The 576,716-nt window shown below is 41.8% G+C and overlaps 1 protein-coding gene and 1 pseudogene across 2 annotated transcripts; one reads left to right on the top strand and one right to left on the bottom strand.

Moving 5' to 3' along the window:
- Window positions 1–80,732: 80,732 nt before the first annotated feature.
- Window positions 80,733–81,719, bottom strand: LOC117017686 (glyceraldehyde-3-phosphate dehydrogenase-like; annotated as a pseudogene).
- A 37,922-nt stretch (window positions 81,720–119,641) lies between these two features.
- On the top strand, window positions 119,642–394,118 carry MED13L (mediator complex subunit 13L). Of its 2 annotated transcripts, none has more exons than XM_033097387.1 (31): window positions 119,642–119,814; window positions 152,226–152,463; window positions 255,827–255,911; window positions 268,487–268,570; window positions 335,534–335,679; window positions 338,133–338,324; window positions 338,706–338,894; window positions 342,517–342,682; window positions 344,785–344,889; window positions 348,338–349,069; window positions 349,853–350,078; window positions 351,070–351,175; window positions 351,484–351,608; window positions 354,289–354,388; window positions 359,582–359,799; window positions 360,071–360,276; window positions 363,736–364,673; window positions 368,313–368,492; window positions 369,101–369,324; window positions 371,236–371,428; window positions 372,113–372,539; window positions 373,072–373,291; window positions 374,523–374,711; window positions 378,619–378,842; window positions 379,029–379,171; window positions 382,135–382,293; window positions 383,608–383,784; window positions 385,008–385,162; window positions 387,872–388,033; window positions 390,082–390,194; window positions 391,262–391,394. In XM_033097387.1, exons 1-31 carry the CDS (start codon window positions 119,743–119,745, stop codon window positions 391,392–391,394), a joined length of 6,627 nt encoding a protein of 2,208 aa, XP_032953278.1. In that variant the 5' UTR covers window positions 119,642–119,742. The 2 variants fall into 2 exon arrangements, with proteins under 2 accessions (XP_032953278.1, XP_032953277.1); XM_033097386.1 differs by having other exon boundaries at window positions 119,743–119,814; window positions 359,579–359,799; window positions 391,262–394,118.
- The last annotated feature ends 182,598 nt before the right edge of the window (window positions 394,119–576,716 follow it).

Raw genomic sequence — 576,716 nt, 5'->3', positions numbered from 1 at the left:
CGAGGACAAATGACACCGAGTTGTACTCACCCCTTCCTGCCCCACCACTGTGCTCTAGTCTCCGTATCTCTTTCATCTTTCTTCCTCTCCTCCCTTCATCTTCCTCCTCCCTCTTGGAATCTTCTCTCTCCCCATTTTTTGGGCCAGTTCACCCAACTCGTCCCAACTTTGCACCAGGCGCTTTACTAGGTGCTGGGACGCAGACAGGACGACCAGCGAGGTCCCTTTGCTGTGTCAGTCTCCTTGGGCTCTCTGTCCCTCTCTTCTTTGCTTCTTCTTCTGCCATCCCCCCTTCTCACTCCTCCAAAACCCTCGTCACCACTGTCCACTTCCCTGGCCCCTGCCCAGGCTCACGCTTCAGCCTCCTGAACGGGAAGGGCAGGGTGCAAACTGCGCAGCCCCCGCTGGCGCTCGCCGCTGATGGGGCCACACCGGAGCCGGGAACAGCTGACGCATGTGGGCAGACGCAAGACCCGCAAGGCCCTTTCCCTGCCGCCCCCAGCCCCGAGCTGCTGACCAGCCGGTTCTGTCTGACCAAACAGGAGCAGTTCCGAGAGGCCTCGGCCCTGCGGGCAGCCGGGAAAGGCTGATGCGGTGGACGCACGAGTTGGAGCAGAACGAGACGCTCTCTGGCTTGGCTCTGAGCAGGGCTGGCTGATTGGAATGGACGTGCAGGGTCCCTGGTGAGCTGGACACCAGGGGTGCCGAGGGCACGTGGAAGGCAGGGGTGCCAGGTGCTGGAAGCCATAGTTAATCAGGACGCCAGGAGTGGGGGCTAGAGGTTTACAGGACGGCCCTCGCCCGAGCTACTTTCCTGACTTTTGGGAGTTCATTGCGAAGGTTCCAACCCAGGCTGTTCATTGTGGGTGACCCTGCCCCTGCCATGTCCCCAGTGTCTGTTCTGCCCAAGTGATGACCCCATGCCCCTTGCCCGTGATTGGGTCACTCGTGGCCCTGTGATCCAGAGACAGCCAAGGAGACTCATGGGAAAGTCTGCTGGGGCTTCTGGGAAAGCTCCTCCTTGCGCCTACGGACCTGCTGGACGCTCGTCGCTCTGTCTGAATGTGACCCTGGGAATCCTGCAGCCCAAGACCAAGTCAACCCCAAGGGGTCAGATCCGCAAATGGGGAGCTCTCGTGATGGTGATGACCACGTGCCGCTCTTCCTCGGATGTCTCACTGTGTGACATAGTGACTTTCCTTATTGTTTAAGGCCACTGGAGCCCGTCTAAGTAGTATTGTCTGCAACTTGCAGCCAAAGCTTCGTAAATAACAGACGAGCATAGAATTTAACCTCTCTGAGCGTCATTGTTGATCATAAAACCCACGGCCCAGGATGGGCATGAGAATTTGTGAAACGATGCCGTTAGCCCACTGCCTGGCACATAGGAAGCACTCGGGACACCTCACTGCAATTATCTTTTACACGCCGCGTTTCCCCGAAAATAAGACCTCGCTGGACCATCAGCTCTAATGTGTCTTTTGGAGCAAAACTTAATATAAAACTCAGTCTTATATTATGTTAGCTAAGACCCGGTCTTATTTTACTATAAGTAAAATATATTAATTTTTGCTCCAAAAGACGCATTAGAGCTGATGGTCCGGGCGAGGTCTTATTTTCGGGAAAACAAGTATCAGTACATCATAGTCGATCCACTATTTACAGTCAGCTACGTGTCGTAGTCATTAGCACTGTTTGGCAAACATTTCTGGTTCTCTCTCCTTCCAAGCATCACGCCATTGTACTTCCTGGTCCCTTTGTGGGTGGGAGCAGCCGTGTGACTCTTCACACAGGTTGTCTTTGCTCCCACCACCGCCCAGTACCTGAGTGGTGTCTCCTTCTGTCAGTGTCGCCCTCTGCCAGCTCGCCCAGGCCATCCGTGCTCTGGCAGAGTAGGTAAAGCACAGCCGCCCTCCGTGACACTCAGGCAGAGGTGTCCATGGCAAAGCTGCCTGGGGTCTCAAGGACCAGGCTCTCTCTCTCTCTCTCAACTCACACACAGCCATTCACCGCAGGGCACCCCCCCACCACGTCCACCCCGGGGCAGTTTCTGATGCCAAATTCATCACCAAGCCCTTGAGGACTGGGGCAGCTTGGAGCTGCTCTTTCTGTCCACTTCTTCTGAAGTGAGGAACTCCTTCTGGGTGATTCCAAATTGCTCCTCCTGCCGTCTGGCTCTTACAGACCTTTCTGTCAATCTGGAAGACATGGCTCTGTGTTTGAGCCCCAGTGGCTGGTTGGCCTTACTCGGTCCCCAGGAAAAATTGATGATTATTAAAAAGAAAGAAAGAAAGAAGAAAGGAGGGAAGGAAGGACAAAAGGAAGGGGGATGTGGAGGAATCCAGCCCTCGTGCATTGCTGGTGGGAATGTAAAATGGTACCGCTACTGTAGAAAACAGAAAAAATCCAATGTACAATTGCCATTTGACCCAGCAATGCCACTCCTACGTATATAAGCAAGACAGTTGAAAACACATGTCCACACGAAAACTTGTACACAAATGTTCATAGCTGCATTATTCGTAAAAGCCAAAAAGTGGACACAATCCAGTGTCTTAATCGATGAAGGAACACAAAAACAAAAATAGGGAAAACCCAGACAATGGAATATTATTTGGCGATAAAAAACAATGAGGTATTGAAACATGTGACCTTGTGAATGAGCCTCAAAAAACATGATGTTAGGTGAAAGAAGCCAGGCTCAAAAGGTCACATATGATGTGATTGCATGTATATGAAACGTCAGGTAAATTCATAGAGACAGGAAGTAGATTAGTGGTTGCTGGGCCTGGTGGTACATAAGTAGCAGGTACAGGGTGATAAAAATGTTTTGGAACTTGATACAGGTGATGGTTGCACAAGACGGTGAATATACTAAATGCCACTGAATTGTTCACGTTAACACACCTAGTTTTACGTTATGCGACTTTCACCTCAATTTGTAAAATATCGGTAGTTAGAAATGTGTGTGGAGGAGGAGAGGAGGGGAAGGCAGGCAGGCAGGGGAGAGGAATGACATCCAACCCCGGGCCCTGGAAATGCCCACCTCCTGCCTTGCCCCAAACCCCCTTTTTCATCCTATCCATCCAGCACAGACTCTGACGCATAGTAGGTGCTGAACAGATGTTTGCTCCGCCCCTCCCCCACACATTACCGGCTCCCTATGTATAAGGTGGGGGGAGAATGCCTTTGACCACTGAAAGTTCTGCACTTGAACCTTTGGACTGAACCCCGTCTGCCCTTAGGAAGGGCCGTGTTTACCTTTGTGCCCTGACCACAGTCTGCACTTTGGAATCTGCATTACCTCCAGCGTCGCCGGCTAGAGAAAACCCTGCCCAGCTCCAGCTCCAACCAGTGTAATTACATGTTACGCTGCCACGATTTCCAGAGCCAGCCTCCTAATTACCTGTTTATTAGGGTCTTTTCAGGCCTGGCTGGGATCCCCCTGTTGCAGAAGCCACAGTGTCTCCTGATGACACCTCTCTCCCTGCCATTCTGGAAAGACCTGGTTTTGATGGCCGCTGGCCGGAGTCCCTGCACACTTCAGGAGAGGTTCCTTCTCCACAGTTCCTGAGGCTCCCTGGGCTGGAAGCCATTCTTAGGGTCTGAGGGGAAGGGGGGGGCGCAGGGCAATAGCTGTGACTCTGGCCACCTCTGTCCCTCCCGGCTAGAGTGTGAACACCTGTTACCTGCCGGCCATGCACCGGGGTGGATACAGATAAGGTAGCTGTATCCTAGATCCCAGAGAGCTCACCGACTTGGGAGGGAGGAGTAGAAAGCGAAAGAGATGGAGATGGTCACTCCCTGTAAGATTCTGAGCAAGACCAGCCGCGTCATTTTTGGGCCCCGTGCAAAATGAACCTGTGGGGCTCCTTGTTAAAATTAAGAATTTCAAGATAGGAACATGAGAGCACTGACAAGCATTACCCTTGCAAGCGCCAGGTTTGCAGGACTGCACAGATTGCACACCCATAAAGCTGGCCCTGGCTGCAAGCAGCAGTAACAGCAAACGTGGATGGAACGCTGTACACTCATGGCACAGAGCTGAGGGGATAGGAACACTGACTCCTGGGTCAGATTCCAGCTCCACCCCTTACTCCCTCTGTGATCTTAGGCCAATTCTGTAGTCTGTGTCTCAGCTTTCTCATCTGTGAAATGGGGGTAATACGAGTAGAGTGTTGACCTGTGTCTGGCATGTAGTGACTGCTGTGTAAGCACTGACTGTTAGTATTTCATTTGCATGGATGGGTTCAGCTGATCTCCGCAGCAGTCCAAGAGGTGGACGCTATCACTGTTCCCATTTCCAGGTGGGGAAACTGAGGCACACATACGTTGGGTAACTTAATCTCAGTCACTCGGAGGTGGTAAGGCCCGTATTTGAACCCAGAAGCTCCAGCACCTGAACTTGGGTAATGATGTTGTCACATGAGAAGGAGAAGAACAAAGTGAAGCGACACGGGGTCGGGGAGTGGCATTGGGGGCCAGGGGAGGCAGAGAACACCCTCTAGCGGGCCCTGCTGGGTCTGGCTCCAAGTTGGTGCTCCATAAATGTGAGTGGAACTGAAGCACTTGTGGGCAAACCATCTTTATGCCGGACACTTTCGTGATGCTTCATTCACATCTCAGGGGTGTTTGATCATTTCCGTTGTCAAGGGGGCTTTAAGCTCGACTCTAGGAGAAGACTCCGGGCCAGTGTCATCTAGCCAGGAAGGGGCGTGTCAGAGACTGCCCCCCTGGGTCTCTTGATTCCAAACTCTGGTCTGTTTCCCGCCCATCCCACTCCCCTCCAGAGCTCTGCCCAGTAACTTGGCATGGTTGGCATTGCCCAGCCTGGGAGCCTGGGGCGGCCCCATCCTACAAACACCACCTACCTGCACTGCTGTTCCTTTGGGCCACTAGATCCTTTCCTCTCTCATCCCTAGTCCCTGGCCCAAGCAGATAAAATTAGCAGACTGCCCCAGGTACGAGCTCTCAGCAAGGCTTTGGAGGAGGGGGGTGGGGGCCCAAAATCCAGATGAGCAAGGAAGATGGAGTTGTAACTGAGGTCTTGGCAAAGTGCTGCAGGGATCTCCCAGGAAGGACTTTTCCTAACAGTCCCCTCCGGGTCTATGGATTCTCATGGTGAAAAATCCAGAACCCAACCTTGCCTTCCCAGAGTGAGCCAAGGTAGAGGGGTTGAGTTTAGCAGTAGCTGTTGATCCTTTCCAGATGCCACACTGCCTGCGGAACACGGAGCCGGCAGCCCAGGCAGGCCAGTGGCTCCCTGTCACATGCATGCCACCAGAGGGAGATGAGAAGGAGCCAAAGCTGACTCTCAGTCAAGGATTTCCAAGGAGAGCCTGGCCAGTTCTGCCTCCACCATGGATGGTCCTTTCCTCTTTGAAGACAACCATGCATGCATCACCATTTGCTTCTTTCTTTCAAAAAGATAAATTACTTTCATTTTAATATAATTTCAGACTTACAGGAAAGTTGTAAGAACAGTACAAAGATTTCCCCTATACCGTTCACCCAGATTCCCCAAGTGTTTTTTTTGATGTTTTTCAAATTTTATTTTTCAATTACAGTTGACATACAATATTAAATTAGTTTCAGGTGTACAGCATAGTGATTAGATGTTTATATACCTTACGAAGTGATCGCCGCCGATAAGTCTAGTACCCACCTGGCACCATACATAGTTATTACAATATTATTGATTATATTTTCTGTCCTGTACTTTACATCCCCGTGGCTATTTTTATAACTGGCAATTTGTACATCTTAACCCCTTTCATCTTTTTCACCCATCCCCCCAACCCCCTCCCATCTGGCAACCATCAATTTGTTCTCTGTATCTATGAGTTTGTTTCTGTTTTTTAGATTCCACATATAAGTGAAATCATATGGTATTTGTCTTTCTCTGTCTGACTGACTTCACTTAGCATAATACCCTCTAGGTCAATCCATGTTGTCGCAAATGGTAAGATTTCATTCTTTTTTATGGCTGAGTAATATTCTATTGTATGTATGGACCACCTCTTCTTTTTCCAAGTGTCTATCAGTGGGCACTGAGGATGCTTCCATGTCTTGGCTTTTATAAATAATGCTGCAGTTAACATAGGGTTTGAAAGGTGAACACTTTTTGAATTAGTGTTTTGGATTTCTTTGGATAAATGCCCAGAAGTGGTATTGTTGGGACATATGGTAGTTCTATTTTTAATTTTTTGAGGAACCACGATACTATTTTCCATCGTGGCTGCACCAATTTGCGATCTCTCCAATAGTGCATGAGGGTTCCCTTTTCCCCATATCCTCGCCAACACTTGTTATTTGTTGATTTATTGACGATGGCCATTCTGACAGGAGTGAGGTGATATCGCATTATGTTTTTAATTTGCATTTCTCTGATGATTAGTGACCTTGAGCATTTTTTTATAGCTGTTGGACATCTGTGTGTCCTCTTTGGAGAAATTTCTGTTCAGGTCCTCTGACCATTTTTTTTATTGGATTATTTGTTTTTTGGGTGTTACGTTGTATGAGTTCTTTATATATTTTGGCTAGTAACCCCTTATCAGATATATCATTGGCTAATATCTTTTCTCATTCAGTAGGTTGTCTTTTTATTTTGTTGATGGTTTCCTTCACTGTGCAAAACCTTTTTTGTTTGATGTAGTCCGATTTGCTTATTTTTTCTTTTGTTTCCCTTGCCCGAGGAGATATATCCAAAACAATATTACTAAGTGCAACATCAAAGAGTTTACTGCCTATGCTTTCTTTCAGGAGTTTTATGGTTTTGTGTCTTATATTTAAGTCTTCAATTCATGTTAAGTCTATTCTTGTATACGGTTTAAGAAGGTGGTCTAGTTTCTTTTTTTTTTTTTTTTTTTTTTTTGCATGTGTCTATCCATTTTTCCCAACATCATTTATTGAAGAGACTGTCTTTACTTCCATTGTATATTCTTGCCTCCTTTAGTTAATTGATTACATATACGTGGGTTTATCTCTGGGCTGTCTATTCTGTTCCATTGATCTATGGTCTGTTTTTCTGCCAGTGCCATGCCATTTTGATTACTATAGCCTTGTAGTATAGTCTGACATCAGGGAGCATGCTGCCTCCAACTTTGTTCTTCTTTCTCAATATTGCTGTGGCTACTTGGGGTCTTGTGGTTCCATATAAATTTTAGGATTATTTGTCCTAGTTCTGTGAAAAAAATGCCATTGGTATTTTGATAGAGATTGCATTGCAGATTCCCCAAATGCTAACACTTTACCACATTTGCTTTATCCTTTTCTTTTTTTCTCTCTCTCTAGATATAGATACATGGAAGAGAAAGATGTAGTTTTTTTCAGAACCTTTTCACAGTAAGTTGCAGACATAACATCTCTTTACCTGTAAATACTTCAATCTATATTTCCTGAAAACAAATGACATTCTTCTAGGCTATATCTTACAACGTAATTATCAAAATTGGGAAATTGATACTGATACAGCATTATTATCTAACCAACAAACTTTATTCAGATCTTGCCATTTGTCCCCACAATGTCCTTTATAACAAAAGGAAACTCTGGATTACGCACGGCATTCCGTTGTCATGTCTATTTAGCTTCCTTTATTCTAGACGAGTTCCTCAGCCTTTCTTTCTTTGTCTTTCACGACACTGACATTTCTTAAAAGGACAGGTCAGTTATTTTATAGAAGGTCTCTCTGTTTGGGTTCGTCAGACGTTTCTTCATGATTACATTTAGGTTATACACTTTGGCTGGATTATCACAGAAATGAGCTTCATTTTTCTCAATGCGTCTTATCAGATGGCACACACTGTTGATTTGCCCCATTCTGGTGATGCTAATTTGATATTTTAAAGCTGAAAAGCAAGCAAACAAACACATAGAAATAAAAAAAGCTTGAATTGTAATAATACCCTCTCTAACTCCCAATTCAGAAGCCACAGACACCCCCACCACCAATTTGTTTGCTCATACGGAAAAAAATTAATGGACCAGTAATCCATGTCTGCGTAACAAAGCATCCCAAAACACAGTGGCTTAAAATTACCATTTTATTGCTCGTGCCTCTGTGAGTCAGGAATTCAGCTGGGCAGTTCTTCTTCTTCACATGGTGTCAGCTGGATTCACTTATGTGGCTGCTCTCTGGGGCTGGGAAACCCAAGATGCCCTCACTCATGTGTCTGGTGGTCAGTGCTGGCTGTCAGCTGGGGGCTGCTTGATTTTCCTCTGTGTGGTCTTTCCAGTAGGATGACTTGGGCTTCTTTATGCGGTAGCTGGGCTTTAAGTTCATGAAAATAGAAGCTAGAAGACCCCTTAGGGCTGACACATGGAACTTGACCAAACCCTCTTCTGCTGTATTCTATTGTTCAAAGGAGGCATGAGGCCAGTGCAGGATGGGAGAAGTGACAACGGCCACCAGGAAAGCGCATGTGAGATGGGAGTGATTTTCTCAGCCATTTTTGGAAATAATCTCCCCCAGTTTCTGGGGATAGAGTCGCCAAGATCACTTGCTTATTCACCCAGGATGTACAGGAGAGCTGCAATGGGGGAACAAGGCAGTCAGCCTTTGCCAGGCCTTTCCCAGAGGGATATCAGTGCCTGTGCTCAGAATGTTTCGTTTTCACTCTTCTTTTCAATTCTGTGCAATTCCAAAAGGCTTTCTTAGGCATCTGTCACGTAACGATATTTCTTAAGCACTTACTATGTACGCAGGGCCCGATACTGACGATAGAGGGATGAAAATGCGTTGGTCTCTACCCTCTGAGAGCTCACAGCCTAGAGATAAAACTGACCTGTAAACAAACCATTGAAGATCGTTATCAAGGACTTAGGTATGTAGAAGGTGGAATCCAAAGGAAGGAGCGGCTAAGTCTGCCTGGGGGGTTAGGGAAGGGAAACAGAAGGGACTACGCAGGAACTGACTCCTGAAGGAGCAAATGGGCAGGCCAGGCAGGTGTTTTGGGGGGTCGGGGGTAATCACCCCTTCTGGGCATGGCTAACAGCAAAGTGGGAGGTTAGGGGAGCGTTCAAAGACCTAAGACCAAGCGGTCATCATGGTCTAGAGCTGTACAATCGACTGATGCTGGTGTTTCTAACCTTCCCTTTCTGCCGCCGGAGGCCTTGCCAGCCCAGGTCGAAATCCTTAGCCTTGGAGACTCCAGAAAACCGCCTTCTGGTACAGACATGGTATGAGATCAGTGAGAAGGGTGGGGAGGACTCTGTAGAGAAACTTCTTTCATCTACACAACAAGCAACTGCGATAAGAGAGGGGAAAGGCAGTATGAGAGTTTGGAATTGGGAATTGGGAAAGAGAGAGCGGGGACCAGGTAGGCAGGGCTCGCATTTGGGGTTGCTGCAGACTTTGGACGATTCGTCATGCATCACACAACAACGTCGCGCTCAGTGATAAACCATGTATGAGACGGGGGTCCCACAAGGTTATAACGGAGCTGAAAAGTTCCTCTCGCCTGGCGACTTCGTGGCCGTCTAATGTCACAGAGCAAAGCATGACTCACGCGTTTGTGGTGATGTTGGTGTAAACTGCCAGTTGTGTAAAAACACAGCATGTATGTTTATATACAGGACATAGGTAATAGTTGATGATAATAATAATAAACGACTGTGTGTCTGCTGTACTATCCTTTTTATCGTGAGTGTGTACTCTTTCTACTTACAAAAAAAAACAGTTTGCTGTAAAACAACACGCCGTGTTATGTCAGCAGTAGCCTCCTCCCTCCGTGTTTACTGAGTCTCTTGATTGCATGCTTTTGCTCGTGTGCTTGATTTTATCTCGGGTTGTTTTGTACAGCGACGTGCTGTCCAGGCTTGTAGCCGAGGAGCGGTAGGCCAGACTGTGTCGCCTGGGTGTGAAGCAGGCCGTACCGTTTAGGTTTGTGTGAGTGCACTCCATGATGTTCACACAACAGAATCACCGAATGCAGCCTTTCTCGGAACAGAATCCCTGGCGTGAAGTGGCACAGGACTGTACGTAGAGTAAGAACTGAATGACGGCTTGATAGCTAGACTGCACTTCTTTGCATGCAACCGCGTTCACAGAAGGAACCATATGGGCACTCAATGTATATGGGTTACATATTTTTATACACATGCACAAGCCGTCACAAGGGAGGTCACAGTTTTCAAAGGAATGTATTCTCGAAGATCTTTACATAATTAAAACCTCACATAATCCAAGCATAGCCCGAAAGGGCTGGTGAGCATGTCTCTTTACCCGTTAACATGCTGCGAACACATGGCAGTGCCGCACGGCTGGGTAAATTTCACTCGGGCCTCTCGCTTTTCTGAAATGATGCAATTATTGACGTCGCCTTTTAAAACTGGGGGAGATTTGCGGTTTTCCAAACATGTTGCACCTAAAGGGAGGCTTTATTTCCAACGTATTTTCATATTGCACGATTTCGAATTTGCAGTTCTCTCTTCTTTCATATTATCTCTCTCTCATGTTAGACCCACACGCACATAGGAAGAGAGACATCGCAACAGGATGGGATGTCTTGGGAAGACTCCTATAGTTGAAAGGGGACCTCAGAGGTTTCTGGGGCAGCCCTCTTCAGGAATAAGACCGCAGAGGCTCAGAGGGGCTTGGTTCTGTCCGGGACGCTGCAGTGAAAGGCAGCACAGGGAAGGTGCCCCACACTTGAACTCAGGCACGTGGCCCAAACTTCCAGTCCTGCCCAAATAACGCAGCCGTTGAGAATTTGGGTCTGGGAGTCTCTGCCACCTGCTGGCTCTCTGACCTCGGGGAAGGCATTCTGAGCCCCTCTGACTCTCAGTTGCCTCCTCTCAGCCACCTCCAGGATGGAGATGACAGGATGGCGATAACTAGCACCGTGCCTGAGTCACAGTGCTGAGAACATGTAGCCACCACAGTGACCACCTCACCTTGTCCCTCCCTGCCTTGCTTATCTGTTTACGTTTGGTTTCTCAGTGGGACGGTGAGTCCCCTGAGGACAGGTTACAGCCTTGCACCCAGAACAGATGCGGTGACTGCAGAGAAGTCGGCTGGGCCCCATACAACGCTGTGTCCTCGGGGCTCTTTTTTCTCCTCCTCCTGATTCCAATCCCAGGAGCTTTCTCTCTTTCTGGGAAGGGGGAGGGGAAAGGAGCTGAGCTCGTGAGCCCCCACCCTCCTAGCACAAGATGTGCTACCCCATTTCTCTGTGCCCCACCCTTCCACTCCCTGAGTAGATGGATTATGCTGATAAAAGTCTGGGATGCAAGGGGAAGATTTGCATTTTAAACGACCTCTGAGGAGTAAGGGCAATGCTAAACACAGAGAAAACGCTCACGGTGCTAATACTAACCTGGAAATGTGGAGACTGGGGCCAGCTCTCTGGAGAGACTTTCAGGAATGAGAATAATCGCCTAAGTACTCAACCTACATAAGGCTGGTGCTGTCAGCACCCTAATTATTGGTTTCTGTCACCTACACAAAAGTTGACAGAGACCAGAACTTGGAGAGGAAAGAAAATGACGTTTACAACACCTTCTGTGTCTCTGACTTCGCATCTTGCCAAATCCCCCAACCACCCGCGTACCCATGACTTCCATTTTGCAGATTAGGAAATGGCTGCTCAGAGAGGTTAAGTGACTGGCTGGAGAACACACAGCCCACAGGCTAAAGAGTTGGGATCCAGACCTCATCTTCGCCACTCCGAGGTCGTTTTTCTTTCTCGAATCTCTCCCTCAGGCAGAGGCTGTGAGGCCAACTCAGAGGAATGGAATGTCTGACATTCTTGGGCCTCTCGGACTCCCCCAGAAGCCCCTGGAGGAATCTTGATTCATGCGTAGGAAATCAGTCCCTCAGCCTCATTGCCCCCAGCCTGCCAGCCTCCTCCCCAAATCCGCCAGATGTCTCAGCCTTCACCGAGTCCACCTAGCCCTCCTCGGGGCTTTGGTTCACATGGTTCCTGAGTCTGGTATTCCCTTTGCCTCGAAAACTCCTGTACCTCCTTCATAATCCAGATCAAATGTCCCCCTAGCCCCAGAGTATAACTCGTTTCTGTATTTTTTCTCCCTTAAAGCAAGGCTGCCACGTACCCACTGCACAGGTTGTGCACTGCATAAGCTAGAGGCACATTTGCATAGACCACAGTGGCATGATCTAGTTGTTCTCTATGAGAATTGTAATAATGTCCGTTTTTGGCTACAAACCTGAGGGTAAGGATGAAGTCATGTTCAGTACCACACCCAGTGCCCAGCACTGGGCCTAATGCTCAGTAACTGTTGAATGAATGAATGCGTGCATGCATGAATGAATGAATACTACACCAGACCCTGCAAACAGCCCAGAACTTGCCCTTCCAAACAAGTGTTTTCCCGGCTATAGTCACTCCTCCAGGGACTTAGTCACTTATTTCAGCAAAGCTCCAGATGCTCAAAGCCCCTTTGGAGCTCCTCTCTGAGGATTTCCTCCAGAGCCAGGTTCCAAACCACACCAGTAACCCCTGCTCGTTATTTTGCAATCACGGGTCTTTTCTCACCCAAAGCGATCCCAGCCAGCTTTATCTCCTACCTTGTTCATCAGGCCTGGCTCCATTTAACTTTGGGCTCTGTCCAGAAATCAAGTCCACTTTCCAAGGATGAGAAAAGTCAGGAGAAACTGCCGAGATACCCAAGGCAAATTAGCAGCCCGCTCCCAAAGTGCACTAAGCCCTGGCAGCCTGGCTGGCCCAGGGTCCGGCCTCCCCAGGGGCCTCCTTTAAAGGACCACACTTATTTTTTTATATATGTTCCGGTGTGTTGCTTTTCAAAAGTTTACTCATAATTCAGACTTGTGAGGAACTGAGAGTTAGTGAGCATTCAGTAGGCGCTAAGTTTTTTTTATGAAAACTGTTGCATTTAATCCTCGTGACCATGCAGTGGTATGGATCTAACGCTCCCCATTTTACAGAGGAGGAAGTTGAGGCTGGTGCTTTATTGGGTCACTGGGGAGCTGAGACTTGGGCCCAGATCTGTCAGCCTTCAAAGCCAAGGTGTTTTATACTACAAGCACCAGCATTACCTTTTTGCCCTTCAGACGCGGTTTCCTGTGCTGCTTTACAATCCCGGAAGTAGAAATCTGGATTTTACGTGATTTGCTCTGCATGGAGCAGTTGCTATCACCTCTCATTGTCAGCTGGACATGCTGGGCTTCTGCCCACATTTCTCCTTGGATGGGGTTAATTTGTGCAAAGCCCCCCACAGTCTTCCCTGGTCCTCCTTGTGACCATGGGTACCTGGGTCTCTGCTGGGTCAGGGGTGCTGTCACCAGGTATGAAACCAGGGGTCAAAATTCAGGACAACAGGTAAAACTCATCTCACAAACTTGATTTTGTTTTTCTGATTGGACGTCACAGTTCTTCACCCTTGTATAGTTTATACAAGAGTGTGGGTCATGGAGCATTAGTGATGCGTTTTAACTTTTTATTAATTTCTGCCTTGGCTTGGTCCTCCACGTTCAATGCATTTCAAAGACACTGAAGATTAAAGACTCGACCAACACATATTGAATGCTTAGCACATGTTAGGCTCCTTCAGGTTCTGGAACAGGGGTAAGCAATCTATGGCTCTTGGGCCAAATCTGGACAGACACCTGTTTTTGTAAATAAAGTTTTATTGGAACATAGCTACCCCCATTCATTTACATAATGTCCGTGGCTGCTTCCATGCCACAACGGCAAAATTGAGTCGTTGTCACTAAATGATCCTCAAAGCTGAAAATAATTACCTTCTGACTCTACAGAAAAAATTTGCAACTCCAGTTCTAGAAGACATTGGATGTTTTTCTGACTGTCCAGCCTCCAAATCATTTCTTATAGTTGAGGAATCTCCCATCTAATGAGGTGGAGCTCACTGCCTATTATAGCAGCTGAAAACACAAATACTCACAGCAGTGGGTTGAATGGTGGCCCCAAAAAGATACGTCCATGTCCTAAACCCTAGAACCTCTGAATGTGACTTTATTTGGTGAAAGGGACTTTGTAGATGTAATTAAGAATCTCAAGATGAGATCATCCTAGATTATCCAAGTGGGCCTTAAATCCAATGACAAGTGTTCTTGTAAGAGACGCACAGAAGAAAGACAGAGAGAGAAGAGGAGAAGGCCATGTAAAGATGGAGGCAGAGATTGGAATGATGCAGCAACAAGGAATGCTGACATCCACCAGAAGCTAGAAGGGGCAAGGAAGGATTCTTGCCTAGATCCTCCAGAGAAAGCACAGTCCTTTGATTTTGGACTTCAGGCCTCCAGAACTATGAGAGAATACATTTCTGTTGTTTTAAATCACCTGGTTGGTGATCATTTGTTACAGCAGCCGCGGGAAACTAATATACTCATATCCCCAGCTTCCCTTGCAGCTAGGGCATAGACATGTGATTCTGCTCAACCGATCACATGCACCTTCCTAGATTAAATGGTAGGAGGAAGCAGGACCCATGCCTCTCGCATGCCTTCTTCATGCTGGTGAGGATGGCAACAGCTCTGGTGTTTTCAGAGATGTCAGTGGCTACAGTTTGCGTGGCACTGACCAGTGTCCAGCATTGTTGGTGATGTTGGAGCAGATTACTGTATTTGTGCCAGAGGGGACAACAGCAGCATCTTCAATGTTGTGTGACTTCTGAAGTGATTTGGGGTGTAGCTCCTGGCTGCACAAACTCCAGGCCTAATCTGCCAGCTGGAAATGCTGCCAGCTACCCCATATCCTTTGGGTACATCTCTTTCCGGATAAAATTAGCCAGAGTTGGTGTCTGTTGTCTTCACGGCTGTGTTGGTGCCAGCTCAGATCAGCTCAGGGGAGCCAATTGTTCACTCCTCTTCTGAACTCGTTCACTGACGTTATGTTGGTAGCTTAAAATGGGCCATGAAAGGAGTATTTACACCACAGAAATTGGCAGGTGCTACACATCAGAGCTTTTTGTTTTGGAAGAGTTGATTTATCAGCAATCCCACAGGCTGTTTCCAACTAAAACTCTGACTGATAGCCACAGAATACCTCACTTCATCCTTGTATCCAACCGATAAGAAAGGTTTTATATTCCTCTTGTTAAAATGAGCAATCTAAAAGAGATTAAGGGATTGTTCAAAGTCATACATCTCTGAGGTGATAAATCAGGGACCTGAACTTCTGATTTTACATCTTCCAGATCAAAATAAGGCGAATGACCACTTTTTTTGAAAGTGAAGCTTTAAAGATAGACTGCACCAAAAAAAAAAAAAAAAGTCACAAAACCATGTCAACCTGTACAATACCTGAGGGACCCTGTCCATCTGGCCTCAACTTGTCCAAATCACCCAGGGTCTTGCAGAAGAGGGATCCCCTGGCAGAAAGTGGGCAAGTCAGAGCTGGGTTTCAGAGGCATTCTGGTTGTATTTGAAGCACAACCTGCTCTGCAGTTCAACTCCCCTTGCTGCTCTCAGTGAAGAAAGACAGCTTTCCGCATTTGGAGGGGAATAGATTGCAGGTGCATTTAACAGGCTTGAGGGAGGCAGACAGTCTCACCTTGATGCACTCCGAGTCCAGGGCTGGCGCTGTGGACTCTGACAGATTTACCATTAGCAGGACACGTGGCGAGTCAGTGTGCCTCATCTCCAGGAGAGAGATTTATAATGCCTACACAGCTGTTTGAGCGCGGCTCCAGCCAGATACTGTGTTCTGGGAAGTGACGCTTCCTGTCTGAAGACACAGTCTCACTCCTGCCTGCTCAGTTTTGGAGCCTGGACCTTGGGGACAACTGAAGAAGTGCCGTGGACGTTCCCCGGCTGGAATCGCACCCATCTGTGCCCTTGGCTTTTCCTGGACACGTGCTTCCCGCTTCTGGGGAATGCCATTTCCTACCTCTGCCCAGAAGACAGGGAAGCTGATGACAAGGGCAGCAGGAGGCCACGCGTGTGCCCATACTTGCATTCCAGTGCTCCCGGGAAGCACAGGGAGCACTGGCATGTGTTGGGGTGGAAATACCTGGAACCAGAGTTTTACACCAGCTGCAGGGTTTGGGCAGATCCAAGACGGATTCCTATAGTCATAAAGATAAGACCTTTTCTGTTTCGTGAGACCTTCGTGTTCTGCATACATTAGTTCAAATCCTTACAACAGCCCTGCTGGGCATGCATTATACCCCCATTTTTCTAATGAGGAAACAGAAGTCCTAGAGAGGTTAAGAAGTGGACTCAAAGTCCAAAACCCATAAGTGACAAAGCTAGGATTTGAACCCAGGACTTCAGGACTCCAATGCTTGGGTACTGAACAGGGCTCAGTGGTGTCCCCTCAGATTCATGTCCATTGTGAACCTGTGAATGTGACCTTATTTGGAAATAGGGTCGTAGCAAGTGTTATTAATTAAGATGAGCTCATACTGGAGTAGGGTGGGTCTTCATCTAATCTGGTGTCCTTATAAGAAGAGGGAGATATGGACACAGAGACCAGACACACACAGGGAAGACAGTCATGGGAAGATGGAGGCAGAGGTTGGAGTGATGTAGCTACAAGCCAAGGAAAGCCGGATTGCAGGCCACCGCCAGATGCTGGGAGAGGCAAGAGAGGATCCTGCCCTCAAGACTTTGGAGGGAGTGTGGCCCTGCCAACGCCTTGATTTCAGACTTTTGGTTTCCACAACTGAGAGACTATAAGTTTCTGTTGTTTGAAACCACTCAGTTTGCGGTACTTTGTCACAACAGCCCTAGGAGATTAATACAATACAGGCAAGATGGACTTTTATGCCACGGGGGCCTGGGGGAGGCAGGGAGGTTGTTTACACACCCTGCTCTCCATTGTCATAACTTCATCCTGCCCATGTCCTCTCTGCCAGGACCAAACCTAGGAAGCTGTGGGACCAGGCTGCTTCCTGGCCCCTGACCAGAGAGAAACCCAGAGAACTCTCACTGGACTCAGAGACCCAAGGCCACGATGACCAGTCCCTTCCCCTGCCCCTCCCTTTTCCTCAGGAATCTGGCCTCAGTCAACCCTGTGTGCTCTGACGCTCCAGGTTGGACGAAGGGGGCTGCGGGGGGGGGGGGGGCAGGCCCATTTCTGTCAGTAAACAACACTTTGAGGGCTTCTTAGCTGGCAGCTGGTGGCTCAGCAGCTCTCTCTCGCATTGGTTTCGTGTGATGCTGGGTGAGTCATCTCACCTAGAGAAGCCAGGTGCCGCCGTGTGTTCTCTGGGCTCCTGAGGAACTCGGCTGCACTTCAGTATTCCAAAACGCAGCTATATGTCCAGGGACACCCTCCCAACGGACAGCTTGGCAACATTTTTCTTCCTCTATCTTTGTTTGTTTGTTTGTTTGGGGTTGGAAAGCCCTCTGCTGTCACCCTGTGTCTCTGGGGACTGCAACAGTAGTTCCCTCAAGATTCTGTGGTTGGGTCCACTCCCGTGTCCCAGGAGACCTATCTGCCAGGGAAGCACCCAAGAGAAGCTTATCACCCTCTGCTTGAGAGAGTGTCTCAAGGAGAGGCGGGCGATCAGATTGTTCCCATTCTGTTGCATTCTTGTCTCCTCATGAGATAGTGGCCCTGTTTCATTTCCTGTTGAGTTCCCAGGATCTGGCATATAACAGGTTCTTTGTAAATGTTGATGAAATGAACAAAATACCCAACTCACCATAGAGAATCATTTTGATTCTCAAAACCAGTCCATTCATTGATTGAATTGACCCGACCAACAAAGCCACCATTTTGGACCTCCTACTATGTGCCTGCAGGCTGATATTTGTTATCCCAAGAGAGCATATTACTATGGTGTCGTTCGCTCAGGCCCATACAGCTGAGACGAAGCAGAGGTGGGATTTGAACCTAGGACTATAGAACTCTGGGGTCCCCTCCAAACCTTGTCCCTTTGCGGGACACCTACTGCCTCCAAGCCCCTCATCTATCTGGGGACTGTGGACACACAGCCGGGGTCCAGATCTTTCAGAGAGTAAATCGAAAAGCCTTCCGTCCTGAGGTCAAACATTCTTGATACCGGGTTTCTCAGAACCTCTTCAGCCGCTATCGCCGAGGTTCCCCTGGAAGCCAGGGGACAGGGATCTCCTACCAGGAAATCTTGTCATTGCTTTCGCAGAGTTCATTGAATCCCTCAGCAACACTGACTGGGAGAGCTGAGGAGTGTGGGGTGAGTTTTCTTAGACCCCTCAGATCTTGGAGCTTTGAGAGTCTCCGGGTCCCCATTGCTAGGGAGACGGCCTTTTCCTGGGGAGAAGATAATGATGGTGATATCGTAACTCGCACGATGACCGCTCTGCGGGTCTGTGCCATACACTGTGCTAAACCTTCCCACGTCTCTTTACACCTCAAATAACGCCCCTGTGCAGGACACTCCCCCCAGTTTACACACAAGGAAACTGAGGTCACTCTCACAGGACTCGCATCCCATTTTGACCAATAAGCTGACTCTTGTTCCCTGACACTCCGCTGCCTCCAGACAGAACTGAGGGCAGAAGGGTCTTCCGGAATATTCTAAAAGTAGCCTGCCTCCTCGGCCTGCAGGGTTTTGCCCTCCAGACATCAATAAGAGGCTCAATTTACTTCTGTCCAGAAACCAGCAGGGCCTCCTTGTGCTGTGGCCCCAGGTAAGTGGGACCCAGCGTGGGGCTGAGGTTTCCGTGACCCCCGGGGTCACGTTGGCAAGGAGGCACCAGCCTCCCTTTGACCTGTCAGTGGAATTCCTTCAGGTCACCCCAGTTTTCCTGTGTTTAAAAGGAGACTAATCACAGCTAAGCAGTTTGAAGTCCTGGTCTGAAAAGCATCATTATTACTTGCTCGAGGGTCTGGGCATCTCATGGCCTCAAGAAGAAGGGGGGGAAAAAAAGAAACCCACATTGGTTTCTAATGCAAATTGGGTTTGAAGAGGATGGCTGAGCTCTCAGAGTTCCCAGTCACCCACAGAGGAGGGCACACCCCAGGGGGGACTGTTGCCTTGGGCAAAGAATTTCCTCTCATCAAGACAAAACCCAGATACGGTCCTTTCCCCCTTTTCAGACCCCGCCCGGCTCCCGCCCCTCACATCCAGCTGGAATGTGCATCCTGGACTCCAGTCAAAGCAGAATTCCCGTATTTGTGAGCACCGGCTGCTTTTCTCTCCCTCCTCCTCCTCGTCTATCTTCCATCACCTCTACCCACAAACATGCATGCGCGCGCACACACACACACACACACACACACACACACTTCTCACACCCAGAATTCTCACACCCACACACATTCACAGGCAGTCACATACCCACACATGGACACGCGTGCAAGCTCAGACCCACATGCACACAGGATGTTCACACACCCTCCCTGGCCCTTCCCTGCCAGTACGTGTTTCTCTCCAGCATCATTTTCCTCTGCGTTTTCTTTGTGGTTTTGCCTGCTAATCAACCGCTCCCACTGGACGGTGGGTCCTCCGCCAAGATGTGGAAATACCTGGTGTGCCCTGAGTCTCAGGGACATGCAGCACACGCACCTCGCATTGGCTGGAAATTTGCTTCTCCTAAGTCAGCTATCAACGTCGTTCTGCTCCCACCCTGCCGAAAAACAAAGCAAACGAAGTGGATTCTCTAGGGCTTTCTCCATTCCTGGCACTGGGCAAAGTTTTGTCACCCTGAAACATAAAAATTATTTTCCCCAAGTCTCAGATGATGAAATCAAGGCACAGAGACGCTCAGTGACTCATCTCCGATGAATTAATTCTTTCAAAAATTATTTATTGAGTTCCTACTATGTGCCAGGCTCTGTTCTGGCAGCGAAGGATGCAACATTGAATTGGACAAAAAGCCTGGCCCTGCGCTTACATTCACAAGAATAGTAAGTGGGGGAGCCAGGAGTCCCCCTCCCCGTGGTTTTTCTAAGTCCAGAGTCCTTGATTTTTCTGTGTCCCTACAGGGCCGCTTGTGTGCCCTAGTGGGCCACTTCTTCCGTGATTACGGCAGCATTGGTATGAAGACAAACATAATCTAGGCCAAATTAAAAATGACAACGTTTGCTTCCATCCTAAAAGTCTTTTTTTCTTTCTGATTTTGAAAGCAATTAGGACATTTCTGTGGGCAATACACACGCAATTATGCCTGATGACACGTGGGTCAACCGGCCCTGTGTCCCTAAACAGCAATCACCCAAACGCCAGTTACCTCCCCTTAAAAAGAAAGCCTTGGGACTGTTCCTCATAGCCGAGAAGTGGAAACACCCAAATACCCATCAAGGGATGTATTGCGGACAGATTGCGGTCTGTCCGGGCAATGGAATATTATTAAGCCATCAAAAGGAGTGAAGTACTGACCTGCTACAGCGTGGATGAAACTTGAAGGCATGGTGCTAAGAGAAAGAAGCCAGTCGGAAAAGACCACATCTTGTATGATTCCATTTATATGAAAGGTCCACCAGAGGCAAAGCCACAGAGACAGACAGTAAACTAGGGCTTGCCAGGGCCTGGGGTGGGGGTGGGGAAATGGGAGTGACTCCCGAAGAAGACAGAGTTTCCTTCTGCGCGTGATGAAAATGTTTTGGAACTAGATTGGGGGGATGGTTGCACAACGTTGCCACTTCTGAATGGTACATTTTAAAACAGTTAATTTTGTGTTATATACATTTCACCTCAATGAAAACAAAATAAGCGTGAGCTATGGAGTTTCCCTTTCCAACTCACCCTGGAGACTCTGGATATGCACCCCTGGCCTTTCTCTCCAGGTTTCCATTCCCATTTCCTCCCTCTGGGGCTTTCTTCTCCCTCCTGCCATGTCATATTTCTTCTCTTGTCCTTTTGCTGGCATGACAGAAAGCACCTTGGCCCAGGAACCCTGGCTGGGTTTCCGATGTGCTGTGGTCCCATAGGCCAGAGATTGCATGCGAGTAACCCCAGGGCCAAGTCTGGCCTGCTGACATATTTTCCTTGGCTTATCCTGTGTTCTTAAGATACCAACATTTCAAAACAGAGACTTCACATCACACACACACACACACAAACACACACACACACACATACACACACACACAGATTTCCAGCTTCTTTGGAGAATTTCAGAGGCGCTCACCCTTCTGGGTCCTCATTCCCTCTCGCTACGGGGAACAGGCGGCTGCTGCCCCATTGGAGGGACCCCTTCTCCCCAGGTGGCCACAGTCCCCACCATTCCTTGTAGCCTTAGACAGCGTGTTTCTCCTGGCCAGCCCTGGTGGCACTGGAGTGTGTGACCCCAGCCTTAGGCAAATGATCGCAGCTCTGCGGGCCTCCAGCCAAATCCGGGAGGTGGATCCTGCGGTCTGTAAGGGTCTTTCCAGCTGACAGTCTGTGCTTCGTAGCTGCAAAACTTGATGTGTCTTCTTGTAGCTTTGCTGGGCCTGGCAGTCCACCGGATGAGAAGGTTTGGGATGGGGAATGAGAAGTTGTTCGGGATGCTGTTAAGGCCTCGCCTAGAACCGGCTTATGGGGTCCGTGGGGCCCCCACTTCCCTCACCCCTCGTTCTGGGAGTGTTGGCTGCTTGCAGCTCACAGCTGCATTCTGCTTGGAGAAATGTCCTCCGCCAAAGGGGGCCCCCCTCACCTGGTCTGCACCACGCCCAGAGTGGCCCACAGCCAATGACGGACTGCCAGTGGTGTAAAAGGCCCGCCCCTCCATTCCTCCAAGGAAGCAATGACTTGGTGCAGCTCACACTCCAGGCTGAGACTCCAGCAGCTGCCATCTTACTTACTTCCTCCTGCAGCCCCATCCTGCCTCCCTCTCTCCCTTCCCATCAGAGCACGTCCCTCAGAAAACCACACCCTCCGATGAAGGACCTGTACCCAACTCCCCGTATGTAGAGATTTGATTCTTCATCAGTCCAGGAGGCACCTGCTGAGCTGGGTTAGATGCCTGTCACCCCAGGTTCCCGTAATAACCTGAGTCCCTCTCTGCCACCACACATAACGATCCCTTCTGGTTTCCCCCAAAACTGTCAGCTTCTAAAGGACAAGAATTGTGTCTCATTCACTCCTGGAACCCCAGCACCTCACACAGTGCCTGACCCATCAGAAGTTCAGAGGCATGGCCTGTGTTGCATTGAGCTGAATGGAGCTTGGTTGAGTGTGTGTGTGAGAGAGAGAGAGAGAGGACATCCCCCTGTGGGTTTGTATGAATAATTAAGTACTACTGCTAATATCGTTACGCTGAGTATCAGACAATATGCTCAGTCCTGTTCACGCATTATTTCTAACCCTACGACAGCCCTCGCTAGAGATGACTTACTGTTATCCCAGGAGAGAACACCACGTTTCAGCAAAGGGAAGCTGTGATACAGTAAATACAGATTTGGTCTTTGTCCTGTGTCCTATTCCCGGCACAAAGCTCCCAAACCCTTGTCGTTGCCTAAGTGGTAAACAGTATCTTTAATTGTAGTATTTGGTTTTAGTCCTCAGTTCCTGGAATAGCTCCAGAGTGAGAGAAACATCTTTTGTTCTTCATAACAAGTCCCTTTCAGCCACACCTGAGTTTACGCTGATGAGGTGCCTTAGGGGGGGACCGCTGGATAGCCTCAGGATGGGCTGGTCACCCCGAAAGACCAAGTGATTACAGAGTTAGAACTTTCAGTACTATCCCCCAGGAAGACTGAGGGGGTGGAGATTAAAGTTCTAGAAAAACTCTTGAACAAGGAGATGTGAGCAGCTACTAGGATGAGAACTCCTTCCGTGTGCCTGGAGGGTGGCACAGCCCAGCTTCACAGGGACAGAAGTGGCTGTGCTTGGGACCCTTGCAGACCTAGCCTGTGCACCTCTTCACCTGGCTGTGCATCGATCTCCTTTCTCATATCCTTCGTAATACACTGGTAGACATAAGGTAACATTACCTTGAGTTATGTGGCCCGTTCTAACAAATTATTAACCCTTGATTAATGACTGGTTGGTCAGAAGCCCAGGTGACAACCTGAGTTGGGATTGGTGTCTGAAATGGGGGCGTCTCATGGGACTGAGCTCTTAACCTGTGTGGACTTTGCTCACTCTAGGTAAATGGTGTCCGAATTGAATTGAATTGTAGGACACCCAGGTGATGGCTGAAGAATCAGGGAATTGGTTGTTGGTGTTGCAAAAACACCTCCGGAGAAGTCACACGGCCAGTGAGTGGCCAAGACAGGATGCAAAGCCAGGTAACTTCTGACTCGGAAATATGGGCAGTGCAGTCACTGAAAGGCCGAGATTGAGGCCACTCTAGGCACGTGCTGTATCATCCCTCTCTCTACAAGACCCCTTCTGTTTGGTTTTATATTATTCCTTATATCTACTCTCCTCTCCGGCTGCCACCCCCAACCTCAGCACCCATTTATTTATCATGCTCTTCCAATCCAGCTGACCACGTGTCAGAGAGCAACACTCCATGTGTTTATTTACCTATAAGTGAAAATCTATACCATTTTGTGTGCATTTAATTTACAAAGACGTTATTGAGCAATAAATCCTGTTCCGTTGCCTTTTTCACTCAACACCACGCTCTTGAGAATCACCCATCAGGAATCATCACAGTCTCTCCTTCTAGAGTTGCCAGATTTAGCGAAAAACAAAAACAACAGGTGCTCAGTTCCACTGGAATTTCAGAGGAACAATGAATAATATTTTTTAGTACAAATATAGCCCATGCAATAGTTAGGACATACTTATACGAGCAATGCATCTTGTGTTTTATCTGGTAGCACTTCCTTTTACAGATGAGGAAAAGGAGGCGGAGAAGGGTGAGTCACTTTCCCCCGTAGACAGCACAGCCAAGACTTAAGGCTGGGTGAGTCTTGAGTCTCGAAGGCTCCTCAACTCTGCGGCTTCCCAAGCTTCTGGGAGAATTGAAGTGGTTGATGCACAGGAAGCATTATTTACCAAGCGTGAGCCCTACCCAGGTGGGAGAGGTGGCTACTTGTGTCTGCTCCTCTGTGTCTTGCTCTCCAGACTTTTCTCTTCACTTTCTGTTGGCACAGCATCCAACACGGGTGCCCAGCGCACAGTAGGCGCACAGGCAGCATTGGATCCCAGCCGAGCAAATGATCATTCCTGTCTAGTCCTGGCGTGTAGCACAGTGCCTGGTACATTGTGGGTGCTCGATAAGTATGTGATGCCTGGGTGATCATTTGTCCAACGACAAGCAGCACGTGTCAGAGGCCACCGCACCGCAGGCAGCCCATGGTGGCCACGCGCAGAAACCCGCAAACCACTGCGCACCTTAATATCTGTGCCACCACCACCATCTGTCTCCCTCACCTGCGAACATTCTCTTAAACTCACTCATAATCATGACTGAAAGCAACATGTTCCCGATTTCCATATTATTAGAAAGAGGTGGAGCTCCGCATAAATGATTCAAGACATGTCAATCAAACCACAATACAAATGATGCATTTGTTTATTGTCGCCTCTCCTAGCTGGCTTTGCTTTGTTCCAGCTCTCTCCTTCTGGGGGGTTTCTTGTGCCCTCCTTTTCTCTTTGAAGTGCACTGGCTAATATTTTATTCATTACAGAAGTTAGCAAAGCCTGCACAGTAAAAGAATCCGGGTTAGTGTCTGTGGAAAAGGGGTTAGCAGAACAGTATAGACACCTTAGGGCTTCCGTTGGTCCCAGAAAATTCTGGTTCTTCTCAATTGATTCAGTCATTGCGGGGTCACAGCAGGCAACAGGACAGACTCCATCCCTGCCCTCGTGGGGCTGATACTCTAATTCTGACAATTATTGTGTGCCCCGGGCAGGAGGCTTAACCCTCCTGGGCCTTTCCTGAGTGGAGAGGCACCAGTGGCCATGGTTCCAGTTCCTACTTCAACAGAAGGCCCAGGTGGCCCCTTTTAATCAGTTTCCGGACTTGGAAAGGGATGAACAAAGCCATTAAAACATACATATACATATTTTTTGATGTGATTGTTGCCCTCCCAAGAATTTATCCCTAAGAAATAATGAAGAATGTGCACGAAGGTTTCACCACGAGGTTCTTCGTCTTGACCTCTTTCACAGGGGAGAAAAATGGACACCTTCTGTCCATGAAAGCCCCTTACAACGTGGCGACAATTGTGATTCCCAATTTACTGATGGGAAAACCGTGCCAAAGAGCTTAGGCAACCTGGTGGGCTGGCTCCAGAGTCTGCAGCCTACAGCTCTGCACCACGCATTCTTTTTTTTTTTTTTTTTAATTGGGGAATATTGGGGAGCAGTGTGTTTCTCCAGGGCCCATCAGCTCCAAGTCGTCGTCCTTCAGTCTAGTTGTGCACCACGCATTCTTGATACATACCTTCTAGAAAAAGTCTGAAAGGATGGTGGCAACAGCGGTGGTCTCTGATGGTTGGACCATAGGCGGCTTGATTTCTTTTTTTTTTCTTTTGGCCTATGTGTAGTCTGAGTTTTCTACTAAGACCATCCCTTCCTTATATACCCTGCCCCAAATAAAAAAGTAAAAAGAAATATCACACATGTCAATCAATCAGTTGACTGTGCTGTTTCAGTGTGTTTTCTGTTGTGAATCAATCATCCCATGTCACCACCAAAGTCACTTGTCCCCAGACATTGTGGCCAGAGGGGCCGCACCCTGTGGTGTCAGCCAGGGCATACGTCTCAGTCCGCGTCCTTCTGGTGCCATGTGGGGCTTGTGAAATCTAGGTAGATTGCATAAGAGCGGCTTGCCCTGAAGACGTGGGGCTATCTGTCACCCCTGAGTTATTTTTATTGGTGTGTAAACTGAGCTGTCCGCCGTGGGGACTTCCTGGGTAGTAGAGAATCCCGCGGCCTCTGCAGAGGGCGGGTAAGGTTGGCGAGAGCAGGGCAGAGGCCTGGCCTGGGATTTTTGCAAGGGACGCCCTGTCCTGAGTCAGAAATGGGTATCAAAAGGAGCTTGACGCCTGGCCTGGCCTGGCATGCTGGGTGTTTGCCACAGCTGCCTGGTGGAGGTAATGATGGTGGTGATAAGGGTGGTGACGTTTATGTGGCAGAAAAGGCAGACCATCCTTGCTTTGCAAAAGATTGTGCCGACTATCAGAATGTGCAAGCTGAAATTGTGCAAAAACGATCTTAAAAAAACAATGGGATAAAATAAGATTATTCTGTGACCTTGAATGTGTTTTGTCAAAACATTGAAAACTCTCTTACTGTTGGTTATAAGTGCCTAAGGAAATGAAAAAGTGGTAAAACTAACATGTATTTTAGTATACTTTAATTTAGAACATTGGGAACCGCGAGAATTGAAGTGTTATATTTCTTTGTATAGAAATTATCAAGAGTAGTTTGAACAGTGCTTGCCTTTTTCTGGTTGTTTAACTAATAATACAGAGGGAGCATGTTTTCTATGCCTTGGCAAATTGTCATACTCCTTTCGAAGACTGGATCAGTTTCCAACATTTTATCCTTCGTACTTTCAGTGTCGTAAAATATCTTTGAGAGTCCCTGCTGGCCTCGCTTCCTCTGGGACATGTTCATCCTTTTCGTCACAACCACTTCTCTGATGTGTGTCTGTAAATCTGTCTACCTCTGGCAGCAGACCTAGAGCCTCTTGAATGGAGACATTGTCACCATCCCCACGATCATCAATTTCTTCTCGAAGCCTGTAATTCTCTGATGATACTTTATGTCAACTTGGCTGGGCCATGGCACTCAGCTAGTTGGTCAAACATTATTTTGGATATTTCTGTAAAGGTATTTTTCAGATGCAATTAACATTTAAATTGGTGGACTGCGAGTAAAGCAGACTACCCTCCCTAATATGGGTGGGCCTCATCCAATCAGTTGAAGGCCTCAACAGGAAACGACTGACACCCCTCCACCCACTTCCCCAAGGAAGAGGGAATTTTGCGCACAGACGGCCTTTGAACTCAAGCTACAGCATTACGTGGGTCTCCCACCTCCCAGCCTACCCTGCAGATTTTGGAGGCTAACTTATCTATCTGTCTGTCTATCTATCTAGAAAGTGTTATACATATCATATCTGTGTCTCATAACTTATGAGCATCATAACTGGCAGATAGGGGGATGGATAGATAGCTAGGTAGATAGACAGACAGATAATTATATCGATCGCCTATTGGTTCTGTTTCTCTGGACAAGCCTGACTAATACAAAGCCGTTCAATTCAATTTCATTTCCAGCATTACTTTTTCATTTCTTTGCTGCACTTTCATCTTTGTTGGCCAGTTCCTTCTTTTTATTACCTATTTGTATAAAATGCCACATGGGCTGTCACTGAGAGATAAGGAAACAACACAGCCGTAACGTAGCTGTCTGTGTGTGAACTGAGTAGCAAGTGCTCAGTGACCAATCCAGCAGACTTTGAAAGAGGTGATGAGACCAGCCACTGACCACAGCGCACACCTGTTCTTTACGTAGTGATTTGTGGAGCGGAGAGCTAGCAGCAAAGTTTGTAGTTTGTGTAGGTGCTCACGCTTCCTATACTGAGGTCAGTGAAATTTGAACCATGTTGTTGGGGGCTAGTGTTACTTTGTAAACATGGTAACTGAAATTCACGCCTGTCAGGACCATGCAAAAGCAGGACTGCTGTAATAACAAACAGTAGCTAACACTTACCAGGACTGACTCTGTGGCCAGGCATAAACCCAAACCCTAATCCTACACCTAAACCTAAGTGCTTCGTGTCTATTCGCTCATCTAATAAATGGAAAGTGCTTAAGGCTGATCAGATGTGAGGGCAGAACTTGAGAGTCAGCTGCCGGCTTCGTTTTGGTGGCTCTGCTCATGGCATGCATTGCCTGCCAGGGACCCACAGTTCGAGGCATTTTGTGTCCTCCGTTCTGACTTCCCCACGATCTCACGAACCTGCAAAACTTTGCAGTCGTTGCACCATGTGGTGAACTCACATCCATCCTGGACTGGAAGCCAGATTTGCCTCCTGCTGGCCTCCTGACCTTGGACAGAAGATGTGATCTTTCAGAGCCTCAGCTTCTCCATCTGTAAGAGGAAGGATCAAATGAGATAACATGTGTAAAGTGAGTTCATCATAACTGGCACCCGGCAAGCACTCCATAAATGTTAACTGGCCTCATTGCTACCAAGCAGACGTTCCAGTCCTTACACGGAACTGGAACTGTTTGCACTGCTGCCTCCCTAGTAAAGCCAGAGCTGCTTAAGGAAAATGAACTTTGCAATCTCTGGCCTCGGCTCCCAGCGCAGTGCCTGGCACAGAGCAGGTGCCCATTAAATGCTTGTTAAACGAATGGATAAAAACCAGGAAGAGCTTTGTTCCCAGCCCGCCCGTGTTGAATGTAGCTGCAGATAATAGCTAATAACATTTATTGAGCACTTGCCGTGTGCCAGAAGCTGATGGTGCCAGGCCCTTTATGTTCATTATCTAGTTCACTGTCCAAGCAGCCCGGAAGGTGGTTGTTATTATCCATGTATTTAAGTTACGGAGAGGTGAGGCTGGCATTTCAGTGCAGTCCGCGGGACCATCCACGTATGGTCTCTGTCCAGCAGGGGCCAGTGGGCCAGCAAGGGGCAGGGGGTGCAGGAGGGGTGAAGGACTGCTTTTCAGTGGGGGAGTCCTCACCTCCGGGGTGCAGCCTGCAGCGATTGTGGAGGAATTCCCAATCAGTGCTGCTCTCTGTTCAGAGAAGCTTGTTGCCACAATTCCGCATCTCGCCAGCCCTCCCCGCCTCCCACGAGTCCTGCCCTGTCCAAACTCGCCCAGCCCAGGTTTCGTTGCTCCGGGCTCCTGCTCCCTGCTGCTGAGAATAGGTGGTACCAGGTTAGTCAGCTCAACAGATTTGCTGTCTCTTTTGACCACCCAGGTCACCGCTGAAGCAGTTAATTAGGGAACCAGACATGGCCATGGGACAGCTCATCTGTTGCTAGATAGAGCCGTTATTTAATTTTTTTTTTTATCGTTTTTCAAGTTTTCACAAGTGGGTTGTTTTGGAAGCTCCTCTTACGTTCCCTGAAGTGGTCCTCCCCCGCCCCCCACTCCAGGTTTGAAGCACAATAAGTAGTCAAGAAATTCTTTTGTTTTGACTATTGTACTACCCCAACCCCCACCCCCGCAGACTGAACACTTTGTATCTCTAGAGATAGAAGAAAAGGAAGGAGATCTGTTTCAAGTGTATGGGGAGCCCAAGACCCCGTGCCTCCTACCCTCTCCACGCTCTCCCACCTCCCGGCACCCCAGGAGCCCCTAGCGCACCAGGGAACCAAGTTTGAAAAGCCCTGGGCCATTTTCTCGTTTGGCTGACGTGTCTTGAGAGCAGCACGACAAACAAGAAAATACCCACAACTTGGAACTGGACCCGGTTTGCTTTCTGAGCCCACCACTTACTGCCTGCTTGACCTGAAGTGAGCCTCCCTTCACCCTTAACCTGTCTGGGCCTCAGTCTCCCCCTCTGCAAAATGGACATAATCATAAATCCCTACCTCATAGCGTTATTGTGATCATCAAATTAGCTATTAACGTACAAGACAGATGTGTGTGGGTCTTTCTCCCACAGTGGTATGTACACAGCAGGCACTAAATAGATGGTTGAGTATAAGGAAATCGGCAGATCACTTTTCCGGGGACCTTTAGGAGCAGGTTGAATGATGGAAATGTCGGGCTCAGAGATAGGCCTGTGGGTGATTGGGGGTGGGGGAGGTGGGCATTATGCCTGCCGCTCTGATAACCTCAATTGTACGACAATTGCTCTGGTTACGTGTCAGACTAATCCTGTCTCCAAAACTCTTTGGGTTCGGGCAGCAGTTGTTCCCTAAGAAAGAGAAGAGGAACCAGTGACTTCTTAGCATCACCCCATCCCTCTTCCCAGCCTCCCCCTCCAAGCTTCCTCCTCTTTTTGGCACGTGTTGGGTGGAGCCAGCTTCCTGTGGCCCCAGGAAAAGAAAACTGGACTTTAGTCCACACGATCTTAGCTGCCTGGGGCTGGCAGCTTACACACAGGGGATCTTTTCAGATATGTTCCTCCTGAGACGCATTAGCTGAGCATCTACTATGTACGAAGAATTTTACATGTGTTCATCCATCCTCATGACCACCCTGCAAGATAAATACCATTCTTAACCCCATCGTACAGATGAGAAAGGGAGTCAGGAAGAGACTGAGTCAGGCTCTTGGGCTCCAGAGCCCTGGTGCTCACCCCTGCCCTGCGCTGCCCCTAATGCCAAAGCTTCCCTGGGGACCCGGCACACACCCGTGGTGGCATTGCTATGGTCTGGGTGATGCTCACACTTTCCCTGGGGCTCCCTTGATGGTCTTCCTAAAAAGAGACAAAATGGGCTTCTTCAGCCCAGACTGCCCTTGTCCCTGAGGAGCTTCAGGCCTGGCTCAGGGTGTTTTGCCGGTGGGTTTTCCCTGATCCTCCGAGGGGCCCAGCGTCTCAGGGTCACCCTGTGTGTGCTGTGCCACACCCTGAGCAAGGCACTGGGAATGTGGCATGGCCGCTGACTGCAGGGCGTGACATAAAGGACACGGTAAACAGATGCTGGTCTTTGGGACCCAGGCCCTCTGCCGTCTCATGGGGTGGAGCCCAGACCCACTCAAGGAGACCCACGGGATCCCAAGGGTTGGCAGTCTGGCCTTCCCTCCCATATTAATCTGTTGCCGCATAACAGTTTGCCCACAAGCTTAGAGGCTTCAAACAACACATTTATTATCTCACAGTTTCTGTGGTCCCACGAGGCTTATCTTGGCCCTTTGCTTATGGTCTCTCACAAGGCCACAACTGACAGGGCAGCTGGGGCTCCGATCCCATCGGAAGCTCAACCAGGAAAGGCTGTGGAAGACGAAGGGCCAGGGTGCCCACTGGGGTCTGGCTTCAGAGGGGAGAGCGAAAAGATATACTTTTCGCTGAGAATACGCACTCCGCGGGCTTTTCTGCTCCTTCCCAGGCTGAAAGGTGGCCCTCTGCTCGCTAGCTTTGACTTCACGAAACAGCCTCCTCCAAATGCAAACTAAGAAACAAAGAGATACCATTTCATACTCACGAGATGATCAAAAACGAGCAAATTCTAATAGTTCCACGTGTTGGCAAGAATGTGACAAAATTAGAACTCATATTCATTGCTGGTGGGTTGGCTATTGCTGGTGAATTAGAAATTTGGACGCAAGAGATGCTTGGAAGATTTGGAACCCTTTGAAATGAAGAAAGCTAGAACCGAAGGTGAAACCACTTTGTGTGCGAGAAGAAGCAGACTTGTTTCCTTCCTTTAACATGCTTTTCTTTTTCTTTTTCTTTTTTTTTTTGAAGACTGTAAGCTCCTTTGAGATAAGACCTTCACTTAAAGTGCCAGGAGAATTCTAGTGCCATGACGGTGGGGTATCTCCTGTGTTGCCACTTTGAAGATTGGCCATTTAACAAAAGGGGAGGATATAAAAGGGCGGTGTCGGTGTGTGTATATAACTTTTCTGCACACCCACGTTTACCTGCCGTGAATTAGATTTGTCTCGTTTGTTGTACCTGTTCGAAGTATAACTATTATAAAAAAGAAATATGGAAATATTGAGTGTAACTAAAGATACATTTACCCTAAGCCTTTACAAATATTAATAAACTCTCACGTGTGTACACAGATACATGTACAAAGATGTTTATTATCGATAACAAAAATTAGAAAACAACAGCTATCTCTTACTAAGACGGTAGACTAACAAACTGATTTATTTATGAATTAGAATACTATTCAGCAGTTAACATGAATAAACTAGGCCTCAACATATAAAAAGGCAATTATGAGAGAACAAAGCAGAGTGTAATATACAGAGGGTGCAAAAAAATGTATGCAGATTTTAAGATAACATCTTTTAAAATGTGTATGCATTTGGCACCCCCGGTATATACGGAAGCCCTTCCAGAATGGGAGAGAAAGGATCTCTGAAATGCTGCTCCTCCATAAAAGCGCTTTCAAACGTTGTCAAAATCCCCTTTTCTAGGACTCTGAAAATTAACTAAAGGCTTACAACAACTCAAAGATCATTTCTTTTCAAAAAATGGCTGCGTCTCAGTATCCTCAATGTCATCGATGGTTCTAGCCAATTTTTGTTCAGGGTACATCTCACTCAGTTCAGCACTCCACAGGCAAAGGGCTTTGTTTGGCTGCGTAACTTTTTAAAATAAAGGTTCATGTGGGGACAGAGTCCCAGAGAGCAGTTTCCAGGCTCTCGGCCTCACGTGGAAAGGTGCTGGCTCGGGTAGTGATGGCCATCAGCTGTAACCAGTTAGCCATTAGCCACTGATATAACTGCCGTGGCTGAGCTAGCAAGTGCGGATTGCAGTTAGCAAGTGGGGTTGGTTGGCAGAGAAGTGGACGGCAGGCTGCGGATCGTGTGGCTCCTGCTTCCTGTGTCTCCAACCCAGCCGCCAGCGAGAGTATAGTGGTATGCCTCCCCTACCTATGGCTCTGTGGGTGTTCCTTTTTGGCCTCACCATGTCCTGCGTTCTTATGTGGGGAGCGGGTCTAGAGACCCTGCATGCCACCCCACATGACAGTTCCTTTTCATTTTATTCTGAGCCAACGCTCTCTCTCTCTCTCCAAGTGGACCCAGTTGCGTATGTGAGGGCGTCCTCCATTTGCAGTCTGAAGTCAGGCGGGAGCTTGCGGCTGTTGGTGTCTTCTGCGCTGGGACCCAAGTGCAAGTTCTTGAAACCTGTTTGATTGCAGGCAACAAGGGGCTCTGCCGAGCAGCACGTCTGTGGCAGCCAGTGTGTTTCCTTGAAAAGTTGAAGATCTCCAGGCTCTGAAGGTTCCGTCATAGGGAAAAGGCCTTCTTCTCTGGCATATTTGTTCAGGGTTTAAAAGGCATTTCTGGGCTTTGGCTGAGAGGAAATTTAGCTTTCCAGCAAATCCTTGTGCACTGGTTTTCTGTAAACATCTGAATGTGTGTGTGTGCAGCGTGGGGCCTACTCTGCTTGGCTTTTCCTGAATTTGACAGCCAGTTGGGATGGAATGAAGTCAGCTTGATATTTAAACAGCGACATCGGGCTTGACAAGCAGGTTCTAGATGTCACTGCTGGGGTTGGCTCCCCAGCACCGTACTAGGGACATGCAGGGAGGTGGATGAGGGTTGCTGAGTATCAGGGAAGGATGGAAGATTAGGTGGCATGATTGAGATCTTCCCGAATCGTCATCCAGAAAGCTTCCCTATGGGCCAAGGACCTCTGAGATGAGAGGTTCATTTGGTCACTTCTGCAAATATTTACTGAAGTCCTACTGTGTACCAGGCCCTGCACTTGACACTGGAGACTCTACCTTTTTAACCTTGAGTTCTGATGAAGGGGAGGCCTTTCCCAGGAAAACCCTAGACCAGAATTTCATGATGCTAAAAACCCTTCTGAAAACATCTGTAGGGGTGAGGATAGGCTAACAGTTGTAACACACAGGCCCATGTCAGTGGGCACCCCAATAAAGGTTGAGGTCCACATCGCAGTCCAGTACATCTCCACTGGGAGGTTGGAAGAGCTTGGCTCCGTGCAGTGACTCAGGGACCGAGGCATCGTCCATTCAGCAGTCCCAGCAGCCCCTAGGGTCTCAGTCTTTCTGGGAGCCTCAGCGTCCAGCCAACAGATAGAGGATCTTGGGCTTTTCTCAGGGCCAGGCCTGGAAGCCACCTTCCTCACTCAGTCCCGCATTCCATTGGTCAGAATTCAGTCACATGAACCCACCTCACTGCCAACCGGGGCCCATCTGTGTGTCTCAGAGAAGGAGGAGGGCACAACACTGTCTCTGTGACAGGATCCGTGTACCCAGGACCACATGAGGACACCAGACAAGTGTCCATGCTGCTGCTGGTGAGTGTGGCTGACCAGAACTGGGTACACACATCCTAAGTGCCAGGCTGCCTGCTCTCCATGAAGACAGAGTGCCATCCAGGCCCAGGCTGCCTGCTCCCCACCCGGCTCTTATGTGTGATAGCCATGCCTCCTCTCCAAACCTCACTTCTCCAAACCTCAGTTTTCTCAGCTGGAATACAGAAGTGCCGATCGCAGGCCCCACGTCACAGGTTTGCGTGAAGAACAAAGCGGAAGGGAGGGAGAGGAGCAGCCATGTCTAAGTCCAGTGCCTGCCATGTGGTCAGCAGCATAGAAGTGTAGGTCCCGTTAAGAAGAAGCAGGGCTTGACGTCCCCCTGCCACTTATGAGCTGTGTAATGACCGTGGCCAGGTCACCTTGACCCCTGAGTTTCACTCTCTGAATCTCTAAAATGAAGATGGGAATCATCCCTGCCCAGAGAGCAGCGTTAGGATTAAAGGCAGTAAATAAAGCAGGTAAAAAGCTTGCCGTGCTGCCTGATACGCAATCAGTGCTCAATAAGGATTAGCTACTACTATTATTATGATGCACATAAACATTTTTAGGTATATTACCTGGTGTGATCCTCCCAGCTCCTGCGTGAGACAGAAAACAGCAGGTCAGGTTGCCCATGTGTGTATGTGAAAGAAACAGCCCCGCACTCTGAGAATGAATGAATGCATGCATGCAGGGAGGAATGAATGAATCATCACGATAACTTGCGTTTTCTACCGCAGTAGGTACACAGTCTCCATTTCTCGGAGCAGTAGTGAAGTCTGCCAAAATAAATTAACTTTCCCACATCAATGACTCATTTGGCAGGAATAACATCCTTGCACACTGAACAGAGAGTGGAGAGGAAGGAGGCCACAGGCGGGGGGAGGGAGGGCAGAGAAGCTTCGTAATGACTCAAGATATGAGAACCAGCCTCTTACTCTCTTTCTCCCTGTTTGCTCTTGCTCTCCCTCTCTCTTTTTAACCAAAAATGGAGCCTTGATGTACACATTTAACCTTTTGAAGGGAGGAAGTAGAGGCTCCCAGCTATTAAGTGGCTTTAGACAAAAGGAGCAACGAAGGGAGCTTAGAGACAGCATAGTCAGCCCTTTGCAGACGGGGTCCAGGTCTCACCATGGTCACCCTGTGTGTGGCAGGGGCAGGCCTGGTCCCCAGGCCACCTCCCCTCCAGCCAGTGCTTCTTCCTTATCCCACTGGCTCTGGGTCAGTCCTGGGTCCCCTGGGACACTTGCCCTCCTGGCCATTCTCACACACTGCTCACGCCTCCTTCAGTGGCTGGGCAAGCTTCAGGGCAGCGAGAGGAAGATCAAAGACGGAGACCACAGGTCCTAGAAAGGAAGGGACTTAATTACCTACTTCTCGTCCAGTCCACGGGGGTTTATGAGGGGGCCTCTGCCAGGGGTTCTGCCTGTCTCCTAGAAACCAGGCCAGAGGCAGTGAGTCCAGGATAAAAGAGATTGACAACAGACACCAAAAGGAACTTTGATCTCTGAAACGCTGATGTTCCACCCGAAACATGGCTGGATGGGCTCCCTCTCCCGCGCAAACTTTCTCTAGCTCCTCACTGCCTGCAGGACACAATCCATTTTAGAGTTGTGGTGAAGAGTGTGGTCTTTGGGGTCAGAGAGGCCTGGGCTGGAATCACTGCTGGGGAAAGTTACTTCATTTTTTTCAGCGGTTACTCTGTAAACTGGTGTGTCGCTTTGCTAGGGCTATTGTAGCAAAGTACCAAACACTAGGTGGTACCACAACAGAAACTGATGTCTCACAGTTCTGAAGGGAAAAGTCAGAAATTGAAGTGTCGGTAGGGTTGCTTCCTTCCGAGGGTTGTGGAGAGACGCGTCTGTTCTAGACCTCTCTCGTTAAGCTTGTCGATGGCCGTCTCCTCCCCGTGTCTCTTCCCACTGTCTTCCTTCTGTGTGCGTCTGTGTGTGTCCAAATTCCCCCCGTTTAGAAGGACAACAGTCATGTTGGATTAGGGCCCACCCCGATGACCTCATCTTAACTAATTGCATCTGCAGTGACCCTACTTCCAAATAAGGTCACATTCTGAGGTCCCAGGGGTTAGCGTTTCAGCATATCAATTTGGGGAGGATGTAATTCAACCCACAAAAAAAATGGGTGCATAGTAGAACCTATCTTGTAGGGTGGCTGCAAAGTTGGAATGAGATAATACATGAGAAGTGCTTAGTCCAGTGCCTGGTGGGTTGTAAGTGTACAAAGAAACGTGACCTAGGATAACCATCATTGTGGTCATGGACCTCTTGGTCACTCACCCGGGGATCCCTTCTTTCTTCTTTCTCGATCAAGTCCCCTACGGTGGTTCAGGATACCCGTCTGTCCAGGCCCAGCAAATGGGTTATGTCTAAATTGAACCACCAACAACAAAAAAAAGGCAATGGCCCAGGTCTTTGGTTAGCCCTGAGTCACACGTCCACCCTATATTAGTTACCTGTTACTAAGTACAAATTCCCCCCAAACTTAGCAGTTGCAAACAACGCATATTTATTATCTCATGGTGTCTGTGGGTCAGAAATCCAGGCATCGCTTAGCTGGGTGCTCTGCTTCACATTCTTTCACAAGGATGCTATTAAGGTGTCAGCCCTCGGTCCACGCTCTCATCTGCAGGCCCGACCGGGGAAGGGGCCCTTGCCAGCTCACTCAGTGATCGTTGGCAGGATTCAGTTCCTCACAGGATGTTGGACTGAGGGCCTCAGCTGCTCACTGGCTGTTGTGTTGACTGCAGGCCACCCTTAGTTCCTTGCCACCTGGGCTCCCCCACATGGCACCTTACTACATCAAAGTGTGCGACCTAAGAGGGGACTAGAGAGTGTCTGCTGCTGGCAGGACAGAAGTCACCATCGTGTTTAACTTAATCACAGAGACGACATCCCATTACTCTTGCTGTATTCTATGGATGAGAAGCCAATCATTCGGAGGCAGCCATCTTTGAAGCCTGTCAACCACACACACGTACCAGCCAGAGGTGACGTCAGCTCCCCTGGACTACAAGGATGGAGAGTGGAGGGAACAATACCGCCCCACCCCCAAGGAGTATTGGGATGCTTTTGTTACTTTTTTTTCCAGAAGAAGGGAGAATGGCTCCGAGATGGACAAACGGCAAAGGCCTCTAACAAAGCAACTGAAGGAATTTGTAGCAAACACCATTATCTACTTGCTGGTTTCTAGAAGGATGTACGATTTCCCCTGAGTGAAAAATGTCTGGCTTACCACATTCTCACCAGCATTGAGCATTATTGGGGCTCCCCCCGCCGCCTCAACTTTGCTAGCTGGAAAGTTTATAAAAATGATTTCTAAGTGTTGTTTAGCTTGCATCTCTCTAATAATAGTTGTTGAATGGTCCTCCGTATTTGTGTTAGAACTGCATTTCCTCTCTAACTGTTCTTCGGGCATTTAGTATATGCTTGCCTTTGAATCCCCAACAAGATTATAAAATTCTCAAGAGCAAGGATCATGTCCCCCCAGGGCACCCAGGCCAAGTTCCCCACCCTCCCAAAGACTGAACAAATGATATTTACCAACCCATGGGTTTCGTGCCTTCCTGACATTTGCTGAGCTCACGATTCTTTCACAAGAGGGACTTTGAATCCGCATAAAAATACACGTGTAACTGAAAGAAGCAACAAATTGTGCTGGGTCCACAGAGTTCAGAAGAACTGCAGCCCAGGCCTGCAATGAATAAGGTTCATTTAACTTCGTACCTCGTCATTTTGAAAAGATCATTTTGAAAAGAGTGGCTCGATTTGAGGGGGAGGCGGGAGTGTCATTTTATTCTTGTGATAAATGAAAGATGAATTTTTAAGTCTTCTTTAAATAACCCTCAGAGAGGCGCTAGAGACGAAATTACTTTTAATTGGCCAACTTAGCTCTAGCTTTTGAACACCCAAGTGAGTGAAATGAGACTTCAGTCTGTTCCAAACTTGAACTTGTCTTTTTTTTTTTTTGTCTTGCTCTCCCTCTTTCCCAGGCCAAGAATTTACGACTCTCCTCTCTGAGTCAGAGGCCTCCTGCATGGCTGGAGTCTCTGACCACCGTCTGCTTCTACTCACCAAACACAAGGCAGCAGTGGAAGGTCAAGGTAGGTTGGGAAGGACTGAGCTTCTGCACTTTTTTTTTCCTGTCTTCAGTGGGCCTGAAGATCTATCAGTTCTGTGGAAATGCCATGAACTGGGATCAAATCCTGGCCCCACCATTTCTTAGCAGTTGACCTTGGGCAAATGCCTTAGCATTTCTGAGCCTCAGTTGCTTGATCTGTTCCAAGGGGGTGATGCTACCCACCATAAAGGCTGCAATGAGTGGTGTGCAGGTAAATGGTTAATAATTGGCTCTCTGGAGGAAAAGCGATTGGTAGCGTTTGCCAGTTACCGTGGTGTAAATACTCCTGCCATGGCCAACGTCAAGCTACCACTGTGAGGTCACTGTACAGAGCTGAGAAGAGATGTGCAGTAACATATACCATTGTATAGCATTTTCACCATACACACATAACAGACATAAATAATCTCAGGAACGTAGATAACAGAAAAATGTAGTAAATTAAGCGAGCAATTTTGAGTACTTATGCCCTTTGTTTTTAATATAATTTATTGTACGTTTATATAATCTTTTTAAAAATAATAGCTGTACCTCCCTGCTCTCTTAAATCCTACTCCTTAGGGAGACATGGGGACCCAAAGTTGAGATGGAAAGATGGAAGGGACAAGTCCGCAGGTAACTAAAGTACAGTATAGCTTATCGGGATGTTTAGGGCCCAGAACGTGAAGTCGAACAGACTTGTGTTCAAACCCTGCTTCCCCAGATGGATTCGCTTGGTCAGGCAGCTCACCGTCTCTGTAAAATAATCGTGTTGCATAAAATAATTGTTTTATGCTCATCCATAAAAGAATCCTCTTCCCTTCGGGTTATTGCCGGATCTAATGAGATAATGTGGAAAACACTTTTAGCACAGCGCCTGGCACATAGTAACAGCTCAATAAATGGTGGATGCTCTCCTCATTAATGTGATAATTGCTCTGATGGGGAAGCGTGAACGTCACATCAGGAGTCTGGCAGAGGGACAGATAAGGAGCTGGGCTCAAGCCAGGCACCAGGAAGCAGGCAGGGGCTGCAGTTTGAGCTGGAAAATTGGGAGGGGAGTGCCCTGAGCCAATGAGCAACCCCACACTTTTAAAAAACAACCCAAATAGCAACTGCCCCTTGCGTTGAATATAAGTCCCTCTCTCTGGGTTGAGAGCAAGGGTCAGGAAAGCAAGTCAGTGAGCTTAAAAAGTAAAAGCAGTGAAACCGACGTGAGGCACTGCCTCCCTTCTTCACCCAGTGGGCAGCGGTAGGGGGACCTCAGGAGGACTGTGCTCTCAGGGTGATGGGAGCAGAAGCACCGCGGAGGCAGGACCGCAGACCAGAGCTAAACTTCAGAAGCCATCTGTTGCTTGGAGAAGGAGCAGATTCGATTGCTAACCCAACCTGCCCTTATTGCCAGAGGCCCAACCCAGCATCCTCTCTGGTTCAGATGGAAGCGACAAGACTGCGAGGAGGTGACTCGCTCGTGTCCTTGGAGCTGAGTTTGGGGGGAGCTGGGACTCTGTCTCCAGTGCTCCTCCACCAGGAGACCTTCCGGGAAGTGCCCGGAGGAGGAGCCTAATGGCTGCTGTGCAAACAGGACAGACGTGAAGATTGTGTGCACATTGCGGCCACACGTCCCTGCCTCGCCTTTCCCGTCCGAGCCTGGGGTTTTCTTAAACAAGAAATAACCAGTTACTGTTAACTCTGAAGGTACACCCAACTGGCTCGTCAACGTGGCTGGCCACCTTTGATCTGCAGCCATTACTCATAATGCTACCCCCTAACTTCCTCTTTCTGAGCTGCAATAAAACGGCAACAATAGCTAACAGCACTGAGTGCCAGGCCCTTTATGTGCATACTCTCATTTAATTCCCACAGTAACCTATGGCGTAAGTTTCATCCCATTATCCCCATTTTATAGATGAGAAAACTGAGCTCAAATAAGAGAATAGGCCTGTCCAGGGTGATGCAATCAACAAGTAGCTAAACGCAGGATTTAAACCCAGGTCTGTGTGGCACCACCGCTCACTTGCTACCAGTGGCCCAGAATGCCCTGTGTTCCTCTGATAAATTACCCCCGGGGCAGGCCAGGACTAGGGTGAGGCCAGCAGGTGCAAAATGTAAGCGGGTGGTCACCCTCAGGCTCCACAATTCCAGGGTGGGCACTTGCATGATTCTGTGAGTGAGCGACTGCCTCCTTCCATTTTGCACCCTGGGTGCCTGCCCTGTACTTGCCTCTCGGTAAATACTCAGCTAGTGGCTTATTGCCCACCCCAAGGTCAGGGCAGCTCCCAGAAGAAAAGAATGTTCTGGTCAAACCAGATGTGACCAGAGTTCCTTTCTCCCAGTTTCCGCATGGCTCTCCTCAGCCCTGGGGAGTGGGAGACTTGAGAAGCTGGCTTAGAGAAGGACTGACAGCATCGACAGCGGGTAGTGACTCCCGTGGAATTTTTAGAGGCCCTCCGTGGACTCTTAGCCTGGGAAAGGGTACCTGAAACAGCAGGTCCCGTCTCCTGGACCGCTAGCCACAGCTTCCCTGATAGCCTATTTGCTGGCAGCCGAACAAGTCAGCACTTGCCTTGGAGCACATCTCACCCCTGCAGAAATGTCCCTTCTGGATGAACTCAGTGGTACAGGCTTCAGGCACTGGAGCTAGACAGTCCTGGTTTTGAATCCTGCCTTCACTTCCAACCAGCTGTGTGCTTTCAGACAAAAGGCTTTTTCCTCTCCATGCCTTGGTTTCCCCATCCATAAAATGGGACCAATGAGTCATACTTTAAAGGGTGCATTTCTTTCTTGTGGCTGCTCTAACAAATGACCACAAACTGGGTGGCTGAAAACAGCACAATTTTTTTCTCTCTCAGTTCTGGAAGCCAGAAGTTCAAAATCAAGGTGTCAAGCATGGCCGTGCTCCCTCTGAAGGCTCTCGGGGAGAATCCTTCCTTGCATCTCTGAGCTCCTAGTGGTCCCAGGGGTTCCTTGGCTTGTGATAGTATCCCTCCAATCTCCGCTTCCGTTTTCCTGTTTATCTGTGTCCTTTTATGTTTCTGGAAGAACACTCGTTGATGTAAGGCCCGCCCTCATCCACTAAGCTCTCATCTTGATTCTACATTAATTACATCTGCAGAGACCCTCTTTCCAAATAAGGTCACATTCTGAGGTTTCATGGGGACGTGAATATGGGGGGGACGCTGTTCACCCCACTACCCAGAAATGGGCCTGAACTTCAGGACCCTCGAGCAGCATTCCCGTCTCCTCTCTCCTTTCCCACTTGGAGGCTGTGATGGTTAATTTTATGCGTCGACTTGACAGGGCCACAGGGTGCCCAGATATTGGGTTAACCATGATTTCTGGGTGTGTGTGAGGGTGTTGAAGGATACGACTAGCACTCGGTGGGTAGACTGAGTAAAGCAGACGGCCCTGCCCCATGTGGTGAGCACCACCCCTCCCTTGAGGGCAGGAATAGTGGGGCAGAAAGGCGAAGGAAGGGAGAGCCTCCCTCTGCCTGTTTCTGAGCGGTGACCTCAGTGTCCTGCCTCTGGACCAGAATTGACACCACCAGCTCTCCTGGTCTCCATCTCGCAGACAGCAAATCGTGGGACTTCTCAGCCGACATAATGGCATGAGCCAGTGTCTTGTGAAAAACCACTCTCCCTCTCCCTCTCAATAGAGAGGTAGTCAGATAGGTATATAGATAAAGGTACATGTAATATCTATATTGTATGTAGATGTATCTGTATCATAGTGATGATATCTGCATGCAATGCAGATACCTACATATCTAAATCCTATCTCTAGCATATCTCTGTATATCTCTGTAGAGATGTCACTACATGTATAGAGCTTTCTCTCTGTAGCTATTGACGGTTCTGTTTCTCTGGAGAGCCCTGACTAATACAGAGGGTTTTTCCCCCAATGGAAAGAGAAAGGTTGCTTCCAGGAGCAGTGGACTTGTGCTTGTAGCCAATTCCCGCTTCCCCCACTGGCTCTTGTCTGGTGTCTGAGTAAGTGTGGGGGAGGATGAACCCAGCCCAAGTTCTCCACTCATCTGAACTGTACTTTCCGTGCAAATAAACTTTTCCAAGGGGGCTCCCTGCTCCCGGCTATCTGTCCACAGCCTGCGCCCACAGCACCGTGGGTCAGAACAGGACAGTCACTACTCGTGGGAGCCGGGCATGTGCCGGCTGGCATCGGGTTGTGACAGGCCCATCGAGCGAGTCTGATGAGGGCGGTTTACAGGGGAGAACTGAGGGTCAGAGGAGTACAGTAAGGAGCCCAGGGCCACCCAGCATGTGTTTGAAGGTTATGCTGCTTGCATTGCACGCCAGCCCTCAGCCAGACCACGAAGTGAGCATTAGCTCACTTCATCCTTGTGGCCCACTTGCGAGGCTGTTGCCCCCAGTCTGCAGATTGGGCCCACAGAGGCTCGGAGGGCAGCCCTGACTCCATGATCCCGCAGCCATCAGAGCCTGGGGCAGACCCGAGGCTGCCATCCCCAAGGCCCTCCTTGTCCCTCTTCCCAGAGCCCTTTCTGACCCCACACGTCTCTGTCTTCCTGATCCGTCCTGGGAGGTGGGGGCAGGTGTGGGAAGAAGGTTCCCCAGAAGGAGGAGGGTGGGCAGGAGGGAGGTCTTCCTTTTTCAGAGATGAGAAAGAGCCTGGGTGTGTGAGTGTGAATGTGTGTGACTGGGTGTCTGTGTGACTGTGTGTGCATGAGTGTGTATACGAGTGTGTGTGTGTGATTTTACAGGGGGGTAGGGAAGGGGTTGGGGTGGGAGCAGACATTCCTTGGAAGTTGGGCCAGGGCTAGGGGAGGCATCTCCCCTTGCCCCCTCCTCCCTTTCGCTTTCCCTCACCCCGTTCCCAAGGATCCTTTAGGCAGCCAGGGACAAATGAAAGGAGTGAAGCCAGGGCGGCACATCGCAGGGGGGTCAGCAGGGGCTAAGCGGGTCAGGGCCGTGTCTCTGCCTCCCCGGGTTCCTGAACGCTGAGGATTACAGCCTGGACTTGTGCTGTTTAATCAGCTGGTAGCAATTTAACCATTACACCCCAGTGAGAGAATCCAAGACATTTCCTACAGGGGGGAAAGGAGAAGACTAAGATGGGAGGAATGCAGAAGGGGGGGAGTGGAGACAAAAAACAGCTTTATTAAAAAGAAAAGGGGGGAACATGATCTGTAATTGTACCTCAGTTTGAAACAAAGCCCCCGGGGCTGGGTGGGGAAGCCAACCCCTGGAGATGCTGGAACGACGGAAGCTGGGGAGGTTAAAATAGGGAAGGTGGGTGCCCAGTGGGGGCGGGGGACATCAGAGGAGTTTCAGGGTGGGATGTGGGAAAGAGTTTTGTCTCCTGCAACGAGGGGCGGTCTTGAGTCTCAGAGATGGCCCTGCCCCTTGCAAACAGTGCTGGGTATGGCCCCCCTGAAACCGGACACAGCAGATCAGTTAAGCAAGGATTGGCTAACTCGCTTTGCACCACTGATTTATTTGTAAGTGCTTGGAAAACGGGACTTGTAGGCCAGGTGAGATTCTTTATCAAATGCATTTTCATTCTTTAAAAAAACAAAACCCTTTCCCAGCCCACTTCCTTCTCTGTGCCCCAGTGTACCTTAAGTGCCTATACCTGAGCCCAGGTGGCTGTGCAGCCAGCTGCAGCACCGCGCCCCCAAGCCAGTAGAGAGGGAGGGAGCCTCCTGGGCGGTCTGATGTAGAGCATAAGGGAGTATCCTGGAAGAAAGCAGGGATGGCATTTGGGGCATAGAAAGAGCACCCACCTTGCATTCTGGGGTATGGGCCCCAGGGCTCTCCTTGCCTGGCTGAGTTAGCTGGGGCCAGTTGCTTGGCCCCTCTGAACCTCAGGTCTTCCTCTTGATTTATAGGGGCTGGCACACTTTTCCTGCAAAGGGTTCAATGGTAAATATCTTTGCAGGCCACACTGTCTCTGTGGCAATTATTCACCTTTGTTGCTGTAGCCTGAGGGCAGCCATGGCCATACATAAAGGAACAAGCATCGCTGTGTCCAGTACCACTGTATTTACAAAAATAGGCAGCTGGCCCGTGGGCTGTAGTTTGCTTCCCCGTGATCGAGAAAATAGGAATGATGGTGCCCACCTCCTCGGGTTCCGTGAGAAATAACCACAGATATGTGTGGCAGCCCATGGCCGTGGTCCAAACGCGTTGGCTGATTGTCATCCAGGTTGGGAAAGTGACACAGCAGAGATTTTTCTGACCAACAGCCTGTCCACCAACTTTCCATCATTTTGTGTCAGGCACTGGGCAGATGTGACGATTAAGTCAGCAAATAAGCCCCTCGTAGGAGCCTAAGGGGACAAGGTCCTGGTCACTAAGGAGCTGGGCTTTGAAGGGTGAATAGGAGTTTTCAGAGAGAGGACATGACAGGTAAAGGCAAAGAAATGATGTTCCTGTTCTGGGCAACAGCATGTGCATAGACACAGAGGCCAGAGGGACCAGGGGTGGGTCGTGGGAGAGAAAGGGGAAGGAGAAAGGCAGGTGTCAAAGATCAGGCCTCTCTTCATACCCTACCTTGGGTCAGGAACAGAAAGGATTGTTTCAGGCTTGAGGGGGTGTTTGAGGTCCAGCAACCAGAAGCTTCTCAGCTTTGCCCACTGACCCTTTGTTTTCAATGCCGCAGAGCCCTGAGTAACCTCCACTCCTTCCAGCCAAAGAGGCTGCCGGGTGTTATGATAAAAAATAAGGACGTGGTATCACACGGATGTGGTCTCAAATGCCCCATTGAAGAGTTGCTTGCTGTGTGGTCTTTGGTACATATCTTCACCTCTCTGAGCCTCCGTTTTCTCATCTGTACAATGGGGGCCGCATTGTCACCTACCCAGCAAGGTGTCCTGCTGGCGGATTAAATGGGATGGCGGAGTGCAGTGCTTAAACAGGGCTTGCCTGGCACACAGCAAGCACGTCCTAAGCAGAAGCTGTTGTAATAATAATTACCAGGGATGATAGTAATAATTGCCTTTATTATTATGATGCCCCTCGTGCCCCTCAGCTCCCACTGCAAAGGGTCTAAATGGGCAGTGGTGCCCAAGTCTGGGTGGTGGCTCGGCCCTCACTCTGCCACAGGACATGGACTTCCAAAGCTCCCTCGTTGTTGGGTTGGAGAACAGGGAACCCACATGCCAGGCGCAGAACACCTATCGCTTCCTCTATCCCTTACGGCAGTTCTGCAAGATACGCTTTACCAGCCCCATTTTCCAGATGAGGAAACTCAGGAGTAGTGAGGGTTTAAGTGACTGCCTTAGATTCAAATCTATTGAATCTAAGAGACTATTGCTGAGCTGGGGTTGAAAACAAAAAATGAGGGCTTTCCAAACTCCAGGCTCTTTCTGGACCACATCAAAACACCCCCACCAGCCTATCCAAGTATCAAACCTGCCATCTTGGTAGGGTGACCAACCATCCTGCTGTATCCAGAACTGAGGGGATTTGGGGGTACCAGACTTTCAGGGATAAAATAGAGTGGGGGCCCGACCTCCCCAGCCTGCCTTCAAACGCCATTCGGACCCTCATTCCTCTGTGCCGTGTGCTGTGTGTGGGTAGAGCCTTCAACCGCCATCGCTGTGTATCCCTGTCGACTTTCCAAAGTAAACCTTTATGATATCACCTGAGGGCACAACGTACTAAAATTAAAGTATTAGTTAGAATACGTAAAACATGAAACAGCAAAAGCAATGGAAACAGCTGAAATAGTATAATAAAACATGTCATTACAGCAGATTAGGATGAAAAATAGTTCTTGCATTATGCCCCGAAGGTTGGCAAACTGAGACTTCGTAAATATGTCAAGAAATGTACACACAAGCGCGCACACATAGATATTTATACACGAAATCTCAGAAGCGGTGGAAACCGCTGAAATGGTGGAATTATGTGCATTTCGCGTACACAGCGTGCGTTATTTAAGCCTGGTTTATATAACTTGCTCGGATCTGTATTGAGGAGGGGGCAGAGCTTCTGGAATCTGCCGTGTCACAAGGCTCCTCCATTCTCCATCAGGTGCTCTCTGGGAACTTAAAAGCAATCTGTGCGAGATCAGCTTTCGGACCCCCGAGCCTTCGCCTATCAGAGGTCTCTCTGGACTTTACCTCGGTTTGTGCACAGATCCCACGTGACACCACATTCCTGCCGCTAATGGGTTCACAGTCTGTTTTGCCATATGGGGGGAGCTAGAGTTTCTTAAAGGCAGCGGCAAGCCAACTTTTACTCACAATCACTCCCTCTGGGATTGACACTCGCACTTGGGGCCCAGGGAGGGGATCAGCCATCCTCATTGGCCTGGGACTGCCCAGCTCTAGCGCTGACAATCCTGCATCCCGGGAAACCCCTAGGTCCCGGGCCAACGGGAATGGCTGGTCCCCCCGTAATAACGTCCTGATCCCATGGCTCTCTCAGCGTTCAACTTCCTTCTACCCTTACGTTTTCCAATTAAAGACGGACAAAGCCAGGGAAATCGTCTCAAGCCATCCCTGAGTCATTCTTTCCCCACTGATGCAAAAAGGGAGGTGAAAGGTGGGTTATAAGAAATGGCACAAAGACAGGAATGAACTGTTTGTGTGTCGCCCAGCCCTGGAGCTCTCCTGTCCACTGCTGACCAGCAAATTAGCCAATTGCTTCTGGGTTGAGCTTTCTGGTGGGTCTTAGGGTCTGTTTTATTTAACTGACGGCATTCTGCCTGAAAGCAGGACTCTGGGAGTGATAAATTGCGTCCATATTTACTCTTCTTCCTAAAGCTAATTGTTGGGGGGTTGTGTTTTAAATACCTTTTTGATGTGCTAAGAGCTCCCTGTGAGGTAAATAAACAGACCTTTCGGTTTAGCCTGGAAGTGTCCGCAGAAGGAAAGCCCCTAATTCACAGTAGTTAATGGACGTTAACCTCTCAGCTCACACCCTCATCCTATAATCATTGTCATTACTTATAATAACATTTTACACTTGTAGGTCAGCTTTGCTTCCTAAGTGCTCTAGGCTCCCCTAATGAGTAGCTTTTGAATCTAAATAATGAAGTATTTGCCCTTCTCAGGTTTCCACGTCTGGGGCGGATGGAGAATGCTCTTCTCCCGACCTTTGCTTGTGTGTGCGTGTGCACGCACGCACACATTCACACTCATGGGCACACACTCACACATGCATACATTTACACACACACACACACACACACACACCCTCTGAGTTACCAACAGGAACTAATATCTTTTGTCTTCAAGATGCAGATAATCAGGAACATTTGAGATCTTGCTCCCCGGCATATGCCGTCAGTTTGGCTCAAATAAACTCTTACAAAAATTCCCTTTAAAACAAAGATGCAGATAATCATGGTAGCTACCATTTTTTGAGCGTTTAACATCTGCCCAGGTACTGTGCTGCAGGCACTCGGCATGCCTCTCATTTTCACAGCAACCCTCTGAAGTACCCGCTCAACCCATTTTACAGAGAGGGAAACTGAGGGCCCGAGAGGTGCAGTAAATTTCTCAGGGTTGCACAGCTAGTAAGTTACAAAGTGCTATTCCCAACGTATGACTGCCACCAGGGCCCACACCCTTAGCCACCACTGACCCAAATAACCTTGGCCAACTCTGGTCCTTGTCCCTTGGAGGCCCTAGCCTTGAGGTGGGCAAACCTCAGGAACAGAAGAGTGCCCAGGAGCCCCTTCCGATGGGCGGCATTTTGCAGCTACAGAGCACTGGAAACAGGTTGCCCCATTCCAGGGCCAGCATTGGCACTGTCCTCTCTGGACCCAGCCTGGTGTTGGAACCGTCTGGACCTGGAGCTGCCATCTCTCAGAGGAGGCTGAGGCGTGGCTTGCTGGACCCTTCTTCACCTTACAGGCCCTGGGCCAGTCCACTTCTCTAGTTCCCCGTCTCCTTTCTGGATGGATATGGCATTTCCCCTCTTCCCAGCCAGGAAGGGGGAGAAGGTGACTGCGGCTTGTGTCACAGCTGCCACCTCAAGGCTAGGGTCTCCAAGGGACAAAAGCCCAGGTTCTCGTTCCTTCCGGCCCTAAGGAGACAAGACTGTGGCAAAGAGGGGAAGAGCCGGTCCCCGCAGCATCCTTTCTGCTGGCAGCTTGAAGCTACTTGAGGTGTCAAACGTCCCCCGTTTGGTTTCGAGGCAAAGGTCACTTGGCTAGGGAGGAGCCCCATTTTCAGCAAGTGTTTTAGCAGAATGCCAGAGACCAAAATTATATGTCTTCCCCTCACGGCTTAGAAAGCAGCCTTCCAGGGGGTTCTGCCCATGTATAATTCAAGAAGCGCCGGAGCTGGAAACTGCAAACGTGGATTTTCCTTCCCCGGGAGGATCTTTGTCTCAAGCCACAATTGTTTAAGATTGCAGTGTCGCGTGCATGGAATGGAATGGCTCTGACCCCTTGTTCAGGTGACACTTAGGAGGCGTCCTCATTGAGGAGCCTGCAAGGAGACACACAGCTAAAAACCTGAGTGGCTTTGGTCTGCGTCCAAAGTTCTTTATCTCTCCTTTTCTTTGTCCTTTTCAAGAACACAGAAGCATGAAACAAATAGCAACCTGTCCAGCATCTCAGAGGCTCCAAGGACATCTTTCTGCTGGGAGGTGGCAGTTTAAATGCCCAGAGACTCTCAAACAACCAGCCTGAGTATTTCACCCGCCCCAACCCACACTGGCAGGTGACCAGGAGGCCAGGACGCTGGTGTCCTCTTGCTGCTCACTTGCGTCTTATGGGCCTTGCTGGAGCTGGCCCTGAACATAATCGCAGTTTCCATTACCGGGGGACAGAATCACTCACAGCTGGCAGCTCTCCAGACAATCTCACTTCCTGGGGCGTGGCAGGAGCGCAGACTCCAGAAGCCAGGATCTGGGTTCAAATCTCCGCCCTGCTACTCACTGGCTGTATGACCTTGAGCAAGTTGCTGAACGTCTTTGGGCCTGCTTTTTGTCACCTATAAAATGGAGCTAATAATGCTTGCCTTGTGGCACTGTGAAGATTAAAGTGCTTGCCTGTAAGGCCCAGGGCCAGCCTCTCTGTCGGCACAGTAAGCACAGTGCCTGCCACTGTGATACGTACTTTTAGGAGAAATATTTTCGTCTTGCACTAAGCAGGAGGCATACCTTGACTGCATTGGTGGAAAAGTGAATATAATTGGGGCTGGATTGTATTCATATGTGTGCATATGCAATCATAAAATATAAGATGGGGGTGCCAAAAACATGTACACAAGTGGACACTTTGGTCAGCGTTGCTCAAGCAGTAGTTCACTGTCATCAGAAGTGTCTGGACATTGATGGGAACCACTCTGAGCACCTCTTGTCACTGCAGAAGTCAAACGTGACTTGTATTCATCTTTTGTTATCAGTATAGATTGAGTATGACAATTTGAATACAGTTTTCCTTTCTTAAAATGCGGACACATTTTCTGGCACCCTCTGTATTTAGCCCACAAAAGTCACATGTGGACGTGCTGATGCCTGCTCAGCACATTATAACTGTCACCTATGAACCCCACAGCCCTTTGTGGCAGGTATATGAGCCCCATTTTAGAGGTGGAGAGCTCGGGGCTCAGAGAGGTTCGGTGACTGTCAAGGCCGCACTTCTGGTAAGCACTGGGGTCTTCTTGTTCGGTCCCTGCTTTAAATCAGAAGTCGCCTTCACCCAGCGAGGAACAGAAGAGAAAGTTACCCTGGCCCTGCCTTCCGTGGGGTCACAGGTAGGGCCTTTGCCTACGTAACCCCCACCAGGGTCTTGGCCGCGTCGTCCGCAAACCTGTGCTACTATTTACTCAATAAATTTCTTTAAATGAACTCAGTTCTTTATTTATTGAAATTAATGTAGTTGAAAAGAAACATGTTATGTATCCCTCCCGCAAATGAAAAGCTGGGATCACTGGCCACAATTAAAATTTTAAAAACCCAGGTATTAAAATGAAAGCCGTTCACATGTGGGCCACCTGAAATCACGTTACATCAGGGCTGGGGCTACAGTGAGATGAATGAGCATTGAGATCATGAGGGTCAAAGTCAGGTGCGCCCTGTGAATGGCGGTCAAGGTCACTGACGTGAGGGTCAGAGTCGGGAGCGAGGATAAGATCCCTGTCTTTATTATAAATTTTGATATTTGTTTATCATGGCTGTTTTTCATTCATCTTAATTTTGAAAAAGATTGCATAAAAGATTTTTATTCTTGATTACTGAGTTTTTTGGTGGCCCCTTAAAATTTGGGCCAGAGGCAAGGGCCTCACTTGCCTGACCGTAGCCCTGGCCCTGGGTTGCATACAGAAGGAAGGTGCTCCCCACTTGGAGAAACCCAGTCCTACGTCAGCAATTGGCGTGGTGGCGTGGATGGGACCAGGTGAATGGCAGCAGACATGCGCAGTGGGGTGTGTGGGCGGGGCGTGGAGATCAGAAGCGCCCCGCAAATGGATTTGGAGAACTATTTTCAAGCCCGAATTAACTCCCAGGCCTGGAGGGACCATTAACTTCTGCTCTTAGACTCCCCTTAATGGACTGCTTGCTCACTCCCCACCCGAGGTAAACCGCTTCCCTCGCCCTCCCTGGATGGCCCTAGGCCTGGTGTTTATAAAGGCATTTGCGCTCCCAGGAGAAGGGAGGATGTATGGTGATTGTTTCATCATTAAGTTAACTCTGCGACAACTCCGATGCAGCACGGGGGTGTCCCCATTCCTGTCCTCCCGCTGACCCACGAGTGTCCACTGTTTGTAAATACCACCCAACGCAGTGAACAGGTGTAAGATCTGGCTGAGTGAGCCCAGGCTGGGGCTGGAAATGCAGAATTGCACCTTGTGTGTAGAGGGTTCTCAGGCCGCAGAGTTCCAAACATTTCACAGGCCCTTTCTAGCAAAGCTAATTAACTCCCCACTCCCCCGGGGAACCGGTGCAGAGCAAGGCAGAGCAAGGCGTAGGAATTATTGATGTGACCGAGTTTCCTAACAGCTGGTGGTTTGGGGCAGCCTTCTTGCGCTGATCTGAGGGGCACTAGGACCCCGAGGCCTATGCACATGCATATGGGCACAGATAAGCCAGGGTCTGAAATCCCACCATTTGATATCGGTAAAGCTTGGGGGAGCTTTCTGAAATGTGCCAGTTCAGATGCAACTCTCCTTGAAAGGGGGACCCTTGAGCCTTTGAATAGATAACTTCATCTGGTTGGGGTACATTCTCTGAGCTAGGGCTTTGGATGAATGGGACACCAAATAGAAGACAGAAAGACTGGGGAAGAAAGAGGGGCTCAATAAACACATAGGGAATATATCGAGGATGTAGAAGGTAGTGTGGTAACACATTCATTCATTGATTCAGCCAATATTTACTAAATACCTACCAGGAGCCAAGGGATACAGAAAAGGCCCCTGCCCTTATGGAACTTACAGTCTAGTTTGGAGACAAACCTTAAGAAATGAATCAACTCCTTATTCAGCCTCTAAGGCCTTTTATGATCTAGCCCCTGGCCTTGTCTTATCTCCTCTACCACCCTTCCTTGGACAGCCAAGCTCCAGCTACTTGGTTTTCTTTTATCTCTTAAACACACCAAATACATTCCTACCCCAGGACCTTCACACATGCTGTTTTCTCTGCCTGGTGCACCCTTTCCCAGTTTTTGTAGGATTCTTTCCTTCTCAACAATCAGATCTCATCAAAAACATCACCTCCTAAAAAGGCTTTCCCTAACCACCCCATCTAAATTTCCCATCTCTTCTCTGTCACTTTCTAGCCTTTAGCTTTGTTTTATTTTCTTCCCAGCACTAATCACTATCCTGGATAACTATTTGTTTCTGAGTTCGGTGTCTTTCTTCTCCATGTAAATGTGAGCTCCTTAAAAGAAAAGTCCTTTTCTAGATAAAGGAAGCAAGAAGCAAACAAAAAGTTAATAAGTGATTGTGACTTGTGAGGCAGTGAACAGTTGGAAGAGAGTAACACCAACAGGTGTGGCCTGTTTAGCAGGGGGTGGGGGGGGCAGCACAGAAGACCTCCCCAAAGGGCGATGTTTAAACTGAAGCCTGCAGGACATGGAGGGGCAGCCTGGGAAAAAGTTGGGGGCTAGGGAGAAGGTTTCAGACAGAGGAGCAGTCATGCAAGAGAAAAATCCAACATAGGCAAAAGGTTGGTATTTTTCAGGGAACTGAAAAGATACCTCTATGGACAGTGAAACCTGGGTTTGAATTTTGGCTCTGCTGCCTCCCAGCTGTATGACCCTTGGGCAGGTCACCTCCCTCCCTGAGCCTTAACCTCCTTCTCTATAAAATGAGGATTAAAATGCCTTCCATGAACCGTGTTATAAAAACGATGTAAGATAATCTATAAAGAGACTTTGGCACACAGTAGAAGCTTAATAGATGTCCTACCTCCCTCCCTTCATGAGGTTGCTTAGAGACACCCCAGGCTGCTAGGACTGGCCTCATTTAAGAGAGGACCCTCTCCACGCCATGCCCTACGCCCACTACCTTTGCCCCTCTCCCAGATCTGAATCGCCACCTGCCCAGCTTCTCCCATTTGCACAGCTTACCTGGCCCCCGTGGGTCTTTGCCTACAGTCCCCTCACTGACAGCTGCCCAGAGCTGGCAGTGGTGGCTTGTCCCACGGAGCTGGAACCGTACCCCAGAGCATCTAAATACAAAAGACCAGCGTTCTATCCATTATACCAGACTGAGGTTTAGCGCCCAGAGGTTGTGACTGCTCAATATCAAGGGTGCCCCACGCTTCAGTTCAAGACCCAAGAAGTAATAGCACCGACCTGCCTGCCCACTCAAGCTGAGGCGTCGCCAGCAGGATAACAGTGCCAGGGTACTGCCAGTTACCAAGCACTGTCAAGGAGCTAGGTAAGCTGCTCAGTTCCTTACGAGCACGATCTGCTTGTGCTACCTCAGTAACCCCAGCGTCTTAGATTCCCATTTTATAGATGAACACATTAAATCTCAGAGGTGAAGTGACTCGCCCGAGATCCCATAACTGCAAAGACACAAAGTTTATAACCCAGGTTATTAAAAATCTTTAATAACCGGCACAGCATGGCCACTGGCCAATCAGAATAAACACTAGCTACGAACACCCAGAATGGCATACAAATAAATGCCTAATGGTTGAACATCAGCCCCTGAGAGGCTCTCTTCCATCCATTATGCTGTGGGTGCCCCCTGGGGAAGTCACTGTACTGGGGGTAAAAATGAGGGCGCTCCCTGCTGGGTCAGTCAGCTTGGGAGCACCCCAGTACCGGGGTGTAGAGAATATGGTATTCTGCCAGGAGGCTGCCTCCATGAGACTGACTAGCCCCTCATGGAGGGGTGGGCAAAGCCCAGAAGTGTGGCCCAGAGTCTGGGAGTGGTCACAGGGACATACATATTGGTGTGGTGAATCCACGCAGAGAAGAGCTCAGGTTGGTATTTAGAGACCCACAGGGGCCTGGGGGCACTAAAGCAAGTGAGGGCTGAACATCTCAGCCGAGGTTCCTGTGTCTGAATCCAGGCCCGATTCCTTCACGTGATTCAGCCATAATTCCTTTACTTCCATTCAAGACAGCAGCCCACATCTACTACCTGTTAGCTGCGCAGGCTTGACCAAATCACTTCATCTTTCTGTTTTCTCATCTACAAAATGAGTGCATAAATAGAACTTTTTAAGCCCTCAATATTCAGTAAATAAATCATTTACCCTGGATGGTTATATCAAAGACCAGTCACACCACACTATTCACTTTTCTTCTGACACTTTCACACCTTGTACTGGTTAGGAATTGTGCTTGGCTGCTAGTAACAGGGACCTGAAATAACAGTGGTTTAAGCAAAGTAGGGGTTTATTTTCTTTTCACTTAAAAATTAGTCCCAGCCTGGCATGGAGTACGCCCCAAATTATCAATGTCTCATGTCTATTTTGTCTTTTTCTGTTATCCTTATTGCATGGTTTCCATTATCAAGGTCACAAAATCAGTGCTACAGCTCCAGCCATCATGTGTTCATTCCAGACATGCAGAAAGAGGAAGAGGGAAAGGCAAAAGATTATCTCAGCTGAGTCAACCCCATTTTTAAAAGTACTTTTCTGGAAGCTCCACCCAACTACTTCCTACATTCTAATGGTCAGAAATGGCTTGGCAACATATCCTCAAAGGAAGCTGGGAAATGTAGGGTTTTTTTGGTTGGTTTCCTGCCACTCCTAACAAAAATCAGTTTTGTTGCTAAGAAAAGGGGATATAGATATGGGGCGGGCAGCCAGCAGAATCTGCCTCTTTTTGTCCATGATGTTTCTGTACTTGCCATATCCCCTCCCCGTTAAAATCATACCGATCCTTTGAGTCTTGGCTCCAATGCCAGCACTTCCCTAAAGTCTTACCTGGAATCCTCCCTCTAGCATGCATCCCTTCCTACCTGCGTAATAGCCAAATGTGGCCGCCGAGCACGGACATGTGGCTGGTGCGACTCAATTAACTTTTAATATTATTTCCCTTTAGTTAAATTTAAGTTTAAAAAAAAACCCTAACACTGCCTTCAATTCTTGAAAAACTTGAATGATGTTTGGAACAACTTGGGTATGCAGATCTACTTGTTCAACCGTAAATTTTATGAAATCAAAATGCAGATCAAGTATTTTCAGTGAAAATTTAGCATCTGCATTGAGATGTGCTATATAGTCACACACAGATTTCAAAGATGTAGTCCCCCCCAAAACCGTGTGTGTGTGTGTGTGTGTGTGTGTGTGTGTGTGTGTATAAAAAAATATCTCACTAAGTTTTATTTTTGAGTACATGTTGAAACAATATTTTGGGTATATTGGGTTAAATAAAACATCTTATTAAAATTAATTTCATATGCTCCTGTTTACCATTTTGATGTGGCTACTAGGACATTTAAATTACACTGTGGCTCATGGTATGTTTCTACTTCACATCTCTTCTTTCCACCTTCTGTGTTCAAGTCAGTTGTTAATGTAGCTGTCTCCCTACTCCACACATGGTAGGATTTATAGCTACAATTTACTGAGCACTTACTATGTACTAGGCACTGCGCTGTTGTTTTTTTTAAAATTTAAAATATTTTAAAATATTTAAAATACAAATTCAAAGGAAGTTTCAAAAAATGAAGATAACAACAAAAGGACAAGAGATCCTATGTACCCTTCAGCCAGCTCCCCCCATGGAAACATCTTGTGTAATTATAGTCCAATATCCAAACCAGGAAATAGCATTGGTACAATTGACCAATTATTCAGGTTTCACTGGTTTGGGGTGCACGTGGGTAATTCTGTAGATAACCTTGTGTAGTAACCATGACAGTCAGGATACAGAACTGTTCCATCACCTCGAGGCTCCCTTGTGTTACCTTTTTAGAAGCTACAACTCCCCCTCCCCAAGTCCCTGGCAGCCATTAACCTATTCTCCGTTTCGTTATTGTGAAAGTGTTATATAAATGAAATCATACAGTATGCAGACTTTTGAAATTGGCTTTTTTTTTCCCCACTCGGCACAATGCCTTTGAGATGCATCCAAGTTGTTCTATGTATCAATAGTCCATTCCTTTCTATTGCTGCAGAATATTCCATAGGATGGATGTGCCACACTTTCTATCCATCCTCCAACTGAGGGGCATTTTGGTTGTTTCTAGTTTTTGGTAATTGCGCATAAAGCCACTGTAAACATTCGTGTACAAGATTTTGTATGAACATAGGTGTTTATTTCTCTGGGATCAAGGCACTATGTTTTTTAATGTAGGATCATTTTACAATACAATTGCTATTGTGGTAGACAACTATTAAAGTTGAGGGAAGAATATGGGCTTTGAAGAAACACATTGGGATTTGGATCTTGACACTGCCACTTACAGTGGGCACTGCTCTCAGTTCACTCCTCTGTAAAATGGGTATGTTAACACAGTCTCGGGATTCATGAGGCTGAGAGATATACATATTCAGGGCCCACACCTGGCATCGTGTGGTGGATAGTAGGTACTCCACTCATGCAGATGTCTCTCCTTGCATCCTGTGGTGCCCGGCACCGAGCCTAGGACATGGAAGGTACTGGATCAAGGAAGGAAGCTGGGGGTGGGAGGTGGGAGAGGTAAAGACTAGAGCCCAGCTGGGGTTTCAGAACAGGTGCACGGGCTCACAGACTGGGCACAAAGCCAGGATCTGGCCTAGGATGGATGTGGCCTTCTCTGGCTGGATTGGAATCCCTTCTTGGAGTGGCAGGTGGCAGGTGCATGCTGCTTGCTTGGCAGGTGCTTGTGGCTGGCAGTGTCAACAGAGGCTCAGAGTTGTTGGGTCCAACTTCAGTGAAGGCTTCCAGAGCCTGCCCGTCACCATCCCTACATTGCTCTGGAGGCCAGAGAAGAGAACACAGCTCTTCTATGGCAGGTTGTCTAATGGCCACTGTTTCTTGAGCATTAACTGTGCACAAGACACTGGATAAAACCTCCACATCACACCAAGAGGGAGAGACATTCATTCCCCCATGTCACAAATGAGAGAAGTGAGGCTCAGAGAGGTCGTGTTAGTTGTCCAACTCTATCTGACCCCAGTGCCCTTCATTTGATCCCTGTGCTATGGTACTCCAGAATAACCAATCTCCCCTATCTGATATGCCATCACATCAACCCTTACCCTCCCTGACCAATCAAGCAGAAGGAACCAGTAAGAAACCACATAGGGAGGGGACTCGTGTTGCTTTTAACCCATCCTTGAGAGTAAGGCCAGCCCTATGGTAAGATGTACAAATGAGGACTCTTACTGAGTGAACAGAAGCTCAACTAAATCTGACTTACATCAAAATGAAAATGTATTGTCTCCAGTAACTAAAATGTACAGGGGTGCTAGTTTCAGGAACAGCTGGATCCAGGTGCTCAAACACTGTTGTGAGAAATCTGTCTCTCTTTAAGCTCATCCTTTTTTTTTTTTTTTTTTTTTTTGTTACTGACTTCAGTGTTGAATAGCCTCATTCTTTGTAGGGGCAAAAATGGTCACCATCAGCTCCGTGGCTGCCTCCCATCAGCTTAACAATAACAGTGAGAAAAGAGAGCACCTATTCTCAAAGAGTTCCCATCAAAGTCCCCGTATTGACCATGACTGGACCACGTGTGTGGCACGCCCAGTCCTGATCTAGTCACTGTGTAGCCGGAAGAATGGAACATGTGGATTGGCCAGGCCTGAGACACATGCCACCTCTGGATCTGGGGCAGGGGAAGGGACATAACCCTTCATCCAAACGGAGACTGACGATGAAGGTGGGATAATTTTCCAAAGGAGAAAAAAAATAAATGCTATTCTCAGGAGGTAAAATGGCATCTGGGCAAAGCAAACAAACAATGCAGAGTGTCCCCCCAACCCCCATGAAATGTTTCAACTGTGTTATATCTCCGCCTGTGCCAACTTGGGGAGAAGGGATTCCCTGTGGTGAGAGATGTTGGAAAAATTCCCGGTGGCTTTAGGAGACCAAATAGGCGGTGTCATAGTTGCTGCCAGACATTTCTAGGGCAACTGTTTGGAAAAGACAAGCTTTCAGGGTGTGTGAAGCTTGAAATTATCCATTTTGTTATCTCTACGTAAGCTTTCTCTCTCGGCTCTAATAGACTTCAGCTCTTCAGAGGTATTCAAATTGGGAGATTCACATTGAGGGGTGATTGTCAGAAGCTCACAAGTCAGGAACCTTGATTCTGTTTTGTCTTGAATCTGGCAAAGAGAGACAGGGAAAAGCCTGCATTTCTTTAGGTTTGGGGTCAAGATCAGCAAAGATTTCCACCAACTGATTCACAGAGTTTGAGTCAGCCTGGGGCTTCTTGGAAACCACTAAGCCAAAGAGGTCTGTGAGGTCCCCATAGCTCATTTAAAATTCATAGCTTTCCCCATTTTTGTTCAAAACTCAGGTCAACCCTAGAGAACTACACGAGAGAACAAAATCCTCTTCACCCCCGAGTCCTTCAGCTCTGGCTATACATGAACACATTTTTTTTCCCCCCTAACACAGGAAATGTAGGAAACCAGCACCAGCTGATTTAAAAAAAAAAAAAAAAAAAGTGATTGGAGTCTCACACACACACCAAATAATAAAAGCTTTTCAGCTTGTTCAGAAACTCGCCCACAGAACTTCTGGCCACCTTTGGGCTAGGCCTTTGTGACATCACTCCAACAATGAGCCAATGGAGAGATGACTCCAATGTCCTAATCTGCATATTGCGGTCCATTGGTTCAGTTTCAGGGCCATCTGCATTGTGGTGGTTTCTTTATAGTCAAGGTTACCCGTGTCAGGCAGAGGACAAAGTCCACTACTGGCCTTCCTACCCAGCTAAATTTAAGGATTGGAATCGGGACAGTCAGTCCCTTTTGGGAAAGGGGCCTCATGGAAGTTATGAAATCCAGCGGGGCGTGGAAGGAGAAAGTATTGGCAATTCAGAAGGGATGAAGACAGGAGTTGGCTCTGTGACCCCATCTCTCCTATTTCCACGCCACCTCCCCGCTCCACGCCTGCCCTGCATTTCCCAAGTGATTTAATTATCTATTCTTTATCTCAAACATGGTCAGCCCTGAAGTTTGGGTGAGGAGAAATCAGACACAGTTTACTTGAGTTATGATGGTTGATTTTATCCTGTAGACTGGTAGCTCAGGCATGTGAATTGAACATGCAAATGTGAGCACAACCACATGCATAATTTAAGACCCTCAGATTAACAGGAGGGAAGCAATTGGGTAACCTTCCTGAAGCACAGTTTTTGGAGAATGTTGTAACTTTTCTTAGCTGTCTGAAAGGACAGCTTAGAAAATAGGAATTTGAAGCAGGAGGGTGTATGTAGCTACTAGTGGCAGGAAATATGTAGACTGTGATATGAAAATATAGCCTGATTTCACTTATTCGGGTATCATTTAATTTGGATTTGGTGTGAATCCCTTCAAAAGACTTTCCTTTGACCGTGGTGCTGTCGATAAACATGGCATCGATTAGAGCTTTGTTTCTCAACCCTCAAGGTTTTGATCCAACAAGTCTGGGCAGAAATAAAGAAATTTTAACAGGTGTCCCAAGTGTTTCTGCCCGGAGAGTACTACTCTTGAGAAGCTTTATCTTGATTTTTAAATATTTGCCCCAGTGCTCTTCATAAACCACTGGACTATCTCAGCAACTGAAATGTTTTAGCATGCAAACTTTATCTCTTCCATTGCATCCCACATCCACAAGCTGTGCGGAAAGCCCTAATCCAACATACATGGATTTGAATTTGAAACTGGAGACACCTAAACACTAAAGAGAAGTGGAGGGACCCTGACAATGTGCCTGGAGGACCTCTTACCACAGGGCGGGTAGCTGATCAAGGGCCTGATATCCCCAAGGCTGCTTCTCCCAGCCAATGCCCGAGCACAGCAGGCCCTGCCGAATCTTCTTTAGACTGCACGGTTATCTGGGATGCACCCACAAAACCTCCCTCCCCTCTCCTCTTCATCAGGATCTGATGGTCCTCTGAGCCTTGCCTCAGTCCCTCCCTACTTTTTCCCACACAGGCCTTTCCCCTAATAGAATCTTCCTACTTTAAGTCCCATTCTTTCCTAGAATCAGGACGAACACAAAAGGTTTAGACGTAGAAATGAGTAGCACCGCAAGTATTAGGTTGGTGCAAAAGTCATTGCGATTTTTGCAATTATTTTTAACCTTTTAAACCGCAATGACTTTTGCACCCGCCTAATATAACAGGCTCACCTTTTTGGACCTTCCTCTATTGAGAAGCCACTTCTCCCCTTGTGCCCTGCCCACCTTACTTCCTGAGGAGAAGAGAAGAGTAAGAGGACAGCAAGTGATGGAAGGGAAAGGAAATCACTTGTTTTGAGGAAGTCAGGCCTCATTTGCATGAAAACAGTTATGTTCTGTTACCAAATCAGCCTTCTGTGTTCATTTAAATAGGCAGTCCTCCACTTCCCCACACTGCTTCTGCTACTGCTCTACTTTTTCCAGGTAATTCAATAATTTCTGTCCAAATAAATTCTATCACTTGAACCACTTACTCTTTTAGACTTTCTCTGCTCACACAGTTCAAATTAGCAGAGTTTAAATTTCCAGGTGCCATGCTGTGAGCATTAGCTAAAAATACGCATGTGGGTGGGTGAGTATTAGCTAAAAACGCATTTCTTTTAATGCGTTTATTTTGCTCTTCTTGACTGTCTTTCCTGTCTTCCCCATCTTACTCCCGGACTTCCGTACGGTGTGCTTCTCTTGGTTTCTTGTTTCATGGAGACAAGAGCCCGGCCTGCTTTTAATATATATATATATATATATATATATATATATATATTTAGAATCAGACAGTTCTTTAAAAGCCTTTGTCCCCATTATCTTGGAGCAGAATTGGCAGTCATTGTGTTTTCAGTAATTCCTCCAACTCTTTCATTCGGGGCAGAAACACCTCAAGAGGAGGTTCAAAAAAGTCTTCCTCTGTGAGGAGAACGCCCGGCTGGCCCTCCAGAGCTTGGTTATCTGAGTGACTTGTGGCCTTCGTAGTAGTTGAAGGCAGGGAAGGCCGTCAGAGAAGGAAGTAGGGTGGTTTCCAGGGTAGGGAAGTTGGGGTCAGCAATTTCCTGGGGTTTCCATTTGGAGCCCATTTGGTATCGGGCACCATCTTCATCTCCCTCATTTTAGTGCTGACTTTTCCTTGTGGGAGGTGCTGTGATGGTTCATGGAGGTCTTGTATGTCTGTTCTGGTGCTAAACATGCTGCATTGCCTGTTCACGCGTCTGTCTTTCCAAAAGGCCTCAGTGTCCTGACTGTGGATGTGTAGGCTGCCATGAAATCCCCAGTGCCTGACACATAGTAGGTATTTGATAAACGTCTGATGAATGAAAGCTGCCAAGAAAGACTAGGGAAGGCTGGTGTTAGTGATCCAAGCCGATCCACAGGTAGAGACCCAGGAGACAGAAGGCTACAAGATGCTATGAACCTAGGCTCCTGGATTTGGATGCCCAGAGTGTGTCCTCAGAGGCACTCGCTTGAACCTTCATTCAGAAGGGAAGGCAGAGTTCAGTGGTACAGTTGTGGGTTAGGAAGTCAAGTGTGACCCGTTGTCCAGGAGGGAACCATGCGATCACAGACAATGGTGTGGAATCTTAACTCAATCTGGGGGTTAGTATAGGAGTTGGAGCCAAAATACCCAGAGGATATTAGGAACAAAAGCGAAGCTAGCAAGGTCCAGGCGAATGTTTCAGGACAAAAGCTGTGAATGAGTTGACAGTGTCAGTCATTCATTTGTACTGAATGCTGGCCCTGTGGCTGGGGCGAGACCTGCCAGCTTAAAGGCACATGACCAAGTCAGGCCCCATCGAATGTCTAAACATTGGAACCAGCCCAGGAACCAGGCATCCCAGGCCCAGGCACATATGTGTAGGGCCAGGAGGCTCCTGCCGGGTTGGATGGGTGTCTGGGATCCTTTCCAGGGGAAAGTGGAGCCTGTTAAGGTCCAAGTGAACTCCAGCCCCAGCCTAAATAGCAGTCAATCAGGGGTGATCTAGGGGGAAGGGTGGCATAGGAGTCAACACATAGCAGTTCTCGCTGGACAACTGAGATTTGAGGTCGGGAACCTGTTGCATGAAGAGTTCATCCACCCATCCTTTCCCTTCCTCTTTTCCCCTCCCTCCCTCCCTCCGCCTCTCCCTTCCTCCCTCTTTCCCTTCCTTATTTGCTTTCTTGCTTTCATTCATTCTTTTCTGTATTGGCCAAGCAGAGAGATAAGCAGTATGTCAGTATCTGGTACACTAACCCGGGAACCTAGTCCTGAAGTCTGAGCAGGGCCAGGTGTAGTGTAACTCATTGCTGGATCTTTGAAACTATAGACTAGCATGTAACCCTCAAAACAGTGACAAGAAGGGCAGAAAGTCTAGACCAAGAGTGAACCGGTAGGTGGGGTTTTAAGTAGACCCAGTTTCCATGGATTGGCTAATGCGGAAGCTGGACACCAGGCATGCGCGCACACGCGCACACACACACACACACACTTTCCTGTGCTTTAAATCAGTCCAGTTGACCTTCCTGATATAGACAACTCTTGACTGCCAATAGTGTATGGATTATGTACCTTATGATCCCAACACACAGCAAACTTCCCCTCACTATCACTCAATCTGGACAAAGTAATTTCTGTGTTAGCCAAAGAAGAACATAATTAGGAAGGGAAATTTGCAGAATTCAAATTACATAATGCTTTCCAAAGTCAAATAGAAATTATTATGGATTAGCACAGGTAGCGAAGGGATGGAATCTGCTGGATCCGCTCATTCATGCGTTCACTCAGTCAGTCAGCAAATGTTTATACATGGGGGTTGGGTTGGGGTACGGGTGTGGGGTGGAGATGGGGTACAGCCCCTTGGAGTTTTAAGCTGCTGTCCTATCAACTTTCTACCTTATTCTGAGCAGCAAGTGAACAAAGGGAGAAGGTTGTGAAAATAAGACCTCGTGAGAGAGAATCAGAGAAACAGGATGTGAGAACCTGTTGAGGAAGCAGGGGGTAGGGGCACATAGTGGAGCGACAGCCCCCGATCTAGACAGGTGTCAGGGTGGCTGAGCCCTTCTTGTCCTTGCAGGAGACCCATTCTTCTGGCCCTGCCGTGCCCCAGCGTGCCAGGTGGGATGGAGGCACTTCCTCCTCCGGCAGCTAACCTGCCGCTATGTTTCTAACTTAGCAAAGGGGACTCAGGTCTCCTGGTCTCACCTTCAGGACCTGAGTTCTAAGTGGCTGAGCCTGCCTGGTAACCTGACCCTAGACCCCAGACACTATGACTTGGTGCTTCGGTTTGGTGCTCTGGACTCGCAACGAAAGCCTGTCTGTGATCAACCGTGCTCAACCAGTCAGGACTACCTGCAGCGCTGTCTGTAACCAAAACCATCACAGTGACTAAGCACATAAGGGTTTATCTTTTCATCAGACAAAAATTGTGGTGTTGGGTGAGTGGCTCAGTCATGTCATGCCTCCTGTCTCTGAGAGTCTTTTGACCACTTGCTCATGATCAGCTGTGGTTGCCACAGCTCCGGCCATCATTTTCCCAGTTCAAAGCAGGAAGATGATGACGGAGGCAATGCCAGCTATACCCTCATTTGTCAAGAAAGCAAAAGTCTTCTGCTTAGGTCTCATTGGCCAAAACTGGTCACATGGTCAGATGGGCTTAGACCCCTCATAATCCATCCTCCAAGGCTGGCACATTGCTACCACACGCAAAACTGCATTCAATTACGCGATGGTCTGATGTGACAGATTGAAGTGGAGGAATTTGGGAGCAAGAAAGACTTGGGAAGGAAGGAGGACAAGGTCTTTCACGGTGAGGGTGAATGAAAACTGGAAAGCTAAGGTGTGGGGGTTGTTTGTTCCCCACAGGGTGAAACTGGAGTTCAGATGGTAGAAATTGCAAAATTTCGGGAAAAGTGCAGTGAGTGCAGAGTTAGAGCGATAAGGAAACAGCAGAGCCCACAGGCTTCATTGAGTTGGGCTTTCGGTTACATGTGAAGCATTCGCTGTCCAGTATTTGTTTTTATTTCCCCGCATGGTTAATTATTGCAAGCGGTGTCTGATAAGGCAGCAGCCTTCCCCGCCCTGAGAGCCAGGGTTATCTGCAGCTTTACAGCCCTGTCGCAAAGTAATGAGGCAGATAAGCTGCTAGGTGGCGGCTGCTGGGACAGTCATTAAAAACTCTGCTGAGAAATATGAGCGAGAAGTGGGGAGTATGGACAGCAGAAAGAGGCTAACGACTGATGGCCGAACTGATCCAACAGCCTCTGGGCCTCAGAGCAAGCTGCCTGGTGCCTGGAGAACCTAAATATTGACAGCCCCGAGGGAGGCTTCTGTTCTAGGTGCTTAGCCCGTATTTCCATAATAGCACCCCGAGTGGTAGGCATTGGCCCATCTTCTGTGGGAGGAAGCCGCCTCACAGAGGCCAGTTGGATCCTTTTAAACTTAAAGTCTTGCTTGTCAGGTTCTATGTGAGCATTTCCCTGGTTTAACTCAGGAGTCAGCAAATGATGGCCTGTGGGCCAAATCGGGACTACCACCTGTTTTATATCACCCACATGCTAAGAATGTTTATACACCTATAAATGGCTGGGAGAAAAAAAAAGAAAAGAAGAATATTTTGTGATACATGAAAACAACATAGAATTCAAATTTTGGTAGCCACAAATAAAGGTTTTAAACAGCGTCAGTGAGATATAATTTGATATTATAAAGTGTATGATTCAGTGCTTTTTGGTATATGTAAGGGGGTGCCAGAAACTCAGTATCAAGTATAATAATATTTTAATACACTTTTTAGAAATAAAAGTTAATGCCAAAAAACCCATGATAAACAAAAGATCAATATTTTAAATAAAAACAGGATCAGTAACTGTGCAATGTCAAGCCACATTAAGGCCAGACGCAAAAGGAAAATCGGTCTTGTCTTTATTTAAAATGTTAATATTTTGTTCATCATGGATTTTCCCCATTAATTTTTATTTTTTTTGAAACATGGCATTAAAATATCGTGATTACTGAGTTTTTTGGTGTCACCTTAAATTTTGAACCCAAAGCATGTGCCTCACTCTTTTCAACCTAATCTCAGACCTGTGTCTGAGAGCTCCAGGTTAGAGAAAGCAGCATTTAAGGTGGGGACAGTGTGACAAGGCATGCCAGTAGCTCGGAGGGGACAGTTGTGTTCAGATTCCTAGGACCTAAAAAGAATAAATGGGACTTGCAAAAAGAAACCCCACAAACCTTCCAATAGGAAAAAGAAAATAAAATTCACCCCGAATCCCATCACCCAGAGATAAACTGCTATAAATATATTTGGTGTCTATCCTTCCGATTGTTCTCCATGCACATACACAGACATGGATCCATGTTGAACTTATGTAAATGAAAGCACCCTGTGCAGGCTGCTCTATTCTATGCCTTTTCACTTAACAGTATAGCATGAGCATCTTTCCATCTCAGTAAACACAGACCCACAACACTTTTTAATGCTGCATAGTACTCCCAAAGAATGCAGCATGTACACAATAAACTTCCTCCCCATGACTATCCAGCTTGTTTTTAATAAGAAGGATTCTGTTTTGTTTTTTGTTTGTTTTCCCCTTCTTCCCTCCACCCCCCACCAGTTCAAGCCGTTGTTTCTCAGTCTAGTTATATAGGACACAGCTCCCTGGCCCATGCTGGTATCATAAGCCTTGCGTTCCCCCCTCCCGCCCCCCACTGAGGCAGTCGGTGGCGGTTGTCACTGGCCACTTGCGGCTCGTGGCAGCCCACGCCAACCTCCGGCTGCTCACGGCAGCCCAGCTCCAGGGACAGCTGTTGTTCACACTCTTAGCTGTAGAAGGCACAGCTCACTGGCCCATGTGGGAATTGAACTGGCGGCCTCAGAGTTAGGAGCACGGTGCTCCAACCACTTGAGCCACTGGGACTGCCCTCTTTTTTTTTTTTTTTTTGAGTAAAGTAAATCATTTCAAATTTCTCCCGAAGACCAGATTTCGTTTTTGCCTGTTCTTCTTGTCTGTGTGCACAAGACATATTTTTTTCACATGGTTGATATCATCGTGACCATTCCATTTATATTCTGCAAAGCTTAATGTATTGTAAACATTTCCCCATGTTGTTTTATAGTCTTCATCCAGTTTTCTCTTACTCCAAGGTCAGCAACCTTCACATATCCTTTGTTTGCTTGTTTGTTTTAACAATCTGTCAAGAATGCTTTAAAAAATCATTCTTAGCTTGTTGGCCATATAAAAACAGGCCTCAGGCTGAAATTGGTCCATGGGTTTGCCAGCCTAGGTCATTTTGCCACCCCTGTCTCTATGCTGCGGGGTAGGTCTCTATGTATACAGCTTTTTCCTTCTTTTGAACCATTTCCTTTGGATAACTTCCCAGGAATGAGATTACTGGATCAATGGAGAGCAATGTTTTTAATGGCGCCTGATGTATATTGCTGTGTTGTAAAATTGTGCCAACCAGCAACTTGTGAACATACTGGCTTCTTACAATCTCACCAGCATTTGGTATTACCAGTTCACATTTTATGCAAATTTAGTAGATATAAAATATCTTGTTTTCCTTTCTATATCCCATTGTTCTCAAAGTAGGGGATTTTTTTTCACGTGTTTGATTGCTCTTTGTTAAGTAGCTTTAGAGAACGGGAATGTTAGAATCAGCTGAAAAGGAGCAATCCTGAGCCCCTTTCTTCCGTTCAAAGATGAGATAGATGCTCCTTTGGTTCAAATGCGAGTTTGCATGTAACTTCTCAGTGAGTTCTGTTGCATTAAAATGACAGAGAGAAGCCCAGTGAAGCCTTATCGCTCTGTGGCAGCAAAAAGGACTGGAAAGTAGGTCGAGGAATTAATCCTGCTGGTTCCAGTAATTAGAGTAGACAATGGGGTCGAAAGTTCAGGCTGAGCTGGGGAAGGCAGCCGGAGGAGCGTCTCTTACCAGGCCGGACGCACTGCCTCCCGCCCTCAGCACTGCCCTGGGATCAGCCTTCCCCATCGTGGCAGTCCCAAAGGGCATTTTCTTTTCCCCCCTCTTCTAGTTTTGGGAGACATTTTTGGCTCTTCCTCCCATGAGAAGTCAGATGATCCCAGAGGCAGAAATGATCCCACTGAGAACGTTCTTTCCCTCCGACGGGAATTCCTGAAGTTATTTTCCTCCTTGAGCTTCAGCTACTGGTGAGAGGTGTGTGTTGTCCATCCCTCAAGTCCAAAGCAACACGAGATGCTCCTTTTGACTTTCGATGCAGGTTTGCCCGTTATTAGATGCACTAAAATGATGAATAGATGCTAAGGAGGCTAGTAAAGGTGGGACTCTGGAAGAAAAATTTCAAATGTGAGGTCAGGGTTGAACTGAATGATAGATCCTTTCTAACCAGACTTTTTACATAAAGCACAGATGACAAACACAGTTGGCTACAGAAGCCAGCTGTGTATGGGACGAAGTGAAGAAGAAAGCTGTTGGATGTATGACAATAGGGAGTGGTGAAGGCTACGGGGCACAAAGAAGTGTATTCTTGTCCCAAAGCATTTACACTCAAATTTTTAAAAATCATGGTTCCAGCCCAACAAAACATGTTTGTTTGCAAGGCTGAACTTGGCCCCCTCAGGAGCCCCAGCTTGTGGATTTCAGAAGAGCCAGCAGCCTCTTCCATCGCTGTCAGCCTCCAACTTCATGTTTCTATTCCTTGACGTCCCTATCCTTCCTCATCTCCTCTCTGCGGAGGCTGACCTTGACTCCAAACCTTCTCCCAAAGGATCAGCTTAGGCGGGCAGCGCTTCTCCAGATAACCATACTATGGCTATGGTGTCTACTAGATAACACAGCTGTGGGCAAAATTGAGAGCAGGTCTGAACATCTTGAGTTGTAAAGAACAGAGATCCACTCAGGCTCCCCCTGAGCCAGACAGGGTTTATTGTAAAGACACAACTCTCTCAGGAACCCAAACGGGAGCAATAACTGAGAAGCCTCCTGAGTGATGGAAAGCCACTGGGATGCATTCCAGGGCTGTGATGAAGGCAGGTTCTCAGTGATGGGACCTGTGTACAGGCAGGTATCTTACAATCGGTCTGTTTCATAGGACTTAGGAGCAGATATATTATTTAGTTTAATAAGCTTGGGATTTTGACCGTTTTCAACCAAGTATCCAATGAGTGCCCACGAGGAATACAGCTTACCACCGAGATCTACAAAGACACTCCCACCCATCTGTTTCCCCAGCCTTCATGTAGAGTTCAACTTTCCACCAAGACATCAGACACGAGTTGATAAAGCCTCATTAATTAAGCTTAACAAGCTGTGTGTGACCACCAATTAAGAGATGTGGAGGGATTTCTACTTCCTCAGTGCTGAATTGGAGCCCGACAAGATGAGCCAAGGTAGTGAGAATGGGAGAAGGCCCAACTTGTCTGATGCCTGGCCTTGTGCTTCCAAGGGGTCCAGACTGGGCCCAGGCTGGTGTTTGGTTCCTGGGGTCAGAGCTGGAATAAGCAAGTAGGTTACTCCAGAGAGCAAGGAGTGGGATGAGCCAAGAGGATTGCAAGCTGAGTCCTTGGAGAGATGGATGGTCAGGGACAGTGAATCTGAGTTGGATCATCAAGTCCAAGGAGATGACAGTGGCATTAAAAACATGAGTCCAAGCTAAAGGATTGGGAACGGGGCGGGGGGTGGGGCAATGGGAATAGAGTGAGAACAAGGATGTTCCAGCCATGCTGATCTTCTTGCAATTTCTAAACAATGCCAAGTGCTTTCCTAGTTCAGCTCTTCGGAGCATGTTGTTCCCTGAGCTAGAATACTCTTCACCTGATTCTTTGCAAGGCTGATTGTTTCTCAGGATTTATATCTCAGCTTTATTGTCACTTTCTTAGTAAGGCCTTCAAGAGTCAATACTCATTAATTTTGCCTACCCAACATCCATACCATTTTTCTTTTGGTAACAGCATCATTTTCAGTGTATTAGTCAGCTTTGCTGCAGTAACAAACAACCCCAAGTTTAGCAGCTTACAACAACAAGCGTTTATTTCATGTTTGTTACATTTCAGATGCTACTACCCTGTTCCATGCAGCTTTCATTTTGAGACACGGGTTGAAGAAGCAGCCCCTACTTGGGACCAACTGCCCTTATGGCCGATGGAAAACAGCAGGTCACAAAACTGAGTTGCATAATATATCTTAAAATTTTTGGTTCAGACTTAGTATCTGAATGTGAGTCATACCTGCTGACATTCCATTGGCCAAAACAAGTCACAGATCCAAATCTGTCAGGGATGGGGAAGGCCACACCACCTCTGGGAGGCACTGCACTTCACATGGCAATAGACTGGGATGTATAATTCACGTGGGATGTTACAGGGAAGGGAGCAAATAGTTGGGAACAATAATACAATCAACCACAATTACCTAAAAAAAAAATGTTGGCTGCAAGTAATAGGATAATACCTGACAAACAATGGCTTAAAAAAATAGGGGTTTATTTTTCTCACAAAACAAGTTCCCAGGTGAGTGCAGAATTTATTCATCAGCACAACAATATCCAGAAGAGTAACTCTGTAATTCCCATGGGCTTTCTCTCATGCTTGTAAGAAGGCTGATGGCTGCCATTCTAGGATTTATATCCATGTTCAAAACAGGAAGAATGGAAAGTGGTGGTCCCAGCAACATCTGTTTTTCTAGAACATCCCCTACCCCCAGCCCCAGTAGCTTGTCTCACTGGCCAGACCTGTGTCACATGGCCACCTCTTGCTGCAAGGGAGGCTGGGAAGGCAAGGATTTCAGTTTGCTTTTTTTTTTTTGGCCTTGACAATGGAAGCAGACAGAAAGGAAGGAAGTGGAAATGCATATTGGTTTGGCCAGCCAATGGGATCTGTCGTAGAACTCCTATTTCCCCCCCATTCCATGTAGTCTTGGAGCAACTGTCAGACAAAGTACCCTCCCCTTCCACCACCTTCTCCAGCAAGAAGGGGGCCCTTGTCCTAAATGAACCAGGGATGCGAGATGGTTGGCCTTGATACATCCTGTACGTGAGACATTTAAGATACTCCACTCCTTCTTGCTCCCTAGACCCCCAGAATCTCCCTCGTTTCTGTCCTTCCTGTGCCTTTTCCAGTTTTTTCCATTGCTTTTGTGAGCCACCCCACATCTTTTCAGCCAATTTCCAGCATCGTTTTCTGTTGCTTGCAACCACAGAACCATGGCTGATACACCCTCGTTAACCACTATGTTGAAATAGGGCTTCCCCTGCTATTCTCCCCATCAATACCTGGTGTAGTTTTTTTAAGCACCGAGAATTGTATGATTGCTTTGCTGTTTACTTATGTCATGTCTTTTTCTGACACCAGACTGTAAGCTTAATGCAGGCAGGGAATGTGACAGACTTTATTACGTATGCCCTGAGCTAACACATGCCTGATATATTGGAGTCTTCATGAATATTTATTAAGTGTGTGAAGGAGGTCTTCGGCATTTGGAAGTTAGAACTGGAATTTTGATGTTACTGATGGATACTCGTTGTTTAAAGTCTGTTGTGTGGGTAACTCATTGTGGTTTAAATGTGCCAAGTCAGGATTGATGTGGGGGGCGGCTCAAAATGTCAGGGAAGGATGGGGGACTGAAGATCCCAGAGAGGAGATTTCTGAATTTCAAAGCCTGTTAGAACAGTGGTTCTCACCCAGGCAAGGCCAAAGACCCTGCATCCCATCTATACCACCAGTTGCCACTTCCTGAGTTGTGCCGTGGGAGTTTTACAGTGTTGGCAAGCACGGAGCAGGAGCCAGACTTGCAAGAAGAACACTGCCGCTGAGTTCGTGGTAAACCCTAGTAATGTACTAATTTTAGTTATGACTAGTAAATTGTAGTCACTCACTTAGTAATTTCCTAGAAAGTGGCACTTAGTCATGCCTAGAGCCGGAAAGCGATGGATGTACGTGGTGTTACTTGTTCTTAAGAATCAGAGAGAGAGAGGATCTGCTTGTGGGTGTTTAGGAGGGAGCTACGGACCCACTCGAACCCACTCGGTGGGCTGTGGGCCGCAAACTGAGAACTGCTCCATTGTGACCTGGAGACTGCAGAGGTCGGGGGTTGGGCTCTGGAGCCACAGCGAGGTCCTGCGTATCCAAAATGCAGCCAGAATTGTTCATGGAATGAATAAACATTACCTTCTACGCATAGACAGATGACTAGATTTTCAAAGCTAGTGCAATGAAAAAAATATGCAAATTCTTTTCAAGCTGAGAATAATTCATAGTGTTGTTTTGTTGTTATGCCTTTTCTCAAACAACAGGTTCATTTACAGGTTGGTGAGAGTTTTGGAGGTCTTTAAAAGGGCACCCAGGTGCTGAACGTTGGGATGGTTGGGAACTATTGCTGCAGGGGAGACTTGAGGGCTTGGTTTGTGCTTCTCTCTGCTATGGAAGCCGGAAGCCGGGAAGCCGCCCAGGACCCAAATTCACTCCTTACCTTTCCGGATGGCAACTCCTACCTGCCCTTTTGCCTCTTGAGGATTCCTCATTATCAAGGTAAGCACGTGAGAAGAGCTGAATTAGCTTAAGTTAAACGTGTGGATGGTGCACTTCCATGATTATAAGTTTTTAATGTTATTTTTTTTTCAGTTACATTTAAAGAAAAAGGTCATCAGGAGTCCCTTGCTGTCCACGCCACAGCTCTGCCTTCTTTGGGTTGGCTGCCTTTGCAGGCAGGACCTCCCACCGATGGCCCCCAGCAGCTCCCGGCTCACATTCTATCAGCTTAACAATCCTACAGAGAAAAGAAAGCCTCTCTCCCCATGGCGTCAGTCAAAAAAATAGCTGCCATTCATTGAGTGCTTCTTCAGAGGTAAGGCCACCTCCTGAGCACGTTCCAGGATCCTCTCATTTATTCCTCACAATGACTCTCTGATGGCGTTGCTATTAATATCCCACTTTAAAGTGAGGAGACTGAGGTTACATAAACTAGCCCAAGGTCACAGGACCACAAAATGACAGAGCTGGAGCCAATGCTCTTAATTGTTGCACTCTGCTGACCACTGCGACCTCGGACTTTTCTGCAGCTATTTCCCAAATCTCTGGAATTGGGCAGGGCCTGTATTGAACAACAGTTAGTATCATCCCCATTCCAGCTGCATTATGGGTATGATCTCATTTTCATTCCCATTTCCCAGGTCAGGAAACTGAGGCTCAGAGAGGTTAATTAACTTTCCCAAGCTCACACAGAAAGGAAGTAGATTGGAACCCACACTTGCTGGGTTCTAAAGCTCCTCACTGGGGCCTTTGCACCTGGCGGTCCCTATGCCTGGAACACCCAGGCACCCATTGACTCGGCCCATTCCTTCCTCCAATCATTCTTCAGTGAGGCCACCCCTGAGTACTCTGTTTACAACCTCAACCACTTCCTTCTAATTCCTCTTACCTGGCTCTACTTTTTCTTCTAGAGTGCTTATAATCTTCCAATACACTCGATAATTTGCTTATTTATGATGACTTGTTACTTATGTTACTTGTTACTTATGGTTTGTGTCCCCCCTGGTAGGCTGTAAGCTTAATGAGGGCAGGGATCTGATATATTAGCCCAATTTGCTAGAAGAGGGCCACGCACAGTAGGTGCTCAGTAAATATTTGGTGAGTGAATTATGCTGACCCGCGGGTCCCGACAGGTGGCATGTCAAGAAATCATCTCAATGTTGCATCTTCTGTTCTGTATCGAGTCCAATCAGAGTGGACAGGAGCCTGGAGAGCAGCTAAGGGCACGTGCACCCAGACGGCCATGGCCCCTGGCAGATGGACGAGCCAGGAGGAACCCAAGCCCCGTGGAGGTCAGGTTGCCAAAAAGCAGGTAGGGAGTTCGAAAACAGAGTGAAGAGGCTACATCTTATTCTGAGATGGCTGTTGATCACTCCACAGGAGCTCAGGAAAAGCCGCCCGAAGCCCACAAGTGATGCCGGCCCTGAAACATGAGGCCAGCCCCTGCCTCAGTTTCCTCCTCTGTAAATGAACGTTGGTTATGAAGATAGTATATGGTTAGGATTCTGTGACAGCAAGGAGCCAAAACAGAGTCACTTGGTCAGAGAAATAATTTATTGGTAAGTTGGGGGGTAGCTCTGGAATTAGAGAAGAGATGAGCCCCTCCCCCACTTGTCTCCACCCCCGCCCCGGGTCTCAGGAAGAGGGTGGACCAGGACAGAACTGCAACTCCTTGGCTGCAGGGATTCATGACAGATGACCACCAGCTGACTCAGCAGGTGCCCCCCCTCTGCTCACGAGGCCACCTCCTGGGCAGAATCTTTCACTGGCCTTGCTTGGGAAACCTAGTCTTGGAGTCCCTCCTGTGCTCTGGGCTCTGTTCTAGGACCCAGGGAGGCAGTTGTGAACCAGAAAGACGAAATGTCACCTGAGCAGCCTCCTGGTGGGGAAGACAGACCGTAATTACATAAACAAATAAGGGACTGTAGGTCCTGACCAGTGCTTTGAAGAAAATAAAATAGGGTAGATCAGGAAAAGGGGCCCTCGAGGTAGCATTTGTGATGGGCCTTGTAGAATGTCCATGGGAGAGATGGAAGGAGGAATACACTGGACTTGAGAAATAGTAGAATAAAGGCACGAAGAACAGAAAGTACAGGGCACGTCCTGGGAATGGAGAGAAGTCAAGGAGGAGTAGCATAGAAGCAGGGAGAAAACACTGCGGTCACACCATGGAGTCCCGAGCGCTGAGGAGTTGATATGTCACCTCTCAATTCAGGCGGAGCATGCGTAGTTTCAGTTACACGAAGTGGACGTCTCTTTCCCATGCTTTCAAGAACCTGCCTTCCCCCTGCTGGCATTACACCTTAGCATTACAGTTCCCACAGGAATTCCCAAAGGAATGAGGGTGCTGCTACCACATGGAGAAAGGAGTGCTGACGAGAGTAGAAAAAGAGAGATCCACGGTAATCAACTCCATGCATTCATTCAACAACAAATAGGGACTGAGCACCTACTACGTGCCACGCCTGCTCTCGACATCGAGCCACGGAATCTTGGGCTATAGAATCTTCCCTCCAACGCCCCTCTTCCCATTAATGGACTCAGCTACTCTCCACTTGTCTTCAATTGTTTCAGTTCTTCAAGTTCAAATTGCTAACGAAGTGTGATTATCTTGTGTTTTGCATCCAGTTACATCACAAGCCATGGCCCTGTCCAATCAGGGCTCACCGTGAGACACAAAGCAGCTGACAGTGGTTCCCCAAAGCAGGGTGGTTTTCGTACCAACAGAAGTTGGGTGGGATGTGCTCCATGTCAACATAACCCCTTCGTCATCAGTGAGGATCATTATGGCAGGTCAGCCTTACACCATCCTCTACTTACGCCCACGCATCACTGCCAACTTGTACCATAGTTGTCTTCATGGTACTGGCTAGAGTCCTGGGCTAAGGTTGTGAATTCAGTCCCACGGCCTGGGGAAAAGGGATTATGAACCCTCTCGAATCAGATGGCGACAGCAATAGGGATACAAATTATTACTGACAAATTTTTACCACTGCATTTGCCTTAAACCATTTGAATACTGTTAAATGATGTGTACTTTGAAAAGGTCCCCATTCCCCAGTGCAGAGGATGAGAGGCACAATTAGCTAATGACTAGTAATCTCTGAGAAGGAGGCATAATGGGACAGAGTGGGGAAACAGAAATTCATCTGTTGCTGTGAGATTGTACACTGGGCCTGCCTTTCTGAATAACAATTTGGTAATAGGTATTAAACACTGAAAATACACAATCCCTTTGATCCAGCAATTCTAGGAATTTTCCTAAGGACATCATCAGAGATATATGTGAAAATGTTTCCCCAAAGTGGTTCACTGTAGCATTAATATAATACTGAAAAGTCAGAAGCAAACTAAATGTCCAAGAATTGGGGATTTGTTGAGTAAATTATAATATATCCATATGATAGATTCAATACAGTCCAAAAACATTCCATAGAAGTATATTAAACAAATGGGAAAATGTGGTATATGAAAAAAGCAGGCCATAAAGCATTATGAACAATACGCCATTTTTGTAAGGTTAATTTTGGAAATTTCCGAGTAGAGTGGAGGAATAATCGAGTGGATAAGGACAAGGGCTTTGAGGGCAGACAGACATGAGTTCAATTCCCAGGTCCACCACTTATCAACTTGAATGCTGTAAGCCTCAGCTTCCTCCTCTGTGAAATGGGGCTAGGGTAGTGCCTGGACAACTCCTAGAGCATGGTACTCATTAAATAGATATTTCTAACTAAAACTGTGGGCCATGGTGTGTGTGTGTGTGTGTGTGTGTATGTGTGTATGGTGCTTTCAGGATGCATTCAGTTTTTTCTGAATTGGGCAGGTACTGCTTTTATAATTAGGAACAGTCATTAACATAAAAAAGGAGAGGCAGAGAGGAACCCTGAGAATATTACTCAACATAAGAAATGTCATCAAGACAGAAGGAATGTCAACTGTGTGCTAATTTGCCATCTCTGCTGCTCTTCCAGTCATCTGTTTTGAATCATTCTGTGGCATTTCTGTTCCTCTTTTTCCTAAGGATTTGTTCCAAGAATTGAAAAAAAGGAAGGAAGGAAGGAAAGAAGGAAGGAAGGAAGGAAGGAAGGAAGGAAGGAAGGAAGGAAGGAAGGAAGGAAGGAAGGAAAGAAAGAAAGAAAGAAAGAAAGAAAGAAAGAAAGAAAGAAAGAAAGAAAGAAAGAAAGAAAGAAAGAAGAAAGAAAGAAAGAAGAAAAGAAAAATAGAAAGGAAACCCCCAAAACTTCAAACCATGTGGGTGAGTGCAGTTTGCAGAAAATATTTCCAAAATGTTGTAGCCAATACAGGCCATGTTTTAAACCTCAGATAACTAAGCAAATATCTAAATTATGCTTGTAAACCACATAAAGTTCCTCTGCTTAGTAACACCTTGCCTGTTGGAGATAATTTAGAGAGACAGTTCCAAGGACATCCATTGGTTTTGACCATTCAGCAGCATCCACCACCAACCCTTGCTGCACGCCTCCATTATCTGGCATCAGACTCTAGATGGTTCTCTGGGAAAATGCTCCTCCCTCTTGAACCTTATAGTTCAAGTGGGCCTGCCCATGTCTTGGTTTTAAAGGTAGGCATGACCCGGACCTGACTAATAAAAGTAACACGTTCTGGCCACTGGGATTGGCTCAAGGATGGGCATGTGACCCAAACTGAGCCAATCAAAGCCAAAGAATCTCAGCCCTGGGATTTTTGCTGCAACTATTAAGAAATAGGTGCTCTCTTTCCACTGGGGTGCTAAGCTGGTAGAATGTAAGGCTGAAACTGCCAGGAACAGCTTTAATGCCATTTAGGGAAAGCCTGCATGAGAACAGAGTGAATGCAAAGGAAGACAAGCCAGAAAATGGACAAAGTCAGATTCCTGTTGACATTCTCTAAGCACAGGGATTCAGCCATGCCTAATGGAGCAGATGTTCCTTTCTGTTTAAGCAAATTTGAGTTGGTTTTCTTTTGCTTGCAACTGAAAAAGACCTGACTACTACAGATCAGTCTGAAGTGGCAGAGACAATCACTTCATAACACGTTCTAAGAGTCTGTAGTGTTTATGGTATTTCAGGTGCTATGACTCCTTCAGTGGTTTTTAAGTAGCGCTCCTAGGACTGGCTGCAGAGAACATCTAAGAGCCCTTTGTCATTAGCTCATTAAAGGAACCCTGGCAAAGTGGTCGTCAACTGGCTTGAAAACAGTTGTCTTGAGTAGGCTAAGCCTTTCCTGCTACCTCGCCTGCACAATTGGGTTTCGCAAAGCATTTTTCAGAGTTAGGACACACATGGGCCTGCATTCAACCCCTGGCCCAATTAATAGAATTCTCACTATAATATTTAACTTTTCATTTATAATCCCCTCACACTAACAAACAGTAACACAAACTAAACATTACAAAGAAGTTGTGTTTTCTATAGAGAGTGAACACACAACTCTCTATAGCCTCTGTTATGCAGTATAACATACTCTATAGATATGGTGAGGCTATTTATACGTCATTTTTTTCACCTTGTTTCCAGCCTTTCGGTGTGTTTACCAAGCTATCGATGGCCTTGAAATCTTGAACTCCTGGTTAGTTGTCCCTTTTCCCTTGTCAAAAATTTCTAAAGGACTGTCAATAATCTAAGAGGTTGATTCACATGAAAACAAGTCTTTGTTGAATTCCCAGCGTTTACGGGACAGGATCAGGTCTGGGGGAGATGGAAAGATGTGGAACTCTAATCCAAGTCTCCTGGGGTCACCACTGGTTGGGGAGACAGGAATGTGGTTTAGTGTAGAGGACCCAGTCTACCTGGGTTCAAATCCTGATCCTGCCACTTCCTAGCTATGTCCCTGGGCAAGCTATCAAATAGGCCTGTTATGACGATTTAATGAGTTAGTACATATGAATTGCTTAGAACCATACCTAGCACTTAAAAAAAAGAAAAAGTTAAAGTTGACTTTCTTATTTTATGTCTTCATGGGTCTCTGGCACAAGGTCTCGTTTTGATGTTTTCCCACTAATTCTGACGTATGTCTTAGGATAAAAAATCAGTCTGGTTGGTGATGGCCACATATATCCCTCAGAAATCCCTTGGGAAACAGCCACATTGGCCGTCCATAGACATCTCTCAATACAATAAGTTCTGCCCAGCCAGTTTATCCCACATTATTCTTTGGTTGAGAACCAGATGAAGCAACTTCCTTGTATTTAGGGGTCAGATTGTATGAGAAATGACAGTCCTTAAACACTTTTAAAAATGTCTATAACACCGGACTCCCACTCAGGGCAGCCCAGGGCCACACATGAGAAGAGACTGGAGATCGCGGAGTCTGACAAGGAGTCAGCCAAGGCCAGGTCCCACCCAAAACTCACCCTGGACACGCACACACCCCATAGCTGGCCACAGGAATGACCTATATTTATTACATTGTTCTCTCTCCACAAGCATACATGGCTGAATCCATGTATACTAAAGGCTTACAGGATGCAATTTCTCTATATTTAATTTGCTTAATAGTAAGACAGTTCACCAATGTTAGACATCAAGGCCAAATCTAGCACCTGGGGTTCCCAACTCCTCTTTACCTTGGAATCCTTTATTGTAAACAACATGAACTCTTGGGGTTCACAGCACGACATGTAAGTTTGAAGTCTGGATCCAGAGTTTACCAAGGAGTGACCTTGGGCCAATCACTTTACGTTTCTCAGCTTCAGTCTCTTCCTGTGACAAAGAGGATATCAAAAATATAGACCACCCACAGTTACTGAGAGAATGGAAATAAAGCATGCATGAGTGTTAGGTTAAAAAGTGCATTCCTGTATGAATGACAAGCTCCACAAATGTAGTAGGTTTAGTGATGATGAGTAAGTGAGTCCCTAACCTAGAGAAGCACCCACCCACGTGGGGAAATGTAGTAACAAACGCAGAATGATGTTATGATGTGTCAAGTGTGATTGCGATTATTTTCTAGTACCTGCCAACACTCCAGTCTTTCTGTAGCTCCAAATGAAATGATCTGTTTTGTTTTGACAGTTAGTTAATGACGTTTGGGTAGCTTCCGTTTTGTGTTTTGGGAGAGAAACACAATTTGGGGTATAGATGCATATACATCCTGAATACCCGTATCCTTGCTAGCCGTGAGGTTGGGAGGATTGGCCAATGCAATCAGTTCTTATTTGCGTTCAGGGAAATAATTTTGAGTAACTGCTCATGATCAAATTAGACAGATTTGTTTCCCACTAGTAAACAGTCGCTAATAGTTATGGAATGTACCCTGCGCATATTTTCTGTTGAAAAGCCATACAGCTTGGCATCCAGTGGGTTCCACCATTTACTGGCTGGGTGATTTGTGGCGAGTGATTTACCCTGTGTGAGCCTCAGTGCCTCAGTGAAACGGGGCAATGCTAGTACCTACCTCACGGTGTCACATTAGGATGCAGTGAGATGTCTCAATGCTGTGGGACGCGTTTAAAAATAGCGGTTAACACCAATTGGCTTCATGGAAAAAGCCTGGGCAGGAGAGAGATTCTGTGCTGAAAAGACCTGTGTGACCACAGCGGGGCTCTTCAGGAGGCCTGTGGAGTTAAATTTAAGAGAGAGGTTAAGTTCTCATGTCAGCATGTAAGGCCAAAATGGATGGAGTCAAACTACCCTTGAAAATTCCTGCCCACAAAGTAGAGTATATATATGGTATTGTGCATGGACCACTCAGGTTTGAGAACCACTGAATCAGACCATAGGAGGGAATAAAAGGCATGTTTACCTACAGCTGCCTGGGCATCCGAACCATTCCGCCTCTAAGGAAGAGAGTCTCAGCTGGGGGCAATTTTGCTCTTTGGGGGACACTTGGCAATGTCTAGAGACATAACTAGGGTGGGGTATACTCTTGGCTTAACTAGGGTGGGGCATACTCTTGGCTTTTAGTGGGTAGAGGCCAGGGATGCTGCTAAACATCCTACAGTGCACAAGACAGTTCCCAGCAACAAAGAATTATCCAGCCTAAAATGCCAATAGTGCTGAGGTTGAGAAACCCTGCTCCAAGTTAACTATCAAATCCATACTTAGGAGACATGGGTGGAATCCACGAGGATGTTTCTCCTTGTCCTGGGGGTTTAATGAGATAAAATACATGACAGCTCTTAGTGCAGGACCTGGCACATAGTAGGTGCTTAATAATAAATGTTTGCTGCATTTAAAGTTAAAGTTTGCTTGATGGGGCCCACTACATACACTCTATTTTTGAGATGCAGTGGAGAAGAACTCGGCCACCTGTTTCCTGTCTTTCCAAGCTGGCACTTCCTGTTTTGCCCCACTAACCAGTGATGGGTCTCATGGCAGTATCTTCCATGAGGGGGAGGTTCTGAAACCAGCACCAAATTCAGTTGTGATTCTGCTATATTGCATTACCAAGACTTTCTCACTTGGATTCAAAATGACTGACCTCTGAACTCTACATAGAAAGCCTCCCCTTGCAGCCACATGCCTTTTTTAAAAAAAGAGCTTTCATAAACATAAACTCCATTTTCCCCCTAAACAAGCTGGATCTGAAATAGGAACCCATGAACCCAAAGCAAAGGAGGAGGAGGATGGTTTTCACTCAAAACCTAGGAAACTCTCGAGGACCACAAAGGCAAGAGAATTGCTTTTAAATGAAAGAAATATTTCCATTTCATTTCAAGCCTTAATGTATCACATAACTCTAATATCATTCCTTGTCCATCTGAAATATGAGAATCCAAATTCTTAAGTCATTTGGACTCTATTCAAATGTGAATTCATCTCTTTATTCATCCCTCCCCTTGTTTTTGAAATAAAGACTAATATTGAAAGTTAAGAGTGTATTTGTGGATTTTTTCACTTAAAGACGCTTTTTTTTTTTTTTTTTTTTTTTGGTTACTGTTGCTTTCTTCCCCATCATTACTTATTCATCTGTGTCTTAAAGATCCTAAACTTGTCATTTTCTATTTTTTCTCTTCATTTAAATATTGTGGACAGCAAGTAGACTGAAAAATGATGACTATGATTAATATTCAGACTTAATAAGTCTTATGTAAAGACATTTTTATTCCAAGGAAGGAGGGTGTGTTGTTGTGGTAGCATATGGAGTCACTTTGACACAGTTTCAAATGTCAGGTAACTGAATGGGGGTAAATGGCACGTTCTGGCCATAACGACCATGGATGGGAGTCACACCTATGGTGTCCTAGTCCACTATGTCCAGAGAAGGAAGGAAAATATCCCACAACCGTGTCATGTCTGCCGTGGGAGGTTTCTTGAATTGAAAGGCTGACTTGGTGTATCTGTGAAATTGAGTGAGACGTGTTATGCATGATGTTATGTGCAGCACCTTCCATTTGATGTTCTCCTTTTGCCTGGGACACCTATGTTAGAGGACAAAACCATACCAGGATCCAGGAATGGCAAACACACAGCTAGCTGTTCCACCACTCTCATACCTCTGCCTGTGGCAGACATTACCAATCGATCGTAGCACTTTTTTTTATAAAAACCATACATACAACCACTACCAATTGATTGCAGAGTAGACATGAAAGATACAAACGATTTCTTGCCTCTACTAGGTAAAGAGGGATACACTTAGAAAAGCATTGGAATGTCACCCCTACCGTATTCTTTTCCAGAAAACTCTTCAGTGCTTCCAAATCCCATTTGCCCAAAGATTTGTAAGAGAAGAGGGAGAAAGCTTTGCTTTCTACACAGCAATTTGGTTTGATAACTTGTCTCTGAGTCTCTGAGTGTACAGAAACCATCAGATTGAATGAATTCACCTTCTTTCTATCCTTTTTGTCTGGGTACAGTTAATTTTATTGATAATGCATGACAAGGCAGAGCTCCCTAAGCCCCTCCCCTGCTTCAGGGGGTCTGGGATGGAAACTGGAGGTCAGGACATTCTCAGTGTGTTGAGGACTCAATCTGGGGCAAGGACTCCCCAGTGGCTGAGGGCCTCTCTTCCTCTCGCTGGGGCTGGTGATCCAGGGGGCTCTTACTCCTTGGAGGCCATGTGAACCATGAGTTCCACCACCCTGTTGCTGGAGCCAAATTCATTGTCATTCCAGGAAATGAGCTTGACAAAGTGGTCATTGAGGGCAATGCGAGCCCCAGCATCGAAGGTGGAAGACTGGGTATCACTATTAAAGTCGCAGGAAACAACCTGGTCCTCAGTATAGCCCAGGATGCCCTTGAGGGGACCCTCCGATGCCTGCTTCACCACTTTCTTGATGTCATCATATTTGGCAGCTTTCTCCAGGTGGCACATCAGATCTACAACCGACGCATTGGAGACAGGGACGCGGAAGGCCATGCCAGTGAGCTTCCCATTCAGCTCAGGGATGACCTTGTCCACAGCCTTGGCAGTGCCAGTACAAGCAGAGATGATCTTCTGGACAGCCCCTCGGTCATCACACCACAGCTTCCCAGAGGGGCCATCCACGGTCTTCTGGGTGGCAGTGATGGCATGGACTGGTCATGAGTCCCTCCATGATGCCAAAGTTGTCATGAATGACCTTGGCCAGGGGGTCAAGCAGTTGGTGGTGCAGGAGGCATTGCTGACAATCTCGAGGGACATGTCATACGTCCCACGGTCCACACCCATCACAAACATGGGGCATCCACAGAAGGGGCAGAGATGATCACCCTCTCGACTCCACCTTTCAGGTGAGCCCCTGCCTTCTCCAAGGTGGTGAAGACACCAGTGGGCTCCATACCATACTCAACACCAGCATCACCCCATTTGATGCTGGCAGGATCTCGCTCCTGGAAGATGCTAATGGCCTTTCCATGGATGACAAGCTTCCTGTTCTCAGCCTTGACTGTGCCTCTGAACTTGCCATGCATGGAATCATGCTGAACATGTAGACCATGTATTTGAAGTCAATGAAGGCATCATTGATGGCAACAATATCCACTTTGCCAGAGTTAGTGACCCGGTAACTAGGCGCCCAATATGGCCATTCACTCTGACCTTCACCATCGTGTCTCAGGGTTGCAGCTGGCACTGCCCTGGAAGACGAGGCTGTCTGTCAAGTGGGAGGAGCAGGGAGCCACCTTCTTTCTTAATAGAACCCAAGTTCATAGCGTTTAAGCAAGGTACCGATTTATTTTTATTTGCAATTTTTCTCTAAAATTCCCCGCCTCCACAAACCCTACAACTACTGTTATTCCTTGAATTCCATGTGTTATTATTACTACAGGGATTTTGGTGTTTTTTTTTTTTAATAAGTCCCTGATGCTACTTTATTCATGAGGACTCAGTCTGAGGTGGAGCTTTAGAAACAATCTAGAACCAAAATTAATTCTACCATTTTATAATTTGCCCAGTTAGATGCAAAAAAAAAAAAAAAAAGTATATGATTTTCAAGTACTTTCTACACTTGAGACTAAAAACAGCAGTTTTTTATTTTCTTTAAGCAAATGCAGTGCTCTGGGTACTTACTGTAAGAGGATTTTAGTCATTGGAGACATTTAAAAAAAGATCTCAAGCGAGAATCTTTCTTCACTTTTTTTTTTTTTCCAAAAGGATATTTGCTTTGGAAAATGCTACATTTAGAAAAATTGTGCCTTGGATGACAACTGGCCCACAAGTTTTACTTGTTTTTGAGGGGGGAGAGTGGGGCCTTGGAGAAGGTTGGAGGCTGTGTGAAGGCCGTTCTATTCACCCACCAGGCAAGCAGGATTTTGGAGTTCATTTTCATTCATTCATTTTCATTCATTTGTTTATTGAAATACATATTGAGAGTCTGCCATGTACAGAGCATTGTGTTAGATGGGGGTGTATCCATGAACAAAGCACTTTCTTTGACCGCCCACCCACCTTCACCGAGTATGACAGAGAATGACTCCCTAATGTGCTAACGCGGTAGTTCTCCTTGTGGGGCTGTTGCCTCCCAGGGAATGTTGAGCAACGTCTGGAGACATTTGGGGTGGTCACAACTGAGGGACAGTGCTGCTGGCATTTACTTAGTGGAGGGCAGGGGTGCTGCTACATACCCCACGATGGATTGGACAGCCCCCACCATAAAGAATTACCTGGCCCCAAACGTTAGCAGCATGGAGGTTGAGAAACCCTGGGCTAAGGCATCTAAGGTGTGTAATGAATTATCTTCTGGTTGATGGTTCTAGTTACGCTCCATCCCCAGGAGAACTGAGAAAATAGTCGCCCGACTCATTTTCTCTCAGACTGTCTTCTCTCATGGAACCTTGATGGAGAAAGGTTGGTACCATTGCCTTAGAGTATGGCCCATGGCTGAGTGACATCAGCGTCACATGGGAGCTTGTGAGAAATGCTGAGTCTCAGGCCCCGGCCCGGACCTGCTGAATCAGAACCTGAGTGTGAACATGACCTCTAGGCGATTCGTGTGCACATTACAGTTTGAGAAGCAGTGTTCTAATCAGACATGAAGCAGAAGCTTTAAGTGACAACTTTGATAAGTGCTACTTCTATGGACTGAATTGTGTGGCTCCCTCAAATCCATATATTGAAATCTTAACCCCCGATGTGATGGTATGAGGAGACGGGGCCTTTGGGAGGCGATTAGGTCATGAGGGTGGAGCCTCATGAATGGGATCAGTGTCCTTATAAAAGGGACCCCAGAGAGCTCCATGTGAGGACACAGAGAGAGGACGGCCGTCTAAGAACCAGGGCTCCCCCCAGATACTAAATCTGCTAGTGCCTTGACCTTGGATTTCCCAGACTCCAGAATTAAAAATACACACACACACACACACACACACACACACACACACACACACACACATTACGTAAACCACTCAGTCTATGGCGTTTTTGTGATAGCAGCCCGAGCAGCCTAAGATAGCTTGTGGGGACAGAGCCAGGAGAGCGGTTTCCAGGCTCTCGACCTCACGTGGAAAGGTGCTGGCTCGGGTAGTGATGGCCATCAGCTGTAACCAGTTAGCCATTAGCCACTAATATAACTACCATCGCTGAGCTAGCAAGCGCGGATTGCGGCTAGCAAGTGTGGTTGGCAGAGAAGCGGACGGCAGATTGCGGATCGTGTGGATCCTGCTTCCTGTGTCTCCAACCCAGCCGTACCCAGATAGTGGTATGTATCTCCATACTCATATAGTGGTATGACTGCCCTATCTATGGCTCTGTTGTTGTTCCTTTTTGGCCTCACCATATCCTGCGTTCTTGTGCGGGGAGTGAGACCAGAGACCCTGCATGATATAGCTACAGAGGGAAGACCTTCCACAAAACATCAGCCTGTAAATTGAGGGCTGGACAAGGAGCAGGAATCAGCCAGGACAAGAGGGTTCCTGGCAGGGGGAACAGCATGAGCAAAGGCTCAGAGGCAGGAGGGAACTGGTCAGTTGGAGGACCTGAAAGAAGATGCTTTGTGTCTAGAGCCCAGGGAGCCCAGAAGGGTAAATGGAGCTGGGATGGGTGAGCTGAGCAGAGCACGTGACACTTTTTTCTAGGAGCAAGTAGGGGTGGCCCATTGGGCTTGACTCCAGGCCCTTGTCTGGTGTGACACAGGTAGGGTTGTCATTTGTGGCCACGGGACCAGGTGAAGCCGACTTCTCAGCCCTTTAACATAGTGTTCTAAGCAGCTGAGCCAACTGGTCAGACCAGGTTCGGAGTCCCACGAACGATAATTGTCCCAGGTGACCCACATCTGCCATGAGACGGAGCAAGAACAATGATGCCGGGAAAAAAGGCTGCCCCTTACCCCTCTGACTTAAGGCTGCAGAGCCATTATGTTGATACATTTTTGTTCAGATTTTGTGGTTTATGACACATTCTGGCAACGTCTAGATGCAATTTCAATGAGCCAGAATGTAGTACTGTAAACCTAAAACTGGATATCCCTTAAAGCCGTTAGACTCTGGCAAGAGACCTCCCAATTACGGGAACAGTTTCCAACTTCACTGTTCTCGTCCTCGAAGCACTGAAAGCAAAATCCATTTTTAATGAGGAAGTACTAAACACTTTGCATTCTATTAATGTCCCCCTCCGGGCAGCTAAGCTCCAGGACCCTTTACACACGAGAAATGACCCTAACTGATTGCCAGGGCAAGGGGTATCCCAGGGGTTTTGCTGCCAGTGCGAAGATGGCGACTGAATGAACGGCCATTAAGTCGTTCTGTTCTCCTTCTCGTTGATTCTGATCAGCGCGGGGCTCGTCTGTCAGGCTGCGTGGGAAACCAGAATCAAGAGAAGTCATTTTATCGCATAGACAGCATACACTTGGCTGCCTGACTCTTCATCCTTAGCATATTACTAATCTTACAAACCATCCATTATCCACTCGGTAACTTGGCCAACATCAGCGCCGAATGATGAGATCCAAGTCAGAAGAAGTGGGAGAAAGAGAGAAAGTACACAGATGAGCCAGACGGTTTTCCAACCTGTATGAACATGTTGTATTTACCAGGCCGGGTACGAAAGCCAAACTCTGTTCCCATTGTTTGTCTTCTGCTCTGGGCCTGGGTTATGTTTGGTGCAAACAGGTCAGCACTCCCCTCACTTCCATCTGATGATTGGCGTATTGTTTAGAGACGATGAGGGATGAGCTTGTGCTGTGGAGGAAGTTGGCAAGAAAGTTGAATTCTATAAAAAGCAACGCGCGGTCAGGATACGGTTTCCTATTCTGAGTCAAGGCAGAGAAGAGAGTCAGAAATTCCACCCCAGAGGGTCAGGACGGGCTCCAGGACCCTCTTGAATCACATCTGAAACATGTTCCCCCTGCTCCCGCCTCCTCCCTGTTCTTACAACTGGCCAACCGGGATTACACAATGCGCACTAACTTTATTCCACATGTGGCTGTTTCTTGTTAGCAGCCCATACCTTATTTTTTCCTGTGCCATGTCATCTCTCCCGATTCAGGTGAGTAATTTCATTTCTTAACAGGGGGATTCTGTCCACACTTTTGGCTGGACTACAAAAAAAAAAAAAAAGTGTACTCAAACTTTTTCTGAAGGTGAGTCTTTTAACCTTGGAATCTTTCTTTTTCTGTCTGGACTCTTGCTTCCCCATTTTGAAGAGCACCGCTCAATAGGAACCGAAGGAAAGGGAACATTTGAGTCAATCAGTGGAATGGTTTCGGTCACCCGACACCCAACAACTGTTTCTAGAGGGTTTCGTTTTCTCTCCCACCGGACTGGTGCGTTTTCATTTCTAAACTGAATTCACCAGATTCTCGGGTGCTGCATAAACCCAGCTTTCCTGTCTTCCCGGTGGGTGATACAGGATTCAAATCGCAGCACGTGGCCTCAGCTTCTCCAACGCAGTATTTAATGGTTCTCAAGAACAATGTAAAGCTTGAATTCAGTTTTCTTGAGGCCCCGGGACTATGGATCCAGGTGTTGGCATTTTCTGGTCTTTCAAAACCTTAGAATGTTTCTCGGAAAACCCCCGAGTCATGAGCAGGAGCGGATTTCCCCACTGTTACCTTTCTCCATCACTTTTAGTTTTCTGGCCATGTATCAGAAACAGCAAACCTGCACCCCCAAATCCCTGTATAGGGTGAAACACGGGAGTGGCACACATGTGATTCAACCACATCTGGAGAAAAACTGCCGTGCAATTCCCCTTTGGTCTCTGCAACTCCAGGGTCCCCTGAGCCAAAGGGAAATAGGACTCCTTCCCCGGCCTCCAGTTTCCCTCCGCCTCCTGCCCTGTTTTGCTTAGAACAAGCCTGAGCACGCCATGCCACTTCACCAGGCCTCGCCAAAATCCACGAATGGCACAGAGCTCACATTAAACAGATGGAATGCAACATACATGTAAAGAAATAAGAGCTCTGCCAGGAAAGTTGGCAGCAGCCCTGGAATGCTTTAAACAGTGTGTGTGTGGGTAGGAAGAGTGAGCCCAGTCGGCTAGGCTGCCTCATTCTCAAGAGCTGTTTCTTTTACAGCCATGACCTGTTTTGCCAGTCAAAATAAATACGGTGTTAAATGCCCCCTTTTACTGGCTCCTGATACCTTGGCAATGCAGTTTGAAATATGACCTGCTCTCATTGGAAAAATGTCCTTTTAACTGAGTGGAAAGGATGTGCCCCTTCGAGGCAGTAAGTAGGAGGGTCATGGATGGTGGAGCCTCCTGCACACAGACGCACTCAGGAAGTAGGAGCGGGACCGGCCATGGAGTCACGATTGCTTGGTTAGAAGTCACTGCGTTTGGAAGGTTCGTTGCACACACAGAGACATCCTTGGGAGCTGGGGGCCGACACTTTCAAGGCTTTCTATCATCTTTGGCATCAGCAAGGAACAATAATGCGGCAGCCCAGAGGGCCTGGCTATTTCACAAGGCACCTCAAGAGAGCCAGGCCTTTCCTTCAGAAGGAAAAAACAGTGCAACCAGGCACGCCACCGGTTGAATCCCCTTGGGCTACTTAGCTCTGTGGGTTCCCCACGGCCACAGGCCACTCCACAACCATATCAGCGTCTTGGCACATGTGTGAGAAGCTAGATGGATTTGCCCAAAAGAGTCATAGCAGCCATTCTTCAAGCATTTTCTTCATACCTAGCCCATCACACATATCTTCTGAATCATCTTATTGTCTCATGAGGTAGGCATCTTACTACTCCTATTTTACATATAAAAAAACTGAAGTCCATAAGGGTTGAGTCACTTGTCCACGATTGCACAGCTATTCAAAGGGAAGCTGGAATTGAGCCCAAGTCTGTCTGTTCTTCATGATCAGGTTGAATGAGCCCTTTGCTGGCTTCTACCGAAACGATTTACAGCAGGAAACCTGCAGAATCATCTTCTTCATCCTCAGAACTGCCCAGGGGAGGCAAGTTGTCACATTCTCCATTGAAGTTGCCATGGCTGTAACCAATTGTCACCAACTGGGGGGGGCTTAAAGCAGCAGACATTTATTCTCACATAGGTCTGGATGCCTGAGGTCAGAAATCAAGGGCTGTGCACCCCTCTGGAGGATCCTTCCTTGTCTCTCCCGGCTTTTGGTGGCTGCCAGCATCCTTGGCTTGTGGCTTCATCACTCTGGTTTCTGCCTCTGTCTTCACATGGTCTTCCCCTGGGCAGGTCTCCTTCTCCTTCTCCTTCTCCTTCTCCTTCTCCTTCTGTCCCCTCCCCTCCCCTCCCCTACACCCCTTCCTTCTCATCTCCCCTCCCCTCTGCCTCTCTTCCTCTCCTCTCCTCTCCTAGGGACACTTGTACTGGACTTAGGCCGCTCAAATCCAGGATGATCTCATCCCAAGATCCTTTACTTAATTACACCTGCAGAGGTCCTTTTCTCAACAAAGGTCACATCCTACCACCTAGAGAGATGATTAGGCAGTTTCCCCAATAAGGGTCTTGTCAATTTTGCAGGCCTGCAGGGTTTATTATAAAATTTTAAAAGTTTTTGCCGTCTCCTATCCTCTTTTTGCAGCAATGAGTATAATAAGAACACCAACATTTAAGGAACTCTCACCAAGTTCTGCCATTTGGTCCTGTCATTTAGTCCTCACAGGTTCTCTGCGATATAGACACTGCTCTTTCCTCGGTAGGAAAAGAAAACATGAGAGGTTAAGAGCCTCGTCCAAGATCTCATAGCCAGGAACTGGTAAGGAGATGGGAACTCCCATGTAACTGACTCTGGAGCCCAAGATCTTAGGATGCAAAACTGGCTTTTTCCTGGAAATTTAGGAATTGGTTGGGCGGCCATGGTTTGGAAGGAAGTGGAGATATGGGGCGATGGGACAATTTGTGCCATGGTTAGCCAAGACTTAGTCTTGGGTGGAACATCCAGAAAGGTTGAAAAACAGGCATTTTGATTGGGCAGGCAATCGACAAGTTGGTTTATCTACGAGATTGAGGACCCCATGCTCTCTCACACGTCGCTGAAATTCCAGCAGAGAAACAGGAAGTTGGAGGCAAATAAAGAATACCCATTTTTATTGTCTTTTGGATTTCGGTTAATTGACATCTGCCAATGGTTATGTCCTTATTGCAGGGAATAATTTCACTTTTGTTGTGCAGTCATCTGACCCAGGAGACCGGGTAGATGCAAAGTGTAACCATGTCACTTGCCTGATTAAAATCCTCCTGTGGACGGAACAGAGGGAAATTGGAAAATGGAAGGCAAAATCAGAGCTGTAAGGATAGCTGCAAATGGCAAGTGACTTCTTTTCCTGTTGTCTGGTGACCACATCTAGCAATTTGGGCTCCGAGGTGATCAAGATGCAATTTCTTGTTAATCCGAGCTGCTGATGGCTAAGTCTTTTGCAGGTGTTGTCTCATTTGGGCTTCTCAACAAGCCTGTGAAGCCAGATCAATAATGAGCTGATCTGATGCTCAGGGAGGTTAAGTCACTTGCCCGAATATGCCAACCGGCAAGGGCTAACTAACGTCGCTCCAGGCTGCCTGAGGCCACAGTCTAAGATCTTAGCTGCCGCAATCCTCCCTGTCCAAACCCATGCACTAAGAGTCCCCACTGTCTCCGTGAAAGGAAATATAGACAAGGGAAAGAGGAAATTCACTCGTTCATTTGTTCACACATTCTTTCATCCATCCACGCATGTGTGTCTGTGTCTGTACCAGGTGCCAGGAAAGCCAACAAGAAAATCCCTTCCCTCCTACGTGTGCACCTGGGTCTGTGTGTGCCAGGCACCTTGTAACCGGAAGTCATAGTCTCAGCCTTGAAAAGATGGAGAAGACGGGAAAGTATATCAACTAATCTAGGACTGCGTGATAAATACTATTACAGAGAGATCAAGAGAGAAGAGGGAATCAGGGAAGGCTTCCTGGAGGAGAATTCCCTTGAGTTGAGATTTGAAGGTGGAGGAGGGAGGTGTCAGCCAGAGAAGGAAGGGCTGGCCTGCATGTTAGGCGGTGGGTTCTGTAGGCATATACTAATATGGCTATGCCAGGTAAATATTTGATTGCCTCCATATTGATTGGTGAATAGCCAGGGCCTGGAACCCACCAAGTGCCCCTCTCCTCACCCTCTCTCACCTGGGATTTCATCTATTTTCCCATAATGCAGGAATTAAAGGGTTAACACCTTACCAGCAGGAAGCTCCAGGGCTGGGCTCCGTTCCAGCTCTTCAGTCCTTTCCAGTTGGTGCTGATGCTATACTGGTTGTTACGCATTTGATTTTTTTCACTCCTTGGCCAGGGGGCAGTTGAGGAAGAAGGCACGGAGGTATGGGACATGCTGGCAGCCAGCAGGGCTGGAAAATAGGGAGCCACAGAAATGCTGGAGGTGAGACTAGAAAACCGAGAACGGGCCTCTGGGCAAGGACCTTGTGTGACACGTGACAAAGGGTAATGTGGAGCCATTCGGGGGTTTTTAGGCATGCTGTGTTTTATTGACGTGTAATTACACGTCAATAAAATGCATTTTTCTAAAGCCTGCAGTTTGATGAGTTTTGACAAATGTTTAACCCCATGTGACCATTACCCCTACTTCAATATAGAACATTTCTGTTCCTACAGAAATCTCCCTCTGTTCCATCCACAGGAGGCTTTTTAAGCAGGGGAGTTACATGGTTCCACTTGGCCGTTTTCAAGCTTCCGTTTGGAAAACGCTTTTGCTTATTTCTTGTGCCCCTCTTGTGTGCTGCGCGCTGTGCTACCTGTAGAGACGAGGGGCGAGATACATTCTGGAGGGAAGGTATCATTTGGGGATAGCAAAAGCTTCGTGAGCATGCGACCTCTAAAAACATTTGAACAAGGGGATCCATATTTTTATTTTGCCCTGGGACCCACAAAACAATGTAGCTGGGCCTGATGGTATAAGGTAAGTAACAGGGAGTCGAGAGAGAGAGGTCTTACAGGGAAGACCCTCTCAGCAGCAGTGGGGAAAGAAGCTAGACACGGAAAGAGTGAGTCACAAGAAGGATTCGGTCCCCCAAAGTTCCCTTTCTAGGGAGAAGCACAGAGTGGTGGAGACATTTCATCTCTGCCACTCTTCCTATAACTCTACCCACAGCACCAGTAAATGTATATGAGCTCAATTAATTACAATGACTAACACATTTGACAAGCCAAATATTAGCTTGCGAGACCTGAGCACACTTACAAGTATTAAGTACAGATACAAGCAATTAACAATAAGCTCACTGGCATTATTATCTTCTAATTCACCGTTAAAAGAAAATCACACCTTAATCCAGAGCAAAATGAAAACAAAAGGAAAGCGAGACCTCTGCCAGCTCTAGAAATGTAGGTGATAGAACGAAGAGCGCTATGGTTTTGTGGATTTCAATTTGCACTAATGATGAATTAAATCAGCCTTCCTTTGCTGACGTCAAAGCCAAAAGCAGTGCCTGGGTCCCTGTTTCTCCCTGCTGAGGCCAGATGTCCGATGGGAAGCGTTTGGCAGAGGGCTTATAGAGGAGGGAGACTGACGTTGGCATTCCCCTGGAAAAATCCATCTCTATCAGCCTCAGAAACGACCTTTTGTCTCATCTCTGGAATTTGGAGCAAAGAGAAGGTGAGTTGAAAGGAATCCAGTTGTCTCTTGGCGATTGGTTCTTCTTCCTTGAAAGGCATTCTGGAGTTGAGCACTTCAATCGAAAACCCCCAAACAAATACCTGGGCTGCGATGATATCGCCAGTAAATATTTCCAAAGCCAGGGACTGTAGAAACAAACATTTTTCCGGGTTGGTGTTGCTTTTCCTACACTACGAGAAAGAAACTTGTGGAATTAATTACAAAGCGTGGCACTAACATCTCTATTTTGGTCCACATGATGTGGCTATGCTGCTTTGGGCTTCCCAGTTCTCTGGAAGGTGCAGAAGCCCCAGTCTCCGTCGTGTTAAATCCTCGTGACCTTTGGTTGCCCTGTAACTCACTGCAAATCACATGGAACCCATGATAGTTTTCCTCTCGCTCACTGTCCTTTTAGGCCCTGATCAGCCCCTGCAGGGGAACACACCAGGTCCGCCTTGGTAATGGTCATGCCCACCGTTATTTTGTTCTAACTACATGTGGGCTCTGTGATAAGAGCTTTGCTGAATGATCTTATTGTATCCTCCCAACAGGAAATGGTGTTGGCTCTGCCTTCAGAATGTATTCGGAACCCAGCCATTTCTTACCACCTCCGTGCTACCACCCTGGTCCAAGCCCCCATCTTCTGTCACCTGGATTACTGCATATGCTCCTAATTGGCCTCCCTGCCGCTGTCCTCGTCTGTCTGTGGTCTGTTTTCAACACAGCAGATCGAATGATGCTTTTGAAATACAAGTCAGCTCAGGTCAAAAACCCACGAGGGCTCCTTATCCCTCCAGAGTAAAATCCAAAGTCCTCACCCGGACCCACAAAATCAGCTTCAGTCGTCCCTCACGGGCACTCTGGTTCAGGCACACCCATCTCCTGGCCTTTCTGTGAACTTGGTAGAACAAAGCGGCCCCAGGACCTTTGCACTACCTGTCCCTCTTTCTCCCAGATATCTACATGACTTATCCTCTTTCTTCCTTCAAGACTTTGTTCAAATGTCACCTTTTTGGTGGGACTTACACTGACCTCACCATTTAAAATGCAGCCCTTCCCTCGGCCCTTCCGTGCTGTTTTTCTCGTAAAACTTATCATGAGCTAACTATTAGGTTGGTGCAAAAGCAATTGTGGTTTAAAGGGTTAAAAATAATTGTGAAAACTGCAATTACTTTTGCACCAACCTAATATCTTATAATTACTTAGTATGTCTATTATTTATTGTCTGTCTCTCCCCACAAAGGCAGGGAGTCTAGTGTGTTTTAGCCAGTGTTGGTAAACAGTATGCATTGCACAGTAGATGTACAATAAATGTTTGTTAAATGAATAAATGGTCCATAAAGTATGTCCCATAATCAATCCCATATTACAGAGGAGGAAACTGAGGGAGTCAGAAGGGTTAAGTGGCTTTTCCAAAGTAAGTTAGTTATTTGCAGAGTTGGGACTTGAACCCACGTCCTACTGACCTGAAGCAACTTAACTGCTATGTTTTACGGATTGCAGGTTCTCCCACCTTAAGATAGGCTGATTATTGCAGGGAACCATTCAGCAAAAGCCCACCTGGAAAGATCTGTTCTGGCACCTGGACAATTCAGGGTTAGTGTCATTATGCTTTGGAATAGTCAGAATTTGCATAGGTATAGTCAGAATTGTTTAATTTCCACAAGTGTAACAGAAAGTAAAATGTGAGAAATCCCGGATGAATCATTTGATTAATGTATTTTGAATAACAGTTCCCCAATTGCTCATGAAATAGCAATATTTGGAATATTCTTGAAGAAGTGGGATCTTAGCAGATGATTTTTAAAGTCTAGATAAGGTAATTACATAGTAATTATCTTACCTACGTACTTAACTGCTTAGACTCAGGGGACGTAATAGAGAAATTTTTCCCACTCTTAGCATGTCCTCCACGTCAGGAGATTTGCCTTCTGGGGTTTTCAAAGCAAATATTGATAAGGTTAAACATAAGCTTGCCATATGAGCCCACAATTCTACTCCTATGTATATATCCAAAGAATGGAAAACAGGCATTCAAACAAAAACATGTACAGCAATGTTCATAACTGCATTATTCATAATATCTGAAAAATATCCAAAATGTCCATCAACTGATGAAAGGATAAACAAATGTGGTATGTCCATACAATGGAATATTACACAACCATAAAAAGGAATGGAGTACTGATAAGTGCTACAACATGGATGAACCTTGAAAACATTTTATTAGCAAAAGAAGGCAGTCACATAAGGCCATTTATGGTATGGTTTCATTTACAGGAAATGTCTGTAATAGGCAAATTCATAGAGACAGAAAGCGAATTAGTGGTTGTCAGGGGCTGGGGAGAAGGAAGAATGGAGAGTGATATTAATGGATACGGGGTTTTCTTTTAGAGTGATGAAAGCATTCTGGAACCACATAGTGCTTTTGGTTGCATAACATAGTGAATGTACCCAATGAACTGTGTACTTTAAAATGGTTAAAATGGTACATTTTATGTTACATATATTTTAACACAATTTTTAGAAAAGTAAATCTTTAAATTCTGGCCTTGGCCAAAGGATGTTTTGGTTTGGTTCTGAATTGGTAGGCAGGTAGCTAAGGATGAAGTGAAGTCCCTTTGTGGCACCATAGACTAGAAAGAGCTATGACCTATCGGATTAGGCTACGTAACAGACTTGTATCTGTGACTTGATTGGATCGTAAGCATTGTAGGGTTGAGCCCTCAGAAATCGTGGCAAGCCTAGCGAAATGCTATTCACACATGCCAGAAAGCCAATTCTTTATTTCCTTTTTTATTATCAAAACCATATACCCTTGTTGTAAAAAAAAAAAAATCTAAGTAATATAGAAGGGATTTTTCCCCTCTCACCTGCACCATTCCCACCTCTGGGTTTAGCCACCACCATCTATAGCTTGGTGTGTATCCTTTCAGACCCTTCTCCACTCATGTACAGACATCTACATATAAATAGGCACATCATTGTTGAGAGTTTTGTTTTTTGTTTTTGTTTGTTTTTGTTTCACAAAAATGAACTCATACTATGTATACGAATATATTGATCAACTTTTTTTCACTCAAGACCGTATCACAAAAATCTTTCCATATGCATACACACAGATTTACTTCTTTCTTCTTAACGACTCCCGAGCATGGATGCATCATCATTTATTTAACCAGACTCCTCTTGTCGGACAATTATCTTGCCTGCAATTTTTCACCATCACAGAGCAGGTCGCGAGGAACACCCTGCTTGTACATTCTTGCATACTCGTGGGAGTTTTTCTGTGGGAGAGATTCCTAGAAGAGAAATTGCTGGGTTGGAGTCAAACCCTTTCCATTCTGTGACTTTTTAAGAGCACATCAATTTGGGACACAAGTGTATATTGTCTCTGGCCTTAGGACAAAAGAGCTAGAACTTAGAGCTTGCGGATCAGGCTTTGCTTAGCTCACGTTCCACCCTGCATCTTGCAACTGTAGCTATTTTCATTCATTTTATAGGCTCACTGTCTCCAGATTGACTCCAGCAGAGGGAAAAGAAATCAGGTCCTTCTGTGCCATTCTTCAAACATTTAGAGGAAATTGATTTTCCACATGGGCTGTAGCCAAGCGAGGGATGTGCCGGCACAGAAGTCCCCACAACAGACTATTACTACTACCACTTGCAACAATTAGACTCAGCCCAACTTGAGATATTTTATTAGCGAGTGTAATTCCTCATCAGGCTAATATTGAGCAGATTGCCAAAAGCAGCCGCAATACTAAAATAGGATTTCCTTCATAATCCCTTGTAAAGGGAAGAACTTGTGGAGACTTGAAGTGTCTGGAGAAAGAAAGCTTTTATTCTACTGAGCAAGGACAAAAGGCAGTTGGTTCAAGAAGGTGATAGCTTGCCTTTTCTTTCCGTTCTTAACCTTTCTAAGGTGCTTTCTCATGGCATCAGCTGGGATGCTCTCACCTGCAAAGAACAGAAGTGTAGTCTCAAACTGGCTTCGATAATACGGTCACGTCATATACCTCTGAAACCTGGAAGTCCCAAGGTGAGGCAGGTTTAGGGTTGGTTGACTCAGCGTCTCAACCATGTCGTCGGGAATCCAGGTTCTTTCCCAAAGTGGTTCAGAGCACTGGGTCTGGAGCCAACAAAATGTTTGGTAGTGAATGTCAAGCCCACCCATTAAAAACTGTGTGATTTTGGACAAATGACTTAACCTCTCTGAGCCTCAGTTTTCTCCTCTGTGAAAAACAAGATAATAATGGTATACCATCTGATGGGTTTGTTGTGAACACTAAAGCCAGGGTGGGCAAACCTCTCTATAAAAGGCTAGATGGTAATATATTAGGCTTTGCTCTTGGCAAAGTAGTGGGCATTCTCTGTCCAACTGCTCAACTCTGCTATTGTAGCATGAAAGCAGCCATAGACAATAGGTAAATGAGTGGGCATGGCTATGTTCTAATAAAATTTTATTTATGGACACTGAAAGTGGAATTTCATATAATTTTCACGTGTCATAAAATATTATTGCTCTTTTTAAAAATTCAACTATTAAAAAATGTAAAAACCATTTTTAGTTCACAGGCCATCAAAAAAGGTTGGGCCACCCCCTCCCCCCAAGCTAAAGCATATAATGTATTTAGAGTAGTAACTGGCAACCTCCAAGTACTCAGTAAATGTTTGCTCCTGTTATTGGTGGTGGTGGTAGTGGTAGTTTTGACATCCACCATCATCCTCTCTCTGCTCTTCCCCCCTGTGTATTGGCTTCATCCCCAAGTCTGGTAGCAAGATGGCTGCTACAGTTCGAAGTGGGGCACCCAGGAGGGAGACAAAAGAATATCTCTATGATAATTTGTTAGGCACAAGGAGATCTTTCCCCATCTGTCTCATATGTCTCCCCCGCCCCCGTACCGTGTCTCAGTGGCCAGAATGGGGTCACACATCCTCTGTTGAACCAATCATTAGCAAGGGGAGGGACTAATTGGGTCCACCTCTAGAGCTGGGGGTAGAGTCAGTTTGCCCTGAATCACATGCTGAATGGAAGACTGGGTGAATGCCAGACCCCAACAGGGTTTCTGTTAGGAACAGGGGAAGTAGAACATGGATTCTGGGTAGGCAACCAGCAAAGCCTACACCTACTCTTTCAAATCCCCATAAATTTATCACAAGCAGAGGATCCACTACTCCTGTTTATATATATCATCTTATAACAAGGACCAGCCTTTTAAAGATTTGAGCTGGAGAACATTTGGGCTGGAGAACATTGGCTCTGTTGACCTTTACGTCCTTTTAAATAGCCACTGGGGTCATAACTCACTGGATCGTAAGAATTCCAAACACTTTGTGATCCCTCATTTGACCTTCACAGTTCCCTACGGCAAGGACTATCATACTTATTTTACAGGAAAGAGGAGAAGGGACATGTCCAAGGGCACATAGGTAAGCTCTAAAGCTGGACCTTGAACCTGGGTTTCTGACCTTCAGATTCCCCGTCCTTTTCTATCCCATGTCCTGGTTGCAGTGACAGCTGCTGCACAGGGAAGGTATAGGTGACAAGGCAATCAAAGGGATTTTGTTGAGTCAACATAGCTTTAAAACCTGTGCTTTGGGTGAAGATGTTTAGGTATAATTCAGGATTTTCTCTCGAATATCCACAACTTTCATATACTATGAAATCTCAGGAAATGATAAGAGTAACACTTGTTCTGATGGAATACAGACATGCCTTTTTCTGATCTCAAAAGGGAATATATAACTGTCCACGCATCTCTTTATATTTAAGTCATACTTATATGTGTGCCTCCTTACATTTAAGTCCTAATTTTGGCTTACTGACCTGCAAGATGAGAAAAGGAAACCGCCCCCTCCACAAACAAAAGAAATTTGGTTGCATAAACTAGGTGTACCCAAGTGAAGGACTATTATGCCACCATTACCTTACAGAGAAAGAAAAAATAATGCCTTGAGAACATTCTAAAGATATAATGTTAAGGAATAAAAGTAGGACACAAAATTACATACAGAGATGCTATCAATTCTATATTAAAGATGGTAGAAAAGATTGGCAGTAAAGAAACCAAACCATTAACCAAGTTGCCTCTGGGAAGTAAGAGCATGAGTGGTTTTTGTCCCCCAGCTTCTATATATATATATATATATATATATATATATATATATATATATATATATTTAATTTTTTTCCCCTACACTTTCCAGTCTGTCTACAACACTCATTTTTATGATCAAAGAAAAACATAAAGTCAAAGCCAGAGGAAGACTGGGTAGTTTCGCAAGCTAGGGTTTCTTATTATATAGACAGATCCTGGCAATAAAGGACTTCGTGAGGCAAACCAGGGCCATGTGCAGCGTAAAGAGAGAAAAACCACATCTTGAAGGATACACCTCCTCCCGAGGTAGCTGTGCGTCCTCAGCACAGCTGGCTGACAGGGAGAAGAAGATGGACAGAATCCTCCGGATAAGTCATTGGAACCTCACAAGCTGTGTGTCCTTGAGCAAATTCACCACTCTGACCTTCAGTTTCTTCATGTGTTACAGGAGGATAATAATGCCTAGTACATAGGGTCAAACATTCTTTCCATCATATAACAAATTGTTATTGAATGCCTACTGTCCTAGGGGCTGGAGGTGCAACAGTGATCTAAGGGCCCTGTACTTCAGCACAATCATTCTAGTGGAGGAGTAGGACCAGGAGTGGAGTTGCTTATCGGGGGAACAGCACGTGTAAAGGTCCTGGGGCAGGCAAAACTTGGCACTTGATACCAGAGAAGGGTCTTATGTGTCTGGAGCTTAGCAAGTAGGTGGAGCGCGATAGCAGGTGCAGAAAGGTCGGCATGGGCCAAGCCTTGCAGGCCAGGGCGAGAAACTTTGATTTTATTCTAAGTATAATGGGAAGCCACTCAAGGGTTTTTCGCCACAGACTAGCATGATCTGATTTAGAGTTTATGTCTTAAAAAGGCCACTTTGCTGCCATGTAGAGAATGGATTGTAGGATTGTGCGAGACGATCAATACACGAAAGCACTTAACATTGGGTCTGGCAATGTAAGTGTCTTAATAAGTGGTAACTGCTTTTCATTATTATCTTTACCCTTATTATTATCACTACTCTTTTGTCTGCCTGGAGCTGGCTCACGATTCCTGGACATTTGGTTTCATGTGATTGTAATAAGGCGTTCTGAGGAGCCAGTGAATTTTTCAGATTTGTTTTCCAGGTGTTTTCACATTCTCAGAGAGGTGATGGTTAAAAGCCAAGCACAAGCTGATACCTGCCGCCGGAAAAAAAAAAAAAGAAAAAGAAAAACAGCGGACGCATTCCTGAATCCAGTATTCTTTCATCCTCCGTAGGTGAGCTCTGGTTATCTCGTAGCTCAAAGGAGACCCTGGGTCTTGATTACAGGTTTCAGTCTCCACCAAAGTATTGCCTGAGCATAGTGCTGTTGTGAAATCCAGCATATTTGGGTATATTTAAAATGACCTCCCCTGCTGCCAACTCTTCCTTCCCCTAGGCTCTCTGGGAAGCCTTCTGTGACCTCACCCCACACCCAGGCTGTGTTCTCATCTCTGTGCCCTTGGACTTGGGCAGAGCCACAGCGTGACACTTACTGCCTTGACTAAGGTGAATTTCTTCTCCTCGGTTCTGAATTCCTAGAGCTGTGCTCGGTAACGCAATAGCCACCAGTCACGTGTGGCGTTTACATCTACGTTGACATTCATGTGAATTAAATAAAACTTAAAATCCAGTTCCTCTGTTGCACTAGCCACGTTTCAAGTTCTCAGTAACCACCAGTGGACAGTGCAGATATGGGACATTTCTATCATTGCAGAAAGTTCTAGTGGACGGGCCTGCCCAAAGGGGGTGGGCAGGAATCATGGGTTATTACTTTAGAGCTGGCAGAGTGCTTAACTCATAGACTTGAGAGGCAGGCAGACCCTAGTTCAAGTCCCAGCTCCCAGTCTTACTAGCTCTGTTACTTTAGTCAAGATCAATGTCTCAGTGCCGACCCCATGGTGTGGTTGTGAAACTTACACAAGTTAATACACATGAAGGGCTGAAAACAGAGCCCAACACATAGTAAAGCCCCAAGCTAGTGATAGCTACATTGACCATCTCCAGTAAAATAGCCAGCACACAGTAGGCCCAGTTAAATGTTTATTGATTCCCTGAATAAATGAATGAAAGAACGATAGAATGAATGGACTTGATTTGGGACTTTAAGGAAAGCAGAACACCTCTTTTGAAACCAAATATGATTGCTACTACTAATAATAGCTTCTCCTTATTCAGCACTTCCTGGGTACCAGGCGGCTGTGCTACGTGCTTTGTACACATTCCTCTCCACAGCCCTACGAGCAAGGTGCTATTATTAGCCACCTCATTTTACAGATGAGGACACCGAGGCTCAGAGGTATGAAGGCAAAGCACGTGGAGATGGGAAGATCGGGAGCTGCAAAGCTCTGCCCCGATGGAGATGTTGCTACTTCTATGTTAGCTGCCATGATTGCTTCTGGAAGTGTTTCGACCTCCCCTTCTCAGGTTCTGCCTGGAGATGAAAAGTGGCGAGACTAGGGGCAAATGCAGGCAGGGGCTGCGATGCTACTATCCCTCCCGCCCCTTGGGGAGGGCCGTGGCTCCCCATTGTGAGAACACACCTGCAAGGAGGAAGGCAGCCTGCTCAGTTTTCTTTCCTGTTCACAGAAAGACTTTTGACCCTGGTTTCTCAGATTCTTTTCTTTCCCCCTCCATCCCCAGGGCGCCGGCCCTCTGGCGGTGCCCACCCCTCCCCACCGCCCCACGCGCACCACCGAGCAATGGCGAGGCAGCAGACAAGGGCGCCTTTCTTCAAAGTGGTTCGCCTCCATCTCATAAATTCTCAGCCCCCGCCTGATTGGCTGCGAGAAAAGGAGGTAGGCCCCCCTGCTCTGTTCCTCAGATACAAAGTGAGTTGTGTGCAGTTTGCCCACGTGAGGCCAATCACAGGGGCTGCAGCGCTCAGAAATCCCAAAGGACAAAATACCAGAGAGCCCCGACTGCCTGCCCGGTCACAGGATCAAAATTATCTGTGGCAGGACAAAGGAAAGCAGATAGCTGGGAAAACCGAGACAATGAAGAGGCAACGTGAACGAGATGAGGTCTCCGCAGGCATTTCTAACCTGGAGCCTTGAAGGACATTTAACCCTTTCCCCGCCCCACCCCCCCAACCTTTTCATTTCCAGCCACATAGGCTGTGCACAAATCCGGACAGTGCCTGATCCTTGAGGGAATGGGCCCCAATGCAACCAATCCTGAGGGATCCTTTTGCCACTTTCAAGAACTTGCCTTTCCCAGGGAGCATGTGTTCAATGTTTCCACTTTTTAGGCACTAAAATTAGCCCAACTGTGCCTTCTAATTCTGTAGACACAACCCAGCTTGTGCAAATGTCCCTCTCTTCCATTTCTGGGTGGATTTTTGCATAGTACAGACTGCCAATTTTGTCGCGTATTCTTGGGGGAAGATAGAAGTTCAAAATCATCTCGCTGCTTCCCATGAAACAAATGCTGTGGAACCCAAAGTTCTGATGTAGAGAAAATGCTGCACATAGCACGCTCATGAAAAGAAAAACACAGCCAAATGTCCTACACAGATCACTGCCTAACATAGCAGGAAGAATATCAACTGTAATTCATTGAGCACTTAACTATGGCCGTACACATGCCCCAGACTTTTATTTGACAGAATTTTATCTGTCCTCACAGCGACCTCCCCTCTGAGGTAGACAAAATTGTATCCCCCTTTTGCAGGTGAGGAAACTCAAGCCCAGCAAGAGTAAGTAACTTGCCCAAAGATGCAGCTAGAACTTGACTGAGCTAAGATTTGAACCCAGCTAACTGATGACAAAGGCTGAATTCTTAACCTCGGTGCTTAATGAGCAGCAGTCATTAGTATTAGTGTGATAAAACACCATGCATTATCTGCAGGAATGGAAAGATGCTCACAATATATAAATGAAAATACAGGCAACAAGATTGCACCCAGCCTGCAATACTATTAAAACAAGATAGATAAGTGATAGGTAGGTAGAAGGAAAAATACTAGAACAAACTTCACCAAAAGCTAGAGTGATTTGCTCTCATGACTTTTTGCTTCCCCCACCCCCTGGGTGCTTTCCTTTGCTTCTCAAGTGTTTTTTGTGAAGCATGTATAACTCTTGCCATTAGGAAAGAAGTGTGTGTTTGTGTGTGTGTGTGTTTGTGTGCATACTTTAAAGCAAGAGGAAAAGAGGAAATAGAGAAGGTGGAAAACTATGCCAAGGAAGCTGGAATCTCAGTTACTTACATCCTGCCCCAAATTGCACTTTGGGTAGTTCAAAGTTATCCCAGAATGATGAATCAAAAGTCTGAAGCCATTGGCCCCCTAGACCAACAGCAGACACATGCCAGTGACAGTGAGAAAGCCCTTTACACCATGCCCTGGAAGGTGTGCTTTGAGGAGGCAAACATAGAATGAGTGAGGGGAACTGAGGGAGCTCACCTAAGCAAAGGTAAAGTCTTTCTTTCTAACGGGCCCTCCTAAGCCTTTGCACTTGATTCTCCGATTCAGTCGGCCTGGATTCATCAAAAAATACCAGAGCAGTCAGGGGAGAGGGAGCAGAAGATCTTTAGCCTGGCCCCCAAGACAAACCCCTATGAGTCTGGCAGGAGAGAGTCTCCCTGATTCCAGGCCTATATTTTTCATTTCTTGTTTTAACAGTCATAAACGCCTTCCGATGCCAAAGCAGAACATGACTTTAATCCAGATAAAATAAAATTCCTAAACCCTGAAAATTATACAGAGATTTACAAGCCAGTTTTAAAAAGCGAGAGCCTCGGTTCCAAGTGGCACATTCCACATGGACCGTGCTGGGTGCTGCCCCGTGGCCCTGCCTCCTGGGGATGAGGTGCCAGGACACGTTGCTCAGCCCCGATATCCACAGTCCCTTGGCAGAGGGACTGCAAGCACACGCTGCCCTCAATGTGGACTCTTCTCAGATTCCTGGGCCCCGGGGTCCCTTGGCTTTCAGAAGCCCTAGTATGTTCCACTCCCCTCTCTTTGCCTCCCTTCCACCCCCAGCTGTTGCAGAAAACCACAGCCAACGTCTTCTTGCTTTCAGCGGCCAAGTTTTCTCTAAGTAAACACGGAATGGAGCAGATCAGCTCAGTTCCAATCCCAGCCCTGTAGGTTGGGTCAAGGCTGGCCTGATACCAACCACGAGAAGCTAGGCTAGGATGGGTTCTGGGGTCATCATGGACTGCCTGCTGCTTAGCAAAGCCTTACTCTGTACTCAATGCCTTATGGGCGTGAGCTCAGTTCATCCTATTGATCCTATAAGGTGGGACCCTTATATGTTGGATTTCATCTCCTTGCCCCTTTCCGGTCTCTCTCCCTGTGCTCTGAGCTCAGCAGGCTGAACCCAGGTGGATGGCCTCAGTGGGCTCCCATGCATTCTGGCAGATCAGAGGAAGAAAGACAATGAGTTCGGGCCATGAACCGCCCAGGTTCCTCCTTGCCTTGTTCGTGTGGGCTGGCTGTGCCTCTTCTAAAAGCCACAGCTCTTGTTGGGTGAGTGTCTTCATCCAGCTCCCTTCCATGGTCTAGAACGAACCCTTCTCCTTGCTCCTGCAGGCCCAGGGCAGGAACAGCGCCCCCCTTTGCTAGACCCAGATATTGCACTCTATCCTGTTCTTAAGCCCTGCCCACACCTGTGCAAATAATCTCTTTATTAAACGCTCCTCAAATTACCCAGTTTGAATGTGCCCTCTGTTTCCTACCAGGCTCTTAACCGATGTATTTGTTATCATCTCTGGTTTATAGAGGAGGAAACTGAAGCTCGGAGAAATTAAGTCACTTGCCCAAGGGCAATTATCTGGGATTTTAATTTGGGTCAGCCTGATTCTAGACCCCAAGCTCTTAACCTCTTAACTACTATATAAAAAAATAAAATAAAATATGCTTTTATTCAGTGCCTGCTTGTGCCACACAGCGTGTTAAGCACTTTGTGCCTTTATTTTATGAATCCTGACACTATTGTCAATAATACTTCCTACCACCATTTTACAGATGAGAAAACTGAGGCTCAGAAAGGGGAATTCACCTGCCCACAGCCACGAAGTTAAAGACAGGCAGGGTCGAGGCACAAACCGAGGGTTTGTGCTGTCGCAGACTCTTAACCACCTCTGATAACCTGCCTTCTGCAAAAGCTGTGGTCACCATCAGAAGCCGGAAGAGAAAATGGACCCACGTTCAAAGAGGAGCTCCCAAGGTAGGGCTGGAGAAGCAGATTTGTTCATTAGGTCCAAGAGACAAGCTTGAGTGGAAGATGGAAGGCAGAGCGAGGGGCAGGGGGATTGTGGGAATGGAGATAGCCGTTGGGCTGGACGTGAGAAGATGGTCCAGGCTTTTGTCAGAAAGAGGGCTGGGGTGCCTGGGATGCCTGTGTGTTAGTGCTGGCTGGGTGGGGCTTAGCGGGGGTCTGTTTGTGTTGACAAACATTGACTGATTGCCTGCTGTGTGCCAGGCACAGGGCTGGGCTCTGGGGCAATCATTGTTGGGCAAGAACAGACCCCTCTTGCAGATGAGAGACTAGTATGGTTCAAGGCACAGGTGTGAGGCCATTTGCCCTGCCCATCTCCTCAGCCCTAGAACCCCTATTAGCAGGGCTCCTGCTCCACACCGTGGAGTTCAGATCATGCTCGACTCTCTCCTTCTCCCCGCAGTCCCCAGCCCAGCGATGCCTAACGCAGTATCTGCTGGATCTCTTTTCTCTTGTTCACCTTCAAATGCCCCCGCCCCACTGAAGTATCTATCATCATCCACGTTATAGCTTAATTAAAGTATAATCGACGTGCAATAATTGGCTGATATTTAAACTGTACAATTTGATACGTTTTGGCATATGTATATACCTGTGAAACTATCACCACGATCAAGATAATGAATATATTGTCACTCCCCAAATTTTGCTCTGCTCCCTTTGTCATCCTTCCTTCCTGCCCTGTATCCTAATACCCCGGCATCTGCTGATCTGCTAAAGATGTTCATCATGGAATTTATATTTAATAGCAAAAGCACTTAGAAGAACCACCATGTCGCCTATAAGGAAAGGATGACGTACAGTTTGGTACCTCCACACAATGGAACACTACATTAAAAAGCATAAGGTAGCGTTACATGGTCTGAAACTACAATGGCCGTATTGTGGCAAGTCTCGACATAGTGTCCCATTCCAAAGAGTCACAAGTCTCCAAGCCCCAAAGCATTGGGTAATAATTGACATCTTAATCGAAGTTTCTTTGAAAAATCCGTAAGATCGTAAGTCTCCCTCATCACAGCAGCTGCTCTTGCAAATGCTTCTCTTCGCTTCCTCCCAACCTCAGCCTGTTCTTTTTTCACCTTCAGACATTCCTTCCTTCTTAATTCCTTTGTTCCCATTTTGGTCTACTCTTCTACCCCAGGTCGCTTCTGGTCCTTCCAAATGCAATCAGTGTACTCAGTCTTAGCTTTCTCCAGTCTTGATGAGCCCAACAAGAGTTCTAGGAATTAGGCAAGCAAAGGTGAATTCTCTTTAGCAGAAATATTAAGGGGAAAGAGTGACAAATACTTTTATCCCAGTTATATATACATATTGACATGGGAAGGTGCCCATGACGCATTGTTAAGTGCCAAAAGAAAGTTACAAAATACTCATCCCACTTGTAAAAACTCATTTAATTGGTTTCTTCTATTAGGTTGTGAAGTCTCTAATCTCAGAAACTGTAACTATATTTTGTCCCCTGTGTCTCCATTGGCGGATACATGGTAAGTCTTCTCTAAATATATGGTTTTTATTGCTTAATTAGATATTTACCAACGTGTTAGCAGTGGATATCATAGGTCATTTTCATTTGCTCATTCATATTTTTCTATATGGTTTGATGTTTTTATGAAGAGCTGTATGGGCTTTTCTTTCTCTCTTATTTTATCTTATTTATTTAATTTTGGGGTATTATTTTTATAATCAGATAAAGAAAAAAACGTTAAAACAACGTTTTTAATGTGAATGGAATGGTGGGAGTTTGAGGCATTTCCTTCTTGTAAGGAGGGAGAATTTGGTTCCCATTAACTGACAACCATGAAATAATACTGTGGTAGGAAAACCAAATTCACGCATCATGGAATCAAACCAGTTCTTCAAGTCTGCAGGACTTCGTACTTGGCACACCCCATTGAGCCTTGCTCCAGCCTCCTGAACACATTGGGATCTAGGCTGCTTGGTTCCTCCTGTTGGTTCCCGACAGCCTTGGGACCTTGTCAGAGGAGCACCAAATACAGAGTCCTAAGCCAGCTTGCTGTGATTTCCAGGATGGCTGTGTCATTCTTGGTTTGTGGCTAACTTTCTAATGTGCCCTGCCACCATTTGTGATTGGATGGAGAGAAAAACCATTCACCTGGCTAGCTTGTCCAAAATGCCATCTCTCCCTGTTTCTTCGCTTTGCGTGCTTCTTTCTATCTGTTCAACTATCCACCTATCCACCCACCCACCCACCCACCTATCCATCCAGCTATCTATATCTGTCTATCCATCCATCCATCAGTTATTATCTGTTTCTTTACTTATGTATATTTTCCTTTGATTATCCTTTATCTGTCCATTGAGACCAATGAGACCAACAGATGTTAATGTCCTCCTGTAGCTAGAAGAAGATACAGATTACTTAAACAGTAAATGTGACCATCTATTAAGAACCTATTGGTTGCCAGGCTCAGTATAAAAAAATCAGAAAGTGTTTACTTAGCACATGGACTGACACATATATAAGTGTCATGGAAAAAACATTATTTTGAGTTCTTTCCTTTGTTAGTGGTTGTAATTACAGATCTCTGCCACTGCTTCAATAAAATCTCATTCATTCATGACAATTGGTATGAAAGGCAGGTTAAGAGATCCTTCTGCATTAAAGGGACTATTTAGAATCCTTAAACAAAATGAACCTTTATTTCTTTTGAGTACAGAGGAGAATTTGACAAAGAAAGGGTTCCCAAGTAGTATTACTTCCTGTCTGCTCTAATCAACATTTAAAACTCATCTGGATTTGGCAGGAATTTATTTGGGTAAGAGTGAGGTGCTAAAAGCCTTAAAACAGTTTATTCTTTTAAGGACTTAAAACATGCCTTGCACAATCTTCTTTGCCCTGTGACTCTGGTAAATTTTTCTTCACAGGTAGACCAGAGGTAAACTGCAGCTTAGGCCAGGTTGAATTATAACAAATTCCATTATTAACACAGTTCAAATTAATGAGATTTTCCTTTACTTCAGTTTCAAAAGAGGCTCAAAGCCACTTAGTAACTTGAGACCTCTTGTGAATCTCATTACTAGTATAGTTTTTAAAACACAGTGTGGTCTTTGGTTACCATAGGAAATTGCAAAGGCCCAATGACTGCTGCATTTTGGATCCAAGTTTTATGTTGGGCGATTCATTTAAGCTTTGATGATTTTTTAATTTAAAAAATTCCCCACCAATGCTCAAAAAAATAAAAAATAAAAAAAGTCTATTAGCACACGGTGAACACATGAAAGGGATATTGACCAGTCGGGTTCATTGTCTGAGTTTTATGCCAAAAAAATAAAAGGATGAAAAGTCAACAAGACTTTCAAACTTTATAATATTTATCTTTAGGCTCTTAGTAGCCACAGATGCAAAAGTTTTTCCTTGTGTTTTATGTCTGGCAACCTCTTAAATTAGGTTGGATTTGTCCCAAGGACCAAATAAGAAAATTAATTCATGAACCAGGGCCCTCAGGAATCTTTTTTCCTTTCATTTTGTTTAGTCACTTTTATAGTCCTTTCCTTCTTCGAAGTAATTTGGATTTGATTGCTTCTTCGTGAAATTCTAATGTCAAGACTGTGTCTAATTTCTGTTTTATGAAGAAATCTGGAAACTATACAAAGGAATGAATTGAGATGCAGAGTCAAATAAAATCTGTAATGTGATAACTCTATCAACTCTGCCTGGAAAGATACTGTATTTCAATTAGATCTTGAGACATGTTCTTACATAAACTGACAGTGTCAGATTGACAGTGTTCATCTTCCCAGAAAACACAATTTACAAGGACAGAGTGGTTGAATTGGGTTCGATATTCCAAAGGTGTGTTGGGTTTCTTGCCTCACTCCAGCCTGCATCGAGGTATGAGTTAGCAGACAGGCACATTTTCAACATTAGCTAAGAAGTGCCAACATATTAAAAGTTCCCACCAAAAAAAAAAAAAAAAAAAAAAAAAGTATTTAAAATTTAAAGTAATAATAATAATAATACTTAGCATTTAAACAGTACTTTACATCTTCAAAGCACTCCATAAACATTGGTTCCAATTCTCCAGGCGAGCAGTGGTCTTTGATGTGGAGAAGAGCTCCATGCACAGTGGGGAAGAGAGAGCTACATCCAGAAGAACTGGGCCCAATTAGCTAATTGTAACACTTTCATTTCTTCCCCCTGTTTAGTTTCATTTTTTTCCAACTACCTTTTGTTGTTCTCATTTAGAGCCCTCTCAGGGTCACCTACGCAAGCCTGCTGGTGGTAACCAGGCTCCCATCCAAACCCATCCACGAGACACTGGCTGCATTCTTTTCCCCAATTCACAGTGAAATAGAAAAACCAAGTCCAAGTGTATTCCAATTAGACTGATTTTATTCTCAGAGTTTGCCTTTCAAATTTTTCAGTGGAGTGAAAATGTCCTTTTATTTATAAAACCATAGGAGGTACTATGTTTTGTAGATAGTAGATTTGTTTCAGTCTCGATTTTTTCTTTTTTTTTTTTTGGTCCTTGGCGAAACAAGATGTTGGCTGTCTTATGTCAGTCTGCACCATTCTTTCTAGGGATGGTACCCCTGTATAAAATCCAAAAAATCAGGGAAGCATTGGACTTGCTGACCTTGAGACTACCAGCAGTGTGGATTTAACATTTCTCCCCACTGGCAATACTCAGTGCAGGTAAGGTTGCAGTGAAACAGGTAATCTCCTGAAACAGGCTGCCTCCTCCACTCTTGGGAGAAGTATACATTGGCATAACCTTTTGTGATATCTAGGAACGTTGCGATTTTTCATAGACCCAGCAATCGTACTTCTGGAAATTTGTTCGAAGGAAAAACTCACACAGGTTTGCAAAGACATATGCAAGGCCATCGACTTAGCCTTGTCTTGAAGTGAAACACTGGAGCACCCCAAGGACCCATAGTAAGGGACTAGTGGAGGAAAGGGAGGCCCAGCTGGACCTCAGAATACACGACACTGCCACTTATAGGTTAATAACACGGACCTACATTTCCTTAATGTAAAGGGAGGTCCGTGGGGCTCATTCATCCTACACACGTTTCTTGAGCACCTATTACATGCCAGACCCTGTTCTAGGCAGAGGTTGTAGCAGTGAAGAAAGGACACAGTATCCTTGCCCTCATGGAGCTTACATTCTGATGGAACAGTTTTTCATAAGCAAATAAATACATATTATTAAATAACAACATGTTTATGGGGTTAAAAATAAAAGCAAGATGCATGGACAAGCCCCTTTGGAAAACAGTTCGGCAGTTACTTATCAAGTTAGATATATACTTACCATATGGCCCAGCAATCCCTTCTGATTATTTACCCAAGAGAAATGAAAACTTAGATTCACACCAAAACTTGTATGTGAGTGTTTATCATGGCTTTATCTGTAATTGCCCCCAAACTGGAAATAGCCCCAATGTCCTTCAGGTATTGAATGTCCTTCACACTGTAGTATGTCCATATAATGGAATATTATATAGCAATCAAAAAGGGTGAAGCACTGATTCATGCTACAACATGGAGAAACCTCAAATGCTTTATGCTGCATGAAAGAAACCAGAAGACCTATGTATCCTATGATTCCATCTATATGACATTCTGGAAAAGACAGAACATAGGGACAGAGAGCAGATTAGTCATTGTCAGGAGCTAGGGGTGAAGAAAGAGGTTGATTACAAAGGGACACAAGGAATTTTGAGAGGGCAGTGGAACGGTACTAAATCTTTATTATGGTGATGGTCACACCGCTGTAGATGTTTTGTCAGAACTCATAGAACTTTACACTAAAACCACTGAATGGCACTATATCTAAAAGATACCTCAATAAACCCAATTAAGGGGGAAAAGCAAGGTGCAAAAGCTATGTAAGGTATGACCCCATTGTTGTCAGCAATAATGATAAATGCTAGAATATACTTAGAAAATAAATTCAAGATGAATATCCAGTATGCCAAATTAGCAGTAAATTATCTGGGTTGGGGAAAAGGGTGTATCCTTTTCTAAATTACACATTCCTTTGATGTTTGAATATTTTATAGGGCATGTGTTACTTTCAAAATTAGAGAGAAAATCAAATTATTATTCAAAATTTAATCCTCCGTGCTGGCCAGGCTGCTGTGGAGAGGCCCAAAACTCACTTGAGATGCTCCAGGCTATGTGATTTGCCCCTAATTCTGGCTCTGGAAGGCAGTTGCCCACTCTTGCTGTTGAAGATGTACAGTAACTTTGCAGATCCTTCTAGAAGCCTGAGAAACTCCCTCCTGTTGGGTCTGGGACATCCTCCTTCTTCCAGACAAGGGAATGTTGCTGTCCCCCTTAGGCTGCTATGAGGGGGAAGTATCCCTCCAGGTCCTGGAAGACCGACTTTTCTGGATGGAGTTGGATGGAGGCTCGAAGTTGACATGGCCCTGTCCTCCCAGCAAGGTAGTTTAACACCTCTGATCATAACCGCCAGTGTTAATTGACACTTGCTCTATGCCAGGGATCGGCCAGGGATGCGCTACTTAGTATTATTTTGTAGTTCTCTTATTTAACAAATATTACTTAAACACCAACAGTGTTTAAAGCATGGGGCTACTGCCGTGAACAAACAGTGAAAAAAACCCAACAACCCATTCTTCACAGGGATTCGATTACAACTGTGGGGAGAGGGAGACAGGCAAAAATATATTAAGACAAATACACGTCAGGTGGTTTTAGATACTAAGAGAAAACTAAACAGAAAGGGATGCGAGAGGGGGCACGGAGCGTAGTGTTTTAGGTGCAGTGGCCTGAGAGGACCTTTCCAATATGGGAACAACTGATCCGAGCGCAGCGGGGCTCTGCAAGGCCCAGTGCCCTGAGCTGGGTATGTGAGCAGCCACAGGAGGTCATGGGCCTGCAGCAGAGTGTGCTCGGGGACAGTGGCAAGAGAGCCAGGAGGCCGGATCACGCAGGCACTGCAGGCCATGGCACAGGGTTTGGCTTTTACTCTGTATGACATGGGAGCTGTAGAAGGGCTTGGAGCACAGCAGTGACAGGCTCTGATTTAAGTTTAAATAGGATCCCTCTGATGGCTGTGTGGAAATGAGAACATAGTGGAGCTGGGGCAGAAGGAGTGAGAGCCACCAAGAGGACAGTGGCTTAGGCTTGGATGGTGGCACATTTTGAATATTTCCATTTCTTTTTTCACTTTCCCCATCTGCAAATTGGGTTAATACTAGTATCTCCCATGTAGGGTTTTTGAGAGGATTTAAAAGGTCACGGTGTGAAGTACTTGGCTCTGTGCCTGGCACATGGGAAGAGCTCAATAATATGCCCAAGCTTGTTATCACAGATGGCTCTGTGAGGCCGGTTAATTATACCCACATTATGGATGAGAAGACTGAGGCTCAGAGGGGGTGAGGCCACTTATGCAAGAGTAGACGGCTGGTCGTTGGCTCAGTTGTGCTCCTGAGGTCGTTGGCTCAATTGCTCCAGGCCCTGGTGGGACATTTGTGGGCGGGTGAAGACAGGAAGCTCAGAACAAGGGGCAGAGGGTGTGTGAATCAGGGGGGTGGGGGGGGAGCTCTCTAGCCTCATCGTAGTACAGGAGTCAGTAGGGCTGAGGTTCAAATCCTGCCTTGTACTTCCAAGCTGAGCGACACCAGGCAAGTCGCTTCACCTCGCTGAGACTCACTTGTCTCACCTGTAAAACAGGGACTGGGATAGGACCTACCTGGTGAGATAGTTGTGACGATTCGATGCCTGGTATAAAATATGCTCAATAAACACATGCAGACAACAGTCCCCTCCCGAAAAGGTGGTTCAGTAAGGAGAGGTGTAATCAGGTATGTGGTTGGGGGCATGTCTTAGCTGGCTGGCTTCCTTCTGGTGGCACCACACAGCTCTTTTAGGAGAGGGCAGAAGAAAGCCTTTCTTCTGTTGGGATTTTGGGAAAATGACTGAGGAGATTGCAAGGAACAAGCGCGTCAGCGTGCACATGCTAAGTACACAGTGACCTCTTCATAAAACCACAAATAAGGAACAATGCAAAACGCGCCTTGCGTTATTGCATGGATAACATGGAATAAAGTCTGCTGCTGGGAAATCATTTTAAGGGTCTATCATTTTTTTAAAGTGAGGGGAATATTTACCGAGGTATTTTAGTAGACTAGAGAAGGGGCTTCTGTGTTCAGTAACCGCTGTGAAATGCTGGCGGCAAATCCCCATAACACAACTCGCTAACATTTACAGAAGCTGTTGTGATTAAGTGGGAACCAAGCTACTGAAAAATCTACAACAAGAAGTCAGCAAAGTAAGATCAAGAGACTATAAAGTAAACAATATATAGAGAATGAAATGTAATTTATTTCCTTGGGGAAGCGATCTGTACCGACAGCAGCAACAGAGTGACTGCGCAGACGTACTCCGTTTCCATTCACGATAGACTCTTGCAGTCAGCACATTTGAAAATTGAGAAATTGTGTGCGCAATTTGAAAAACCGATTGATTAGAACTCACCAGCGGCCTAAGAGGTTGGCAGCCCATTTTAAAAGGAAAAACTGAGACTTAAGCAGTAGAGATGTGTTGCTTGCCTCATCCTTGTTGAGAGAACCCGTAACCCAGCTGACGGGAGAAGCCCAGTGAATCTGTCACTGGGGCAAAATGAAGACAAAGGGATGACTCAAGTTTCACATGTGGCGTTTTTTATTGCCTCCAAATTGTTGCCTGAGTAAAGACTGCGCTCTCTCCCCGGGTTGCTTTTAAATAAAATGATCTGTTGCAGGAAACAAGGTCTGGCCCCAGCCAGCAGGGAGACAGCACACCTGTTCTTGGGAGCAGGAAGCCCTTCTCAGGCTTCGAACTTAAAGTGCCAGACAGTTCGGAGGGACCGGATACGGTCCCTGGAGGACGATGGCCTTTGTCTAACATGCTGGGACCTGGATGTCCGTCTTCAAAGAGCAATATCACACAGGTGGATGGTTAGATCAGTTGCCTTCTCACCTATCCAGACCTCGGCTGAAGTCCCTGATTTAGGCCACCGGTGAAAAGATATTTGTCTTCCTTACAAAACCCCTGGACGCTTGGGTCTGGCCTGCAGCAGAGAAAACAGACAGGGCGAGGTGTGCTGGCAGAATTACCAGAGAAATTGGCACCTCCTCTCCCAGAGCACAGCCTGGCTCTGGGCCACCTGAGCAGGCTGTTTCTTTCATGAGCATCGAATTCACACTTGCACAGCCCTGGACAGGAAGAGTTAGAGAATCACCTCATGAACACTCTCTTCTCTTAAAATGCTTTTGTTCGCCCTAAAACCCAAGTTGGCTGTTGTCTATTGAGGCTGATCAGGTTTCAGGGGTATGTATATATGTGTGTTCATCCAGATGGACCCGAATTTAGTTTTATATGATACATTTCACCACCTGCCATGGGCACAGCCTAGAACACGTCAGCTTAGTGGAGGTCGAAAAATGATGGCTAGAGTCACCTGTCTTTAGTCAAGCGTCAGTGTAGTCTCAGAAAAATATCAGGGGACATTGTTCACATATTTCTTTATTATTGGCTATTTGAAAGAAAGTCATTGTGGGCTGCTAAATTCGTTCTAAAATCAGCATTACCAGAAGCAAAAGAGTCCTTTTTTTATGTCTGTAAAAGGGTAGGTAAAAATGCCACTGAATACAGTTAACTTTAGCTCATTGTGATTTTTAGCAACTCCAATTATTCCTTAAATGATCTCTTTGGTGGTGTTTTTTGCAGTTCAATCTCCTATATTTTATCAAAAGGAGCTCTGGGTGTTAACAAGAGTAGCTGACATTTATTGAACACCTATTATGTGTGGGGTGGAGGGTGCTGAGTGCTTCGTGTGCAGCTGCTTAAGTGCTCACAATAGCTCTAAGAGGTGGATAAGGGTGTCCCTGCCTTAGGGATGGGAAAACTGAGGCATGGAAGCAGGGGCGGGGGCAGGGGGGGGGGTGGTTAATCACAACCCAAGAGGTCAGGAGGGTGAGTGGCAGAGTTGGGATTTGAACCGGGTTTTGTCCAACTCTAAAACTCTTGCCCTTACCGAGACCTCAAGCCCTTCTCTGAGCTAGCAACAACTGCTGTTATTTTTACTTCATCCTCTGCACTGTCTTAGGGAAGAGCTTGGAACAATTAGGAAATCCTTGGTGGTTATGAGCAAAGCTGTTATTGCCCAAGGCAGTGCAGCTTGATTGGTATAAGACCATTCTCTCCGAGGGAACTTAAAACATCAACTTAAATAATTGAATTATGAAAGCAAAGGAATGAGGATAGCCCTGCCTCATGGAAGCGTCCAGAAAAATCTTTACGGAATTATGAAATGAATTGCCTCGTCCACCTCAGGTGAGAGAGTGACCAAAGACCAGTGTTTGTCATTGTGCCGAGCCCCTTATTGGTCTCCTTGGAACTGCATTTAATTCTCTTTCCTTCTAACCGACTGACTCGAGCAGTGAATGACTCAGGAGGAAATGCAAATGGTCAAGACATGCAAGAGAAAATCTACCTCACTAGAGTTCGGGGAAAGTAAATTCAAACAACCGTGATATACCATTGTGCACCATCAGGTTGGCAAAAATGGAAAAAGATTTGTCAATATCCACATACCGGCACTTGGTGTGGAAGTAGACACTCCCCTACTGCTTGAGGGGGTGTGCATTGCTCCAATCTTTGGAGACAGTCTTCTGGCTATATTTATTAATAAAAATACACATTTATTAACAATAAAAAAGCAATCCTTCTTCGGGGACTTTATTTTACAGAAATAAAAGTGTCAGGACATAAGGATGTATGGATAAAGATATTTACTGCACCCTTATTTAGAGGAGGAAAAACCTGGAAACCCCCCCGAATGTTCAGGACTAGGGAATAATTGGATAAATTATGGCACAGGTGTTCTATGAAACATTATACCACTAATAAAAGAATGAGTTAGATCTAGATATATGGGCCTAGAGGTATAGTTGTGATAAATTGTTAAGTGAAAAAAGCAGATTGCAAAATAATACATGTGACGTGATCCCATTTTCGTAATAAGTAAAAGAAATTTCTCTCAGAAATGTGCATTTGAATTGTATTCTTTGCTATGAGCGTGGAGGAAGAAGAATAAGGATTCACAACAACTTGTTAACATTGGTGATCTCAGTACGATAGAGAGTGATAGAGTATGGTAGGGATTTCCTTTTTCTTGGTACATTTCTGTATTGTTTGACTTGCGATCGCAAGCCTCTTGTTACTTTTGTTATTTGCAATCAAAGAAAGGCAGTAAGGCTTAGGTTAAAAGGAAAAAAACCTCCAAGTGATGTGACTGGGTGCCACTTTCCGTTGTATGAGGATGAACAAGTGACTGTTTTTAATTTATCGATCGCAGCCTATGGGGCCGGGCATTGTGCTAAGATCTGTCCCTGTGTTATCATTCCGGGAGGTCAATGCACAGGAAGAAATGGGGTGGCCGGGGTTAAATGACCTGCTCAAGCTTGCCTGCACAGCTAGAGCACACCAGAGCAGGGATTGGAACCCCAGGTGTGTCTTGCTTGAAGCCACACTCTTAACTCCTACAATACGCCCGTATCCTGCAGCTGTGGCAGCTTCCTGTGGTCTTTCTAATAGGTGGTTCCTCCTCTGGTTATATTTTTGCTTCCATTTTCTCTCTGCCATTACATTTGGTAACCATGAAAGGGAACTAACCTGTCATTCTCAGAGTGAGATCTGAGGCTAGTGCAGAGTGGAACGTCTGTTTCCTGTGTGGGCAGCAGGCATTCCGACACAGGGGGAAACCAAGTCATAAGGACGCCTGTGATGAGCACCCCTCCCCCACACCGAGGAAACTGGACTCCATATTCCGAGTGCCTGCTGCCTTGTTGCTTCCTCGTAGTCAGTTGATGGTTTTGTTTTGTTCGCCTTTCATCTTATCTCCTGAGGCTTTCCATCAACTCCCTTTGCTTTCTCTGTTGAGTAAGAACTCCGCGGATCTTTATCAGTCATCTCAACTGTTCAGAGAGTCAAAGAGTTTTGTTGCTAGAAATGACTGAAGGATTGCCCGGCTGCCCTTTTCACACATGAGGAAACTGAGGCCCAGAGAGGTTGAGTGGCTTGTCTAAGACGACAGGGCTGCTCAGTGGCGTGTCTGAGGCTAGAACCTCTGCTCCCTGCGTTCTCATTCTGTACTCACCTGGCAAGGACAATCACATGCTGTGCTCTGGCCTTTTCCACTCAGGGGCCTCGGCTTTGACAGTCAAAGAGATCGCCTCAGAGGAGGGTTTTTGTTTTTGTTTTTTGTTTGTCTTGTTTACTTGCTGATAAATGTACTTTTATGGTGCCATTTGATTATTCAGTTTTCATTTTTATTGATTGATTGATTGGTGGTGTTCATAACTTATTGCATTGAATAGATAATATACACAGTTTGGTAAAAAGAAAGGGGAAGGAAGGAAGGAAAGAAGGAAAGAAAGAAGAGGGAAGGATGGATAGAGGAGGGGGGGAGAGAGAGACAGAGAAGAGACAGAAAGGAAAAACAGCAAGTGAAAAGAAATTCCTCTCCTCATGCTGACTCCCGTCCCTAAAGGCAACTGATGTTACTACAATCTCCCAGGGATATCTCAATTAATAATCTATTTTTGAGATTATCCTATATTAGTACACATAGTGCTAACTCATTATTTTTAATGGTTACGTGGCATTAAATTATATTGTTAACCACTCCCTAAATGATGAACATGTAGGTTGCTGCCAGTTTTTGCTCTACAAACAGTACTACAGTTCATGTCCTTGCACACAGGTCTTTATATATCTACTCAAGTATCTCTGGAGGATAAACTCCTAGAAGTAGAATTGTTGGGTCACAGGATATGTGCATTATACATTTTGAAATTCTCCAAATTGACACCCAAAGCTGTGGTGCTAATTTGTATTTCTACTGGCAGTGCATAAGAGTTCTGCTCCTTCCACATTTGCCTAAGCTTTTAAAATATTGTCAGCACGTATTACGGTTTTAGTTTCTGTTTTTCTTATGATGAGTGTCTTAATGTTCGTGGGCTGCTGTAACAAATCACCATAGATTGGGTGGCTTAAACAACAGAAATTTATTTCTCACAGTTCTATAGGTTGGGAAGTCCAAGATCAAGGTGCTGGCCAATTTTATTCCTGGAAAGAGCCCTCTTCTTGGTCATGTCTTCACGGGTAAGGAAAGCAATCTCTCTCTTGTCTGTTCTTATAAGGGCACTAATCTCATCATGAGGGCTCCACCCTCATGACCTGGTTATCTGCCAAAGGACCCATCTCCAAATACCATCACTCTGGATATTAGGGTTTCAATATGAATTTTAGGGGGACACAAACATTCAGTCCATAGCACTGAGCGAGGCTGAGCATCTTTTAACATGTTTAAAAGCCATATGTCTTTCCTATTCTCTAAGTTGTTGATGTCCTTTGCTCATTTTTCTTCTAGGTTGCTCTGGGAGACCTTAAAAAGTTGAATCTAAACTTGCTGAACAAAGAGAATTTGGTGACCAAGTGTGTAGGATGAAGGCCTCCTGGGATGTAAATACACCTAGATATGACGGACCATCATACCGTCTCCTTGCTCAGTCCTAAGTAACACTGTGCATATTGATAAAGTGCTTTGGCTTTTTTTTCTAAACACTGTCACCACCAATCTCTTAATAGAAATGCACAACATTGACCTGAGGTCAGTGAGTCAGCAATTAGGATCTCTTTTTGACAGGTTAGGAAAGGAGGCTTAGAGAATTAAACGCAGTCCCCCCTTATCCACGAGGGATACATTCCAGGAACCCCACTGAATGGATGCCTGAAACCTCGGTTAATACCAAACTGTATATATACTCTATTTTTCTTACCTATGATATTTTAATTTATAAATTAGGCATAGTAAGAGATTAACAACACCTAATAATAAAATAGAACAACTATAACAATATATTACAATTAAAATGACTGTGATCTCTCTCTGATAACCGATCTGATAACCAAGTCGGCAGGTAGCATGTACAACATAGACATGGTAGACAAATAGGTGATTCATATCCCAGGCAGGACGGGGCAGAAAGGTGAGAGATTTCATCACACTACTTGGGTCTGTATGCAATTTAACGTAGGAATTATTTATTTCTGGAATTTTCCATTTAATATTTTTGGATCATTGTTGACCGTGGGTAACTAACTGAAACCGCAGATAAGGGGGACTACTGTATGTAGGTCAAGGTAACACAACCAGGGGTGCCCAAGCCAACTACAGGCACCTGCTCCTGGAGCCTTCTGGATTCAGGTCTGGGCTCTGGAGCTAGATAGACCCAGGTTTGAGTTACTCAGTAACTGGACAGCTTGGAGATGTCACTGCATGTCTGAGACTTATTTTAGGCTAAGGATAATAACAGTATCTTCTTTATGTGGTTGTTCTGAGGGTCATGTGCAATAATGTATGTATATTCGTTATAACATAGTGTCAGCCATGATAATACATTATAACATGCTGCTCATGCGTTTTCCTGTAGTAGTTATTTGTGGTAGTTCCAAAGCTCAATTCATGTGTGTAAGACTTCTTTTATTACACTCCATGTTCCTACTCTCTTTTAGTCCAATGCACCTAAAACAGCTGGCTTTTCCATGTTTTGGGGCTTGTTAGTGAAGTTGTTCTCTCCTCCCCACCTTTGCAGTGAGTAACCGGGAGACCCTTCTCATTCCCGCACTCCTCTGGACTCCCAGGCCATATGCGATCAGGAAATGTACATTATTGAATGAACGGAGCCAAGAGGGAGGGTCTGCTCCCAATACAGCCCTAGTACAGTGCCTGGCAGTTATATTCTGGAACAGAACAAGAGCTCAGGAAAGATTTATGCAATGAATGAATGAATGCACACAATGCCTAGCAGTAAGGGCTCAAAGGCATGTCTGTATTCCGTGCATATTGCCTCCTACACAGTAAGCGCTAAGTGGTAGCCATGTATATCCCTGGGCGAGGCTTATAAAACCTAGTGTAAGAGCTCAGCTTCACTGTGCATGGGTGCAGGGGTTCGAATTCCGCCTCCTCTTCCCCGCTATGCGACCTCGGCAAGTGACTTAATCTCTTTGACTTAATCTCTTTGTGCTTCAGTTTTCTCATCTGCAAAACGCGGACAACGGAGTGCGACCTCCACGAGACACTCCCCGTAGCATTTGAACCTCCTGCCTGGCTCACAGCGAGCCCCCGCCACGCCAGCCGGCCTGCGTCGATCGGGGGCACAGGCGAGGGAACTGGAGCTTTCCGTTGCGGCCGCCACCAGCGTTCCCAGGGCTCGCGGTCGCGCCCCGCAAAGATCTGTGCCCCCGAGGGGGCGGGGCGCGGCGCCCACGCGAAGCAGCCCACCGCAGCCTCGGCCCCGCCAGCCGCCGCCCGCCCGGGAGCCGCGCCACCCGCACTTCTTTCTCTCCTTCTCCGTCTTCCTCGGTCTCCCGGCCGGAGAACCCGGCCACGATTAGCTCAGCAGCGCCGCCCGCGAGCCGCCGGCGTGCCGCCGCCGCTCCGGCCCCTCCCCCGCCAGCCCCCGGCCCCCCCGCGCGGCCGGCGCCCGTCACGTGACTCGGCGCTAGCCAATGGCGGGCCGAGCCGCGGTCGGCGGCCGCCATTGCTGTCAGAGCGAGCGAGCCCGGGGAGGGAGGAGAAGCGAGGCTGACTGGGGAGGAGGGGGGGGTGGGGGAGGAAGAGGAAGGAGGGGACGTCGCTCGGCTGCCGGGGTCGCCCGCTGGCTTCGTCCGCACCCCCCCCTTCGCGAGTTCGCGCTCCGCGGCGGCGGCGGCTCCGAGGCGGCGGCGGCGGCTCCGGGGCTCGCCTCCCCTCACGCGCCGGCGGGGGCCGAGGGGGAGTCGGTGGCTGGAGATAAACAAGGCGGCGGCGGCGGCGGCTGAGGAACAGGGAAGGCGGAGGCGGCGGCCGGCCCGCAGCGCCAGCCCGGGAGGCAGCAGCGGCCCTGAGAAGCGGGGAGGGCGCCGGGCCGCGCGGACAGCGCCCCCCGCCGCCGCCGGAGCCGCGGGAGCCGCCGCCGCCGCCGCCCGAGCAGGAAGGAGCCGCGCGGCCGCCGCGGACCCCCCCGCCGGCCCGGGCCCGCCGCCCCCGGCGCGGCGTCGCCGCGGCGCCTGCCGCCAGCCCGCCGGCCCTCGCGCCCTCCCCCGGCGGCGGCGGCGGCCCGGCCGCCCCGCGCTCCCCAGCGAGGCGCCGCCGCCCGGCCCGGCCTCGCCTCGGACGCCTCGCTCCGACATGCCCCGCTCTGGCGGCCGGGCTCGCGGAGGATCATGACTGCGGCAGCGAACTGGGTGGCGAACGGGGCGAGCCTGGAGGATTGTCACTCCAACCTCTTCTCGCTGGTGAGTAGCCGGGCTGCGGGGAGGGGGGCCGTATTGGGGGGGGGGTCCACGACCTCCGCCGCCGACCAACTTTCTCCTCCCGCCGCCGGGACTTCGCCCCTCCCTCGCTTCTCCCCGCTGTTCGCCTCTTGCCGATTCTCCCCCTTTTGGATCGTCTCTCCCTCGCCTTGGATCCCATCCAGTGTTTATTTGGCTCTTTAAAAATCATTTGTGAGCGCGGCGCTCGGCGTGGAATTTGCATGTGGAAGTCTCAAAGCTGCTGATTCTGGGTCGCACTTCGAACGCCCACCCTCTGTTGCAATCACACCCCCCTTCCCCACCCCTTTCCCCCCTTTTTCCCCCTAAATGTGAAAGGCTTTGCCTTGTGCTGCCCGCGCCTGCGAAGCAGCCTTCTCCCCCCCCTTGTCGGATCGGCTGCTCGCCCGCCCGCCTTTTGAATTTTTTAAAAAAATTCCATAATGACACCTGCAATTTCGCCCCAAAACAGTTGATTGAATGCGATTGTGTCAGTAAAGGACTCTTGCACACGAAGCTCCCGCGATTGTAAACATCGACAGCCGCCTGCCTCTCGGGGCTTACTACGCTGGAGAGCCCTAAAGCCATTGCACCGAGCCGACGGAAGGTGGAGAAAGCTTTTTCTTTTTTCTCTCCTCCTGTGTCTTTTAAAAACTGTTTTCTCTATCCTGACAACGAATCCACACACACACAAAAAAGCAACAAGCTGGGCGGTTTGATAACATCGCTTTTATCTGCTTTCGCCTCTCTCGCGCGCTCTCTGATAATTGACAACTTTTCCTTCGGATTTGAATCGCCTGCCTTAATCTTGAAGCAGTTAGGGTGTCAATTGTTCTCCGGGAAGCCTGGCACCCGACGAAGGCGTCTAGATTCATCGAAATTAAAAATGTATAGGGCTCCAGCAACTCTTCCTTGGCGGTGGCAGTGACATTTGGTGGTAAATGCCATCTTTGCTTTTTATTGGGTCGTATTACCTAGCTCTGAAAACATTCACGTTGTTAAACCTGGCGTTTAGGCTAATAATGGCAGTGCGTGGTCTTTAAATATGTGCTTTGTGCATGAGTTACTGTATGTATAGCTATGTGCCCGGGAGACTACGAATTTGTTTAAATATTGAGCAAAGATTTGTAAACAGATGTAAGGCAATTATGTTTGAAGCGTAGAATATAATTGGAAAATTGGCTAAACGGTTTGTTTAATTTAGCCTTAAAAAAAAAACCCCAACTTATTTTAAGTTGCGTACCCTTTTTGGGGGGACTGCCTTTTGGACAGGATGCATTTTTGGAAATTGTTCTCTGTAACCTCTGCTGTAGATAGAAACATTATTTTCTCTTAATCCTTGTTTACACTGGATAAATAATTTAGTGTTGAAATTGTAATTACTTACACTTAATTATGAGTACCATAGATGCTTTTTTCTTTGAGACTAGTGGGTAAATACAAATTCTTGCCAACTTTTCAAATGTGTTATTTTATTAAATGTGTTTCATTATGCAGATAAAAAAATCAAAACGTGATTTTTATCTACAAGACTGGCATAGTATCCTTGCTTTCACTATAGTAAGATCAGGTCAACTTTTTTTTTCCCCCAGCATTTTTATTCAGATATTTAATCTTAAAATTCAATTATAAGTTGTGATTCTTCCTCTCAGTGCTGATGATTTTCACTTGATCTTTTGATATATGGGAATAAAACTCATTTTTCCTCTTCTTTCCTCCCTCTCAGTCTATCATTTAGTGTCAGTCAGGTTCAGGGACTTTCATAGATTAGCAAATATATTGATTAAGGGGTATTTAAAATGGTTTTTGTTTGGCGGCTGGTGACCACATTGACACTTTAACAGGTAATTAAAATAACCAAGTAGACCAATGTTAGTGAGAAGGGATCCTCCAAATTACCATATATCATGCTGACTGGTAATGTCTTCTATGTATGTGGCTGATTTATATACAGTAGATTTTGTAGACAAATGAAAGTGTATAATGTGTATAGCCAGTCTGTAGGATATATTTCTTTTTTTTTTTTTTAAGCTTAAGTAAGGATAATAATGTTAAAGAGATAAGATGATTGAGGTTCTTTTGGAGAAATAAACAATTTTATATGAGAGGATGCTGTGCTTTATGGCCTAATAAAGGTTTGTGCTTTGGATATTTCTGTCCTAAACCTCTTTAAACCAGGAATTGATTTTTGAATATACTTTTTTTTTTTTTAAACAGAATTACTCTTTAGTTTGCAATTTGGAAATTCAGAACTGCAGAAATGCATGAGTTGAAATTTTTTAAAGGACTGAAATGTCTACATTCACTTGTATGTGGCGGGTGGATAAGGTGCTAATTTTCTTAAAAAATTGTGACTCAGTTAAAAAGCTGCTGATTATTGTAAACGTTTCTCATTCCAAATTGAGAATTTTTCTTGAAAATCACACACAGCAACAACCTAGACTATTAAAAATATGTTGCCTAAAGTACATTGTATGGAATAATTAATTCCAAACGTGATAAAATCATCACCTGTTCAAAATAAAGCATGTATTGTAAGAACTCTATATACTTAATAATAGCGTATATTTTTCTTTTTGGTCTGCAGTTTTTTGAGCAGAGAAAAGTATTGTTTATAGAGAATTTACCCAGATACTCACATTTACATGGATTGAAATATAAACAGGACATTAAAGTCTGTACCACAGTAATGACCCACCAACTTTGTATTACCTTGAGGTGTTCATTATGGTTTAGCAAAAGTTGATTGTGCAATCAATCAGGTGCCTTAAGATTTTTGTTAGTCCTTTACTTATTTTGCTTTCTGATTTTCTACTGCATCAGTTTCTGTGGCATTAAATTTCCTAAATTCTCTGTCAAATCCTGCCCCCCTTTCCTAACATGAAAATGCCATTGTGTATACATGATATGGGTCATTGTATGTTTCTTATTCTTACTGTTGTGAGATTTGTAGGTACTGCATTAAATGCATGCCTAGCTGTGCCTTTGTGACTCCAAACTGTTTTCTCATGCTGTCCATCAAATTTCTGGGAGACTCTTGTTATACACTCAGTTATAATTCATTTAAGTGTGTTAAATCTGCCTTTATGGAAACTGGAACAGTGCACCCTATGGTATGTCAACTCACCCTTGTGTGAAGACATTATAATTTCCAGATGTAAGTATATCTTTAGTTTTGTTTCTCTACTGAGATGATACGGAGAAAAGCAATTTTGTATCCTTTAACTAGATTTAAATATATACTCTTTGATATGAAGCAGTCTAATTCTTAGGTATGTATGATCCACATTCATGTTTTATTTGCTTAGAATCTCCCTGACTATGGGGTAATTTCTTCCTCCCTGAATTGAAACACACATACACACATTAGTACTTAATTCCTATCAAGGACCATTAATTCTATATTTGAAATTTTTAAGGTAATCTGTTGACTTTTTTCTTAAGAGATTAATTTTTTGCAGAAAGGGAACATAGTTGTAAATGTAGAAACTTTGAGTTCTATTCTTTTCAGCTAGAACCAAATGGGGAGTGCTATTAATTGAAAATGAGGAAAAGACTGATTTCTCTAATCTTCTCAAGTGCCAAAATACATATACAGGGTATTTTTTTTCCATCCTAATTTCCAGTTTTAGTATTTACATTTAAAACATCTTTTTTTCATGATGGTTCATTTTCTTTAATGAAAACGTTTATAATTTGCTAATGGGTGTTTTTTGTTTAGCCTTTTGTTGTTAGTAGCACATGGTGTTACAGTATTTATATATTTTTAATAGCAATAATTGCCACCCGGTAATAGTTGCCATATTAACCTCCAATTGCTAGTAAATATTTTTAAGTACATAATAGACAGCAATTTAAGGCATAGTGTAACAGTTTACTGGACCGTTTTAAAGAGCCATTTGTACGTGTGATGAGTTCATAATTTTAAAGAGAGAATAATGTACCCAAGACTTGCATGCTACAAAATATGTTGCTGTGTTATTGCTTGAAGTGCACACTGAGAGGCAGTTAGGTTGGGTCTGTTTCTTCTTTGTGAGAATAGAGACCGAGGTTCCTTTAGGTCAGGGAGTGTTTATTGAGTTTATGCCAGGTGCCTATATAGCTTAGCACTGTCTTTGGAATGTTTCGTTCATTTTTTTCATGATTGGATTAGGTATTTATTTGGAAAAATCTCTTAAGGCATTCCTTTAAGTAACATTAAGTTATAGTAGTGGATTATATTAATTAGGTATGGAAAAATTGATTCATCTTTTTTGTTCACTAATTTAGCCTACCTAGTTAATTGTGAGTTAATTGTATTCATCAAACACTTTCAGAAATCTCTTCTACTCTTGAGATTAATAAAGAAGATCCTCTGTCACCAGTTTGTACTATATGCCATAAATTATGATAACCATTTGCAAAACATAAGTATATTCTGTAGTTATATTTGTCAAGTTATTTAAAATTGAGATGAAACTCAGTGTACATAGTAATAAGATTGCCTATTTCGATTTTGTTTGTGAACAGTTAATTCAACTGTCTCTCAAAGTTTGATTCAAAGATACAATAGACATTTTTCTCAAATTATTTAACTTATTTTTGATATGGATAAAATAGTACTGTTCTCCTTTAAACTAGTAGTAGAAGGTACTGATTTGTTTTTTTCTGACAGTGGGTGATACATTTATTTCACAGATGCTAGCCAGCCAGTGAGGGAGGTTAGACAAAGTTTATGATAATTCGTGATATGGTTGAATGTTAGGTATTATTACTGAACTGTGCATTGCAACCATTTACTAGAAATGGAGAAAAAATTTCTGCAACATTGCTTAGTGTCATTTGTTTAAAATGTGTGCTAATCTGCTTTCCAGACTATGTATGTTGTGTAGTGTTGGCTACCAGAATTTCTATTTTGTTATTTTATAAACATTCCTATTCTGAGAAATTACATTTAATGCATTGCAAAGTGAGGTAATTAGGTAGCCTCAAAATGTGCTGTGGGGTATAGTTTTTAAAAAGCATTCATACACATAATTTGTTTCATAGGACTTGCTTAGAGTTTTGGAATTAATGAATCAGTATTTGTAATGTATTTTTGGAATTTAGGACTCCCCCCCAACTGAGTCATTTAACTTCTTTTTGATCTGGTTCAGATAATTTCCTTTTATAGTATATGCTTTCATTGTTTATTTGAAAGATTTGAAGGTGTTAGCTTTATTCTGTTGGGGGAATTCACTTCATTACATAGGGGAGATGATTTTCCATTAATCTTGGTAAATATTAACATAAACGGGGAATTGTAAATTCAGACTTATTTGCATGAATGAAATATGTACGCCTGCCCAATTTTTGTTTAGTATAAAGTCACTTATGTACACCATAGTTTTCTATCTTTGCTTTAGTTGATATGAAAATAGTTTTAAATTTTCTTAAAATGTCGTGACTTGTTTGTTTATTTCAGAGACAGTTCCCCTACTCTACTACATTGTTTTGTTATTTGATTTTTAAAATCATCTGTTGTATGGAATAGATTCTGTCCTCTTAAATTGGCTGTAGTAGTCTTTTAGGAACTCCCGTTTTACTCGTGTTTATGTTAGCATGTTTTAGTTATGTTTGTTGGAGTAGAGTTGTTTTCCTCCTTTAAGCTAATAAAATATCTTTTTAGAGTACATTTAGATTCCAGTCTGAAAAAAAGAAAAAAGGTGATTTTTTTTTCTTTTTTCTAGATGAGAATCTGTTGTGTCCAAGGGAAAATATTATGTCATTGGCATCTCCATACTCTGGTTTATTATGTGTTTTATTTTCTCATTCTAGATGAATTGTGGTAGAATCTTATTAAAACCGTATTTCTACTACTGTGAAATAGCACAGAGCCCTGGTTGACAGGTTTCTACATTTTGTACTTTTTCCAGTATGGCGAAATTCCACTACTGTTAAAAGAACCTCCTGAATTGATTATATTAAAATTTCATTTGTGTCTTTATTTTACATAGTTTAAATTTGTAATGTTAATTTAAAAAATGGAAAAGGGAATAAAGGGGAATATCAAGAAAATTAGGTAAAATTGCAGGTAAATATTCTTTTCTCAGTCTTTACTAGATCTCTTTACTGTAATAATTAAGTCTTAGTTTGTATTAAATCATTGCATTAATTGGATACATTTAAGACATTTAATATTAAAATTATATTTGAGGAAATGATTTGTTTCAAATAAAATAATTGTGAACAGAAATTTTATAACATTGAGTGGAAATTTCAAAGATTGGTCATCTAAAAGAGTATTAACCTTCATTACTGTAACCATCCCATTCCCAAAGAACGTTGATAAATTTTTGAGGAAGTATTTTTTGCATAAGACATATGAAGCTTCTTCAGATAGTTCCACATTATTTTATTAAATAAGGAAGGTGATTAAATCCATCTGGGCTTAATTTGAGAGCTAATAAGTAAGGTATTCAAAAGAGTGTAATAGGTGTGAAAAAACATTTTTGAGTTGGCAATTCTCATGATTGAATTTTAATGTCCTAAAGAGAAATAAGGAAAACATATATCTAACTCAGAAACCACCTCCTAGGTTTTTTTTTTTTTTTTTTTTTTTGGCATGTGTATATGCCTGGCACAATCCTACTCATCTTTTAAGTAGGTCAAATGTCACCTCTGTGAAGCTTTCCCTGACTCCCACAGGCTGAACTAGTCACTCTTGCTCCTTGCGTGTACCTCCTTCTATGTGCCTCTGATAAACATATGAGCTTCTGTGGGGCAGTGACCCTGTGTAGGTCATCTTTGCATTCTCTTCATAGTTAGGTGCTCATTAACTATTTGTTAAATGAATGAATTACTGGACACCTATTCTTTTCTCTATCTTACTGTCTAAGGGCGTTCTCATTGCTCATTTAGGTCCTGATAATAATTATGTTATTTTTCTTTGAACGTATTTAGATGTTATTTAGCTCTGTGTTCCAAATATATATAATCTAGGCTATACGAGTATGGACTGTGGCTTGGTAATATCTTAGATGAGTTCTAGAAAATCTTTATTAAGGAGGATTCCAACTGATCAAGAGATGTGCGCTTATCGTACCTCAAAGGGATAGGAATTCACTTAGTACTTAGATTTTGTATAGTGTCAGGCAACCTATAGCTTTTGGAGCCTGTTGGAGATTTTGTTTGGGGCTTGATCTAGGATTCCTTCATTTCCATTGTTTAAGCTGGTTAGGAGGGCTTTTTGCTCAACCTCCAGTTTAAGATTACTTTTCATGAGCCCAGAAAAATGGGCAGTGAACTGATAATAAGGAAAGTTGAGTGGTATTCAAGTTTTTTCTAGTGATTGGTCAGGTCATGTCGGTTGCATAATGGTTCTGTGCCTCAGTTTCTCCTTCTGTAAACTTGATGCAAGTGTGGAAGGCAGGAAGTGTGCAAAATCATTTTGAGTGCTTTTTAAGGAAAGTACTTTGGATGACTAGATAATGTTCTTTAATAGGAAGAGACTTCTAGCAAATTACAACCAACTAAAGCTTTAGAGTAGCCCTTAGGTAGTTAACCAGGAAGTTGAAGTGGCAAAATTGCTTGTTTTAAGTATGGCAGTTAGGTTGTATTTGTTCTTTGTTGGGGGGAGTAGAAGGTTTAATTGTTCTCGTGTCTGTCCTCACATAAGCTGTGATTGAGAAGAAAAACTTGCAGTTCATCTTTAGATGTTACAACTTTTCATTTGTATGTATGATTCATAATTGCATAGTGTCTTTAATATGCTTGGTGATTTTGCTGTACCAACCCTGAGCTATGACTAACTGAGATTGGAAATTGAACTGTGGCTCTTATTTGGTAGTTTAAGCTATTAATTTCTTGGCAGCTCTGGAGTGCTCTTTGAACTTTAAATAGCAGTTCTATTAACATTTTGAGATTTGTTTCAGGGAATGTCAGAAATAGTACTTAATAAATATATTTTTCTTCTTAAAGACCAAATCACGTTTTAGTCTGACATACATGTCACAACCCTTACTATGTTTGAACGAAGTATGTATCCTCAATTACCAGCTAATTTCTGTTTTCCATTTAGTAATGTGGCAACATCTAAAAATATAGTTGAGACCTTGCTGAAGCAAGGAAAGCTGCCCACTCCACCCCTCACATTTGTAGTTTTTGTATTAGTCATGTTGTATATGTATAATGTCCCAAGTTTTTATCCAGAGGTGTAGAGTGTTACATGGAGGTGATCTCCAGCATTCTAAAATATTACAGACAGTTAATTTGTAAGTTTGTGTTCACATAAAAAAAACCCCTACCTTTCTGTTGCTGCAAATGATGGTTAGCCTATTTACATTGCATTGTACTTAAATACCTTTGTTAGAGAACTCAAATGCTGTTTATGGCAGAGTTTTTATGGGAATGAACTTGGATTTATTGTTCCTGGTTAGAATGTCAGGAGCACCAGCAGACTGTGGTGCTGGCCATCGGTGCAGGCGCTCCCTAAAACCCTTCTTGGCTCCAGGCAGTGGAAGTGGGGCCGGCCCCGGCTCCAGGCCCTCCCCTAGGCCTTGGCCAGGGTTTCCCTCTGAAGGAGAGGCTGGAGGAGAGTCTTGAGCGGCGAGGATGGGCCTGGTGGGAAGCACAGCAGTTGGGGAGGAAGCATTGAGACAGGTTTCCACTTACTTTCCTGCAGGAATTTACCGCTGCTTCCTCTTTGCTGATAACACTTATTAAAACGTTGAGAGTAGTGGCAGGTCCTGTGATGTCATTAGGAAAAGATTTTGTATTTCTTCGCACTTTAGCTCTTCCCTTACCTTTTTTCCCCCCTGCTTTATTCACCACCAGAGATAAGCTTTCTAGCTATTTGTTGTGGTAAATGAGTACTTCTGAGCCCCAGTGAAATGAAGAAGGAGATGGGTGGTGGGAGGGGTGAGATTAGATGGGGCAGCCAATAAATGAGTTTCTAGAAATACTGATTTTTTTTGTATGTTATGTTTGAGAAACTTGGACATATAATTCATTTTTGAATAATATGCACACGTTAGAAATGATTAAAACCTGGCTTGGGTTTACAAAAGGGTTAAGGGCCTTATATGTGAGAAAAAGACCGACACGTACTATTTAACTCATAAGATCCTATATAGCGAGGGTAGAGGGAGAGTGACATGGACAGACAGTATGGTATCTTGTAGCCGGAAAAACTCAGAAGGGGAGTTTTAAACTGGATCTTGAAGGAATGGATGGATGTGGTTTGCTAGAGAGGAGTGGAAAGGACATTCTTTGGAAGCTCAGTTGACAACTCCTGGGTCTGTCCTTCAGAATGTTTACTGAAGTGGTATGTAAGAGAGCACTTCTAATTTATGGTCTTGATTCTTGGTTTCCTTTTAAAAAACAGTACAAAAACTTATTGGAATCTAATTTTTGTTAAGTGGAAAATTTGAAGTGGGGGCACGCCAATTTAGATTAAGAAATGGTAATGTTAAAATCATCAGTTTTCTAAAATAATTCAGTTCTGAACTTTAAAAAAACAGTGCTATATTACGCAAAATGCTAATGACTAAAGTGACAAATATTTCAGAAACTGGACAGACGTGAATCTTAAATGAGCAGATGGGATATGGAACTAAAAGTGGGAGATAATCCAAGATGATATAGAAACTATTATGAGAAATGAATTGAGGGAAAAGAAGTGTGTTAAATGCTATTACGTTTAATAATGTGTTTAAAAGCCTTTCTAGGATTGCTCTCTTACTTAGACAAATTAGAACTGTTGAACTGTGTAACCCATCATTCTTTAAATTTTGTGCATTTAAAACAAATTAAATTTTGGTCTGGGATTATTTCTCATGAAGTCTAGACATTTAAGTCATGATTGTATATGTTATATGTGCCTTAAGTAGGCAATGCAATTTGCTTTCTCTGACATAAAAATAGAGAAAGAGAATAACCATGATTTTGAAAGGCAGTTTTGGTGGACTTTGCAGGAGAGAGGTAAGGGGTGAAAATGAGGAAGTTTGCTATTTGGACAGTTTGATACTTAGTTGAACTCATTACATTTGACTGTTGAGGGTAGAATCTAGATTATAGTGGGTTGTGGAATGAATGAATGCTATATTTTTCAGTTGAAGAAAGTTTATTGTAAAGCAAGCAGGGACGTGGGAGTGGGGAGGGTAAGAGGTTGAAAGGTAGATTGAAAGAAATTTTTTAACAGGTGAGAGCCTCATTTGTGTTTGTGGACTTATGAGTAACAATAGTGGAGACACAGAAAGGAAGATGGAAGAAATAAAAAAAGTTGATGGTTGATTAAAGAAGTCTGGCTGGAGATGGTATCAAGAACCCAGGTGATGGGGTTAGCACAGGAAAAGATTAAGCCAGCCTCTTTAGAAATAAAAGATGTGAAGATGTAAGAAATGAATAGGTGTGAAGGAAGTGGGGCCAATCTCAGTTGTAGCTTGAGTATTTTTTAAATTCAAAGATTAAAGATACTGAGCTTGAGCCTGAATAAACATTTAAAAAAAATTAGCTAAAAATTATGTATTTTGCTTGATGTGCTTGTTGCAATCAACTCTCTTTATTTTTGTTTCCCTTTAGTGGTCATTTTAAGTAGGTCAAATATCACCTTCTTAAGTTACACAATTTATAGTTATGAAAGTGATTTTGAGGTAGTCGTAGCAGAACTGTTTCATATCTCCCAAATGAGAAGTATTTTTCCAAGTAAGCCCCCTTGAGATGGGTCAAATACCGATGCCATTCTTCATAGTATTTTTTGGTCCTTTTCCTTTGGAATTGCTTTTAGAGACAGTTTAGTCAACCACCCCAGAAAATCTTATTTTAAAGGATGTTTCTTTGGTCAGTGTCATGTCTTCTCTCTTTGTAATTTATTATCTTAGTTGTGTTTTCTGCTCTAAATTGTTGCCTAAGTCAGCAGTTCAGTACCTTCTGATGGGAGTCTTACTGATGATGAGCAAAAACCCTGGGAGGAACTCTACTTTGGGCTATATTGGCATGCGTACATTGTGGTTGCGTGCCAAGAATTCCTGCCTGCTTGTATGGCTGATCCCAGGTTTGGAGTCTGGTGCTCAGTGTACTTGGTTTTTGTGCAGTGTCCGTGAAGGTGGGTTCAGTGGTTCATTGATTAGTAAGATGAGACATTCAGACAAATTAAATGGGGGTGGCAGTTTTGCTTTCTGAGGATCAAGGCAAATTATCACCAGGGGGAGTAAAATTGTAAATTGTACCCTGTCTAGCAAACATCAGATATTATCCTGAGGTCCATTTTTGGTGAGACTGAAGTAAACTTTAAGAAAAGCTTTGGGATAAATAAACGTATCTTGTTGAGATAATCTCTTAAGATTTTAGCAGAAAGTTTGGTCTATGAGGCCAACACTCTTAACCATTGCCCATTTAGTGTTGCTTTTTACTCATTTGAGACTGCCTAGTAAGCCGTCTGGCATCCCATTCATGTGGTTTCTTTCACAGTGGAAGATCAGGACAATGGCACTCATCTATTTAGGGTTTCACTTCATCGTGCTCTGCCTTAATAGTCAGCGTTAGAGGAGGTGTAGAGGCTGCTTTACCATAGCAGGCATGCCCCTGTCAGTTGTTTAGATTACCAGTTGCAGTGGCAAGTATTCTTTTCTATTTTTGAATTCGGGAATATAATGAGATTTTTCTCAGCTTTGTCTCTGTGTTCTTCAGATTACATAGATGATTTTGTTTCTTTCTCTTTTTAAAAAGTATTTTTCACATTAAAAAAAAAGGGAGTTGAAATCCTATCAAAAGTGTGGTGATACAATTCTAGACCTGTAGATGTTTTTGGAACAATTACTGACACGACGATTATCCCAAACAAATAACAATGGGCACTTTTTAATTTTACAGATTTATGTAACACCTGAGCAGTTTAACATTTAGAGTTTATACGAGAGCATAAATCTACATCTTAGCTACTGATGACCATAAATGTTTTCTGAAATACACGTTCTTAACTGAAGTTTAAATTATTGAAAACATTTTTCAAAATGTATTGGTTTACATACAAAGTGTAATCATCTGCATGGATTGAATCAAGTTTTGTGATCCCGAATAGACTAAATTCATTAGTTGTCTATAAATTACTTGAGAAGAGATACCTATGATATTTTGTTGCTGTTTGGTGATATCATAGTGAAACTGAGCTTTGTAACCCAGACAGATGGTGCTATTCTGGAGTCTGTCTGCAAGATCCTATAACATTTAATTAAACAGTGGAACGTTTCTCAGGAGAACTCATACCTTGATATGTGTAAGCTAATAAACTGGCTTCTTTAGTAAATTTTATTTGAAAAAAATGTATTTGTTCTTAGGAAACTTTTCTAATGAGTCTGTTAAGATGAGTAGTTTGTTTTGGTAGTTTATGATAAACTCAAGGAATATTCTAGATGGAAAATGAATAGGGCTCCCTAAGGTAGGCACTTACCTTCTAAAGTAACTTTGATTTTGTTGCCAGACTTCCTCATATGGTAGGTGTGATACACTGTTAAAAACCCAAAGAGTTGACTTTATTTCCAGAAAACAGAAATTTGTTGATACATAGTAATACTCATTTTAGAAAATAACTACTGATCTTAGATTTCTTGTGATCCATCTTACATTTTAATATTGGAACTGCAAATAGATTTAAAAAAAATTTTTTTGGGGGAATGTTGGGTAACTGTGTTTTTCCAGGACCCATCAGCTCCAAGTCAAGTCATTGTTTTTTTTTCAATCTAGTTGTGGAGGGCACAGCTCACTGGCCCACGTGGGAATCAAACCTGCGACCTTGGTGTTACGAGCTCTGCACTCAAACCACTGAGCAAACTGGCCATCCAAAATAGAAATACTTCAAACTGCCCAATTCTGTTTTAATACATTATGTGGATAGAACTTTGTTTAGCTGTTTTGTAAAAGTTTGAGTTTGGTGGTAATATTTATGGTTGGGATGAATAAGTTTGTCAGTTATGTAAGTGATTATATATATAATGCATCAATAAGTCATACAACAACATTTCTAGACATTCTTGGAAATTACTCCTTTTAAAAAATTTACTTACCTTTTATTTCATGCCTAGTCTTTAATAGATGGGAGACATGACCAAAAGGTGATGTTTGATGCCAGATTGGATGACATGAAGGAACTGAAAGTTTATTCTGTATGCACATGGGAATACCGAAAGGGTATTAAGGAGGATAATGACATCAGCTTTATGATTCAGAGAGAAAACTCATGTGGGCTCTGTGGAGTGTGGATTGCAATAGCAGAGAAACTGAAGGCAGAGAGAAGGCTCTTAGAGTAGTCTGGATGTGAGAAATTACGCAGGTCCAATAGGCATGGAGAGAAAGAAATATGGATTCAGGTAATATTTTGGAGGTAGAATTGATAGGATGTGGTGACCAATTCTCTGTGTCATAGGAGAGGAATCCAATGATGGTTTTGTGGCATTTGCATTCTTGTGTATGCGTAACAGGGAGGAACAGTTGGCAACATCCATGAACTGTAGTTAGCAGAAGACTTAACACTTTGATTACAGGTGTGTACGCCTATGTGTACATGAAAGTATTCACTGAGCCCTACAGAACTCAAACCTTTACAATTAAGTTTATACAGAAGCTGGGGACAGAAAGGCAGGGGACTGTAAAAAGAAAATAAAATCAAACATTAGTGTTTATAACCTGCCAATTTTCAGAAAAGATTTGAGGCAGTGAGAATAAGATTTCTCTTTTAAGTTGAGAGAGGAAACATTTATAAGAGAAAGGAGGTGTGGAGAACAAAGGTGGGGAAGAAAGGAGAAGGCAGGACTCGTGGGATGGGTGGTGGGAATCAGAATATTTTGGCAGGGGAGGAGCTCATGAAATTTTGATTATTAGAAATGAGCACAGAGAAACCTTAATAGGAAAAAAGAAAATGGAGGAGGTACCCTAACAGCAATTGGCTCTCTCCTTCAGCCTTTGTTACATAGAGCCTCTGCTTTTAATAGATAGTGGTAAGCTCAGAAAGCATATTACAGTTTTTTTTCTTTGCAGATCTGCTTTGGGATGTTTTCATTTAGTTTTTTATTTAAAAGATTTGTTTATATTAATTTCATATCAGTGATGTTTTTGGTAGGAGGATGAAATAGACTTACCTCTGTTTTTCTTCTTGTCTTTGTGGAAATTGCCAATTTTTAGGAACTGGCATAGTGGATAGAATAGAGAGGACATATGTAAAGACAACAAAACTGTGTGTGTCTTTGCTGCCTGTTCCTCATTCTGATTTTGGAGTCATTTAAATTTTCATTCCTGTTATTCTGTTCTTTGTTCCCTCAGCACTTAGCTTTTGGATTGTATAATATTTTTATAGGTATCAAGAGTGTAATTGTTATGCCGTGTCATATTTTTCCTCACATATTAGGAAAAGTTTTCCCTCCTCCCTCTCTCTCTGTCCCTCCATACCCCTTTTCTTTTCCAGCACATTCCTGGGCTCCCTGTGAACTGGAGCTTTCCATGCCCCTATGGCACTTTTACTTGGCAGTGCCAGTTCTTAGTTAAGCGCTTCAATGTACATATGCACTTAAGAACCTTTTGATGTAATCTCCTTGGTGTGGTGGGGATCCTCTCCAGTTGTTTTGAGTGCACTTACTGGCACAGCATGCGCTATCTATTGTCAATTGGCTGTAATTCATTCAGCCTTCCCATGTGGGTAGATTTTTCACTTGGCTACCCTGAAGGTAGAGAGTTGGCTTTCTTGCACTTGTCATTTTTCTTTTATTTCTCTCCAAGTGAGGTTGCACTAATGAAATACAGAATATTTCTATGAAATAAAATTTCCAAGAAATTAAAACTATAAAAAAATTACCCATAATCCAGCCACTCCATTAAGTCAGATTTACCCCAACTCTTCTGTTCTTGCTAATGTGCTTGGGTTTTGTACATAGAAGTAATCACAGTATAAATATAGTTCTTTATTCAGCTGTATGCACTAACATTTTCCATGTGGTTACAATTTTCAAAATTATAATTTTAAGAGAAAAGTTTAATTTATTTTATAAATTTAATAAAACATTACATAATTATTTTCAAGTTCAAGTAATATTGAAGGATCTAACATAAAACATGAAGGTTCCCTCCCCCATGGGGAGGTAACTACCAGTAGTTTAATTTTTATTGTTCCAGGTTTTTTCTTGCTTTTGTGTATATGTGTGTCTGTACACATACGCAGTTTCAAAACTGTTTTTATTAGGTATGGAGTAGGTAAAAATAGCATGTATAAATCAAACATGAGGTACAAAGAATCACAATGCAATGAACACCCATGTATCTAATACCCAGAGTAAGTAAAATAATATTTTATCATTTACATAGTCCTGTGGTTCCCTTCCCTTCCCATTCTCTTTCTTCTTCTTCCTTCAGAGGTAGCTATTATCCAGAATTTTATGTTTATCATTTCCTTTTAAAAATAGTTTTAATCATGAATGTTTAGTGTATGTGTGTATAAACAGAGGGTGACAAAAAATGTATACACATTTTAAGAAAGAAAAAACTATTAAAATTGTAATATATCCCGATAGGAAAAGATGAATACAAGTCACGTTTGACTTCTGCAATTACAAGAGGTGCTCAAAGTGGTTCCCATCAGCGTCCAGATACTTCTGATTACGGCGAACTACTGCTTGAGCAACGTTGACCATCTCTTAAAATGTGTATACATTTTTTTGGCACCCCCCGCCCGGCATATACATGAGGTGTGGTCAAAAAATACGGTGACTATTTAAATAAATTTATTACTATAAAAGACGCATTGTCATTAATCCCCCTCAGAATACTCCCCCTCGCTTTGAACACACTTATCCTATCGTTCTTTGCCACTTTCAGAAGCAGTTCTGGAAGTCCTCTTTCCTGTCATTAGTTGCACTGTCCTGGCTGCCTCGAGGTCCTGAATTGATTCAAAACGTTTAGCTTTCATGGTCATTTTGACTTTGGGGGAGAGCCAGAAGTCGCCTGGTACCAGATCTGGTGAAAAAAGTGGATGAGAACACACCATGATGTTTTTATTTGACAGAAATTGCCATACCAGAAGCGATGTGTAACATGGAGCCTTTCTGTTGTGATCAAAAACTACAGTGAATGCTGCTGCCGAGTGCTATTCAACCGAAAGGCAGAGATCTTCAATACAGGAAGCGGCACATCAAACCTTAGTAACAGTGTGTGACAAGTTTCAGTTTGTTCAGTACAGTCAATCGGGTGTGAGCTACGGTTGAGAGAAGATGTGTTTTAAAGTGTGCCGTAAATCATCTTCTATCATGACAATGCAACGTGTCACACATTGCTTCTGGTATGTGGCAATTTCTATGAAATAAAAACATTACAGCCTGCCCTCATCCACTGGATCTGGCATCATGCGACTTCTGGCTCTTCCCCAAAGTCAAAATGATTCAGGACATTGAGGCAGCCAGGACAGCGCAACTAAAGACACGAAAGATGACTTCCAGAACTGCTTCAGAAAGTGGCAAGAATGATGGGATAAGTGTGTTCAAAGTGAGGGGGAGTATTCTGAGGGGAATTAATGGCAATGTGTCTCTTATTTTAATAAATTTTTTTTATTTACACATTCACCATATTAATATTCCAACAGTGTGCAGTTGCAATTCAGTCTTATACCACAGTTTATGCATTCTCTTAATGACGAACGTATTTGTTTAAAAAACTGCAAACGGGCTAATTATCCAACTTTTCCTGCAACATGCTATTCTGTTTAACATTGTCCTAGAATATTTTCAAGTCAGTAAATTTAGATATACCTCATTCTTTATTATTAATTTTTTTAACAGTTGAGTCCTGTTTCATAGGATGGGATGTAATTATTTAATTATCAACTGTAATAAACATTAAGATTCATTTTTTCTGTAATAGTGCAGTTATACATTAAATTTTGATAGTTACAGCCGTAAATTCTTTAAAAAGATATATCAGTTTACATTCATATGGGCACTACATAAATGTGCATTTCTTCTATCCTCAGCCTCAGTAAAACTTATTCATTTTAAGTTTTCCCATTCTGAGCAAAAAAAAACAAAACCACTCAATTTTTAGTTTATTTCTAATGCGTTTATGACTATCTTTTCATACATATGGGTATATACTGTGAGTTTTCTTATTTTTAAAAGTATTTAATCTCTAAAAAGTCTTTTGTTTTCTTTTTTCTATTTAAAATTTCTAGCCACTCACTAATAGGAACCTGTATTTCAAGTCAGACCTTTACGTGTTACGCATCATCTCCTCTCAGAGCTTTTGCTTTTTCTAAGAGTGCTTACTGAATACCTGGAACTGTTTCACTGCTTGCCTGCTATGTACATTTTCTTACCAAGATCCTATGAGGTATATACCACTCTTCCCATTTTCCAGATAAGAAAATTGAAGTTTGAAATGTAAGTAGCTTGCCCAAATTCACAGAGCTTTGCAAGTGATGGAGCTGAGGCACTGACTTCAGAGCATGACCACTTTAACCAGTGCCTTGTACTGTGCGCTCTTCTTTCTAAATCAGTTTAGGGTTTCTGCGAAGCTCCCCATAACTGCTCCAAACATTGGTCTCTTTTTTCCTTCACCCTGAGCCTTTTAAAAATTAACAGTGCAGACCATATAATTTAGTGAAAGCATGAAGCTAGAAATCACTGGAGCATATAGATTTGCCTGAGATTAATGGAGTGATAATACAGTTTACATTTTTTAAAGTTTCATCAGAGATTAATGGAGTAATACAGCTTAAAATTCCTTCCCACAGATAGGCAGATAGATTTTTTTTCCCCCTCTTAGACTGCTTTATTCCAAATTGAGGAATCATTTGGAAATAAAAAATTAGGATAGTTTATTTTTTTTGGTCGATGACTGGGGCAAGGTAAAAACCTAGGTAACCACACAGTTTTTTTGTTTTTGTTTTTTAAAGATTTTATTGGGGAAGGGGAACAGGACTTTATTGGGGAAGAGTGTGTACTTCCAGGACTTTTTCCCAAGTCAAGTTGTTGTCCTTTCAGTCTTAGTTGTGGAGGGCGCAGCTCAGCACCAGGTTCAGTTGCTGTTGCTAGTTGCAGAGGCGCAACCCACCATCCCTTGTGTGGGAGTCGAGGAATCGAACTGGCAACGTTGTGGTTGAGAGCCCACTGGCCCATGTGGGAATCGAACCAGCAGCCTTCGGAGTTAGGAGCACGGAGCTCCAATCGCCTGAGTCGCCGGGCCGGCCCCTAAATCATCTTTAGTTTATCACAGGTAGCATATTGTCCAAGATGGCTGTTCAAATTCTAGTCACCTTGGTGGCATTCTAGATACATAGGAGGAGGAAATGTGGAAAGGCCACACCCCTCCTTATAAAGGAAACTTCAAGGAGGTTTCTTAGGACTCATCTGGCCTTGCTTAACCTCAGGGAGGCTGGGAAATATAGTTCTTTAAGTGGGCGTGTCATTCCCAGCAATATGGAGTATATGTTACTGTAGAGGAAGGAGCAAATTTCTATTTATAGTCTGCTGTTGTAGTTGGGCAAGACATCATCCTAACATCGCTAACAAACTTCATTAAATGGTTCAGTTTCCAGAAATTGCACGAGTTCTCTTTATTTAAGGTTAATAAATATGAATCATTAACTAGTGTTCTGATGTAGTTAGGCATGAAAATAATTTTTTGGAAAATATTGTATACTTTATACGAGATTCACAGTTACCTTGGAGATAAGCAAGATGGTTCTTGGGCTATATTAAAAGTAAATTTTATTGAGAGTTTTTTTTTTTAACATGGATTCTTCCATTAATACAAAAAGTTTTGATTACCTGGCATTATTGAGGTATAATTTACATGCAATAAAATATACTTATTTTAAGCAAGTAAGTACAGTTTCATGAGTTTTGACAAATGTATGCATCTGTGAATTCACCACACATCCAGGTAACCACTGATCTACTGTTACAGTGGATTCATTTTACCTTTTCTAGAATTTTTTTATAAATGGAACCATATATGAGTATAGATGTCTTTGTCGGGCTTCTTATTGTTGCTTAAGTAGGTCATTGCTTTTTATTGCTAAGTAGTAGTTTCTTGAATTGATATACCACAATGTGCTTATCCATTATTATGAACTTACTGGTTTTCTGTGGGGCATGTGTTTTTTATTTTTGTAAATAACTAGGAGTGCACTTGCTCAATCATGTGGGAAATAAAGGTTTCACTTTATAAAGTACTGGTAAGGTTTTGAACAATGGTTGTACCATTTTATTCCCACCAGCTATATATGAGTTCTAATTGCTATTCCAAGTTAGCAAAGATTCTCTCTTATATTTCTTACAGAAGTTTTATTGTCTTTAATTATTAGGTTTTGGTCTGTGATTAACTGGTCCATTTCGAATTAATTTTTTGGTGTGTGTGGTGTGAGGTAAGGGTTGAAAGTTCTTTCTGCATGTGGATATCTAGTTGTTCCAGCACCATTTGTTGAAAAGACTGTACTTTTCCTGTTGAATTATCTTGATATCATTGTTAAAATCAGTTGAATGTATTGAATGTATGTGTGTGTGTATGCATGGATTTATTTCTGGATTTATATTCTGTTTGTTTGATCTACATGTTTCTTATGTCAGTATCACATTATATTGATTATATAGCACGTCTTGAAATCAGGGTAAATTCTCCAACTTTTGTTTTGGCTCTTCTGGATAGTTTGCATTTCAATATCAGTTTCAGAATCAACCTGTCAATTTGTTAAAAGAAAAAAATACCCTGGGGAGATTTGATTGTAATTTTGTTGAATCTATAGATCAAATTGGGGAGAATTGACCTGTTAACAGTTTTAGGTCTTCCAGTCCGTGAACATGGTCTAGTTTCCATTTCTTTAGATCTTCAGTTTCTCAACATGGTTTGTAGTTTTGGGTGTACAGATCTGGAACATAATGCTATTAAATTTATCCCTAATTAGTTCATAGTTTTCAGTGCTGTTAAAATGGCATTGTTTTTAAATATTTTCCAGTTATTCACTGCTAGTCTGCAGAAATACAGTTAAATTTTGTATATTTATGCTACATATAAAATTAAATTTTATATATTGCTGCAACTTTCCTAAACTCAGTTTTTTTAGTTTTAGTAGCTTTTCTGCTAATATCCTTTAATTTTTGTAAATGTATATGGGGATGTTGTCTGGGAATAAAGATGTTGTTATAGCTTCTATTCCAGTCGGTATGCCTTTTATTTCTTTTCTGTGCTTTATCGCATCGGTTAGGACGTGCAGTACCAAGTTTAATAGAAGTGGTAAGAGTGTACAACCTTGCTTTGTCCTGATCCTTGGTGGAAAGTCTTCAGCCTTCCATCATTAACTGTGGTGTTAGCTGTAGGTTTGTGAACATCCCTTAATCTGGTTGAGGAAGTCCCCGTTAATTCTTAGTTTGCTTATTTTTTGCCATGACGAGGTGTTAAGTTTTGTTAAATGTTTTTTCTGCATTTATTGAGATAATCATAGGTTTTGTTTTGTTAATAAGAATTACATTGATGGATTTTTGAACTAATTCAACTAAGCTTGAATTCCCAAGATAAACTCCATGTGCAGAGTATGTTATCATTTTATGTTTTTTCAGATTTAATTTGCTAATTTGTTACCGATTTTTAAATCTGTGTTCATGAAGGATATTGGCATGTAGATTTCTTGTAATGTCTTTGGTTTTAGTAGTGGTGGCCTCATACAATGATTTGGGAAGTAGTCCCTCTTTTATTTTCTGTAAAAGTTTATGTAGGACTGGTTGGTATTTCTTCTTTAGATGTTCGATAGAATTTTTCGGTGAAGCCATCTTGCCTTGGAGAATTCTTTGTGGGAGGGTTTTAAATTATGAATTCCATTTCTTTAATACATATAGAGCTATTCAGATTTTCTATTTTTTTGTCTGTGTTAAGTTTGGTAATTCAGAGAATTGGTCCATTTAATCTAAGTATGTAGTTGTAATTATTGATGTAAAGTTATTTCTAATAATTCCTTTAGCTTTTCAGTGTCTTTAGGATGTGAAGTAATTCCTCATCTTTTATTCCTGATATTGGTAATTTGTCTTTTCTCTCTCTTTTGATTCACCCAGTGAGGCGTTTGTCAATTTTATTGATTTTTTAAAAAAAAATAGCCAGCTTTTTGTTTTACTTATTTTTTCTATTTCATTTATTTCTTCTGTGCTCATCATTCTTTCACTGAATTTTACATTTGGTTTAATTTACACTTCTTTTCCTAGCTTCTGAAGGAAGAAGCTTAGAGCAATATACCTTTCTTCCTTTCTAATATAAATATTTAAAGTTACAGATTGATCTTTTTGCTCTACTTTACTTGTGTCCTGCACACTTGGTATATTTTGTTTTCATAATCAGTTTAAAATATTTCTTAAGTTTCTCTTCTGATTTTTTTTTTTGTCTGTGCGTTATTTAGAAACATTATTTAATTTCCAGATTTGGTGTGTGTCTGGGGCATTCTCAATATTTTAACTTCAAATTTAATTATATTCAGAAATTTCAATTTTAAAAAGTATATTGATTTTTTTTTAATAGCCCAGCATATGGTTTCTCTTGGTGAATGTTCTGTGTGCATTTGAAAAAAATGTGAATTCTGTTGTTGAATGTAATGTTTTATAAATGTCAGTTTGGTTGATAGTGTTGTTCATGTTTTCTATATCCTTATTGATTTTCTGTCTACTTGTTCTATCAGTTGCTGAGAGGAGGCCTGTTGAAATCTCCAATTATATTTCGGGGTTTGTCAGTTTCTCCTTTTAGATATATCAGTTTTTGCTTCATATATTTTGAAGCTTTGTTACTAAGTGCATACACATTTGGGATTTATGCCATCTTGAAAAATTGACATTTTTATCATTACACAACTTTACTCTTTATTCGTAGTAATAGTCCTCTTGGAGTCATCTTTGATATTAATCTAGCCACTTCAGCCCTTGTAATTTGTGTTATGTGATATCTCTTTTTTTAAGAAATCATTTTACCTTTAACGTAACTTGTCTTTATATTTAAATTGCATTCCTGTGGGCAATATATAGTTGGGCCTTTTATCCATTCTGAGAATGGGTCTTTTAATTATAGTAGACAATTTATATTTAATATAATTATATGGATATGATTGGGTTTATTAAAGACTTTCCACCCTATCTGTGCCATCTATGTTTTATTCCTTTTACCCCCTTTTCCTGCTTGCTTTTGGATTATTGGAGTATTTTTTTTTATGATTCCATTTTATCATTAACATCAGCTTATTAGATATACCTCTTTGTCTTAACTTTTTAAGTACTGGTGAAGGATTTATAATATGCATCTTTAAGTTATCACAGTTTACATCCAAATAATACTACATTTCTTCATTTATAATGAACTTTAGGACAGCATGCTTCTGTTTTCTCCTGGTTTTTGTGCTATTGTTATATTTTTCTTCTCTATTTAGTATACATGCCACAATACTTAGTTATTTTTGGTGTAATCAGTTAATTAGCTTTTAAAGAAATTTAAAAAATGATTTTCTCATGTTTCATACTGTTTTTATATTAACTGTTTCTGGTGCTCTTTATTCTTTTGTGTAGGTCCAGGTTTCCATCTGATATTTTCCTTGTACTTGAAGAACTTTTTTTAAAGCATTTATTGTAGTTACATTTATTATGGTGCAGTTCCATTGGCTTCTGTTCTTTTACAAAAATCTGTATTTTACCTTCATTATGAAGGATATTTGTGTTTGATCTAAAATTTAGATATGGAGATTTTTTTTCTTTCAGCATGTTCCATTGTTTTCTGGCTTGCATATTTTCTGATGAGAAGTCTGTGGTGAATATTATCTTTGTTTCCCCTTATGCATTGTGACTTTCTTTCCTCTTGACAGCTTTTAAGATTTTTATTTTTGTCATTAGTTTTCAGAAATTTACTTCGATGTATTTTGGTGTGGGTTGTTGTTATTTAATCTGCTTTGGCTTCACACAACTCCTTGGTTCTGAGATTCATTGTTCTTATGAAATTTGGGCACACTTTTGGCCATTATTATACACACACACACATACACACATATATATGTATATATATGAATTTTCATCTTCCCTTTCCCTGCCAACCTTTGCGTTTTGGAACCCTAACTACATGTATGTTAGACTGCTTATTATTATTCTGACTGCTTTGGCTTTCTTTATTCATTATTCTTTCAGTTTTTAAAAATTCTCTGTTCTTCATCCTGAGGAATTATATTGTGTGTTTTCAAGTACCCTGTCCTTTTTGTTTTTTTGGCATTGTCTAATCTGTTAAACCCATGCAGTGAATTTTTCATTTCATGTTTTGCATATTTTGGTATAGAAATTTTTAGTTATTTAAAAAAAAACCCTTCCATTTCTGTCCTTAAGTTTGTGTTTTCCTTTAAATCCTTGACCATAAAACAATATCAGTAATTTTCTAAAATTGAAATTTCTGAAAAGAATTAAATTTGAAATTAACGAGATACTGAGAGAGCACTGGACAGACACAAAATCTGGAAATTAAAGAATACTTCTAAATAACACATAGGAAAAAAAAAAGAAATCACCAGGGAAAGTAAGAAATATTTTGAACTGACTGATTATGAACACAAAATATACCAAAATGTGTGGGACATTTGAATGTCTTGTTTTTTTTTATTGGATGCTGGATATTGTGAATATGATATTGTTAATAGTCTGGATTTTATTTCTTTTCCTTTAAATAATTGAATTTTGTTTTGGCTAGCAGTTAAGTTACTTGTAGATGGTGATGGTGATGGTGATGGTCGTGACGGTGATGGTCGTGATGGTGGTGGTCGCGATGGTGATGGTGACTATTGAGGCTCGGTTATTTAGGGTGGGTTAGAGCACTCTTTGCGCTAGGTCTCCTTTCCTCCTTCTGAAGTGTGATTTCTTCTATGATCTCTATTTAGTGCCCAAGGGGTTTAACAATGTTTTTTCCCCTGTTCAGAACTAGACATTTCTCCCAGCTTTGCATGAGCTGTTAGAATGATAGCTCTCTAGCCATTCTTTACGTGGTTCCATTGAATTTGATTGTTTGAGTGTGCAACTTAGTATTTAGGAACAGTCTCAAAAGAACCCCTATCGGATCTTTGGAGCTCTTTTTCTGCATAACTCTCTCCTTTCTGGCAATTTGCTCTCACAAATTTCAGCTGCCTCAGGCTCTGTAAGGCCTACCTCATTTGTTTTCTCAGAGAGGCTAGCTAGCTCTGTGCTACCTGTTGTTCAGTGTCCGAAAACAGTAGTTTTATGTATTTATTTTTGTCTAGTTTTCTAGTTGTTTATGGTGGGAGGACAATTCTGGTGCATTTTATTTATATTTTAAATGTCATATTTGTCTGTGTGTGTTATCCTAGTTCAGGAGCCAGCAAACAATCCATGAGCTAGTTGACAGATACCAACGATACTAGTTATGGTTGGAAGAAAGAATCTTTGAGGTTCATATTTCAGGTTTGAAAGGAACTGTATAAATCATATTGTCCAACCAACCCTTTGATGTTTGAAGCCGCATCTAGTATTGACCAGCTTTTCCTTAACGCCCCCTAGCTGTGATTCTCAGGGATCTCAGTTAAGGATTCTTTCTTGAGGGAGCTCTCACTGTTGTTTTAACGATCAGTGTTTCCATTTGACTCTCTGCTCCCACTTGGGTCAGGGCTGAGCAAATCAATTTCTTCTTCCACATATCAATCTTTCGTCTAATTGAAGACTTTTCAGATTACTTCAGAATCTCCTTAACTTTATATTATATTCATCCTACTTAATTCAGCGGTGGCTTTATGCTTTTATTTTATTTTTGCTGCCATGTTTCTTTGCTGAAAGGATTGAACATGAGGCTCATATGGCTTCTATCCTGTATGTCATGTTCAGGTTTCCTCACTAACATAGTCCTTCATCTGTTAACGTGTTCCACTTTATTTAGATTCTTCTCTCAAATTACAGAGCTAGGAGCTGAACACTAGTCACATTGACTAGTGACTTGATAAATAAGATCTGTTGTGTAGGATCTAGATACTGTACTTTTATTAAGGTAGCTTAAGATGGCAGTAACTTTTTTAGTGGTTATCTCGTATTGTTTACATGTGTTAAACTTATTGTCACATAACATCTCTGTGCCCTTTTCATTCCTATTTCTGTTAAACCAGTTCCCTGTTTCTTATCTTTATATTATAAAACTAGTATTAGTAAGCTCAGGGCTGAAAAGAAAATTACAACTGAAGAAAAAATTATGAATCAGCAAATATCTATCTGTTAGAAAGCATCTTTGGTAGACAACTTCATTGCATGAAGAGTTATCACATTGCATTTCTTATAACATGAAAATACTGTGTTAGAGGAGAGTCACATGGTAGGCCCAATGTCCTCTTGCCCTCAGCCCGTCCGCAGAGGGAATCCCTGGTAAACCCCTTCGCTATGGAAGAGTTTGTGCAGAGCAAGGTAGGAGGGAGCAGGCAGCTAAAGTGTCTCTGCCCACCTGGAGTTTTAGTAGTCCAAAAAAGGAGAAAAGAAACAGACAACAACAACACACTATTTTAACACATGGTAAATAACCTTTTGGCTTTTGCAACACAATTTATGGGATACTGCTAAGTTGTTCTTCAATTTAGGAATTTATCTAGACTCAGTCTATAAAATGGTGTGAGTTCTCCATATTAGTAAAACCTTTTTGTATGCATTAAATATATTTTGTTACCACGTTTTGATTAGTTTTGTTTTATTTTTAAAATTAGAGTTGTACTTTTACATGTTAAAGAATGAAATAGTTCTATAAGGCATATAATTAATAGCATTACCTGTTCCTGGCCTCAGTTTTACCTCCTCCAGACAAAAACACTTTCACCTCCTATTGTTGATTATCTTGATTCTTACTCATTAAGTGTTTATAAATTCTAAGTTTTACAGAGTTACTTTTAGGTTTTTAAATTCTGGATCTTCCACTATTGAAGATGAAGATTTAGGTCATTCTTTCTGCCTCCTACAAACCAAACATCCTTTGCCATCCTTCCATTTTACTAAGATGGTTGCGTAGTAATTTTTCAGTATTCAGTGTTAACATTTATTTGATTATGTTAATGTATGGCTGAGCCATCTAGTAAACTCTGCTTGCTTTTTCTTTTCTGTGTAACTTGAAGATGGTAATTATCGTTTTTTTCTGATTGTTTACTTTTTTATGTATTTTTAAGTAACTCATTCCCAGACTTTTTATTTTCTGAATCTCCTTTTAAGACTTTCAGATATATCATGTGTTTCATCAGTTTCATCTTCTTGACAGTCTTTCCTGGAGCCATTTGATCTGTCATCATCTGGATTGGTTTCCCTCTACACTGACGCATTGTCAACAGCCTGGAATCGACTAATTATTCCTTGTAATCTTAGGGATACATTTTGCTTCCTCCCATGTTGGATCTATTTCCTAAATCTCATGACTTCTAGGTTAATTTCTCCTTTTAGTAAGGGCACACACTTCCAGTAGCTTCCTGAGAAAGGGCACTTTTTTTTTTTTAAAGACCTTGCATATTTTAAAATGTATTTAGTCTGGGACCACTTGAAATGTTGGTCCCTGACATGTTATCAGTTTGGTTCAAATAAACTCATAAAGTATTTTAAAAATGTATTCTACTTCCACACTTGATAGATAATTTAGATTGGCATAGATATCTAATTTGGAATAATTTTCCTTTAGAACCTTGGAGTTATTGCACTCTTGCATTCTGGCATGGCCGTTGAGAAGTCTTTCTATGTGATCTCTTTTTATTATATGGAAGCTTGGAGGACCTTCTCTTTGCGGTGTGTTGAAAGTTTATAATAATACACCTTCTGAGTCTCTCTTAATTTATTGCTCTGGAAACCCAGAGTGCCCTTTCAATCTAGGAATTCACATTCTTTTTTTCTGGGAAATTTTCATGAATTATCACATTTCCTTTTTTTTCATTTTCTGTATTTTCTTTCTGAAAGCTGTTGTATTTGGTTTTGAACTTCCTGGGCTGCTCCTCTAATTTGATCTCCCTCCACCCCCATTTTTCATTTTTGTTTATTTGCTTTATTTTCTAGGAGATTTCCTAAAATTTATCTTCCAACCCTTCTATTGATTTTTATCATTTCTGGCATCATTATTTAAAAATTTCCAAGAGCTCTCTTTTAGTTCTCTGTTCTTTTCTGAAATAGCGTCCTGTTCTTTTTTAATGGTTGCACTATTTTATCTCTGTAAGAATATTAATAATAGATTTTGTAAAGTTTTTTTTCCCCCAACATAGTCTGTTCCCTCTAAGTTGCTTTTCTATTTGTTTTCGTTTCTGTAATTCCTCTGTGGTTTCCCTTAGCTATTAGAAATTCCTGCTTGTCTGTTCATGTTTAGGAATGGTGGACTAAAAAACTGCTTAGAAGTTCTGAGTATGTGAGTGGCATTTGTTTACTGTTAATTTGACTTATCTGGGTGGGCTCTTTAGTTGGGGAATCTCTGATGTCAATATCTTGAGGTCTTTTCTCTTGAGCTGGTATGATTCCCAGAGAAAACTTTTCCAGACTCCTTTCTGAGGGATGAAAGATTGGCTGCCAGCTTTCTGGGTGCCTAAAGGAGATGGTGGGAGAGGGTGGTTTTTGACCTTCATTCTGTACGTACTCACCTACTGTACTGTTTTCACTCTGGTTCCTTCCTTGTCTTTAGTTGTGCTTGTGGCCCCCAGTCCAGACACCCCTCTGTTCTATTGGACCCAGAGAATAATACCCTTCCAGCTTTTGCTGGGATAAGATGAGCAATGGAGAGGGTCCCTGGGTTCTGAGCGCCTTCTAAGCAGACTTTCAACCACTTTTCCTTACTTTATTTCCTCTCTATCTTTCAACCCTACTTCCTTGCACAAGTCCTTATATTTGTAATTCCTGAGGCTGACGGTCGCATCTCCGCTTTTTCCAAACTAGGATTCTGTTTTCTTAGATATTATACTTGTCTTTACCTCGTGAGCATCTGTTTCTTAGCTTTCAAAATCTTGATGCTCTCTTCTCCTTTCCTATCTACCATAGCAATTTAAGGGCAAAGATAAAACCAAACCAAACTTCTTTACTGATGTTTTAGAGGGATTTAAGTGAGAGCAAAAGCAGATGTGTGTGTTTACTCTGTCATCTTTACCTGGAGCTGGTTAGTTATGTTTTAACAGAAGTTTTCTATTATCTTGACTTTTTTTCCCTTCCTGTGACTTGAGAGGTGACTTAGCATGTTTACTGTATTTCGCCTGATCTACTAGAGTAGTAACCGTGTCTCAGGAGGAAGTGAGGTGAGGCAGACTTGCAGTTTCCTGGTGCACTCATGTTGGCCCCAAATGATCACAGCTGCCGTTTCTACACACTATCCTAGAATCCTGCCCAGGATTGATACTAAGCTGATTGCTCTGTAGTTTGAAAAATCCTTCAACTTTCTTGAAAATTCAGATGTCTTCTGGCAACTTATTCCTGCTGATTGTTTTAAGGCATCTAATAAGGGTTCAGTCTCATTTACAAGTTGCCTTAGTGAGAGGGATGTAATTAGCCTGGGCCAGGAGACTTGAACTCATTATAGTATCTAGGTCAGCTATATCACTTCACCAGTCGGGAAGCTGAGGTGCCCTGAGATGGAGTAGATTTCCTAATATCTTGTAGGGAAATGGTTGAAAACGCCAGACTTGAATCTACATCTCCTGACCGCCAGCCAGTGTTCTTCCCCTGGTACTACACACCCTGGGTTCATTCTTATCAAGGCCATTGTTAGTTTTACTCTGTTCCATGATCTCTGAATAGTTTGATTTTGGGGAGCCACACTGCCAGTGTAGTGAGTGCTGTGGGTCCTGAGGGATCTGATCTTGGGTCAGTGCAAATAAGTGACCTCCACTGGGAGAATTCATGAGCTCATTTCCTATATATAGTACCTGAAGAAGAGGACATGAAGAATTAATATAGATTTGTCCTTAAATATATTCATGCTGTTAGAGAGTGCGTTTATCCTGATTCTGTTGTAATCTATTTAATTTGAACCATTTTGAACTGACGGGGTGGGGTGTCTTCTGTTTAGTCCAGGGGAGTCTCCACCAGTGGAGTTCAGTTTTCTGGGGACTACCTATACAACAGATAACAACTATTGCTCAGGAAATTTCCCTCCAGTCTCTCTTGCTATTAGAATAGTTATTTTCTTGGTTTGTTATACATATACTCTAAGAATTAGCTTGTGTAGATAGTCTTTTCGTGGTAACATGTAGAAGAATGCATATAATTATCTGAGTGAAAAAAAAGTCTCATCCATTCATGGGATGGTGTGTGGGCACTCTTATACTTGTTTTCTTAATACCGCAGGAAGACTAAAGAAAGATTCATGAACTTTCTTAAATTAGAAAGTATGGCCATGAGCTCTTGTCATTGCTAAACTGAGTTGATGACAGTTTCTTTGTACTATTTTATAATCCTCTAGAGTTAATGTTCACCATTAGCCCTATGAAGCAAAACGGCAGAATGGAAAGAATTTATGCTTTAAATTCAGTTATGCTTTAAGTTCAGTTATATTTGGGATCTGCCATTTGCCACCTGTATGTTATAGGGGAATTATTTAACTTTTCTGAGTCCTAATTTCTTTAGCTGTCTGTTTGTGAAGAAAAGATAAGAAATTATGTAAGGACCCTAGTATGATGCCTGATATTAAGTACATGATGAATAAATGATGATGGTTATGGTTTTTATTATATATATACCAGGGGTGCCAAAACATGTACACATTTTAAGAGACGTTATCTATGTGTTACTTTTCAAAGTTGAATTGAATTACGGTAGCAATGTGTAGTATGACGTTCGCTCAAAAGATGGCGTTAAACAAATTAATGCTAACATCATTCATTGTATTACAATTTTAATACAGTTTTTTCCTTTCTTAAAATGTGTATACATTTTTTTGGCACCCTCTATATTTATATATAAAATATATATTTATTATATATGATTTTTATAGCATACACTGTTTTATTCCTTGTATATTTTAATGTCATCTTTTGATTCTGTATTTTAAAAACCATGTAAATTTAAACTTAAATATAGTTACGGATTGTTCATCTTTGACAATGAGAGATACTGCATTTTGGGGATAATTTGCATCTAGAAACATTTTAAAGGGTTGTTTCATAATTTTGAAGTTATTAAAGAATTTTTAGTCTTAGAGATACACATTTGTCAAAAACTGGGTCAACATAACTTTGTGTTGAATTGATTTTTAAGTAGAAACCTGATCATCGTATATGAGGACATATTTTAGTCTAATTGAATATACACATCCATGATAGGAATTTTTTTCTTGAGCAACTATTTCAGTAACACTAAGTTGTCTTTCCCCTTATCAAACATTAATTCAAAATTTAAAAACAAGTCTTTGAACGTTCATTTTATACTTAGATATACTTAGTTATATTTAGTTATACTTACGTATCTCTATTAGGCTTTAATGGTGGTTCATTGTTATGTTTTCCAATGAACAATGGTCCAAATGATATTTAATTTTAGCTTTAAGGTAAAGAAACTAAATTGTTTTAAAATAATTGGACATTTTTCAGTTATTTTGGCTGAATTAGTTATAAAATGGTTAAGTTTGTAGCCTTGCTATATCACGTGTATTTGTGTTTTATCACTTGCTAGAACAACTCTGTAAATAATGTAGAGCAAGTGGCAGCGGCTTTCCTTTACCACTGAGACCATAGAAGCACTGATAGGAAGTTAGTGGAAGTGCTAGGATTAGGAATTCATGCTCCTGAATCAAAGCCAAGTAGCTCATCTGCTGAACCATGCCGGATGTTCCAGGGGAAAGTGTTCTAGTGAGGAAGTTGCTGTTCATAGATTTTCTTGGGCTCTGACTCACCTGATGTTAAAATCTCTGATATATCTTAATTTTCTAACCTTTTAAATATGGTTAATGTTAAGTATTAGTGCTTCATAATTATTGGTATATTTTTATTCCCCTTCTCCCCCCGAAATTCTTAGGCACAGAACACCAGCCTAGGTGATAATAAGAAAAATTAGTCTTTTACTTAACTTTTCTGATTTTTGTGTGTGTGTGTGTGTGTGTGTGTGTGTTGTGTTTTTTTTTTCCCCCCTTTCTGCCGCCCCCCCCCCCACCCCGTTCAAGCCGTTGTTTCTCAGTCTAGTTGTGTAGGACACAGCTCCCTGGCCCGGGCTGGTGTGATGACCCTTATGATCAGATTTGTATATCTCATAGTGTAAAGGGATAGTTGACTGAATTTCAGATAATTTTAGTTGGACATTATTATTATTTTTTGGAAACTTTTCTTTGAAGTAAAGCTTTCTTTTGGATCAAAAAAATTGATAGTTTTTCCTAAAATGTGTTACTTATAGTGACTGTTTAGCACTTTAAATTTGTTTCATTTATGTTAGTAGAAGAAATGGTTATTTTTCTACCCTGTGGTACTTGTTTTTTTGAAAAACAACTTGTTGACAAAAATTACTGTTGGTGGTGGTGGCTGGTGGGGAGCGGGGAAGATGAGTGAGTACATGAGTGAATGAATGCAAGGACGCATGGACTGTTTGGTACAGAATTATATTATGAATCAGTAGTGTTACCAGTTTTGAATACATTGTTGTAATTTATAGCTACTTAAGTAAGAAATTAAACTTTTGTTTGTCTTGAAACATCTTTGAAGTTTAGTTTCTTAAACCTAAGATTTCGGAAATTTTAAAATACAAATCTATGTAACAGAACAAAGATACAGTTTCTGCTGCCAAACTGGTTTAAAGTTCTCATGTTTTAAAATGTTTAAAAAAACAAAAGATAAACTACATTAGGGAATTGTTATAGAAACAAAGCTTTTGTGTGCTACCTGTTAAATAACATGAATAAATCATTGATAACTTGGCATCAGTTTTTTCAGCAGCATATTTGTTCATAATGAAGCACGGGGGTATTATTGCAAGCTGTTTCCTTGATTAAAAAGGATTTGAACTGTATGGCTTCTTGATGGGAAGAAATTAAGGAAATTCTTAGGAAGAAATTATTTCAATTCTACACTTATTTTTTAATATTTTATCTGATTTCTAAATATAATTGATGAATTAACTAAGGAATAATAATGTAGAAAAGTTTTATATAGAGAGAGTTTATAGTAAATGAAGTTCCTATATATTAAAATAAAGGTAAAAATGGTTGAACAGGAAATAATGATCATTTGTTTATTGTATTTTGGTGTTTAATATACAGAGTTATGTAGAAAACTTGATAGGAAAAAATGAGTTGTTTTCTCTAAAATCAATAAGGATTGACACATATTCTTCAGTGGGAGAAATTTTATGATGTGAAGTGTAGTGTAAATATTTAGCAGATTTGCTTATCTGTGTGGAAGCCTGCTTATCTGTGTGGAAGCCTGCTTTTGGTGTTCTGTAACTAAAAAGAAAAATCAAAACTCTTATAATTTTCTTTTCTTTTTCCAGGCTGAACTCACGGGAATCAAATGGCGTAGGTACAATTTTGGAGGGCATGGGGACTGTGGACCCATAATTTCAGCCCCAGCCCAAGATGATCCAATCCTGTTAAGTTTCATCCGCTGTCTGCAAGCCAACTTGCTGTGTGTGTGGCGCCGTGATGTCAAACCAGATTGCAAAGAGTTATGGATATTCTGGTGGGGAGACGAACCCAACCTAGTGGGTGTAATACATCATGAACTGCAGGGTAAGGTTTTGTTTTTTCTTAAAAATTATTTGCATCATGTATTTTTTGAACACTGATAAATTCCAAAGAGGTTAATACTGGGCGTGTCTCTCAAAGGAACATCCTCACTCTCACCCCTCTTTTCACCTCCATGTTTTTCAAATTCTCTTGTTCTTTCCCAGTCATGCTGGAAATCAGAACCATGTGAGCCACTATTATTAAAGGGAAGCATCGTGTCTCCTGGGTGTGTTGGGTTGGAAATGAGGCTAAGACCCACTGTTTTAAAATGATACTGAATTGTAATTATTAGCAAGTCAGTGAAATGAACAGAATTGTTTTTTCTTGGACTGTGGCTGTTGTGGTTCATTGCCAGCAGAACTCTGGTGGAAAATTGTAAAGTGATAATAGAAACTTAGCTGGCCTTATTGGACAAAATTATGAGATGACATTGGCTAGTGTTTTGAAGAAAGATTAACATAAAGGATTAGGTCTGATTTTGGTGTAGCAAGTTTTTCTTTGTTTTGTTCATGCTTTTTATGTAAATAGGTGATTCCAGGAAATATTTGTTCCAATGTTGCCTGATTTTTGACTTCAGATTACATCTGATACCTGAAAACTTTGAATTACCATAGGAGTTTCATTATTCTAAACTGTACATTTTGTATCTACTACAGATTTATAACCAGAGGAAATTTTATCAATATCTTTGAATTTCTGATAAAAGTTTTTACCTCTTTACCTAAAAGTTTCCCTCTAGTATGCTAAGGGATTTTTCTAAATCAAGACTAATTTTGATCTGTAGTTAGGGTAGAACATTAACTCTTTTTGATTTAGTCTTCAAGAGCCAACTTTTATTATGTCCAGACTACTCTATGTTTTGTAGATTTGTGGTTGAAAAATTTCATATAGTGTTTGGAATGTTTTGTTAGTTGATATGTTTAATATTTTTTTAAAGGAAGAAGTAAAATTAACTTTAATGTATATTTGAGGGTCTGTTCTCAAGCCTAAAGGATTTCCTGCCAACTTCTGCTTGACACCTTCCTTGCTTTTCTATGCAGCCACTTTTTATCTGTGATCTCTCCTGCCACAACAGCCAGAGGGCAGTAAACCACAGCAGACTAATTGAGCTGTTTACCTTATGGTCCATTTGTCTACTCAGCTCAAACCTTTCTCACAATATTTTAAAAAAGTATTTGGTTTATAAATATAAGAACCCATTCTGGGTAAGATTGTTTTACTTAGCTGGTTAATCAGCAAAATCTCAGAACTTACATATTTTCTCAAAGCTTATTTCATGTAGTTAGCAGTGAGCTCAGGTAAAATACTTTTAAACATCTGGATTCCGTTTGTCAGAATTTTAAAAGAAGATACTTCCTAGAAGGTACTTGTAACATTTATATTTGTCCGTTTAAGTATAAAAACCTATATTTTTATTGTTTTAAACATTTTTACACTTGTAGAGGAAAATAGCATTTTTGTTTGCTTATTTTAGTTTCTCCTTTATTTTAAATGATTGTTTCTGCCTCTTATTAATCTCCTTCCATTTCTGCTCCACATTGATCCCTTATGTTTTAACTTTTAGGTCTGGTCTTTATTTGTTAGTGCAGATCATCATTTTTTTAATGATGATGAAACCAAACCCAACTGTTAATTTGGCTTGTTTAGTTGATGTGTAGCGTATTTAACCATATCAACAAAGCACATGATCAGTGTTCTTAGAAATAACTTATTGAATTATTGTGTTATTTCTCATGGACTTTGTTAATGAGCTAACAAAAAGATGTAGGCTATTTAAATTTGTATTAGTTGCCTTAGATTACATATGCAGATTCATTAATATAGTAAGTATTTTTGTGGTAAAGAATTCAGCAAAGATTAACTTCTTTTTAAGTTGTTTTTATAAATTGCAGAAATACTACATTTTAATTAGAAAATTAGGAAAACAACCGCCAAATGAAGAGAACAAAGAAACAACAATCCAGAAGTCTAAAGCAGAGTTTTAATATTTGGTGTTTTTATGTATAAATGAAATTGGTATCACACTGTTAAGTAACTCAGTCCTTTTCCTTAACAATATATTGTGAATGTTTGCTCATAAGAATAATTACCTTTTATTTTCTTTCCTGTTAAGTCCAAAAACTATGTAAACTATTTATTCCTTTGTGTGCCACCAGGAAAGTATTACAGTGATGGGACAATCATAACTTCGTTAAGTACATGTGTTCTTTTTAATATGTTGAGTTTGTGAAAGTCACTAGACGGAAGCATATGAAGTGTAGATAAAAGTGGTTACAAAAGGTAATTTTATACGGTTCAATGTAATATTAGAAAATATTTGAAACTTCGTTTAAAAAACAAGGCATATAGACAACTTTGTATCAGGTGAGGGGAGAATATGACAGGTAGAGCAAATCATGAAAAAAATTAAGGATATGAAGGGAATATTTTAATTGGTAGTCATACAAATTGAGGATATTTTGGAATCTGTTTCCTTCTCTACTAACATGTGTAAGAGTCCTTTCATTTTGGGTAAAATAAATTGTAGCAGAACCCTGTTAACATTAAGCACGATGGTACCATTATTTCTAACATTCTCGTTATAGGGACATTTTACTTACTGTTTCTTAAAATGCTTTTCAGTTATGTTATTAGGTGTTTCACTTTGTCTTTACAGTGTACCCAGAATAGCATACTACGAAGAAACCTGATGGTAAAATATAACACCAAAGCAATCATCTTAGATTTAAATGTATAAAGTATCCCTATAGAGAATAATCCCATAGGACACACACACAAGTTGGTTTTATAATCTTAGACTTTTTGTTTAAGTGCTTGAAATGTCTGTGAAGTAGTCTGCGAGAAGATTAAAACACATTTATAGCCTGTCCCTGCCACTTGGATAAACACTTTTGGGTTCTTGTTTGGGTAATTGCAGTTTATATTGTATGGCATAGTGATTCAAAGAATTGGCTTGGGTTTGAATCCCTGCTTGATCACATGTTAGCTGTGTATTCTTGGTCAAGTTATTTAACTTAGCGGTGCCTTAGTTTCCTCACTGTAAATTGGGTTGTAAGGATTAAAAAAAAAGAAGTTAAAGTACTTAGAACAGCACAGAGAAGAATCTGTAATTGTAATTATTGCTGCTGTTACTACGATGACAACAATTAATTCCTATATCAAAATTAAAACATTGGCATTTTTTAAACAGTTGGTCTGTTCTGGATAGCATTCAGTGCTTGCTAATGTTTGTCAAATATTAATTTTTAAAGTATGCTTTTTTGGTTGAAGTAATCATATTTTTGAATTTGAGTTTTAAAGATTGGGTAGAATAACTGGGAATAATAAAATGTTAGAGCACTGAAGATACTCCTGCTCATATGAAATTTGTCTAAACTTAACACTATAAACAGAGTTTCATAACAAATTTTAAGTTGCTTTATAAAGAGGTGAGAACTTTAAGATTTGACTCTCTTAGATCCTGTAAGTTAGTTCTGTAACTCGATCGCCTTCTCCACATGGTGTGGAAGCAAGGTGCTGGCTGAACACTAAATAGATGTGCACGCCCTTCCTGGTGTCATCCGTGAGTAGCCGCATCAATGGGGCCAATTGCAGGGGTTTGATGTAATCTCTACCCTTGATAAGTTTATAGTCTAAAGAGGGTATAAGACAAGCACACAAATTATATAATGCAGAGAACATTGTAAGTATATGAGAAATACAGTAGATTGACTGCTTTCCAAATGGAAGACATTCAATTCCAGAACTAAGCATGTGTTCTGTAAACGTGTAAGAAGAATGCGGTGAGCCTTAGGGCCAAGGGTTGATAACTTCCTTGGTTTCTGGTTTGTTTATTCACTCTCTGTTAGGCAAGAGCTGTGATCAGTCCTGAGTATGTGAAATGAGTTCTTTAAGCAGTTCAGTCTTATTGGGGTAGTTAAATGAACTCATAATTATGATACAGTGCAGTAAGCTGTAAATCATGAAGTTATGGGATCCCTCAGAACCATCAGATTCAACCTCGGGGATCACAGGAGAGGAAGCTGACTGGAATACCCAGGGTGGGTGAGGTTGGAGGTGGGTCTCAGGGTAAGTAGGAGTTGTCTAGGTCGGGGTGGGACTTGTCCTAGTCCGAGGAAGAGCCGGCGGGCAGTGAACGAATTGTGGGGAGATCACGTTTGCCTGGAGCTTAGGGTTGACGGAAATAGTCAGGGAGACTGAAAGCGTGGGAAGGTGGGGTATAGTGTGGAGTACATGAAGTAAGGGTGAAGAATTTGAACTTAATTTGATAAATTTTGAGGAATTGTAGGTTTCTGATCAGGAAACAAAAAATTAGGAAGTTATATACAAGATGAATATGAGCAGAAAGACCTTAATATTGTAATAAATTATTCTAAATTGAGCTATGAATTTAAACATTGTTTAGGATACAGATTTATTTACATTCAAAAATACTAATAATTATGCACTGAACTTTAATATTAATAGTCTCTTCTCCAGTTTTATTTTATTATAACTTTGTTCTTTTTGCTCTTTCCCACATTTTCAGCTTGAGTTTTAGAGATTAATACAGTATGCTAAAGTGACTTCTCCTAATCAGCCAAACAGAACCATTTTATAAACACAATCTTATAGCCATTTCATAGCCTGTTAGTCAGTGGTGGGAAAGACATGCAAGCTTGAAACCCAAAAATGTTACAAAGAGCAAGCACAGACTTGTGATGGCTTCACCCAAGGTATCAAGAGTCCCCAGTCCAGTAGAAATAACATACGGAGTCTATTTAGTGTGTACTTAATGTTTGTTGAATGAATGAATGAAGTATCTTATATGGTTCTAACATAGCATAGTACTCTCAGAAAGTTGATTTATAATACATAAAATTTTAAAGGATTTCATGATGTGAGGAGATTGAAACCTAGTTAAAATTGATATTACTTCTGATTTTATTCCCAAGGAGGTAGAAATATCCATGTTATTTTGTGTATGTTCTGTAAAGAAGTTTATGCACTGTCTATAATTTTAAGTTTTAGTATATCTGTGCTATCTCTTCATTTTGATTAAGACAAATGTAAATTATAATGGGAATATATCTGTCCACCTCTAAAAAAAAGGATTGCCCCACTATCAGTATTAGAAGTCTTAGGAATCGGCTTTATTATCAGTGTAGGGGCAGAATGGTGTTGTTATTCTTTGTTATTGTATTTAGAGTCATAAGTATTGCTTTCCTCCCCATTTTCCAGGGTGCTACCACCTATGCCAAGAGGTGTGGGCCATGCAAAGACAACATTAGACCATAAAGAGCTAAGAAAAATGGATCAGGTTTTCTGACTGTGACCAGTATAAGAGAATTTAAGATACTCTAAAACTATTGTTTATACCACGGAACTGATTGCAAGCCTCTGGAAGAAGTGGGCACTTTGTAGGGAGGGAGGAAGGCTAAGAAGAGAGAGTGACTGACCCAGTTTGCTAATATTATAATCTGTAGGTACAGATTGTAATCTGTAATCTCAAATGATTGGATTGATGTAATTCTTGTTTAGGTGTCTCTAGAAAATACCTAACTCCCTCCCCTCAACCTTTTATTTTGAAGAATATTGTCATGCATATATACATAAGCCTTTTCTTCTGCCTAAATGATTTGAAGGGAATTTTCAAACTTTAAGAATCTTTACCCCAAACTCCCATGTAATTCCTATTAGAATGTGGGACATTTTCCTACATAACCATTATCCTATCATACTCAAGAAATTTAACATTGATATAATCTAAGATTCAGCCTATATCCAGATTTCCTCAAGTGTTTCAATAATGCCTTTTATAGCTTCCTCCTCCCCAATCTAGGATTCAGTTACAGATAACATGTTGCATTTAAATGTCTTGTCTCTTTGGTCTCCTCTAATTTAGAACATTCCCCAAGTTACTATTTTTTGTGTGTTCCTCCATGATGTTTGATGTTATTTGAAGGGAACAGTTCAGTTGTCCTGTCAGTGTTTCCATATTCTGAATTTGTCTAATTGTTTACTCATGAATAGACTCCGGTTAAACATTTTTGGCAAGAATTATGACAAGGTTATGTGTACTTTCTGTGGCATCACATCAGAAACACATCGTGTCAATTAGTTCCAATATTGATCCTACTGAATTCGATTACTTGGTTAAGGAAATATCTGCCAGATTTCTCCAGTGTAAAGATACCCTTTTACTTTTGTAATTTTTAAGTAAATTTGGGGTTAAACTTTGAGACTGTGTAAATATCCTTTTTCCCAACAGCTTTTCACTCTGTCTTGAGGAAAAAGCTAAATTGAGCCTATTTAAAAACAACAGAAAACTTCTTGAACCATTTGCTTTTGTAAAAGCAGTTAAAAGGTCAAATGAAGACTACATTCTTAAGTCACAGGAAAGTAGTGGGGCAGAGGAGAGGAGAAGGCAAGAAAAATATTTAAGATCCAGCAAAGGCAAATTATGATGGTAAAATTAAATTCTGAAAATTAATAACCCCTTATTGTTTAGCATACTAAAAAGAAATGTTGACATTGAATTTTCTAAAATTATAGATAGTAAGTATGTAGGAATATATTACTGTGTATCTTATTACAGTCTGAATTTTCAGTTGATTTTGATGATTTCTGATTATCTTTGACTAAAGGAAATGAAATAATTTTAATCAGCATTGTAAATGGGTTTATTCTCAATTGAAATGAAAAATTTGCTTTCTGTGTGAAAGTAACGACCCTTTTACATACAAAATTGGCAGGAATGAGAGTACCTCTATGTAAAATGTTATTCAGTTTGAAAATTTCTTCTAAAGATAAAAATCTGATCCCTGACTTTCCATCCTGTTTTTGTATCTGTTTTTTTCATTATTGGTGGTCAGTTAAACTTAATCTCTGACTAAATTGGGAAATAATTTTTTTTTTACATTGTTTGAATTTTTTTTTCTATAAAATTCTGGTGATTTTAAAAACAGGTGAATTATATCATTCTCCATTATTCTAAATTTATAATTTTTTATGTATCAACATTTATACGGAGACGTTATTACATGGCATTAATCTTGAGATTAAAATAATGCACCTGAAAAGTAAATTTTACTTTAACTTTCATATTTGTTACTTTGTGGATCATAATTGAAAAATATATTGGTTTTTTGTAAAAAGCACTTTTAGGGGATACACATGCCTAGTGGTAAATGGTAGCTAGATCTAAGTAGTTTCTAAATTATTCAAATCTTCATATAAAATTTCTGATTTTTAAAGTAACTATGGTATTCCTGTTTTCTGTGTTTAGTTGGAATGATTTTGTTTGCTAAAGCTATAAAATAGTAATATAAATATACAATATAAAATAGTTTCCATTGTATGGTGATTATCCAGATGATTGTATTGCATACTTACTGAAATACTAGATTTAATAGAAAATTATAAATTATATCTTTAAAAGAGAAAACGAAATACTTAAGACTTTGGTAAGCAGTAAATTTATATTGTAAAATTATGGTACGATCCTAATGACTTCAGAACTCTTTCTTATGAAGAATAGAAAAAGATCTAATGGATTAGATAGAATTATTAAGCTAAATGTGCTTGAAATTGAGAGAACAAGCTAAAGTCTAACTTTTGAATGTAAATAAAATCGATGTGCTACCTACCACAGGCAAGTTACTGAACCATGTAATTAGTTTTTTCTATGAAAAATGAGACATTTATACAGAGATTGTGGTGAAATAGCATGTAAAGAGCTTATGTTCTAATGAAATGAAGATTAAACAGTTGGTAAAAAATTATAATTTAACGATTGTTGCTTTAGGGAAGAGTTGAATCTAATCAGTTGATTTTGGTGGGGGAGATTTATGTTTTGGTAAATACAGGTATTATGATCTAATATTTTTGCATTGATATAAAGTTACCTACTTGTATAAAGTAAACCTGAGTGAAACCCCCATTAATGAGGTATTAAAGTCACCACTGGAGCAAGTAGGGTAGAAAATTAACCTAAAACTAGGTAAACTGTTATTTGGTGTAGTACAGTTTTTCCCCTCTTAATGTTTAAATACTTTCAGTGATGAATCCATTATGATTGAAATATAAGTATTTAGTCTAGAAATTTTAAGGATAGCCTGTTTGATTCTCCCCTTGTTTGTGTATGTCTTATTTCAAAATCTTGCTTTTTAATAGATAATTTTAAGATTTAGAAGAGATTCTTGTACATGAAGGTGATATAAAGATTTCTTTGCCCAGTAAAACAATTTCTTACCTTTGTCTTATTTAGGGAGGTTCATATAAGAATTCTAATGTAGTAAATTGGAGAAAAGGTTAAGGTATTAGTAGAATTTCAGGGCCTAATTAATTCCGGAAAATATTAATGTGCTGTATTTTGCCATGTATAATGTGCTCCCGTGTATAATGCACACCCATGTTTTTGGCCCAAATCTACATTTTAATTTTTTAATTCAAATTTTTATTTGTTTATATGTAGGCACCTGTTTTTTGTATTATAAAGGAATTTTAGCATTTATTTTTTTTTTAACATATTATGGTGCAAGAAATTTTATGTAACAAATAATTACAAAACACAAGAACAGATACAAGGTACAAGTAATTTTATGCCCTGGTAACAAATTTACGATATTTACACATCATAGAAGGCCAAGAAATCTTCATTGTTGCAAGTTTGTCGTAAGTTCAATAAAACCGATTATCATATTCCAGGGTATTTTTGCATATGGATATCGTTATTGATTTCTAGAGTTACACTTTTAACTCATAAGCATAAATAAAAGAATTAATGTTTATATAGATAAAGAATTAGTGCTACCCATCTATAATGTACGTCCTTATTTTTCCCTCACAAATTTGGGCAAAAAAGTACACATTATACATGGCAAAATACGGTATTTGAACATTAAAATCAAATGATAGAGATGTAAAATTGCAAAATTGCAGAGAAAAGCACCTTTTATTACAAATTTACAAGCAGATTAATTGCTGACATACTCAAATGGCATCAGATCAGTTTTGCTGTTTAGAGTATTTCATATAGGAGGTGAAATAAAAAGTCCCTAAAATAAAACTTGGGTTTTTTAAGGAAGGAAGAAGGTTGGAATGCCCTTGGTGGGTTACCGCTTCGAGGACTGTCCGTGTCCTCTCCCATTTATGCTTTTGAAATTAGCATACCCAAAGGGAAACTGAGCCTTAGCAAGAGTCCATGACTTAATCATGTCTTTAGTCATAGTGGAGCCCAAACCCATATTTTGTATTTTTTTAAAATTGAAGCTGTTATTGGCTGCAAAGCTATACATAACATGAAAGTGTGTGGTTGTGCCGTTTAAAATGAGTAAATCAACTTGACCAAACCTTTTAAAATAAGATGCACATAACTGTTACAATTCTACTTATATCAAATCACATCTGTTTTCAGTACTTAAGAAAGAACACTGGCGTGCATAATTCTGGATGGAGGACTTTTCTTTTTTGATTTTAAATGTTTTCTGTGACACTTGGCAAATGTTACATTTAGTCTAGATCCTCTGAATTGAGCACACACCAAATTGATAACAGGGAATTAAATAAATAAAAATAGTTTTAGAGTAATAAAAACGACATAAATACAACACATTTGAATATCTAGACTTAATATAAGGGTAGTGTTTGCTTTTCTAAAGTATCTTATTGATGTTACTGAAATGCTAGAATTACATACGTGTTGTCATTAGCGGTCTTTTCCTCTCTCTTTTCTTTTTATAGATCTATTATTATAGTTCCAGATATTGAAAGGTCAGAAATCTGTAGTATAAGAACAGGGTAACTATTGGGTGAAGCAGGAGGTGGTTGCTGCGGCTACTATTTAGTTCTTTAAGTTGCATAGTTTCTGGACTTATTTAAAGTATAGCGGTCTAAACCAGTTTATATATCTGTGCTTAACTTTCATGAATGATTGTTTGAAAAAGTATTTCTACATAGTTTCCATTTTGTTTTGTTTTTATGATGCTTGAGCAAATGGTACACAACTTGATATAGACACACTTAGCCATGAGCATCATAAGGAGCTAAGATTTTTTTGTGGTAGAAACACATAAATATGCTTCTCCCCGCCACCCAAAAGATCCGAACACTTTAGAAATTTGTTTTAAGCACTAGAGAATTATGAGATTGGATTCTGTTGCTTTAAGTATTTCATGATTGAGCTGCTGTCCTGATGTTACCTGAAGAGATTCTCGCTGAATATCATCATGGCTAGTAAGTGTTCGATAATTTTCTTTAAAGCTCCATCTATGTAAATATTTTTGAACAATTTTCCACAAGTACTGGGCCACATACCTATTTCTTATAAACCTGACATTGATAAAATGCACTCTTTGTATAATTGGGTCTTATTTTGATCCTGGCTCTTTCATATTGTGATTTGGCAGTGAGTTCAACAGAATAAGCATTATCCTCTTGAGGCCCATCTAGGATTGAACTAAAGGACTTCTGCAATATCCACATGATCATACAATTAGTTCTTTTTTTTTTTTTTTTTTTTTGCTGTGATAGTGTAACTGAATAATATGAGCTGGTTGCCAGGGTATTGTGGTAGAATAATACCCTGCAGCTTGTAGTTAATCATGCAGCAGAACTAGATTGATTTAAAATTTTTTTAAAAGAGTAAGATAAAAATTAGATAAAGATGAAGTGTCATTGTGTTGACAAAGATTGTGTGTATACAATGATAAAATGAAGGTTAGAGTGTTCACAAGCCTGTTACTAGTAACTTCTTCCTTCTGTTTACTACTATAATGGCATATGTAAAATGTCTTCCATTTTACAAATTACTTATGATTTTGCTAGCCGTGGGAGTGGGGAGAGGTAAGACTTTTTGTTAATCTTCTTGAAGCCTTACTTTCTGACACCAGTAGGAAATTAGTAAATATTTGTGGAATGACTACCTGAATAGGGAAGTGTGAACCCCATCAAGATGAGGTCTTTTCATTAAGATTATTTTATTTCTTCACAGGTAATCTTGGACTTGTTTGAATGTAAGCAGTTCTGATGTTTGCTATTATTAAAGGACATGTTATTCACATTGAAATAAATTCAGTCTAAAAGAAAAAATTAGATACTCTTAGTTCAGTTTCAGGCAATATATTTTAAATTTATTTTAAAAGTACTCTAGCAGATAATAATGGAAAGAATACCTGCTTTGGCATCCTTGGACAAATTACATACAACTCTGATTATTTAGGAAGGAAATAGCATTTGTTGACAATGACTCTATTATGGGAAAAAATTCATCATGCCATTTATTGGTTTCACGAAGAGTGTAAAAAAGACAGTGGCTCTTGATCTGAGTAGCAAATATGGCTGGGGCGGTTCTCCCCATTGCTGCAGTAAAGGCTTCATTAACCAGAACCCAGTCAGAGCCCTCAAACAGATTTCAATGTACATCCTGCCCCCCAAACCAGCCTCCTTAAGCACATACCATTACAAAAAAAAGGTTAAATGACTTAAATATACCATTATTAGTGATTAGTCCAGATACGCACAGATACCAGTTTGATTCCTAGTGTGGTTGAGGCAATGAGCTAGATGATTCCGGGGGGGGGGGGGCAGGGGGAAAATCATTTTCATGTGACGTCCTGGGGTGAGTGCTGATTCAGCTCAGTTGCCCACACATTTAATTTATAGTGTGTAACTGATGAAATAATGTGTGAAGGATGTTTAAAAATATTTTTTCATCTTTATAGTGTTATCACTGTTTTATGATCTTTTATATTTGCAGTTAACGTTGTATATTTATTCAACATTGTGTCTGGTGCTGTGTAGAGTAGACAAATGAATGAGAAACGTATTCTGTTTTTCAGAAGCTGACAGTCGCCTAGCGGAGATAGCATGTGTACGTAGAGCATTATAGCTGTCCTACGAGGGGAACACAGTATGGTTGAAGTTAGATGGAAGGAGGCAGAGCTTTGAGGAAGAGCTGATTGTTGAACTGAGCCTTTAAAGAATGGGTACAATTTGGGTATTTGTACATATGGCTATGTCAGGGCAAGGACATTTCACATATATGGAATGTGTAAGGAGACAGAGTAGGAAAATTTGGAATACCTCTTGGAGAAGAGTTAAAGATGAAAAGTTGATCGAAAATGTGTGTATTTGTGCCTGATGGTGATGGAGCTTAAACACTAGGCAAAGAAGTTTGGACTTAATATGGTAGCTATTAGGTTGGTACAAAAGTAATTGTGGTTTAAAAGGCTAAAAATAATGGCAAAAACCTCAATTACTTTCGCACCAACCTAATAGTTGGGGGTTTTGAGAATTTGTTTAGTAGGACTAAATGGGAAGTCCCCTGTAGGCTGTAAACAGCGTGGAGGGGCAGGACCTGCATCTGACTGTTGCCCATCATTGTAATTGCAGGACCAGCCTCATTCCTGGCACATGTTTGTTGAATAAATTAATTAGTAAAGGAATAAGTGTAATAGAAGTTTGTGTAAAGCTTATCAGTCTAGCACCAAGGCATACTATGAAGTCCTCCCAGTATTCTGGGTCACATAGGAAAACGTACTGTTCTTACAGAAGACTGTTACAAGTGAAGTATATGACCACATATGAAAGATTTTCTTGATGCATGGATTTTTTTTAACCTCATATTGCAACAAAGTGATATGGTTTTCTTTCTTTTTTTGCAGTTTCTTATTTTTTATAGTTTATAGTTTAAAAAGTTTCATTAACATTAATTGAATTATTTTCCTTAAATTATTTTTATTAGTGTTGTAGAGAGCAGGTAGATTGGGCAATTGGCAGAAAGCTGTGTTCTAATTATCCTGTAGAACAGAAGAGTGCTATTATGGAGGAGTACTATTTATTGGGTAAAAGCTTAATGATATTTATATGTCAGAAGCCTTGTTAACTTATAAATATATCATGGATTGAATGACCTTGGCTGTCCTACATATGTTATAAATTGCCAGCCCTACTCTAGAGTTGATATTTGCTACGTTTAAATGATTAGCTAAGATTGCTTGGCAGAGGCTCTGGGAATTGCATGTTTCACTGTAGAATCAAATGACCAGAAGCTTTCATTAAGCTCTCTCTCTCTTACCCTGAAATCCTGAATTAATTACTAACTTCTTTAAATGTCATGGCTAAAGACTATATGATAAAACGAGTTAGTACATGATTTAGGCAAACATTTTCAATGACATCCTTAATAGACATTTTTTAGCATTAGTATGTATACATTTTTTCTTCTATTGTTATAAATATAGCCTTTGGTTCCACCTACTTTCTAAATATTTAAGATAGCAAGTTAGTACTTTGCAAGTTCTGTAACTTTAAAATGGCATTTTTCAAACACTGTTAACAAAGTTGATCTGTCCCTCCAAAGATGCTTGCAAACACCATATACACCTACAGTAGTTCAAATTTCCTGTATTGGTTGAAATTTCTGTTTGTCAACATGTGTAATGCAGCCATATCTCTCAGAGGATGTGTGAAGAACCATTCCATCATTAGTGAATCACACCTTCGTGGCCAGGAACCATCTGTCATTCTTTTTTGCATTGGTGACTTTAGCTGAGCTGGCTTTTAGCAGAAATATAGGTCATGGATTGTCGATTACTCCCTCCTATTCACCCTCACGTATGCAAAATGGAACAGAGGCCCGGAAAAATTTTACTGTTCTCTTGTTCTCTTTTATTTACCTTTAGAGAGGTAGACACCATAAGATAAGTATGGTAGGTAAACTGAAAATAAGACTGAGTATTCACACTGTGCCTCTTCTTGTGATATATGTCATCACAGAGAAGTCATTTAGATTTGCTCGTCTTTTATTCTTATCTATAATATGGGAATTATAGCTTTATTTTATGATATAACATGAAGTGAATATGAAAAGCTCTTAGATTTAAATGCTGTGTAAACGCATGTCACAGTCATACTTTGCCTTTTATGAGCTCCACTGTCACAATATTTAAATCTTCATCAGTTTATTTTACAGTTCATAGTTTTGGTCATAATTTCTACCTGTAGATAAAATTTGAATTATTTTATACCTGGCATTGTCAGTATCATCTTAATTATATATAGGCTTTGATTTTCAAAAAAACCAGCCTTTCATAACTGACCATTTTCTGGCTTTGTCTGTGTAATGATTGATAATATCTATTATGCCTTTACTCCTTCAGGGATTTTAGAGTAAAAAATTAAAATTATCTCCCATATTGTCTTAAGGAAGGATTGTGATCTAGTCCTTGAAAATTACACTAAGTGGATGGTATGTATTAATTATCAGTTGATTAGAGTTTTGGACTTTTTATTGATTATCACAAAATACAGAATTAGCAAGGGTATTTGATTAATAAGGATTACTATTACAGTTCATGTCACGTGCCATATTAAGCCTAATTTCCCTTCGATATTTGGTTCTTTTAAGTGCAGGATAGGTTTTGTTTATGCTTATTATACCTAATTTTATAGTAGGAATAAATTAAGAATAAATGATTGTTTGAAATACTTACATGTTGAAACTAGAAACTAGACAATAATCAAATATTTATAGTTCACTAGTTAGGAACTGGCATCGTGCTGGGCCCTTGATCAGTCTTGCAATGGAAAGTAGTTTTGGATTTACTCTTTCTTTCTGAATCTTGAATGATTTGTAGGGGAAAATTTAAGATTCTGCTGATTCATTTTTGCGCCATTTTTGTCATTAAATTCATTTTTATTTAATATGTGGGACAGATTTAGTAGTTATGAGATAAATAAGTAGTAGTCTTTACCACATTGAGACTGTTAATTTAACTAGATGAACACTAGAGGGACTTCACCCTGATCACTGACTTTTTAGTTCAGTAGTATATTCATTGACATACTTTTTTTATTCAAATAGCAGAACTACACAGTTTTTTCCAGCTTTTTAGTTTTCCCAAGGCTATAAGTATTATGCCCAAAAGTTTACCTGGTAACTTATTTGGTTAATTAATTCTCAAGCATATGCACCATAAATTTTAACCTTGCCAGTTTTGGTGTATCAATTCAAAAAAGCCTTGACTAGTTATATCCTCCTCTTAAAAATCTAGTCTGTCTATTTAGATAGCTGAAAGAAGTGAGAAATCTGGACATTGGCTATATAAATAATGATTTTATAGTTTTTTCTTGGAAAGCTTTGAGTGGAAGAAAATAGAGTTTGGGAAAAGTATATATTCATTGGAACAATAATTCAGATTATTATTTTATAGAGATTTAAAATTATTCCATGATTATTGGATACATATTTTGTGAAAAGAGTCGTTAGTTTATAACAGCACTAACAGAGCTAAGGTAATCTATATTTTATAGTTTCAGGCCATGTAGATAGCTTCACAGATGTTTTAGTTATTCATAGGAAGAGTTTTGTGGCAGCTGAAGTTAATTTGAGAGGAACTTTCTGGAATTCAGTCTTTAGGCACTGAAAGGTTGAATACTTCTTAAAAAAGAACCATTGTTCAGTTTTGGTATTAACATTATACTATCTAAATAAATTTGCCTTGGAAATGGTATAAATCTGAAATCACAAAAATTTAAAGTAAAATGTATACAGTAGATGAACGCTTCTGAAAGTTTGGTTTGATGGTTATCCAGGGATTTTAACTCAGGTCACATTATGAACATAAAAAAAATGAATCCATCTTTATATTCATATATCCATTTGTAAGGAAGCCCTAAAGATCACTTAAAGATTCATACAATGAGTGAAATCTTTATTTTCTTCTGAAATAAATTTATTTCTTCATTTTTATATTTGTAATGCTGATCTATCTTACTAAGTTTACCCCATAAATAGTTTGTTGTAATGCTGAAACACTGGTAGAAACAGACATTGACCTTCACCTTTAACAATTTGTTAGACATTTTCTTTAATGTGGCAGAAATGTGCACTACTAACAAATATAATTTAAATTTAAGTTTTCATGTTTATATGTATTTCATGAATATATATTTTAAAATTCAGTACTGTATAAATTGAAAATAAGTCCAGTTATGTATAAGAAAAGGAAAATTTAAATGCCTGTTTTCTTTATTATTGCTACTATTTTGCTTCCAACCTATTTTGAACCTACTAAAATGATATATGGAATTGGCTTTTATATTCATTGACCCTTTTCATTCTAACTTGTAAGAGCTATCATATAAATTTTAGGGTATACATTTGTTTAGATCATCTAAAATTATATGCATATAAATCCAGTTTATTTGTGTGCTTTATATAATTGAAAAAGTCTTTAAAGCTATCCTTTGTGGGCTTTTGGATTTCCAAAAATAGGAAAATATAAATTACCATTGAATTCTAAATGTAGTCATTTCTTTGGAAAAACCAGCACTAGACTATTTTACTGCTAGTCTTAAGTGCTTTACATAATGCTGATAAGTACTCCATTAAATTACACAATTTGTCTTGGGTTATTTGGAGAAGAAATTTGAAATTGGAGAGTATTTTACAACTTCATTATCCTTTTCTCAAAAGTATGGTCTTAATGTCATGAGAAAAAATGTTGGTGTGTTAAGTATGAAACTGTTTTCTGAACACTGAGTTTCTGGAAAGTGCCAAAAAGTACACGGAGTACTGAACTGCGAATTCCAGAGTTAGGATAAAGGCATGTTGGCTATAAAAAGCATGTTTTCGGTTGTAAGTGTTGGCTAGTTGACATAATTATAATTGTTGGCATTGCAGGAGTCGTCTTCAGGTGCGTGTTGTTTGGAACAGAGTAAAAACTGATCCTGACTTTGTTATATGTAGGGGCAGTGGACAGTAATTGCCCGATGTATTAAATAATAGATTTAAAGAGTTTTTTAAACCCCAACAATTATAGAGCTAGGTTAAGATTAAGATTGAGGAAAATTAGTAAAAATTTAAATCCCATCTTTCATTCTGTTTCGGCTTTAAGAAAATATGTGAGGTAAATTTGATCACTGAATGCCTTTGGGTTAAAATACAATTCAGTAGTTCCTAAACTGACCTGGCAAAAGTTTAATTAGAAAAAGTCTAATTAGATAGTTATGTTAGGAAACTCTTATATCTGGAGGTGGAAGGAAGGAATAGACTTCAATTCAACAAGCATTTGTTGAGGCTACGTACTGTGCTGTGTGCTGCGAACAACATGGTCACGGCTTCAGGGGCTGGGAATGCAGGGTCAGTTGTTCATTTAATTTTAATTAAATTAATGACATTTGAAATTAGTGCACCTTAGTTTGGAGCAATTCTCACGATGCTTGTGAGGTTTTAAGCGTGTCTTTTGTTTATGCTGTGTATATTTTGTTTATTCTGTTTAGTCAGTCTTCGGGTATTATTGCACTTCGAACATGGGCCACATAATATGCTAGGTTATTTGGCATTCACTGGTAAACTGGGCAACTCCTCTTTTGATCTCTCAGAGTGTACCCTGCCGTGGGCCAGTTAGATAAGAACACAGTACAAGGTGATAAATGCTCTGACCGCATAGGACTTCCAGGCTGAACTTTTTTTTTTTTTGGTGGGAGGAGGATGATTGGACTTTACTAATCTTATGTTTGAAACTCAAGGAGGATATAGTTATGGTTCAAGACAGCTAAATTTGCAGGTCCAGAGTAGAAAGTTTTTAAAAATTTTACTTCATCATTTATATCCTCCTGCCTCCTCAGATTAAGTTTTTCCATGTTATGCCTTTAATAGCATAAGACAGTTGCTTATAAAAACTTGACTTCTCTCAATGGGTTTCTGCTTCTTACCCAAATAAGTTGTTATATTCATCCCGGTGCCCAAGCAACCTCTTAGTCACGTTCATGTGTTGTGCTGTCTTTTCTGGGCAGTGATAAAACCTTCAGAGGAGGAGAGTAAACATTTCAGCACAATTGAATGAGAGTCTTCAATTAATATTCCATTAGGCTAAAGGGAAGGACTTCCCAAATTGTCAGTTTTGTCAAAAATGTCGAAGTATTAAAGCTGTCTTCTAGGGAAAGACAATGGATTTTGCCCAAGACAATGGATTTTGCCCAAAGTTTTCTGTTCTTATTATCAATTTTGCTGAAATTATGATGTTTGCATATATTATGACTTCTTAAAAACATATTATACACACCAGAAATCCCTTCTAGTTAGATACATCTTTGTTCCAGATTTTCAATACCAAATCAAACACAGGTAATAGCACGTTGCTTTTTGCTACAATTATCATCTCAAACCAAATTTCTCTCGAGCAGCTGTATCCCTTACATTGAACAGAATATTTGTGAGGATGAGCAAGAGGATGGAGTCGGATCTCAGTGTGCTTGCGTGCTCCTCACATTGACTAGTAAAGTGAGCTTTCCTCGTTTCCCCCAGTATTGGCACCACCAGTCAGGACACGTCTAAACTAAACGTGGTGTTCTTGAGCAGCCTTTAGCATGGTTTCCTCTTTTTCCATTTGCTTTGAGACCTTGATGTAGCTTCCTCCAGAAGCATCTCTGTCCCCTTCTTTCCTGAGACAAACATTGATTCTTGATGTTGTTTAGATGCAGGAGGAGTGATGACTGTCAATAATACAATGTGTTTTATCATGCAGTAGGAACCATTTTGGAGGAACAGTAGAGATGATCTGTAGTTCCACCCAGATTAAGCAAGTTTTTGGAGGAAGCAGCACTTAAAATGATGCTTTAGAGAGTTGGATTGGGACATGTGGGTTTCAGGGGCAGGAGGGAGAAAAGGGAGTTTAGTAAAAGTGAGTAACACGGGTCAAGATGCCGTAGAGAAGTATTGGCCATAGCTAGAATCTCAGTGTGGCTGTTGAGAGGCCGTGATCAAGAGAAGAGGAAGAAATAAGTTTAGAAATGTGGTTCAAGCCAGGTCATGGGGGATCCTGACTGTTGGGTTAAGACATGCCACCATTCAGTAGACAATTAGTGGGATCTTTTGAGAGTCTTGAACAGTTAGAAGGATTAATCTGGCCTGCATCTGTTAAATAAGTTGGAGCAAGGAAGTTGGTGGGAAGGAGAATATTAGGAGTCTGTTCCATCCTTTTTAGTGAAATACAATGGGAACCATTAAATAGCTGTTTTGTATATTTTTAATCACATATGGTTTTTTGATTCTTAAATATTGATCTTTTTGTTAATTTTAATTTATTAATATTAAAATTAATCAACCTAAAGTGTAGGGAAAGAGGCTAGATTCACATTTTATCCATTAAACACACATTGGACAAGTACTCGTTCTCTCTTTCTGTCTCTTTCATTCTCTCTCTTTCTGTTTCTATTTCTATCTTTTGACAATCCAAGGGAAGAAAGCTGGTTTCTTGGTAAGTACTTCCAGTTTTATTAAATGGCTCTTAACTCTCAGAACTGAGTTATTGCATAACTAGATGAGTCAGATGGTCCAAAAAACAGTTTAGTCTTTTTTTGTTACCATGACTACAACATATTGGCAGCATAATTTTGTAGTTTTTTGTTTTTTTTAAAGATTTTTATTAAAATATACAATGTTATATTAGTTTCAGTTTCAGGTAGGCTGTAGTTGTTATTTAACTTGACCTCTTGATTAAAAAAAAGTAGTTTCAGAACTTTGTATCCTTTGGAATTGTTTACGTTACTAAGGAATCCTATACTTTATTGTGTGACTTAATTGTACTTTTAAAGATACCTCAGGATTTTTTTCTTGGGGTGGTGGTTGTGTGTGTGTGTGTGTGTGTGTGTGTGTGTGTGTGTGTGTGTGTAGGTTATAAAGGTGATCTACAAGATAGATATAATGTTGTGTTTGCTAGATACGAACTTTAAATTCTGGGCTTATGAACAAAGAATTCAGAAAGCATTTCTGGCTTTTTAAACTTGTAACTAAATGAGCTCTCCACCAGAAATATGCCCCTTAAAATAAAAAAAAGTAATCATTACTTACTTGCTAATGATTATTATGTGCAGGTAAATTAGAAGCATCGAATTTAGGCATTAGAAAGAATAAATTACAAAATGTTTTAGAAAAGTAATTTTTGCCCTCCTGAAGAAACTGGCAAATAATTTTAGTGTTACTATTATCTTTTGAAACTTAAATATTTGCCTCTCCATACTTGCCTCATCTTTGATTTGGAAGCAGTTCAAAGGTAAAAACTCCTGGTTTGTTTTTAATATAGCTGGGAGGTCTCCCCTCCCTCCCTGTCTTCCTGTTCGCCTTCCCATCCATCAGTCAGTCCCTTAGTTCCCTCCATCTTTGTGAAAGGGAATTGGTGGGAAGGAAACCTGCTTAGTTTATTGAGGGAGAGTGAGAACTGAGGCCTGAACTGTAGAAGTTCCTCAGGCCATGCAAATTACGGGAGCAGTAAGCTTTGTACTTCATTTATGAGATGACTTTTCTCCCAGCACTGGTTGGATTTGTGTTTAGATCCTAGCATTGAAGACTATAATTGGCCATAGTAGCTGCTTTTTTGTTTTTAGGATAGCCATCTCTGATCGCCATAGCAACATCTCAGATGCATTCGGCTTCATCTGATGGCAGCATGTCAAGGAGTTGCCTTGAGTATAACTCTTGATTTTCTGAATTTTTAGTTTCAGAAGGAAGGTGATAATGTATGTTGTAATTCTCTCTCTTCTTTCTGCTGTAGTTTTGTTTTGTGGTCTGTAAGGACTATGTATTTTTGGGAATCACTTGAGATTCCTGATACTATTTAAAGCCTGTTGTTTGGTATAATTTGATTATTAGGGCAGAACATAATTGATTTTGTTTTCTTTACATGTATTTTGCTCAGACTATAGGTTAAAGGTTTTGTTATGTTTTTGGTTATATGAGCAGCAGGAGATTAAATTTGAATACCATATTAGGTTGAAGAAGTAGATTTTATTTAACATGTTCCATATGTACTGTTATGGAATAATTTTAACTATCTGTAATTGGCATTTAAAAAAATCTTTCTAATAGAAAGGCCAACTTACAAGAAATACTGTTATAGTATATTCTTGGATGAAAAGACCAAAGAAAATTGTGGGATTGAATTTTGTGATACTTAGAAGTCTGGATGATTTCACTTGAATCAATTATTCTTGCGTTATAGTTGTTCAAATAGAAAAATACTAATAGTATCAACTTTAATCATTTACAAAAATTAACTTAATTATCATTATTAAACAATTAACGACTTAATCTCATGGGTTTCTAAGAGGATGTTATTTGCAAAATTTAAAAGTTAATTACAGAGGTATAATATGATTATCTTATAGATATGGCTTCCTCAGAGAAAATGTTATATATACACGAAATTTAATAAGCATTTCAAAAAAGCTGTTTTTCATTATTTGAACTTAATTTCAGTAGCTATTTATAGAGCTACTTCAGTCCTGTTCTTATGTTGCTTTATAGTCTTCTTAAGAATATGTCACACTACTATTAGAAAATGCTCCTAACACAGTCATGTATAACAGTTTTTAAACTGAATGTAATGAAAATTAAAATGCGATATAGGTAATAATTGAGAAGAGAACTTTTTAAACTAGGGATATAAAGATTTGCAGTTTCGGACTGGTGATGAGTCGTTACTTTTATTTCTTAAAAAGGTTCAACTTAAGCAAAATCTTGAATCTTTCTAGATTAATTTATTTTTCTGTTCTATTCTTTTGTCACTTCCTTGCGTATCATAAAAATGATTTCTAACCTCCAAATTCAGCTGTCTTGAATTATAAGTAAAGCAGTTTCAGGGTGTACCTTTCAGTATTCAGGATCCTACACGGCAGATACTTATAGATGTACTTCAAGAAAAACTTTTTTCCGGTGAGTTTATGCCTCTGTGAGTCAATCAGCTGCCCTTCTACCTTAAAGGTACGTTTTGTTAGTAAAACTTCCTTCGACAATAAAATATCAGGTTTACCACTTTGACTCGAGTTGCACAGTTTGATATGGTAGCCACTTACCATGTGTGGCTATTTAAATTTAAATTAATTAAAATTAAATGAAATGAAACATTCAGATTCTAAATCACATGACACCTTTTTGCTCAATAGCCACATGTGGCAAGGGGCTGCCCTGTGGGACAGTGTAGATACAAAACATTTTTATCACCACAGAAAATTCTGTTGGACATTGTTGGTCTAGGGCGCCGACCAACAATGGTTGGAAATGGCAGAAAGGCCATTTTTTATGCCATCTTAAGAAAGAGGCACTAAAAGGGTTTTAACAGAAAACCATTGAGCCAGGAATGTGGTAAGAAGTCGTCTTCTTCTGGTTGGGGTTTTAATAAGAGTATCATCAAGTTTTCCCCAAGTCCTTCCTGTGCCCCTTCCTTTTTTCTTCCTTCCCTCTTTTGCCCTTCTTATCTTCCTTTTTGACGTGCTGGTAAACTTTTTTTAGGGAACTAGTTTTCTTGATAAAAACCATCCTGGGCTTTTCAAGTTAACAGCTTCAGGTGGTAAACCTGAGAGTGCTTTTCAGAGTCCACTTTTCACATGATTTATCTTGATGAGCTAAATAAATGAGCTAAAGCTCCTGATGAGCTTTCATTTATAAATGCCACTCCACTTCCATTAGCTTTATTTAGAGGTTTCTTTATTCATGATCTTGCCAGTTTTACACATTTACATTTTTCCTAAGCCCAGGCAGGATTTCTGGAGGCTTATTTTGGTACAGTTCTGCTTGTGTGCTAAAATAAATGTGATAGATTAATTGTGCCAGTTTAGGATTTTAGAATCCTCAGTGGCTTTTTGTAGTGTTATTTGTGTAGTAAATGGTAGGTGCTGTACAGAACACAGGCCTTTTTCCCTAAGGGCATGTGGTCGGGTTTTAGGGCCCTGTGATGCCATTATAGAAACATAGAAGCATGTGTTGGTTACCTTTTGAGATTGATTTGGGGCTGTTTATTTATTTTGGGGAGATGTTAAAAAGAAGTTTTAAGAGATGGGATATGTATTTTATGAAAAAAGGCAGTTCATTTAATAAACATTTATTAAATGCTTTCAGAGGTTTGGGAGAAGTAAGAATATTATTCATACCATTTGCTTAGTGGTTTTTCTGATTTCCTTCAGGAATGTAAATGTGGCAGCATTTCAAAGCAGTCTGCTTTTCTTGAATGTAGCTGAAGGCCCAGATGTGCAATCCGACTTATACTCTGTCCTGACATGATTTCACTGAAGGTTCTGATATTTTGAATATAGTCTAGAGAATGTCTGTGTGCTGTTGTGGCCATTGGAAATCATTTTGCGTTGCCTGTGCTAACTAATCATACTTATGAGACTTATTCTTTAGACGAAAGCTGTCCCCCACCCCCCGCATATTTCATGTCATGTGTAAGTTGCAACAGGAAAGAAAGGCAGTCGAATTTGTCTTCACTCAAATTGGCTTAGTCTAGTTTGTGGTAAATGACTGTCCATAACATTATAAAGATTTAGGGAAAAAAGGGTTAACTTTCTTAGAGTTTTTAGAAGTGTATTTCAGGAGGAAGCCTAATTTTGGTTAAGCCATAGTTAAATGTTATTAGCATTAAGAGCCCAGATTATAATAGAACCACTTTGGAAATCTTCTGGGCTTACCACAGTTTGAGGACTCTATCGTTTGCGGAAGCATCATTTGGTTTTATTTTGGCCTTGGCCACGGTGTAAGAAAGTCTGGAACAGACCTCACCGTGGTAGGAGGCTGGTCCTAATAGATGTCTCACCACTCCCTCAGTAACTGGTAGGAAGCAGTGAGGAGCAGTAAAAAACATACTTAAGGAAAGCATAGTAGAGGATAGTTGGGTTAGAGTATGTAAACTGGTCAAAAAGCAGTGAGCTTTTTGAGTTAGTATTTCAAAAAAGCATGGGATGATCATGGTTAGCGGGGCCAGAGACTGGTAATGTGGCACAGTCGTAGGAGTAATCCTTTTTTTTTTTTTTTTTTAAATCAAAACCATGAATTTTAAAGGGGATAACGTCTAACCTAGGTGATTTTTCTGGGGACAATTTAAAAAAATATTTCCTCAGTGTGGCCTTAGGGTTCTCAATTAATCCAAAGTAGAGGTTATTAAAGGATGTTGAACATTGAGGTATATATATGTCTTTGGTTTTTAATTTTCACTCCGGAACCAGAAACTTCAAAGACTACCTTCTCTGTAATATATGGTATTTGCAATATTTAAAGTCCGCTGGTAAAGGGTACCCAAAATGTTTACAATTTCAAAAACCATTAGGCTCTGAACACTCCCCATAATCACTGATAATTCTTGTAAAGGTACATTTTACCTTACCAAGACATACATATACAGAAATGTAGATTGGAACACATGAAATACTTGAGAGACTCTTTTTTGGGAGGAGAGGTTAACATGTCCATTTTTATATCACACTTTTGACCAAGTAACACTATTTCATTTTTTTCTGATGCTTTACTCTTCATATAGAATATGTGAATTAGTTTTGCCCTCTTTCCCCTATGATTGGAACATTTGAATCTTACTTGAGTTATTGAAATGGCAGGTGTAATGTGACTAGTATTTGAAGAAAACTTTCCAAAGGCATTTTTATATATTAACTTTACTGTGGTGTGATAGTTAACCGTTCCTCCAAAGATGACCTGTGAGTTTTTATTTTTGAATATTATTGTGAACTCATGGTTTAAAACATATTGTTTCAATTGATTGAAGTTGTTACCCTTGTTGATGTTCAAATTGCCCTACCTTGGGCCAGTAGAAGCCTATTCAAGATGGTTTCTGAGTCCTCTCGGCATGACTCTAGTAGTCACTGACACCTTCCTTGCTTTTTGACATGACAAGATGTTTCAGGCTTATCCTGAACATTTTCTGCTCCAGGTCTAAGATGAGCCATTTTGCTAAAGAATTCTAGTTCCTTTCGGTGGGGTATGGTATTCAGAGACCACAGTCTGAGCACTGGGGATTCTCGTTACTACTGTGTTTCCCCGAAAATAAGACCTAGCCAGGCCATCAGCTCTAATGCGTCTTTTGGAGCAAAAATTAATATAAGGCCCGGTCTTATTTTACTATAATGTAAGACCGGGTCTTATATAGTATGATATAATATAATACAATATAATACAAGACCAGGTATAATATAATATAATATAATATAGTATAGTAATAATATAATACAATATAATATAATATAATACAGTACAATACAATACCGGGTCTTATATTAATTTTTGCTCCAAAAGACGCATTAGAGCTGATGGTCCGGCTAGGTCTTATTTTCGGGGAGACACAGTGCTAGCTTAGTTATTGTTTTTAGGCCTTTTCAGTGAACAGATCTAGACACATGCCTTTTCTTTTTTTTAAATAGTAATTCATACTGATACTTAGCGATTCAGCTTCAGGACTATAGAGTTTTTATTTAATGTCATCATCCTTACATCTGTATCTTCTTTCTCAATGCCAAAATTACTTACGCTCCCCACAGTTTCTCATTTGCTTTATCCTGTACCCTACATACAACAGTCTTAGGATAAGAGCACTGCTATCAACAATATCACTATAGAAAACAGTACTTTGGTTGTTGTTTTATTGATATATATGTATTTTTACTGATTGTTGTCCTTTGTGTATATGCCAGCAGGAAAGTGCTTTAAAGTCACTCAGAATAATTCTTCTCTGATTTTTGTCACCAACTGGTTACACAGTGAGACGTGTTTGTTTCATTTTATTTTTTAGGGATTATTAAAAAATTAACCTTGTTTTATAACTATGTAAAATGTGATTCCAAAGTCAAATCTGCAAAAGAAGGCCTATTCAAAGAAGTCTAGAAAGAACACACATTTTCTTTTTTAGCCTAATAAACAGCGAGTTGTTTGGAGGATGCAGATTTACTTTCTGTTTTATCTTCTTTTGGAATATTTAAACAGGAACAGATAAACAGTTGTGAATCAATGCCTTTGTAATTTCCTTATGCTCTGGTTCCCCAGGTAATTAATAATAAAGGAGAGTGCAAGTTTAAAAAAAAAGGACAGGCTATTTGCTATTTTATTCCTGATATCCCTTTGACTTACTCATTTTGCATCTCATTATAATTTTTTTCCTTTCTGGAAGTTATAGTCATCCTTCTTCCGTGACAGATGTTCACTGCTGAGACCGATGAGTCTTGAATATATTGGTATAGTTTATTTTGTCTCCCAGCTGAAGAAGCATCATTCCTTCTCATTAGAAGTAGCACAGCTTGGCTTTGTGAGTTTGAGCTTAAGGTAAGATTTTAGATGTTCCTATGCTTTCGAATGTATAAATTTACAACTTTCGAAATATAATAATACCTAATATTGCTGTATTTGCTTAAAGTAATTCCCTAGAGGTTGGTAGGTTTCTTAATTTTGTCCAACTTATTGCTGTTTTAAGTTTCATAGTTTCTTTATACAACTAAAACAAAACAACTGAATTTTTAGTTATGCAATATATTTTAAATTCTTCAAAGAGGAAAACATTTAATCATATTAAATATATTTTTATGGAAGATTTAATATGTGTGCTTAAGATCATCCCAGTGAAGCTTTTCTTTATTCAAGTCAGGAATTGTTATTGCTTTCTCAGGCTCCAGGGATGGCAGAAGGTGGATTTGAATGAAAGGACAGGGTAGGAAAATAATCTCAAATGGATTAGATTGGTGGCCATTTATCAAAACATACCTGTTTGTATAATTCTGTCTGTAACCCAATTTCTTGTTAATGGATTGGTAGCCCAGTGTTTCCTCCTCTCTCTGGCCAAAGAAAGTGGGGAGGAGGTGCCTGGAGTGGGAAAGGCTTGGAAAAAGAGTTAGCTCTTCTTTTTAAAAGACCTTTCTTTTTGGGGGGCAGAACAGTCCAGAAGGTGATTCTTGTTGGGGAGTGACCATTTGTGCTTCCTTAATGGGTGGCAAGGAAGGAATCAATAACTCATGTCTCTGGTCCCAAGTGACTGCTGAGAAGAGTCCTAGTCCTATTTGAGTGTCACTGAGTGAAAAGAAGTTAGGAAAAAAGAGGTAAAAAAATGACTTGGAAACAAATTGTTTTACAGTATATGTCTTTTTAAAGTGCCATTGCATTTTTCATCCATTATTGGAATACATTTTTAACTGGTATTTTGAAGTGCTTCGGAGGCCAGAACTCTAGAATAAATGGATGAAAGTAAACTCTGACTTCTCCCTTCCTTGACTGATAGAGATACCTTTGTTCTTTGCATCACTGCTTTCTCAGTTCTGGTTACGCTTTGTGCAGCAACATGAAAATCAACCTGTGTGTCTCAGAAGGCAAACCACACGTATAACTGGGCAACCCGGAGGCCATGTGCAGTTGGAGGAAAGGGCCGTCTCCTTCCACTCGCTGGTAGTGTCCTAGGTAGCCATGAGAGGGGACGCTAAAGAAATGGTATTTGTGAGTGAGTGGCAGCTGTGATCACCACCAGTGATGATGCACTGCTGCTTTTTCTTGGTAACGATAGCGTTCCTATTTTATCTTAGCCATTTCATGTATTCTTAAAGGGATCATGTCCTGTCCTCTACCAATTCATCTTGGACTCGGGCTGGGTTAGCTTATGAAAATTAGGTAGCAGATGGGTCCACACACAAGACAAGGAGAGTTTAGGAATAAGAGCAGGAGCCAGGTGTAAGAAGTACAGTGGGTCGAAACAAAGCAGGACTATCCCAAAGGAAGACACACAGTGGAAAGCAAGGTAAAGAATAAACAGGGAGCAATTAGGGGAGCTTAGAGTGGGGGATTGGGCAGGATTCTGTATTAAGGGCCTGGGCAGCAAGCACCAGGACACATACCAGAGGTGAGGCAGTTGGTTAAAGGTTTATCATTTAGGAATCAGAACATCCATGTACACTGAAAAAGAGGACTGTGGGGAGAAGTGGTGGGAATTACCGGCAGCATGGCTACTGAGGCAGCAGTCTTTCCTGCCAGGGAAGTTCTTACAGGTTCTTTCTATGCAGTAGCTGCTCCTCGATGGCAGCAAACAGAGGGCAGCAGTTCACTTTACAGCTGGCATCTCATGACGCTGAAGCAGCTGGTCTAAATCACTGGGGTTTTATGGGAAGTTAGGTTCTGTTAAGTTCTCTCTCTTTCAAAGTAGACCGATTTCTAGATCGTGGTGCATAAAATCTTAATCTGTTTGTATGCAGAAACTTTTAGTTAGGTTGACTTTTTGAAGCAGATCATTAGATTATTGTGACATAGCACACTGTTAACATTTGAAAGAGATGCTTCTTGAAGCCTTCCAAAAAGTCCCATTTTTGCAAATACCATTATAACATATAGTTTTCCTCCATAAAATATAATTTTTGCCCTGGCTGGTCCAGGGATCAAAAATATTTTTGCAGATGACTTTTTCTTGTTCCTGACTAAGCATATGGTTCAATGGTTCAGTTCATAAGTCTGAGTGATCCCCAGTGACTTTCTTCCCTTGTATTTTTGGCTAACACTAGTCATTCCTTAGGCCTCTTCACTTTTACCGCCAGCTCTAGCAGTTGGCTAGTTTTTTATTATTATGTCCATTTCTGATTTTACCAAAAACTTAAAACAACAGCTTCAGGAAAGTTACTGTGCTTCTGACAACAAGGAGAGAAACAGAAACAACAAACAACAACAAAAATCACAAACAGCCCACATGTGGAGCTCATTACACGTGAAATGACTGCTTTCTTTCCCCAGCCTTACTGTGCCAGCAGTTCACATTCTAGCCTTTGCAAAATTGCAGGTTACTACATTTCAGTGGCCCTTTCTTTGTGTCTTGAATAGTTGAAACTGAAAACTTTACATCTATCAATGCCAAGAAGCTTCTATATATTTTCCCTTACATATGTGGATTTTCTTTGAAAAGTTTAAAGCAGTTAATTTGTAAATTAATACTAACTTTAACAGTAATTGGGTTGCAGGGATTTTATGATTCTATCCGTATTAAATAAAGTTCTTGAAGAGGCATAGAGGAATTAAACGGCATATATTTCTGTATCTGACTTTTGTGTCAGTTTTCTGGTATGATTTCCCTTTAGAACTTCATGAAAATAACATTTTAGATGTTAGCTTTGTTCAAGGTGGGCATTTAGTTCTGGGGATAAACGTAGTGATGTAATTCTCCGACATCCTGCTTATATGGAAACATATGTTTGGTTCCTTTGAGTTACTTGCTTTATTTTTCTTATTTGGAAATCTCATCAGTTTATAAATAACTATAGCTGTTGTCATATGTTGGCATGCACGTTCTGTTACTCATGTCTTCTACTCCCATTACTCATGTCTTCATACCACCACCATTTTTCATAAACACTATCAATTAGTAACATGAATTTAATTTCCTGCCTGTAGAAGTAAGAAAGTAAGCACAATTTCTGGACCTATAATTAAGAAAAGACTAAATGTTTCTTGGGTTTCCTTACACGTCTTTCAAAGTGTAGTGAATCTCTTAACGTTATTTATCTTTGGAGATATCTAAATCAGTTTCAGTACTACATTTGAAAATCATGGTTATGTGTATTTAGTACTTTAACTGTGTGATTGGAAATTCTTTTTGATGTAAAAGAAGTTTGAAATTTACAGTGTTTATTGCATTATTTGTTGAATGAATTCAGTCATTTAGAAATTCTTTTGGTGTAATAAACTTAAATTGTGTTTATATAGTAATTAAGTACCAAGACTATCCCTTTCCCCCTTTTGACTTTTGCTATCAAATACTTTAACATGTCTGTAATTTTCAAGTTATACTTTTTCAAAGTTTGGTTTTAAATGTTGTATACCATAATGCTAAATGTCTTTGTGCTGTAGTTATTGGGACTTATTATTTAATTATCTACCCATCCATCATTGTGGTTTTTTTGGGGGGGAACTCCTATGATATAATGTACAGTTTAGTGGGGCCCCGTTAGTTGTAATGTCAGGCTTTCAAGTTTCTGGTAACTTGAAACTTTTGACTTTTATGTTTCTCAGTTCTGATTGAAAGAATTAATGAACTTCTGTAAGAGTTTTAACGTTTAATAATGAAATGCATCTTCATTTTACCTACTCTTTGAATTGTGTTGAGACTTTTAATTTTTACAGGTAGCACCACACTATGATAGTACTTGAAAAGGAATGCCAGGTATCCCTTGCAGTATTAAATAGATGTAACCTATCAGTATATCTACTGCAAAGCAAATTTCTGTGAAACAGATGTCATTTTACTGTTAAATTCCATTTTAGAATGATAGTCATAAGCTTACAGAATGTCAGCACGTGGACTATTTTGTGCATCATTTACAAACATTTATAAGCAGAACTTTCTTGTAAAACTGAATTTTACATGGATCCCTTACATGGTTTTACCTTACTTGTAAAACCGAAACATATGTAAAACAATACAACTGTTACTCTTCCTCCTGGAAGATGTTGTGAAGACATTTGTCCTGAGAACTGTGAGGCTGTTTCACAGAACCTGAGAGTTCAGAGAAATGCGGTTGAAAGGCCATTAATTTTAGTCCAGCCCTCCCATTTTGGCAGGTGAGGAAACTCAGACTAAGGGTCCTACATAGATGTCTGTGGAAAGCAATCATGAAATAAAACCTGAAGTTTTTAGCAAAGTCCATTCTTCTGGTTTCCAGGTACTTAGCATTGGTTCCTGGCAAGAATAGCAGTGCTTTTGTAAAACTTTGTAATTTCCCTTTCTTTCATCCTTCTTTTACAAGATGTTCTTACATTTTTGAGAATCTTCTATCTTGCATTTACTCCCAAGCCTTCTGTGAGAAGGAACTTTAATTTTCCTAAAGCATTAAAATTGCTTTAGTGAGGAGGCCTTGAGTGACTCTATGGGCAGAGGCCGGCTGTGAAGAACCGGCAGGCCGTTAGGGTTGGTGGTTATCAGGGGGAATTCGGGGCTCCTTGTGCATCATGGCCATGGGCACTTTAGACCTGAGTAAATCAGGCACAAAGAGGGGAAGTAACTCGCTCAGAGTCATCCCGTTTGTTAATGGCAGAGCCAGAATTGCAACCCGATCTCTAAGAAGGCTGTGCTTTCCCTTTTCCATTGTGCTCTTTGACCTCTAACTGTTGTCTGGAGAGCTGTAATATTTGAGAAGATACAGTGTTACATTTCTCAGTAGATGACATTTCATCCTTAAATTCAAGACTCAGGTCCTATAAACTGGAGTTTTTCTTTATCTTAAAAAAAAAAAAATCTTAAACTGTGTAAACTGATTCTGCTTTGAGTGAAAGGTACTGATATCTGCCAAAATCATTATCAGGCTTCTCTCCTCATTTATTTTCTTGAAATTGAAATGAGACTTTCTGAACACAGCCTTACTGAATATGGATTTCAGAGCCATAATAATGCTTCTTGCCTCTGCAGATTTTGAATTGATCTGAGTTTGGCAGTGAATTATGTATGTGTTATTTCAGGAATCTTGCACATGCCCTGCTTTAAACCACTGATTATTTTTGTAAAATGCTGTTGTGTGGATTTGGCTCATTCCATTGACGCTGAACTCATCAGATGGCTATATTGTTTCTAGGAATGTGACTTGAATTGATTAAATGGCACAGGCAACAACATCTGTTTTGTAAAGCTAGTTTAGTTTCCTAAAACTTTAAATTTTCAAATTTACAGCTTACAAATAGAATAAAGTATATTTTTTGCATGCTGTAAAAAGATTTCCACTGAGTTTTGATAATAACTTATTTAACCTTGTCCTTAACCTAATTATTCTCATAACTTGTTTCCTTACTGTACTGTATACATTTTTCAAGGAAAATTAACGTTAGGAAGGTTGGAAACTTAGTCTTAGATGAGTGGCTTTTGGCTCTTCTAGGTCATGTATCCATTTGAGATTTGTACAAAGCTTCAGATGGTCTCTTAGAAAAGGCCCCTATGGGCATATTCCTAAAACACTGTACAGTCATTTGCAGGGAGATCATGCTCCCTGAGCCCTCGGGCACGTCCTGAAGTCCATTGCCTCCTGGTTGATTCTTTGCTTCACATGTGCTTCCAAGTTCATGAATAATGCTGGTGACTACGAACCAAAGTTACCTTCTTCACACACAGATTTTAGATTTATGGAATATTTGAGTTACTGTTTCTAAAGTAAAATATTTTACAGTGTTGCTCTACATCTGTACCGTTTTATTGTCTTATTGTCTGTTTTTATCCTTTTTCTTCATCTTTACAATTTTTTTCAGTGACAAAAACATCCACCTCAGGGTTTCTTGATTTGTTATCACAGCCCTTATTTGGATACATATGGTAACCGAAGTTTATGTCATAGATGATATGGTATTAAAATATGCATAAAAAATATGCATACCTGATTTCTTCTTGGACAAGCTCTTTCCTTTATGCTTTCTGTGTATGATATTTCCAAATGATAGTTTCAATTTGGTGTAGAGTACTTAAGAGAAACTCGATTTAGGAAGAGATACTCTCATATGACAATCCATAGGGGCTGCTTTATCAAATTAGTGGACATGTATTATATTTAGTCGATGGTGTAGTCTTTGTATAGTCAGTTTTCTTTTACAGTTTGGAATCTTGCTAGTGGCTTCAAGGCTAGCATATGAATTTACTAATTATTCTTGAGGATGGCTATTCTTATTTTGTATATAACCCCTCTCTGAATCTGAATCAGATCTCTACCTTAAACTCAGAGGATGGGCCCATTTGTGTCGTTCCCCTCCCCCCTTCCCCCCCCCCCCCCCCCGTCTTTTTGAGTTATAACAACAATAGCTATCATATCTATGTGACAGGACCTTTTATGATATTCTCTACCTCCAGCCCTTTATTTCAAAAATTTAACTTCCTGACCAGTACTCTCTAGTGATATCAGTGATCTTTAATCATTAAAACAATTCAAATTTACTGATAGAAAACTGAGGTTTGGTGAGGTTACTGTCTTTGAAGTGTGCTTCATAGAGCTCGGTTCTGTAATCCTAGGTTTCCTGCCCCGGCACCGTTGCCTTACAGGGCTGCTTTCGCCTCCCAGGGAGTTGTCAGGCCCCCTGAGGGCAGGGCCGGCTCATACTTAGCTCTGTTAATGGTGGTGCCTGCTAATTCAGTAGTAGTTGAACAATTGTTCATTGAATGAATTGGCCAAGAATTTTACAATTTAGACCTGACAGGAAAGATTATTTTTCTTCACCTGTTTCTCTTCATGTTTTAAATTATTTTGAACTGCAAATGGTGTTTTACTACTAAGTGTGATAATTTATTGTGAATATAATTGATGTTTTGGTCATCAATTAATCATTTTTACAGTGTGTGATGAGAAAGGTGGATAAAGTATATTAAATTGTTAACATTGTAAAAAGTACAAAAGTGCTTTGGCAATGCTGAATGACTGTCATGTGGCAGTTACTGCTTTTTTCCTGGTCTAAGGGAAATGAGACACTTAAAAGGCAGAGGATTGGTGTCACTTTGTCAAACAAATCTTAGTAAGTGAATTTAATCACGTATATTTTTTTTAATAGGCTACTGAGAATATGTTTGTTTTTTCCTCCTTTATTTCACCCATAACAAAGTATTTTGGCTCTCTGCTGAAGTAAATTATGTTACCTAGAAAACACAGTCTCGGATAGGAAATGCTCATATAACCTTGAATTTGAAATTGTCTTCCTGAGAAAATAGTCTGTCCTTCTAACCAATGCCCTTTATTATATAAAAGTATTAGTTTTATTTGATTAGCTTCTTAAAGGTTGCAAGTATGATGTTGGGGTAGATACATTTCTTTATTTGGGGAGGTTTGGGGGGAGAGTATAATTTGATACTGTACCAAAATACTTACTTCTCCTGGCACAGGTTTGAGTTTAAAAAAAAAAAAATACAGTTCAGTAAGTATGGAGTCCCAGTCTGAAAATTTGATGACTGTCTAACCAAGTGGGAACTATTTTCCTGAAAGTGCTTTAGGGCAATCCGTGGTAATGCTTTTACACGCTTACTGAAAGTGGAAATTTAGGCATTTGATGAAAGTCTTTTCTAATAGAGAATGTTTAAAAGTCAGATGATCAATTTCTGTGAGTCTCAAGGGCGGCACAATTTAGTACTCCTAAATAAGGACTTAGTGTGTCCTGCAGATGAGAGTGTTGCTGTGGGAAGTCATTTGACATAAAAATAAAGTATGTGTGAAACCTGTATCACTTTTGTGTAAACTCTTTTCTTGATTGTCTTAGGCAGAAATGGCTGAGATTATGTTTACAAAGTGTATTAAAATCAAAGCTTGCTTCACTGCATAAAATAAAACATCTTTCTCTGGCTGACCAGTATTGTACAAAATGGGTCAGCCCTCATGTAAAAGCTGTTACAGGAGAGAAGATAGAAGAGATGAGAGACAGATGGGGCTGGAGAGGGAAGGGCATCACAGACAGTGTCAGATGCTATGGCAGAGAGCACGAGCAGCAAATAAGAAAAAGGTAACTTTTGCTTTGGACTGGATCACATAGTAACCTATACAGCCCCTGATCATGTGTCAAGCTGCAGATATGTCAATTTTAGTAGTTCGGAGGGGCAGAAAGGTGGGAATTAGGATTTGAAGAGAGAGGTAGTAAGAGACACTAACTCTGTGTAGTTGTACTCTTCAAGTCTTATGTTCCTTGGCATCTGTGTCTTTATCCAAAGCTATAGCTGTAATTCATTGTGCTGGTTTTCTTAAAGTGTGTTCATGCATTCAATTCTTATTATTCATCAGACAGGTTTTGCATGCTTATTATGTGGAGAGCTATGAGCTGGTAAGTGGTAAGAGCTGTGACTTTCAGAGGCATTTCTTGAGTCCCTACTTTAAAGAGCTCTTAGTCTAGAAGAGGTGTTGGGGGCAGGATGATAACCACTGAGAAAGAGGTAACAGTAACACTGTAAGTTACGGCAACAATAACTGATGTTCAGGATGTTTCCATTGAAGCACTCTGCTCCCTCAACCTCATGAGTGAAGTTGTCAGACAAGTCTCACTGTGAAGAGGAGGCCTCGACTTCTGTGTGGAGAGAAAGCAGTTGGTTTTATTTGGTTATTGATGAAAGAAGAGAGGATGTCACTAGGAGGGGAGGAAGGAAATCTACTCAAGGCAGACAGCTTAACAAAGGCATGTTTCTTTCTTTCTTTTTTTCTTGAGTGTATGACATACACAGTTACATTGGATATTCTTGGGTCACTTGAACATAGAATTTGATGTCAGCATGTTAGCAGGGGAGGAAGCCAGGTTGTGATGTAAGATTGACCGTACAGTTCAGACCTACGGTGGAGAAAATGTGCAGTACTTAAAACTTTTTGTACAGTTTAGTTCTTTAGGTACTTTTTAAAATTAAAAAACGTTTTTTTTCCATTCAGTAAAAAATTACTGGGTTCTTGGTGTGTGGAAGGAAAGTAATGAACCAAGCTCATGTTTTAGTTATCTGCCACATTTAAACAAAAACTATTGATGATATCTCTTACTGTTAATGAGTTTGTCTTTTCATGGGCATTTTCTAAGTAAGTGTCCTCTTATGTAAAAAGTTCTTATCAAAGTGATTACTTTTATGTGAACATGTTAACTTTTTTCCCCCTTTGGCTTTCTGTAAAAGAGGATGGGTTGCTGGGTGGTAAATGCCAATTTAAAATGTTATGCTCCTTTGATTAAAAAATCATAAAGTGTTGCTTTCTAATTTTTATGATTTTAGCTAGCAGCTGGTGAGTAACTGCTTTTGAAGCAGTTGGAGCTCCCATATTTGTCTCAGAAGAACATCTTACTGATGAAAATAGAGTAGTGGTTGTGCTAAATGACTGAAGAATGGACAAAGAGATAAAGCAGAGAACAGAGATAAGAGTTCCTTATGGCAGCAAGCCGAAGCCTACTGACATTTACAGATAACTGAAAAAGCACGTGGTGTGTTTCTTGTGCTGTCAGATAGATGCTGCCTGAACTGTGCTTGTTAGCAAGGCCAGCCCCTCCACTACGCATGCAGTGCCCTGTTTATGGTTAGGCTGCATATCTGCTGCTGGATTTCCATCCACTGGAACTCAGTGTCATTTTATGGGTCACCTGGGTGGAGATTTAGATTAAAGTAGAGTGAATATACTATTTATCACCAGCAAAGAATATACTTATTCTTGATGGGGACACTGAACTAATATTCTATCTATAGTTTGCGTTTCAGCCTTATATGGTTACTTTTCAAACGACTTTGAAAGATCCCCAATGATATGTAGTCCCATCAAAAGAAATGATTAATGTAGATGATCGTTTGAAGCCATGTCTGTGTAATGCTAAAATTAATGCACTTCTGTTAATCCAGTAGTTCTGCTAAAACACTTTATAAAACTTGAACCAGTTTATGTATCTTAACAGACAAAACAATCAGATTCTTCAGCCATATGGACAGTCCAGCCACCAAAAAGAGAGTTAAAACTTTATGGTGTAAATGCATCCTCCATTGTTAGCATTATCATGTTTCTACTTGTTTTAAATTTAGAGGGAAATGTTAATAGATATTTTTGATTGAATAACTTATTGTTGATAGCACCAGTTTTACTCTTTGTTTATATATGTGACTTTCGTTAACAAGAAATTTTATTCTTTGCTTGAAATCCTGTTACTTAGTTCCATAATCTACTATTCCATTACTCTTCTCCCCCAATCACAAGTTTTATTACCACAGTTTTGAAAAGAAAAGAACTCTCATCTCCTGCCTCATTTCTCTGGGTATAGAAACTGTGAATTTCAAGGACTGTTGAGTAGCAGCTGACAACTGGCCAGTCACACTTTCTTTTTTTTATTAATTGTACTTTTATTTTTTGGCCCTCCATTTCAGTTTTGCTCTGTGGAAGCACCCAGATCTCTGTGGTGCTCTTGCGTAGCTTGTAGGCTATACAAGTTTTCACTCTTTAAGATAAGGCCACCATTAAAAACTTTCAAAATATAATTTAAAAATTAGGTTAGATGAGTTTTTTTTCCTTGCCACTTGAAAGTTAGGTTAGTTTAGAATGTTCCCTTTGTAGGATTTCTTACACTGTTCATCTATCTGGATAATATGTGATCCGATGTAATTTTTCTCTTTTCTGATACAAGTTTAATCTCTTGCCATTCATTGTCTCTGCTTGTTCTGAAACTGCTGTGAAACACATCTTGTACCTTGTTATCTTTCATAGTATGTATTTTTAAAAACTCTTTGTCTCTGCTACACCCTGGTTAAATTCTTCATTATTATCTTCTAGTTCAGTTATTCCTTTTCAACTTTTCCAGTTTAAATTTTATCCCTTCTATTGAGTTTTTATTTTCATTACTTATTTTAAATTTCAAAAATTTATTTTCATGCTTTCTAATTGAGTTTTTCCCCAATCTTGTTTCACAATTTTTTTTCCTTTTATAAAAGAAGTTTTATAAATTTTCTTAAGTTTATCTTTCAGGAGCTATTAAACATACTATTTTCAGGTTTTTTCAGACTTCTGATTCTGTTTTATTTGGAAGGATTTCATATTTCAGTTGCTGTATTTGTAGACCGTCTTATTAGTTTTCTTTTGTGTCATGGTACAACTTGACTTCCAAATTCCCCCACCCCTAACCCCCATGGTTTTGCAGGTGTTCTTAACTGGCTCTCTCTCTGGAGCGCCTCCACCTAAAACCAGGTCTTAGATTGGCAGCTTGGGGCACCTGCCCCCCTGTGATGCTGGATAGATTTTTGTTCCATCAGCCAAGCAACTGGGTGGTGTGGCTTAGGCCGTAGTTGTCAAGTTGTATATTCTCACTTTCTTAGGCACTCAAGTTTAGAAGCCACACTTCCATGCACAGCTTACTTACCCCTGGGCAGCTGTTAGCAGCCATTCTTTTTCGGCCCCATTTCCCCTCTAGTCTCTCATCTTGGGTGGGCCATTTTTATTCCTGTTCTTTACAGGATCTGAAATGTAGGCTTCTACTGGTATCCTTCTAAAACCAGAGCCCAGGAAGTTCACAGCTTCAGCCCCTCTCACTGTTGTGTGTTTCTGTTTCATGGAGATGTTTTTTTCTTTTTTTTCTTTTCTAAGTGTAGGCGTGCCTTTTAAATTTCCTTCCATATTTTATCTATCATTGTTGTACATTTGGAGCAGGGTGGGTTTTCAAAGCAATTTATGGTATCATCTTGACCGGAAGTCCTAAGGTTTATATCTTCAATTATGAGTGAATTAATTTTAAAAATGTAATGGTTTCTAGCTTGTTATATGCCCAGTTATACTTTATGTTTAATATTCCTTTGATTAAAAAATAAATCCTCTGAATCTTTATATTCTGTAAGAGGTGTCAATTTTTATTCTTATGCAGTTCTGCTAAAATTTATTTTATTTTGTGGGCTTTATATTTTTGAAGTACTTTCAATGTGAAAGTGCTCTTGATCAGATGGATTGAGATTTACAGATGAAGTAGTCGTAAATGCGTTTTACTGTTGGTCTAAAGATTAGGAATTGCCCTGTACTTAAAAAGAAAGAGGGGTGTGGGTGCAGACTGGGTTTTCTTCTCTCCCCTTTTGTATTTTCCTTCGCCCACCCTTCTTTTGTCATTTATGTCTCTCTTTAAACAAGTGGAATATAGAAAAGATTCTGCTTTAGTGTTCTTATTTAGGTTCTGGTTATTTGAAATTTTAGAAGTTGTTGGAAGGCTAGAAAGTTAATTGGAACTTTTAATAATGAAATTTAACTATGGTCATGTGTATTTGCTAATTGCTAATTACCTTAAATAATCATCTTTAAGCTTTGAATAGCTTCTCATTTGAGTTCACAGTTAACGATGCTTTTCTTCTGGTTTTTGTTTGTTTTTAAATGAGACACTTGTCAAGTAATCAGTTTCCTTGTGAATTGCATTTCTCCTTTGGACTGGAGGCAGTTCCTGATTGTCACTCTCACTATTCCCCTGATAGTTTCCTTCTCCTGAGGTATAGACATGTGGTTTTCATTTCTTTGTGCCTTTTCCTTTGGTTTTGGGGATGCTAATTATGCAGAATTAGGAATTCTTAAGGATATCTTTTAGGGGGCTATTGGCGATTGTGAAGAGCTGGTTTATCCTGAGATTTCTACTTAATGCTAAGTTAAATCTTTGTCTTGACTAGACTTGATAATGTATTTAAGTATACATTAGAAATATTGAAAAATTATTAGATGACTCACATTTCAAATTATTTCTAAAATAAATATGTAGATCTCCTTTCAGTTGATTTTAGTGTTTATTTAGGTTTAAAATTTAGGTTATTAGATTCTAAGGCAAAGCAGTGACAATGTAATAATACTTTTATTACATTGAAAAGTCCTCCTGATTATTTTTAAAAGAAATCAGTTTTAAAATTATCTATTTAATTCAGTGTTGAAGTATAGAAATAAGAGTTAGTTTTTCTTATTCCCTTCACTGTTCTTGTCACTGTTCTGGAAATTGAAGAGTCCTGAACTGTCCAGCTTCCCAAGTAGGTTCACGTTAACACTTTGTTGTATTCAGGTTCCCAATATATATATCTAATGTAACTTAAAGAAGAACAGTCTTGCATTACTAGAATAAGTCCTATGAAATCATAGACAATAAAACCTTTTTATTAGTGGTATATTCTGTTAACTAAGATCTTATTTTCTTTTTAAATGTGTTTAAGTGAGATTAACTTCTATTTTTTTTTTTTTTTTTTTTTTTTTTTTTTAAGGAGGGTGCAGCTCACAGTGGCCCATGCTGGGATCAAACCCGGCAACCTTGGTGTTATTAGCACCACGCTCTAACCAACTGAGCTAACCGGCCACTCCTAACTTCTAATTTTAATCTCTGTTATTCTTGTCAGTTTTTTTTTTGCATTTGTATTTCTGTTTCCTATTCTTCCTTTCTTTACTCTCTTTTAGATTAAGCAGGTAGAACTCCTATTTATTTCATTTATCATTACAGCAAACAGCAAATACAGATATTAAAGAGTTAAATTTTCTCCAACACTGCAAGCAGTTTTCAAATTTTGCTACATTTGACTGAAAAACTATTTTATTAGGCTCAGTGGTTTGGGAGACAAGAGTGCCTGGTTACGTAATGTAATAGGCATGAGTAAATCAGTGCGCATGCGCAGGAGCAGGACCTCTTCCCTGCACGGACGATGGGGGGGCTGGTCCAATAAAGGCAGTAACCACAACTCTTCATAGACCTCTGTCTGGGTACTTAGCGGTGCTTTCCGCTTTCGTCATTGTTTTTGTGAGTATGAAACCTTTAAAAAAATTACCTTAATCATTTTATCTGCTTTTCTAGCATTTAAATATTAACCATTTTAACATACCTGTTTAAACTACTTTTTCCATTCATTGCCCTTATTAACTAAGAAAAGGAGTACTATTTTAGGTAGGATAAGAATGATTAATATTTTGGGTATATTCTCTCCTTTGTCTTCCCTTGAATAGTCGTAATTTGAAGTAATTGTATTTTTTAATCTTGATGTTATAGTACATTTAAATCAAACCTAGATGTCTATGTCCTTAAAATTCTCAGTTTTAAATTTGAGAGTTAAAAGCAGATGTATGTTTAAATTCAGACTTTGGTTAGTGTTTTAGCACTGGATTCTTGAGAGTACTACTACAGCTTTTAAACACTAGACGAATAGTGACTAGAGGACAGAATTTTGTTTGAGGTATTTGACAGAAGATGACTGTTTCTTGACTGAACTAAGCTGTGATTTTTCATGGTAGCAGCAGAAACATCCCAGGATAGGAAGGTCTCTCCTTTTCATGACAAGGTCAAATTGTGTTGTTTTCACATGTTTAAAACAGTACAGTACTATATCATAATTTACCCTCAAATTATAACAGTGAACTTGTAAAATCGTGGAATGCAAAGGAGTACTTAGTTTTGATGAATAGATTTAACAAAAATATGAGATTGTTTGACATGTTGCCCAAATGATCTTGTTTTGGATCGCTTCCTGAAAAAAATAGGACTTAAAGCTGTTGATACGTCATATGTTGTATAATAGAGAGGAATTCAGAATTTAAACAGTGAGCAAGTTTTCTGTACTCACAAGCTTTATATTATACTTAACAAAAAGGAAATTGAAAAAATTATTACAGAGCAAAACTTCATGAATTCTCTTTGCAAATTGTGACAAACTGACATCTAAAAATTAATATCCATTCATGATGAAAATTCTCAGAAAAATAGTAATGGAGGAATTTCCTCAACTTGATAAAGAACATTACAAAAACTGACAGCTAACATTATACTCAATAGTGAAAGTCTGAATACTTGCCCCGTAAGATCAGGAACAAGGCAACGATGTCTGCTTTCACCATTTTTTTTAAAAAAAAATTTTATTGGGAAATATTGGGGAACAGTGTGTTTCTCCAGGGCCCACCAGCTCCAAGTCGTTGTCCTTCAATCTAGTTGTGGAGGGCACAGCTCAGCTCTAAGTCCAGTTGCCGTTTTCAGTCTTTAGTTGCAGGGGGTGCAGCCCAGCATCCCATGCGGGAATTGAACCAGCAACCTTGTTATTGAGAGCTCCTGCTCTAACCAACTGAGCCATCAGGCTGCCCCCAGCTTTCACCATTCCTATTCAATATACTGTTGAAGTTCTAGCCAGTGCATTAGGGCAATGAAAGGAAATAAAAGGCATGAAGATCAGAAAGAAAGAAATAAAACTGTTCCTATTTGTAGGTAACATGATTGTTTTTGTAGAAAATTCCAAGGAATCTACACAAAAAAAGATCTAGAACTAATAAGTGAGCTCAGCAAGGTCACAAGATACAAGATGAACATATAAAAACCATTTAGATTTCTATATATAGTGACGGACATGTGGACAACAAAATTACAAATATATCATTTATAATTGCTCAGAAAATACCTAGGTGTAAAACTAACAAAAATATGTACAGGTCTCATCTGCTGAAAATTCATGCACTTTTTCAGCCATTGGTAGTGGAGTAATTGAATAGGCCAAAAAAAAAAAAAAGTACCCTTGACCCAAATCTCACACTATATACAAAAATTAACTCAAAACGAATCACTGGTTTTGAATGTAAAATTCTAAAACTTTTGCCACCCCTTCCCCCCCGCAAACATCTTCATAATCTAGAACTGGGTTAAGAATTTTTAGACCTGATAACTAAAGCTCAGTTTGTAAAAGGAAAAACTGATAAATTGATTATCAAAATTAAAAACTTGTGCTCTGCTAAAACAGCCTTTTACAGGATGAAAAGAAAAGCTAGAGTAGGAGAAAGTATCTGCAAACCCAATATCTGACAAAGAACCAGTATCTAAAACATGTAAAGAGTTCTCAAAGCTCAGTAGTAAAAACCTAAGTAGTCCAATTAGAAAATGACCAAAAGATCTGAAGAGACCAATACACAAGGCAAATGTACTTATTAAAAGATGTTCAACACCATTAGCCCTTAGGGAAATGCAAATTAAGACTATAATCAATTATCACTACATACCTATAAATGGCTGCAATAAAAAATAGTCATAGTACCAAATGCCAGAGAGGAAGTGGAGAAACTGGATTGCTTATGGGTTGATGGTGGGATTATAAAATGGTACCAGCCACTATAGAAAACAGTTTGGCAGTTTCTTAAAAATCTAATAAACATGCAGCTTCCATATATTCCACCAATTACACTCCTGAGCATTTATCCCAGATAATTGAAAATGTATGTTCACACAAAAGCCTGTATACTAATGTTTACAGCAGCTTTATTTGTAAAAGCCCCAAATTGGAAGCAATGCAGATGTCATTCAACATGTGAAAGGTCAAACCATTATATTTCCATACACTGGAATAACTACTGGTTAATAGAGAGGGACAAACTATTGAAACATGCGACAACCCATCTAGATGAATGTCCAGAGAATTATGCTGTGTTAAAAAAGCAAATCCCAAAGGTTATATACTGTATGATTCCATTTATATAACATTCTTAAAATGACTTAATTATACATATAGAGAACATATTAGTGGTTGCCAGATAAGGGTAGGAGAGGTGGAAAGTTTGACTATAGATCGGGAACACAGGGATCTTCGTGATGATAGAAATGTTCTTTATCTTGATGCATCAATATCAGTATGCTGGTCGTGATACTGTGCTATAGTTTTGCAGGTGCTTAGCATTCGGGATTACTGCATAAAAGGTCCATGAGATCTTTTGGTATTATTTCTTACAACTGTACGTGAATATCTAATGATCTCAAAGTAAAATGCTTAATTAAAAACTCATATGAATTAATCATTTTTCTTTTTACCAGATGAGGACTTATTTTCTATTTTACTTGGCATACGTATAGTTTGCTGGCTATATAAATATAGCCAAATCAATATCTATTCAATATCTATTTTCCATGACTGTTCCCAGCCTTTGAAATCTGTTTGAAAATTGAAGTTCTTTGAGCAATATATCCTTTGATCTGGGCACAGATTTATTTTTCCCCTTTACTTTTTTTACATGAGCACTTAGCTATCCTCAAACTATTCAAAAAACATGGTGTTAGCAATGCAAAATTGGTCTCATTGACCAAATATAATTAATTTTTTCGTTCATGTTTAGAATTTCTTTTTAGGACTAATAATAGCAGCTGTGATATGACAGTGATTTTACAATTTGTTAATTATGTTATATAAAATGTAATAATTGTGAGGTGTTAGTAACATTGCACAGATTATTGTAGTCCTGAAAAAAACAGGAATAAATCCAATGAATGAGAAAAGTGACACTATTGTTGGCACGCTGAAATTCTGCAGGGACTTACATTGTAGCTAAAATCAACCTTATCTTCTTGCTGTGTTCAAGAGGCTTTTCATTGATTTCTGTTGAGAGGAAAAGCCTTTTTTAACTTAAAAAAGAAAAAGAAAAAAGGCAGTACTCTCCAGGCCCTGTGGATTATTAAGATCTTTTAGCAGGCACTTGCTCTTTCTTTGGGAAATTGGCTGTTAAAGTCAGAAGGAACTCTTAATAGTTTGCATGGTGTTTGATTAAATGGAACAGTTGGATCAGTAGAGATTCCAGATTTAATGAAGCACATATTCACCTCTATACATCCCCTATGATTAGCATAGTTCTATTTTTTATAGTATAGAAATAAAATTGTAGCATATAATGTTTTGCATTATAAAATAAAAGAAATATGTTAGAGAAAACATGATAAGTTGACCTTTTTGGGAAGGACTCAAAAGCATGTCATTGAAATATGACTTATAAATAAAACAGTATGTGATCAGCATTGTGGGATAGTTAATAGTTCTACAGAGATAAAACTAACCGTGACACTGGAGGAAATGACACTGACAGCTGCTGACATTGGAGCATTATCTATGTCAGGCTTTGCTCAAAGCAATTTTTTGTATTAACACATTTTATCATGATGTCATTATTGTGAGGTAGAGACTGTTCTGTGAATTACTGTTTATAGATGGGGAAACTGAGGCACGGAGAAGTTAAGTAATACTCCAAAGGGCATATAAGTTGTGGGTATCTGGCTTGAGGGTCTTTAGTTTTAACCACCACCTTATATAGACTTCTGCAGAGAAATAAGAGCACATATAATAAAATACAAAAGGCTGAATGAAATCTGTGGGCTAGAGTCATGAAGCCATTTTGCCTGGAGAAAACAAAAAATTAGGACAGTGTGGGTAGCAGTAAAGTGCTAGTAGTCCGAGCACAAGGCATTGAGTATTAATAAGCAATGCTCTATGGCATAGTGGTAAACAGCTGTTGGGATTTGAAAGTTCGTTTGGGGTGGCAGTAGAAAAGGTGGCTAGATAGTTAGGGTAAGAAATTTGGATGGCAAAGTGTGGACCTGGGAACACATTTTCTAGGTTGCTTTTGAGAAGAACAAAAATCTATCAGAGGTGCGTTAAACGTGGACTCTCAGAACTAGAGAAGACTATAAAGGTTATCACCGCGTCTTTGCTCTTTCGTCTGCCTGCCCCTCCTCTAAGTTTTATATTTTAGGTTTGCTACTGATTATCCAGAGGCAGGATGGAGTAGTGAAACAAAAGCAATAAACCAGGTATCACAAAGCTTGGATTCTGGTATCAGCTTTTCCTCTTTCTTGCTTGAATGACCTTGTAATGGGTTAATCATTTGAGATTTAATTTTCTTGGCTGTATAATGGGCTTAGTTTCACATGCCTAACTAAGGATTTCTGTGATAATTAAATGAGATATTCTAAGACTTTTACCTTATTGGAGTCATATAAATTATTCCTGAAAAAACAATTTGCTGTGCAATAAATAAAGCCCCTAAACAGGAATGAAAGTGCAGGTACAGAAACTGAAGCCTCCTCTTCCTCCATGGGGTGCGTAGGAAGACAGCTTTTTCTACAGTCCTGCTATCTCTCCTGGCTTTGGGCTTTGTGGCTCACTGAGTTTTTTGATTCAGCAGGTGTGACCCAGTCACAGGGTACTCAGGCAAATAGAGGAGAGAAAACATGTTAAGATACGTTACATCTTAACTAAGTGTAATGTTATATACAAAATGATGTTTATGGGAAGGCTTTGTGGAGGAGGTAATAATTTAAAACAATGAGCTTTGAAAGAAGGGTGTGGATGCTGAAATGAAGAGATTTTATTTATTTCAGGAGAAAGGAATATCATGAATTAGGACGGAGAAAGAAAAATGTGTGACCAGAAAAACTGGTATTTTTGTAATAAGTGGGCAGGGCCAGGAATAATAAGAAATAGGTTGAAAGGTAGAATGGAACTAGATTACCAAGGGCCTTGATTGGTATACTAAGGAATTTTGGACTCTGTGTAGTTAAATGTCATGATCAGCAATCCTGTTGTACCTAAGAGCAATTTTCAGCTTATAGAGATCTTTGAAACACCCTTGTAAAATTGGTGTTAGAAATAACCCTTCAGGAATGAGGAATAACCCTTCAGGAATGAACTTGGTTTACAGTGATCAAGTGAGTCTTGTTATTTATATCCCAATTAGTATATACGTTTCCTGTATTTCTAATTTTTTGCCTTTACCTGTTCTTTTTGGTTATCGAATAATACTGGTTTTTACTGACTAGTTGAAAGAGAGTAAAAATTTTGTAGTTTTTCATAGTTTATTTAAATTGAAATCCAGCCCTCATCAGTTATGAATTTTTACCAAAGGAGACGTTTCAAGAGTAAAAATGTGTGTTAAAATTTCTTTGTGTACATTTTTAGTAAAATTTATGTGATTTGCTGCGTGCCGATAGTACAAAATCTTTTGGATGTGCTGGCTTTTCTTCGGTCTTCACTAACACCGGAGACACTTCCTATGATGATACTCCTAAACATATCCTTTTAAAACAAAAGCACAGTATTATTGTGAAAAATTCCCCCACCATGCACAGTACTATTTCTAATAGTCATGGGTCATAAATATTTGGTAGTGGTTGTCAAACAAGCCTTACATAATATTGAAACTTTAATAGGAATGACTTAGTTCTCTTGTAAAACCAAGAATGCAAATTCAAGTGATAAATAGTTAATAGTTTTTAGATATGTGATTTAAATCAAAATAATGGCTTTTATTGACTGTGTGTGTGTGTGTGTGTGTGTGTGTGTGAGAGAGAGAGAGAGAGAGAGAGAGAGAGAGAGAGAGAGAGAGAGAATATTTGACATTGGAAAAGTAGTTCAAACCTGCAGCCTAGATAGAAGTCTGGTATAATTGACAACTCCGGAAAATTTTCAGATTTCAGATGGGATAAATGATTTATTGTTACTTTACTGACATTTTGAGTATTTGCCACAGAATTTTTTCTTAAACTGTGTTTCTTTGAAGCCTAAAGTTTTATTATTCTTATTGCTTCCTGGAAAACCTCATTTCAGTGACAGATTTGATTCAAAGTGAGACATTGGCTAGATGCCACTTAGCTGAAAACATCCCTCTCTTCTTTGTTATACAAACTCCACATTTCCTGAAAGTGTACAGTTTCCATTTATGTACTTTTAAAAACTGTTTTGCGTGCCATCCATGTTCTGTAACTGCTAATTTACTTCTGTTAGTTTTCATTATTTAATATTGCAGTAGAGTATCATCCACCACATTTACTGCAGATGGACTGTAATTATCCTAAAAGTTTAAGGTTTAACTAAAGATTGGAGCAGCCTTACCAGAGGGGGCTTGACTTTCTGAACATTGAATAGCCTTCTTCAGTGTGTTCTCTGTAGCTAATGAAGAGTGTGTTCCCTGAAACCCATGTTTGTGTAATCAGTCCTTTGGATTCACCACTGAAGCAGTGACAACGTGAAGTTAGATTGTAGGCGGTAATCCTTCTTAAATGAGGCTTAAGGGGAGTTGGCATGGTGGTTTGTAAACTGTATTTGGAGCTTTGCTGGCTTCTCCTCAGTGTAATGTTACAAGCCTTGGAGTTTTTTCCTAACCCAGTTGTCTCACAGTTCTCTCATTTATTTGTCAAGGAAGCCTTTTTTGTTGTTGTCGTAGTTGTTCATCTTTACACACACACACACCCTTTTTTCCTACACAAGGAGAATTTGTAACCCACTTAAGGGAAAGAATCCGGTGTTGATTCCCCTATTTTTCTTTACACTAAAAAGTAGTGCTAATTTCATTGAAACCTATGAATTTTTAAACAGAAATAAAGTACACGTTCATAAATTGTTAACATATTGGAGTATTTGTCTGTAGTTGAAAAATGACATTTCACCTTAACGGGTGTTTTGCTTGTGTTACAAAATTGACTTAAAGGTCTCAGCACCAAAGTACATGTTTGTTTATAAACACTAAACATGGGTGTTTATGTGTTTGGTGGTTCAAGGATTTCCAAGGTGGTATTCAGAAATTGGAAATTCGGTATTTTAAAATCAAATGTCATTCTCGGTGATACTCGGTCATTTCATTTATAATACTATTTCATACATTAACTCAGTTTTACAGATTGAGATTTAAAATTTTTCATTTTAAAATGTAGCCTACGAGTCTTAAGTATCGTTGTACTGAAGAAGTTGCTCATAGGTGATGTTTCATTTAAAAACTGTATTAAAATAATTTGTTTGCTCACATCATGGTTGGTGAAAAATCTCAAAAATTTTAGCACAGTTATAATCTGCAGAGCCACCATAACCACCATGAGTTTATTCCCCAATATTTCCACCCAAGAAAGTACTGTGTTTCCCCAAAAATAAGACCTCGCTGGACAATCAGCTCTAATGCGTCTGTTGGAGCAAAAATTAATATAAAACCCGGTCTTCTTTTACTATAATATAAGACTGGTTCTTATATAGTAGAATATAATATAAGACTGGTTCTTATATAGTAGAATATAATATAAGACCAGGTCTTATATTAATTTTTGCACCAAAAGACACATTAGAGCTGATTGTCTGGCTAGGTCTTATTTTCGGGGAAACACGATAGCTGTTATGAACTGTTGTCAGTTGTGGATTCCTGTTATTTTCAGATCCTTCTCTTATCCTTTATAAAATGATTGTAAGACATTTAAATCAGCTTTTCTCTCAATAAATTTTTAGTCTTTTTTTTTTTTTTTCAAATTTGTAAACTATGGGAAATTCATGCAAAAAGTCATTCCTTCCTTCCTTTGATGAACATTTGCTGCCTGCCTGCTATGTGCCCGTGGTGTAGTTACTAGAACAGTCTGTATCTCAAGGAGCTTAAAATCTCAAGACGGGAGGTAAACATTACATGTCTTTCTGTAGTACTTGAAGAGCAGCATGTTGTTAGCAGGGTGGCTAAAGTGCTCTGAAAGTGACCAGCAGAAACTTTGCGGGGGGAGGTGTGGGGGAGACTTTCTAAAGGGGCTGGTCCTTGAATAATGACCAGGATTTCGGGGTAGGGAGAGTAAACATGAGATGTTTGTTGGAGTGCATTAATTCTCAGTTGTGTTTTGTGGGTCTCTAAGTTTATGAGAAGGTATCTATGATTCTCTGCTTCTACCTCCTTTTTTTTTTTTTTTTTAAAAAAAAACTTCTTTTACATGTTGGGAACGATATGGTAGAGAATGAGAAAAGTGCCTAAGAGGATGGCTAGACTTTACTGGACGAGTTTTCTTCAGTAAACTATAAGAAATGGGAAAAAGTGCAGAAGTGACGGGTTGGCTGTAGATAAGAGCAAGGACATATCTGTGCTGGGTAACAAGAGAGAAGGTAGAGTGAAGAGGACAGACGCAGAGAGGTGGTAGGTGTGGAATGTGGAATTTTTCTTTCAATGGTTTCTGTCATTGAAAAAGGAAGCAAGCCCATCCCGTCACTTGAGAGCAAAGATAGAGGCAGAGGTGTCAGAGGTTTGTGGAGAGTACAGAAGAAAAGGGTTCCTCTTCTAGGAGAGTAGTAAAGTAAAGGACCTGGGGAAGCTGGTTAGGTCTCTGCACAATGGTAAGGGCCCACATAAGTTGTGGTTTTGAGTTCAAAGCAAGACCCGTTTGTGTGGGTGTGTTTCCCAATTGTGTTCTTTGTAGTCACATTCAAATGCACAGGTTCAGGCACTGATTAGGTGGGGAGTTAAATTTAATTAGGGTCTTGCCAGAGTATACAGGGAAATGAGAGAGAACCAAGGGCGATGCAGGCGTCCGCACAGGAGTGATTCTAAGGACCTGGGAGAAGGCATGAGAATGAGGAATAGTGAAGAGTGGTGGGACCTGGGGTCAGAAACTCCACGAGGTTTCCCAGCGCCCCAAAGTTCCTTGTGGTAATAGCGATTGTAGGTCTTAGCATTGGTAGTACGAGTATGTTTAAAAAACCAATCTCCACCCACTCCCTCAAAAAGTTTGTTTTGAGAATCTTCTAGTGTTCCTATTTAAAAGAAAACAACCACATACTCTGTAGAAATAATAAGCTTTCCTCCCCTTTTGTTCCATGTCACAAATATTATTTTAGTGGAAATTTTGATTTACTTTAATGAAATGACTGTTTTATAATGTAATTTGTGGTGACATAACAGTGGTTTGTATTCCTGTTGTCTAAGTTGTCAGTGCCAGATTCTAATTGGATGATGTGCACGGGAAATTCAGGGTTAGCTGATGTCACGTGTATTCTCAAAAAGGAGACGAAATGCTTAAATGAGAATATTTTTTTAAAAGTTGGATTAGTCACTTTTTTTTTAAAGAAAGAATGTAAGTGATGTATACAGGTAAGATTTCAAGGTGAATGTATCTATTTAGGAAATATCTGGTGGCTCGGGTGGTTGGAATGCCGAGCTCCTAATGCGGAGGTCACAGGTTCAATTCCCACATGGGCCAGTGAGCGGTGCCCTCTACAGCTAAGACTGTGAACAACTGTTCTCCCTGGAGCTGGGCTGCCTTGAGTGGAGAGCTGCCAGGAGCTGCTGTGAGCAGCCGACCAACTGACTCAGCGCGGGGTGGGAGAGTGGGGGGATGGGGGGTGGTGGGCAAGGCTCATCATACCAGCATGGGCCAGGGAGCTGTGTCCTATACAACTAGACTGAGAAACAACGGCTTGAACCGGAGTGGGGGGGAGAGGTGGCAGATTGGGGTGGGGGGAAGCAAGAAATAACTCGTTTTCAGGTTCTTTAGAAATTTCTTTCACATATGAACAGTGTAATTATATAGACAGGAGGAACTGTTGCAGCTTTGATTATTAGCCCTTTCAAGTGAATGAAATCTTTAGCTATCTTAAAGTATAGATTATTTTAAGTAAAATTTTCTTGGAGCCATTTAATTAAGGTCTACCTTTTGCTGTCCACAAATTGATGTAATACTGAAAGGTGAGAACTGGACCTGTGTCCCATAGTAGCTGCGAGGCAGTGGGATCTCCGGCCCCCTCTAGGGACTTGCTTTAGCCAGGGGCACTGGTCATTTGTGGCAGGGTTTCTTGGCGCTATTGACACTCTGGGCTGGATTCTTTGTTTGGGGGGCTGTCCTGTGCACTGCAGGGTGTTTAGCAGCATCCCTGGCCTCTATCCGCTACATGCCAGTAGTATACTCCCCCCCGCCCCTCAGTTTTGACAATCAAAAATATCTTAGAAATTACCAAATGTTCCTTAGAGATCAAAATTGCCCAATTTGGGTACCAATGATTTATGGTGCTACAATAGAGACCCAGGTCCTGGTATTTGGGTAGATGTGGAGTTGGGAGTCAGAGAAAATTATTTTTCAATGACTTTCTTTAGTGAAGTTGGAAGTGAGGTCATGGGAGAAAGAGGAAATGAAAGGCAGGTGAATATTTCTTTAGCTTTGCCTTTGTTCTGTGGTAGCTGACACGAAAATACTGGCGTGTTTGAAATTTATGGTTGTTGGTCAAGAGACGGTGTGTGGCCCAATACCACTTAAGCCTGACATGGTCCGCTGTAATCTTCATAGATTTGGTCAACAAATAGCATTTTTCTCTTTATATCTAGTGGGCTTATTAAAAAAGATCAAGTTCTCATTCCTTTTGACTTGACTTTGAGCACATTTTTTCTATCCAGAAAATTCTTTTGTCCTTCTTGCCTTCTATTAAGCCTCACTTTCTTGACTTTGTATCTCCTCTTTCTTGAGCTCCATTGCACAGATAGCCAATAATTGTAACACAGTCTTCTGTTGTAACAGCGCCAGGTTGGGGTTTTATAAACACGGTAGTGAGGCCAAGCCACAAAGATGGCGGTTAACTCCTTTCAATTGCTCCTGTTAGCTCAGTTACTACAGCAGTTTGGAATGGAAAAAGCCACAAAGAAAGTCACTTGGATTATAAGGATACTCAAATATAGGACATCGATAGTCATGAGATTTGACCATCTTACTGGTGATCAGTGGTATGTCATTGAAATCTTTTACAACAACCCTTTCAGGTAATTATGTAACCTTTTAATAGGTATGGCCACAGACTCAGAATATCCCTAATTGTAGCTGGGCAGACAGCTCCTAATTCTCTACTGACAGACTGTCCCATGGAGAATGGCCGTATGCATCAATGATTGTACTTCAAGGCTTTGCCCTGATTTCTTTGGTTTTTCCTCCCTTCTCCCTTTTCTTCTTCCAGGCTCGTCTCCAGTATGTATTAGAATATCTTTGTCTTTGGTCAATCAAGGTGAATTTCTTTGTTCATCTTAAGTAATCAAAAAGAAGCCTTCCATCTTATATTATGTGGTAGCTTTTTCTAATTTGTAAACTTGTAGCTGGTACTTTCTCTGCTTAGTCATTAAGAAACCTTCATGTCTTTAGGTTGTCGTTTCTATTTGTATTGTATAGTATTTCTGTTAATCTTTGTCTGCAAATGTGGAGTGGTTATGTTCCCAAATTTAATACAGATTTTTGCACTGGATTAACCTGGCTTTCCCGTTCTTCCTCTTCCTATAGTGTGAAAATATTTACTCAGTTGGCCCTTTATGTGGATAGTTCTTTTTCCCTTTTGATTCCTGTTTAATAAGTAAGGCAACTTATATGATATTGAAGTGTTTAGTTTTTATCGGTTTGGTGAGGTGGAAATTACAATAGAATTTGTTATACGGACGATATTTCGTTTGGCTGTCATTGGGCCGATACTTAGAATAATTCACCAATTTCACTGCATCCTATGTTGATATCTAAGAAATGCACACTCTGAGGCAATTGAAGAAAGGAAATGTAGTACGGTATACATCTCTGAATTGCCTTTCCATGCTTGCAAGGGAAAAAGAAAATAAGCTATGAAACAGGAATATATTTTTTTCATTATGACATAATATCTATTTATATGTGATGTTTATTAAAAATACCTATTTAACTACCCTGTATCCTACCATGTGAAGACAGCCCTGTGTTTTTGCCCTTGTCTCTGGCGCATGGTGACATGGTGACAGTTCTTGATTTTGTTGGTCTCTCTGTTTGTAATGGTTTTATTGATAGGAATGGTAATTACATTCAAAGAATGCCTGCAGTGTCATACCTGGCCAAGTTGTATTTAGCCATTGAAGTTTTTATTTTAAGGTCTTAACAGTCTTTTTTAAAAACATGAGATGGGAGTTTTTTATTAAAAAAAAAAAAATTCAGTCTTGAATCTGTACTTCTTTTTTCCATGGGTGACAGTTTTTTTAGGTTGAAGATCACGAGTTTGGCAAACTTTTTGTTTTTTTTTTGAATGCTTTTAGTGTACCATGCACTTATATCTAAAAATGCGTAAGGCATATTTTCTGATCTCAGTTGTATCACAATCTGTAATATCTTCTATGAAAGCTATTAGCTCCTGGACTGGGGGTGACAGCTTTCGTCTGTCCTGGGAACTCAGAATAATATTTGATTTTTGCGTTCAGTGGGTTGGAAGGAAGCGTAATGCTGTAATGTGGGAATGCTTACTCCCTGGAAGACACTGTCAGGAAGGATGGAAACTAATTTATATTGAGAACTTTACTCTGTGCCAGACAGATTACGAGGCATTTTCATGTATGCTGTCCCAATTCTTCTTCACAGTGATGCTATGATGTGTACAACTTTCTGAATCTGCAGAGGTTCCAATAAGTGGACAGATTCAGGGTCACAGATGCAAAGTGAAAGCTCAGGATCACGCAGTTTCCAGGGTGTGAAGCTAGGGCTCTAGGACTTTTTGGCTTCAAACGTTTTTATTAGGTTGGTGCAAAAGTAATTGTGGTTTAAAAGGTTAAAAATAATTGCAAAAACCGCAATTATTCTTGCACTAACCTAGTGATTTGTTGTCTTGGGGTCAGTGCTTAGCATTCTGTGTAAAGTAACTAGTGGAGAGTAGAAAGAGGCCCAAATTCTATAAAATACACTTTCCTTTTCTGTGACCACTTACAGAAAACGGGTGGTTTCTCATTTTTAGAGAGTGAAAGCTGGGAAGATGCTGTCCTTTCAGATACATTTAATAGTTTAGGAAGTATGGCCGCAGGGATCTCTTTGGCAGGGACATCACAGGCTACCTGGAATCAGGCAGTAGTGTTTTGCCGTGGCCTTTCTCAGGGAGGCCCGGGAGGGTATGGAGAGAATCACATGCTAATGTCATCGGACTGAACTTTTTACACCTGGAAACATAGGATTCTTTCATCTTAAAATGAACACATTGGTCCTTTTCTAGAATCATTGACTAGAAGTAAGCAGTTATGTCGAGTTTTAACTAAGTGCAATTTAGGGGTGTGTGTTTGGGGAGACTTATAACCCAGTGGGTCTTGATTGAGTTTTTTGTGGCCCAGTAAGAAGGTCCACAGTGAATCTTTTATGTCACTGGGCTCTGCCTGTGTCTTACTGAGCACTTGCTGATTTAGAAATAAAACAACAAAACTCTTGGATAATGACAAAGAAGTAATACTTATAAAATCTGCATAAAGCTGATTTAAAAAATAAAACTGAGAGGACAGCCAATATCTTTGGTGGAACGAAGTTTCCAAAAGATTACCTTTGGTCTATATATATGATCAACAGACTAAAATGTAATAGGAATAAATGTCAAGCCCTAAATTGAGGCTTTAAAAAAGCGGATTGGCAGGTGTAGATGGAGGAGGCGGAGTTTGACAGTATTGTGAGTGAAAAATAGCTGAGTGTTTTGGTATGTGACTAATAAAGTTAATGTGATAGCTATGCTTAGTAATAGAAGCATTGTATCCCGATCAGGGTAGTTTAACAGTTCAGTGCTTCTGACTTCATCAGAGATTTCTGGAGTTATATGCTTATTTTAGAAAGCTTCATTTTGAAAAGGACTTTGAAAACTGGAGCCATGACAAAAGGGTAGCTAGCATGGGCTAAATCTGGAGACCATGTCTTTTTGGAGCATGGTTATAACAATTGGATATATTTAGACTAGAGAGGAAAAAGCATTGGATTTTTGGAGGCTTATGAAATAGTCTCCAGTGTAGGCAGAAACTTACTTTGTATCCATAAGAAGTGGATATAAGTTACAGGATAACAGATTTAACTCTGTATAAGAACTATTAGAGGTCATTATAAATCCTTGCAACCTTCATCTTGCAGCTGAAAGACATCTCTGGGAGAGAAACCATTGGCTATTTTCATGCAAGGTTTTCCAGTGGACATTGTTTGGATACTTGCTCAACAAACCTTAGGCCATCAGTTTTCAAAGTATGGTCTGCAGCGACAGAGGAGAGGGAGTCCTTAAAACTTTCAGGGATTGAGAATAAGTTTTGTAATATTAACACATTATTTGCCTTTTTCCACTGTGTTGACATTTGCACTATTGGTGCAAAAGCAATGGTGAATAAAACTGCTGGGAGCTCAGCGTGAATCAAGGAAGAGGCATCAAACTGTACTAGCAGTCATTTTATTCTTCACTGCCACAACATCCAGAGGACCAAACCTTTGATTTCATTTAAGAATGTCTTTGTTCACGAAGAAGTGAAAATTATTAATTTAATCAAATCTGGACCCTTGAGAACATGTCTTTTTAATATTCTTTGAGAGAAAATAGCAAGTATATACATAAAGCCTTTCTGCTGCACATGGTGGTTATCTCAAGGGAAAGCATTTGTACAATTATCTGAGCTTTGTGTTGTATCAGCCACTCTTGGTGGATCACCATTTCTACTTGAAAAAATGACTGACAAATTATGGTTATTCAGACTTAGGTATTTGGCAGATATTTTCTGCAAAGTGAATGAAATGAGCTTGTCAAGGAAAACTGACAGTATTTATTGCTTATGATACAATTTGTGATTTCATGTGAAAATTAGTTTTGAAAACTTGTATCAACTACTGTGAGTTGATAGGTTCCCAATATTTAAAGATTTTTCCGACGAGCTCATTGGTGGTATCAGTAAATGTGATTTTTTTTTAATGTTGTATGGTAAAATATGTCAACATAGAGAAGATTTGCATAACTCAGTGACCCCGTATATTCCAGATGATCGATGCATGATATTATGAAATTGTGTAAGGGCAAAAATCCACTTAGAGTGCAAGGTAAACTATTGAATATTAATGTGACAGAATATGGAAAGTTCACTGATACAGTTTTTAGATTCTACAATTCAGCTAACATTTTGGAAACTGCAATTGACCAAATTTTGGTATAGCATCCACCATTAACCAGAAGGGTTATTAAAATGCTCCCCTCTTCTCCAACTACATATTTGCATACTTTAACCAAGATATCATATTACTTCGTATTCGGTGTACAAGTAAGACATGACAGTCCAGTTGTCTTCTAGTAAGGCAGACATCAAAGTGATTTGCAAAAACGAAAATCAGTACCCCTCTTCTCATTAAATTTTTTTTGTTGGAAAATATTGTTAGTTTTCCTAAAAATATTTATGATGACATGCAATGGGCTTGTTATTGTGTTTAAATGAATTAATGGATATTATTTTTTTTCTGAATTTTAATTTGCAATACAGTAAATATTGATAAATACAACTCACATAAACAAAAACTCTTTGGAGTGCTGTAAAATATTTAATATGTAACGGGGTTCTGAAACCAGAAAATCTGAGACCATTGCTTTAGGCTAGCATTTTCCATTTTATAGTTCTATCTGTATAGTGCCCAGGTTTAATCTACCTTTGGGGACCTGAGCCACTCAGAAAGAAGTTGATTTATAACCCACCATGCTTGCTAGTTAATTGATGGTGAAGTGGATATACTTTTTTCAGTGATTAGGAAACCTCATTGCTCTCCCACATCTCTATTTTTTGGTGGTTTAGAAACTAGGAGTCAAAAGGTTGCTTGGTGAACACAGGATCAGAGGAACTGGAAATGTTTCTGGGACATTTTACGCAGATTATGTTTGAGAAAGCCTAATGCTGTGTCCCTGCTCTGCAGTAGTCAGTGCCTCTCTTTTGGCTGGGGTCTGTTATGTTCGCCACTGTTTCTGCTTTGGACAAACGCCTTTTTAATTTCTTCAAAAATATGTCATCCAGAGTCCCATGGTCTCATAATTAATTCATTGCTGTGACAGCTGTATATAATATTTACATTTTAGCAATGTTTCTTAAGGTTTCACTCTGATCACTTTGATTGGACTCACAGATGTCTCAGTTCTGTCACATTTTGAGGACTCTTTTAGGCTTGTTTATACCTTCGTATGGACTTTCATTTCAGAGGGTGGGTTCCTCACCGCAGCCCACCCCAACCTTGTCTGTAACATCTGGTGGGTTTCCATTTTGGGTCATGTTCTTTGAACAAGTATTTGAATGACTGTATTGTATGCTTGGCACTTGTTTTTTCCTCCCTCATACAACCATTGTTGGGATTGTTTAAACAGAGCACTGTCTTTTCGGGGATGTTGAAAAGAATTCTTGTTTTAGTTTGCATCTCGCCCGGATTCACCCCTAAGTTCTAAGCTAAGATGGTAGGACTTTATAAAACAGGAAGACTTCCAAGAAGTGCCTGGCAGGAGTAAATAGTTGTACATGTAGAATTAGCAGGATTCTGCAGGCTTATGGGTTGCTGGCATTTAAGAGACATTTTCAGTTTTCTCATCTTCCTGCTGATTGGAGGCCAGGGAGTAAGTGGGGAAGTAGCCTAAACTAAGATTTGTGCCATTCATGTGGTCATCAGTCAGAAAGTGTTTATTAAGCACCCTTTTTACTGTTTAGGAGTTAAATAAAGAGGTATGTTACTTCTATTTAGTACTGTACTCTTATTTGTTCTTATGGCTAATTTAGTTAAATCTTTGTAAATTTAGGGCTTTATATTTAGGAATAAAAATTTCTTCATTTTGAACATTCAGAACTACGTTCACAAATGGCTGTTTGTTTTGTGCTTCAGACAGGTAGAAAGCACAAGATTAAGTTGGTTTAATAGGCAATGGTGATACACTTGGTCTATGAAAATTACATGTGAATTATTATAAAGTGTAAAAATGATTCTATGAGTTACGTTTTTTAAAAAGCTAACATTTTATTTTGAATATTTCAAATGTAGTGAAAATGTCTAGAAAATGTCATTTTTTTGAAGAAACATTAAATAAACTTGTTCGTCAATTCATATTGATTTTTATAAAATACAGCCCATCAATTCCAGGCATAAAAAGCAGTATTTTAGCCATTAGCATGATCAATATGTGTCAAAAGTAAATGTTAGCAATGAAGCAACAATGAACAAGAAAGGGGAGAAAATAAAAATCGAGGTGATGAAAGATCACACTCTAATAATCTACATGGTGTTACACAGTCTTTTTTAAGGTAGCTACGTTTAGATGGTTGCCATTTGATACTGTATTTTTGAGTCTCCACAGTAAATTGTGTCCTAATGGAATACCCAGAATATGATGAATTTATCTCTTGACACCTCAAAGTGATCTCTACATGAAATAAGTACTCATGCAGCCCTTACTTACAGAGCAAGACTTTCAGAAGCGTAAATACTATGGGGAAAAATTAAACCTCCAAATCTGTAAGTCAGCATAACTCTAACGAGGACAAAAAAGATAGGCGATACCTTTTGGGCTGTTGATTGTGAATTTTTATAATGAAGTATTACATCTTTAATAGGCTGACAATTAATCTGCTGCTTCCCAATTTTTTAAAATCAGTTATTTAATCTGCCTTTATTTGAGGAATCCTTTTCATGAATGAAAAATGTCATGTTAATCCTTTCTTACCAACAATTTCATACCCTAGTATCTTTTCCTAACAGTAAATTAAAATATATTCTTTTCTATAAACCATTTATTCTCTTCAGGGAGTTTCTTTACTGTCTGAGTTTTCTTTTTAATCCATTCTCCTATCCGTTTCTTTATCTTTACAAACTCATCTTTAATCTTTTGTCTCTTTAAAGCACAGTCTGGTTTTTAAAGATTTAAGTCTAGAATACCCTATTATTTTTGTGATGTAATCTCATGCGGTCATGTATGAAGACTTTTATCTTCATGCTTGAAGTGAAAGCATGAAAAATTTGACCCATAAAGAATACTTTTCACAAATTTCCAATTAAGAGAAAATAAATTGTTTTGGGATTGAAATTGAAAATGTGGCAATAAATTTTCCTACTGAAAGATACATACTGATTTTCTTAATCCCCCTCTTCACTCATTTGTTTCAATAGATATTTATTAAGTGTTCAGTTTGTGCCAGTCACTGTGCTGTAAGCACTGGAGGAATATATTGGTGAGGAGGACAAACCAACCTGGGCTTGTAATTTTTGAATTTAGGCTAAAATCACATAAATAAATGAAAAAAATGCAACTAAGATAAGTACAGCAATTATGAACTGTTTGGTGATACATAGATAATATAGGACTTAAAAGGAAATCAGAGTTATCTGACAAAGTGATCTGAACTGAGATGTGAAAGTAGAGTAGATGTAGATAAAGAATTGAAGTAGGTGAAGAGAGGAATGACAGTATTTTATGGCAGACAAGACAGATTCCTTGGGGGCAGCAGGCTTGGTATATTCCAGGAATGAATAAAGACGAATGAATGCGGCTCTAGTGTAGAGAATGCCTGGGAGTGTGGTCATTACCTTAGCAGTGAAAACTTCTGACGTGAACAAATGAGTAAAAGTAAACATAACTTGAAATATTTATTAATACAGAATAGTCTTTGAATTGTGTACTGGCTGTAGCCTACACTTCAGGCATTTAAAATGAACTCTTTACTGAGGCTTTAAATTCTGCTTCTTGGTGTTTCTTTGTAACTGGCACTGCTCTTAAAAAATGTAACTGATGATAGATAGCAGTTATTTGTCACCAATCTGTCTGTGGTCCTGTGTTTAACTGTCAGTGTGTCTATACTGAGACTAGCAGAAAACTACTGCCCTCTTCTTTGGCGCATGTCACTTGAGAGTGGAAGACATTGCCTGAGGCCTTTAGCTGAATAGCCAGCAGTTTAAAGCGTCTGTTTTTAAAATGCAGTGACTCCTGTCACATCAGTTAGAAGAGGTTCCTTCAGCTGCAGCAGCCTCTGTTTTGGTTAAATAAATAAACAAAAAGTATTTCTGTTTCATATTTTATAGTTCTATTCCTAAGTCTCCTTTTAGTTGTTGGCTTTTTTCTTTTGTATGAATAAGATTTTGGTTGAAGAAATTGAATTATTTATAGACAGTTGGGGTCAGCTCATCAATAAATGATATGAGTTGTTAAATACATTTTAATACTAACCTCTGAAGTAATAAAGGTAAAAATCTATGTGGGGGGGAACTTTTTTTTGTGGGAGAGCAGGGGAACTGGACTTTATTGGGAACAGTGTGTACTTCCAGGACTCTTTTCCAAGTCAAGTTGTCCTTTCAGTCTTAGTTGTGGAGGGCGCAGCTCAGCTCCAGGTCCAGTTGCAGTTGCTAGTTGCAGGAGGCGCAGCCCACCATCCCTTGCAGGAGTCGAACCGGCTACCTTGTGGTGGAGAGGACGCGCTCCAACCAACTGAGACATCAGTGAGCTCAGCAGCAGCTCAGCTCAAGGTGCCGTGTTCAGTCTTAGTTGCAGGGGGCACAGCCCGCCATCCCTTGTGGGAGTCGAACCAACAACCTTGTGGTTGAGAGGATGTGCTCCAATCAGCTGAGCCATCTGGCCACCCGGGAGCTGAGTGGCAGCTCATTGACTTCATTCTAGTTGCGGAGGGCGCAGCTCGCTGGCCCACGTGGGAATCGAACCAGTAGCCCCATTGCCCAGAGCTCGCTCTCTAACTGAGCCACCTGTCCACCCCTATTTTTTTTTTTCTTGATGCACATGTTCATGTGTCTTGGTACATAGTACTGATGGGAAAGAATGACACGGATATGAGCAAAGATGATGCTGGAGAAGCAGCAGTAGGTACCTGGTGAGTAAGCCGGCCCAGAGCATCTGAATCCAGTTGTAGCTCATGAATGTGGGAGTGGACCTGTTTCTTTTTAAATATGTAAAACTTTCTGATACATCCATGTAGGTCTGCTCCTGCCATTGCAACTTAAACTGTTTTCCTTTTTCCCCAAGATTTTCAATTTTACTTCCTTTGTTATATGATGCCTTCCTTCAGTGTATGGAAAAAAAATCATTGTTTTCTTCTTTTGGTAATATAGCACTGAAAAATAGTGCTATTGTGAATTTGATTACTATAGTAAAGAGTTAGCAATTTGAAGGTATTTATGGGAGTTCAGTTTATATTGGGGAATGGTCTGTTTCATAAAAATTTTGAAAATTCAATTTTAGCATAATTCACCTCTAAGCAAATATTATGTGTGTGATATGTGTGTACTTTTTTATTTAGAAGGACTTTACTATCAATTTTTGTGAAAACCCTTCCTGTATAAATTTAAATTTTTTTCATTTTATAAAAAAATATTCAGGAGTTTTTATTATACAAAGAGTACTATGGTTAATGAATGACTTGATATCTTTTTCATTAGTAAGAATGATATTGTAGTTAGCTTATTGATTATAAATACCTCCTTTGAGTGTCTTCTATTATACCTAAACCTTTGTGGGTTTTTTTTTTTTTTGCAAGTATATTAAGCAGTTTTGTTTATATTCTGTTACTATTTGAGAATTCTGAAATGTTTTACGTTAAAAAGGTCTTGCTTTAATAAGACTTTAATGGCTAGTTGAGCTTAAATTTTCATCAACTAAACTGTTAAGGTATAGTAAAAGAGAAATACAGATAAAAATCACTTAACCCAAAATTATATAAGGGATTGTATATAAAAATTGATGTTCAAGGTAACAATTTGATCAAATTATATTATTTCCTTAATGAGGTTATTTGGAGATGTATGCGATTATATTGGTTCTGAAAAAAAATATCATAGTTGAGATGTGTGTGTGTATAAATATATATATATATATGTAATACAGCTGAATCTTCTGAAATCATTGATTAAATAATTTCTGACTCAGGTTGAGACATGTAACAACATTGAAAAATTTTAAATATCTTTGGACCTGAAGTCTATATTGAGCATAAAGTGGCTCTTTCCCTCAATAAAAAAGAAAAAAAATTTTAAAAAATGCATGGGTAGAGTTTATATAAATAACCATGCAGCTTGACCCATTTCTTCACCCTCTTGTATTAACTCACACCCATGTAGAGATTTCCACATAGTACTCACTTTTGAAAGGATATCATTTCTTGTCATAGGGGATACTCACATAGATATATTTATTGTTACTTTTACTCAGAACAGTATTAAGGATGAGTAGGTTAGTATGTGTGATGAGTTAGGGGCAGTGGTTAGAAAAGTGAGCATATTCACTCAGGTTGGAACACTGTCATCTAATATTCAAGCCATATATATTTGGTTTGTTAGGTTAGATGTGATTTGTTCTGGAAAGCCTTTCCTGACACCTCCAGTTTGAAAAAGATGCCCCTAGTATGCATCTTAGTACCGTGTTTCTCCGAAAATAAGACCTAGCTGGACAGTCAGCTCTAATGCGTCTTTTGGAGCAAAAATTAATAGACGACCCGGTCTTATTTTACTATAAGATGAGGTTTTATATAATATAATATAATATAATATAATATGATATAATATAATATAATGAATGTAATGTAATACGCGGTCTTACATTAATCTTTGCTCCAAAAGACGCGTTAGAGCTGAAGGTCCGGCTCGGCCTTCTTTTCGGGGAAGCACGGTAGCTCCTCCTCCTTCCACAGCAGCTCTTGCTTGTTTGTATTGTAATTGATTGTGTCCCTTACAGCTCGTAGGCGCCTTTTAAGGGACGGGCTATGTCTTATTCACCGTTACTCCTCAGGATTTAGCACTTGGCGTGCGGTGCGATCCAAAATATGGTGAATGTTTAAATGTAGAAAAATTTATTACAATGGAAGACACATTGCCATTAATTCCCCTCAGAATACTCTCCGTCTCTTCGAACACACTTATCCCATCATTCTTGCCACTTTCGGAAGCAGTTCTGGAAGGCCTCTTTCGTGTCTAGATGCTCGGTCATGGCTGCCTCAATGTGCTGAGTCATTTTGACTTTGGGAAAGAGCCAGGAGTCGCACGGTGCCAGATCCAGTGAAGGTAGATGAGAACACACTGTAATGTTATTATTTGACAGAAATTGCCGTTCCAGAAGCGATGTGTGACAGGGAGCCTTTCCGTTGTGATCACAAAATACAGTGAATGCTGCTTCCAAGTGCCATCCAACAGAAAGGCAGGGACCTTCAATACAGGAAGTGGCACATTGAACCTTAGTAACAGTGTGTGACAAGTTTCAACTTGTTCAGTTCAGCCAGTTGGGGGTGTGAGCTACAGTTGAGGGAAGGTATGTTTTAAAGTGTGTTGTAAGTCATCCTCCATCATGACAAAATTCCATGTCACACATCACTGCTGGTACAACAATTTCTATCAAAGAAAACACCTTACACACATTACAGTGTGTCCTCATCCACCTTATTCACCAGACCTGGCACCGTGTGACTTCTGGCTCTTCCCCAAAGTCAAAATGATTCAGGACATCGAGGTAGCCACGACAGCGCAACTAAAGACACTCAAGAAAGAGGATTTCCAGAACTGCTTCAGAAAGTGGCAAGAATGATGGCGTAAGTGTGTTTGAAGCGAGGGGGAGTATTTTGAGGGGGATTAATGGCAATGTGTCTTTTACTGTAATAATTATTTTTTATTTAAACGTTCACCGTACTGTTTGATCACACCTCATAGATATTCAGTAAGTATTTATTGAATATAATTGCTTTCGTTTGATTGATATTTTTGGGTACGGTAGTATGTGTGCTTGCTTCCGTTAATGTAATTACAGCACAAAGAATTGGGGGTTAGTACTGGAAGGTACTCGAGAGGTGATACATATTTTCAAACTCCCCGAGCTTCAGACTTACACTCTACTGAGGGCCTCGGTGCTGCCCAGTCAGGAGTTGCTACTGGGAGGAGTTCAATGCAGGCCTGCTTTTATCCATTTTATACTGGGGGCTTAACAGTAGCCAGGATACTGCTTTAAAAGTTTGCAAACCAAATATCTAGTTCAGTTTGCTCCTACAGATGAGAGCCAAGGCCGCAAGGGGCAAAATGATTTCTCCAGTTTCATACAACCAAGTAGTAGTAGGACAGGTAGATCTAGGCTCTCATGGCTTTGCTTTATGCTGTTTCCTGCTATACCAGGGTGCTCCTGGGATGACTACTGCCGTGCCGGCAGACCCTTTGAAGAATGAGTGTTGGTCACTATTGTGAGGTTTCAGGGTTCATACAAGTTGTTTTATGTGGACTAAGCTTGTTTCATTCAGTAGCATTGAAATGTATGTTGCAAAAAAGCGTAACAGTTGAAGAACCCTATTGCTTAAAAATTAGTTCTTACTATTTTTTAAACTATAAATTAATGGCTGTTAATTTGGGACTTCTATATTCCTTTGTGAAAAATTTGAACTTTCCGTCAGTTTCATTGTACTGAAGTTTTACCTGATGATATATTAACGATTTGGATTGTAATGGAATTATTGGAAAACTCAGCTGTAAAAATGGTATAAATTATTTCTTAGTTTATGTTGTTTTTGTTCCTGTGAAAGTAATGAAGTAATGTTTATGGAGAAGAAATCACAAGAGTTCGCGTAACTGATTCCATACTTATAGTGATCGTCAGGCCACATTAGCGCTTTATTTCACACTAATGCTTTTACCTAAAGAACAGGATGTGGTTCATTTATAATTGTTTCTTCTTGAGAATCAGTTAAAGTTCGATTTACTTTAAAAAGCAAGAGACGCTGTGATTAAGGAATTAAATATATAGATGGTACACATATGATTTGTCTTTATATATTATAACTTTATATATTTGTGTTCACAAACACAGTACAACCTTTCAAATTCTTTCCAGACTGCTAAATATACCTGTGCATGTTCTTTTAATATTATAGCCTTTTCACATATGTTACCTTACGAAACAAGACACCAGTATTGGTGGTTTATTGCTTTTTTCTTTAAATCTCCAAAATTAAATTAAAATATGCATTTAAAGTACATAACAATGTGAACTGTAAGTTAAAATGATAAGAAATGAATTATGGGACTTTTAAAAAATCACCTGTTCACTTCCCACGTCTACTTGGGTATAAAAGTAATGTGAAGAAATTGTATTGTGGAGTTACACAGACTTTAGTAGATTTAAAGTGGAGTTCATATCCATCCTACTTTGTTTTCTGTCTACTTGGTTAAAATGTATTCTGGCATTCTCTGGGCAGACAGCCAATACTAAAATAAACGCTTACTATTGAAACACTTTTTGTAATGTCTACATAAGCTTGGAAATTGGGACCTTCATTTGTTGGACATAATAATCTCAGAGCTTCTGTTTTGACCCTATTGTATTCAGTGACACAGAGAAGAGGATTCATTTATTTATTTTATTTTAAGAAGCTCCCAAATAAATATAATAAGCTGGATCTTTAACTCTTACATGTTGTGCCTTTCTTTTAAAACTTAGAAAAACTCAATAAAGAAAATCCTTTCCTAGTAAGTAATGGTGGTGGGTTTTTTGTTGTAGTTGAGGGAAGGTGGAAATGAATCGGTTTTTTTGGTTTCCCTAGAGAAATGAGATGTTAAGAATTGTTGGTTGATGATTGACATGAATCATTTCTTCTTAAATTTCTGGGTTTGTTATGAATAGAAAACCATTTGAATCCAAATGAACCACTCACTAGCCATGTGATCTTGGAAATGTTACTTTAGCTTTCTGTGTAGTGTACTCATCTGTAAAATGAGTGTATTAACAGTACTTACCTCATAGGGTTGTAAAAATTAAGTTAGATAATGTATTTAAATGACTGACATAGTAAATGTTCAGTATTTGTTAATCATTATCAATATTATCAAAATGCTAGTCACATGACGGTTCTTCTTGTCATTACACCATTTTACCTCTAATTTGCCATTTTGTTGATGTTAAATGTTCCTTCATAGCTTCCCAAGGGGAGTACTTTGAAGGTGACTGTAGTGATATTCAGCAGTGAGGTCTGTAACACTTTTTCTAGGATCAGTTCACAAACTTAATTGTCAGACCCCGTATTATGTGTTGGGTTTTCTATTATTAATGAAAGGGTTATTTATTTCTTTTTATCTGAATGTTGTCCACTTGGGGAAGGGAAGAACCTGTGAGGCCGATGTGTAAGTAAGCCTTCAGTGTTCTTACGGCAGAGGTATCCTAAGCACAAAAGGCAGAATTTAGCTGAACATACTCTTTGCATATTTAAGTTCTTTTTCTGTTTGTTACAAAGTTTCCAGCAGTAAGGGAAATGGGTTAAAATAGAAGCAGATGTCTTCTGCTTCTGGTCTGTTTGTTTCAAGAAGAGCAAAATCATTTGCTTCCCATGTGGAGGTGCCATTAGAATATTGGCCAGTATTTCTTCTGGGAGAGTGAATTTAACTTGCTTTTGTCCTTTAAAGTGTATACAGCGCTTCCGTTTAATTCTTTATTATATGGGTAACAAGTGATTGTTGTTAATGACGTATCAAATTATTGCTATTACAGAAATTGGTTGCTTCTGTTTATTTTTTGTCACTTATTTGTGGTGGGGAAGGTGATGGGGAAGTTGGGGGATTTGTGGTAGCTGCCAGTCACAGAGTACGCTCTAGGCCTTGCTGATGGCACTTTGGCTCCCTCCTTCCTTTGCTCCGTTTGGTGGCTTTTATCTGCCACTGGAGTCGCTTGTAGTAGTAGTCTACAAATACCGGACTGGAGAAAGGTGATTGATATTTTCTTCCAGGTACCCTCTGTCCCCCATAGCAGTAAGTTCTGGGTACAGTGAGAAAGTAAGAGCGTTTAGCCAGGTTATTTCTCCTTCCAGCAGGAATAACAACAACAACAACAACCCACATGTGTTGTGTAATTGCTGTTTGCTGTCACTGTGCTGATTGTGTTACATACCGATGGGATCTTTGAACAACTTTGTTCTTTGTATTATTGTCACTTTTTAACAAATGAAGAACTAAGGCTCACAGTAGTTTAGTAATTTATTTATGTCCATACAGTACATGACCTCGCTGGGACTGGAATTCAAGTCTGACAGACTCAAAGTTTTGTGGTTTTTTTTTTTGTTTAATTTTTTTTTTTCTTTTTAACTTCTTGGAAAATTTTGAAATATGTGAAAAGCTAGATAGAAATTATACTCAAAACCCCATATACATTTCACCTGTATTTAAAAGTTAATGTTTTGCTGTGTTTGCCTCATCAGTTTTTTTCTTGAAAGTTTTAAAACGAGTCTTAACGAATTATGACATTTCGTATTTCAGTTATGTAGCTTTAAAAAATAAGGGTATTTTCTTACATAACCACAATGCAGTGTTCACACATTTCATTTAGTTAATTGCTCTTAAAATTTGGTTTTGAATGTTGAAAGACCTTCTCCCCACCACTCCCCCTCCTTTTCCCGTGTCATTGGGATTTTGAAAAGACTGCCCCATGACTTCAAATTCTTACCCAGGATACCCTTCTGCTTTCTGAGGGACCAGTGTGAGGGAGGTGGTGAGCAGTGGGCACGAGAGTAGGAAGCTCCTGTGGTATCGAATAAAATGTAGCTTGCGCTCTTTGAGTTGGTAGACATTGGTGGTTAGAAGTTGAAGAAACTTTACCTGCAGACAAAATTTGACACTTTAATCACGTATTTCCAAGCAGAGGAGGAAAAAAAAACCCACTCACAAAAGAGTATCTTTTTATTACCTCTCTCATGTTAGCAGGGTATGAACCATTGTTGTTATTAAAGTTTGTTTAGATATGGAAACAGTATAATTACGCTAGAATATAATTATTCTAAAAATAAGTTCAGACTTTGCTAAAATTACTTTCTATTTCCCTTTCATGCAGCAGACATTTACTGAGTATTTACTGTTTTCACAACCCTTTTGGGGCTTTATAAGAACATTCTGTCCATAGCAAGTTTGTAATCCAGTAAACAAGAGAGAACCTCAATAAAACAAAATACATTTCGAGATAAGATGGAGGCGCAAGAACTACAAGTCAGGGTAGGTGAAAACGCTTAGGAGGTTGTGAAGGGAGAGGGACCACTTCTAACGGAGGGATAGGACGGCGGGCAGAGAGGAGCGGTCCGGAGGCAGGGATTTGGCGGTCCGGCATCTGGGCAAACTGAAGAAGGCCAACAGCAGGACAGACCAGAGGTGAGCGAGCAGAAGGAATACAAGTGGAGTGTTAATTTATTCCCGTGCCCGTAGATGTAGGAAATGTCTTTCTAAAAGCCCTGCATCACCTTTGGCTTGCCCGTCTCTGTTTTTGTGCTTACTGACTTCCGCCCGTGGGAATGTGAAGGCTGGCATCCGCCGCTTCGCGTGGTTCCCATAGCCCGATAGCAGAAGGCATCGTTTTACTTTCTGTCAAACGGTTTACAAAATGATGCCGCTGTGTAGAATTAGGGTTAATTCTGATTGTCCAAAACTTGCTGTAGATTTGTTCCTGCAGTTAGGTCTGTTGTAATGTGGCTTTTTGTTGCTCAGGGTTAGCCATTCAGTAGGGTGCATCGCACCCACATTTTCCTAAAGGCCATGTAGTTTCACTCTGTTTCATTCCAAAATCAACGTAACAAAGGAATGCCGTTGTATGTGTTTATTGTTAAATCTCTGTCCTAACCCCTTGCTAATGGAGTCTCTTCATGATACCTTTTAAAATAATTTTCTTTTTCATCGAAGAAACAGTTTAAAGATATGATGTGAAGAAACATTTTCACTTAAAGCATTTAACAATTTTGACATCCCTATAGTAACTTAAGACATCTCTGATCTCTTAAACAATGATATATGAAAATTGGCTTCATGAAGAGACCTCTTTAGACCTCTTTATACATATTTCTTTTGAATAACAATATTATAACTAAACAGTTTTTACCCCCAAGTGATTCTAGTTGCGGCAAGCCAGTTTAAGACTACGGGCCTGGTTTATTCTCTATAACTTTAGTTTTCTCTTTTTTTTAACAAGAAGATGATATGACAGACCTGGGGGTCGGGGGGTATAAAGTGGAATGACAATAATGACTACCATATGTTGGGTCCCTACTATGGACCTAGGATAGTACCAGATGCTTTACATATACTAGCTCTAATTGTAAGAATAACTGTTAGTGATACAGATTGCATTTAGAAAAGAAGAATCTTGGATTGAGAGAATTAAAGACCTGTCTAAGACTACAACCAGGCAGCAGCAGATCTGGGTTTTAAATCTAGACCTATCTCATTTCAAAGCTTATATGTTCCCATTATTCTTGAGTGCCCATCAGTAAACTACGTTTTCACTATCTTTTTGGCTTTAGAGTCCTGCAAACGGTTACCAGTAAAAGTTAGGAAATGCCAAATGTGAGAGCAGTATGCTTTAGTAGTTCTGTGGGAGGTCAGAGAAATACTAGTGATTCTGAGTGTCAGCAAACCTTACACGGGGAGCAGTCAGTGAAATTTAGCTCGAAAGTAGAGGTGTGTTAAAGATGGAGTGGGACGTGAGACCAGGGTGGGTGCTGGGGCGGGGTGGTGCAAGATTTGGAATGTCAACCTGGTGCAGTAAGGCTTTCCCACCTTAGTCATTATAGAAGTTTAGTTTACTAAATTATGACAATATCTAGATGTTAATAAGACGACTAGAAATGATATGAGTTTTGCCTTCTTGGATGTCTTTCCAAGACTTTGTTGTAGTAATTTGAGTATGTTGATAAGCTGGCTCTATTCTAAGTGAAGGTAGGATCTGGCCTTAGGCAGACACAAGAGGACTAGACACTTGGTGGCTTGCTGCGTGTTGTGTGAAGTTAATGTCCGGTGACACAAGCCTGCATGGTCAGCCAGAAAAAGAGGTTTGGCTTAGGGCCATGCTGGTACAGCAGCAATCGCAGCGTCAGCTCTGATTCCAATTAGATCTTTGCAAAGGTTTTTGCAGTTAGAGCCATTTTTGTTGGACAACTAAATCTCTCCATGTGTGTATTTATTAAATATATATAGTTAGGGTTTCTTTTTTTGGGGGGGGGGGTTATATTTTCCAATTCAAGGGAAATGAGTGCATCCATTTATGTCACTGCTGCAGTCAATTTAAAAAATGTAATGATCAGAGGCCAAAATGAAAGAAGTGTTGTACCCCTCTCTTCCTCTCCTCCTGCCTTTCTCCTTTGAATGGTATTTTATCATCCATTTACCAAATATTTTTTAGTTTCAGGCTCTGTGGAGACATATGAAAGGATAGTAACATTTCCCACTCACTCATGTCTTAGCAAAACCATTCTCAGTGCCTGTTTTCTCTGTGCCTTATTCGTGTTGTTTCCCCTGCCTGGGTCATCTCTCTTCTCCCATCTCTCCTTAATCTCCTACTTCTTTCTATTCTTTCTTCTTCTTCTTCTTTTTTTTTTTAATTTTTATTGGGGAATATTGGGGAATAGTGTGTTTTTCCAGGACCCAGCAGCTCCCTGTCAAGTCATTTTTTAGTCTAGTTGTGGGGAGCGCAGCTCAGCTCCAAGTCAAGTCGTTGCTGTCAATCTAGTTGTGGAGGGCGCGGCTCACTGGTCCATGTGGGAATCGAACCGGCGACCTTGGTGTTAGGAGCACAATCTCCTATTTCTACTCCAATTATTACCTGTTTTTCGAGGTCTCATTAAATATTGTTGGAGGATTTGGCAGTTAGAAACTTCTTTCACAAATACCAGATATTGATCTATAAGTTGCTTATTTGTTCAGTCACAAAGCATTTGACCTTTTGGACATAACCTGGACTCATGAAGCCAACTCTCTTTGTCCAATGAGAATTAAAAAGCAGAAACGTGGAAGCATGATTCACAGATAGAATCACAAGTGAGGTGAATCAAACACATTTATTGATTCTCTAAAACATGTGGAATTCATTTTTAGGGTAGTTGGGAGGGTACATTTAACAATAGGACATGATTGCCAAACTCTAGGCAGCTTCTTCTGATATCTATTGGGGTATAAAACTTATTGTATATAGCTAACTGTCGTATATGACATGTGAGAATTTCTGTAATATAAACATAATCAAGAATGCCTTGAGAAGTCAGGAAAGAGAGAAATTAATTCCACTTGTAAGGATATCAGGGAAGTTTTATGGAAAATGTGGCGTAGTAGTAATAGGGAAAGACAGGAGCAGGGTATCCTAGACCAGGTACGTGGTACTGTGTGTGAGCAAAGGTATGAATATACAGGGTATGTTCAAAGTCTCTGAAATGATGAGTTATTAGTGGGTGGGAACATAGAGAAAAAGTATACAGAGAAAACTAATAGGTGGAGCAAGAAAAAGAACAATTCTAAGACCATTGCACTTAATAGGCACTGAAAATTTTTAAACAAGGGAGTGACATGATCAGAGCTGTGTTATTAATAAGATAACTTGGGAATTGGTGAGAAGAGTGCATCAAAGGCAGACATAGGGGAACACATTTAGATGGGAAACTGAAGACCAGTGAAAGATTTCAGTGTGATATTGATTAGATCGATGAAAACTATCCAGTTCTCCGCTTTCTCCAGAAAGTACTCTGAATTCCGGTACTTCCTCCTTCCTTTTACTCTCCTCTCCCCAAGGTAACAAAACAAAATAAGCGACTTTTTTTTATTATTTTTTAAATTCAGGGTGGTTTGAGCTAGAAATGCAGAGCAGGTTAGTGGTCAGACATAAGCAAACAAGTTTTTGGTATCGATTGTCTACCTGTCACCTCACTTCCTTGCTGAATTTATTTTTAGGTGGTTACTATAAAGCACGTCTTTGCTCTTGACGTAAGAATTTTTCAGAGTTTACTCCTTTTTCTCTTTTTGAGCTACCTATAGTGACTCTCCGCAGTTTGTAGGAGAGTGTAATCCACATTTATAGTTTCACCAGCAACCACTTATATACATAATTTCATTGCAATTCCATAAAAAACGTATTTAGTATTTTTCTTTTTTAAAAACAAAAACATACTTGTAGAGGGGAGAGTTGAGAGTTACTAGCACGCTGAAAAATTCAAGAAATACTTGATTTCCTTTAAGAGAAATACTTGAGTTCCTTTAATACCTTTTTCTCCTGAACTTTCATATAATTAAATAGATGAATATGTGTGTATAGATGTATGCATATATGTGAGCAAATGTAAACAAATGACTTAACACTAAATCACTCCTAGCAGCTGGAAAAAAAAACTCATGTTTTAGCAGTATATTTAATAATTTTATGTTATCTAGCACCAATAATATGAGTAGGGTAGTTTCTTAGATTAAGGAATCCGTTTTATGTTGCCAAATTTGACAGGTATAGTGAAGTGAGGTGCTGCTGTTAGTATGTGAAATGATAAATGATATGAGGGCTTCAGAAACATGTCTGTTCTTTACATTTGTAATAGGAAAAGCAAAAAATGTATTTTTGATAACTTTTTGATTGACTACTTTATCTTTATTTTTGTCAAAACCTGACTATAATATAGTGTATTAGCCACTGCTTTTTCCTAAATAAGTACAGAGTTTGCATAGTAAATATTTGTTGAATATTAGTTAAATGGGTCTATGTCTTATTGTCTCAGAGTGCATGGGCCCAGGGGTGTAATTATTTTTCTTTTATCTCTAGCAATACCTTGCACGTAGTAGGTACACTACAAATATTTGAGAGATAGTTGTCTTTGTTGTAATAGACAAATATATGATACTTTGTATCTGTAAGACTATTGCCACTCTTCCTGAGTTGGGGCTAGTTAGAGAATTTTATCAAAATTTGAGGTAATTTTCTTACTAGCAAATTTTTAAACCTTTCTTCTCACAAATGGGAAAGAATTTTTTCTTATTTGTTGAATTGTTTATTGCAGAGAATCTGGAACATGCTGTTAAAACTTGCTACTACTGTGTTGGGAGTTTTTAAATTTTTCCCTCAATAGGCTTAGACTAATTGATAAAGTACTCTGAAAAGTTACTCAGTAACTACTGTATGTCGTTTTTGTAGAACACCACATACATAGCATAAAGAGAGAACAGAATCTCAGGACTGGAAAGGAACTTTAAAGGTGAGCTCGGCCAAGCATCCAGCTGCCCTGGGACTCAGCTCCAGAAAATCCACCCTCAGTTGTTCTTTAACCTGTGATAAGGAAATCATAGCATGTGTACACTATGGTATCCCTTTCTTAGAGGATACGTAGTGATGGGCATAGAGTTAAGTGTCAGGATTCTTTGTATCATGTATTAATTTGTTCATCTGTAGGACATGATGTTGATAAGCCAGTTGTATTTAAATGGCCATCTGAAGATAATGGGACCATCACATGAAGTTAGTGTACTGACAACAGCGTGTGACAGCAGAGATGTGCCCTGCAATGCTGTTTTGTTAGACACACAGATACATGTAATTACCTTTGCAAGTGTAATGGGATGAATTAAGTGGCACAACTAGAGGACAGAAGCACTACAGCGAGGCTGTGAAGTGGAATTTGAAGCAGTGTAGCATAGACGTTGATTATTAGATAGCAAAGAATTAAATCCCTTAGATACATTAGCCTATAGCAGCCAGACTACTTACGTGCCAAGACTACCATGATCTTTCATGGAACATTTACTCTACTGGAGACACTGTTTTAGGTACGTTCAGATAATATCTCAGTTAATCGTTAAAAGTCTCTCCATGAAGTAGTTGGAGCTTTAGAGACCAGATTTTCATAGTGAAAAGTTCAGTAAGTGAGCTGTTAGTTATATTAGCCAAATTGACTGTTAACATGGAGAATTTAAATTGTGAATGCCTTGAGCATTCACAATTCTGTTTTGGAGTAAGTTCTCTCATTAAGGGATTTTGTGTGTGTGTTTGAAAATTGATTTGGGATAAAGATCATCAGACCAAACTCAGTGTCGGAATCCCCCAGAATCTCGGAAAAGAAATCTAAGTTCATTCTTAGTGTTGGACTTTGGGAGCTGAGCTCTTTGGGACAGTAGAGGGGAGGAGATGGGGATTTTCAGGAATACTTCAGTGCCAGCTTTGCTTTCTCTAGCTGAGGATGTGGCCTTGTTGATGCTGAGTTTGGCTTAGGAATCAGGAAAGTTGATTTGTCAAACGTTGCGTTAGGTGGAATCGTGGTGTGAGTGCGTCCAATGGTGGGTTAAACCTTTGCGACAGTGGAATACCAGAATTTCTCGGCTCAGTCAGGACTTTTTCTTGTGTGTGGCATATGGAACCCGGGGGTGAAGGAAAAGCCCAGCAAAGATAAACTGCATATGTGCCTATTCTGTGGCTCTGTGTAGCCACCTGGCTTTTATGAAGTTCTGTAGCATTGGCTAAATAATTGGGAATTTGAAGGAGGTGTATGTGAGTGTGTGGTCTCTTTTAGTCACTCCATGACCTGTTTTTATAAAGGTACAAATCGCTGTGAGTTTCGTTTTGCTTGGAAATAGGTTTTGTACACTCATCTTACATGGTTCAGTATTTGTAACTTGAATGTATCCCATCTATGAACATGAGCAACTAACTCATCAGGATCCAGCCCTTTTCACAGACAAGAAGCACAGAAAGTATTCTTGGTGACTCACATTGCCCTGCAGTTTGTTTGCTTGTTTTCATAGCAGTATATAGCATGGTGGTTACATCGCTTAGACCACAAAATCAATTAATGCACAATTTGATTGAAACATTTTAGAAGAAGGGAGTCCCAGAGAAGAATAATGGAGGTGAGTCAACTCCAAATGAAAGTATAGATTAGGGTAATATTAGCTGTTATGCACAAGCTGAGAACCTAACTGATGTATTTAACTTAAGAGAACAAAGTTTTGAATTCTATCTAAGTAATTTACAAATAAAATTTTAGAACACAACCCATTTGTAACTGAGAGCTTTCTAAGCCAACTTTCGAGAAGCCATGATATGTTGTGTAAATTTCCACGGCTCTGGTGATCATTGTTTCTTTTTAGTTAATTTGTGACCAAGATAAGTTTTGTGTTGTAGTTCACTCATGTGCATTAAATATGGCGTGATAATTTTCTGTGTACATTGATGTGGCAGAGTAGCACATGGCCTCATTTAGTTTGACACCAAAGGAAGAAGAAAAATATTCAGCATTGGCTAAATTCTAAAATTTCTCTTCATGCTCTGCTCCCTCACCCCAAGAACAACAACAAAACAATACAAAGCAAAACAAAAACAAGAACCTTTTCCAAGCAATTTTGTAACTTTTTCTTTGGACCGTGTACAAGTACGCTATGTGAAAAAAAAATGCTCTTGCCACATTTTACAATTAAGAAGTGACAGTGATGGCTTTTTCACATATGGGCTTAGTTTAGATGCTTTCTAAGTCACTTTTTTGGAGGTTATTCATAGCACCCATCCTCCTGACAAAGGACATGTGAGAATTTTAGAGGCGTGCTGTATTTTGAAAGTTTCTTGAGGTTCTTCGGTATTTCCATCTCTTGCCCAAATGTTTATTCTGCAGTATATAAACAGTAAAGAAAACAGACTAAATCTGGGCATTTCATAATCAGTGGTTAGCTACTGATCGAGTTCAGAATTAAGCAATCAACACCGATTATAGAGTCATTTGGCGGAGAGCAAACCTGTAATTCTTTTTCTCTCTGAAGCAGCAGAGCCTGAACCCACAAAGCTTGTTAGTAGATAAGATAAAATAGAGCCAGCAATTTTGAATTCACCTGTTTGATTTGAGCACAAGAAAAATTGACTACTTGCAATCCTAACACATAGAAAGACACTGTAAAAATACTTCTTTTAGAGTATATTAATTCTACCATATTATGATAGCCAGTGTAATAGGTTTGACTTAAATTCACATTGCTTTAAAATGTATGCATTGTAACAGAGTCACTTTATTTTTATACCTACACACATCTGGATTGTGCATACTTGAACTTAAAATGTAGTAAAGAAATCAATAATAATCTTGAACTTTTAATGTAGCCTTTAGTCTTGAGTAAGTACCAGCTGTAAAACTATTGCTATATGCATGTTGGAGAATAGGAGTCATTTACTGACAAATATTTGACTGCCACTACCTACCAGGCCCTGGGAGCTAACCAGTGAAGAAAACATACTAGAATTTTGGTTGTTGTGGACTTGAAGTTCTAGGAAGGGGAGATAGTAAGGAAGTAAACACATAAAATGAAGTGTGTCAGGTGCTGGTCACTGTCGTGGAGAACAAGGAAGCAGTGAGGGAGTAGGGAGTATGGTGGTTATTGTCAATAGAGTGGTCCTAGAAAAGCCGCACTGATTAAGGTGGCACCAGAGCAGAGACCTGAAGCAGATGGGGGGGGAAAACTGTGGATGGGTTTCTGTCAGAGGAGTCCGTCAGGAGGAGAGAGCAGCGCATGCAGAAGCCTGTGGTGGCGAGTGCTGGCTGACCCGATGGCACACAGACTGGTGTGTGTGGAGTAGAGGGAGAATGGGGAAGAGTCGTGGGGCTCAAGTTGGGGGAGGGTGTATGGGGGGACCGTTCCAAAGGGTGTTGAAGACAGTAGAACCTTTCTCTGAGTTGGGAAGCCATTGGAGGGTTCTGAGCAAAGAAATGAGGGGACTTAGCTGTTTTAAAGGATCCCTCTCACTACTGTGTAGGGGGGAGTGGGTTAGGTGCGGGAAGGGGGAACACGGCCCAGAAACGGGGGAGCTGTTGTAACCATCCAGGTGAGCCCCGGTGTGGCTTGGGCCCCAGTGGGGGTGTTGGGGATCGTGAGAAGTGGTCATATTGTAGGTAGAATTTTGGGGGTGCTCGGAACTGGCAGTTTGGATGTGGTATGTGAGTGAGCAAGTATAGAGCAAAAATTTGAATACACTTACAGAATTTGCCAGTGCTTTTTGATATTGCTCAATTATAGAAATAATTTGAAAAATCTGGGTACAAAGAGATAATGCTATTTTTATGTTTTGTTATTATATTTTCAGTTCCTTTTGCACATTTTATGTGTGAGGCTATTTGTCTAACCCCATTTATGGATCAGATTTCTATATATGGGTATATAAAAAATCAATTTCAGGATTCTAATGCAGTGTACTGCTGCTGCCACCTAATGTTTATAGCCATTCATTTATATAATTACAATAACTGGTTATGCATAGCTTTAATATTGGTTTGAAACAGAATGTTAACAGATTAATTGAGGCTTATTTAATTGCCTTCATATTAGGTTTCTGGTATGGATATTTAATATGATAATTGAATTGCCTAGAAATTAGGTTGTAGATTGAAGATTAATTTTATTGGCGTCTCATGATCTCTGTATTGAATTCAGTTCAACAAATATTTATTTGTTGTGCTCATCCCTCTCGTCTCTCTGCCCTCGTGATTATTGTGTTTTAATGGGCAGGGGACAGGTTTTTTTTTTTTAAAAAAAGGTAAGCAAATAATGGAATAATTAGCAGTTGAAGGAAACCAACAGGACAGCAGATACAGACCTGTCTGTCAATAAGGAACTTAGAGTCGAACAAGGAATATAAACATTTCGAAAGTAATTAGATTAAAAGGTGATTACTGTATCATTTTAGCCACTTGATTTATTTTTTGCTGGTATAAATACCACTCGTTAGAAACCTACCTGAAATAAGTTAAGATGCTGCAGAAACAGCGTTAGTCCTGGGACAGTGTCCGAGCCAGTGCTGCATCGGTTCTTTGCTGCCGCAGGAGATTTAACTTTAGCAACGATTACTTGTTATTGAAGATTATGGTTTCAGACCAGCGTTAGTAATTGTTTTCCTGGGTTCTTTTAGTGATTAGACAAGGATGTGACAGCGTGGCTTGCTATGTTCAACATACCCTTCTCCAGGTACCTGCTGTATTACACTTCACTGATTGCAGTATTTCATGAGGGGTGAAATGATTTTGTTTACATGCAGGCGTATCTGTCAGGCATACTCATTTGTTAATACAAAACTGGAGCCCTAAAGATACTGCTAGAAGAAATAAGAACAGCATTAATGAACCCTGAAGATAGATTTAATGGATACTCAATGAATGTTTAGTGTGTCCCAGGGAATGTTCTGGGTACTAGGGATACAGCCTTCAGACAGAGCAAGCAAATCTTTGCCTTCATTAAGCTTACAGTCTAGTGGGGGATGGGGCGAGGAGACAGATAACACACATAAATGTATAGTATGTCGTGGTGGTAATGCTCTGGAGGGAAATGAAGCCGGATAAGGAGGACAGAGCATGTTGGGAAATGGAAGGAGTGTGCCTTTTGCTCACTTCAGGCAAGTTTTCCTTTTTGTGATAATTTTGTCCTTAGGTGACTTATAAAAATTGTTTTAAAGGTCCTGTTTGGCTTGGAAACTGGAATAGTTCATATCCATCTAATAAATACTCAGCAAGCATAATATCTTGTGCTAGGTACTGTATGAAATAAAAGAGATAAAAGACATGTTCTCTGCCCTTAAGGAGTTTTAAATCAGATAGGGAAGATATTAAACAAAATAACATTTTATGGTAACTGCAGAAGAGTCATTTATCTTTTTTCTTAAAAAGTAAGCATAACAAAACATTTTAGTCTTGACTTGAGATGACAAACTATTTCACTTAGGAACTGGGACCTCTGGGTGGGATTATAGTACTGCTAAAAAGCAGGATTTTCTATGGAGATTGTGAAATCCTTCTTTAAAAGAGAGAGAACCTGCATTGTGCTGTGTTATTTCCTGCTGAGTGTAATTTGGAAAACCTACCAAGTTTTCATTAATCATCATTGAATCACTGTGATTTGTCTTTTAGTTTATACCATCATTAAGATATAGGACACTATAGAAAGTTCCCTTTCTTCAAACTTTAAAATGTTGGCATAGTTAAAACATAAGAAGCATTCTCTGTGATGTTCTTGGTTCAAAGTGCCTTTGGTAAGAAGGCTTCATATATCATGGCTGTTTGTTTGTTTTTCAATTAAAGCCCAGTGTCTCATCTACAGCCCAGTCTTTTCTTGATCCTTTGTTACAACTAAGGTGGTAATCATTGTGGGTTCAGAGAATCCAGAAACATTCTTCAACAATATTATGATTTTGTGATGTCCTCCATTAACCAAGTGTGTTAACTGCTCTGAATTTCAGCAGTTACTAGTAAAATAGGCATTTAAAGGAGGTTTGATTGGAAAACATTGGCTTCTTTCCTTTTTATCCTATATACCAAACAAAACATTCTAAGGCAGAGATTTGAGTTATCTTAAAACACCTTGAACTGTATAGTGCCTTAGAATCATTGATTAAACAAACAGAACAACAGCAAAAATGCAACAGAATAAAGCTTTCACACCTTTCACTGCAGCTAGTAACCTTTGTTCAGGATTTTCTTCTGGTAGGTCACAGTATAGCAGATGTTTTTTGAGGAATTATGACTTGACCAAGGTCAGACACGTGTTAATTGAGCTTCCCCAGATTTATTCTGATGGCCACAGACAAATGTCTGGTATGGGAAGACAGCAGCTTAGCTCACCACCCACTTCACTGAATCATAAAAGTCTAAAGCTAGATGGAACCAGTAAAAAGAAGCTGTAGCTTTGGGAGCATTCCAGCTTGGCCTCTGCTTCTCTTGCAGAATAGAGCATTGAGAGAGAATTCCAGGGACCACCCAAGAGGTCTTCGGTTCTTTCCCTTTCTTTATAGTCTTTCCCTTCCAGCCATCCATGTTATTACCATCCTATTCTCTACTCTGTGCTCCAGCCTGTATCCCTAACAGCAGCAGCAAACTGATATATGTATGTATATATAAATCCTTGAAAACCATGGAAATTATCACTTTTCTAAGTATAGGCTATAAGTACCTATAGAATAGGGACTATGTTTTATAAAATTTATTTTGTGGAGTAATTAAATGTTGTTAGATTTTAACAACCCCAAATTTAAATTGTTTATTTTTATTTATGTCAGTATAAATTTGGGGTAACCAACATAAGCTCTTATTATGTTGGAAGGTATAATACTATATTCTTTAGACAAAGAAGAGCTATATAAGATTGTCCATATTCTCAAAAAGTGTAATCTAGATGGGGGCAGAATAGCATTGGATGCAGTGGGTTCCTTAATATTCAATGTATATAATAAGAATATACTTGAAAAACTTGTTAGTAGATTGTCAAGCCCATGTCCTTGAGATTTTAATGTCATTTGGGATACCTGAGAATTTCTTGTCACACCCCACTGTGATTTTGATAGTTTTCAAAGGCCCATGCTTTGATTAACATTAGGGTTACAAAAGAGACCAGGGTTTTTGAATATCTAGCTTATTTGTTAGTTTTGTGGCCTTGAGAAAATAATAAGAACCTGTCACCTTAATTTCCTTATCTGTATAATGGAGATTATTATGGGGAATGAATTCTGTGCAGGAGGTAAATGGTGGCTGCTACCATTGTTTTCATGGTCACACCATCACCACCACCACTGTCATCTCATCATCAGTCGTCTTAGTGACAAGAACGCACAGAATAGCTCACAGTGTCAGGCAGCCTGCCTAGGAATAGCGTAGAAAACAGCTGGGAGTTCAGAGGTTCTCAAAGGGCGCGATAGGTTTGGGATGTTCCTACAGGGAGACGGTGCTTGAATTAGACTTTGAAGAGTGAACAGGACTCTGCCTGGTGAAGACAAAATCGGCAGGAGAAGGCTGTTCCGTAAAGTGCAGAAGTGTTTCAAAGTAACGTATTTTGGTTATTTACCTCAGTTATCTTCTGTTTATGCAAATTTTAAATAATTGACATAGGTCAGTTGGGATCTGAAGTTTACTAGGAAAATGTTGATGACAATTTGCATGTAATGTGTTATATATACTGTCTGATGTTTTGAAAGTCACCAATTTATATTTACCATTGTTAGTGAAAGCCTTTTAGTATATAAACATTTTAGAAACTTGGATACTAATTTAGAGTAAGTGCCTTATACTTGTAGCACAAGTAATTATAAAACCAACAATTTTGCAGGTTAACTGTAACTACCAAAACTGTATAACCAATACAAATACAGGTCACAACATAGTATTTTATGCTACCTGATATTTGCTTGACGGTAACTTTCTGTTCATTGCAAGAATTTGGGACTGTCTGCTTTGAAACAGATCTGTTTAATTTTGGCTTGTGGATGGTGTGATGACTCAGTTCTTCCACCATTTTCTCCTGTTTGAACGCTGTAAAACTTTCCTTTGCCCGGCTTACTGTAGCTTCATGTGGCCCTCGTCTTGTATGAATTTATAAGGTGTGTGCGAAGTCTGTATCTTTTCTCATTAGCCCTTTATACGGGAAACACACATGTCAGCACGCACACTTAATTGTGTGGTGACATTCAGTGATGAGGTCGTTCTGATGAACCCAAATAGGCTTTAATTTTAAAAAGATTAGTTAATTTTGTGAAAATACAGGATAAATGTGTTGTGGAGAGCTTAAGGATTTTCTGGAGACTCAATTTGAAGAACACTGAATCTTTGCATGGTAGACCTAGAGCAGGGGTGTCCAGACTGCGGCCTGCAGGCCAAATGTGGCCCATGATCCGTTGTTAATTGGCCTGCAGCAAATTCCAAAAATATATTTAGTTTACTTAAATAAACCAGGTGAGGCAATACGTACTTCACCTCGAGTGAGTGGCCCGGCTGTTTGTGTATTCTACCGCATATGGCCCTTGGTGAAAAACGTTGAAAAAAGTTTGGACACCCCTGCTCTAGGGGAACCATAGCATTTAGTTCAGTTTCCCCATTTAACATCAAGAAACACACAGCAGCCAAAGGGCTCTTTGAAAAACTGTCATACTTAAAGCATTACAGCGGTTTCCTTGTACAGTGAAAATAATTTCCAAGTAACTCATCAAGGCGTACGAAACTGCATCATCTGGCTTTCCCCCTCGGATTGACTTACCTCACACCTCCAACCAAATTCCTTCCTGCTTTAAGGACTTGTATTTGCTCTTGTCCCTTTTTGGATAGCTTCTCCCTCCCATCCTCACGATGGCTGTTTGACAGCATTAGGTCTCAGAACAAATGCTACCTCCTTGTGTGGGGGTCTTGCCGTTACCACTTGCTCCAAGTACCTACTGCTATGTAACAAAACCCGCCCCAAACTTGGTAATGAAAATCGACAACCATTTTATTATGCTCACAGCTTCTTTACATCAAGAATTTAGAGAGTGCAGAGTAGACATGGTTTGTCTCTGCATGATGATTTCTGAAACCTGGGAGAACTGGGACAGTTGATCGGCTGGCTGAGTGCTAGAATCATCTGGAGGCTTCTTTACTCATCTGATTCCAGGGCTGGGATGGCCTGAGGGCTGGGCTCAGCTGGGATTGCTGAGTGGAGTCCCTGCAACTACGCTTTCCTTTCCATCGTTGCTGGGGCTGCCTTTCAGCATAGTGGTTCTTGGGGAGTCAGACTTCCGGTGCCACATCAGGACTTGTAAGCAGGTGTTCCGGTGAGCAAGCTGGAAGCCACAGCACGGCCTGAGAGACGTCGTGACGCCACTGTCACCCTACTGGTTGGTTGAATCCTCCTGGCTTCGGGGAGAATAGATACAGCCTCCATCTCTCAGTGGGAGGAGTGTCAAAAAACTTAGGGTCATGTTTTAAAGCTGCCATATCATGTTATATAAAGTAGCATCAGCTCCGTTGACCTTCGTAGCAGTAGTTCTATTGTCTTCATAGCATTTAACATGGATTGGAATAATTTTATAAAATAAAATTATTGTTTTATATCTGCCTCAATTAAAATGAAAGTTTTATGGAAATAGGGACCTGCTTTCTTCCCTGCTCAATTTTTAGCCCTAGGATAGTGCCTCACACATCATTGGCACTCAATAAATAGTTGTAGGATGACTAAATACATGAATTAAAAGCCACATAGCCGCGTTGTTTTAGTGCTGAGACCATCCTAGTGTCCCTTCTATTATATCATAATATTTCTCATGAAAACTTCCTACATTAACTCATTTCACTGAGTCTCTGTCTTTGTTTATTGTGCTTAGTAATAAAATCATGTAACTTTAAGATTCAGTCTTTTTACTGTCAATATACCACTTCTATCTTAATGGTTTGTCACCCATTGATAAATCCTCCAGATTAGGTTATAGCAAGACTAGTGTGACATACTCGAATAGTTTTGTTTTTTTGAATGAGGTAGTGAATTGGTTCTGTCTGGGACAGTGGGTGCACTGGATGAGTTACTTCGTGGCAAAAAGCCAGCTATTTTATTATGCCAGTGGGCTCTGTGGGCCAGCACTTCAGGCGCAGCAGTGAGGAGGGGCTACCAGCTTGTGCTCCAGGGTGTCTGGGGGCTCCTCTAGTGAGACTCCCCAGCGGGGAGTGGCTTTGTGGCGGCGGCCTGCTGTCCTCTGGAGGTGTCTTCACTCACGTAGCTGGTGGTGGATGCTGGCTGTTGGCTGGCTCCTCAGCTGGGACTGTTGGCAAGAAAACCACGTGTGGTGTCACCATGTGGACTGGGTTTCCTCGTGGCTCAGTGGTTGGATTCCACGAACGAGCCTTCTGGGACGCAGGGTGTGGAGATGGTCAGTCTCTGCAGCTTTGAACCTGGAGACTGGCACAGGGTCACTCCGGCCACGTTTCGTTTTGTGAGGCAGCCCCAAAGAGCCACCTCGATTTGGGAGGGGACATAGACCCTACCACAGTGTCCCAGTATAAAAGGATCATGTAAGATGGGATGTGTTGTGGCATCCCTCTTTGGGAAATAGACAGTCAGGCTGGGCCTCTGTCTACGCGCATAGCAGAGGCCTCCGATTAGTCATCAGTTCCCAGAGCCTGTGAGGGCCAGTGTCTGAGAAGAGCACGCGGGAGGCGTAGGATCAGCTGGATCTACACTCGTGCTGCTTCTCGCTCTTCTCCACATAGGCAGTTCCCAGATTGTTAGCAGTTCCTGTTTCCACTTTGACTTACATTGAGCCTTTGCATCTGGCATCCTACATTCAGGAGGAGACTCTGGTCTAGGCAGTGTTGACTGACAGGGTGAGTGTTGCAGGGTAAAGTGCTGTGTTTCATGGATGTATCTTGGGAATTTGAAAATAAAGGTGGTTCATGTAGTAAAGGAGAGAGAGACGTATAGGAAGAAGAAGAAAAACGGGGACCTGCCAGAAATCGGTTCTGGGTTTGTTCAGTTATGCTAATGGCCTCCACTAGTTGGGAGAAATTTTGTCCTTTAACTCATGTTCCTTCTGTTATATTACCAACGATTCTTCTCTGCCCGTATTATCATTAGTAAACCAGATTTATTCATGGTTTTCAAGAATTTCTAGTTTTTCTAAGGAAAGAATTGCTACTGTACAGCAAGTAATGTTGAATTCATTTTCCCCAATTAGTTTATCCCCACTCTCTTTTTATCGACCTTGTAGCTCAGGATTGGCAAGTAGTGAAATTGTAGAAAGAACAGGGAGAAAGAAATGAGAAAGAGAACTACATTTCCATGTACAAATAGCATACTTAATTTGATTATAAGACATTTTACCAAGTGCTAACATTGTGTAGTATCCTAAAACAATATTTTAAAAGAGATTTTGTGCTTTAGACTTAGAGACTAGCATTACATTAGAATCGTTGCAAAAATGACAAACTAATCCTCTTCCCAATAACGTGAGTCAATTTGGCAGGTTCCAGAGATGTGCTAGTAAAATGACATGGCTGTAATTAATTTGGTGCTTATATTTCTAACATGTGATTGCATTGGGATTTTGAGTGTATACATATGCACACATACTTATATGTATATGCATAAATATGAAGATTTTTTAGAAACCAGAATCTAAAACTTAGAGTTTCATCTCTAAGCATCTGTTAAAGTTGACAATTCTGTAAATCAGTGCCCAGCATAATGCAGTTTATTTGATGAGGATTTGTGAAGAAAGTATCGTCCTATCATTTGTACACACTGTTGTAGCAGAACTGTGAATTTTTTTTCGGTTTTTCAGAGATAATTAAGCACACTTAGGTTACTGGAGGTTGCCTTTCTGATTCTGAATCTTTAGATGGCCTTTCCTCTTTAGTAGTATAGCTTAGCTGGTCTACACTATATAGATTATATTTGATTATTTTGTGCATGATTTCCATAAACAATATCTCCCTTTTCCTTATACTCTCTCCCTCACCTCCAAAATAAACGTTAGAATTGGAGGACTACAATTCTAGATGATCTTCTCCAGTGATTATTAACTGGAGTGTGTGGGGAGAATGTCGGGGAGGGGAATTTGTCCTCCTAGGGGACATGTGACAGTGCTTGGATACATGTTTTGATTTTCACCACTGGGGGCAGGGTGCTACTGGCATCTAATGGGCAGACCAGAGATGCTGCCAAACATCCTGTAATGCACGAGTCAGTCCCTTACAGCACAGAATTATTTCACCCAAGATGTCAATATTGCCCAAGTTGAGAAACCTGAAAAGCAAGCCCACAGTTGATACTTTTTCTGTGTACCCGGATGTATCTAGTTAATCTGGTCATGGAACTCTTATTAGACCTTTGAGCAGTATATATTTTTCATGTGTTTTTAAGTGGAAAAAGCTACTTTTAAACAGGATATATTTGTTCTTTCCTGTTTTTCTATTCAGTTCTGAGCTTGCCCAGTTTTTAATTTCTGGGTTTTTTTTTTAAGTGGCATAGATACTTGCAGAGAGCTTACATTGTATAATAATCCACATATATTCAACACCTACAGGCTGTCAAAGGACTGCATGCAGCTCCTTTCTGAATGCCAGGATTGCTTGCATTGTCTGTTGTAGGACTTCTGTAGTCACTAAATTATCAGTCCCCATACAGTACATCCCAGGAAGTTGGCAGATACAATGATCCATCTGTTATCACACCCATCAAGTGCATTGGCTCCGAGGGAAACGGCTGCAGATTGGAGCTCAGTGTGTGAGAGAAGTAGTGAGATTCCAAGATGCTTATCATTCTTCCCAGAAAGTCCTTTCTGGCCTTTTGACGAGATTGACTTGCTCTTTTCTAAAACTGACTTTCAGTTTATGCTATCATTACCTTTTCACTAATACTTTCAGAAAAACTGGACATGTTATCAAAGATACTTATTTTCCTGAGAATGAGGTTTGTGAGTATCACTCCCCTCCTCCCCAGGGAAATTCTTGGTCAGATTGTCGTAGAAAATGAGCAGTGGAAAATTGAAACTGCACAATCTGGAGAGTTTTATTTTTAAAATAGTTGTTCTTAACCTGAACTATAGTAAAGCAAGTGTAAAACATTTTTATGTTATATCAGTGTGGCCAAGAGTTTTTAGTTTTTTGTCCTTTCTTAAACTTGTATAAGTGCTGTCACCTTCAAAGAAGGAGGCTGTGATTTTCATAATTTATAAGAAATGCTTAGGCAGTTGCTTGTGAGTTTAAGAAACCTGTTTGTTCCCTGGAAAGTCATAGATATTTAATGATACCAAGATCACTTATAGCCTCTGAGCTCTTTCAGACAAAAGCATTGATGCTGTGCTCAATGGTGCTTTGAAGTTTTGGCGACTACCCTGGAGGTAAATGGGCATGTGCTGATGCTTCCTATCTTATGAATAGTCTTATTTATACAGAGTTTCTCCCCTGGCAAGGCGTCATGTCTGGTTCGCAGAGGCAAAAATCCAGTTCCAAATTACTCTCTGTGTATTATATGTCTTTGACTCAATTTAAGTTCACCTTCAAAAAGGCGAAATGGTTAGAGAAAAAAATTAAACAGGACAGCGTATGACTAATTGAAAGTTAGAAGGGGCTTTGCTCTTTCCAGACGGAAGGATACAACAGGAATACAAATAGTGAACAGTTGTGGAGTCAATTGAAAAAAAACATTGTGTTTCTTTCTCTTCTCTGTTTACCTTCATTTTTAGTAATCTAGCTCAGAGTATAATATTTGGGTTATCCTCGAATAGATAAAAAGACATCTTTTAAATATGATATCTCAAATTGAGAATTTATCATTGATTCTCATATGTCTAAATTATACTTGATTAAAAAATAAATTCAGTTTTAAAAATTATTGAGAATTGCAAAAATTAGGTGTCCACGATAAACCATAGATGGTTGAGAATAATGATACTGAAGCTGATTTTCCAGAAAGAAAATCATACGAAACTGCTAAACTTTACACAGAAATTATTCTACAATATTTTCCTGCAAATTTTTTGTGACGTTTCCCTCCTATCTCCCTCACTCCTCAAAGAAAAATAAAAAAATCTGATGGGCCTTTGTAGGTGTGGCTCAGATCACTACATAGGAACTTTTGGCTCACTGAATGGAACAAGTAACATATTTATTATATCTTGTTTGTTTACATATAGTAACATGTGAATAAAAGTATGAATTTAACAATTTAATGTCACTCCAAAATTAACGTGATTTTTATATTGTTATTCCAAATTTGAAGAACGTGACTGATAGTCATTAACAATTAGAGAACATTGTGAATTTAAAACAGTGAAAAAGCCTGATCAATAATAGCATTAACAGCCTATAGAGTTGATAACTAGAATCAGTTATGCCGAGGTAGGATGAAGAGTTAACAATTCTGTTTGTAAATGTTGCTTATGGGGGTAGAAGTTTTATAATTTAGAATTGTCTGATTTTAACACACAAAATCCGTAGGAGGCTCACTTCATGACAGTACCTGCTATAAATTGTGATAGTTTGTCATTATTGTAAGGCATTTTAATTTAATATAATTTTCTTGATTTTTCCTCTCAAGAATCCTTCTCATTTGTCATTCTAATCTTGCTAATTATCGTAGGTTCAAATAAGATCTTATTGTTATCGCATCTTTCATTTATACTTGTTTCTATAGAAATGTTTTTGTTTTTTAATTATGACTATTTGGTTTCTATGGAAACAGTAAAAAAAAATCACAACTCGGAGAATGTGTACAACTTTCCTTAAATCATCCGTAGGAAAACAAGCTAAGTCTTTTATAGAAGTGTCTTGTTTTGCTGTTTTGCATAGTGTCAGAATCCTTAGACTCAGGCCATACCGTGCTGCCATGTCATGTAAAGCTGAGTGACATTCAGCTGTCTTTGGGTGGTAGGTTGCTTTTTGCTCCACTTTGAAGGTTCTTCTTTGTGAAAGGTTCTGTGCCGTATAGTAAGCACAAAAGTATTGACATTCCCTGTGTGCATATGGAAGTGGCATTGTTCTGTGTGGGTGAAAAGGCAAGCAATAAATAAATATACAAATAATTTCATATGGCCATGTGCCACAAGCAGTTGATGAGAAAGTGAGTGACGGGGAAGGGCTACTTTAGATTAGAGGGGTTAGCTAGGGAAGGTCTCTGGGAGGAGATGACCTTTGAGTTGAGACCTGAGAATACGCCAGCCAGATCCAGGGAAAAGAGAAAAAGCTCTGAGCTCTCTTTGTTGGAGAAACAAACACAAGGCCAGTACTGTTGAAACTGGGAAACCAGAGGAAAATGGAAGAGGTAGCTGGAGATGAGCTCAGGTGGGATCTTGTAGGCCATGGTAAGCAGTTTAAATACATGTTTCATGCCATGTGAAGCTATTGGAGTAGAGTTTTAAGGAGAAGAATGCTGTGGTGTGATTACAGTTTTGAAAAGATCACTTTGGCTCTCTCATGGAGAATGAACTTAAGGAGCCTGGAGTGAAAGCAGTGAGAGCAGTGAAAAGCTTTTGCTTCTTGATGAAGCAGGATTGTAAAAGCAACTTGGCGATATCTGTACTTTACAGAGTGTTAGTATATTTTCTGTCCAAACAACATCTGTTTCATGTTTACTGCATTTCTCCTTTTGACTATTTTCTTTACTATCTGATGAGCATTTGAATTGCTAAGTCATCTTTGGGGTAAGATTCCCTTTGAATATATGCATGTTTTAGTTAGGGTATTCATTGTTATTTTAAGGAGTATGTACAGGTACTTGAGTAAAAATCTGCAGATACAACCACTTTGGACGTTCATAGGATAATTGAGCTTGTTAGAAGAATTCAGCAGGTTACAAACACACTTAGACTGGGTTTAAAACCTCATAGTCATTTCTCTTTATTAATTGCCCTTAATATTTTGACATATAGGTGATACATAAGTTTCAGGAATATTTGTTCTCAGTTTTTCAGATACTGCCATACTGAACCTCAGTCTAAACTGGTGCTGTGGATAGTCTTTCCCTCTCCCCTCCCTTTTTAGTTTCAGAACAGTTTTCCTTTATGGAAAAGCACTTTTCATTTTGAGAATTTCACATTTAAAATAAGCCAAATGCCTCGTGTTCACGTTGTGCTTTTACAACTCATAACAGCTGAACACAACATCCTTCGCCTCCTTTGAAATTCCCTCCCTTTTTCGGTAGAGGATAAGTATGGTGACCACAGCTGTTATGTTGGGAAGAGGAGTGGGAATACCCCTAAAATAAGACTGGTGACGAATAAGTCTTGTACCAAGTTCCACGTCAGGCCCAGCCAAACCTATAATATATTACTACCTTGAGTGGACTCCTTCAGGATCCACAAAGAAGAGAAAGGCTTGGGTGTCAGGAGTTCTTCCATTGGAGGCTGACAGCAGGGAAGAGCGGGAAAGTCAGCGAAGGGGAAAAGAAAGAAAAGCACAGTTGGCCTTGAAACAGCACAGATCCTCCCTAAAGCTCTCACAGTAAGAGAAAATGACAGACCATGGTCAGCAGATTATCTTATCAAATTGATATGAAAAGATTTCGTTAAGCTCCGTTTTGCAGAGACCACTAAGAGAATCAAATATTCAGGTTTTGATACTTCTGGATTAAGATAACTACGTTATAGTTTATCTGGTACTTCATTTTTTTTAAACTGAAATTTTTACTTTAAGCTTGAATAAAAATCTTCATTGGCAACTATAAAAAAAAGAAAATAAGCTTTAAAAATTGAGAGCCATACTGGATAATTGCATACAAAATAATGAATTATTGTTCAACAACCATCTAGTGTATAGCTCCCCCCAGAAATAAAGGAACACCATAGAAGCTTCCTGAGTACCCTTCACTAACAAAACTCTCCTTTTCCCTTAGGTGGCAAATGCTAATTAAAGTAACTTTTAATTGTTATGCTTTATAATAGCTAGTTATTAAACTGAGGAAAGGAGAATCAACATGGGCCAATACCAGATGACAATGCAAGTCAGTGTTAATACCGTTGTGTTCCAAAAGGCCAATAAGTTAGTTAGTTGGAAAATCATGTATTTTATTTCTTATGAAAAATCTGTTATATTCTAACTTGTGGATAAACTAAAGCTAGCCTATTAAAAGCTGATTTAACATTTAATGCTTAACTTTAGTGTTGGTTTGGGTTCCGGTTTTGAGATGAGAATGAGTAGATTGACTGGCTAGGACTTGATTCTGTAAATATTTGAAATGCTCACAGTCTACGAGTGTCTTGGACGGCTTTCCCACATGCTAGTGCACCTCCTTAGAACCATGCAATTGGAGAGCTGGACAGAATCTCAAAAAAAGTAGAGATAACGACTAAAGAAGTACCAGAGGGGCGGCCGGACGGCTCAGTTGGTTAGAGGGCGAGCTCTGAACAACAGGGTTGCCGGTTCGATTCCCACAAGGGTCAGTGAGCTGCGCCCTCCACAGCTAGAAAGAATACAACGACTTGGAGCTGAGGGGCCCTGGAGAAACACAGTTCCTCAATATTCTCCACCCCCTCGCCAAAAAAAAAAAAAAAAAAGCGCCAGCACCAGGGACTTGTTAGTGTTGCGGAGTGATGCAAGCTTTCATGTCTCTGGTCCTGTTTACTCTTTTTCTTTTTAGTGGTTTGCAAGTTCTGTCCTCTTTGCAAACTCTTTGATTTATTTATGGTTTCAAGTGAGCTCTCTGTAGAACTCCATTATATATAAAATAAAAGTATAACTGGACAAAACTGCAGCAATACTAGTTGAGGTGTGGAGAGAGACTTGCTGGGACCCTTCCACAGGATGTTTAACTCCCATGACCACAGGGAGAAAGAAGGCGGCTGCCCCGTGTGTCACTGAGTCTGCTCAGCTCGTCCCCACCCCAGATTGTGCCCTGTCCAGAGTTACTGGGTCACTTCACCATCCAATCACAATGCCATTCTGGCCAAGTTTAGAAAGCAGATACGACTGAACTCATTCACACACCACTGTGTAAACAACTGGTCTTCATTTCCCAAAGTACTCGGAGTTGTAGAAATTGTGTTCATGCAGAGGAGTCCTTTGGTGCGGAGACACCTGCAGGAATGAAGTACAAGTGTCGGCAGTGTTGGAATATTTAGGTCATTTATAAAATGTTTGCTTATGAGTTGGAAACTGCTTAGCTTGTTAAAAGTTTTGGATAAAGACAACTTTTTCCTGGATATGTTTCAATTTAAAGTTTTGAGAACGACTTATTGTTTTCCAGTAGGTTGTTTTGAATTAAAAAAGCGTAAATTAAATTTGAAGAACTAAGGGGAGAATTATACATTCTGGCTTTTAAAAGTGAAGATTAATTTGTGATTCTTCTAAGTACCAGATTAATATAATAGAAATTCATGTGTGAACCAAATAATCATTTTGAAAAATAAAATGTTCTGATTACACTAAGAATTCATGTAAACTGAAGTTTTCAAATAAAATTTATTTTGTGATGACATGTTTGATATTGATGATGATTTTGTATTTTTCAAACAGAAGATGGCAAGGAAAGCTTATAGAAATAATTTTAGATTCGTTTTGGGGGAGTCATGATTTTACACAATGCAAAAGACCAACAAAAGAGAGAGGAGACTTGTGTACTTACGTATAAAGTAGAAATTGTATAGATATTATCCTCTGTAATCAAAGACTTGTTACTTTATTCCTTATGATGTGTGTGTGTGTGTGTGTGTGTAGAAAAGCATCCTTTATTTTAGATGTCAGCAGCTAGGGAAGATGGTAGACTCGTCTAAAAAGACCACCCACCTTCTGGTGAAATTTTAAACTTGTCTAATTCTAATATAGTGAGGTGCATGTCGAACTTCTCTTCAAAACACACTGTGTTTAATTAAATGCACATTAGAGCTCATTGGTCTACTTATAGACATGTTAAAGATAGGCTGCAGATTTCTTAGTTTCTAATCTGGTGTGCTAACACAGGTCAGCAAACTCTAAAATCCAGCAGCTAAAAATTGCTTAAGCATTTTTCTGTTTTACAAAAACGTGTTCATTCTACATTATCATTTTTTTAGACAAGCTTTTTTTTTAGGTCGCAAAGTTTTGTGAACCAGTCTTAACTTTTTCTGTTATTTGCTTTTATTTGGTCCTTTACTGTTTTAACAAAATTTCAGGTGTGTAAGTTGTTTTGCTTGTTTTGTAGTACATTCTTAGCGTAAAATATAGTAGTGTTGTAGAAAGCTTAAAAAAGAGACTAACCATTTTTTAAAATGTTTAATTATGCAGGGTCTGCTAACCTTGAAAAAATACTTTGTTATTTTGGTTTAACTAAAATCTTCCAATTCCTGGCTAATAAATATTTTTTTCTGTCAACTACCAAGCTCCCCATATACAACAACCCAGCAACACATATGCATGAACCCACAAAAGACTGCAGCTGTAGGGGTGTGTGAAGTGGTTCACTTTTCAAAATCCCATAAGAAAATTGACTTAACATGTCAATATAATGTGGCTTGTGCTTTTTTTTTCCAGTTTAAATTAGGGCTTTTATATTTATAATTCAAACCTTTGCCAGATGCAGTGATTGATGGAAGTTGGGTTAAATGATAGACTGTTACAAAATAATTATTCTACATTCCTGTTTTTAATCAAAATTACATTCTTCTACTGTTTTACTTAAAATAGAAGCTAGGTTTTCTGTTTTGGCCTAGCATTTTATGTAAAGAGAAAAAAATATTTTGTAATAAAACTAGATAATGGAAAAAGTGGAGAAGACAAATTATTTTATAGTAAAAGTAAGATAATGGAAAAAGAGAAGGGGATTAATACTGCTGTTGAATTTTGTAGTCCTATGGTGAAAGAAGTGGAAAGAAGGTAGGTCAATAAAAGTTACTGTTAAAACGACAAAAATTCTGTAATTTTTACCTCCAAAGACTTGGGTATGTAGAGTGAGATTGCTACTTTATTTGCCACAGACTGTCTGGCTTCAATACAGGCCGAGGTGCCCATCAGGTCTCAAGGATATGGCCCTGAGAGCCTGGTCTAGGGAAACCTTTGTGTATGAAGTCTTCACAGTAGTCTCCTCTCTCGCTCTCGCGCGCGCTCTCTCTCTCTCTCTCTCTCTCTCTCTCTCTCTCTCTCTCTCTCTCTCTCTCTCTCTGGCTCTCTCGCTCTCTCGCTCTCTCTCTCTCACTCTCTCACTCACTCACTCACTCACTCACTCACAGATGTTATTTTTGCTACATTTGCTATTTTAACCTGTCAGTTAAAAAATAATTACTATGTCGGTATGGCTGGCGGCTCATATAGGAAAAATATGCTGTCTCTTAATCAAAGGTGATTACAGTTTTTTCCTGTCTATAAATGCGCTTGTTGTGTAACGAGAATGCATTAGTCTCAGACTGATGTACGAAATGAAAGGCAGCAAGAAGCAGCACCATTGTTATCACTCCAGGCGTGTCTAATGAATCGTGTTTCCATGTTCTCTCGGTCACGCCGTAGAGTGCCCTCAGCCAGGGCTAAGCCTCCTGTAAAATGCTCTTTAAGATTATTGTAGCAAGAACAGAAATGCTGGGTGAGTGGGGGTGGGGAGAGAATGCCAACAAGACAGCTGCATTTCAAACAGTTACAGCTGCAAGGATTACTCACTGTAATGGCAGTGACAGACAACTGTTTGAGCTTTAGTGTAAAAGGCAATTTGGGGACTTGCCCTGTCAGAATTTTAGTAGCAATCTGTGTGTGTGTGTGTGTGTGTGTGTGTGTGTGTGTGTGTGTGTGTGGTGTGCGTGTGCGCTCGTGTGTGTATTTCAAATCAGGTTGTAGCTGAAGAGTGGAAGGAAATATTTTTAATTTTCACTGCTTAATTGTGCCAGCGTTAAAATCAATAGTTGACTCATCCTGATTAAAGTCATTGTCTTAGAGGAAGTTTATAAAATGTTTATTTTGTAGTATTTATGGATTTAAATACAAATGTTCTAACTGAACCATATATCTAGTTTTCTTTCTGTAAATTTAATTTTATCTTGTGGTTCCTGTCCTAGTAATGTTGATCTTTCTTATAATTTCTGAGCATGTAGCATTTTAAAAGCATGTAGCTATTTAATAAATAATAGTATTTTATTTTAAAAATACTATTTATATACAAATAGTATTTATTTTAACAATTATTTCAAATACGATGTTCATTGAAGAAAATCTGGAAAATACACAGAATAAAGAAGAAAATAATAATTGTTCCAGTAATCTAAGAAAATGTTTATTTTAATGGTTGTCCTGGGATTTTTTTTTAAATGTATTATATAAAAAATGTAGAGTATATCAATAGCTTTGAAGGATAAAAATGTAAAAAATATTTTAAAATCTTTAAAAGGAGTATCAAATGGGGGCAAATTTCATTCATAGAAGTCAATAGCCATTGTGCAAGATTTCCTTTTCACTCTGTAGCTATTAAAGTAACATTGTAGCCTCAGTGTTTTCTGTAGCAATTGTCTTTTGAAGGTCTTGTTCAGTTTATCTAGAAATTTAGTTTTATGGTCTCCTTCAATTTAAAGTTGAGTGGCTTTACATGGAGTCCTGTGATCCATTGAAATGCTAACTTGGGTCATGTCTCAATTGCTACAATGCTGTGTGGAAACCATCATTAAAATTCTGATTATCCTGCAACTGGCAGAGAACTCATGCTGTTAGATTCCTTAGTAAGACATTATACTGTTAAGATTTGAATCATGACTCTGCTTCTGTCTGATGAACATTATCAATGTTCATAATCACTTCAAGTTGCAAATAGGTCAAAACAAATGGAGCATTTTGATACACATCTTCTATCCCTAATTCTCGTTTGATGAATTGACATTGGGAAAGCTAAAATCCATTTTCAACATAGATTTGTTAAGTGATACCAAATATTCTACACCCGCAAGCAATTCAAGGAAGTCAGAGCTCTAAGTGGGTTGAATTTGATTTAAGTAATAAGTCCATTTAGTTATTAATGACTTCAAATATAGATTTTACAAGGCAATCAATAGTGGCATAACTGTGATCAGTCAATAGTGTATGTAATTGGATTTTTTATGGGCATAATGTTACATTTCAGAATTAATGTAGCATTATGCTACTTTGTTACCCAATTTTTGTAAGTCAATTTTAAGAAGGCAGATACTTCAAAATTATGTATTTATCTTTAAAATGTTTCATTTGATGCAACCCATAATATTCAGTTAATAAGTGTTTTCTTATATTGTCTGTGTAGTACAATTCTTAGATAGTAAATTTAATAATTTAGAACAGAAAAAAACTAGCGTGCTTTATCTATTTCAGATAAAGGTTGAAAACAAAGGCAGTGGAGCAGATTGGTGTCAGAACTGCTCTATTTTTAGCAGCTTGTCACTGAAATGTAACTGGGAAATAATCTTGTTTCGTGTGCCTAGTTTTAATCTATTTGTATTTTTGGAGTTTGGAGCAAAATTTGATTTTCAGTAATTTTAATGGCTGAATAAGGAGTGCCGTCCCTGGAAGTGCCCCTCCCCCTCCAATATTTGCAATGTTCAATGTGGTTACTGAACTCAATGTTCTGGATAATAGGTTTCATTAGTTTTGATGCCTGAGGTAAAAAAGCAGTAGGTGGGAGTAAGAAGTGTTTTTGATGTCTAGACGTTCATTTCAGCTGTTGCTGCAATATGATACATTAAAAGGAAATATGTATCATAGCTCAGAGGAAATATGTATTCTTTGAAAGTAATTCTACTTTTAAACTGTGTAAGGCAGGGTGACCTGAATTCTAAAAGGATGAGCTTGAATTTCTTCAAGGTTGCACAATCTTTGTGTTCTTCCCTATCCTGTTCCATTCTCCCTCCTCCCGTTTTTTTCCCCCTTCAAGTCAAGTATGTCAGTTTCATTTGTCGACTTGGAAGCAGTATCTTTCCAAGATCTCTGCTGGGAAACACAAAATTATTGAAGTGTATGCTGCTTTGATATTTTGCCATATTGACTTTTTTCCTGAACCTTTTATATGGGTTTTCTTTCAAAGAAGCTTATTAATTCTGCAAGGAGCCATGTTTTGCAAAGTTGAAAGAAGTTTTGTATTACAATTTGTGAGGATTTTAAAAAATAATTTGGGCACTAAATAATTACAGCTATTTAAATTTTCCTTTCTAAAACTGTCTTCTGCTAAAAAAATTTATGTAGTACTTTTACAGTTTAAATATTTGATTATGAGGTTTACTGTATTTTAAAAAGTTGAATAACAGCAATTTAAAAATTTCTGATTATAGCTTTTGCAATTTAAGAGATAACTTTAGTGCTCAAATTGGGTTGGTTTTTTTTTTTTTTTTTTTTTTTTTTTTTTGTAAATAGGCAGCTGTGGTGGTACTTAGTTTTATTTTTTCAGTTTTAGTTTGGCTATAATAGACCACATAACAGCAGGAGAATGTTTTAATTTAGGAGTTCTTTGTTTTGGTTGATTCTTGCCACTCATTTATTGTACACACATTTTAGGTCTCCTAGTGCTTTCTTTTCTGAGACTGTTAACAAAATTTTAGAAAAAGTTCTCCTATTATACGAAAGTTGATTTATATAGTCTATAGAGATAGTCTTCTTGCTACTTTCCTATATAATTAATCAGCATTTAAGTTGAAACTTTAGAGATCAAAAGACTTAGAAAGGCTTAAAAAAAAAAAAAAATTACGGAGACAGTATACCCTGGGGAGATTGTAGGTTTCCTAAAGACAGGCCTCAACTTAGCACCTGCAGGCCTTATAAACTTGACAGTTGCTTTTCTTCTCAGGCTCTTGGAAGGGAGAGGGAGGGGGAATTAAGTAGTAAGTGCATCTCACATCATTTACAGATGTTTAACCTAGACTAACTACTCCCTGGCCTCCCTCCTGCGCCCCTTCTCCCCCCACAAAAAAGAGGATTCTTTCTGAAGAATCTCAGTATCAAGCAAATGAAAGTGTTGGTTTAAATTTTACCTGGGGAGGAGGACGTCTCAGATGAATTAGTTTAAAAAGCTGTCATGTGATTTTCGCTGACTTTACTGTGGAGCTATACAAAGATTGCAGAAGCAATTGCAATTTTGTGTAACTTTTGAAAAGATTACATGTGGCTACTTAGAAAACATTCATTTAAAGTGCAAATTGTAGATCCAAAGGGTAATTTAACTTCAGTGTTGAAATTTCTTTCTGGCCAGTACTAAGGGGGGAGGTGGGTTCACTTAACACTAACCCTATGGAGAAGAGTGATTTCATTGAAAGAGCATGGGTGTTAGAACCAGAACGCTTGGAGTTGAATCTCTTCTTTGCCACTAATCCTCTTAATTAGATATAAGGAGATTTTAAATGGAAGCTAATTCCGGTGAAATTGGAAAGGTATGTGCACACATAATATCAGGTCAACTCAACACGTTTATCTGAAATGTCTCAGTCACTGCAGCTATGAAAATAAACTCCCTTGAGGAGTTTAATTAATGTAATAATTCATCTATTTACTATTTATAAAACTAGATATATTATAAAAATACATTTGATCCTGTGAGCTGCTGAGAATAGATAGCTGTGTTTGACGTGTAGATTATGTGACCTTGGGCAAGTTTAAGATTTTTAGGCCTTAGTTTTCTCATTTATAAAATAGAGATTAGAATAAACTGTATTGGTCAGAATTCTTAGTTGCAAACTAAGAAAAGGAATTGGTTAAAAGGATATTGTGTGTTCACAGAACTAACTATTTATTTGACAGGTCTAGGATCAGTGCTGCATAATTGGTTTGATGAGAAGGGAGTGCTGTCACCACCAAGCAAGAGATGCTGCAGTGCCTCTCCTGCTTTAGCACCAGAACTGGTTCTTTCCGCCTCTATTAATAGGGCCAACACAAAGATCTCTCTCCTTCCACTCCCTTTTGTGTCACTAGATCCAGAGTCAAAGCTGTGGTGCGGCAGCATCTAGTAGAGTTCACATTGCAGGAGAGGACGGAAAAGAGAGAGTCGGTCTTTTCAGCTCCTGTTAGGGCTGACCATCTCTGACCACAACCAGAAGTCATGAAATCGGCAATCCCAGGTATAGGAAGAAGTCGGATGCTGACTGGCTGTGAAGGCCACATGTGAAGGCCACATGTTCTTTACTCTGTCTTGTGGTGTGGTGGTGAAAAGTGCATTCCTCCCGCCATTTGTGTGGTGCTTGGTTCAAAGCTTGGCACAGAATAAAACCTCAAAAGATGAGATTGTTTTCTGGATAGAAAACCAGTCGTGACTCTAAGTTATTTTATTATCAGTTTGAAATGAAAGACTTTTTATGTTCTACAAAGTATTCAAAGTAGTTTTTGCCTCACAGTGGTTTTCATAGTCTTTATGAGCTTTTTGAGAACGTTCCTAATTTCTAGCCTGGTGCTTGAGGCATAACGGCCAAGAACTGTTGGCTGGTGAATGTTGGCCAAATATCTATTATTAGATTCCAAAAATGTTATTCTAGATTTAACTTATTTTGGAATTTTAGAGATTCATTGAAACATACATGTGTTTCTGGAAATTCTGTACATGAATTTAACGTATGTTCCTTTCCACAAATATGGACAGTAAATTAAAAGGATCAGCAAATGAATGTAATATCTTTAAATTCATAGCCTAAATTCATACTATTTATGAGAGTGATTAAATCTTTGATCACATTAAGTAGTTGACTTCTGCTAAATTATTCACTGTTCCTGAATCTTTAATAAAATATGTAAGACTTAGGGATTTTAAATGTTCAGTGAAGTCCAAACACTGTTTACTTATCTCTCCTGACTTATATTTTAAATTTTGCTGGTTATCTTACAGGATAGTACATAATTTTCTATTTTTTTAAAGCTATAGTATACTTTTCTTAAACAAAAGTTTAATGTAGTGTGATTTGTTTTACTTAATGTTATTGTTTTCTTCCCTGTCTGCGATTAAATTGGTTTGTATTAATTTATATAATACTATATATTCATATAATATAAAGATACAAGAAAGACGATACGAGAATTGCCATATAAAAAGTATATTAATAAAGGTACTTTAAAAATAATTTTCAGTATTATTTGTATTTACAGTATTTCATATGAAATACTTAATATAACTAATAGTGTATTGTGTTGAGGACTACTTTGGTCTGTTATGTCTTGTTGCTGAAACTGTTTTTTGTTCTTTTTGCTTTTAATTTATGAATGAATAGACACTATATCCTTTGGATAAAAACAATCATGTTTAGTGTGCCTAAGTTTAGAGTAGCACTCCTTTGGATTCACATCCTGTTCTCATTTTCAACACTAAAAATGTAAAAAAAATCAGCGTGAGCATATTCATTATGGTTCAGGTCCAGAGCCTTGTCCAATAGTAAAATGAGTATGTAAATTAGAGCAATGAAAGATCATGAGTAAATTTTACTGTTTTTTTTTTTTTTTTTTGTATGTAGTTGTACAAGTGTTGACAAATGTACACAGGTATGTAACCACCACCATAATCAAGATGTAGAACAGTTCCGTCACCCCCTAAATGTCCATGTCCTCTGTTACCAACCGCCTCCCGCTCCCATACCTGGATATCGTTGAGCAGTTTATACTACCTTAAGTTTGCTCTTGCAAGAATGTCATATGAGTGAATCACGCAACATGTGGCCCTTGTAATATGCCTTTTTTTTTCACTTAGCATAGTGACATTCATGTTTCGACTGTGTCAGTAGTTCCTTTTATTTTTGAGTAGTATTCCGTTGTATGGATTTTCTACCGTTTGTCCTTTTCTCAGTTGAGGGACACTTGGATGGTTTCCAGTTTGGGGCAATTATGATAAAAACGATAAACGTTTGCTACAGTGTGTCATGTGAACATAAGTTCTTACTCAACTTGACTGTATATGTAAGGGGCACATTGCTGGGCTATATAGCAAGTATATATTTAACTTAAGAAAAAATTGCCCAAGTCACCTTTTCCAAAATGGCTGCACTGTTTTTGCATTCCTCAGCAGTATGTGACAGTCCCAGTTACTCTGTATGCTCACTAGTATTGTCAGTTTTTTAAAGCCATTCTAATGGGTGATCTCTCATTCTGCTTTCAATTTGCATTTCTGTAATGACTAGTGAGGTTTTGAACATCTTTTCATGTTTGTATTTGCCATTCATATATGTTCTTTGGCAAAGTGCTCAAATCTTTTGTCCATTTTCTAAAATTGTGTTTTTCTTAGTGTTGTGTTTTGAGATTTTTTTTTTTAAAGAATAGCATATTGTGAATACAAGTCCTTGTCAGATATGTGATTTGTAACTGCTTATTCCCCATCTGTGGCTGTCTTTTCCATAGCTTAACATAACTTTTTCATGTTTTTTGAAGAGCAGAGTTCTTCATTTTGATGAAGCTCCATTTAACATTTTTCCCCCTTATGGATCACATTTTGGTGTCATATCTAAGAAGCCTATTTAAGCTTATGAAAAGTTTTTCCTGTATTTTCAAAGTCTTATAGTTTTAGGTCTCACATTTTGTTCTGTGATCCATTATGAGTTAATTTTTCTATATGGTGTGAGGTAGGGGTTGAGGCTCAGCTTTTTTGTGTAGGGACGTTTATTAATTTCAGCACCATTTCTTAAAAAGACTTTTTTTCTCTACTGAATTGCCTTTGCCCTCATTGTTGAAAATCAGTTGATCATATAATTGTGGGTCTATTTCTGGACTCTCTGTTTGGTTCTATCGGTCTATATCTGTATATCTATCCTTTCTCTAGTACCACACTGTCTTGTCTATTCTAGCTTTATAGTAAATCTGGAAACCAGGTGGGGTAAGTCTCTCAACTGTTTCGTTTTTTTTTTTTTTTTTAACATTATTTTGGCTATTCTGGTTCCTTTGCTTTTTCACATACATATGTAGATTCAGTTTGTCTATTTCTATTTTCAAAAACTCTGCAGAGATTTTGATTGGAATTCAGTTGACTCTAGATTGGTTTGGGAGGAACTGACATATCAATGAGTTTTCTAGTCTGCAATCAGTATATACCTTTGCATTTGTTTGTCTTTTTTATTTCTTTTGTCGGTTTTGTAGTCTTCAGCGTATATATCTTACACATAATTTGTAAGATTTATATCCGGGAATTTCATGGTTTTTTGGTGCTGTTGTAAATGGTGCTTAAAATTTTTTCCAATTCTAGTTATTCATTCCAGGGTATAGAAATATGATTGTTTTGTGTCTATGGACCTCGTATTCTGTGATCTAGCTAAACTCAATTTTAATTCTAGTAGCTTTTTTCTGTTGATTCTTTAAGATTTTCTAATAGTCATGCCTTCTGTGAATAGAGACCCTTGTATTTCTTTCATTCCAGTCAGTATGCCGGATATTTTTTTTTTCTTGCTTTATTGTATTGGCTTAGACTTCCCCTGTGCTGTGAAATAGGAGTGGTGAGAACTGATCTCCTTGCTTTGTTCTTGATATTAAGGAGAAAATATTCAGGTGTTTTTTTTTAAACATTAAGTATGATGTTAGTTGTAGGGTTATTTTTGTAATTGCTCTTTTAAGATTTGTTCTTTGAAAAAAAAAATCAGTTCTAAGACCTATCTTAAAATTGTTGAAATCAGGATAAAATCATAAAATTGTGATGTAGTCGTCATTGCCTGTGCGTGCGCCAACTTGTTGAGTATTCCATGTTACGTTACCGAACAGCGACACATCTTCAGCATCTCAGGTAGCAGAGTGTTTGAGGACCATCTGAGGAAGAAACAGAGTTCTGGTTATGTGAGAGCTTTCCTTTTACTTCTGTTAAGGTCAAAGTAGCACCAACATTAAAATATGCTAGGAGGAGGCAATTAGACCTGAATGTGAGTATTCTGTAAGACAGCTGGCCTGGCTTCTTCAATAACTTAGAGGCATGTTTGAAAAAAAGGAGATGAGCTGTTGGAGATTAAGGAGACTTAAGAGATACTCGTATAACTTGAGAGACAATTGAGAGACTTGGTTTAGATTTGATTTGATGTATACCAAAGTATGTAGGAGTGGGATTTGCTTTCAAGTATATCAAGAAAAACCGAAAGTAAAAGGAAAAAGAAAGGATGGTTGAAACAAATGACAGTGTTCGTAATTTCGCTTAGGAATTTATTGAGGCTCGTAATTCTATTTTAAAGTATGTTTAAAGATTTTAATTATCAAAGATTTTTTTTTTTTTTAATGTGCAGAGTAGGTGTTATCAACTTAGAAGAAAATCTTGGAAAGAAGAGCTGGATGCCCATTTGACAAATGCTGCATCACCAATACTTTTTATGGCATGAAAGACAATTATGTAGGAAAATAGTGACACGAGTGACTGAGTTGAAGAGTGATTCAGAAGAGTTAGACTTTGAATATTGAAGTTTTATTAATTTTTAACTTACTTCTTTGAATATATTGTTTCATGTATGTACAATGATAATTGAAAAACATATTTCGTTAAATCTAAAGGAGCTCTTTAATTACAAATTAAAAATTATAAGTGATAAGAACTATCTTATAGTTCAATTGGCAGCTTTCTCCTACCCATCTACCCCCAATGAAATATAAAATAATGGTGCATGTTAAAATTGATGGTATCTTAGAGTCAGTGAGACTCATTAGGAAAAGAAAGCAAATTAATATGGGGCATTTCTTTTATTGAAATGTTAGCACTCTTTCTTATCCAGGAAAAGCTCTACCCAAAAGGTTTATGTGTGAGGATAGAGATTCATGACACCTCCAGGGCATTGTAGAAAACTCGGATGGTTCCTCCTGAATAGAGACAGTCTGTTGTTAGCTGAATGTTTGCTATGTGTAGCATTTTATTTCCATTTCTGTAGTTATGAATCAAATATGTCTGCCAGAGGTTGCTTTGGGAAAATTTGGTAAGTCAGGATGAGCCACATAGGCAGGAAAATAAAAGTTATTTGGCATTTGAAGACAAAAAGTATCCAGTTTTATCATGAAAAAAAGTCTTTAGATAAACTTTATGAATGTTAATACACTCTTCAAATTCTTTCTGATTGGAGAATATGCAGATGCATTTTGAGATGTCTGTTAGTGTGATAAAAGCATTAAAAATGCATTGTGGGTTTAACATGTGTTTTAATTCTGTCAGAATTTTCTCTGGTGAATGCTTTTGTCAAGATAACAAGTAAAAGAGAGAGGAAATTTTCTTCTGCAAATGTTTCCATCCTTCCAATTTTTTGCTATCTTGAATTGAACTAATGTAATTTAAAAGAAAATTAGCCAACTTCTCTAGGGTGTTTTACATCTTTTTAAATAGGAAAAGAATGTTAGGAATGCATGGGATATTGTTAGTCTGTTGGATTCTCTTGGTGTTAGAGAGTTACTTGTGGCTCAGTGTTATATTTGAAAGGCAAGTACGATATTTCCCATGTCAAACATTAATGAAATTATGAATTCAGGAAATAAATTAATGTTATATTCAGTTTTAATTTCCTGACATTCTCCCTAAAATCATGTCCTTAAAATCCTGTTCATATACTGCTTTCAACATCTAGAAAATTTTGTGTAACTCTGACATTTTTGGATATTTTCGTTTTAATTTACCCTCTGAAAATACATAAGACAACTTTGGTACTAATTCTTGTAAAATACCTCTAATAGAATTTTAACAAAATTAGCCATTGTGACCACTAAAAGGTAGGAAAGATTAATTTGAGAATTTCGAATAATTTCAAACTTTAAAAAGCAGGTTGGAAAGACTTTTATGGGAGGGGAGTTGTACCATGACTGCATTTCAAAGACTTTAAAATCTAAACACATACTTCCTTTTGTACAAAAGTATTTTATAACTTTGGTTAAGTATTTAAATTCCTTTCTCTTTTTCAGTGTGAGATGATTTATTTACATTCACTCATTCACTTTGCTTTAGAAAAATGTTTTAGAAGTTTCTTTTATTTTCATTTGATGCCCTGCTTACTGGTTCATTTTGTTTTGTTTTGTTTTGTTTTGTTTTTTTCAGTTGTGGAAGAAGGACTCTGGGAAAATGGCCTTTCCTATGAATGTCGGACGCTGCTCTTCAAAGCGATCCACAATCTGTTAGAAAGGTAAGAGAAGGAACAGCATCAAGGTGGCTGTGAGACACCCAAGTGTCATGCTAGATACTCGGAGCGTTTCCTGTAGTTCTCAGAACGTTTTCACACACAGTTTTATAAAAATAAAAGTATGTAAATTGCTTGTTTCTTTTTATATTAACATAATTTCAAAGCTAGAGAATTTTCAGGAGTAACACAGCGGACTCCATATATCCTTTGCACATATTCACTAGTAGTTTTTCTTTTGCCCAGTTTGCTTTATAATTAGTGTGTGTGTGTGTGTGTGTGTGTGTGTGTGTGTGTGTGTGTGTATTATTCCCTGAACCACCTAAGAGTCATTCACACACTTGAGATTGTTTTTTTATTAGATGTACATTTCCTAAGGGCAAGGATATCCTCTCATATAAGCACACTACAATTATGAAAGTTAGGAAATTTAACATTGATAAATTGCTATTACCTAATCCATAGTTCAACTCAGGTGTTATCAGTTGTCCCAATTATGTTCTTTATAACTTAACCTCCCTTCCCCCAAGATCCAATCTGTGATCATATATTATATTTTGTTTACATGTCTCTTTAAATCTAGAAGAGTTCCTTAGCTTTTCTTTTTCATTCTCAACATTGACATTTTGGATGAGTTCAGGCCTTATGTTTTATATAAAGTCCCTCAATTTGAGATAGTTTCCTCTAATTTAGATTCAGGTCATGCTTTTTAGTAGGAATACCGTAGAAGTGACGTTGAATCCTTCTCAGTGTTTCATAGCAGGAGGCCTATGATTTCAGGTTCCCATTTTTAATTTTGATCACTTGTTGGAGGTGGTTTCTCCACTGTAAATTAATAAATACTTATTAATTATGGTCTTTGTTAACTCTGCCTTTATAATTAATAATTTGTGGTCAGGTCCAATGAGATTGTATAATTATCCTGTTTGTTATCAAATGTTGACTGACTTGTTTTAGCCTGTATTGGCTGGTGGTCCGTGTCTAAATCAGTTATTACTATTATGGATGTAATGTTAATTTTCAAATGCCACCATTCCCTCTACTTTTATTAGTTGGCACTCTGTTGCAAAGAAGAGCTTTTCATCCCCACCCCACCCCCATGTATGTATGTATTTTATCTATCTCCCTTAATCTTTATATCTATAAATTTGGAAAAATGGATTTCTCTTTTCCTCAGTGGATTATATGATTCATTACCATTATTTATTTTGATATGTTCTTTCATATTTGGCTGGGGGAAGCCCCTTCATGATGGCTGTTATGGTTTTTTGACTTATCCTCATCATTGTTTGAGCACCTCTTTACTCTCTGGCATAACAGGATGTTCAGGCTCTGGATGGTGTTTTAAGGGGCAGGATGGATGAAAAAGAATGGGTTAGTTCTATGGGAAAAACTTTATTCACTTCCCTTCCTGAGTTTATATATAGTACTTTTAAGTGATCAAAGCTGAAAGGACATTCTAGTACTGTGTTTCCCCGAAAATAAGACCTAGCCGGACCATCAGCTCTAATGCATCTTCTGGAGCAAAAATTAATATAAGACCGGGTCTTATATTATCTTATATATATTATAATGTATATGGAACAAAGTACATGTTTTTAAAAATTGTAGTTCACTCTGTTATTTTTTCGATTACAATTTTCAGAAAAATAATTATTGATGAATTTGTGGTTGAATTATTTATTATATATAAGATAATGTAAGAGCTGGTCTTAATGCTATAGTAAAATAAGACTGGGTCTTATATTAATTTTGCTCCAAAAGACGCATTAGAACTGATGGTCCACGTAGGTTTTATTTTCGGGGAAACACGGTATCATTAAGTTTCTTATTCAAGCTTTTATCAAGGGTAACATCACTATAGTGTCACTGCTTAGGATTCTTAAGCTGCAGTTGATAAGTTGTTTAAGTCACTCAGAAAGACCTTTCCCCCCCCAATTTATCTATTTTTCATTCTGAACTTTTGTTCTATCTCTGTGATTTGGAATAGACCTAGAGGCTGTTTACTAAGGGCAGTATATTTTAGAAGAATTGATTTTAAGAGTTAAGTACTCTTATTCCAAATATTTGGTAATTGTTTCTTCCACCGCAAAACAGAACAAAACACAAGTTCACACAAAGTTCCTTCAGGAAAAAGGGGAAAATTTCACTGTTTCCGTAATCTTATACCAGAATCAAGTCCTGTATCTGTATAGTAATCAATGTAGCTTTTATCACAATCTTTTTTACATAAGTTTTAATGTATATGGAACAAATTACATATTTTAAAAAATTGTAGTTCACTGTTATTTTTTCGATTACAATTTTCAGAAAAATAATTGTTAATGAATTTATGGTTGAATTATATTCTTTTCAGTCTTGTGTTTTAAAAGGTAGCGGGTTTCTTTTTTTGTTGTTGGAAGAAAATTAGAAGAGCGGAAAAACAGAAAGAGAAGAGAAATGCAGATAATTCATTTATTCTGTGCTCATGAATCAGAATTTGTGATAAAAATTGAAGTCCAAATCAAGATGATCTATTATTTTATCAGAAAGTTCATTGTGATGTATGCAATCTGCCATGAACTTTGTGTGAGACCTTGGTTGGATTTCAGGGCCTGTTACCTGGGCAGTTACCCTGACTCACTAAGCCTTAGTTCACACCCTTGGAATGAAGTCAAGGGTACTGTGCCGTGCACCTCGAGTTCTTGTTCCATGATGTGCATGATGTGATGTGTGCTGCCTAATACTTGACCTATTGTTAATATTCAGTCATCATTCGTTCATTTCCCCCATACAGTTACTATTTTGCATATTTTGATTTGAATCCTATAAGACAGGGCTTCTTTTAGAAAATAATTAATAGTCAAGCTGTTCGGCTTCCTTATTACAATTAGAATGGATGAGTTGAGATTCTTTTGAAAATTTGTAATAATTCTTTTGTCCTTTAAAATAACTTTAGGTAACTGTGTTTTATGAATGAAAATGACCCTACTCATGAGGCAGGGAAGCATTGTAAATGGTTGTTTTTAGCTCTCTTTATTCATAGTCAACAGAACTCGGTTGGCTAATACATTATTGTCCTTTGGTTCTTCCCATAGCTTAGACCATTTGTCTGTTTACAACCTAAATTGATTGAAATGCAGATTTCTTTCTTACTCCTAGCGATTTTCTTTTAGGCCTTTCCATTTTTATTCAGGTAAGATTGACTTGGTTTCCCAGTGTGAGTGTTTTGAGTTTCTAGTGTGAAACCCTGAATTGAGGTTATTGAAACAGATCATCAAGTAACGTATCACTTGGAGTGTCTCTGCTTCCACACCATTTTTTTCTTAGTTTGCATATTAAAAAGCTTGTACCTCTGATTTATTATTTCTGCTTTTTATCTTTTAGCGTGCGGTTTTGTTGAACTAAAAGGGATTTATTTCCATTAACTATCTTGAGAAGCTAAGCAGAAGTTAGATAAATCCATCTTCCTTCCAAAACATGGTAGTTGCTAGTGTATACAGAATCACTGCAGTGGTTTGTTAAAAATAATTTAATTACAGAAATTAAGGCAACATTGTGAACTTCACACAGAATAAGATAATTTCGTTTCTTATTATTACTGATTGGTGCTGAGGTAATACTATATCGATGCTGTGTAGAATATTTTAAATTCTAAGGTAACATGACTTTAAGTATTTTATCTTTCATTTATTCATTAGTCCTATAATTCTTCAATATTTGCATACACTGTATTGTATACATTCAACTAATATCATTTGTCCATTAAAAAACAAAACCCTTAGTGCTGCTTTCCCAAGAGCATTTTCCGTCAAGGTGTCGGATGGAAGCTACCATATCTGGCTTTGAGTTTATATATCTGTATATAAAAAAGTTATGTATCGTAACTTTGTAAAAGTCCATTTTCTCACTGCCTTCAGAGACAGGAGATACTTTGGGTCTCTACTCTGCTAATTATGTACCTGTATATATGTAACTGACTTGGGAGAGTGACTCAAGTTCACTGAGTTCTTTACCTATGAAACAGTGAAGGGTTGTTTTGTTCAGCATGAGTACCTTTCTCATCATAAGAGCTCATTATGTAATAAGTGGTCAGTTGCTGTTAACTAATAGAAGTACTGCTACTTCTGCTTTCAGAGTTGGATACAACATTAAAAGTCAGTCTGTTTACCCAGGCAATTCTGGAATCCCATTCTAAAATATCCTTTTTTATGTGATCATTCATTTTTTCCTTGAATACTTCTAGTCATGTGAGCACAGCCTCCCAAAGGAGTTCTTTTCATGTTTAGAGAGCACTGGTTGTTAGAAAGTCTTTCTTATGCTGGGCAGAAATCTGTCCTCTGTAACTTTCGTTTCTGTATCTCAATTCTGTTCTTTGGGACTCACATGTAATTCATCTAATTCTACTTCCATGTGGTGGCCTGTGTAATATCTTGGTCCCCTCAGTTATTTATTTTTTTCTTGTTTGTGGTTCTTATATAACATTGAGCCCACCATTCCCTCCCCCCCCAACCTTTCCTCCAGCCTTCCAGATATTCTTTTAGTCAGTCCCATTCTCTTCATTCTGATTGCCCCTGGCCTACTTTAAGACGTCATGTGTTTCATGAACTATTATAGTGGCCTCTTTCATTAATCAGGTTAGGCTCAGTTATGCTGCAGTAACAAAAGACTGAAAAGATCTTCCAATCTTACAACAATTGAGATTTATGTCTCGCTCATGCTGCTTGTCCTTCGCGAGTCACTTACTGCAGCACTGCTCTATGTTTAGTTCCCACCAGGCCAGAATCTTGTTGATGGGGCAGCCCAGTCACAGACTGGGCTCCTGGAAGATGGCAATGGTAAAATACATAATGGCCCACTGAAGCCTCTGTTCAGAAGTGGTGTATGTCATTTCTGTTCACATTTCATTGGCCAAGATATTTACCACCAAGCTAAATTTAAAGTCAAATTGATGAGAAAGTATTCTCTATTTGTGTTAGTAGGTACCAAAGTTACACGGCCAAGCTTACTATGAGTGGGAGAAGGAGGGATAGCACATATTGGGGAAAGGATACAGTCTGCCATCCTCTCAGTCGAGGTCTTCTCCCTTATAATAATCTTCCTCCGAACAGGTGCTGGTTATGTTTCTAAAACACAGGGATGTATTTATACATGCTTTTAAAAACTTTGAGCGATATTGGTCTCTTGGTATTTTTCTTCCCTTGTGATTTCTTAGAATTTCAATATTTGCATAGTCACGCCTTTTATAGTTTTATATCATGTAGTCATGTTTACTTTTCCTCTCATGGAAAAGGAAGTGTCCTTCCTATTTTCTTAATGATCGATTATCCCTTTTTGGCAAAATGCCCAGAATGATAAAATATCATTAATTTGGTTTTTACTTATGTAGAATCTCTGCTAATTTGACTTACATAGAATCTGTGCTAATCTCTTCCTCCTCCCCATTTCTTGTGCTCAGTCCCCCCTCACCCCCACCCCAATAATGCACTAGTTCAGATTGTTCTCGTCAATCTTTGTAATTTAGTGGGATTTTGTTACGTGTTTATAATGAACTTCTTGAAGGTTACACGTAGTATTTGAAGTCTAGGTTGTCTCATATTCCTCAGTAATGGAAAAGTACTTTGTGAGTAGATTTTGGAAAACAGAAACCTGTAATCTTTTGTTTAGGTATTTCTTCATTTGGCATTTTTAGTATCGCAGATTTAATGGCTAGTAATTACTCTTGTGTCGTTATAATTGGTAGTTTTCCTAATATGCCATATCCTTCTCACCTAACTGTCTAAATGAAGTAAAACTTTGGGTTAAATAGTTTTTGTTTTGTTTTGTTTCTTAAAAAAAACGAACCCAGGAAATATATGCTGTTCATATCACCCAGAGTTTTTATTATTGTCTCAATGATTTGCACCACATATGGGACTTATTTGAAAATCTTGCTTGTGGAGCTTTGTAGAAATACTTGAAAAATGTCTGGCATAATGCTGTCAAATTGGCATTATGTCTGGTAGTATACTTTAATTTTCTTAAGTTTTTAGAATAAAACATAAGCTGATTTTGATGGAAAAGATTTTTTTCTTTAAAACGCAAATCATTTTTTTGCACACAATAGAAGATTACATGGGTCTTTTGAAGCTGTTGTGCTCTCTCCTGCCCGCGCTCCCCTGCTGGTGCTTACTTAGGGAGACTTTGATCTGTGGGTATTTGACGTTTGTAAAACATAATGGCCCTTCAGAGTAGTAGTCCACTCGCTGCTTTTCTAACAGATTGTCAGCATAGTCACCCCTCGGTAGTTTATAACACAGCTGTAAAATCGCCTTTGGCCCATTGCCTCTTGGTTTGCCAAGAGTTGGTAGAGTGAAGATACTCATTTGGAAAAGTACAGTAAAAATAACATGAAGAAAATTAGAATTATAATTATGATAACAATAACGTTATATTTGTAAATTACTGGCTTTTAATGTCGTGTGGTGTTGGGATCCAGTAGAGGTGATAATCAGACAGCAAATGAACAATGTCCTTGGATTTCAAAATATTAATAAATATCTTCACTAGAGCATGGTGGTTAGGTACAGCCCTAGTTGAAGAAATAGTGATTTAACGTCACAACATTGAGAGTCCTTGGGTATAATGTGATAATAGGAGCAGGACAAGAGTAATCAGTAAAATCCCATTTTATTGAATTGTGACAGTATGCAGTTCTCTAAAGGATAGGAGGGGAATGAGTCTTTAGACCTAAGGGGCCTGTGCTTTACAGGAGAAGACGTTAGACATTATAGATACAAGTGAATTAAAACACATAGTAGTATCTGTCGATGAACAGAGAAACACGTTCACTCTAATACGAATCAGTTTATCTATTTACTTAATATTTTTAGGGCAGGGAACAATTATGACTTTGCGTGCGTGTGTGTGTGTGTGTTGGTTAATGGGATTAGACACTGAAAGTTTGAAACTAGAGGAGAGAGAGTACATACAAAAGAGCCTAACTTTACAGAGATTTTAGAGAGGATGGGAATAACGGGGTTTGCTTGGCTGGAGGAGGCAGCGTCCATAGGGCTCAGTAGGGGCCCAAAGTAATGGAGGTAGAAGGAATCACTTTAAAAAGGTTTTTTTCAGCCCCTAAATTATATGGGTTTCTGTTATTTGGTTGGGGATTGGGATTATTGCAATTTCTTTGCATATGTATTTGACACAGATTAGAGTGATGAAATGAAGGTTTGATGCTGGTGAGGTTGTCCTGGTGTGAAGTGACATGAATCTTAGTCTACCCGAGCAGCTCTGTAACTAGACACAACACTAACGTGCATTTTGGTAGAGGGTGTGTTGGAGGAACACTATCCTTGGACTTTTTAACCTATGAAAACTCTCATACCTCCATAATGTCATAATTTGCAGGGCATAGAAGGAGCCAGAGCCGTGGTGGCTTCCTTCTCACTGTCCCAGGGGGGAAATGGTTTGCTGAGTTAGACTGTGGCTGCTGCTGTGGCACCTGTGGTCTTACATGAGGTCTGCCCGTGGCTTTGGGGTTAGAGATTAGGACTTAGCACCTCGAGTCAAGTTGCTCTTGTAGTTAATTATGTAGAGCCACATGGCACAGCACAGAAACGTGTGTGTATGTGTGTGCAGAAACACAATCTTAATTCATTTGTTTTCATCAGCTGCTTTTTTTCTTCATACAGTGATTTGTCGGGGGGACGGTAGTAGGTATCTGGGAATTATTTCTAAAGAGAAATTCTTTCCTAGAACTATTGCTTGAAGAACATTTTATAAATCTGGAGTCACATAGTGATCTTGCAAAATAATATTGTACTACTTTACAGAATTATGTCATATTGATAGTAAGGCAGTTTTTTTTTTGTTTGTTTTTTAAGATTTTATTGGGGAAAGGGGAACAGGACTTTATTGGGCAACAGTGTGTACTTCCAGGATTTTTTTTCCAAGTCACGTTGTTGTCCTTTCAATCTTAGTTGTGGAGGGTGCCATTCAGCTTCAAGTTGTTGTCCTTTCAGTCTTAGTTGTGGAGGGCGCAGCTCAGCTTCAGGTCCAGTTGCCGTTGCTAGTTGCAGGGGGTACAGCCCACCATCCCTTGCGGGAGTCGAGGAATCGAACTGGCAACCTTGTGGTTGAGAGCCCACTGGCCCATGTGGGAATCGAACCAGCAGCCTTTGGAGTCAGGAGCACGAGCTCTAACTGCCTGAGCCCCCAGGCCGGCCCCAATAGTAAGGTGGTTTTGAAAATCTCAATGATACTGAGTGGGATTACTGAGCGAACAGCCAGGGTTAACTGATATGTATTCTTAGCACTATTTATGATGTTGATTTGAAGCAGTTTTTGGCAGATGGAGTATGTCTGCTAGGTTTATTTGTTAAATATAATTTTTTCCCCCTAAAAAATAATAAAGTAAAGGTTGATAAGGTATGGAGAGCGGAAATGATACTTCTGAGTTTTTTCAGGTTTTTTTTTTATCTTAGAATTCTCTTTAAAAGATTTACTTAATTCTCTTCAAGTATAATTAAAGCATATGGGCAGTAACGCTAGTCTTCCAAAACATTTGTGAGCAGCTCTGCTGTCCTCTGTGTTAAGTACTACTGTGATTTTAATCTGGAGTGAGAATGGATGGCTACAAAGAAGTGAAATAGGTACTTTTTTCCCCTCAAACATTGAGTGTCCTCCTAGTGAGAACACATAAACACGAGAAAATTAAGATACCAGGATGCGGCTGTTCGTGATCAGTGATTACAAACAAGAAGAATAACGATACTGTATCATGAATAGGAAAACAGTCCTCGGTGTATAGCATTCATTTCTGAGATATTTATTGAGCACATACCTAGTATAGAGCAGAACATAAAGCATATTACATAATAGGCACTTAAATATTTGTTGAATATTGTCAGCGAATAAGATAGATACTGTCTCTGTCCCCAAATTGCTCATAGTTTCTTGGCAGAAAAGAGCCATAGAAATGAATTATTACGACTCAGTGATGAGCGTGTTGTTGATTTGTAGGTGTTAGAGTACTGAGCAGGCTGATCTGGGACGGGAAAGACGAACAGAATTAGATGATGGGAAGGAGGAAAGGATAGATTGGGAAAAGAGAGGGATTCCAGGCCAAAAGCAGCGCTAGTAGCGATGAATGGAAGTACTTAGTACGGAAGTTCTTAATGTAGAATCTGCTTCAGAGAGCTCACCAGCTCTGAAATGATAGGCGATGTTTTGCTCTTCTGCACACTTTTCAGGGGAAAGAGTCTAGATAGAATAACTTTCATTAGATTTTTTTTTTAAACCACAGATTCATGACCCCAAAATGGTTGAGACCCAGGGGCTCAGTGCCTCAGTATAGTGTGCTGGTGAGCCACCTGGTCCCTCGTGTCCATCAGGCGCTAGAACTGCTTTCCTTGGAAAGGCACCCCACTTCGCTCCCGTTTCTTCCCATAACTCAAACTGCAAAACACCAGGTAGAAGAAGTGCTTTCTGTACTGTCTACTCTAAGAGGCTCTGTGTGTATTTGTGTGTGTGTGTGTGAGAGAGAGAGAGAGAGAGAGAGAGAGAGAGTTTTTTGGAGTAGCCAGAGTTGAGACTTAGGAGACTGAAGAGTGTAGAAATTGATAGTGATAGTTGCTGAGTTCTTTTTACCTGTTTCTTGAGTAAAAGGAGACTTTGCTGTCATACTTAACCCATCTCTCCATCTAACTGAGCAGTTAATTCTCTTTTGGGTTGGGGGTCAGGACAGAGAAAGGGAGCATAGTACTCAGCACTTTCACCAATTTGATGCCCACCTTTTCTTAGATACCTGGTAACTTTGCTAAATTTTGGCTATATCACTGCTGACGACTTGGAACTGCTCCCTTACTGCAGAGACGTTAGTTGCAAATCCAGCACTTAGAAAACTGATTAAAAACATTACTTCATCCAATGCAATTCTGTGTTCTCATGTTTTCCTTTCAGTGTGTAGGAAATCACTGATCACATAGAAACCGATTAACAGATGAAAATCACATACGTAATGTATGATTGTCATTTGGAACCAGATGGTTTTCTGATTGAAGGATCAATAGTTTCCATGACTGGTTTGTGCATTAGTCATACTAACTTTTTGTTACATTGCCTGACAAAAAAGTATCATCTGTAGTGGGAACTCCAGGAGATACATTAACACAGAGTTAGACACTCAGGTAGTATTTTCATTAGCTTTTTGCTTTTGTCCTGGAGTGGTCTTGGCTGTGTACTGTGCTGCTCCTACCCCTCAACCGCTGGTCTGTTCTGGAAGGAAATCAGCAAATAAAGTTGGTGGCTTTTACTTCATAGAAAGGCAAGGGTTTTAAAACAAACTTTACACGTTGTCTTTAGTCAGAGATATTTTATCTGCTTTTTTTAACCTGGATTTTTTTTTTCTATCCATGAACTATAAATTAATGTTGTTTTCTCTGTTGTTGAATAAATGATTCTTTTGAATTGTGACGTTTAAGATGTATATGAGAGAATGAATACTTTATTTAAAATGGTATTTATTAGGTAAGGATGTGTCTCAGTAGAAGACAGTGTTTAGTGTTTGATGTGATTCTGTACCTTAAGAAGTTCCCTATTGCTTTCATTCTAAGCAATATTGATTTTAAAATACATCTTCGATTTACATATAACAGCTTTTGGAGAATAAAGGAACATTAAATAAACCCATCAATTGTAAGATGCATCTGTATGTTAAGAATGAAAGATCTGAGAAAATGTGACAACATGAGAGTAGTTATGGAAGTAGAAATGGCCTGGTTCTGTGATCAGATACACCTGGGCTCAATCCTGACAGCCCTGCTGTTGACTAGCTGTGTGACCTTGTCTCGGCGACATTCTCACTGGGCGTTAGCTTCTTCAGGTATGAAAACTGACATTGTAACATCTGTCTCACATAATTATTCCAATAATTAAATGATACGCTGTGCTGGTTAATCAGATATAGTAACGGCAGTAGTGACTGTAGTAGCGGTTATTGGAGGAAGGAACCTGATATCAAACACTAGAGGTTTTCATTGGAAATACCCATATATGTAGTCTAGCTACAAAATGCAATCTAGTCTCCTTAGCTGGGGAATAAATTGGAGATACTTCCTCTGTTTCATTTCTTGAGTCCTTTTCCCCTTCTTGGGTATTCCACATTTTCTATCCTAACTTGAATGGAGCCACGTAGTCTCTAACTCTAGAAAGCAAGTTAATTTATAATCTTAGGAAAACAGATTGGGTTACTTTGAAAATGATTTTTTTCACTGTGAGCAAGGAATATAGTTGTAGAAATTCATTTTCAAAATAAAGCCAGTTGAAGCCAGTGACTTTTTGGATGCAGCGGTACTCCACATTGGCTCTGCCTATGGAGAGTTATACCGTGGCCTGCAGAAACCATTGCCATTTGCTCACCCATCTAACCTGGAAGGAGTTGGTTGAAGGCTTGAATGGTTTCCATCCTCCTGGATGGTGGGGGAATTACAGGGGCACAGGCCACGTGCAGAATTGCCTGAATATTGAATAAAGATATGCTGCATAGCTCTTTTACTGGTAGGTAGAACTTTTTATAAAAGAATTACATCAAGCTTTTTGGTGGATTTTCTTACACAGTCTGTCATTTCACTGAATAACGTTAGAGTGTGCTGTATTTCATCAATTTCAAAATGTACGTTTTATATATATGTGTGTGTGTGTGTGTGTGTATATATATATATATATATATATTTTTAAGATCAGGGAGGCTCCTTACAAATGGTGGCACCTCACAATTGGCCAAGGGTAGTTAGGATCGAGTTGTCATTTGCCTGCACATGAGTGAACTCGGTCACGGCTGTCTGTATTGTCACTTCCACTGAATTGTGTGCATTTTTGGTATTACATGAGTTGAGTTCAAGTGCCATTTAGCATGTCTTCAGTAAGATTACCCCATGATTTGCCATTGAAGCACAATGTACACAAAACGTCCTGAAACAGAAGCAGGGCACTACTTAGATATACGGATAGCAAATACTGGTTATTGAAGAAATGGCTGTAATGCCTCATTTTCTTGCACAGCCAGAACCAAGTGCTTCCCCATGCCTACATAAGGAAAATACTCGAGTAGAACAGGCTCGGCTATGCTTTTATTTATTTATTTTTCCCTGAGATCCTTGAGAATGATTGCCTATCACATGCCAAGCAAGAAAGAACCAGTATTAAAACTTGCAAAATGGGCATCGGTGACTTGGAAGAATATCCCTGAAGTGCTCTTAAGAAATTCTGCCTGCTTTCTCAGCATTCTTGATGACACAAGAATTGAAGTAATACAGAAGTGTGATTGGATTTGAAGTATTTCGAAAGTGTAAGACATTTCAGGAATACATCAACCAATTAATTGCACTTAGTTTTTTTCACATGGGCAAGAATAATATATAATAAAAATCTATGCCCAAGGTCAGAAAGTTCTTTCAGTAAGTATAACGTAAAAGTTTTAAGTGATAAGGAAACATTTTGACAGTTTAATTGGTGGCGTTTTTATTTTCAGTGGTGTATGCCATCTGTGATTATTGATGCAATGACTTGTTAATTTGTTACTGAAACTATGAAAGTAATTACTGATGTAATTATTGTAGGTGCCTCATGGATAAGAACTTCGTTAGGATTGGGAAATGGTTTGTCCGACCCTATGAAAAGGATGAAAAGCCAGTCAACAAAAGGTGAGTCTTTAGATTTGGTTCCTTGGTTTCTTTTGCTTGACTGCAACTATCTTGGGGGAAGGGAGAGCTGGGGGGACACAGCTTATTTATTTATTTTCTAATAATGTTAATAGTTTAGATGTACGAAAGTAGAGTCCTGGATTGCATTTTATTAAATACTGTATTACAAAATTTTTGTGGATTATCAAAAATTGGACTAGAAAGATAATTATCAATAATGCATGTGTGTGAGACTTATTGCCACACTATTTATAATTGAAATATTCTATTTTGTTATTTTATTACCCTTCTTTAGCTTCCTTCTTTAAAGTGTTACATGGCATAACCTTAAAATCAGTCAAGTGAATTCAAATGGTGAAAATATTTATAGGATTGATTAATGCCCCTTAAGTTTAGTCAACACTTCCTTGACAGTTGTCAAACCAGGACTATGAATTACTTCTCTAAACATGCTAAACTTTTAACCATCATTTATTATATACGTGGCTTCAAAGGCAGTTCTTTACTAAGCAAGCGTGAAGTTTTAGATCAGTCAAACCAGAATCAACCAAAACCGTCAAAATCAAATATTTACAAATCTCACTTACCTCTGAACACAGCATAGACTTAATTGAAATCATAAGTTGATGGTGGTTATTTTATTTCCAAAGTGCAGGGTACACAATCTAGATCCTATTTTACTATCCGTTAACTTGCCCTAAACTAAGGGTCCCGGCTCCTGGCTACAGATAAGAGCTCTTGAAGCCTTATATGGTAGCCCTAAGGTTAGATCTTTTGGGTAGTTTGCCAGAATTTTAGCTGTCAACTCTTGCCTCTTCTGGAACCTTTACTTTCTTAACTTCTTTGTTCCTACCAGAGATTAATTAGCAACCTTCTCTGCAACCTGTATGTCTTGAAGCTTTGATGAAATTTCGATTTTGGAATCTCCTCATTAACCAAATTTATGAAAATTTGGATTTCTTTTTTCAAATCAGATAAATTAGCGACTGGCAATTTTTTCCCCAAATTGCCATGAACTTCCTTGAAACATTTCCCCTTCTTTAGTACATTTAAAAATCCATTAGGATTTGTTAAAAACTCGTGTTTAAATAAGACATAGGTATTATTTATATCAAACTTTGCCTGAAAAAGGATAATGATGCTTTTAGAAAGGTGTCAGTGTGTATGGGTGTGTGAGACGGTGATTCTGTTTACAGATGCTTTGATTAATGGAGAGAATGGTTTTCTTTTATTTACTGATTTGATCTAATGCATGTGTTCCATGGACATAATTAATCTTAATGTTTTCCTTAAATTTATAGGAGGTTTAGATTTTCTGAATGGTTAAGGTTTTGACTTTGAATGTGGATGAGTCTGAATGGTTAAATATCGAATTGCTGTAGCAGAATGATCTTCTTTATCATTTTCACAACTGGTCCCTGATGAATTTACTGAGCCAGTCCTAAATCTTTCGGTCAATAGTTAGAGGTTGTTTATGTGATGATGATTTGACAGGAATTTGAGGGACAAGAGGAAACAAAATGTGGAAATAAAATAGTGATTGAAGGAGTAGCAATTAATAGTTTAATAGTAAAAATAATGTTTAAAAGTCAAATGTAGTTATCAGTCTATTTTATATAGGGATTGTATACCTCTACACTTCATTTAGATCCCAAAGTCTTCCTAACTTTAGCAAACCACATGTAAACAATACACGTAATATATTTGGACATTTGATTTTATATAACTGGTAGGCTGTTGATATCTGAGCAGTGCAATTGTATTTTGTTGTTAGACTGTATGCTCTTGATTGAATGTGGAACTTCTTTTTTGTAGTGTAGAAATGTTAATGATATTTTTTTGTTGCGGTAATATTTGTTAATAACACTACACAAATTTCAGGTGTACCCTGTAACTTGCTTATCTGTATACTCTATTGCATGCTCAGCACCCAAAAGTCTAGTTTCCATCTGTCATCATGTATTTGACTCCCTTTGCCCATTTTGCCCTCCCCCACTCCCCTAAAAGTTACTGGTTTTGAAAAAAAATCTTTTAGAAGGCATTGTTAACAATTAGAAAATTTTAAACCAAGATTGAATTGAAATAGTTGGCGTTTGCTCTAGTAAAGCTTTGTTAAGTGTAATGACTTTGGCACTTTTATTCTCCAAGTGGAAAGTAGAGCTTCTTGGTGGATATTGAAACACGATCTCAGGGGTTGTTGTTTTGGATGGACAGAGTGACACTGTGGAGGAAAACGTGTAGAGTGACAGGATTTGGGGTCCCATCCCATACTTCCCTTGGCAAGTTATTTGCCTTTGGATAAATTGTTTCGTTTTTCCTGAGCTGAACTTTTCATTTTTGCTGTTGAGTTGATAATAGCAATTATTGATTTAGAGGATTATTGTAAGGATTAATTGAGATAATTTATGTGTCTGGTTTATAATTTAGTTAAGAAGGGGAAAAATAAATTTTCTTTAAGCTTATTTTATTTTATTTTTTTGGTACATATCAGTTTAGTGACCAATGGGGAGGAAAATTTGCTAAACAAATTTTATGCACAGATTATTATTTTTAGGAATGCTCTTGTTTGATGTCATTAGCTACAAATAAAAGGAATATGTTTTAAAGAATAGTATTCAGTTTACACACAGCGTATTTTATGTAGCAGAAATAATTCCAATAGTGGTAACAAATGAATATATTGATGAATAGGTTTTGGATTAATAGCACGATATCTTGAGCTATAATTTCTCTCTGTCTTGATAGCAAAACTAAATCATTAGCTGGACTCTAAAATAGAGTTCTTAATGTTTGATATGAGATGATGCTCAAGATAATTTTAGAAAAATTATTTTATATATATACCTACACACATACATATATATGTGCGCGCGCGCGCGCGCGCGCACGCACACACACACACATACACACACTGACCAGGCAGGCTCAAGTAGATAAAATAAATTTATTCACATCATTTTTCTCTATAATGACATAGCTTTTGTTATTCATATCCTTGCGAATATAGTAAGTAGGAAAGAAAACTTTGGCTTATCGAAGTTTCTGGCTTTGCCCTAAAGAATTATGACAACTGACAGAAAACATACAAAATATGTGGTTTCTAAAGTATGTTGAACTTGAAAAAGCCTTTGCTTCCCTATATGCTTAAAAACAAACCAGTGAAAAAAATATTTTTAAAATGATTTAGAAATTATTCCAATCATGGAGGTTCTTTCTTCTGGAGAGGTGCTGATTTTCTTATTTAGTCTAGTTTCAGCCCACATTTGATTACTATAGAATTTTAAGTCTATACACTTTAGTCTTTGAATGCCATTTTTAGCAAAATAATTGCTTGCCCCCATCACAGTTTGCACCTTTAATCTTTTCTGGTGTCAGGTATATAGCAGTTGAATTAACAGAAATACTGGTGAGCAAAAATAACCAACTTGCTAGTGCCTTTTTTATTTAATTAGCCCTCTCTTCTTCATGGGCAAACTACCCTGCTACTGGATGATACTCCAAATAGCTTCCCATGCTTTCAAATATTTGAATTACTTTGTATATGCTGTGTGCACACACGTGCTCTGTCTATTTCTCTGTCTCTCTCACACACACACATTGGAAGTGTGTTATTTTGACTGCTTTTGTGTTGTTTCATGTGGATATTTATTCTTAAGCTTGGGATTATCTTACGCTTGGGATTATCTCTTTGATTTCTTTTTTATGTTCTTACACAATTTAACATACATATTCAAGAAACACCCTTGCCTTTTGGTTTTAAGAGCCAAAAAAATGGATTTTCTGTAACAAGATGAAATATTTTGATGTGGGAAAATAGGTTTTTTTACCACTTTAAAACTTCTCTTGCCTTTTTCCTCACCCTCTCTTTCTCTTCAGCTCTCATTTTCCTTCCCATCCTCTCTCCAGTGCTCTCGTTGTTATAGCCCAGTCATTTGTGTTTCCTTCTAGAGATGCAAACACGAAAAGGCAGGCAAATGGGATCCCTTGTCTAGAGCCTAAGCAGACATGTAACAGATACTTAAGTGGGAACGGTAAAGGGACTGTCGTCCTCGTGTTCAGAAAAATATGATCAGTAGTGATCATTTTTTCAGCTTTCCTCATGAATTTACTTTGCACATGTGGGGTCTTTTGCCACATATCTGTTAACAAGAGCTATCTGATGGGCAATCCATAAAAGAATATTCACGGGACAACGTGGACTTATCTAATCATGCACAGTTGTTTTACTGCTTCTTTTCCCCATACGTCTATAAAATATGTAGTCCCTTTCTTCTAGTTTGTCTGATAGAAGAGAAGATATATCAAAAATGCTGTATATTTTGTCACTTGAATATATTTGAGAATTGTGTGAAAAGTGAAAAGAGGGGCGATGTTAGAATCCTGGGAAGCATCAACATTTACAGGATGGGGAGAAAAAGAGGAACACATAAAAGAGACTAAGAAAGGTCAATGGAAAATGAGAACCTGGAAGACTGATGTCACGAAAACCATGGGTTTTTAAAGTTTCAAAGTTAATTCGCTGTGTCTGCTGGAGAGTCCTACAAAACGGATACTAAGAGGACTAGTAGATTGGCGGTTATGCAGACTGTAACAGTTTCAGTGGAGTCGTGAATTTCACATGGGTAGCTTGAGTTAGCAGTGGGAGTTGACATGAAGATACTGAATGAAGAGTTCTTGCTATATTTGTTACAAGTAGCTGCAAAGTGAAAACTGTTGCATCTAGGCAGGGAGGAGACAAAGATTTCATAAGAGCCTATGATAAAACTAAGTGATACTGGCTCTGATTTTTAAGTGTGTTTCATGTACTGAGTACTCTGTACTTGCACAAACATTATGAATAGAAGAGAGAATGTTTAATTGAAGTATCAGTTCAGCCAGTGGTGATGATAAACAACTGTGTGGTTTCCAGTTAAACTTTTTATTTTTTCTTGCCTTTTTTTCTTAATAACCAAAAAGAGATCATCATTAATTTTTATTCTTTATTTGGCCTATTGGCAGTCTAAAAAGTGTACAGTAAAAACTTACATCCTTAACATCGATAATTGATTTTCATATTTTAAAATAAAATGTTTAAATGTTAATATGTACTGTCTACTTTTAACATGGATTTTAAATACCTGACAGTAAGAAATGTACCTTTTTTTTTTTTTTTTTTAATATACTAGAGAGTTTGGGTGAGTATCGTTGTAATTCCTTTTTTTATTCCTGCGAGAGGACCGAGACTAGGCTGGAAGCAAAGCTCTTTTTGCTCACTAGACCAACCACCCAGAAACACGGGTAATCTTCTGTTAACTATTTATTATACCTTGTGGGACTTAAATGAATCCCTCTGGACTTTAGTTTTCACATTTTTTATTTTAAAAATGTCTTATATTCCTTCTTTTTTTCCGTGCGCGCGTGTGTGTGTTTACATGCGTGCACGCACATACGCATATGTATGTATGTGCCTGTGCATGTATCTTGCCTTCTTTGTTTTTCTAGGAGCATATTGTCTTTGGTTTTATGGTAAGCAGAAAGTAACTCCTTTGTAATTTAGTGCTCCATGGGATTTGATATTACTCTTCCAAAGGGTATGAAAGTTTTCAAGAACGTGTCTGGAGAGAAGGATTGCATTAACTTCAGTGATGGGATTCATAATCAGATTAGGCAGAGGTGAGAGGAAATCTTAGGTACCAAGTAGGAGTTAACTTGAAGTATTCTTAGCTAAAGGCCCCCTGCCTTGTTGGGAAAAAAGGGTCAGGACATACATGAATGAATGTTCCAATGATTAACCTTTTGGTAACAGGAAGGAAGTACTGTTCGATTTGCTCTTATCTCCGGTCTCATTTAGGATGTTGCCCATAGTGTCCCTCGTCATAAGAACTTTAGGGACTGAATCTAAACATTCATAGAAGTATATTTCAGTATATCCAATAGATAATTATCACAGATTAATGACATTGATTATTGTAGAAAATAGCTGCATTTTAAATTGAATGCTTATATATCTCCTGCTTTGTAAAATAGTTTATTTCAAGGTACTTGTCTGAAGAGTGTGTTGTGGGGACCGTCCTGTGCATTGTAGGATGCTTAGAGCATCCCTGGCCTCTTCTGACACAATGCCAGTAGCACATGCCTCCTTTTTAAAAATAAAAGTTTAAGTATAGTTGGTATGCAATCTTACTATATTGATTATATTCTTCTTCCCCCTTTTAACCCATCTCCCACCCTCTCTCTTCTGGTAACCATCCCTTTGGTCTGTTTCTGTGAGTCTGTTTTTGTTTTGTTTTTAGATTCTGTATATAAGTGGAACCATATGGTATTTGCCTTTCTCTGCCCGACTTATTTCACTTAGCATAATACCCTCTAGATCCATCCATGTTGTTGCAAATGGCAAGATTTCATTCTTTTTTGTTGTTGCATAATATCCCATTATATATATGTGTGTGTGTGTGTGTGTGTGTGATATATCTATCTGTCTATATATACATCTATATATTTATATATATCTTTATCCATTCATTTATTGATGGACACCTAGATCAGTGGAACAGAATAGAGAGCCCAGCAATAACCCCTCTCTTATATGGTTAACTGATCTATGACAAAGGAGGTAAAAACATATACTGGAGTAATGACAGTCTCTTCAACAAGTGGTATTGGGAAAACTGGACCATTCTCTTACACCATATACAAAAATAAACTCAAAATGGGTTAAAGACTTAAATGTAAGGCCTGAAACCATAAAACTCCTAGAAGAAAACATAGGAAGTAAACCATTTGACATCAGTATCTATCCCCTCGAGCAAGGCAAAAAAACACATGGGAGTACATCAACTAAAAAGCTGCTTACACAGCAAAGGAAACCTTCAACAAAACAAAAAGGCAACCCACTGAATGGGAGACGCTATTAGCAAATGGGATATCCTAGAAGGGGTGGATATCCAAGATACATAGGAAACTCATACAACTCAATCACAAAACAAACAATCCAACAGAGGACACGAAAAGACATTTCTCCAAAGAGGACATACAGATGACCAACAGACAGGAAAGGAGGCTCAACGTCAGTCATCATCAGGGAAATGCAAATCAAAACCGCACTGAGATACCCACCTCATACCAGTCAGAATGGCCATCATCAATAAATCAACAAACAGCAAGTGTTGGCGAGGTTGTGGGGAAAACGGAACCCTGGTGCACTGTTGGTAGGATTGCAAACTGGTGCAGCCATGATGGAAAACAGTAGGGAGATTCCTTAACTAAAAATGGATGTAACATATGACCCAGCAATTCTACTTCTTGGTATTTATCCAAAGGAAATGAAAACACAAATTTGAAAAGACACATGCACCCCTATGTTCATTGCAGTATTATTTACAATAGCCAAGATATGGAAGCATCCTGCTTCAGTTCTGACAACCCAAAATGTTTCTAGATATTGCCAAGTGGCCCTGGGGAGGCCAAATTGCCCCTGGTTGAGAACCACTGTTTTAATCTCAGCTGGGCTAAGTTTGACCCATGCACATAATTCAGGGGTCAACCAGAGACTTGGCAGTTTTATCTCTGACTCTCTTCTTTCCAGGATTTCCTGTCATTTTCTAGCTGCTGTGGTCTCTTTGAATGCACTCCTCTGGTTATTCAAGCCAGTAAGGCTGGAGGTGGGGTTTCTGTTTGTTTTAGCCACCCGGTGTGGTTTAATCTGCCCTCACGCTAACAGCTGTTTAGAAAACACAAAAAAAGGGACACTCAGTGCCATTCCTCTCTTCCCAGTGTAGACTCTCGCCCCTTATTCCTTCTGAGTTTTCGCTTGTTATTTTTTTGGAGGGAGAGATGTTTTGGTTTGGAAGGAGCTACTTTGTTACTCCCGGAAGTGGTACCTAGTGAGTCTTTTAGGACAGAAAACTTCCCAGTGCTTTGTTACCCTGCCGTTTGTGCTTCACTTAGATTTACGATGTTTGTCTATGAAACTGGGATTCCTTAGCCCCTGGGGCTGAATCACTCTGTGGTAGGAGACTTTCACTTTAATATTTTACTGAAGTGATTAAAGAAAGGACCCTATTTTCTTAGTAATTCTAATGTTTAAGTGATACGGATTTTTTCCCAATTCATGGCTTTTCTGTTTTATACTGTTTTAAAGATATTAATGTTTATAGACTCATCCCCCAAGTTTATAAACATGAAACATATTTTTTTAAAAATGTAAAGGCATAAAAGGTCTTTATTTTTTCTTTTCTGAGTTGACATAGTTGACTTTTATGTAAAGCCGTGTCCTGAGTCACTTTTAAGACTTTATAAAAATGTTCCTAAACAGTCTTTTATTAATTGAGGATGAGAAATGAGACAGGAAAGTAAGAGGAAAGAACATCCAAGAAGTGACCAAACCAAAGCAAGGACCCATTTGGTCCTTTCTTTGAAGGTGTGATCAGGGCTCCCAATAAAATGTGCCTGTGGCATCTGTGGAGCGTGTTGGTAGCAGGAGGAAGCATTGCGATCAGAGTTGGATTTCAGGACATTTCTCCTTTCCCATTAGACAAGAATGTTCATTTCTTAAAAGAAGGTTAAGAATGCTGTTTTGAGTGTGGTGTTTTTGGCTGATTTTATGAAATTTTCTTCTAAACTTTTTCCCTCATCAGTTTAACGAACATAATTAAAAATGTTAAGAAAAGATTGCATAAATAAATTTCATTCCACTTAAAATCACTGAGCCCACATTTGCCTTTTGTGTGTGTGTGTGTGTGTGTGTGTGTGTGTGTGTAGAAAAAGATTGTTGTTTTAGATTATTTCAGATTGAATAATATAAATAAGGTGACTAGCATAGCATCTCATGTGGTTTTTGTTTTAATAGTGGTTGGTTGTCACTAGTGGTGGAAGTGCTGGTAGCAATATTTAGAAAATAATTAAGGATAAGTACAATTTTTTATGTTTCTGGTAATTTCTTGTATTAGAAGAAACTTGCTATTAAAATATTTTTGAATCAGTTTTTGTATACATGATTGCATTTAAAGAGTTAAGTATTTCTATAAATCTTTCTAAATAATGACAATCTGCTATATAAACAATGTCATATTGTATGTTGATTTTACCCCTAAAATAATGACATGAGCTATTTTCTATTTTTAAAGAACTTTACTAAATGTTTAAAGAGCTGGTTGAAACCACTGTGATTCTGGTATTATTGTGTTTCCCCTAAGATAAGACCGGGTCTCATATTAATTTTTGCTCCAAAAGACACATTAGGGCTTATGTTCAGGGAATGTCATCCTGAAAAATCATGCTAGGGCTTATTTTCTGGTTAGGTCTTATTTTTGGGGAAGCACGATATTTTTGAAATCCGTTTATTAGCATTACAGTTCTATTGCCAACCTTTTATTGAATCAAATGAAAAGTTTTGAGAGTACATAATGTACTTTATGATCATTTGGTTTACCTCTTTGGTGTATTTGTAGTGTTTACAGGATATTATAAAAAGAAAGCTTTCATTAATTGTGGTTCTTAGAAAGTATTAAATTTATATTCTGAGAGCCTGTCAGTAGAGTGTGGTAATATACTTCATTTAGGGTTTTATTAATAGTTGTACAGGGTTGAAGTGCTGTCACTTAATATTTATGGCTGAAGAATATGGAAAGCAGTGAGTGCTAAGATGAAATATTCACTTATGTAACTGTGGGGCCGCCTCCTCTTTACGATGTTCAGATCTGAGCTGTCCTTAGTCTTCTGCAGGGCGGGGTCTTCCCCTTGGAGTTTGCCCTGTGTGTACTTCTGTTAGACTGCTTTGGGTGAGGCACTCTTTCACAGAAGAACATAATGTGGTGTCAGTTGTGTTTAGGATGCACCCGACCTTTATCTGGTATTCCTGCTCCCCAGTAGAAGCGTATTTGTCCAGCCAGAGTTGCCCTTCACAATTCCTAGCATAGTCTAAATGCCTTTTCTCTTTTGTTTATGTTCTTTTTTCCCTACTCTTTCTGTCCTCCCTGAGAACTCAAGTTAACTTTCTCTTCTTTGAGATCCTGCTCAAAGTTGCTGTTCCCCTGAGGCATCTTTTCTGGCTTCCACCCCGCCCCCTGCAATTTTACCTCTAAGTTTATCAATAGTATATTTTTACTACTATTTTTGTTTTTAATTTTTATTCTTCTTTTGAATTTGTACTAAGGAAGATGAGAATTTTGTTTCCTTCCCCCCCTTTCCCAATTTCTACATTATTCGCAAATTGAATTTTTAAACAGAATCATACTTAATTTGGTGTCCAGTGTGCATTATTATTTTTCCTTTTACTCTGCTCAGTATCTGTTACAATTCCTAGTACAAAAGATATTAACATTTTTGGTTGAACTGAACGGAACATACTTCTCTCCGCTGTAAATCTATTTAGTTTGCCCTAGGATCAAAATGCAAAATATGATCTCAAAAGTTACCTAACATAAAACAAAATATTGACTTATGTCATTAAAACAAAACCATTCACTTTGACATTCTTATCTTAAAAGATGATTTTTTAAAATATTACATTTATGGGTTAAAACCTTTATTCTTATAATTGTCAGTTTTACCTGAGTTTTTCTTCAGTATTTTTTATTATCAAGTGATTTGTTCAAGTTTCAAGTTTGAGCAGTTGGGCTCTTTATGATGGTTACTTTAGTTCAAATATTTCTTAGTATAAAGCATACATTACCCTGTTGGACTTTGTATGCCATTGCTGGCCTGTGAATTGCAATTCTTGTTACTAGAAACAACCTCAATACAGTTTGAAATCTTACCCTGCCTCGTGGAAGGGCGGAGGCCTTTCTAATTGGTTGCACACAGAAGAGCCTAGAGGGAATATTGTTGGGCAACATTTGAAGGATTCTCATGTACTACTGAAATCGACCAGTGGCGTTCACAGTGTTATCTGGCACTGAGAATGTTAGAAAACAAAGGAGAGTCTTAGTAGGTGTAATTGAAGACATTTGACTGAAGTATTTTATGTGAGCTGAGATTTTTAAAAAAAAAATGTGTAGAAGGTAAGTTTCACTGAAAGAGAAAATTGGACCACTAGCTGGAGAATTTTGAGTTTTTTGTCAGTGGTCTTAAAAGCATTAAATCAGTTTCAGTGTAGCATGCCGCCGTGTCCCCTCCTTTGTTTCTTTCTTATGTCAAAATCTAGAATTTAAGCTTTATATCAAAGCATGGGTCACATCTCTGAAATAAATAACAACTTTCTTCTGCTAATGATTTGTTATGTCCTTGAATAAGTAATATTTTTAGGCCTTAATTTCACTATTGAAAAGAAATACCACATTCAGCTAGAGTTCCAGAGGGAGTTCCTTAAACACCCAGTATGTGAAAAATAGGAAAATTGGGATTATATTTTTACTTTTCAACTTGATCTCTGTAGCCTTCCTTCAGCCAGTCTCTAAAATCTTGGAGTACTGGCTTGGAACACATGACGATGATCAAGTATTGAGCTGCATGCGTACTGTCTTGCATGATGCTTTGATCATTGGAAGCATGTTTTGTGAATTCCAAAGGGCAGGTTACTAATGTACTCTACTGGCAAGGCCTCTCCCCGCCCCCACCCCTTAGAGCACCTGGTGTTGAACATACCCAGTGAAAACTGGATAAAATACGTAAGTACATTTCAAACTGGAGGATTCTTCAGTTCAAGAATACTACTGGTACATTTGACCATGACTCACTGTTTGAAGTATAACAGTGTATGTTCTGTAGACGATGTAGAACAAAGAATTCTGTATTTGTGCTTTCATTTCCTGTAAACTAAGCTTTCCAAGTTGTATTTCTCGTCTCTTTCAAGGAAGGATGCAGTACACCCTGTAACTCCTTTGAACAAATCAGGTATTTTCAGAAACAGCTGAAGTTACTGAGGAGCCAGCTGGGCGCTGAGGCTCCGGTGACACCAGATAGGACGAGGCGAGTGAGCAGGCCCGTCGTCCTGACCCACAGCATGAGAATGTAGATTGCAAATCCTGTGTTCGGGAATTAAAACTTTTTGTACATGCGACTTCTTCAGGGAAGTAATGCATGTATACATCATTACAAGGATTACTGATGAGCCTAAATCTACCACCCAATAGACGGCTCCTTTGGAAATAAATGACAGAAGTTTAGGACTTTATTATAACTCCTATTCTAATTATGCTCTTAGCATACACACTAAAACTGCTCACTATATCCTGTGTTTATAGTGAGGATATACTCACTATATCCTGTGTTTCTGTTCCTATGTTTTCTGAATAGGAATAATAAGGTAATAATAATGATGTCTACTTTATATAGGTTGTTTTGAAGATTAAATGAGATAATTCATGTAAGCGGCTGAAAGAATGACTAGACAAATCATTTAAAGCCCGTTCCATAAATTTTTTCCTAGGTTGTCAGCACACTTTTATATTCTGTTCACTGTCTTATGAATGAAACTGATCAGCTTTTAAAAATTAAATGATCATAATTCAGGATTAGCATCACGTATTCATTACAGTCCTATGTTTATATAAACTATGCATTAAAGAACTACCGTAAAATTGACCCCATTTACAACAAGTATTTTTATAGGTTTGATTTTTGATCTCAGATGAATATGTTGTTACAAAGAGGTCTTCTGACTGTTAAGGTTCACTACTAGTGTGGTAATCTGTTTTCGATACTTCACATATAAAAGATAGTTCTAAGTAGTGTTAGACCAAGTATCTAACAGTAAGATGAGATAGCTACTCTGAGTAATAAAAGGAGGCAGCATAGGTGAAAAGTGACCCAGACAGAAGTGGATCCAGGAGTCACGTTTATCAGATGAGGAAAGAAGGAAGCTGCTTACAAACTGCCAACACTTCCAGAATTTTCTTCTTACTTGGATAGGCATGTTTCAGCACATCTAGAAACATACTTATGCACTTGATTTTGGTTTGCTTTTTCCCCTACCATTCCTCATGAAGGTACCAAAAAAGGGAAAGTTTTTCTTTTCCTTTTTCCTTCTTAAACACATTTATCACTTGTGTAGCTTGAAATGAGAAGAATGATCTAGATAAGAATGTTTGACATGGAGTGAGAAATAATAGAAAACATCAGTGGGAAGTCGAGGGTAAAATAAATTATGTTTTTTATTTACTGGCCTATTCTGGCATTAAAAGTTGCTAATTGTACAAATACGCCAATTTGTTCTTTTGTCCTTAGCCCTCTGTTTAATAAAAAAATACTAAAATGTTTCCTTGGAGGGAATTTAATTCCATATTACTCATTCACTTTTTAAAGCTTTCATTAATACTGCTATTTGAAGAATGTTTTCATAAATCATCCCAAACACTAAAAAAAGTATTTTGTATTTTTGAGTACAAAAGGATTGAATGTATTTATTAAAAATCAGAAAATGCGTAAAACCACATAGAATGATGAGTTTAATTTGTATTGTAACACATACATATGTCCTTTATTTGAACACAAGAGTGTATATGGAATCTTTTTTGATACTTTATGAATTCCTATAAATGCGTACATATCCCTCCATAGTGCCTGATGATTAGTTAATGAAATCTTTAAAATTTAGATTTTTAAAATAGAATTATTCTGAGATACACTGGAAAAGTACTTCAGTATACTAAAGTATAATTTATAAAAAGGTAAAATTGAGACTCTAAAGCAAATATAAAATGAATAAATGCCAAACATTTTAATCAATTATTTAATTAGTGAAGTAACAGATAAGATGTTAAAACCAGGTCAGAAAGCATTTGGGTAGCTAGGTAGGTTTTTATAGAAAATAAGTGTTTATATACCTACAACATACCGTGTTTCCCCAAAAATAAGGCCTAACTGGAAAATAAGCTCTAGCATGATTTTTCAGGATGACATCCCCTGAACATAAGCCCTAATGCATCTTCTGGAGCAAACCTTATTATAAGACCTGGTCTTATTTTCGGGGAAACATGGTAGTAGCTGTTTGAACAAATAATGCACATAAATCAAAAGAATAACATTGATTTGCTTCTTAAATAACCACAATTGCTTATTATTAGGGCATGTATGCCTGTTGGGCATTGTACAGCTTGTCAGACCTGGGGATCAGTTTGGACACCTTTGCTGTCATTTCCTGTCCATGTTGATTTGACTTTATATCACAGTCATCACTGAAAACCCAGTTTTACAAAGATTTGACTATTGCAGGGAATGCAATACAGTTTAATGCTGAAATTGTGGGCTACCTAGTAGTAGTTTGCATAGTCTCTGACAGGTGTCCCTTTGTCATCTCCCTCCCCCCCCCCCGCCATTAAAAATATCCCACCACCTGTGAATTGGCTGTGGTGTGCTGGGGTGTACAGTTGGGTAACGGAGGCAGTAGGTGATCTTTGGATGGGCATTTCTCCCGTATGACAGTGAAAGGACGAGTTGTCTTCCTTTGGCCTCATTTCAAAGTTTTAAAGTTTTTAAACAAGTACTCTGGAGCTTCTGATCAGAATTGTCACATTTCTCTCCTTAAGCTGTCTGCTGGGTGGTGGGGTGTCATTGAGTGTCCTGGAAGACTCTACTCTGTGTTTATCCCGACTTGCCAAGTGTACAGACTGTTCTGGAAGGACAGTTAATCGTGCCACTCTGATGCGTTAGAACTATAGTACAGCACACTCCCAAACTTACTGGCCCCAAAACACCTGTAAACATTACGGAGCATGCAAGAGAGCTTTTATTTATGTGGGTTAAACTTGTCAATATTTACTCCGAAGAATTAAAACTGAGAAAAGTTAAAATATTTACGGCTTTAAAAATAACAACAATAAACCCATTATATGTTAACACACATAGCCCCTTTCTAACTAAAAGAACAGTTTTCTAAAAGAAAAAATATTTAGTCAGAAGAGTGGCACTTTTTTTTCAAATCTCTTTAATGTCTGGCTTAAGGGAAAACAGCTGTATTTCGTGTCTGCTTCTGCATGTAGTCTGTTGTGACATCACACATCATGTAGCCTCTGGAAAACTCCATTGTGCACTGGGAGAAAGTCAGATGAAAAAGATAAATAATGTCTTCATGTTATTCTGAAAGTAGTTTTGACCTGCTACCTGCGTGGAGTGGAGGTTATGCTTACAAACATTTCAGTGTAGATGTGGTCTGTCTGCATTCTGCTCTCAGGCAGAGGCAGGTAAACTTTCTCTGCTAAGGGCCAGAGAGCGAATATTTTCGGCTTTACAGGGCATGTGGTCTCTGTCAGAACTAGTCAAATCTGACATTGTGCGGTGAGAGCAGCCATAGACAATATGCAAGCAGATGGGCATAGCTTGTTCCAATAAAACTTTACAAAAAATAGGTGACAGGCTCGTATTGGCCTTGGCCTCTGCCCTGGAGAGGAAGGTTGCTGCTCACATAGGTTAAATGATTAGCTGCGAGTCACACAGCTAGAAAGTGGAGGATTCAAATCCATGAGTTTCCAGTTTCACAACCACTGTTTTCCTCATTTCTTCATGCTGTCTTTACCAATAAGGTTAATGATTACAAATTTAATATAGACGTGATTATTGATTATAGATCAGTTTTTAAGATAAAAATTTATTTAATTATAAAGTTGTATAGGGGCTAGCATTTAAAATCTCCCTAGTTACCCAAGAAATGTTGGAATGAGTGTGAGCCTTTAACCTAATGAAGAATTTGCATAGCAGAGCATTTTAATTCTCGTGCTAGTTCACTAAAACACATATATATCTAAACATGTTTTCAACAGGCAGTCTAAGTAATTATTTTTTCACGTTGAAATTATCATTTGGAATGGTAAACACATGTAAATAGTATAAAATTTAAATAGCACAAAATAGTATAAGTGAAATAGTAAGTCTCTTTCTTACTTACTGCCCAGTCAGCTAATTCCTCTGCTAGTGTTAAGTCCTATTGCCAGGATCTTTTTATTTTTCCAGAGATTAGTTTACATAGGTGTATGCAAGTGTGTATGTATATATTTCCCTTTTTTAGGCAGGTAGTGTATAGAATGGTACACATACTCTCCCCATTAGTCCCTTGCTTTATTTACTTAATACTTACGGTGATATGATGAAGAGCAATCCAAGTATATGCATATAGGACTATAAACTGTTTGAAAGCAAAAACGTGCTTTATATTCACTCTGAACATTTGTTCTATCAGATTTACTCATTTTAGAATTTGTTTTGTTATCTATATTCCCTGGGAATCTTTTCTAACAGTTTGTTTTTTTTAATCTTGCTTTGGCATTTGGTGGACATGAGTAAAATAACTTGACAAAGTCCTGCCAAAGAACTTGGTATTATTAGGAAGGTAAGATGTAAACACTTAAAGCAATTAGAGATAAGACACTGTGTATCATTAGTGTCTCCATTGGTGAAATAGATATTAAGCATTGAAGATGAAAACTGGGAGATGGTGGCGTGGGTTCTGGTGAAGAGGAGAGATTTATGAAGCTAAATCGGTTTTGACAGGTCTAAGGTGTGGATGGCTTACGGTAGAATCATGGCAAGGAAAACAGCAAAAACAAAGACACCTCACGGTGGCGTCTCAGGGAAAGGCTTGGCCAAGTAGTGAGGGATGTGCTCTCTAAGCAGCAATGGAAGATGTGGAGAGAGCTTCTCACAGGGCACCCTGAGTGACCAGAGAGTCCTAAAGTTCTTTCTGTGTCTTTTGCTGTCCGCTGTGAGCCCAAGGTGTAGAAAAGGCGATGAATTGCCTTGCAGGGTTTGTGTACCATGAAGTCCTGCGCTTGTCCTAAGGAGCACCTGCACTGTCCGGAGGCTCCTCGGTGGCGGGGAGCTGCTGAGAAGGAAGTCGCTCGCGGGCGCCAGGCTGCCTGCCTCATGCTGCGGCCATAGATGACTGAGGTTTTTGTTGAGATATTTTCGTGAACGAACGTGGGCAAAGAATATGTTCTTTGGGACTCTATGTAGCATCAGTATAGCAAGTGGAGAACCATGATAAAGTTCTAAAGTCATGAAGCTTAGATTAATTGGGATAGTTTATGAGAATACAGACTAGTCATGAGTAACAAATTAGGATAGTTGCTTGTTGGAATTTAAGAATTACCCAATTCTAGAGCCACAGCTGAGCATCGTGTTCAGTTAAAGACTTTTTTAAAAAGCTTAAAAAAACCCACAAAAACCTCAAAAACCACGCCTGCTTTTGAGGGCGCAGTCCAGACTTGCCACTAAGTTATGGCGATTCGTGTACACCCTTTTCCTGTTGCTCGTGACTCCTTGCTTCTGCAGGTTTTAGTAACATGGCCTCAGGACTGTTTTCAGCTAGTGCCTTTTGTTTTGTCTTATTTTGTCTCCTGCCAATAATTTTAGCATTTACAGTAGTATCCTGTCTCTCATGTTAATTTATTTAAAGCTACAGTACATCTCACATTACTGCAAATGAGAAGCACCTAAATCCCATTAAAGCATTAACCTGAATTTCTTTATAGTGCTCGCTGGTGCCACTACAGCCTCTCCGTGTGGGTTTAATCAGTTGGCATCTCCTTCAAACTTGAAGGAAAGGTACCAGCAGAAAAGCAGCCATGCTTCCTGAAGCCCACAGTACAGGTTAGGATGTGTGCTGAAGTGCAAAGTGAAACGGTAGAATGAAAAGCAGCCACATTAGAGAAACTCAGCAGCTCAACTTGTTCAAGGTGGAAGGAAGGGGGCTCATATTTGTAAGTTAGGACGAACAGTTGTTGAGATCCTATGCCAACTGCTTTGCATTAATTATTTCCAGTCTTCATTACATGCCTGGAGCTTTCCGTTGTGCAGTTGAGAAAATGGAGACCTAGAGAATTTCACTTACAGAGTTAGAAAGTGCTCGAGTTAAGAGTGTATTTTCCAGAAGGGCAGGACTTTTATGCATACTGCTTGTTGGGTACTTTGTGTCTTATTATTACTCACAGCAGCTTGTGAAATTAGTGGTAAGAGGCGCGATAGTCCTAATTTTAGTTAAAGGAATTGAGATACTGAGCGATAAGTAACTTGCCCTAGGTCACACTGCTCCTGGGGCAAAGCTAGATCAATCTGCTTCCAAGTCTCTAGTCCTTATTCTTAACAAACAAATAATAAGTACTGTCTTCCTGTAAAAAAAAAGCAAGTTAGAGAAGGGTAAAATGTGGAAACTTAAAGTTAAGTGTGAAATAATAAAGACCAACAAATAAAAAACAGGATGATTCACTATTTAGCTCCTGGGCTTGAACGTCTAACTGCAAACAATGGAAGAGCTAGTATTTGTGGAGACCAGACTGTAAAGAGAACTCTGCAACGTGGGCAGTGTCCCAGGCGTGGCAGGAGATTCCTAATCAAGCTTTTCTTTTAGGACCATGCTTGCACAATAAAGCCCCAAGTAGGGTATTTACATGCGTATTTAGGAGGAAGAAAGAGGTTTTCCATCCTTGGACATTTTCTCAGTTAATAAGCAGTGGGCATGGCACTTGCTTGCCCTAAGGGGCTAAGGTGGAAGCTGTTCTGTGGAGGGCTGGCTGTGGCAGCCCGTCACATGGTTTGCATCTTCCCCTAGAGCTGTCAAACTGGAAACGGTTAGTGTAGTCAGGTATCTCAAATCAGTGTGAATCCTTGGGTCAAGAAATAGAGGTCAGGGGCACAGAGAGTCTGCCTTTCTCTCTGCCTCTTGGAAGGTTTACCTAAAAAAATCTGTAACTATTTGGTGCTTCATAGTAAATGAAAAGGTACAATTTATTTGTTGCAGTTAGCTAAACTTAGAATTATGGAGGAAAAAATGCTATTTTCCTCACTTTTATTCATTTTTTTCATTAGATGAAGTGTCAGAAAAAGCATTATTTTAAAGCTCAAAAATTGCGCATAGCTTAAATGCTTAAGAAGACTTTTAATATTTAACAGTATATTCAAGAGATTGAAATGGGAGAAAATTACAGTAGCGAGATACATATTAATAGTAAATTATGACAAAGCTGCTTTGATTGCCATGTGACCCTGTTACTGGTCACATAAAGCTGGGAAGAAAAATTCAGTAACAAACCTTATTTTTCTCTGACATAGGATGAATGTTAAGCTACAAAGAATAATTGCATGCATTCAGATCCATCATTAGGGAGATCAATAATTGAGTTAGTATTTAGAGACAAAGTATGATCCATAAATCAATTAAGAAACAGAAGACACTATCCTAACCCCAGCATAGTTGTCATTTATGTGATTGAGAATTTTTCTTTTTTATTTAATTACTTTATGGACATATGTTTGGAAAGCACTCTAATAAAACATTCAGGTCAAGGTCTGAATATATATTTATTTACCTATCTCAGTAATAGATTTTGCCTTTTCACCAAGTTTATCTTTTATTCCTTCTCTCTTTTTCTTCAGTAAATAAAACATTTGCAGAACTCTGATAGATTTTTTTTTTTTTGGCTGTTCGTTATTTTCATTATAAGGAAATTAGTTTGCACTCTTTCTTACTTTTGTTTAGTTCCTGCTGTTCTTTCAGTGTTTGATGGATGCACTGAATGACTAAGAGAAAAGTAACCTAAGACCAGTTTATATAAAATTGCATGAGCAGTCTCATTTTTATTTTCATAAGAAAGCTAGAATGTTGTTAACTCATACTTCCCAAGGTCACAGAGCTAAACAGAGCCAGACTAGAAATCTTTTCTATGCTTTTCTAGTTCATTGTACTTTCTGCTACGTTATATAGCCTTCCATGATTTAAAATTGGCGTTTTTAAAAAATTATAGAAGTAATACATGCCCGTGAAAAAATTAGGCTGTTTCAAAAGCAACAGAAACCCTCCCACCTCTTTTGCTTCTCCTTGATCCATTCACAAGAAATATTCACTATGAATGGTCTCTTTTGTATTTTTTCAGAAATTTTATTCAAAAGATTCTATTATAGTATCTATGCATTAATAATTTTTCTTTAATCTACCATAAAATTAAGGAAAAGTAAACACTTTCCATTTTAATTCAGTTTCCTAGTTTGCAAGTGTGGACTTTCAAACTATTCAATGCTACTTTTTAACAGTGAAACCTGATTTATTATGTTACCGGAGTGGGAAGGACCTCTGAGGCAAGACAGTCAGTCCTATGGCTTTTAAAATAAGGTTAAGTGATTTGCGTAGAGCTCCCCAGTACTTAATTCGACTAAGTGGTTCCAAGGTGTAGATTTCTGTTCTTCCCCTAATCCATACTGCCTCTCAGTTCATTTTATAGGCTCAAAAGTGAAATGTGTATCATAAAGAAGCATGTTTCATGTGTGTTCAAAAGGAGTCTCTTTACAGAATCTAACCCATGAACTAATACCCAGCACATAGCAGCTACTTCAGTATTTGGATTGCCATAATTTAAAGTAATTTTTCACCACAGTTTGTCAAGAAAATGAGGGGGTTGGACCAGGTCATTTTTAAGGACCTTTCCACAACAAATGTCTATGATTTTCATTTCATTCTGTCTTCAGAGAATCGAGCTGTTTTTCTATAGACTCAAAAGCAGTTGTGTTCATTGGCTAGTCCTGACTGTATTTCCCAACAGGCATGAGTCTACTTGTGTCCTGCAGTGTTTTGTACATGTTAGTGCCCGGTTTCCTATTAATCCTTTCTCTCTAGTTACTGGTTCCATTTAGAGGGAAGTTTACAATTGTGGTAAGTTGCAAAATGGAGCCAGGATTGGTTAGGCAACATCCAGTGTGAATAAAAATCTAATTGCACACATTTCCGATGAGATCACAACTTTGTAGTGCCTCTTATGCCGGGGGGGGGGGGGGAGCTATGGCTGGAAATGGGGGTATGAAGTTTAGGCAGAAAGCTGGCTGGAGTTTAAGTGGCAGTGTTAGTGGTGGTGTAGTGTGAGGGGACTAGAGCGTGGCCCGTGGGAAATAATGTTCACTGGCCAGGACTCGACAGGGATCGATCTATCTACCCTTTCCCTTGGCATGGTACAGTGTAATGTGGTGTGCTAATCAGCCATGTGAAGTTTATGGGAACTCTTCAGTTTTATAAAATTCATCGGAAGAATTCTTGCTTTGTTTCATCACTATTCATAAAGTATGATGAAGATACTCTTTGTGCTTAAACTCTGCCACTAAATAAAGGGCATAAAGGGTCATTAACAAGAGTTTCTGCAGAATGACAAGCCTGCTTATTTTTCAGATAGCAAATCAACAACTTGCTTAGAAACCCATTTGAACATACAATGAAAAAGCAATGCTAGCTTGATGAACATGAAATCAGATAAGGTGCAGGAGCTGCAAACTTTTGCAAGTTAAATTTCCTGAGGTGTAGGGAGTCACTTCTCAAAATTGATGCAAATACTGACTTGCCACAGCATTGGAGTGCTTTTACTAAGCTGACTCAGATGAGCTCACTGATTTGACTAACAGAGGCAAAATGACAAAAAGGATATTTGAAAGGATCGTTTTAAACATTAAATGTTAATTGTTACTAGTTTAGAGAGTTGAAAGTTACATAGTCTTTGTCTGCCCTGCAAATTAGAGTAAAAGAAAATCATATTAAATAAGCCTTTAGGTTTTATGGTAGAAAACCCAGAAAGATTCCGTAAGGGGAGAAGGGCAATTGACTCACTCCACTACTTTTTGTCACTCTTTTCCTTGCCTTGTATTGGCTGATACAGGGGCCTGGACATTGTGTTGACTTATAGGGACTGTTGATGTTAACATACTGAAAGTGTAAATGCCTTTCAAACACGTATTCCTCTAAACAGTATGGGGTTTGGCTGGAAGTTTGTTTTCATAGGACACTGTATTTAGAAGAACAGAAGTTACTTTTCTGTTCCATTTTGTAGGCATATCTGGAACCAAGCTACAATGCGTTATGCTTGAGTGATATCAGTTGAGTGATTTGGCCTTGTCTGTACTGTGGAAGAGAATGAATTTTAATTCCATTTTTCATTAATTAGTAATCAGTTTCTAAACATATGACTCATTTTATTAAAATGTGTTTAACTTGTTTTTTTTTTTTTTAAAAAAAAACCATTTCAGTTGAATTGAGTCAGTCATGTCTGTTGACTGAACTTAGTTTACATTAAGTGGAAAAAGTGGAGAAATCATTATTTAAAAACAATTATAAATAGAGCTAATTTCTCACCTATTTGAAGAACATGTCTTTCTTGAAGTACCTTGACAATAATTACTTTGGCTCATGAAATTTCATCTGTTTTCAGAATTGAAAGGAAAAAACTGTCATCATCTGAAAATTAAATGTCTCAAGCTACCTTGAAAAGTAAAGATGATGTTGAATTACTGGTGATTCTTGTTTTCTTCTCTATACCCCTGTATTTCTCAGTTTTCTACAATGAACATGTATTATTATTAATCAAGAAATACCGATTTTTTTAAAAAAGTAAGCAAAATAATATTTAATTTTCTTCTGAACCTTTACACTAAAGTATACTTGAGTACTTTCTTCTAAAAATTAGCCCCTGTCCCTGGATTTTGCTGAGGAGCTGAGGTCCTTGGAACTGTCTCCCAGCCCAGCCTTTAGGGGGAGCATGGAGAGGTGGCCGTGGTAGTTGTGGGCAGGCCCTTGGCAGACACCACGGGCCCTTCGGAGGTGACACTGTGCAGCCAGGATGCAGTGGCCTGGGCCCCGTGCCTTCCGAGAGGGTCGGGTACCTTCCCCCACTTGGGGGTGGGGGCCCAGCCAGCTCCAACACCACCCTTGCCCTGAGTCTTTGGACCTGAGTGTTAACATTTTAAAGAAACCCCTTACGAGTTCTGGCCCCTGCCTGTCCCCCTCCCCAAGTGGGATCTCTTGGCAACACTGTAACCAGTGATGTACAACCAAGGGCTGTATTTTGTGGTTTTTAAGAAGAATAAAATTGACTACGATAAAAATAAATTAGCACCTCTAGTTTATAATTGAAATCAAGCACTAAATGTTGATAGGACCAAAATAATAACTGCTAATTATTTGCAAGATTTTTATTTAACAATACTAAGAGAAAATCTAGGCTCTCAGTGCTAGGATATTGATGTAATTAATAAGCTATTTTTAAAAAAATTCTTAAAGAGGTAGTATTAATTTGTATCTTTAGAGATTCTATGCTGTGTAAATTTAATCTAGAAGTATTTGTGTTTTATATGTCATCTTAACCCCCCCAGCCATCTTTGGGCCTCTAGGGTACGGCCCGCTCCTATGCTAGGTTGGGTACTTTGTGGTTTATCACCATCCCGTCATTATGCTGAGTACCAGGCAAGTGCTTTAGGTATTTTGAGAAGCGCTTTAGTGTAATGCTTAGAAGCATGGACTTTGAGGTCAGACTGCCTCGATTCAAATCCTGGTTTTGGCACTTACCAGCTGGTGATTTTGGGCAAGTAAAAGCTATTTAACCTCCTTGTTCAGTTTATCTGTAAGTGAGGGGTAATCATTGTCCCTACTTCATAGGATTATTATGGGAATTAAATGAATTAATACTTGCAAAGTGCTTAGAAGAGTGCCTGACATAGTTTATGTTTGTTTATTAGTCAAATAAACATCTCATTTAACCCTCATAATAACCTTTAGAGAGATAATAGCATTCACAGTTTACAGATGTTAAGAGTAAAGCTCAGAGAGATTATATAATTCACTTAAAGTCACACAGCTAGTAATGTGGATCTGGGATTTAAATTCTGGGCTCTGAGATGTATGTTGTGGTTATAAGTACCTGTTTTACCATAGCCCTTGCACTTGGACATGTCCCCTGGCAGTTCATTCATCTGTTTTAGACCTTAATGCATCATATCAAGGGTGAGTGATAGTTATGCTTTATAAAACTTGACATAATTATAGTCAAGTATGTGTGGAAAAATAATCAGACATGATTCTAATGGGTAAAAGGACACATGGGGGCCCCCACCCCCAAGTTTATCTGTTTCTAAGATATTGAGAAGTGAAAGTTGTCTAAAATTTAAATTTATCCTGTCCCCCCAAAAAGACCTGTTCAATAAGATACATAGTTTAGAATAGAGTTAACTGTATGAGTGTAACAAATGACATCATTGGGAAAGGAAATATTATAATAATAATTCTGGGAAAACTTTATGTTAATATGGAAAAAATCTGAAACTGATAATTCACAATATATGCACTAAAGTCAACTATGGAATGAAACATCCTTATTAAAAATGCACCAGAAGAATTTATTTATTGTGGCTGTGCTTTAGAAGTTAAAAGAAAAAACAACTCATTGAAACAATAATAATTTATATGTATTTTGGTGGTTTCATTAAAATTTTTCAAAAAATACTTGAAAACAAGCAATATGGAGAAAAGTAACCGACTGATCATGATAAATATATCAGGTATACTATTCAGAAAATAGTAAAATTGAATACGTTGATTAGATCTTGTCTCCTCTGTGTGACTTGTTGATCAATAAAAACAGCCAATATTTACAGAGACTCAGTTTCAGTCTTTAGAAGAAAAGGATTTTGTTCACCCATCCTATTACTTAAAAAACACGCAGAGGAAAACAAAAGGGAACTACAAATCCACATCTATTAAAGAAGCAAAAAACAAAATGACACAAGCAAGGGTTGGAGATGCTTAAGGGTAACCTACACACTTACCCACTGTGTCAGTAAGTCCAATCTTTTATGGCACCACAATATGAGAACTATCAAATTCATGGTAATCTTTCACCTAATATTAGGTTGGTACAAAAGTAATTGCAGCTTAAAAGGTTAAAAATTGCAAAAATCACAATTACTTTTGCACTAACTTAATAATACCATTTTCAACAAATGGTATTGTGGGAAAAAACCTTTTTCTTCAAAAACGTTTCTAGATGTATAATTTATAATTAGCCAGTAACTGGGAACTCCCCCTTAATGTTTAATAGCTAAGCCAAAACATTTGTTCAAATACAGATTTATATTTTCACTATCCAGATTTCTTAAATAATATCTAAAATATGCTTCTAAGTGATCAAGAATGCCAAATGTACATGGTGCTTACATTATATAAAATCATTATTTTAATAGTGATAAAAGTTCTATACAAATCTTCTTTCTGGATACCAGTTTCTTTACCTGTAAAATGAAGGTGTTGGGCCAAATGATGCCTGACACATTCTCTGACATCTGTGAACCGAGAATCGCAAGAGGTGATAGATTTCTTGTAATTATTTTTGGTGACTGTGAAGCTCCCCCTTCTCCCCTGGCCTCCCTGCCCAGTTCTCCAGATGCGTGACCGATAACTAACCTGCTAAGCTCAGTATCCAGTCCTCTGTGTAGGATCCAGGAAGTCAGTAGAGGATAGGCAGGCTTATGAATCAATACCTGGTCCTGTGATCATCTTTCTTTATTTCTTTATATTATTTTCCAGTTTAATTGAGATATAATTGACATGTAACTAGTTTTTATTTCTTTTGTAAAACTGATAGTAAGGAATAAATGACATTCTTGCAGTATTTCTTTTCCAGGAAGCCTCTTGTTCTTATAAAACAATATAAATGAAATGACATTATTTATTGAGCACTTACTGTATACTATTTTTCGTGGATTGTTTAATCCTGATAACAGTGCTAGTACTTAATAATTGTCCCCATTTTATGGATGTGTAAAACCTAAGGTGCAGAGAGGTTAAGTAACTTACCTAAAGATAGCCAGCCAGCAAGTTACAGGGGCTGGGCTTTGAGCCTGGCAGTGTGGCTGCAGGGCCCGTCCTGTCTCTAACACTCTGCCACAGCCTCTCAGACCTTCGTGCCCTGGACTTGGGTGGGTCTCACACACCAGGTGGCCTGGGCAAGAATGGGGGTCAGACAGGGCTTTGCCGCTAGACCGAGCAGTTTACATGTCGGGTGAAGATGGGGAACCCAAGCCAATTAAAAAACGTGTCAGGACTTGAGGAATGAAGGAAGCTAGGCTAGGCAGCATCTTTTAGGGGAAAAGACAAAAGCTAGAATTGTTCTAAACGGGGGATGGATTTGGCCAGTAGGTCTTCGTCCCCAGTATCACCTTTCATAGGCTGTTCAGTATGCGTTTGGCAATATTTTCCATTTCCACCACTAAGTTTCTGGCTTACAGGCATCTAGCTTATGGGCTGGTGCAAGGAGAGGATGTCTGAGTCAAATGGGATAGACCCTCTGTGTTCCCTGGGCCTTGAGCTTTTCTCAGTCCCTCTCGGGGAGGCAGCACCTTTCTCATTCTGTGCATTGGTTGTGACATGGGTGCCGCATTTTTTGAGTTCCTTGGCTCCTGTGTCCAGGGCATTCGCCAGGTGACATCCAGAGCTCTGAGGTTGTAGACCTCAAATTGGGACCCTACCTTTTCTCCCACCGTTAGATTTTTGTATCTTGGAAACATGCTCTTTTTGTGCGGGCCATTGTGAGTACCTTAGGGTGCTGTCGGTGGTAGGATCTGGTTGTGTACAACCGTAACAGTTACGTTATCTCGGGTTAGAATCTAGACGGCTCCAGGGGGAGCACAGACTGAGAGGACTGAAAATGTAAATTGAGAGTTCAAATCCCAAACACTGATGTTCTGGAAAGGCGGGTGTAGAAAGCCAATTCAAGGTAGTAGACAGAATTCAGATTTTTTATTCTGAGAATAGCTAGTGCCCATCCTAAGGCAATAAACGGAGGCAGGAAGAGGTCAGCAACAAATTTATAGGCTATTGATTCTACTGTCCTGTTTACCACAGACATTGTCAATATTTTGCCATCCACATTTGGGTTTATGCCAAGCGGAATGCTCTAGCTGATCATTTTGGAAACCCTAACCACTATCTCAGGAGTATTTGATAAATGTTAGTGAACAATGTTACTGTTTGAAAAGTGGTAATCAGAAAATAGTCTTACAGAATAGGTTATCAATAAAATCTTATTTAAACTGGTATTTGTTTTAAAAGCACTTGTTAAGGAATCTGTGTCCTGCTGAAAGGAGCTTTGCTGTTTCGGACATTGTTCTGGCTTTTTGTTGTTGACAGTGTGCTTTGTGTCCCATTAGTACTGTCAACTGTCAGATGCAGCTGAGGCCCAGAGAACTCCCTGGCTGTAGGTTAGCAAAGCACCCACCACCCGAACCTGATGTCAAATAAAGAGGGCAGCATGTCATTTTTGGAATTCCTTTATTTGATCTTCACTCATATTTACAGGCCAAAATGGATTTTGAGCTGAGGGCTCATCCCGTAAGTATTTTATGTGTCACATTCAGTGATTGTGAACAAGACTGGTTTTCAATCAAATACTTTCAAATATCATCTTTCCATCTAACACCTAAGATAATCCAAAGTAATTGAATAGATGAAATAAATTCCCGTGAATGATCCCTTTGTTGCCATTTATTGAATCTTGCTGTGTTCTGAGCATTTTCTAAAAGCTTTATGTGCATTTACTCACCTTAATCCCCATTTTAATCCTGTGAGGTAAAAACTGTTATCTTCATTTTATAGATGAGAACACTGAAATGTCCATGGTGTTTCTCATAGTGGGTGGCATAGGTGGTCATGCTACAGATCTAGAGTTGGTCTGCTCTAAATCTGTGCCCTTTTACCTCTACAGTTACACTAGTCTAATGAAGAACTTTTTGGGGGAGGGGTACTTTATGAGAAATGTTTATTGTCTGTTTTTTTCCTCCTTGTTGAGTTTGTCACAGATCATGTTCATGTGGTATGTAATAAACGTAATAGAGGAGATAAAGCATCTGTTTATCCATTCAGCAAGCATTTATTGAGATCTAACACTATCTTCTACCAGTTCCTCCTCTCATCCTGTCTTCTGATAGGGGATCTCCAAGCCAGTATGCAAAACACAGTCTCTTGAAGTGCCAGAAAGAAATAGTAGTGTTTTATTCTCTTCCTATTAAAAAATTCTAATTTTGAAACTCCGTTGAGGTCTTGCTTCAAGGTGTATCCTCTGTTTGGCTGAAATAAACTTTTATATAAAAAAGTTCCAACTTTGTATATGTTTTAGAACATACAGAATACATTAGTGTTATTCAAGTGCTATACTTTATTGGCTCTAAGATGTATTTTTTCTCCCACATTTTAATATCTCAAATTGTGGCGTTTCTTACATAAGAATTATAATTAGTGTTTTTTTCTTCCCTAGTGGTTAATAGAATGACAGTGCATCTACAGTGATTTCATCTAGATTCCATGAAATATAGAGGTACATGCAGAAAATTAGAAAATATATAGGTGCATATTGGGGATGTGTGCTTATTTATTTTTTTTACCCGACAGGAGTATGTAATCAAAATTTTTTTTTCTAATTTTATTTCTCAGCTTAGAATACTTTGATCTCCTATCATCTGTGTTCCCAGGTGTGGTCCTGCCAGTATAATTGCTATCAAATGCCTTTTCCCAAAGGCATACTACTGTGGACCATGTTAGAATTGTTGAGGCAGGTAAGCTCCCATCTGATGATCAGTAAAGGTGTCAGAGAGAGAGGGCTGTGTTGCCTTAGCATTCAATTCGTCGGTGTGCAGTTTTCATTTGGCCTTGAACCTGTTCATTGAACCCTTACTCTATAACCTGTTTATCTTTTAAATTCTCCTGAATTAATATTATTCGGCCAGTAACATTCAAGCACAGATTGATGTTGATCGTCACACTGTAATGTCTTCCCATCTTATAACTTCCTCATCTCTCGTTGATTGTTCCCAGTATTTCAGGGTCCACTTTGTCCTCTGCAAGGACTTCCACTGACATTCATCATTTTCTCATCACTTTTAGTTGTTAATATGATGTCGGATTTTATTTCTGTTGATTATACATTTCTTGTTTGTACTGCTTTTGTGTTTGTTAAACATGATAGGGTCAATCATCTTATTAAAACTCCATAAAACTAATCACGGACTCAGCCGACTGGAGAGGCTGAAATAGCAGGTATTGGAGCGGCTGCATGTGACCACTGACGCCATCTGTTGGAAGCTGGTAGAGTTGATTGTTGATTCTTTTACTCGAGGTTTTTCTTTATGCTGAAAATTTGAAAATTCAGAAGAAGGGGTATTTTGTTACAGATAAAACTCTTATATGATTTTGTAATGAGATTTTTGTATGTAATTAAAAATAAAACTCTTCTGTTGTTTATAACCGTAATAAAACGATTCTCATACTTTAAAAATTTAACAGTATAGTAGCATATGAAATAAAATTCTCACATAGTCCTTTAAAATAGAACAATAAAGAGGTTAGAATAAAGCAGTTGCTCTTTAAAAGAAAATAGGACATTTTACAACATCCTTAAAGCGAAGTTAAAGATGTGAGTCCAGTTTTATTCTCTGAATCCCACTTACTCTTGCTGTTTACCTGTACAAGATGTGATGCTAGTTTTCTTTGCATAGAAAGTAAGTTGTTTTCTTAGATCATAGACCATGTTGAAGAAATATCCTTCTTTATTTTTGTCTTAGCATTTTCATGGAAAAGCATTAATGTTCCCCTCCAAAAAGTATTTCCTTTTTTACTTACGTGTTTGTTTCCAAGAGACATGGACTTTTCACTGTAGCTGCCCATAAGTCTTACTTACTTAGAAGAGAGTGGAAATATGTGTGTGACTGAACCTGACTTGCAGTAAATTTTACAAAATGTGTTTGCACTCTCCTCTCGCCTTTCTCTTACTTGGGCATTTACACCCAGATTCTGCAAAAATTACGTACTTGTGTAGCTCCTTTTCACACATGGCCGAGTGTTCTACTTGAGCAGAAAAACTACAGCCGATGCACTGTTTTCTTTGCTGCAGTTGTCCAGTGCTGCAGTCGAGCAGCTGTCATTGTTTTGCACAGTTCTGTTTTTCCTCCAAAACTGCCCGTGGCAATTTGTACTCATTCTTTATTACCCAAGGGTTTTGCAAGTAATAAAATAATGTATCTGACTACTTAATGGCCTAATGTGATTCCCTTTTCAGAGAAGCAACAAAGTAGAAGACTCCTTTCACTTTTCTTCTTCGCTGACCATGCAATATTAGGCCTGTTGGGACAAGTTTTTGATGTGCTGCCAGCATGCAGGAGGAGATTCTACTGTATTGCAATTGTATTTTCTTCAGATTCTTATAGACTGTTTATAAGTAAAGCTCAGATCTGGTGAGAAATAATATTAAATGTTCTACATGTAATCATGCCTTGTAGGCAAATTTATTAATGTGATATATTCAACATAATTTTAAAACTGTGTGTCTTCAGGTCATGTAAAAAATCGATATGACATTGTGATGGTGAGTGAAAATGCTGTTTTCATTCATGCCATCGGTTCATTATTCTCAGTGCGCGTGTGCGTACACACACACACAGACACACACACTTTTTTCTTCCTTTTTTTTTTTCTTTAAGAGCCTATGACATGCCATACGTTTTCCTAGATGCAAGGGATACAGCAGTGGACAAACTTGATGTGGCCCCTGTCCTCATGCTGTTTATATATAGTTCAGTCCTTTCCAGAGTGGAGACTGACCACGTGGTGTGACGCGTCCTAGTGCTGTATCGGTATCAGATGGAAGAGCTGGGAAAGGGAGAATCTGCTGGTTTGGCAGCTTTGTGCTGTAGCAGACTCAGTTGCTTCATTGTGTATTTGGGCAGGCCTTCTCTGCTTTTACTAAAGCAGCCCGCTGTTAGACATTCTGAGAATTAATGAGACTCTGGGCACACCCTTTGCAGTCTAAGATGTAACTGAGCTGTTGTGGAAACCTCTGCGTTCCCATGACGCTTTCTTCCCCAGGCAGTCGTACTCCAGGCATCTGGGGCACCAGATTCCACAGTTTTTAAGAGCAGAGAAATTTAATCAAATTAACTTCTCTTCATAAGAAATAAATACTAATACTGTTTATATTTTTGTGTTAGTAATATAATATCATTACAGTATCACATATATAATAGCGCTAGATATATGTGTGTGTGCGCATATATATGACAAATACATGTATGTGTGTGTATATATGTGTGTGTGTGTGTGTGTGTGTGTGTGTATATATATATATATATATATATATATATATAGCAATTTTAAAGCTGTATATTTCAATTAAAATTTTTTTTCCTGGTAGTGGTTAAAAAAGTCTTTTGTCTTAGGCCCACTGATGTAATTCATTGAGATCATTGAGAGCCTGTTTTGTAGGTATAGGAAACTGATAATTTATCCTGTTTGAAGGAAACAGTAGTGTAGATAATCCAAAACAGTGCTTAATTAAAATGACTCCTTTTTTTCCCTCCTTCAAATCCTACTTAATACCTATTACTAATACAAACAAAGTCTGCTAGGTTCTCTTCAGGCTGCCCAGAGGCCAAAACATACCTCTGTCATGGGTGAGACTAGGCATGGACAGAAAACAGAAATGTCCTGAGTTAAATAATATCAAATCAGATGCTATCGTATGGTCCAGATGAGTGACACAGAAAGAGTGCTCCGAGTTCAGAGAAGAGTACTGGGCTGTGTGCTCTGGAGCCTACAGGAACAGTCTTGAACTTAGGTTGAGAAATAAAGTAGACAAAAAGGAGGAAAAGCCCGTATTTTGGAAGAAGGCAGGAAAGCACAAAGTGTATCCACTTTCCGTATGGGACATCATGCAGACAGATTGGACTGGCACAGCGAAAGCGTCCCTTAGGCAGGGTTTGAAGAGCCTGGGACTCAGTACAGGGTGCAGGACTGTGAGGCCATCTGAGTGAAAAGAGCCTTCACTGCAGCCTGGGCCACTGTGGGTTTAAGGTATGTATGTATGTATGTATGTATGTATGTATGTATGTATGTATATGCACTGTGTAAAATTTCATATGAAAGCAAGGCACTATTCCTTAAAAGAGTTGAAAACCAATGGAGCAGAACTGGTTCAAGATGTTAATGTTTGGATGTGGGTTTGTGATACTTTGTTATTTGGATTTTGGAACGGATTTTCCTTTCTAGTATGTTTTCTTATATGTTTATTTGAATTGTAAGATTTAAGTTATATCCCCAAACTCACATTAGAGAATTTGGGATGTTTGCTGATGAGTAGATAATTTCACTCTGATTTGTGGTGGGGACTTTAATTTTAGTAACTATTATGTCCAGAGCATGATCACATCTTACCTTGTTTAATGTTTATATCTCTGTGAGTTAGGTATTAGTATGTCTATTGTATAGCATTGAAAACTGAAATACAGAGAGGTTAATTAACTTGAGGCAGCTAATAATGGATCACATTGAACTCCTCAGGTCTGCCTAATTGCAAGGCCCTCGGATATTGCCTTTCTTGGGGCTGAGCAATTGAGAATTGATTGTATAAACCTTACATTACAATAGGCATATTATTTGTAACTATAGATTATTTTTAAACAGCAAAAATGCTTATGTGGACAACTTTAGAAGATAGAATTTAAAAATCAGAACAAACAGTGAAAGTTTCATTGTGGAACTAATTGTCTTGTAACCTGGGGCAGAGGGGACCTTTTCCCCCAAATTGCTTTAAAATTACTAACTTTGAATTTTCTAAATTAAAGGTGAAAACGGTAATCTGTATTTTTATCAAGTCAGTTTTCTAAGACCTCCTAAAGAAACCTTGGAGTTACTGTTTAGTGTGCTTTTAAATGTGAGCTGGAGCTGGGTGCTGGAAGGGGAAGGAAAGACGAGACGGAGAATAACAGAAGACACAAATGCTCAGACGCCACCGCCTTGATCTTCCTCTTCCGCTTTGTAAAGAAACCACGGTTTCATGTCTTTAACTTTCTTCCCATCTCCATGCTTTCACTTCCATTTATCTTCAATAATTCTACGAAAGTTTAGAGCTCCATAGAACACATGTTACTTGTGTGTCTGGGTGTATACTAAGGATATGTTTGAATGTAGAATCCACTTCCACCCCACCCCGCCATGCAATCTAACATTTTAAATCTATGGTTAAACCATCAAAATATTGGTGTCCATTCTGTTGCTCTTAGCGTCTCAGGCCTTAAAATAATTCTCCAATTTTTAATAAGTGTATTTAACACAGAGTAGCACCTCTCCTGGCCATGTAATTCTGATCTGCAAAAAAATCTACCTGACCATTGTTTTTCTACCTGTCTTTTTGAATTTTTCAAAATCAAACTAATTAAAAAAATTTGAGGCTTATTAGAAATTTGCCCCATTGGATTAAAGTTGGCACCACTTCAGATACTTTTAGTGCTACACAGAGAAGTGCTCCAAGTTCAGAGAAGGTCAGATTATCCTGGGCTGTCTCCTATGGAACCTATCTTGAATTTATTTTGCTTTCCTCTCACAATGTATGAATTTCATTCGTGGAATTGTGTAACTTCAGCATGTGAAAGGATTTTTGCCTTGCAGTTGAGAAAAGACAAAGACTTTCTCCAAGTATTTTTTAAGGTGATAATCTTTGGTTTTATGACATTGATTTATATTTGTTTCTTCTATATCTTAATTTTTATTATGTTAAAAGTAATAACACATAAATCAGGTCTAAAATACAATTTCAAGCTTTTTTTCTTGGTGACTCATTTATTTTTATTTTTGCTCCTGAATCTCTTTCCTTCTATTCTATTATTTGAATATTTATCCCCAATATTAATCAATTACATTTAATGTATTTTATTCTATAAAAACACTTTTATAGTATAAAAATCATTCTGCAGAGTGTGATTGGGTGTGGAGGAGGCGCATTGCTTGTGAAATCAAGCTTGCTTATGCAGACTTGACAGACAGATTGTAAACTTTTATTCTGTTGCTTCTATATTTAGATGGGTTCATCAGTTGGGTTATGTCCCAATAAACCCATCATAAGTTGAAAATATCGTAAGTCGAAAATGCATTTAATACACCTAACCTACCAAATATAACTTAGCCTAGCCTACCTTGCATGTGCTCAGACCACACATTTGCCACAGTTGGACATTTATCTTGAGTTTCTCATCTCAAGAGTCATTGCCTTCCTCTTCTTCTCACCAGATGTAGGAGACACAGATGGGCATTTTGTAAACCTGGTGGGATATAAAACCACAAAACACAGTATCCAAAAAATGCTGGCCACACAGTCCCCTGTAAAGTGTGGGTTGTTTACACTGCTGATGGCGCGGCTGCCAGCTGCGGCTCGCTGCGCTGTCTGTCCAGCATCACGAGCGCGTATGGTACCTCATATCGCTGGCCCGGGCAAGATCAAAGTTCACAATTCAAAGTGCGGTTTCTACTGAATGTGTACTGCTTTTGCACATTGTAAAGTTGAAAAATCTTAAGTCAAACCATCATCAGTCAGAGATTATCTTTTGTATTTAATATATACCTGTAAATGCAAATGGTTATTTCATGTTGCTTTTATAAGCATGACACCTTATTAGTCACATCTGTATATTATAATCTTTAATGTATTTTACATTTGTGGTCATGAGTCAATCTACTAAAAGGCATGAAAAACTACTTATATTTTAGAATGTTACTGAGGGGAATGGAGAAATATAATATTTAAGCATCCATAAATGCTAAATATGGAAGTCCGTAAACCACTCTGTACTCTATTATGCTATCATTGTTTTGCAGTTGGCTAGTTTGTTTTCAATTCATCTTTCCGTGTTGGATGGTATTCTCTTTCCAGCAACATTGATTAAGAAAAGTTATTAGCAACTTAGCTCTGAAAGAAAGGTTTTCCATTTCATCTACTTATAATGATCTTCAAAAAAATATTTTGGGAGTTGAATATAGCTATATAAATGGTTAACAAGATAGTAGATTAACCCATAATCTGTTTCTTTTCCATTATGGATCAAGATTACAAAGTGAAAGGTCTTATTGCCCGTTATGCTATAGTATAAACTTATTTTTACATTTAGTAATTTCCACATTTGTTTTAATTTTACTATGTATACAGACTTATGAGTTCAATAATTGCACAGACTTATTTCCAGAATATATATGAGGGAAATACTGTTTTTGAATTTTAGATGTTTAACATAAACAAGTGAAGGTATATATTTTTTGTGTCCTTGTTCACTTCTTAAAATGAGAAATCAGATCAGCTGAGAAGGAAGGAGATGTTCCTCAAATGGAATGCAAATCTTAACTTTCTGATTTTCAGTTTGATGCATTTCATTTAGAACTCATTAAATAGGAAATAATTGCCACTTTTCAATTTAAGTGTGCTAGCCTATTCCTTTTCTTAGGAAGAAAATACATTTCACATCTTTTGATTGGTTATAGTTGAATCCTTTTAATAATTTCTATTATATATCTTGCCAGAAATAAGTAATAAAAATAAATTAATTTTTGGTTGTTTGATTCCTTGACTAAATGATAAAGCTATCTCAGAGTACATAAGACATTGGATCCAAAAACATGAACTAATTCATTTTAATGAACTAAATCCTATTTATGAATGAACCAGATATAGATAGGTCAGTGATTTAAAATACAGTTTTTCCTTTATAACCATCAGAGCTTTTTTTTTTAATCTCTTTTCTAAATTTAGATATTTTGAATACCAAATTTTCAAAATCAGCATATTTTTGACCTCCGGAAGTCATCTTTAATAGTTGAAGGAAATGATCATATTTTGCCTGATGGACATAAAGGTATTGAAATTGGCTTTTGGACAGTCGATCTCCATGTGTGACCTGTTTCAGAGACCATGATAAAAACCATTAGTCTGAGTACAGGGTAGACTAGGCTTATCCAGCAGGAGAAGAGTAGTCACCAGTATCTCATAAAGAGAATACTACATCTTCGTTTATTCGATCATTGCCTAGAAAGCTCTCTCTGGAATTTAAGTGCTGATGACAGAGCATTCTGGCATCCGTTGGATGGTATGCAACTCTGGATGTCATGTGGATACTGAGCTACTTATAATGCAGGTAATGAGCTCTACCCCTGAACAAAATTAGTGATGTATTAGGCTTTGGAGTTTGAATGCTGGAGATTTGGCATCTCTTCTGAAGTTTACTGCTACTGTCTGTGTCTTCCTTTAAGAGTTACGTTGTACCTTTCATGTGGAATGTGCTGCTGCCATTTCAGGAGGATTATTAAATGTAATCTCTTTGGGACTCTTGTCTGCCTCTTAGGCCTTTATTTTATAGGCTGCGTGTTGGAGCCACGTGGAATAATCTACTCCGGTTATTCCTTCAGGTGTTAGCTGGCTTCATTTTCTGTTAAATGATTCCCCTAATTTTCTCCAGGGATTCAGCTGTTGGTCACTTTTGTTTCTAGGTTATCTTTGTTGAACACAGTTATATATTTTTATTCCTTTACCATAACTATCTATGTCAGTTATGGAGGAAATTCATATAAATAACTGCAGTATATTCCAGATTTTAGTAAATCTGTCAAGTTACAAAGACAAATTAAAGAGGTTTGTTAAGCTTTAAGGGACGAAATAAAGATCAGAAACCAAAGCAGAATTTATCTTTTATCTATAGTAATTCAATTCTTTAGGGTCATTAACTGCAATTTGAATTAGTACCCAAGATATTAATTTTATCCTATAATTACACAAGCATTAAGATTAGATAAAAAGTAATTTCTTAAAGAATCTTATCTGATGATGATTCTCATATTCCTCTCATTGCTACTTGGAGAATTCAGAGAAAACAAATGTAGTTAGATTGCGCGTTTATCATCACCAGCAGTGGTTGGAACTGATTCTCATAGTGAATAGTGTCTTAACCAGGTCCTATAATCTAGGTCGGCATTGCAGATAAAGAAATTTGATTGATAAGTCAGTTAGGAAGTGCATGCACTTACGTGTAAAACAGTGATTTAGTCACTGTGGTGTAACAAAGCCAGATTGCAGTTCTGTCTTTATGAGTCCTCAGAGCTGTTCCAGCAACACGTACCTGTTTTCATGCCCTCTCTGACCCTAGAATGCCACTTCAGAAACTCGCTACATCCCCCACATGCCCCCAGGTCCAGTTCCTTTGGATGTGGTCTTCTATTCAGAACGGTACCACTCCATACGTCGTCATCGTCATCGTCGTTGTCACCGTCATAGCCACTGTGTGCTCTGTGAAAGCACTTGTATATATTATTGCCTTTGAACCTAACTGTGATCCTAGGTTATAATCTCTGCATAGTATGTAGGTCTCATTGTACTAATTGTACAGGTCAGGATAAAAACCGAGTAGCTTATACAAGGTCACACATGTAGTTGGTGATAGAGCCAGACCTGAAATTTGGGTCTGATTCTAACACACTTGCTTGGAATTGCTCTACTTATGGCTGTCCTGTCTTCCTGGTGTTGTGCTCGGGGTCCTATCCCAACACACTTGTTGTAGGGCTGCCAGCAGCTCACTGAACTGCCCATCAAGTCTTTTTTTTTTTTTTAATTTTATTGGGGAATATTGGGGAACACTGTGTTCTCCAGGGCCCATCAGCTCCAAGTCATTGTCCTTCAGTCTAGTTGTGGAGGGCGCGGCTCAGCTCCAAGTCCAGTTGCTATTTTCAATCTTAGTTGCAGGGGGCGCAGCCCACCATCCCATGTGGGAATTGAACCGGCAACCTTGTTGTTGAGAGCCCGCACTCTAAGCAACTGAGCCATCCGGCGGCCTCTCCGGAAGCTCAGTGGCAGCTCGTTGTCTTCAATCTAGTTGTAGCTCGTTGTCTTCAATCTAGTTGTAGAGGGCGCAGCTCACTGGCCCACGTGGGAATCGAACCGGCAACCCTGTTGTTCAGAGCTCGTGCTCTAACCAACTGAGCCATCCGGCCGCCCAGCCCTTCAAATCTTGGTTTCGATCCTTTCCTATAGTTGTCTGCTCGTGGAGCTCAGAATTATTATCCCAAGTACGTATTGAAACTTACTACAGTGGGGAAGTTAGCTCTTTTAGGGGGTGGCCATGGCATTTTCAGACTAAACACTTCTCAGCACTAAAAACCATTAATTTAATGACTCTTCATTGGAAGGCCAACTAGAAACATTATTAAAATATTGATTCGTCTTCACAGGAAGGAGTGTTTTCTTAGAGAACTAACTTTTCATGTGAGCATGATTTGCTTCACACGTAGGGATCATCAGTGCACATGTTAATGTATTCTTTTCAGTGGCACATAGTTTAATTTTCCTGTTTACAATGGGCCTTCTAGAAACAGTCATGTTCCTATTGGAATTTTTAAAGATCTTTTTTTTAATATACATATATGTTTGCATATCATAACTGCTTAGCCCCTTCCACTTTTATAAAGTGAACATATCCTTATGTCTGGCCTTCACAGCAGGAAATGGAACATTTCCCAATATCCCTTTGTGCCACCTCTTGGTCACTACCTCCCCTCAAAGGCCCTGCTATCCCAGTAACACTATAGATTTGTTTTATAAGTTTTTGAACTTGATTTAGGTGAGATCATAACAGCTTGTACTGTTTCGTGCCTGGTTTCTGTCTCCTAACATTTTTGAGCTTCATCTGTGTTGTGTGCAGTTGCAGTTCATTCTATCGCTTATAATTTATTGTATGAATACACCATAACTTACATTCTGTTGATCGACAATTGTTTGTTGACAGTTTGGGGCTATTACGAATAATCTTGCTAAGAGCATCCTCGTGCTTATTCTGTGGTATAGATACCTGGGAGTAGAATTTCTGAGTCGTAGAGCAGGAGGCACATGTTCAGCTGTAATAGACACTGTCAAGCAGTTTTCCAAGTGTTGGTGCCGATTATAGACTGCCAGCAGCAGTGAGGCAAGGTGCTGTCGCATCCTTGTCAGCACTTAAAATGGTCTGTTTTAATTGTTTTAACCATCTTGGTGTCCATGAACTTTGCACTAATGATTGAGTTATTTTAAGAGTTTCTACTTGACAGTTAAAATCATTATGGATTTAAGTGTCCAGTTATTCATATTTATATGAAAGCTGTTCTTTTCTAATTATTCTTGAAGGCTAGTCTGTTGTAAAGCTGAGTGCAAATGAAAAGTACTCCACATGCCCCGAAGCAGCACGGTCTTGGAGTTCTAAGTAGCGTATCCTCCAAGAGGGCATGCAGGTGGAGTGGGAGGGGGTACTGGGGAGCTCTCGCTTTATTTGATTGCCCTTTTAGATTAAATTTTTATTACGAATATGGGTTGTTTTTATTGAGGTGCTGCATACATTAACCAAGGGAAAGGCTTTTCAAGTGAAGAATGGGATAGGATATTTTCTGGAGTAGAATTCGAATACCGGAGTCTAGGGCACCAAAATATGTAGCAGGAAATGAGGATAAGGTAACTAGACTTCTAGATTCTAGACATTTGTGGCGTGTGTGTGTGTGTGTGTGTGTGTGTGTGTGTGTGAGAGAGAGAGAGAGAGAGAGAGAGAGAGAGAGAGAGAGAGAGAGAGAGAGATGGGAAGAGTGAGGGAGAGAAGGTTGTTGAATTTCTTTTAGGGGTGGAACTGTTTTTCAGATGAAATCTGAGGCTGATTCCCATTTGCATGGAAGTGGGCTCAAGGCGGGGGAAGGGGAGGCTTCCTGTGGCACCCTGTGGCCTCGTTGGGAATCCCTGGGTTTCGTGGAGCACAACTGGTAAACAGCCACTCTAATGAGAAGGAAGAAGCCGCTGGGAAGATGCACTAGCTTGTAGGCCAGAGGTGACGAATGAGTCTCTGCTCTACCTTCGCCTTTGGGAGCCTCCTGGAATGTGTCTCCTCGTCTAAAACGGGGTACTGACATACCTCGGGTGAGTGGTGTAAAGGGAGAAGAGCTTACACCAACTGATGTGTGATGAGAGCCTTTTGCCAATTGTTATTGAAATGTAAGTAGCTTTTTCATGCCAGTTCAGTTAAAGCTGTAAAATTCAGTGCTTTGAAATGATAGGATCTTCTGTCAGTCTGATCTGAATTTGAAACATGGCTCTATCCTTGACCAACTCTGTGACCATGGGCAACTTACTTCAACTCTCTGTATCTCTGTTTTCTTGTCACTTCAAAATAGGGATGATAACACAATGTCTTCCTCACCTCAGAGTTATGGGGAGAATTGAAGGAGTTAGCATATGTAAAGCACTTAGAATAATGCTTGGCAAAGTAAGCAAGCAGTAAATGTTAGTTAGCGACCCTTAGGATGTCCTTTCTTCCTGCAGTGTCTTCCTCCTGTGCTTGCGTCTTACATCATGAGAATCCTAAAAATCCTGCAGGGCTCAGCTTTCGTCCTAACTCCTCCACGAAGCCTCTCGATTCTCACAGTTAGAATAATCCCTTCTGCAGTTTTACAGGAACCTGCACGTTTCCTCTGCTGTTTATCTCTACCCTCTGGTATATGTATGGCCGTATTTTATATTTCCTCCTAGAGTGTAAGTTCCTTGAGGATAGATTTTATGTTTTATTCATGTTTTTAACTCCCTAATTATGTGACATCTTTCCAAGAATTTAGAAGTCACCCAATAAAAAAGAAATTTTGCACTTTAATAGGAAACTCTAAAATTAGTGCTGTAGTTTTCTTGATTTCTTACATAGTGCATGACATGTGGAGAAAATGTTTTGCGTAAATCTTTCAGGAAGATAGATTTTTTATATAATGAATGGGATAATGGATTATATATTTTATTTCCTAGAAAATGTCTTAGGCTTTTTCAGTGCTTTTACAAGATATTAACGATGAAGCTTACCTTATATTACTTATTACACTGCCTCTTATTTTATTGAAATGTATTTGACTTCCTCATTTAATCAAAATACATTAAACTCTCAATTAGTCACGTGTGGATTATTCTTGTCGTTTCTTTCTTATTAACTTGTCATACCTGCTTAGCCTGCCCTGTGCACCTAACACCCTGTTCCACTGCTTCCTCTTCCCCGTTCTGAGTAGGTAAGCAGGTTGTAACTTAAGCTACACAGGATTGGGATGGTTCATTTTTCGAAACCGTGTAATGCAAACCAGAGTCCAACATATGACTATGATTTTTGTTCTTAACTGGCTGACATTTAAGAGTGAATGATGCTTTCCAGGTTTTCCTCTCACAAAGATCACAATTGATTTAACACCCTTTTAGAATGACACCAAGACTTTTGTCTCAATGATGATGAAGCATTAATTTCTACAGTATAGCGCAGTAAAATCTTGGAGCTGTTTTCCCTTTAGTTTCTATCTCCTGCAGAACCAAACATGCCTTTAAGCAGCCAAAATTGAGTCTGGGGCCTAGTAAGACCCACTTCCCGCAATATTGGAACCTAACAGCACTCCCTTTCAACCTTTGGATTTTCTAATGACTTGACTTGCCTCATCCTTGGGTCTGACCTTTTTGTTTCTCTGTCCTGTGTATCAGGTCATCCCTTTGAGCTAACAAAAGACGAGTCACTCATGACTTTGAATTCTAATCCTTGCCCCCTAAAGTCTCGGTTGCATTGTGCAGGGTATTTACCCCCAAGAAACTGGCTTTCTGCTTCTCAGCCATATGAAATGTTCTTTGAAAAGTTAGTCAACTTTAGACTTCAGAAACAGAAAATTGGTTGGCCACTGCTGCTGTTAACTGAGGGGCAGCTCCAATTTGATTGTGGCTTTTGACTTGTGATTGGTAATGTACCCATCTCCTTCAATGTTGGCAGTGTGGCTGTGGTTCACCTTATTCCTTCATATCAGGTAGTGTGGCTCCTCTGGCTATCGCTTTTGATATAATTGTTTTTTGATATAAGTGCCATTTGTCACAACTGTTTGTATATGACTCTATAACCAACTTTTACTCCTCAATGACTGTTAATACGTTTGATGCATACAGTTTTATATAGTATGTTTTAAAGTATATTGTTAAATATTTGAAAAATGAGCATTTTTGTTAAGTTCGAAGAATATACATTTTTTGAACTATAAACCTAAACAAATGAATTTGGATATCTATAAATGGAGCTTTCATAACTGTTTAATTAAAAAAAAGAATTCCCATCTTCTCCTAAGTAGGATGTGCTTTTAATTCAGAGAGAGAAGTCTTTCGTTAATTTTACTGCTTTTGTATTAGCCAGGCTTGGCTTCCTGCCACTGGTTATTAGAATGTCTCAGTGGCGTTCGTTCTTAATTTCCCATTCAGTAGATACATTTAGTTTATAGAGAATTTTCGTGTTGATGGTGCTTGTTTCATGTGTACACAGAGAAATTTTATAGCATGCAGAATTGTATAATAGTTTTAGTGAAAATATCATTTCAATTTTCAGATTTTGTGCATCTTCCCAATTATTTTCTAATGTATAGCCTCGCCTGGCCAACAGGGTCCCAGTATTAGGAAAGCTGTGCTGTATCCTGTGTCATGAAGGACTTAACTAAACTCTCAGAGCCAAAACTTGAACTTCATGGAGTTAAACCTCGAAGAATCTAGTTGTGAATTATGTTTTGGGACTTTAACAGGACATTTTAAAACGTCAATATAATGAAAAATCTTTATGTTATTGGTATATTCAGTTGAGGTTCACCACAATATTTACTATTTCAAAGAACTTGCAAATTTTTCTTGACTGCATTCAAAGAAACGAATCTTACACTTCAGCCCATATATATGTTTGAGTGTTTCTCTCGCTTTCTTAAGTCTGAAATTCTATTTTATTCCATTCTATTTAATTAAAAGAACATTGGTTGAAATCTATTAATTGATTTCATGATCCCTATTATTTGAATAACCCTGTGCTAGAATTTTATTTTCCAGGTGTTTTCTTAACTAATGTTTATTTTAGTTATTTCAAGTATAGTGGTAAATGAAGCTAAGTTTCCAGTTAGCTAGCCTACCTTTATCACTGGAATATTTTGGGCAAAATAAAATGTCCATGCATGTTACATTTTTAGACCCAATACTAGTTATGTTAGAGCTGCCTAGTTTGTAAATACACTTGTAAATCTTTTACAAAAGCATTTATTTAGAAGTGTAAATTAGAAGTTTCGACAGTGATTATGAAAAAGAACTCTCCATTATTTCATTTAGTTTTTCCTTACTCTGCAAATGATTCGTGTATCACTGTTTCTTTTGCTATGCTAAAATTTTGAGTGCTTCTCTAGAAAAAGGGCTGGCTATAAAAGGTAGGACATTTATATTAATAGTGAATGTTATAGAAATTATACAATATGTTCAAGAACATTTATGCTTATTTGTTGTGGGTTGTGGGGTTTTTTGCTAACATAAAATGAATACTTTTTAAATTTAAATCGTTTTAATTTCAAGCCTTTTGGTCATGGGAAATATGTTCATCCGTGATGGTTTATGAGCAATTATCTTCATTTATGCTTTAATAGAATGACTTCAAAGCTGAGCCTCTTCCAAAAGAGGCAGTCACTAGTGCCTAAAAATAAAGGTGGTTTCAGTTGTCTTTGTTTTAACCCGGAATAGAATGCCACTGAAAATAGTAACATTCTGCTCCTGAGAACATGTTAAGTAAGGTAACCTATTCTTGTCAGCATATGTCTAGTAGGAAGTGCTGGTCTCTATGTGAAAATCAGAGACTTTTGTTTGTTTGATGTCAAGGCGAAATAAGAAGCCAGTCATTTTCGTTCTGCTGAAGTGCAAATGTCTCATGGTAGCATACTTCCTTTGTAGTCAGTAATTATGCGGGGTCTGATATTGAGTAGTTAGCTGTTACCTTGGGAACAAGGTTTAAGTAGAGACAATTCAAGAATACTAGAATATCATTGTCTCTCCTCAGTTGAAAAACAAACCAAAAACTGCTGTATTAAGAAAACTCCGTGATTTTAAAAATGGAAGTCCACAATAGTGACAGGCTGTCAGGATGCACTGTCCCTCCTCCTAGTTAGAAGGCGTAAGACTACAAGTTAAGATGTGCTAACTTTGGCACGTTTTTCTGTTCTTATCCGGGAAAGTCGTTTTTCTGGATATTTACAAAGTCTATGTCTTAAACATTACCAATTGAAGAACATGTGCCCCTTTGGTATCACAAGGTATACTTCTTGGTTTGTCTCCCTGTAAAATATATTTTCTTTCCATTTTCACTGTCATGGTCTTAGTTTTCATCACTTCACTCTGAGGTATTGCACTAGCCTTTTAATATTTGACCGTCTGGTCCTTTCCCTGTCACGCCTTCACTACCAGTCCCGATTTCCCCATCATCGTAATCTATTTTCCTTAGTTTTGAAATTTTAATCACTAACATTATTTTCCTTTAAATTGTATTGCCTATCAAGAACGTGTCACTTGTATCATATAGCTAACCTATGCAGATTTGTTGGATAAAGAAAACCCACTTATCGAATAAAATGAAAGCAATAGTATTTCCCTGCTATCAACAACATTCTTCTATAAATCTGTAAAACAGCTAGCTTAATATTTTTGTCTTTCGTTTTTTTATGTCCTTCTGAGATGGTTAACTTGGTGTCTTATTTTGGCTATTAAGTAAAGAAAGGCATTTTCTTTTTCCTTTTTAAAAAGTATTTAAGTGTACACAGGTGAAAATGAAAAAAATACTATTCTGATTTCCCTTGCTATTAAAAATTTCCTTATGAATTGAAAGATATGTTTAATATATTTTCATGTTTTACTACATGTATATTAATTGTATAAATGTCCTATATATATTAAGTACTATTGGAGTTATGTTTGAATGTTGAATTGGTTCCATTTATCAAAGAAGATAACAGTATAAAATAAAGGCATTAAATATCCAAAATTTCTTTTAAAGGGCCATTCTAGCTATTATTTTGGGGTTGAATTATTTACATCTATTTGGCTTTGGATTTTGCAGCACAGTATTAACTATTTTGTGGATTTTTTTTTTTTGTCATGGGTCAGTGGAGGGGCACTGCAGTGCTTTTCATGTTGATACTTAGCATATTTGTGTTTTGTTTACAATGACTTATATTAACTGATTCAACTTTGAAAATAACAGAATAATTAAGAATTCTTTGTCTTGTATGTGTGACTATAAACTACCTTACCATATTTTAATTTAGATACAGTATGTTAAAGAATATAGAGTAATAAGACTAGCGTTTAATATTGGCTTTACAAACAGGATGCTTTGTAAACCTGTTTTTCCTTTTTTAAGCATTAGTCTTTTCCTAGGTAGGGTTTATACATTGTCTTAGAAATGTTACCGTTCATTCACCTAATTTATATTGATTACCTACTCTGTATTTAAAATATGTCTTGTTCTTGGTGATTTTGAAAGGTTGGGTAAACTTTTTTGTATGTTAATAATTTTTTTGCGTTAATATTCTTTTCCCCTTTTATTTGTAACTTGTCAAAAGATGGCTGCTGATGTAACAGTAACTCTAAATTGGATCCTCTTTAGTGATCCTAATGCTTACAGGGTTATTTATTTGAAAATCTGGTGTCTTGTTGATCAAATTATGTTAAATGTGAGATTTATGGAAGAACATTTCCCCTTTATGTAATCCTTTACAAATATGCTGTGACTCATGTGTCGTGGCACATTATAGTTTTCCATACTGTTTATAGATTCAAAAACAGTTAGTCACAAGTGCACATGTAAAGGAAGAGCGAACCTGCCAAGTCAGAGGCTCGAAGAAGCACCTGAGAGCCCCATCTAGAAGCCAGTACAGCGTCTGCTGCAGGGTGATGGGCGGGAGTTGTCCAGAGCAGCCCCCATGGCAGCTGAGCCTAAGAGAGGAGCACGATGGAGCTGTGGTGAAGCTTTCGTTTGTTGTCTCAGCCAGTGGGAATCAGTGCTGTCTGGGCCCAGAATTGGGACAGCTAGATTAAAAACAGAGAGGAGAAAAAAGGAAAAATAACACCAGTGCTCGCAAGGACTGTTTCCAGCATTTTAGGATCTTGTTTTGATCATTATCCTAAACTGAATCCAGAAAGAGCATATAGCATTTTTCTTCTTGGAGTTCACTATCTTAGAGGTTCAATCACTGAAATAGAAGAGTGTGCTTTACCCAAATACATGCGGACTGTTACCCCCCTTGCCTTTAGCAGCTGGGATTTATTTGTGTGTTTTGTAGTGATCTGTAGGGGCTCTTACTATCTTTGTGTCTGTGTGTGGCTCTTCAAATTTGCACTTGGCAAATGAAAACTAGGTGGGAGTGTCAGTGAATCCACACAAACTTATCCAAGCCACCAGGAAATAGACACAAGACAGACACATCCTTTTTAGCTGCTGTGACGTCATATTCTAGGGACAAGACGATGATTTTTGATAATCAGCTTTGGTTCACTTGGTTAATCTTGATTAGTAGTGTGCTGTTCTATTCTGAGATAAAAAAAACACAAACATACAAAAGACTTAGGTTCTTTCCCAATGTCTCTTTAATGTGACTGTTCTGGGGTTAGAGAGGAATGACATTCAATATTTTCCACCTGATGATTATTTGCAGGTCATAGCTGTCAACCAAATTCTCAAAGGTTGTCACAGTTCACATGCCCAGACAAACATTCCTTCAGTGTGTCAGTTTACGTAGTCAGGCTTTTGAATTGTCTGGCTTTAGATGCTGTGTGCACCTAATCAGTTTGGATCACTGCCTATAGCATGGCCTCTTTTTTTGTTTTATTTTTATTATGTTTTTACCCTTCTTCCCACAAGTATCACAGAGCTGATCTTAAACTTTTACCATCTGATTTCTCTGTGCTGGTGTGAAGCGAACACAGAGCTGACATTTCACTGTGTGCCCTCCTCCCTCGGGAATTGTTTGAACTGGCTGAGCTCCTGAGTCAGCAGTGCATTGGGTTAGGCCAAGATACACACTCCACTTTTCTCAGTACCGCATCTACATCCAAAGTTAATCGGTTAACATTTTTTGAAAACACTTGCTTATGGGCCATTTGAAAAGTGCTGATGTTTGCTTTGAAATTTCTGCAGCTAAATCATCCATTTGTAATCCATGGTGTGGCCACTAGAATACAAAACTGACTTATTCTTGTGGTGAGTAAGACTCAGGAACGAAAAGGAGGACCTCTTTCTCTTGCTTGCTATTAGTCAAAGTAAGAAGTAGCACTTAGTACAGTGGTGTCACTCTTGACACATTTGTTGAAAGAAAATATTCTTAAAACATGACCACCTACTTTACATGCAGTGGTAAAAATCTTTAGACGACACATGACTATTACATTGAATTAACCCTATTAATTAGGCTTCAGAGTTATTCAAGGAAAAGGACACGGCTTTGTGGCAAGGAGCCAAACACATGCCAGTTTGAGTAAAATACACGCTTCTCTGTTACTTTTCCCCTTTCCCACTGTTTGAGCATCAAGTCATTCTGCTCTCGGCTGAGATGGGAAAGAGGAATCGGACAGTAGTGGGAAGAGGGGTTGTGTAGAGCTGTGTCATTCCTGAGTGTGTATTTTACATACAATCAAATAAACATACACATGCATGCACACATCCTATGAAAATCCAGAGGAAGGGTACACTCTTGGCTCCAGGTCTAACGCTCCTGTTTTAATTACAACAATGATGACATACACTGATTATGCTGCCCTGCTTTAGAGCATGCCCTGCTTTCCACGTGAGATTTCTCGGGGAATGCATTTTCTATTACCAAACATGATTAATGTGCCATATAGGGTTAACTGCGCTCTTTCCCCAGAGACATCAAATGGGAGGCCGCATGTAGAAGCTAAATTATTCGGAGAGGAGTCAGTGATTGATTTAAATATAAAAGGATTAATTGGTCCCTGAACCAGACTATTAAACTGTACTGTGATCTTGACTGAAAGTGGAAGAATTACAAGTGCATTGCGTAGAATAAATTAATACATTTTCATGGCTTTAATCCTTTCTTCTATATTGCTTATTGTGGTTTTATGTACTGCACTCTATTGTATGCTTAATTGATGCAGAGGGGATTCTGTGTATAATGATTAAATGGGGTAGGGGGCTAGAACCATCCATTGAGTTTGGATGGTAGTTCTTCCAGTGTAGCTGAAAATATCTCCAGAGAAGGACTATTTCTAGGAATTCTTGCCAGCGTTGACCCCGGCCCAGAAGTTAAGTGTTACTGAGTAAGAAGCTGTAAAAGTTTACATTCTGTGGGTGCGTCGTTCAACGTGAGCGTCGGCGAATGGTGGGTAAATACAGCCCTTTATCCTCAGAAGAATTTAATTGAGACTTCAGCTCTTGAGGGTAAATAGTGTGATGGCACCGTACCGAGGGAGATCTTTCTTCTTTTATAACTATTTCTATTCAAACAATTTAGATTTTCTTCAGTCCAACTCACAGACTAATCCTTCAGTCTGACAGGGCGCTGCTCTTGAAGGCTATCAGCCGCGTGTCTCCTCTCCAGAGAGAATACAGTTATGCTTATTCACTTCTGTTATGTTGCTGCTTGTATAAATAGGTGTTCATGTAAGTTCTGCTTTCAGACAGTAATCGTGGTAATAAAGGGAGAGCAGGAAAGTTTGGCTCAGTGGACCGATTGAAGACATTATGTATCTGTGGCTTTTCTCGCAATGTACATGGCAAGTTCCCGAATGGTGTCTTCAAGATGCCTCTCTGTACCGTCTCAGTGTGTCTTCCCCTTATAATTGGATGTGCTTTGCCTTTCAGTATTCTGTCTGCTTCTGAGTAACCAGTCTGTTTGGGATATTTTTAAACAGGCACAGTCTATCTGCGAGCTGCGACAATAGAACCATTAGAATCTCAGAATTGAAGACACCGTTAGAGATCATCCTGTCCTTCACCCCTTTCACCACGTGTGTGTTTTCTCCACCACACCTTTAGGGATAGCAAATAAGTGACCTTTCTTGTCATCCCATGTTTTCTTTAAGCAACCCGGTTAGAAAGTCTTTCTATTGAATTCGAATCTGTTTTTCTGTAGTGTGTGTCAGTGGCGCCTGAGCTGTGTGCGTGCATTCTGTGCCCCTGCTGTGCGTGGCTCTGCGGTCCTGGGAAGTGTTGACCAGTGTGTTGCTGCATTTTGACCAGTGTGTGTGTACGACTGACATTTGTCACAATGGAGGATGGCATCTACTACTTTAACAATGATTGTAAAATCCCGTGCCGAGCAAAACAGTTTTCATGGAATGTTGTGCCTGAGTGAAACTTGCGCGTGAAAGATGGTTTATGTCTCTTCCCTAAGTTGTCTCATCTCTTGGTTAAATATCTACACTTCCTTCAGTTGTCACGTTGAGTGGTTTTAAGTTCTTTCACTATTCTGTTTTGCAAGGGTTCCAGTTTGCTTAATATCCTTTTCATTGTGGATCTAGACTTAGCCTGAACATGCCAAGCATGCTCTGACTAGCAAAGAGCTGGAGCAGAGGAGGTAGGTAGCTCCCTTGTTCTTAACTGGTGAGTTTTAACAGTTTCTGCCCCAGCCATGTGATGTACAGGGCAAATGCTCATCAGTAACGGTGGCTCCTCACTAGGCCTGTAGATTTTGGGAGAGGTGGGCTTGTCCGATTTGAAAAGCAGCCTCCCATGGTTTCTAATTGCCATCCACTTCCCAACACTGATGTTGTACATATTCTGTATCTAGTTCTCTCGTTGCATCTCATGATTGCCCTGGCTGCTTTTGCCAATCACATTAAATCCCCCCATTAAATCCCTCTCCAGTTCTTCTTTGGAAAGTCCTAAACTTACACAAACTATGGTTGAATTTTAGGCTAACTCCATCTGCATTTACCTCTGTTGAAGAATTTTTGAAAATTTTTCACCAGCTAGATATTGTTTCATTCAGCAGTTGATTGAAATTTAACAACAATAAAAAGTCATATGATACATTCTTTGTCTCCCTCTTGATAATTTTCTTGTGGGTGTAGTCTAAATCTAGCTGCTTAAAGTCATAGTATTCAGCTGTCTTTAGAAGAAAGCTAGTGGGGCTGTCTTGGAGTAACAGTTCTTGTTAACAAACATATGTAGTTCATTTACTCCCGGCTTCCGTAGGAATTGGATTTTAGAAATTCTAGTTTGCAGATTCTTTGCAGAATTCATTTGACTCTTCCTTGACCTTGGAATGGCCTGATTTTCATCAGGTCAAATTAAAAGTTAGAAGTCAAATGGCTGTTTGCTTATGTTCCTGAATTGGTTTTTTCCCTCATTGTTTTAAAATATTAAGTATTTCATTTAAATATTATTGAATTAGGACAGAATAATCTCTTCCCCCCCTTTTAAAAAGCCCACACATTAATATTTTGTTCAACAAATTCAGGAGATAAAGGATAACATGAAAATTCATTTGACTTTTATTTTCAGGGAAATTGAGAGAATGATTTTATTAAAACAACTGCCCTAATTCCATGCAGTGCATGGATTTGAGAACTAACTCAAGTGTCTGGAGATGGAAATGGAAAATAATTATTGAATAAATGGATATAAGATAATGAACGGATGCTTTCATTATCGCAGGACTTAACCTTAAAACATGTAGGGGAAATTTTACCTTACATTAACACTTATGAACAGGCTACTTTTGGTGTTTTAACATTTTTTTTTATTATGTATTTTCTTTAAAGTATATTTATTGCTTAAAATATGTGTGTTTTCATGTAAATTATGTAATATTCCAAATATAAATGCAAGAAGATAATCTATTAGTTTCCTGTTGCTACTATAAGAAATCACCACAAAGTTGGTGGTGATTTATTATCTTACAAGTTCATTACCTTTCAATTCTGGAAATCAGAGTTCTGAAACGGGCCTCACGAGGCTAAAAATCAAGATGTTGGCAGGGTTGCATTCCTTTCTGGAGAAACTCTAGGAGACAATCTGTTTCTTGGCCTTTTCCAGCTTCTAGAGGCTGCCCACATTCCTTGGCTTGTAGCCCGTTTTTTTCCAAAGCCAGCAATGGCTAGTGGAGTCTTTCTCACACTGTATTGCTCTGACATTGACTCTTCTACCTCTCTGTTCCACTTTTAAAGACTTACGATTCCATTGGGAGCACGGGATAATCCAACATAAAAACAATCCCTGTTGTAAGGTCAGTTGATTAGTAACCGTAAGCCGTCTGCACCTTAATTCCCCCGTAACTATGTCGAAGAACATGTTCACAGGTTACGGGGATTAAGACATGGGCATCTTTGGGAAACCATTATTCTGTTTATCACAAATGTAAGATAAATACTCATGCTTTTGCATCTCAGATTTAACCTAAAAATTTTATAATCCAAAAATGTTAACATTTTGCTATATTCTTTTCAGTTTGCATGGGTATATAACTTTTTAATTGACGTATAATATACAATCCAAAAACTACATATATCAAAAGTATATATAGCTCAATGAGTTTTCCCAAATTGTACACACTTAATAACCTGCTCTCACATCAAGAAATAGAAGTTTTACCAGCACCTCCAAAACCTCCCTCATTCTCCTTTTAAGTCACGCTCCTCTCTTCCCACGTATATGCACTATTCTGTGTTCTAACAGTTCAGTTTGTTTTTGTATTTTATATAAATATAAACATGCAGTACGTATTCTTTTGTTTCTGTCTTTTTTTCTTCTTAAAAGCTTTATTGTGATATCATTTACATTTTTTTATTATTAGTTTCAGGTGTACAAAACAATGTAGTAATTAGACATTTACACCCCTCACAACGTGATAACCTCCCTTCCCCAATCTACTACCCCTCTGACAGTGTATGTAGCTGTTAGAGTTCCACTGACTCTATTCCTTATGCTGTACTCCACATCCTGTGACTATCTGTCTATCTATAAAAGTATAGTTGTGTTTCTGTCTTGTTCAGCGTTGTTTATGGTAGTCATTCAGCTTGTTGCATGTGGTTGTAGATCCTTTATTTTGATTGCTGTGTAATATTCTGTTGTGTGACTATACTTCAATTTATTTATCCATCCTACTACTGGTGGGAGTTTGGGTAGTTTCCAGTCCTGACAAATGTTTAAAATTAGTAAATAAGACTTTGTCGGAGTCATTCAGTTAGAAAAGGGTAGATCTGATGGAGTCACTTGTTCTTGAGTAAATGACCCAGCCTGATCCAGAGATAAGCAATGACTGACACATTTCTCCCCCATCTTGGAAGCGTTATGAAAGAGGAGATTGTTCTAAGTTGAAATCTCTGAACTTAATGTAAAATAGATGTGTGATTGCTTCATTTGTTACTTCAGATTATGATACTAATCAGTCATAGGTGTGATTACTAATGAGAAAAACTGGTATTTATTCAGATGATAATTTGATTCAAATAGTACTTTATAATTTCGTCATTTGTTTTCAGTGAATTTTGTTACTAAACTTAGTGAATCCTGCTTTGTGAAAAGATAGCAGGATTCAGTTTGATTCAGTTAAATTCATTAAACTCCAAATGGAAGAGAGAAGAGGGGAGAGAGGTGGGCGGAGAGAGAAAAGAGAACGAGAGACAGGGGCTTCTGTCATAACAGACAAACAAAAATTAAGGACCCCCCACACACACACACCCCTTTCTTTTTTCTCTTTGCCTGTTGTTAGGAGAAACAGTCTTAAAAGATATGCTTCACATACTGGCTTAATAAAAACAAACTACCATTCCCCCCCTTTCGCCCCTTAAAAGAACCTGAAAATGTCACACCAGAGATTGAGTTGTATCACTTGCTCTGTATCTAGAATCTCAGACTCACTCATCCCTTGGCTTTAAGTGCCATCTCCAAGCAGACATCTCCCAAATGTGGTATCTCACCCATACCGCTTTCCTTACTGACGTGTCCCACTTCTTTCATGGCGCCTGCGCTTGCATGTCTCATCAGCTCTGTTTCTAAAATACACCTGGAATCCATGCCCCTTTGTCTTGCTGCTATCAACCCACCTAACCCTGCTTTTCTCTCACCTTGGCTGTCAGAATACCCTTCTCGTGGTCCTCCCTGCTGACCTCCCTGCCTAACCCCTCTGTTTAGGTCTCAGTAGGAAGGAGGGGCTGACTTCTTCTTTTCTCTTCCTCTCCCCCATCACCGCCCCCCCATGTGTCATCTTTTCTCCCCTGCCTCCCTTCACTGCCACTCTCAAAACACAATTTTGTTTTTTTCATAGCTTTTTCCCCCTGAAATTATCTTTTAGGAAACTTTTAAACTGTCCGATTGCCCCAGCAGAATGTAAGCTCTGTGAGAACGAGGACTCGGGGGTCTTCTTCACTGTGGCACGTCTGACATTTGGGCAGTGCTTGTATGTTTGTTGAATGAACAAATGAACTGAAAGTTGCGTAAGCTACTGATTTCTGATAGTGAAAGGAGATTTAATATCAGAATTTTTTAATCTCCAAACCTTTTGCAAGTTGGCGGCCTCAGAAAAAAATTGAACATCCATAATTTTAAGCATTTATATTTTTTGGTAGTGACCAGATGCTGATTGTATGTGATTGGCATTTAATAAATGTCTACATAACTACTGTACACATTAGAATAGTTTGAAGAGTGGGTACTTATTGGGTAATAACTTTTTCCATGCTACATCACCTGAAGGATCTCGTGTTTTCTGTTTGTCCCTTTCATGCAATGCTAATGCCATCTTTATATTGTATAAATATTATCCTTCAGATTTACAGTATCTATCGATTCTGTTAGTTCCAATATCTCCTTTTTCTTTTATATCCCCTCAATTGAATTTTACCTCATTAGGAGAAATTGTTTTTAACTGTTAAGAATCAAAGTTAATTCTATTGAGAATGTGTACAACATATTGTAAAACGTAAAGCTGTCTTCGCATTCATAATTATAAGTAGGAGTATGGAAGTATATAATTAAAAGTACAGAAGCATCTTATGTTTATGTTTCTATTGGTTTTAGCCTCAGATTTATTTTCTTATGTCAGGGATAAGAGAGTCAGGATCACAAGAAATGCTAATGGTTAAAGGCTGTCCTGTGTTGTGTTTAAAGAAAAAGAAAACCTAGCTCCTGGTGTAGGCCTGGGGCATGGGAAGAGTATGGAAGATAAATACTTGCTGATAACAGCATTCTACCAAATAAGTGTCAGCTCCAATTTTCTTTTCCTTTTGCTGGGAAAACTGTGACCTCTTTTGAGTACTGGTGAGTGAGACATTTTGCAGCAGTGCTGGATATAAAAGCCCCTGCTCTCTGGTAGGCTGATGCCAAATGGTGGAAAGCCTTTGCAGAACCTGCCAAGCCACACTGAGTGTCAGCTGCTCCATCTGAAACTGAGCTATACGAAGCGATACATTTTCTTCCTGCCTGTTTAGTGTCGGCAGTGTCTTTAAAAAAACATAACCAGAACCATTACTGTGAATAGGGACATAAAACAATTGTATGCTGTACTGTTTATTTTATATATCAGCTCCCATTAAATGCATACTGTAACATAGCTGCTGTAACGCTCTCCGTTCCTCAGATAGAACTGGGCTGTGAGAAAGAAAGAAAAACCTCAGGATGGATCCTCCTCTTTTTCCTGCCTCATCTCATTCTAGAAGTATTTACAGTAGTTTACATATAATAAATATAATGAAACAGGAGAAAATAATAAGGGTTTGATGGGTACTCATTTGTGATGGGAAGCGCACTAGTGGAGTGTGCAGAAGTCACACTCTGAAAGCAAATGTTGCATCGCTAGCCCCCGGTATTGAAAAGATTTCCTTTTTGCCGTTGTTTGTTTGACTCTCTAGGTAAAGTCGTACTTGCTGTTGTTCACCTGATAAATGGCAGCGTACTGGAATTCCCATCTGCCTTATGCTGCTTTGGGAGCCCATTTCTCCCACTGTGAGCTGGGTGTGGGACTCTTGGCAGGTGTCAGAGGTCTGTCCCTCCGTTTCTTTAAAACTGGCAAGATCTCCACCAGGCCTGCCACTCAGGGTCCTCCCCCAGAATCTGTCACGGTGGTCGGCTGTGTAAAATATAAGTAAATAGTCACAATTTTAAGATGTACGATCCAAATATATTTGGTAATTGGGGAAGATACAACATTTCAGTGTAGCAGTAAGAAGCAGTGGAGAAAGGCTAGTTTATGCTCTCAGGCAGAGAGGCAAAAGGGACACATAAAGTCTTAGGTATTTTAGCATCAGTTGATCCTTTGTTCTTAGCAATATATAATGCCTTATAGAATTTAATGAGAAAAGGGGCAGAAAATGTTATGTGGTTCTCCAGTAACCCTCCCCAACTCTACCCACTTCTCACTTTGTTACAGCCTTTTAAAGTAACCAAAAAAAAGATGAAAGGTTTTGTTTTATACTTAAAAAAAAAGGAATCCAAGCATGTCTTAAGGTGAGCAATAAAAGTACATTGGTGGTTATGACTTACCTAATATAAATGTCACTTTAATCTGGATTCTCTGCCAGGCACACTCCCATTGCACTTCCAAAGGGCTGTCCAGAGACTGTGACTAAATCATCGGGCCTAGTTTAGTAACCTCGAGAGAGGTTTTAATAAGATGACTTTCATAAGCCGCCTCAGACGTTGTGTACTTTGGCTTCTGACTTTCAAGCACCCATCACTGACTAAAGCAGCTCTTATGTCTATTTTGGCATCTTGAAAATTATCTTATATAGTTTGTACCGTCAGGGTGGGAACCCTCGAACGCTTCCAGCCTTTGGATGGAGGAAATACTGAGTCAGAGCCTCCACACTGTAAGGGAGGTACCCAGGGAGAACCATGAAGTCCTTTGGGCCACTGGGGCGCTGTTCTTGCATTAATGCAAGAAGTGCTGCTGTTCTGTTACCACTGCGCGGCGTCAGGAATGGTACCCTGTGGTCGGGAGGAGTTAACTCACTGCCCCAGGGCCGAATTGACTGCCAGGGAACAACGTAGCTCTGAGGATGGAAGGGTAGAAAGGAGCAGTCAGAGAGCTTGCTAGTTTCGTTTCTCTCATCTACATGTGTATGTGTGCATCACACGTATATATTTATATGTGAAGGAAAATTGATCACTGAGGCAATTTTGTATCGTAACAATGTAACTGGTAACTTTTTTTTCTTAGAAGGGTGACTGATTATTCATAGAATTGTGATGGTAATTTAACAGTTATAAGTACGGTCTTTCATTTTAAAAAAAATATGTCTCGTTAACTTTCCTGGACATTTTTATTGCCCCTGTAATCAGACTTAACTTATAACTTAAAGGGAAGATACATGAAATAGTGAAAGCATCTCAGAGCTTTATAAGATAATTTAACCATCGTGTTATTTGAATATTATAATGCTGTTGTCTTTTAAAAAGGAGACGAAAGTTAAGGCCTGTCCAATAAGAGAAAGGACTGTATGCTGGTGAGCAAAGGATCTCAACATAGTCTGTGAAGGCTGCCAAAGTAAACGGTATATTTTTAAGGAAAGGAAATGATAAAGTAACATTAGCAAAATATTCCCAAATGAGGATCTATAGAGTGAGGCAAATTACTTCTGGCAAGAGATATGTTTCTTGACAACTTGGCAATTTTTAAGATAATAAGTTCATAACACAGAAAGCATTTAGATAAAATTATCTAAATGCATTCTGCATTGTGAATCTGTTATCAAAACAGTCTTACACCATAAAAAGACAGGAGTTTATTAATATGCATAATGCATTTTGAGAGCACATTGCATTCTGAAAACTCAGTGTAAGAAGTAAAAAAGTCTTTTTTTTAGGATTCCGAGCATTGTAAGACTACAGCGATCTGGAATCCTAGCCTTTCCTGGCTGCGGTGAGGCGCAGGTCCTTCCCAAGCTGCGCACTGCAGCCTGCACCTCTCCCGTGTGTTTCCTAAGGAAACAGTTTTCAAAGTTGCCCTTTTTTTTATCACTGGAAATTTCATACCACCTCCTTCCACTAAAAATTAAACTTCTTCCCGCTTTAAAAATATTCACTGTTGCACATCAACTGTTCCTGTTCTCGTCATGGAACTTTCTGAAGAAGAGTAATTTAGTCTTTGGTTGTAACTAAAACCGCACCCATTTACTCAGTGACTGTTAAGTGGTGTGTGTTGTGAGCTGTGTTAGGTATGGGGGTGGAGGGCAGTGGGATAGGCATGCCTCTTCCTCTTGGGGACTTAACATTATGGTGGGGAACCACAGAAATAAAGAATTGCAAATTAGGGCGAACCTTAGGAATAGGGTGATGGAAGCATTGGACATAGGAGTTAATGTAGTGAGACATGACATTGGAAGGATAGAATGAAACCTCATTTCTTTCCTTATTTGAATATAGTTTTAGTTTTACTTATTGGACCTCTGAGAAGATAGAATTTTAGCCAATTATGACAGTAAAATAAAATATGTGATATTTTATAAATAAAAGGAAAACTTTTTTTTTGTTGGAACCCCCCCATTCCCATTAGTTCATGTCATTTGTTAAATAAACCGATAATTCTTTAAGATTGAATAGGGTATAAACCAATATAAAATAGTTATATGAGGTTTTTAAAAAGATTTAATATTAAAGTACAAAAATTTTGACTGAGGCATCCTACCAGAATTTCTCCATCTTCCTATTTCTGTCCCTTTTAAGTTCCTAGGTATCTTGCGAGCATTCTGGTGAGTATAGTTCCAAGTTAGTGTTTTTGTTCCTTTTAAAGGTTTTGGGTGTTTTGCTTGGGAAACTAGAAAATAGTCAAGGGCTGATTCTGATCTTGGTTTCTTTCCGATTCCCTAAATCTAGCAGAGTGTCTGGCACAAGATAGATAGACGTGCTTAGTAAATGTTTGTTGATTAAATGAGTTCTTCTGATAGTATGGGTGCCAAACAAGAAGTAAGTACTCTTGACAGCCGAGAAGAAATCAGTCTCTTTGGAAAGAGCTACAATGAAAAAGCTTGAGGGAGAAAGTAGAGTGATGTTGGGCTCACGGAGAATGAGGGAGTGGGAAATTGTGTGGAGGACGGAATATAGGTGGGATATGCACGGACTAGCAACCGTTCCAAACTGGCTGTCGTTGCGCGTTTGCATAGGGAGGTAGAAGCGGGTTGCACCAGAGGCGAGGGGGCCTGGCTGATGTGCAGAGAGGTCTAGATTCTCCCCCTGGGCTGAGGCGCCGTGACTTGGCATTGATGGCGGAGATCTTGATCACCAGTGTGTTTCAGGAGGATCCATTCGGCCCCAGTGCTTTGGGTGAAGAACAGGATACAGGAGCAGAATTCCTCAATGGCATTTACTGAAGAGAATGTTCTGCTGATCTGTATGTGTCGTCCTTATTTATTCTGTGCTAGTCTCCTTTCTCGTTCAGAGAATCTGAACTACCTTCGGTCCAAAGAAAGTCATACTATATTATACCCCACAGCTGTAAGTGATACACTCCAAGCAAGCTCCCTCCAGAAATACAGTTAGCGAGAAATCAGAAATGCTCAAGACCGGGGTAGGTATCCCCTAATATATTCCTGGCTGCAATATCACAACTTTACACTTGTGTTCTTCCCTGTCTCCAGACTCAACGATCGCGGGCTTATTTCCACGTCTCCTAGTAAAATGCCGGAAAGTTTTAGAGGCAAGATACAAAGTGTCACAAACTCATTGAGTATTAGAGATGCAGCATCTCCCCACGCCGGGCACCACGCTCACTACTAGAGCCCAAAATGATAGATAACACATCATTTCTGTCCTCACAAAATTAGTCAGATGGGCCAGACATAAAACGTAGGAACACTGAAGTGCTTTGACCGAGACGTACACACGGAAGTATGGGGACGCTTCGCCTGTCCTGGGACTTAGAAGATGATTGCTCGGAAAAGACGGGAAGGAGTTAGATGAAGGTTAGGGTCCGTGTGTGCTGGACGGAAGGGCAGCAGGAACGCAAGCAGACTCGGGAGGCGGCAGGGCACACGTAGCGCTGTGTGCAGTCTCGGAGCAGCCAGGGCAGATGCAGCAAGAGGAGCAGCTCACGCGTGGCTGTGCACTGGTGCTGGCACTGAGCATGTCCTGTCGGCAGTCCTCTGGCACCGGGTGCCAGGACGGAAAGAGTTATGTCAAGTTGACCTATTCAGCACTTAACACAGTCGAAGAGCTTTCTATATCGCAGCTTATATACGTATCATGATTCCTAGTTTAGAGAAATGTGTTGCCTAAAACCCTGCTGTCTAGGAGAGCTCCAAGGTGAGGGAGGAGTCAGCTGCTCTGACTGCTCACAAACTGACGTTGCCATCTTTACCCAGGGGTTACTTTGAAACAAAATATTCTGATGGTTTTTTAGTTCACTTCTGAAAGAAATAGGTCTTTGAAGCTTAGAATAAAGAGTTAGAAACATCTGGTGAAGTATTTTGAGATACAATAAAAGCGCACAGGGGCTACAGCGAGTAGGGAGAGAGGAGTAGAGGAAAGGAGAAAGAAAGAGAGAGAGAGAGACAGAGAGAGAGCAAGAGAGACACTGAAAATATATATAAAAAAGGGATGGGGGAGGGAGAAGAAGGTGAGAGGGCAAGAGAAAGCTTAAGAGGATTTTAAACTTGAATGAGCTTCCTTAAGTCATGTTATATACTTGAAGTAAGAATTAATTTCATATTTTGAAAATAGTTGAATAAATTGCTCTAGTGATTCCTTATCTCATCAGTAGTGTTTGTACAGGGCACTTAAATGACATTCTTGTGAATAACTTCTAGACATCGATTGCCCAGTTGTTTATTAGTCATAAAATAATTATGCTGGCATTTATTTTATTTTTATTCTTCATAATTCTCATGTTGATTTTTTAATAAAACAAATGGCAAATGCTAAAGCTATATTACACACCCCCGTAAAGTCCTTAATGTGAAGGTTTTCCAATACTCTAGATTCTTGAATGTGCTTATTGAAGAGAAAACTCAGTCGAATCTCAGTTACATAACAAACACACACACTGTCACATACAGACTCCAAAAACTTCTCCCCCTCTTCTTCCTGTCTCCCTCTTTGCCCCTTCTCCTTTTTCTCCCTCTTCTTTTCTCTCTTCCTCCCTACCCATCTCTCTTCTTTCATTTTCCCCCCTTTTCTCTCCCTTTCTCCCCTCTATCTCACTTCTTTCCAAATATCTATAGAAAGAACATAATCCAGAGAGCACGCCACAGTTTACAAACTGTAGACCCGCCGTGCCCCTGAGCGTTGTGGTTGGTATGTCAGAGGTGACAGTAGTGATGAGTGCTATTGTTGGGGAGGAAAGAGAGTTATGGGGGCTGTGAGTTGCGTGATGAGGATAAGCCTTGCTGAGGAGGTGGCGTTGAAGCAGATTGTAGGACGTGAGGAGAGAGCCCTGTTGATACCTGGGAGGAAGAGAGTTCTAGGCATTAGGAAGGGTAAGTTCCATGACCCAAGGGAGCAATTGTCATTGGCTTGTTTGAAGAATAGCAAGAAGGCTTCTTGGGCTGGAATGGAGAAAGGGAAGGGGAGAGACCAACAGGCAATTTGGTCAGAAAGGTAACTGGGGCTGGGTGTTGGGATTTACTGCATTTTGTACTTTGTACTTTGTGAGATGGGAAACCATTGGAGGATTGGTGCTGAGTTCCATGTTCTGCTTCATTTGCCTTTGGCCTTGCTTGCTTCCTTACCTCCCTGTTGTAGTTACTGTGGTCTGCTAGTCTTGATACTGCGGGGTTAAGTCTCTTGCTTTGGTTTTTCCCAAAATTGCTTTGGCTATTCTTGACGCTTTGTTCTTCTGTTCTACTATATAAGTTTTAGCATCAGCTTGTCAGAATACTTACTGGAATAGCAGTTGGAATTGAATTTAAAGATCAGTTTGGGGAGGATTGTAATCTTTGTGATACTGATCTCATATCCAGGAATATGGCTCCTCTTTTAGAAGAGTTTATGTCTCCTTTTATAGGCTTCAAACTGAATGTTCTGTACATTTTTTCCATAGAAGCCTCACATGTCTTTCATTGATTTATTTTCTAGGTACCTTTTAGTTTTCATTGCTGTCACTAATGGTGTATTTTTTTCCACCGTATTTTCTAAATGATATGTAGGATCACAGCTGTTGTTGATCTTGCATCTACCACCCTTACTACCTCTCTTGTTCTCTCCTGTTACTTCCATTAGTCTACCTAATTGTCCACATAGAAAATCTAAGAAAGTTACATCATCTGCAAATAAAGAGTGTTACCTCTCCTTTTCCAGTTTTATACTTTTCTCCCCTTTTCTTGTCTCGCTGCACTGACCTGGACGTATCGGAGTACAGTGTTGTGTTTAAGAGCAGATCTCCTCGTCTTGCTCCTTTTTAAAAAGGAATTCTTCCAAAGTTTTAACATTAAGCAAAATCATTGCTTTATCTGGTTAACTTAGTTCCTTTCAACTCCCAGTTTGCTAAGAGTTCATTTTAAAAATAATTGTTGGATTTTTTGGATTTTAATATAAGCGTTTTCTCTTCACATTGAGATGGATTCTTTGGTTTTTCTCCACCTCTTAATGTACTGCATTACATTAATAGATTTGCTGGTGTTAACCCATTCTTGTATTCCAACATAAAAACCACTTGGTTGTATTGTAGATCTCTGATTTCAATGTGCTATTATTTAATATAGAATTTTGGCATTTGTGTTCATGAGTGAAATTGTTAGGTGATGGCTTTCTCTTTCTGTAATTAACCACATCCGGTTTTTCTGTCAAAGTTGTACAAGCATAATGGAAAGAGTTGGGAGACTTTCCGTTGTGTATTGTTTGTTGAAACAATTTGAATAGAGAGATTGATTGTTCCTTGAAAGTTTTGTGCCTTTTAAGCTGGCATTGAAGTAGGTGGGTAGATTTCTTAGTTATTTCAAAATATTTTCTAAATCTTCTATTTTTATAAAGAATATTATTCATTTCATATGTGTCAGACTTATGACATTTTTATCATTAAAACATTCCTACTCTGTCTGTGGTTACTTCCTTGTTTTGGTTCTGCGATTGTTTGTGACCCTCTCTCCTTGCACAGACATCTTCTGCCATCCCCTCCTCTAATCAGGCAACTTAATGGTTTGTCCTTTAGTCTTCTCCAAGAACAAGTATTGATTTTGTTAATCCTTTCGATCGCTTTTCCCCCCTATTTTATTAATACGTGTGTTGTGTCATTATTATTTTCATCTTTCTGTTTTCAGAAACTTCTTGATTTGAATACGTATTTAAGGTTTTCTTTTAGGCATGTAAAGATATAAATTACTCTCTAAGTACTGTTTTTCTCAGATTGTGACATGTATTACTTTTGTTGTCATTCAATTTTAAATATTTTGTGATTTTCATTGTGATTTCTTCTGTAACCTATGATTTGTTTAGAGAGTGCATGTTTAAATTTCCAAACAAAGGGATTTTATTTTAACCTTAAAACAAACAAACAAACCAAAAAAACTGGTGATTTTTAACTCAGGTGCACTGTGATTAGAGAATGCATGGTCTGTGTGATATCAGTTCTTTGATAAAGAGGACTTGTGTCCTTGTACCCATTCCACTTTTGCACATCTTCCATGTGTTCTTGGAAAGAGAATAGATTGTTTATTTCTGGAAAGCCAACATATATACTCAAGTTTATGTATTTTTGTCATTCCAGGTTTTTTTTTAATTCTTAATAATTTGCTTATTCTTTTACTGAAAAAAGCATGGTAAAAACTTTATTAATTGCAGATTTGTCAGTTTCTCCCTGTATTTCTAGCACATTTAAAAATATATTTCTAGGTTATATTGCATACCATATGGCTGTGTACATATTTGTTCAAGATTGTTTAAATTTCTTGTTGAATTCCTCTGTTTATTATAATGTAATGATGAACCTAAGTTTTAAAAATATTTTATTTTTTGTTATTTTTATACCAGCTTTGTTTTTATTGGGATTTGCCTGGCATATCATTTTCTACCTTCTATTTTCATTCTTTTGGTGTAACTTTATTTTGTGTGTTGTTTTGTAAGTATTATATAGATGAATATACTTTATTTTTGTAGCTACTCTGCTGATCTTTGCTTTTTGATAGGCAGAGAATGAATGAATTATACTTTCCAAATTCATCTTCGTTTTCACAGTGATAGAGCTACATTCCCTCTTTTTAAAAATTTCCTTTAAAATGGCAAATTCTAACTCAATAGGTTTGCGCATACAATTTCTTCTTGGAATGGTCTTTACCACTTTCCTCTTTCTTAAAATTCAAATGCCTCAGTTTACATGCTTCCCCCCTTTTTTTTTCAGAGAAGCTTTTCTCTGACCCATCTCTTTCTAAAATAGCACCCCTGCATTATTTTCTATTTTAGTACCTCATTTATTTATTTTATAATGCAGAAGTTATTTATAGATAGATAATTTAGTGATATTCGTATTAATACTATATTATACTAACCATTTCACTTGCCTGTTGACTATTCGATATAAGTCAGTACAGGGAGAAAGATATGATAATAGCCCTAAAGGCCTAACATGGTCTAGAGCAGGTATTTCAGGGTTGGGGAACCTGGAGCAAATAAAGAGGTAGAAATAAAGGCTCTTCATGAGTGGGAGAGAGTGAGTATGGGAGCGCCTTTACACAGAGAAAAGGAAATATGTAGTCCCTGAGGACTCAGGGGGCGGGGGAGACAAGGGTAACTGCAGACGTCCTTAGGGAATAGAGGTTATGGAAAGAATTACCTGAATCAGACCTAATTTATTGAGTAAAGAGTGGAGAATACATGGAATTGAGAAGGCTTGGAGTACTTGTCAATAGAGTGCCCTAAGTGAGGCCCCCATTTTAGTTTGAGTGGAGTTACAATGGTTTTGGTTCTGTGTATTCATCTGATAGGACCTCCTGGTCTCCCGCAGTCAGGGGTTCGTAGAAATGATGCAGGGACTGGTGTGAGTTACCCAGTATGTGAAGGGAGCATGGATCTAAGGTAGAATGTTGTGACTGTACTGTGAACACTGTGTTCAGAAGGGAGACCTGAATTCTTATGCCAACTGTGTTCTGAACTACTCGTGTAAATTTGGGCACCTGCCTTCCCCCGAATTAGAAAGGGGTTGAGCTTCCTCATCTCTAAAGCCCTTTTCAATTTTCTTATGATGAGAGTGTATGCAATATAGATGGAGTGGAGTGATTAAAGGTTCAGGTAAAAGTGGGTGATGGCTGAGAAGAAGCAAGAACAGGTATGGGCCTCGTAATAACTTTTACCTCCTAACTTGATAGCAACACTGTCTAACAATGTACCTGTAACTGGATTTGTAGTACCCCTTGTTTTCAATGTTCTTCACAAATGTGATTTCATTTTACTTATATAAAAATATAAGTTGATAGGGATAATAATGAATATATCCATTTATAGCGAGTTAGCTAGAGGAAAGGACATTTCAATTTAAGTGCAATTCCAGTTGTGCATCTAAGAATGGCATTGGCAAGCCAGACTTTTCAGTCCTATTTTCTCATCTGTCAAATGAGGGTGGTTGGCTTTTGTATCAGTCTACCCTAATTTTACTTTTAGTTAGGCAGATTTGTAGATCAGAGAAATACTTTTCTCCACGGTTCTTCATGCCATTTCATTCCCCAAAGGCAACCAAAATTAATAGGTTTTTTAAAGTATATCTTCCAGAGAAATTCTATGCCAGTGTAAACAAATTGTGTTTGCATATATTTCCACCTTTTACCATTTCTTTCTTTCTTTTCTTTTCTTTTTTTTTTTTTTTTTTTGCGAAGAGGAGTATATTATTCACATGTTTTTTACCCTGTTTTTTCTCCTCACATTTTGGAGTTTTTGTCGGAGGTTTTCCCCATATCAGTATGGTTATTTTCTTTTCAAGTGGTTGCACAGTGTTACTTTGTAAGAATATATCATAGTTTAGTTAACCAGTCTTTACTGATGGACATTTTGGCTCGTTTCAGCCTTTAACTGTTACAAGCAGTGCAACTATTACAAACTATTACAAGCAGTCAATAGCAGTCGTTTTCTTCTGTGGAATGAAGTCTTAGAAGTAGTGTTACTAGGTCCAAGGGGAGTTCTGCTGTCTCATGTCAGTATCGTCGTCCTCACCTTCTTGTTTCATGTCATGTGAGAAAAAAAAAAAGGGATTTTATAGCTGGGAAGAGGTTTAGGTCCCATCAAGTTCAGTGGTTCTCAAAGTGTGGTCCTTCCTTGGGCAGCATCATGTGGGAACTTGATACAAATGCAAATTTGTGGGACCCACCCCAGACCTCCTGAATCAGAACTTCTGGGGGCACCCCAGTAATTTGTGTCAATGGCTGATTTTACATATGAGGAAAGTATGATCAAAAATGTAAAGTAACTTACCAAGAATTGTACAGTTATTGGTGGCCTCTGTTATATTTCCACTATAACTTGCTATTTTTCTTACATTTTAACTTAAAAAGACATTTTGTTTTTAAAGTTATCAATATGAAAAATAGGTCATTGACTCAATTCCTGCCTTTTTCATTTGTGCTGCTTCTCTGTGTCTTTTGGGGCATAGGAAGTTCAAATGAATACTGTTTGGAAGTTTTCATCATGATTCTTTAGATTCAGCTGACTTTTTAAAACCAAACCTTAAATTGGCTCCCTGTACGTTTTCACATACAAGTCTCTGTGTTGTCTCAAGGGGTGACCTCCGACTCTTTTTCAGACTCCTTTCTCATCATGTCATGCCATTCCTCCCTTTAGAATTTCCAAACTATAGCCTGCTCTTAACTACATCTACTGCTTGCCTCATGCTGTCTCTTACCTTTTCTTTTCTCTGTACTACTGAAACCCTGTTTTCATCTGTTCTTGTGTTCTTGAAGTATTTGGATCTTCCAAATTGAACAAATCCATACATCTTAACCTTCCAATAGCATTTTGTTTTTATTTCTTTTCTGTATTTGTACCTGGCTTTATTTTACTGATGAGAGTTCATATCACTCTTTTCTTCACTTATTCGCTCCTTCAGAGAAAGGACCATGTTTTTATTCAGTGTCACTTAAGGCTCCTGGCACCCTTCTGTACACTTACTAGTTGATAGATAAATACTGGTTGCATTTATTCTCATGTACGGTTGGGAATCAGTGGAAAAGAAAATGTATTCTATGCTACCTTCAATATCTGTAACTCTGTCTAACCAGATATTTTATAAATACGCTATTAAACACATGGGATACTAGGCATGAATAGGGTAACTCAGCTCAAACCCCTTCACTGAAATTTACAGATAGAAAATTAACCAGTCCAAAATTAGTAAACCTGTATTTTGGTCCTATCATGTGCCAGGTGTGATGTTGTTAATGTCCTTTGTTGAAGATGATATTTCTAGTGTCATTTTCGTAAAGGACAATGCACTTTTACTCTTGATACTGTTTTATACCTCTATGCATTATCTCCTCTGTGTGAACTTGAAACTTAAAAAGTATGGTATCAAGAGGATTTTCTTTTATTATTATTAGTTTCAGGTAAGAGGATGGTTTAACTTTTAAAAATTCTTAACAAAATTTTAGTTACTGTATTAAGTTTACTGTGTTTGGCTAAATACCCCAAATCTAAGATGGGATGTTTCCCATTGATGAAACTTCACATTCTAGTAATACAGAAAATTTTGTCAGGCTATCTCAACACACTTGTCAAGGAAGAATATATATCCTTCATTGTGTGACGAGTGGACATTTTGTCACTTTTATTTCAATTTCCCCTTAAAGCCTTATAATGTTATATTTAAAGAAAATTTAATTTTTTGAGTAGACTTAAAATACCCTTTAATATTGTGAAGAACTTGAAAAGAAGCACATCTTGGAGATAAATTTTTAGATGGTGGTTGCCTGATTTGGGTTCACCAGGCACATATTCTTATGAACTGTCTTGAGAAATAGAGATGTTATGACAGGCTTAGCGCCAAAGTTAACAACTTTGAAAGAATGTGCCACTGGAGTAATTTTGAAATTATTTTTCTCCAAGACACTTAATTTTTGTCAATTTTTAGCTAATTGTGTGGAAAATGGAGATGTGTGGAATGGTTTAATAAAATTTTATGATCAGAAGTAAATTGCAAAAATAAATGTAATAGATTACCAGCTCATTTAGACACTTGTATTACCTTAGCAGTTGTATATTGGAAATTTACATACAGCAGTGTCTTTAATTACTGTTTTAAAAATCAACAGTTTTATCCTTATTGTAATGTTGTAAGGTTGTAAATTTGATGTTGTTATGTCTTATCAAACATAAGCATAACTGTTTTGTCAGTGTCCCTAGAATCAGTTAAAAGTCAGTTCAGATACTAGTACATGAGCAGGTAGAAAAATGTTATTCTTTTTCTGTCCATAGGAATTTATAGTCGGCATAGGAGACTTGATACAAATGAAACAGGAAGCATTCTACACAGTAGCTTTCAAAATTTCACAATGCACCATAACTAATTTTTCAGATGTATCCGGCAACTTTAATTTAGTTTGCCGACAAGTTGTTGTTATATTATTTGTCCACAATCAATTAGAAATTTATGCTGTTCGTATCATCAGAGGCAAGCTTTGCAGGATGGCTGATAAAGTAAAGCTCTGTCCTGTCTGTACTTCCTGGGACTAACATCTATTTGTTTTTACCAAAATGTGGAGTTGAGTTTCTCATTGTTTCTTTTTTTAGTGAGCATTTGTCCTGTGCTTTCACATTCTTTCTTCATGGGGAAAGTAATGTATGCACAAGTGTGGAGATTGCCCAACACCAGCCAATTTATTTGATCAATGAGGAGCATATACACATGGCTCAGTCTTCACCTGCACCATTTCAAGGTAAGTAGTGGTGATGCCCCTGCTCTCCACCCCCTGCGTTAACCCCGTAAGGTTTTGCAGAATGAAATGTTATCTTAAATGGACATTTTAATGGTAAGCATAAGGGCCAGTTTCTGAAGAAGAGAGGAAAGACCACTATATTACACATTAATAATAATAGCTTGCTAGTTTTTTGCTGAAAGCTTATTACATACACACTGTGGTCATATGTGAAGTTGTATTGAGGAAAAAAATGTGGAGAATTTCCTTCAGCACAAAAGATCAATAAATATTTGAAAATTATAATCCAATGAGTAATCGACAAATCTTACAAATGAAAGCTTTTCGTTTTGTTTGTTCCATAGCTTCAGAAATGTAACAGCTTACAGATAATTACTGTTGACTTAGTATTTGAAATCTCAACCAAAATCAAATTTCTAGAGTTGTGTATAGTTTCTTCAGTAGTGTTAATATCTTTAGTATTTTCTTTTAATTATAGACTACATTGGTTCGTATTTTTCTTCTCAGCTTATCACCTAAATCTCACCAAAATAACTCCATGTCCCTTTTCTCTAACTGTGCATTCTGTGTCTTTGGGTTTGTCTTTGGAATTCAGAATTTTCTATGAATAACTTAAAATGTAATATTAGGTTGAACCATACGGAAAAATCTTTTTTGGTTCAATCTTATTTATGATTACTAGAGATGTCTGATTGAGATAGTTGTAGTATAGCACACAATGTAATTTTAAAAAACACTAATATTTTAACAGACTTGACTAAAGTATTTTTATTGATATAATAGCCTGTCACGAATATTTAGCCTCCATATTATTTATGATTGCTTTTTGGTTTTCAAATTAAATCCGATGACTCTGATTTAATTTGATGAAAGCATCTGTTTCTTGCCCTAAAGATAATTAAATTTTTTTCTTTAAGGTAAAAAAGAACATTGAATCCTCATTTAACTGTGTCCTAATTATTACCTACTTTTGCCCCGACCCCCTATTTGTAATACATTCTAAGTTATGTATTTTATTATTCTGTAATTTTGGGTGTATTATGTATGGACTACTATGAAAAACAACCCAATTCTCAAACTGTACACTTGAATACTGTACAGTACATGCATATTATGGATTGTCAGAATTATTTAAGTATTATGTTTCCTTGACTGTGAAAGGTGTTGAGAACCATCTGACTTCCTATCACTCAAAATAACAGCATTTATTTATGATAGTAGAAGGAATTACTAGTCATGAGGGAAGGTAACTAACCTAAGTTGGTGAAGATAATATTAAGCATACCAGGTCTCTATAGACCACTTATTTTAAATCTTGCCAGTTTCTTACTAGTGCCTCAAATCCTAGCAGACTTTTTGGGCATTATCCTGCTTATTTCCCATGACTGGTGTGGAAGAGGTACATTCTTAGGGCAGGTGCTGGTCTATAGATAAGTGACCATATTGACATGGGAATTTCCTACAAATGTCACCACAGGAAACTTGTCCTTGGTCAGCCGTGTTGGGTAGAGTCAGTAATATTATCCCTTTTGGATCAGTGAGGAGCAGCAGAAAGGCACCAAGAAATACGTGATGTCTACAGCTGTCTCTATCTTGATCGACATGATATACCATCCAGATGTTAAAGAACGAAGACATCAGAAAGAGGATGTCCCGTTTCATAACTATGCTGAGATTTTTGTAAAATTAGGATTAAGAAAAAGTGACCTTTATCCTCAGCAAAATGTTATTCAGGAGGTTGAAATACTCTCCCAGAGGCTAAGAACTGGCTGGGTTACACACAGTATTATTATTACTACATTTTTTGTGTCTAGCTAAGGGAAAATGACACTAAGGTTAAATACTGAAAGAAAAAGAAAGATTTTGAGTCCTTTAGTAAAATAAATTTTACTTAGAGTTGTTTCATCAACAGACCTCTAAAACAGTCATAACTGAAATTATAACTAAGCCTTTGTTTCAGATTTGGTAAATTAGGACTTTTATGTGATTAGAAGTTTTATTTATACATTAATTTTTAATTACCACAGATTTTAGGAAGTCTCGGAAATCATAGAAAGAGTGTTCAAGTTCTAGGCAGGTTTTGAGGTTCTATATATTAAATATTTTTCTTTTGTTATAGAAGAGTCAGTGTTTATTTACATTGTATAAGCTATTACCAAACAGATGGGTGTATGTTTTAATATACAGATTTTATTTTGTGTGTTGATATAGGTATCTGATAGTATTCTATATCCCCCTTTTGATTTCATTCAAAACCTGATGTGAATTGAGAGGCATATAAACAAGAAGTACTAAAATGAGAAAAATCACAATTTAAAAGGAGTTAGGAAATAAAGAGCAACATACTTTTAGTGATGTTATGCGTTAACCTTAACTTACCACATACGTAGCATTAGACTTAGGGAGGCATTATTACTCTGATCTGTAACATACGTTTCTCCTCCCTGCCTCAGTACTGGTAAGCCCTTATGGATTAAATGGCACACTAACAGGCCAAGCATATAAGATGTCAGACCCAGCCACCCGTAAGTTGATCGAGGAATGGCAGTATTTCTACCCAATGGTGCTGAAAAAGAAAGAAGAATTGAAAGAAGAGGAGTTGGGATATGACGATGACTTCCCTGTGGCAGTAGAAGTAATTGTTGGTAAGACAGAGTATTTTGCCTGAAGAATCTTATTCGCTCTTCTTCATCTTCCTTAATTTAAAAAGATAATCACTCAGATTCATCAAAAATAATCTCCATAATTTTCCCATCTTTTCTTCTTGAATTCTCTTGACACAGTGGTATACGCTGAGTAGTTATCTTGCCTGAAGCACCAACTGGTCCCTGTGTTCCAAATGCTGTTATCATAATGTTGGAGCACATGTTAAAACAGCTATTAACTGATGAAAGAATGGGACATGCCACTTTCTGCAGTACCATTTTCACCAGTGAGCTTCGAGTCTGACCACTGGAATGATAAAGTTGGCAGCCTGCTGTGAACTTTTTCTCAGGCCTGCTTTTCTCCTTGCTCTTTCCCTGCAGGTGGTGTTCGCATGGTCTATCCTTCAGCGTTTGTTTTGATCTCTCAGAATGACATCCCAGTTCCTCAGAGCGTTGCCAGTGCTGGAGGCCATATTACAGTTGGGCCGCAGGGACTGGGCAGTGTGAAGGACCCGAGTAACTGTGGGATGCCTCTCACTCCTCCCACCTCTCCGGAACAGGCTGTCGTAGGTGAGTACAACCCAGGAACGTCCTGGGTGGAAGAGATCCCAGCAAATCATGGCGTTCCCTTGCCATGGAGCAGGGGAGGAAACTCACAATGACAAGTTCCAGGTGGAAGAGATGGAGGTAGAGTAACGCAGGAATTTTACAAAATGCAGAAGGAAAACTGTAAACAATTTAGGTGTTTCTCGTAAGTTCTACGCAGATCCCCGCCCCTTTGTACACATGTGCGCCTGTGTGCATACATGCGGTCAGGAGACAACAGGTAGGCTGCTTTTTTATTTTACACAAATGGAAAACACTACATCAGACAATGGCAGAAGCCTCGGCTCAGGTGGTCACACAGGGACAAGTCTTGGGTAGTTCTTTCCCTATTAGATTATAAAGTTAGCCTACCGTGCCAGGAGCTCTGAATAAATGCTTTATCCCAGCAGTAACCTCTCTACATTAATGATCATTACTATTACATGTGAAAAATTGACAGTTTTCCATCATGGAAAAATTCAGAAATTATTTAAATTGGGAGGATTTTGCCGTCTTTGTTGAATAGTATATTTCCTATATTAAATTTTGTGGTAGTTGACATTAATTGGAAATCTAGGCACTAAGGAAAGGCTATTCATCATACTTGAGCTGAAATGGGATTATTTATAGACATTTAATGTGGGCCACATTGGCAGGAACATCAGAGTAAATAAAGTCGTGGTTGCTAAACTTTGGAAACAGACTCTCAAGCATGATACACACTTAAAGGTAATTTCCATGAGGATTAGATAAGACATTATTTCAAAGTTTCCAGCGTAGTGCTTGCACATAGTGGACATTCAATAAATGCTCATGGCTAAACAATATGTTGGGAAAGTATAGACTTTGTGATTGAATGCACCTAATTTTAAAACCTGTCTACAGCTTTTACTAGTTAAGTGACCTTATTTAATTCTCATCCTCGTTCTGAACCTCAGTTTCCTTCTCTGTTATATACTATACGTACTTTGCAGGAGTCTCATACACATTAGGTAATGTTCTTGACAGTGTTATGTAAACAGCAAAGCAATATATAAATGGTAGTGTCAAACATTGAAAGCAGTGCCCAACCCTCCAGTTTCAGCACACGTTGTTGTGTTATCTGGCAGGAATTCCTCAGACGTTAAGGGAGACATAAACGTGGGCAACGTGTAGCCTCTTTTTAAGAGCCATGTAGCTGCTAAGATGGTGAAAAATGTACATCTAGCTCTAACAATGGTAGAATAGAGAATTTGGAAGATCCCTTGTGAAAGGATCTGCTCGAGCAATTTTTATTAAAACTACTTTAAACTGACAAAAACTACTTTTACACTTTTTTATAATAATCATCACAGACAAGATATATTAATACAAAGATTAGAATTAGGTATTTTAAAAAGTTTTAAGCACATTTCTTGTAAAGGTGTAGATTTTTAACAGTTGTACTACGTAAGTTGTCATTGGTTTTTGTTGTTGCCTGGTACAAATGAGTGAGGTTTGTATTCAGCTGAAAATTGAAGGCCTGCTGTGTGCGTACTGCCTTGCCCTTTGATGGGTCAGTTCAGAACTCTAAATCCTATAACTCAAAACCAAGAGGTTTTGTTTATGGTGGTTTCAGTGTGGACTTCCTAACGATAGATTTTCCAGTTCCTTCCCTCTAACTCTGCATGTCACTGGGCTAAGCCCTGGGTGAATAATCCCGATGCCTCCTCACTCACTAAAACAAACAAACAAACAAACAAAACTCTGAATAAAAGTTAATGGAATCTTTGTTGTAAAATGAATTTGTCCAAATGTTCACATCACGACATGTTGAATTATAGCTTAGGACTCTTGATGCTCCATCAGGAAGAATCCTCTCAGCCTTGTCATTCTGCAGTTGACTAACGTTGAGCATTGCCATGCTTTTCTAGGTATGGGACAAAGTGGGTTACTTTGCCTCTTAACATGGCCACGGGTCTCCTAGAGTAGCAGGAGACCTAGGAGGGCCACTAGTGTTGGTGATGCACGCATGCCTCACGTGGACAGGCATATCAGCTTGCCTCTTCTGTTTATGGAGACAGTTGTAAGAAACAGCCTTTCAGCATGCATTTAACGGCATGGAGTGCAAGTCTTGGTTAATTCCATGTAATATATCACCCACAGTTACGTTAAATCGTTTATTAAAAACTGCTGAAAAGCATTAACCCAACTTTAATCACAAACGACTCTGTGGCTTGTTTTCCTTACCCCTCTTCTTTTTGGTCATGAATTATTTTCCCTTTAATATCACGGCCATATGATCTCTTTAGCAACAGTGTAGTCTGTTTGGGGGGGGGAAAGGCTGTCCTGTCTTCTTCTGCTGTTTGTTTCACTTTGCCCCGTTTTAGAATAGGCATTTGAAAATCCAATGTAAAATTGAAATGAATTATTTTGCACCATGAACCAGGTCAGGGAATATTTAAGATAAAAGGTAGCAGTGAAAGGCCAAATTTCTTGTCTCTTTAATTTCTCTTATTTGTAATATAACAGTGCTTTTCTGGCGAACAAGAAAGCTTCAGTTCCTTAAAATGTAAGCCCTTGGGGTTCGTTTTTTTTGTCTTTTTTTTTTTTTAAATAGAGCTCGGCCTAACCATTCAACTCCTAATGGTTGTGTTGCGTTGATACCAGGAATATTAGTTCGTATCCTAAGGTTGCTTGTTTCTTTTTCATATGACAGTGGAGGTTTCTGGAGTGCTTAAAATTATTGTGGTCAAGATGTTTTGCATCATAGTTCTATTCAGAATAAAATCTACAATATATTTATGAAATCAAATAGATGAAAATAATTGAAAGTTAGTACTGGAAATTGAGTATTTGTTTTGTATGAGATAGAAGTAGTAAAATACTCATAACCACTAACCAGTATTATCAGCAATCATAGTGGATGTAATAGAAAGCAATGGATTACATACCAACTCTAGTTAGAAAAACAATATGGAGTTATTAGAGAGAAGCTGGTGAATTTTCAATCCTCTGACATAAAATGTTGAGACAGCCCGTTTCAGTGTTTTAGTACTAAGCGTTCATAAATGGTGTCAGGCAGAAGGACAAACTGTTCCACACACAAATTTGAAATTTGACCTTGTTGAAAGCTTTGTGCCATTAAGTTTTTTCTCCTACCCAGGGCACTGTGTGCAGTTGTTACACAACCATTTAGCTAAACAAGCATGAAGCTCCCTCTACTGTTTTGTTTTGATTAAACTTATTTATTGTATTGGGATTTAAAAATTCAAAACAATCCATGAGTGTTCATATCTTTGATGTTCTGATATATGAACCCTTCCGTATAAGTTCTCTCCGATACCCATGAAGTAGGAGTGCCTCTGTGTGGGGATGCCCTTGGAGAGAGTGCGAGCCTGTCAGTTTTGATGTGATGAACTATTTTAGGGAGAACACAAAGAATCATACAAAGTACCAGGGAAAAAAGGCTGTACTGACACAAATTATACTCATAGTTACGGACAGTGTTATTGCCAGGACTTAGGGGCAAAGCTGCATAAATATGAGTTTCAACATTTACGATGTATTTATGTTACATAAGCCAGCAGTCTACGCACTATAAGACCTTTTCAGAGGAATGACGTTCCAAATTGGCTTTGTTTTCCAGGTGAGAGTGGAGGTACGCAGAGCGCTGTCAGTCACTTAGGTTCCCAAGACGGGGGGATGATAACTATGCACAGTCCAAAGAGATCGGGGAAGATTCCTCCAAAACTCCACAATCATATGGTCCATCGAGTCTGGAAGGAATGCATCCTCAACAGAACCCAGTCCAAGTATGTTGATTGCGTTACATCTGCATCATGGTTTAGTAACCATTTCTTTGGCTTCTACATGAAGAGGGTCAGTCGCATTGCACCTGAGGGTCCTATGTTCATCTTGCTGAACATAATACTATAAAATTCAAAGCAACGATGTTACAATAAGGATGTTTACTTTACTTGATTTGATTATCCAGGAAAATTTTGAAGTTTCTGATCATCTCAGTATTGGCCTGCTGCTCATCTGACATTAATCAGTGGGTTTGGTTTCCTTTGTACACCAATTTATGAATGTTTCCTATTTACTAAGGGAAATGACCTTCTTTGCCATGTTTTCTATTATTTATTGGCCGTATGTTTTAACTGACAGTACATTTCTGGACTGAATTGATGGCAATTAGAGGGGTGTTTACCAGCTGTTGTGCTTCTGTTTTGTTGATTTGGGGAAACTATATTCTTTCTCTCTTTCCTCTACTTACCTTCCTTTCTCCCTACCTCCCTTCTTCCCTCTCTCACTCCCCCCCTTCCTTTCCTTCCCTTTCTCCTTTTCTGCCCTCCCTTTCTCCCTTCCTTAACATGTTTTTGGAAAAGAGGAAGAATTAATTATAAGAAGAGACTACTGGTGATTATTTTAATTGTATGAATGATAATGACAAATACTAGTCAATAATCAAGATTTATGTAAACATTCACTTACCAAGTTTTACATAAACATATTCAGCATATTTTCATATCTGTTGTGATATGATTGAGATGTCCACTTTCTTGACCAATGTAAGTAAACAAATGAGTCTTGATTTTCTGGAACAGAATAAATACGGACATTGTTGCCAATAACTGCTAAAAACTCCACTCACTGAGAAGTCAATTAAATGTTTCTTAGTGACTACTATTCAAAGTTTTATAGTTTTACGTACAGATTTAAAAACCTGTCCTTTGGACCTAGCTTTTAGCAAATCCATACTGTATATTTATTCCCCAATGAATTGGTTCTAGAATAGGCTGCTGAGGAAGCTATAGTAGATAAAATATAAAGTAATTGCAATGAAAAATCGTATGTCATATTTTAGAATTAAAAAGGTATCTCTAGTTACTTAAAAATGATCCTTTCCTTTAGGATAATTGGTACACATATTTTCCCTTTTCTCTGCAATGCCTAGACAATTTCCAAGTTAACATTTCCTCTTTAACCATTTTTTATCACCACTAACCTTTCATCTCCACCAAGTAGTCTTCACAGACCGTAGCCTCTCTGTGAGCAGCACAGAATGGAGAAGTGAGACACCTAGAATGGCGAGAGGGTTGGAGGGCAAAAGAATTCCTTCCACAACCATCATTGATACACTTTGCAGTTCCCGCTGTAGCCAAATCAGCAATACCAAACTACTGCTCAGTGTTCTTATATTCACTATGTAATAATAAACATCTTTTTGCTACCAATTATGAGGGACGGGTAGGAGATAACTGTTGTTTCTTGTCTTTTAGTTTACAAGTGTTGGCTACTGCCCTTAAATATAGATAGGAGTTTCAGGAGTGATTTAAACAGTCTCTTTGGGGGCATATAATTCACAGGTGCTATGAAAAGATAATTTTTGAAAATTTGGGTTATTTCTACAAAATTTAGCTGACTTTTTTTAAAGCAACAATTAATAGTTCCAGATAGTGTTTTCATTGCTGTGTGCACCATCCGTATTAAAATGGGCATTAAACTTAAATAAAAATATTTTGAATCCTGCTTCTTCTAATGCAGGGGTGTCCAAACTTTTTTCAACGTTTTTCACCAAGGGCCATATGCGGTAGAATACACAAACAGCCGGGCCACTCACTCGAGGTGAAGTACGCATGGCCTCACCTGATTTATTTAAATAAACTAAATATATGTTTGGAATTTGCTGCGGGGCCAATTAAAAATGGATTGCAGGCCGCAGTTTGGACCCCCCTGGTCTAATGCATTAGAACAAGTAGTAGTCCCCCCCACCCCACTTTGTTCTGAACTATCTACCTATCAGCAGGATACCATTACTGTGTAAAATATATTCGAATCTTTTTAACATTTTCCCTCAAAGGTATGAGTATTATCTCAGGTTTACTCAAGTCACATTTTTAACCCTTTTTAGGAGGAGCCAAATGTCAACTCCAACTCTTGAAGAAGAGCCTGCTAACAATCCTGCTACTTGGGATTTTGTGGATCCAACCCAAAGAGTCAACTGTTCCTGCTCTCGGTAGGTAGTCACACAGGCAGAACAGAACAGTCGTCAGATTGCAGGTGCCGTGTTTGGTTGCCTGTCTCCTGGCCTCTCAGACCCCTTCTTCCCCGTCGTTTTGCTTTGTTTTAAATCGTCTTCCTCCTCCAATAGAGCAGAAACAGATCAATCTTTAAGTATATGCCAGTGATTGTTAGGACTCAAAAAAGAGCCTTTTTACACAACTGGTCCTGTTATCAATTTGCGCCCACAAATTCCTTCAAGGTAGCTATGGCAAAACTGAAGGCATCACTGTGACAAGACAATCTCTTGTCCTTTAACTGAGTTTATTTAATGACTCTTCATTTTAAAGTAGAGATAAATATTAAACAAGTTAGCTTTAGTTAATAGAATTTGGAATAAATAGACCTTCCATAGATAATTTGTTTTGTTGGTGGTGCTGGTGTTTTTTGATGACTGAGGTAGTGATTTATAACAACACCTACCATAAGCTAAGATTCTTGCTCGTTCGTTTAGATATTTGAATAGGACCCAAATACTCTGTAGAAAATTTTTGCATTCCTCATGGATATTTCCTTGACTCCTTGTTGTGGTCAAGAATCTTCTTGTCATGGGTTTTCATTAGGGTTCTTAAATATCTTAAGTGTATGTCAGCTCTAACCCCCCAGCTCAGTGACTATTAGGACCTGTGTTGATAATTATTCACTTAATGAGCAACTTAGAGTAGCTTTGCTGCCAAGTATATGTTTTCACATTTGATACCACTCAATACTTAGAAAAAGTTCAGCTGAGATAAGCATCTTTAGAAGATGGCCATTCATTTCTCTAGTTTAGATCGGGGTTCTTAATGTGGCATAAAAGAATTGGCTTTGGGGAAGTGGTGGTCAGCATGTCCCCTGGGGGGGTGTGCACACTTCTGCAACCATTTTGACACCTTCCTGTCTTCCCTGGCCCCTTAAGGTGGTCCTCTTTTATCAGGCTCTGCCTTCATAGTCAGCCTTTTGTTGAGAGATGCTCTAAACATCAGCCTAATGAAACTCATGATTGATTTTCCAAGGAGGATGTTTTTGAAGGAGCTATTTGCTCATTAAGCGACCTCTCTCTGAACATGTGAGAATCTCTCTCTAGTCTCAGGATAAGTGTGGTATACCAGTTGAATACCTGTTTTACTTTTGTCGCTAGGCCATTATAAATTATGTGACAAAAAAGTATTTTCCTGTTAACATTGGTTTTTAAACTGCTCGTATTCAAGATATAGTCCACCTTTAGAAAGTATGTAGGATACAAATTTTAGTGTATTTAACTTCACTTGTTCCTACATCTTATTTTTTCTTTCCCTTAATCTATATTTTTTTCACTTTTTAAAAATAACCCTTTTACTGATTTATGTCACATTTTTATTTGCTACCTTGAATTATTTTTATCTGAAAAGTAAATAAGCAAATGACACCTTTTTTTTTCTTTTGCCCTCTGGAGTTACTGCTCTATTTCCTCACCAAATTTGAACACCCTCTGGTCTTTCTTGTAGTTATACATTCCATTCCATTGACTTCCAAATATTTATCTATAGACCTGACTTCTCACATGTACTCTAGTCTTGTATTTTTTGGGGTGCCTTTAAGAAATATCCTTCATATTGACATATCTGTTTTCTCCCAAATCAGGTACCCTATTGTGGTCATTTTTTTTTAAATCACAGTTTTTCCTTCTCAGCCTAGAAGCTTTATAATTTATTTTTCTTCATTTTCTAAATCAGTTTTATCATTGCAATTTTATAATGACTTCCTCTGAAATGTCCATTCTCGTCAGTCTGCTGTCCCCATTCTTTTAGTCACTGCTTGGTCCTGCCTGTGGTTCCTTGTCACCACCAGCCCCCGCATCTAGTTGGCCTTTGAGCCTGCCCTGCCCACTGCCTGCTCCTGTGAGGTCCCTTTCCTGTGCAGAAGTTTGCAATGCTCTTCTGTTACTGGTGTATCCCTAACTCGGACCATTTCACAATGTAACTGAGTGATTAAATACAACTGAAAAAAAATGACTTTATAAAATGATCACTTTGCAAAAAGCCCTTGCTTTGAAGAGGCTACCATCAGATATCTGTCAAAGGACTGGTGTGGTTAAATGCTCTTTGAGAAAATCCAAATCAAAAAGTTTTATGTAAAAGACTTTTAGAGCTTAGGTTTTAAGATAAGCACCCTTAGTAGAGATAATTGAGATATTTTCAGATGAGACATTCATCTCTTACTGTGGTACTGTGCCCGGGAGATTTAAAGCATAACTTTTGCCTTATGGACAATACTTTTATGCTTAGACAGACTTCTTCAAAGCCGGAATTTTTTTTACCCCCAGAGTAGCAAAGACTCTGGCAAGAGTATTTGCAGATTATCTACTGCAGGCTTACCACACCCACGTGGAGTGGTCCGGTCCACTCCTCACACTGCTGAATGGCCTTATGGGGCAGAGTGGCCATCCTGCTCTGCTGTTCCACTAACCCATCCCATGCGGCCACACAAATCCATTTAACTGCCCACCGGGGCACCATTTAGTACAATGCAGCAGTAAAGTGATGCCACCCGAGCGGCCTCAGTTACTGGAGAGCTTACATTTTTCCTGGGAGTGATATATATATTGGGAGACAACTGGCCGACCTGCTGTATAACTTGGTTGCACAAAGTAAACCTTGGCATCATCCGGGGCTCTTACTGAGCAGTTTCTCACACCCATCCTTGCCAAGCAGTGTGTTAGGATGTGAGCAGACCTGCTGTTCCTGGCTAGACAGTTCCGATAGAGGCGTCTGAAGATGTATCCACTCCCAGCTTTTTTACTGCTGTCTCACTTTAATGTGTCTCTAAGATCCAAAGTTGTCTTTTCTCCCTTCTTTCTCAGATAATAGTGGCATATGAGATTTATAGTATATTTATGCTATTAAATGTTCTTCGGATTCACCCTTGTTATCTTAGTCTCACTCTTTGGGGGAGAGTTACAGTTATTTTATTCCCGATTTACAACATTACAAACCATTATAAACTGTTCTATATTGTAGTTAGTAAAGTGTTATGAAATAGAAATTGGAAGCTTTTTTTGCTTTTTTCTTGGCAAACAGTCTCATAACTTTTCGTTTTAAGATGCAGTATGAATAGATTATCTGAGGCCTTCACCAAATTTGAAAGATTTAGGGATTTTTTCAAAGCAGTAATTTTCTAGGAGTTAGCATTGTATGAGTTTGTTTCTTAAGAAGTCTGTCTCTTACCTTCTTGTATGTGATTGATTCATCACTTTCCATCAGGATTTTGCAGTTTTTAGTCATTAAAAATATAATTAACGCCGAGAGTCCTTTTTGGTGTGTTCGTGCATCTAATGCGTACTTAAAAAGACATAACCTTGAAGAGGCATCTGTTTTGTATTGTGAATGGTGATGCAGTTATTTTCATCTGGATGTTTGTTGACTTCATTTTAATTCTCATTTCAGGCATAAACTTCTAAAACGTTGTGCTGTAGGACCCAATCGACCTCCCACAATATCTCAACCAGGGTTCAGTGCAGGACCATCATCATCTTCATCTTTACCACCTCCTGCTTCTTCTAAGCACAAAACAACAGAAAGACAGGAAAAGGGAGACAAGATGCAAAAGAGACCCTTGGTACCATTCCACCATAGGCCCTCTGTGGCTGAAGAGTTATGCGTGGAACAAGACGCACCCGGACAGAAGCTCGGGTTGGCAGGGATAGACTCCTCCTTAGAGGTGTCTAGCAGCAGGAAGTATGATAAGCAAATGGCTGTGCCTTCCAGAAATACAAGCAAGCAAATGAATCTGAATCCTATGGATTCCCCTCATTCCCCTATTTCCCCTCTGCCACCAACACTCAGCCCTCAGCCACGAGGTCAGGAAACGGAGAGTTTGGACCCACCATCTGTCCCTGTGAATCCAGCACTCTATGGAAATGGGCTCGAGCTCCAGCAATTGTCCACTCTGGATGACAGAACTGTCCTCGTCGGCCAAAGACTGCCCCTGATGGCAGAGGTCAGCGAGACAGCCTTATATTGTGGGATTAGGCCCTCGAACCTGGAGTCGTCTGATAAGTGGTGGCAGAGCTTTTGTCTCCCGCCCATCGATGATGCTGAGTTCCGGCCCCCAGAGCTCCAGGCTGAGAGATGTGATGACAAAACGGAGGGAAACTCAGAGAGCACTGCATTGCAAAGGTAAGGCGACTGTCCACCCCGTCCACCTGATCTCCCACTAAAGGCTGAGGCCCCCAAGAACCAGGGCTTTGTCAGATCCAAAAGGAAGGAGGCTTCCCTTCACAGTCTCGACTCTGCATTTGGAAAACGTTTAAAAGTCAAATGCTTTGTCGTTAGTGAGGTTTAACACACGTGTCATGATTTCAACATGCCAGCATATAAAGGTCTCATTGTGGCATTTAGTGTACTAGCACTACTTTATTTTTGGCCTGCTGTTTGTGAGTCAAAGACTATAGCTTTACCAGACTTTCCGTAGTGCGGCCAGTACCTTCTTTGTTTCTTGACACTTTTAAGGAAGGCTTTGTGTGCATTCAGGTATGTAACGTGTCTGAGAATAATATTTATAGCGCTTTCGAGCCACCCATTATTCTTAACAGTTTACACAGATTATCTCACTTCATCCTCACCACAGTCGTGTTATTTACTACCCTAATTCCATAGCTAAGAAAGAAGTTAGGGTCATGCGGTTAGTAAATGACACAGGTGGAATTCGAACCTAGGCAGTCTGCTCTTAAGTAGAATCCATGGAATGAGAGACAAAAGTTTATATCCCTCACAAGGGCCACGGAGTTTTATTTAATTGTGAGCAGAATCTCTAAAAGAAATTCACTGTGTGCATGAATTAATTTTAAGTTTAGTGTAACCTTTGCAAATGCTCTAAATCATTAAGTGCTGTTCTTTTTTTTTTAAACATCCATCTTTGTACTTGATCTTGCCTAAATTGCCCTTTGTTTTCCCTTTTAGACTCTTAGCACAACCCAATAAACGGTTTAAAATCTGGCATGACAAGCAGCCCCAGATGCAGCCACTCCACTTCCTTGACCCGTTGCCTCTGTCACAACAACCTGGAGACAGTTTGGGAGAAGTCAACGACCCATATACCTTCGAGGACGGTGACATAAAATACATCTTTACAGCAAACAAGAAATGCAAACAAGGGACAGAAAAAGATTCCCTGAAAAAGAATAAGGTACCATTTAACAGAGAGCGAGTCCAGCATGGTGTGGGTTTCGATCTGTGTCAGCACAACACGTGTGGGAAAACTTTGGAGGCAGAATGTTTGAGATAGTCTTGCCTGATTGCTCCGTCCCCATATTCATGCTCTTGGTACGATCGTACTGAACAGTGTATTGTTCCTTTTTATGTCATGGCTCACCTTTGTTTAAAAGTCAGCCGAACATAAATGAAGCCTCATATTTTCCAGGCGCTAGCTTGTACAGTGCATGTTTCCTCTCATATGCTAATTCTTGTTGGCCTATGCTCCCTGCTTATTTCTTTTTAATTATGATTCCCAAATACCCAAAATGTAAAGGAAAAAAAATGTTGATAACAATATCTACTGTTTATCGAGCGCTTACTATGTTTATTGTTCCAAGCGCCTGACCTTTCATATCAACACCACTCTTAGACTGTGTCAGTATTAATTTTACTGGTTCCGTTGTCACAAAAATGAGTACTGGGGGTGTCTGCTGTCTTTATCCGTAAATTTTCAAACATCCTAAAATACTGGGCCATTTAAAGAGGTATTCTTGAGCATAGCAGAAATAAGACAATTAAAAGAGGCCAGTATAGTTCAGGAGAATGCTTCTTCAATGCCCTTACAGAGATCTGTCTAGACCCAGAAAGCTTGAACCATAATTCAGCATCTAAAATGTTCTTAAAGGCAGCTTTTAACACCATGGCAGGTCTGTAATCAAATGCCACCAGTACCATTTAGGCCTAAAACCCTGATTGACTCAGAATACTCCATAGGATTGAGGGGAAAGAGTGGGAGTTTTTGTTCTGTTTAAATTCAGGGAAAAGGACCTATCTTTTATTTCCTTTGGTTGCATAGACCATGGTTTATCATACTTGTGCTCATAACAAGTTCCATTCTACCCTCTAATTCTTTGTGTTCTCCCTCATATTCCACACTTTGGGTTGGTGTTCATGTGTTTTGTTTGGCTGAATTTATTACACAGTCAGAGGATGGATTTGGTACCAAGGATGTCACTACACCAGGTCATTCCACGCCGGTGCCTGATGGGAAAAATGCCATGTCTATTTTCAGTTCTGCTACTAAAACAGGTGTGTACAATGATTATTTGCCTCACTTGGATTGTTGCTAAAATAAAATGCGAGGGAGATGCTTCTCAATCTAAAGCTATAGTCTTTTTGTAATAGCAATAATTTGATCTCATCTTTAATACATTTTTCAGCGTTTGTTTTTCAGTTCCTTTCAAAACTGATAAACATATTTGGAAATAACTGTCTCTAAATTTAACTGAAAATGGGGAAAATTCACAGGCAGGTGTTGCGCATTGAGACCCGTGCCCTCTCCTCACTCCTCTCCCTGAACGAAGGTGCTCATTCTGTCCCCTGTCTTCTTCCCGCAGACGTCCGGCAGGATAATGCTGCTGGCAGAGCTGGCTCCAGTAGCCTTACGCAGGTGACAGACTTGGCACCTTCTCTGCATGACTTAGACAACATCTTTGATAATTCCGATGACGACGAGCTTGGGGTGAGTCTGCCAGAGCGACACAAACAGAGATGTCCCTACATGGGAGGACTGTTGTCGGTGCCTCAGTAGTTCTTCCTCGTCTGGGCTGCTGACCTTGGGACTGTTATTTCAGGTTCCGGTTGCTTTTCAGAAACTTGGAAAGGATTCTGAAATTTGTTAGTGTAGTTTCTAACATTCCTTGGGTTTTGTCGATGTTTTTTTTTTTCATTCGTGTTATTCCTAATGTCATAAATACTAATGGCTTTCACGTTTATTAAAAAAAAAAAATCCTTCTAAATATCATGAGACTAAAAGAAATATATTATGTAACCCTGTTAGCTCAGATTTTAAAACATAATGCCCACCTAACTTTTTCGTTTAACAAGTCAAACGTTAGTCTACATTTTGAGAAATATGCAAGTATGACCTTTACTTTTTAGGATTATGGCATCATAGTTGGGAAGTAGAATTTGTGCTCAAAGAAGTTAAATAATACAAGGCATCATATGATTAAAGTGACAGATAGCAGTTATATTCTTTGCAGACAGCTGAGCTGGATCACAAAATTCGTGTCTTTGGCCTCCTACCAACTCTGTACCTTAGGACTAGTCGAAGTGTCTATTATTTCTGGGGGAGTGAGAGATGTGTAAGATCGACCCTCTCTTCAAGAAAATCAATTTATTAGCTTATTTTTCTTTCATTTATGTATTTATCTTCCTTCCCATCCATCCATTTTACATATATTTGTTAATCATTTGATGATCAGTTTGTACTAGAGGTTACAAATATTATTACGTGACCACTCTTATACTTGAAACGCTCACAGACTTCAGAAGAAACAGCAGATAAATACAGTTAGAAATATACTTCTTGCTGTGAGAGGAGTTATTAACCTGTATCTAAAGATGCTGGACGTTCAAGTATAATACAAAGTGACAAGTGAGTGGTGTTTAACTTAAGCTTGAAGGTTAAGTAGGAATCAGATTTCTAAAGCCCTTTCTCACTTTAAAATGGAATGTATCTGATGAACAGATATTATACCCCATTAGTATTATAAATACTTAGAAGATGATGAGATCACAACGTCCTTAAGGAATGGATAGGACTTGAAATGTGGAAAGACTGGGTGAGTGACAGGCAAGGGAGGGACCTTAGTTTGAGCCTGGAATGAGCCTGGTTAAGCAACAAGAGTGAACTCGCTGGGCTTTGGGGGATAATGAGTAGACCGTTCCATTGGTCTGTTTTCTGAATGGTGGTTAAAGATTGATAGAGCTGGGGGAAGTGTTCCATGCTTAGTGCCGTGGACTTGAAACTCTGCCAGTTCCTCTGAAGGCTGCTGAGTGTGGACCTGACCGGGGAGCAGTGAGCGCTGTTTTTCATCAGCCTGACACAGAAAGCAGGAGGATTATTTGATAACTTTCGTTGGATTGAAACATGAGAATCTGAATTCAGGCAGTGGCTGCATGAAGGCAAAGGACTATGTGGCAAACTTTGGTGGAGGAAATAACACCTTTCCTTATTGTCGATTCAGGCGTGGGAAATCCTTTTTAAGCTCCACGATCTCCCTAAAGCCAAACATGACCTCGGATTGGTTTTCATGATCCTGAGCGTTAGGTTAGATGTTTTGGTGGTGATGGTAGGAACAAGTGGTGAAAAGAAAAGGAAGCAAAAAGAAGTAGAAAGGGAGAAGAAGTAAGAAAAGAAAAAAACCAAGCGTTATGGAATAGCCTGGTACTGTCAACAGCCACCACCCCTAGTGATCTGCCTGTCTCTGCTCTGAGCCATTGTCCGTATAAATTCTCTGTATAAATCATGAATTACTCTTGGACTAAATGAAGAAGTGCTTGCTTTGTTTCTTTAATATAGTCTTAGTATTGTTAATATACAGAGGAGAGTGGGACATTTTTAATCTAATTTTTATTTCTCTGAAATGACTGTTTCTATTTTACTCTGATTTCTACCCTGGCATTTAATCAAGGGAACAGTTTACCTTAGAATCATTTTGCTAATTCATCTTCCAAGTAACTGCAGTTGGGAGGCTGTTGTCCAAGTTTTCATCTCAAATGTCTCTGAATTTAATTTTACACTTAAACTCTATGACATTGAATAAGTATACATAAATAAAAGGCCTTCTGTGTGTGAGAATCTGTTTTATTTTGCTTTGTTTTATCTTGCCTAGTTGGGCTCTTAAAGATAATCTTGCCTATTAAGAGATTTAATCTGCTTTGAATAACAAATGAAAGAAAAACCTCTGTATATTTCAATGATTTTATGAGATACGGTTATTTTTTTGTGAGGATGAACAGTGACTATAGACATAGGAGCAGAAGATACATGTTTTGTTTTTGTGGTGAAAATAAAAAATAGTTCCAGAGGACTCGAGGTTATCTTTAGCTGCCTTCTTCCAAACAGAAGGAAAACCAGACTGATAGCCAGTGATTACTTGAAGGCACCACCCTAATGGAATTATCTTGGCCCTGAAACGACTTGGTAATGACCTGGAGGGAAGATTTGCTAAAGGTCTGCAGGCTCTGCTTTATGGCACAATCTGCCCTCACCAGCTCCCTGAAAATTCAGAAGACTCAGCCAGTCAGTTTCTCGCACATGACAAGCTTGTAACCATGTCCTTTGTTTCATTGCTGGTATTTCTAGACGTTCACCTGGTGAACACTATATAAGGACGTATCTTTTCTCTTCTTAGGCTGTATCACCTGCACTGCGTTCATCAAAAATGCCTACGGTTGGGACTGAAGACCGCCCTCTTGGGAAGGATGGGAGAGCCGCTGTTCCGTACCCACCAAGTAAGAAAAGGACATGGAGCTCCGTGTGACTTGCATGCACTGTTCTCGTCCTCGGTGGTGCTGCGTCAGAGACTCACCTACTTTCTAATCTCCTTTTAACAGAATACTACTTACTGCTGCGTGCAGCTTGTGTAAATTGGTATGCCTAAGATGGCAGGCAGCTAAGAGGCCATCTTAATTTGAATGCTTTTTCACTTTGTTTTCAAATTAATTAACTTTTATAGTTTAAAATGTGGAAAGAGATGTTTTAGGTTTGTTTTTGTAATAGCCCTTTCCTACTAGGATAAATGCTGCCCAGATTTTTTGAAGTGATATTCCACTTTAAGAGCTTGTGTAAAATGTTTCAGTTTTCATAAATTTAATTCACATGAGGATAATGAGTACTGTTTGTTTTCTGTGGCCCTTTTTCCTGATTCATACTGAAGTTTTTGTGTTTCCTTTTGAGATAGACTAGCTTTATTATGTATGCTGACAAGAAGAGAAACTTCCTTTTTTTAGTTATTCTTTGCCCTAAGAAACCACATTATTCCACAAGAGAAAAGAAAGTCAGGGTAGCTTGTGTGGATACTCTGAAGCAGAAACATAATTCCATTGCAAATCATTCTTTAATACCTTCTCATTAACTTCAGCTGGTAATGAGAACAAATTGAGGGGAAAAACCACCATGTCACAGGGATGAGTCAAAAAGTTTTATGAACCTATAAATGTAGAGCTGATTTACTCAAATGTAGAAGTGTGAAGTATACAGAGATTGAATTTTGACAGCTTTAGTGGATCCATAGCTTTTTAAAATATGCAAAGCTTTCTCAAGCATGACATGTATGAAAATGAATAATGATAGCCAGCCAGTTGCTGTAGTTTTTTTAATTAAACATTTTTCTTTTTTTATTACTCTGCACTGCAGAATTTTACAAATATGGAACTCACAGATTAAAAGAAGCAGTATTAAAGTAGATACATATGGAATAGGTCAGATGAGTGAATTTTTTTCCCCTTGTGTTGAACCAGTTAATCCGCTGCCCTTTTTGACATTCAGTGGTACGTAGTGATATTAAATGTTAACATGTCTGATAACTCGTCCAAGAATATTCACTCACAAACCCTTCTGCTAGTTAGTGTCATTGCCCAGTCAAGTATATGGTGTACTCTCGTTTCATTTTTATTCAAAATGGAATTGTTTTAAAAAGAAGCTACTCAAAATTTTATGATAAAGTACAGGGTATAAAAATGAATTTGGAATATAGCAAAAATATTAGCATTGGGAAAATACAGATAATGAATCAAGAGGATCATTTTAATGTGTACAAAGTATGTGTATATATTGACATACACACAGTATTTCCTCCCAAGACATGACAATGAAAATAGCATGGCAAGAGGTTCTTATCTCTGCAATAGCTTTATTGTGCATTCAGGTGGAAAGACAGACTTATTATAAAATTTAATGTCTAGAACACCACCATCCAATAGAAATACTGGGTGAGCCACAAATGACAACCACTTAAGTAATTTGAATTTTTCTAGTAGTTACATTTAAAAAAAAACGTGAAATTAATCGTAATAGTATGTTTTATTTAACTTGTATCCAAAATACTGTCATTTTTACAATGTAATCGGTATAAAAGATATTGAGGTATTGGTACTAACTCTTTGGAGTCTGGTGTATATTTGAAACACACAACATATCTCAGTTTGGACAGCCACATTTTGAATGCTCCGTAGCCACATGTGGTTTAGTGGGTACTGTGCTGGGCAGCATAGGTCCATAATTATTTGTTGTAATAATGAAGAAAGCAACACACAGCAACAAGTGGGGATCATTTAACATCAGGAATGTGTTAGTAGTATTGTGTTATAATAAAAACAGAAGTGTTTTTCTTAGGTCTTACTGTTCACCAATTGCTTATGAATTTTCGTTTTAGAAAGCGTGTCAATTTGAAGTGTGAGTCTACGAGGAGGCAAAAATGAAAGAGTTGTATGTTGAGTTGTCTTTATTTATTTATTCTACAAGAGCACTTACTGTTTCCAAGGGACTCTGCCAGGAGCTCTGGTGCAGGGATAACACTGAGAAATGAGTGATGGTGCTTCGGCTGGCGGCCTTCAGTCTCGTACATGTGCTTGATGTACAGGGTAGGAGATGCCTGGCGTCCTTAGGGAGTTCCAAGTGAAGTACAGGGGACCTCGACAGGTGGGCAGGATGTGAGTGAGTAAGCGGCAGCATCTCAACTCCAGTCCATTCTGGTAGTTGTTCCCACTCTCACCTTAGCCGTTTTTAGGAAGAAGATTGAACAGGCAAACCACGCTTTTCTAGTTTAGAGGACCAGGATGTTTCTCTGGGTTTCCTTCCTGCCTTGCCCCCTTTGAGTCTAGTTCTCCTCTTTTCATCTCAAAACTTCTTTAGGGTCACCTTTTTTCTTCAGAAATTCCCTGTAACTTAATAGCAGTTCCATCTTTTTTCCAATGAAACCAAAATTGAGAGGGAAGATTGATGATTGCTGAGTTCATCACTTGCTGCGGCAAACTGTTCCTTTCTGTGTAGACATTACCTTATTCAATGTGCACAAAAGTATGATGGAGATATTATTTCCATTTTGCAGCTTAGGAAATTGAACCTAGAGAGGTGAAGAGTCTTCCTTAAGAATATCTGATAATAAGAATGTTGAAGACCACTTTCTAAAGTGAATCTCTGGCTGGTGGAATCTCATTTTATCCATACTTTTTTTTTTTTTTTTTTTGGTCATCATTTATCTTTGATAAACTTTGATGAACTGAGATATGTAACTGTGTTAGGTAGTGTCAAAGAAGTTGAGTAGCCCTAAGTGGAAAATGCCTTTATTATATTTCTTAGATAATTTTAAAACGAACTTAATAAAGTAATTTTTTTGGTAAAATGTTGTATCATAGCCAGAATATTTAGAAGTGAAAGAAAGGCTCTGTTTTAAGTTCATTGTCATTTTTACTCAAAGAGAATATATACAGTTTCTTTATTTTCCAGATATCTACTTGGTGATTAATATCTATAATGTGAGTTTGAAGATTGTTATGAGGTGGACTCCTAGTTTTAAAAATTACACTTACAGGTTAATTGTGTATTAAAATTGACTAGTAGCAGCTTTTTGGCTTGGAAAAAGGAATAGGAACTCAAGGTTAACGGCAATGGATACTTTTCAAGTGTAACCTAACTATATCACAGGCTTCAGCTTTGTTTTAAAGAAAACATAATTGGTCTGGTTGCTGCTATATTTAAAGACTTATTTTCCCACCTCAGAGTTATCAGTTGCATAGTATCTCCAATGGTTCTCTGATAGTTTCTGACTCGGCTTGGATTGCATCCCTAGTTCTATGGATTATTACATTCCTTAAGAGTAAAGTACTGTCATAGCAAGAAGGTGCCTCGAAGGTCAACTTGGGGGGTTTTAGTTTTATTCTTTTTTTTTTGTTTTGTTTTCTTAGCAGCAGGTACCATTCTGTCTAATGAAATCTCATACAGAATTCTATTATAGACAATAAATGGAAATGGAGCTTCTCTAATGGAAGTGCAAGTTGGGATCTGAAACCCTGTTTATTGGCGCCTGCCTTCCGATGTTTTCTAGATAAGCAGCTGAGGCCAAGAGAGGGTAAATTATTCAGAATTATATAATTGTCTAAATAGGAAACATGGTAAAGATCATCCAATCCAGAGGTTCTCACCTCTTTTCTGCCTCCACATGGTAGAGGCTTTCCCCTCCCTGGTAAACGAAGGAATGAAAGAAAACCTAGTGAGAATCTCATATCTAGTCAAGCCTTCCTCTTCAGATGAAGGAACCAAGGACACAAGAGAGGAAGTGACCTGACCTGACCCATGCTGTGCTGGGAGCAGCTGGGCCCAGGGCACAGAGCACGATGCAGTTAATCTTTATCGATTTCTGATTCTGAGCTAGAAGTCATATGTCAGTCTATTCAGTGGCTACTGTTTGCCTGTTTAAATGGTGAAGTTGCTAGAAAGAGCAATATGATTAGAAATTGGAATATCAGGTACCATTCCAAATCACTGGTTCCAACTTGTGGCTCCTAATTTGTGAATGAGTTTGCTGTACAGGACACCCTCTAGTGGCCTAATTTCACAACTGCAACTTCCGTTTCAATTCCATACACTTCTACTTGAAGAATCAGTGCTTTTTTAACCTCAGGTATATGGAAATGTGTTTTTTGAAAAAGGGTTGAGCATCACCGTTCTAAATATTTCTTAAAAGATCCTTTTCCCCCTCCAGTTGATTCTCAGTAAATTGTCTTTTGGTTCTAGGTAGGTTTGTTAATCCTAACTATGAAGTTTTATTTTAATGCCAATTTGGAAAGGGAATAGTGTGGAACCATTTCCCCAAAGAGCAGTAAGTGCTGTGGATTTGTCAAACTAGCGAGTAACCCTAATAACATACCACCATTATAGCTCGAAGCAGTTTTTATTTTCTGTAATATAATGGCTGATGGATTTCCCACGTAAAATTTGCTGCATAACAATTATTATATAATGCTGAAATATTTCATACATACTTGTAAACTTGTAAACAGGAATAGAACTTTTTTTTTCTTTTTAAATTTCCCATCTTAACCATTATTTATTTATTTATTTTCATTGGGGAATATTGGGGAACAGTGTGTTTCTCCAGGGCCCATCAGCTCCAAGTCGTTGTCCTTCAGTCTAGTTGTGGAGGGCGCAGCTCAGCTCCAAGTCCAGTTGCCGTTTTCAATCTTTAGTTGCAGGGGGCGCAGCCCACCATCCCATGTGGGAATTGAACCGGCAACCTCGTTGTTGAGAGCTCGCGCTCTACCCAACTGAGCCTTCCGGCTGCCCCAGCAGGGATAGAACTTTTAATAGTGGTTATTTCATCTAATTTCCCCAGCTTCTATTAAGTTCATTAAGTCAAGAAATCAATTGTTGGAAGGAATAAAGTATGTTACATATAGACTTTGTTCACTTAATTAATGTGAGGCCAAATCATAAAGCATCCAGAGGATAGTGATAAAGTTCCAGGAAAGGATCATTTTCTGCTGGTAGCCTTCTCCATTATTAATATTCTATTGTGTAATTGATATCAGCATTTAATTAATGTTATTTCTGATACCAAATAGCATACCTGGCTATGAAAAGGGATTTTTCAGAAGTCCTGCCTGTTAAAATAAATGGCTTAGTCTGTTTTTTTTCTTGTTCAGCAGTTGCAGACCTGCAGAGGATGTTTCCCACCCCTCCATCTTTGGAGCAGCACCCTGCATTTTCTCCCGTGATGAATTATAAAGACGGAATCAGTTCAGAGACAGCGACAGCGTTAGGCATGATGGAGAGCCCAATGGTCAGTATGGTTTCAACACAGCTCACTGAGTTCAAAATGGAAGTGGAAGACGGATTAGGAAGTCCCAAGCCCGAGGAAATAAAGGTAATTGCCAACATACTAACTTTACCAAGGCAGCGTGGTTTTCAAGTGGATTTGCTACATCTTCTCTAAAATAATATCTATACGCCATGTATACATAAGTTTCTAAGAATCCTCTGAGTACATTGCTTGGTGTATTAATTACAGTGTCTTTTGATTAGTTTAAAATTTGGGCATTAGCATTTTCTACTGAGGTATGGTCATTTTTGTTACTACTGTGATACGTCCTAAGTCTTTTACCAGCACTATGACTAACCTCTCTTTGCTCTCGCAGGACTTCTCATTTGTGCACAAAGTTCCAACGTTTCAGCCTTTTGTGGGATCCTCCATGTTTGCTCCGCTGAAGATGTTGCCGAGCCAATGCCTGCTACCTCTGAAGATACCCGATGCCTGTCTGTTTCGGCCTTCGTGGGCAGTCCCTCCTAAAATCGAACAACTGCCCATGCCGCCTGCAGCCACTTTCATTAGAGATGGTTACAAGTATGTGCAGGCACTGTGTCTGTTACCACATGTAACGTGATTTTTATCTCAGCTAAACATTCAGTAAAAACAAGGACAGTAGCATATTATTTGCAGTTTTTATTGGCCACTCATGTTTTTGGCACATTATTTTGTGTTGAAAATCTGCATTATTTTCTTATCTAAATTTCATGTACATGGAAAAATTAAGGTTATTTGTGTAGAAAATCATGATGTTCTTGCTTATTCAATGTCAAATCAGTGTCTACCATAGAATCGAGCACTAGATTGGAGTTGGTAGTGTTTTTGGGGTAAGCAGTGGTGGTGAGCACTTTGCTTTATAGAAATGGATGGTTTTAAATGTGTTGATTTAAGGCCCTTGGAAGGGAAGTGTTAACATAGATGATGTCGCCGTTACCTACCCCACATGTAAGAAAGCAGCAACAGAATGGTGGTGTGGTGTGGGGGAAGGCAAAGCAGGAGTTGATTATAGCTTGGACATATTTCACGCTGTCCAGAAAATAACACTTAAGTCAACAATGCAGAGTAACTTTGCTGTGTGATTCATAATTTCTTAAGAAAATAATTTAAGTTCTATAGAATAAAAAGCCACGAACTCACATTTCTTTGGGGACCAGGTGAGCAATATGGGGATGACCTGGACCGAGTAAAACGACCCTCGGCCCTGTGCTGCGCCGTCATTGTGAGGAGCGAGGGGCAGCGGGCAGCAGGGTCTCTGTGCACTGCCGAGAGATCGTCCCACTGCAAGGGGCACTTGCTTCAATTGCAGCGAGTTGTTTAGGCAGAATGGGGGGAGACTGGAGATCGGCATTTTATGTAAATTTCCTTTTTAAAAATGTTGACAGGTTGACAGTTAATTCACAGTTGGCGTTTTAGGAGCCAGTAAGACAAATTTGTGGTCCAGGTTCAATCTGTGGGGTCCTTAGCCATGACTTCACATATAACCATCTTAATGAAATCAACTTGAATATCATAAACCAGCTTTATGCTTGTTTACGTAAAGTCAATATTGGAATGAAAAACTGACAGAGAGGTAGTATGAAAGAACCTTAGAGCTGGGAAAGTATAACTGTAGTGTCATAGGACTCAGAATTCCTGCCTTTTCTGCTTATTCTATGTGTGACCTTAAGTGACTGTTTTACCTGAGCCTTCCCTTCTTTAAAATGGGATAACACTGCCCTACTTCCCACACAAGGGTTTTGAAAGGCCCCCACAGCTAATGGCTGTGGAAGTACAGTGGAAATCCCAACTCACAACGATACGAATATATATGAAGCACTGAGGATAGGAGCGCCTGGCTTGTTCTCTGCTGCTGTGCTCCAGCCCCACGCGAGCTCATTGAATAGAGTAGATACCGTACAACTGGCGGGGCTGGCACACCATTTGCTGTCAACACAGCAGCCTCGGAAACCCATTCGACAGTTTCAGCTCTTAACACACACGGGCTCCTCAGATCATTATTTAGATCTATTACATCTATCATTTGCCGTCCAGAGATTCTTGGTATTCTAAACTGGCACTGTTAATAGAACTTTCCGTGATGAAGGAAGTGTTTTGTGTCTATCTGCACGTTCCCACATAGCACCTGCCACTCTCCTGTGGTAGCTGTATACCACTGGGGTTGTGGCTAGTTGAGATCAAGACTGATCTTTTCGTTTCTTTTAAGTTAATTTAAATTTAGCACATGGCCCTAGTGGCTGCCATATTGGACAGCACAGCTCTCGACTATGTGAAATCCCCCTGCTGTGGTCGGCAGCACCCTGCACACCCCCCTTTGTTTCACTCAGCCCCCCAGGACTCACTGACATGATGCCCATGATGTGAGCTAACTTTCCTCCCTCTTTTTCACTATTGAGTATCCAGCATCTCGCGTAGAGTTGGTACTTGGTTCATTTTTATTGAATGGGAAAAATCAGGTCACTATACATAATAAACCATTCTTACTACCTGGAGAGCAATTTAATTATTTAGGTTTTCCGTTAGTAGTCATAGTTCCTTTTCTGATCTGAACTGCATTATTAATTTTAGGGTTTTGTTGAACAGGAAAATTTGAAAGAAGTGGAATTAGAGTAAAGATCATTATTACACACATTATTTTGGTCTCTGATATAGCAGTGATTGCTAATCAAGGTTTCTGGGTCATTTTTTTTTTTTTTAATCTGTGCTCAGAGATATCACTGTGCCTCTGATTTAAAATTTCTTTACAGTGCCCGATTTGGATTTCCAGGCTGGTGGTTTAGGCATAGCTAATTTAAAAATCACAAGAAAATTACTTGAAGAGCCATTACTTTATGACATTCTTCTTTCAAACTATAAGTGAATGAATATGTAGCTTATTGGATGAACATTCGTTTAAGCACATTAATTGATTTCAAAAGAATATTAATTAAGCATTAAAAATGTGTTCTTTTGATACTTTTTAATTGGAAAGAATGGTCTCATATGCTGTTTTACATATATCTCTAAGAATGTACATCCAGAAAATTTTCTGCTATGATAAAACAGCAGAACATTGCAGATACTGTTTTCTATATGGCTATTCCAAAAAAAAGTCACTGGTTATGAGCGAATAGATAACACAGTGTTATCAGTCTCTGGGAACTAAAAATAGGTAATGCATAGCGTACTGAGAATTACTAAGTGAACTAGAATTGCCTACCACCCCACAGAAATCTGTTACAAGTTTGGAAATTATAATACAATGTGTATACTCTGTTCAAGCATCTAATTAATACTAAGGCCTCTTAGCAGCTTATATAATGTTTGTATTAATTATAGTGCAGTACTGGCCAGTGGGTTTCCTAAAACAGAAATCCCTCGTGGTCACACATTACTATTAAAACGCAAGCCTAGATAGCACTGCATTTTGGAAGTTAGGAAAATGTTAAATTTTCATGTGCATTTGATTATAACTACTTTAGAATCATATATATATGATTCTATATATGTGTGTGTGTGTATATATATATATATATGTATATGAATGCCTCAGAGAATAAGTGTGCCTGCAGACTTTCAATTTCAAAAAAATAACAAAAATATAATTGCAAATTAGATGGAAATTTCATCCTATGGTCTTCTAGCTAATTTAGCATCTGAACTCTTGTGTTAAAGTTCCATTTAGTATAGTTTTTCAAAATTATATTGACCAAACCCAACATCATGTTGTCTTGTAAAAACAGTGCAAGTCCCCTCAAAAGATTAAGATGAGGAATGCTTAAACGTGGAATGAGGAGAGGAAAAGTGCTGTGTTGATTTATTCTTCATACCTTGCTTCTTGCTTTTCCACATACTACACTGACTGCTTTGAATCCTTTTTTTAAGAGAAAATTGAGCATACTAAGTGATAGCACGCATAAATGATAAGAAGTGCGCAGGCCAGGTGGGGTGATTATTGTGTGTCCCAGCATCGGGGACGTGCCTCCGTCTCACTTGGTGCTTTCTATCTATCTGTTGCAGTAATGTGCCTAGCGTCGGGAGCCTAGCAGATCCAGACTATCTGAACACACCACAGATGAACACACCGGTGACGCTGAACAGCGCTGCCCCAGCCAGCAACAGTGGAGCAGGAGTTCTGCCATCTCCAGCAACCCCTCGCTTCTCTGTCCCCACACCACGAACCCCCAGGACCCCAAGAACTCCCAGAGGAGGGGGCACTGCCAGTGGTCAGGGGTCTGTCAAATATGACAGCACTGATCAGGGGTCACCAGCCTCTACGCCCTCGACCACGCGGCCCCTTAACTCTGTGGAGCCCGCCACCATGCAGCCGATTCCGGAAGCCCATAGTCTCTATGTCACCCTGATTCTCTCCGATTCGGTGATGAATATCTTTAAAGACAGAAACTTTGACAGCTGTTGCATCTGTGCTTGCAACATGAACATCAAAGGGGCAGATGTCGGGCTCTACATCCCCGATTCTTCCAATGAGGACCAGTACCGCTGTACCTGTGGGTTTAGTGCGATTATGAATCGCAAACTTGGCTACAATTCGGGACTCTTCCTGGAAGATGAGTTGGATATTTTTGGGAAGAATTCTGATATTGGTCAGGCCGCGGAGAGGCGCTTGATGATGTGTCAGACCACCTTCCTTCCTCAGGTGGAGGGAGCCAGAAAACCCCAGGAGCCACCTATAAGCCTTCTCCTCCTCCTCCAGAATCAACACACACAACCTTTTGCTTCACTGAGTTTCCTGGACTACATTTCCTCTAACAACCGCCAAACTCTTCCCTGTGTGAGCTGGAGTTATGACCGGGTGCAAGCAGATAATAACGACTACTGGACGGAATGCTTTAATGCCTTGGAGCAGGGCCGGCAGTACGTGGATAATCCCACGGGTGGAAAAGTGGATGAAGCACTGGTGAGAAGTGCCACCGTGCACTCGTGGCCTCATAGCAATGGTAGGTTTCCCAGAATACGTGTTCGCCTTGAAAATGATCTACGTGTGATGAGAACTTACAGACTTTCTTTACTTTGGTATAGGGCAAAATTTTACATTTCATTTCTAAACAAAAAGTGACGAAAGTGAAAGCTATGGTGATGTCCTCCTAAATGTAAGGACGAGGGAAATGTTTTCCCTCGAAACCCCTTTGGGCAGCAGTAGTTATTTTGTGACAGTGTCCTCCTGTAGTAATTCATGCAGGCATTCATGTTGGAAACCTGTGACTGCTGAGTGTCCAAGTCACCGAAAGTACACAGGCTGATGACGTGCACAGCCTTTCAGGGTGAAATGCACTCAGTCTTCTCTAGGTCAAGTCGCCATGATACTTCTTCCTGAAGCCTTCTCCCAATTCTAGAGTATTTTCTCCTTCTCCGGTTTCCCAGCACTTTTATCTCTTATAACTGTGATCACATTTTACAGCGTGGTGGGGTTTCTGGGGCACGTCACTGGCTCTTCTGTTATTCAAAGCTCCAGTTGAGAAACGTTTTTGGAGTTGAGCTGCAAGAGTGTGGAGCAGCGTACTGTTGGCTTCCCTTACTCATTCACTGTCGGTACCGTGGTGCATCCTGGGGGACAAAATGGGGACGGAAAGAGGAGGGCTTTCTAATCTGTTCTGGAAAATGGGCATTAATCAAAGAATTACACAAATTAGCATATTACCAACCCTTATCCGTGGTGAAAGCACGGGGGAGGAGGCCTCCCTAGGCTGGTGGTCGGGAAGACTTCCTTGAAGAAGTGGTAATATTTGAGATCTCAACGATGAGTACGGGTTAACTGGGTAAAGAGGCTGGGAAGCAAGGAGTTGTGTCCCAGGCACAGGGAATGGCAAGTGTGAAGGCTCAGAGTTTGGTAGAGCTTAGGGCCTTCAGAAAACTGAAAGAAGCTCAGAGGCCAGAAGGGGCTAAATTACCTTTGAGACATGCTGGGGCTTGGGTCTTCATCCACAGAGCCCTAACAAGTCATCGATGGGTTTTATGAAGAGGCATTGACATCAAATTTGTGTAGTTCAAAAAGAGCAAGCGTTACTCTGTAATGTGGGCTGTGGATTAGGAAATGGCAGGACTGGCTGTGGGCGACTAGGAGCGTCTTGTAGTGGAGCAAGTAAGGAGCAACAGCTCGGCTTCGTGTCCTGCGTGGCAGAGCAAATGGAAAAGAAGTGGCAACCTCATTCCAGAGATGTTTAGGGAGTAGTACTGCAGGACTTGGTGGTCATGGGTTCACGTTGGGGGGTCGGGGAGAGCGAGACGGTTAGGAACACACCCAGGCTGTGACTTGTGGACCTGGATGGACAGTGGTGTCGGTCAAAGAGAGGTGTACAGGAGGAGGACCAGGTCTGAGGGGAAAGGTCATAAATTGGAGTGTTGGAGATTTTAGAGATCCCTTTTGTAAAGTAAAGATGTCAGGTGAACACTTGGGACTTCGTGGGCCTGGAGCGCGGGGAAAGGGATGGTTGGCATATAGATGATAGCTCAAGTTGGGCACAGAGGAGGAGGAAAGTATAGAACGAGGAGAGGGCCTGGGCAGCTTTGCAGCATCTGCCATGTGACCAGGTTTCAAGCAAGAGAGTGGTCAGCAAGCAGGAAAATGCAGCTGAGCTTTGACGGTAAGGAGTCAACATGGCTTTGGACCATATGAGAGCTGTTTCTGTAGGATGTGGGGAACAGGGGCCAGGCTGGCGGGGTTACATGAATGGGACACGGACCTGCTTCTGAACAACTCTGTCTTAGAGAGGAGAAGGTTATATAAGCATCTTGAATATAGTTGAAAGTCTAGAATAACAAAGGTCCAGAGGACAAAGATCGGTGGAGTAGGGGATGACAGGCGTTTTCTGAGTAGGCCAAGCCGGGAGACTTCTTGGAGGTGGAGATGCCTAAGGAAGTAGTCAAGGGTTACACTCATGTTTATAACTGCTTAGATCCTTATCAGGCCTTTAATTAAGGTCTGCTGGATGGATTTATGAATTAAAGAGAGTGCAGTCCTCCCCTAAAGAAATGTGGATGGTTATCTTGTGTGGTTCCTTTTACTAGACAGTGGCCTTCAGACAGAAAAGCAGTCTGTGTGGGAGGATCAGTGGTGTCATCTCTGGATATGAAGAAAAGCACAGTTTATTGCAGGGGAAGTGCGGGTTACAAATTCAGAGGCTTAAAAGTAGCAGGCAGATCTTGTAATGAGTGGTGTGGGGAGCCAGACTTGCCAAGAGCGGTGCCCGAAACTGTGCCCTTTCGCAGCTCACTTTCTATTTCGTATGCACTGGAATAGAGATCACAAAGAATTAGGTCTGTTTTTCATCTGGTTCTCTTGGTCTGTCATTTTCCTACTTTTGAGAGAGCCATGGATGCGAGCAGTACTTTACTGTTTTCTTTACTGTAAGAGAAAAAGAAGCCCAGGCTTGAAGATCAAGGCCATGAACACTGCTTCAGTCCCAGGCAGGCAGCGAGAGCGGGTGGCCTTGGAGAACTGTCGGAAGGGGACAGCTCCTCCTCGGCTCCAGCAAGTGCTCGTGTAGGAATATGGGGCTCAGCCCCAGGGTTGTCAGGTCTCCCTGGTTTTGAAGAGAAGCTAGAAATCCAGATTTGTGTATGAAATTTCCTGAAGAGACTTGTTCCAAAATTAAAAAAAAAAACAAAAAAAACCCTGTGTGGGCCTCCAATTTGCATTCAAGGACATGTCTAAAAATGTCTTAAGAACCCTCAGCACCCTGTGTGTCAGATTTCATTGGTAGATCCGTCGTAGACTTCCCCCCATGCCTCTACCCTCATTAGCTAGGAAAGTACGGGTAAGGGACGGTCTTCAGGAACCCAGCTGTGCAGATCAATAGCTCATCACCTGGAACTTAATTAGCTCATCAGATCTTTCTGAGAATTTGATAAGCATTATGGATCTTCTCCTCGGGGGGAAAAATACACATATGTTCGTGCATGCACAGTTTTGCATGGCGTTTCAGAGGGTTTTCAGGTACTAGGTTAAGAACCCCTCCTGTTAACGGGAGGAATGTTTGTTCTGAAACCATGGCTCCCCCACCTCCCTCTGTAGCCAGACGACTTTCAGTCCTGTCATTGCTTCTGAATATTTTCACGTGCCTCTACCCACGGAAGGTATTCCTTCTCTTTATGCATTTTGTGTTTTGTGGAAATATTTTACATTAGCATTTTTAAACATTTTCAAAAGCTTCTATATAAGTTCCTTTCCCCCACTCATATAATTAGACCATTGCTATCTGTAAACTAAAGTAATACAATAATCAAGAAACTTTTGTAGTTCTTTTTTTATGAGCAACCTTGAAAACAGGTTTGTATGACTTTTAAAAATCCATCTTTCCACTTTAGGCAGTTCAACAGTTAACCTCTTTATGTATTTAGAGTAACCTATTTTCCCCTTTATTATTTCCAATAATAAATTATTTTTTTCACTTCAGAAGAAGAATATCTTTCCTCCTGGCTCCTAAGTCAAGTATTTTAGAATCCACTAAAAATAGACTCTGCCTCCAATAATGTCATTGTCGTGGGCTGTAACTGAGGCCCAAAATGATGGCAAGAACGGGGAGCGTGCTGATGCACTTTAATGATGTCTGTTCCTTGTCATTTAATTTCTGTTCCAGTGCTAGACATCAGCATGCTCTCCTCCCAAGACGTGGTCCGTATGCTGTTGTCCCTGCAGCCCTTTCTCCAAGATGCCATCCAAAAGAAGCGCACGGGCCGGACCTGGGAGAATATCCAGCATGTGCAGGGGCCGCTCACGTGGCAGCAGTTCCACAAGATGGCGGGACGGGGGACCTATGGTACACTCTTCTCCCTGTTCGAACTCCTCCTGAGTTTTTTGTTCCATGAAAAACGGTTTTAGTTACTGTCACGTCCTTGCTTCACTGACAAAATAGAGTCTTTTTCTTCATGACTGTTAAGTTACACAATCTCTTTGTGTTCCTAAAGTCGGTATTAGTGTTAAGTTTTCTGAGCATTCTTGGCATAGTCAAGGTCAAGGAGGAAAAGAATCCCTAAGTGGAGTAGTTACTAGATTCTCATCTCCCTGGGCCTCATTGCACTTTGATTTGGATGAACTTCTGAACTAGTTGGCTTCTTCGTAGTAAGGATTGAAATACTTACCTTAAAGGAAGTGATGGAGTGCTGCTTGGAAAACTAACTTGAACTTCCTCTAGTCTGCCCTCTGATTTTATCGGACCTGTATAACCAGGGTCTGACTCATTTAATTAAGTTCTTCCTCAGGGGACATTTAATAAGAGGATGCGAAGAACACTTTCAGAGTATCATGTCAACCTGCAATGACATTTCTGATGCCAGAAGTCAGACTGATGCCCCAGGAGCTTCTAAATTTTGGGGGTTGTGGGAAAGAGACTCTCAAGCACCTTCCTAACCTGCAGTGTTGTCTTAGGTTCAGAAGAATCTCCGGAGCCGCTGCCCATCCCCACTCTGCTGGTCGGCTATGACAAGGACTTCCTCACCATCTCCCCGTTCTCCTTGCCATTCTGGGAGAGACTCTTGTTGGACCCATACGGGGGCCACCGGGATGTCGCCTATATTGTGGTGTGTCCAGAAAATGAGGCCTTGCTCGAAGGAGCCAGAACTTTCTTCAGGGACTTGAGTGCTGTATATGAGGTGAGAAAGACCCCAAGTCCTCAGGTTATTTTTAGGACACGAGTCCTCAGATTGTTTTTAGTTAAAGGACTAAATTTTAAAGAATAAATATCTTCAAAGTAGATCGCAAAGAAAATGCAAATAGTTGGAGGATGAAGAAAAGAATTAACTTGGCAGGTATTTCTGGAAGTAAATTGCTTTCCCATCTTGGCTTTACATTTTATTGGATTCAGAAGACTTTCCTCTACCAGCCTTACCACACATCTTAAAATCCTGTCAGCTGTTTTTTCCCCATTTTATGTGCTCGGGTTTTACAAAGTATTGTTCACGAGGGGAAAGTGGCTGTTTAGAAGGTGAGCTTTGCAAAAAGAAAGCACATTTATGTTTTGGGGGGCAGGGTGGGGGATGGTGAAGGGGAAAGTTCCTGAAAACAGTATAAAAACATTTAGCTTGAAAGTTTCTGAATCAAAAGATAAGTTTAATGAATCATGTCCCTGTTATTTTCTATTTAACATTACATTCATCTTAATACTAAAGTTTTGATACAGATAAATAATGTAATAGCCAGGTAGGTAATTGTATATATTTAGTATATAAATTCCTGTTACTTTTGAAAAATTAGAATCATGTCTGTCTTTGAAGAAGTGCCACATTTCTTCTGCCAAAGTACATATATACTAAGTTCTTTGTACCTTTTACTTCTAATAGCTTTATATTTGGCAAGATTAAATGAAATTAGTATTTGTAAAGTGTTTAGAACTGTGACAGGCATATTATAAGCATTACAAATGTGGTTGTTAAATGCCAAGTTGAATTTCAAAAACATTTCATAGCAGAACATTCACTATCGGTAAATGTATGAGGACACATGAAGTAGTAAACTTCACGTGTTGCTACAAAGAAGTGAGGAGATGCTAATGTATGAGGTGATGGCATGAACTAAGCCACTGAAGGAAACCCTTGGATACAGTAATTTCTAAATCTGCCGGGTCCTTGGATGCGTAATCATACTAAATCATGCTTACCCTAACACAACAAACTCGTGTAAGCAGTTTAAAGCCGAGCATTCTCTTGAATGAAGCCTTCAGCATAAGTTACAAAACATAAAAGGCCTGTGGATCTCTTTAGATCTTAATGACTTTACTAGGATTGTTCATTTGGCAGTAATGCATACCTGCTTAAGAAGAGTGCACACTGGAGAATTGCATGGGGCTTGGTAAGCCTTCATTTCATCAACTCTAGGAAGGGACAATAATACAGCTCTCCTGCTGGTGAACAGGTAGTTAAGTAGCTTACTTTGCTTTACTTTATATTACATTAATTCTCTGCCATAAGCACCTACTTAGTGTCCTGGAGATTAATCACAGAATCTCATTGTGCTAAAACAACTGTTTACTTTTAAAAAGTCATCGGCATAGCCAGCCCTTCAGTGGCCTCTGCTGTTGGTGATCTCCAAATGTCTGTAACAATCTAACAGATGGCCCATAAAATTTTAATGTTATCTTATGGGAAAACATTATGAGTAGGGATTACTTGAGAGGTTTTAGTGGACACGTGTCTCAGTCAGCCTTCGTAAGCAGGAATCTGGTTAGTTCTTTATTTGACCGTTAGCCATCAGGTGGTGCTCAGCAATCCCTCGTGCAGGAGAAATGGGCTCCATGCAGAAACATTTCTTTTTCTTCAGAAGAAACATTTCTTTTTCTCTAGAGGCCCTAGTCCAGGTTTTGGAGAGCCAGATAGCGGTTTCAGGGTACCCGATCATTAGTTACCAGGAAGGACCAGCTTCTCATGTTGACTTGGTTGCATGTGGTAACGGTAAAAGGAAAAGGAAAATGCTAACACGTGGATGCTTAAGAAGCTCCCTTGCTAATGAAGTGTGCTGCATGGAGCCGTGGTTCCTGTTGCAAATAACCCCCTTGTTTGTGGCATCAGATGTGTAGGCTTGGGCAGCACAAGCCCATCTGCAAAGTGCTCCGTGATGGGATCATGCGCGTGGGGAAGACCGTGGCACAGAAGCTGACCGATGAGCTCGTGAGCGAGTGGTTTAACCAGCCATGGAGCAGTGAGGAGAATGACAATCATTCCAGACTCAAACTTTATGCGCAAGTTTGCCGCCATCACCTAGGTAAGTGGGAATTTGTCTGGCAAATAGAATTAGAGAGGCAAACTAGCAGATTGCTCCTCCCCTCTGTCCTGTTAAGGTACAAACAGCATTAGGCCTCTTTTGTCTCAGGTAATGTTGGCTTCCATTTCTATATTTAGAGCTAATTTTTGCATTCTAGGTAAATGCTAATTTTCATGTGCACGTATGTTTCTTAAAAGCTATTTAAAGTTGCCTAAAGAAGTCGTGTCTAATTCATTCCACATTTTGAAACCTTAGTAGCATGGCTTGGTATTAACGGCATAATTTTTAACCCAGATTCCCAAGAGAATCTAAGAAGTTTGTACAGCTATATAGGCATAGGAGCATAGTATTCCATGATGGCTGTAGACTAACTATGTGGCCTCCCATTTGTCAGTGAGGGCATATGGAATCAGTCTGAAAGGAAAATGTTGCAAATGATTAATTTTCTTTCTTTTCAAATTCAGTTTTTCTTCAGAATTTATAATAAGTGGTTAGTTCCATGTTCATTTCTATGTTTACAGGATATATAAGCATATGTTCAAGTGTGGAGATAGCATTTGGGGCGTCACACCAGAGTATTGCAGCCCGAAAGCAAAATTTTTAAAAAAGTGACCACTCTCAATTTCTGGGTGTCTGACACTGCAGAATGTCACTAACGTCACCTGTCTGCATGTCCTCTTTCAGCACCTTACCTAGCCACTCTGCAGCTCGACAGCGGCCTGCTGTTACCACCTAAGTACCAGACCCCACCAGCAGCAGCACAGGGACAAGCTCCTCCTGGGAACGCCGGGCCGTTAGCTTCAAATTCAGGATCAGCAGCGCCCTCTGCTGGCAGTGCATTTAATCCCACCTCCAATGGGAGTTCTGCGAACCCTGCAGCAAGCAGTTCCTCTTCTGGTTCCTCAGTGCCACCCGTGTCATCATCTGCCTCTGCTCCCGTCGTCAACCAGATGAGCACTACCTCTTCGTCAGGATTCACTGGTAGTGTCGGAGGGCAGAACCCCAGCACGGGGGCCAGTTCTGCTGACAGGATGCAAGCGAGCACCGGCTGCGGTGGAGACCCAGAGCCCGGGCAGAGCAACCCTCAGCCCCCGCAGGACGGACAAGAAAGGTACGCGCCTCACCTGCTTGGACCCTTGATCTGCTCTTTTTCTGCACACCTGTCCCCCTGAGCCTAACGAGGCCCTAAATCCAGGGAAGTAACAGTTGTCGGTCAGTAGCTTCCGTGTGAAGAAATCTGAGACTTCTTAAAACCTCTTATAAACTTAACTTACTCTTAAACATATTAGCTTAATAGTAAGCTACTACTATTAATACTAATGTTACTGTTATTATTACATGAATATAGTATGTGGATGTTAGTAAGCTACTACTGTTAACATAATAATATGATAAAACATCTTTGTAGACTATAGCCCCAGGGACAAAGGGGATTTGAAAAGAGAGTCCCGTTTTAGAGGAGCACACGTCATTTGACATCTGTCTTGGTGCTAGGTGGCTTGGTTTGCCTTCCTTTTGATAATATGATACATGGCAATGTTACATTGTAACCTTTGTCCAGGGAGTCACTGTGCTTTAGAATTGATTTTCGTTTACACAGTTTATGTTTATTTTGTGCATCTCATAAGTGACTTTCTCTGCAGTGTTACAGAAAGGGAGAGAATAGGAATTCCCACGGAGCCCGATTCCGCAGACAGCCAGGCCTACCCTCCAGCGGTTGTCATTTACATGGTGGACCCCTTCACCTACACTGCAGAGGAAGACTCCACTTCCGGAAACTTTTGGCTGTTGAGTTTGATGCGCTGCTACACAGAGATGCTGGATAACTTACCTGAGCATATGAGAAATTCTTTCATTCTCCAGGTAACTATTTGCAAGTTTAGTTTTTACTTTTGTCGCTGTTGTTTTTATGAAAGTAAATGATTTTACTTTACAAGTTCGTGATTTTTAAATATTGGAAGTACATGAAAATATAAAAGAAAAAATATTCATAATTTTTTTGATTCAGTCATCATTACCATTGTGGTATATTTCTAACCTTTTTTCTGTATGTTTGTTTACACAGTTTTAATATAACTATAGTCTTTGTACTTAATGTTACTCATAAATACTTTTCCATGTTATTTGAAATGTCACAAGCAATATTGTTAATGACAGCATATCTTCTGCATTTAACCATGTCTATGATACAGATATTTAATTTGCTTCCACTTTTTCACTGTTACAAATAATGCCATAACAAACAGCTTTATGTATAATCTCTTTTTTTCACATTTCAGATCATTTCTTAAAGTGGATTCTTAGATATAGATACTGATAAATATTGGCAAATTCTTTTCCAAGAAAGTTATGCTTATTTACAGTTCTTTCAGCAGTGAATAAGAACGCCCATTTTCACTGCACCCTTGCCAGCTTTACAGTGTAATAATTTTTTTAAATGTTTGTAATTTAATAGGTGAAAAACAATGCCTTGGTTGTTTGGGTTTTGTTTTATTTTAAAATAAAAGTAAAGTTTTCTGTTACTTTAAAGCTATTTTACAGAATTAAAAGATTGAAATTAAAGTTACCAGAATACGTTGTTGATAGTTTTTCATTGTTTTGAAATTTATGTCTCAAATGATTAGACAACAATTCCAAAGATGCTGTGCACAGTATGTATATATACCGAAAAATGCATACACATGACTTGTATTCATCTTTTGTTACCAGTATATATTGAGTATTACAGTTTTAATATAGTTTTTTCCTTAAAGTGTGTGTGCATTTTTTGGCACCCTCTGTGTATTATAAAAATGAGACCTATGTTAAGAAGAAAGTTTGTAAATTTGGGGGCATCACAACATTAAATTGAAAATTTACCCCTACCTTGACCAACAAAATGACACATCTTTTTAAATTGCTGGTGTACATTTGGAATGTAGGATTTTATGTCACCGGAAGGAATTAAGATTGAATTATATTTATATTTTTTTAATTTAAAAACTAAAGTTTCCTGCCCCCCATTCAAGTTAGAATTCATGCCATTCCATTTTCAAACTTTCTTGTCAGCATAGTAGACCTCAGTTTCTACTTTTGTTTGTGTTTGTGTCTGTAGATTGTGCCTTGCCAGTACATGCTGCAGACAATGAAGGATGAACAAGTTTTCTACATTCAATACTTGAAGTCCATGGCATTTTCAGTGTACTGCCAGTGCAGGCGACCGCTGCCTACACAGATCCACATTAAATCCCTCACAGGATTTGGGCCTGCCGCCAGCATTGAGATGACCCTCAAGAACCCAGAGGTATGTAGTTGCAGGGCAGAAATTTGCAAAAAGAGGACTTTCATACTAAAGATGCAAGCCAGGAGAGTTGGTTACTTGGTTGGTCTTGTACCTTTCTCTAAGAGTGGCAGGTTTTCTTTAATCCTTAAGTTAAAATAGAGGAGATACTTCTCTGAACTTGTAAAACATTTTGAGAAAAGAGGCAAGCAAACTCTTGCTATTTTTTGATGTAGGACCCTAAGGCAACACTTTTCCTTACCAATGTTCGACTTTCTGACATATTTTGTTCTTTATTTTTTGGAGCTAATCTGTGTCTTAAATCACCAATTCTCTACTCTCCCCAGTTCTTTTCTGTCTTGGTGCAGCAGTTGTGTGTTTATTCTGCAACGGCCCCTCATTTTCTGATGCATGTTCTTACAAGAGTTGCTTTCTCCTCCTCTTGTCTCAGGGCTTGTGTATGTAAATGAATGCGTTTTCTCTCCATCTTCTTAAACCTGCTTCCCACAGTCATGCATCTCAAGGGAAAGTTTAAAATGCCAGAGCCAAACGTATTTTAAACAAAAGTTGTACACTTCTTTTGTTTTACTAGTCACCTTATCCTGAAAACAGACATACAGGACAATGTTAGAATGTTCAAAGCCTTTCTTTAAAAATCAGTTCCCACAACTTTCTTGAATGGAAGATTACTCATTAATAAAAGCCAGGAAATAATACTTCATAAGAGAATTTAAAAGCACCAAAAACTGCTGAGTTTAGTTGGTTATGTAAGTTTTTCTGGAAGACTATAAAATGCTTACCCCTCCTGTAAGTAAAAGCTTAGAAGTGAAAAAATGACGCAACTATAGATAATACTGCATTTGTTGTAACTTGGTGCAGGTCAGCCTGGTCCCCGGAGGGAAAGCCACTTAACTGACAACCTACATTCATTTGGGCTTATTATAAAATTTCTGTCTTTGGCAGTTTTAGGTTAGTTTATTCTTTTGGATTTGTATTTTTCACTTTTGTGAGCAGTTTATCTATTTATTAGCTTTTTCTAGAATTAAAATAAATTTGTTTCTACTTGTTTATTTTATCTCCAGAAATAATGAGTTATTGCCTATAAACTTGGAATCTTTTAGTTCTTTACTTCTTGTGGTTATTCTGCAGTTCAGATCCAGTCATTTCTTATGCTTTGGTAAGAAGTTATCACAATTTTAAATGGTAACTGATAATCTTGTGCATTTTCATAGAGGACAGTAAGGCTGACTACTTACTATTAAGATATACCAAGGTATTATGTAAACTTTTGAAAGATTATAACATACTGGCAGAACACCATCAGGAGTTCAGGAGATAAAGTGAGGTTTAGAATAAATATAAATGGCAAAAATATGCTTCTTGTCCCTTTTGCTTTGGAACAGGAAGAGGGAAATCCTGACTTTATTAAAAACAAAATAATCAAATGTTACAAATATTTCCTGAGGTTTATAAATTGTTACTTGCATTAATGTAATGAGTAGCTGCTAAATGCTGCCTCTTCCTCAATCTGCAGCTAGAATATTACACTTCAATTCAGTCCATGTAGCTGAGCCTCTGCCATGAGCCAGGTACCGTATTAGGTGATGGGGACGCAGTGTGAACCCAACAGCTCAGCCCCTGCTTCTAGGAATTCTAATTCTCTACAGTGGTACATTTCCCCCATCAGAATATACGGTATCATGGAAAATTTAGAAGAAATCCTATGACTAGTATCACTTTTTATTTTTCATAGAATATCTAGCATTTCAAAAATAGGGTTTGGGAATAATGTTTTAACCTAGTGATTTATCACAGGCTATCTATTGCATCTAAAATATTTGACATTTAACCTTTGGTTTCACACAAAACTTTTTAGGCAACCTCAACTGGACTCTTTAAAAAAAAAAAGATTTATTGAGACATAATTCACATACCATAAAATTTATTCTTTTTAAAAATTGTATGGTTCAATGGTTTTTAGTTTATTCACAGAGTTGTACAACTATCACTGCTATTTAACTTCAGAACATTTAATCAATCCAGAAAGACACTTTATACCAGTTAGCAATCACTCCTCATTTTCCCCTTCTCGCAGCTCCTGGCAACCACTAATCTACTTCTTGCCTCTCTGGGGTTGCCTGTTCTGGAGAGTTTATATAGTCATACAATGTGTGATCTTTTATATCTGGCTTTTTTCATTTAGCATAATATGTTTGAGGTTCATCAGCATCATAGCAGGTGTCAGTACTTCATTTCTTTTTTATGGCTAAATAATGTTCCATTATTATGGTATAGGAATGTACCACCTTTTTGTTCATTTATTAGTGGGTGGACATTTGGATTTTTCCACGTTTTGGCTGTTGTGAATAATACTGCTATGAACATTTGTGTCCATGGTTTTGTATGGACATGTGTTTTCAGATCTCTTGGTAAATACCTATGAGTAGAATTTCTGGGCTGTGCAGAATGAATGGATCGCTGATACTGTTAACTCTGAAACTTGGAGCAAGTGGTTGAATATCTCTAGGATCTCTTGTATTTTGGATCCCCAAAATGAAGGAATTGGATTAAATTATTTCCAAGGTTTTTTTTAGCTCTAAAATATTCTGATTCCATAATTATTACTTCTTTTGCTACATAGTACAGGTGTCAGCAACGGCAATGTGGGGCGGCATCCGGCCTGCAGCCTGTAGTTGTCGGACCAACTAGAGAAAAATGATTATTACATTTTTAAAAAGAGAAGATTATGTGACAGACTCATAAAGCCTAAAATATTTATTATCTGGTCTTTTATGGATGTTTGCTGAGCCCTGCTGTAGTTTATTAAATATTAAAATATGTATAATAGCTGTAAGCAAAGGCGACAATTAAATTTTGTCCCAGTTTATTTAAAACACTTGTCTTCGGTAACAGTTAATGTTTTGATTTCTTAAATGACACACACTGAAGTATAATACACAAACTGAAAAGTCCTCAATCATAAATCTGCTTGATGAATTTTCACTAAGTAAAAATATCATGTAACAAGCACAAGAAACAACACATAACAAGCATCCAGAAACCTCTCCCTCCCAGTCCCTTCTGGTCGCTCCAGGGGAATCGCTATTCTGACTTACAACAACATAGTTTTGCCTGTTTTTTTACTTTTATATACATTGAATCATATAATTTGTAATCTTTTGAGTCTGGTTTCTTTTATAGAGATTCATCCATTTTGTTGCTTGTAGTGGTAGTTTTTTCATTCTCTTTGCTGTTTAATATTCTGATTGTGCGACTATATCGCAGTGTGTCATCCATCTTCTTTGGTGGGTTTTCAGGTTCCTTCTGTGTAGAGCTAATATGAGGAATGCCGTTGTAAACATTGTTCTCCCTGTCCTTTGGTAAATATGTACTATATGCGTTTCATTGCGTCATAGGGGTTGTGTTTGTTCAGCTTTAGCAGATGTCGTCAAATACTTTTCCAAAGGGAGTATATCACCAGCGTTGTACGAAAGTTCTGGTTGTTCCACATTCTCACCAGTACTTGGTATTTTCTGTCTCTTTTATTTCAGGCATTCTGGTGGGTATGTAGTGGTTTCTCATAGTGGTTTTAATGTCCACTTTTCTGATGACTAATGAAGTTGGGCCAATTTACTTTCTAAAATAGTAATTTCTTTTAATAAGGAAATACTGGATTAATTTAGTTCCTTAGCTTATATCATTTAAATAATATTTTTGTTATTTGTGTTACCATTGCTATATATAGGTATAGCTATAGATGGAGGTGTATACAGATACAAATGTAGATACAGATAAATACAGATATAGTGCTGGTTGGGGGCAGTCTATTGTCATTACTCCGTGTTGGGTTCACTCAATGCTGTTCTGGGCTTTGTTGGAAGCATTAAGTTGAGTGGCTTTGTGTTGATACTGATTTTGATTTTGATTTCAGCGGCCCAGCCCAATCCAGCTTTACTCCCCTCCTTTTATATTGGCCCCAATCAAAGACAAGCAGACAGAGCTGGGAGAGACGTTTGGCGAGGCGAGCCAGAAGTACAATGTGCTGTTCGTGGGCTATTGTCTGTCTCACGACCAGCGCTGGCTTTTGGCGTCCTGCACGGACCTCCATGGGGAGTTGCTGGAAACCTGTATTGTAAATATTGCTCTACCAAACAGGTGAGGAGCCCCAGCGTTACGGTGGAGCTATATCGATACTGTGCCTTTCCTTAGATAGGAGTCTTTCTAACTTGCCTGCCTAAATACAGTGGGTACTGTGTGGGTGGTGTCTGGAGTTTTCTCGGTTTGTCTAAGCGATACCTTGGATTCATTCGGGGACCTCTTCCCCATTCCTTTCCTTTTCAGATCACGGAGGAGTAAAGTATCTGCACGTAAAATCGGACTGCAGAAGCTGTGGGAATGGTGCGTAGGTATTGTCCAAATGACATCTCTGCCCTGGAGAGTCGTAATCGGGCGACTTGGGCGTCTTGGCCACGGGGAGCTAAAAGGTGAGAATTCCTGAAGCAGAATAGCCAGAAACAAAGAACAGGGACTGAGCTAATGTCACTCACTGAGCTGAGGGAGAAGATTGTACAGTTGACAGTAAGAATAAAGCAGATAATATTTTCTCATTCTTTTAGATATACAGGAAACCAGTGGTTTTTAAACTTTTTGTTAACAGCAAAACCATTTACTTACCCAATGAAAATGTTCAATAGTGAACCCCAGTGTGTAGAAAAAAGAATATTCCGTTAATATAAAAGTGATACTCAGTGAATTAGATTTTTCTAATGTTTATTTATATATTGGGTCAGAGAGAAGAAGAAATCAGTTTTACCATGCAAATTTTATATCAGAGATTATCGATGATAGTAGAAGCCATAGGAACAGCTTTCAGTTTCTTTCATGCATTTGTTTGTTATTTTTTGGTGGTGATGGTGGTGAGTTTTGTATTTCTTGATTATGCTTTGGTGGCACAATAGCAAGGGAATCCCGATTTACAAGAACAGGTAGTTGCAAATTGGAATAGTCTTTATTCACATTGCCACTGTGGTATTCTTCAGTCTGCAAGCTTAAGAGAGCAGACTGTTTTAAGTTGCATCCCCAGATATATATATATTTACCAACTGCTTATATTCCTTTTCATAAATACAACAGTCACAAAGCACTAAAGGAAACCAACGTAACACAGCTGACCACCAGCGGCTGCCCCGCCTACCATTCAGCCCAGCTCATTTACTGTCCCAGCGTAGCTACTTGTACAGTTTTACATGAGCAATAGATTCTTTTTAATAGTCTAGATTATTTTTTAAAGCCTTAATTAATCAAACATTTATAAAAAGTTCAATATATGCATATAGATGGGAGAAATTTTTTCTCAGGTCTGCACAACAGCAAAATATATGTCACAAATGAGCTTGGTGATTTTGTGCATGCAAGTATATTAGAGCAGAGTCAGCAAATTTTCTTTGTAAAGGGCCAGATCATATATATTTTCAACTTTGCAAGCTAGCTAGTCACTATTAGATCTACTCAGTTCTGCCCTTATAACTTCAAAGCAGCCATGGACCATACCTCAGTGAATGGGTGTGACTGTGTTCCAATAAAACTTTATTTACAAAAACAGGTGGCAGGCAGCATTTGGCCTGCAGACCATAGTTTGCTGACCCTTGCATTTAGGGTGCACATATTATTTCTTTACATGAAATTTATATCAGGTATATGTGGAACCCCTGAAATAAAATCTTTGGTACAGATATAACTTGCATTGTAGCAAGTGCCTGAATGAGTTAATTATTAGAGTTTAACAGCAGTTTATACAAATATTACATAATATGTGTTAAATAAGTTCTCTTAGGAATCTATTGTACACAAGTTTTTTCTAGTAATAAATTATATTGTAGACCAAGAGAAAATATTACCCTTTTCATTTTTTAAAAGTATATCACACTTATAATGAATCTTATATCAGTAGCCTGGAGGACTAATACATTAGGGGATTCATCATTTCATTTCTTTCAGAATTCCTATCTTCTCTCTTAGTATGCCTTTTCGTCAATCTTATTTCTTAAAGGTTTTGAGCTATTCTTAACCCTGGGGAAAAGTTAGAATATAATAGAGAAGGAGAAGAGGGGATAAAAACCATAGTTTAGTAGTCTAGTCACTTGGTGTTTTGGAAAATTATTAAGACCATCACCTTCCCTTATTTTTTAGAAGGAGCACACTTCTTATCTCTTAAAGGAGAAGAGTTGTGTGACTGAGGACTCCGTCAAAAGATTGAGAGAAAATGTACTTTCAAGGATTGAAAACATGAAGAACCTAGTGTACGGGGAATGAGTTTACCAGTCTCCTGTTCTTTCCTTGGGGGATCTGAGGTCCGCACACACTATGTGTCTGTGGGACAGTGTCAGACAGGAGCCCGGAGGTTCCAGACACGGCTTTGTGAATTTCTGCTCTGCATCATCAGAGTGTCAGTGATAAAAATACTCAGATCTCCTTTTCCTCCTTATTTAGTTTTAAATTCAGAACTCACATTGGTTTGATTTTCCTGTTTGTTTTGTTTTTAAAATATGTTCTTCATGTTCCTGCCCACTTTTATTTCAGCCACTTCAATTTGAAGTTCATTAGGAATATGAAATATGAAAAAAGTTTTCCTTTCACCTGCTCTTTAAGGGGTGAGAACATATGTGAAAAACATATGTAGAGGTAGAGAAAGAAGCCTCCAGTGCAGGGGCATCTCATTAGTGGGACGTGACATAACAGCAGCTGCTCCTGCCACAAAGTGACACGCCTCCTGTGGGGGGGTGGCGGGGGGGTTATGAGAGGAGCGAGTACTTTCCGATTCCCAGAGTACATACCCCTCAGCAGCTCCCGGAGCATATACGGGGCCTTTGTTTGGAGGCAAGAAACAGGTATTAGAAAGAAAATTTGTGCCAACTTTTTAATCTGCCTGATTAATGTGGCGTCATTGGAAGCATTTTACTCTCCCCCATTGTTATAAGCATCTTTGAGTGTTCTGAGAAAGATGCCCCTTTGTTTCTGCTACTGCTTCCCTTTCCTGGAAACAGCCAACCTACAACAGTAAACGAAACTCAGGTTTGCCCCCCAATGTGCTCTCTTCTAAAGAAAAGTGCCCATAGGGGCTGTGAAAGAACCAGACCCAGAGAAGGAGGAGAAAGAGTGGAACAGACTGGCGGCATCATCAAAAAGCATCTTTAGGCAGTGCCTAAACCTGCCTGGGTCTGTGTGGACTCTCCCAGGTCATTGCAGACGTGCCTTTAGTCTACACATAGTAGGCCTTTGTTTCTTTGAAGTGTAATAGAGGTCAGGTAACATTTTCTTTGTAGCAACGAGGGGAACCTGTGTCAAGCCACGTTCCCTTTAGGGCCCAATCCTGGAAATTCACTTACTACGCAAAATGCTCAAATCGGAATTTCTAAAGACTGTGTATGACTGTGATATTTGATTTCAGATTGGAGTATCCTCCTTGGAGAATGTTCACTCCAGACAATCAGCAAACGGCTCAAGGACGTGTGCCGAATGTGTGGGATCTCTGCCGCAGACTCTCCTTCTATCCTTAGTGCCTGCCTGGTTGCCATGGAACCCCAGGGGTCCTTCGTAGTGATGCCAGGTACCTCTCTTCTGGCCCGTTCCCTTTACCTCAGTGCAGCCCATTCAGACAAGTCCACAGACAAGTGTAGGATATATCATGATTTTATTACCGTAAAAGAACATTGTACTTAGGGCTCAAAAATGGAAGAAGCCATTTGGTCTCTTCCAAGGGGAGTGATTTGAGAGTTTTTTTACCTTTGTTGACCATAGCTTGGGAGAGAGCCTACATCCTGGCTATGACTGAGAGCTCTTAGAGTCATGGCTAATTACTGTTGCCTGACCCCAACTTCTAAGTGTATGAAGATCACCCTCCAAAAATGACCAGAGAGGACACTGGCATGATACATATGTGAGTAGCCTTTTGAAGACAGGTATTTGACAGAATCTCCTAGCAGCCTCGCGAGAGGATATTTGGAGGCTCTCTTCTGGTTGAGGAGGAACGGCGAGGCCAGTAGGGCTGAAGCATTTGCACAGTGCCTGGCCACGGTAAATTCTTAGTCATGCCAGGATGTACACAGCCAGAACTATGCGGCCACTGAAGTTTTAAAACTCAGCAAATGAGCTATTTTATAACTTCATAACTAAGCAGTTGTATACTTTTTAAACCTGTTTCTACCACCCAGATATTTCTTTGACCAAATGGGAGACCCTGTCCACCCACTCCCTGTAAAAAGTAGATAGTGTTGTGACGTGAGAATGGGGTTGCGTGTCATCAGTCCCGTGACAGACAGACGTCCTGGATTGACACGCTGTCTAGACCTGAGGAGAATTGTCGCCGGCACCATTTGAGCAAATCCACAGCTTATGCTTGTCCTCATGGTGAAATGGGGGTCATTGTCCCTGCCTCGAGGTGGCTGTGACACTGAACGACATGACGTGGCTAAATAATGTAGCACAGGATCTGGGGTGTAGTAAGCAGTCGGTAAATGTCAGTTCTAACAGTTACTCATTGAATGGCACCATTTCTACAGAATTGTGTCACTTAGGAGAATAGTACTTTTATATTGTGAGCAACCACAGGAGGAAGGAAAGTGGGAGATTTATTTTTAGAAACACTTCTTGTATAAGTAATTAAAGCATATTTGGTAGCCTCAATCCAATTTTATCTTAACCTTTCCAGTGTGAAATGAGGCTTGGGTTATCGTAGCGATACGCTCTGAGTCAGTTTCTTGAAGATACTTAAATAGTCAGGCTCAGCTGTAAATGTATAGTCATCATGGCAGTTGTGTCAGACTCATATCACTCCAGCTCAGGTCCTCTCTTAAAAATTTTATTTCTGGAGTTGTTCACTGCTGTGCAAAAGGAATTGATTGATACAATTATTTTTTCAAAGATGCTGTCACAATGGGCTCTGTTTTTGGCCGAAGCACTGCGTTAAACATGCAGTCGTCTCAGCTTAACACCCCTCAAGATGCTTCTTGCACACACATCCTGGTGTTCCCAACGTCATCAACCATCCAGGTGGCTCCAGCCAACTACCCCAATGAGGACGGGTTTAGCCCCAACAACGGTGAGTGGCTGACCGCACATGCGTCGAGCTCAGCGTCTTCAGTGAGACACACAGCTCGCACATGGGGTCACTGGGCGGTAATAAACGACACATGAAATACGAAGATGGGCTTGAAGGTTAGAGAGTCTTGTCAGTGTTGAAGGTTTAATTTGTCTGCACTGTTACCAAGAACAAATAAATATTTTCCTCTCTTGGGTAATTAACCTTCTCCTGTTTTTCATTAAAGGCAAAAAAGTAGTATCTGCTTCGTAGTGTCTTGTACGTGGGTGTCAGTCTTTTAATAAGTATCTCTTGATCTGATTTGTAATGTGTGAGGACTGCTTGGCAGTGTAAAGATGGCACCTTCCTTTAGCTAATCCTTGGGAATGTAATTTGTTCTATAACAACTTTTTATTTGGTTATTCTTAATAGATTTTTTTCCCCCTTAGCATTTGCTAAGAAATGGTTCTTTATAAAATGTGAACACTCGTGTTATGCAGTGATTTGCATTGCTTTTTAAAGAATTTTCAACAGCTACCAGCATTTACTCCTGTCACGTGGGGGGGCTAAAAATACACCATACTATATGAACAACAGATATATACCATATATAATATGATCGCAGTGCAATAACAAACAAGAGAAAAAGAATCACAGCACAAATGTTCATGGTGATTGGGTTACGGGTGATGGTTTTCCCCTTCTGTACTTATCTTTTCAAATTTTCTGCTGTGCGTGTACCTTACTTTCATAGTATGGAAGAGGATTTCTTAATGAAAACATGGTGCTTTGATCTGCTTGTGGAATAGGCTTCCAGTTTCAGGGCGAGTTCACACCGACTAACATGCATTAATTCAGCCTCCAGTATTTTAGATGCTAAGTGGCTGCATAGAGTCTGCTGTTTTCTTGGATGGTATCAATTTTAACTTTGTTTAATAATTAAGTTGCTTGTTTAACTGTTTTGCCATCTTTTTATGTGCCTTTGGAGGCTACACAGAATGTGGAATTTCATTTTATGTTCTTTATTTCTCCATTCCGTGAATACTTCACATTAGGAGATTAGAGTGCAAAATGAAAGAATAATTTGCAGCACCTTGCATTCAGTACGGATGCATTAGATCATACTAATGTATTAACAGCACCTGGTTGTAGCATTCATAGGCCAACAGAACAATGGATTTGTTAAGCTGGGGATATGGATTATTTTTTTTTAATTTTTGTGTTTTTTTCCCCCTCTCCTCTAGATGACATGTTTGTTGACCTTCCATTCCCAGATGATATGGACAATGATATTGGCATATTAATAACTGGGAACCTCCATTCCTCTCCCAACTCCTCCCCAGTTCCCTCCCCAGGCTCTCCTGGAATCGGCGTGGGCTCTCACTTCCAGCATAGTCGGGTAAGACGGTTTGAAGTAGGTTGTTTAAAACAGTCTCAGCCGTCAGGAAAATAGTCCTCTAGAAATATGATCATCTTTTTGCTACATGCACCTTCCTTCTCGATGGTCTTGTTCCCTGGTACAAGAGAAAGAAGTATGGGAAAGTGACTCGAGTTGTTCTGGTTTGAATAAAGGGCAGGAATTTGAAAGAAATGTATTATTATTCCTGATGAATATGTTTTATCAGAGCAATAGTCCTATTATATTACAGCTGCAAGGGTTTTGTGCAGTTACTGTTTTCTTAGCAATAATTCATTGTGGTTGTGCAATGCTGCTTCCCAGAGAGTTTTTTTAATTTTTGCCAAAATAGTGGTTTCACAGAGGCTAGTTCAACAACGCTGCTTATTTAAAAAGCAAAGTACCTGTGTTAATTGAAAACCACAGTGTTTCAGGTTAATTATTCTGAAAGGAGCCCGCCTGTCCCGTTTCATGTTCATGTCACCGTGCCTTTATTTATGCAGCCCAGTCTCCTCTGTACTCAGCCTACAGGAATGGCAGGAACCCACAGGAGGCTGACTTTGGAGAAAGGTTCAGGTTGATGCCAGAGGATTAAGGAAAAAGCCAGAGCTTACAACTAGTTTCATCTTTAAATATCCTAGGGATATTGGAGGTGGATCAACAGAAAATTGGAGAGTTAAAGGGTCTGGCATTACTCGTGTTAACTTTGTTTAAAAGCTAGATGATTCATGCCTTATCACTATGTCACTATGTTGTACTTTTTATTTAACATGTTAAGAGACAGAGGGGTTATGACACAGGAAAATCACTAATGTCTAATGTATTGAACTGGACAAGTCCAAGCAGCCCTGCTCATCCTCAGTCAGGCACCACAATGCCCTTCGAGGACTTAGGTTTCTGTCAGGTGAGACTTTTCTTGCCAGCCTTGAGTTCATTGAAGGACAATCAAGAGAAAGAAGTTTTAAAATTCTAGTCACTGAGCAGATGAAACCAGGGAAGCGCAGCTCCGTGGACGGCCTTCACCTTCTAGGATGAGGAGATTTTAAGTGTCTTTATTTCCTCCACAATTATTTTAGTTAATGACAGTTTATTCGTTAATTGGAGATTGTTGTGATAGGAACCAGGAACACAAATTTTACATTGAGTAGTTTTAATTTTGGATTAATGTGAATTCTAGAGGCAAATAGCGTAGCAGCTAAGAATGCATGCCCGGGAGTTTGATAAACATAGCTCTGAATTGCAGCGTACGGCTTACCAGCTTTGTGACCTTGGGCAAGCTTCCATCGCCTCTCTTAGCCTCAGTTACCTTATCTGTGAAATGGAAATAATAGCAACTCCCCTCCCAGTACTGTTGTAATTTAGTTTATCCATTAACAAAGATTTGGTCATTTACACGTAATGTTTTATAAGAAACAGAGGTGCCACATTTTCTCCCTCTGTTGGAGCCTCAAGCCCTAAAGGCTTTAATTGAATGTCACAGTTTAAACAGTACTGTTTAGAAGCTCGTCAGGTGGCCTTTTTCAATCCTGAGCACCTGTAGCCAACCAGGTGACCCCTGAGAGGTTTATAACATTTCTTCTTTCTGAACCATTAAACTCTCTTTAATATCCAATTAAGGCATTACAACATGGGGAAAGAATTTTTGAAGGTTGCAGTAAGTTTGTATTTTTCAACCGACTCAGAACTAATACGTACAGTAGTTGAGGATTATTTTTTCCTTGAAACAGAATACTTTTGAAAACAAATGGTTTACTTATTATTACTTGCATGAAAGCTGTCTTTTCAACTCTGAAAGCGAGCTAAAAGAACCAAAGACGAGGCAAATGTCAGTTTCAGAAACACACAGTAAGCCTCTTATTAAGGGGGTTGCTGTAAATGGAAACAAGGCTTCCTGAGGAGCAGGCCTCCCACTGCAGGTCGGTCAGTGGTACCGGTGCCCTGCCAGTACTGGTGAGGGGCTGCGTTTCCTGATCCGTGTTGTTGACAGCAGACGGTCAGCTGCGCTTGTAGTTTTGGTTGGTTGCTGGTGAAAGAGCAAACGACTGTCGTGGTACCTTCAGCTGTCAGACATTCCACTCTTTTCATTTTTAGTTTGATACCTAATAATGCCACGGAACAGAGCTTACATTCTGCAGAAAAGGAACAAAAAAGAAAATAAACGTGTATGTGTACTGAATTGACTAATGTCGTTAGGTTGGCTGTTTACCTTCTGCCCGAGCCCTAGTTTTCATCAGCTCTCTGTGCAGCAGAGGCAGTACCGCCCTTGTTGACCTTCTTGGTTACCTGGCATTTTTCTGTGAGATGCTGCCAGAAAGGGGATTCTTCACTACAATGTGTAGGGTGAATTGATAAAAAGTTGGTGAAGGGGGTCAAAAGGTACCAACTTCCAGTTATGAAATAAATAAGTCATAGAATGTAATGTACACCATGGTGATTATAGTTAATAAAACTGTATTATATATTTGAAAGTTACTAAGTGAGTGGATCTTAAAAGTTCTCATTACAAGAAAAAAAAATTGTAACTATTTGTGGTGATGGATGTTAACTAGACTTACTGTGTTAATCACTTTGCAACGTATGCAAATATTGAATCATTATGTTGTACACCTGAAACTACTGTAATGTTATATGTCAGTGATAACTCAGTTGTTTTTTTTAAAGGTTTTATTTAGTGGTAAATGTTGATCATGCTTTTGGGACTTTGTTTTTTAGAGCCAGGGCGAGCGTCTTCTTTCTAGAGAAGCACCTGAGGAGCTGAAACAACAGCCTCTGGCCCTTGGGTATTTTGTATCAACTGCCAAAGCTGAGAATCTCCCGCAGTGGTTTTGGTCATCATGTCCCCAGGCTCAGAACCAGTGCCCCCTCTTCCTAAAGGTTGGTTTGGTATCACATTTGAAATTTCGGGGGATGAATTGACTTAGGCTTAAATTCAATTTTGGTTAGAAGTTTGTTTTAGTCACCAGTCTGTTCGCTGTTTCTCTCACATCTACTTATACTCTGAGGATATTTTCATTACAGTTACAGGTGGAGAGTAGAATTTAGGAGAGGAACCCAAAACCATGTCGAAAAGAAATGAACGATATTAACCCAAGGAGACTTTGTGGGGCCTGAAGGGTACGTCTAGTCCATGGTAGACACGTGGTTCTATATGGCAGTCTGCCTCCCGGTCCGTCATTGCGTGGCTGTTGGTGCAGTTAAGTTGGGTGGAGACAGTAGCTTCCTCCCCTGCCACAGGCCATCAGCATTCTTCACTGGAGTAGGGCAGCAGTCCGCTAAAACATTCCTCATTTATGCTTGTTCCTTCTGTATATTTCTTGGAAACTTTTAATCCAGATTAAGAGTTAAATTCAAAAGATCTCCACTTCCAGCTTGGCTAAAAGGCACTATAAAGAAATCCATTTCTCACCCACAGATTGGCAAAAAGCCAAAGGTTTGACAACATAAGTTTGTGGGGAGAAGCCAGATAGTGCAGCCCAGCACATTTCCCTTGCAACACAGCAATCCCACATCTAGAAATCTATGCAAAAGAAACAGCAAAAACAAAAACTGACATATGTAAAAGATGAGAAACACCTGAAATGTCCACCAGTAGGGGACTGATTGAAGAAGCTTAGTGTATCCTTTCAGTGGAGTATTAGTCATCCGTAACAAAAGGAGGAATGTTTTTATATAATCATCTGTGGAGTATAGACCATTCAGTAATCTGTAAGGCACAGGCGCACACACACCCACACGCACGCACACACACGGAAAGTTAAACACAATTGAAACAATTTTCTTTTCCTAATGACTTTAGCATATTATTATGAAATCAAAGACTTTATTCATGGGATCTTTATTTTGAATCAGCATTATCAGTATGAACCTAGATTTATTTTTTTCCTCTCTGAAAACGTATATACATTTCTCAGCTCTGTCTACTGAAAAGGCTTAGGAGCAGTGACAGCTTAGCTGCAGTAACACTTCTATCGCCACGATTATGATCAATACCATTGATCATTGATCATTCCAGAATTCTTTGAAGAAGTGACTGATTCCAGGTCTGAAGTAAGAATTAGTCACACTGAACCTGGGACATCTTGTCAAGCTTAAAAGCAGGGAAATTGCCTAATATTATTAAGAGTCCTATCAGAGCACCCAGGAGCCAACTTGGAGGGGTTTCCTTTGCCCAGGGATGGTACCATGTGGTCAGCAAAATGAATGATAGTAGCAGTAGATCAAAATAAATCCTTGGGTTCGTAATTGTGCTGAAAAACAACACATCAGTCAGCTTTCGAAGCTGCTAGAATAGCAAAAGCCTGAAAACTGGAAAATAAAGAAAGAATCGAGCATTTATATTGTCTCTCCTTTATATACTCTATTTCTTAGTTATTTAATAAATTAAACTGTGCTAAAGCCATTAGGTTAAAAACTGATGGGAAACTTTACGGTGGATGGAGCGTGCTGGTACCTGCTGAAGCCGGTGATCAGTTAGATTCCTTCAGGAGCGACAGCAGGCTAAGTGTGGTCTGATGGGATGGGATGGGAAGGGAAGGGCGCAGCGCCCGTTGTAGAGTATTCCTGCCCCCCGCCCCACCCCTATAGTCTGAATCTAATTGAATCTCTAGAACTGTCAATTTATGGGAAATCAGGATAGAAGAACACCAGTACAAGGACAGTCAGCCATGTCCAGATTGTGGGGCTTTCTACAGATTAAGACCTGAAGAGGCACATTATTTAATCACTTACAGTGCTAGGTTTTTTTTCAGCTCTAGGCTGGGGACTTATGTGGAATCACATGGGGCTTCCTGAGCAGCTTAAAACGCATAGACTCTTAGAAGCCCTGATTTCTAAGAACCTCTGCTGCTGGCGGACCCGGGCCTGCCTCTTCTCCGCCCCGTGGTTCCCTAGACCAGGAAGGTGACTGTCTGTTCTCTCCCCAGGCTTCGCTGCATCACCACATCTCTGTAGCACAGACCGACGAACTTCTCCCTGCCAGGAATTCTCAGCGGGTTCCACATCCACTTGACTCCAAAACCACATCTGATGTTTTAAGGTAGATTCAGACCAAGACAACATAGCAGTGCAGTTTGCAATTGCTCTTGTTTCTCCAAAGTGTTTTAATTCAAGTGTGGTATTCGTGGAAGAGATGCTGTCTTGTGGCAGCAGAGCCCTGTCTGCTAAGCCAGTGCGAGCCAAGTCCCCCCATATGTACGAGGGACAGACATTGTAGCAGACTCGGTTCAATTACACGCGTGTGCTTACAAATGCCCTAGCTTCCTGTTCACAGGCAGCATCTCATGGTAATGAAAATGGATCACAATGAGGGCTGGGTAGTAGGAAGACAGGGTCTGGAACTTACAGCACTTGGCTTTGAAAACTTTTTTTTACCTTCTCTGATACAGATTTTATGAATAAAATTAACTAGAACATAAATTCCATAGTTGGAAAATACCTCCCCAAAGTGTATACTAGTTCTCTTGTATTTGAGCAGGCCATAAACACTCTTCCTGTACCTTGAGAAAATATACAAGCTTTTCCTAATGTTTTCTGACTTAAATGGTTTGGGAATTAGAGCTAAGCAGGAATCTGATCATGATTTTGGCTTCTAGGGCCCTTAAGCAACACTGTTCAATAGAAATATATGAGCCACATTAATTATTATATGAAATATAATAATATGAAATATATGAGTCACATATCTAATGAAAAATTTTCTAGTAGCCACATTAATAATAAAGTCAGTGAAGTTAATTTTGGTAGTTAATTGTAATATATCAAAAATAGAATAACATCAAACATTAATAAAAAATAATATGTCAACAGTAATCAATGTGAAAATAGTCATGAGCTCTTTCACATACTTTTTAAATACTAAGTCTTTGAAATCGAGGGCCTGTTTCATGTCTGAATTCACACATGGCCTGTGGCTGCCATATTGGACAGTGTGGGTCTAGAAGGAAGGGGGAATGTGAGAAAAAGAAGGACGGGACAGCGCCTGGGGCAAGTGAAGGACTGGCGTGAGGCCTTCCTCCCGCTGGCATCTGGCCTGTGAGAGAGAATGTGCGGCTCACTTCCCCGGGTGGAACGTGCGCGCGCTGATTGGTGTCTTCTGTCCGGCAGGTTTGTTTTGGAGCAGTACAACGCGCTCTCCTGGCTCACGTGCAATCCGGCCACCCAGGACCGCACCTCCTGCCTTCCCGTCCACTTTGTGGTGCTCACTCAGCTGTACAATGCCATCATGAATATACTTTAATTGGAAAAGCACTTGTTCTCTCTGGCTCAGTTCCTCTCCCTGCAACCTCAGTCCGAGGAGCCCGCTCCAGTCTGCAGACAGCCCACATCCTCTTCTCGAGACCACTCCCCACAGCCCTGCACTGTGGTTCCTTGGCAGCAGGCACGTGTCATTTCTGCAGTGTTCATTACCCGAGTGACGCACTGACTCTGCTCCTGGACCTGGAAACTGCCGTAAGCAGGGACTAGCAGCCAGTGTTACGGCGTGTGCGGCCCCAAACCACTGGTTCACAGGAAGTTTTTGGTGGTGGTGGCTTTTAAGAGGGCAACAGAAGAGACAGTATCCTTTTGCACAAGAGTCTGTGTTTTCAGTCTCTGTTTAAAAATAAGGGTAGTTTGGCCCTTTGGATGAAATCCTCTAGTTTTTGGTATATGGCCTGTGGGTTACCTGAACTCCATCATCTGGGACTTTTTACAAATCAGAACCAGCTCCAGTACATGATTTCTCGGTGGGGTTTTTCTCTCCTTAGTGCTCCCCTCTCGGTTGGTGTGAGTGCTTTGGCTAACTTCATACCTGTGTGTACATATAAAAGGTCTGGAGACATCTTCATTTGTTTATTTATTTTAAGTTGTTTTGTCATACGGTTTTTGTGACTTTCTTTTAATTTTTTTTAATTCGTGAGGACCAGGTACACTAGCTGAAACCCAACTCAGACCCACCATAGGATTCTTTGACTCCATACCTCTGTCCTAGAGACCGAAAAGGAACGAAAAGAAACCAAATTGGGGAGATCATGCCGACAAAGTCATATATTCAAAACCACCCAGCAGTAGGTCTTGCTAAGAACAAACTGGGTAAACATTCTGCCATGTTCCTCATTAACAGTGGCCAGCGTTTCATGAAGGATAACATTTTTATACAGAAGGCAGTCAGTCAAGCTCAACCCAGAGCAATGGAGGCAAGTACCTTCATTAGTTTTATATAGTCACAGTGGAAATATATTTTCTAGTGAATTCTTGTTGGAAGCCAGGCCTCTCCTCTCATTAGATCAAAAGGGACTCATGTACATATTACAATCGAACGTGTTTGCTCATAAAATCAGTTATAAATATGGTGAATTTTTTCTGGACCATAGGAACATTATTTCAAAGAAATATTACAACTTAACCATTAAATTAGTACTTGAAGTTGAGCCTTCTTGGTGGGATGTTTTTTTAAAAAAAAAAAAAATGCCTTTTTAAAGCATTAATGGCTAATTGAAGTATTTTATGACTCCTCATTCCAGACCCAAGAGGGTTGTCTTTAAGACTCCGTTTCTAACCCTTACGTCGCTGTGCATTTCTGTCTGAGGGCAGTGGGCATGTGCTGGCCTCCTGTGAGCCGCTCTGATCAGGCTGTTGAGCTCTAGTCATCTGTGGAGAGAATCATGCAAATTTTAAAAGTTCTTCCAAGAGACTACCATATCCTGGTTATTAACAAAAAAAGGAAAAATGTAATAACTGATATGATTTTGTAAAAGTATTTTTCTTGAAATAATCTAACGTTTAAAACATTATATTAAAAAAAAAAGTGGTGTGGTGGGAATGTGAAAGCAGAGAAATAACTTGTAAATGGATAATTTTGTTCTCTGTACCACCAGTTGAAGGGGGGTTGACTTTCGCAATGTATAGGTTAAAAAAATCTGATATATCAAAACCATTTGTATCTAATGTGTACAGTGTAAAATTGACTTTAAAAATATTGCAGTGCTATTTTTTCTTAATCAGAAAGGAAAAATTCTCAAGGCCTTTTGAAGAGCATAAGATGATGAAGATTGTAAACTTGTATAAAATTATCTTGGTGAGAAGACAAATTGTAAAGTAGATATTTGTAATCTTTTACCACTTTGGGGTTGCTTTTTTTCCCAGAATTCATCAGAACTTTGAATTTTTTTTTAAAATGGGCTGTTTTTAATGCAGGGGCTTTTCTTCCCTAGAAACCCAATTCTAAGCAAAAAAAGAAAAAAACACAAAAAACAAAAAACCCCTACAAAAAATTTTAAAAAAAGGCAGCAAAGGGTAGTTTTCATCTGGTGTCTTTTATTTAAGTTTTTTAAGTTAAGAAAAGCTGGTGACATATTTATACGTTTTTGTGCAAAAATAAATGAATGGCAATAGATTTTAAAAAAATCTTATTATGTACTTCTGTGTGAAAAAGTCTGTATAATATTTCCCTTAAATATGCATTATTTTACTTGTGAGTTTTTTACTGAATTAATCTGAAATGTACAAGCCCTGGATTTGCTACAGAGTGAGAAGTTATTTTATTTTTTTTTTATTTTTAATTTTGGAAATTCTGCAGAAATCAGAACTCTTACCATGGTTTGAACTCAAAAGGGGAAATGGGAAGGGGAGAGTGGGTGGGATTGTCCAGCATGCTTGTATGTATATTTCAGAACCTTTTTTTAAATGTAAAAGCTGTACATTTCTGGGAAGTTCTGAATCTCTTTTGTTTCCTTTTTTCCTTCAAGCATTTTGCAGTGAGCTTCTTTTATATATAGCAAACAATTTGAAAGAATACAAAAATATGTGAAGTTCATTTAAAAAAACTACAGTATAGCGCTGGTACAGTACACTAAAAGACTTTGATAAAAAGAAACAATACTAAAAGGCCTCCATTTTAAATGTCATTCATATATACCTTGTGAATGAGAGCTATATACTTTTACACACTTTTTTAGAGGAATAAATTATTGAATTACTGAAACTTTGAGTGGCTTTTTTCCCCTCCTATCCTGACTTTGTAATAAAAACGATCTACACCTATGCATTACGGATTGAACAATCCTTAGCTATGAGCCAGGCTCTACCTGCCAGAGTAAAATAAACATAGAATTTCCCTGCCCTAATTACCCCATCCAACAGCTGTTCTAGAAATAGTATTGTCATACTCCAAGGTACAAGGGCATGCCAGGATTAGTTTTAGACACACACACACACCATTGAATTAGAAGCCCTGGTGTTGAGTTCTTTAACTGTTTTGAGTGGTTCCCATTTAACGGTGTCTCCCAGCTCCAAGACTATGGTCAGTCCTAGAACAAATTACAAGTCTATAATTCTTCCCTTCTCTTCATAGTCCTGGCAAGTTTCTTTCTGATGTTCCTTAGAAATAACAGATGCATCTCCCTATGCTGTTTCCCCGATTTTCAGGCTGGCAACAGTTGTCTGCCGTCTAACCCACCACCTAATTCTGCACATGAGCACAGCGTTCGTGGACTGCTAGCACCCACTGTGTTCTCTTCCCCTTGAGTCCATCCAGTAGGAAAAAACCATAAGCTTTCAGGGCAGAATCTCTCATGGAAACCGTAAACCCCGGGACTTGGCAGAGCTTACAGTCATTGTTGGAATAAATCAAAAGACCTTCCTTTTAATCCTCCTCCATCTATTTAGAAACACATATTGTGCTGAATCTAAGATGGTCTGACTAGAGATAAGACTGTAGCTGCTACTCAGCCTCAGTTATTTCATCTGCAAACGTGGGATGAGGGCGTTTCCCTGAGAAACGCTTTGCAAACTAAAAAGCTACGTCCGTGTTCTTACAGTTGTCCTGTTGGAGGAAGCTGAGAAAAGTGAGGCCACCTTTTCAGTTCCAAGATAATGTGGTCTCTGGCTCATGAAGGCGCCGCTGCCTTGTATATAAAGTCCCGGCGCTGCTTGTACCACTGCTGCCAAAAGCATTATTATTAAGTAAGTGCACGTTTCCTCCGTCCTGTGGAACCCGGTCAGTCCGGTGACTCCTGCGTCCCCTTAAAAATCAGCATTAGGTGGTGTTTTTACAAGCATTCATTAGCTTGGATACTTGGCACGTACATTGGGTGGTACTTTACCCAACGATTCGTGAATGTTGGTTTCTTTGATACTAGGAACTTTTTTTCATGACCACTACTAGCTGTCGCAATTGGACAACAGTAGCTAAATCTCTGAGGTAGGAAAATTTGTCGAACGCGTTTCAACATTTTGCAAATCAGATGTAGATAAAGCTGACTGGGCACTGGGGAGCCATCAGCCTCTAGCCGTTCGAATTGCTTAGATTCACCCCCTCCAACGATGCCATAGCATGGTTTATGTTCGTGCTATTCAGGAAGTTGTGGGGCCGGGGATTTGTTCCCCACTGGTATCAAAGAGCCAATAAACATCTTTATAGAAAGTGTAGTTTGTCAATAGAAGTTTTTCAGGGCAGGCTTCTTGTAAGACTTATGCCCAAGCATGACCCACACACTGAAGACAGTCTTTGGTGCTTGCCATGTACACAGCACAAGCCATTCTATAAAGATGTTCACTTTGGAATTCACCACATGCCCAAATCCCATCAAGATGCAATTTGAGTGTATTACCGTGGTGCTAAATGGTTCGCTTGTTTATATCCCCTTGACAAAAAGGTCACTTTAACAGTAATTATTTCATGTCATTAATACCTAATGAGACACCATTAGAAATTTCTGTTGTACCAGGTAATTATATGGCGGTAACGATTGCCCTGGGCGTCTTACTCTGCTTGGAACCAGATTTACCAGTCTTGCGCCGCTTCACTTGAAATTCGCAGGTCAAGTTTAAAAAGGTTTTTTTGACACTTACTGCTTCTGGCTAGAACTCCAAAGTAATGAAGCAGGGAAGAAACAGAAGTTGATGAGGAAAGTCTAATCCCCAGGAAAAAGCTTGGGTAAGACTAACGGATTGATTTTTCTCTGTGAAGGTTATTTCCTCAACGAGCATGCGTTACTTACCAGGTGATGGGATGACAGACAGTGGTGTCAGTCTCACTTTTTTATTTTGTCTTTTTTTTAAAAAAACAAGCAGGGAAGTGAGAAAAGCACGTTTTGTTTCAATAATCTAAAACCAGCTTTTGGGCTGTTACTACTACACTGTTTATTTATAGGGGTCAAAGCAAGTCTGTCACACAGAGTGCTGAAAATGACCCAGTCCTCACGTGACATGAGAGTACCCATCTGCGTTTCCTTGGCGTCTGCTGCTTTATTTCTGCCTAAGTTGTCTTGCTAGCGGATAAGGCTTGTTTCAATCTACCTGATAAATAAAATCCAATGATATTCAGGGAAATTGGCCCCAGAAGAGCCAAGATTGGGGGGGCTAACACAAGGAAATGTTTGCTGGGGGCGGGAAGTCAATTTAAATCATTTAACATGTAGGGTAGAAATTGTCTTATTTAATTTGAGCTTGACCATTTCCAATAAGCGTTTATAAGTTAGCTCCTCTTATTTAAATCTTACTTTGTTCACTTAGAGGTCTTGATGTTGTGCTTACTAATTTATATACATTATTTCCATAAATAATTTCCTGTCTGCTTCCTTGTAAGTATGTAATTTTTAATTGTAGAGAACATGTTTACATAGTTACATATACACCCATATGTGTGTGTGTGTGTGTGTGTGTGTGTGTATATATGTAAATTTTTTTTTTCTGTTACGTCTTATATTACTACAAAGCTTAGGAAGTTCTCTCCCTTATCAGGTCTAGAGATCAAAGTCATGTTGGCTTCACATGACACACTGATAACCTTCCAGTGGTCATTTTCTGTGACACAGGAGTGTTTATCTTACATGACAACGACTTTATATTGGGCCAATCCTATATTGTTCAGAGAGTAGGCACCCAAGGAAATGTTGAACACAGACTTTTTGAAAGCGTGGAATGCACCTCAAATATCTGAAATAATTTACCAGCAAATTCATCACATTCTAAAGCCCTTTGGGGGAGCAGACAATATATTTTTTTATTGATTAGAAAATATAGGAATTTTTTTGTTGTTGATTGAGGTTTTCTATTCTGTCGATTTGGGGAATTTAGATTTTTACAGGAAAAAAAAACTTGAGTTTTTCCAGCTTGTTGTTTTTGGTAATGTACATTCCTTCTCATTTCTAACAACACTGATGTGTGTGTTTTTTTTTTTCCTTTCTTAATTGATTTTTCTAGCACTTTGCTGTTTTCAGTTTTGTTTGATTTTTTTTTTTTTCCTTTCTTTCAAAGAAACAGTTCATGGATTGAACAATTCTGCTGTTTTTATCCTGGCTTTTATCTTGCTGTTCCTTTTCCTAGTTTCCTTGAGGGTTTTGTTTCATTTTCCTTGAATCTTAATTGCCTACTTAGTTAATTTATTTTCACTTTTGATGATAGAGGCATTTGTAGCCTGGGGGCTTTGGATGTGTGTGGCCCTCTTCAGATTAAACGCAAAATTCTGGCTGTGCATTTTTCTAGGGAGAAGGGCCTAGTGTATCAGATTCTCAGAGGTGTCGGACCCTACAACGGATAAAAATTACTGATCTGGTACTATGTTAAAGTTGATTGCATCCTGCAAGTTCTGATGTTTAATGTTTTCATTTTTTATTTTTAGACTCTTAGTTTTTTTGTTGTTGTTTTTTGTTTTTTTTCATAAAGGAAAGTTCTCTCTGGATTTAAAGACTCTCCCGCTATAATTTTCTTTTACTACAACCTAATCTAGTAATGGTTGGTTTTTGCAAACAGTTCTCTGAACCCTTCAAGACAAGGTACATCCTATTTCTTCAGCATTGCTCTCCAATAGAAATAATGGGGACCATAAATGTGATTTTATGTTTTTTAGTAGCCTCATTTAAAAAGTAAAAAGAAACAGGTGAAATGAATTCTAATAACATATTTTACTGAACCCAATATATCCAAATTATTATTATATTTCAACATGCAACAACATAAGAATTATTGATGAGATGGTTATAGTCTTACTTTTGCAATAAGACTAAAACCCAGTGCTTATTTTGCATTTACAGCACATCCAAATTTGGATGCTAAATTTATTCAGTGGTTAATGCAAAGTGTAGTTCCACCAAAGCAATAAAGTTGCATTTGCCAGAAAAATGCAAGTTTTTAAACTTAAATTTTAATTAAAATTAAACAATTTAAAGATTAGTAACTCAACCCACACTCAGCACATATCAAAGTGCTCGGCAGCCATATAACTATCCAATCAGACAGTGCAATGCTAGGGTGTAAGACTGGAAATCAATTAACTCTATCTTGAATGTAATTTCCATATTTTCTATGTCCCAGACTGGACGTCAAGCTCTGTCCCAGGCAGAGAGTAGGAGTTAAAATTTCCCTTCTGCAATTTTAGGCTGTCCTTTTTTCTTTTGTGCTACATTATTATTGATGCATAAAGTTTTCTGATATATCTCTGTCATATAATTTATCTCTGTGTAATGACCCTTTATTCTGCATAATACTTTTTGCTATAAATTATCCTTTCCTATTAATATTACCACCCAGTTCCTTTGATTAGAATTCCAGTGTTACATCTGTGACCAACCATTGATTTTCATCCTTTGTCGTTTTGTGTTAGCTGTTCTTTATACAAGTTGTCACATTGTATTTCTTTATAGAATAACAATTTCATTTCAATAGGGCAATCTTTTAGCTGTTCTTTATACAAGTTGTCACATTGTATTTCTTTATAGAATAACAATTTCATTTCAATAGGGCAATCTTTACCATTTGCATTTCCTGTTCTGTGTTACACTTTAACTTGGCCAATTCTTATAAATGCACATATATGTTTATTTGCTTCCTCTTGTCACTTTTGCTTTTTTGTGTCTGGACTCTGCTTTTTTGTGTCTGGACTTTTATCTTTTAAAGCATTTTGGAAAGAAGCCTCCGTTTTTTAATTCCACTGGTGATTAAAACAGTCCACAAACATTCACAATGCTCCTGTCTATGTACCTATTCTAATAAAAATAATCCTCTTACATCTACCAGTCCCAATCCCATTCTCTCATGACTTCACGGATGTGTACTCACTCAGCTTGTTCATTTTTAACTGTGAATGTCCTGCAGACACAGCAGAAGTTTTTTCACCTATTACCTTCCTTTTCCTTGGAAACCCTGGGTTCTTGCTCTCCTTGTCTGTACTTCATAGACCCAAACTCCCCTTTGCACTGTGGCACACATCTAGAAAGAACTCTGCGTGAGGGACTTCTCACCCCAGTCTTGGTGCAAACAAAGCCTTAGCTTTCATGTCTCTCCGCCTCTGGGGAACCTTCCCTCACTTGGGCTGGCTCCCCATCCCACCCGGGACTCCACACTGGCTGGTGTTTGTCCCTTGGACCCTGCCTGTCTGGCACACAGGAGACAGTCCATGAGCGAGCTGAGTCGAGAGCCATGCTGCAGGGAGACCCTTTCTCCTGTCTTACCTGGCCATTTTTCTAGAACCTTCTAAACTTGAAAGAGTAGGTCTGTTTGATCTTAGTGCCCTCCCTTACATTTCAAGAACATGTAGTTTTGAGTCCAGACCTGCCATAAACGTCCTGAATTCAAATCCAGACTCTGCCATTGCTCATTCTGCCTGTTTCCTGGTCTGTAAAATGGGGGTACTAATGACATATCCCATCACCCGGTGTGAGGATGAAATGAGATGACACATGCGTGGCAGCCACAATGCATGGCATGTGGTGGGTACTCAGTAAACATTCTTGTTTTTTCCTGAAGAGTCAGGAAAGGGCTTACTTCACCCCTCCAACCAGTTTGGCAAACAGGCATCTCAAACATGGCTGAAATAGAATTCTTGACTTCTCTCCGAAACCTGTGACCCCCTCCACAAACCTCTCTTCTTCTAAATGTCCAGTTCCAGCCAAAAACCTGGGGGTTGCTCTAGACTGATCTCTTTTTCGCACCCTCCACATCTGATCCATTTTTTCTTTCAATCTTGTGAGCCAACCTTCAAAAGGAACTCAGAGTCTGAGTTTTCACCACCCCCACAACTCCCCGTCAGGGAAGCCCAGTACTCTCTCACCTGGACCCACTGGAGCTGCCTTCTTGTCACTCAGACCTCTGTGCAGTTCGTTCTCCATCCAGCATCCAGTGGTCACCCAGAAAGCGAACCACACTCTGCCCCACCCCACCCCAGGCTCAGAACCCTCCTCGGCTTCCTACCATTGTGGGGAGAAAGTCCAAACTGCAACCCAGAAAACATGGCTCACTCTGGGCCCTGAGCTCCTCTCCCAGCCACGGTCCAGCTACACTGGCCATCCTGCCAGCCCTGGACTTTGCAGACACATTCCCACCTCCGGATCTTTGCACGCCCCATTCCTTCCACCAGAAATCCAACCCCCTCCTCCAGGCCTCTGCTTTGCTTGCCCAGCAAAGCCGGTGTTGGAAAAGTACACACGCCCCCTTTCCATGCTGCCAGCCCCCTCCCCTGCATCTTGTTCACAACACTTAGCACAAGTGAACACACGGTGTTACTTACTGACTTGTTTCTTCCTCTTCCCTCCGTGAAGGAAAGCATGGCAAGGGATGCAGGAATTTGCTCCCTGCTGTATCCCCAAGCCCCTGGCACGTCGCAGACTTTGGAACAATATCTGTTGAATTAATGACTGAGTTTGTGAGGCTCATCCTCATTCATTGTTACCTCCTACAGTCATCTCCATAGAAAGCTTGCTTCTGACCCACCAGCCACCAAAATCTGTCCCCTTTGTCCTAATTTTGCTTTGCAGCCCTTCTTACTACTCATGACAGATGTGGCCTTTCGGTTTATTTGTATGTCATCTCCCCTACTAGGACATAAGTCCCATGAAATCAGGGACTGTAACCCCCATTTATAGTGCCTTCCATGTATGGAGGAAAGTCCGCAAGTATTTTCTTAACTTTTTACCTTGGAATAATTGTAGACTTACAGAAAAGTTGTAAGTGCAGTCGGGAGAGTCCCATGTGCCCTTTCCCCAGCCTCCCCTAAGGTCAAAGTCTGGCATAATCACAGCATGAGCGTTGGAACTGAGAAAACGAACACTGGTGCTTCACTCCTCACGAAACCCCAGACTTTATTTGGGGTGCACATGTTTTCCCACTCACGTCCTCCTCCCGGTCCAGGTCCAATCCACCGTCTGATCTGATTGTCTCTCTGTCTTTCCTTGTTTCATGAAGGAAAGTGTCATGTTTCCTTGACACTTTTGAAGTGTACCAGTTCGTTATGTTGTAGACTGTCCTTCCATCTGGGTCAGTCTGAGGTTTTCTCATGGGTAAGTTGAGGTTGACGCATTTGGGGGGCAGGATGACTACGGCAGTGAGGTGCCCTTCTCGGTGCATCACATGCTGGGGTGCACGATGGCTCTCTGTCCCGTAACCTTGGTCACTCGGGTAAGGTGGTGTCTTCCAGATTTCTCCACTGTCAAGGGATTGTTTCCCACCTCGGGTATTTTAAACTGAATAAATTCTACCAAGTACCACAAGCACAGCCATATTTGTGTTATGTGCCAATTTGTCCACCAGGGGGCGACCTTCACTGACAAATCTTTATGGGCCAAAGTCAGGGGTTTCGCAAGCAAGAGGTCAAGGCTGTGGGGCAGGTGAGGAGGGCTGTTCTGAGTCCACTCACCCAGGGGGGCCCTCACTTGGGTGAAAAGCTCCAGGGGACAGACTCCAAGCTGGGCGGCGGGGCCAGGTGTGGGGGTGGTTTCCTACTTGGTACATTTATAGTGTGACCAAAGCCAGCAAAGATGGCCACTGTCTGGGGAGTGTGTGTGTGTGTGTGTGTGTGTGTGTGTGTGTGTGTGTGTGTTTGGGTTGGGGGTGGTCAATGCTGTTGCTGTCCATACCTGGGCAACTGGTTAGGAATTAAGCCCAAACCACATCCTTCCTTTGGTCCCACCCCCTCCCACAGACCAAAGGCCCACAGGCCCAGGTAGGAAGGGACCCCCAGGGTCAAATGGCTGCTTGCAGCCAAGGAGATTCAGGCTGGGCCGAGACCCTAGGGCAATACTCCTATTGGATTAAACTTTAATTCTGCGAAATGTTTAAAACCACAGTATAGACTGCAGTGGGGTACCAGAGAAATTTCTGGGGTGAAGCAAGTGTTGCTATTTTGATTGGGGTGATACCATGGTTAACAGTGTCCAGGGAGCTTTACACATAACATGGGCACATTCTTTTAAAATTTTAATTTTTAATTACGGTTAAAAAGACATACAACGCAGACTTGACCATCTTAACCATTTTGAAGTGTGCAGTTCAATCGTGTTAAATGTATGCACGTTGTTGTGCGATAGATCTGCAGACCGTTTTCATCCTGCCAGATGGAAACTCCGTACCCGTTAAACAACAACTCCCCATTCTCTCTCCAGTCTCACCACTCGAGTCGCAACCACCATTCTACTTTCTGTCTCCATAAACTTGACGACTCCAGGTACCTCGTATAAGTGGAATCGTACAGTGTTTGTCCTTTTGTGACCAGCCTTCTTTCTCTGAGCGTCGTGTCTTGTTGGATTTGTCCATGTGGTAGCAGGTGTCAGCATTTCCTTCCTTTTTATGGCTGAGTAATATTCCACGGTGTGGGTGGACCACATTTGGCTTCCCCATTCGTGGACACTTGTGTTGCTTCCACCTTCTAGCTGTTGTGAATGACGCAGCTGTGAATGAACAGGGACATGTAAGAACTCTCTTCAAGACCCTGCTTTTGTTTCTTTATCGTAAATACCCGGAAGTGGCATTGCTGGGTCAGACGGTAGTTCTATTTTTAATTTTTTGAGGATTTGCCATGCTATTTTCCACAGTGGCTGCCCCAAGATGGGTGCATTTTTGCAAAATAAATTGTACCCCGGTCAAGCTGATTTTCAAATGAAGATTAACAAACAGGACACGTTTGGTAACTTGTGTGGGGCCGTGATGGACAGCGTTTTTTTCTTTTTCACCAGTTCACACGGGCAGAATTTTAAAATACCCTTCCCTTGTCCTCATAGCTCCAGACTCATTTTTTGGCTCTAATTTAGCCCCCTGAGATCAACAGGAAGATTAAGAGGCATTTTTTAATGGCTCCCAGGCCTACCGGCCCCCCAAATAAAAATAAACATCCCCCTCCTGGGCTCGCCCCACACATCTGCCCACTCTGCCTTTTGCCTGTCGCAGCCATTTCCGGAATCGCACATATTGCTTGGATGTTGCCTTAGAGACAGTTGGCAACGAAACCCTAACAGGCTGGCGACCCTGGCCCTTTCCATCCCAGCCAGGAAGACGGTGATGTATAAAAAGCAGGTTGGGCCTTCAGCTCCGAGAGACCAGCCTCCAGGGGCCTGGGCCTGTTGGCCACCTGGGGACATCATGTCAGGTGCCTGGAGGAACATTCTTGCTTTCTTGCCCCCAAGGAGAGAAGCCTGTGTGTCCCCCCAAGTCCCGGGCAAAGAAGCCTGACAGGTCACCTGTTCTTCGCTGGATCCTCCCTTGTCAGCATTCCTGACCTTCCAACCAACCTGTGGACTTCAAGCATGGAAGAAAAACAATTTGACACTGAGAGTGAGTTTCAAAATAATCTCTGTGCTTCTGCGAAGCACTAACACGGTTTCTGCCATGGGGGAGCGGAGAGGGACTCTGAACGTAGGGCAGAGTTTGCAAATGGGTGGCCCTTGGGCCGTGTCTGCGGCCATGTGTGTTGGGATGTGGGCCATGCCACATTTTTTTTTTAGAAGTTGGAGTTAGTAGCTAACATTTCAAAACTGGCTAATTCCCCTTTTTTTTTTAAAAAAAAAAAAGCAGATGCTCTTGACCAGTCATTTCTATCTGGGAGCCAGATGGTCTGCATTTCCATCTGGCAGCAACTGGCTGGAGCTGAGTAGAGACCACCCACCCCACACCCTTTTAATGAAGGCATAGGTTCTCCTGTTTGCTTCAGTCCTTACCACTCCCTAATGCCTTACGCTGGCTTTTGCTTTGTTCATTTGTGTTATCTGCCAGGCCCCCGTAAGTGTACGGGTTTGTGAACCCTAATCTCTGACTCATACATTTTTCAGAGTTCAAAGAGCCTTTCGTGACTGTCTGGTCCAGGAGTCAGCAACTACAATGGAAGGGTCGAATCCGGCCCACCACCTGTTTTTGTAAATAAAGTTTTATTGGAACACAGTCATGCCCACCCGGTCAGATCTTTATGGCGGCTTTCACGCCACAATGGCAGTTTGGTAGTTGGAATAGAGACCACATGGTTTGCAAAGCCTGAAGTATTGGCTATCTGGCCCTTTACAGAAAAACTTCACTGACCCCTGATCTAGTCCCACCTCCTTTTGTTACTGATGAGCAAGCACACTGAGGCCGAGAGAGGGAAAGGTGGAGCAAGGTCATTCTCAGTGGCTGACATTGGGCTCTGAGTCCAGAGCCCTTCCCACTATGTGGAGAGGTTAGGACACCCCTGACACTTGGAGGGCCACCCGGAGGTCCTCAGGGAACCTGCGCCATCTGCTCTCACCTGACCGCTGTTTCTGATCCTGCTGGCTGCTCCACTGTGAGAAGCCCCAGGCCGTCTCCTCCCTCTGGGCCTTCTCCTTGCGAGCCAATCGGGCCAAGGTGTCTGGTTCCCATCACGGCTGACAATCAGCCCTCAGCCTGGCCCTCGCCCAGGCCCAGGCCCGGGCCCAGGGTTTGTCTGTAAACCCTGACAGCATTAACACCCCATCAATCGTGTGGCCCGACTGGGCTGCTGGGGTCTCCATCTGGAATTCGGCCCTGGCAGAGATCAAAGTCTGACCGTCTGGAGCCCTGCCTGGGGAAGAGGAGGAGGAGGGCTGGGGGTGGGGTGCTCAGCTCTGTGCCCCCATGGGCTTGGCCTGGGGCCTCCTGGAGGGTGGGGTGCCTTAGGGCCTGGGGTTCCTAACAGCTTGGTGCCAGTCCCATGGCACACCTCTGTCACTTTGAAAGAGAATTTCACCTCCCTGAGCCTCAATTTCCACATGTGTAAAATGGGATTACAATACCCACCGCTCAGAGCGCCCCCAGTGGGGGTACAAACCCCTTAAAAATTGTAAAGTTGGATAAAATGATATGGTGAGTGAGATTTGCTTTAAAAATACTTATGGGGAAATAAGTGTGTGTTTGGGGGAAGTGAGGCCTAGATTCAAGAATAAGTGTATGGGGGTGGGGGTGCGGACTGAGGCCGAGAGGCCACAAGGTTGGCAAAACACAAAACGGCTAAATTCGGGTGACGGATACATGGGACTTCATTGTACTCCACTCTCTACTTTTGTGGATGTTTGAAGTTGTCCATAATAAAGACTTAAATTTCAAAATCTGTAAAATTCTGTAAAACTGTGTGGGACAGTTTGTTGTTTGTTTGTTTTTCCTTGCTTGTTTCTTGGTTTTTAGTTTTGGAAGATAGCAGTGTTTCCTGATTATAAACAAAACGTCTTGCGCCCCTGCTGATCTCCGAAGCTAGTATATAGTTTGGAGAAGACAGATTGGAAGTGGCCTCAAGGGGTGTGTGTGTGTGTGTGTGTGTGTGTGTGTGTGTGTGTGTGTGTGCGCATTTTCAGCTGCTCACACTTTTCTTAAGGATTCTGATAGATGCAAGACCTTGAGAATGCCAGGCTATGAAATGAGAATGTTCCCCTTCTCCAAAGTGATTTTCCCAACACTTCTCCTTCCCTCTGGCAGCCATCCTCCCCCTCAGTGTCCCCTGACTGTCCCTTTGCAAGATTAGAGGCAGAGGGGTTGGCCTAGGCCCTTGGCCACCATCCTTAGGTCAGACACTTTGAGGCCACCCCTTAGAATCCACCGTTCTTACTGCCTCCCCAGCAAGCCCAGGCCCACATTTAAGTTTCACCTCTGTCACCTCTTCCTGTCCCTTACTACAAGGGCCTTTGCTATAAGGTTGCCAGATTTAGCAAATAAAAACACAGGATGTTCAGTTAAATTTGCATTTCTGATAACCAACAAATGATTTTCAGTATAAGTATATCCCACGCCATAGTTAGGACATACTTATACTGAAAAAGTATTATTTATCTGAAGTTCCAGTTTAACTAGGTGTCTTATATGTGGGAACCCTGTCCTGGTGTCATCATTCATTCATCCATTCATTCATTTGAACACCTTCCAGATACCTGGTACTTGCTGGAGATTCAGAGAACACTAGTTTAGTTCCTGCCTATGAGAGAGAACCTTGTTGACGGTCCAAGAAATGAACAGTTGCCACTGGGTATTATAAATGGAGATCCCAGCAGAATGTATGTGTAACACAAACTAAACGTGGCCCAGCCATGAGGTCGCCATTGGAGAACACGGGGCTGGATGTGGTGTCAGTGACTAATCGTGGCCGTGGCTGACCAGGTATGTGCATTTCAGAGGCTGTGTGCTGTGCTTCACAGTGAGTGGCTGGCCCGGGGCTCAGAGTTCATTGTGGATTCCCTGAAATCAAGCCTCCATCACTTTCTTAGTCACTCACAGACATGAGAAATATCTCAAGTGTCCCGGGTTCTCGGGGGATACAACAGACGAGGTCCCTGCCCTCATGGCACGCACGATCTATGGGGAAACAGTGAGTAGACGTGTAGGTAAGTGAATGTATAATGTTAGACAGGGTGAAAATAAAACAAAGCACTGCAGTAAGTGGGACTAGGGGCAGTGGGGAGGGTTAGATTCCGGGGTGATTAATAATCACCAACACTGTGTCAGACCTACTATTACTACTATCTGCTACCCTATTATAAATACTTTGTCTATATCTACTCATTTCATTCTCACATCAGCCTGAAGAGGTCAGTACCATTATTATCCCCATTTGACAGATCAACAAACTGAGGGACTGAGAAGTTACGCTATTTGCCCTCTGAGCCACAGTTTATCCATCTTCAAAAGGGAGACTCAGGAGACTGCGGTGTGGATGAAAGTGATGTGTAAACTAGAAAGAGTTTTGCGTATGTGTATTGTAGCTTCCAGGAAGGAGTCTCTGCCCCAGGCACCTACCATGTGGGTGCATGTTACTTTTGGTAACAGTTGGGAGAGCATGTGGGAGCCTCAGTTTCCCCATGAAATTAACGTGGCCCTGCTCCTGGCTGGGCTGTGAATTCTACAAAGGGGGACCGATACCTCATACACTCCTGTTCTCTCAGCTGTTCATCCCTGTTCCTTCTTCTCCGGGCTTCCAGGCATGGAGAATTCCCTTCAAAGGAAATAGCTTTGAGCATCTATCAAGTATCAAGTTATCTTTATTATGTGTGCCCATTATCTGTACCCCAATGTCTTTTTTTCACTAGAGGGCGAACTGAAGGCCAGACTCGACTGATACCTAAGGTCTGGGATTTCCTGACGCCGTTCCCCATCCGTGAGCTCCAGGCCACACAGTGCTGGGGACACATGTGGGCATCTCCAAGACTGACTTTGGTTTTGTATTTTTCCTGGCAATATTGTGAACTACCAAACCAAAAATCCTCTGCTTAACAAAATATCTGAAATTTTTGGATTATATATTTTAAAAAGTCCTTTTAGATGAGAGTTTCAACTTTCTTTATGCCATGACCTTTTTGGCAGTGTACAGAAAGGTCCCTTCTCTGAGTAATGTCCTGAAATGCTTTAAATAAAATACAAAAGAAAACAAGTAACTGTATTTCAACAAAATGGAAATATTTAAAACAAAGTTCTGATATAGTAATATATGAGCTTTTAAAAATTAAGTCATAAAACACAATTTAGCAGCAGACATAATAATGACCGTTACCTTGGAGTAAACAGGACACATTTGTGAACTAAAAGACAAATATGAGGAAATAGCCAGAATGCCACCCCAACTGACCAAGAGACACAAGATACAAAAACAAGGTTCAGAGGCCTTAACATTAAAATGAGAAGGTCTGACAGATACGTAATAGGAATTTTAGCAGGAGGGAGCACCGAATATTGGACTGAGGCATTATTCAAACAGTGGCTTTCATAATTGACACAAGACATGCATCCTCAGATTAAAAATGGACAACTATCCCCAAGCAGGGTAAAAAAAGAAATGCATGTCATACTATATAGCTGCAGAGCACAGAGGCAAAGAAGATACTGTATTCAATTGAAAAGATCTTAATCAATTGAAAAGAAAGATTGCCAACAAAGGTCTGACATCGCACTTTCAACAGCAAAAACAACAGAAGATCAAAGTCACTGTCTTCAACGTCCTGAGGCCACAGTGACTGACAACCAGAATTCTATACCCAGTGAAACTATCAGTCAAGAAGGAGGGTGGAAATAGACATCTCCAAATAAATGAAAGAAAAGGTTTTATCATCAACAGACATGCCGAGGCAGCTAGGTACTAACGTATATACTTTAGGGAGAAGGAAACCAAGTTCAAGAGGAAGCATGAACTATGGTCAGAAGTGGAGAAAAGAAACTGGTAAATATATGTGAGTAAACCAAAATACACTCACTGTATAAAAAACAACAATAAGTGTTTTCTGAGGCTATAAAACCATGTGGAAATAAATACTGTCACAGGATAATCTGCATAAAAGTATTCCAAGTTTTTGTATTGCTTGAGAGGAAGGTATAAATATCGACAAACTCAATTATCCACAATTAGCTTGAAACCAAGGGGACAAATTAAAAATGTAAGTATAGACACTAAAATAATTGGACCAGGGGGCTGGCCCGGTGGCTCAGGTGGTTAGAGCTCCATGCTCCTAACTCCGAAGGCTGCCGGTTCGATTCCCACATGGGCCAGTGGCCTCTCAACCACAAGGTTGCCAGTTCAATTCCTCGAGTCCCAGTAGGGATGGTGGGCAGTGCCCCCTGTAACTAAAATTGAAAACGGCACCTTGAGCTGAGCTGATGCTGAGCTCCCGGATGGCTCAGTTGGTTGGAGCATGTCCTCTCAACCACAAGGTTGCCAGTTCGACTCCCACAAGGGATGGTGGGCTGCACCCCCTGCAACTAGCAACGGCAACTGGACCTGGAGCTGAGCTGCACCCTCCACAACTAAGACTGAAAGGACAACTTGAAGCTGAATGGCACCCTCCACAACTAAGATCGAAAGGAGAACAACTTGACTTGGAAAAAAGTCCTGGAAGTACACATTGTTCCCCAATAAAGTTCTGTTCCCCTTCCCCAATAAAATCTTTAAAAAAAATAATAAAATAAAATAAAATAATCGGACCAGAATGTATAGCTTCCTACCAATCCCTGAAAAGTTAAAGGGGAAATAAAGAAAACTCAGTCATTCCAGTCAAAGGCAGAAGAGTGACTTAAATTGCTTCATAGGAAAAGTATGGTAAGCACTGCAAAATAAGATGATACATATAGATCCAAATATATTAGCAGTCACAAGAAATCAAAATCTATCAGTAATATCAATAAGAAGCATTGTCTTATAGGATTAAGAACAAAAATAATACCCAGGTATACAGTGTTTATAAAAGACACAGCGGAAACTGCAAGGGCACAGAAAGATTAGAAGTACGACGGTACAAAAATATAAACCAGGCAAACAATGAGAACAAGCTTGCATGGCTATTTTAATATTTGTCCCAAAAGACTTTATGGCAAAAAGCACTGTCAGAAATAAAGAGGCCTTATAATATAATGTTAAAAGACTTAATTCGCAGGAAGGTCTAATAATTTTAAACTTGTATGCACTTAACATGCCCCAAATCCACAACTACAGTGGAAGATTTTAACATGACTCTCTCAGTCATTGAGAGCTGGATAAAAAGTAAGTAAGAACATACAAGATTGGAATGGCACAATTAACAACCCAGATCTAATGGACATGCATGGAACCCCACAATTAGAGACCACATATTCTTTTTCAAGTATATGGACATTTACAAAAATGAATAATGAACGTCTCCTCTCCAAGAGGGGAGGGAGGGGGTAAAAGGAGACTAAAATAAACCAAGTTTCAGGGAGGGAAGGTGGGAGCTGGGCAAGCAGGGAGAAGGAAGGCTGGATTTTTACTACTGCTTCCTGGGTTGCAATCACTTATAGGGTAGACATTGGAGCTTTGGCGGGGGGGTGGCTCTTTGGGGGCAGCCTGCACATATTTTTCTTCCTGAACCTTGTTCTTAGGGTCAGGATGCTTTTCCCTGGAGGGAACAGGGAAGAGCTCCCCCAAAAAACATGGTGGAGAGGGGCATCTCCTTAGTCACAGACCCGCAGTTGACAGCCCACAGGCTTCTTCCCCAGCCCTACCTGGCCACCTCCCTCATGCGCTTTCCTCTCCACTTCCCTCCCCTCACAGAGGCCGGCTCTGCTGCTTCTCACCGAGGGCACTGCCAGGCGTCATCTCGAGCTGTCCATAGAGGTGCCCAAGGGTGCTGGCCCTTTGGGGTCCTCCTGCCTGAGCTCCCAGGACGTGCCCAGACCAGGCTGCTTTGTTCCTTCAGGCCCCACTCTGCTCAGCCACGTGTTCTTCAGCCTTTACTGAGTACCTACTACATGCCCGGCCCTTGGCAGGGTGCTGGGGTCCCTGTCCCCTTGGAGTTCCCAGTCTAGAAGGAGAGCCAGGATGGGCCTATAGGAAACAGAAGAAAAATCATCGTGCTATGATTGATTAGTCATTTCCTCAGGGCCTACTGGGTGCCAAATGCATCCATCTGTCTCTCCCTCTTTCCATCCCTCCATCCCTTAGCTGTACTCTGTGCTAACTGTTGCTGACCATGCAAAAATACTAAGAAACATAAGGCTGTCATCCAATTATCTGTGGATTCATTCATTCATACATTCATTGATTCAGCAATCAGGTCCTGGGTGCTTTCATGGACCAGGGCCTTTCATCATCCTAGGGGTTTGTGGGAGCACACACTTTCAGGTAGAGACCGGGAAGATCCTCACCTTCCACCAAATATTACTGACACAATATTATATGGGAACCACTTTCCATACACTCTCATAGATTCTTTCTAACATTGTATAGTAGCCAAGAAGCCGGACTCTGGAGGCTGACTGCTTGAGTTCAAATCCTGACTCTACCACTTACTAGCTGGGTGACACTGGGCAAATAACTCAGCCTCTCTGGGCCTCAGTTCGCTGACCTACAAAATGGGGATACTAATTGTCCCTCTCTCGTAGGCTTGTTACAAGGATTGACTGAGTTAAAATTTATGAAGTGCTCAGAATGGTACCTGGCACAGAGAAAGTGTTTATATAAATCTTTGTTAACTAGATGAAAGAGCATGAGAAAGAGAAGGTTGTCCCCATTACTGACACTCGTAGCTTTGGTTCATTTCGTTTTCAGTGCCATGTTTGAAAACATCGCGATGTGGTTAACTGCTTTCCTGTTGATCAATTTTTAGGTTGGTGCAAAAGTAATCGCAGTTTAAGAGGTTAAAAATAATTGCAAAAACCGCGATCACTTTTGCACCAACCTAATATGTGGTTTCTATATTTCAAGACTATTACAACCAATGTAGCCATGAACTTTCTTCTCACTTCTCTAGAAGTTTCTCCTAAGGGCACCGTTGCTGAAAGTTCATTTTCGACTTTATGCAGTCAAGTTTTAATGATATTCGTAAGTCCAATGGCTATAAAAATGAAATGTGTACCATTTTGCCTGTGAGCTTTGGTAATTAAAGTGGATCAGAAACACTAAATCATAAAGATAGATGATGATGACAAAATTTGGGTTGGAATTAGGACTGGCATAAAAAGGTTGAAGAAACGATAATTCGAAACTCGCCTCATTTCATGTTGCTTGTTTTTTGGGTCACAGGAAAGCACATATATAAATGCCCTCCGAGGGTGGCCGATTGTCCTGGTTTTCAGAAGACAAAGGTTTTCTGAGACGTGGACTTTCAGTGTGAACACCGGAAGTGTCTCCGGAGAACGGATGATTGGTTGGTCAATACATCCTTAATTGACCTCATTTGTTCTTTGTGTCTTTTTGTGTGGTCCTGAGAGTCTATGAACACAAATGCACTCACAGAATTCAGATGAGACAATAATTCTGAGGCAAAGGAAGAAAAAGGGAATAAAAAGTGGGTGTAAAGAAAAATCAGCGATTTCCACTAAAGTACGGTTCCCGGACACTCAGATCACGGACAATCACTTGGGTGCTTGTTAAAACCACAGATTTACAGGCTCCTCTGGGCTTTCCCTCTTCAGCCTGAGGTTCTCAATCTTCAGCAAGCCTCAGCATCACCTGGGGAGCGGGGTGGGGTGGGGCTCAACACACAGATTGCTAGGCCACACCTCAGGGTTTCTGATTCAGAATCCGCATTTCCAGCAAGCCTCCAGGTGATGAAAGTCCTGCTGCTTCAGGCCCACACACTGAGAACCCCTGGACCAGCGATTCATCTCGTGGTTCCCATATCACTTCTCTCACAAGTCCTCTCCTCTTTCTCACAATTGGACATGACCTCCATCTCAGCAGTTGGTCACACCAGATTGAAATTATTTGTTGAAACATCAACCTGCCCCTTCTGCGAGCTGTCCAAGGGCGGCCTTTTCCTTTGTGAGTCCCAGCCCCAGTGCTGGAATGGAGGCGGCGGGGGTGGGGGGGGCGGCAAGGTTCATGAAACTTCTTTGGTTTTGATAAATCAAGGACTTGGGAGCTGGTTCAGAGTAAATTCTGAATGATGCTGCGGGTGGTAAATCCCACATGATGACAACGAGGAAGGGGAGGATGGTCCTAACGAGGACTTGGCCCAGTCAGCCTGACCTGGGCAGTGCGGATTGAGGACTCTCTTGCACACGGTAGAGAACAAATTCTCCTGTCTGAGAACTGGGCAAACTCTTTTACTAAGACGTCCTCTGAGTTCAATCTGCCACCAGGGTTCTGCCATCTCAGTAGACGTCCAGCTCAGTACCCCAGCTCAGTCCCTTTGTGACTTAATTGTTCACGCCTACAAAAAATTGGGGACAGAGGTAAATTTAAGTAACTGATTCCTTTGGCAGGCTTTGCAGAGTGCTGAAATACCTCCTCTACTGGCCTCTACTTGTCCCAGATTTCCACCATGAGAGAGTCATTCCTTTGGATTGGTCTCTTGTGGGGAAGGGGTGGCTTTCTCCAATCTTCCTCGTCTGGTGAGAGCCCTCACGAGATGCCTCCAAGGGCGTCTGAAGGAATGTGTCTCATTTTCCATTATGTCCTTAATGTTTACCACAGTCCTTGGCACATAGTTGCTCAAGAAATGTTTGTTGACGGAATGAATGGATGCTTGGACACCCGTTGCAGTGGAGGCTGGCATGGGGTGCTGGAGAGAGCCCGGGCCTGGGAGGCCACTCTACTTGGCTGTCCCTGCCTAACGCTCTAACTTAGGGCAAGGCCTTCCTCCTCCAGGTCTCAGTGCTGCCACGGGAGCAGTGAGAGTATAGATGGAGGGTCTCATGCAGTCTCTGCCTACTTCATACCACAGGCACGAGTTCCAGCCCTTGGCCTTTTTCACATCCTTTAAATAGCCAGGTACCTTCCTATCTCAGGGCCTTTGCATGTGCTGTTTCCCCTGCTTGGATTACCCTCACCCTCTTTCCATGGAGAGTTTTGTTTGTTTGTTTGCTTTTTAAGCATCTTTTAAGTCTATCCCCTTTTAACCCCTCAGAGAGGATCGGTTGGGATGTCCCCAACTACAGTTTTTCTACATCTGAGCAAGAAATGATACAGCTTGCAACCTTTTCTTTGTCCACGTCTGAGTTTTCTGGTACTCTGCAAATTCTAGGAGAGCACGGAAGGTGCAAATCCCAACACCTAACGCCCTACTGCACTTAGTAGGTGCTTAGGAATTAATTTGCTTAATTGAAGCCGGCCCTCCGAGCAGAGGTTGTGTCCCTCCGTGGACAGCCAGCAGGTGTCGCCACAGACCGGAAGGAGGCAAAGCGGCGCGGCGGGCCGGTCTGGGGTAGAGAGGCCTCACCTGGCGGCGGCCCCACCTGGCGGCAGCTTCACCCGCCCGCCCCGCACCCTGCGGAAGCGAGGAGCTCAGCCCTGGCGTCACCTGGGCAATTGGGAAAGCAGCGCCGGGAGACACGGGGAGGGGAGATGAAAGGCGGGTGGCGGGTGTGGGCCGCTGGCAGCGCCAGGAGAGAGCGGGAGCCCCGCCCGCGCCGGGACCAGGTGAGTCAGGGCCCCTGGCCTCGCGGGAGGAGGGAGGTGGCCCGGCCCGAACCCGGATGCTCATGCTGCTGCCTGGTCTCTGACCTGCTGGGTGACTGTGGGCAAGTCCCCTTACTCTCTGGGCCCCAGCGTTCTTGGTCTCATAAAATCCCTGAGATACGTTTCTGTGGCTCCAGGTAATTACTAACGTTCACTCATCAACAGTGTATTGCATTTTCTATTCGAGTCTCAGGATAACTCGCTGAGTTCCTAGTTTTCTTACCTCCATTTTAGGACGCACCAGACAGGAACAGAGAGGTGAGGTCGCTGGCTCAGGGTCACACATCACTGGTAGCAAGTTGCAGAGTGGGGATTTCAACCCAGGTCTGCCTCCAGAGGTCAAGCTCTGACCGGTTGTGTCCCCTTGTTTGACCACAGAGTTCCGACCAAGAGACACACCTTATTTTTAATTGAATCACTTAATTTCTATTTAGTTATTTTCATCTTCTTTATTGCGCTAAAATATGTATAACATAAAATGTATCATTTTAACCATTTTAAAGTGTACAATTCAGTAGCACTTAGTACCTGCATAATGTTGTGCCCCTACCACCACTATTTAGTTCCGGAACATTTTCACCCTCCCCACCCCCCAAAAAAACCCCCCAAACAACTCAGACCCGTAAACGGTCACTCCCAATTCTCCCTTCCCCCATCTCCTGGAAACCACCAGTCTGCTTTCTAGATTTGCCTATTCTGGATATTTAATTTTATTTTTGGCTTCATTCTATATAAGCCACTCTCCCTGTTTCACAGGAGGCCAAGAAATTAAAATCCTTAAGTCAGCAGTTCCCAAACTTTGCAATATGTTGGAATCACCTGGAGACTTCAAAACACAAAACAAAACAAAGAACCAAACCACCAAAGCCTGGCACCCACCCCCAGACGTTTGGATGTCATTGACCTGTGATCTGACCAGGGTGTCAATTGTAGAAGGTCCCCAGGCATTGCTAACGCACAGCTGTGGTTGAGAACCACCGCCTTAGAACCTCAGACCTCACAGGGCCCTGTGCATACTTTTACAGACGGGAATGTTGAGGCCCAGGGAGAGGGGTACTTGCTTAGGGTCACACAGAATGTTTGTGGCAGTGACATACCCCCGTGACATACCCCTCCCATCCTGCTGCTTTTCTCGGTATTTAACTTCTCTGTGCCTCAGTTTCCTCATTTGAGAAGTTCATGTACCTGCCGTAGGGCTTTCATGTACCTGCCGTGGGCTTTCATGTACCTGCCGTAGGATTGTTCTGCCGATCAAATGCGATTATTATGCCTGTGAAGTGTTTTGCGCAGTGCTAGGCTTACAGCAAAGGAGATCCATTCACGGTTGCTGTTGTCATGTCCTGCGGTAGAGAAATGAGTGGGGCAATCGAAGGACCCGGAGCTCATTGAGGAGAGGGACTGGGAGTCTTCGCTTGGTCCTCGCATTCCGTGCAGACCTTGACATTTGATGCAAATGTATTCAAGGTGGCACAGAGCTCTTGGCTAGAATCACTATGTCCTCTCGGCCGCTGCTCACGCTGAGCTCCCTGCCTGGAATGCCTTGACCTTTTCCACTTCACCAGGCCCTGTGCGTTCTTCAGGCCAAGGGCAGTGAGACGCATTGAATCTGGCCAGCTGGGAGCAGTCAGCTCCTTTAGAAAGCTGTGTGTGTGTGTGTGTGTGTGTGTGTGTCTTTTATCTATGACTCGATTACATTGCCCTTTTAGGGGCCGGTTCCACGTCTCCTGTACCTCGCCTGACACCATGGGGCTGATCACGTATAATGAGGCCTTGACTGACCTTCAGCTCCTGGGGGTGGGGAGGGTTGGGGACAGGGTCCTCTGCCCTGCTGGTGGTTGTCTGTCCCCACCTGTGCTTCCCAGGGAAGAAGATCATTCTGGGCACCTCCGCCTCCCCGCCCCTGCCGTGTGTTCTTACTAAAGCTCATTGTTTAAGGGGATGGAGGTGGCAGTGTCCAGCGTCAGGAAAGGTGGGTCCAGCCTCAGGGCATGAATTAGGCTGCGTGTTTAAGAAGTCATGCTAAACCCGGTCCTTTGCCTGGCTTCCTTGGCTTGGGGGAAGCCATGTGACCCAGCTCAGGCCAGTGGGGCCCAATGGCTGCTCTGTGGGGAACTCTAAAGAACGTCCCACCTCTCTTCTCCCCACTGCTTTTGGAGCTGGCAGGTGAGGGTCAGGGCAGAGTGGAGTCCATGAATTGAGGTCAAGAGATGACCTCAGCCCAGAACCGAGGCCTCCCTGAGCTGCCAATTAGCCCTGGGCAGCCCGTGCTGGGCTTGTTAGGTGAGAACATCCAACCCTTGTTTTGTAAGGCGCTCCTTGCAAAGGAGGTGAGATATTCTGTTACTTGCAGCTGAGAACATTTCTAACTACTCCGACTCCTCCCAGCGCGGGTCCTTCCCCTCTGTAAAGACAGAAGAAAGGCCAGGGGCCCGGGCTTGAGTTCATCACTTCCTTCTCCAAGGAACCTAATGCTAATAGCCATTGGGGTTTAGTTTCACTTGCAACAATTGTGTTGATAACGGCTGTTTCGTAACACTCCCTCCGTGCTGGTACTTTATGTGGACTGTTTTATGTGACGCACATGCAATCGCATGACATGTTTGCAGATGAGGAATCTGGGACGGGGGCAGATCCTGAGCTTGATAGTTGAGAGCTCGGTTCTGTTTCCTGAAGCAGACAAATCCTTATCCCCCTTGCAAACTGGCCTCCCTCACTTCCAGAGCACTCGGCTCATCCCCTTATTGTCATTTCCCCCCGCAATGTGCAATTCTTGCACTCAGTAGGTACTTAAAAGAGACAAGGTGCACTATCCAGCCTCTGCTGTCTGGCATCACCAGCCATTCACCAATAAATATATGCTAAACATCCCCCGTGTTTAAAGGTGTATGTGTGTGTGTGGGGGGTAGAGGTGGAGAAAATGGGACTTGTCCACAGTAAAAATAACAGCTCCCATTTATCAAAGTCTCGCTACGTGCCAGGTACTGTGCTTTGCATCCTTTTTTTGTTTAATGCCGGCAATAGCTCTGGGGAGTTTTTCAAGAAATCAAGCCTCTGTGAGGTCAAGTGATTTGCCTAAAATCACCCAGAGTGGGTTTGGACCCAGGTATGTCTGGCTGGAGCTCGTGTCTTAGCCTTGAGCAGAATGTAGACATGTCCACAGTCGACTGTCACTCACCAGAGGGGAGGGTCCTTCCTCTGTAAAGGGCGTTTCACTGGGCAGGAGGCACCTGAGCTGAGCATTGGACACACAGGACACCCAGAGCAGGGCAGGGCATTCCTCGTGGAAGCCAGGGCTTGGGCAACCACGTGGAGATGGGACAGTGTGCGTTTCTTTGCGGAATGGGGATTATAATGAGAAAACCAGACCAGATGGTCCCTGTGTACCTCTTAGGTATAAGAGGTGTTGGTTAGAACGGTGACTTAGGTCCTAGGATGCCGTTGGCTTCTGAGGCGCGCTGCCCAGACGAGTGCCAATTCTAAAGGCCCCTGTCAAGGACTCATCCGTCCTGATGCTGGCACCACAGCTGCTGCAAAGGAGCTGATGGTCTGCTGGGACAGTGGAGGTGGGGAAGGCAGCTGTGAACCCCCTGGTGAGCGATTTCCTTCTGTAGGAATTCACTGAGCACCTACTATGTGCTGGGTACAGACCTTGCCTTTGCAGGTGGGGTGAGGCTGAGCCCTGAGGTTTCCAGCAGGAAGATGGATTCTCTCCTCTGGGTCACTGTGTGGAATTAGGCTGGGCTGATGGGAAACGGCTCTCTGCTGCTTCTCCCTCCCCCCTCAAAAGCTTTCACTCTGATTAGTTCCCCTCAGGAGGGATCCTGTTACGGAACCACCAGGAGGACCTCTAAATCTCCCACCTGAGATAAGAAAGCGGCCTCTCATTTAATCTCCCAGCTGAGAGGCCATGTTTTCATATTTAAGAAATGGTTTCCAGGCTCAGGGTGGGGTACGGGAGTGGTAGACGGGCCTGGCCTAGTTGGGTTTTTGAACGCACACGTGTGTCATTCAAAGGCCCTTTCTGCTCACCAAGCCTGTGGGGCCTCGCATCCCTGAGTCTTTTCTTTAGGTTGGGTTTCACTTGGACGTGGCCCGGGGGTACCTGATGGGGTCTGTGTTTATGGGGAAACCCAGCCAGATGTGGGCTGTCAGCTGGAAGCAGCCCCAGGTCCAAAGATGGGCCAGTGCCCATCCAACTCCCAACCTCAAAGGCGAGAACAATTTAAGGCCTGTGAGTCTTGGCTGTCTCCTTTTCCCTCAGCTGGCATACTCCCGGCAGGACCCATTGGGAGTAAAAATATGCGACTGGAGCCCACACTGAGGGGGCACCTACCGCGTTCGTGCATTCTGAGTGAGTAAAGCTGGCCATCTGGTGCAGCTGGGGTTGAATTTTGTCTTTACTTCTTACATGCTGTGTGTTCTTGGGCAAGTCGCTTACCTACTCTGAACTTCCATTTTCTCTTTTGGGAAGTGGGTGATGTGGTGTCTACTTCATATGGCTGTTTTGAGACCTAATAGGCCCTTAAAGTGCCTGGTCATAGGTTATTTTTGTTTGAATAAATAAGTTCAAGAAATATGTTTTAATCAAAACACTTGCTGGATGGAACTCAGACCTGTAGGGAGAAGATAGAAGTAGCTAGAGACTTACAGCATTGGTTCCTGAATTCTTCTAGTTTTCCCCATAATAGTCAGACTGTGAACAATGAATGAGGGTGTTGATCCTAGTGTTTCCCATATTCATAGGAAAAGAGGGTATTTGCACAGTGATGTGATGACAATAATTAGCCGGCATAAATTGCATGAGTTTTTACTTCAAGCTACAACACCTCCAAGCTCCCAACATAACAACCTTCTGTTAAGACAACAGTGACATGCAGCACAATATCGCACAATAAAAGTGTATTGTTTTGCATTTAAAAATACATACAGAAATAGGGCTGTGTGTTTTGTTTCTTATCAGTGGAAAGTTGCCACCTCTTCTCCATGGGGCAAGATGGTCTTTTGTTCTATGATGGTGTCTTTTTAATTTTTCCTTTGGTAATTAGCAGATGCCCTTTCTTGTATGAAGTGATTGGGATGATGGTTTTAAGTTTGTGAAATTTATTGTTGGATAGGCATTGCATGTCCATAGTTCGAAGACTCAAAAAGTAAATAGTCAAGAGTGCATCTCTATGTTCCCTCCCTGCCTCTCTGTCATCAGTACCGCCCGCTGAAGGAGATGGCTTCCTGTAAACCATCTGATAGTCTAGCCCATGCATTCTCGTGGAAAGAGGGCACCGTCATCCCCAGAGTGGCAAACATTGGTGTTTTGGAGGGGGGAGTAACTGTTACATTGGTGTGCACGGTGTCACTTTAGGTTATATTTTGGTTTGCTTGGGGCCCAGTCATTGGCCAGGTACAACAGTTGTCACGTTTCTGTGGGGAAGTGGGATCTACTTTATGATACCGTGATTGCTTCTGTCGGATGCCGGATGCCGTCTCTGCGGTCCTGACAATGCGCTGTTTTCTGCAGGGGGTGTTTGTACCAGCCTCTGAATTCCCTCTCCTGTAGCCTTAGGGCATGTTTACGAGCGGGCTGGCCACTGTTTGCAGTGTTCTCTGGGGCCTTGGAACTGCCTCGCTCTAAAGATCAGACCCCTAAATGTGTATTTGCTGATGATAATGCTCATTAAACATGGCAGATGCGTGGCAGCTGGGGCACAACTCTGCTTCCTGCACCCGTGCAGACATCACTAATTGATCATTGCACGCTTTCCTGTGAGATCAGAGAGGGTCGTGCTACAGGGTGTGGGCGAGAGAGGTGAAACATATTGACGGAACTACTGTAATACCTGAGTGTAAGACATCGGTTTCCAGACTTCCGTATTTTATACATGAGTGTAATTTTTGAACAGTTGGAGTGAGTAACATAAAGTGGTCAAATTTTTGTTGGGCAGAGACTAAAAAAATAATAAATCCCGGCCATTTATAAATCGCCATTTGTTCATTATTGTTAGAAAGCACATTTTTAACACCAGAAAAAAAGTTGGAAAGACAGTTTCAAAATAAAGGGCAATGGGCATGTGTAGCTTTATTTAAAAACAAAAGGTTTTTGTTCTTTTCCTCACTGTTCTCTTTTTGGTCCAGGTACATCAAATCGTCATTATGAGTTGACACCAGTTGGTGGCCCAAAGTGGGCAAAGGAGGAAGCCCACCTTGGTGATACCTACTGTGTTCCAGTTCCTCTCTGTAGAAATTACATTTCATCTTCGAGTTTGGTAGAGTCATTTCTGGGGACCCATAGATACTTCTCTTACAAATTACAAATTACATCTTTATCGTGGTAGATTGGAAACATATATATATCTCAGTTCCTACTGGAAGTTCACTAAAAATGAAAGTAAAATAATCTTTCAGAGCATAAACCTCCAAGTTCATGGGGGAGAAGACATTAGGTTATAAGAGAGTGTGACTACTCTCTTGCCATTTCCTTGCTTACTTCCTACCTCGAGGCATATCATTGAAAAATTTCAGAAGTCTAGTGATAAAGTAGAATGGGGGTCAGCAAACTTTTTCTATGAAGGGACAGACAGTAAATATTTTAGGCTTTGCAGGCCCTACGGTTTCTGTTGCAACTACTCACGTCTGCCATTGTATCAGGAAAGCAGCCATAGACAATATATGAACCAATGGGCATGGCTGTGTGCCAATAAAACTTTATTGACAAGGACCATTTGTGGCCTTGCCAGAGTTGAACCACTGAACCAATCATGACACTGACTCTCTCCTGACTTCTTATTATTTATGTCAGAGGTCCTCAAAGTGAGCTCCCTGAACCCCCAGCACCACCTGGGAATTTATTAGAAATGCAAAATCTTGGGTCCCACCCCAGACCTGCTGAATCAGAAACCCTGGGGCGGGGCCAGCAGTCTGTATTTTAACAGGCCTGCCACTCAGAGTTTGAGAACCACAGATCAAATTCTTGCTGCAGATGAAACCTGGATGCTCCCTGAGGGTCCCTTCCACCGACAGGCCTACAGTGAGGTAGGAGTTCCCTCCCAGCTCACGAGGTGTCAGCTGGGAGATGCGATGGGGGTGTCTCTTTGCTCCCACGGACACTTTGAAATGGTCTGTACTCCTTCATCCTTCAAAACCCCAGCTTATTTGAAGGGCTTTTCAATGCGCTCCTGCTTGGCTAGCCGCTGGGTCTCTGGCCCACCTTCCATGGTTGTCCGTAACCATTATACCTCATGGCTTCAACCTTGACACTGAAGGTCCGACACGCAGCACTCTTCTCTCTCAGTTCTTAGGCCTTCTTGGCTCCAGTAAGTTTTTTCCTCGCCCCACCTCAACCACCCATTTATATTGTCCTTACTCAGGACTTGAAATAAATGTCATCTCCTCAGAGAGGCCTTTTCTGAACTTCCTAGCTACATCCCGCATCCAGGTCCTTTTTGCAATATTGCCATATTTTACCTTACTCCTAGCGCTAATTAGCACCTGAGAGTATCTCATTTAACCATTAACTCGCATGTCTGTAGTCTGTTATCGTAGGTCCAGTTCCCTGAAGACAGTGATGAGAATGTTATTCAAGTGATTTAAGAGAATTCTTTCGAGAGAAGAGGGGTGAGGGGAACATGGCAAGATGGGGGAAGAAGTTAAGCAAGAATACGACCTCAAGGACAGGCAACTAGATCGATGGAACAGAATCTAGAATCCAGAAATAGATTCACACACACATAATTTTAACGAACTTCCCCATTCTATTAAGAAAGTCTTTTTCAACCAAAAACACTGGAACGACTGGATAAATGTTTGAAAAAATTAACCTCAATCCCTAGCTTGCAGTGCATACAAAAGCTAATTTGAGAAGGATCACAGACCAAAATGTGAAAACCAAACTATAAAACTTCTAGAAGAAAACATCGGAGACTATTTCAGCAATCTTAGGGCTAGTCAAAAGATTTATTAGAGAAGGCACAAAATGCACTAACCATAAAAGAAAACAAAATAAGACAAATTGTACTTCATCCAAAGTAAAACTCCTGTTTACCAAAAGACCTCATTAAAAACACACAAGCCACAGATGAAGAAAAAGTAGTCGTAACATATATTTGTCATGGGCTTGTCTCCAGTATATATTTAAAAACCCATCAATCAATAATAAATAGACAAACAATTCAATAAAAGGGGCAAAAGACTTGAATAGACACTTTAGAGGAAAAGAGACATGAATGACTTACAAGCACATGGAGAGATGGTCACCCTCAGTAGCCATCAGGGAAATGCAAATTGAAAGCACAGTAAGATATCATTTTACATCCACTAGAATAGTTAACATTAAAAATCTGACAACACTAAATGTTGGCAAGGTTGTGGAGCAACTAGAACTCTCATACCATCGTTGGCCTAAAATGATACGGCCACTTTGGAAAACTGGATGTTTCTTACAATGTTAATTGTACAGCCACTGGATGATCCAGTCATTCCTCTCCTAGGTATTTACTGAAGAGAAATAAAGGCACAGGTTTACCAAAAAATCTTGTGCAAGCAGTTTTCTAGCAGCTTTATCCAGAGTCACTAAAAGTTGGAAACAACCCAGATTTCCATCTATGGAGAAATGGATACGTTGTTGCCAGCGTGGCAACTGCTTTGCCTTCCGGCCAGCTGGCACGAGTGGCCCAAAGCGACCAGGGGTAGCCATGGATTTGAGTTTATTGGGGTTATTACTGAGTACCCCGGTGGAAGCATCGTTCTCTGGGTCCTATGCTGTCTACACCCACAGAGCTCCAAGCTGCGGGGATGGAAAGTACTGATTTTCAGGCAAGTTGCTGGAGGGTATTGGGGAGCAGAGCCATTCCTACTCCTGTCTTCCTGCCGTTAACATGTCAGCTGCTCTCCATTTTGTTCCCCACTGTATCTTCAATGCCACGAACGATGCCTGGCACACATTTAGCACTCGATTAATACGTACGGACTGACTGCCAGAAACTGGCTTGCTGCTTTCTGAGCTATGCTTAAGGAACATCAAACAATACTAGCTTTCTTTAGGACATTCAATTTATTTTATGATTACAGAGTTAGAAGTGTTCATCACAGAGAATTTAAAATATGGAAAAAGGCAGAAGAAGAATCAAAATCACCTGGAAATAACCCGTGTGAGCCAGAGCTATACCATGGTCTACACTCATGGCTTTCAAGATGCTTTCTGGAGCCCTGGCATCTTAGAGAAGGTGCCCCGGGCATTCTCTTGCGAGTACAGAGGATGGTGTGTCTACCCTAGAGCAGGAATCCTTTTCAAAGTTTTATTTAAATTTTGTTTGGAAAAAGAAAACAGGGGGGTTTGCAACAAAAGACCAGAAAAAAGGTTGAAACCCACCGGTCTACACCGTGGAGCTGGCAGCTTTCATTCAGCTGACATCCAGCTTCACTTCACCATCAATAAATAGGGCAGATGGTCTGGGCTTTTCTATCGTGCATGGCAGTTCCTGGCGTTTGACCAGCCCTTGGTGTAGACTCCCCTTCTCCTAAGAACACCGCAGAGTTATGTGATAGACAAAGGGAACCTTTAACTGCAAAAAACCAGATGTTGCCGACGGGAAGAGACCAGTGGTGGTTGAAAACAGAACCATGAAGGAGTCATGTTCAATCATCTCAGACAAGCATAAAAGTATATAAAAGATTAGTGCAGAAGACAATTTATACCAGGCTGTGTGCTGTCTGGGAACATGATTTAGATTAAAAGGGGGGGGGCGGGGAGGGAAGGAAAAACATATCCTTAAGCCACCTGGATCACCGTAGTCAGAAGGCTTTTAGGATTTGGATTTCAATATCCATCACGGTAACCTCTGAGATGATTTTGATTTTTTGAAAGCCATTTGGATGCGTATCAAAACAACCAGACCTGAACAAGAGTTTACGTGGTTCTGATTCAGGCAATACGTCAAAGAGATGTGACCGTCCCCGGACCCACCAGCTCTCCAGACTCAGGAGTGAAGCATGCAGCTGCCTCTGACATCCATTCTCTGACCCTTTGGTTTGGCGCTGAGGCCAAAAGACATGCCCCCTATTCACCTGTGCGTGTGTTTATTGCCTTCACGGGGGAAACCGAGCTGGACTGGGGGTGAGGGGGTGGGGCTCAGGAGGAAGAATGGAGGACCTGTGGAGTTGCCTCGTGTCTGTGTTTGTATTGAAAAGCTACCTTGTGAATCTGAAGTCTGATCAGTGGCGGTGTTTCTTGGCTTCCTCGGGTTTGGGTGAACACAGTTGCTTTCTCCTCCAGGAACCTGGTTACCACACAGCTGGGCTGGTGAGAGAGGCACGCGCTGTGGCATCTTGCCCACACCCACCCTTGGCGTTTTCCTCCTTTTTACTGTTAACCGTGCTGGTGGGTGGTCAGCAGGACCCGCTTTTGGTTTAAATGGGCATTTCCTGGGTAACTAAAGGTGTTGAGCTGCTTTTCTTGTGTTGATCGGCCATTTGCAGACATTTCTTTTGCGACCTGTCTGTCGACCCAAACGTTCATTAAAGTAGAATGGAAACCCAGGAATATTTGTACCGTGGAATACGATAAGGCAATGAAAACGGGAGGCCCAGGCTTTTATGCCCTTGCAGTGATCAGTCACTGGACGTGGGCCCCCCCGTATTAAACATGTCTTTTTATGATGATGTTTGGACATCTGGAGCCTTGCTGACCCTGCAGGGACTATGCCCCTCCTGTCCCCCCGGAGCTGGGCGATTCCTAGAGATAGCAAATGACCCGCCTGGGAGCTCGCCGTTCAACCAGCCCAGAGCCCATAGCCCCAAACACCTCCTTTATCCGCCTCTCACACAATGGGCTGCTGTCCACCTGCCCTGATCTCCCCAAAGCCAGGTCCCAGCCAACGAGGGACACCCTAGAGCCTACCCAACTTATTCACACTAGCCAATCCGAAAGCTGCTTACGGTGCCTCACCAATTCCTTCCCGCAGAAACCACCTTAAGGGCCCTTGTCCATATTCCCACCCCCCATTCCCTCTGCCTCCTGGCTGGCCCTGGCGCTTCCCCGGGACAGCGGGAGGCCACCTGCTAACAGCACTCCCACTGGCTGGGGCACAAGGGCCTTCCTCGGGTAGGGTGATCAGCCTCTTTCCATAAAGGTCTAAATAACCCTTCATTCCAGGGCCGGGATTGGGGTGCGATGAGTGAGGCACCGAACACCCAGAGAATGAGCGTCTTGCTTACATCTTGCCCCTGAGTTGCCTCACGTGCCTCACCAAGTCCCTGTCCTGCTTTTCTCTCCTGTCTGCACAGAAGCCAGAGGGATCCTGTGTCCGAAACGCTCTCAGGGCCCCCTTCACACTCAGGGGGAAAGCGCACGGCCTTCCTGTGCTCTACAAGGCCCTGTGGGCCCTGCTCTGCAGCACCTGCCTGCTCTTGTCTCCTACCAGCCTCCCTGGGCCTCCCCTGCTCTGCTCAAGCCACACTGGCCTTCGCACTATTCCTCCCCAGGCACGTCCCACCCCAGGACATTTGCACATCCTTTGCTCTCTGCCTGGAATGCACTTGACCCCGCCTTGGCTCACTCCTTCACTTCCTTTAGGTCTTCGCTTGTCTATCATCCCCTCCTTGGCTACCTGGTGTAAAACTCCAACACTTCCTATCCCCTTTCCGTGCTTTCTGTTCCTCTGGGGAATGTGTCGTGCACTTTACTTATTTCAGGTAATGTCTGTTTCCCCCACTTAAATCTAAGCTCCAGGGGGCAGGGGAGCGATCTTGTCTTTTTTGGTTCATTGCTGGATCCCCACGGCCTAAGCCAGAGCCAAGCACATGGGATCCAAAAACGATGGGCTGAACGAATGCAAAAGCACACGCCTTGGGCCTGCTGCTCCCGTGAATCAGCGCTGGTCCAACACCCGGAAAGTCCAGTGTAATTCCATGTGCGTCCCAGGTTCACCCGCTCTGCTCTCCCTTCTCTCTCTTTCATGTCACTCCCCCCGCCCTCTCCTCTTTCATATCCATTTTCTTGCTTTCTTCCACTCCTTCCCACTTTTTGGTACTTGATGGAATCACATTAAACTAATAAAGCTTTCATTACTTGATTGTACCCGTAATTACACACACTGAGAGCCGGGTTGGTTTTGATTTTCTGTGGACTGTTTGGTCGCTGATGCTTTTGAACACGCGCTTTTATTCCTCAGTTGCCACTTGACACCCCCCACCCCCCCACCCCCGTTTTTATAAAGGATGAAAAGCTTAGAAAAACATCAGAAATATCCTTTTATTTTTCCCGCAAATTGATTTGGAGGGTTTTGTTTTGATTTCCCTCTTGGAAATGGTGGGTGTTAAAAAAGAATCACAGGTTTCTAAACTGGCCACCAGGCCGTGATTTCGGAGATGGGAAGGAGGTAAAGTTACCATTCTTGGTGGGGAGGGCGGGGGCTCTGGAAGAATCCACACAGAAGGGGAAGTTTGGCGTAATGTCGACACCCCTGGGGAGGTGGGACCAAAGCAGGAACCCTCGGCTTCAGCCCTAGTGACCGTTGGGGCCAGATACTTCTTGTGGTGTGGAGGGCTGCCCTGTTCCCTCGATACTAATTGCACCTGCCCTGATTTAGAGCAAAATCAAACATGTCTCCAGACGTTGCCAAATGTCCTCAGGGAAGAACAAGCATCTCCAGTTGAGAACCACTGGGTTAGATCGAAGCTTGTGCGATGAAGGTTCACGGCAGCACGAATCACGACAGTTAAAAGGTGGGACCAAGGCAAATGTCCATCACCAGATGGATGGGTGAACAGAAGGTGGTGTATCCACCTATTAGAATGTTATTCACCCACAGGAATGCAGCTGTGACGTGGACGATGCTTGAACACGTGATGCTAAGTGAAAGGAGCCAGACATGAAAGAGCCACATAGTGCATGATTCCATGTATATAAAAACGTCCCAAATAGGGAAATCCATGGAGACAGAAAGTGGATTCGTGGTTCCCTGGGGCTGGGGAGAGAGTAGGGAACAAGTGATTGCTTCTTGGGTACAGGGTTTCTATTTGGGGGGATGAAATGTTCCGGAACGAGGTAGTGGTGATGGCCGCACAACATTGTGGGTGTACCTAATGTCACTGAAATGTACATTTAAAAATGGTTAACATGGTACATTTTATGTTAACCTATGTTTTACCACAGTAAAACAACTCATGTGAGCTGCTTTTATGGGCAGGTAGACAGCTATGAACACACATCAGGACCTGAAAGATATTAGGTTTGTTCCTTCTCGTCCCCTTTTAGAAGAAGGCTCTGCCCATCCCCCCGCACCTATCCAAGGGGTAGGAGTCACCCATTTGCGTAATTTGGATTCTAATACACTGATTGGGGAATTCTTTCTTGGGATGGATATTTAAAGGGCATTCTCTCAGTCATCTCTTGCTGTAAACAGGGCATCGTGGCTTAAATAACAACCGTGTATTGGCTCGTGATTTTCTGATTTGTGCAGGGCTTGGCTGGGACCCCTCGGTGGGGGGAGGGGTGTTGTTTGGGGCCACTCACATGGCTGTAGTAAGCTGGGGGTTTGGTCGGCTGGAATGTCCCAGACGGCTTCATTCACACAAATGGCAGTTGGTTGTGGCTCTTGGCTGGGGGCCTCAGCTCTCCGGATGCTTTCTCTTTTTCCGGGGTTCCACAACGGCTTCTTTACAGCATGGTGCTGGGGTCCAAGGGGATGAAAGCAGCACCTGAACGAGCCTTCAGGACTAGATTCTGGAACATCCACATGTCACTCCTAACGTTTTCTATTAGTGCCAGCATGTCGCTAGGCAAGCCCAGATTCAAGTGGCAGGTTAGAGACTTGATAGGAAAAGCTACAGAATATTGCTGCCATGATTTCCAGTCCTCTGCAGGGATTGGAACATGAGCGGGTGTGATGCTTTTAGAAGAACCCAGAACCTGTGGCTAGGTGAGATATCTTGCAGGGAGCTCTTATAATAAAATCCTCTTCTTCTTTTTCCCCGGTCACATGCCCCTGCGCTCCCTACCTTTGAAGAAAATGAGTTCTCTATATTCTGCTTTTCATCTTTTACTCAACAAATATTTATAGAGAATCAACCTGTGTCAGGCACTCGTCTAAGACTCATGGGGTGCAACAGTGAATGACCCAGAAAAATTCTCTGGACTCAGAGCTTCTGTTTTAGTGGGAGAGCCAGGCCATAAACAAATAAACCAAAAAGTCTGCAGGATAATTCGAGAAGGTGGTAAAGGCTCTGCTGGAAATGGAACCATGGGGAGAGTTGGAGGAAAAATATGAGAGTTGGATGCAAGGGCCCGGAGGTGAGAAGAAGCCTGGAATGTTTCAAAAACAGCAAGAAGGTGGTCAAAAGGTACAAACTTCCAGTTTTAAAATAATTAAGTCCTGGGGATGTGGTGAACAGCATGGTGTCTTGTGTATTTGAATCTTTCTAACTGGGTGGAGCTTAAAAGTTCTCATATAAGGAAGAAAATCGGTAATTGTGTGGCACTAAGTAGACTTACTGTGGTGATTCTTTTGTAATATATACATAAATCAAATCATTGGGTTGTACTCCTGAAAGTAATACAATGTTTTGTATCAAATGTATCTCAATAAAAATGAAAAACTAAAAACTAGCAAGGAGGCCAGTGGGCCTGGACAGAAGGAAGGAAGGGGGAAGTGGAGGAGATGAGCCTGGACCTTTGGGTAAGAGTCCCAGGGTTCGGTTAAAAGGCAGGTTCTGACTCAGTAGGCCTGACGTGATGTCTGCATTGCCAGCAAGTCCCGGAGGACATTGATGCTGCGGGTCCTTGGACCTCACTCTGAGTAGCAAGAGTCTAGATCAGGGGCCAGTTGACCACCTATGTCTGTAAATAAAATGTTCTCGGAACCATGCTATGCCCAGTGGTTTATCCACCGTCTGTGACTGTTGCTGTCATACAGCAGAGGTGACTGACATTGCATGGCTTGCCAATCTGAAAATACTTTTTATGTGGCCCTGTATAGAAATTTGGCGCCCCCCCCACCCCCCGGTGTAGACCATGTAGGGGCTTGAAGGAGTTTGAATTTTTTTCTCAACGTGATGGTAAATCACTGGGGCGGGGGGCGGCGGGGGGGTGATGTGATCTAACTCGTGTTTCGAGCAGATCACGCTGCCTGCGTCTGTTGGATGAATGCAGGGGATGAGAAGGAAGCACAGAGGCCGTCACAGGCGGAAACTGTCCAGGGACCAGCGTCACCACAGGATCTTCTCGTTTCGAGTGGATTCTGCCCAAACCCCATCTGGTTTCATGTTTACTTCCCTTCTTCTCTAGGTGGTTCTACTTCTTAGTAATGGAAACAAATATTTAGGTCATCCTTGGTATGTGATACCGTGTGAGCATTTATGTGCCCCTTATGCAGATTCATCTATTTTTGTTTTCGGGATGATACACTTTTTAAATATAATGGCAATGATCAAAAAGACAACAGATAACGAGTGCTGACCAGGATGCGGAGACAAAGGAACCCTCATTCAATGTTGGTGGGGCTGCAGATTGGTGCAGCCACTATGGAAAGCAGTGTGGCGGGGGTTCCTCCACAAATTAAAAATAGCACTACCATGTGATCCAGGAATCCCACTTTTGGGGTATACACACATACAGGATTTCCTCAAAGAGATATCTGCACCCCCAAGTTCATTGCAGTATTATTCACAATAGCCGTGAAACGAAAGCAACCTAAATATTTATCAGTGGATGAATGGATTAAAAAAATGTGGTATGGATGCACAATGAACTATTCTTCTGCCTTAAGGAGGAAGGAAATCCTGCAACATTTGACAGCACGGGTAAATCTGGAGGGCATGATGCTAAGTGAAATAAGCCAGACACAGAAAGACAAATACTGCATGGTCTCACTTACATGTGGAATCCGAAAGAGCTGAACTTGTAGAAGCAGAGAGGAGAATGGTGGTTGCCGGGTAGGGGGGTTGTGGGGGAGGGGGAAGTGGGCAGATGTTGGTCGGGGGTGGGGGTGGGGTGTACAAAGCTTCAGTTATGCAAAACGAGTAAGTTCTGGGGAGCGAGTGTACAGCATGGTGAGTATAGCGAACGGGCACTGGAAAGTACACGAGGCTTTAGCTCCAGAGGCAGGACACTTGCCCCAGGGCTCGCCCGTCCTGGACGGCTTTACTTCAGTGGGGATGGCAAACCGGTGGCCCTCAGGTATGTTTTCCGGCCCCCATGGTGGGGGTTTTGTTTCGCTGTATTTTGGTGGTATTCATTGGGCTTGTGGCTTTCACTTAAAAATGGGAAGTTTCTACATCAGCATCGGGATTTCTGGGTTCTCTTACCAGACTTGGAGGGGCTAGCAAACTAGGCTCTCAACTCTGCCAGGCTCCCCTTGGGGGGAGCTGAGAAGGGGCCGGGCCGTTATTTTTATTCCAGTTATCTCAATGTAACTGGAAACATAGACGCTGCGACCTGGAAAGAACTGTGGGGATGATTTTTTTCCTGCCCAGATGCTAGAAGAACAGCTCCTGGCCTGTATTTGTTGAATCAATCCATGAAGCTCTTCAATTAGGGACTTCTCTCCTTCTCATACCTCCTGTCACAGGGAGCTCGTGAACAGAAAAGGTGGCTTCTTATTTCACTAGATGGCTGTGTTAATTCCACCAGGAAGATGAACAAACACGGGGCACATAATGGAGTATTTTGCTGACCACCGCTGGGTACGTTTATAGGGGGGGCAGGCAAGGCAGGCGCCACGGAGACTGTGCACCCAAGACAAATGCTCATCAACCCTCCTGGCAGCCTCGCACGGCCTAGGAGGAAGAAGTCAGCCCCCGGTTCAGTCTCAGCCAGAATCTCTCGAGTCCCCAGGGTGGAAAAAGCACCTGGAATTTGGTGTCCTCCCACCATGCCAGTTACCGCTTTATCCCAACAGTGTCTTGATTTCCAGCCTGCATTCACAGGGGACACTCTGGTGAAAACAAAAAAGACTGCCATCACTAAATGACATGCCCTCACCAGCACCTGCGGGGGTGAAGGCTGGCTAAAGAAGGATGCGTTATTATTAGACTCTCCCGGGGCTAGAAGATACTGGAAGAGACTCTGAACTGTCCTTAAAGGTTCTTCCTGATACCTTTGCTGCACCTGTCGTGCGATGGACGCTGCAGGTGCCGGGCCCAGAGGGGAAAATAAATAAATAAGCACATACATAAAATGAGACCACAGCGCCAGCCCGGCTGCCAGCTCCTGGGGCCCCAGGTGCAAGAGTACGCGGATCATCTAGCCGTTCCATCCCCATCAATGGAGCAGGCAGGAAATGAGAGGAAATTAACTTTTCCCTCCCTCTCCTTTTTTCCTCCGCTGCCGTCCCTCCTGTTTTTACACAAGGGCCTTTTAAAATGTTGGTTACTCTCTGATTCCAGCGCAATAGAGGTTTGCAACAGCCTCTTCTTGACTCAACTCGCCCTGCCCTTAACCAGAACGATTGGCCGGTTGCCTTGGTAATTGTCCTCATTTGCTGTGTAGAAGCTACAATTAGGAAGCTTTTTCTGGGTACTGATCCTCTTTAGTGCCTTTTTCTTAGAAGTTCACGACAAGATGGGACAAAGGAGCCCTAATAGATTTTATTGCTCCGGCTCCTTGGAGCGCTCGGAGCCCAGGACATGCAGGCATGAGCTGTGAGTGCCATTTAAATTGGTTGGCTGTGCCCGAAGAGAAAGCTTTATGCTCAAGAGAGTGGCTGGGGTTCTATTAGCAAGAGGGCCAGGGACTGAACTCAGAGCCCCAGGTCCTCTAGTTCGGCTCATAATGGAAACCCTAGATGGGTATCTGGGGCTTAAGGCCGGGGCACTTAACCTTTCACTGATAATCGAAGAAAATGGACATGTAACTGCTCTCTCGAAACTCGAGCGTGATTCAGGTTCAAGGCAGGAGAGCTCTGTGGGTTGTTGAAAAACCCAAGCTGGAAATGTTTTGGGCAGAGGCAGCTTTCCATCCTCTAAAGAGAACCAGGACTCCATTAGCTGGAGTAATTGGCGAGAAGACAAAGGGGAAAGACGATGATTTTGACGACGGTAATCACGATCCGCACAATCATATAATTTAGCTGGAAAGGGTACAAGATGAGCCCATGCATTACCTGAGCTGGTCCTCAACGATCGCCTGGGGCTTGTGCGTTCCTTTTTGTCCACGGGGAAACTGAGGCATAGGAAGGTTAAAGCAACTTGTCCAGGTTGGAAGGTGTTAGGTGATATTCAAACACAAAGATATCGGACTACTGTTAATAGAATCTTTCTACCCCATAGAACCTCCTTTCACTAAACGTAAAATCAGTTCTAAGTGTTGGTAGACGTAAAATCTCAGGGCCTTTGAGGTGCAGTGTGCAGACTATCCACCAAGGCGTTCCGGGGGCTGAAAACATGCCTTCGTTGGAAAGGCTTTGACTTTTGATGAGTCCCCAGCTGGAAGAGAAAATGTCTCCAAGCGGTCAAGTCCATCGCTCTTTCATCCAGAGAGCCAACTCCGTTTGATTGGCTGTAGCTGTGTTGAGAAGGATTCTGAGGCTGTGTCTGCATTTCCTGAGGAAGGATGCCGTCTGGATTAGTAACAGTTGCCACGAAGGAAGGATGGGAATCACGCGTTTGCCTCCTCCGCAGGGCTGTCTGCTGATTCCCTGCTGGAGAGTAGTTTACCAGGTGGTTTTGCAGATGTAACTGTTGTTTGAAAACCCAGAACTAGAGCACAAGGTGGCTCCAGATTCAAGCCCACAATTCGCAGAAATCTTTTTATTTGGAAGTAATTACAAATTCACGGGAAAGTTTAAAAAATAACAACAGCCAAAAGAATATCCTTATGTCGTTTATCCAGGGTTCCCTATTATGAACCTTTTTGCTTTTCTCATACACCGGGGGTGCCAAAAAAATATATACACATGACTTGTATTCCTCTTTTGTTACCGGTATACTTGTTTATTGAGTATTACAATTTCAATACAGTTTTTTTCCTTTCTTAAGAATGTGTATACCTTTTTTTTGGCACTGTATATGTATAATATCTTTCTTAGCATTCTTCCAGGATCCAGTCCAATATCAGGCACAGCAGGTCCTCGAATAAAATAGCTTTGTTTCATTATAATGTTGCTCAGAGGCCGTAAAACTTTACTCTTGTTTATATGAATTCGCCTGCGGTAAAATGGGTTTCATTATATGTTATTCTGCCAAAAGTCTCAGAACCTATCTACGATGTTAAGTGTGGACTTACTGTACTTCATTTAGCTCTCATGTCTCTTTAGCTTCCATTCTGACACTGAAATATCTGACGTTCCCATAATTTTGAAGAGTCCAGGCAGAGAGATTCAAAACATCCACTTGTGTATTCGCTATTTTTGAGAACGAAATATGTGCGCTATATTAGGTGCTGGGCCTTATGAGATAAATTCCACAATTCTCTCCCTAAGGAAGATGACATCAGAGCAAGAGAAGCTCACCTGTATTGAGTTCTTGCGATGGGCCAAGTACTTCACATGCATTATCTCATTTAAACCTACAGCCGTCCTCTGAGGTGCGAGCACTGTAATTGTTCTCATTTATAAATGGGGAAACCGAGGTTCAGCAACGCGAAGGAGCCCGCCTGACGTCACACAGGTGATAAATAGAGTCAAGATTTGGTCTTACGCAGCACTCTAGAAACCACCATTTCAACGACTGCATTATTCTGTCTCTAAGGAATAAGTTCAATAGCATGGTGTAGATTGGATAAATACCATACGAGTATAAATGATTGATTCATTGCTTTGTTTATTCATTCTTTCATGTATTCATTCATTGTTCCATTCACTGGTTAATTCATTAATTTATTCAGCCATTCGTTGACTAATTCATCTGTTTCCATTCATCCATCCATCCATCTGTCCAAATATCCATCCATCCATCCATCCATCAATCCATCCATCCTTCCTTCTTTCTGTCCATCCATCCGTCTGTCTGTCCATCCATCTGTCCATCGTTTCATTTATTCATGCCCCCTGTGGTCAAGACACTGCTCGGTTCTGGAGACACAACAGTTGAGCAGGACAGATATATGGTCTCTGTCCTCCTGCAACTTACTCTCTAAGGAGGGAAGACAGATAATAAAGAAAGTAGAATCAGTGCTATGAGAGTAAAAGTATGAGGAGGAGGAGAATCTGACCTCTAGAGGGTCAGGGAAGGCTCCCCTGACAAAGTGGCATTTACACAAAGTCCCAAAGGCTGTGTGTGAGTTAGCTCAAAAGAAGGAGTGATTGCTTCTGTGTAGAAAAAAACAGAGCTTCCTGGAGGAGGTTGCAAGTGAAGGGTTTCAAGTATGGGTGGGAACTGAAGACTCAGAGTTTGGGGAGGTGTTTCCCAGGAGGAAGTAACCACGTAAGGGAATGGGGGGCCACTGGTGGGCGTGCATTCAGGGATATCCCAACCATTTAGTCCATTTCCCTAGCTCCCCAGATGTCATCAGTGGTCATCCTCCTCTCTGGGACTGTTGATTGAGAGGCTGTGAAATAATCTCTAGTGCAAATGAGATACATCGAGCATCTAGATCTTTCGTTTCCTTCACTCGGTCCCCCAAATGGGCACCATTTTGGCTACAAAGCCTACCCAGCCCTGCCATGCACCTCCTGAGTTGAGGGACCATTGCTCACCAAAGCTCATTTCACAGAAATGGATCGTCTCCTGCATGCCTGCTGCTGTTCCAGGAGCTGGGGGTACAGCAGTGAACAAAACAAAGTGAGCCATGGCTTCATGGAGCTTGTATTCTACACATTTAATTTGTAATTTTAATGACGAACTTATTTACGCTTTACAGATATAGGGCATTTTGGAGTTTGAAGATCCCTCTCTTTGAGGACAGTGGTCCAGATAAAGTGGTAAGATCTTCACATCCGGTGTTTGGTGACTTATAATCGGATCTGGAGCAAGTGAGCCTCTCCTCTGAGCCTCAGTTTCCCTATTTGTCAAACGAATGCTCGGTGAGACCTTTAAGATGTCCCCAGCCCTGACATTCTTGGATTCTACAAACCCAAAGAGCAGACGCACCTGGGAACTGTAGGCGTCTGTGTCTGGGCGAACCTGGGCATTTACTGCTTTTGTTGCCTGTTTTCACAAGGGGCTCGCAGGGTCCTTCCTGACAGTTCACCCCTCTAAAGCTAATCATAATTCCCTTTCTGTCTGCCTTGGTTTTCTGCACTTTGACTCGCATCATAAATTATTCTTTCTCTAAATGGCAGGCGTAGGTAAGTTACCAAAAGGTCACTCAAGATTCCAATCAATCCCAGCTGCTTTAATTACTTTAGTGCTATTTGGACGTGTGTGTGTGTGTGTGTGTGTGTGTGTGTGTGTACACATGTGTGTGTGTTGTAGCAACCCAGAGGAGAGGCTCCAGAACCATTTTCTGCCAAGGTGATGGAATTTCCTTTAATGCAGTTTAATCGTGTTGGCTTCTGTGGGTGTTAGGAGAACCCCCACCCGAATAGATCTTACTAGATGCATAAATAACAAAAGAGAACATATTTGCTGAGTCATCCCTGGTCTTTGAAAGGTTGATGGCAAATTTTGGAGACTAAATAAAGGATGAAACCTGTGCGAAATTAAGATGAAAACCAAGTGAAAATCATCTATTTATTCAAATAAGCCCCACATTCCTTTCCTATCCCAGAGTTTTGTCTCAAAGCCCCCACGGAAGTTCTACGTGTGGTATTTCATCTTCAGTAAGAATTTAGAAGCAAAGCTCAGTGTGTGGAATACAATAAGGCTTTGCCCACTCCGCCACCGGGATCTCAGGGTGGCTGTCTCCAAGCTGACCTATGGGTGCAATGAAAGATGTTTTTACAGTCTGTGTCTTCGGTGGGAGGCCCAAGACTTAAGAGTTTTTAGAAAGTCAAGGTTCTTGGTGCTGTTATCTTTGCTTGGGAAGAAAATCTCTCCTTGACTCTGTGGACTCAGTCTCTGCCCTGCGAGAAACTATATGAGATGATAATAATAACAACAAAATTATTTATAATCTTATTGTAACAACAATGATAACTCAACCTAGCTGTGGAGTGCTTTTGCATGTGTTCTAAGCATTTTGCATTTATTCTCTCATTTAATTCTCACAACTGTTATTATCCCGACGTTACATATGGGAAACTGAGGCAGCGAGAGGTTACCTCACAAGTCCAAGGTCACCCACCTGGGAGGAGGGTGGGCTATAATCAGAACCTTGGCAGTCCAGGCCACACAGTATTATACCTGACTCTCATCATGGTATGCGGAGTTCCAAGAATGATGCAAAATATTTGGTATTTAAAATGGGAGGATTCTCACGGTTCTACCAGGAAGCCAGTACTAGTATTTTTCTGAATTTGTACACGAGGAGACTGAGGCTCAGAGAAGTTAGGTGACTTATGCAAGGACACACAGCACAGCGGAGCTGGGATTCCACAGCCATTCCACTGGATCTAGATCTGGGGTTGGGAAACATACAGCCCAGGGGCCAAATCTGGCCCACTCCCTGTTCTTGTAAATAAAGTTTTATAGACACCCAGCTGCGCCCATTTGTTTGTGTATTGTCTATGGCTGCTTTTGTGTATAGTCAACGGAGTCGAACAGTTGTCACAGAGACTCTCTGTGAAAATATTTACCATTTGGTTTTTTACAGAAGGAGCGTGCCACCCCTGCTCCTCGTCCCGTGTTCTCAACTACTTCCGTCTCCTGCTATTCCGTGTCATTATAATTATAAGCATATGCTTATGGGAATCGCACACGGAGTCATTTTCCTCACAACGATGGCGGAGCTAAGGCCCAGTTGGCTCATAACCCATTCTCCCTGGTTCTCTCTGCTGATTCTTCCTACCTCTTCCTGGAATTCTAATTTGACCTAACATTCCATAATCTTTCCCAGTTCTCTAAATTCTTTGCCTCCCAGACTCATCCTATCCCAAACAACCGAAATGAATAGTTTTTCAAAGAAAGGCCGTGGGCTTTCTTGTCTCCACCAAAACATTAGTGGCTGCTAATTTATTTTTGGAGGTTTCTTGCCTGTCAGGACCAGTGCTCACTGGTGTACAGACCCTTATCTCACTTACTTCTGCCAACATCTCTACAAAGCAGGTTCTGTCGTCAGCTCCATTTTACAGATGAGGAAACTGAGGTTCTGCGAGGGGAGTGCCTTTCCCAGGTCACACAGCTGTGCAGGGGCAGAGCTGGATTGAACTCAGTGACTCTTGTGGCTTTGTGTTCAATCGCTCTTCTGTGTTACCTTCAGACATGGAAGCACAGCCGCTTGGGGGACCTGCCCTGGACATTTGTGAGACCCGGGGTAAGAGGGCACAAGAAGATCCGCACATTCAACATCTAAAGCTTAAATGTTACAATGCAAATTAACACACTGTTAAATAAAATATGTCTTGGGCTTCAATCTTGACAGATGCAACCCTTAACAGCAAAATAATTTTTGTTGTGTGTAATAATACGGTTTTTAATAACTGAGAGTCAACAAGATGACCAAATTTAATTATAATCATGCAAGACTTGGTCTCCTCTTAATGGGTTGATGGTGTTTGCATGAGCAATAAAATAAAAGCATATTAATTTGCAAATTGCTGTATATTCATAATGTAAAAATGTATTTTCATTTCAGCAAAATGGCTAATTATGTGGTTATTATCATCAATATTTTCAGATGATTTGTGATCCATTGATGACATTGCCAAATTAGAAAAATCTTTCTTTAGGCATGGTTCTTCTTAGGTATTTGTTTTTCAAAGTCGATTTTTATTTATTTTTTTCATTGGGGTATAATTTACATACAATAAAACACACATTCTAAATGTCACATTTCAGTGAATTGTGACAAATATAAATGCTCATGTAATTACCACCTCCATTAAGATTTTCATAGTTACTTAAAAATTAATTTCATTTTGGAGAAACTTTGTTCTGCTGAGGCAATAGTTACTGGAATTGTCAATAAACATTTTAAAGCAATTCTACTATTTGGAAATAAACCATGAATTTTAAATTTTATGTTTACATTTTATAATGGAGTCACATATGATCAATTATTGATATTTATTCTCTGTTTCTCCCCAACTCCTCCTTTTGGTCCTGTCAATAGATTGTGAGCTTTGTGAGGCTAAAGGTTTTATCTTTTTCTTTCTTTCTTCCTTCCTTCCTTCCTTCCTTCCTTCCTTCCTTCCTTCCTTCCTTCCTTCCTTCCTTCCTTCCTTCCTTCCTTCCTTTCTCAGCCTCGCTCCCTCTCTCCCTCCTTCCCTCCCTCCCTTCCTGTTTCCCTCCCTCCCTCTCTCCTTCCTTCTCCCTCCCTCCCTCCCTCCCTCCCTCCCTCTCACTCTCTCTCCCTCCCTCCTTCCTTCCCTCTCTCTCTTTCTTTCTTTTAAACTGGAGCTACTGTCCAGTTCCTAGGACAGTGCTGTCACTAAGTAGATGTTCAATAAATATTTGCTAGATGAAAAATGTAACTTGGGCTCAGAGGTGTTTTGAGTTCTGTGATTCTGCCTAATTGCAAATAGGACACCTTCATTTCCGAAAATTATTTGTAGTTAAGTTCAGTCTGCCTTCAGGAGAGACAACACATCCCATGAAATCCTGATGCACAGGATTATTTGTGTTCTAGAATTCAGATCCATGCCTCTGTTCAGTGCTGTTCAAAGATAGGACGCTGGATTTGCTGATGCTTTCCCGTGGGTGGCCAGCCTGGCCTGCCATGTCGCAGGGGGTCTCATGCATCCCCTTTGATGTGCCAATAGGAGAAGCCTCTGCTGGAGGTGACAGAAATGTCAACAGTGAGGCAGACAGTCTCTAAAACAGCCCCCAAGGACCCTCACCTCCTGGTGTTCACACCCTGGGTGATCCCCTCCCCTACCTACAACTTGCTTCTACATAACCAGTGGAATATGGAAAAGGTGATGGGATATTACTTTCATCATTACATCTTATGAGATTGTAACCTCTCTCTTGCTAGTGGACTTTCACCCTGTCTCGCTCTGATTAAGCAAGTTGCCATGTGGGGAGGCCCATGTGACAAGTAACGGAGGGTGGCTTCTGGCTAATGCCCTGCTGGTAACTGAGGCTCCCAGCTTCTAGTCCTTCAGATTAAGATCTCTTGCTCCCTCTTTCTTTCTGTCTCCTCTTTTATCTCTTGTCTCTCTTTTCAAATTGTGGTATAAGTTACACGTAACAAAATGCAAAGAGCTTACAAGCTTTCCTTGATAAGTTTTGCCAGATGTACACATTCATGTTAACAACCACTACAATCGAGATAGGGACCAGTTTCCATCACCTTGAAAGTTCCTTGCTTTTTCAGGGACCCCTCCCCCACAGAGGCAAACACTTTTCTTTGATTTTTATCAGTATCACTTATTTTGTTCTAGAATTTCACTTAAATGGAATTATATAGTGTGTGTGTTTATATATTTCTATTTGTATTTATATTTCTATATTTCTATACCGGGGGTGGCAAAAAATGTATACACATGACTTGTATTTATCTTTTGTTGTATTCATCGGTATATACTGAGTATTCCAATTTTAGTACAGTTTTTTCCTTTCTTCAAATGTGTATACATTTTTTTGGCACCCTCTGTACATAAATTCCTTTGTGTCTGGTTCTGGTTTCTTTCACTCAATATAATGGCTTTGAGATTCATCCATATTATTGCTTATATTCTTTCTTTTTTAATTGCAGAGTAATACTCCAGTGTATAGTGAATGACACCACAATTTTTAAAGATGGGTTTACCTGCAGCGTTTAGACTTTTTCCTTGGTCCCATCGCTTTCCATTCCCCATTTCCAATACTGGCCCCCTGGAATTTCTCACTGTTCTCTAGAGATGCAGCATGCTCTGTAGCTCTGCCCTCATGCTCTGCTATTCCCTCTTTTGGAATGTCTACTCTTAGCTTCATTTGGCAAACTCCTACGCACCCCTCAAAACTCAGTTCATAGAATACCTCTTGATAGTCTTTTTCTAACTCAGGCTGTTGTTTCTCTCCCACTAAAGCACTTTCACACCGTATGAAATTATGTGTCTGTTTCTTTGACGAACGAGTGACGTCATGGAGGGGAGGCAGGCTCTATTCATCTGGAAACTTGTTTGTGCTTCATCAATGTTTGTTGAATAAATGCTCATCTGTACAGGAAGCGTAGCCTAGGAGTTACACGTTCAGATGTTGGAGTCAGGCCGTATAAGTTTAAAAATCGTATTTCTGCCATTTGCTAGTTGTGCGATTTAGGCAGTTGACCCAACCTCTCTGAGCCTCTTGAACTTATCCATGAGGCTTTTGTGAAGCTTGAACAATAAGACATACAGAATGCTTAGCACAGAGCTTGACACATACTAAGCACTCAGCAAAATGTTGGCTGCTATTATTATTGCTATTATTATTATTTTTTGAAAAAGAAGCATTCTAGGAACCAGGAAATTAGTCAATAATTCCAGTTCATATTTCGGCAGGACACTTTCCATCTGTGTTTCAGTTTCCACACCTATAAAATGAGGAGAGTTTCTTCTTCCAAGATACTAGCCAACAAGTTTCTCGCCCTATGTTTTCTACCAGCTATAAAACATTCAAATAGTGAGTCATCATCTATCTTCTAGGTTGTCACAATATTATCCCCAGTTTGACCAGTTCAGCCTGTCTGGCACCTTCTCCCCTGAGCTGTGGTGGGAAAAACAAACAACGAACAAAAATACCCTTTCCTTCTACTCTGGCCTTCAGGAAAGTCTCGGCCCCAACACCTTCATGTTCCCCACCGGCTGGACTGCAGCCATTGCCTCCCCGCAGAGTTAATGAGGCCAACCTAGATTTAGAGACCTGGGTTTGAATCCCAGCTCCCCTGCTTAAGTAGCTGGGTAACTTTGGGCAAGTGGTTCGACTTCTCTGAGCCCCGCCTGTCACGTGGGGACAAAAGTATAAATACCTCACAGGGTTGTTGTATTAAACAAGATAACACACAGGTAGAGTGTTCAGCAAGAACGTCTGGGACTTGAAAGTGATTTTAAAAGGCTGTGCTTGTTAAGTTTACATACTTTCTGTTTATTCCACTGGGTTGGAATTAGAGATTATTCTGGAGGACACTGGGTTCCAGTACTATGGCAGAATTCCATTTTGTTTTACCGCCTCGGTTTCTCCAAGGCAGTTTTCCCAGGAAAGTGTCCCCAAGGCAGCCTCAGTTTCCCCAAGGTCAAAGTGATTCAGGCGGCGCTTCTGACCGAGGGCAGATGCCCAAGTGTTGTTGGCCCTCTGGCTGGAGACCAAGAGCATGTCCTAGAGAGGCTTACCTCTGACCCAGGGGTCCTTTTTTTCCAGGACAAAGCACACTTGTCAGCGCGTTTAGAAAGCCATGTCCATCTGGAAAGCTCTGTTGATCAGAAGTCCGGCAGCTTGCTTTCCTGGGTTCTGGACTGGGGACCTTTTAAATGCCCTGGAGGCAGCCTGCCTGTTGTGAGTGTCCAAAGCTCCACTAATGGGTAAACAAGGCACTCCGATATAAGAGGGATTGGGCCAGGTCCCATCAGAAAAGACACTCGGTCCCTGTGCATACCGCTGCCCAAAATGGCACTGCTGTTTGTGAAGTTAGAAGGGGGGCAATTCGTTTTCACCCCGAGGATATGTCGATGGGAGAAAATGTAGAGAATGCTTGTTGTGTGAAGGTATGGGGACGTTGTGGATGCTGAAGGCTGGCAGATGAGAATACCTGCTTTCTTCAACTCACCTGCCCACTCAAGTCGCTACAGAACAGCGGTATGTAGCGGTCGGACGCGGAGGCACTGGCCAGCACCTCTGCATCACGACCGTGTTTCCCCGAAAATAAGACCTAGCCGGACTATCAGCTCTAATGCATCTTTTGGAGCAAACATTAATATAAGACCTGGTCTTATTTTACTATAGTATAAGACCAAGTCTAATATAATATAATACTGGGTCTTATATTAATTTTTGCTCCAAAAGACGCATTAGAGCTGATGGTCTGGCTAGGTCTTATTTTTGGGGAAACACGGTAGGGGAAACTGTTTGCAACCGATGATTAGAACCTTCTAGGGAGTCACCACTGGGACTCTGCCTGCCTTTTGCTGAGTGCCAGTAGCAGGGTGCCCTGTCCAGCAAGGGCTCAATAAATGCCTTGTGGGCTGGGGGACCTACGTGTGGGACCTGTTACAAAGGTTGGACTTGGAGAAGGGTATTGAGTACACACATCGAAATAGTCCGGCTCAGTTTATTTCACTGTCTTCATCAAACGCCTTTCGTGCCTTCCAACATTGGGGGCCAAGTTGCCTTTTTCCTCCTTTCTCTTACGGCTTACCACCAGACATGCAAAGCTCCTTCAAGCGAGAGGTTGAAGGGCTGCTCATTTGGGGTTCATACCCAGCGAATCCGGTTCTCAGAATCCAAGGTGAGTCTGGAACTCACTCACGAGCTGGAGCAACGGCAGCACATTTCAGAAGCCACCGTCGGTCCGTGGGACCAATCACTAGGAGATGGCAGTTAACGACCTGTGCTTGGACCTGAGTTCAGTTTCTGCTTTTCTCACTTAAAGGGCTCCGTGCCTCACTCACTCTCATCATCTGCAAACCAAGGAGAAGATTACCTTCCCCAGAGGGTTGTTGGGTGGGTTAAAGGAGGTCATGTACATTTAGGACCTTGCCAATTACCTGCCACCAAGCCGTTACTCCAAAGGTAGTTATGATCATTCCTTATTTCTAGTGTTGTCGTCAGGTATGATTGTGCACTATTTACCATTATGAATTTTCCTGGGGCAGTGAGTGTGGCCATACCCATCGGAGGGCAAAACAGGCCCCTCCTCTGCAGGCAGGCTCCCCCGGGTCCGGGGTTGGACAAAGCAATGGTGCTGGGGCACCAGAAACAGATGCCAGGGAAAGGATGGATGGGGAACCGGGCTCACTGCTGAGACTCAGTCTAATTATACCTGACAGCTCATTGTTCGGCTAGGGGCGCCTGTCCGCAGGAGGACACATCACTGTTCTGTCTTCTGAGTGTGTTGTCACCTTCAGAGTCCTGACGTGTGCTCACCGCCACCCCCATCTGCTGCGTTTTGGCAGCTGGGTGAACTCTCAGTTGAGCAAGGAGAGGTGGGGGAGGGGCACAGTGTATGGGAACTGATGCTTGTGGGTGGACTTTGTAGTCAGGGAGAAGTTGCTGAGCTCCTGGAAACAGCCCCTGGAGTGGAAATAGAATGATCAGGAATGTTCAGCTGTTTGTGGGTCACTTTGACCCCCTCCCAGGTCAGGTCACACATGTGCTTCTCCTAGCCGCACACGCCAGCAGAAATTAGATACCAGACACACTCCCACTCTCCTATCTGGTTCTAGGCAAAGGTCCATCCTACTCACTTGATCTCTCTCCACACATGGGCTCAGTCTCTCAATATCTTCTCCCTCATCCCCCCGCCCTCCCTGCCTCTTTTCCTCCCTCCCTCCCTCCCTCCCTCCCTCCCTCCCTCCCTCCCTCCCTCCCTGCCTCCCTCGCTCTCTGCTAGGTGTGGAATACAGCGTCACTCACCTGATTAAATTTCTTCCATGTTTCCCCATCGCCCCCAATCTCTTGTTCAAATTCATTTCCAGAGTCTGCAAGTTTCTGTGTGACCGGGCCCCAGCCTACCTTTCCAGCCTTACCTCTCACCACTTCTGCCTCAAATACCACACTCCAGACAGATGGATTCTTTAAAGTCAATTTCGTGCCCACTCTATCTTGCCGCCAGGACATGGGCCCTGCTCTTCTGCCACCTTCATGCAACTCACTCCTCTTCCTTCCCACCCCAGGGGGGTTTCTCTTTCCCTGGAAGCGTTCCTGGGTGCCCCAACGCTGGGAGCTTTGTCATGCTGTGAGGTTGCACAGCACCCAGGGCTTTCTGTGTCATTGTGACTTTGCCACTGTCTGTCATCTGTGTCTTCCACTCAGAGCTCTGGGGGAACGGGGACCTTGTGTGGCAGTAGATCTTGCTCAGTTTCTTGTGCAAACCCTTTTACTTCTATATGCCTGGCATTTGCCCTTGTCAGATCTGTCACTGTTAGTCACAAACCTGAGTACAAGTGGGCACATGGCACTCTCAGGTTTTGGGGTCCCCTAGCAGCTGGGGATCTTCCGTTTGCCCCTCTAGGTCCATTGTCCATGCTTCTCCATTCCGCCCTCTGCACTGGCCTGAACTCTGTCACTGCAGGGACCAGCTCCCATGCCCTCTGGCTTCTTGGTGAGCTCAGCCAATGGGAATATCCGCAGGGGCTCAGAGAGAGAGAGGGGAGCATTTATTCCCCACTCTCTTGGTGTAGGGGTTGCTGTGTCCCTTAAGGTCACAGCTTCTGACACGCAGCCCTTCTCCAGACCACCCTCTCTGAAGGTTCCAGGAACCACTCCCTCCTCCGGCCCTTCAGGCCTTAGGGCCAGGGACAGTTCTTACTGGCGCTAGCTCTGTGGTGCTCCACTATCTGTGTATTTTCCCCACACTCTGCCCACAGCTTTGTAAATAGTGCCTTCGTAAAATCGTCCAGTTTGACGTGTTATCTTTTTGCGGCTGGGATGCTGACAGTTGCTTCTTTGAGGAATGCCAAGCAAGGTACATATCATCTCCGTGCCTCAGCTTATTCATCTGTAAAATGGGGCTCATCATAGAATCTACTCCATAAAGTTGTGGGAGGATCTAAGAGGCGGTGAATACAAAGGACGTAGCCCAGTGCCTGGGACAGAGTGAGGGCTCAGTAAGGACCAGTAGCATCTCTAATCCTTATTATTACTGTCATTGCTGTAAAGAACCCTCCGAGCTTAACGCAGCTTTGATCCCTGGACAGGACACCTGAGCCTATGGACTTTGAGGGTAGAATTTGTGGGTGACCATTTTGGCTGACCTGGGGTAAGTTTACCCACATTTGGGTCAATCTCCCAACATTCTCTGCCCTCATCTCCTTAACTGACACACAGGGCAAACCATGCCTTACTTTAGCCTTTTCATTTGAGGGGGTTTCTCCTTGCCTCACCCTCTTTATCTGTAAAATGGAATACCGAGCACTCAAGAATGCCTGTCCATCAGTGAGAGGCTCTGAAAAAATTCATAAGCAACGTGGGATCAGGCAGAGTTAGGGTTAGGGAATGGATCGGCCCTTAGCAAACATAAAATGCTAAATAATATGATAAATAACTTTTATCCATGTCCTCCTATTGAGATGGCTTAATGTGGCCACGGAGCCCCAAATAAATCAAGACATGTATTCCCAATTCCATCCCTTGAGAAATTTCTTCATGGTTCAAAACAGAAACGTCTTTGAGTCTAATTCTGAGACCTCCCGTGACCACCGTTGGTTTTAAGACATCTGGGAGTTGGCTTTGTCTTTCTTTATTTTGAATTAAACTTCTCATCACCCTTTGATTTATGTCTTCTTGTGTACGTTGTTAGACATTAGTCTAGGTACCTCCTGATTTGTGTAGAAAGGAAAAAGAAGAAAGAAGGAACGCTCTGGTGTACTTTGATCTCGGACATCTCAAAGCACCTATAAGGATTGATTGGTTGGCATGGATGGATTCAAAGACCTCCCAGGCCAAGATGACTCAAAGAAGAGACTAAATGAACCTCAGCAACTCAGAATTTGGGTACCAGTTATCAGTTACGGAATACTTGCTGTGCGCCAGGAATAGTGCCCACAGTTCCCTTTGGATTGTTTCATTTAATTCTCTCTACCAGCCTGTGAAGTGGGTACGACCGCTCCAGTGAGCCCAGTCCCAGGCTATGGATCATAACTGGTGTCAGCTCTGTTCCCTAATTGCCCAGCTTTCTTTGAAGCGAGGAGGGTATGTGACCCCAGTTCTGTCCAAAAGGTCTGTTGCAAGAGATTTCTAGGGAAAAACATTATTCTCTTGGAAAAAGGGGAGCGTTGCAGCACTTTCCTCTAACACCTTTTTTTCCCCTCCTGTCTTGAATTTGGATGATGGCTGGAGCTGCAGCAGCTGTTTTGTCAAAACTTTGGTTAAGACATAGTTGAGATGCTGCACCAGAACATGGAGCTGGCCACCTGCAGCGTCCTTGTTATGTGACAAAAATGAATCCCTAGTAATTTAAGGCACTGTAGTGAGATATTCCATTACTGGCAGCTGAATGTATTACTAATAGATACAAGGATGTTTCCAAACCTTTGCTTCAAATGCAAAATAAAGTCCCAAATATTTATAGGCTTAAACTGACCCAGTCCCTCTTCTCTCATAGACTTAAGACCTTTTATTGTGTGCCCGAGGAAAACATTGCTGTACCCATTTACAAGATGGTAATGCAGAGGGAAAAGGAGCCGAGATTTGCCATTTACAATTTCAAAGCAGATGCAAGAGCCTTGAAGCACACGCTGTGGCTTCCATTCAAAGACCGCCTGCTGTCTCTCGTTGGCTTAACACACCATCCATATCCCTTGGAAGGATGAAAGGGCCATATCGATGCTGCCAGAACCCCAGACAGTGGTTCCAGGGAGTCTAGAGAGTTGAAACCCAGCACTTAAGTCTTCCAGGCTGTTCTTCTGGCTTGGAAATTTACGCCACAGCTTTGAAATCCTGGAATTTATTGAACGGTGATTTGTGACTGTGCGGGGTGCGTATGCAGCAGAATTGCTCGTGTCTTCGTGAAGATGACAGATCCTGCTGTGAGCCTCCAAACTGCTAATATTCCAAATATCGTCTGTGTACACCCGCCAATGCTCAAGCAAGGACATTACACTGATATAACAACATGTCATTGAGAGTGAGGGGGTAGGAAGGAAGACTTACCAGGAAATATCAATATATTTTCTTCCCCAAAGGAAACCACCAAGTTGTCAATTCCAAATGTTGAATACAGGGAGTTTTCTCCAACAAAGAGGCTGACTTATGTTCAGCCTTTCAAGCCTGATTCCTTTATGCATTTTCAGCATCTTTCTGCTTAGTCCAAAGCCATTTTAAGTCAACTTTGTTTGCTACAAATATCTTGGTCCAAAATATAATTCCAGCATCATACGACATTTTATTTTCAGATTTGTGTTTTCCGTTTGGTGGTGTTTTTTTCTTTCCCCCAAGGCTTTACTTGCTTTTTATTTCAGTGAAGACGATTCTTACGCTGGTTTTTCCCCCCAGGCTCCGTTAGCCATTCCATTTCTCTTTTGTACTATTTCCAGAAGTTTCCTGTTGTTTATAGTCATTTAAAAAACTAATTCTTATGTAGTCTTTACCATATGCTAGACACGTTGTAATTGCTTTATGTCTATTAACTCACTGAATCCTCAGAACACACTATGGGGTAAGTACACTTATGTATCCTCATTTTTCAGAAGCGAAGCACAGAGAGGTTAACTCACTCACCCAAGGACACACAGCAAGTATGTACCCAGGCCAAGAATCAAACTGGGCAGTTTTGTACTTTCAATGCCGATTCTCACCTGGAATGCCCTCGCCCCTTCACCCTCACCTCTTTGCCTGGCTCATCCTTGTTCATCGCCCTCTCTCTGGGGACCCTTCCACGGCACCCCACAAACTGATTTATAGGTCTCCAGCTCTGTGTGTAGTACCATATACTGTAATAGCTGATTTCCTTATCTATCTCCTCACCAGACTGTGGGCTCTTTATACGATATAAATTCACAGTAAAACAACTCTTAAAAGCACCAAAAAGTGTAAAAAAGGAAACAAAACACACCCCAAGTTCCCAGTAACATGTAGGCATTGCTCCTGTTTTTAAATTTACATATATATATATAATAGATAATATAACATTCACCTTTTCTATTGTTATTATTATTAGTTTCAGGTGTACAAAACAATGTAACAGTCAGACATTTACACCCCTTATTGACGATAGTGTACAACCAACACCACTGTCCACTTCCAGAACTTTTTCGTCATCCCAAACAGAAACTCTGCACCCGTGAAACACTCTCCCTCCCTCTGGTAACCTCTGTTTTACTTTCTGTCTCCATGACCTTAGCTGTTCAAGGCCCTGCCTATAAATGGGATCATACACCATTTAGTTTGTGTGTCTGGCTTCTTTCCCTTAGCATCGTGTCTTCAAGGCTCATCGACGTTGTAGCATGTGTTGTGTCAGAATTTCATTGCTTTCTAAGGCTGGATACTATTCCATGGTCTGTATACCATGTTTTGTTTATTCATTCATCTGTCGGTAGATACTTTCCACCTTTTGGCGATTGTGAATAAGGCGGCTAAGAACCTTGGTGTACAAATATCTGTTTGGGTCCCTGCTTCCCGTTTTATTGAGTGTATACCTAGGAGTGGACGTGCTGGATCACATGGCAAGTCTAGGTTTAACTTTTTGAGGAACTGCCCAGCTTTTTCCCACAGCGGCTGCACCCTTTTATATTCCCACTAGCAATGCAGGAGGGTTCCGATTTCTCTACGTCTTCACCGCCACTTGTTATTTTGTTTTGTTTTGTTTTTGATGACAGCCATCCCTGTAGGTGTGAGGTGTCACCTCATCGTGGTTTTGGTTTGCATTTCTCTGATGATTAGCGATGCTGAGCATTGTTTCATGTGCTTAATGGCCATTTGTATGTCTTCACTGGAGAAACGTCTATTCAGTCTTTACTCTCCCTGTTTTTAAAACTACCTTTAAAAGTATAGCCTAAATACTGTAGAATTTGCCCATTTTTGCGATCAGTTCTGTGACAAAGCCATCTTGTCTGGTAGTTGCCCTGTATGAGTTTCCTGGGACTGCTGGAACAAATTACCCCAGATTTAGAGGCTTAAACAACAGAAATGGAGGCCAGAAGTCTGGAATCAAAGTGTCAGCAGGGCCACGCTCCCTCTGAAGGTTCGAAGGGAGGACCTTCCTGCCTCCTCCAGCTTCAGGCATTCCGCAGCTTGTGGCAGCATCACTCCAACCTCTGCCTCTGTGGTCACGTGGCCTCTGCCCTGTGTGTGTGTCACACCTCCCTTGTCTTTCCCTTATGAGGACTGCTCATTGGATTTAGGACCCATCCTAATCCTGGATGACCTCATTTTGATCCTTGCCTTAATTACGTCTGCAAAGATCCTATTTCCAAATAAGGTCACAGTCCCAGATACCGTGAGTTGGGTTGTGGATGTATGTTTTTTGGGGGTGGGGTCGGGGGGTACACAATTCAACCCGCTACATACCTCCACGATCAAGATATAGAACAAGTCTATCGCCACTCTCTCAAATCCCATTCTTTGTTCCTTTCAATTAAAAAAAAAAATCAAAGTGGAGCCATAGTATCCTGTTTTGTAACCTGCCTCGTCCATGTAATGATGGATTATACACACCTTTTGCATGTCAATAAAATTATGGTGCTTCACCATTGTTTAAAATAAATGCGTATTATAGATATGAGTTTCTTGAAAGACTAGCACATGTTAAGCTGGACTTGAACCCTAGCCGAATGCCTAGTGCCTAGTTGGGGCCCGATCCGTGTTTGTTGAGTGGCTAAATGAAGGAAAGACCTTCGTGGGAGTGGAGAGGATGCTGTCTGTGGCTGTGGCAGGGCTGGGCTCCTTGTGTTTCCATGGACCGTGGTCCGCCGGTCCGCCGTGCATGCACCCTGCCTGTTTTTGCTGTGACTTACATTGTCCAGCCCCACGTGGGACCCCGATGACTTACTCCCCTTGCCTTGGGGAGAGCAGAGGTGTGTTTCTCCCCACTTCGGCCTCTCCCCGCCTTCAGGGTTTTCATTCCACAGAGGGCTAAGTCAACTCTCTCCAGGTTTTATAAGCTGATAGAACAGGGCTGTCAAATGCTTTTTATGGGAGAAGAAACAGGAAGATGGTTTGTTTTGCAGACAGCGGGTTATTGGGTAATTACATTTTTATAGAGCTGTTGTGGGACAAATCACGGCCCTGCTGTCTCCTTTGATGCTAAAAGGCAGATGGCCCCATAAAGATCAGAACAAGGGAAGGTGGAAGGGGTCAGGGACAGAGCTGCCCCCTGGGGGTCAGCTTCTGCCTGGAAGCTCCCCACCCCCGGTGCCCCTTCGGGAAATGCCCTCCTCTTGCCATGTGTGGGTTAGAGTCACTTTCATGCCATCCTCTCCTACCTCTTTCTCTGACTTCATAGACGGAAAAAGGGTATTAACTCTTAGGGCCAGCCCGAGGGAATTGTCTGACATTAGTCATTCTCACTCTTTCATGTACTTGGTCACTCATTCAGTCACCCATTTATTAATTCACTTATTTATTCACTCATTCATTATTACACTCATTCATTCCCTTATTCACTCATTCATTTGTTCACTTATGCATTCATCGCTCACTCATTCATTCACTCACACACTCGTTCACTCATTCACTCATTCATACACACATTCAAGTGTTTGGACACTTGCCTAGGAGCCTGAGGTATGCGCCCATATTTTTTTCTGAGGGTTCATTTATTCATTCCTTGAACACATAGGAATCGAGGGCCTACTCAGTGTCATGAGTTATGGCTGTCATGGGGAGCCTGACAGAACAGTGGAGAAGAATGGCAGTGTACACACCTGTACAAAATGGGAGCTGCCAGCTATGATGAGCACTGGCCGTTGCAATTTGGGGGGCAGTAGGCACAGCAGCACCCATAACAAGGCCCCTGAGCTCGTCCGAGGGATCAGAGAGGCCGTCCCTGCTGGACTGAGATCTAAGATGAGAAGGAATGGCCCCGGCCACGCTGTGGTGATGGCACTGACGGTGGCGGTGGTGGGGTATGGTGCGAGAAAACATTCTAGGCAAAGCGAGAAAACCTTGCGCCGTCTCCATCAAAGGAGAGAGCGTGCTGCTTTCAGGAAAGGGGAGCAGGGGTGCCCGAGCCAGCCTGGCTCTGGGAGCAGCCTGATCCTGATGCGCTGCCCAGAGCTGTGGCCAGGAAATCCCTGCGCAGACCATGTCCTGGCTCCATTTCAAAGACAACCTCCCTTTGCAGAAACAAAACGTGCCGCTGGGCTGTCATCTTAGCCCCAGTCATTAATTCAGAGGAAACTGTGCGGGCACAATTCTGGGGGGAAGCGAGATGGACCAGCCTGCATGGTGGCTGGAGAGGGCCTTTCTTTCGGCCGTGGCAGGAAGGTTTGAGAAAGCTGTTCATCGCTGTTCCTTTTCTCGAGAGGTTTGGAGTCAGGCTGAGGGCCTGGGTTTTTACTGGTCCCATCTGGAGACAAGTGTTTCAAATCAACTTTTTTACCTTGTCTCTGAAAGATGACTGCCCTCTTAGGGAGACTGGCCCCGCACCCCCGCCCCCCATGCTGGTTTCCTGCTGAGAGCGAAGTACCTTAATAAATGACTATTTATTTGGCTGGGCAGCCCTTCTGTGTGTGTTTGGTTTCCTGCTGCGACCTCCAGCCAGAGTCCCGAGGTGTCTTTCTTAAAGGGATAGAGGAGATGCAGGCCCTTTCCAGCCTTCCTTGTTTATTGGCTGTGAGCTGTCAATGCTCCACAAGGCAGCCTTCCTCGGGGGAGCCCACCCTTCCCCCCCAGCTCTTGCCCTCATTCTGTTAGATACAGCTTCTCCCGAAGCCCCCAAAGCTTCTGGCCGGGACTGACAGGGAGCCTCTCACCCTGGCTCTCTGTACCCTTAGCCTTGGGGGCTGGAGACGAAGGCAGCAGTGTCCCAGGAAAGGCCTTGGGGGATGAGGAAGGCTTCAGATGATGCATCAGCTCAAAGCACTTTAGCTGGGTGGGTCTGAGCAATCAGCGCATGGAATTTCTTGGTGGTAGCAGAGGTCATTTCCGGTCAGTGAGTTGGAGCCCTGGGTACAGGAAACATGTAGGGCTCTCTGCTGGGCCCATGTCCTCTTCCCCCGCTCCATGCCTTTACTGCCAATGCGCCCTTTACCTGGACCTCCCTTTCCTCTTGCCTCTCGGGAGAGCTATCATTGATGGGAAAGGGACAAGGGATGCCAGGCACAGTGCTAAGGGTGGGGGATGCAACAAGGAGCAAAAGAGAGCATGAACCTGCCCCCAACCGCTTATGTTTAGGGATGAGAGAGAAATACACAGATAGACATGTGGTGGTGACAAGTGCCAGTGAGAAATAACTGTGCAGGATAAGGAGGTAGGTGGTTGGGGAAGGCTGGTTTGCTAAGTGTCCTTTGTGCAAGGCCTGAGGAGGCCGGGGAAGCCAGAAGGATCTCTGGGCAAAGCGTTCCTGGCAGAGGGTACAAAACATCCAAAGGCCAGGACGCAGGGCTGAGCTAGGTGTGTGTGGTGGAGACGCCGCCAGGAAGCTGGTTGGTGGACGAGGACTGAGCCAGAGGATGAAAAGAGAGAGGGAGATAGCTGGACAACCCGGACATGGGGACCTCATGGGCTCCTCCCAGGAAGGATTTTGGCTTTTATTCCAAGTGAGATAGGAGCCCATGGGAAGAGGGGTTGAACGGAAGAGTGACATGACCTGATTTGTGTTTTTAAAAGGAGCACTGGCCGCGCAGCAATTCACATGTATTAACTCATCTTTCCGAGTCTAGGAGGCAGTACTCTTATTGTTCCATGTTACAGATGCAAACACTGAGGTACAGAGAGCCTAAGTAACTTGTTCAGTGACCCACAGCGACTGAAGAGCAGAGCCAGGATTCGATCCCATGCATCTGGTGGCAGAGCCTGTCGTCAGGCACCACCGCTTCCTCTGTGCTTTCCAAAGCTGGGTGAGGAGCCCCTATAGACTTAAATTTTCTGAGCCTCCATTTTACCAACAATGGGTATGCAGAAACCATCCTTGCCCGATGTAACGCACAGAGCTGTTAGCAAAACCAACTGAGGTACGCTGCAAAATAAATCGTCCAGCTAATGAATACTGTTATAAAAACTAGCTCCTCTCTTTTGAGCACCTGTGGGGAGCAGATACCGGTCGGTGGGTCTCAGTCAGTCACCAGACAACCCCATGGCCGGAGCAGAGCAAATGGTGGAGAAACTTGGAATGAATGGAGATGATTTCATTTGGTTCTTTTCTTTTTGCCCCACTGAGTCTTTAGAAATGTTCCATTCTCCGTTTCCTCATCGCCAATGGCTATAATAATATCTTCTACCTTAAGAGGTTGTGAGGCTGCCCTGAAACCACCCAGGTTCCCTCCTGGGATGCAATCAGCCACCTTCTTTTGCTTCCTTCTAGAGATATTTTAGGCAAATAATTCATGGAAACAATTTACATAGCTCTAAATACGGTAAGGCAAATGATAATCATACAGTTACCTTTTACTCATTTCACAATATGCCTTGGAGATGATTTCCTTATAACACATATAGACTACTTTGTTCTTTTTGACAGTTACCTAGTATTCTCTCCGATGGCTGTTTCGTCTCCATATGGATTGAATATGTTTAGTCAGAAAACCAATAACGATGTTCTAGAAAAATGACATCAGTGGCATTCAAGTTAAGAGAGGACAGTGTTTACATTTTCCGAGTTCCCTGTGGTAGGCTGAAGAAAGAAGGGTTTTAGAAAGTGTATTTTATGTTGCGTTTATTTCAGAAGAGATTAAAGAACCCTTTTCTCTGCCCTAAAAGGTCATTAAAAAGATCATAACTCAAGTGCTTATTCATAGGAAATAAATTATATGGATGAATATTGCTTTCATGGAATATGATACAGCCATTCAAAAGATCAACTTTGATCAACGTGTTGATATGCAGAAATATCCATGATTCCTTGATAATTCAAAGCAAGTTGAAAGATAATATTTTTACATGATTCTGTATTTAAAAAATGTTTGTCATACAAAATGCGATGCGTAATTTATTGCGTATGTTATATATAATTATATATGTAGGTAACCATTTGTTTTTACATATACAAGAACATATAGGATTATATATTTCTCTTCATAGAAAAAAATTTGAGAAGGAATGTATCCAATATTATTAAAGGTGTGTTCTCTACGTGATAGGATAACGAACAGTTTCCATTTTCTGATTTGTGTATCTCTATATGGATTGAATATTTTGCATCAGAACGCCAATAAAGATGAAGAACCAAAAAATGATACACTACTTAAATATATGTAATGGTAGTAGAATAAGTTCTTTCACTTGTGTAACTGTGCTTGATTCTGTACCTCCTCCAGTCGGTGAGGTACACAGTGTCTTTTAAATTATGAAACCCACAGTGTCTTTTAAATTATGGTACTTTCATTCCACGGCACCCACGTTGTATCACCAATGACTCTTCCTCCTCGTCTTAAAAGCTCTTTGAAAAGCATTTTTCCCTTTCTGCTCGCTTTTTTGCCCCCACTGTTTTTTGGCCAGGTCTACATCCTTCGGTCTAAAGTTGCTTTTTTTTTTTTTTTTTTTTTTTTTAAAGACCAGTTGCTGTGAAATATGATGTTCATTTGTGACATAGATGAATGCTTATGGCATTGTTGACCAGTGTGTAATTTGATGACAGGATTCTGGGGGATTCTGTGTGGTGAGAAACCTTCTGCCTCTGACATTTGAAAAAACGCGGAGATGTAGCAATTTTAGAAAATTGAAAACATGAGTGGCAACAACGGCAGAAACGAAAATAACTCCATGTCTTGGGCTGCAAGTGGTTTATTCTTCCTCAGCTCCTCCTGCCTGGAACAATTTCTTCTTTACATGTCTCTTGGCAAATGGTTATTCTTCTGACTTGATTTGGAGAGTAGGGGTTTTCCCAGTGGCTGAAATGGTAAGGAAATAAGATACAATTGTATTTTTTTTTTTTTTGGTTTCTTTCTTTTTTATTCTGGCAAAATGCACGTAACATAAAATGTAACATTGTAACGATTGTAAGTATTCAGCTCAGCTGCCTCCAGATGGTTCCCCAACATAGGTCCATCATCACCATCCATCTTTAGCACTTTTTCCTTCATCTCAGAGAAACTCCATACTCCTTAAACCCTAACTCCCCACTCTGCCCTCCCCCAGCTTTTGGCTACCACTACTTTCTGTCTCCACGAATTTGACTATTCTGGGTCACATAAGTAGAATTATGCAATATTTGCCCTCCAGTGACTGTCTTATTTCACGTAGCATCATGTCCTCAAGGTCCATCTATGTGATAGCACGTGTCAGATTCCATGTTGTTTATCTAGTCATCATTTGTTGAACATGTGTGTTGTTTTCACCTTGTGGCTATCAGGAATAGTGCTGCACATGGATGTACAAATATCTGTTCAAGTCTCTGCTTTAAGTTCTTTTGGGTGTGTATCTATCTAGAGGTGGGATTGCTGGATCGTACTGTAATTCTTTGTTTCATTTCTTGAGGAACCAACATATTTTCCACAGTGGCTGCACCATTTTACATTCCCACCAGCAATAATGCATGAGGGTTCCAATTTCTCCACATCGCTGCCAGCACTTGTTACTTTCTGTTAGATTTTTGTGTTGGTTTGTTTTTATAGTAGCCATTTTAGTGGGTGTGAAGTGATATCTCATTGTGGTTTTGGTTTGTATTATTTTTGTTTTGAACACAGTCTGGATGGTTCTTCCTGTGGGTGTGGTTTTAGGCATCTTGTGGAGTACTTGGAAGGCATTGGTGCTTAGGAAATTGAGTTCAGATAAAATGTGCTTTTAGAACCCCTGATCAAAGCATGCTGAGTATGCAAATTTCTTGCCTTATTTAGGAAATTCTTTTTTTCTCTACTCTAAACCGTACAAAAATGTTTTTGAAGATCTCTTTCTTGATTATTATCATTATTATTTTGCCTAAACGTTGGAACAGAAAGGACTTTTTTGAGTGAACAAAGAATAAAAGCAATGTATATTTCTGATTCTTGATGTTGTCTTCCTTTGCAAATTTCTCCCCGTCCAGTTTTGACACCCTGTGAGTTGTGCAGGGAGGGCTGGCTAACAGCAACGGTAAATTTTCCATCCATTTAGTATGCATAAGTGTGCCTCATCCTGTGAAATAAAGTGATGCTTTAAAACTTGCACATTTACAGCACCACCTGTGAGATAGTCTTGCCCGGACCAACTCAACCCGGAATCAGTTAAGTCTCTAAATTCAGCTGAATTTGCAGAAAATACAGGAGACAGAGGAACATGCTGAAATGGCACCATGGAGATGCACGAGCAAATCCCCAGACTGTGGGTATTCTCCAGAACAAAGGACCTGGGGCAGGCAGAACAGTGGTCCCCCCCCAAATACATCCCCATCTTATTCCCTGGAACCTGTGAATACATTAAGTAACATGGAGAATAAGGGAGCAGATGGAATTGAGTTTCCTAATTAGCTGACCTGGAGCTGGGGAGATTCTAGTGGATTATCAGAGTGGGCCCACTGTAAACAGAAGGTTCATTATAAATGAAAGAGGGAGGTCGGAGCGTCAGTATCAGAACGATGTATCAGAAACAGGATAGAAAGAAGACCCGGTAACTTCAACAAAGAAAACGCATGTTACAAAGGGAGATTGTAGTTGGCACTGTCACTAAGTCCCCATGTGGTCTGCCCTGAATATCCGCTGCAGGCAGCTTGGTACAAGTCAGTGGCTGCCAGTGTTGTGTCTGTGCCTGAGGGTGCCCTCTGGCTGTTGAAATGTGCTGGCTCTGCCTGTGGGACAATGTCTCAGGGGCAACCTTGGACCAAGACGGGCGGGGTCGCTGAAGAGAGGCTCTGAAGGGCACGCTATACAGTGACACTGAGCCCCACCTGCCCCAAATGGCTGCTGTTTATTAACGTGCACTTTATCAGCTCTTGTTCCTTTTCTGGGTCACTTCAGCCCTCCCTTACTGTGCTTCGTGAGATCACCTCCAAAATCAACTGTTTGCACCCACATTCTTGTCTCTGGGTCTGCTTTTAGGAGAACTCAAACGAAGACATAGGGAAACCGATACATTAAAAGAAAGTTAGGAGACATGTCAGCCTGTCACAATCTGCCTGGAATTACTAGACTTTATTTGGATCCTGATTCAAATACATTTTTTAAAACTAAATTTTACTGGGGAATATTGGGGAACAGTGTGTTTCTCCAGGGCCCATCAGCTCCAAGTTGTTGTCCTTCAGTCTAGTTGTGGAGGGCGCAGCTCCGCTCCAAGTCCAGTCGCCGTTTTCAATCTTCAGTTGCAGGGGGTGCAGCCCACCATCCCATGCGGGAATCGAACCGGCAACCTTGTTGAGAGCTCGCGCTCTAACCAACTGAGCCATCCGGCTGCCCCTCAAATCATTTTTAAAAAATGGAAAAAACCATTAGGACGTATATGAGATAAATAAGAATCTGAACACTGGACTGGACATTTGATAGTAATGATAAATTATTATTAAATTGTTCAGTTTTGGGGTGTGATAGTGGTATTATGGTTCTGTAAGACATGTTCTTACCTTTTAGCTGTATCTTCTGAAATATTTATGAATGAATTGAGAATGAATGTTTTGTTGGGGATTTGCTTCAAAACAGTGCAAGCGTTGAGGGAGGGGAAGGCAGGTATTGATAAGACAAGAATAATTATTGAACCTAGGAGATGGGTAAAGCAGTTCATTATACTGTTTTGCCTACTTTTATATACCTTGGAAATTTCCAGAATTAAAAAACCCCCATTGAATTGGGTTATGAGGTGGACCGTTGTGTAAGTGTAGTTCAAAGCATGGACTTCGGAATCAGGTCAACCTGGACTCAAGTCTGACCCTGACTGATCTCAGATGGTCACTTCAGTCGGGGCTGGGACAAGCTGGGGGACAGGGGTGGGAGAGAGGAATTGGGAGGGAGGTAATTCTAGGGCAAGGAAGCTTCATGAGTAAAGATACAGAAGTGATAAGGGATGAGAAGGACAAGATTTGAGGCAGGGAGTCTGGTTTGGACGCTGTGTCAGGGTTCTTCAGAGAAACAGAACAGCTGGTAGGTTTATATAGATACAAAAATGTGTGATTTATATATAACTTATATATAAAGATCTAATTATAAATTGTAATTATATATAAATTGTATATACAAATATATATAATTTACATGTATATATATGCTTTATATATAACTTACATATATATGTAAATGTAAGTTATAATTATCATATATAAATTATATACCAATTATAACTTATAAATAAAGTCACTAAGTCTGTGGTCATTTTTACAGCAGAAATAGGAAACAAAAAATGACCTGTTTCCTTCAACAAAGAAAATGCACATTAAAAATGGAGATTGTATAAATTGTAAATTATAAACATGTGTATAATTTCTATATGTATTTTATAATTATATACATGTATGCATATATATAATTTATAATTATATATGTGTATATATACACAAGAATATATATACACATACATATACGTGTATGTATATGTATATATGTATATATATATATATATATACATATATATATGTATATATATATATATATATAGAGAGAGAGAGAGAGAGAGAGAGAGAGAGAGATTTTGAGGAATAGGCTCATGCGATTGTGGAGCTGGTAAGTTTGAAATCTTCAGGGCAGGCCGGCAGGCTGGCTGAGACCCAGGGAAGAGTTGCTGTTGCAGCCTGAGTCTGAAGGCAGTCTGGAGCATTTCCTTTTCCTGGAGGGACCTCAGTCTAGTCTTTCTTTCTAAGGCCTTCAACTGATTGAGTGAGGCCCACCCCGTTGTGGAGAGTAATCTCCTTTCCTCAGAGTATACTGATTGAGATGTTAATCTCATCTAAAACAACACCTTCACAGTGACATCTGGACTGATGTTTGGCCAAATATCTGGGTACCATGGCCTAGCCAAGTTGATACATAAAATTAACCTTCACAGACGTCATTGCAGTACTCCAGACAGGATGTGTGTCCACTCTAATCCAGTACGACTTCATCTTCCCTTGATTTCCTCTGCAAAGTCCCTATTCCCAAATACGGTCTCATTCACAAGTACCAGCGGTTAGGATTTGCACATCTCGTTTGCGGGGATAAAATTCAACCCGCAACAGCTATTTACCATAAATATTTAACGAATGAATGACTGCGTGGAGAAATAAGTGAATAAATGGATTGTCTGGGAGTCCCTGTTTCTCTAGGAAATGTCAAACCTATGTTGGTATCTGAAAGGTTCCATGGAAAGTGGAGAAGAAGAAAAAGAAATGTATGGGGGAGTTGAGATGAAACACACACACACACACACACACACACACACACACTCAACCTCCCTGCACAGTGTGGCTCTGGGAAGAGTGGTGGCCCTGTGTGGGACCCTGGCAGCTACTGCGCCCCCACCTGTCCCCCAGGGCCACGCTGCGGTGGGGCCCAGGCACCGTTTTATTAGTTGTGATCTACTGTGGTTAATTCCCTTAATCTAGACTTGCTTGCTCATAAAGCCCAGACCTCAGGTATTGGATTTCCCTGATCAAAGGGCAGTGTGTGGGGGGCACTGCCCAGGAGGCCGTGGCAGGGCTCGTAAACACGGCTGGCCCAGGACGCAGCACGCACCCTCCCCAGGATGGGCCGATCAATGGCTGGACAATCCCGTGTGAAATATTACTGCTGCTTAAACGCTGCTTCTGGGATTTACGGCTGGGTATTAATCTCCCCTGCTTAATGCACTGACCTTTGCCCTCCAGCAATTCAGGGAATGGCACTGGTGGGGCCAGAAGCTAATTCCTTGGATTAAAGTAGAAGGAGCCCCCAGCATTTAGAAGTGTCAGGGACAGTTTAAGTGCCAGCAAAATGTTTCTGGCTCTCCCGATCGCATTGGCGGGGAGTGCTTGGGGCTTTCTAGCAGGCTACACACGAAGTGAGAGGGAAGTACCTTTTGCTAAATGCAATCAGTGTCTCTGTCTAGTTCAGGCCAGATTTACTCAGGCAGCCTCTCTTCCTAGCTGCCAGGACTTGGCACATCTGTTTCTTCCCCCTGAATGTGCTTCTTTCCATGCATCCTCGGGTCTTGCCTTGAACGTCACCTTCTCCAGGCAGCCTTTCTAATCTTCGAGTCTCATTAGTGTGCCTTATTGTGACCCTGAGGTGGTCTTGCAATTGTCATTGTGATTTTTCAAGCCTTGTTTGTCTGCCAAACTGTAAGTTGCTTGAGGGCAGGACCCAAATTGTTGCCCAAATCTACTATGTACGGAGCCAAACTAGTAGTAGACGCTCGATAAATATTTGTTACCTGAATGAATCGAAAGAGAGCCAACAGCAGTTAGGAGTGCCGTTGATAGTTTATAGTGATGATGTAATTGCATTTGGCGTGTTGAGTCTGTTGACCATGCACTTTCTCTCTCTGTGTGCCTCAGTTTCCTCTTCAGTAAGGTGGGAATAAGGAGAGTACTAATAACATAGCACGACTGTTTGTTCATTCAACAAGTGTTTATTGAGCACTTATAATACGCGGGGGCTGATCTAGGCACTGGGGACATCGCAATGAACAAAACAGACATTCTGGTGGTGGGAGACAGGTCACAAAAGAGCTAGTGTTAAGTGCTAAGGAATGAAAAATAACACAAGAGGAGAATGAAGTGTTAAGATTAAGAGTGGGTTGGAATTTCAAATAAGGTGGCCAGGGCAGGCCTCACTGACGAGGTGGCTCTTGAGTAGAGACTAGGACATGAGGGAGAGAGAGAGGTGGCTGTTAGAGGGAGAGAGCACTCTTGGCAGAGGGAACAGCCAGTGCAAAGGCCCTGAGGCCAGCACCTGCCTGGTGTGTTTGAGGAATAGCCAGGCGGTGGGTGGGATGGAAGGAAGTGAATAAGGGGGGATGAAGACAGAGAGGTAAGTGAGGCCACAATGAGTTAATACATATGAATTCTTGGCATCATAATGAATTACACCATGGTCCATTTGTACCAGGAAGTTCTATGCTTCTGTTACAAGCAATGAGGTCCATTTGGACGGACTGATAGAAATAGGTCTGCAATGGGTGGATCACCAAGGGATGTTTTTCAATGGAAAAACACATTTTAGAAATACGTGTGTGTGTGTGAGTGTGTTTCTGTGTGTGTGTATTAAAAATACCATATTTTATGGTATTTGAAAAATTAACTGAAATTGCATGTGTGTCTACACATACTATACGCACGCACAAGAGAAGGTCTGGAAGAATACGTACTAAAATCCTAACGGTGTCCACATCTGGAGAGAAGGTGGGATTGGGGGAGGTGAACGGGAACCCGAACGAATTCACTCCTCGTGCATCTCGGTATTGTTCAAGGTTCTTACAACAACCACGTACTTGGGTGACGCTTGAGTGATACATCTATTTTTTAAAGTTTCAGTCATCCTTTATGGGAGTGACAAGGCAGGGGAGCGTTAGAGCCCCACAGTTTCTTTTTAACCTCACCTTCTCAGGAGGGTACAAAAGCCCAGTGAGCCACCTGCCCATCCTGGCATTTTATCAGAGTGTGTGTTCCATGGGGAGCTTGGCATGGAGTAACGAACCAGGGTCCTTGGAACGCTTCAGAACTGCTGGTGTGCTTGGCAAGCTCTGGTGTCCTGCTATTCGGGCTTATGAATCCTAAGGAGTTGTGTAGCAGGTCGTGGAAACAGTCCTTGGTTGTCGGTACACACAAAAGTCTGTGGTATTTTGTATCTTTTGCCCATAAGAACCAAATAAGGGACTAGAATTTTGTGATTGATTCAGGGTCCATCAGAAGCCTGGGGAGACTGGTTCTCCAAAGAGCCTGCAGTGTTTATTTCTATGGAATGGTCTACCTAGAAATTTAGGCAAATCCATCCCAGGGAGTCAGGCACAAAACAGAAAAAAGAGCATGCCAACATTTCATTATGGTTCAGGGAGCACAGTGCCTTGTGGACCTTCAGGCTGATGTTTAATCCTTGGGAGAGCCGTGGGGTGATGTCTTTGGTAGCCCCTGAGTTGATTCCAGCTTTCACTGGCTGTGTAGCAGCCTCCAGAGTGGAAGGACAGAGCCCACCCTCAGCTCCAGGGTTGGACCCTGACTGGCCCAAGTCACACTTCTCTCTCCAGTAACTGGAATGGGTTGAGGGGTTGAGTGTGTAACTCCAAGTGTCAAATCTGAGTTAGGCCTTTTCTTGAGGCTGCAGGAGTATCCAGCCTTAGGATAAAGGTGAGTAAGACAGAGTCAGAGAGGAAAGAGACTGGATGCTGCTGACAGCGTTGAGCAGCTAGATCAAGAGTCACCTGAATCCTTCCCTTTTGCTGTGTGTGTTTGTAAATGGAGGCCATTACATTTTCTTTAATGTTTAATTTTTCTCATTATTTTAAGCCCAAAGAGTCCCCAGTTACAAAGCTGGGCCATGGAGGTTCACAGTGTTGGGAGATAGCAGTTTCTTTCTATTTCTTAATTGCCAAGGAGTGCAAGGGAAACCATTCTCGCCTGAAAATCTGGGCCTTCGATTCTTGTCCCACCTGTGCCGTTAACACACCGCATGACCACATGTCATTTCAGGTCGCTTCAAAAACAACTAAAACTGTTTTTGCACTTGCACTGTCAATGCATGCATGCATGCTTATGTTTAACTCATAATGTTACTCATGTATCATGTGCCGTCTTACTTCTCGCTCCTCGAATAGCAGAGCCTGTGAGGACGTAGGTACAGGTAGCTGACTTAGAAGGAATCCCAGGTAGCAGGAGTGAAGGAGTGGGGGAGAGGGAGCCGGGAGAGAGGTGCCGTCAATCAAATGATGTGCTGTGAGTGGATTGTCGCTATGGACACCTGGGCTTGGTTTTGGATCCTGGAATTGTCCGTCCAGAGGCTGGGATGCTTGTCCAACTGTGTCTGTCACCCATCACTGGAATGTTGCCTCCCAGACCATCATTGCTCCTGCACTTCCAGGCTACACTGCGTGGGTGAGGCAAGGTCTCCTGAAGGTGGTCCAGGCCCTGGGGCACGTGGAGAAAGCTGCAGGGAATGAGTCTGAGATGGGGTCCTGTCCACGGAGCCTCGCCTCACGCGCCACCATTTATCATGGTGGCGGCTGAAATCGGGGCAAGCCAGAGGTGTGTAACCGAGGGCACCAGAATATCAGCCACGTTGCAAATACGGTGGTACCTCGGTGTTCGAACGTCTCCGTTGACAAACATTTCGGTTTACGGACGCCATAAATTTTAGGGATCTCTGGTATCATTAGATAGTCAAATTCATGCTAAATTTGCAGTTTTAGGGGTTGATTTTAAAGGTCTGGAACGGATTAATCCATTTTGCATTACTTTCTATGGGGAAACCATGCCTTTGTTTTCGAACGTTTCAGAACTCAAATGGTCTTCCGGAACGGATTATGTTTGAAAACCGAGGTACCACTGCACACAGCGGGAACACCTAACACACGCACAAAACCGGAACCTGAGGAAGCATGACATAAAAAGACAAGTGTACATCCAAGTGTCGCTACATGTTCCCAGCTCCCCCCTGGCTCGGCTCCGACCCCCTCCAAGCTTGTGCACCCCACTTTGAAGATCTGCTCTGTAGTGCACTGTTCACTTTTGCTGTTGTAGAACAGATGTGCTGGTGAAGCAGAACTCTTTTTTTCTTTGCTTGTTTGTTTTTCTTTTTGGGAAGGCTCATACGGTGTTTTAAAAAGTCAATGGAAAACCAGCAAGGAGGTATTACTACACACCTATTAGAAAGGCCCAAATCCAGAGCACAGACAACGCCAAATGCTGGCAAGGATGTGCAGCAACAGGAACTCTCATTCGTTGCTGGTGGGAACGCACGTGGTGCGGCTGCTTTAAAAGACAGTTTCACAACTCAGCACACCTTGCGAGCCACAGCGGTGCCCCTTGGTGTTTACCCAGACGAGCTGAAAACGTAGGTCCACACCAAATCCTGCATACAGATACTTATAGCTGCTTTATTCATAATTGCTAAAACTTGGAAGCGACTGAGACGGCTTTCAGCAGGGGAATGGATAAATACACTGTGGTATATTCCAGACATCTGACTATTCTCCGCGCTAAAAAGAAATGTGCTGTCAAGCCATGCGAAGAGATGGAAGGGCATTAACTGCACAGTACTAAGTGAAAGACGCCAGTTAGGAAAGGCTACTTACAGTACGATTCCAATTATATGTGACATGGTGGAAAAGGCAAAACTAAGGAGACAGCGAAGCTATCAGAGGTTGCCAGGAATTAGAGAGGAGCGAGGGATGAATAGACAAGAGCACAGAGAAACTTTTAGGGCCGTGAAACGCCTGTATGACACTGTAATGGTGGGTACGTGTCATCATACATTTGTTTAAACCCGTAGAATGGACACCACCAAGAGTGAACCCGAATGGAGACTCTGGGTGACAGGGATGTATGAGTGTAGGTTCGTTGATTGTCACAAATGTCCCGCTCTGGTGAGGTGGGTGATAGTGGGAGAGGCTGTGCAAGTGTGGGAGCAGGGGGTACCTTCTGTTCAATTGTACTGCGACTTAAAACTGCTCTGAAAATAAAGTCTGTCAAAAAAAAAAAATCTATCGAGCCAACACTAAGTATCAGGCGATTTCATGTAACAATCGCAATTGCTTGGTTAGCTTATAAAAGTGGGAGGTGTAGCCCTCCCGGGCTCACGTCCTGATCGGCAGCAGTTGGTGGAGGGTGAGTAGAGGTGGCCCTGTCAGATGGGGCAGGTGGCTCCAAGGTTGCTGCCATCCCCACCGCTCCGCTGTGTGTGCTTACGTGTTTACACTCAGATGTCTGCTCCCCTGGTTTGTGTTCCCCACTCAGGGTGGAGTCAGCGCGACAGGACAGACACAAGAAAGAACACGGTGCAGGGGCAGGGCAGGCAGAGTGGGCAGAACCGCCTGGCGTCTGTGGTCCCATCGCCTGCTGGAGAGGCATACACTCTAGGAGAGGGACTCTGCCCCCGGTGGTTCTGTGAAGTTATAGGGAGCAGCCTGCTGCTGATGAACAGAGGGGAGTTTTCCAAGGGGAGGGAAGGACCTGCTGGAGAGAGGAGCATGTTGGTCTCAGATGACAGTGACTCGGGAGCCTGCATCCAGGATAAGCGGCGCTGTCCAGTGCAGCAGCCACCAGCCACGTGTGGCTGCCGAGCACTTGAAGTAGGGCTGGTCCAAACTGAGATGTTCTGTGAGCCTAACCCACACACTGGGTTTCAAAGACTTACCGATGACACAACATATAAAATAGCTCCCATGATTCAGGTTGACAGCATATTGAAAGGATACCATTCCAACCTCTACGGAGAAGTTGCTTTGAGACAGAAAGCTCTGTGTGGAGCCAGGCTTTGTGGGTGGTTGTGAGGATGAACTATTGTGAGAGACCTGCATACTGTTGGTGCCCCAAAACTGGTTGTTCACTCAAAATAAAGGACAAACCACCCCATGGATTTAAAAACATTAAACTTTAATATTTATGGAGTACTTAATATATGCCAAGCACTTTACAGAACATCTCATTTAATTCTCTCCAAATTCCTAGGAGACTAGCACTATCTTCATTTATGGATCAGGCACAGAGAAGTTAAGTAAGTTGCATAAGACCACACAGCTGGTAAGTGGCAGAGGTCGGATTTGAACCCAGGTCTGTACAGCTTCCTCATAGATCCTTGCTGATGCTGACATGTGTCCTGGGAGAAAGTGAGTCAAGAGGTATTGGAAATCAATATATAGTTTTCTCATTTCAATCTTGATATGTTTTTCAAGTGGCAGGCAAGTGGTATAATCCAGATCAGTTTAGATAAACCTTTAGAAAAAGGATTTAGGGACTATTTGTCCCCCGTCTGAGTCTGTGATGGTGGTAGGTGACATACCCGGGGTTATAAAAGCTGGACGAGCATCTTCCTCTCTTCTCTGGCCTGTGGCCCCGAGGATTTTGCGTGGCGACAGTGCTGGTCTCCACCTACGCAGCTAGTTTGGGTGTTTGATATCCTCCTTCCGGGGTCAGCTGTGGTCAAGGCTCCTGTAGACACAGCCCAGACCCCAGGGCTCCTAACCCTCTGGGTTCCCTGGGGACTGCTCTGACGACTAGCTCATACTCAGCTGTCCCTTCTGACCTCACATGGGGCCCTGGGGAGTGATGGGAAGGGCTCGAGTTCTCAAGCCGCAAGAACTGGGCTGAAATACCAGCTCTGCCACTTCCCAGGTTGGTGCCCAGAGATTTAGCGGATCCCTCTGACCCTCAAATCTCTCGTCTGTAAATTGGGTTAATACCGTGTTTCCCCAAAAATACAACCTACCCCGAAAATAAGCCCCAGTTAAGATCGTCATCCAGACGGATGCATTTAGTACGTTATGACGACGTTCCAGAAGAAGATGACATGACTGTATTTGAATACATGTAGATTGGTGTACATGAAAAAAATAAGACATCCCCTGAAAATACGCCCTAATGCCTCTTTTGGAGCAAAAATTAATATAAGACTGGGTCTTATTTTCGGGGAAACACAGTAATAATGTTTACCTAACTGTGTTATGGAGAGGATTTTTAAAAAGGTCATATTTACCATACTTTCTAATTCTAAGACACCCTCAATGTTATTCCTTCAAAACACATTTGAGTGCCAACTATGGCCCAGGCACCATTTAGGAGGTGTATCTTTTGTTTTGGGGAGTCAACAAGGACCAAGTAATCCATATTATAATATCAATTAGAGTAGAATAAAGGACTTTTAAAAATAGGGTAGTCATGGAAGACACCTCTGAGAAGGTGGCATTTGGGTGGAGACCTGCAGGAAGGGTGAAGGAGAGGGGCTCACGAGTGCAAAGGCCCTGGGGCCGGCTGTGCCGGGCACGTTCAGAGAACAGCCAGGAGACCCACATGGCTGGAGCAGAGTGAGAGACAGGAGGGGCTCCAGAAGAGGAAGTCAGAGAGGTTGAGGGGGCGTGGTCACATTATACCCCATGGTGAGGATTTTAGTTTCTACTCTGAGTGGGACGGAAGCTACTGGAGGGGTTTGCATCGAGGAGGGACCTGATCTGACTTACATTTCATGAGGCCAACTTTGGTGGCTATGCTGAGTGGACTGTAGGACGCCACGGGGACAGGGAGACGGAAGAGGTTATTGCAATAATAACATGCATCCATTTAGGAGATGTGTTTTTTGGGGAAAAAAAGCCCACTATAGCAACTGCACGTATCAGGTATGATACATGGATTTCAGAAGTTGTTTTTCAGAATCAAGAAAATTTGGCACTTAACGTTTTTCGCTGAAAGGACCTGTATTGGGAACTCAGTTTGCTCCCTGTGTTTCCAAGTTTGGCCTCCTTCGGAGCCTACAGTACAGAGGTCACTAGTGAACATGCTTCTGTAGCATCACTGGAGCTGCATTACGTAACACACGTACTTACATATTTATATATATATCCGTATTTACACATACGAGGTCTGACAATTAAGTTCACGAACTCGTTGCAACAATGTTGCTAACCTTTTTTTGGTATCAGAGGGATTATTCATTATGAATTTGTACCCACTGGACAAACAGTTCACCAAGTTTACTATTTGGAAGTGCTGAAAAGGCTGCATGAAAAAGTTAGATGACTTGAACTTTTCGCCAACAATTCATGGCTCTTGCATCATGACAATGCACCAGCTCACACGGCACTGTCTGTGAGGGAGTTTTTAGCCAGTAAACAAATAACTGCATTGGAACACCCTCCCTACTCACCTGGCCCCCAGTGACTTCTTTCTTTACCTGAAGGTAAAGGAAATATTGAAAGGGAGACATTTTGATGACATTCAGGACATCAAGGATAATACGATGACAGCTCTGACGGCCATTCTAGAAAAAGAGTTCCAACATTGCTTCGAGGTGTGGACTAAGTGCTGGCGTTGGTGCATAGCTTCCCAAGGGGAGGACTTGGAAGGCGACCGTAGTGATATTCAGCAATGAGGTATGTAACACTTTTTCTAGGATGAGTCGCGAACTTAATTGTCCTACCTCATATTAACTCATTTGATTTACACGTATTAAGTCATCTGATGTATTAACTCACACGTATTAAGTCATTACTGGCACGCTATGTACCGGGTGCCACACCGCAGACTTCACTCGTGTTTTTCATGTAATTCTCACAACAGTTTTAACAGTCTTTTTACAAAGCGAGGAGCTGAGGCTTGGAGACATACAGGTAAACTTGGCTAAGCTTCCAGGTGTGACGAGTATGAGACTGAGGCGGCAAAAGTAGGTCCTGACCTAGAAAAAGTTACTTAAAAAAATGCAATTCTTGACAACCATTTTTTTTTTTTTATGCTTTGTCACTTGGAAGGAGAGTGCAGAAACCAGATTAGAGTTAATTAAAACTCCTGCCGAAAGTGGCCCCTTCCAATGAGGCCTCGTGAGTCTGTGTCTGTATACATGTACAAAGAGAAATGCCAAAAACTAAAAGCTTGCCTCGCTCTGGGGGAAGAGGCTTCTGGTGCCCTTTCTGTCAGGAAGACAAAGGCCTTTGGGAAGATGGTGCCACTGCAGTGATGTGTGATGGCGTCATCCATCCATCCATGGGAAAGACCTTACCTAATGCAGAGCCAGGCCCAAGGGGGCCGGAGCCGCCATGCACAGGGGCTTTGAAATCCGAGCTTTCATATCATGTTCACACATCTGAAACAAATCAGAGGGTGAAGGACAGCCCATGGGGTAATGGCTCAGAGGGGATCTGGCAAGAATGGATGTCTTGGGGACAGATGAGAAAAGAAAGACCTATGGTGACTTTCTTGTGGCATCGCAATGGGTCAGGCCATTTTGCAGGGGGAGGGACGAGCAGGCTAGGTTTCTGCCGTTGACCAGTTGGAATGTCAAGAACATAAGCCAGACACCCCATGTCCTCTGGCCGGCTGTGTTATGGCGTGGCCTGCCATCCCCTGGCTCATCCCGGGTCATGTTTTCCAGAGATAAGCAGTTAAGGGGTGTGTTGGAGACAGGCGATTTATAGCTGAGAAACTCAGCTTCCCTGGCCTGGCTGCCCCTGGCCCTGCCTGGGGCTGCCAAGACTGAGCGGGGAAAGAATAATGTTTATAAGATGATTTCCAGGGCCAAGGGCAGGTCTACACCTGAGGACTGTGCAGTCTTAAGAGCTGGCGAGGGCTTGGACGTGAACCCTTTGGGCTGTTGAGCAAAATGTCCTAAGAGTGTAGGAACAAACGGCCCAGGGTTCAGAATTTGGATCTATCACTGGGACAAGAGGCTTAAGGATCCTCAGTCTTCGCGTCTGTACAATGGGGGTAATAGGACTATACGAGGTTGGACAATTAATTTCGTAAACTTGTTGCAGTGATGTTGCTAACCCTTTTTTGATATCAGAGGGCTTAATCATTATGAATTTGTACCAACTGGACAAACAGTTCACCAAGTTTACTATTTGGAAGTGCTGAAAAGGCTGCATGTAAAAGTTTGACAACCTGAACTTTTCGCCAACAATTCATGGCTCTTGCATCACGACAGTGCACCAGCTCCCATGGCACTGTCTGTGAGGGAGTTTTCAGCCAGTAAACAAATAACTGTATTGGAACACCCTCCCCACTCACCTGATCTGGCACCCAATGACTTCTTTCTTTACCTGAAGATAAAGGGAATATTGAAAGGAAGACATTTTGATGACATTCAGGACATCAAGGGTAATACGATGACAGCTGTGATGGCCATTCCAGAGAAAGAGTTCCAAAATTGCTTTGAAGGGTGGACTAGGCCCTGGTGTTGGTGCATAGCTTCCCAAGGGGAGGACTTCGAAGGTGACCGTAGTGACATTCAGCAATGAGGTATGGAGCACTTTTTCTAGGATGCGTTCGCGAACTTAATTGTCTGACCTTGTATGCTACAGAGGGTCGATATGAGATGTAAGGTGCGTCAGCGTATGTGAACACTGCTCAGTATCTGGAAAGAATAAGTGCCAATAAAGGGCAGATGTTAACCCCACTTTTCTTGTCACAGCTGGGGGTCGGGCTGAGATGTCCAACAGGGACATCGTGTCCTTGGGATATGATCACAGGGAGGAGGGGGCCACACAAAAGATCCCAGCAGAAGGCTGTCTGCTTTGGTCCAAGATTGAAGTTCATAGACAGTTTCCCCCCTGATTAACTAGTGCTTCATCAAATCATTTATTTTCTATTGTGGTCCCAACGCTTGTTTGTTCAAGTGTTTTGTTTTTTTCCTTCCAAAATGTCCCAGTGCCTTGGCTTGTGACTACGTTTGGCTCTTCTTTTTATGAGGAAAGTTCTTGAGATCAGCTCATTCGTCATTCTGAATCGTGGGGTCGTTGCCTTGGAACGTGTGAAGAGTAATGCTAATAATCGCGACTACCATCATCATCACAACAGCACAGGCTGACTCGGCGTAGCACACTCTATGCGCCAGACATTCCACCAAGGACGTCACTCGTGTGCTTCGTGGAATTCTCACAACAGCCTTAGCGGTGTCAAATAAAATAGACTTGCCCACAGTGTCTCCTGCTCCGTGGTCCTGAAAATCTTTGGATGATGGGTAGATGCCTGCCAGGGGGATGCCAGATTGGGATTGAGGGGGAGGGCAAAGCATGGTCCCTTTGCATCTTTCTTCTCCAGTCAGGGAAGCCCGTGGTCAACAGAGATGTTCACAGCTCAGCCAACAATAATAACAAATAAAAACGATGGACAGCATTTACTGAGTACTTCTTACACGTCTCGCATGCAGCCTGGCTCGCAGAAGCGTCTAACAATGATTCATGGAATGAATGAATGAATAGCAGGCATTGTATTAATGTGGGGAGGGTGTTCCAATTTCATTTTATCCTCACAACAACCTTGTAAGGGAGGTTCTATTATTATCCCCACTTATAGAAAAACAAACGGAGGAGAAACTGACGAGCAGCTGCATTCTGTCATGCTCCACACACTTGAACCTGGTCCCAGGAGGAGAAGGGGGCAAAGGTCACGGCTGAAAGAAAGGGAATGTCCTTGGGAAACGTTGAGTGTTGACCCATCACAGAGATTTGCATGTAGTTCATTCACTCATCCACCCAGTCTACAAGCATTTATTGACCCCCTAGTACATGTCAAGCAGGGTTCTTAGTGCTGGGGTTCCACCAAACCAAATATCTGCATTTTCACTGAGCCAGAAATTTTGAGTGCCTGCCCTGTTCCTCACACTTTCCTGAGTATCTGTCGTCGATTGAATGATGGATGCCCCCTCTCAGAAAAGATACAGTGGGCCTCCCTGATCTGCGGTTTCAGTCACCTGCCATCAACCATGGTCTGAAAAGATTAAATGGACAATTCCAGAAATAAACAACTTGTATGTTTTTTTAATTTTTAAAAATGTATTTTTCAATTACCGTGACATATAATCATATTAGTTTCAGATATACAAAAACAACATAAGTGATTAGACGTCTATATGCCTCATAAAGTGATAATCCCATTAAGTCTATTCCCCATCTGACACAGTATATAGTTATTACAATATTATTGACTATATTCCCCATGCTGTACTTTACATCCCCGTGGCTACTTTTTTTTCAATTATGTTTTAAATTGGGCGCCGTGAGTAATGTGATGAAATCTCGCATTGTTTTGCTTCGTCCTGCCCGGTATGTGATTCCTCCTTTCCCCCGGTGTCTCCACTTAGTAGCCATCGGGCTTGGTTATCAGACCGGCTATGGCGGTATCTCAGTGCTTGTGGTCAAGTAACCCTTGTCTGACTTAATTATGGCCCCAAAGCGCAAGAGTAGTGATGCTGGCAATTCAGACATGCCACAGAGAAGTCGTAAAGGGCTTCTTTTACGTGAAAAGGTGAACGTCCTCCACGTAACAAGGAAAGAAAACAACAATCGTGTGCTGACGTTGCTAAGGTCTATGGTAAGAACGAATCTTCTATCCATGAAAATTGTGAAGAAAGAAAACTTCATGCTAGTTTTGCGGTCGCACTTCAAACTGCAGAAGGTACGGCCACAGTGCGTGATCAAGGCTTGGTTAAGGTGGAAAAGGCGTTAAATTTGTGGATGGAAAAACTGACATCGTCACGGACTCAAGGATCCCCTCGACGCATCATCAGAAGGTCAACGGTAGCCTAACGCCGCGTCTCCATGCGTTTGTCATTCACCTCGTTTCATCTCATCATGCAGACGTTGTATCATCTCACATCGTCGCAAGAAGGGTGAGTACAGTACAATAAGGTATTTTGAAAGAGCCTCATTCTCATGACTTTTACAGTATATTGTTATAATCGTTCTGTTTTATTATTAGTTATCGTTGATCTCTTACCACGCCTAATTGATAAATTATACTTTATCATTGGAAAAAAAATGTAGTATATATAGAGTTCGGGACTATCTGCGGTTTCAGGCATCCACTGGGGGTCTTGGAATATATCTCCCTTGTGGATAAGGAGGGGACTATTATATGCTTAAGTCCTAATGCCCGGTACCTGTGGATGTGACCTTCTTTGGAAATAGTCTTTGCAGACGTAATTATGTTGAGGCTCTCCAGATGAGACCATCCTGGCTTTTCAGGTGGGCCCTGACTCCAGTGGCTGGTGTCCTTATAAGAGAAAAGAGAGGGATGAGAAAGAGGCACAGGGAAAATGCCATGTGGAGATGGAGGCAGAGGCAAGAGTGGCGCCCCTGTAATCCAAGGGACGCCAAGAATTGCCAAGCCAACACCAGAAGCTAGGAGAGGCATGGAACGGATTGTCTCTGAGCCTCCAGAAGGAACCAGCCCTGCCGGCATCCTGATTTCTGACTGTTGGCCTCCAGCACTGTGAGAGAATATGTTTTGTTGTTTTAAGCCACCCAGTGTGTGGTAATTTGTTATGGCGGCTCTAGGAAACGAATACAGAGTCTAAGACACAGACCCCGCGCTCATTTGGAGTTTGGGGGAGGGGAAAGATTGACATATAAACACATGTCATAAGCGTTTTAATAGATAACTCAGCCTAGCACTAAGGAAGCACAGAAAAAAGATCGCAAAACCTTCCTAGAGGCAGGACAGGAAGGCTTCATGGAGGAGGTGAACTGCTTCTCAAAGGCTGAATTTTTCAGATAAGAGGAAAAATGGTGAGATAGGCAGGCAGAGAACAACCTTGTATAAAGGCATGGAAGTGATAAAGAGCACGGTGACTTTGGCTGGAAGTAAGGCGCTTGGGGGAAAGGTGGCATTGAGGAGAGGATTTCATTCAGGCTTGGAACGTGAGTTGGATTTGATCCAGGTCCTGGAATCTTGGGATGGAATTTAGTGCTTCAAGGGTCATAGGGAGCTCTAGAAGGTTCTTAAGTAGAGGAGTGCATCAGTCAGAGTTCGTAGTTGCCAGTAATAGCATCCCCTTTAGCTAGTATAGGCAGAAAAGAATTATTTTGAGGATACCAGAAAGCTCACAGAATTTCCAGGACTGAAAATCAGGTTTAAAACCTGCAGTTTGAATTATACCCCGGGGTTGTGCTACCAGGCCTATACACAGCAACTTGACCCACCAACACTACCCAAAACACCACCACTAAGACCCCTGTCACTCTTTCCTCTGCAGACTGGATGTCTGCCCGCCACCATGTCAGAGTGCATTCTGGGCCATCCCCTTTCAGCCCACTGGAAGTCACACAGGAGCACCCCTGATTGGCTGAGCCTAGGTCACATGCTTGTGTTCTAGTTGCAAGGGAAGCTGGGATAGTGAGTTTCAAGGTCTACCACTGGGAGGCTGAATTCGTAACAGTGGATGTGCCCTGTTTTCCGCCCCATTCGTCCCTCCAGATCCCCTTTCTCACCTTGGGAAGTTGTTCCAACAGCACTGTATCCGTGGAGCTGGCTTTTGGTTGGCTTCAGCTCTTGGGAGGCACCAGGGTGAGCCGCGGGCTTGGGTGGAGCACAGAGTGATTCTCATCCAGGCTCCTCCTGCCTGGTCCCTTCAGGTAGATAATGGCCCTCCACCAAATCTCAGGGGTCTCCTCAAAGCTTCCTCATCTGCTTGACCTGCTCCTCTCGGGTTCTGATAACTAGTTTCTCCCTGGCCTCTTGAGAACCAGAGTAGGAACGGCTCCCAGCTGTTGCTAGCCCCTGGGTACTGCTCTCTCCCCTGTGGATGCTCCTTGACCCTCCTCTACCTTTGTCAGTACTCCCCCTATTACACTATCCTCAGTAACCCAGGTGGAGTTCATGGTCTCTTTTCTTCCATGACCCTAACTGATATAATCAGAAGTTCTACAAACATAGGATAGGTGCTCAAACGGTGGTGGATGACCAAAAAGCCTGTCAGAAGTCCCCTACAAAAAAAAAAAACAATGTTAGAACTATTATATCAATTTCAAAATATTCTGTAGGGCCCATTCCCAAAGGGTCCGTGACAAAGAGGAGGTGAGATATTCCATCCTGGCGTTCTGTTTAGGTGATCGATTTATAGTGTAGATTTTTTTTTTCCCTTTTAGGATCTTAGACCTTTTCTTGTATCCATCCCCTAACAGCCATTGAAGGATACAGAAAAAAAAATGATTAGTGAGGAAGAACAGCATCTGAGGGGTTAGATAGGGTCTTCAAAGTCAAGAATCAATTAAAAGTTGGTTGATTCTCAAACTCTTAGGCACACTTAATCCAAAGTTGGTTCCTCTTGGAAAAAGAGGGTCAGAACTTGTTTTGTAGTCTCTTCTAACTTCTCCAAAGAAGTGGGGCGCCCTGGTGAAAAATCGTGCTCTGAAGTGAGAGCTGAGTTGGAAACCCTAGCCTTCTATCTTCCTGGCTGTGCAATCTTAGGCAAGTGACTCAACACTTCTGAGCCTCAGGATTTTTTAAATCTGTATAAAGCGAATATTAACGTTAGGCTTATTGCAAGGTATTCAATGACGTGGTCGGGACAGAGTGCTCAGCACGATGCCTGGTGCGTAGACAGCACTTGAAAAATATTGACCATGAATTATTATTGTTCTCTCTCTGCCTTACACACGTCTTATCTGAGCCATCATCGTTTCACTTCTCCTTCGAGTGGGAGTGAGGTGGTGATTCATTCTCATGCTCCCACTCAAATAGGGCAGCTGGCCTGCGTTCCTGGTACTCTCTGTCCCTGTGCTCTGATCCCGTCATGACACTGGCCACCCGTCCCCATCTCACGGGGTAGCACGCAGTCCTTTCTCTGCTTGTTTGTTCTTTTCCTGTTTGCTGAGGGTTGATGTCATTCGTTTAATGCAGGCTCCCAGACATCAGGATCTGTGTCTCTGTAACTTGCTTTGTATTTATACTACAAGGATGCTTAATAGTGTTTGGTGACGATGGCATATTACACATGACAGCTGAGTCAAGAATGCTCTCCCGCTAGCCCAAATCCGCCAAGGGAAGTGGAGACCGTCATTCTTACCACAAACAGATGTTTAGTGCAGAATGAATGCTAGGTAGGAGGGACATGGAGATGGCTGGGAGAGGTCTCCATATTGTTTATTTATCTGCATATCTGAAGCTTTTTGAGGTTAGGGACCATGTTTGATCTGTGTCACAAGATCCACTGCTTAGCCCAGTGTCTGGCACGTAATGGGTGGCAAATACATATTTGTTTTATTCTTTGTTCATTTGGGAATTATTTTTGAACTATGTTGGGCTCTGTGCTAGGCTTTGAGACTGTAACGGTAAACAAAATAAGCAGTCTTTTGGTGTGCATAAGTAAACTCACAATGGCGGTGGGTCCTGGAGTAGAGGTGTTTTGGGGACTTCAGTGGATAATTGGTCAGCTCTACCTGGAAGAGTTGTAGGATACAGGTATTTGAGTTGGGTCTTGAGGGAGGGATGGGCGTCCATCAGCTGGAGGATGGTGAGAGGGTGTTCCAAGCACAGGGAACAGCATGTGCAAAGTCACAGAGGTGAGAAAGCATCCGGTTTTAGGGACTAGCAAATGGCTTGTTGTGGCCAGAGCGCAAAGGGCGAGGGAGGGAATGACTCTGGAAAGATCATTTGAAGGCATTGGGTCTCTATGGAAGGATTTCCATGGAACGTCTTGGTCAGATTTGTGTTTTCGAAAGTCTACGGTGGAGGTAGAATGGAGGATGGTAAACAGATCCTTCTCTGATCTTGGAGGCCATGGTGGAAAATCTCAGGGCCAGGAGAACTTTAATATATCCGCTGGTGTGCTGGTAAACTGGCTCTCTGGGGGAGGAAAAAGGCTGTGATTTGTAGCTTTTGTCAATTTCCATGGTAGAATTGCTCCAAGGTCCAACTGATGCAAGCAATTAGCGAACCCCCTATCCAGACTGCAGCCATTGGCTCCGAGATGCATAACCAGTCAGAGCCTATGGAATGCAAGAGGACCCTTGTGGGAGTTTCTGACAAACACAGGCTCCCTTTCCCTTCTGAGGGGACTACCAGAAAGAGACCCCCTCTCTTCTTTAGAACTGGGGAGGTGCCACGTGGTAACCATGCTGCTAACAGAAAGGAAGCTGTTTGAGCATCATAGGGGCTTGTTGGAAGTCCAAAGGTGAACTAACATCCAAAGATAACATTTTCCAAGACAGAATGGAGAGATGGAGAGGAGTTGGGCACTTGCTTTCACTCCTCGGTCCTTGTTTTAGCCTGCCTGAGCACACATGGAATTTTTGGTCATGTGGACCAGTAAATCCCCCGCTGTTGGTTAAGCCAAGTTGAGTTGGGTTTCTATTGTTTCTAGCTGATGGTAGGATTCTCACTATTCCGGGCACTCACTATCACCCTCACGACTCACTTCATTTAGGATTTCCTCTGAATGCACCAACTCTGAATGCACAGCCTGCTTACAAGGCAGATCAAATGGCTGCAACCTCAAGGAGGTCTCAGTCTGTACACTCCACCCCGCTGTCAGGAAGACAGGGCTGTGAATCCACTTCAGTGGGATTCTAGGAGGCACTGATTCGGTTTCAATTGTATTCTTACTTATACAAATATATATCAGCATCTACTATATGTTAGACTCTGTTCTAGGGGTTGGAGATACAGCTGAGAACAAAAATCTGCCTTCATGAAGGGTACATGCTTTCCCACCTGTTTGCTCATTTGGACTTCAGGTGATCACCCGCGATGAGCAGGAGAAATCAGATTACCTTCTTTTGCAGAAGGGGCACATAAGACTTAGAGAAGTAAAGTGACTAATTTGAGGTCTCCACCTTGTATGTGGCATGACAGGATTGAGAAAAGTCTTTTGCCTTTTGTGGTGTCCATGCTATTATGGCTGGTATCTGCTCTCTTACACCTCCAAACACACCCAGAATCCTCGTGGTCTTTCTTTTCTGAGCACATCATTTGTGCTGCATCTTTTCTGCTTGCCCCTCAGGCTCTACTCTCCATCTTCCTCTGTCCTTTGCCCAGGTAGCTGGGCTACATGAAGGCATCAGAGGGTTCCCTTGCCCTGTGCCTTCTGGTTGGGTTTGACCAATGGTATCCCAGAAGGAGAAGACAGGGAGGAGAAGGATATTGCTGTACGTCCTCCATCGCCTCCCTCCCTCCTGGGTTGCTTTGGTCTGGCTGTGTCTTTGGACCCAAGGCCACTACTTCTATCTAGGAAGGCCTTGCTACACTCTGGGCTTGCGACTGTGTCTCCTACTCAGACCCAGGAATATATGTAACGACTAGGCATTTCAGTACTTAAATCATGAATTGTAGCACACGAGAACCAGGGCATTAGAGTAGCAGTGTTTGTATCTGAGAAAGCATTGCAGACCTGGGCTCCAGAAGGTCACATGTGGAACAGGCCACACGTCGTACAAGACGAATCTGGAGCCTGAAGCATGTCCTAGCCCAGCCCGGCATCGTCACTTCACAGATCTGTGAACGTCAGAATACCTGACTGTCCTTCTCCATTGAATTGTGGGACGGTTTGTTATGCAGCATCGTTGCGGCACAGCTGACAAATACAGATGGCCTGGGGCACGGGGAGAAGCACTCATACGTGACATTGTTGGTTCCCCACTCCTTCCATGTTTGCTAAAACAACCCATTGTCCTATTCTAAGTCTGCAGCTCTGCTCCTTCTTCTCTCGAACCTATGCAGACTTATCTCTGTTATTTCTTTTCTTGGTAACCCTGTCCTCGCCGGTGGATAGGGACATGAGCCCTATGGGATAATGAATTAGAAAAGCAGGAAGACCTCCCCACTATCTTTCGTCTTACTTTTCTTCTGCCCATTAAGCCATGTAATTTAGCACACCTCGGAGCCTTGAGCGACTCCAAATGTATTGGGAAGAAGGACACACGGATGCTGACACATGGAAGGGGTTACTTAGCCAACGTCGATGACGTCACCGGCATGGGAGAAGACAGAAGCCAATCCGTATGGGATATTTCCTCTAGGAAACAGCAGGGCCTGATGTATTGCGTGTTGGACGGTGTTCGGCACGAACACAACTTAGCTTTTCTTTTTATGAAAGCAATAAGCATTTATAAAATTCCACCCCTTCCACCCTTCGCCTAACTTATGAGCCCTTTAACTGTAACCTTCTTATGACCCGCAGCTTATATAGACCCAAGTCATTTAAAACTCAATCCAAAGTGAAACACGTCTCAGCCATGGTAAAATTAATTCTTTCACTCTTCATTGCGCTGAGACCTCATGAGGGAATCTGGCATGAGGGGAGCGGGGGCGGGGGTGCAGCCGGGAAAGGCACAGAAAGAGAGTGTTGTGAATAGAAAGAGGCTTCTAACAGGAAAGAGTTTTATAAAGCTGCATTTGGGTACCATTCAGTTTGGAAGGAATTTGTTATAATGGCAATATATAAATCTTTGAATGGTCTCATAAATCAGAGCTTCGTGCCCAGCCAATCAGAAGCCACGGAAACCTGGCACTTTGGAGCACTCAATCGTTACTAGAAAGATCCTGTGTGGCTCCTTGGAAGTGGAGTCGGAAAATCTGGCTACATTTGGGGGTGTGTGGAATGTCTTGAATTACTTCTCAAACATTTTAGATTTGATAAAACCCAAGACACGGCTTTTCCAGCCCCATTTCCCTTCTTCCCCACCTCCCATAATTATTAAACCCATGTGTACATCAAGAGAAGCTTAATCCATGTGTTTCTGATTCATTTACACTTAACTCATCAAAATATTGTTTTTAAAGGGCTGTTTGTTGTCCAAAAAGCCTTTCCCCCGAAGCTTGAAAGCTTGACTTCGCAGAAGCAGGAAGCTGCGTTTTGCCAAGAGTAAATGGGTGAGAACTCCAAAGGGCTCGGGTTTGGGAAGTATGTGCAACGAATGTTCAAACAGGTTCCGCCCAGAGCCAGATCTCCTTTTCTGTATCTGAGAAATCTTGAGAGAGCCGTGGGGTGGAAGTTTCAAGGAACATCGTCTCTTCCCAGACCCTGTGAAATTGCACTCCAACGAGAAGCGCGGCCAAACCAACCAGAAATACAAAATGCAGGGACGGCAGGGGGCTGAGGGTGCTGAGCCTGTGACATGAGAAAGAATTGTCTCGAAAATTAGGAAAAGCCACATGTTTCATGTCAGGGCAAAGCCACCAGTGGTGCTGATTTTGGTGTTGCCGCCTGAGGAGCTGATGACGTCAGTGTGTCCTTGCCCTCCCTCCCTACTTTCCATGTGTCCCAACTCACCCACTTGACACCCTGAGGAAGGGGGTATGGTTTATTATCCCTGTTTTACAGAGGGGGAAGCTGAGCCATGGAGAAGCTGAGGAACTGGATCAAGCTCATTGAAAAGAATGGAGATGGGATTCGAACCCAGTTCCTCTGCCTCCAACGCCTGGGCCTGGAGACCTCACACCGCGCTGTTTGTGGCTGGTTTGTGACTGGTTCATTAACTGAGCAAATATGGATGGAGAGCTTACCGTGTACTGGTCACTGGAGATCCTGTATAAAGAAGGCAGAATAGCCCCTGTCCCCATGGGCCTTAATCTGATGGTGGAAGATAAACATAGGACAGATCATTGATCTGTGCACTGAGAAATGCAATAAAGGAAAAGCACAGGTGTAATGAGTACAGGGGGAGGGGGACGGGGGGACTTCTTGGTCTGGGGAGTCAGGGAAGATCGTCTTGTGTACGTGACATTTTTATTTCAGGCTTGAAGGATGGTGTTATGGGTTGAATTGTGTACCCCCTCCCCACTCCCCTAATTTCCATGCTGGAACCCTAACCCTCAGGACCTCCAAATGTGACCTTATTTGGAAATAGGGTTGTTGTCGCTATAATTAGTTAAGATGAGGTCATACTGCAGTAGGGTGGGCCCCTGATCCAATATGATTGGTGTCCTGTGGGAAGGGGAAGTTTGGAGACAAACATGCACGTGGGGAGAATGCCTTGTGAACATGAAGGCAGAAATCAGGGCGAGGCATCCATAAGCCAGGCAACCCCGGAGGTTGGCGGCCAACCATCTGAGGCTGGGAGAGAGGCACGGAACAATCCTTCCCGGGGAATCTTCAGAAGGAGCGTTGCCCTGGCTGCACCTTAACCTCGTGCGGCTAGCATCTCGAATGGTGAGACCACTCCAGAACTGTATATTCGCCAGTTTGTGGTGCTTTGTCTTGGCAGTCCTGGCAAGCGCCTGCAGGCGGGAATGTGTTAGCCTGGAGAAGAGGCAGTGGGAAACAGGAAGGAGTGTGGAAGAAGAAGGGATGTGTGCCTATTCCCTGAGGGAGGAAGGAGCTCCGTGCTTTTGGGGATGTGGAACTGGGGGAGGGAGATGAGTTAGGTTGAAACCAGACCCCGGCTTCTCTGATACATAGCGTGGCATTTATATGAGGGCCAGTGTGAGACTAGCGAAGGGCTTTAACCTAGGGGACAGACATGATTGAATTAGAATTTTTAGGAACAGTGTCCTGTCTGTTGTGTGTGGAGATTGAACTTGGGTGAACATTGAAGCCTTGAGTGGAATGATGAAAGGACTGAAATTGGCTGGAGTTGATTCATGCAGACTATAATTTCTTGAAGAATACCACCGAGAGGGCCTGCTCCCAGACAGGGGGCCCTGCTTCCTGTCTTTGCTGAGTCCATTCTTCAGGGTTTGTGAGCTGCCCAGTAATCTTCCAAGAACGTCCCACTTTGCTTACGTAATCCAGGGTTGGCATGTGTTGCTTACAACTGAGAAAATGCTACATGAGTACTGCCGTACAGTCAGGGCTCAGAAATGGATGTATGGAATTAATCATTATGAATCATAAAGACCTCCCCTTGCCAGCTTCAGAAAACGGTCGTGTTTGAGTTGGATCATGGATGATTTACGTGACCTGAGGCACCATTCAAAGAGGAGAGAACCGCTGAGCTCATGGGTTTAGATGTCACAACCCTAAGTCGCCCATGCTAAGGGAGGGTCTCATGTTTTACTTGCTTGTCAGATGCATAAATCTGAGATGGAAAAGGTTAAAACACACACACACACACACACACACACACACACACACACACACACACACACACACACACCTCAGTCCACTCCCTGGAGGCTCAAGCCAGATATTGCCCTGCCATGGATTATTTATTATCTCTTTGGATGGTCATCGGTCTGGCTCTTTGTAAAGGTTGCCCTCGACTAATAGTAGCCTGCTTTTTTCGGGACCATCATAGTCGTCCTAGAGAGTGAGACCGTTAGGCAAGCATGTTAAAAAATTCATCACTCAAGGACTAGGCTGCTACCTTCACCTTTCCTAAGGTGGGGGAAAACCAGGAGTGTTTCTGCAGCCTTCCTGTGTCGTGCCAAGCACCACCACACCGTCTGAGGCCGCACAGGCTTCTGAGAAATTCAGGCAAATGCCGACTCATGAGCCGGCTGAGTGTTCCAAAAGCTTAGATAAGTCAGTCGATGGGAATAAATATGCATTTTACCATAGAAGCAGTGTTACACCTGTGCAGTGGTACGCATAGAAGGATCCCTTTTTTGTTAACCCTTCAATGTACACACACACACACACACACACACACACACACTTCGTATATGTCCATGTCTATGTAAAGATATAAAGAATGTAGAAGAGTATAAACCAAATTGCTAATATAGATATTTGAATAATGGGATAATGGGAAATTTCTCTTTCTACTTGTTATTTACGTTAACACTTTATTTTTTGCCTTTAATGAGCATGATGAGTTGTATAATAAGAAATAACTACATACCTATAAAAAGAGAAAATACATTTTCAAAGGTATTGTATGTCCCTCATCAGTACTGTTCTAGTAATTTATTTACAGTGGTTTTAGTATTCATATTTACAAACCAACGCAAACTTAATGCCGATTCTTTAAGGAAGCTCTTTAAAGAATGGCTCCTGAGTATGGCACTATGCTGGAGCTTTGTGAATGCAGGGACTGTGGTGGTTTGTGTAGGTATCCCCAGCAGTTAGCACGTAATAAAAGAAGGCAGGCATGAAGAGAGGGAGGAAAGGGCCATGTATAGTGGATAGGGCTTTAGAAAATGGAGTCAACATTTTAGATTTTCAATCCAAGCTCCATCTTGACCAAGATGTGTGGCCTTGGGCAAGTCACTTCCCCCTTGAGCCTTGCTTTTCCCATCTGTAAAATGAGAAGATAGGACTACATCATTCTAGATCAGGGGTTGGCAAACTCTTGCCCACAGGCCAAATTCGGCCCGCTTCGTGTTTTTGTCGATAAAGTTTTATTGGAGCAATCCATGCTCGTTTCCTTACATACTATCTATGGCTACTTTCAGGTGACACTGGCAGCGTTGAGTAGTTACTACAGAGACATTATGATTTACAAAGTCTAAAATATTTACTATCTGACCCTTGACAGAAAAAGTTTGCTGACCCCTGGTATAGAGGACTGTCGGTTGAATCTATTTGGGGATCTGTATTGTCTCGGGTTTGTTTTTCTACTCCTGTGATCTTGGGAGTACGGTTTGTATTTTCCTCCTTGATTGATCTCCGTCTTAGCCCAGTGATGGGGAGGGAGGGTGGCCATGGGTGGCCTTTGGACTTCTGTGAGCCACCCTTGTGCATTGTTTATCTCGTTACTTTCCCTACCTGCTGCTGGAGGTGGGCAGGGTCAGACAATCTGGGAGGAGGAATTTGCGGGGTCAGTATGGACACATCCACCATTTGGATAACGTTCCTAAACTAGAGCACTGCCTGAGTGGTCAATTGTGCCATCAGCACCTGTGAACCATCTGTAAAGTAGATACTCAGGCCCTTCCTGTCCTGGCTCTTACGCCAACTTATGGACGTCTCTGAACAGTGTCCTTCATCGATTCTGGGAAACAGTTTTCCTTCCTGTGCAAAATAATCATAGTCATTTTTCTGAAGACATTCAGGTGACAGAGCCCATCCTGCGTGTGTGTGTGCTTTTCTCTCTCTTGTAGTTATCCTCCTCTGGTTGGGCTCGTGAATTACAGACGATATTATTCTCTGTGCCTTTTAATTTGACCCATGGATGCCGAAACCATTCCACTGACCCTACCCTTTCCCCACTTGGAGCTTTGTAGACAAAACAGCCCCAATTTTCCGGGCATATGACCTCTTGCTGCACCATCTGTGTCTAATCAAACACCAGGGCCTCCTTCGCACCAAAGATAACAAGGATTCAGAAGTATCCACAATCCAATTCCTTCGGGAAGCTAGACCTCTGGTCCCGAAGGCCCGGAGACCCTGGAGCAGCGTGTAACCACGGCTGTAATTCCCTCCTGTCCTGGCACATTACAAGAGCTCATTACAAATGATTGTCCCCACACCCCGTTGAAACACATGAGTCATGACTCAGTGCCGCTGGTAGGTCTTGGTTTTCCTCAGGGGAGTCTGTCCTCATTTGACTCTGATTTCCAGGATGAGCTGAACAGAAACTGAAGACCAAACATTTCTGAGTTCCTTCCCCGCTGAGCCCATCTGACTGATGAGTCCTTTCCAGATCCAAGTCTTTCTCCCAAATCGTGCTTCTGCAGCCCACGTGGGCATCATATTTCTCTGGAGCTATGAAAATAAGGCGGTTTGAGTCAAAGTCAAGGGACAGGATGATAGAGTCATGTTTTGCATATGGGTTCACGTCTTTTAATATCTTTCTCCCAAGGATGAAATAAAATGGTACAAAGTGTTTTGTAGAGCGATGAATCTCAACCTATCGTGTTCGCATAAACTCTGTTAAAATGCAGGTTCTAATTCTGTAGGTCTGGGTGGGGCCAGAGGTTGTTCTGCATGTCTAATAAGCTCCCAGGGGATGCGAATGCTGCTGGTTTGAGGACCACACTTTGAATGATGAGGTTGGGTACCCTAACAAGGTTTGAATAAATGGCATCCACCTGGATAAATGTTGTGCATTTATAAGTACAGTAGACAAGAAGTGGGGCAGGGACTCAAACCCACATCTGCTCTAGGGACTTCTGGTATACCTCCAGTGGCTTGAGGCGGAAAGATAAGGATAACATAACGACCAAATAGGTGAGTGGTTCTGTTTAAGTAGCAAATAGTTACTGAGCACCTACTCTTCCCTTTACACCCAGTGGTCATTCTGTTTGGCCCGAAGGGGCATCTCCCTGTCGTCATGTGTATCTCAGGGTGTCTGCATTGGTACCCCCTGCCTGAAATGTTCTTCCTCCAGGTCTTCCTGTTGGCTGTGCCCTGCTAGCCTTTTAGATCTCAGCTCATATGTCAACTTCTCGTAGAGACTTTCCCTGGCCGTTCAGTCAAAAGTATCCCCAATCACTGCTTTCCCCTGTGTCACCATATTTTGTTTACTTCAGAGCCCTTATTGCTCTTTGAAATTGTCTTGTTCAATCGTTGATTTTCTGTCTCACCACACTAAAATATTGGCCACACAAGAGCAGGACTTGCCATGTCTTGTTTACTGTCACTTTCCCTGGGCCTGGCACCGTATACCAGGTACATGGTTGATGCTCAATGAATGTTTGGGGGATGAGTGAATGTCCCAGAAGAAAGTTAACAGGGACAATATTTTAACTACTTCCAGTAATTCCTTCTGATCACCCTTAGCAGGATTTATAGGACGTCGACTCATATACTGATGGGGCTGATAAGAGCTGCTCTGAGTAAGACCTTTGTGGTACCTAAGTATTAGCAGAGTCCCAGCTAATATGTGTAACTGAAAGCCACAAACCCAGATATTCTTGGTGTATTAGTCCTCTCAGGCTGCCATAACAAAATACCAAAGACTGGGGAGCTTAAACAATGGAAAATAATTTTCTCGCCATTATGGAGGCTAGCAGTCCACGATGAACATATGAGCAGGATTGGTTTTTAGGGAGGCCTCTCTCCTCGGTTTGCAGATGGTACTTTCCCGCTGTGCTCTCACATCGCCTTTTCTCTGAGTGTGTTCGTGGAGAGAACGAACTCGGGACTCTCTTCCTTATAAGGACACCAGCCCTGTCGTGTTAGGGCCCCACGCTCATGACTTCATTTAACCTTAATTACTTTCTTAAAGGCCCTCATCTCCAAATACAGTCTTATTGGGGGTTAGGGCTTCCACGTGGGGATTTGGGGGAGTGGGCGGGGACACAATTGAGTCCATAACACTAGGGTTTAAGAGATTCTGACTTACTCAGGCTAAGTGAAGGGGATGGGTTTATGATGAGAATATAAGAAATTCAGGAGAGCTTCTTGGTGGAAGGGGCCTTAGGGTCTTCAGAAGCTCGTCTGTGATTTATATTCTAGCTTCCACCATCAAGGCAAGCATCTGCAGTGAGCATATTCAGTTCTTTCTGTCTCACTACCTTTTTAAAGCCACTTTATTGAGGTATGATTGACATACACAACGCTGTACATATGTATTGTACAACTTAATAAGTTTGGAGATAAGTATGTCCCCATTAAACCATCACCACAATCAGTGCCGTACACGTACCCATCACCTCCCAAAGTTTCCTCCAACCCTATTTATTTTTATTTGATTTAATTCATTTATTTTCTGTGATAAGAATACTTAGCATAAGATCTGCCCTTGAGCACAATTTTAAGTATACAATATAGTGTTGTTAGCTATCATCGTTATGCTATATAGCAGGTCTCTAGGACTTAATCATCTTGTATAACTGAAACTTTGTGCCCTTTAACCGTCAATTTCCTGTTTCTCCTCTCCCTAGCCCCGGGTAACCACCATTCTACTCTCTGCTTCTATGCATCTGACTATGTTAGATTCCTGTTGTAAGTGAGATCATACAGTATTTGTTCTCCTGTGTGTGGCTTATTTCACTTAGCATCACGTCCTCTAGGTTCATCCATGTTGTCACAAATGGCAGGATTCCCTTTTTTTTTTTAAGACTGAATATTCCATGGTATGTATAACATTTTCTTTGTCCATTCACCTGTCGATGGATATTCAGATTCTTCCATGTCTTGGCTATGGTGAGTAGAGCTGCAAGGAACATGGGAGTGCAGGTATCTCTTCAAGACCCTGATTGCAATTGCTTTGATATACGTGTATATCCACAAGTGGGATTGCTGGATTATACTTTTAGTTGTTCACGGAACCTCCATACTGTTTTGCATAATGGCTGCATCAATATATGTTTCCAAGAGTGTACAAGTGTTCTCTCTTCTCCACATCCTTGCCAACACTTGCTATCTCTTGTCTTTTCGGTAATAGCCATCCTGACAGGTATGAGGTGGAATCTCACTACTGCACGTTTTGATTTGTGTTTCCCTGGTGATAAGTGATGTCAAGCACCTTTTCATATACCTTTTGGCCATTTGTATGTCTTCTTTGGAGAAATGTGTATCCAGGTCCTTTCCCTATTTTCTAATTGGGTTATTTAGTTTTTGCAATTAGGTTGCAGGAGTTCCTTGTATATTTTGGGTATTAACCCTTTATCAGATATATGGTTTGCAAACATTTTCTCCCATTCTGTAGGTTGCCTTTTCACTTTGTTGATTATTTCCTTTGCTGTGCAGAAGCTTTTTAGTTTTCTCATTTGTCTCGTTTGTTTGTTTGTTTTTGTTGCCTATTGTCTCACTTCTAATTGCATTTCTCCAGATCTCCAGCAACACTTTATCTCCCATCTTTCACAAGTCTTATCACTTGTTACCTTAACTGCTTCTGTTAAAACTCTAGACTCTAAACAGGGGCAGGAAGTTTGCACAGGATTGTTTCAGTTTTTGCTCATTGCTGCAATTCTCAAACCTCAAGCTGCTCAGTAATTTTTTTACTGGCTTAAAACGACCATGTGATCAGGTGCTACAATACAGGTGTGCATTTGAGCTGAGGGCACGACCAATGATTTCTTTCATTTGGGAAACCAACAAGTATTCATTGAGTGTTTACTACATGCCAGTGACAAGACAAGGTCCCTGCCCTTATGAGGTTGTATTCTACTGGGGGGAGACAGGGAGACAAAACAAATAAATTTCCAGACAATTTTAGATAATGACAAGTTCCTTGAAGAAGGTAAAACAGAATTGTGTAGAATCAACAGAGTAGGCCTCCAGGGTTTATTGAATGAATGAATGAATGAATGAGTGAGTGGGTGAATGAATACAAACTATACACAACTCTTTCTAGGTGGTGTTTTCACTTAAACAGTCTGTCAGGGCATTGCAGGATACTTAGACATACTCATTAGGCTCCATCCATCTTGTGCTGCTTTGTAAGTGTTCAGCTTTTTATTGAAGTATAAGCATCAGAAAAGTGTACAGCTTGATAGCATTTCACAAACTGAACACATCCAGATCAAGAAGCAGAGCATTTCAGCACTTCAGAAACCTCCCTTATGCTCCCTTCTTGTCATTATTATTATTTTTTTATTTAAAAAAATTATTTTAAAATTACAGTTGATATGCAATATTATATTAGTTTCAGGTGTACAGCACAGTGGTTAGACTTTTATATAACTTACGAAGTGATCCCCCTGATAAGTCTGGTACCTACCTGACACCATCCAGTTACTGTGTTTCCCCGAAAATGAGACCTAGCCAGACCATCAGCTCTAATGCATCTTTTGGAGCAAAAATTAATATAAGACCCGGTCTTATATTATATTGTAGTATATGTGACCGGGTCTTACATTATATTAAAATAAGATGGGTCTTATATCAATTTTTGCTCCAAAATACTCATTAGAGCTACTGGTCCGGCTAGGTCTTATTTTCGGGGAAACATAGTATTACAATATTAGTGACTACTCATATATTCCCTATGCTGTACTTTTTATGCCATGACTGTTTTTATAACTGGCAATTTATACTTCTTAATCCCTTTCACCTTTTTCACCAGCTCCCCAGCCCCCTTCCCATCTGGCAACCAACAAGTTGTTCTCTGTACCTATGAGTTTGCTTCTGTTTTGTTCATTTGTTTTGTTTTTCAGATTCCACATATAAGTGAGATCACACAGCACTTGTCTTTCTCTGCTTGACTTATTTCACTTAGCATAACACTCTCTAGGTCCATCTATGTTGTCGCAAATGGCAAGATTTCCTTCTTTTTTATGCCTGAGTAATATTCCATTGTATATATGAGCCGCGTCTTCTTTATCCGTTCACCCGTCGGTGGGCACTTAGGTTGCTTCCATATCTTGGCTATTGTAATATTAATTTCGTATCCTTCTGGACATGAGTAACACCATCCTGACTTCTAGCTTTTGCTGGATTTTAAACCTTCAGGGTCAAAAATATTATAGCGTAGAATGCTAAAATGAAGTTACACCCTCTTTGCAGAACACACTTTTGGATCCCAAACTGGGACATTGCACTAATGACAGGAGTTGGTTCTGTCCCAGCAGAACCACGGAATTAGTGCTCGTCCCTGTGCTGCTCTCCTCTCTCCTAACACCAGCTTCCCAAGTTCTGCTCTCTTTTGGTCTTAAGCAGGCAGCCTTTGACAGACAGAGAATTCCAAAGATCCTCTGGAGCGCCACCTGCCTCAGCACTCATTGGAACGCTTTCCACACGTATGGTGTGCAAGCCTCCAATCTCATAAGGATACTTTGCACTTGGTGAGTTCATGAAACACCTTTTCTCCCCCTGTTGCTTTTATTTTGTTTGTAGTTTAAAACCTTGACTCAACCCCACCGTGTCAAGTTTTAGTGGAGATGCAGAAGGATTTTCAAATCAGCTTCCCACCTGTCCAGACTCCAGGTCTAACTCCACAGAATGTTATACCAACGGCCACAAGACTAGTTTGTTTCCGGGGAGGATCGGAAATGCATGGAGGAGCGTGTTTCTCCGAATCTACCTTACTTCCTTAGCAGGGCCCAGGCCCTGCCCTCAAATCTTTGCCAGAAGCCCCAGGGTTAATCTTCCTAAATGACAATTAACAGGTGGTACGTCTTGAAATCCCTGCGGCAAGACCTCTGGGTCTATAAATCTGCAGTGGGGACCAGTGCTCTGAATTCTTAATCAAGCCTGTTTCCTTTATTAGTCTCCAAGAGTGGGAGTGATTTATAAGATGGGCTTCCATTTGGTCCAGAAAATGAAATTCATTTCACAAACCCATAGGTGTGGTCCAAATCAATTGGCCACGATACTTTCCTATTTTCATGCTCTGTATCACACTCATCTCTTAACGTGATTGTCCTGTTACCAAGTATTCACTTAAAAGCCTCGGCCGGGCCTCTGTGCCTCGCGAAAATAATCTTAGCCCCGGCGCCATAATCGTTACTGATACTAAGACTGAGCTTTCGGTCGACGGCGATTGGAAAGGGTGAGGGGGATGAGCTGAGAAAAGAGGGGGTGGGAAGGAGACGGAGACGCAAATGATCCAGTGCTGAGGTTCCTGAACTGATGGAGAATCAATGTCGTGACCGTGGGTCTGGGCCCCTCCCATGCCCTGCCAAATCAGTACCTCTGGGAAAGGGAAATGATATGTTAGGAATCGTCCACGTGAGGCCAGAGAGGCTAGGGACACAACTTCTTTCTCAGACCAGCAAGACCAGCTTGTTCGGGCACCCAATGTGTGTGGCCAGCACTGTCATCATCAGCGGGGATACATCAGTGAACACATAGAGGAGAATCCCTAGCTTTGTGGATGTGGCGACCACTTAGTTGATTGCGGAGAATACAATAAGGGTGATTATTAACACCCACGGCATATGCACTAGAAGAGAGTTCATCCTCGCTATAGCTGTAAGAAGTGGCGAGCGCTACGCCCCTTGTAGAGATGGGAACACTGGGACTAGAAAGGTCGTCGGGTGACCTAAGGTCACTGCTGATGAGAGGTCGAGCAGAGATCTGGACCCAGGTGTGCCAAATCTCTGCTATGTACAGCACACTATGGACTGTACGTCTGTAGCTGCTTCAGGGCGCAAAGTGAGCATGGTACAGGACTACACATGAGACTGGCTCTTCTGTTCAAGCAGCAGGTAGTTACTGGGCATCTGCTCTGCATAGACTCCTTCCTCAGAGGTGGAGACCCCAGGGTGAATGATAGAGCACGTCCGGCAGATGAGAGGCCCGTGAAGGCACAAAAAGCACAGGCAGTAAGGGCTGCAGTGGGGTTACAGACCGGTTGCCCCAGGCGCACGTGGTAGGCGCTCCTGGCCAGGATTGGGGTATTGGCAAAGAATGAGGTGGAGGAGGCCAAGTTAGATGAAGGACACATGGCCCAGGCTGACATAACAGCATGAGCAGTGGGGAGCCAGGTGTACAGTAGCTCTGAAGTTCACAGCCTGGCTGGTGCGGCTGGTGGGACATAAAGCTGGAGAGGAAGGCAGAGGCCCAGGCATGGAGCGCTCCATCAGTGTTCTAAGGAGGTTGGACCTTCCTGTGGACATTCAGAAGACATTGAATCGCTTGATAGTTTCAGACTTAAATTTCAGAAAGAACCTTCCCGTGCGGTAAGGGATTTGGAAAACGAATTTAGGTCACGCGAGGGGCCCATGTAGCCAGGTCAGAGGTCAGGGGAGGGGACATTTTCAAAGGCTATCTCCACAGCCTCACACATATGTCTGTCCATGCACTGGAGGTGATCGGGAAGCTCCGCTTTGGATAAATGGTGCTATGGAACCACTCTGCTGGGGCGGTAGCCATCTGAGAAGAATTAGTTACACTTTGGAATAGCTTCCAGGAGTCAAGAGCCAGAATGAGGTAAGCGCTGGTTTGATGATGTCGATCCTCACAGCCTGGAGCCTTGTCAGTTGGTGTTAATAATATCCAGATAATTTGGACCCATAACCCACATATTACCCAGGCAACGGCCCACTGGGTTTGGGCAAAAGGCCACGAGCAAGGGACACGCAATATTCCTGGGGCAGTTTGTTAGATTCAGGGTATTTCGCCTGATACCAGGAGGACGTGAAGAAGAGGGAGGTGTCAGCAGAACAAGTGTTAGCCCTGCTAATGGGTGCCACCTGGTGACCTTTCGGTGATAATGGTGTCAGGCACATGATAAAGACTCCTGATGGCAGGAAACAGCCTATGTTTACAGAGAGATTTTCTCAGCATGGGTTCAAAGTGCAAATTGCTTGTGTTAATTTGGAAATCTGCAGAATGGCTCAGAAAGGTGAGAGAGTGTCTGTGGTCGCCTAGATGCTATCGCCGGAGGGCGGGGTACCCATCCTCATCACCACCTTCACCATCATCTTCATCGCCACCCTTCCACTCCTTAGCGTCTTCTAGGGGCCAAGCTGTGCTCCTCACTTGATGTGCTTATGTCCTCACGGGGCCACGGGGCCCTACAGGATCTGACCCAGTGTTTCTTCTCTGTTCATGTTATTTACTCTTCTCTTGCGGTGTTTGTACCAGACACGTTCCCACCACAGGACCTTGGCACTGGCTGTTCTTTCTGACTTGAATCCTCCTCCCCCACCCACCTTCTTCAATTCGGGGCTCAAATATCGCCTTCTCAGTGAGACTCACCCTGACCATCCCGTTTAATACAAAAACTTTTCTGTCCTCCATACTCACTCCTAATTTCTACTACTTTGCTCTGCTTCCCCCTGCACCCATAGAACTTACCTTTTACACTCAAAATAATTTACTTCTGTCTTCATGTCTATTGTCTGTTCCCCCTGCTATAATGTAAGCCCTACTGTGGCACAGAAGTGTGTTGATTTTGTTTCTTTTATATTCTCTAGTGCCTAGCACTGTGCCTGGCAAGCTTAGGTGCTCGGTTAATGTTGAAAGTGTGACTGATCTCTCCCTCAGAACACTTCTATTGTAGACGTTTTTTTAACCTCTTTTTATGGTCGAGGGAACGGAAGTTCAGAGAGGTTAATTCACTAGCCCCAAGGAACATAAGATAGCCGCTGATTTGAACAGATCTCTGATTCTACAGAAACTCTTCCCTACCACTTTTTGATGGGTTGAATTGAGTGAATTGCGTAGAGAGGTCATTTGACTGGCTTAAAGGTACTCCTTGAGGTGAAGAAAGAAATTCATCTTTCTAGAACTTCACTCCACATGGTGCCTATGGGATCAAGCCTCTTCTCATTAGCAGTTGGTCTTTGATGTGCCATTTAAGCTATGGTCAAGCCAACTGGGTTGGAAATCCAAAGGGATCAGCCGATTTCAGAATATCGGGAAATGAGGTAACACTACAGGTGGTGAACCTGTCTGGAAGAGGTCTTATGGGGCTCATTGAAATTAGTCTTGCCTCTGTATGCACCACCACTGGGATCTAGAATTTTCCATAGGGGAACCCAAAACACGTTACTGCACTCATCTATTTGTGAGCCTTCTAGGGAGCCAGTTTCTTCTTCCTGACTAGAATCCCTCCCTTCATCTGGGAGGACCACTCCTCTCCACTCACAGGTCATGTGGCTTGGGTGGGGCTGACCCCCATCAGATTGAGAGCTGGGCATGAGACTTAGTCTAGCCAATTGGGCAGTCCATCCTGGGCCCCAGAGATTGGTTGAGGGATGGGTGCGAGTCACAAATGGGTCCCATGAGAATCAGTTCTGGGACTTTTGCTGGAGCTCCTAGGAAAGAGTCATTGTCTTTCCAGCAGTTTCTAAGCTGGCAGAACCTGAGTCTGGAGCTCCTGGTGGCCTTTTCTGAAACTACATGTGGACAGCCCTTATAGAAATAAAGGCAACAAATGGGGAGGAGAGCTGAGAGCTGGAAAGGGATTGCTGACATCATTTGAGCCCCTGGGTCCAGCTTTGCCTGAAACCCATCCTCTAAATTTTAAAGCCACATGAGCCAATAAAGTCATTCTTTTGCTCAGGCTGGTTTCAATTTGGTTTTTGTCACTTGTAATCAAAAGAGTTCTGCTTAATACAAGTTGGCTTGGGTTTTAAGTTGGAGAAATAAACAAGTGGGGTTATTGATGTACCAACACAGTCTTAATAGAAAAGTCCCCTAAGGGGTGGGGGCGGCGATGGTTTCAGACCCTCCTTAATAGAAATGACTGATACACAAGTCACTTTCTAGGCACCTATGTAACCTGTGCCCTTATTCCCTTAGATAGGCGTCTGAGCTGGAAGGTGCACGTGTTTCTGCATTTGGGATCCCTCTCAGTCAAACTGAGAATGCAAGTTTGTTACCTGGACCCTCTTTCCTCCTCTTTTAGCACCTTCCTTTTCTCTCCATTGCAACTGGCTGTGCCCCAACTGTGCAGACAATTGAATGTTTTTGTAGTCTTCAGTGTAGGACCCCTCAGCAAGTCTTTCCTCTAGACACAGTTCTGTCTTCTGAACTTATCCTTGTATGTCCTGTTCCCGGAACCTCAGAGTGGACAGACTAATTCAGGCTAAAGTGTAAATGGCTAACACCTCAGTGTTTTAAGTGGGGTAACGAGATAGGGCAGTACTTTAATCCAAAAGATGGGAATTGTAGGGACTGTTAGAGGCTCTTGGGGGAGATTTTGAAGGCAGCGTCTTTCGGAAGGAGTGGGCAGATCTCCAGCTCCGTCATTCATCTATTCCACCTCCGTGTGAGTTTAGCCCTTTTGTGTTGGAGGAGGGTGGGACGTTTCCCAAGGCTTATGCACTGTAAAAAGTCGAAGGGCTGAAGGAGCAATGGCAGTCTAGCCTGGGCCTCTACACTTCTTTCTGCGCTCCCATCCTACGGGAGCTGACATGCTGCCGACCAGCAGCCGAGAATAGCCTGGCACTGGTCCCAGAGGCCGTCCACCCTCATCAAGGACTTGGAGGACAGGACAATCCATGCCCTGTAGCAGTGGATTTTCCACCTAGCACCTGATAAGCTGGAGCTGAGTTTAGCGAAAGCCCGTCAGATGGAGCATGTTTTCAGGAGTAAGACGGCCCTATCGGTCCCAAGTGGGGGGTGATGGAGACACTGGTGAACTTAATGCATTGCTGGCTGAGACCCAGGCTCTAGCGGCGCATTCCTGTCCGATTCCTCCGTAATCAGCTAAATTAGCCCATTGATAGAACAGCTCATCAAGGGGCAGCTCAGAGGAGGAATTGATGGACGGTCACCTTTTCACGGAGCTCCGGACTAGGGGATAAATGGCCCATTTACTCATGAGGTTGCAATTGAGTGCTCTCTCTAGGTCAATAATCTCTCCTTGCTTGCCCTCATTCTTCCTGGTCCCGGGCAGAAAGAGGCTCAAGCCACATCAGGTCTGACTCCTTCCGGAGCCGGAGTGCAAAGCATGTGCGTCACTCACTCATTGCTGACGGAGCACAGACAGCCTCTCGGAAGGGAGGTCTTTCCTTATAAATATTGCACCAGCCCCACCATAACACGAGAGGACCCTCTCCATGATTTCCCTGCAGGAGAGAAGGGGTTGGGGAATCCTAGGTCCCTACAATGTCCCTCACGTTAGGGGGTACTCCCGCAAGTATTTAGACCAGGAACGTCCTGTCTGGGAATAGCTTGAACATCAAAGCGAGTTCTCTGGAAGGTTCCAGGGTTCACCTGTCAGACCCAAAGAGAGTTCATGGTAATGCCAGGGGTTATGACTCAGAACTGCCAGGGTTTGACGTCATGGAAACAAGCTCACTTTACAGACGTCTCTGTAGCAGCGACGTCATGGAGATCACAAATAGCCACCTACCGTGGGAGTGAGGGGAAAACACAACTGTTCCGACTGTCATCATGTTATGAATGTCAGTCCTTGTGGTCTGGGATGCCGTTTCCAGGGATGGCATGGCACATGGGTGAAAAATGGCTGTGTTTCTAAACAACTTAGGCCGAAGTGAACGGGACAGGAACTGGGGTGCCATGTGGGATGGGACCCAAAGTGGCTTTTTTAAGATACAGATGCAGTCAAGAAGTCTGAATTCGATTGTTTCATGATATACATGAGTAGCCGAAAGTAGATTTTCTACGTCAGTATTATTTTACATTACACGTAATTTAAAAATATAGGTAAAAGTCAGTTACTACATTACATGTAGGAAGTAAACTTTGAATCCTGGTGTCACCATTGGCAAAAGCATGGACTCACCTTAGACGTGAGGTCGTCTCATTTGGACCTGTCTTATAGTCAAGTATATACCTAAGGATCTCTGGTATTTTGGATAGCCCAAGGATGATTTCAGGAGAGACCTGGATAGATTTTTCTTGTGGTCTTAGATTTAAACGTGTTTTTAAACTTTGCTACTGTATTTTAACATGCTTAGAAAAGCAAGCAAGGAAAAAGAAGGCGTGTTTGTGTTGTGATAGCATTTCCCAAAGTGGCTTTCTGAATTCTGTTTGGGGATATGCTTTATAAGACAATGATCAAATAAATTTGGACTCAGTAGACCCTGCTGAGGAGTCAAACGCAAAGGCTCTGACAAGTCCTGCAATGGAGAATGTACTAAGCAAACTAATTTAACCTAGAACTCCCTAAAATTACTATATTTGAAAGCTCACACAAGGCACTTACTACTCTCACATAAAACCAAACAGAATGGTATCCCTAAAACAGTTTGGAAAACACTGAACTTGGGCTATCCCCAAAATTTCAAGGGAGGTCACACATCTGAACTAATTTGCTCTCATCTTTGGTATTATTTAGATAGTAGAGGGCATCTAGGTATTTAATTGACCATGATAAGAGTCTATTCCGGTTTCGTCTGACAGAGTACACAGGTTGTTTACTGTGCACCTCAGGGAAGGCTTAGATTCTGTGGCCAGGTAGACTTAGAATCATATTCTGGTGCTATGTGCTGTGTGCCCGTGAGTGAGTATCTTCACCTCTCTGAGCCTCAGCTGCCACCTCGCAAAAAGGGACCAATCGGTACTTACCTTGAAGAACATCTTTCTTACCTTGCCTTGCCTTATCTAGCATCACGTCTGACACTTGTAAGTGCTCAGGAAATTACGGCCTGCTGTAACATTCCTTCTCACAGCCCCTGAGCTGTGGTAGCTTTGCTCACTTGGCCCAGCTTCACGTGGCCCAATTCAGCATGCTTGAATTGCACTGAAAAAAAACAAGGGGGGCTAGGGGAATGTAGGGATCGTTAAGGTAGGACAGATTTTAGTGTCTATTTTGGGAATATGCAGATGTCGTCACTGCTTCTCCTGCTCTCCACCCCACGGGGGAGACCTGCTCCAGGAATTTGGCAGCGTCACAACTAGCTCACCAGAAACGGGACTGTTGGAAACCTCAGAATTCATATGATTCTTTCCAGGAGAGCAGTCAACGTCGTTTATTAAAAATACCCACTTTCTTGTGTTTTAGTGATGAGTCAAATATATACATTGTAGACATTCAAATACGATCAACGTACGATGCAAACAGCGAGAGTCTCCCTTTCATCAACAGTGTTCTCCCGAGGTGAACACTGAAAAATTGGTCAGGTTTCCTCATGGACCTTCTCTGTATGCTAATGATAAGAAGCAGCACTTTTTGCATGCGCAATATGTGCCCAGCAAATGAAAATGCTGTACCATGCATTTTCTCATTTCCCCCTCACACCATATTGTGGATGGGATGTATTATACTAGGGTTTGTCCTTATTTTACAGGGGAGGCAATTGGGACTCAGAGAGGTTAAGAAAACCCCAGGTCACACAGCTGGTACTTCGCGCAGCTGGGTTGTGAACTCCATTTTGTTCCACCAGGGTCCACATTCTTAGTCATTATCACACACACACACACACACACACACACACACACACACACACACGCACTCACGCACACAACTGTCACCATATAGGATCCCAGTATCTCTAGTGGTCTGCAGCTCGCCCGTTTTCCTTACCAGTATACCCTGAACACCCTTCCTTGACAGGACCTCTAGTTCCGGCTCATTCTTTCTAACAGCTGCATAGTCTCCATTATGGGGATGAACATAATTTAACCAGTTCCCCGCCGACGGGCATGTGTCCATTTGTGACCCTTTCCTGTCCCCCCTTGGCCCCAGAAGGGCTGACTTCCTCCAGCTCTCTGGCTGTAAGAGGAGAGAGTCAGCATAGCGTCTCCATCCATCTAAGCTCTGTGGTCTTTAAAAATACATAACTCCAAAAAGAAGGCTCCATTAAACAAACTTATAAAATATGAATGGGTTGCTTCTCCTGCCTCTTTGTGCAAGAGTGTAAGGGTCATCCCCCTGGAACTTAGGCCGGTGGGGATTCTGAGGTCTCTACATATTTACAAGAGGGGCGTCACCCTGTCAGGTAGGGGGTCTTGAATATATGACTTTTTGGAGGACACAACCCATCTCGTAATACCCATTATCGGGACATCAGATACCCTGTGAACCCAGAGTCACAGATACATTTTGTCTTGTGCGGCAACTCTGATCAGCTGGTCTTGGCAGCCTGGAAGGTTCCGTGTTATGAAGGATTCTGAGGTCCTGTCTGGGCACAGTGGGAAATACTAAGATAACATCCTGTAGGTGTAGGCCAGGGGTGTGGTGATATGCATGAAGTGGGTTGTGCTTTTGGCTGAATCCATCTTGAGGTTACCTGCTTTGTGATTTGGGTTTAGCCCGTCACACCCCAGAGAACCACACTGGGTCGTAGCCACATCTGGACTGTGGCTTTGCCCACAGTGGCTCCTCCCACTCTGACCACCAGGATGAAAATGATGGTTGAGCAGTGGATGGACGTGGTTGAGTCCTCGTGGCTGACACCACTGGCCATGTAAGTCTTAGCTCTGAAGAATCACCTGCAACTGGTTTGGTTTATTCCTTCTGTGTGAAATGGCCAGCTGCTTTGGGATCATTTGGCCCCAGGAGCTGATGTTTATTCTGCTTATGGCCTGATTTGGTGCAAGAAAACAGAGTCCATATATAATCTTCCTTTGCTCACAGTTTCTTTTTGAGAAACCCTAATCAATGTATCGATATTTTTTATTACATCCTTCCAGTGATTTGGAGATGAGCAAGTAAAAAAACTTATGAAAATAAGCTTTCTCCATCACTCATTCATTCATTCCATACATTAATTAATTCAACAAATATTTATTGAGTGCTTAAGTGCAAAGCACTATAGCTCACTTAAGAAACATAGGAAATGAACCAGAGGAAAGGTTAGGAACTCTCTCTTGCAGTTGATGGTTAGTCCATTTTTCTTGACTCCCATCCCATTAATTTTTCTCTTCCCTCTTATGCGGAAATGGTGGTTTTAAAGACTCCAGGAAGACCCTGGCACTGAGAAAAGAATAAAACACCACGTCAGTGTCAGAGGAAGGTCTTAGGGATCAAACTTAGCTCCCTCATTACTCAGGTGGTGAAATGGAGTTTGCAAGAAGTTAAATAATTTGTCAAGGTCATACAAATTGTTGGGGGCAGAGCACAGGCTAAGAGCCGGATGTCTGTATTCTTGGCTTGATCTCATTCTCATGCAACCCAAATTGACTCTCTTGGTATCTTGGAACCCCCAAATGTATAGAAATCAGGTCCTGCTACATAAGCATTTATAAAGAAGAGTTATATTCAGAACCTCTCCATCTCATGGGAGTTGCTGGACGTTCGCCTGAAATGTTTCCAAGGAATTTTCAGAAGGAGTGAACTAACTTACTAATTTTTGTTCCTCTTACCTGTGTAGGAGAGCACCTGGCTCACCTCATGTCTGTTCTTAATGGATGTAGCCATTCACACTAAACAACCACAGAAACAAAACTTTCGCTAATTTGATAGGGGGAAAAATGACACCACAGTTGTTTCCATTTTTACTTCTTTGATTTACAATGTGGTTGGGCATTTTCTGATTTGTTAATTGCCTGTATGTATTTATTCTGTTCTGAGTTGCCTATTTAGGTCCTTTGCTCATTTTTCTATTGTGGGGTTTTATTTTCTTAATAATTTGCAAGTATGATTTATATAGGGATATTAACAACTATTTTTATAATTATAATTCTGGATGTTGCAAATATTTCAGCATAGATTTTTGCACATGATCAAGAGGTTTTGTTCTTTTTAATTGTTTCCATCTCTGTTGTTATTCCACCCACCGACCCTCTTCCTCCTAATTATGTGTATCTTATTTTTTCTTAATTGTAGACCCCATAGAGTCTTGTATCTTTGCTTTGGATTTTTAAAATCCAAGTTCACTAATTTCTTCTTTTTTCTTTGTTACTAGTTCTTTGTATTTTTCTTTGGTTGTTGTTTTGTTCTTTTCTAACTTCCTGAGTTGATGCTCTCAGCTCATTATGTGTATCCTTTTAAATGCAAGCATGGTAGCATTTAATACTATGACTGGCACTTCTGATTACAGCTTTGGACACTTCCCATGTGATTTTTAAATATGCAGTATTCTCATTATTGTCATTTTCCTTGTTGTAATTACTGGTTTTGGTTTCCTCTTTGTCTCAAGTTATTCAAGAGCATGGTTTTAAATTTCTAAGTGGTCAAGGTTTTTAAAAATACTTAAAGCAATCTCAAGTTTTAGTACCTTGTGGTCAGACAATTCAATTTTGAGCAACTGCTCATCTCTTGACATCTTGAGTTCAGACGCTCGTGTATCTGACGCAAGCCTGAGAATGCCCCTGCTCTTTGGGAAGTTTAAAATCAAAGGGAAAGGGAACTCCAACCCGGATGGAACAAAAAGAGCTTAAATCCCCAGACGATTCCTGTAGCCCGATACAGTTTATAGTGATAGCTGTTGAGAAATCAAGGGCTAGAGGGGCAGCTTCAGAATCTGCTTTTTAATTTTCTTCCCGATGTACATTATGTTTTTAGGATTTCATTTCTCATTTAAGTAGGTCAACTGGTATGGTTTGAGCAACTTAAAAAAATTGTTTTTCAATTGAGGTGTAATTGACATACATCATTATATGAGTTTCAGATGTACGACATAATGATTCAGTATTTGTATATGTTATGAAATGATCACCACAAGTCACCATACATAGTTACATCCGTCACCATACAGTGTTACAGAATTTTTCTTCTTTTTTGCAATGAGAACTCTTAAGATCTACTCTCTTAGCAACTTTCAAGTATGCAATATGGTATTATGAACCACAGTCACCATGCTGTACATTACATCCCTAGGATTTATTTACATTGTAACTGGAAGTTGGTCTCTTTTGACCCCCATCACCCATTTCGCCAACCCCTGACCCCTAACTCTGGCAACCCCCAAAATGTTCTCTGTCTCTCTCCCCACGTACATTTTAAAGCTGGAAGTTACCGGGCAATAGCAGAGGCTAGCATTTTCCCCCTGTACGTAGGTGAACGTCTGAATGACATAGAACGTAATGTTCCCTGATTGCAGGAGTCCAGGCTCATGCTGCTTCATCCAGAGAGTCCCAGGACTGAGTACATTTCCTGGCGACCTCACCGTCCCTGTACCGGATCCCGCTACACTCTGAGAGAACTGAGGCTCCAGTGGGTTCCTCGCTGCCCATAAAGTTGAGTTTTAAGAGGGGGGCCCCTCTAGTTGGCCGAAACTACCTTCTTGATTCATGGGAAATGCATGTTGTTGAACCATGGATTTTCACTTGAAGGGAAAAAAAAAGTGTTGCCCATTAGAGAATCCACTTAAAAAATAGAGCAAGGGAGAGAGTTTTATTTCCATATGGATTATGTTAAGGAATATGTGTGTGTGTGTGTGTGAATGTGTACACATACATAAGAAAGAGAAATGGCCCTATTATAGGAAGCCTCATTAAAGAGGCCTGGAAAAGGTTAGTCCATTTGCAGACTATACATCTTAATCTCCCCACACGGCACACTAACCTGGAGGGAGACAGAGAATCTACGGCCAGAGAGACCCTGGCTTCATTCCAAGCCCTGGATCAAGTAAACCCTGCCTTTTCCCACCGGCTACCCCTCATTAGCACCACATATTAACCCGGAGAAACTGTTCTCCCAAGGGGCTCCAGGAAATGGGAAGACATGGAAGCCAGTTCAGAGTGGGGAGACCCAAGTCCCCCCTTGGGCCGCTGCTTATTTGCTGGCAGGTGCATCTGGGGGTTGGGCCCCTGGAAATCGAGGAGAGGGAGCCAGGAGCGTGCTATAGCTTAAAGCAGTGCTGATACGTTCAGCGACCTTTCATCTGTTGCTGGCTGGTTCCCATCTGTGTTAACAGCTTCCAACTGGCCTCATTATTTGAGAAACTGGAGGCCCATAAGCGGATTCTGCGTACACCCCCGATCCTCTCAAGGCCATTTGTAGGTTCCATTGTCACAATGCAGAGCAGTAGGAATAGGCAGGTGTGAGCTGGCTCTGGCATTCTGGCTTGACTCCTTACCCAAAGTGCAGCCTGGGACTGGTTACTCACACTTTCTGAGCCTCAGTTTCCCCATGTGAAAGGTGTGTGTGTGTGTGTGTGTGTGTGTGTGTGTGTGTGTGTGTGTAGTGAGGGCGGGCGAGGGAAACAGCAGTTCCACCTACTTCTTTGTCATAAGGATTAAGGAGAGAGAAGGAAGACCAAACTGTATTTATTTTTTATATCGTGTGTCAGGCTTTAGACTGGAGTTTTCATGCAGATGCTTAGCACTTTACTCTTTCTCTTCCCGCCTCTGTCCTGTGCGGTGCCAGTTCCCCTCTCCCTAGTCCCACAGCACCTGGTCTGCACCGGGCGCTCTAGTCTTCCACACCCAGCCCTTGCTCCCCAAAATGTGGTCTGTGGACCAGCACCACTGGCATCACCTGCAAGCGTGCTAGACATGCAGACTCTCCGGCCCAGCCCTGGACTCACTGAATTAGGACCGACTGACTTAACTGGATCCCCAGGTGACGCCCGTCCACGATAAGGTCATCAGCGCTGCACAGCAGGCTCTTCTCCTCTTGTGTGCATGTGTTCGTAACATTCAGACGGCTCTCTCAACGAGTAGCTTCTGGTCTGTCCATTCCCACGAGCAAAAGGAGGCCCCCGACTGGGCCAGTCCTAAAGGTTTAGGCACAAAGGGGACCCCGTACTGGGTACACAATGTTCTCCCTCTGGCAGTGCTTTCAAGTTTTCTGATTACATCAAGAAGGAGACTGTCGTGCGGGGTGTCATGCGGGGTCTCAGCTCCCTCTCCCCACATAAGAACGCAGGATATGGTGAGGCCAAAAAGGAACACCCACGGAGCCATAGGTAAGGGAGTCATACCACTAGAGTCTCGCTGGTGGCTGGGTTGGAGACACAGGAAGCAGGAGCCACACGATCCGCAGCCTGCCGTCCACTTCTCTGCCAACCAACCTCACTTGCTAACTGCAATCCGCGCTTGCTAGCTCAGCCACCATCTTCTTGCTAGCCCCCATTTGCTGCTAGTGTTGCCACAGCAGTTATATTAGTGGCCAATGGCTCACTGGGTACAGCTGACGGCCAACTAGCCACAGCTGATGGCCATCCAACCACAGTTGATGGCCATTTACTACCTGAGCCAGCACCTTTCCACGTGAGGCCGAGAGCCTGGAAACTGCACTCCTGGCTCTGTCTCCACAGAGACTCTTTTGGGGACTTCTCTGTCCTTCACACCTTATGGACGGTTCCTGAATCCATAGACAAGAGCAGAAACAGCTGCCCAACCAAGACTAACGATGTTCCTGGGAACAGAAGACAAACCTGGGACAAGTGGGCAGGAGACATGAGGAGGGTTTGAGGCTGAGTCTGACATGCAGATGCTTTCCTAAATGTGTTGTCTTCCCAGGTAAAAGTAAGCTCCTTGGTATAACAAAGCTGGTATCCAAAGCTTCATTCCGTATGCACCCTCAGACCCCAGCCCTGAGGGATCACAATGTGTGCTCCAGCATTTATTGCCTTGACTCGGACTTTAGCATGTTAGAGCAGGAAGGTGGCATCGAGATAGCCGTTGCAAACATGCATCTATCCTCCCTGCCTGTGCTCAGAGAAGACATCAATAATCAATTACCACACTCTTCCACACTGAGCTCAGATCTGGTTACAGAGCTAGAGACCACCACCAACTGATCAGAATTGATTTGGTCTGCATCGGTCTGGATCCCCTGAGTGCCAGAGATGCTGTCTGGCTGATCTGTTTCTGAACAATTCAGCTGAATGCCCCCACAGCTAAGTGCTGGTAATTGTTATGGGTTTAATGAGGATGATAAAATTACTCTGATCCTTCCGAGAGGGCAAGTACTCTCTAAGTGTGGAATTCGAGACAGGAATGCTCTCCAATAATTGGCTCCTTTTAGTAGAGATGGAACACTGGCATCTGTTGTTCTTTTGTTCCAGCATCCATCATCCTAATTTTCTTTGGGAAAACCCCACTCTTAGGTCTAATGGTTCAGGTAGGATTGACAACAGCTCCCTACTCCAGGGCTAGTGTGTGACCAATCAGAGCCCGCCATTCCTCTGGCCTCAGTAATTGGTTCAATAGCAGGCACATGACCAATCAGAGCACACCATCTCTCGGGCCTCAGTGATTGGTTGAGAGGAGGGCATGTGACCCAACACAGTTTGGACTAGATTACAAGGTTTAGTCCAGGTTTGAAGATGCACAAGAGTACCTCCTTTGGATTTGGTGGCTTATACTTTTCCTACTAAAGCAGTTAATAAGCAGTATAAAGGATATATGAAACACCAGCTTGTAGGTGGTGAATTTGGGTCACTATCTCTCCTCTCATAATCTCACTGAGTCATCTGGTGACCTTTGATCATCTCAGTAGAGTGAGATGTCTGCTGTGTCAAAGGTGGGCAGAACAGGGGCTTGCTGCCTTCTGTATTCCATCATGTCAGCACCTAGACACAATATTTGCTACGTATTAAGGCAATAATTCTCTGACTCAGAAACCACATGGCCAAGCTTGGAAGTTCTAGGCTTTGAACTTAGCCCTGGGACAGTGTCTCCTTATCAGTATCTTTGCTATAGGACCTAGGAGATATGCACTTGGGGCTTTTCAGCAGGCAGGCCTGGTCATAGCTCATGATCCCGGGCTACTGAGATTTCATTCCAGAACTTGGGCTGTTGGCAAAGAAGTGCTTGCTTCCTCCTGGAGTTGGATCTGAGAGGAAGTAAGCTTAGAGCTACTATGAAAACTAGAGAGAATTTTCCTGAGGGTGAATAAAAATGGACCTCCAAGATAAATAAGGGGGAAAGAGAGAGAGACAGAGAGAGAGAGAAAGAAAGATATCTCAGGCCCGAATGATCTCATTTTAGCCTCTGGATCCAACCATGCCTAAAGCTTATATGCCCCTGCTTTTTTTCTTCAGTTAGTTGAGCCAATCAGTTCCTTTTTTTTAGCTTAAGCCAGTTTGTGTCGGGCCTCTGTTACTTTCACAAAAACAGTCCTTAGAGTCCTCACAAGGGCAGATGGAAAGTGGGGCCTAGGAAATATCCTATTAGAATTGTGTTGCTACTCAGAATTCATCACTGGAAAGTGTAAAGTATGTCAACTAGGGGACCTCCACCTTCCACCATCTCCCCACAGTCACTCACCTTCTTGGAGTAGCAGTTTCCGCTTCTGCAATACAAGAGGGTTTTGTTGGGTGGTCATTCATGTGACTTACGAAGGAGACAAAGGCACAGGAGAAACTCCTCAAAGGGAACCCAGAACAACAACTGGATAAATGGCATGGCAGTAATAATGGTTGCTGTTGTGCATTGAACACTTAACTCTGTGCCAGATGTCCCAGCTGTTATTTCATTGCGTCCTACCAACAACCCTGTGAGGTAGGTACTCCTGTTATCCCCATTTTACAAATGGTGAAACTGAGGCACAGAGGGGTGGAGTAATTTGCCCAGGGTGACATTACTAACAAATGGCAGGAAGGAAGGAAAGAAGGAAGGAAGGAAGGAAGGAAGGAAGGAAGGAAGGAAGGAAGGAAGGAAGGAAAGAAGGAAAGAAAGAAAGAAGGAAGGAAGGGAAGGGAAGGAAGGAAAAGAGAGAGCAGAACGGAAGGAGTGGGCCCCTTGGACCTAGCAATCACACTTCCAGGAATTTACTTAAAACAAAACAAAAAAAAAAAAAAACAGGACAAGGGTGCAAAGATGTATGAATGAAAGATGTTCATTGCTGTGTTGTTTATAATACTGAAAACTTGGAAACAACTTTGTCTTCCTGGGAATGGGGCACATAAATTATAGAACATCCAAGCAATGGAACAATGGGCAACCATTCAGAAAAATGACGAAAGTATGTTTGTATTGTCATAGAGAAATGTCTGTCTGATATTTAAGTGAGAAATGCAGGTCGTAAAATAATATGTGCAGTGTATTCTTATTTATCTAAATAAAAGCCTTAAAGGGGCTAGAAGAATACATCAAATTGGTAACTACAGATATTCGTGGGAGGTAGATTAAGGGGCCATTTTAATTTTCTCTGTATTTGAATTTTAACAGTCATCATATATATTTTGTGAGAAATGACGATGTGCATTTTTGAGAAGCAGAGGCATGGAGGACGGCTGGGAATACGCGCGGTCAGACCCTCCCTCTGCCAAGTGGGGCTTTCCGTTGTGATTCCTCACTTATCGAGGCCCTTATCTGCCTCCATCAGCCGGAGCGGTGAGCAAGCCCAAAGGGAGATTATACGCCTGTAAGAAAAGCTGTAGAATTGCAGGTGCTTTCTGTTGACCATGAACTCAGAGCAAAGGTTCAGGAATGAGTCTCTCTGGATAATCTCTCTGGGCAGGAAGTGGTCTGGCTCACTTGGGTTGGGCTTCTGAAAGTAGGAGACCACTACTCCCTGGGGAGCCCACGACAGCTCCCTCTGAAGGGATCAAGAACCGGAATGGGGAAGGAAGAAGGAATACTACAGGGTAGGGAAGGAAACCAGAGAGAGTTTCATGGGTCTGAGTTCCAGGGATGGAGCACCCTCGCTCATTGTCCATTGGGAGATGGTAAATAGGAACTAAGGGGGAAAGATGGACGGACAGAGAGGAGATTCAATAGCAAGGGATGACAGCCACCTATAGCCACAGCAATGGAGCGATACTGAGAAACAGCTGTGCAGCTTAGCTGTCATCTGATGTGTGGGCAAGTAATGTAAGCTTTGCAAGCCTCAGGTTCTCCATCTGCAAAATGGGTATGACTCTATCCCAGAGTGTGGCTGTAATGATGTAAAATGTCAGTATGCAAATGAAGCACTTAGCCCCATTCCTGGCATGTAGAAAGTGCTCCCCAAATGGTACCCATTGCTAGCAGATCTATTATCGAGCATCTTCCCATCGGTCTCTCATGGCCCCAATCACCTTGGACCCTTTCCTTATTGACAGTTTATACCAAACTTTGGCACTTTATCATATAGTACCTTGGATAGTTATTGAATTGCTTTGCATGTGGTTTTATGATATCTATGCCCTCGTGAGCTGTATCTGAGTTGAGACCCAGTATTGCACTTCTGAATCCAAATGCTCATATAATGATAAGCATGGAATACTAAGGTGGGCAATTATCATTAGATAAACTGGTTGGCATTTGTCTGTTTCTGGGCCTTTCTAGATAAAATGCCCCTAGAAAGTCTGGCTGCCAAGCAGGACTAGAGTGCCTTCTTCAAATTTAAAAGTTTCTTAAATTTCTCTCCAGAACAATTCCTTAAGGGTAGAGGCAGGAGAGGGTCCAGGTTTTCTGGGGGAATCAGTGTATATAATTTGAGAGGCGCTGGATAATAATTTGAGCACAAAATTATGAATGCAAGATTGCTAGGGCCTTGCAAGGAACGTGTGTGTGTGTGTGTGTGTGTATACAACAGAGCCATTCAGCATATGTCCAGGAATTGAAGTGATACAAAGACAAGTAGTCCCTGTACGTAGGTCTGGATGTATGTCCATCCACTCAGGAGTGGGTAAAAACTGCCAGAGTGTGGCTTTGGCTCTTCTTTGCCTTGTTCTTCTGGGATCCTTTGTCTACTTCCAAAGCCCCATGGAAGGTCTCTCTGCCTCGTACCAGGCTGGGTGCTGAGCCCACGGAGCTCATGGTCTAGTCGGGAGACAGGCGCACCAAGAGGCACTTACAGTGCAGGGCGATCGGTGTACTGGGGCCGGGAAAGGAGGGGGGAAGGCATCCAACCTAACGGGGTGGGGGGAGTCCCTGGGGTCAGTGATTTACAAGCTGCGATATGAGAATGGCAAGTTGCTAGCAGGAGAAGTTGAGGGTGGGGTTGGCAGAAAGGGTGTCCCAGGCAGAGGGGGAAATGGACCACTGAGTCAAGGATAACCTGCTCAGTCAGCAAATCGTGATGGGGAGTCTTTCCTCTTCATTTGTGGCACCTTGAGCCCCAGCTTGACACTGATTCGCCATGGGAGCCAATGAAGATGTGAGACGACGAAAGACTCCACACCTTTGCTTAGGCTGAGCCCCCACCTGGAATGCTGTGTGTTGCTTTGTGTCTAAATCTGTCTTGACCTTTAAGGTCCAGCTCAAATGTCACCTACTCTGTGTAGCCTTCCCTGATTTCCAAGACAGAACCAATTCACTGTTCCTCTACTTCCTTGCTCCCTCTGAGCCCTGCTCCCTGTGTTCCAGCACCGACGTCATTCCGCTGTGTATGGAAATACACTGAGCAGAGCGCAGTGGTTAGATTCCCTCAGAGTCAGATGCATGTGGGGTCCAGAGCTACTGCTAACTCTGATTTGCTGTGTGACCTTGGGGAAGTTACCTGACTCCTCTGAGCCTCCCTTTTCTCATCGGCTAAATGGAATGAATTCTATAGAGAGATGCCCTGTGGAAAGCCTTGGGCACAGTGCCTGGCATAAAGCAAGCACAAAGAATTAGGAACTGCTGTCACCGAGGGGTTTGGGTGTCTTTCTCCCTCTCTCCTGAGCCTCTGAGGACAGATCCCCTCCCTCATGTACTGCATCATAGTACGTGTCTGGTAAATGTTTATTGAAGTGAATCCAGGAAGTGCCTCCTCTACCCAGAATCCTTCAGTGTGGGGTTGCTGTTGTGGAGTCACTCTATTTCTTCATTCCGTGAACTATTTATTGGGTGCTAGGTTCCAGGGGTTTGGGAGTACACAAGTCCTGGGAAAGACTGGTATTAAAACAAGGACCCAAGCAACTATTTCAATGCAGTTGTGGTAAGTTCCAGAAAGGACAGGCATAGCGGCGATCAGAGTGTATAAAGGGGGCCCTTGATCTATTCTGGGGGTGGGGTCCGCAAAGGCTTCCCTGAGGGAAGGGTGAGATATGGAGGATGCACAGGACTTCACTGGGAGGAGAACTTTCAAGGCCGGGGGAATGGCTTGTGCAAAGATCCTGGGGTAGGCAGGAGCGTGCAACACTAGAGAGAAGGAAGGCAGGTCAGTGTGACTGCAGCCCGAGGCTGAAGGGCAGCGTGGGGTGGGATGGGGCAGGAACAAAACCGCGGCAGGCCATGTGAGGAATCTGAATTTGTTCTGGGGATGATGGCCCAGGAAAGAACACGGGAGGCTGAACAGGTGCCGGGGTGCCTTCTGAACCCCTGGGAATGCTGGAATGCCCCTGGTCCCTCTCCCAGCTGGGACTTACCAGAGAAACATCTCCAGCATGGGAATTCCCACTGAATGCCTAGGATGTGGCCAGGTAAACAGAATGTCATCACCCAGCGCCCTGTGATAATAACCACAGAGCACAGAGAAGGGAACAGAGGAGGGAGAAGTGGTAGAGAGCAGTGGGAATTTCCACAACTTCCTTCACATACCAAGGAAAGGCCAAACGAGCGACAAGGGTGCCAGGCTGGGAAAGGAAGGGACCTTGGTTCAAATCCCTGCCACGTACCAGACAAGTTATTGACCTTGTCTAAGCCTCAGTTTCTGCCTCTGGAAAATGAGTATACAAACAGGTAGCAAGCACCTCAGAGGACTGTAAGGAAGTCCCTGAGATAAAATGTGTGGCACAATGCTCGATGCCCAGCGGGCGTCCAGTTACTCCCCCAGCCAGGGGGTGCAACTCCCCCTTGGAGAAACACCCATGAACACCATGCCACGGTCGGCTGCTGTGTCACATACTGTTGCTGTTAACGTTCGTCTCTAAGCATCTTATGCATTTCTACCATTTGAGCTTTGGAAAATATTTTTTCAGCCTGAAACATGAAAGGAGAGTCGCCCTAGTGGTTGAATGTGACTTCAAATTCAGCCGATGTAGAATAGAATTGCCTCCCTAGTAAAGCTCTCCTTGTGGCCCCAGTAATGTTTTCTACCCGCTCCCATGCCTTTGTACTACGCCACCTCCACCTGAAATACCCTTTCCTTCTCTTTAGTCCAAATTCCACTAATCTCTAGGACCAGCTGCAAACACACCACCTCCCTAAAGTCTCTGAATGTTCTATTCATCTACGTTCTCTTCAAAGCCTTATATTTCTGTTCTTCTGTGCTTTTCCACTGTGTATGTTTTGCCTCCTCAACTTGATCTTTGAGGTCAAAGGGATGAGTCTTTCCTCACTGCTGCAAAATGGCTGCAGGGGCTCCGGACCTCACATCCTCTCAGCTTCGTGTCCAGAGGAAAAGAGAACTTTGAGCTTCACTGGCCTGATTTGGGTCAAATTTTATGTATGAACCACTATGGTACCCAGGGGATGGGTAGAGAGATTAGTTTAGACTAGGGATTAGCAAACATTTTTTTGGAGGGTCAAACAGTAAATATTTGAGACTGTGAATAATATGATCTCTATTGCAACTATCAATTCTGCTGTTATCACATGAAAAAAGTCATAGATCATATATAAATGAGTGGGCATGGCGGTGTTTGAATAAAACTTTATTTACGAAAGCAGGTGACTGACCCAGAGGTGGTAGTTTGCTGTCTTCAGTCTTAGACCAATTAAAGCCCCATCCTTGGAGCAAGATGGACCCAAACTAGACGGATTGCATGTGTGGAGAGTCTGTAAGGAAATTCAGCGTACTGTTTTACCACAAGAAAAGTTAAAGGCAGAAAAAAGCAATCTCTTGCTTCCAAGGATCATTGGCAAATAAGGGACTCCTGGCCATCCATTATTCTTGTTCAGTGCATTTAAGGAGCAAGAAGAGAACCAGTCCTGTCTGCATAGAGAACCAGTGACTCCCAAGTGCTTTTCCTCATCTCGTGGGGAGAAGGGAGTTGGCGGGAAGCTCTCACATTTATATATAGCCTATGTCTTTCCAAAGCACTTTCAAATTTATGACTTCAAAGTCTTCCTGTAAAGTGAGAAGGTCAAGCATAATATAATTTTCATTTTACAGATGAAGACACTTAACCTCTAGGTGTGACATGGAAGTCTTGAAGAAAGAAGCAATATATTCTAAATATTGGCCACACAAGATTAGCAGCCCAGGCACTGCTACTCCCCATCCTATTCTCACAGCAGACATCAATAATCCATCCCTGCAGTCCCTCCCACTGAGCCCAAGTGCTGCCTCAGAATCCTTGCCATAACAGGGCTCTAGTTGATCAGAGTTGGCACATGAGAGGACACTCATTTGTTATTTTGTGGAATTGCCAAATTACTCAACACTCTCACTTGCAGCTATTATTTATTAAGTGTTATCGGCCAGGATGCATGCTCATCTCATTTATTATTTTTTTTAGAAGAGTTCTGGGTAGGTGTCGCAGGTGCCATGGTGGCCTGTTTCACATCTCCTCCAGTCAGGTCTGATTTCAGCCTCAGCTGCGGTGGACAGATCCCTGTGGATTCACACACGCCTTATGTTGACAGTTTCAAGGACCTGTTCCCTGTATTTCTGCCTTTGTCCCAGGGCCTTCTCTGATGCCCTGAGAGTCTGCTAGGTGGCACCCAAGCTCTGCCTAAAAGTGCAGGGACTTAACCAATGGACTACAGGAGCCATCGAATAAATACTCCAGCCTTCAGACCCCTAGAGCGATAGTTGGGGGAGGCCTTTTGTACCCATTTCAGGAGATCCAAGCAAAATCAAGACCTTTTTGCCTATGGTAGAGACCTGGATAATACACTCATAAAAATGGCTTTTTTTTTTTTCCCTTCCTCATTTGTTCACTTCTGCTTCCTGGGATCACTTTCCAAATAAATTCCCTGCACAGGAGTTCATGACCTAGGCTCTGATTTCAAGAGAACACCAACTAGGACAACTATGGGTCCCTGTTTTGCCTCAGAAAACTTCCCCAAGGTCACACAGCTAGTCTTTCTGATTCGGGAGTTCACATTCTTACCTACCAGGCAGTCCTGCTCTACCAACAGGACTTCAGATCACAGATGGGCACTCAGCAGTGGTGTTCTGGTACATTCAGTGCTACATTTTGGTCTAATCAGATTTGACAGAGAGGAAGTGAGCCAGTTCTCTCCTAAAAATAGCCTATTTTCAGCCATCCCGTTTTGGAACAACCAGGCTAACCCGAGGAAACACCACCAATGTTTCAGAGTTTCTAGGTAATTAAAGCACTCCACTAAATCAGATCCCACGAGAAGAGTATGACAAAGATAAGCATTTCAAAGCCCACAAAATGGAAATAATTAGCGGGCATCCCTCTGTCTTTTATTGTAGCAGTTTCAACCCAGGTCAATGCATAAGCAACAGAGAAGGCCAGAGGATGTGGCAAGACAATGCTCCTTAAGGCATTATGGGAAAATCCTGGCTAGCTGAGCTGAGGTTGAAAAGTGTGTCTTTCATTCATTCTGTAGTTCCCAATGCAGGTCTGCTTGGTCAGAGGCCGGCGTGGCTGGGTCCCCTTTCTGATGGTCAACAGATGCCCAGTTGCCACGTCTTCTGAAAAGGAAGAGGGAGCCCAGGCTTATGGAAGCAGCTGTGACTAAACACACACATTCTGAAGCTCCTTCCGATTGGACAGACCCTGTGAAGGTAGGAGGCGACTGGCAGGTCTTGCACCCAAAATTCAAGGAGAATGGCCTCTCTAAGAGTTTCTCAACTGGAGGCTGAAGTTGGATGCTTGCCAGTTTCCCAGTATGAGTGACACATCCCAAGGTGGGAGACGGACGTTTCCCTAAACCCACTTTTGCTCTTACTCTAAACCAAACCAAACCAAACCAAACCCACAATCCACCCTCCATAAAAACTCCAAACCAAACACAACAGAAAGATGAAACATGGCCGGCAGGTAAGACGTGGCAAGCAGTTAACTGCCCCTGTCTGCCAGGACCTCAACAGATACCCACTTATAATAGAAAGGAAAATGTCTTGTAGGTTAGTGACTGGTGAGGATCCTTTAACCAGCTGTGCTGATTTTTGTGCAAATACATACCTACATACATACATACATACATATATACCCAAAAGCACATACAGTATCTCTGTTCCTTTGAAACCTATCACAAGACTGGGGTAGGGACTCTGTTGATTATTCCACATTTCTCCTCCTCTGTCCTGTTCAGTGCCCACTTTCTGTTGGGTCTGGCCAGTGGGATGCCCCAGGGGAAGCCTGGAGGGTGATTGCAGAGAGAGGCCACGGCATTTATTCTTTCTTCGCTGCCCTCCTTGCAATGGCTGCCTGCTAAGTGACCTCTTTTCTGTGTAGCCAGCAATGAGCAGGCTCTAGGAACACCGTCCCAACACTTCCCCTACTAGGTTTCGGGGTGGTAACAGCTCTCCACGATAGCCCGTGTGTGGGTGCACCACCAAACCTACCGGTTCTCTTAATCCTGCCTGTACCTCTGCAAAGAGTCCCCTCACCTGACTCTCCACAGGTAAATTCCTTTGAGGCTACCACCTGTTTCCTGCAGTTTACTATCCAGGTTGCTATGCTTTTAGTTTAAATATGATCCCAGAGACGGCTAATGTGTCCTGATCCACCCCTGCCCTAGGCATTTTGCACATATAATGCCATGTGCAAAAGGGTGCATTCCTCACCATAACCCAACGAGGCAGGCTCACTTTAAGTCCTGTTTTACAAATGAGAAAACTGTGTCAAAACTAGGATTTGAACCCAGGTCACTCGAAATGGGAATTTAGTCCTCTGTGAACTAAAATAAGGATTTTTGATGGGAGACATTTCAGCTATTTTTCACTCGATCAAATTCGAATGTCGTTTTTCCATCCTCTTTTTTCATTGATTCCAAACCTATTGACTAAAAATCCACCCGTGGGTTATCTACAGGTGTTAGGTGCTCAGGTCAGATCCGTGACACCTACAGGCCTCTCTTTCTGCTGCGGCTCTTAGAGACTAGTGGGGTCTCAGCGACACTCAGCTCAGTGACCGTCCAGGCTCGAGTCACCTGGGCCGGGGGAGGGGCCTGGGTAGCCCCATCTGAACTCCATTGAATGTGTTCTGCAAAGGAGGAAGGGTTTTCTGTCATCAGAGAAGAGAAAAAGATATGAGACTGACAAAACAGCGATGTCATTTACAGATGTTGAACATTGCTAGGGAAGGCGGGGTGGGGGAGGTGTTCAGGAAGATTCCAGAAGAGGTAACGTCTATACTGAAGGGTAAGTACCAGTGAAGCAGTCAGTGAACGGGCAGGAGGGCACTGGTAGTGGAGGTGGTGGTGTGAGACTGCTCCAAGGAAGGGGGACAGCAGGCTTAAATGCCTGGGCGCGAGGGGCAATGGAAAGAATTTTGGTATAGCCACAGCAAGGATGGAAAGAGTGGGTGGGTGGGGAGCAAATGACAGAGAGGAGACTGAAGAGGCCAGATGGTGAAATGTATCGTGTACCATGCTGAGGCCTTTGGATGTGAGCCCGTGGGCAGTGGGGGGGCCACGGTGGGCAGTGGGGCGCCGTTTTGGCAGGGAGCGTGACATGATCAGGTCTATGGTTCAGAAAGATAGCTTTGGGAAAGGCTGTCTTGGGCACGGCTGTGTTCCCAGTGCCTAGAACAGGGGCTGGCACATACTAGGTGCTCAGTAAATGTTGGTTGACCAGACAGCCTACGGATAGATGGCTAGGAGAAAAATCGAAGGGTTGACTGACTCCGAATTTCTGTTTACTCTTTTTCTTCACTCAGCAACCAACCTGGAACCAAACTAGAAACCAGAGTCACCAGAACCTCTGTCTCTCGCCCCCGGGATGAAAAGTAACGCTGAGCCTCGGTTTAATGCTTTTGAATGGGGGGTTCAAAGCAGGGTACACGACAAGAATATTACCTGTCATTTTCCTCATCCTCTCTGTTTCCAAAGGCCTCTGTCCGCTTTATTGTGTGTCCCTCAGACCCACTCATTTTCACATCTCTGCCTTGGTATGAACCTGACTGCTAGGCTGACCTAACTGCTCTCCACACACACAGACGCTGATTCCTGGATGTAAAGGAGTCTGCGGGATGCCAGTGGCCTCTGCCCTGGGAATATTTCCTTTTGGGACCAAACCACCTGGAAGCCAGGGCGCTACCGAAAGGAAACATCCCGTGTATCAGCGTGGGCCTGGGGTTAATTCAGATCTTCCAGGCTTGGGCAACCCTCTTGACAGATCAGTACAGAAAGAAAGAGGGAAAACACCATGAATGTGCTGGAGTGTCATCGATGGGGGGAGACAGGCTGATGTAGTCCCCGCCCTCCTCCCCTCCCGCCCTCCCTCCTTTCTTCCCTTCCCCCTGCCCCTTCCTTCCTTCCTTCCTTTCTTCCTTCCTTCCTTCCTTCCTTCCTTCCTTCCTTCCTTCCTTCCTTCCTTCTTTCCTTGGTTTTAAAGGGAAAGACTTTAAAGTTACACAGATCTGAGTTCCAAACGCCAGGCTCTGCCACTCATTGTGTGGCAGTTTAATTGCTCCATGCCTCAACTTTCTTTCCTGCAAAATGGACATGAGTATTCTATATTACAGGGCTGTTACGAGGATGACATGAGCTAACATGGAAGAAGTGGAAGCTGTTCAGTGAGGAGTAGCCATGATTTTCTGGGGAGACTCACACCCAGAGGGCATCGATGCCCAAGGTCTGATAGGAGTCAGAGAGCGACCTAGGGCTGGAGGGGAAGGAAGCGGCAATTTGGGGTCTCTTTGCTCTCAGTCTTTCTTCTCCCTTGCCTCTTTTTCTCCCTCATGCCCTTTTCCAGATCTCTTTAAAAATTACTTGTAGATGTAGTGTGTGTGTGTGTGTGTGTGTGTGTGAGAGAGAGAGAGAGAGAGAGAGAGAGAGAGAGAGAGAGGATACGCTCACAACCACGCATGTGATGCCGGTTAATTTGCTTAGGTTCCTGTTGAATGCAAGGACAGAACCGCAGCTCCAACCCTTATTGGCTCAGTCACTGGGAAGGACAGGTGTGGAGTTTGTTTCAGCAGCCCCTCCCCGGGGTGAGGGCTCCCGTCTCCATCTCTCTTCTCAGCTTCTCTGTTGGCCATTCTGCTCACTGATGGGCGTTCACAGCACAGTGGGTGGGGTGGCGGTGGGGCCAGGGCGCAGGAAACTCTCAGCTTCTACCCTCTCAGTGTAGCAGCTCTAGAGGCAAGAGACTTGAGACCAGGGCAGGGCTCCGATTGACTGTCTTGGGTCACATGTCCACTACCAAACCAATCACCAACCGCTCTGGCCCCGCTATGGTGTGCTGTGTTATGACAGCGCAGGCCTGGGTCACGTGACCTAGGCCACACAGGACCACGGCCGTGGAGAGGGTTGTGTGATTGGTGGTTCCTTCAGAACTGCCGTCATGGGCAGCCCAACGCCGGAGGATACGCTCTGGGAAATGCATCGTTAGGCGATTTTGCGAATGTGCGAACGTCATAGAGGGCCCTTCCACAAACCTGGATGGCATGGCCTACTCCTGTCATTCTGTCTGTTCTCCTTTTATACGCCTGGCAGTGCAGTAGGTCTGTTGACACCAGCACCACCAGCACCACCATAAACACGTGAGCAAAGCATTGCGTGATGTTGCAACAGCGACAGCCTCACTAGGGCAATAGGAATCGCTCAGCTCCATTATAATCTATTGGAGCCACTGTCGTCTGTGCGGTTCGTCCTTGACCGAAGTGTCCTTATCAGCACATGACTGTACATGGAATGAGGGAGGAACGTCCCCTAAAATGCTGTGTGTGTGGGACACACACCTTTAGCAGGAAAAAAGCAAACAGAAAACAAAAGAGGAAGAATGGAGGCTGGGCAGACAATAACGATATTACAACCACAAATATCCCCTTTCCTCTTTTCTCCCTGCTTTTCACACTGATGAGGGAATCTGGGTTTGTGTTCGGTAAATACCAGCCCTGCCAGGACCGGCTAGAGTTGTGGATAAAAATGAGGGAGCATGTGCTTTGAGTTTAGACAGGTCTGAGATCCAATTCCAGCTTTTGGCTGTGTGACTTTGGACAAGGTATAGACCCTCTCTGAACTTCAGCTTCCTCATGTGTAAACTAGAGATCATAGATCTACCTGATACAGCAGTTGTGAAGATGAAATAAGAAGTGCTTAATCAGTGGTAGCCAGTATAGTAAAGATTACTACATCATCATCGTCATCGTACTTATTACTAATATCTTGGGGATTGACGTGGATAGATAAAAAGGAATTCCAAGAAAGGAACTTAAAAGAGACCCACGGTGTTATGGTTGGATTAGAGACGATCAAACCCAATTACTTCGTTTTACAGATGGGGAAACTGAGGCCCAACAGGTAGCGTGGCCTTGGTGTTAGGTACCTGTAGGCAGAACTGAGAGACTGCAAAGATGAGATATTTGCAAGAGACTGAGCCTGGACCAGTTAGCCTTGCCAATGGCTTTCAGAAATTACCAGGCCACAGAAATTACTTCCTGGCTTGAAGCATCCAAATGGACCTTACCTATCTTGCTGAGAGTCAGGCCTCGTCCTTCTCACCACTGAACCCTGCATTGCCAGGCTGGTGCGTCTGAAATTTTTTTTTTTTAAATAATTTGTTCTTGAAGTGATTTAGAATGACTGGGTCTTTTTGTATGAGAATTGGTTTATGGCATCACTTTTTCTCAATACTCACACAGGATACCTCCTGCCCTCCCTCCTTCCTCCCGCCCTCCCACCCTTCCTTTTCCTTCATCACTCCTTTCCTCCCACTCTCTTTCCTCCCTCCTCTCTTCCAACATTTGAACTTCCAGGGCCTTGTGCTGGGCATTGTGCCACGGGTGGGGTCAAAGAAGCACTCACTTGTCCATTTACAATATTTCTCACGTTCATCTCTGGGTCTGGCATTATGCCAAGACCCTTGGCACTAGGGATGCAGCAGGAAACAGACCCCACTTAGTTTCTGCTCCTGTGGGGCTTGCATCCTAGTGTTTCTCATTCTAGAAACGGGACGTTTAGTCTGGGTTGAGTGTCTTTGGTGAGAAAGGCTGGCATGGGGTAAAGTGGAAAGGGGAGCAGAGCCAGAACACGGTGAGGGGTTCAGAGTTCATGATGAGGGCAGGGGGCAGCCTCCGAAGGGTTTTAGCAGGTGAGGGTCACACTCAGATTCATGTTTGGGAGGAGGCCTTGCCCCCTGCCCACCTCTGTACCATCAACTAGCATCGTTCCTTTCTACACTCTTTAGACTCCAGTCCCTCTGAGCTCTCATTTTCAGCAGGGTGCTAGGCTGCCACCCACCGCCAGGACTTTGCAGAAGCCATTTCTTCCACCAGAACCCCTTTCCCCCTTTTTGTCAAGCTCACGCATCATCCTGCAATGTTCACCTCAAATGTTTTTTCCTCTGGGAATGTTTCCCTGATTTCTACCCCCACTTTTCCCTATGACACCAAGTCTCTGCTCTACACGCTGAAAGCATCCAGTATTTCTCCTTTGTTGTTAAGATCACAATTGAAAAGGAATAAGAAATAACTGTGTGATTGTTTAGTTGTTTTCGGTGAGACTTGAAGCTCCATGGAGACAAGGCGGGGTCTCTCTGGTTCATTTTTGTGTCTCCGGTATCCAAGACAGTGCATGGCGCATAGAATGCACAATAAATAAATATTGGTTGAATTAAAAAATGAACGACAAAGGGAGTGAGTGGATGAATGATTGAGGGGGTAAATGAGTGAGGGAATAAAGAAAGGAGAAAATGAATGAGGGAGTGAATGAATAAGTGAGTGAGTGAATGAATGAATGAATGAAATATCACCCGAATGTTTGCAGTGTGAGTAGGATGGGAAGCCTAGATCCGATCGTTGCCACCTGGTTTATGTAGGGTAACCCCTGCCCTGACCTAGTAACGTAATGGCTTTTTCAGTAGGCACGAGACTTTATGAATCATTTACTGCTCCTGCTTCCACATGCCCAGTGAAAATCATTTCTATCCCCGGGTGCACTCTCATCGATTGCTCATGGCTGCCTAGAGCTCTGTGTTTGAGAATCCTTGGGAGGCTGCTGTGGGCTTGGTGGAGAATGCTACTATCTGTTAGCAATGTCTGCCACGGATAGATACCTCCAGCTGTACACCTCACCTATTCTTCCTATGGGTTTGCTTTGGGCTCTTGGGGCAGCTGTCCCTTGACAGCAGGGCTCCACTGAGCTCTAACACCCATTTTCGCTCGTTATTAGGAAAACTTAGTGCTTTTTGGGGATGTGTGCTGACCTAAAATATCAATTCTGCTGCTACTACTTGGCATGAAATATAGGAATTTTCCCCCCTCGCTCATTTTCTTCTTTCCTTTCAATTCTGGTGTCTCACAGTTTCAATCACAAGCCCCTTGAAAGACCGCTTAGCCCCATCTGGACAACAACTAAACTGACAAATTCAATGGGTTCTTCTGTCCCTTGGGCTGAAACCAGAACACAAATCAATTCCCTGAGGGAGAAGTTGTCAAAAATGCAGGGTGAGACGAGCAGCAGCAGAATCCCGGGGAGCTGCTGGTTCAAAAGCAGCTCTCATCTGGAATTCACCTTCTTCCCGTACCTCCCATTGTCCGTGAAGCATCAAGAGGTGGCATCATCCGTAAAAGGCAGTGAATGAGGTCTGGCGAGGACAAAGCGATTCCTCTGGCATTGCAAAATGAGCTGAGGTCGGAGGGATGGCCAACGCTGCTGATTTCAGCTGTGACCTGCACTTCTCAGGTTCCTTCAGCCAAATCCTACTCCATTTATTTTTAGCATGAGGGTAGGGAAGAGGCAATAGGCTGGCACTAGGGTGATAGATTTCCAGTTTGGGCCAGGCTGGTTTTTAGCGTGTGATTTGGGGGCCTCAATTTCCTCACCTGTCACCTGGAAAAATCATCTTCACCATCATCATCTCCTTCGCTATTCCAACCATCACCATCATCATCTTTACCGCCATTTTTACCATAATCACCATCATTACCACTGTCCCTGTCACTACCCGCCCTCGTTATCAACTTCACCACCATCGCCACCATCCTTATTCTAGGATCACTTACTGAGCATTCTCTGTGATCCAGACACTCCGCCATTTGCACCAATTTTCTGAGATATGTACATATGTACGTCTGTACAGTAGCTCCTCACTTAACATCGCCCACAGGTTCTGCAGCTTGAAGTGAAACGACATATAACAAAATCACATGTACCATACTTGAGATAAACAAGAGCTACTGTCTTTCCCCGAAAATAAGACCAAACCGGAAAATAAGCCCTAGCATGATTTGTCAGGATGACATCCCCTGAACATAAGCCCTCATGCGTCTTTTGGAACAAACCTTAATATAAGACCCGGTCTTATTTTCAGGGAGACACGGTAAGTTCCTATGCCATCTCATCAATGTTATAATGAAATGATTTTGAACGGAATGATGTTTTGCGAGGACCTGCTGTATTGAGAATACTGCTACTCCAGTTTTACAGGAGAGGAAGCAGGCTCAGAGAGGTGAAGCCCCCTTTCCCAGTGAGTGGTAGGGCTCAAATCAGACTCAGGTTGCTTTTGCTCTTAACAACTCCATCATGAAAACTTTCTAAGCCATTTCTTAAGGTCCATTCCAGATTAAAAATAAAAATCATAGTGTCTTTTCAAGTTTTGCCATCTCCAGGTACAGACAGAATGTCTGATGATTTCTTAAAAACATGTTTTTTGCTAGAGCCAGGAGTGTGTAACGATGAGGTTATTTTGTGGACCCACTGGTAGAGGACCTTCCTGACTTTATCCAGGGGAAACTGAGGCCCAGAGGGACATACCTTGTCCACAGCCACACTGCAAATTAGGGCCAGTCTTGGAAGCCATTTAGTTTTCTTCTAGGCAGGAAGAAAATTGTCAACGAGTTCCCTGGCTAATTTTCCCCATGCTCGTAGGGGAGAAGAATAGGAAAGCAAGATTTGAAATCCGTGGGTCTGAGTTCAAAATCTTACTGTTTTCTCTATTGTTGTCTGCTCTTGGTTGTACGTAGCTGAATTCTCTGGGCCTCAGTTTCCTTATCTGTAAAGTGGGGATTGTAGTACCGACCTCATGTAGGACCATAAGGATGAAATAAGACCCTGTGTTCAAGGTACTTACTTAGCACAGTCCGTAGGACATAATAAATACTTGCTACATCATGATTATAATGACTATATTTATTGCTATGCAATATAGTTTATAAATATAGGTCATGTAGAATGTATTATTACTATACCTTGTGTTGAATTAATTACTTCTCACAGCTTTTTATTTTCTCTGCACATTATTTCCCTCCATTGGGAAGAAAACGCCTAATACAAAGTGAACTGAACCCAGAATTCCTGTTTTAACTGCAGATTTTCAGTGCAGCGAGGTCTTGCTGGAATTAGGTAGCAAGGTACCTCAAGATGTCCCCTGACTTGCATCTGTGTGCAGCTGAGAAAATTGACTTTTGTCCCCCAGTCAAATTATTAATTAGTTGCCTTATTGACTAATTTCTAAGCACTCAGTCAAATTGGGTAACCAATCCAATTTGGGCAGGAGAACAGCGAAAAGCTTTAGTTCATCCATTTTTCAATTGGGTGCTTGTCATTGTCTGGAGACGAGACTTGGAAACAAGGCCTCGAAACCTCGCTCGAGCCTGGAAAACCCGGGGGGCAGTAATTATTGAGGAGCCTTGTCTTCATGTCTCCCTCTGCTTGGTTTCCTACAATAAAAGTGGTTTTCCCCTCTTTTCCCTTCCTAGTTTAAAGATGGGAAGAAAGAATTTAGACATCTATTACCTCCATTAAAATTAAATATTAGCTATTAAGTGCCTACTCTGTGTCGGGTACTTTTACTTATTGGTAATAATTATTAAGCACTTTTCATGCAGTTCTCTTATGTATTCTTTGACATTCAAATCAACAGGATGTCAGGAATGAAATCAGGGGGCCTATCAGAAGATGTTTTTTTAACATCTCTGTATTTTTATTTCACTTCTTGCTTTAAAGGCTTCCCAAATCTTTTGCAAACATCCTCTCTGACGTCTTCTAGGATGGAAGGCAGTGAACACCGCTGTTGTTTTAAAAAGGTAGGGGTAGTAAGGTGCAGAAAGTCAGAGCTGTTTTCTGAAGAGTAATAAACAGTTCCCCAACCCTTTGCGTTGGCAGAAATCCTAAAAAGCCTCTGAGAGGGAAACAAAGAGAAAACATAGTCTACCGGTTTGTCGACCTGGCTGAGAGGCAGGTACTTTCTCTTTCCTTTCTGGGTAATACTGAAGAGATAGTTTCCTTCACAGACAGCAGCCAATGAGTCCCCCATGTTTCCCCATCAGAGTGGGACCCAAGTGGGGTGGCCCAAACCCCAGCTCCCTCTCTGAAAATCCTCTTGGGGAAAACCAAAACAAACACAGCAAAGAAAGTTGGCTTTCCATTTGTGGGGGATTGCCTGGCACCATCCTTCACTCAAAACACACTTTTGATTGGGTTTTATTGGCTAGTGAAAAGAATCATTTAATAGTCAAGAGCCAAGCAGTGACAAAGGAATTCAGGTAAATTAGTTTCAGTTCTTGTGTAAGACAGTCCTTCTTCTTTGGAATGTGAGCTTTAGAAAATAAAGCCTCCTTACCACTTCTTCCCTCCACCCAACTCTCCCCTAAGCCTTTTAAAAAGGATTTTTCTTCCCTTTCTAAATCTCTTCAAGAAAGAGTTTCTTTTCTTTCACACAGAGGGGTTGGGGGAATTAAATTCACTAAAATATCCCAACATCCGTGCATGCAGAAAATTCAATGAAATCCAAATTAGGTGCATTTAAAAAAAAAAAAAGTTGTGTTTTGCTGGGACCCTTAAAATATGCAGACATACACCAAGAGAGAGCTTCAAAGCCCATTTTAATAACTAACTGCTTACCTGCTCAAAGCATTTACTCACAGGTCCCCCTTTCACCCCAGCCCAAATACTTAAAATGCAGTTAAAGTTTAAGCTTTTAGTCCCTGAAAGTAGTAACAGTCACTTGCACAGAAGCGGTGTCCATAAAATCTACAAGCCCAGTTTTCCATTACTCCGTTGTAATTAACAATCCAGTAGTAAATTAATGGTCTGGAATTCACAAATGGTGTGGAACCACAAGGCTTAAATATTTAGAAAGGGCTCCCCAACAGCGTGCTGGGTTCTATAATTTGATTTTGTAACTAAAACGTGCACAAAGGCGTGACTCCCTGACGGTTAATGTTTTTCTAAGCACAGCCCCAAAGCTCTCCATTGACAAATCTAGGGGTCCCCCTATCCCCTTTTCCACCTTTTCATTTGCTCTATCTTTTCTTTTTTATTTGCTCCATAGCCTCGATTTCTCTCAGCTCGGAAAAGCCACGATTCTATGATTCTTCTTTCTCTTGTTAAATACTCTTCTAATTGAAAAAGGAATTCAGTTTCCCCAAAAAGCATATTAGTCACTGGGATTAAAATGCAATATATACCTTTTAGATGATGCGAAACGAGGTCCAGCAAAGATATAAAATATACATGGGGAAACAAAAGAAGAAAAAAGATGGCAACCCTTCTAAGTCCGGCTGATGTTTAAATAACAATTTGGTGTTTAGACACGAGAGGCTGGAAGTCAGGAAATTTGAGGTTCACCCAGACATTCTGGGCTCTTAAATCTGTTGTCAGTTAAGGAGCACAAAATGGTGTGAATGTTTAGCAGAGCATCAGTCGGACTTCGAATTTCCTGGGGTTTTTTTGGATTGTATCACAGTGAAACATTATATTCTCCCCCCCCAATATATATCTAATTTCCTTTACAAAGACTAAAAAAAATATTTTTCCCACCAAGTTACAAGAAAACACACATTATCTTTCCCAATAGGGCATTATCTACTCTATTATTGGGTATTTTGGAGAGCCAAAAAAAAAAAAAAAATGCACAAAAATAATGTTCTGAATCCGTTTATTGTGTTTTGTCAGATAAAAAAAGCTGATTTTGATTTATTATTTCATGCAGATATTATGTTGACGTTCATGTTTGACATTTCCTGAGAAATATTTCCGTCTCTGAAGTCTTTAAAAAAATGCATATTTTAAAAGACTTTAGGGTTTTTTTTTCTTGTTTTTTTTTTCTATTTGTGTACGAGTGGTGTCAGATGGGGTGGGTGACTTTTAAGATTCTTTATGTTTAAGATGTTCATTGACTTAAAAGAATTTACTGGGAAATTATAAACTTTATAAAAGGCAGACATTTCTTGAGAGTCAATTGCTTCCAATAGTCCTTTTTTTTAAAAGCCATTTTTCTATTCTTTATTCCTATAATTACAGAATGTTTTAAATATGAGTAATTATACCTTGACGTATCTCATGATTTAAAATGGACCTTTGAGAATGATAGTAAAGTGGTTTCTGCATTTCGTAGGTCAATAAAATCAAAAGCAGTTAAAAATATAAGTATACAACTGGATTTGTTATTTTTTCAAAATCAGTCATATATATAGACCCTTTTCAAGGGGGGGAGTGAGGGTGGGTGAAATTTCAGATTGGAACGAAGTTATAACCCACATCAGGAAAATTGGCCCTTTAATGAAAGAAATGAAAAAGACTTAATCACCAAAACCCCTCCAAAGTGACACTTCAAATTACATCAGAACTCCACACGGTAATGCAGAATGAGAGCCTTTCATCTGAAAAATGAAATACTTAATGATTTCAATGAGTTTGAATCTCCCCAAATTTGAGATCTGCATAGTGCCTGGGTTTCTTTTATATCTCAAAAATATTTATGGAAATGATTCTTTCCCTTGTTTTGTGCCCCCTCCCCCTTCTTTCGACATGAAGGTAATTTGTTTTCTCTGGAAGAGTTGGGGGTTGGAGAAGAGCGGTGTAGTTATAGAAAATACCAAATGACATTTTCCAGCTATCTGAGAATATTAACGTTTGAGTGGGTCAGATCTGCCCAGAGGCGGAAAGCATGGCTTAAGATCATTTTTCTCAGCTGAGTTTTAATGATTGAATGTATTTGTCTGAAAAAAAAAAGGGGGGGATTGGGGGAATGAAAAGAAAAAAAATTAAATTTACGGAGAGCGCCTAATGAACTAGTTAACATTTTTACTATCAGGAAAGTCTAACCCATTCATAAATAAACAATTTTAAACCGCCTTTACCCACATACACACACTCTCTCTTTCAGCTCCCTTTAGCAATTTGGAGTACAGGAGATTAAAGTCTTTTGGAAATTTCCAAGGTCAGACCTCAACTAAAATAGGATTAAGGGGGTAAGGGGGAAGGAAAAAAAAAAAAACTACGAGAAGGGTTTTGTTCCCTCCTTCCCCCTTCTCCTAACTATCCGAAATAGTAGATCGGAAGTTATTTCTCGAAATCCTCCTCTCCCTTGGCCAGTGGCAGCTCTTCAAAAGAGCTGAGATTGTTTAAAAATTTTCCAATCCCTTTCTTCCCCCCCCTCCCCATTGTAAGAAAAACAAGAGTGGGGAAGTTGAGGTGGAAGTTAGGGTCCCTTCCAGGCGGAACTCCAGGGGGCACTGTGACATTAAGAACTTCTGCTGAAAGAGGCTGCTAGTTTGATCATTGCTGAAAGAAGAAAAATTCTAACTTTGCAACCATTTTCTCTTCAGATGTTCCAAGCCAGTATTCCAACAAAGGAAATGAAAAAGGGAAACCGACTATTTTTCCCTTCTCCTGTCTGTGTTCCATATGTAATGTTTAATTTCGGTACCAAGGACACAAGTCTTTGAATAGGAAAACACACAAAGATAAAACAACTCGGTAAATGTTTCCCTCTCATTGTCTCTCTCTCTCCTTCCTTTTCTTTCCTTCTCTCCTTCTCCTTTTCCTTCTTTCCTTTCTTCCTTCCTTTCTTTCTTCCTCCCTTCCTTCTCTCCCTCCTTCCCTTCTTTCTTCTCTCTTACTCCCCTCTATGTTTCCTTCTTTCTATTTTATTTTCCCTTCCTTCATCTGCCTTTCCTTCTTTCTCCTTCCTTTCCTTCTCCTTTCTAATCCTTCTCTGCAAGTAAACAATGAAATAAATCACATTTTTCTACCTACCTTGGTTGTATTTCTTCTTGTTCTTAGTTTGACCCATTCTTTTAAAACATCTTCCTAGATGCTGTCTGTTCATCAGTTTCGAGCAAAAAGCACATTTTGATAGATCTTAACAGTAATTATGTGGCAACTTCAAAGCAAAACTGTTTTATTTGTGTGCTTTTCTCTCTCTCTCTTTTCTCTATCTTTCTGTACACACACACACACACACACACACACACACACACACACACACACTCTCAATCCTAACTCCACTAAACCCAAACAAAAAAAATCCTTTTCAAACAGGGCAGAAAATTGAGTTGAAGTTAGCAGCCGGTATTTTAAATGTACGATGATTGTAAAAACCTCCCCAAACTTCTGGAGAAATAATGAAAGGACCCTGTAAAGAAATCGAACTTAAAGAAAAGGCAAGAAAATAAGAGAAATAGAACTTCTTATTTGACTAGTTTCAATTAAAAATGTTATTTGATCATGCCTCAAATTTCCACATTTTAGACCAGGGACCAATGATAAAAAGAGTTTGGGATATACATTTAATTCGGATCTGCCAGAATTGAATCTGGTAATGACATATCCTAGTTCCTAAAGTAAATGATTTGGTCCTAGAAAACTTGTGCCTTTGGAAAGGCTATTTCATGACAAAGAACAAACGTTTTAAATAATATGTTTACATCTTAAAACATTAAAAAAAAAAATCCCACCCAATTCCGCCTTTGTTGTGTGCCTTTAAATAATCAGAGCCGGGTCTCCAGGTTTCAAAGAAAAATAACATTCATTCAATAAAATAATGAACAGCAAAGCTGGATGTTTCATTGACGAAATAGTTTCCAGGGTTTTTGACTTTATTGTAAATGAGGTTTTTTATCTCAGGAACTAAAAATACTGGAAAGGAAGGAAATCAATGAAGGGGCTGAAAATACTAGGAACTGTTAACCAAATCCTCCCCTTATAGAAAGGACTGGAGCTTGTAGGTGCTTCTGAAAGCCTGAGCAAGGCACAAACAAAAGGAACTATTAGAATCCCAAAGCCTTGTTCGGTGTAGAAAGAGCATGGCCGATCGGAACAGGTATGTGGGTAAATGCAGTTTGTGTTATTCCCCCATAAATTTGTCTAAATTTGTGTAGACGATCATTAAGGAAAACTTCCATATGGTGCAATGGGAAAGAAAATATCTGACTTTTGTATGTGAGTGATACACTTCCTGGTGAATATTACAAATACAAGCATGTCATATGTTCCTTTATAGAAAAGTGTCCCCATCCCCTTTGTCAATTTTGCTAATTCACTGTCTAATTCGAAACCAGAAGGACTACAGGTAAAGTAAGCTCGAAAGAAGCCCATGTAGGCATGAGATTTTCTGTGTTCTCTCTTAGAATAGACAAAGTTACTTACAGAGGAGAACGCCCAGTGTTTTCTCTGGATTTTAGTAGACTACAGAAATGTCGCCTGGGAAAAAAAGAAACGAGCCCTTTGAGCTTAAGTAGAAGTGCTTATTTTCGCGCGAAACGTATCACCCTAATCACAAAAGTATACGTTCGCTAGCTGTATTTTTGCTCTTTTGGAAACGGGCTCATCCATTTCAGTTTTATTTTTCTTCTTTTCTATTATCATTACTATTAATTATTATTTTGTCTTTGTTGTGTTAAGTTCTCATAAACTTGCGGTAGATCATAAATCCCTTTGTAAACCATGATACGCTCATTTAGGGGTCTTGATTATGAGTGTGTGAAACTGAAGTTCCAAAGAGTTTATTATTACCATTCACCAGTATAGCCCTGTCACAACAACAAGCAGCAGTCAGTCTCTCCCAGATTTCTTATTTTGCCTTAAAATACCTAAAAAAAAAAAAAAAGCGAAAGAAAAAGAGGCTTTATTTCTAAATGCCTATTCCCAATAGTAGGATATTAGTACAGTAAAAATCATTTGTTCCTATGCCTGAAGTGACCTGCAGCTTTCAAACGGGGAACATTTCGTAGTATGGGTTGAGAAGCAGGAAGCTGTCTTATCAAAATGGCCAGCAGATGGCACTCCACCCTCGGTTACTACTCCCGAGCCTGATTTTGGTGCTGTTTTTGGTCTTTCTGACAAAAGTGTGGATAGGCATTTGGAGGCTGATTCTGGATAGTCGACGATATCAGCAAAGCACCTAGAGAAGGAGAGAAGTAACCAAGCCAAGGAGCTATCTATATTCACAGATTGTGGCACTGGCTCGCTTTCGACAAGCTTGCTAGACCTAAAAAGAACCATGGATCAGTGTGGGTATATTTCGGTCTGCCTCCATTGAGCAGAAAACAAGACTGTGACTTTGTAAGATTCTCCACATCCTTTCAGGTATTTGGAGAGAAATGGATTCTTGGGTTGGTGGTGTAAGGACAACACCTTCACACCCCCGTTGGTAATGAAAGGTATTGTGGTTTTTCTCAAACTTTTGAACCACCGTTTTTGAGGAGCGTGAGTTTTAATGGAGGGGATACCCATGGTGCGGGAAGAGAAGGAAGACGACCGCGTGTGCGCATATTTGTGTATATGTGCATGAAACTGAAGAACCAGGGAAGGTGATCAACTGACGAATATAGTGGTTGGATGGTGGTGGTACTGGATGAAGGGAAAAGCAAGATATTCCATGAGTATAGAGGCCAGTGATCTGAATTAAAACTGGGGAGGCATGAACCATCCCAGGATTTTTCTTGACCACATCTCAGTGTGTGAGGCAAGGCAGCGAATTATAGTTTAGATGCCAAAATGCTGTAATTTCTGGGACAACTGATAGTTATGGAATCATTGTCACAAAGCATTTGAAATTGGAGAGTCCTCCAGATCTGAGGGGTATTTGCCCACCTCACTCTGGGGAGAAAGGGGAAGAAAAGGAAGTTTTCATTTTTGTGGAGGCTTCAAGGTTTTCATAACATAGCTTCCACATGCAGTAAAAACCTCAAGAAACTGGAACTTGGCCAATCAGAGCCAAAGAGGCGAGTAACCAGGAAACAAGTGGCTATCAGGAATGTATTAACAACAGAAATAACAAAACTTCTTTATGATACATCCTGGAGTCAACGTAAACCAGCTCTTTGTCTCGTTTGCATTTTCTGAGGCTCTACATTTATATAAGACAGAAAAATCTATTTTTGTTTATTCAGTGTACTATTTTAGGATTACAAAACCTGAGTTGGAAAAGATGGTGATCTCATGCAAACCCTCATTCAAGAAGGCAGTTCACTCCAATGCAGGAACAAGAATTGCTGGTGGTAGGCACTTTGTTTAAAGCCAGGAACCACGCTCGGTGCTATGCATATACGCGTATCATCCGCTTTAGCCATCATGAAAATTCACGAAAGAGGTCTGTTATTATCTCACTTTACAGGCAAGGAAACTAAGTTTCAGAGAGGTTAGGTCACTTGCCCAAGATCACACAGCCTGAACAATGCAAAGGTCGAGTTCAAACACCTGGCAGAGTGAGCTTCATACGAGGATATCTAAGCGTGGTTTTCAAGCACACATGATGAGGAAAACCCACTAAGCCAGAAGTGCACTTGTACTTCCTTTGAGCAATGGCCCAGGGAAGAGAGATTTGAGATACTGTGAAATACAAGTGTAAACTCATTGTCCTACCGAGATGCTATGTGAGTGGAGGCTGAAAGAAGGCACTCACTGCTGTATAGCCGTGAGCTTTGCACCACCGTGCTCATAGAGCAGGAGAAGACCAAAGCCCAGGCACCTCATCAAGCATCACGGGGGCGAAACAAGCACAGGGTGAAATTGAATTCTTCCAGGACTCTAAGATCTGGAGGGAAAAGACTCTTCCAGTTTTTAGATGCTTTGCCATCTCTTTCCTACTCTATGACTCAGGCTTGACTCTTTGGCAATTTGCTGGGCAGGAATATCTCCAGAACCCAATGTCAAGGAGAGAAAGCACCCCTGTCCAAGAATCTCTCTACCTTCCCCGTATCCTTTGCCTTCTCTTCTCACCCAGGCTTTTCCATGACCTTGAAGTCTCACGCCAAGTGGCTTGTGTTGGAAGCCAAATTTGCTGGGTCAGGCTGTGGAGCAAAGTCAGTTGGCCTGGAGAACTGTGGGCGGAAGTGTTTGGCTGGAATTACCTTGTCAGTACAAGCTGACTTCCTTGTTGGACCATGGGAGGGGAGGTTAAATCTTCTGTGCACCACTGGGGTTGGAAGGAAGGGTTAGACTATGACTATTTCCATTACCGTGTTCAGCACTCTGCAGTTCAACCATCTTACTGAGGAAAATTCAAGTCATTTCTACCTGGATGCTATGTTCCCTTCCCCGTTTATGTACTTATCCTGTTCACTCAACAGCTGTTCATAGAGCGCCTATTATATGCTAGGCGCTGAGACTTAACACTTAAGGGATTCAAGTCCAGTGAGAGAGATGGAGAAAAAAATGGGCATTTATAACAGAACCATCAGTGCTGGAGGGGGTAAGCTCTGATCGTGCCAGAGAGGGCACTTAATTCTTCTTGTGGAAGTGGAGGGAAGGAGCAGGGAAGGCTTCTTGGAAGAGGTGACATCTAAGCTGGGACCTGACGCTGAGTAGAATTCAGCAGGTGAAGAAGGTGGGACAGAGGGGATGTTTCAGGGAGTGGGAAGAGAATATACAAAGGGGCTGGTGGTGAATGGAGGAAGCAAGATGCTGGAAAGTACAAATAAGTTATTTGGCTGGGGCCGTGGAGGGACAGAGTTGAGGTCTGTCAGCCATGCTGAGGGATTCATTCATTATCCAGAGTTTACAGTGAGGGTTTGGCCCAACCAACTCCGGCTATACCTCAGTGGATTTGGAGAATCGATTTTTCTTAAGGAGCATCATTTTCCCAAAATAGGGATGCCATCTCTGCTTTATAGCTACTGCTGCCCCCAGACCCTGGGATGCAGGGACCCAAGACAGAAGAAGGTGAAGAGTCTCCATTCAAGCTGAGTTGTGATGGTCAAACCAAAGCAGAACACGAGGAAGGGCCAGAATGCCCATCCCAGCAGCCACAAAAATCAGGAAGAAATACAACAAACCCAAGGAAACAGTATCTTGTCGATTGCTCTTGGTACTATTTTTGGGAGGGGAAGCTAGATCTCAATGAAAAATGATTTTTGGCAGTCCACAGTGAGCAGCCCATGTTGGCAAAAGAAACATTTTAAAAGACACACACATAGAAAGGCACAGATTTTTTTTTTCTTCTCTCCCCAAAAAGGACTTTACACCACAAGCATCTCTTTTACAAAGGGAAAACCTCTTGCATGTTGTGACCGATTTCCCATCCGCCCGGCTGTCCTTCTCCAATGGAAGTAATTGGGGGAGAAAGGTCTGCAGAGCATACGCTTTGATGTTTGGGGGAGGGGGGCACCTTTTCAACAAATGTCCGCTGCAGACAGAGTGATCGAGAAAGGCACATCCGTTCTGGAAAATGCCTGCTAATTAAATGAATGTTTTCAACTGGAAAGCATGTCTGAGCTGTTAAGATACATCCCGATGAAGTTGGAAGGAATGCGTTAGATGTTAGCCTGAAATGAGTGTTTCAGGTACCTGGGCCTCTTCAACTCTCCATCCCATCCCATCCATTCATTCATTCATTCAACACATGATTGTTGAGCTCCTCTGTGCCAGGCACTGTGGTAGATGCTGGGTGTTCAGTCATGAACAAGTTTCCTTATGAGAGCTTGTATTCTAGGAATAAAGGCAGGTCTTTGTTAAGAACCCTTTTGTGTCAAGTGTTCTTACCACTAAACTTGAATAAAGAGGGGATAAAACCGGTTCTTTAGAGACTGACAAACACGGGTCCCAGTCCAGTCTCCCTTACTTATGAGCTGTGTGACCTTGAACAATTGCATTGCCTTTTCCAGACTCAGTCTCCCCATCTATAAAATGGCCACAACAGCAGTATCTACCTGTGAGGGTGAGGATGAGTAGTAAATGAGATCATGCAAGGAAAGTGCTTAGGTTCATGTTGGATCCACAGCAGGAGCTTGACACATGTGAATTATGTTTATCATCAAGACCAAGGACGTCAAAGTATTTTTAAAAAGGAAATTTGTACTTGTTGTGAAAAAAATTGAACAAAAGTAGAAGCCCCTGAAATAAAAAGTGAAGGCTGTCCTCTTACCCTACTGGCCAATGCCATGTAAGTATTAATAAAGGTTGCAAATAACTGCCAACCTCACCCAGCTTCATGAAAATGGAATCTATTGATTTGCTAGGCTACTAAGTTCAGAGTAGAGACATTTTCATATATAGCCGGGTCTAAAGCTTCAAAGCAGATCGTCAGCCGCTGTTTGACTTAATCTCTCAGCTCTGTTTCTTCTGCATAGGGTGGTCGTTCTCTCCCTCCTGATCTAAAGCTGTTCCCAAGACACCTCCAGACTTAATCTCTTCCCAGAAGGAAGGGGGCCCCTTGCTCATAGTACTAGGCGAGGCCCAGGATTGACTCTGATTGGCTGGCTTGAGTCATGTGCCCAACCTGAGAAACTCGGGGGATGTTGTTCTCCTGTTGGCTAGGCCTGGGTCACATGTCCATCGCTGGAGCTGGGATGCGGGTGGGGAAGTGGAGTCAACTCCATCCAAATCACATGGACTAAAAGAGGAGGAAGGAAAATTAGATGTGGTTACCTGACGATGGAGTCCCAGGTTTTCAAGACCAATAGCTAGTGATCACACATTACCCAGACGCTGTCACTTTTGTTAATTTTTGGTTACACTTTGGAATGTACACTTCCAGACTTTTTCTTTATGTGTATGTCTTTCTATATTACTCTCTATTGTGTGTATAGCCACGTATTATAATAATCTATTATGGGTATATATACACATACTACAAAGATGGGAAACTTGCTTTGTGCACTTAACAAATATATGAATATATCATGGCAGCCTGAGTACATATAAATTGTAGTATTTTAAATAAGAATTTGAAAATTCAAAGGATACTTGAACGTGTTTAGCCAAGATGCCTCCATTTTACAGATGGGAAGACTGAGGTCCCTAGTTGCGAGAATCTTGCTCAAGGTCATACAGTAAATGACTTCAGTGAGCTCTGGGCAGCTGGGGTCAGTGAGGGAGTTGTGCACGTGAAGTATTAAATGCACAAGATGAGAAAAGCTGAGTTTTTCTTGAAGATATATATATATTTTTAGGGCATCTGTGTCCTGCCTTAGCTGACTTTTATTGTACAATAAGAACTGGATCTGGCTAGTATTCTTGGGATGGTAAATATTGAGCAAGAATCTCTTTGATGAGCCTGTAACTAAATGATAATTACTGGTAAGCTCACATAAGGGAAAAGAAAATTCTCTCTCTCTCTCTCCTCCCAAATATATACATATGTATACCCAGGATGCCAATAAAATGTATACACATGACTTGTACCGTATTTCCCCCAAAATAAGACCTAATCGGACAACCAGCTCTAATGTGCCTTTTGAAGCAAAAATTAATATAAGACCCAGTCTTATTTTACTATAATATAATATAATACAATATAATATAATATAATATAATAATATAATAATACAATGCTGGATCTTATATTACTTTTTGCTCCAAAAGACACATTAGAGCTGATTCTCCGGCTAGGTCTTATTTTCGGGGAAACACGGTATTCATCTTTTGTTATCGGCATATATTGAGTATTACAATTTTAATAGTTTTCCTTTCTTACAATGTATATACCTATTTTTGGCACCCTCTGTATATCTCCCCAAACCGATTTAATTGTGGGGGATGAATAATCAAGCACATGAAAATCTGTAGCCTTTCCTTAACTAGGAACTCCCAGCCCTTAATTTTATTAACAAAAGAAGGACTTGTTATACCATTCGTCCTGCGTGGCTAGTTAAATTAAAATTAGTGCACATTAACAATTCACTTTCTCAGTTCCACTGACCTCTTTCCAAGTGGTCAGTAGTCGCGTGTGATCAGTAGCCACTGCTCAGCGGCACAGATGCCGAACATTTCCGTAATTGCAGAAAGGGCTGTTGGGCAGGGCTGCCTTGGAACAGCGTCTGGTGAAACCAGCATCCGCTCTCTACTTGCATCTTCCTCATCTGGGAAGAGGGTGCTTGGTAAAATGAAGATTCCTGGGCTCCACACCAGGAAAACTCTGAGGTCTGACAGTTAAGTTTGCAAACTTGTTGCAACGACGTTGCTAACCTGTTTTTTGATATCAGAGAGATTATTCATTATGAATTTGTACCAACTGCACAAACAGTTAACCAAGTTTGCTATTTGGAAGTGCTGAAAAGGCTGCGTGAAAAAGTTAGACGACCTGAACTTTTTGCCAACAATTCACGGCTCTTGCATCACGACAATGCACCAGCTCACAGAGCACTGTCTGTGAGGGAGTTTTTAGCCAGTAAACAAATAACTGTGCTGGAACACCCTCCCTGCTCACATGATCTGGCCCCCAATGCCTTCTTTCTTTACCTGAAGATAAAGGAAACATTGAAAGGAAGACATTTTGATGACATTCAGGACATCAAGGGTAATACGACGACAGCTCTGATGGCCATTCCAGAAAAAGAGTTCCAAAATTACTTTGAAGGGTGGACTAGGCACTGGCTTCGGTGCATAGCTTCCCAAGGGGAGGACTTGGAAGGTGACCATAGTGATATTCAGCCATGAGGTATGTAGCACTTTTCCTAGGATGAGTTCGCAAACTTAATTGGCAGGTCTCGTATAACAGAAGTATACTGGGAGATGGGCTGGGAATCTGTATTGGTTAAAAACACACTCCTCTGATGTTTTGGATGTAGATTTAAGTTTGAGAAGCACAAAGGAAGACGGAGAAGGATAGAGAGATTGGGGGTACCCAGAGGTAGGTTGAGAATGTTTTATAGGGCCTGCGCATGAAAGGACAGTCATGTGACACATGCAGTTAATCGATAAGATAACGGTAGGTAGTGTTTGAGGTGCTAATACTCCATTGTCACAGAAGTTTTCAAGAGCACACCGTTATGAAAACTTCATTTATTAGCCATCGATTAGGTCCTCCTTTCTCACTTTTCTTGATGCTATCTCCCCTAGGTCCCCCCAGCACAGCATGGGGAGAGAACCTCATGAAAAGTGAGAGAGGAGAACCTGATCAATGGCTTATGATTTTTCTCTCCAGAATTTCCTTACAACCTACCTCTGTTGCTCATGCTTTTCTTTCTTTGTATCTGAAAATAAATGAAAAAAAAAATCACACTCAATTCATGAGTGTTGTGTGTAAAATTTGTAGTGTTAGTTCCTTTGTTCCCCCTTATTTCTTTCAAATTATAGCATGAAACATCAGTTTATGAAATGTTCTATAGTAATTATGCCTTATGTATTTCCTGTGAGATTTGATCCTAAAGATAAATCATCTTTAGAGCAATGTTATGTTTATCCACCCATTATTTCTTCTGCCCCGTTTACTTTTTATTTTCCTCTCGTACCATTCTCCTCCAGGATGGTGTTTTATACCACCTATCAGTTGCTGGAACTCACTCAGTTCTTTGCTGCCTCAGGTCTTTGCACACTCTGTGCTCTCAGCCTGGAACCGTCTTTTCCCACCCATCTTCTCATGGTTTTTCCCCTGTCATCTTGCAGGCATCTCCATGAATAACTTGTCTTCAGAAAAACATTTGCTGCACTAGCCCGTCTCGGTAGATTTCCCCTGCCTGACTCAGTTTCCATTATTCTCTGTCCCTGGTTCATATTTTGCTTTCGTGATGAAAAGAATTAATTTTAAGAGATACAGAGACAAATTTAGAGAGATGAAGGCAGAGAGGCAGAAAGAGAGAAGTAGAGCAGCCAGACAGAGAGAAACAGAGAAAAAAGAGAAAGACAGGGAGGAAACACAGAGAGAACCAGAATGAGAAAGAGAAACACACACACACACAATAGACTGCTTCCCCAGTACTAAAAACCTGAGAGCGCCAAAGATGAAAATAGCCACCCCATCCCAACTTCCTGACTAATTCCTCTCCTCTGAAACTTAGCCTTTTTTGTACTCAGAGGAAGATGAAACAGAAGATCTTGGGGGTGATTGCTGAACTGTGTGCCTTCCAATATGGTAGTGGCTTACCCTCGAAGGCATTCGGGTCAACGGGACATGTGCTGAAGTGTAAAAAAAGGACATACCGGATTTTGAAGACTTACGGAAAAAAGCATGTAAAATATCATATTCATAGTTTTTACATTGATCACATGTTGACATGATAGTGTTTGGGGTATTTGGGGTTACATAAAACTATTATCACAATTAATGTTACCTGTTTTGTTGTTGTTGTTATTTCTTTGCTTTGCTGGCTTTTTTAATGTGGCTCCTCGAACATTTGGAAATACACGTGGCTTGTGTTGGTTTTCTAGTGGACCGTGCTCACCCTGGGACGTTTCTAGTGGAACGTCCCAGGCCCCATGACTGCGGCTGGATGTTTAAGCATAAAACAGTGAAAAAGACAGCAGCAGGCATCCCTCCTTGTCCCATGGAGGGAAGCCTCAGTTCACCTCCTGCCACCTTGCCAGGCCCTCCTTGGTTGGAGGAGCCTCATCTCTGGCTCCATTCTTACTCAATGCCACCTCCATTAGCACATTAAGTGGCTGTTGGTACAAAGCTCCTTTGAGGCCACCCTCCATGACAGCCAGCCTGGGGCCCTGGGCTCCAACTCCCCAGGGCTGGGCATCCTTTTCCAGGAAGCACTGAGTTGTTTCTTGGAACAGCGACTGGCCAGGTGATTCTTTGCAGTTCTGAGTCCATAAGAGCTTCTTTAGAAAGCAGAAAATGTTTCAAGTGAGTTCAGAGCGATGAGTGTTTTTTACCGGAATAAATATTTTGCTCTTTGTCCGCCCTTGATGGTAGCTGACTGCACTTTTCTCTCTGAATGGAGTTGAGGGGAAAACAGTTCATTTAAAGCTTCAAAACGCTCATCTTCTCTTCCATTTGGCACCAGAATTTCTCTTCCTCTAAATAACCACGTTGGTGTTTGCCTGAAAGCCTGGTCCTTTCACTTGTGCACGCCTCCCTTCCTGGGTTTGTTTTCCAGAACCATCTCGCTTCCCTTTGGCCTTTGTTCTGGTTACTGTAAATCAGTTCATCGTGCTAATAATTATAACGATCTCTAGCACTGGGGAAGTGCTTCCCTATCACCTTAACTCATTGGATGTGTACGAAATCTTGATGGGGTGGGTCAGGAGCATGAGCTTCCTGTCTGATCAACATTTAATGACTCCTGTTATGTGCTTGGTACGTGGTATCTGTTTCTTTCTCTCTCTCTCTCTCTCTCTCTCTCTCTCTCTCTCTCTCTTTTTCCCCCTCCCCCATCTCTATCTCTATTTCTGTGTCAATCTCTATCTCTCTTCTCTCTCCTTCAGTTGTTTCTTCATTTCTGGACTATTTGCTAACCAGGCAATTGCATACAGAAACTGAGTCACGCATAGACTCTCAGCATCTGTGTGATACTTTAAACTCTCTGTGCTTCAACTTACCCATGATGGTGCAGGGGACCCGAGATTCAAACCTGCAAAGCCCGGCTCTGGAGTTCCTGGTCTCCATCCTTACATTCTAAATAAGACGGGGTCTGCCCTCAAAGACCCTACCCACTGCCACTGCAGGCATACTTTTCCCTGTAAAATTTCTAGGGTCTTCCATGTACCAAAATGAACATCTTGTTCTAAGTTTCTCACCTCTAATTGCTCTCAACTTTAGAGGTTTGATGGAGACTCTAGTAGGTACAACTGCAGTAGTGCCTTGGTTTTCGAACGTCTCCGTGGACGAACATTTCAGTTACCAACGCCGTAAACCTGGAAGTAAATGCTTCGGTTTTCGAACACGTCTCAGAAGTCAAACATGTCACGCAGCTTCCGCTGAGTGCAAGATCCTGAGGCCTCGCTGTTGGCTGCTTTTGAACGTTTCAGAACTTGAACGGTCTTCCGGAATGGATTACATTCGAAAACCGAGGCTACACTGTATTTGGTTTCATTCTCTGAGGTTGACTCCAAGCCTTTCGTCCTCAGTGTGCAGTCATGTTTCTGCTTTCCCACACGAGTGCCTCTTGGCCGGAGAGCCGAGGTCCCCTTCCCTTTCCATCCTGGCGACTTTATACTCCTCCTCCTCACTGCATGGCATTTCCTTCTCAGTGTCCTCTATTCTTACCCAGCACTTACTACATCTTTGCAAATGCCACCCTTGCTTGTAAAGCTCTTGGTAACTTACACGCATATGCACACGCATGCATTCACTCACATGGACACACAGGCAGGCGTGCACCCCCACAATCCTTCATAGGCTCCTACTTATTCCCACGTCACACTCACACTCACTGACACGCACAACACACATGCAGATATCCCAGACACATTCACTTACATAACACACTCCTTCACAAGCACACTTTTACATACAAACAACCCCCCTGCACTTTCATTTACACACATTCACACATGCATTTGTATAAGCACACACATACAAAGACCTCCCCACTCACACACACTCACACACACACACACATACACAAGCACACACGCCAGCAGATTCTCTATCACAGACACGTATCAGGGTCTTGTTGGCTGCCATTCACCAAACAACTTTGCAGTGATGTCAGAGAGGAAAAGTTCAAATGAAAATCAGATTCGGTAATTATAGGATTTTCTACACGCACATTTTTTTTTTTTTTCCAGGCTGCACTTGAAAATGAAAGAGGCCCAGTAGATGAGAGAGAGCATTTCTTGGGGGTTGGGAACTAAGTAAGCGAAACCACATTTAAGGGAGTGAGAAAAACTCCCGAAACTGCTCTTAAAAGCCGCTTGGTGGAGGAGAAGAGGCCTGGGGACACAGCTTTAGTGTTGACTGTTAGGTCTGATTTTGGCATCTTTGAGCAGTGACGTTTTTGTGGGTTTTTCAAGGACAAAGCCAAAGCCGTTCCCTTTCAAGGCCCCATTTTCATTGCGAACAGGACTCTGACTATCATCCGTATCAATTCACTTTGGCAAACACGTCCTGAGGGTCAAATACATGGTGGCATTGGGTAAGCACTTGGGGTACAAAATAAGTAAGAGGGGTCCAGAATAGTAGGGGAAGAGGTTAAGTATTCGCCAGAATGAATTAGTGACAAGGGACACAAATCTAACTGAAACATCCAAGGGGGGCGGGCTTCAGGCACTGTTGGATCCAGGGGCTCAGGCAGGCATTTATGACATCATCACACGAAAGGTGTGAGTGACATGGTCAGATGTGATCACGCAGGCTGCAGGGTGGAGAACAGACCAGGACAAGACGGGAAACCGGAAGGTCCATTTCAGGGGACGGCCATTGCAGTAGCCTAGGCAGAAGAGTATATGGTGGCTTGAACTAAGTAGATGTGAGGTGGGCAGAAGTGAGTGGCTGTGAGAAACAGAGATGAAGTAAATTGCAAGGACGTGGTGATGGGCGGGGAGGTAAGGAAGAGGGAGGTATCAAGAATAATTTCTAAGTTTCTGACATTTGGATCTGGATGGCTAAAGTAAGTTATTTCTCTTACATCAACCAAGAAAATGGGTATCAAAATTCTGACTTCAAGATGATGGCTCTTTGCCCCCATCCCCAGCTGTATTGAGATATAATAGACAAATGAAAGTGTAATAGATTTAAAGAGTACAATGTGATGATTAGATATCCATATATATTGTTAAAGGATTCCTACCATCAAGTTAATTAAATATCCATCAGTTCACCTATTTACTTCCCACCCCTGCCTTTTTTTTTTTTTTTTTTTTTTTGGTGAGAACACTTAAGATCTACTCTTAGGAAAGTTTAATTATACAACACATCACCAATGATATGTACCGTGTTATATGTTAGATTCTCAGCCCTTATTCATCATACAACTAACGGTTTGTACCCTTTTACCAGCCTCTCCCTCCTTCCCCCATCCAAACAGCCCCTGGCAAACACCATTCTACTCTCAGAGTTCAACTTAGATTCCACATATAAGTGAGATCATGCAGTATTGTCTGTGTCTGGTTTATTTCACTTAGCATAATGCCTCTGGGTTCATCCATGTTGTTGCAAATAGCAGGATTTTCTTCTTTTTAAAGGCTGAAAAATATTCCATTGTGTGTGTGTGTGTGTGTGTGTGTGTGTGTACATTTTCTTTATTCATTCATTTGTTGATGGACACTTAGGTTGTTTCTATACCTTGGCTATTGCGAATAATGCTGCAATGAACATGGGGGTACAGATATCTTTTTGAGATGACAGTTTCATCTCCTTTGGAGAAATACCCAGAAGTGGGATTGCTGGGTCATGTGGAAGTTCTGTTTTAATTTTTTGAGGAAACTTCATGCTGTTTTCTATAGTGGCTACGTCAGTTTACATTCTCACGTACAGTGCACAAGCGTTCCTTTTTCTCCACATCCTCGCCAATACTTGTTATCTCTTGTCTTTTGGATAACAGCCATTCTGACTGTGGGAGGTGATATCTCACTGTGGTTTTGATTTGCATTTCCCTGATGATTAGTGCTGTTGAACACCTTTACACGTACCTGTCGGTCAAATGTATGGCTTCTTTAGAAACATGTTTAGTCAGTTCCTTTGCCCATTTTTAATTGGGTTGGTTGGTTTTTTGTTTGTTTGTTTTTTGTTTCGTTTTTTTGCTATTAAGTTGTATGAGCTCCTTGTATGTTTTGAATATTAACCCTTTATCAGATATGTGGTTTGCAAATATTTCCTCCCAGTCCATAGGTTGTCATTTTGTTTTGTTGATGGTTTCTGAGTCTCTAAGTGTCCATCAAACTGGACAGTAGATGGTGACGCTCTACATTAGGAGCGGTTTTGCTTTATTTTCTCAGGTAACCCACACAAGAAGCCTGAGAGTCAGGGACTGTCATTATCCTTGCACAGATAATGAAAAGGAAGCCAAGAGAAGGTGTTGGTATAACAGTGGCATCAGGGGCATTGTTGTCGCATCAGGAGGAGTACAGATGTGGCCCAGGCTACCTACCTGGTTTCAAGTCTCAGCATAACCCTTTCCTAGCTAGGTAACCTTGGGGGAGTGATTCAATGGTTCTGTACCTCAGTGTCCTCATCCTTAAAGTGGGGTGAAGTATGCCTATCTCATAGAGTTGTCTTGAAGACTTAATGAGACAATATGTGCAAGGTGTTTAAAGTCATATGTGTGCACAGAGGAAGCATCAGTACGGATGAGTTCTGGTCCTTATTGTCAGGCACACCTTCCGCACAGGTAGTGGGATGGTGCCACAGTGGAGGTCATCAGTGCTGCTCAATATTTCCTGACCTTGTTTTGGGAGGATTGCACTCTCCCGTAGCTTGGCGGAAGGGCTGGCCATAGCCATAGGCCTTACTTTGGCCATTACATATAAGTAGAAGTGATGTGTCATTGTTGGGTGCAAGTTTTCAGAGCCAGTATGCAATTGACCACATCTGTCTTTCTCTCTGCCACGGTGACCATCAAGGTTCTGGATGCTGGCTGCTCTGTCACCCCAGTACCAGAGTGAGGACGTGGGGGGTCAGCCCCCAGTTGACCTGCAATAGAAATATATTGCAAATGAGAAATAGAGCTTTGCTGTTTTAAGGCACACTTAATGGGGATGGGGGGTTGTTTGTTACTGCAGCAGAATCCATCCTATCCTGACACAATGGTGGACACTAGAAAGTGAACCATGTGAAGAGTCTCCATTCTTCACATAAACATTTCAGAGGTTCACACCTCCATCCCATTTTACAATAATCCCATTGTACAGCTCCAAATCAAGACAAGGGGGGGAAAAACTTCTTTAGCTTTTGGAGAGAGATTCTACTCAGCTCTAAAATACCCTGACATGGATTTGTATTGAAAAAAAAAAAAAGGCTTGATAGAAAGTATACAGCTTTTATATGTAATGAAAATGGAAGTGGGTATCACTGTACATGTGAAAAGGAAATCTATGAAAACCACAGAGCGTTTTAAGAGGTTAAAGGTAAAAGCAAATGGGCTTATTATGTATCAGTTAAATAAACAAGGGCTTCTTGAACCAGAATGGGAGGGTTTCTGGTCACCATCCAACTTTTCAGAAATGTATTTAAGATATGGCATTAGGTACACATGGAGGTTTTGTTTTTTGTCAGCATCCTAAACAGAATGCAGAAGAACAGAAAACTGGACATAGAAACTGGGAGTTTTAGATGTCTTAGAAAATTGAAATAAGGCCCAGTGTTCCAGCAGGGTGTGTAGATCTTGGGAAATTCAGGGTAAAACCCCAGTCATGATCTGTGAGGTCCCCCCCCCAATTTCAGAAATGTATTTAATGCTTCAGACATATTTACTGCAGAACCTGGAGATGATGTTTTTGGGGGTGAGGCACCCCCAATCCTTTCTCTTGACAGTATGTATTCTGGGGTGTGTGATTAACAGAGGAATTAATTTCCAGGATCTTGTGGCTTGGTTGTTGATGTCATCTGGGAAAGGAGTGGGACAGAAGTCTCAGTCTGCTGGGCACTCACATAAGTGTCTGTGGTTTGCATGATGTGATATCCGTGGGAATATGATTTGCTGGAGCCCCTGTGTGCAGAGCCATGGCCTAAGTGACCATAATGGTAAAGAGCTCAGTCTTGGCAATGGGTAGACCTCAATTTGTATCTTCAGCTCCACCTTGAGCAATTTACATTACCTCTCTGAGCCTCGGTTTATTCATCTGCAAAATGGGCACATTGGCACCTCTTAAGGTTATTCTGGGGAGAAGCTGAAATAAAAATATAAAGTCAGGCTTATTGTCGCACATAGCATATGCTCAATAAATCTGAGTGATGATGATGGTAAAGTGTCATGGGATGGGAAATTGTGATAATATCAGGTTAGACCTGGGTCTTCAGTGACATAATTTTCCTCAGTGAAACAGCCTATCTAAGAATGCCATTGATATGACCTAATGATCATTGAGATGCCTGGGTTGTAGAAGTTGTACTTAGGATTTTATTAGCCAACACCGCAACTCTAGTAAAAGCCAGGTGCTAGTTTACAACTTTAGCTTTTACCCAATAGTGAATATGTATTTTATTTCTTCTTCTTAAGGCATCACTTTGCTACCCGATGTCTGGCTCCATGACAAGTTGAGGTTCAGAAGGTGTTGTAAGAGGTCGGGAACCACATTTCACACAGCTGCCTCCTAGTTATCCACATGTTGTAGCCCTGATTTTATTTGGAGCCTCCCTTGTTGAAGAACTCACAATCACTCCTTGCCCATTCAATCAAATCCAAACTCCATGTCCTCATAGAAAATGAGTCATTGCGATGTACCCTATGATGTCCTTTCAACCTTCTTGCTTATTTATCCTTTAATATGCTCTGTATTCTGCAGTCTTATGATGGCAAATATCTGGTACTTGTGTTACCAGGATCCCATCCCATGTCCATGGCAGACATTACTAAGTGATCTCAGAATTCTTCCCTCTGACTTCTTATGGTGCCACCATTGCTCTCAGCATACGTAGTACTCCAGGCAGCCATTCTCAATTGATGAAGCTTGGCATGCAGAATAAAGCTGATTTACCATCCCTGGCATAGGCAGACTGGCTTCCTTTCCTGAGCATTCTAGATTTTCCCCATGCTTATATGCTTTCGAGTTGCTGGCCCTTTTACCAGAATTCCCTTGTCTCTGCCTATCTAAGCCCTATTCATCATTCAAAAGCTAATGCAGCTCACCAAGTTTCTACAAGTATCCACAGTATTAAAAAAATCACAATTAGTATTTTTGAGTTGACTTGACATCCTATATAATCTCGTTTCCTGAGGACCCAAACTCAGTTGACCCCGCTTGTCCTCATCTCGTATAGTGTATTATCTGAGTAGAATCACATCCACTATATATTTTTTTGCCTTTGGTTAATAAAGGTTTGCACATCCTTTCTGTAGAACTAGATTCTTGAAGGTAGGAGCCACATCACTTTTTTAGAGTTAGGCAGATCTGAGTTTAAATTCTGTCTTTGCGTCTTCCTAGCATAATGAGCTTAACCTCACTGAGTGTCAGGTTCCTTATATGCAAAACGAAGAAGATAAAACAAATCTGCCTCCTGAGGTTTGTCGTAACTATTCAATGTATGTAAAGCCCTTAGTTCAGTTTCTGATAAGTACCATGTTTCCCCGAAAATAAGACCTAGCCAGACAATCAGCTCTAATGCATCTTTTGGAGCAAAAATTAATATAAGACCCAGTCTTATTTTAGTATAATGTAAGACCGGGTCTTATATAATATAATATAATATAATATAATATAATATAATGCAATACAATATAATACCAGATCTTATATTAATTTTTGCTCCAAAAGACGCATTAGAACTGATTGTCCGGCTAGGTCTTATTTTCGGGGAAACAGGGTTGTAATGAAAAATACAATTAGCAGGTCTCTACGTTCTGTGTAGAGCTCAGTGACTGGTAAAGAGCTTTGGAACAAGTCTCAATTTCAAAACCAGGTTTGGCCATTGATTAGCTTGGACAAGTCACTTCAGAGTCTTACCTTGATCATCTATGAAACAGGCTTTTAGTCTGTTCCCACTTTAGTTTGTGGTATAAATGTGATCATGCAGGTGAAAGGAAAGGTGATATTCAAAATATTTAGAAATCTGTGTAGCTGGGGATGGACCAGTTGGAACAGATGTTGGAGAGATGCTGGCTAGAAGAAGTAGAACGGCCACTCTGAATATCCATTCTTGGTGAAGGCATTCTGGAAAGCACAAGACACTGCCCAGATGCAAAAGATTCCTATTGTCATTAACCCAGGGTTGAAATGAAGATGGAAATAGTTTTCACAAATCAAAGGTAGAATATTGTGGGCACCTCCAAAATGGCTGGCTCATTCAGGACTCTCGGTTGAAAGCACTAAAATCCCAACTCAGTAGAATTAGGTGGAAAGGGATTTATAGGTTTAAGTTACTGGGGAAAAAAAAAATCGGTGATAGATTTGAATTTAGGCATGGCTTCAAGGATTCAAATGATGCATTCAAGACTTCGTTTTATTCTGTTCCCTCTTTGGTCCTGCTTTCCTCTGTATGGGTTCCATTTTCAATAATAACATGACAAGATGGCATCAAGAGTTACAGATAGATATGATATTCTCCCAGCTTGATGTATACCAGACAGGGAGCTTCTCTTTTCCCAATGGTACCAACAAAAGACCTGAAATTACTCACTTCTTTGATGGACTGTCAGCTGTCATGCGCCCGTCTCTGAACCAATCACGTTATTGGGATGCGTTGCTCTGATTGGCAGGGTCTACTTCCTGTACGTACTAAAGGGAAAAATGGATACCAACCAAGCTGACACAGCAGCTGCTCATTACCGAAAGCTAGAGTAACGCAAGACGGTCCTGTCCTTGTCCACTCTTGGTCACTCCTCATTCATCATGAATACATGGCTCTCCGATGAAAACAAAGGGCGTTGTGTCTGAATTTTTTCCCTTGAAAAACCCCCCCTCATCTGTGAGGCTCTGCTTCCCCTCGTTAATTCATGACAGCATGGATCTGTCATCTCACTTCCTTCTTGCCCACAGAGGACATGGAAAAGATGCTTCAGGGTCCTGTGTTGCTGGGATGTGGTGGCTGATGTCACATGGGTTTGGCATGGTCTCTGACTACATTTGCAAAGTTCTGGAATCATGAAGGAAAGGAAAAGCCACAGCGTGATCATCCAGGCATTTCTTTTTTTTCCTCCTGATTTTCCTCAAAGCCCTGGTACTTCGAGGGAAATTTAATCCTTATGTTTCTGCTTAATTTGTAGTATACTTAGGTCATCAAAATGGAGCCTATAAAGAGCCATTTGATGTCCAGGAAGAATTATGAGCTTGTATATAAGCCTCTTAAAATATGTGTGTGAGTGAATATGTGTATGTGTGTTAGCACTTGAGATTTACTCCAAAGCTCCACATTCCATTGGGTTTAAACTCATCAGAAAGTGAAGTGCAAGCCCAAAGTTAGATAGAAAAATCTATCGAGAGACATTTCTTTTTTTCCCCTTCAGAACCGCACATGGAATAATAGAAGTATAATGCCTACGTCCTCAGGCCCAGACACTCAAGGGTGTAGGTATCATTTTCCGTGACAACTTTTGAATAGAGTTCTCTGTGCTCATTGTCTCCATTTTATCACCTCCCACTCTTCACCCTCCCCAGTCTGACTCACATCCCCCCTCTCCACCCACACCTGTCTCCATCCAGTCCCAGAGGACCTCCATGATATTGCTAAATCCAATGGGTATGCTCATTTCACTTGACCATCCAATGGGTATTTTTATTTCTCATGTCATCTCTCAGTAGCCTGTGACACACTCAAGCACTCTCCCCTCTAGACACAACTTTCGCACTTGGTTTAAGTGATTTCATAACCCCCCACTAGTCTCCCAGCTTACCTTACCTCTTCGGCTGCTTCTTCTCCAATCCTTTGCCTTATCCCCCTCTTTTATCTAGCCACCAGATATTGGAGGGCGTCTAAGCTTAGTCCCTATATTCTTTCAGATTGGAGGTCCTGGTCCCCAAAAGTGACGTCTTCTTGAAAGCCCAACAATGATCCCATTGAACTACAAGCTAAGGTTGTGGCCAGGGCACTTTGGGTACCTTGGATCCAGAAACAAACCAGCAAGGAGTTATCATATTGACCCTTATCTGTAGGAGGTTCACACAATGGGGGCAGGGAACTCAGGGGTGCAGAATTCACTCACACGATCCACCTGGGGCCTCCTGGTACTCCCTTGCCCATTATAAGTGAGAATGAACATGTATAGTGACACTGGCTTGAGAAGCACCTCAAATACATATGGAATGCATAGATGAGTCTCAACTTCTGAGGCCCCATTGTCCACTTGATTAACTACCCTGAGGGTTAGAGAGCAAAATGTTTTCCCATAGTCTCAGGACTCGTTTATCAGTTCTGGGATTCTCTTCATTGATTCTCCTCTTCCAATCCATGGTGTCCTCATAGAAATAAGACTCCAGAAGCCTGCTATGCAATTCCATTACTCCAGATTTGGGCATATTGATAATGTGTCCAGAAACTCTCTGTAAAATCCTGGTTTTCAGCTAAAAGTGACTTCATAGGTCATCTCATCCTTTAGACTAGGTGGAAAAATGAAGAACTAGAAATATTAGGTGACTCGTCCAAAGTCGCCGAGAGGTGTTTTAGAACTGACGTTTACGACAATATAATATAAATCTCAAAGATGAGTCTTCCTTTTACCTGGTTAGTTAAAGTGCTAAAGGGTGACTCCAGACTAGTTAATACCAGGTATCGATGTCCATTATCATAACCATTGTTGGGTTAATACTTATCGAAAAATTAGTTTGTGTCAGGCAGTGTGATAAACATGAGAACTCATCCGATGCTTCCAACCACCCTATGAGGTATATATGAATATGATCTCCCATTTCAGGACTGGAAGCTGGGGTGCAGGGCAGTGAAGGGATTTGCCCAAGCTCAGAGTGAGGGTGAAACAAAAATCTGTCTCTCCAGGGTTGGAATTCCGAAACACTACGCTCCTTCTACGCACAGGCTGAAATTCTAATAAACCCACAATATTTTCGATAGCCTGTGTGTAAGTTAAACTTAGCAGAAGAAAAATTACAGAATACTTCCCCTGCAGTATGAAGAAAAAAAATAAAGTCCTCATCGCACACTGTAAGTGTAATCATAATAGTCTCCCAAGTCATCCGGTCTGACTGGGTGGACCTATTCACAGTCCCGTTTTTTTGAGCTGGGGAAACTGAGTTTTAGGCCGCTTGAGGAGCCCGCTTGAGGGTGTTGCCAGGGCCATCACTCAGGCCTGAGGCGTCTCTGTCAGGGTTTTATTGAGCAGAGCTGCCTGCCGCCATATGCATTTAAATAATGAACAAGGATCAATACCTATCTCTGTTGTTCTTGTCCACATTCCCTTGATGATGGCCTAAGAACAGGAGGCCAACTTCACCACGAAACTTCAGCCTGCAGGGGTAGCTCATTATAATCTTGCTGGAGCTAAATTTTCCTCCTCAAGAACCACGGGAGATATTGAAGGGGGTGATAGGAAACGTCCGAGGGAATTCACCAGAATCTAAATCCTGAATGCCAGTGAGCTAATGCGGCTATTTCCATAAACAGACTCCGCTCCATCATCAAATGTTTATTCAATAGTCAACACAAAGCCAGCTATGAGGCCGTATAGCCCAATAGGTAAGTGTCGTCTGAATCCAGGCAGACCGGGGGGTAGAAAATTCCTTGCCTGTCATTTAATAGCTGTGGGAATTTGTGCAAATTCCTTTGCTTAACTCCCTCCCTCCCTCTTATCCTCCTTCCCTCTCTTTCATCTTTACAAATGTATTTAGGTGTGATCCAGAAAAAGTAAAGTGCATATAAATAATACACTAACATTAGATGTTTACTCATGTATCTATATCTATTTATCTATCTCACATATAAATATATATATAGGTAGTGTGTGTGTGTGTGCGTGTGCGCCTGTGTGTGTACATAACTACCACCCAGATCAGGGTATAGCACCCCGCAATATTCCTTCATGCTGCTTCTCAATCTGTATTCCCACCGCGAGGCAATCACTACTCTGACGTCTATCTTCCATTGATTAGTTTTGCCTGTCATAGTGGAATCGTACAGAATATACTCTTTTGCATCTGGCTTTGTTCACTCAACATAACATCTGTGAGTTTCATCCATGTTGTTGTGTGTAGCAATACTTTATTTCTTGTTTTTGCATAGTGTTCCGTTGTATGAATATAGCACTGTGTAGTCATGCAGTCTTCTTTAGAGAGGTATTTCTACCATTCTGAGTGTTCAGCTGTTATAAATAAGAATAGCCAATGCTGTGGCTATTATAAATAAAGAACATTCTTGCATTTGTCTTCTCGTGATATCCGCCATCACTTCTATTGGTTATAAAGCGACAAGTAGAGTTACTGGGCCTTTTTGTTTCTGTTTTTGGAGCCTCGGTCTCCTTATTTAATCTGCTGGGTACATAGTCTGACGCATGATAAGCACCCAGTCAGTGTCAGAATTATTCTAATTATGTGTTTTAAGGCTACGAGCTTAGAGAATGCTGTCTGCATGAAACCTCTTCTTAAAAGCAGTGCCAGCTCTTCACTCTACTACCCAGTACGACCGTGAAGACGTTGGATTGAGCAAATATGTCTCTGTGTGGGTTCTGCGTGGAAAGTTTAGGCACAGCACTCACGTTCCACCTGCCAAAGTTAACAGTGGGTTCCTCCCACCAATATTTATTCAGGGAACACTTCTTCGCCATCTGCTTTATTTCGTCTGACCGCAGAGAGCAAGGTTTCTCTACTTCCTGCCAGCCAGCCGGACCACAGACCCTTTTCTCCAAAAATGAGTTTTTGGTATTCTCTTTTGAAATCACTGCCCTAAAATGATATCTAGATGAGCCAGATAAACTTCTAAAAGATGTGAGAAACAAACTCTGAAGAAGTTTGGAGGCCCCCCCGCCCCCGACCCCCCCCCACCTCAAAAGAGGGGCCAGCCGAAGAGCAGGACAGTGAGACTCCCTGGGACCCTTTTTCGCCCACTCTGCCCTTGAATCCACATGAGCAGAAACTGGGGCGGACCCACACGGATTGTGGTTGGAGCTAGAAGACAGCCCTCAGAGAGGCAATAAATCAAGGACAATTGTAAAGGTGCTTTGTGTTCTAGGATGTTGAAACTTCTCTCTCCCTCTAATGGAACCTTCCCCAAGGCGCTATTGACTGGAGGCAGAAGATCACATGAAGAGCCACTCTCCGCCCCATCCCCCTTTTCTCCTGCAAATAATGGGATGATGTTTCATCTCAGAAAATAGCCCGTTGGGCTTGGAACATTTTTCTTCCCTTCTTAGCGTTCCATGGGATTATTGGATTATGAAGCAAAGGGCTTTTTCAGCCTTGCTGGTGTGGCTGACTGGTGTGAGAGGGCGGAAAGCCAAAAGAAGTGACGTGCATGGAATTTTTCAGGTTTCATAACATTAGACACAAATGTATTGAGCATTTACTAAGTTCCAGGCACTTGTGCTGGGTGCTTTTATTATTGCAACTGATTCTTACAATGACCTTATTATAAAATCGATTCTCCCTCTTCCCCCTTCTATTACGAGATTAAAGACTCAAGGAGGTTATTATCCAAGACCATGCAGTCAGAAGGTAGCAGAGCTGGGGTGAGAATTTCATAGCCCCTGCCTTTCACCTGGAAAATATGTCATTTGCAAATGGTAATTACCACTACTGAAGCTTAATTTTGAGATTCCTGACATTTCTCACCGGCGTCCATGTATTTTTCTAAAAAGAAAACCATGAGGTTTATTTTGAGAATTTTATTGTTCCCTTTACACCTCACCCAATGCCTGAGAAACTCCAACTTTAGTAATTGTGGCCAAACTAACCTTCAAGTAGGAGTCCATAAAATAAAACGGCGCTCACCTAATCCTCTCTGTGTGTTCTCTTCCCAGCTGAAAAATCTGCTCCCCCACCCCTGCTTTTCCACTTGCCTTGAAGGTGACAGTGGACATGTTACTTTTATTGACTCTGCTGTCTTTCAGTCTGCTCTTCTCTGCTCCATGCCATTTTGGTGGGACTTTACATTGGGGACCCTCTTTTTTCTTCCCTACTCAGCCTGGCTATTTAGAGTATCTCATTGCCTTGGGTGTAGTGGCTTGCTTTGGGTGGACATTTGTGTCCTTTGCTGAAATCAGGATGGAGGATAGGATGAAGTGGGTTTCCGTCCTTTAGAAATGATGAGCTTTCTCTAGGAATAATTGAAGCCTGGTGTTGTTGAGAGCCATCTTTAGTTTTGTGCCAGTGGAGCCCAATATGAAGCCATGAAGACATTGGAGAGGAAGGAAGATGAGAGAGAAAGTGAGAGAGAGAGAGAGAGAGAGAGGGAGGGAGGAATCTAATGAGATCTTCTAATTGAACTTGATCCAGCTATGCCTGAAGCTTCTCTCTCAGCAACCTGGGACACCATGGAGATATACCACTCAGGTGTCTCTGTTGTGAGTAGATGGTTGGAAGGCTCCACCTACCGAAACTTTGGATCTGCCACATCGTTGGCTCTGAAACCATACTCTTCGTGAGCTGCTTCAGCGACTGACTGAACGTGGTGGGGGTTCTAGAGCAAGGCCATTTCTCTTTACTCGGTGGCTTTCCATCTGAGGCTCCTCCTACCTAATCCCCCTTCCTTCCTTCTCTCCCTTCCCAGGGGTCAGATCAGTATGTCACAGTCTGGAGGTTCTCCCTGTCTATTCTTGCTGTCTCTTCCTTTATCTTTCCCAGGCATCTCTCTAATAAATCTCTTGACTGTCTAATTCCGTTTTGGCTTCTGCTTCCTGTAAGAACGGAACTAACACACCGCCCAACACATTCCATTTTTGCTTAAGCTGGTTTGGATTGACTCTCTCATTTGCAACCCAAAGAATTCTGTTACAGAAGTGGCATCTCGTATGTATGTAAAGCTGCTTTGAAAACCATGGGTCCTGTAGAAATATTGGTTATCGTTACTATTCTCAAGATTGCGTACTGAGTTGAATGACAAGAGATTAAGAGTAACTGCTCTGGAGGGGGGTTGTATTTTGATAGGAAACTCTCGAAGATGGACAAGACTTCCAAATGGACACGATAGGAAGATAGTGAGATAATGGATGGGGCTCCATACAAAGTTAAATATTCTCTGGGACTGTCTATATGGTGGATGTCAAAATACAAGCCTCTTATTCATGTATCTCCTGGACTTCAACTCCATCTATCCTAAAGTTTTCTGGACATTGGTACTTGGTTATCTCTCAGGTACTGGGAACCCAATACCCAATATTTTAAACTTAAAATAATAAGTTTAAAATGCGACTTATTATTCTTCCCCTCACTCCTCTAATTTTCTGTTAATGTAGTGTCCCTTGGCCTAAGGAATACCCCAGGTCAGTTCAGTAGTTGAGGACAAAACTCTGGGAGTCATTCTTGATCCCTTCCTTTCCTCCCTACCCATTCCATCAATCACCGTTTCCCCTTTGTGAAAAGACTCATCACCTCCTTCCCCACTTCCTAAGTAAGGCGCTCAAAATACGGGAGCCTGGCCTGCCCTGTAGAAGGGATTCCCAAACATTAAACATGAATTTCCACTTCTATTATCCCCAAACCTGGGATCATATAGAGGCTTTCATACGTTCATACTCAGCTTTTTAAAAATTATCAGATATTGTTTATTTTAATTAAAATCATAAGATAATGCATCCTCCTATCTTCTTTTAGGAAGAGACCCCATTATATCCAGAATAGAAGGAATAACCCTTGGAGAAAAGCCAACTTCCTGTGCCAAAGCAACGCTTTGGAGCATCACAGATGATGCAATTCTAAAACTCCTTGGGTGACTGACAGGGGGTGCCAACCTTTCCTTTTGCCAAGTGAAGTAATGTTTTAACTTGTGACCGTGGCTCACAAGTTTCGGTTCTGAAGTGAAGCTGCATTTAAAGAATGAGTCCAAACTCTCAGCCCCCTTCCACAGGGTTTTTATTTTCTCCCCATCCCTCATCTCCCCTTCCTTCCCCAACCCCAACCCACTCTAGCCTAGCTCTGTGCCGTGTCAGTTAGCTTAACCTCTCACCCCTCAGTCCTTCCCCTTTTCCGTTTTTCTTTCGGGTGACAGTATTTTCCTCCCTTTCTCTGATTCAGCATCAGAAAAGCCCTCTTTTGCCTTCCCCCAACTGTCCACTAAACTCCAGAGGACACATGGAAGACACTGGGCAGAGATAACCTGAATCCTTCTAGCAGGCAGGAGAAGGAGAAAAAAGGGCTGGCGGGAATTAATCACTCGTGTTTCATTGCAAAAGAGAGAATCTTCTCCTAACAATAAATATAGAGAGAACAGAATCTTAGAATAAAGGGAAGTCCTTGATACTGAATCCATTTACCTATATGAACAACTGATGACATTTTTCTTTCTTTTCAGTTTGCCATTGACTGATGGAAACTTAGGGACTCTAGTGTATCCTCCTGGGTGGATTTTGCCTCTTTCTTTCTGGGTACACTGAAACCCTAGTGAACAAAGCCCTTTCAAAGCAACCAAATGATCTTTGCCTTTGGGGGTAGGGAAAGAGGTGGGTCCAACTTCGAGCTCTGTATCTGTCTTCTTGTATCACCCTCCTGCGTTTGAGCTCTGGGCTGAGCCCTTTGATTACAGAAAAAGTAAACTCCATTCTGTATGAGACTGTTTAGGAAAAAAGAGTCCACCTCTCTGATTAGGTAATGGGCTTCCTTTTTGACCCAAAGAGGGAAAAGCAAATCTAAACGAATATAAGAGGCAGGACTGAAGATGGAAGAGAGCATTTTACTCGTACCTGCTTGGACTTGCCAACATACCTGAATTGCACTACGAGTTCAATCGTCCTCGGCCACACCAGACGACCCCTTCTTGGAAGATTACATCTCTAAGAGGTGCCTCTCCTTTGTACAGTTGATCATGCTGTAATTTACTGCCTTTCTTTCCTTCTCTCCTTCGTGTTACAATGAAAAGAAGAGAACTTCATTTTAAATTTTCCGAATGTCTTCATTTCTCCAGAATTAACCTCTTCCATCCTGGCTCTGGAGAGTGAGCTGCTGCCTTGCCTCTGACCACACTGTCTTTGGTGTGACTATGTAGAGAATAAGGCTCTGTAGTGAGCTTGGGTTGAATCGTGTGGTAATATATGTGTTGAGAGCTTAACGATGTTGGCCGCTGTACTCGTGATTTGAGCAGTTCATGCTCACAACAAACCTACAAGGCGGGCGTCATTGTCCATATTTTACAGATGTGGACACTGAGGATCAGAGAGGTCTCGGTTCTTTCCCAGAGTGCTCAGCCGGTCAATGGCAAAGCCAGATCCCAACTCATATCTGCCTGATGCTAAGACCCATCTTCTTCCCACAGACGTCGTGCTGCGGCCATCTTTCTGAGCAGCATCTGTGACTCCCTTTCTTGTCTTTAACTTACATCTGGTTGGACTGAATCTCTGGCGGATGTAAAGGACACTGGGTACTGGAGGGAAAGCTCGCTACTTCTGGGAAGTACGTACAGCGTCACACTTTGAGTTTCCTCTCTAGGACTTTTGCTAGTGCATCCAAATTGCCTTACGATTCAACTAAACTATTCCTCGTCTCCAAAATTTAGAGTTTGCTCAGGTAAGTCCGACTGAGGTGGTGGCAGAGGTGATGGTGGCGGAGGCGATGGTGGCGGAGGCGATGGTGGCAGAGGTGATGATGACAGAGTTGGAGGTTATAGACGTGGTGGTGATAATAGTGATGGTGGAGCTAAAGGTGCTGGGATTGGTGATGGCGATAGTGGTGGTAGATGTAGTTAGTAGTGATAGTGATGATGATGGTAGTGATGGTGGAGGGGGTGGCAGTCCTTTTGTGGGATCAGTCTACCCCCAGAAACTTGATTTGATCAATGGAACCAAGTGGGTAAGAATCTGGGACCGTGACATATCTTCACCAAATTTACACAAGGCTGAGGTAGAAACCAGACTCTAGTAGGGTAATTTATGATGCATATGTATTCTTTCTCATCTGCTCTCTTGGCCTTACCAATTCTGAGACAGGGAAATCAAGCTAGACTCATGGTTGTTCAGAGGGCATGGAAGGGTGGCAAATATGATCTCTGAGAAGCTCTTGTACTTTTTCATCCTGGACGGAGGCATACTTTAAAGGACACCGTTTTCTAAAGTTGGTAGACAGATTTGGGATCAGACAGATTTTGAACTAGGGCTTTATCTTATCTGAGCCTCAATTTCCTCACTTTTCAAATAAGGCCGAGCTTTCCAAATTATTATTAGGATCTAATAGTATAATGTATATTGACTGTTCAGCACAGTTTTGGACACAAAATATACACTCAGCAATCGGTATCTGATAAGTAAAATGTCATTAAGTTAATCTTCGCAATTCCCCCAAAGATTCCCATTTTAAAGCTGAGCAAACTGAGGCGCAAAGGAGCTAAATGACATACAATGGTAGCTACCATTTATTGGACACATACAGGTGCCAAGCACTGTGCTGCACGTTACCTCGCTTAACTGTAACAACAATCCCTATGAGGTTGTACCCATATTCTCCCCATTTTACAGGCGACAAAACTGAAGCACGCAGGGTTTAGCCCAGGTGGTGAGGGGGAGATACAGGATTTGCACTCGGGTCACCAACTTCAGAACCCATATGCTTACCCAGGGATCGGGGTGATGAGAAGGCTGTGGGAAAGTATGGGTCCCGTGGTGGGTGGCACTGATTGGGGACCTGGAAAGTGGCTGACACAGATGCAGCCACCACCCCAGCGCCATTTTCTCGCGCCAGGATTTGCGCAGCCCACACATCCGTGCTTCCAGAGGTTACCCTTGATCATCTGTGTGTGAGGGGATTTTGGGCCAAACCCAGCTGTCTGAGCAGGGATGTTTATAGAGGGGACATCTCTTCCACACCCAGGAGGATGTGCTCCTTACACCATTTGGGCTCCAAGAGCCCGGCTCCAAATAGACCAGCAATTAAAAAAAAAATAAAAAAAAGTTCATGTTCAGTCTCTTGAGGGGGAAAAAAAAAAAAGCAACGAGAAACCTTTCCCACCCATCTGTGACCAAATATATTTTGTGCTTGGTTTCCTTGGGCGGCCTTCTCTTAACGGCTTCTAATTCATAGAGACAAAAAACATAAAACAATTTAAGGCATTGGCACACTTAGCTCAGCAAGGCCATTTATTCCTGGGGGGCGGGGGGGAATGGGAGGGGGCATTTTTGGCAGGGACCTCCTGAGGTTGGCTGAGCTAGGAGGCCGGGAGGCTCACAGGGGTGGGGGAAGGAAGGTTTCTTGCTTATGCTGTTCCCTGCTTGTGGAACGGAGAGGTATTTGAGGGAAGTGGGTTGGCCCAATAATTATCCAGCTGGTAATTACAGCCAGTTGTGGTGGAATACTGTGCAGAGCCCCAAACGGTCGCCATGCCAGCTGGGAAGAGCCCTCACCCACTGATGGATTTATGGCTGGCTGTGCAGAGCGGGATGTGTGTTTTGGCTTGTGCACTTGAGAGAGCACCGCGGCTCCTTCTTTCTTTGCCGGCCGGCCTCTCTCTCTCTTTAATCTCGACTTCAGAAGGCAAGGAGTTGGTCGTTAATTCATTTGGATTTAGAATCTGGGCTTTTTCATGCGAGCGAGGCGGGAGTCATGAGAATTTTGTGTCAAGCGTAACTGTATCTAGTTAATACTTGCCAAATGGAGTAAATGCATCTGTAAATAAGTGTTAATATAATATTAACCAATATTTACAATACACCTCTGACAGGCCAAAGCCTCATTATAAAGACTTTCCATGCATTGTGCAATGGATTCCCCATTATTATACACATTTTATGGATGAGGAAATGGAGGCTCAGAGAGGTGGGTGATTTACCCGAGGTCATACAGCTAGAGTGTCGGAGCAGGTATTCTAGCTCGGGCAGCCACCCACAGTACTATATTATGGATGGGTGGGTAGAAGGCTTGATATTGCCATCCTAGATGGAGGACTTTTGGAGAAATTTGACACAATCCCATCTGTTTTTAGTGGGGGAGAGAAGAGTCCGAGGAAGCCCAGTTTCAAACAGTGAATTTGTGTCGAAACCAGGTTTTGTCATACATGGGCCACAGCTTCCCCTCTTCTCCTGATTGCCCTAGAAGATTCTAAGCCCTACAAAACTGCATTTTCACACTTTTATTGACCTCTCCCTCAGCAGGCCCGTGTACCCTGAGGGAAGCGGAGACAGAGCCCTGACCCGAAGGAGGGCAACTCAGCATCCCAGTTTGCCCAGGACAGAGGCGTTTCCCAGACTCTGGGGCTTCAGTGCTAAAAGAGTACCGAGAGTACCAAGAACACGGGGACAAGTAGGTCCCCTATCCCCACATGCCTTGGTAAATTCTAATAAATAGTGTCTGTTTACACCAGTGTCATAGAAGGCCTTTGAAGAATGTCATCCCGTGTAGGGCTGAGGACTGAGAATTTGACATCAGACGGACCTGACTCAAATCTCATCTGTACCCCTTACTTATCAACAAGTGGCCTTGGGCAAGTTACCGACCTCTCTGAGCCTCAGTTTCTTCATCTGTACAGTAGGATAATGCTTAGGGGGCTGTTCTGAGGTTGAGCTGAGATTATGCTTGTAAGAGACTCGGCACAGGGCGTTTCTAAGGCAACCTGACATTGCTCCCCTAACTGGGGCTCCAGCCACGTAATTCTAGTGACGCGTCAATGACCGTCTAAAGGGATGTTGAGCTGGCCACTGGAAGGTTATCAGGCATGCTTTTCGGTTATTTTCTCGGGTTGCAAACTCAAACGCACACAGGGACGAGGAATTAATTCACTGTGCTCATATCCTCTCCGTGTGATGTTTAGAGTCCCCCAACAGCGCCGTGAGGGAGTGGGGACCCTCATCCCCATTTTTCAGACAAGTAAACTGAAACTGAGGAAGGTAAAGAGACTTGCCTAAGATCTCTCACGTGATACGTGGTAGAGGTGGGATTTGAACCCAGGCTACAGTCTATCTCCAGGCTCTATTCTTTGAAAAAGAGTTTATTTGAGCCAAACTGACAACAAGGCCGGCAGCAAAGATTGCCATTGCTCCTCTCTCCAGGCTCACCTTTCTCTGACTGCACGAAATCCTTTTGTGAGGATTTAACACACGTTCTTTAACTCGTCCCCTTTTGTTTTGCATTCAGGTAGTTTCATTCTTTAACATTTTTGTTTACACCCCCTAAAACAATACTTGGTGAATGCCCTTTTACCTGAACCAGAGTCTCAGCCTTGGCTCGCTGGTCATTTCTGGCTCCATAATTCTTTGTTGGGAGGGTTGGTGGGGGGTGGGGGTGGGGGCTGGGCCTGTCCTGGGCATTGTAGGGTACTGACAAGCATCCCTGGCCTCTACCCACTAGATACAAGTGGCACCTTCTCCCCCAGTTATGCCAACAAACATGTCTCCAGACATTTCCCAGTGTCCCTTGGGAGGCGGGGAGGGGGCGGGCAAAATTGCTCCCAGTTGAGAACGACGGATTGACATCTTTGTATTCTGGAAAAATCATTTCCTGGATCCAAGTGTGTGTATTATTGTTGAAAGGTTCCTGACTCCCGGTGCCCAACTGTCTTCCACAAAAGTCGCACCAAGTCATAAGGCCCCTGCTATTTCCCTACATGCATGCTCATGACCAGGGTCACCCTGTCCCTTCTTAGGAAATTTCTGAGAAGTCCTTCCCTCCTTCTGGATACATAGAACAGAGAGGTCCTCATAGACGAACCAACCCCCCATTTCAAATAGGGGAAACTGAGACTGGAAGGCACAAGGGAGAGTGACATGCCCCAGGTCACACAGTGATCAAGGTGGGTCTTGAGCATCGATGACGAGCGATTTGTGATTTTAATCCGGCCTCCTCAGGAATAGCCATGATCATTCCAAATTGGATGGATTCATTGAGGCAAATATTATTTTCAGGATTATTCTTCCAGATGGTGTGGGATTCCATAAAAAAAAAAAAAAAATTTTTTTTAATTTTTTTTTTTTTTTATTGTGCTGGCTGTGGATAAAGGCAGTGCTTTGGTGGTGAGGCAGGGAGTGATGTATTCTAGGCAGTTGAGGGGCCGGTAAAAGTTTATGGGTTTGCAGCCTGCCACGGATTCGGTTTATTGTCCTTTGTAAATTCTCCGCCATTTTCCCCCCTTTGAAGTCGGGAGCGATGGAATCAATGGTCTAATTGATACAGGATGGGAAGAGGCTGGTGATGCTCCCGAGAGATAGGGCCAGTGCACTCCTGCAACCGTCTGCACTTCAGTTCGTGAGCTCCGCAAAGACGAATGGTCTGTTGACCCAACCCAGCTTAGAATGAGCTCAAGCTCCTCCCCAGTGCTTTTCGTGCTCTGGCTTGCCTCTAGCTCTCTGACTTCTTCTCCCCACTCACAGTTTCGGGTCACATGCTGCAGCCACAACGGCCTTCTTGTTTTTCCTTGAAGAGCTGTATCTGTTCCCACCTCAGGGCCTTTGCATCTGCTGTTCCCTCGGCCAAGCACTTCCTTTCTCGAGTTATTTTCATGGCGGACACTTTTGATTGCTTGATGCTTCTGCTCGTACTCCACCTCCTCAGGGAGGCCTCCCTGACTACCTTCTTTGAGGAAGTTCCCCCACCCCACCCTAGTCACTCTCTTCTGTCACGTTAATTAATTCATCTCCTTGTCAGTACCGCTCCCTAGGTGAAATTTTCATATATGTTTGTTCATGACGTGGGCTCTCTTCAGAGGACAGGGACCTTGCATATCTTGTTCACTGGCTTATTTCCAGGGACCAGAACAATGCTGAGCACACAAAATGACTTGGTAACTGAGTGAAATAGTTAAGGACTGTCTCTTCCATGTAAGACCTGGGGAGATATCATCAAAGCAGGAAAATTAAAATACGGGCACATAAAATAAGCACAAGAGAGCAAATGTAGGTGGTGTGGAATCTTAGAGGCATGGTTAACAGACAGGGGTGTGATGACAGCTCTGAGGAGGGACCTGGGGGGACGGGGGCTCTGGGGAGTTTTCCTGCAGGAGCTGGCATTTGCATAGGACCTTCCTGAATGCAAAGGGTTTGGAGGGATGGGAAGGAGTGGGCAAGGCATTTAGGTCAGGGATTTGCTGGATGAAAAGCTAAGGTTTGCTCTGGAGACCGGAACACAAGGACATGGAGTAACTGAAGCAGGTGACACGCGGCACTGCGTGTGTACACAGGACAATGTTTGGGACGTGAGTCTCACATGAGCATTTGAATGGTGCCTCGTGAAGTGTTTAAGAGTGAGAGGGTTCTGGCATTAGATGGAACTCACATTTAAGTCTGTGTCCTTGGGCAAGTTACCTATCCCACCTGGACCTCACTTTCCTCATCTGTAAAATGGGGCTGAGGAGTATAACACCTCATATAGGATTAAATGAGTAATACACATAAAAAACTTAGAATGGCTCCCAGATGAACAGGGCTGAAAAATGTTAATGATCGCAGTTAATATGAATAATATTACCTAAATGAATAAGATAGTGTTACAATTGCAGGTCTATGTAGTAGGGGGTGAGTGCCCCATTTTACAGATGGGAAAACTGAAGGTTAAAGCAACCCTCAGTGGCTCGCTCAAGGCCCTGGGTTTATTGAATGGCAGAGCAAGGATTTGAACCTCCCATGTTTCCTCTGTCCTCTGCCCCCATCCAGATTCTTTGGTCTACAGCTCCAAATCTCATCCTCCATGGAGTTTCATTTAAACTCATGATGCGGCCCTCTCCAGTCAACATTTGATGGCTCCATCTTGCCTAGATACTCCTCTGTTCAGAAGGTGAGTGACTTTTTCATCACTCTTGGCAATGCCTCTCCCCTACCCCCATTCCTTTGGGAGATTTCAGGATTAGTTTTGCTTTCTTTTTGTGCCACTCTGCAGCCCGGCTCCTGGGCCCTTCCCACCACTTGTAGGATGCACATACTGCTTGCTCACTCCCTGTGACCTGGCCTCTGCTCACCTTTCCAGCTCACTTGCCACTCTCACCAGGTCGCTCCATGCACCTCGGCCTTTCTTGCCTCTGTGCCTTTGCTCATTCTTTGCCCAGGGCCTGGATAAGGCCCTCCCTTGTCGTCACTGGCCACCTACTATCCATCCTTTAAAACTCGGTCCCACTCAGGGCTGCCTCCCAGGCAGAGCTTACTTCCCTCCTTGGGCTCCCCACCCTGGAACTCATCAACTCTGCTGACATCGTAGCCACACGGGTCTTTCTTTGAGTCTAGGGCCGGGCTGGACCTTATCTCTTTCTTTCTGAATCCTCCATACTTGGCTCTGTATCTGTTACAGAATAGGAGCTCAGCAGGTCTGTGAACAAGTGAGTGAATAAATGAACGCATGTACGAACTGACAATAATAATAATACCCCCCGAAGACACCCAAAGGTTGTAAACTTGGGTAAAGTCAAGATGTGTGTTTAGCTCTGTGTTGCCTGCGCCTCAGCAACGCTTGGCACCTTCGTTGAATGTAGATGTGGCCCTAGGGAGATGCTAACACCAAAGAGAATCCCACCCGATTCAGAACTGCAAACTCCTCCAAAGGAAGCTAAGCCTTCGCTGTATTCTCCCTTGTCGGGAGCGTAGGAGACTCCATCAGTGTTTGTTGAATGAATTACTCAGGAGAGGCATTAATGAAGATAGCATTGTAACTGACCACAGAGCAGCTGACGGTCGTGAACCCCTCGAGTCAGGAGGCCAATTTGTCGGCTATCTTGTATTCCCAACTCCTGGGGCACTGCCTGGCACATAGTAGGTCCTCAGGTTCCAAGAGTCAGCGAAGCTGACCGTCGGGCCTTGAGTAGATTTACCCACACCCAGGGCCTGAGCATCAAAGAGAACACAACTGCCCTTGTGTGTACTCCAGGGCGGGCCGGCTTTTTCTGCCTTTGCAAAGTTCTTTTCACTTCTGTGGTCTGAAGCCAGTTCCTTAACATTGTGTAAACATGGTTTTGTGTGGTTGAAAATGTATTTTAAAAATGTCTCTAATTACCCAATGGCCTGTAACCACTCTTTCAGGGTCTGTCATGTAAATACCTAATTAGGGGCCTTGGAGAATGGGGCAGAGGGGAGGGCCCCGTGACCCGCGGCCTCCTTGCTACCTCGCGTTCTCTCAAGGCCCAGAGGGGACACTGGGGTCCCATGCGTCAGTGGCCGGAGGAGGAGGGAAGTTCTCAGGCCACATCAGGGGCCCTGGTGCTCTTGCCTCCTGCATGGAGCTGGGGCCGCACGTATTCACATCCAGGGAATTTTCGAGCTACCCAGCTTAATGGGAACCAACTGCCCAGCCCCTCCTCCCCCCCATGCCCACCAGAATGTGCTTCTTTCAAACTCAAATGACTCACAGATGTGAGTCTCCGGCGGCTCCCCACTTTCCTTTTCTCCCCAAATAGCCCGGCTTGCTACAGTCCTCTGAGACCATCCTGTCTCCATCAGGAGGGCAGGGCTCTAGGTGACATGTGGGCAAACTCCCAGTTGAATCTATTTTCAAGCATTCAATATAGCATCCCCCAAACCCCGCACTTGGGGTCATTGATGCCTCAAAGGTCAGACATGAGATTTGGTTCCGGATAAAAACGGCTTTTCATCCCAGACAAGAATCTGGGCACCAACTTTTGTCTGCCTCCTGGGAGATTTCTTTTTATGACCTCCCATTCGTGTGGGAAGAGTGGAAGTGTATCAGTTGCGCCTGGTCAGACAGAAGGCATTAACGGTGGAGATGTAGCAGGACCATGAGAAGGGTCCACGTGCCTCCGGCTTGCTTTGCCTTGAAGGTTTTCCCTGTGACCAGACTCCTGGCTTGGTGGCGGGATGATTTCCAGGAGCTGGGGTTCCTCAGGTCTGGGAAATGCTGGGCCACACTGATGGGGGCAGTGGGAGCTCTGCTTCCTTCTTGAGGTCATCCTCTCTGCACTCAAGACAACTTGTTCTTCCTTGTTGTGTTCTGTTCTCTGGGAGGCCAGAGCAGGAGAGAATGCCTGTGTGAGAGCAAAAAGTGGCCAGCTATGGACCAGCAGGTTCTCCCTGGTTGTAAGGGAGGGATGGCATCACGTGTCTACCAAGTGCCTGTGTGATTTAGAGGTTTGCAGACAGAGGGGGTTAAATCAGAGTCCTGCCTCTGCCTAGGAGCTGGGTGCGCTGGGTCTAACCATTTATTCTTCTGAGCCTCAGTTTTCTTATCTAGAGAATGGGTATGCCAATGGACTAGTAGGGGAATAGGTGTCAAGATGGAATGGGACCAGGGTCTAGCGACCAGGTGAGCACCCCACCCATGATCACTGTGACTTACAGGTCTGTCTTCTCATCTATGCGTATAAAATGGGGAAAATAGTACCTAGCACATTGTACTGTGTTGAGGTTTAAACAGCTTCGTGTGTGGACAGCATTTAGCACAGTGCCCGGTGCACTCTCAGTGGACAGTATATGTGAATCGGTACTTGGACTACTCTTACTTTGTTATTATTATCATCTTCTCATTTCAATGTTTTGGCCATTATCTGGCTTGGAAGCTACAGTGCAGAGGAATTGTCCAAAGTCACGCAGCTGTAAGTGGCAGAGGCAGATATGAACCCAGGTCCATACGATTCTTGAGTCAGTGGTTCCTCGCTTTGCCCCGTCATTCCATCTGGTTTCATGTAGAAGCAACTAAGGCTGTGGACAAGCAATGGTCATAAAGAGAGGTTGTAGGGACTTAGTCACAAAAAAAGGGGCAAATGCACAAAGAAAGACCATAGTTCCTGGGAGGACGGGGGTAAAGATTTTATGTGGCCAGGAGGGAGATGTATTCAAGGACAAGGAGAAAAGAGACACGACGAAAAAGAACACATTTTTGTTTATTGCACTGAAAAGAAGCTAGAACGATGAATGAATGATTTTGATATTTTAATTCTTTGTGGGCATTGTTTTTGCTTCCGTGATGATAAGACGATTAGAAGTGTATGTAACATTTCGACACTTTTCATAATGGTACTAACAAAAGAATACCTAGTGGATGAATTCTCCATGGGTGCTTTTAAAAGAGATTTTTCCCTTGCCGTGGGAGAATACCACTTTCTTATTAAATGATGAATTGATTGATTATTCTTTTTTAATCATCAAACTAATTCATAATTTTTAACAAAAATTTAGAAAAATAGAAGAAATTTTTAAAAATGTGCTCAGAGTTCTCCTATCCAAACATAACCTCTGTGAACATTATAGAATGTTTTCATTTTAGTCTTTTTCTCTGTTAGTTAAAAAAAAAAACCCACATAATTTTAATAGTACTGTAATGGTAATACTGTCTCCTGCATTTTCCTGTAGTATTTGAACGTAAACATTTCTGTATTGCTGTACAGTCATGAACACATTGGAGCTGCACCAAAATTAACTTAATCACTCCTCTAGTCTTGATACTCTGTTTCTGATTCTTCATTATTACAAACAACACAGCAATCTGCATCTTTTCTGCCTGAAGCTTTTCCTTTCTTCCTTTCCCTCATCTCCCTTCCCCTCCCCTCCCATTTCCTCACCTCTTCCTTTCTTAATGCTTAGAATTTTCCCTTGGATGAATTCTCAGAAGAAAACTACCAAGCTCAAGCTATGGGCATTTGAAAGCTCCAGATATGTATTGCCAATTTTTTTTTTTCAAAGATATTGCACGCGACATCTTGAGCTCCCTCTAATTTTTCGGTTTCATGACTATGGGGACAGCATAGAGTCATTTGTGATTCATGTGACAACATCCATTGAGCACCCTCTTCACCTAAGGAGCTGCCGGTGCTTCTCAAGGCATAACTATTGGGACTTCCCAGCTGAGTCAGAGGTCACCATGAGTGAAACATATGAGCAATCTCAGAGTGTCAACTTGTCCCTAGGAACTGGTCCTCAGAGGTCTCCGAGGGGACCCCTGACTCTGGGGGCCGTCTGGTGGTCCAGCATTTCCAGGAAAGCCATCCTGCTGTGTTCTAGCACCCAGCTTCTGTGGGACAAAAGCAGCAAATGTTCATTGTTTGAGCTCCTTGGAGCGAATACTTAAGTGTCCCAGTAAGCATTAAAGCACTCTGCCTCCTCCCTACCACTTCTCTCCGACAAAGCTTTTATAGGGAGCACGAGCGCCCATAAATAACAGACCAACCTATAAATAAATACAGCTGGAAGCCCACAAAAGCCCTTGACAAATGCTGTTTATTTAATTTCTCAAGTGTGGTCCATTTGAGATCCAATTGGAAAGGCCTGCTAAGCTTTTAAAAGGCCAGCTTATGTGCTTAATCTTGATTCCCCCTTTGAGGGGCCATCCGGCCATCTCCCCCACACCTGCTTAGATCAGGAAAACAGCGTGGTCCTCTACAAGGGCAGGGGTTTGGGACAAAGGACGGTTTCCCAGGTCCTTCCCAATGAGGGACACTTGGCTCTGGACAGGTCGAAGTCACACCATCGTTATTAATCTCGCACCACCCGAGCTAGTCTGTCCTCATTATTCATTTACTGGGTGGGAAGGTCTGGGTTCTCCTAACTGCCTACAGAGGAGAGAAGAAAACAGTGGTAATAGCAAGGGGCCGGCGTGGGCCTCTTGCTGTACAGTGTCTAAATCAATGATTTCAGAGGCAAGCAAACAGGGCAGCACTTTACAGGAGAGCATGTTCTTATGAACGTCCAAATGGCCACACTTGCCATCTCCTTCCTGCCCCAGGACCTTTGCTCATGCTCTTCCTTCTGCTTGAGATCCCCTTCTCATCGTTATTTAACTAACGGGATCCCATCTTTCATGTTGCAGCTAGTATACCGCTTTTCTAAGAATCTTCCTTGCCTAATATATGCCGCACCCCACAGGAACAGACTACCAGTTTCCCTGTTATACATTCTTATAGTGTCCTGTACCTCTCTTTTGCAGTTCTAGCCACCGTTTCGCTTGAAATAGTCACTGGGCAATTATTTGTTGATTACCTGTCTTGCTCACTTGGCTATCACTTCTCACCTTCTATCACCATATCTGAGCCACCATTGTTTCTCACCTGAGCAAATGCAGCAGCTTCCTGGAAGGTCTGTCTGCTTTCCTCTGTCGCCACGCCTGAGGTCTCTGCTTCCTACAGCGGCCCGAGGGACACTTTGAAAACATAAGTCACATCACGTCCCTCCTCTGCTTGGAACCTTCCAGGGGTTCCCCTCTCCCCTTGGGTGAGCCAAAGCCTTTACAGTGGCCTGCTAGGCCGTACATGATCTGGTCCCCATGACCTCTGTGACCTCATTTCCAACCACGTCCCCCTTGCTCACTCTGTTTCAGCCATACTGGTCTCTTTTGGGTTCTAGAAAAGTCCGAACACGCTCTTATTGTTCCCTCAAATAGCTGTGGTGCTCTCTTCCGCATTGTCAAGTTCCTCCTCAAGTAGCATCTTATCAGAGAGGCCTTCCCTGACCACCCTCACCCCTCCCCAGTAATCCTTTTCCCTTTGCTTGGCTTCCCTCTGCCCATCGCGTTTATTACTCCACCTGTCCTGCATTTCATTAGTTCATCATCCGTCTTCTTCTGCAAAGCATGGGGCTGAGCTTAGTGCTCTGAGATCTCCACTGCCTAGACCAGTTCCTGACACACAGGGGGCATCCCATGAAAATATTCGGCATAAATGAATGTCTCATTTTAAACCATGCAGCTCCTCGCATGGGTTTGGCCACGTAGGACAACCAAATTCGCCAAGGGGAATTTTTTGATCTTGTGCAGGGTTGATCAGCAGAGGTCTGTCTGTCCTCTTGTATTGCTTTTCCAGTTATGGGCCAAGATTCAACAACAAATGTCTTAGAAATTCCTACTGGAGGATGGTTAGGAAGCAGGGAGGCACTCCCTAAGAAAGACCCAAGATGGGGAGAAGGATGGAGCCAGCCGGAAAACATGGAGCCCAGGGGAAGTGGTTACCCCTGGCCAGACATCTGGGGTTGCTGCCACTGGTCAACTTGCCCCGAAGCTCTGCAGTGTGTCTATCAGCTGCCGGATGAGCAGCGTGGGACAGTCACTTAAAGGTTAGCTGAGGTGAGCTCAGGCTGAGTTGGAGTGTCCAGCTTTGACCATCGGTGAATTCAATGGGGGACGCTTGCATTAGATTTTCTGATGGTTGAGGTCTTATTCACCTATCTGAAAAAGTTCCAGCTTTAGTAGATTTGTTGGAGTTATCATGTTGGGAGGGGTGTAAATGTCTAATCGTTACGTTGTTTTGTATGCCTGAAACAAAACAAAACGAAACATCTTGGTACTTACCCCAGGAGGCAGAATGGGACAGTGGCAAGAATGTGGGCTTTGAATTCAGATGACTCCAGGTTCAAATCCTGGCTCTGCCCCTCACGATCCCATTTTCATGACCTTCCTTGGGTAAGTCACTTTACCGCTTTGAGTTTTCTTTTCCTCAAATATAATTGTATTTCCCTCCAAAGATCAGCTGACTTCCTGGACCTCATCTGGCACCCCTCTTCCTCTCACTGAGCTCCAGCCACACTGGCTTGTTTTCTGTTCCCTGAGGCAGTCCTGCCTCAGGACCTTTGCATCTGCTCTTCCTCCTTCTGCAGCGTTCTGCTCCCAGCCCTGCACAGCAGATTCCTTCTCACCATTGTGGTTTCAGGTCAGATGTCGTCTCCTCAGAGAGACCATCCCTGATGACCCTATCAAAAATTGCCTTTAGACACCTAAATAGGCAGCCTCTCTGTTACATTTCGATGATAGCATTGAATACCATCTAAATGTATTTTATGTATGTATTTATTCACTTGTTTACTGTTTGTCTCTTACCCTCCACAGAAAGTAAGCAGCTCATGAGTAGGGACTTTCTCTTGTTCCCTGCTTGTGTCCGTGGCACCTTGAGCAGTGTCTGGCACATAGCAGGTACTCAATAAATATTTGTTGGAAGAATGGACAAATGGTTTGTTATAAGGGAAAAAAATGGGTTGTGGTAAAATAATTGCAAAAATAACTGCAGTTCTCCACCCCTTCTGCACCTTTTGCAGTGATTTTTGTAGCTCCTTCCACCTAAAGGTGGAGTTAATTGCCCCACCCCTGAATCGAAGCTGGGTTTATGCCTTAGGGCCAGTAAAATTCTGCAGACACGCCAGCGTGACTGCTCAAAGTCTAGGCCTCAAGAGGTCTTACATGCTTCCAGTCTATCTTTGGAATCTATCTATCTAATCTATCTTTTGCTGTGGTTTGCCCTGACTTCACTATGAGAGACACATGGCCCAGCCACACATGTCACCCTAACTAACAACCAGTTAACTGCCAGATATACAAGTGAGGTCCTACTAGAGTTATGGCCCTTTGCTTCTTCACCAGCTGAACACAGATGCATGAGTTCAGCTGAACCTGGCCCAGATTAGCTGCAGCAATCAGTTAAGACATAGACTCATGCAAAGCCACTGGGTTTGGGGGTAGTTTGTTATGCAGCAAGAGCTAACTGATACATGGAACACACACACACACACACACACAGAGTCATGCACGTACACACATATAGCTTGACACATTTTGATGCCCTATAAGTGGTAGTTATTTATTGTTGTGGTGGGTATGCATTATTTGGTACTCCAAGGAGGCTGTTCCATCTGGGGAGTTGTAAGTTTAACAATGAGATGTGTAGCCACATGTTGATCAAGAGATGTACATCCCCACCAGGCTCTGGGTACCTCATTTCTGCTATTACCAAACATCCTTCCAGCTTTGCACTTGGTCCCTTGACCTTAGGGTCAGAAGAGCATTGAGGAGCCTCATGCAGATCTGGCTCTTTGTTTGACCTGAATAATACATGCATTTTCCTGGTTCTATGATGTTTTTAGGCCTCTGATTTATGGCGACGAATGTGCCCCTCTGTGTGCCCTGGCTTTTGTTAATGACCTATCATGAATTATCCACGAAAGAAATGTTAAACGAACTAATTAGGCATTAACCTTACATTATAGATCAACCACACAATTGGATCCTTCACAGCTATGAGTGTGACAGCACAAAGCATTAAGTATTGATGGTCCCAGGAAGGGCCAAGAGGATGGAGGTGGGGAAGCAAGATCCAGGGGAGGGGAGAGACGCAATGGCGATGCCTCCGTGCTCGCCTGCTGGTCGGAGGGGAAATCAGCAAGATGGAGTCAAACTGCCTAATGTATCCACTTATTAATGGTGTGATCTCGTGACATAAGGCGTGGTGACAACCGCCTTGTAGAGCTGCAAGGGCTAAGTGAGGTACCGTGTCATAAGGGCCTGCTATATACTTGGACCTCGAAAAATATTCTTTCTATTCACTCTCCTTTTGGAGAATTAAAGCTTAGCCACGCTACACACTGAGTCCACTTCGTAAAGACAAAGCCATGCGTCTTTGTAGATTCCTGGTAAATCAAGTTAGCACCCCGAACATGAGTGATGCACAAATTAGCCAAGTCAAGTTGAATAAAATCATTTTCATAAGTAGCTAGGTGACCTTGGATAATGATGATGATGACCAAATATATTATATTTGTAGAGTACTTTATAGCTTACAGAACATGTTCTTATCCATGCTCTAATTTGATTCACAAAATATACCAGAGGGGTGGTTAGGGCAGGCTTTATTTTCTCCATTTAACAGGTGGGGAAATTAAGACTCAGGGAAGATAAATGACTTGTCTAAGAGCTGAAGCCACGAGTGGAACCTTGGTCTCTAATTCCAAGTCTTGTTCTATTTTCATGATGCCATTCGACCTGTCTCTCCAAGTCACTTCCCTTTTCTGGGACGTAGTCCTCACTTACCAAATGGGTATGTATGGGGCAGGCCCACTCTGCCTGCGTCCCCTTCTAAGGCAAATCAACCTGGACCGAGTCCGTGCGCTGTAGGTGGCCATGTTGTGTGTCACGTGACTCCAGTCCCTTTATTCACCCTAGCCATACCTGATTGGATGAGAGGTGGGCACCTGATCGAGGGCAGCCAATCAGTAGGCTTGCCCATGAGCAGGGGCGAGACTTGAGTCAATCAAATAATCTCACAGGATTTTGAACCACATGGCTCCAAATGTGAGGAAGGGCAGGAAGCTGAGGTGGGCCTGGCGCAGATAGACGCCAAGTCAGGGCAGTCTTCTGAGGGTGATGAAGCTGATTGGGGGGCAGATACAAAATGGGGGAGTGAGGGGGGAGAAAGAGAGAGAGAGAGAGGGAGAGAAGGAAGGGGAGGAGGAGATGGAGAAGGAAGAAAGGAAGGGAGGGATAAAAAAGGAAACGAAGAAGAGATGGGCGAGGAGACTGAGGGATTGAGAAATTGCTTTGAGTCCTAAGATATCCTGGTTCCATTTCCAGCCCCTGTATGTCCTCACTCCCCCTTTTGTTTTGAGCTAGCATGAGGGGGCTTAATACAGTGATTTTCAAAGTTGAAATACTGAAATCCTGAGCTTGCTGAGCTCTGCATGGTGTGTCCTTGGCATGCCATGGGGGCAAAGAGGACGTGTTATAGTTCATTGAAAAAAAAATTGGTTGGCCTCCTGTCTTGCAAGCACCATTGGGTAGCAGTGTGGAGGAGACAGGGTGCCTAAGGCAGACTTCCGGGTCCTATGGGAAATCCCGGTCCTCATGAACCAGGAGCTCAGGCCTATTGGCCGCCATCACAGAGAAGCAATCTAGTATCGCCCGGGAGTTGGGTGGGTAATATCGTGGTGAATGGTGGACTCTACAGGTGCAGGATGATCCCCCTCTCATCAAGTGTTGCCAGGCAGAAGGTCTCCATATCACGTGGTGCCAGGTGTCCTTGTAAGATAAGAGTCTGCAATGGCTGTTACACCAGTGCCGTGGTGGTAGCACGAGAGCCGAATGTCATCGCTGGTCTTGGGACCCACCATGTTCCTAGAATCAGACACCTCCCAGGCCAGGTGCTGGAAGCCATCAAGAGGAAGCAAAGCCCTAATGGAGGTGGTGGCACAATGAGTGATGGCAGGTGACATGTGGTGACGCTCAGTGGACTCCGTGGGAATCCGTAATCGGGGAGCGTCAGCTTCATTCTACTCCTCGAGCCTGATGATTGGGCCACGATTCCAGATTTCCACTGCACACTGCGGGGTGGGGGAACAAAAACCTTACGTCCCACGAGTCGACACTGTGCTACGTGAATAGTACATCCTTGGATGCTTTGAGTTTTATTAACACTGAAAATAAATCTACATTAAGGGTAAGTGGTGGCTAAATTTCATTTTGCAAAAATTTGCTGCGGTTTTTGTTCCTTTTAAGACTGTTTTCCAGAGGAAAGCACATTTGAAACCACCAAATTACCCTTATTATCTTTTCCTTTCTTGAGCCCTAAAATTAGTGGAGGCATTTGGAGCAGTCATTGAGTGGGCATTCTGGGATGCTTTGGTGAGGCCAGCCATTCTCACGTCAGGCATATGGGAGAAGGACGGTCTCGCCTATATTCTTCCTGCTTCTAGAGATGAGTGTCCATGCCGGAATTTACTAAGAGCCCTGTGTACAAAAAGGGGAAGTGAAGGATTTAGTAGCTCGAGCTGGTCCTGCCTCCCTAAACTTCCCAACTGACCTCCCTTCTTCCATCTCCCACTGGCCTCTCTTCCTTTTCTTCTATTTTTCCACTCGCTTTTTAAAAATATTGTACTAACATACACATGACATAAAACTGACCATTTTAACCATTTTTAAGGGTATCCTTCAGTGGCATTACGTTCGTTCACGTTGTGCAACCATCGCCACCACCCGTCTCTAACTTCTTATCACCCACACTGATTCATGTCACCCTGGGTTCAGGGTTCTTTTATGTTGTAGCCTGTGTCAGAATTGTCATTCCTTTTTATGGTTGGATAATAGTCCACTGGGTGGATAGACTGCATTTTCTTTATCGCTTTATCAGTCGATGGACATTTGGGTTGTTTCCACTTCCTGCTTCTTGGCAATTGTGAATAATGCTGCCATGAACATGAGTGGACAAATATATCTCCCTTCCTTTGTTGGTGTCTCCAGAGAAGCATTTTAAGCTCGCACGATGGCCAGGTATCCTTCCCCTGGGACTCACTCAGCTGCCTCTGGCTTTGTCTTTTAGCTTACACCACAGTCACTTGGCCCAGTCCACTTGACCATATCTGAAGATACACCAGCATTGTTCATCAGTTTAGTACCTGATTCTAGGGTGGGTGGGGCAAGGGGAGACAGAATGAGGGAAATACATTGCCCCTTTTAATAGTTAGATGACAGTCAAAGGTGGTCCCCAACAGGGCATGCGGATTCTAAGTGGCAGGACAGGAGGCTGTAGAGGAAAGAACTTGAACTTGGCATCAGACAAGTTGGGGCCCTTACCATCTAGGCCCTTACCAGCCTCGATTGCCTCATCTGGAAAATGGGCATGATACTTCCTATGTTCCAGGGCCATCTTGAAGATGGAAGGAAACAACCGGTGCTGAGGTCAGGCACGCAGAGGTGTTGAATGATTCTTTTTAGCTTCTCCTTCTCTGTCCTATGGTGTAGACTTCAACAGCCCAGGACTGGGAGTACCAAGGGTTCAAATGGCTGGTTCTTCCCTGTGGTTTCAGGCAGAGACGTATGAAAGTGTGACCCTGGGATTTTGCTTCAGGAAGGGGCGGAGGGTGCAGTGGCTTCAGGCCTCTAGTTTCCTTCAGGAACATCTTACTCTGTGGCTCCCTGGCTTGCAAGATCTTGTTGGCTTTCAAGAAGCTGCGACTTGAACTTCACCTTCTACCCCATCTTGCTATTCAGATCCCAGCGCCGGTGCCTTTGAGTTGGAGTGCTGCCTTTGAAGCCATTTGGGCGGAGCTGATCGTTCTCTTTTGTGCTCTCCCCCTCTTTTATTTAGTGTACAGAAGTGGGATGTCCCCCACCCAACACTTGGAAACTTGCCTCTGAATGGCAGTTCCACCCAGCACGTGAAGAAAGGAGAAAGTCTTGGGCTCCCACGCCAGCGGCAAAGGTAGGACTTTTCCAGGTGTTAAGGCCTCTACTTTCTTGGGTTCCAGATGGGAGAGTCGGAGCCCGTTTCAGTTTTCAAGCAGCAAGAAGGTATGGTTCTGTCCCTGTGGCCCACTTGACTAACATTCCCTGAGGACCTACTGTGTGCCAGGCTTCGCTGTTGTGTGTGCGGATGTGACAGTGTTATCTTGTCACCTTCGTGGCACTCAGAGGATACGTGGTGTGATGGTGAGAGGCACAGGGTGCTATGGGAGCAGAAAAAAGGTGCATCTAATGCAAGGGGTGTGACCTGAGAGAAGTGTGTACGTACGAGGGTGCAGATGAAGTCGCCGAATCAAGAAGTGCAGAGAAGGCATGCCAGGTGGGAGGAACAGAACGTGCAGAGACCTGGATGTGAAAAGGAGCACGGCTTCTTGGAAACTATAAGTGATTTAGTATTGTGGGGGCGGGGGGCCCGTTAACGGATGGGCAGTGTGAGAGACGAAGCCGAAAAGGTAGACAAGCCACATCAGCAAGGCTCCTCTAGGTCCTGTTAATAAGTCTGCATTTGATCTCAAGCCCACGGGAGCTACTGAGAGAATTTCGGTAGGAGAGAGGGAGGTCCAGTCAGATTTGCACTTGGAAGGTTCCCCTTGGCTAACACAGTGGAGCTGGCAGGGTTGGCGAAGGGAGATGAAGACAGGGAAACCATCAAAAGAGAAAAGTAGTCCCGTATTTGGGGTCTGTAAAGAGCCACAGAGGCTGAGCTCCATGCATGCCCCCATCCGCTCACCGCCCTGAACCTTTATTAAACCCCAGCTGTGTACCTAGCAGGGTGCCAAGCCCCCCTGGGTGATGACAGGAATGAGCCCCGAGATGGCTAATGCAGGAGCGAGTGCCTGTGTGGAGACAGGATGGCCAAGAAGGAGAGAAAATAGATTTGAAGATGCAGACAGGGGGAGGGGGTCACTGGAGGGGACGGGAGAGAAAGGTATAAAGGTCGGCTGGGGCTTCAGCTTGGCATGAAGATTTATAACCTCCCCGTCCCTGCCCCCTTTCTCTTTCTGGCGGCATGTTCTAGAGACGCACATTATCTCTATTAATACCAGCCACAAGGTCATCACTCAGGCACCAACTTTTCCTCCAGCATAAATATTTATACAGGACTGACCTGTGGCTGCTGCGTTTTCCTTTTATTTGATTCCTGCCGCCTTTTGTGTCTCGCTAGTCTGTGGGCTAACGTGTTTAGCTCCTCTGTCTGGAAGCTTCGGAGCCAGCCAAGTCTCTGGAAATGGAAGAGGGGGGTGGAGGGGAAGCAGGGTGGGTACCACTTGCCTGACACCAGTGAAAGCCCAAGTGGGACAAATGTGAGGGACTCTTGATTGGCTGCTTAGTAACCGGCTGGCTAAGCTCTAAAGGAAAGGAATATACTGGGGCACTCTTTTCTCCCTCAACCCTGCCGTGCTCCCTGCACCCCCCAAAAAATCCAGGTCAGAAGCAGACTTCCCATAATACTCATGAAACTTATGCTTCAGGACCCCACCTTTGTAAGAGCCCCTTTTTCTGGCCCGGAAAAGTGGGGACCTCCAAAGTGCTTCTAGGGTCATGGAGTCTTATAAAATTTGCAAGATCCAGATATTTTTGTATGCTTCCTCTTAGAGGGGCCCCCCTACCACTGGATTAGCTACAGGCACCCCCAACCTGGATCTGCCCCTGTTTGTGGTGATTTAAATTACACATGCCTCTTGAGCTGGGAGTAAATGTAAATGTTGCATGAAATAATAATAAGGGTAATGATAACCCTGACAATAATCATAATTAGCAATTACTACTCTTGGAGTGTCTACTGCGTATCAGGTGCTTTTCATTTAATTCTCACAATGATCTTGAGGAAGGCAGTCTCTTCCCCAGGATACAGATGAGGAATTTGGGGCTTGGGGAGGTTAAGTGTCCCGTCCAATGTCCTACACTTAGTAGGTGGAGGACCTAGGCCCTGGACCCAGGGCTGGCTCTGTTTGCCTCTAAACCTCTGAAAGTGGGTGTCATTGGAATAATGTACAGCGCGCCTGCTTTGCACCAAGCATTGGACCTATACGCGTTTCCCATGCTCCACACAACAGTCCCACAGGGGCACACGGAGAAGATCAGGTCCCTTCTGCAAATGAGAAACGAGAGGCGCGGAGAGGAAAAGAAAGTTGCTAAATCAATACAACGAGTGCATCACGAGTCAAAATCGGAGACCTGGTGTGTCTGATGCTTCCCCAGCTCCACGATCACGACGCTGCTGCAAAGGTTGGCAGGGAGCACCCCCAACTGCGTGGCCGTGCAATTAAGGGTGATATTTCCCCCCGCGTTTTCTTTAATGCTGTTTTGACAATTTCATCGAGGAAATGTCATACATTTCATAAAGGGAGAATGGAGAGGCCAGAGAACTCTCTTCCGCCCTCTGTAAGTGCGTTGGACGTCAGGCCAAGGTGGGGACTGCCAGCTTTGAGCCAAAGGTGCCACATGTTAGTCAGGTGGGCACTGGTGAAATTGTGAAGTGGGGAGACTGTTCAAGAATGGAGGACCGGTGCTTTCAAGGACTGTCTCTTTCTTGCTGGATTTGTACCCTGCCCCTGCCCCCAGCCCTGCAGCCCAGACCTCAGCCTTCCAGTGCCTGCCAAGACCTGCTAAACCACCAGCCATCTCCTCCAAGGCCAGGCCTGTGGTCTGTTCCACTCACAATCCATTCTCAGCCCCTAGCACAGTTCCTGGCACCAAGTAGCCGCTTAATAAATATTCATTGCTTAAACGACTGAGCGCATAAATGACCTCCCACCAGGGACCACCTCTTAGAAGCATTTGAATTTTAATGAAAGCTCTGGAAATCAGAAAAGTTCTTCAAGATCTAAGGAGCCGGATGCACTTCCAAGGCAACGTCCCCTCTGGTGGAGACCCACTGTTTTGAGCAAGAGCGAGCTGGGGTGTGTGGTCAGGTGATGGCCATCTGGCTAGGTAAGTAGCCGTGAGATTTTGGGAAGTCATTCCCCGCCCTCACTGACCCTCTGGGCTTCTGCCCCACCTGGAGAAATCAGGGTGGCCCTTAGAAGTTCTCAGTGGTGAGGGGTGGGTGGTGAGGGGACAGGTGGAGCACAGTAATGAGGAAAAATAGCCAGACTTCCTGGGCTCAGGTCATGGCTTCACCAGGACTAGCTGTGTGTCTAACGTACAAGTGACCCAATTTTTCTGTACCTCAGTTTCCCCATCTGGAAAATGGGGATCGTCACAGTACCTAATTCACTGAGGTTTTACAAGGATCCAGTTAGTATGTGTAAAATGTGAAGCTCTTAGAACAATGCCTGGCATTAAGGACATGGCTAATACCTATTGTCGGTGATTATTTTTCTTATCTGCGCATTGGGAGGTATTATACTCATATTCGTAATAGGATCATAGCTGCTGTCGCTGGTCAAGTGCTTACAACATGCTAGACGTTATCTCCTTTGCTCCTCCTTGCCAAACTCTGTCCACTGTTTACCTTTCCTTTCATGGGCTCCATTTTGCAGATGGAGAAACAGAGACACAGAGCATCTAAGCCATGTGGCTAAAGTCATATAGTGTCACGATGGGGGAGAGATCAAGTTCAACAACAAAGTCTGGTTACACGTTCAGCGACTCACCCAGGCCAGGCAAGTGACTTCAATGGCTGAAGGGTACCCGGCGTAAGAGCAGGAATAAGCAATGACTGATGTTCTGATCAAACATGACACTCGCCTAATTTCACTGTCTTTGGATTTTACACTGGTTCTCAAGCTCGGCTGCCTTGTGAATCATGTGAGCACTTCCGAAAAATACTGATGTGGGATGTCGTCCCCAGAGGTTGTGACATAACTGGGCTGGGGACGGCACCTGAGCTGCAGGATGCTCTAAGTTCCCCAGCTGAGTCTCATGTGTAGCCAGGATTGAAAGCTAGTGTTCGAGTGCACTGAGTAAGCCAAGTAAGACATGCCTGCTGCCATAGTCAGCTAAGGAACCACCAATTGCTAGTGTTACGTAAAGACACAGTGTCTTTGAGATGAATCAGTCCATCCATCCACTCATCCACCCTGTGATACATCCATTCTCCCATTCACCTGTCCTTCCTTCTTTCTTTCCATCTGTCCGTCCGTCCATCCGTCCTTGCAGTCATCCACTCACTCATCCACCTGTCAGATACCAAACCACCCCTACATCTACTGACCCACTAACCTACCTGTATATTTGTCCATCCACCCTCCCACTCATCCATCCTTTCCCCCATCGTTTCTCTTCCTCCTTCCCTCCCTCCTACCCTCCTTCTGTCCTTTCCTTCTATCTCTCTTTAATTCCACCACCTCCTTCTCCATACCGCAGCCTGAGCTGACCCTCAGGGCAGGGCTTCTTGCAACGGCATAAACGGCTTCCACCCTTCTCTTCAAAGTTTCTCTTCTATGACTTCGGCGCTAGTAAGTTTCTTTGAGGTGCCTGGCGGAAGCGAGCCAGAGAAAGACAAGAAATCTGTTTCTGGTTTTCCCTGGATGACCTTTCTTTCCCAAGGAAGTCTCTTATAAACACTTCCAGCACCGGCGGATGCCAAGACTTTTGAACGGCTCCTCCAAGTTGAAAGGCAACCTCGAGTGCATACCTGGTGTGCAGTGATCTGGGTCCAGGCCAAGGTTTAAGTGAGGTGCTGACCGTGCCACCCAGGGCCAGCCCCCAGGCCTTTCTCTCGTCTCACAGCTGGCAGGCACACTGGCAATGCGAGGGCAAGCCTGCAAAAGCTGTTCTTGAGTTTCTGGCATGACTACTTCAAGAGTCTTTCCCCATCCCAGCTTCTAAAGCACGGTTTGTTTTCCTTGGCCCTACTGACGTATTGGGCCACATAATTCTTCGTGTGGGGAAATGTCCTGTGATTGCAGGACGTTTACCATCGCCCTGGGTCTGTACCCTCTGGATGTCAGTGGCACCTTGCCATCCCCTCACCTCCCCAAGTTGTGACAACCAAAAATATTACCAGACATTGCCAGATATTTTCTGGGGTCAGGGGGCAAGGACGCAGCATCACCTCTGGTCGAGACCCACTATTTTAAACCAGGCTCAAGGTAACGGGTACGCGGACCCCCGCTGGACTGTTCTCTTTGTTAATAATGATTATTCATCATAGTAATGGTTACCAAAATCATCACAAGCCCTCAGCGGCAGACATGCCATTAATTCTCTCTAGGAATAACAGTGGAACAGTAATAGGAGTGGTGATTAGCCCTGATGTACTCCTCATGTACTTGGCCTTGCATCTGTC

The sequence above is a fragment of the Rhinolophus ferrumequinum genome, chromosome 25 (assembly GCF_004115265.2).
Source record: "Rhinolophus ferrumequinum isolate MPI-CBG mRhiFer1 chromosome 25, mRhiFer1_v1.p, whole genome shotgun sequence".
Lineage (NCBI taxonomy): Eukaryota > Metazoa > Chordata > Mammalia > Chiroptera > Rhinolophidae > Rhinolophus > Rhinolophus ferrumequinum.
This window is presented reverse-complemented; position numbering and strand designations above follow the sequence as displayed.

Excerpts from the sequence above, each read along its gene's own strand:
- MED13L (XM_033097386.1), top strand. The coding sequence starts at position 119,743 with ATGACTGCGGCAGCGAACTGGGTGGCGAACGGGGCGAGCCTGGAGGAT. Across the intron at positions 350,079-351,069 it reads ATTCCCTGAAAAAGAATAAG|TCAGAGGATGGATTTGGTAC; the intron begins GTACCATTTAAC and ends TTTATTACACAG. Across the intron at positions 369,325-371,235 it reads ACTTGAGTGCTGTATATGAG|ATGTGTAGGCTTGGGCAGCA; the intron begins GTGAGAAAGACC and ends TTGTGGCATCAG.